The sequence below is a fragment of the Schistocerca cancellata genome, chromosome 3 (genome assembly GCF_023864275.1).
Source record: "Schistocerca cancellata isolate TAMUIC-IGC-003103 chromosome 3, iqSchCanc2.1, whole genome shotgun sequence".
NCBI classification, from domain to species: Eukaryota; Metazoa; Arthropoda; class Insecta; order Orthoptera; family Acrididae; genus Schistocerca; species Schistocerca cancellata.
The window spans coordinates 774,994,461-775,571,176 of record NC_064628.1 but is presented as its reverse complement, the minus strand read 5'-3'; the positions used below and the strand labels follow the sequence as shown (position 1 = coordinate 775,571,176).

Below are 576,716 nucleotides of genomic sequence, written 5' to 3'. Positions count from 1 at the left end.
TGTAGAAACTGAACTGGCAGACACTTGAAGATAGACGTAAACTCCTACATAGACATATACTACTTCTACTGCTACTACCACCACTACTTACAAAGTTTCAAGAACTTACTTTTAATGATGATTAGGAATATAGTACAACACTCTGCGTATTGCTCCCGTAGGGATCGTGAGGACAGGTTTAGATTAATTACAACACGCACAGAGGCATTTAAACAATCATTCTTCCGGCGCTCCATACGCGTATGGAACCGGGAAAAACCCCTAATAACTTGTACAATGGGAACTACCCTCTGCTATGCACTTCGCCGTAGTTGGCAAAATGGTTCAAATGGCTCTGAGCACTATGCGACTTAACTTCTGAGGTCATCAGTCGCCTAGAACTTAGAACTAATTAAACCTAACTAACCTAAGGCCATCACACACATCCATGCCAGAGGCAGGATTCGAACCTGCGACCGTAGTTCGCAGATTGTAGATGCAGATGTAGGATATTTTTCATTGTTGCACTCACTTCCGCAACTTACTAACGGGCTGTACTTGTCATCGTATTGTTGAGAAAACAAATTCATGTTTGTAGTACGGGACACTGTGGAAACAATGGCAATTTTAAATACTTTGTTTGACCATGAAGACATACAGCTGCACATTATTAGTGTGTACTGTTCGAAAGAACATTTCATACCATTTTATTAGACGTGTCGCTTCTTATAAATTATGTCCTTTAGGTGTCCATCATTGTTAGCGACGCATTTTCGGCACGAATACGCACACTCGTCATGATCTTGCGAAAAATTTCGCTTGTTATAGCCTCGATTTCGGTGGAAATGTTGTTTTTCAAGCCCTCAGTAGTCGTTAGGCTGTTATCAAACACTCTGGATTTTAGAAATCCCCACAGAAAAGTCACAAACCGCCAAATCGGCCGAATAGGGTGGCACTTGGCCAGCTGACGTCACCAAAGCGGGAAACAAGGCGCTTTTGAAACCTTCTGCGTTTGTCATGGAGGCTCAGATGAGCGGTTACACAGTCCTGTTTAGACCACAACCACTCCATACGGATATTTTTATGATGCATTTCCTGCGTTACGAATTGTTGCAACATAACAACATATCGGTCTGTTATCATTGTGACAGTGCGACCTGCATCATTCACAGAAAATGCAGACCAGTAATACCCTGCGTAGGCATTCCACACCACACAGTAACTTTCGCGGTATGAGATGGTCATTCGTGCATAATTACGTTGACGACTGGTCGGTGCCCAGTACCACAGTTTTGTTTGTTCACATATCCTAATAAATGAAAATGGACCTCGTCAGAGATCATGAAATTGTTGAGAAAATCGGGTTGACTGTTGATCATCTCCAGAAGCTATGTACAGAACTAGTGACGTGCTTGCTGATCTCTGGGCAATAATTACTGGACCGCTTGGACCTGTGGAAATGAATATCTAGATGCAACATTCGTCGAACACGTCTGTCCGAGACGTTAAGAAGTTACGAACTATTCGCGTTGAACTCCGCTGAAAAGCAGCTGTTACTGTTGCAAAGTTGGCCGGTGTGCGGACCGTTACTGGTCTACCAGGTGGCAATATTTCCATTGCAGATGTCGTTGCTCTGAGGCGCTGAACCCAACTGGTAATCGACTTCTGGGACGGTTCAAAAATGGTTCAAATGGCTCTGAGCACTATGGGACTTAACTTCTGAGGTCATCAGTCTCCTAGAACTTAGAACTACTTAAACCTAACCAACCTAAGGACATCACACACATCCATGCCCGAGGCAGGATTCGAACCTGCGACCGTAGCGGTCGCACGGTTCCAGACTGTAGCGCCTAGAACCGCTCGGCCACTCCGGCCGGCTCCGGGACGGAACTTTATGATTACCACCCATGTCAAAATGTTGCCGAAACAGTCGCTGCATCCGTACGACACTATCACCAAATCTGAAAAACGTTTAATTTGCGAACGCACGATATTCGTTTGAACGATTACACATATTGACTGGTAATGCTTTGACCCGCACTAAGCACTGGTTCAAACATCTACTCTCTAGGAAGTCGTGTTCAACACTGGCGCACAATTTAAAACATGTCATTGTTTCTGCTGTACCCTGTACTTTCCTCGGAAGGAGATCCAATCACCGTTCTGACGCAAACCGGTAAGGCGGAAGCAGCAGCCTTGTGAATCATACGCTGGGTGCGGCGACTAAATGGAAAGCGGTGCGTCAGCCTTGAACTGCCTCGAGGCAACGGCCGGAAAAGCCCACGGCCTCAATTCCTGAAGTGAAGACGATGTAGATGTCAGGAACGCAGTTCCGCTTCAGAGCGGGCCAAGATCAGCTGCGGCATGTCTGACATATAGTGCCACTTATTACATTATGTTTTCTCCCTTGCTGTAGCCAAAATACGTTATCACGTGCGTATAAAAACGTAATACTAGTAGTACAAATATAAAATTTACCTTACATTTCAAGTGTAAAGGGAGTACTTAAGTTTTCTCAATGGACAAAATTCCACCTATTATTTTATTTTATTTATGTCTTCTTTTCCGAAACAATCAGATGAACATTTCATAATGCCTTAATACACTGAAGCGGCAAAGAAACTGGTGCAGGCATGCATATTCAAAATCACAGGTATGTACACAGGAAGAATACGGCGCTGCGGTCGGGAACGCCTATACAGGGTGTTACAAAAAGGTACGGCCAAACTTTCAGGAAACATTCCTCACACACAAATAAACAAAATATGTTATGTGGACATGTGTCCGGAAACGCTTAATTTCCATGTTAGAGCTCATTTTAGTTTCGTCAGTATGTACTGTACTTCCTCGATTCACCGCCAGTTGGCCCAATTGAAGGAAGGTAATGTTGACTTCGGTGCTTGTGTTGACATGCGACTCATTGCTCTACAGTACTTGCATCAAGCACATCAGTACGTAGCATCAACAGGTTAGTGTTCATCACGAACGTGGTTTTACAGTCAGTACAATGTTTACAAATGCGGAGTTGGCAGATGCCCATTTGATGTATGGATTAGCACGGGGCAATAGCCGTGGCGCGGTACGTTTGTATCGAGACAGATTTCCAGAACGCAGGTGTCCCTACAGGAAGACGTTCGAAGCAATTGATCGGCGTCTTAGGGAGCACGGAACTTCGCAGCCTATGACTCGCGACTGGGGAAGACCTAGAACGACGACACCTGCAATGGACGAGGCAATTCTTCGTGCAGTTGACGATAACCCTAATGTCAGCGCCAGAGAAGTTGCTGCTGTACAAGGTAACAGTGATCACGTCACTGTATGGAGAGAGTTACGGGAGAACCAGTTGTTTCCGTACCATGTATAGCGTGTGCAGGCACTATCAGCAGCTGATTGGCCTCCACGGGTACACTTCTGCGAATGGTTCATCCAACAATGTGTCAATCCTCATTTCAGTGCAAATGTTCTCTTTACGGATGAGGCTTTATTCCAACGTGATCAAATTGTAAATTTTCGCAATCAACATGTGTGGGCTGACGAGAATCCGCACGCAATTGTGCGATCACGTTATCAACACAGATTTTCTGTGAACGTTTGGGCAGGCATTGTTGGTGATGTCTTGATTGGGCCCCATGTTCTTCCATCTACGCTCAATGGAGCACGTTATCATGATTTCATACGGGATACTCTACCTGTGCTGCTAGAACATGTGCCTTTACAAGTACGACACAACATGTGGTTCATGCACGATGGAGCTCCTGCACATTTCAGTCGAAGTGTTCGTACGCTTCTCAATAACAGATTCGGTGACCGATGAATTGGTAGAGGCGGACCAATTCCATGGCCTCCACGCTCTCCTGACCTCAACCCTCTTGACTTTCATTTATGGGGGCATTTGAAAGCTCTTGTCTACGAAACCCCGGTACCAAATGTAGAGACTCTTCGTGCTCGTATTGTGGACGGCTGTGATACAATACGCCATTCCCCAGGGCTGCATCAGCGCATCAGGGATTCCATGCGACGGAGGGTGGATGCATGTATCCTCGCTAACGGAGGACATTTTGAACATTTCCTGTAACAAAGTGTTTGAAGTCACGCTGGTACGTTCTGTTGCTGTGTGTTTCCATTCCATGATTAATGTGATTTGAAGAGAAGTAATAAAATGAGCTCTAACATGGAAAGTAAACGTTTCCGGACACATGTTCACATAACATATTTTCTTTCTTTGTGTGTGAGGAATGTTTCCTGAAAGTTTGGCCGTACCTTTTTGTAACACCTTGTATAAGACAAGTGTCTGGCACAGATGTTAGATCGGTTACTGCTGCTACAACGGCAGGTTAACAAGATTTAAGTGAGTCTGAACGTGGTGTTATAGTCGGCACGCTAACGATGGGACACAGCATCTCCGAAGTAGCGATGAAGTGGCTTTTTTCCCGTACGACCATTTTACGAGACTACTGTGAATGACTCCGGTAAAATATCAAATCTCCAACATCGCTGAGGCCGGAAAAAGATCCTGCAAGAACGGGACCTACGACGACTGAAGAAAATTGTTCAACGTGACAAAAGTGCAACCCCTCTGCGAATTGCTACAGATTTCAATGCTGGCCCACTAAGAAGTGTCAGCGTGCAAACCATTCAACGAAACATTATCGATATAGACTTTCGGAACTGAAGGCCCACTCGTGTACCCTTGATGGCTGCACGACACAAAGCTTTACGCCTCGCCTGCGCCCGTCAACAACGACATTGGACAGTTGATGACTGGAAACATGTTGCCTGGTCGGCTGCGTCTCGTTTCAAATTGTATCGAGCGGATGGACGTGTACGGGTATGGAGACAACCTCATGAATCCATGGACCCTGCACGTCAGCAGGGGACTGTTCAAACAGTTAGAGGCTTTGTAATGGTGTGGGACGTGCGCAGTTGGAGTGATATGGGACCCCTGATACGTCTAGATACCACTCTAACAGGTGACACGTATCTAAGCATCCTGTATCACCGTCTACATCCATTTACGTCCATTGTGCATTGCGGCGGACTTGGGCAATTCCAGCAGGACAATGCGACACCCCACACGTCCAGAATTGCTGCAGAGTGGCTCCAGGAACACTCTTCTTAGTTTTAACATTTCCGCTGGTCACCAAACTCTCCAGACGTGAACATTATTGGGCATATCTGGGATGCCTTGCAACGTGGTGTTCAAAAGAGATTTCGACCACCTAGTACTCTTCCTGATTTATAGACAGCCCTGTAGGATTCATGGTGTTAGTTCCTTCCAGCACTACTTTAGACATTAGTCGAGTTCATGCCACGTCGTGTTGCGGCACTTCTGCGTGCTCGCGGGGGCCCTACACGATATTAGACAGGTGTACCAGTTTCTTTGGCTCTTCGGTGTATACTGTCATGCATAAAGTATAATGCAAGCGGCACAAATACAAAATTGACTCATAATCCGATTGTAGAGGGAGTGGTTAAGTTTTCTCAATAGAGAGGCAAAATTCGATATTCTATCTTATTTTTTATATCTGCTTTTCCGAAAAACTTCACATGAGCATTTCGTAATGCTGTAACTGGATTCCGTCAACCAGTGGTTATCTGCAGACAACAGATAAAAAGAGAAAACAAAGGATCATTATAGAATCTATAGAGTCTCCCAAGTGCCCATCTGCGTAATAATAAAAAATGAATAAAATCTACCTAATGGCACATGCTTCAAGAGGTTCCCATTGTGCTGTCAACTATAATAAAGGCAACATTAGGTAAGAGTCGAGATTCGTTTACGGAGTGGAATTCCTCTTTGTTTTTCACACTTCTGTATTCGTGAAATGAATATCTGCTTCGGCAGATTTTTTAGTTGCATACATTACAGTAATGTGATAACAATTATTTAAACGATTTCTAAAAATGTTAAAATTTTTTAAATTTATGTCTAACGAGAGTAGAAGAAGAGATGGTAGTATTGGGAATAGGCACTTGGTGATGTTAATACTGTAACAAGGAAATTATAGGATAGGTTTTCGCCTACTTTGCTGGGTGGTAACGTACTTGCTTCCCATGCACTGGGCCCAGGTTCGATTCCCGACCGGGTTGGAGATTTTCTCCGCTCGTGGACTGGGTGTTGTGTTGTCCTCATCATTGGCCGCAAGTCGCCCAGTGTGAGGCCGACTGAAATAAGACTTGCACTTGGCAACCGAACCCGAATGGGACCTCCCAGCCAACAATGCTATACGATCATTTAATTTTTTTATAGAATAGGTGTAATGATTAAGTATACTAAACCAACATTTCTACATTTCCACATGTCTGAGTAATATGTAGAGCTTCCAGAAAGTAAGTTACACATGTCCAACGTTAAGACTATTGCGCAACCAGAGTGGCGCATTGTCAGAAGAGAGTACATGTTCCATGTTTCTTGCAGATACAGTTCTGCTGCGGTGCGTATAACAGATGCATCACACTGAAGGTTCTTGTGGGCAAAACGCCTAACTTGCACACAGACTCACCGTAAAATTCTGGTGGTATACGGACTGTTGTGTACATCATACACAACAGTAAGGAGAGGCGGGCTGCAGAGTGGTGTGGCAACTATCGTTTGAAGAAAGCTGGACAGCAGCTGAAAACACTAGCGAAAACGTTAATCATAGTTAAGTCGCAAGAAGACCGTGCTACAAAAGGCCATGTGGCACAACTGAAAGGGAAGACCATATTGTTCAGTGGATGGTTCTGGCGCATCGTACTGCATCTGCAGCAGCAATTTCAGCAGCAGTTGGCACCACAGTGAAACAACGAACTTTCACAAAACGGTTACTTCAAGGACACCTCTGGAGCCAGACGCCCTGTATTGTGCATACCAGCCAGACGCCCTGTATTGTGCATACCAGCCAGACGCCCTGTATTGTGCATACCAGCCAGACGCCCTGTATCGTGCATACCAGCCAGACGCCCTGTATCGTGCATACCAGCCAGACGCCCTGTATCGTGCATACCAGCCAGACGCCCTGTATCGTGCATACCAGCCAGACGCCCTGTATCGTGCATACCAGCCAGACGCCCTGTATCGTGCATACCAGCCAGACGCCCTGTATCGTGCATACCAGCCAGACGCCCTGTATTGTGCATACCAGCCAGACGCCCTGTATTGTGCATACCAGCCAGACGCCCTGTATTGTGCATACCAGCCAGACGCCCTGTATTGTGCATACCAGCCAGACGCCCTGTATTGTGCATACCAGCCAGACGCCCTGTATCGTGCATACCAGCCAGACGCCCTGTATCGTGCATACCAGCCAGACGCCCTGTATCGTGCATACCAGCCAGACGCCCTGTATCATGCATACCAGCCAGTCGCCCTGTATTGTCCGCCGCTTGTGGTCTCGCGGTAGCGTTCTCGCTTCCCGAGCACGGGGTCCCGGTTTCGATTCCCGGCGGGGTCAGGGATTTTCACCTGCCTCGAGATGACTGGGTGTTTGTGTTGTCCTCATCATTTCATCATCATCCAGGAATGTGGCGAAATTGGACTGAGCAAAGATTGGATAATTGTACGGGCGCTGATGACCACGCAGTTGAGCGCCCCACAAACCAAACATCATCAACATCATCAGACGCCCTGTATTGTGCATACCAGCCAGACGCCCTGTATCATGCATACCAGCCAGTCGCCCTGTATCATGCATACCAGCCAGATGGCCTGTATCGTGCACAACAGCCAGACGCCCTGTATCGTGCATACCAGCCAGATTCCCAGTACCATGTATACCAGCCAGACCCCCTGTATCGTGCATACCAGCCAGACCCCTGTATTGTGCATACCCGCCAGACGCCCTGTATCGTGCATACCAGCCAGATGCCCTGTATCGTGCATACCACTGACCCCAAACCACCGCCATTTGCGACGTCAGTGGTGTCAAACGAGAGCAAAATGGAGGGCAGAGTGAAGGTCATTTGTGTTTTCTGATAAAAGCCTGTTCTGCTTCCGTGCCAGTGAGGCCATGTGTTGGTTAGAAGAAGGCCGGTTAAGGGCCTGCAACCAACATGTTTGTGGGATAGACACACTGGACCTACATCTGGAGTTATGATCTAGAGTGCGATTTCTTTTGACAGCAGGAGCCTGTCGTGGTTATCGCACGAAAACTGATTACAAATTTGTGCATCAATTTGATGATTCGACCTGTTGTGCTGCCGTTCATGAACAGCATTCCAGAGGGGTTTGCCAACAGGATAACGCTCGCCCACATACCGCTTTTGTAACCCAACATGCTCTAAAGATTTGTCGAAATGTTGCCTTGGCCTGGTTGATCACTAGGTCTGTCCCCAATCGAGCACATATGGAAGATCATCGGACGACAACTACAGCGTCTTCCACGAACGGCATTAACCACTCTACATTGACCGACCAAGTGCAACAGGCTTGGAACCCCATCCCACAAACTGACATACGGCACCTGCACAACACAATCGTGTTCTTTACATACTTGCATTCAACATTTTCCCGGTTACACCGGATATTAATGTATCAGCATTTCACATTTGCAATGACTTATCTCGCGCACACATTGATGATCTTGCAATGTTAATCACTTAAATATGATACCTAGACAAACGTATTGCCGAAATTTCACTACTCTCCATTAATTGTTTTTGGTGTTGCGATTTTTTTCCCGTCAGTGTATTTTTGAGGCGCCTCAGAATATCCTGCACCGAAGTATTAATGGCCGTGCTTGCGAAAGCACGAGAAAAACTGCACAGTTTCTTTCATGGGTCTCGGCGCAAGCTGTGAAATATGTGGTTGAAGAAAATGTGAAAGTAATTTTACTGAACTAGTAAACGATACGTGTTAAAACTTGTGATACACCAAAGATGAGAGATTTCCGTAAAAGCGAATACGGCCTCAACCTTAAAGTCCGGGAGAATATTTTAAAGAGATCGCACGACTGATTTGTAAGCAATCTTTTTTGTAGACTGATTGCAATTCCACAGTATTCTGACAGTTAACCGAAGTGTACAACCTCGTTTACCCACGACTGAACCTATGTGATCACTTCGAGTTCTTAGCCCTACAAAATGTTATTACATCCAGTTATTTGTACGAGTTGGCCGATTCCAGCAGTGGCTCACTGATATTGTAGTGATAGGATACTTCGTTTTTCGTTTTGTGAAGCGCAAAATTTTACACCTGAACTTTCAGAGCAAGTTGCCAGTCTCTGCACCACGTTGAAATTATATCAAGATCTGACTGAATATTTATGCAGTTCTCTCAGATTCATTACAGATAACTGCAGCAGCTGCAAAAAACCTGATTTTACTATTAATATTTTCTGCAAGGTTATTAATATACAACATGAACAGCAACGGCCCCAACACACTTTCCAGGCGCTCATCCAAAGTTACTTCTACATCTGACGATGATTCTCAGTGCAAGATAACATGTTGTGTCCTCTCAACCAAAAAGTCCTCAATCCAGTCACAGATTTCACTTGTAGCCGCATGTGATCGTACTTTTGATAATAAGCGCAGGTGCGGTGCTGAGTCAAATTCTTTTCGGAAATCAAGAGACACTGCATCTACGTGGTTGCCTCGATCCAAAGCTTTCAGTATGTCATGTTAGAAAAGTGTGAGTTGGGTTTCACATGATCCATGTTTCGAAATCCATGCTGGTTGGCATTGAGGAGATCATTCTCTTCAAGATGCTTCATTATGTTCAGAATATGTTCTAAGATTCTACAACAAATCGATGCCAAGGATACTGGACGGTACTTTCGTGGATCATTTCTACTTCCCTTCTTGTTCACGGCTGTGCCCGTGTCTTTTTCCAAGAACTGGGCACGATTTTTTGGTTCAAATGGCTCTGAGCACTATGGGACTTAACATCTATGGTCATCAGTCCCCTAGATCGTAGAACTACTTAAACCTAACTAACCTAAGGACAGCACACAACACCCATCCATCACGAGGCAGAGAAAATCCCTGACCCCGCCGGGAATCGAACCCGGGAACCCGGGCATGGGAAGCGAGAACGCTACCGCACGACCACGAGATGCGGGCACACGATTTTTTGTTCGAGGGATCTACGATATATTGTAGTTAGGAGAGTGGCTAACTCAGCCGCAGATTCAGTGTAGAATCTGATAGGGATTCCATACCGGCCTGGAGCTTTGTTCAATTTTAACAATTTCAGCTGTTTCTCAACTTCACTGACACTAATACTTATTTCATTAATCTTCTCAGTGGTACGAGGATTAAACTGGGGCAATTTTCTTGGGTTTTCCTTTGTAAAGGAACATTTGAAAACGGAGGTAAGCATTTCAGGTTTTGCTTTGCTGCACTCAATTTCAGTTCCTGTCTCATTCGCTAGGTATTGGAAACTAACTGTGGTGCCACTAACAGCCTTTACATACGACCAGAATTTCTTTGGTTCTGCGAAAGATCACTTGCTAATATTCTGCTACGATAATCATTGAAGGCATCATGCATTGCTCTCATTTGGCATCTCTCTATCTATAGCCCTATGCTTTGTCTTACACCTGTTCTACAGTAATCCCTGTCTCTTTAGAAGTTTCTTTGCGGTGACCTATACAGTGGAGGCTCCCTCACATTATGAACTGTTCTAATGGGTACGTATCTATCCAGTGGGTGGTCAACTATTTTTTTTAAACTTGAGCCTGAGTTCCTCTACATGTTCCGGACCTGTGCTGAAAGTTTCAAGTTCCTCATTGAGATATGACACTACAGATTTTTTATTTAGTTTACTGATCTCATATATATATATATATATATATATATATATATATATATATATATATATATACTCCTGGAAATGGAAAAAAGAACACATTGACACCGGAGTGTCAGACCCACAATACTTGTTCCGGACACTGCGAGAGGGCTGTACAAGCAACGATCACACGCACGGCACAGCGGACACACCAGGAACCGCGGTGTTGGCCGTCGAATGGCGCTAGCTGCGCAGCATTTGTGCACCGCCGCCGTCAGTGTCAGCCAGTTTGCCGTGGCATACGGAGCTCCATCGCAGTCTTTAACACTGGTAGCATGCCGCGGCAGCGTGGACGTGAACCGTATGTGCAGTTGACGGACTTTGAGCGAGGGCGTATAATGGGCATGCGGGAGGCCGGGTGGACGTACCGCCGAATTGCTCAACACGTGGGGCGTGAGGTCTCCACAGTACATCGATGTTGTCGCCAGTGGTCGGCGGAAGGTGCACGTGCCCGTCGACCTGGGACCGGACTGCAGCGACGCACGGATGCACGCCAAGACCGTAGGATCCTACGCAGTGCCGTAGGGGACCGCACCGCCACTTCCCGGCAAATTAGGGACACTGTTGCTCCTGGGGTATCGGCGAGGACCATTCGCAACCGTCTCCATGAAGCTGGGCTACGGTCCCGCACACCGTTAGGCCGTCTTCCGCTCACGCCCCAACATCGTGCAGCCCGCCTCCAGTGGTGTCGCGACAGGCGTGAATGGAGGGACGAATGGAGACGTGTCGTCTTCAGCGATGAGAGTCGCTTCTGCCTTGGTGCCAATGATGGTCGTATGCGTGTTTGGCGCCGTGCAGGTGAGTGCCACAATCAGGACTGCATACGACCGAGGCACACAGGGCCAACACCCGGCATCATGGTGTGGGGAGCGATCTCCTACACTGGCCGTACACCACTGGTGATCGTCGAGGGGACACTGAATAGTGCACGGTACATCCAAACCGTCATCGAACCCATCGTTCTACCATTCCTAGACCGGCAAGGGAACTTGCTGTTCCAACAGGACAATGCACGTCCGCATGTATCCCGTGCCACCCAACGTGCTCTAGAAGGTGTAAGTCAACTACCCTGGCCAGCAAGATCTCCGGATCTGTCCCCCATTGAGCATGTTTGGGACTGGATGAAGCGTCGTCTCACGCGGTCTGCACGTCCAGCACGAACGCTGGTCCAACTGAGGCGCCAGGTGGAAATGGCATGGCAAGCCGTTCCACAGGACTACATCCAGCATCTCTACGATCGTCTCCATGGGAGAATAGCAGCCTGCATTGCTGCGAAAGGTGGATATACACTGTACTAGTGCCGACATTGTGCATGCTCTGTTGCCTGTGTCTATGTGCCTGTGGTTCTGTCAGTGTGATCATGTGATGTATCTGACCCCAAGAATGTGTCAATAAAGTTTCCCCTTCCTGGGACAATGAATTCACGGTGTTCTTATTTCAATTTCCAGGAGTGTATATATATATATATATATATATATATATATATATATATATATATATATATGCTTGCTTTAGCTGTCCTTTGTACTTTGGTAACAATTGTTGCCACAACTGCATCATGGTCGCTGATACCAGTTTCGATGTGTACATCCTCAAAGACGTCAGATGTGTTTGTTGCCATTAGATCCAATATGCTCGTATTTTCGTCATGAGTGGGATTCCTAACTACCTGTTTTAGGCAGTTTTCAGAGACGGCATTTAGTAAAGTTTCATAGGATGTCTTATCACGTCCACCACTAAGAAAACTGTAATTTTCCCAATTAATTGTTGGATGATTAAAGTCCCCACCGATGATTACAGAGGGATTGGGGAAATTACGCAAAGTGAACTGAGGTTTCCTCTGAAGTTTTTGGTTACATCAGTAGACGAGTTTGGTGGGCGATAGAAGGATCCAGTTATCATTTTAAGACTACTCCTGATACTGAGTCTCACCCAAATAGCCTCAATTTCTATCTCGGTGGATTTGGGTTTCTTGTCTCCTGCGACAAATGCACCACCTCAATTTCCCATTTACCTATCGTTTCGATATACATTTAAATTTTCCCCAAAAATCTCACTGCTATCGATTTCAAGTTTCTTTCTTCCTGTCCTAGTACTATGTGAGTTTAACTGCTTTTCATGAGCGCCTTAAACTCTGGCACTTTGTTGCGAATTCTTCAGCAGGAAACCGTAATAACCCCTTTCACTACGCACCATCAGGCATTCCGCCGTTCTCAATCATGGGCGTTCGTGGAAGTCTTTCCACGGGTAAGGGCGGTGGGGGAGGCAAGTCTCTAAAATTGCTTTTTAAACATACATGAGCCAAAAAAAACGGCAATGGAATGTAGCAGAATTAAAGCAGATAATGCTGAGCGAATTAGAGTAGGAAATGAGGCACTTAAAGTACCGGTAGTAGATTAGTTTTGTTATTTTGGCAGCAAAGAAACTGACTACGGCCAAAGTAGAGGGGATGTAAAAAAACAAGGAAGGCGTTTCTGAAGAAGAGAAATTTTTTAACATCGAATATAGATCTAAGTGTTAGGAAGCCTTTCTGAAAGTATTTGCATGGGATGTAGCAATGTATAGAAGTCGAACATGGATGATAAACAGTTTAGACAAGAAGAGAATAGAAGCTCTTGAACTGTGGTTCTACAGAAGAATGCTTCCGAGACATCAAGGGATCACCAGTGCAATACTGGAGGGAAATGAGGGGGTAAAAATTGTAAAGGGAGATCTAGAGATCAATACAGTAAGAATCAGCTATCCATGCCTATACCAAAGAGATTGTCAGGAGTCTCGACACTAAAAAATGTGTAGTGGGAATTAACTTAGATTTATCTAAAGCTTTTGATACAGTAAATCACAAAATTCTGTTAAACAAGATGGAGGCAATAGGTGTAAGGGGAGTTGTGAAGCAGTGGTTTTAATCTTACCTTCAAGATAGAACTCAGGTAGTAGAAGTCATCGCAGAACATAAAAATCAGAAAATCAAGTGGGTCTCAGATGCAAAGAAATTGGAAATAGGTGTCCCACAGGGCAGTGTTCTTGGTCCCTTATTATCCTTGCTTTATATAAATGACATAAAAAATCCTAATATTTCTACCAAAATAATGTTGTTCGCAGATGACACTAGCATAATTATAAGTGATGATAAAAATCATTAACCACCACAACTGATATAGTCCTGAAATATATTCAACATTGGTTTAATGCTAATGAGTTAACACTTAATCTAAGTAAAACAAATTATATACAGTATGGCAAAGCAACTCAAGATATGGACCTCCAGTTAAAACTAATGGATAAGATGATAGAGAGTGTACAATCCACAAAGGTTTTGGGCATGCACATTGATCAAAACTTAAGCTGGAAGGACCATCTCAAGTACTTATCCCAAAGGCTCAATTCGACATGTTTTGCATTGAGGATATTATCTAGAGTATGCAGCACAGACTGTACTAGACTAGTGTATTTTGCTTACTTTCAGTCCATTGTGTCTTACGGCATAGTGTTCTGGGGTAAAACTAAATCAAGTTTAACAGATATCTTCAAATTTCAGAAAAGAGCTATACGAATCATAACACATAACTCTCCAAGAACTCATTGTAGGCCCCTTTTCAAAGAATTGCAAATACTCACAATTCCATCACTGTATATTTTTAAAAGCATTCTGTGTACAAGAGCACATATGAAAAATCTACATACAAATGAGGACTGCCATAATTATAATACTAGAACTCGTAAGAATTTGTATGTAGAAAGGGTAAGGGCAACACAAACCCAAAAGCATGTAAGTTATTTTGGAATAAAACTCTACAATGCTCTGCCAGTGTACATGAAGGCAATAACAGACGAAGTAAAATTTAAGACTGAGCTTAAAAATTACCTTTTAAGCAAAACTTTCTATGATGTAGATGAGTACTTCGATTGTGTGTAAATTTATTGCCAAAAATTTTAATTTATATGTCTAAATTTGTACTTTTAAAAAATGCCTTGAAAGTGATGTTCCATTATTATGTCTGTAGTACTTGTACTAGTATGATAACTGTTGTGACAATTCCTACATCATGTAAATGATATACAGGAAGATAATAAAATGAAATGAAATGAAATCAGATTCACAAGGATGTAAGTTACAATAGTTATTAGGAGATGAAGAGCCTCGCACAGGATAGATTAGCATGGAGAGCTGCATCAAACCAGTCTTTGGATTGAAGATCGAAACAGCAACGATATAAATGAGAGCGTCAGTTTCATGACATGTTGTGCCAGAAGAATTATGTTCTGTAGGTGACGCAAAGAACTTAGAATACCCCAGGCAATTTTTGGTTATCCACCCATAAAATGAATAAAAACTCTGTGGTCTACCATGTTCTCAATTTGCTCACACTCAGTGGGCAGCAGCCCACTGCGAATTCGGTCAGGACGTTATGAACAAACTAGTCACCATTCCGGTAATAAGCTACATCTGAAGTGGTATGTGCAATATCACATCATTTGACCATTTCGTGAAACTTATCAGCAGCGTTGCTGTCTCTTGATATGTGGCCCTGTGTTCGATTCCTGGTCAGGAATTTTCTCCAGTCAACATTGGTTGTGTGCATTGTCCTAGTCATCATTTTTTCATCATCAACGTACAAGTCGCCGAGTTGGCATTAACTAAAAAGTCCTGCACAAGGCGGCTGAACATCCCAGGTGGGGTCTCATGGCCAATAAAGCCACAAGCACGTTTCGTCGTTTCGTTTTTTTTTTTAATAATTAAAATATGTATAATTTCGTCTGGATTTATCCATGTGGGATTTGTACAAGTAAGTATTATATACCTATAAACAACAAGCAAATGAATAAATAAAAAGAAAAAGTAAGATAAAAAGTTGCAGTGTGGTGCAAATATGTGTGAAGCACACAGGCAACCATGCCACGGTGATGCACTTGAGCTTACAGCCAACTGAGCGAGTTTGAAATGGGTCAAATTGTGGTCTTTCGAGTCTAGGTATAGTTCTGTTGAAGAGTTGCCACTCAAGATGGGTGTGCTGCGTCAGTTGTGCAACGTGGTGGTATCAGAGGACACGTGAACATTCTCACACCTGTAGATGGGGTTCTGGACGTCCATGCTGCACAGACAACCACCAGGATCGTCGTATTGTAAGGGCAGCAGTGGCAACCACCACAGCACAGATAAGAGGGCTTGTGATCCCAGATGTGTCAACAAGAAGTGTTGCAAACCGGTTATTAGCATTGGGACTAAAGGCACACACAGCTGTAGCCTTCTTCCATTCATGCCACAGCACTGAGTTGCACAGCTTGACTAGTGTCATCAGAGGATCATTTCGAAGATGGAATGGCGCACCATGGTCTTCACTGATGAAAGCAAATTCTGCCTGTAGGCAGGTGATGGTCATTTGCACATACGATATGGACCTGGTGAGCGCTGTCTCGTAGAGAGCGTTTGTCCAAGACACACGACCTCACCCCAGGCCCAGGTTTTCCGTGATTTCCCTAAATCGCTCAGGCAAATGCTGGGATAGTTCCTTTGAAAGGGCATGGCTGACTTCCTTAACTGTCCTTCCCTAATCCGATGAGACCGATGACCTCGCTGTCTGGTCTCCTTCCCCAAACAACCCAACTCACCCAAGGCCTTATGGTCTGGGATGTGGTAAGTTATGACTCTTGTTCACCTTTGGTGTTTCTAGAGGGGACGCTAACCAGTACTCGGTACGTGCAAAATGTTCTCAGACCTGTTATTTTGCTATTCTTGCAACATGAATGTGATGTGTTGTTCGAGCAGGATAATGATTGCCCACATGCTGTTGATGGAACTCAACATGCTCTGCAAGTTTTGCAGCAATGTCCCTGTCCAAAATGACCTCCAGACTTGTCTCCAACCACACACATGCACGGATATGATGGGATGAGAAGTGCCTTGTGTGGCTCGTCAACCAACAACACTCACAGAACAAAGTAAACAGGTCGAACAGATGTGGCATTACACATCTCAGTTCAGTGCTCGCCATCTGTATGATCAACTCGATGCCAGAGTTAGCACCTGCACTGCCGTCCATGGAGGCTACACCACAAACTAATATGGGTGTTTCAGCATGGGTCCCTATTAGGTACCTCAGAACGTCCTGTGTTATTAATCTGTAAATGTAATCATTACATGTACTCCACATGGCCTGTTGTAACAATAAATCTTGAGTGAATTGGAAGTCTCTAAAAAAGTGTACCATTTTTTTTGCTCGCAGTGTGTTATATGGAATAAACTCTAAACATTCCTTGCTCATCTGGTGGCACAGCTGAGATTGCATGTGGGGAGTTGCTGAAAAGTCACCTGTCAAGCAAGTTGCAAGTGATAATTAGCAATCTGCCAGTTCCATGAAAGGCAAAAATAGACATTCCATTACGATACTGGACAATATGAGGCAAATTATTTGAACTTTCTTTAGCATGCTGAGGGTCAACTATCATGAGGCAAAGAATTGTTCTGATTATCCTTTGCTGTTGATCAAAGACTGTCATTGATAACGCTTTATGCTAGTCTCTGCTCCCTGTTGACTAGGACCTTTTCATGACAAAAGTTCGTAGGCCATGTCACATGGCTCTGAGTGGTACGCCATTCCTTGTAGACATGCTGTACAGGTTGCACTGATGTACCAAATCCTGCAACTTCACACAAGCTGTGGTTGTCAGCACATCTAAACTGAGCTGCTCCTTTCTACCATCTTGTCCCATCTCGATGGTGACCCATCTTACATATACCAGAGCCAACTGCCTTTAATTTTTTAACCAAGCAAGGATTTCCTCTCCAAAGCATCCAGAAGGACAAGCCCATATTTCAGTGTAACAGCCAATTAAAAATCCACCTGTTTCATGAGGCCTGCAGAGAAAAGTACAAGTTGTCTGTCATTAGCGTACCAGTTTCAATGCAGGTGAGCAAATTCAAGTTTTTTCTACAAGGTGCGGATCCAGGATTTGGTTCTGGAAAGTGTTATCTTTTGTTGGTAAATCCCAACTTGCTTTCATTCTCGCTTTCAGCAAACAACAGATGACTATGATATTAATAAAAAAAACTTTAAAATACAGTGTAGTAAATGGATTAATCATACCATAAAAATGTAAATATTTGTTTGCTCAAAATCTTTAATCTCCAAAAGATCTTCACTTATTACTTTGAAATTTTGACACAATGTTACACTAATAATCACATATATTTGTATTTAGTATACAGTGTGTATAAAAAAGAATCATCCAATTTGGCATGTCTATATTTCTGAAACTAATAAACATATACATTAAATTTTGTTTTTTGTTAAACGGGAAACTCAAAATTTTTTTTTCATACCTTTTCATAGGTGTTTAATATGCTCCCTTTGAGATGCATGGCATATGTCAACGCAGTAAGCAAATTCTTCCCACAATGCAGCGAGTGTGGCTTGAGTGCAGCTTCCACAACTACTGTTATGCTAAGTCTCAGTTCCTTCATTGTTGTTGGTAATGGGGGCACACAAATAGAGCTTTTTATAAACCCCCACAAGAAATAACCACATACAGTCAGGTCCGGTGACGTTGGAGGCCAGTAATGTAAGGCTGAATCATTTCGTCCAGTGCGACCAATTCATCCTTTGATTTAAAAATTTCCACACTTCCAGATGCCAGCGTTGCGGTGCCCCATCCTGTTGGTAAATGAAGTCATTCGAATCAGTCTCCAACTGTGGCAAAAGAAAGTTCTGAAGCATATTGAGACATGTGCTTCCTGTGACATTGTTCGCAGCAAAGAAAAATGGACCATATGTCTTTTCCCATGAAACTGCGCAAAACCAATTAAATTTTGGAGAGCCTCTCTCATGTTGTACAACTTCATGTGGTTGTTCCATACCCCATATTCTCATATTGTGACAGTTCACCTTTCTATTTAAATGGAATGTTACCAAGTCACTAAACACTAAGTGTGGAAGAAAACTGTCATCCGCCATCTTGCCTAGAATGAATTTCAGAGCTCCACAAATTTTTGTTTGTCATCTTAAAAAAAAATCTTGCAGTAGTTGAATTTTATATGGTTTCATTTGTGAATGTCGATGCAACACATGCAAGATGGACATCGGGGTCATGTTGAGCTGTTGAGCTGCACGGCAAATGGATTTCTGCAGACATCTTGTGAAACTATTGTGGATGGGCTTGACGTCTGTCTCAGACACTCAGGGATGACCTGGCAATTTGCCTTTACAAACAACCTGCGTCTCAGAATTGTTCATGCCATCATCTAATGCACTCTGCTGTAGGAGGTTCCACACTATACCTAGTACGAAAGTCACACTGAACAGTTACTACTGACCCACACTGTGCAAAACATAGAACACAAAATGCTTTCTGTTGCCCTGTCACCATTTTTACCAGAACTGAAGTGGGTACACACTGCTGATACCTACTGGGAACCACATAAAACTCGAGATTTTGCTCTTTCCAACAGAATGTTGTTCATGCACATATCTCAAATAACATAATAGTTACGATTTTTTAAAATCAGATGATTCTTTTTGAAACACAATGTATAACAGGGAAATGTTGTTGTCAAAAGTCTTAAACAGTTCTTGACCAATTTACTTAATGTTTTTACAGGGCACTCTAATAAACATTCGTATGGATATAGGGCATATATTTTTTAAACAACAATGTACAGATCTTCTGTTTAAACCAATTGCAAGAAAGAAAATGCAGTGTTTTGCCCTGCTGTGAATATGTGCAGTTTTATTTCTTTCTCTAAATGAGTTTTAACAATATAAGTAGGGAATTTAAACTGTTAGAAAAATGGTTTCTCTCATACATTTTCTTTCTTATTATATATATATTTTCAAGCAGAAACTTGTGGTTTATTAGCTTATGATTATAATACTACTATGGAATCTGAATTTGCAATAACAATAAACAAGGCTGAAGTTCAGAGAGAGTAGAGGAGGTGGTAGATGAACTGAGAAGGTGGTGGGACGGGAGGGTGAGAAATGGCCATAGTGAGGGCAAGGGGGAGCTGGACAGAGAGAGGGGCAGCACAAGACGTAGTCGTAGTGAGAGGGAGGAGGAGGAGATGGACAGAGAGAGGGGAAGAGGAGATTGACAGGGAGAGAGTGGGGAGGACAAAGAGATGGAAAAAGAGAGATGGAGGAAGAGGTGGACAGGGAGAGAGAGGAGAACAAAATTAGGACATAGATATATAATTCCTATATGTATTAGCAATTGCAAAGTGTTGCTAGGTACACTATAATAATAATAATAATAATAATAATAATAATAATAATAATAATAATAATAATAATAATAATGTGCTTACATCAGTGCTTAGTACATCACTTTAGCATAATGTCCGAGAAATCGTAGTTTAAGGGCAGTCTTATGATAACAAAGGAGTGCAAAAAAATTTTTTTGTCTGTTGCAAGAGATTTTTTTAGTGAATTATATGTTTTAGAATGCGCTGATTTCAGAAGTGATGTCCATTTTTCTTTCACATAAGGTTTTTTGCAAATTAAAACACAAAAAAATTGGTAAAAGCACTTGTTTAATCAAAATTGTGAAACATAGTATTTTTTTACAACCAACGAAACATTATTTTGAGACATATAGTAACAATATTATACTTATTCATGTTTTTTATGAAACCTTTTCTTCTTTTCCTTGAGACTTCACTGAGTCCTTTTCTGATTTCCATCTTTAGTTTCCCACTTAAGCATCCAACAGTAGTCAGCAAGCATAGTGACATCCCATCTTCCTTGGTACCATCTCTCGATATCATGGACATCTTGGTGAAACCGCTCCTCCTGTTCTTCACTGTTAGCTGCCAGGTTTTCAGGAAAACTGTCTATGTGGAAGTGTAAAAAATGGACCTTCAAGCTAATCTTGCAGCCTTGAGCTCCGTACGCTGGTAGCATCTGTTGAACAATGGTTTTGTAGTCAGGATCCTAAGTATTTCCCAAAACCTTTCACACTATATCCTTGAACGATACCCAAGCTTCTTTTTCCTTCTCATTCATACTTTCCACAAAGAGGGTGTCGGTTAAAAGTTTTCTTATGTTAGAGCCAGTGAAAACTCCCTCTTTCAACTTTGCTTCTAACTGCTTTGATAATTTTGTACATAGATATTTAAAACAGTCCCCATCCTTTTGCAGCAATTTTACAAATTGTTTCATCAACCCAAATTTGATATGGAGAGGGGGCAACAAAACCTTTTCTGGTGGTACAAAAGTAGTATTGATAAGATTTTTCTCTAGGTTTTAAAGTTTCTCGGGGTGGCCAATCACTTTTAATCCAGTGCTGTTCTCTGGCTCTACTATCCCATAAGCATAAGAAGCATGGGTATTATAGCCTGTCTGCTGACCCAAAAGCATTGTGAGTATTTTGATGTCCCCACAAACCATCCATTGGTGGTCCTGATATATTATTTTTTTCCAGGATAATGGCCAAATCATTATAGTTTTCATCCATATGCACAGAATGTCGCATCAGAAGTGATGCAAATTTATTTCCATTGTGTAATAAGACTACTTTAAGACTAGTTTTGGATGAATCAATGAATAGGAGCCATTCAGATGAGTCATACTGCATATCAAAGCAATGCATGAGTCCTTCCACATCATTGCACAAAACTAAATTTCCTTCTTTTGAGAAAAACTTGGTAAATTCTTTTTCTCGGTGTCTATACCATGAAAATGAGGTGCCAGATGATAAAAGGTTTTTATGTTTTAATCTGGAACCTAACAGTTTGGCTGCATCTTTTGAAAGACCTAAATCTCTTACTACATCATTGAGCTCACTTTGAGAAAATGGTTGAGGCCTTTCATCTTCATCTGAAGAAAGATCTGAGCTTGATTCATCCTGAGGAGGTAATGTAACTTTGTTCTCCAACTCACTCGGGTATTCATTTAAACTGGAATGTGGCTGTGGGATAGGTATTTCAGAGCTATGGGGCACTGCACATATTGATGAGTCGAGGATAGGATAACTTATGCTTCTTTTGTTTTTTGAATTGAATCCCTGTACGTCAACTGAACAGAAGTAGCAATCAGTGGTATGGTTTTTCTGCTCACGCCATATCATAGGAATTCCAAATAGAAATGCATTTTTCTTACCCTCAAACCACAAATGAAGATCTTCTTCACATCTTCTACACACCTTGTGCAGGGTCCACGGTTTATCTTGATCACCAAGTTTTATTTTAAAGTAAGCAAAATAAACTTTCCTCACAAAATCATTTATGTTTGAATTCTAATAGTGTATTCACCACAGATATAATAAAAACTGTTTGGAGAAATAACACAACCTCTTGTAGCCATGACTAGGCAGAAACAACAGCACTGCTCACTTGAATAGCAATATGTCTACTGAAAGTTTCTCTTCATTTCATGCGAGATATAAATTGTCATTTGACTTGTCACAACATGATAAAACTTAACAATAAGTTTGTTTGCATTTGCTTCTGGCACCCAGCAGTTCACAGAAAAACCTGCAAGTGGTTACAAAGAATAGTTAACATTGTAAATTTTTTAAATTTAAGTTTATTTTATCAATTACAATTCATATAATTTTTAATAATTATTAAATTAAAAAAAACACATAGGTTTATTACTAGTGAACATAAATACTGCAATATACATAAAAACCTATGTGATAGAATTTTTTGAATATTTTTCCTGTTTTGAGGAGTTCAAAATCTATAAGAAAATGTTAAAAAATTCTATACAGATTTTTAGTCGCAGATCTGTGTAATTTGAGAAGTACATGAGTATTTTAACAGTTCACCTGGCCATCATCTTCATGTGAGATACTGAGTCTCATCAAACTTTTGGAGGTACTATATAATATCAAATGAAAAGTGTGAATGTTATCCTTAATTGTCCTTGGAAGAGTTTCTACACTTAAAGTTCATCCTTCATAACTATATTTACGGAATCATAATTAAACTCATTGGACTGTCAATTTGATATTTTCTCAAGAAATCTCAATTGAGTGCAGGTTCTGTTTCTACCATCTATGCTTGCTTCTTGCAGCTTCACTAAATTTTTATCTTCAGCCTTTATAGTGGTGAGTGGAATGTGTGCAAGCAGTATAACAGTTTCCTTAGCTACTCATTTCACCTGTGTATATTGTATGAGATGAGTCACACACTGTGGACATCAGAGCCATTATTGAATTAATAGTTTCTATAATAACTGATATGAAAAAAATAACCAGTCATGTTGTTATCACTCTCTAAAATGTTGTTTGGTACACTGTCTGTAGTACCAAATTTGAGCAGATATTTATTTGTCTCCTGAGTATGCTTGGAAACTGTTTTTGAAGGATTGTCTGTAGCTATCTGAATTGAGCAGATACTTATTCTCTTGTTATTTAATCTGTGTTGAATTTTGTGAACTCCATGACTGTTAATGTTAGTTGGTGAATGATATAAACAGCCACAAATATTTTAAGTGTTTTATTTTAGTGCCGCAACCAGTTTCAGACTACCCTGTCCATTTTCAGATGTGTAATATTTTTAGTTGGTGTTTTGACCAAATGCATGTTGTCTCAACCCATAACAAGTACCAGTAGATGGCGATTTGTTTTGTTGTAGTCCATGTGGTTCTCCAGGTTACCGTATTTACCCGAATCTAAGCCGCACTCGAATCTAAGCCGCACCTGAAAAATGAGACTCGAAACAAAGGAAAAAAAGATTTCCCGAATCTAAGCCGCACCTGAAATTTGAGACTCGAAATTCAAGGGAAGAGAAAAGTTTTAGGCCGCACCTCCAAATCGAAACAAAGTTGGTCCATTGTAATATGAGACACAATTTAGGTCGAATGAATGACGATACAGCTACAGTAGTTTGGTTCGAGTAGTAAGCTTTACGAGGTAGCCATTGCTATGCGTCAGGCGCTGCGTCTGTATTTATACGGGTACCCTTCCTTTTTCACGTGCTTCATCTGGTTTGAATCGATTGCTTATTTTGTTTGATCTGATAAGTGCCGTTTTCTCTGTTATAGGTGTTTACGTCACTCTAAGCTGAAAATGCATCACTGTACTGTGTCATGCATTGTTTGTCGCATTCTGATAGTGCGTGTTTACGGCCTGTCGCCGTTCGCGGCATGGCTTGCTTTTGGGCACGCTACCGCCGCTTACAACTAAAAAGAGGTGAATCGTCTCATTAGCGAAGCAATGTCAAGAGACTGCTATTTGTTGTTACTTACACTGCTGCTTTCTTTGAGAATGATCAACAAGAACCAAATAATAGGCTGCGTATGATAGAACATATTCTGAATGAGAGTTAGGCGAAAATTTTTCTCCGTTTGAAAATCTTTGAGGCCGCTTCTTTAGTACATCAAATTCTGCACAGAAATTAGAGTCATCTTAGATTTAAAAATCTAGTCAGTTGCCGTGGTTCATTTCTGACCGTATCACTATTAGGCTAAGAATAATACGAATATAAACATGACACGATAAGTGTATTCTTCCGCGTTTGCTGTTGTCTCACTCTAGTTTCGTAGTTTATTAGGCAGACAGGATTTAAATGAGATAGCAACAAACACGGAAGAACACATGGCAAAATGTTTATATTCGTATTATTCTTATGGTGAAGAGAATACTGCTTGTGATTCACATTTCATCAGGTTACTATTAGCAACCATCTCTTCTCACAGGTAGGAAAAAATTCAGAACGTATAGTTGGCCATATTGACAAACATCCCAAACAGTCTTGCCAGTCGGATTTTCGTAGTACATTGAAATTCTAATACATTCGAAGATGAACAATACGGAATTTGTATTTACTTCGTTGTAATGTATGAAAATGCAGTGGTCGAAACTCGGAGCGGAGAAAAAAAAGCTCCGTCTTCCACCTTTTTTTTTAAATTTATTTACTGACGCAGAGGTTTTGGCGCCAGTATTTATCTTTGTGCCTACAAAACATGTCTGTGTAGCGCTACATATATTCGACGGCAGAAGTTAGTTGTGGCGGCACTTACCAACATTTTTCAGAACTTCCGCTTGCTTTGCACTCGATTCTAAGCCACAGGCGGTTTTTTGGATTACAAAAACCGGAAAAAAAAGTGCGGCTTAGATTCGAGTAAATACGGTAGTGTATATTTTGTTGAATTCCACACAGCACACATACTGTAAATAAATTACTGTGGCACACTTCATAATATTCTTTGTGTCAGTGTTGAGCATCACACATGTGCTATACACTTGCATTGTAAATAAAAACATCAAATGCTTAGCACATGCATGATACTCAACACTGACATTAAGAATATTATGAAGTGTGCCACAGTAACTTATTCACGGTATGTATTCTGTGAAGAAATCAGCAACACATACATTGACCTGGAAAGCCACACAAACCACAATAAGTCAAATAGTCATCTACTGGAATTATTGGATGGAGCAAATGATGAGCTGTTGGTCAAAATATCTTTGTAACTAAAAATATTACCCAACTGAAATGGGTACGTTAGCCCGAAACCAGATATGACACTAAAATAAAACATTTAAAAAGTATTTGTTGCTAGTTGTATCAGTCATCAACTTATTTGTCTATTGAATACACTTGGAAATTATTTTTGAAGGATGTACAAACTGCAAATGCTGTTACATGTGTATCCAAAGATAGAATAAGCATACATTTATTAAATATGGCCCAGCATATGTGGCATCTTCCACTGAGTCAGTTGCGCTGTTGTTGTCAGTAGTAAGGCATCCTCTTGAGACCAGTGGTCTTCATGAGTGACAGCACCTCTCGTTAAGTTTCATTGTTGATAACATATCTGGAAACTAAAGCTTTTATTCTTAGAAAACAGACTAACTGAGTTTCAGTTACTCTAGTCTATCCAAGGAGAAAGGTCACAAGCCTAAGAACAAAGCAACGCATGGATGACATTTGAGTGATGATACTAGCACCAAAATAGAATGAAGCAACAAAAGCTTTCAAATTATTAGCTATTTCTGGTACCACTCAAAGGGTGAGGTAAAAGCAGTTAATCAGTTACGACTAAAATCAAGATGTTGGTGGCTGCAAACTTACTGGCTACTAGTAAGGGTGCGTCTCTATATGAGAAAACCACAACTTCTGCTGATGTAGCACACATTCCTGCTTCAGAGATTTAAATAAAGATGCACACAATTTAACCACACTTTATAATATTCCACTTCTTGCTCATGAGTCAGCAACAACAAGGCAAATGTGTCATACGAACTGCAACCAGTATGTCTTATACCAGGCAGTCTCACTGCAATTAAGGAGAAACTAAGGGTTTCCATATCATCACACTCCCAACCATTGGTAAAAGTATTTTTGATAACCTAGCTCTACGCCGAATTTCAAGACAATATTTAGTTAAGGACTTAGACACACTATAGAAACTGGTAAAGTTATAAATATATTTTTGGCTCTACTGATATGTTAGAAACTGAAGTACACAGTATTAGTATTCCACAATAATATGTAACAATGGAAAATCCAGGGCAGAATGACACCAATGTTATGAAAGGAATATATCACTACTCACTTTACACAGTTGTGCCTGTCTGCAACTCAGTGTCTCCTCTAAATAGAGAGTAGCTATCCTTTTCATTATATTGTCATTATTCCACAATAATATTTATTCTATATTTTGTTTTGAACCAGCTAACAGCTTTCTAGGCTGTCCTCAAGCAATGTGAGACTAAACAGATAGTCCACACAACACCAGTGAGTGCTTATAGCCACACAAAAATTGTTTTCCCAATTATGTGTGACCCTTTTATAGCTAAATATCTATATGAAAATCCATGCATGCTGAAGTAAACAAGGTAGCTATGAACAAATAAATATTATATTACATTACACTCAGAGATTAAAAATATAAGAATATGAAAGCCAAAACAGTACATTAGTCAGTACTGACACAGACAACTTATGTTATGTTGTTGTTGTTGTGGTCTTCAGTCCTGAGACTGATTTGATGCAGCTCTCCATGGTACTCTATCCTGTGCAAGCTTGTTCATCTCCCAGTACCTACTGCAACCTACATCCTTCTGAATCTGATTAGTGTATCCATCTCTTGGTCTCCCTCTACGATTTTTACCCTCCACACTGACCTCCAATATTAAGTTGGTGATCCCTTGATGCCTGAGAACATGTCCTACTAATCGATTTCTTCTTCTAGTCAAGTTGTGCCACAAACTCCTCTTCTTCCAAATTCTATTCAATACCTCCTCATGAGTTGTGTGATCTGCCCATCTAATCTTCAGCATTCTTCTGTAGCACCACATTGTGAAAGCTTCTATTCTTTTCTTGTCCAAACCATTTATTGTCCATGTTTCAGTTCCAAACATGGCATACTTACAGAAACGACTGCCTGACACTTAAATCTATACTCGATGTTAGCAAATTTCTCTTCTTCAGAAACGCTTTCCTTGCCATTGCCGCCGGCCGGAGTGGCCGAGCGGTTCTAGGCGCTACAGTCCAGTACCGCGTGACCGCTACGGTCGCAGGTTCGAATCACGCCTCGGGCATGGATGTGTGTGATGTCCTTAGGTTAGTTAGGTTTAAGTAGTTCTAAGTTCTAGGGGACTGATGACCTCAGCAGTTAAGTCCCATAGTGCTCAGAGCCATTTTTTTTGCCATTGCCCGTCTACATTTTATATCCTCTCTACTTCGACCATCATCAGTTATTTTGCTCCCCAAATAGCAAAACTCCTTTACTACTTTAAGTGTCTCATTTCCTAATCTAATTCCCTCAACATCACCCAACTTAATTCAACTACAGTCCATTATCCTCGTTCTTTTTTTTTTTTTTTCTGCCATCTTATATCCTCCTTTCAAGACACTGTCCATTCCATTCAACTGCTCTTCCAAGTCCTTTGCTGTCTCTGACAGAATTACAATGTCATCAGCGAACTTCAAAGTGTTTATTTCTTCTCCATGGATTTTAATTCCTACTCCAAATTTTTCTTTTGTTTCCTTTACTGCTTGCTCAATATACAGATTGAATAACATTGGGGAAGGCTACAATCCTGTCTCACTCCCTTCCCAACCACTGCTTCCCTTTCATATCCCTCGACTCTTATAACTGCCATCTGGTTTCTGTACAAATTGTAAATAGCCTTTTGCTCCCTGTATTTTACCCCTGCCACCTTTAGAATTTGAAAGAGAGTATTCCAGTCAACATTGTCAACAGCTTTCTCTAAGTATACAAATGCTAGAGAGGTAGGTTTGCCTTTCCTTAATCTATTTTCTAAGATAAGTCATAGGGTCAGTATTGCCTCATGTGTTCCAATATTTCTATGGAATCCAAACTGATCTTCCCTGAGGTTGGCTTCTACCACTTTTTCCATTCATCTGTAAAGAATTCACATTAGTATTTTGCAGCCGTGACTTATTAAACTGATAGTTCGATAATTTTCACATCTGTCAACACCTGCTTTCTTTGAGATTCGAATTATTGTATTGAGTATTTCATCTGTCTCATACATCTTGCTCACCAGATGGTATAATTTTGTCAAGACTGGCTGTCCCAAGGCTGTTAGTAGTTCTAATGGAATGTTGTCTGTTCCAGGGGCCTTGTTTCAATTTAGGTCTTTCAGTGTTCTGTCAAACTCTTCATGCAGTATTATATCTCCCATTTCATCTTCATCTACATCCTCTTCCATTTCCATAATATTGTCCTCAAGTACATTGCCCTTGTATAGGTTCCCTGTATACTCCTTCCACCTTCTGCTTTCCCTTCTTTGCTTAGAACTGGGTTTCCATCTGAGCTCTTGATATTCATACAAATTGTTATCTTTTCTCAAAAGGTCTCTTTAATTTTCCTGTAGGCAGTATCTATCTTACCCCTAGTGAGATAAGCCTCTACATCCTTACATTTGTCCTCTAGCCATCCCTGCTTAGCCATTTTGCACTTCCTGTCAATTTCATTTTTCAGATGTTTGTATTCCTTTTTGCCTGCTTCACTTACTGCATTTTTATATTTTCTCCTTTCATCAATTAAATTCAATATTTCTTCTGTTACCCAAGGATTTCTATTAGCCCTCGTCTTTTTACCTACTTGATCCTTGCTGCCTTCACTACTTCATCCCTCAAAGCTACCCATTCTTCTTATGTTGTATTTCTTTCCCCCATTCCTGTCAATTGTTTCCTTATGCTCTCCCAGAAACTCTGTACAACTTCTGGTTTAGTCAGTGTTTCCAGGTCCCATCTCCTTAAATTTCCACCTTTTTGCAGTTTCTTCAGTTTTAATCTACAGTTCAAAACCAGTAGATTGTGGTCAGTCCACATCTGCTCCTGGAAATGTCTTACAATTTAAAACCTGATTCCTAAATCTCTGTCTTACCATTATATAATCTATCTGATACCTTGTAGTATCTCCAGGCTTCTTCCATGTATACAACCTTTGTAACTTACGTTATATGGACAAAATAAATGGTGAATGCAATTAACAAGCGAAAAAGTGGACAGAAGGGAGGAACAGCTTAATAGAATGTGGGGAGTGGGGAGCATTATACTATTAACAATGTGCATATTATCTTGTTTTGACAAAAACTTTAACTGGCTGCTGCTGCTTTAGGAATTGTAAATACGGGAACTGTTACTAGGCAGTTAAGATTTACATCAGGATTTTGTGAATGGTTTTCATTGATAGCCAGAATTTCAAGTAATGTTAGTTTTCTGCCTTTATTTGACCTATGGAGAACATCACATTTACTATAATAAAAATGAAATTAATTCATAGAATGCTCAGCAAAGGTGGAATCTGTCGTTTTCAGTCTCCAACTTCTTTCGTGTTCATTCAGTCTTGTAACTACATTCCCACCTGATTGACCAAAATATAATTCACCACACAATTTGCAGGAAATCCTATAAACTGCTCTCTCTTCTGATTATGGAATCTTATTTTAGTTATTGAACAGTGTGGGCAGCAATATTCCTAGCATAGAAAGATGGTGTAATTTTCCTGTATATTTTACTGGCAAGTAACTGTGAAATCCTGCCCTGAGTTCCAAAATACAGTCCTAGATGAGGCATGTGCATGATGTATTGTGCTTATGGACAGTTACGACCAGACAGTTAAATAAATTTTTCCAACATATAAATTCACTGTGGAGCCAGAAGAGACTCAACCAGCTTCTTAGAATTTACCATTGACAATGCTAAGCACATAATTTAAGATACACAGGAAAATAACTTCTACAAACACAATAATACCTGTCAGTTCCCAGCATCCTGTAACACACAAACTTGCTGCCTCCCACCCCATGGTGCATCAACTACTATTTTAAAACAAACCAAATCAGTTGTTAATGATGAATTAAAAGTAATTATAGTAACAGCGTCCACCCTTGTGGTCTCGCGGTAGCGTTCTCGCTTCCTGAGCACGGGGTCCCAGGTTCGATTCCCGGTGGGGTCAGGGATTTTTCCTGCTTCGAGATGACTGGGTGTTGTTATGTCGTCTTCATCATCATCATTCATCCCCATTATGGTCAGAGGAAGGCAACAGCAAACCACCTCCATTAGGACCTTTCCTAGTAAGGCGGTGCGGTCTCCCGCATCATTCCCCTATGCTCTGTAAAGAAGCATGGGACTTCATTTCCATTTTCCATAGTAACAGCATACAGTAACGATTGTAGTCCTGCCTTAATATACATACTGAGCAGAAAGATGAGACAGGGGATAACAATACTTCTGTATCTTCCTTAGAAGGCAGTAAATCACACTAACAACCAACAGGGTCCCATACTATATGGTGGCGGGACCTCACAGGTACTTGCGAACAAATTATGATATTGGAAATATACACCAGCTTTCTGTATTAGGAATACTGTTGTTCACACACCACTTAATAGTCAAGATATGATTCCATAATTAGAACAGAGTGCAGTTTATAGGATTTCCTGCAGTATGTGTGGCAAATTATATGTAGTCAGGCTAGTAATAACAGGACGTTGTTATCAGGAGAAAGAAAACTGGCATTCTACGGGTCAGAGCATGGAATGTCAGATCCCTTAATCAGGCACGTAGGTTAGAAAATTTAAAAAGGGAAATGGATAGGTTAAAGTTAGATATAGTATGAATTAGTGAAGTTTGCTGGCAGGAGGAACAAGACTTCTGGTCAGGTGAATACAGGGTAAAGAAGGAATAGGTTTAATAATGAATAAAAAAATAGGAATGCGGGTAAGCTACTACAAACAGCATAGTGGATGCATTATTGTGGCCAAGATAGATACGAAGCCCATGCCTGCCACAGTAGTACAAGTGTATATGCCAACTAGCTCTGCAGATGATGAAGAGATTGATGAAATGTATGATGAGATAAAAGAAATTATTCAGATAGTGAAGGGAGATGAAAATCTAATAGTTATGGATGACTGGAATTTGATAGTAGGAAAAGGAAGAGAGGGAAATATAGTAGGTGAATATAGAATGGGGGTAAGGAATGAAAGAGGAAGCCACCTGGTAGAATTTTGCACAGAGCATAACTTAATCATGGCTAACACTTGGTTGAAGAATCATAAAAGAAGGTTGTATACATGGAAGAAGCATGGAGATACTGACAGATTTCAGATAGATTATATAATGGTAAGACGGAGATTTAGGAACCAGATTTTAAATTGTAAGACATTTCCAGGGGCAGATGTGGACTCTGACCACAATCTATTGGTTATGAACTGCAGATTAAAACTGAAGAAACTGAAAAAAGGTGGGAATTTAAGGAGATGGGACCTGGATAAACTGAAAGAACCAGAGGTTGTACAGAGTTTCAGGGAGAGCATAAGGGAACAATTGACAGGAATGGGGGAAAGAAATACAGCATAAGAAGAATGGGTAGCGCTGAAAGATGAAGTAGTGAAGACAGCAGAGGATCAAGTAGGTAAAACGATGAGGGCTAATAGAAATTCTTGGGTAACAGAAGAGATACTGCATTTAACTGATGAAAGGAGAAAATGCAAAAATTCAGTAAATGAAGCAGGCAAAAAGGAATACAAACGTCTGAAAAATGAAATTGACAGGAAGTGCAAAATGGCTAAGCAGGGATGGCTAGAGGACAACTGTAAGGATGTAAAGGCTTATCTCACTAGGGGTAAGATAGATACTGCCTACAGGAAAATTAAAGAGACCTTTTGAGAAAAGATAACAATTTGTATGAATATCAAGAGCTCAGATGGAAACCCAGTCCTAAGCAAAGAAGGGAAAGCAGAAGGTGGAAGGAGTATATAGAGGGTCTATACAAGGGCGATGTTCTTGAGGACAATATTATGGAAATGGAAGAGGATGTAGATGAAGATGAAATGGGAGATATAATACAGCGTGAAGAGTTTGACAGAGCACTGGAAGACCTAAGTCGAAATAAGGCCCCTGGAGTAGACAACATTCCCTTAGATCTACTGACAGCCTTGGGAGAGCCAGTCCTGACAAAACTCTACCATCTGGTAAGCAAGATGTACGAGACAGGCGAAATACCCTCTGACTTCAAGAAGAATATAATAATCCCAATCCCAAAGAAAGCGGTTGTTGACAGATGTGAAAATTACTGAACTATCAGTTTAATAAATCACAGCTGTAAAATACAAACACAAATCCTTTACAGATGAATGGAAAAACTGATAGACGCCAACCTCGGGGAAGATCAGTTTGGATTCCATAGGAATGTTGGAACACATGAGGCAATACTGACCCTATGACTTATCTTAGAAAATAGATTAAGGAAAGGCAAACCTACATTTCTAGCATTTGTAGACTTTAAGGTATTTCCTTACAGTGAGTCCAACTACTAGTTCTAGTTAATATTCTTATGGCCCTTTTCTACAGTGTGAAGAATGTGTCCACATTCTGTGAATTACATAAAAAAAATGAATGTTTGTGAACATATGGTTTTAAATATCAATTTCTGGTGTTACATACCACACCAGTCACACACAGTGACCATGAAACCAAAGCTACAAAGGATTAGTTTCATTTGGGAAGATGTAGTGCTATTACAATAGTTTTAATGCCACATAACTTTACACTGCTTGTTTGTATTACAATCGAAGCAACCGTTTGTTGCGAAAGCTTGAATTTTGTGTGTATGTTTGTGGTTGTTTGTGTGTCTATCGACCTACCAGTGCTTTTGTTTGGTAAGTCTCATCATCTTTGTTTTTAGATATATTTTCCCAAGTGGAATGTTTCCCTCTATTATATTCAAATCATTACATAGTTCTTTGACATTTGTTTATTTGTATGGAGCTGTCTAACTAAAACAGATTTCAGCTTTCTACTTTATTCATTTATCCCTCTTATGTTCAACTTTAGTAAAACTGTTCCATATACACAAATTTCTGCTCTCTAAACATCTGTAACCGAGACTGATTTCAGTACTACACGTACTGGAGCATTGAAAAATAAATTCATATTTGTTTCCTGTTTTGTTTCTCTATATTATTCTCAAAACTTTCATTTTCTGCTTGCATTATATTCTTAGTTACATACACTGCATAACCTTAAGGAAGTAAGTAATAACAATATACAACAGTTTGGATTGAAATTCTGAACTTACGACTCTGTAAGGAAACATCAAACAACACTCTGGTGTCCGTGATTTTTTTATCTAATGTCACTTCATTATAGTTGTCAACTCAGAAAAGCTCAACAAAAGATATATTTGTATCTTAGCAAGCAGCTTTAAATTAGAAATAAACAACACTCAATAAATTTATAAATCACATTTCTCAAAATCTGGGCTTGGTGTGATTGGTTTATACCATCTGATAAGTTGCAGCATGACTGCCTGTAAATAAATTGGAAAAAACAAATCTAAAGTGGCAAAGTTTACATGATGATGAAAATGTCGGTACTGAAACATTTCACTAAAAACCAAACAGACATTGCAGTACTACAGAATCATTCACTGTATATGCTCTGTATTTCCCTCTTTATCTTATTTTGCAATATTTACAGAAAAATTCAGCTATTTTATATAAAAACCATGATATTGTCAACTAGTAGCCTTTTATGTAAATTATTTCTGGAAATTTGGCCAAGTTATCAAATGGTGTAGAAATCACATTCGGAAATTGACACATAGAGGAAAATCTGGAAGAGTCACTGCATTCACATTCTGTTGGTGGTAAAGCTGGTCTCACATGAAGTAAGATTCACTGCAAGTTTTCTAAGTGTCATGCTTGACTGTCTGCTAGCAGGGAGGGAGGAGGGCTTGCTTGTATTACAAAGCTCTCACATGGTGTAATGTCTGCTTCAAGTTGTATCATGCCAAAATGTTGCATTCAAGTGCAGATGTTCAGAGAATACCCAATAGCTATTTTGGTGTTAAGTGATGCATAAGTGGATACGAATGAGTAAAGAAGGCAGAAAGACTGGTCCAAAAATTTGGATTAAGAAGAGAAATGGGGGAAGAGGTGTGCTCCATAAGCTACATAGAGAAATGAGGTTAGTGCATGTGAATTTTTTTTAAATTTGAAGTGTTAACAAGTGTTGTCATTCCATTAAAATTTGATATTGTAATTATAATAACAATGATTGTTGTACATGATAATGTTTTGATGGGATAGGAGATCCTTCATCCTTTTCAAATTTCATATGAATGGGTGTATCTATATTTGATAGATTTTCTCTACAAACACCTCACCTGCTAACATGTAATTATTAGCAGACCTTTTGTGGTTTCTCCCTCCACTTGGTTTCAAAGCCTCCTGGGTGGATGATGATGGTGGTGGTGGTGGTGGTGGTGGTACTCCTACTGCTTGTCGTATTATCCATGCTAACTGTGATATGTCTAAACTGATACGCTAACACTCCTACATACAGCTTTGTTGTTACTGCTGGATGGAGCTGGTTATCTGTGAATCACCTAAAGATGCACTGTGTGTCTGTAATTTACAGATACAGTGAAATTTATAGTAATGTAACTGGATACTTTCTCAATGAAATAGTTGAATATACTGAAGTTTTGTTAAGTGCACATACAGCAGCCACTACATCAGTGGTAACTTTACTGGCAATTTCTAAAATTTAAATCAAACTTTTTGTTACAGAATTTTAATTGTACATGCAACATGCAAAGCGCCTATGAAATTCAGTTTTCGCATTAAGTAAATATTTACATAACTTATCACTTTGCTGTCATTAGTGCACATTGCCAGGAGTGTGCTGATGTCTACAGACACTCTTCATCAGCATAAAGTGTTGTGCCAAAAATAATTTTTCATGATATCACAAAGTGGGTTTGTATATCTGTGGAGTTATAAGTTCACATCAACCACAACAAAATGTTGGTGGAGAACCTACATTGTAATCCATTACTCATTTAAGTTGTATGTACTTTCATGAATCTCTAGAACTGAAAATGCACTGTGATTGTTGTTATTTTCCTGGTCATCAAGTACACATTGCTGTGTATGCATCACAGTATTACTGAATGCAACATAATCCCAAAGCTGTGTCATAATTTTGAAAATTTTCTATTCTGAGGAAGCTGAGAGCCTAATGACCATATAGATAAAAGTTGAATGTGCCAGGCTTTTGAAAAATAACAAGTTAAACATACAATAGAAAATACACAGTTATGTTCTTATATCATTCACTCCACACCTACTCTTCAGAGACACTTTATGTTTTCCCATCTTCTCTGATAAAGTGGATCTGTGAATCCTGACTTTTAAAGTAGTGGTCTCTGATGGTGGTGTTCGATTGCACAAGGCACCTAGTACTTTTAATCCTTATCAGTGCTTTTGCACATTGGCATTTGTTTTAATAGTTGGTACTTCTAACTATGAACAGATAAGTCTCTTCTCTACAAGCACATATCAAAGCATCACTGGTTTCCTTGCTCCACTGTGAGGCCATTGCAAAAAACTGTAGCATGCATACACATTGATTAACAATATTCACACTAAAACAGAAGTGCCGGCCGGAGTGGCCGTATGGTTCTGGGCGCTACAGTCTGGGGCCGGGTGACTGCTACGGTCGCAGGTTCGAAACCTGCCTCAGACATGGACGTGTGTGATGTCCTTAGGTTAGTTAGGTTTAATTAGTTCTAAGTTCTATGTGACTGATGACCTCAGAAGTTAAGTCGCATAGTGCTCAGAGCCATTTGGACCATTTGAACCAGAAGTCTCCTAGCACGGCCATGCTTTCAGGTTGGAATGTCAGATGCAGAAACATCTTATGGTTGGTCATCAGAGGCAGCATTCAAAGAATCTTACAAAGAAAATACCACTAGAGCTATCAAGGAAAACATACAAAGCTCCCTTCAGGGTAACAGGCTGGAAGATGGTGGAGCTCAGTTGGGAGCCACCATGTGAGCTAGCAAGTAAGTTTACAACAAAGTTCACTCCACGCAGGACAGGTTAGTTTGCTAGGTGGTATGTTAAATTGTCAGTTTGTAGGAAGTGGAGATGGCTAGCCTACATGTTGAAACCCTCACACAGTATAATATTCAGTGTCACATGTACAAGCCTCGCTATACTGTGTGAATGGAAGCACGCACTTGTCAGCTGCTCTGCAATTTTTTCAAATGATTTGAAAGAAACTATTTTGTAAAAGAAATGATTCACCTACAGTCCATAATCTAATCTTGCAACTTCATGATGAATTGCATATAATTTTGTTAATGGTCACAGTTATTTTTAATTTCAGTAAGCAGCTGCACAAAATATGTATAGTTTACAATGAAAACAAGGTTGCAATTGCAATGAGTTTACATTTGGAACATGTTGGGCCATACATTGCCGATACAGAATGTAGGTAATGCACTGAATTATTCCTTAAACTAGGAAGGTGATCTTCAGTCTCAAGAAAATGGATTCTATGTAGCACAGTCAGCTCAGCTCACATGTGCATACAATAAAAGCAGAGTGAAATGTTTATAATGTCCCCCATATCTCAGTTTAAGATACTGAAATGAGAGTTTGCAAAATGATAGCCCTCAAAGAGGAGAGTAATTTGTCATATGGTTATTATAATAAGCTTCCTTACCTCCAGCATGAGGCTAATAACTATGGTCTGTTTCAATGAAATAATGTTAATTTTAAGGGCAATGGATAGATGGTGAAGTAATAATTGTTGAAGGGTTTTGCAGTAACACACATGAAGAAATTGCATGTTTAGGTTTGTACTAACAGTGCGATTTTTGATAGTTTGGTTATGCATATTTCAGGATTCTTTCACAATTTCATCTGCATTAAAATGTTAGTGAAGTGAATCTTTGTAAACTCTGCTGTGTTTTGGCAAGGGGAGCAAATTATAATACGGCAACAAGAGAAGTGTAGGTATTACTCAAAACTCACTACTGATAACACTTTACCATAGAAAAAGAGGAGTAAGAAGACTGGGGAAAATAAACTGCCACTTCTGTTGAAATTTCTATGGAGCCCCCTGCCCTAGTGTATTTTTCATAATACATAGCTGGGACTAAAACTTGCCAAATGATTTGGTTACATATGCCAATGATCTGAGAAATGTAAAAAAAAGTTGGTTGAAAAACAGCAAAAAAGATTTCTTGGGTCACACAAGATACATCTTAATGTTAAACAATGATTACAGTTGCTAAAAATGATGGACTTCATTATTGATGAAACAATCACACATGAAAGTTTGAAAAAGTTCTTTGAAGTGACTGAGAAACATTTGTGCAGAGACATAAAGACATAAATAACTGACGATGGATTAAAATCCTGTAGTGGAGAGGTTGACATTTTGATTTTTCACTAAGCTGTGCTCAAAAAGTATGCCATACACTCCATAACAAAACAGAACCACCGAAAGAGAAAAAAGGACTTTTGAGTTGGTCAGTACTTCTCTGCCTGACAAGTGGATCGTTAGTTGAAATATGGTCAGAAGCTATGATTTATACAGCATTCACACTAAAATGGAGTGGGGCATCTGGAGAAAAGGAGGATACCATGTGGGGAATGTTGGCGAAAGAAAAGAATTTAAAGTTAAAAGACCTCAGAACTTTTGTGAGAAATTTATGTTTGTGTTCAAAAAGAAAAAAAGAGACAAAAGTGAGAAGTAAAATTCAAATGTAGTTCTTTTGTTGTATATGGTCACACACAAAAGATTATCATGTTTGGTTACCAGAGCAGCAACCAGTAAAATGCATCAAGGTTTTATTTTCACAGGAAAACTGTTTAAGGACAGAGGAAATATCAACATCAAAAATAGTATATACAAATCAGTTATCATCTGAAGAAGCAAACTGCATGATGTTCCTTTGGTACAAAAGCCAACAGAATTCAATGAAGAGACAAAGAATGGTGTATACTTCCAGGATGTCAGCAGACAGGACATAATAGCTAATGAGGGTGTTCAGATTAACACCCAATATCAGCTAAGAGATTGCCAATCATTAAGATTACCATGATTTATATGTTTTAGCTGTTGTTGAACTAGATATATGTACATGATGAAATAGTTAAATTCGATGAAGCATAAAAATGCAGTGGATGATGAAATTAATTCCATGAAGAATCTGGATGTTTGTGGATGCTCTTGCACTTCGATAGGTCACTGATAACTACTGGGTTCTGACATCAAGGACTCTTTTTGTAGGAGTGACAAAAAAATTAAAAGAAGGACACATTCATTTTTATATTAACTTAGTGAATCATTTGTGCTCTGTTGAGCTTTCTTTTTGTGAGGTTTTTTTGAGTATTTTGAGAGACCTTTGGGTGTGAATGATGTTATATTTGTACACTGTTTCTGAATTATCAGTGCTGATAGGATTTGCAGTAGTAAAATTTCAGTTCATCAAGTTTGATATTAATGTTTAGTGATCCAGAAATGAAATGTCAAGAAATTTGATATGTTAACCACAGTTTATATGTAACAACACAGAACTAAAGTGCACACAACATAAAGCACACACTGACCACATTTTTCTCCGCAGGGCAACTGACTTAATTTTGAAGCAGCATAATAACTAGGACCAGTATTATAAGGGAGCATCCAGTTAATTATTAAACTGTGATATGAGATTTTAAGATGGGGAACAAAATAAATTTTCTAAACCAAATAGTTCCCTTAAAATTGCTTGATAAAACTGGAAAAAATGGCAACCTACTGAAACTGACAAGGTACTTTGTGTACCTGCCAATCAGGCAACACAGCCCTTAAAAGAACTGCTGTTGGGTGATGATAGGTGTTCATTGCTCATCTTGAAAGTTAGTCGCATTATCATTATTTACTGAATAAGATAAATTTGTTCTTGTCTATGTTGGAAGATACTGAAGTAATGTAAAAATGTGAAAAATATGGTATGTTGAGGTAAATATGCTGCATCTTTCCTCTGGAAATCTGTCATATAGTGCACAGACAGTGACATCACTGTCACAGCAGAAGGGTATTGGCCACTGTGAATGGAGGACTGACAGGCCATTAGCATTGCCATGGTAACCATGGAAACATCATGGTGCCACTCATATTTGGGACTGGTTTGCTAATAGTATAGTAATTCTGAGGACAACAGAATAGCTGTAACTGAACTACTGTGCAGTATACTACAAAAGTTGCTGGGAGGAGGGACGAAGAGGACATAGTTATTTTATTTGCAGGTTTGAGTAAGACTAATTAAGGTAGTGAAGTCAAAGATGAACTTCTGACTAATAATGATTCTGATATTATACACAAAAGATATATCTACTGTATAGGATGGTGAATCATAAATATGAATGTTCATTTTTGGGAGTGAACAAACATCTATATTTGAGAATGTGAAGTTCATATTGTATCAGCCAGACCTAGGACATTCAGGGGCAGTATCAATACATAATAAATGAAGAAAGAATGGAATGGAATTTGTTTAGTGTTTTAAAGAGATTGTGTCACTGTCAAACAAATTGCTAGAACTGAGCATGTGCTAATGTCCTGATAATGACATGGCCACGATAAGAACAGAATGGACAAGTGATGCCATTTCAGTTTTCTAGTCAACTGGTGATAAATAGTCTCCATAAAGTGTACAGATGACTGATTCTCATATTCTTGTTTCTGTTTTTAGTTAAGTGGCATGTTAGTAATCCATTACACAGTTTGAAATAAGAGTACTGTATTTAAAATTAGTGCAACTGAAGTTGATTCTATCTCAAAAGTCACACATTGGATCAATGGAGGTCATGATATCTCAGTTATCATTCCAAACGCCTAACAGTCATTGGCTCCCTGAGCTGCAGCTGTTACCTGGCAACTGTAAGCAATATGTGCTGCGGTTAACACATTGACCATTATCATGGTGTACACACATTTCCTCACATTTTCAGTGGTTGAAGGAGCTAATGGTCTGATAATGATTATACACAGGTTAGCAAAATAAGTGAGAGGACTGCACTAAAAAAACTATGCAACTGTAAAAAAACTGGAAGCAGCTTCTCATTATACAATTACTAAAATAGACAGAGCAAGACAAATAGAAAAGAAGTACTGAACAATTATTTAACACAAAAGAGAGACCTTATTCTAGAGAGCAGTTTCCTAAAAGACGTAAAGTAATCTTCGATGTCATCCATCTATAAATATGGAGATAAGAAAAACTTCTCTAATGACACAACAATTTCACTCCTTACAACAGTCACAAAAAATGTAAGACAGTGACATAAAGCAGATTACTGACTTATTTTTCAAACCAGAAGTTGTTAACTGCTATTCAGTGTAGTTTTTTAATGGGTTCACTGCAGAGAAACTTCAAAGGGCACTCAAAATTTAATCTTTGCTGATGAAACTAGACTAGCAACCACACTTGCCAATGATGGCTGTATGGGCTAGTGTACACTGTGCATCATATTTCCACTCAACAGTGGCCTGTCTTGTAGCATTTTCTGACACCTTACTGCCAACTAACACCTGACCACACCATGTGTAATACACTGCTGTTCCTCAGGATGCCGTACATTAGCAACACAGCCTCTATATAAGTTGTAGAGAGACACTCTACCAGCTGTGGGACTCAGTAAAATGTATGATCTACATTAAACTATCTTTCTTTGTAGGGCATTTTATAATGTAGTGCTCTCTACCACCCACTTCATCTCCTTGCTGACACTGATGATCTGCCATCAGTCCCTGGGCTGTGGAACCTATCAACTCTGTGACTGTCCAACAGTTGGCTCCAGGAGCCAAAATCTTGTGGGCCCCATTTTTGGTGTGACAATCAAGATCTACACCAAAGTTTTCTCACATATCCATGACCATTCACTTCAGAGTCAGTGAATCAGTGGCACTGAGGCACTGGCATTATGATAGCAGTTTGGCCTTAGTGCATCCACACACTGTAAGTGTAGTACAGTGCTTGCCATAGTTCTTTTTTTTTTTGTTTTATTTTTTGTGTTGTCTTTAGTCAGTGAATGGGTCAAGAATGTCAGAGATGGAAAAGGTAACAAAACAGGAGGTAGCAAAGCTCCCGTTACAAGAGATACCACAGTTGTACATGGACAGTGCAAAACTGCACAGCGAACTAGAGTTGCTGTAAGAGGGAAGAAGTACACCTAATCCTACTCTGCCAATCTTAGCCATGGACATTGGTACCTCAGCTTTGCTACTGACTTTTCTGGAAAGGTGAAGACATTATGTTATTTACAGAAAATATTCAGACCACAGAAGGGTTATGACACTTGGGTGAGAGATACCTAATGGACATAACCTAACTTAAGCTGAGTGGTGAAGTTCACACATCACTGCAGGTCATGTTCAGTTATGCATTTGTGCAGCTTTTGTTGCACTTCATGAGGGCTTGTTATCATGTTAACAACCAAAGAAGCTGATAATGCATTGGGAAATTGAACAATATTGGGTTGAAATCCTTGGAATATTTTACAACTTTACAAATTGAACAAGAAGATCTGTGCCCTTATAGATACACCACTGCAAATCAAGCAATCATATAAGAGATGGCTTATTGGGCCTGGATGCATTTTTACAGGATCAGCTGCTGAGGCTTCTGAGAACTTTAAAGAGGTGACAATCTCAGTTGCAACACTGGCAAAGATCAACAAGTTGATACAACTTAAGGAGGAGAATAGAATCTTCTGGCAGAGGTAATATGTTACTGCTGCTCGCAGTCTGGGTACAGACAAAGAGCATATGGGGCTCCACATTATAGGAACTGTCATCAAGCAGGGCATCAAGAAACAGTATGTCGGTGCCACCAGGCATTGGCACAACATACAGCACCATGGTGTAGGTTCTGTGGGAGCACCAGAGGGTTAATGGAAGCAGGAGTGTTGCAGTTGTTGGGTATCACACTACATAAATACGGCCACTAGTAAAAAGTGCACAGAGACAGGGTGGATTTTTGTTTAACAAGTGCAAAAAGGGAGTGAAGAATGGGAGGGGGGGGTGCCCACATGAGTGTGACAAAGGGGGGGGGGGGGGTCTGGCCACGCATGTGTGACATCAAGGGAATCAAGGGAAACTGTGCTAAGATATGTATATATGTGTAGTCAGCAAGTTCTCAGATGAGTTGAGGCTTTTTCTAAATTTAGGAGGCATAATCAGAAATGATATAATTATGTAACAATTATAACTAAGAGAATGTTAGCTGCTAATGACTCAGCAAGGAGGGTGACAGAAAGTGAGTGTCAGGGAAGTGCAGATACCAACCTTCTATGGGCTACATGTATTATATTTCACAAAATGGATGTAGTTGACATTCAAGAAATGTTCAAAACAAACTATTAACTTGCATCATCACCACAAATGAAGAATGGAGTGACACAGAAATCACAAACGTTTGCACAATCAAGATCAAAGGTGAACTCCTTGGTAGTTACAAACCATACTGGACGTTCAGGTAGGTATACACTCTTAAAGAATGCATAGAGCATCGTATTTGTGTTAAGGGGTGGTGAGAACTGGTGGAATGTGACCACATGCAACTGAATGGGAAACATTCTGTATGGAGCTTATCATGAAACTCGCTTTCCCTTAAGGCATAGCTGCAGATAGTGTGATAATACGTTTTATTGGCATGGAAAAAAGAAATGTCCAAAGGCTGAATTTGTCCAGGGGTTCCAGGTGGTATGAATTGGAATGTCACACACTTTTCAGAAGTGCTCTAAAGGAGTATAATTTTTACACGCCAGTTATTTTGACCAGTTATTGGTCAAAAGCAGTGCTCATATCATAGTTTTACTTGTCTTATGCCCATTATTCCACTCTTGCTTGCTGTGACATAAATATTCCCTACTGCCCTTGCAAAATCATGCACACGAGAAAGAATCATAAGGGGCAGAGTACCTACAACTTCTCACAGCACAATAAATAACTTTCCAGGCAATTTACCATCCACATTAACTCAACTGTTAATGCACATAATTGTTTATGAATGCATTTAGATTAGTTGATTTTGATTCAACTTTCTTGGTACCTCTAATTTTCAGGGTTCTTTTCATATGCCTTTCCTCTTCAAATCCCAATTAGTCAGAGTTGGAAACAAATCCGTTATTGAACAATGAAATAAATTTGTTTATTTCATTTATAAATTTTCAGACTAATTCCACAGTTTACTGTGCATCATCAAGTTGACACTTTGTTTGAAATTTCATTATCTTATGTCTTCTTTCATTACCTTATATATTTCAGTTTTGTAGCACGCTTTGAAGTTATGCAACATGCACTGTTTCCCTTGAAATCACTGTAACCTATGTTGTGTGCAATTTGATGAGGGTAATGTATTAGGGCACTGTCATTCACATCCTGTAAATTGTATCAAGCATCCTTGAAACGTGCAAACACCAGCTTTTGTAACAAGTGTGCCTTGTCCTCCCTTGAATATCCATAGTTTTTCTTATGCACTACCTGTTCATATTGCTGTAGACTTATTCAAAATCTGATCTTAATTGTTTTTTTACCACACTGCAGATAATCTTTCACGTATGTAATTAAATTTGGTACTTGCTTCTAGGACAATGATTGTCCTTTACTATGTTTCAGTGGAGATGGGATTTGTTGTTTCCTACCTGACAAGATGATGAACTACATGGCTCAACATCTGTTTGTATCACTTCACTTGTTAAGCATGTACCGTCCTCATTGTATTCCTCATGCACATTGTGCGCACAGCTGAGCATACATGATGCCCTACTTTGCAATGACTCAGCTTGCAGAAGCACTGATATTTCACCTGCCATTTCTTTCTCACTCTGCAAAATTCCTTGGGTTCCTTACTGGTGAAATGTCAACTTTGGCAACTGTTGTTGTAGATATAATGCAATATTTGCTTTGTTTGTGGTTGCCATTGCTCTGTATTGTATCAATAATAGTAGCAAATGTAGCACTGTTGTGAGTTACCCATTGACTAAGCAGTTCAACTGTGCTCCATAACCTCATGCTGTGCACTCATTGGATACCTCCAGTTCCGCCCCTGTTGCCATTAGCAGTCAGAATTGGGGTAGCATGATAGACAATAGGTGGGGTGTTGAATGCAGTAAACATGACTGGCCTTTTACAACCTCACACTCAACGGGTTACTTATTAATCAGAAAAGTCTGCCGGCCGGTGTGGCTGAGCAGTTCTAGGTGCTTCAGTCTGGAACTGTGCGACCACTATGGTCGCAGGTTCGAATCCTGCCTCAGGCATGGATGTGTGTGATGTCCTTAGGTTAGTTAGGTTTAAGTAGTTCTAAGTTCTAGGAGACTGATGACCCCAGATGTTCTGTCCCATAGTGCTCAGAACCATTTGAACCAGAAGAGTCTGAGGCAAGTCAAGACTTGTTGATGTTTAAACCATGATCTCTGCGTGCAAGAAGAGTAGCAAGAAAACAGCTACATGACTGTGAACACTGACAAGACAGCTGGAATCGAGAGTTTAATGTGGAAGAGGTCCCAGGAGTGCACCTTGATATTGGTAACCACCTTATAAATATTAAATAGTGTCCTCAGCATGTGTCTATGAGAAACTTTTACATCTTCCTTGGCTAACGAATGTGCTATTAGGAGATTGTAAGCTACAGAATAAGTGGTGTGTTTGACACTGTGGAATACTGTCTAAGTGTATTAAACATCATATTCCATTGTGTGACAGCATAAGTTAGCGTTATCAGTTTAGAGGGCAAGCATTTTCTACTGCATGATAAATTTAATATCATTGCATGGGGACAACATAATACTTCACTGGCTCTGAAAAATAACTGAAGGTAGGTAATGGAAAGCGTAGCAGCTCTCATTTGCCACTTATATGTATGTATATTAAATTCAGATGTTAAAACTACTTTTCAGAATGCTATTTCATCAAAGTGTCAAATAATTTCCACTGTGTGACAACATAATATGACAAAAATTCTGTACTGCAAGACAAAAATAAAACCCCAGCATGATGTTACACTGAGTGAGGTGGCTCTGTAATTATCATCTGGACTTGCATTCGGGAGGACAATGCTTCAAACCTGTGTTCGGTCATACAGATTTAGGTTTTCCGTATTTCCCTAAATCGCTTCAGGTGAATGCTGGGATGGTTCCTTTCAAAGGGCTTAGGTGTTTTCCTTCCCCATCCTTTCCTATCAGAGTGTGTGCTCCTTCTCTAATTGTCTCATTGTTGATGGAATGTTAAACACTAATTTCTTCTTTCTCCTTCTTCTGCATGTTGTAACTAAAATGTTTGGCTGACTTTGAAAAGTAGTTGAAAGTGTGTGGCTGGAAGTATAGCAATCCTTGTTTCTTACCTATATGATTGTGTATTAAATTCACATGTTAAAACTACTTTTCAGTGTGTTATTTCATTGAGTCTCATGTAGTAGTAATGCAGTCAATCATTGCCAAGTACTTATTTATAATAACGTGGAAGTAGGATCAGTAATATCAATAAACGAGCCAAATATGTTTTGTACTGTTACAGAAGGAATCTACACATATTTTCATAAATAATACAGGCACTTTTCGATTTCCTTTTTTTGTTGTCAACAACTGTACCTTAACAAGTAAGTTAGATCAGTAGTGCCAATAAATCAGCCATGAGGGATTTGTACTGTTATAGAAGAAATATTTATGAATTTTGATAAATAACAGATAATACTGACAATTTTTGGTATCTTTAAAGTGGGGTACAAAGATTGAATTGATGCCATTGACAATTGCTAACCTGTAAGCTAGCCCAGTAGTGTCAATAAGAGAGACACATGTGTATAGTTATGGAAGATCTCTTCATGTATTTTGATAAAAATGACACAAACACTTTTAAGTGCTATTTTTATTTGTGTTGATTTAGGTGTTTACGATGGTAACATATTGTATTTGGACCTTTTCAAAGTTATAATTGCGTATTACGAAAATATGTAGTTTAAGTTATGCACCAATTTTGGCAAAATGCGCCATTTGAGCATGCTTTGTTGTACTGAAGTCTCACAAATGTGATGTTGGTGGATAAACATGATATACACTATGTGATCAAAAGTATCTGGACATCCCCCAAAACATGCTTTTCATATTAGGTGCATTGTGCTGCCACCTACTGCCAGGACTCCATATCAGCGATCTCAGTAGTCATTAGAGATGGTGAGAGTGTAGAATTGGGTACTCCGCAGAATTCACGGACTTCGAACGTGGTTAGGTGATTGGGTGTCACTTGTGTCATATTTCTGTACGTGTCGTTTCCACATTCCTAAACACCCCTAGGTCCACTGTTTCCATTGTGATAGTGAAGTGGAAACGTGAAAGGACACGTACAGCACAAAAGCGTACAGGCCGACCTTATCTGCTGAGTGAGAGAGACCGCCGACAGTTGAAGATGGTCATATTGTGTAATAGGCAGACATCTATCCAGACCATCACACAGTTATTCCAAACTGCACCAGGATCCACTGCAAGTACTATGACAGTTAGGTGGGAGGCGAGAACACTTCGATTTCATGGTCGAGCTGCTGCTCATAAGCCACACATCACGCCAGTAAATGCCAAACGACGCCTCGTTTGGTGTAAGGAGCGTGAACGTTGGACTATTGAACAGGGGAAAAACGTTGTGTGGAGTCATGAATCACGGTACACAATGTGGCGATCCGATAGCAGGGTGTGGGTATGGTGAATTCCCGCTGAACGTCATCTGCCAGCATGTGTAGGGCCAACAGTAAAATTCGGAGGCGGTGGTGTTTTGGTGTGGTCGTGTTTTTCGTGGAGGGGGCTTGCATTCCTTGTTGTTTTGCGTGGTACTATGACAGCACAGGCCTACACTGATGTTTTAAGCACCTTCTTGCTTCCCACTGTTGTAGAGCAATTCGGGGATGGTGATTGCATCTTTCAACACGATCGAGCACCTGTTCATAATGCACGGCCTGTGGCGGAGTGGTTACACGACAATAACATCCCTGTAATGGACTGGCCTGCACAGAGTCCTGACTTGAATCCTATAGGATACCTCTGGGATGTTTTGGAACGCCGACTCGTGCCAGGCCTCACCAACCGACATCGATGCCTCTCTTCAGTGCAGCACTCCGTGAAGAATGGGCTGCCATTCCCCAAGAAACCTTCCAGTACCTGATTGAACGTATGCCTGCGAGAGTGGAAGCTGTCATCAAGGCTAAGGTTGGGCCAACACCATACTGAATTCCAGCATTACCGATGGAGGGCGCCACGAACTTGGAAGTCATTTTCAGAGAGTTGCCCGGATACTTTTGATCACATGGTGTAGATCTTGATATTATCTAGTAGCTGATTAGCGAAAGTAAAGGAGATGCAGTCTGACAGTCTGTTAAGTACCTTAGAGAGCCTTTGCACTGTGGTTCTGATTGTAAAATGTTGCCGCCTTCCTGTAAAGTTCATTGTTGTAGCACCAATGGAACATAACCTTGAGTATATTATCCAGTCAATAATGTCAGTTATATATGGGTGCATTACCTTCTCTCCCCACTCTGACGGTTCGTGACCGTATGGGTTGCAGATTCCTCGACTTGCGCCATAGCGTGTGGCTACACGGGTAGCGGGGGCTGTGTGGAGTGGACGGGGCAGTTTTTTAGGTTAGAGGGTCTTGGAAACGTGCAGAATGGGCATCAGTTTCAAAGGGTGCAGGACGAACGCAGAAAGAGGGTAGACGTAGGAACAACCACTATTGCAATTGTAAACTGTCGCTGATGGAAACAAACGAGAGCTCCAAGCGCCAATAGAAAGCACTGAATCTCAAATCGTTATGGGTGTGGAATTTTTTTACGAAGGATCTAACCGTGTTCAGAAAGGATAGGTGAAATACAGTTGATGATGGAGAGCTTTTGACAACCGGAATAAGTGAATAATTGATTCCTATTACCTACTCCATGACTTAGATATTAGAGTTGCTGAACAGATCACAGGAAACTTGAGTGTCGTTTCAAATAGGTACCCCACTCACACAATTATAGATGGTAGCGACTTCAGGCTACCCTCGATATGTTGGCGGAAATTTATGTTTAAAGTCGGTGGTAGGCATAAAACGTCGTCCAAAATCGCACTGAATGCATCTCAGAAATTATTTTGAACAGGTAGTGTAAATGGTTGCGAAAATATGCTTGACCTCTTAGAAACAAATAATCCTGACCAGAAAAGGAGCATCACGAAGATAATGGAATTAGCGACCACAAGAATGTTGTAGCTAGACTGAATACCGTAGCAACCAAACCCACCAAAACTAACCGCAAAATACATCTATTTAAAAGAGCAGATAAAAATTCACTCGATATCTTCCTAATCTATAATATCTATCTCCACTACTTCCAATCTGACTATGTGAGCATAGAGCAGATGTGGCTTAGATTCAAAGAAATAGTATCTGAAGCAGTTGAGAGATATATAGACTACTAAATAAATTAATCAGATATGGTACTGATCCTCTATGGTACACAAAACAGGTCAGAACACTATTGCAAAAGCAACGAAAAAAAAAAATGGTTCAAATGGCTCTGAGCACTATGGGACTTAACATCTATGGTCATCAGTCCCCTAGAACTTAGAACTACTTAAACCTAACTAACCTAAGGACAGCACACAACACCCAGCCACCACGACGGAAAAAAAAAAAAAAAAAAAAAAAAAAAAAAAAAGTACACCAAATTTAACAGAAGGCAGAAGCCCCAAGATTGGTGACGTTTTACAGAATCTCGAAATTTAGAGCGAACTTCAGTGCGAGGTGCTTTTAGTAGTTCCCACAACGAAAACTCTGTCTCGAAATCTGACAGGAAACCTAAAGAGATTCTGGTCGTGTGTGAAGTAGACTAGTGGCAAGACGCAATCACTACCTCCACTGCGTGATAACAATGGTGATGTTACTGATGGCAGCACGGCTACAGCAGAGTTATTAAACACAGTTTTCCGAAATACCTTCACAAAAGAAGATGAAGTTAATACTCCAGTACTCGAATCAAGAACAACAGCGAATATGAGTAACTTAGAAGTAAATATCCTCGCTGCAGCAAGGCAGCTTAAAACACTTAAGAAAGGTAAGGCTTCTGGTCCAGATTGTATACTTGTCAGGTTCCTTTCAGAGTATTCTGATACAATATCTCAGTACTTAGTAATCGTATACAACTGCTCGCTCGTAGAAAGATTTGTACTCAGAGACCGGAAAGTTGCACAAGTCACACCAATACCCAAGAAAGGAAATAGGAGTAAACTTCTCACTTACAGACCCTTATTACTAACGTCAAACTGCAGTAAAATTTTGGAACATGTACTATGCTCGAACATTATGAATCACCTCGAAGAAAACGGTTTATTGACAAATAGCCAACACGGATTCAAAAAATATAGTACTTGTGAAACACCACTAGCTGTTCATTCTCACTAATGCGCGCTTTTGATAGAGGATTTATAATTGAATCCATATTTTTAGATTTTCAGAAATCTTTTGGCAGTTCCTCACAATCGACTTCCATTTCAGTTGCATGCCTATGGAGTATCGTTTCAGTTGTGTGACAGGATTTGTGATTTCCTATCAGAAAGGTCACAGTTCGTAGCAAATGATGGAAAATCATCGAGTAAAACAGAAATAATATCTGGAGTTCCCCAAGGACGCGTTATAGGCTCTCTGTTGTTCCTGATCTACATATATAAACGATTTAGGAGACAAACTGAGCAGTCCTCTTAGTTTGTTTGCAGATGATGCTGTCATTTACCATCACGTAAAGTCATCAGATGATCAAAATGAATTGCAGAATGTTTTAGACAAGGTATCTGTGTTGTGCAAAAAGTGGCAATTGACTATAAAGCGTGAAAAGTGTGAAGTCATCCACAGGGGCACTAAAAAGAATTCGCAAAATTTCAGTTACACGATAAATCATAAATCTGAAGGCTGTAACCTCAACTTAATACTTAGGATTGCAATTACGAATAACTTAAATTGGAACGTTCACTTCGAAAATGTTGTGGGGCAAAGCAAACCAAAGGCTGCAAATTATTGGCAGCTCGTTTTGTATTATCGCGAAAGAGGGGAGAGAATACCACGGTTATGATACTTGAATTGGGGTGGTAGTCATTAAAACAAAGGCGTTTTTCGCTGCGGTAGGATCTGCTCATGAAATTTCAATCGCCAGTTTTTTCCTCAAGGTGTGAAATCAGAGCTCGCACGGGAAGATTAAAGTGTTGGTTTATCGCGCGCGTTGTTCGAGAGTGGGACGGTAGAGAAGTAGCTTAAAAGTGGTTCGATGAACTCCCTGCCATGTACTCAATTGTGAGTTGCAGAGTAATCATATAGATGTAGATGCTGATCAATAGGCGATGGTATCACGGAGATATACAGGGAAATATTACGTGGTACTTGTCTAACACCGTTTTCATGGAGTGCACAACTGTATTAATACTTCAAAAGCCAAAAACGAAAACTGTCACAGATCCCCAACAAATAAATTAGCTCAGTGAGGATTTCAAATTTTCACGCGCTCGAAACACACGACTATGGTCGCATGTAACCTACACTCCTGGAAATGGAAAAAAGAACACATTGACACCGGTGTGTCAGACCCACCATACTTGCTCCGGACACTGCGAGAGGGCTGTACAAGCAATGATCACAGGCACGGTACAGCGGACACACCAGGAACCGCGGTGTTGGCCGTCGAATGGCGCTAGCTGCGCAGCATTTGTGCACCGCCGCCGTCAGTGTCAGCCAGTTTGCCGTGGCATACGGAGCTCCATCGCAGTCTTTAACACTGGTAGCATGCCGCGACAGCGTGGACGTGAACCGTATGTGCAGTTGACGGACTTTGAGCGAGGGCGTATAGTGGGCATGCGGGAGGCCGGGTGGGCGTACCGCCGAATTGCTCAACACGTGGGGCGTGAGGTCTCCACACTACATCGATGTTGTCGCCAGTGGTCGGCAGAAGGTGCACGTGCCCGTCGACCTGGGACCGGACCGCAGCGACGCACGGATGCACGCCAAGACCGTAGGATCCTACGCAGTGCCGTAGGGGACCGCACCGCCACTTCCCAGCAAATTAGGGACACTGTTGCTCCTGGGGTATCGGCGAGGACCATTCGCAACCGTCTCCATGAAGCTGGGCTACGGTCCAGCACACCGTTAGGCCGTCTTCCGCTCACGCCCCAACATCGTGCAGCCCGCCTCCAGTGGTGTCGCTACAGGCGTGAATGGAGGGACGAATGGAGACGTGTCGTCTTCAGCGATGAGAGTCGCTTCTGCCTTGGTGCCAATGGTGGTCGTATGCGTGTTTGGCGCCGTGCAGGTGAGCGCCACAATCAGGACTGCATACGACCGAGGCACACAGGGCCAACACCCGGCATCATGGTGTGGGGAGCGATCTCCTACACTGGCCGTACACCACTGGTGATCGTCGAGGGGACACTGAATAGTGCACGGTACATCCAAACCGTCATCGAACCCATCGTTCTACCATTCCTAGACCGGCAAGGGAACTTGCTGTTCCAACAGGACAATGCAGGTCCGCATGTATCCCGTGCCACCCAACGTGCTCTAGAAGGTGTAAGTCAACTACCCTGGCCAGCAAGATCTCCGGATCTGTCCCCCATTGAGCATGTTTGGGACTGGATGAAGCGTCGTCTCACGCGGTCTGCACGTCCAGCACGAACGCTGGTCCAACTGAGGCGCCAGGTGGAAATGGCATGGCAAGCCGTTCCACAGGACTACATCCAGCATCTCTACGATCGTCTCCATGGGAGAATAGCAGCCTGCATTGCTGCGAAAGGTGGATATACACTGTACTAGTGCCGACGTTGTGCATGCTCTGTTGCCTGTGTCTATGTGCCTGTGGTTCTGTCAGTGTGATCATGTGATGTATCTGACCCCAGGAATGTGTCAATAAAGTTTCCCCTTCCTGGGACAATGAATTCACGGTGTTCTTATTTCAGTTTCCAGGAGTGTATATCTTCGGACCATGTCAGAGGAGTGTGACCCGAGACCAATCAGTCTTATACACTGAAGTAACTAGTATAGGCATGCGTATTCAAGTACAGAGGTACGTTAACAGGCAAAATACGGCGCTGCAGTCGGCAACGTTTACACAAGACAGCAAGTGTCTGGCGCCGTTGTCAGATCGGTTACTGTTGCTACTGCTGCTGATTATCAAGATTTAAGTGAGTCTGAACGTAGTGTTATAGTCGGCGCACCAGCGGCGGAACACAGCATCTCCGAGGTAGCGACGAAGTGGGGATTTTTCCGCACGATCATTTCGCGAGTGTACCGTGAATATCAGGAACATGGTAACACATCAAATGTCCGAAATCGCTGCGGCCAGGGAAAGATCCTACAAGAACGGCACCAACAACGACTGAAGAGAATCGTTCAGTGTGACAGAAGTGCAACCCTTCCGCAAATTGCTGCAGATTTCAATGCTGGGCCACCAACAAGTGTCAGCGTACGAACTATTCAACGACACATAATCGATATGGGCTTCTGGAGCCTCACCTGGGCCCGTCAACACCGGCATTGGACTGTTGATGACTGGAAACATGTTGTCTTGTCGGACGAGTCTCGTTTCAAACTGTATCGAGCGGATGGACGGGTATGGAGGCAACCTCACGAATCCACGGACGCTGAATGTCAGCATGGGCTGTTCAAGATGGTGGAGGCTCTGTAATGGTGTGCGGCGTGTGAAGCTGGAGTGATATGGGACCCCTAATACGTCTAGATACGAATCTGACACGTGACACATACGCAAGCATCCTGTTCGATGAGCTGCATCCATTCAGGTCCATTGTGCATTACGACGGATTTGGGAAGTTCCATCAGGACAATGCGACACCCCATACGTCCAGAATTGCTACAGAGTGGTTCTAGGAACACTCTTCTGCGTTTAAACACTTCCGCTGGCCACCAAACTCCCCATACATGGACATTACTGAGCATATCTGTGATGCCTTGCAACGTGCTGTTCAGATGATATCTCCACCCCCTAGAACTCTTATTATGGACAGCCCTTGCAGGATTCATGGTGTCAGTTCCCTCCAGCACTACTTCAGACGTTAGTCGAGTCCTGGCACGTCGTGTTGCGGCACTTATGCGTGCTTGCGGGGGCCATACACGATATTAGGCAGTTGTCCCAGTTTCGTTGTCTCTTCAGTGTATATTTTGGCGCCATGTAGAGATATCGTTACACTAAGCTGGACGGCATACATATTACATATCCCTGGGCCACGGCCATAATCTTCCTCGATTTTGACAAAGCCTACGATAAAAAAAATATACACATATCTTACCAAAGTGATGGAAATGAACGGCCTGAGTCCCTCTTTCGTGAATAATGTTAACAACTGCCTACGGGGGCCTCGCACGAATTTCGTGACAAACGACACCCTGACAGTGTTAACCCATTCTAGAGTTAGGAATAGAGCAATAAAGCAAGTTTGCCCTCGGGCTGTCGCAGGTTCGAATCCTGCCTCGGGCATGGATGTGTGTGATGTCCTTAGGTTAGTTAGGTTTAAGTAGTTCTAAGTTCTAGGGGACTGATGACCTTAGAAGTTAAGTCCCATAGTGCTCAGAGCCATTTTTTTTGAGCCCTCGGGCTGTACGCGGTGCAAAACAAGTGTCAGTGCGGCCAAAGAAGTGGGCATCTATCACACGTTTGGAGAAAAATTCATAGAATTTCGTTTATGTAAAATGTGCGGCCCAAAAGTACTCGTCTTCTTCCAGTGTGGGCAGATAAGCACAACCGTTGGACACTCCTATTCTATACCGTAGTCATAGGCTCATGTTGCGCAAACCACATCGTAACCTAACTGTATTCTAGTTTTATGGTTTAAAATCTGTAGTCTAAGCACATGCTGATGATGTCAGCGGACTCCTAAAACTTTAACGAGCTATCGACGAGGTGAAGGGTACCCTAGAAGATTTTCAAAGAGACTGTGGTGCACCTTTAAACATCAACAAACCTGCGATCTTGACAACTGGTCAAGGAAACTCTATTACAGGCACTCTTGGCTTCCCTGTATGCTCACAAGGAAACAACCTGACATGTACGATTTAGTGCGACCTTGGGACATACGGGGTGGTTATAATTAAACTTTCAAAACGCTGTAGAAATAACACCACTGGTCAGAATGACGTCATTTGCAACGGCATGTAAACGCAGAAGTGGAAAACGATGGCAGAAGAAAAAAAAAAAGTGTGAAAATTGATCAATAGATGGTCCTGTATGTGTCACAATACATAAATGAAAACACCTGTCATTCCCACGACCAATTGAAGTTGGTATAAACACGCTGCGTTCAGGTCTTTTCCTCCTTTCGCGTCTGCGACGTTCGCCATGACTATCAATACAGGATGGCGGTCTGCTTGTAAGGCTCTATTACAAGAATGATGATTGTGCACACGTCGCTCTGCGGAAGTTCCGGACACTGAAGGGTTTGAAAACAGGCTTTGGTCCGATTACTGCCGTGGGTCTGGAGAAAATGATTCGGAAATTCGAAAAGACAGGTTCTTTTTGTGTGCAACATGGTAGAGGGAGGAACCGAATTGATTCGACGTCAGTGGACGCAGTGGCCACAGAAATGCAGGAGGAGACGAGCGGTGGTGTGCAAATGTGTAGTGCACGGAGAATTGCCCGAACTTTGGACAAACCCGTGAGCACAGTGCGTAAAATCCTACGAAACATCCTTCTTTGCTATCCATTCAAAATTATCCGTGTGAACGAGCTGCTTCCTGTTGACCTGCCAGCAAGAGAGACCTTTACTTTAGAATTTCTTGCTCGCACAGAAGTGGACCATCATTGGCCGTGGAAGATTTTGTGGACAGACGAAGCCAATTTCTATCTGACAGAATATGTCAATACACAGAATTGTCGATATATGGGCAACTTGAAAAGATCATTGTGTGGTGCGGGCTTACGGCATCATTTATCATAGGGCGATATTTTTTCGAAGAGATACGTGCTTCCGGTCCTGTTACTTGTACCGTCACTGGTAGGCGCTATGAGTGTCTTTTGCGCAACCACGTCATTCCAGCTCTTCAACAGCGTGGATGTGTGGATGGGATAAAATGGCTCTGACCACTATGGGACTTAACATCTACGGACATTAGTCGTGGATGGGATCATTTTTATGCAAGATGGCGCACCTACGCACACTGCAAATCCAGTTAAGCAGCTGCTGAAGCGCCATTTCGGAAATGCTAGAATTATCAGCCGCCATTTCCCTACAGCCTGGCCGCCCGATCACCTGATTTTAATCCGTGTGACTTCTGGCTGTGGGCCTACCTGAAAGACGTTGTGTTCAGTGTTCGGATTGAAAACGTAGGTGCAATGAAGGCATGCATTGCGCAACACATTCTGAACGTGACCCCGGAAACGATTCGATCAATAGTGGAACCTGCTGTTTCTCGATTTCAGCTTTTTGCAGAAAACGGTGGACAGCATATTGAACATGTTTTGAGCCACTCACATGGAAAATATTAATCATATTTAATTTGGATTGATGCTTTTTATGTGGTTTTTGGCCTCAGGAGAATTAAAAACCGATGAGAGTGATGCTTTTTATGCGGTTTTCGGCCTCGGGACAATTAAAAACCGATTTTTCCCATCTGAAGTGATATGACCTTGCTGTGGTGGATGAGATTACGTAACTAACAGTATCACACCTGTAAACCCATGCACACTGAGTAGTACAGTTAGTTTAACGTCAAACGTACACTTTAGGCATTGTTGTATGATTCATTTGTCATTTGTAGTCGACCACTATTAAATTATGATGCTTACAGCGCCATCTGTTGCTACATTTTGTAACTATTTATTTTTCTTCTACCATACGTTTTCCCCCTTCTCCGGCAATATTCTGTTGCAATTTCACGTTATTCTGACCAGTGGTGTTGTTTCTACAGCGATTTGAAAGTTTAATTATAATCACTCTGTATATGCAATAAAAACTGCCAACCCAAACTGCAGCCGATAAAAGCATTCTTGCGTGCAAGAAATATGAGAAAACTAGATCGTCTATAGAGGACTTTTTTCGTCAGCCCTTACACTCTATCGAAACTGCAACACGTTGCCGCCATCTTGCCAGTGCCAACAAGGGAGGTCCAATCACTTTTGGCAGCGGCTGCTTGATACGTTTAGAAGCTGAATATTTTTAAGGTATCTCTCAAAACAACATCGACGACATGTGTCATGGGAGCCCTCAGCCTGAACAACCAAGGAATTCGTGCTTTGGCTGTATGTCTGAGGCCATCACGGAAAATACTTATCAGCCAACGAGGACACTGTCACAAAGCGACTTTACCAGCTATCACACACACGAAATACGACTCTGTCAGTAGATGTTGCCAATATCAGCAAGAGCGTGAATATGTACCGCTATATTATCTAGAGAGCAGACATATTGAAGACTGGCTTTTCCAGAAGAGGGCTGCTTAGATATACCATCGCCTATTACAGGTATCGTATCAAGCCACTCGAAGAAAAATACGTGGCTTGCGATTGCACATTGGTTTGGGCTAATATCCTTAACGAAACGCTACCTAGAGATGCCCGATCCAAATGCTAAGACGTGTTAAATGAAATTGTTCCCACTCAACAAAGAACACAGAATAAAATTTGAACTGAGTCTTCGACAGGACAGTGTCCCACTCCATTCAAATCACAGACATATTGTGGCTAGGCTTCAGACTCTTCCCCAAAGCTAAGCACAGCAGTTATTTATGTCCAGCGGGTCATTTTATATGCTACACGCTATCTGCTCCGACTCCAGATGTCTTAGATTTACGCATATACTAACTTAGCCAACACTGGCAGACCAAAAACCAATTTGGTCTTCGGCACGAGAGAAAATTCCGCAGTTTCTGTAGCGTCCGTCCCGTCCACCTGCAACATCGGCATTTCGCATGACACAACAGACATGTGGGATGCCTCTATCACAGCGATGAATCCAAAGTAGATGCTTACGGTCCGATCGAAGCTGCTGCCACAGACGAAAATACAGCCTCATGTCTCAGCCAACGGCTACCAGGGCCCGCTGCCCGAGCAGCGCGCATAGACAGCACCGCCACTCACCTAATCGAAAATAGTCCCAGAAGATCCATCCGGCAACCGGCCTCTTAAGCCGGCTCACCGCCAGTTAGTAGGCGTCAGTCAGGTTGGAGTCCTGAGAGCGTTTACATGCGAGTACTTATACGTTGTACGTTACGGTCACGAGTGTTGCTCAGCGTTGTTTAGTCATGCTGTCTGAGCCGATGTTGATTTGTTGTTCGCCTTCTAAGGCAGCGTTGCTTTTTTCGTACGCGTCCCGTTGTATTGGGCCTTTACAGGCGACAGGCGTTAGTGTATTTTGCATGCCAACGCCCTGACTACGTCAGTCGGGTTGAGGCAAAGCATGAATGGGGCCAAGGACAGGAATCTGCAGCTAGGCGACTCTTCCACCGCTCCTTCGCTCGGCACGACGGCCGTCCTGGAAAGCTGCCGGAAGCGCTGAACTGACACCGCCCAACAGACTAAGGACCTAGCGCTTTGTGCCTTCTGCCGCAAGTCACCGGTAGCCATTGACAGTGATACCGATTCACAAGAACCCTGCCCACAGCCTTGCGTGAGGGATTGATCTTCCTCTTCGTCATCCGACGATTCTCATGGCTGCCTGGTGATAGACCTCTCACCCAGTGACGGTCAAGCCATGTCGGCCCTCAGCATTGATACAACCGACTGCCACGTGGACGACCCGTCGGGTACTGTTTCGTCTACACCATCACGTCTATCCAATGGGTCTTCTGGAGATTCCGACCTTGTTGGTCCCCCTCATGGTCGAAAATCTAAACAGACGTCTGCTCGCACCCATTGCAGCGTCCATGATTCGGATTCAGATGCCTCCACACTTGGAGCAGCCGCACCTGTTGGTGCCATGGACCAGGACATGGGCTCCTTCCAACACTCACATCTCAAAATCCACCGCCACCACCACCAAAGAAGGAGAATATTCCTCCTATCATGGTTTACAATCCCATGAACTACATTAAACTAAACACTGAACTGTAGCACCTTACCACAGGCCAACTGCGGGCAGTTTATCAGAAAGACCACGTCAAGTACCTGCTTGACACAAAGGTTCATTATCTCCAAGTCCTCAACTTTGTGAAGTCAAGGGCTATGAACTACTACAATCATCAGGCTTCTGCAGACAGAGGAACAGAAATCGTCATCAAAAATTTCCCTGCAAAGTTACAGAAACAAACGTCAGGTATGAATTACTTTGTCTCAAGTTCCTGGACCCTTTGGTCCACCAATACAACAAGAGGGACCCTGAGACCCAGAGATTAATCCCTATGCCCATCCATGTTGTGTCCCTTATTAGGAGGGAGGATGTCGAACGCATTTACCAAATCAGATATCTCCTGTGCACCAAGGTGTATATTGAATCGTATGAAGGCCACAACGTCCCCTCCACCTGCCGTAGGTGTCAACACTTGTGACACACTGGCAATTACTGTTCACTGCCTTTTCAGTGTCTCTAGTATGCTGGCTCGCATGCATCAGGGGACTGCAAACTCCCAGTCTCAGAAAAACACACATGTGCCTGCTTTTCGGGCACCTCTCACGATCTCCACCATCTGGCTTCCTGGAAGGGTAGCCCTATATACAGAAGGCAACGAAGTCTTACCACCCTTCAAGAAGGAAACCAGGCACAAATCGGCCAATCTCGCCATGGCAGGACCGCACCCATTTCCCCAGAGGGGGCTCCATCCCCTATGACCACATTCGCTGCTGCAGCTCAATCTCCTCCCGCTCATCCGTCTTCTGTGATGAATACCAACGCCAACCAAACTGAAAGACTGTCTGCAGCCTCCTCACGGCGACCTGTTGAAGTGCCACAGTCCTCCATTGCATCACCTTCTCCACCAACCACCGCCCCCAGCCCTATCCAGCGCAGGGTCAAGCAGCCAACTCGGGATATTCCGCCAGTGGTCGAGACAGATGCTTCTTTCTGAGATGACAAGATAGAAATCCTCCAGGTCATCTCTCTGTTCACACAGCCCTACATCAGGGCTGTCATTCTTGAAACAGCTCAAAAAATCCATCAGTCAGAGGACAAGCTCACCGAGGTCATTGCCCTTGTTGACGGGCTCAGCCAGACTTGTTATAATGGTAAATCGCCCACTGCACAACCATCAGCCCCCTCAGGATCTAGTTGTCTGTATTTATAATGCTAATGGCATTGAAGGTATGAGGAGTGAACTGTACACCTTCCTCTGTGATCACCATGTGGACATTTTTCTTTTCTCAGAAACCCACCTGGAACCCACCGACGACTTTCGTCTCTGTAACATGGATTGCTATCGCACTGACCAACTTCATTAGCAAGGTGGGGGCATTGCAGTGTTCCTACGTAAGACACTCGTCCATAATGATGAGGTTCTCCAACCACTAGAAAATATGGAGGTACGGCAGTCACTGTTTCTACCCACCTTGGTGCTATTACTTTTTCTGTGGCGTATTTGAGCCCTAATTCCCATTTCTTGAAGCGGACCTCCGTACCTTGACATCATTTAACGAACTCATTGCTGCAGCAGATCTCAATGCCAGGGATCCGGCTTGGCATTCTCGCATTGCTAATTCCAAGGGTAGACTCCTCCTTGATCTGGAAGATCCTCTGGCGCTGTCAGTATATGGCTCACACACTCCCATCCGTATACTAGTCTGCTCCGACTGCCAGCTGCACGTTCTCGATGTGGCCATTTTCAAGAACATTATGGTGCAGTTTTCGTGGGAAACACTTCACGAACTGGCATCTGCCCACGAACCCATGCTCCTGCACCTAACCACCGTCGCTCTGTCTTTAGACGTCCGTTCTTTCTTGACCATTGTGAATTAGGACAAATTTTCCAGAATCCTCAACAACACCACTTGGCACAGAAATTTCCTTGAACTGATTCTATCAGTGTTAGTGAAGAGATCAGACATTTACGTGACAGCGCTTGTCTTTGCTTGTATGAACACGGCTCAAATGTTCAGTTTCAGAATTTTTTCTGGCTCTAACAAGAGCTTAGATCATACAGAAGACATCAGATATCTTCAAAGACTTTAACTTGTCCAGAAAAAATTAACTTTTTCTCACTTAATTAAATGCCGGACAGACTTTTGTTTTGTTAATTTTGTCGTTCAAAGAATATTCCTAACTTCCAAACGGAAACAGATTTTAAAAGAATCTTGTTTCTTATCGTAGCATAGAACAAGTTAATAATTTGCTAGGAGAGGTGTTAGTCTTAACAGTTTTAAGCATAGAAAAGATTTTAAGTTTCAAGAATACATTGCTTCCCAAGGGCGCATTACTTCCAGAGAGAACGTTTAGTTTGGTGTGTTTTACGTGACATAAATCACATACTGTATCCGTTTCATTCAGTGTATGAAGCCACGATGAAGAAGCCTGCATAGCGACACACTGGACTTAAATTTTATTTTCGTGGCAGGTATTTTTTAATTTTCACTTTATGTTTAGCTATTATCATTATTTTTTAAATCCATTCAATATATAAATAACGTAGACATTTTTGCCCGTTATTTGTGGATTTTGTACAAACGAAGATCATCAACCGCCGAAGAAGGTGAGTAAGATAAAGAACGAAAACTTTTTCATTACGTCAGAGAAGAATGAAGGTTAAGTTCGATCGCCGAAATTTTGTGCCTGTTGCACAGTGTGAACCAATGACACACTCGTGGACTATTAGATTAAGAATGGAAGCATTTTCTAAGTATCAGCTGAAAAACAAGGGCGAAGAGAAGCCACTCTGAAGAAGATAGTAATATAGTAAAGGTAAGGAGCGGCTTCAGTGGAGTCCGGAGGTCCTGATAAAAAGAATAACATTAAATAAATTGTATTGACCATTACTCCGCAATATGAAAAGGTTCCAGGACTGCTAGGGATTTTTCCTTGCTGGAAGGACTGAAACAGGCAGTACCCAGCCTCCTCGTGACAACTGAAAAGCTGCTTGAATGAGATACAGCGGCTCTAACGTCTGAAAGCCAGGAGAACCATGTGCTGACTCCATGCCCCTCCATATCGCATCCACGTGACGTCACATGGCAGAGGACGACACGACGGAGGCCGACATCGCGTAATCTTCAGGCAGTGATCGCGAAGATTAGTTTATTTTCTCTCTTAGTATAGTGTGGTAGACATATGACTAGCATAGCTCATAGTTTCGGCTTTCTCATCCACGAGACACAGAGCGCGGCAAACACATCACATGGGAATGAGCGTTAGCTCTCGACAGCTAATATACACCTAGCTTGGTGGGCAGATGGGCAATTCGTGTGTCGCAGTCGAACCTACCGTTACGCCAATTCGCTTTCTGGACCTGCAGTTTCATTTGTAAATCTAGTTAATTGTGTGTAGCTGTGCAAAACGGCTCTGGCTTTGTACACCTGTACTGATTTGGGCTCACGTTTCTGCAGTGGTAACATTCAGTATCTAGTGAATTTCTGGCCATCGACTCAACGTCCATTTAGATTTCCACACGCTTCTTGATTCTTGGTAGTAGCCGGGCTGCTTTGTATCAGGCTACAACACAAAATACACAGAGCCAACAATTCCTATTTTCTGGCATACAGATCTCATGTGGTCAAGACCTTGATACTGGTTACCCTCGTACCATTCTTCCTTTGGCTGCCTTCAAGTTCACACGATCACGCAGTGCCAACGTAAGTCACGCACAATCACAGCCTGTACACGACATTTATCCACCTTTATCCTCTTCCAAATTTTTTCTCTCGGGTCGTGCCAATGTAATGTGTTAACCAGTGTTGGCAAAATTATGTACTTGGCAAGGCGTTGAGTGGTTTGTAATTACTCAGTGTAGCTGTGCCTTCGTGTTTGTACCAAATGTGAATATTATTGAGAAGTCACTCTGACAACCTCTCAGTAACTCTCTAGGCAAAGTACTTTGCTTACCTACCGTTACACTCGATAGTTTCTTGATAAATGCAGGGTATTAAAATTAACGCAATCTGTGTTTAATAAGTCTGAAGTAAACATCTTCACAAGTGAATGTGTCATACAAACGTATTCTATAACGAGTATTCTCACCTTATGAAATGAAGTAAGCTATAAAAATAATTTAGTCCGTTTCTTAAAGGACAGAATATCAAATCAAATGGTTCAAATGGCTCTCAGCACTATGGGACTTAATTTCTGAGGTCATCAGTCCCCTAGAACTTAGAACTACTTAAACCTAACTAACCTAAGAACATCACACACATCCATACCCGGGGCAGGATTCGAACCTGCGACCGTAGCGGTCGCGCGGTTCCAGACTGTAGCGCCTAGAACCTCTCGGCCACCCCGGCCGGCGACAGAATATCCAAACAAAAAAGGTAAGAGGCAGTAACGCACAAAAAACACATGAAAAACTACACTTTGTAAAAATTACCACCCCACAATTTATTTCTTCTTTTTCTTCTTCGTCTAGTGCCAATCCTTTTCAAACTGATTACTGACTATCATATCTATATCACTGTTGCGTGGTCAAAAAAGTTCTTCGCTCATGCGTAAAGTCCATCTCCTTAAGTTTCTGAACCCAGATGTCCTGCTTCTTCCTCGTCCTCTTTTACCATTTGTCTTTCCTTGAAGAATGTTCTGCAGTAGCTTATACTTTTTCCCATTTCTCACTACATGTCCAAGGTATTGTAGCTTTCTGAATTTCACTGTGTTTAGGACTTCTTCCTCTTTCTTCATTTTGCGGACAATGTCCTAGATAGCAATTCCATCTGTCCATGGCACTCTTACCATTCTCCTGTACACCAACATCTCAAATGGCTCAAGTCGTCTGGACATCCTTTCGGTCAAACCCCAGGTCTGAGCTCGATAGAAGAGAATGGGAAATACATTATGTGATCAAAAGTATCCGGGCACCTCCAAAAAACATACGTTTTTCATATTAGTTGCTTTGTGCTGCCACCTACTGCAAGGTACACCATATCAGCGACCTCAGTAGTAATTAGACATGACAGTTAGTCGGGTGGTGAGAACACTTGGATTTCAAGGTCGAGTTTATACTCATAAGCCACCAATCAGGAAGAACGTTGTGTGGACTGACGAATTACGGTACACAATGTAGCGATCCAGTGGCAGGGTGTGGGTATGGCGAATGCACGATGAACGTCATCTGCCTGAGTGTGTAGCGCCAACAGTAAAATTCGGAGGCTGTGGTGTTATGGTGTGGTCGTGTTTTTCATGGAGGAGGCTTGCACCCCCTGTTGTTTTGCGTGGCACTATCACAGCACAGGTCTACGAGGTGCATTCAAGTTCTAAGGCCTCCGATTTTTTTTCTCCGGACTGGAAAGAGATAGAAACATGCACATTGTTTTGAAATGAGGACGCGTTCATTGTCAATACGTCCCAGAGATGGCAGCACCGTACGGCAGATGGAATTTTACCGCCAGCGGCGAGAATGAGAACTGTTTTAAATACTTAAAATGGCGACGTTTTCCTTACTTGAACAGCGTGCAATCATTCGTTTTCTGAATTAGCGTGGTGTGAAACCAATTGAAATTCATCGACAGTTGAAGGAGACATGTGGTGATGGAGTTATGGATGCGTCGAAAGTGCTGAAAAAATGATGGTGTCCATGTTCTGAGACAGCGAGGGTGTAATCCTTAGCCATTGCGTTCCAAAGGGCACTACGGTAACAGGTGCATCCTACGAAAATGTTTTGAAGAACAAATTCCTTCCTGCACTGCAACAAAAACGTCTGGGAAGGGCTGTGCGTGTGCTGTTTCACCAAGACAACGCACCCGCACATCGAGCTAACGTTACACAACAGTTTCTTCGTGATAACAACTTTGAAGTGATTCCTCATGCTCCCTACTCACCTGACCTGGCTCCTAGTGACTTTTGGCTTTTTCCACAAATGAAAGACACTCTCCGTGGCCGCACATTCACCAGCCATGCTGCTATTGCCTCAGCGATTTTCCAATGGTCAAAACAGACTCCTAAAGAAGCCTTCGCCGCTGCCATGGAATCATGGCGTCAGCATTGTGAAAAATGTGTACGTCTGCAGGGCGATTACGTCGAGAAGTAACGCCAGTTTCATCGATTTCGGGTGAGTAGTTAATTAGAAAAAAATCGGAGGCCTTAGAACTTGAATGCACCTCGTACATTGATGTTTTAAGTACCTTCTTCTTTCATACCATTGAAGAGCAATACGGGGGTGGCGATTACGAATTTGAACACGATCGAGCACCTGTGGCGGAGTGGTTACATGATAATAACATACCTGTAATGTACTGGCCTGCACAGAGTCCTGACCTGAATCCTACAGAACACCTTTGGGATTCTTGGAACGCCGACTTGGTGCCAGGCCTCACCGACCGACATTGATACCTCTCCTCAGTGCAGCACTCCGTTAAGAATGGGCTGCCATTGCCCAAGAAACCTTCCAGCACCTGATTGAACGTATGCCTGCGAGGGTGGAAGCTGTCATCAAGGCTAAGGGTGGGCCAACACCACACTGAATTCCAGCGTTACCGATGGAGGGCGCCACGAACTTTTAAATCATTTTCAGCCAGGTGTCCGGATACTTTTGATCACATAGTGTATACAGCAACGTAGAAAACTTAATTTTCTTTTTAATTTTAGAATACGCGGCTCTGGCTCTTTCAACATGGAGTTCAATTTCTTGCGAGTAATGTTGGTTCCCAGGTATGTGTATCTCTTTGCTTGCTCAGTTAGTTAAACATTATTGTTCAGATTAAAGCATGGTATGCCTTTTGATGATTATTATTATTAATTTTGTATTTGACTTCTGGATTCTAACGCTCACTACTTTCTTTGATTCAGTATCATCAGCATAGCCGATACTGTTCAGTTTCTCTCCATTCAAGACTATTTTTTCATCGACATTTTCAAGGGCTTTTTTGAAGACATACACCGAATAAAGATTAAGTGTCAGTGGCGACAAAGTACAGCCCTGTCTCACTCCTTGGCATATCTTCAGTTGTCATATTTGTTATTTTCTAATCTCACAGCAGCATATTGATTCCAACATAGATTAATAATCATCCAGTGGTCTTTGTCTTCTATCCCACTATTTCTTAGCACCTAGGCTTGTAATATTTTGCAAGGATTTTCATAATCGACAAAACAGACATCGACGTCAAAGTTCATCTCACTACGCGTCTGAATGCAGAGCAGAGCCTCTCGAGTACCGACAGCATTTCTGAAGCCGAACTGTGAAGCTGCTATTTGTTCTTCACAACATCGTAGATTCTTTAGTGAATAATTTTTATAAATATTTTCAGGAGATAGCATCAAAGTTGTTGTTCTGAAATCACTACTTAGCTCCTTGATTTTTTTTGTAAGTTTACAAAATCTGACTGAAGACATTTTTTAGGAATGATACCCGAATTATGCATTTTATTGAAGTTTCAATTATTCTATTTGTTGTTCATCAAAAAACGCAAGGAATTCAGAATACATCCCTTGTGGTTCCGTTGCGTTCCCATTTTACATTTCCGTTACTGCTGAGCTCTCTTCTTCTGCTATGATATCTGCTCCTGTTTATCCAGCAACTTCAGGTGGATCTGACCTATCGTCATGGAAAAGTTCTTCTACTTTGCTTCACGACCTGCGAATCCATTCCTCTCTCTATTGGAAGTGAATTTCACTGTGACATTTCTTGGGATATTGCGATGTACCTTAACTAAAGGATAGCTTATTTTACTGTGAGAAGCGCCAAGCGTGAAAGTCGTTCTGCGCTGTGAATAGTCCTTTCAGATGTTTTTATCCTTGTCAAGGCAGGAAATGTGTTTTCTGCAGGATTTCTTGTGCATGGTAGAGTTCATTTAGGGGCGCTAAGCTATAAAATTTACGTAGAGCTGTACCTAAATTTTTGCTCCTCCTTGGACACGCCTTGTTATGCGAAAGTCAATATTCCTGACGAAGATCATATGCTATATCAAATGAAACTATTTGGTTTCCGAGATCTTTTCCAAATATCTATGATGTATGTACGCAGACTGAAGCAATGAATGAAAATTTGTACCAAGGACGAGGTTCGAACCTGGGTCTCCTGCTCATTACGCAGATGTGCTAACCACTACGTCACCCTGGCACAGTGACTTTGATCAACTGCGCGGACTAACCTAGCGTGCCTCACTCCTCAATCCAAATTTCCTTTCACGCCTTAGCCCACAGTTCGGTCTGCGCATATACATCATAGACTTTTGAGACTTGAAAAGGTCTCTGGAACCATACAGTTTCTTTTGATTAAAGCACCTATGCCTGAATTTCAGGCAGGATCCCTCGTTTCATTCGATGCTATTCCAATACATTTTGAGATCCTCTCGAATGGTGCTTAAGTTTAGAGAGATTTTCAAATCGGCTGAGGTGTGAACAGGATTTGAATTGCAAAGGGAGGCATACTAGGTAGTCCGTGCAGTTGTTCAAAACCAATGTGCCAGGATGGCCTAGTGGTTAGCGCATCTGCCTAATGAACTGGAGGCCTGGGTTTGAATTCTGGCCTTGGTACAAATTTTCATTCATCGCTTCAGTGTGCATATACACACCATATGCTAAATTCTGCACACTCAATGGAAGTGAAAGAATAGGAGCAGGATCATACAACCACTCTAATACTAGAAAACATCTATTACCTTGAGAAAATGTATAGATCCAAGTAGAGCAATAGTATACTCAACGATGTTCTTGGACTACGGTCGTTGTTCACTGTCATGTTTGGTGTTTCATCTGGGCACCTGTCAGTCACCTTCAGGGGAGCTGTTGACGCCTGACGTCGACTACCCACATCGTTAAATGTATATGCACGATGTTTGCTTTTTGAGCATGCTTCAAGATTGCAACAGCAGGATTGACTGTACAGTCGACAGACAGCATTCTAAGCTGTCAGGTGGATTGCTGCTAACTGCATACCTCGGTTTATTCTGTTGTCTTCACTGAGAGCAAATCCTAAGTCTGCCATCGCTGAGCATTGTGCAAGGCGTTTCAAAAATATCCATCCTTTTCACAAGAGTTCATCTTCTACTTGAATGATGACAGAAAATTGGGCTTAGTTTTAACTTATGGTGACTGAACGTGAAAGGAAATTGTTATCTTCCATCTCCCCGTCCAAAATGAACTCATTAAGTCCTGCACGCTATTATTTACCAAGATCATAAAGCGTTGTAACAAATCAATCGTGTATTGTTTGAAACACAAACATCGCAGACAAAACGCGCCAGACGGGGGGATGAGGAATAGCTAACCCGCATCTGGCATGACGACTAGAGTTTCGCGCAGTATGTGCGAAACTGTATTGAGGGCACCCTAAGTCTTGAACGAGCACAGGGTGGCGACACGTCGATTTTCCCTTTCAAAACAATTTTCTTCAGTCTGTTAGTGCCAGCATCGAACGATTTTGAGCTGCAGGAGATGCAGTACTGTACTGTCGACAAAAATCACGCTGTGCAGCTGTGACTGAACATCGGTGTTGAAAAGGAGGACGCAAAACACCTTTTGTTGCTGTTGTTAGATGACACATGGATTGTCACCCGTGGAAAGTGAAATGAGACATCAGGACAACAGTAGCTGCACTCGTGACTCAGGGCAGGTTGTCCCATCCCAGGGTCGAACACTGGACCCCATACTGCATTCCATGATGCCTTTCTGTGTGTCACGGGATCGTGGTGTAGGTTGTGGTACTGAGATGAGAATATGTTAGCACACAAATGGCTAAGAACTTATACGCTCCAGACTACGTTTGTTTAGGGCTTAAGGCACGTACTCTAAACACTTCCGTGGTGGCAAGTGAGGAAAGGCTTACATCCTTTTGTTAGCATATTGCACCATCGAATGTTGCTATATCGCACCCAGCTGGCTCTGCTTCGCAATACCTATCGGCTTTGTCTTGCTTTATAATCGAACACACTCTTCCTGTCTGCAGCTGGCTCTGTTGCAACTCACTTCCGCTCTGGCGTATTTTTTGACCGAATGCGATCTATACGCTACACTGCTCTTCTTTTTATCGAGACCCCTTCCCTCGGGTCGACCGTATTAGATTATCCCTTACATTAGAATTTCTGGCGGCCGGCCCTTCTGCCCCTGTTTCACCCCTTAAGAATTATTCTAACAATTTGTTTCCCTAACGCTATCTCTTGATCTTATACATTTCTACATGACCCCTCGCCCTGCTTATTAACTCAAACACCATGGAACTTACTTCATTACTAGGCTTCGTGCACAATAATACACTCCTGGAAATGGAAAAAAAGAACACATTGACACCAGTGTGTCAGACCCACCATACTTGCTCCGGACACTGCGAGAGGGCTGTACAAGCAATGATCACACGCACGGCACAGCGGACACACCAGGAACCGCGGTGTTGGCCGTCGAATGGCGCTAGCTGCGCAGCATTTGTGCACCGCCGCCGTCAGTGTCAGCCAGTTTGCCGTGGCATACGGAGCTCCATCGCAGTCTTTAACACTGGTAGCATGCCGCGACAGCGTGGACGTGAACCGTATGTGCAGTTGACGGACTTTGAGCGAGGGCGTATAGTGGGCATGCGGGAGGCCGGGTGGACGTACCGCCGAATTGCTCAACACGTGGGGCGTGAGGTCTCCACAGTACATCGATGTTGTCGCCAGTGGTCGGCGGAAGGTGCACGTGCCCGTCGACCTGGGACCGGACCGCAGCGACGCACGGATGCACGCCAAGACCGTAGGATCCTACGCAGTGCCGTAGGGGACCGCACCGCCACTTCCCAGCAAATTAGGGACACTGTTGCTCCTGGGGTATCGGCGAGGACCATTCGCAACCGTCTCCATGAAGCTGGGCTACGGTCCCGCACACCGTTAGGCCGTCTTCCGCTCACGCTCCAACATCGTGCAGCCCGCCTCCAGTGGTGTCGCGACAGGCGTGAATGGAGGGACGAATGGAGACGTGTCGTCTTCAGCGATGAGAGTCGCTTCTGCCTTGGTGCCAATGATGGTCGTATGCGTGTTTGGCGCCGTGCAGGTGAGCGCCACAATCAGGACTGCATACGACCGAGGCACACAGGGCCAACACCTGGCATCATGGTGTGGGGAGCGATCTCCTACACTGACCGTACACCACTGGTGATCGTCGAGGGGACACTGAATAGTGCACGGTACATCCAAACCGTCATCGAACCCATCATTCTACCATTCCTAGACCGGCAAGGGAACTTGCTGTTCCAACAGGACAATGCACGTCCGCATGTATCCCGTGCCACCCAACGTGCTCTAGAAGGTGTAAGTCAACTACCCTGGCCAGCAAGATCTCCGGATCTGTCCCCCATTGAGCATGTTTGGGACTGGATGAAGCGTCGTCTCACGCGGTCTGCACGTCCAGCACGAACGCCGGTCCAACTGAGGCGCCAGGTGGAAATGGCATGGCAAGCCATTCCACAGGACTACATCCAGCATCTCTACGATCGTCTCCATGGGAGAATAGCAGTCTGCATTGCTGCGAAAGGTGGATATACACTGTACTAGTGCCGACATTGTGCATGCTCTGTTGCCTGTGTCTATGTGCCTGTGGTTCTGTCAGTGTGATCATGTGATGTATCTGACCCCAGGAATGTGTCAATAAAGTTTCCCCTTCCTGGGACAATGAATTCACGGTGTTCTTATTTCTATTTCCAGGAGTGTATTTCTAACATTCTATTTTAAACTTATATGCTAAAATGAAACAATTACCCTTAATACTACCTCCTTGTGCATCCATCTTCCTTCTGCTGCTTTTATGCTCGAGGTATTCAATCCACTGGAATCCAAACGACAGCTCTTGTGCTTTGCCTTCTACATACCAAAACGAGGACTACGGTCAGCAGAACAAGTGCTACTGCAGTGGTTGGCATGACAACAGTCAATGTTGTTTCTTTAAGGTACTGATTCTCCCAATGTAAATTTACATGCTGGAATAAGATTTCTGGGGAGACTCGTCCCTCCTGCTGGTTCAGAAGCGTGTTTATAGACTGCATTAATTTCCTCTCTAGAGTCTCAGACACTGTTCCATTTAATAACAAAGCACTCCTATGTAATTCTAGTCTCTTTGCTGACATAAGCTTCCGCTGCTCGAAACAACTAGACAGTACTATCATCTTGTCAAAGCACCTTGATCTGCTGAAAGTACAATTCTGGCTCAATCACTTCTTTATTGCGTTCTCTGGCCTCCTTTTTCCCGTTAGCAATTTCACTGCACAGGAATTCTGCCCCTCTCTTATTACCATATTTGGACAAACTGTGATTTCTACACAGTATCATTTCTGTAACTTTGCTCCCCAAACAGTATCTTCTATGAACAGCAACCATTTTGTCACTATTACTTCCCTATCTAAGACTTCTACTTCGCTTTGTGGTTCCCTGGTATTGTGATTAAATGCCTCTTGTGTAGCTCTGGCATACAGCATTGGTTCTCCTCTCAGTTTTCGTAGTTCACATGGTTCAAATGGCTCTGAGCACTATGGGACTTAACATCTGAGGTCATCAGTCCCCTAGAACTTAGAACTACTTAAACCTAACTAACCTAAGGACATCACACACATCCATGCTCGAGGCAGGATTCGAACCTGCGACCGTAGCAGTCGCGCGGTTCCAGACTGAAGCGCCTAGAACCGCTCGGCCACCGTGGCCGGCAGTTGTCGTAGTAATCGTGTGTTTTTTAATAAGTCCTTCTTTAAACTTGCAATCTACGTTGGGTGGCAATACTCACGGATTTGTTCCCTTTAGACCACTCTTTAACCTTTTCTGAGGTGTCATACACCCTTCGAATGTCTTCCTCATCAGCAGTGCCAAATGTTGTTGTGATATGCTGACATCGGCCATCAATCCAACCCCCTGTTCCTTCGCGTATGTGGAATAACTTCCAGTACCTGGGTCATCACACTCCTTAATTCATCGTACGCTCCTTGTAGTCTCTCACATACCCCAGAACTTCTTTTGAGTATCCCGTGCCTTTCCGTTCCCCAACGGAATTTGTCGAATGCTTCATGCAGTCTTCTCACCTCGTTACGCATCTCCCATGCGTAGACTGCCACCTGTATCACCCAGCGACGAGAGGTTATCACTATATCTTCCTGCTTGTCGAGCAGCGCTCCCCATTCCATGTGCTTGTTGCGTAACACTTCCACCCCGACGAAGATCAGTAGTCCCACTATGAACCGCATCATCTCGCCTTCCCTGCACCTCACCTACAGGCAGGAATACCTGTCACTTTCCTATCCCTTAAATTCATTGCTCCGCAGCTGCTTATATTATTTACACTGATCTATACAAAAAAAAAAGAAAATCTAATGACTATCTCTTACAACTTAGTCCATACGGGTTCCTCGTTACCGTTTCCTTCACAACTTCTTGTTTATCTTCCGGTTCTTTCCTCCTCACTCTTACTTTCCGGTCTGCATCTCCTGTGCCCTGGAATAACTTCTGAACCCCCTTGAAAAGGCTGCAACAGCCTTGCGGGCACAATTGTTCTTGTCGGCAATTAAATCTCGACATTTACTGGTGACGTAGTCTCTACCACTTGGTATGGCCCCCGACACTTTGCAAAAAACTTCTTTGTCTTTCCCTTCGGCGTTTACGAAGTTGATAGCATGGCACTGACCAACCCTATATTGTGACATTCTTGCCGTTTAGCCCATTGCTTCTTCCCGTTTCTCCAGTGCTTGAGTATTTGCCCTCCTTACTCTATGCCAGATTTCCCTACTCACTGTGGCAAATTTCTTAACAGACTCTCTAGTCTTCCCTTTCTTCGCTTTCAATATATCGAACTGAGATGGCGTTTTACGGCCATATACTACTTCATAGGACAATAATCCTGTCTTCGTATGCTGCTTTGAGGTGTAGGCGGAGACGACGTATTTCAAATACACATCCCAATAGGTGTTATGTGAGTCATCGTAGTGTCCAAGCATCTTCCCTATTGTCCTACGCACTCTTTCAGCTCTTCCATTGGCTTGTGGGTGGAGAAGACTCGTCATTAACTTCTTCACATTCCATAACTTACACAATTCCTTAAATAAATCCGACATGAAGTTCGTTCCCTGGTCTGTTACTATTCTTTCAGGCACTCCAAACTTCAGTACTCAATTATTCACAAGTGCTTATGCCACTGTTGCTGCCTGCTGGTTTCGCATCGCAACCATTTCTATGTATATTGACAAATGAGCTGTGATTGTATGTACTTATTCCCTGCATGTGATTTATTGAATTCTCCTAAAACAACAATCCAAAGAAATTCGAATGGTGCAAATGCTTAAGGTAACCTCTGCAACTGTACTCTTGTTCGACACAAATTCACTCATGTGCGCACTGTATGCAATTCCACACATACAGATTTATGTTTGTCTGTCTATTTCTCCACCAATACCTTTCTGCTACTCTTCTGTTGGTAGATCCGCAACCTCCATGACTCACTAATATGTGATCATGAACTTCTCGTAGCTATTCATTAGCTTCGCTGGTATCACTACCCACAGTCCCAGCCTGGTTTCTCCGGATATCAACCCACCCCAATATACAAAACTGTGATTGCTTAAAATACTGCTTACATTCGTCATACGCTCCTGTGCAGTTTGCCATTAAATATGCTCATTGCCCCTTCCCACTCCCCTCCATCTGTAATACTGCTACTTTTCTATTTAAGCTATCTGAATTTCCGTGCTTCTTTCCAGATTTATGCTTGACTTCGAAATCAAATTATCTTAGTCTTATTGCCCATTGCGTCAACCTACTAGAAGGATACTTTAGTCCCAGTAACAATTACAATTCTGCGTGATATATTATTACTCTAAGCTTTTCACCATACAGATAACATTTCAAACATGTGATTCGCTAAATAAGGCTTAACATCTCTTCCTCCATTGTGGAATAATTTCTTTCTGCAGAATTTAGTTGTCGTGATGTGCAAGGTACGGAATGTTCTACGCCTTCTACACTCATGTTCATAAATTAAGGATAATCGCAGAATGTGGTGCCACACAACATGGCACTACACAAAACTGGCGCTAATAGCATAGGCACAAAGGGAACACACGCAACACAGATCTGTAAGTTCACGATATGAGTGATAAGTTGAGAAAACCGTCCCGAAACACATGTGCTACAAAACGCCACTGTTGCCTGCGCATGTACCCTGACATTGATCACCACGCAAGTGTACATAGGCCGCACAACGGGTTGGCATACTCTGGATCAGGTGGTCGAGCAGCTGCTGCGGTATAGCCTCCCATTCTTGCACCAGGACCTGTCGGAGCTCCTGAAGTGTCGTAGGAGTTTGAAGACGTGCAGCGATACGTCGACTGAGAGCATCCCAGACGTACTCGATGGGGTTTAGGTCTGGAGAACAGGCAGACCACTCCATTCGCCTGATATCTTCTGTTTCAAGGTACTCCTCCACGATGGCAGCACGGTGAGGCCGTGCGTTATCATCCATCAGGAGGAAGGTGGGACCCACTGCACCCCTGAAAAGGAGGACCTACTGGTGTAAAATGATGTCCCAATACACCTGTCCCGTTACAGTTCCTCTGTCAAAGACATGCAGGGGTGTACGTGCACCAATCATAATCCCACCTCACACCATCAAACCACGACCTCCATACAGTTCCCTTTCAAGGACATTAAGGGGTTGGTATCTGGTTGCTGGCTCACGCCAGATAAAAACCCGGCGAGAATCACTGTTCGGGGTATACCTGGACTCGTCAGTGAACATAACTTGGGACCACTGTTCCAATGACCATGTACTGTGTTGTTGACACCAGGCTTTATGGGCTCTCCTGTGACCAGGGGTCAGTGGAATGCACCTTGCAGGTCTCCAGGCGAATAAGTCATGTCTGCTCAGTCGTCTGTAGACTGTGTGTCTGGAGACAACTGTTCCAGTGGCTTCGGTAAGGTCCCGAGCAAGGCTACCTGCAGTACTCCGTGGCCGTCTGCGGGCACTGATGGTGAGATATCGGTCTTCTTGTGGTGTTGTACACTGTGGACGCCACGTACTGTAGCGCGTGGACACGTTTCCTGTCTGCTGGAATCGTTGCCATAATTTTGAGATCACACTTGTGGCCCGTGCTACGACCTGCTGTGTTTGACCAGCCTCCAGTCGCCCTAGTATTCTACCCCACATAACGTCAACAATATGTGTTTTTTGAGTCTTTTTCAACACACAGTAACCATTAGCACGTCTGAAAACGTCTGCACACTTACTCGCTGCACCGTACTGTGACATGCACCAACACACCTCTGCGTATGTGGACTGCTGCTAGCGCCACCGTGCGGCGGAAGCAGGTCAAATGCACCGCATGGTCATACCCCGAGGTGATTTAAACCCGCAAACCGCCCACCACAGCGTTGTTTCACCATGTATCAGCATTATCCTTAATTTATGAGCATGAGTGTACCTCTTGTAACAACACACAGTCAATTGCTTAGATTGATGCGTCACAAGATAAAACAAATTCTCCATTGAAATCCGGCAATACCGATATCGAACTCGATGTTAAAGCTTCTTTTAGTTCCTCAAAGGCAAGCTTGTACTCTTCTGACCATACTAATTTAATATCCTTTTTTAATAATCGTGTCGATGGTCTGGAAATATCAGAAAATGCTTTTACGAACTGGTGGTAATATTCGCGACTCCTAAGAACGTTGCAGCTCCTTTACAGATTCTGGTACAGGAAATTCACAATAGCTCTAATTAATGTTGGGTCTGTCTTAAACCTATCTTTACTTGTGATATGACCTAGGTATGCTACCTATTCCATGACAAAACTACACTTTTCTGTACTCATTGTTTACTTAGCTGCTTTTAACCTTAGGAATAATTCCCTTAATCGCTGCATATGCTATTGCATATCACTCCCATAGACGATTATGTCATCGAGATACACTATTGCCGTGGTTTTAACCCTCTGAATACTCCGTCCAACAACCTCTGAAATGTTACAGGTGCATTTTTTTACTCCAAATGGTATTCTTCTGAATTGGTGGTGTCCCAGGGTGCCTAAAACGCTGTTTTGTGTCGATCCTGCGGTGCAACTTTTATCTGGTGATAGGGACTCTTCAGATCCATTACTGAAAAATATTTGAATTGCCCTAAATGGTCCAAGGTTTCTGTGATTTTTGGCAAAGGGTAGGCGCCCGTTATGATTTTTGCATTTAGATGTCTGTAATCACAAGAAAACCTATATGTTCGTGTCCCATCCGTTGGTCTTTTTGACATGACAACTATTCCTGCTTCCCCGTACGCTATTACTTCCTGCAATTATTCCATCTTTCAGCTGTTGATCGATAAGTTCCTCCAAAATAGGTTGCAAGTACCTAGGTACATTGTATTGTTTATGTGAGATGGTGGTTCATTTCCCGTTGGTATGTAGCGCTGTGTACTATGAGTAGCTGTTAATGGCCATTTTGAAAAAAAAAATTAATTCTTAAATTCGAAAAGTAACTTTTTCCATCCATTCTATAGTGCTTCCTTCTAGATGCTTCACTTTTCCTCGTAATGCAGTTTCAATGGAGTTTAGCGACTGTCCATGCTTGACATCCCTCTTGTCCCCTTCTTCGTCGTCCAGGATATTCCCATTAGCGATTAACAACCTCTTTGTTAATTCTATATGTTCTCTGCACTAAAATTATCTATAGAATCAGATATCGTCTTTTATCCTTTATTTCCTGTTCGCGTATAATACCTTTTTTAACTAAACAACGCGTCTGACCTAAAATTTCGTTCTCTTCTAATGGTTCCACCATACACAAAATCCCTACCGGTAAGCTAGACTCAACACTGACCCAGAGTGATTTCCCATTTCTCTTAGGTACACAATCATGCGAATCAAGTCTTAGTGTGGTCATTTCCAGTTTAATTGCTTCGTCTTTTGTGACAGAGTCCCCTCACGTCAGCGCTACACTGGTAACGGCTTCACCTAACTGAAACATTTTTATGATGCCGAAGATTAATTATGCCACAATGCTGATACAAGAAATCTGATCCTATATTATGTGGTAGCCCTCACTCACATGTAGCATAATCTCTACACACTGTTTAAATTCAACCGTATCCGGCCAAAAGTCTATGTTCACCGATGTTAATGGTGTGACATCTTTATCCCGCTCCCCAGGCAATCTGTACCGTGGTGAGTCCCACTCTTACGTTTCACAAGGTCACCACTGGCTACCGACACATGCGGCCTTGAGTCGAATAATATCCTGCAACCCTTTTTTCCTATTATTCCTCTTGTTGCACAATCCACTTCTGTATAAGATTTCGAAGCGTCCAATCTCACTACTGGTGATGACCATAGGTGTACCTGGGGTTCCTATTGGCGTTTAAAACCTTATTCTTGCCTGCTCCTTTACTTACAAAACTATTACTTCCTCTTACTTTATTGGCTCAAATGGCTCTGAGCACTATGCGACTTAACTTCTGAGGGAGGCTTGCGTGCCTCAGCGATACAGATGGCCGTACCGTAGGTGCAACCACAATGGAGGGGTATCTGTTGAGAGGCCAGACAAACGTGTGGTTCCTGAAGAGGGGCAGCAGACTTTTCAGCAGTTGCAGGAGCAACAGTCAGGATCATTGACTGATCTGGCCTTGTAACGCTAACGAAAACGACCTTGCTGTGCTGGTACTGCGAACGGCTGAAAGCAAGGGGAAACTACAGCCGTAATTTTTCCCGACGGCATGCACCTTTACTGTATGGTTAAATGATGATGGCGTCCTCTTGGGTAAAATATTCAAATGGTTCAAATGGCTCTGAGCACTATGGGACTTAACATCTATGGTCATCAGTCCCCTAGAACTTAGAACTACTTAAACCTAACTAACCTAAGGACATCACACACACATCCATGCCCGAGGCAGGATTCGAACCTGCGACCGTAGCAGTCGCGCGGCTCCGGACTGAGCGCCTAGAACCGCTAGACCACCGCGGCCGGCGGTAAAATATTCCGGAGGTAAAATAGTCCCCCATTCGGATCTCCAGGCGGGGACTACTCAAGAGGACGTCGTTAACAGGAGAAAGAAAACTGGCGTTCTGCGGATCGGAGCGTGGAATGTCAGATCCCTTAATCGGGCAGGTAGGTTAGAAAACTTAAAAAGGGAAATGGGTAGGTTAAAGTTAGATGTAGTGGGAATTAGTGAAGTTCGGTGGCAGGAGGAACAAGGCTTTTGGTCAGGTGAATAAAGGGTTATAAATACAAAATCAAATATGAGTAATGCAGGAGTAGGTTTAATAATGAATAAAAAAAATAGGAGTGCGGGTAAGCTACTACAAACAGCATTGTGAACGCATTATTGTGGCCAAGATAGACACGAAGTCCATGCCTACTACAGCAGTACAAGTTTATATGCCAACTAGCTCTGCAGATGATGAAGAAATTGATGAAATATATGATGAGATAAAAGAAATTATTCAGGTAGTGAAGGGAGACGAAAATTTAATAGTCATGGGTGACTGGAATTTGAGAGTAGGAAAAGGGAGAGAAGGAAACATAGTAGGTGAATATGGATTGGGGGAAAGAAATGAAAGAGGAAGCCGACTGGTAGAATTTTGCACAGAGCATAACTTAATCATAACTAACACTTGGTTCAAGAATCATAAAAGAAGGTTGTACACATGGAAGAATCCTGGAAATACTAGATATTATCAGATAGATTATATAATGGTAAGTCAGAGATTTATGATCCAGGTATTAAATTGTAAGACATTTCGAGTGGCAGATGTGGGCTCCGAGCACAATCTATTGGTTATGAACTGTAGATTAAAACTGAAGAAACTGCAAAAAGGTGGGAATTTAAAGAGATGGGACCTGGACAAACTGATTAAACCAGAGGTTGTACAGCGTTCCAGGGAGAGCATTAGGGAACAATTGTCACAAATGGGGGAAAGAAATACAGTAGAAGAAGAATGGGTAGCTCTGAGGGATGAAGTAGTGAAGGCAGCAGAGGATAAAGTAGGTAAAAAGACGAGGGATAGTAGAAATCCTTGGGTAACAAAAGAAATATTGAATTTAATTGATGAAAGGAGAAAATATAAGAATGCAGTAAATGAAGCAGGCAAAAAGGAATACAAATGTCTCAAAAATGAGATCGACAGGAAAAGCAAAATGGCGAAGCAGGGATGGCTAGAGGACAAATGTAAGGATGTAGAGGCTTATCTCACTAGGGGTAAGATAGATACTGCCTACAGGAAAATTAAAGAGACCTTTGGAGAAAAGAGAACCACTTGTATGAATATCAAGAGCTCAGATGGAAACCCAGTACTAAGCAGAGAAGGGAAAGCAGAAAGGTGGAAGCAGTATATAGAGGGTCTCTACAAGGGCGATGTACTTGAGGACAATATTCTTGAAATGGAAGAGAAAGTAGATGAAGACGAAATGGGAGATACAATACTGCGTGAAGAGTTTGACAGAGCACTGAAAGACCTGAGTCGAAACAAGGCCCCGGGAGTAGACAACATTCCATTAGAACTACTGATGGCCTTGGGAGAGCCAGTCCTGACAAAACTCTACCATCTGGTGAGCAAGATGTATGGGAGAGGCGAAATACCCTCAGACTTCAAGAAGAATATAATAATTCCAATCCCAAAGAAAGCAAGTGTTGACAGATGTGAAAATTACCGAACAATCAGTTTAATAAGCCACAGCTGCAAAATAGTAACGCGAATTCTTTACAGACGAATGGAAAAACTAGTAGAAGCCAAGCTTGGGGAAGATCAGTTTGGATTCCGTAGAAATATTGGAATACGTGAGGCAATACTGACCTTACGACTTATCTTAGAAGAAAGATTAAGGAAAGGCAAACCTACGTTTCTAACATTTGTAGACTTAGAGAAAGCTTTTGACAATGTTGACTGGAATACTCTCTTTCAAATTCTGAAGGTGGCAGGGGTAAAATACAGGGAACGAAAGGCTATTTACAATTTGTACAGAAAGCAGATGGCAGTTATAAGAGTCGAGGGACATGAAAGGGAAGCAGCGGTTGAGAGGGGAGTGAGACAGGGTTGTAGCATCTCCCCGATGTTATTCAATCTGCATATTGAGCAAGCAGTAAAGGAAACAAAAGAAAAACTTGGAGTAGGTATTAAAATCCATGGAGAAGAAATAAAAACTTTGAGGTTCGCCGATGACATTGTAATTCTGTCAGAGACAGCAAAGGACTTGGAAGAGCAGTTGAACGGAATGGACAGTGTCTTGAAAGGAGTATATAAGATGAACATCAACAAAAGCAAAACGAGGATAATGGAATGTAGTCGAATTCAGTCGGGTGATGCCGAGGGATTTAGATTAGGAAATGAGACACTTGAAGTAGTAAAGGAGTTTTGCTAATTGGGGAGCAAAATAACTGATGATTATCGAAGTAGAGAGTATATAAAATGTAGACTGGCAATGGCAAGGAAAGTGTTTCTGAAGAAGAGAAATTTGTTAACATCGAGTAAAGATTTAAGTGTCAGGAAGTCATTTCTGAAAGTATTTGTATGGAGTGTAGCCATGTATGGAAGTGAAACGTGGACTATAAATAGTTTGGACAAGAAGAGAATAGAACCTTTCGAAATGTGGTGCTACAGAAGAATGCTGAAGATTAGATGGGTAGATCATATAACTAATGAGGAGGTACTGAATAGAATTGGGGAGAAGAGGAGTTTGTGGCACAACTTGTCCAGAAGAAGGGACCGGTTGGTAGGACATGTTCTGAGGCATCAAGGGATCACCAGTTTAGTGTTGGAGGGCAGCGTGGAGGGTAAAAATCGTAGAGGGAGATCAAGAGATGAATACACTAAGCAGATTCAGTAGGATGTAGGTTGCAGTAAGTACTGGGAGATGAAGAAACTTGCACAGGATAGAGAAGCATGGAGAGCTGCATCAAACCAGTCTCAGGACTGAAGACCACAAGAACAACAACAACCTAAGGACATCACACACATCCATGCCCGAGGCAGGATTCGAACCTGCGAACGTAGCAGTCACGCGGTTCCAGACTGAAGCGCCTAGAACCGCACGGCCACACCGGCCGGCCCCTCTTACCTTATTCAGTCAGCCTGAGGCTGAAGACACTGCCTCCTTAGATGCCTTGTTCGTCCACACCTGAAATATATTATATTAGCTGGAAACACTGTTCGTTTACCCTGCATTCCAATTGGCAAATCGATCTGCTGACACTCTGTAGCTAACCACACTGCAATGTGCAATTCTGTTGGACCCTCTGTCCATACACGTCTTGACATTTCCGCAAGCAACCCTCGTAAATAAGCATCTAGCGGTCTCTGCTCAGCTACTTCCAATATAATTTCACTGACTGCAGCATCCTGTTCTAATCAATAGGTACAGCCATGAATTTTCCTTATCCTATCCGCAAATTGTTCTACATTTCCGTATTTCTCTTAGTTATTACTGCTAACGGTTCCCTGTAGTGCCTGGGACTGTTTCGTTTCCTATATCGTTGAACTAAACCTTCTTTAAATTCTTCGAATATTGTGGTTCTGTATAGCCTACATAAGTTTTAGCTTCCCCTGTTATTCTCAATTTTGCAACACGCAATAATTCCTTACAAGGCCAAACATCAATCTCTGCCAGATTTCCAATATCTTCCACAAACGCCTACACATCCTCGGTTGCCTTACCAGAAAAATGAGCAACTGAACTTGCGTCTGATAAATCTAACCTAGTTGTGACCATCACTAATCTAGCAACCCACGCAGGTCTGTATTATCCGCTGTTAATTGTCCTATGTTTTCTTACCATATGTGTACTGCTTCTACCTCTGACATACCTTGCGTCTGTGGTTCTGTCAAAGCTTTGTCCTTGACAAGCCGGCCGGAGTGGCCGAACGGTTAAAGGCGCTACAGTCGGGAACCGCACGACCGCTACGGTCGCAGGTTCGAATCCTGCCTCGGGCATGGATGTGTGTGATGTCCTTAGGTTCGTTAGGTTTAAGTAGTTCTAAGTTCTAGGGGACTTATGACCACAGCAGTTGAGTCCCATAGTGCTCAGAGCCATTTGAACCATTTTTTTTCCTTGACAACACTTATTTTTAGAGCTAACTCCCTGCATTGCCTAGCCGTATGCCCGCAAAGGTTACATGCATAACATATTGCCGGAACTTATTCTGTACATGGCGCTGAGTGGCCCTCAGGTTACACTGTGCACCAACCAATCGCGACTTCCATTACCTCTAAAACTAGACAGATCTGCTGGTTCTCTACTAACAATAAAATGTACTTTACAAACTGCATGACCGTCAAACCATTTCTCCATTACCAAAATACAAACAAAATTTTTGGACTAAACATGTCGTAGGCTGTAGGATCAGACGTTGCTCTAACAAGGTGACATCAGTGATCTGACACCGATGTTAGATGGACTATCACCTATCTAGAGTGAAAATAGACGTTAGGAATACTGTAGATTTGTTTAATTAACTTCTTTATTCTGGCCCTCGGCCGTAGTACATCAGAAACAGCTTGGTGGAGGCGTCCAGTTGCCTGAGAAACAACAGACGTCCGGCACTGCTGACAGGGCAAAGAGCGGTGTCGAGGATGGCATCATTCGAATGAAGCTGTCAGCGACGTCTCTAGTCATGACTGTGATGACAACGTGGTAGCGCAGCTGGCGATACCACGGAGCTGGATGTGACCTCCCACCAACGAGTGAACGGTTCTCTCCTCCGGCGGCGGCTTCACTCGTGACTCAGGGCAGGCTGCCCCGTCCCCTAGTCAAACAGCGTACCCTGTTCTGAGTTGTGGGATGTTGCTCGTCGTGTGGTCTGTGCTAGTGAGACGACAATATTTTTAGTACACGAATGGCTGAGGACTTACACGCACCAGACTAAATTCGTTTAGCCACAACCATAGGTGTAAGCATAGCCGGCCAAAGACTATACTAGCTCGGGCATAACCACCTATGGCGAGCTAACATACACCTAAAAGCGACAACATCGGCAAGCCCCTGCAAATCAGCAACATTGACTGGATATGCTAGCTGCTATTAAAGCCGACCAACAGGCTACAGCAGGGAAACCGACAAGCTCGCACAGTAACGCATAAACAAACCGCCAACACTATCCTACACTGTGAATCCGAAATACACTACTGGAAATTGAAATAAGAACACCGTGAATTCATTGTCCCAGGAAGGGGAAACTTTATTGACACATTCCTGGGGTCAGATACATCACATGATCACACTGACAGAACCACAGGCACATAGACACAGGCAACAGGGCATGCACAATGTCGGCACTAGTACAGTGTATATCCACCTTTCGCAGCAACGCAGGCTGCTATTCTCCCATGGAGACGATCGTAGAGATGCTGGATGTAGTCCTGTGGAACGGCTTGCCATGCCATTTCTACCTGGCGCCTCAGTTGGACCAGCGTTCGTGCTGGACGTGCAGACCGCGTGAGACGACGCTTCATCCAGTCCCAAACATGCTCAATGGGGGACAGATCCGGAGATCTTGCTGGCCAGGGTAGTTGACTTACACCTTCTAGAGCACGTTGGGTGGCACGGGATACATGCGGACGTGCATTGTCCTGTTGGAACAGCAAGTTCCCTTGCCGGTCTAGGAATGGTAGAACGATGGGTTCGATGACGGTTTGGATGTACCGTGCACTATTCAGTGTCCCCTCGACGATCACCAGTGGTGTACGGCCAGTGTAGGAGATCGCTCCCCACACCATGATGCCGGGTGTTGGCCCTGTGTGCCTCGGTCGTATGCAGTCCTGATTGTGGCGCTCACCTGCACGGCGCCAAACACGCATACGACCATCATTGGCACCAAGGCAGAAGCGACTCTCATCGCTGAAGACGACACGTCTCCATTCGTTCCTCCATTCACGCCTGTCGCGACACCACTGGAGGCGGGCTGCACGATGTTGGGGCGTGAGCGGAAGACGGCCTAACGGTGTGCGGGACCGTAGCCCAGCTTCAAGGAGACGGTTGCGAATGGTCCTCGCCGATACCCCAGGAGCAACAGTGTCCCTAATTTGCTGGGAAGTGGCGGTGCGGTCCCCTACGGCACTGCGTAGGATCCTACGGTCTTGGCGTGCATCCGTGCGTCACTGCGGTCCGGTCCCAGGTCGACGGGCACGTGCACCTTCCGCCGACCACTGGCGACAACATCGATGTACTGTGGAGATTTCACGCCCCACGTGTTGAGCAATTCGGCGGTGCGTCCACCCGGCCTCCCGCATGCCCACTATACGCCCTCGCTCAAAGTCCGTCAACTGCACATACGGTTCACGTCCACGCTGTCGCGGCATGCTACCAGTGTTAAAGACTGCGATGGAGCTCCGTATGCCACGGCAAACTGGCTGACACTGACGGCGGCGGTGCACAAATGCTGCGCAGCTAGCGCCATTGGACAGCCAACACCGCGGTTCCTGGTGTGTCCGCTGTGCCGTGCGTGTGATCATTGCTTGTACAGCCCTCTCGCAGTGTCCGGAGCAAGTATGGTGGGTCTGACACACCGGTGTCAATGTGTTCTTTTTTCCATTTCCAGGCGTGTATGACCTATCGGACACTAAACGGTGATGAACCTAACCACAGGTATGCTGACGCTGACTGAGAAGCCAACGCCGGCACCCAGCAGCAGCGGCCTTGTAACACTGCTACACAACGTCAGAGGTATCGACCTGCATGGCACCCACTAACAAAGCCTAGCCTTGCATGACCTGTCGCAGGCAGCAAGAAAACCGCTATTGCTCTTACAACCCGACCCAATTATCGCAGAGTTTTTTTTTCCCTTGGCTCTTGCCTTGGCAGTTTTGTCCCTCTGTCCTTCAAACCGTTACTCTTCGTTCAACTTTCGACCCAATCTATCTTCAGATTATCGCGTCTTAATGGTTGACTTAACCAGACGTACGCAAACATCGCAGAACCCACACCCGGCGAAACCTTACTCTAGTGAAAACTAACTCTTACGCAGAGATGGCAGTAGACCTTTTGTGTTGGCCACAATGCCGTTGTGGGCGTGAAGGGGCTCCACCTCTTATTAAAAAAAAAAAAAAAGATCGGATAGCGCTTAAGGCATGGCAAGTGGTGGCAAGTGAGGAAAGGCGTCTGTCCTTTTGCTAGCGTCTTGCAGCGCCAGCTGTTGCTATATCTTACCCAGCTGGCTCTGCTCCGCAGTGCCTTTCGGCCGTGTTTTGCTTTGCAACACATAGCACTCTAGCTAGCTCGTCTGCGGCTGGCTCCTTTGCAACACACTTCCTCTCTGGCATACTTTATGACTGATTACTGTACATAAGCTACACTGTATTATCGCCATACCACTCGACGCAAGTGGGGTAATTGGGGTAGGCAAACAATACTCGTGTTCGAACGAACTTGAGACGTACCGATGTGCGGGAGTGCGCGATCCTGTATCGAGCCACCAGTCGTAATAGTCTGTGATCGAGCCTGCTCGCACAAATCACGTGACATTTGACTCGCTTAGCGTCAGTGCAAGGGATGGTTCAAAAAAATGGTTCAAATGGCTCTGAGCACTATGCGACTTAACTGCTGAGGTCATCAGTCACCTAGAACTTAGAACTAATTAAACATAACTAACCTAAGGACATCACACACATCCATGCCCGAGTCAGGATTCGAACCTGCGACCGTAGCGGTCGCTCGGCTCCAGACTGTAGCGCCTAGAACCGCACGGCCACTCCGGCCGGCTGCAAGGGATGCGCGAGAAACAAAGAACTAGCCACAACGACATGCTGTACCTCTGATTCAAATTTGAGATCTTCGCTAAACACCCGAGATGGACAGAATTGAATCATACCACTGCACGTTCTTGCCGTATTTGAATAAATTTGCAATTAGAGTTCTCATACGATATGTAAACGTTTATACTTTTTTAAGTAAAGGTAAAAGTAAAAGGCGAATAATTTGTCATTCAAATTACATTGATTCTGATCTAGTACAATATTTAGTCAATACATCTACATATACATCTACATGGATACTCTGCAAATCACATTTAAGGGCCTGGCAGAGGGTTCATCGAACCACCTTCACAATTCTCTATTATTCCATTCTCGCGTAGCGCGCAAAGAATGAACACCTAAATCTTTCCGTACGAGCTTTGATTTCCCTTATTTTATCTTGGTGATGTTCCTCCCTGTGAAAGTAGGGTCAACGAAATATTTTCGCATTCGGAGGAGAAAGTTGGTGATTGGAATTTCGTGAGAAGATTCCGTCGCAACGAAAAACGCCTTTCTTTTAATGATTTCCAGCCCAAATCCTGTATCATTTCTGTGACACTCTCTCCCATATTTCGCGATAATACAAAACGTGCTGCCTTTCTTTGAACTTTTTCGATGTACTCCGTAAGTCCTATCTGGTAAGGATCCCATACCTCGCAGCAGTATTCTAAAAGAGGACGGACAATCTTAGCGTAGGCAGTCTCCTTAGTAGGTCTATTACGTTTTCTATGTGTCCTGCCAATAAAATGCAGTCTTTGGTTTGCCTTCCCCACAACATTTTCTGTGTGTCCCTTCCAGTTTAAGTTGTTGGTAATTGTAATACCTAGGTATTTAGTTGAATTTACGGCTTTTAGATTAGATTGATTTATCGTGTAACCGAAGTTTAACGAGTTCCTTTTAGCACTCATGTGGATGACTTCACACTTTTCGTTATTTAAGGTCAACAGCCACTTTTCGTACCATTCAGATATTTCTTCTAAATCGTTTTGCAGTTTATTTTGATCTTATGATGACTTTATTAGTCGATAAACGACAGTGTCATCTGCAAACAACCGGAGACGGCTGCTCAGATTGTCTCCCAAATAGTTTATATAGATAAGGAACAGCAAAGGGCCTATAACACTACCTTGGGGAACGCCTGAAATCACTTCTGTTTTACTCAATGACTTTCCGTCAGTTATTACGAACTGTGACCTCTCTGACAGGAAATCACAAATCCAGTCACATAACTGAGACGATATTCCATAAGCACGCAATTTTACTACGAGTCGCTTGTGTGGTACAGTGTCAAAAGCCTTCCGGAAATCCAGATATACGGAATCGATCTGACATCCCTTGTCAATAGCACTCAGCACTTCATGTGAATAAAGGGCTAGTTGTGTTTTACAAGAACGTTGTTTTCTAAACGCATGTTGACTGTGTGTCAATAGACCGTTTTCTTCGAGGTAATTCATTGTGTTCGAACACAATATATGTTCTAAAATCCTGCTGCATGTCGACGTTAACGATATTGGCCTGTAATTTAGTGGGTTACTCGCACTACCTTTCTTGAATATTGGTGTGACCTGTGCAGCCTTCCAGTCTTTGAGTACGGATCTTTCGTCGAGCGAACGGTTGTATATGATTGTTAAGTATGGAGCTAATGCATCAGCATACTTCGAAAGTAACCTAATTGGTATACAGTCTGGACAAGAAGACTTTATTTGATTAAGTGATTTAAGTTGCTTCACTACTCCGAGGATATTAACTTCTACGTTACTGATGTTGGCAGCTGTTCTCGATTCGAATTCTGGAATATATTTACTTCGTCTTCTTTTGTGAAGGCATTTCGGAAGGCTGTGTTTAGTAACTCTGCTCTGGCAGCACTGTCTTCGATAGTATCTCCATTGCTATAGTGCAGAGAAGGCTTTGATTGTTTCTTGTCGCTAACATACTTCACATACGACCAGAACCTCTTTGGATTTTCTGCCAGGTTTCGAGATAAAGTTTCGTTATGGAAACAATGCATCTCGCATTGAAGTCCGCGCTAAATTTCGAGCTTCTGTAAAAGATCGTCAATCTTGGTGATTTTGCGCCTGTTTAAATTTGGCATGTTTGTTTCGTTGTTTCTGCAAAAGTGTTCTAACACGTTTTGTCTACCAAGAAGGATCAGCTTCGTCGTTTGTTAATTCATTTGGTATAAATCTCTCAATTGCTGCCGATACTATTTCTTTGAATTTAAGCCACATCTGGTCTACACTTATATTATTTATTTGGAATGAGTGGAGATTGTCTCTCAGGAAGGCGTCAAGTGAATTTTTATCTGCTTTTTTGAATAGGTATATTTTTCGTTTATTTTTCGAGGATTTGGGGATTACAATATCCAATCTTGCTACGACAGCCCTGTGTTCACTAATCCCTGAATCGGTTTTGATGCGCGTTATTAACTCAGGATTATTTGTTGCTAAGAGGTCAAGTGTGCTTTGACAACCGTTTACTATTCACGTGGGCTCATGAACTCACTACTCGAAATAATTTTCAGAGAATGCGTTTAGCACAATTTCGGATGATATTTTATGCGTACCTCCGGAATTAAACATGTATTTTCGCCAACATATCGAGGGTAAATTAAAGTCACCACCAACTATTATCGTATAAGTCGGGTACGTGTTTGAAATCAAACTCAATTTTTCTTTGAACCTTTCAGCAACTGTATCATCTGAATTTGGAGGTCGGTAAAAGGCTCCAATTATTATTTTATTCCGGTTGCCAACAATGACCTCTGCCCATACTAACTGACAAGAAGTATCTACTTCAATTTCGAGACAAGTTAAACTACTTCTGATAGCAACAAACACGGCACCGCCAACCGTGTTTAGCCCATCCTTTCAGAACACAGTTAGGTTCTTCGCAAAAATTTTGGCTTAGCTTATATCCGGCTTTAGCCAGCTATCAATGCCTATAACAATTTGAGCCTCAGTGCTTTCTATTAGCGCTTGGAGCTCTGGTACTTTCCCAACACAGGTACGACAGTTAGCAACAGTTATACCAATGGTGTGTTCAGCCTGCACCCTTTGTGACTGAAGCCCTTATTGTATTTTCCCGAGACCCTCTAACCTAAAAAAGCGCCCAGTCCACGCAAAACAGCCCCTGCTACCCGTGTAGCCGGCTGCACCCTGTTCTCTTCATGGCATCCCAGAGGACCCTTTACACATCTGGAATGACTCAACCCGGATGCACACGGAGTGCACATTGGATTTCTTACCCTTTTTGTCAGCCAAGTTCCTAAGGGGCCCCATAACGCGCCTAACGTTGGAGCTCCCAACTACCAATAATCCCACCCTCTGCGATTGCCCAGATCTTGCAGGCTGAGTGGTTTCATCTGAAACAGGACAGGCAACAGCATCTGGCTCAGCGACAGTGTCAGCCACAGATAGCACCTGGAACCTGTTAGTTGGACAAACTGGGGAGGCCTTACACGCGGCCTCCTGGGAAGTCTTTCGCCACATGCTTCACTCCAGGGTGACCTCCCACTCAACCACAGGCGAAGGGTCAGCCTCAGTGCGAGCAGTAATTGGGTTGGCCACGTGTGAGGACCGGTCGGAGGACTCTGACGTGCTGGACGTCCGTTGGACCTCCACAGCCGGCCCACAACAGTGGTGCCCATCCACTGCAGCCTCAAGCTGTGTAACCGAAGCCATCACAGCCTGATTCTGAGAGCAAAGTGTCACCAGCTCGGCTCGCATCCGCACACAACAATCGCAGTACCTGTCCATACTAAAGACTGTGGAAAACTAAACTATGCAGGTAAACTGCCTTCTGCCGCCGAGAAGTGTGTCAGCAGTTCGCAAGTAGCAGCATTACTTCATTTACTAGGCACTCTTGTATTTTAATAACCGTTTAAATTTTGTATCGAATTGTTTGTGCTCTCTGTAGATTAGTTCAGACGTTCTTTGCACAATAGTATTCAGCATGGATAGGGACTGCGACTGCTGTGTTTGGATGTGGGCTGAGTTGGCATCCCTTCGCTCCCGGCTTCTGTCACACAGCTTGAGACTGTTACCAATGGGCATCACTGTGGGGGTCCGGACAGGGGTTTGTCGGGGACGGCCAGCTCGTCCCACGCATCCCCCGATCGGACTGTGGCTGTGGCTGTCGGGGATACTGCCCACATTGAGGCTGACCCCTCACCTGTGGAAGAGTGGGAGGTCGTCTCAAGGTGTGGCAGGGGATGAAAGACATTACGGAGGGCTGAATAGAATGACTCTCCAGTTTGTCTGACGAACCAGTTTCAGGCTCTGTCTCCGGCTGATACTGATCTTTGGCCGGACATGGCTGCTTGTCCTGTTCCAGAGGTTGCCCCTCAGTCTGCAAGATCCAGGCAGACACAGAGGGTGGGCTTGCTGGTAGTTGGTAGCTCCAACGTCAGGCGCGTAATGGGGCCCCTTAGGGATATGGCTGCAAGGGAGGGGAAGAAAACCAATGTGCACTCCGTGTGCATACTGGGGGGAGTCATTCCAGATGTGGAAAGGGTCCTTCCGGATGCCATGAAGAGTAAGGGTGCACCCATCTGCAGGTGGTCGCTCATGTCGACACCAATGATGTGTGTCGCTATGGCTCGGAGGAAATCCTCTCTGGCTTCCGCGGCTACCTGATTTGGTGAAGACTGCCAGTCTCGCTAGTGGAATGAAAGCAGAGCTCACCATCTGCAGCATCGTCGACAGGACTGACTGCCGACCTTTGGTATAGTGCCGAGTGGAGGGTCTGAATCAGAGGCTAAGACGGTTCTGCGACCGTGTGAGCTGCAGATTCCTCGAATTGCGCCATAGAGTGGTGGGGTTTCGTGTTCCGCTGGATAGGTCAGGAGTCCACTACACACAGCAGGTGGCTACACTGGTAGCAGGGGTTGTGTGGCGTGGACTGGGCAGTTTTTTAGGTTAGATGGCCTCGGGCAAGTACAGTAAGGGAAACAGCCTCAAAGGGTGCGCGGCAAAGTCAGGACATGCGGGGACCAAACACCATTCGGCATTGTAATTGTAAACTGTGGAAGTTGCGTTGGTAAAGTACCGGAACTTCAAGCGCTGATAGAAAGCACCGAAGCTGAAATCGTTATAGGTACGGAAAGCTGGCTGAAACCAGAGATAAATTTTGCCGAAATTTTTACAAAGTCACAGACGGTGTTTAGAAAGGACAGATTGCATGCAACCGGCGGTGGCGTGTTTGTTGCTGTTAGTAGTAGTTTGTCCTGTAGTGAAATAGAAGTGGATAGTTCCTGTGAATTATTATTGGTGGAGGTTATATTCAACAACCGAGCTAGGTTAATAATTGGCTCCTTTTACCGACCTCCCGACTCACCAGCATTAGTGGCAGAACAACTGAGAGAAAATCTGGAATACATTTTTTCATAAATTTCCTCAGCATGTTATAGTCTTAGGTGGAGATTTCAATTTACAAGATATAGACTGGGACACGGAGATGTTTAGGACGGGTGGTAGGGACAGAGCATCGAGTGACATTATACTGAATGCACTATCCGAAAATTACCTCGAGCAATTAAACAGAGAACCGACTCGTGGAGATAACATCTTGGACCTACTGATAACAAACAGATCCGAACTTTTCGACTCTGTAGGCGCAGAACAGGAAATCAGTGATCATAAGGCCGTTGCAGCATCCCTGAATATGGAAGTAATTAGGAATATAAAAAAGAGTGAGGAAGGTTTATCTGTTTAGCAAGAATAATAGGAGGCAGATTTCAGACTACCTAACAGATCAAAACGAAAATTTCTGTTCCGACACTGACAATGTTGAGTGTTTATGGAAAAAGTTCAAGGCAATCGTAAAATGCGTTTTAGACAAGTACGTGCCGAGTAAAACTGTGAGGGACGGGAAAAACCCACCGTGGTTCAACAACAAAGTTAGGAAACTACTGCGAAAGTAAAGAGAGCTTGACTGCAAATTTAAACGCAGCCAAAATCTCTCACGAAGCTAAACGATGTAAAAGTTAGCGTAAGGAGGTCTATGCATGAAGCGTTCAGTGAATTCGAAAGTAAAATTCTATGTACCGACTTGACAGAAAATCCTAGGAAGTTCTGGTGTTACGTTAAGTCAGTAAGTGGATCGAAACAGCATATCCAGACACTCTGGGATGATAATGACATTGAAACAGAGGATGATACGCGTAAAGTTGTAATACTGAACACCTTTTTCCAAAGCTGTTTCACAGAGGAAGACCGCATTGCAGTTCCTTCTGTAAATCCTAGCACGAACGAAAAAATGGCTGACATCGAAATAAGTGTCCAAGGAATAGAAAAGCAACAGAGGAAAGTCCACTGGACCTGATGGGATACCAATTCACGTCTATACAGAGTACGCGAAAGAACCTGCCCCCATTCTAACAGCCGTGTACCGCAAGTCTCTAGAGAAACGAAAGTTTGCAAATGATTAGAAAAGAGCACAGGTAGTTCTAATTTTCAAGAAGGGTCGTCGAGTAGATCCGCAAAACTATAGGCCTATATCTCTGACATCGATCTGTTTGAGAATTTTAGAACATGTTTTTTGCTCGTGTATCACGTCATTTCTGGAAACCCAGAATCTACTCTGTAGGAATCAACATGGATTCCGGAAACAGTGATCGTGTGAGACCCAACTCGCTTTGTTTGTTCATGAGACCCAGAAAATATTAGATACATTCTCCCAGGTAGATGCAATTTTCCTTGACTCCCGGAAGGCGTTCGATACAGTTCCGCACTGTCGCCTGATAAACGAAGTTAGAGCCTACGGAATATCAGACCAGTTGTGTTGCTGGATTGAAGAGTTTTTAGAAAACAGAACACAGCATGTTGTTCTCAATGGAGAGACGTCTACAGACGTTAAAGTAACCTCTGTCGTGCCGCAGGGGAGTGTTATGGGATCATTGATTTTCACAATATATATAAATGACCTAGTAGATAGTGTCGAAAGTTCCATGCGGCTTTTCGCGGATGATGCTGTAGTACACAGAGAAGCTGCAGCATTAGAAAATTGCAGCTAAATGCTGGAAGATCTGCAGCGCATAGGCACTTGGTGCAGGGAGTGGCAACTGACCCTTAACTTAACAAAATGTAACGTATTGCGAATATATAGAAAGAAAGATCCTTTATTGTTTGATTATATGATAGCGGAACAAACACTGGTAGCAGTTACTTCTGTAAAATATCTGGGAGTATGCGTACGGAACGATTTGAAGTGGAATGATCATATAAAATTAATTGTTGGTAAGGCGGGTGCCAGGTTGAGATTCATTGGGAGAGTCCTTAGAAAATGTAGTCCATCAACCAAGGAGGTGGCTTACAGAACACTCGTTCGACCTATACTTGGGTATTGCTCATCAGTGTGGGATCCGTACCAGGTCGGGTTGAAGGAGGAGATAGAGAAGATCCAAAGAAGAGCGGCGAGTTTCGTCACAGGGTTATTAGGTAAGCGTGATAGCGTTACGGAGATGTTTAGCAAACTCAAGTTGCAGACTCTGCAAGAGAGGCGCTCTGCATCGCGGTGTAGCTTGCTGTCCAGGTTTCGAGAGGGTGCGTTTCTGGATGAGGTATCGAATATATTGCTTCCCCCTTCTTATACATCCCGAGGAGATCACGAATATAAAATTAGAGAGATTCGAGCGCGCACGGAGGATTTCCGGCAGTCGTTCTTCCTGCGAACCATACGCGACTGGAACAGGAAAGGGAGGTAATGGCAGTGGCAGGTAAAGTGCCCTCCGCCACACACCGTTGAGTGGCTTGCGGAGTATAAATGTAGATGTAGATGTAGATCGGCACGTGCTGTGCAACTCTACTGTAGACCCTGACGAAAACGCACGAACTGTGTCTAATTTGACCCTGATTTGGAACTTGTAATATGTCACAAAATCGGTTTACTTTTCGACGCAAACGAAAAATGCGACAACTGTGGCTAACAGATATGAAACTTACACGCAGAAACACAAGAAACTGAACTATTAGAGCACACAGATGATATAATAAAACTCGCTCCTGGTTAGGAACTCGTAAATGGCAAATGCGGTTACTTGCCTGTTGCTGGGTCAGACTGTAATAGTGAGGTGCAGATGAGCATTTCGATTCCTATTCATACCAGTATATTAGGATGACATGTGAAAATATTAGAAGCTGGAAAACAAGAAGGTAACATTTATATGATACTAAAAATTAATGCCCAATAAAGCAAATAAAATATATTAACCTGACTATAATTGAGATCGAGAGAATAAATTGATTACAGTTGTAAGAACCACCGTGGAGATCGTACCAACAGATGTTACTAGATCGTGGAACGAGCGAAACATCGAAAATTATACTGTAAAATGATCGAAATCTTTTATTTATTTATTAGTAGCTGCTGTTACATGTGATCTGCATCATAGAAAATATTGCAGTCGGTTTTTCACAGTTATTTTTATTATTAAAATCCATAATTCAGTAATAACACTGACAAGCAAACATTATCACGTTAGTAATTAAAACTTCCGGGCTAAGAGGCCGTGGTCCAATAATAGAAATACTTCTCCCTGACGTTTCGTTGCCAGCTGCGGGCAACATCATCTGAGGTGAGTCTACGACTGGCTGCTAGGCCGTGGAGGTCCTGTTTATATAGAGCGCGTAGAGGGCGCCACCACTCGTCACATGTTGTCAACAGTAAAACTATCTCTGGCTGGCGTCATTACTCTCGATCGAAGGTAATCGATTGTCACATCTTTGGTACAAAGTCGATCGCCATATGTTATCTAGCTTCAAGCCTTCTTCTTTCTTGTTAAAATTATTGTGGTGTTTAAAAATCTCTATAGCCTCTCTATACATACGTGTGTAATAATGCGATGTCTTAGCTAGCACGCTCGTCTCACTAAATTTTATTTCATGGTCACCCGTTTCAAAAACATGTTCCGCTACAGCCGATTTGTCCGTGTGTCCCAGTCGACAATTCCTTTTATGTTCAGTTAGGCGAGTATTGATACTTCTTTTTGTGGTTCCAATGTAAACCTTCCCACAACTACACGGAATCTTATAGACACCAGGAGTAGCTAGAGGGTGTCGTGCATCTTTCGCCGATCTTAAGCATTCACTAATCTTCTTTGTGGGTCTGAAGATTGTTTCAACTCTGAACTTGGCCAGCACTTTCCCGATACGGTCCGTAATATTGTGGATGAATGGAAGAAAAACTTTCCCCACCGATGGTTGTTGTTGTTGCACGTTTTCGGACTTTTTCTTCTGGGATGGAGTGCTCTATCTATCTCCTTGCCAGCGTACCCATTTTTCTGGAAAGCGGTTCGCAAGTGGTTTAGTTCCTCTTGCAAATAAGCTGGCTCACAGATTTTTATTAGCCCTGTCCACCAATGTCTTGATAATACCTCTCTTCTGCCTGGGATGATGGTTTGAATCCTTATGAATATAACGATCGGTATCCGTATCTTTTCTGTAGACTTTGTGACCCAGAGTCCCATCTGCTCGTTTAATTACTGAGACGTCCAAAAAATTTATCTGTCCGTTACTTTCTGTCTCCATAGTGAATTGTATTTTTGAATTGATGCTATTCAAATGCTTCAAAAAACGGTTCAGTTCTTCTTCACCGTGATTCCATATGACAAAAGTGTCGTCCACATACCGATACCACTTCAAAGGCCTTTTTCTAGCTGACTGCAGTGCTTGCTGTTCAAACAATTCCATAAAAATATTAGCAACGGCTGGACTTAGAGGGCTACCCATTGCCACTCCATTAATTTGTTCATAGAACTCATTATTATACTGAAAATAAGTCGTGGAAAGGCAATGTCTAAACAAAGCTACTATATCAGTAGGAAATATGTCAGATATGCAAGCAAGAGCTTCGTTGACAGGAACCATCGTGAACAGAGACACCACATCAAAGCTGACAAGAATATCACTGGGGCTGACGGTAATCTCCTTCAATTTTTCGATGAAGTGCATAGAGTTTTTAATATGATGATCAGTTTTTCCAATAATGACGCCAGCCAGAGATAGTTTTACTGTTGACAACATGTGACGAGTGGTGGCGCCCTCTACGCGCTCTATATAAACAGGACCTCCACGGCCTAGCAGCCAGTCGTAGACTCACCTCAGATGATGTTGCCCGCAGCTGGCAACGAAACGTCAGGGAGAAGTATTTCTATTATTGGACCACGGCCTCTTAGCCCGGAAGTTTTAATTACTGAAGACGCCGGCCGTGAAAGCCTACACGCTATGATTATCACGTTAATCTCATAGTTGAAGCAGAACAAAGCGAAATTGCAAGATGCATGGTGACAGTTATTGAACTATATGAAAAAAAACCTAAATTAGTTACAAACTATGCTGTGCACACAATTTGTTCAACATGTAAAAGTCAGTACAGATATTCGGATTTACGTTATGACATGTTCGATATTCCTACCGTCATTGGCGATGATGTGGTGCAATGTGAATAGCGAAATTCTGCATGAACGGCTGAAGTGTCGCAGCATCGATGCTGTTAATGACCACCTGAATGGCTGTTTTCAGCCCAGCAATGGTTATGGGGCTATTGCTGCACATCATTCTTTAATATAGCCCCACAAAAAGGAGTCACATGTGTTCAGTTCTGGAGCATATGCTGGCCAATCGAGACCTGTACCAGTGGCCTCTGGGTACCGGAGAGCCAGAATGCGGTCCCCAAATTGCTCCTCCAGGACTTCAAACAAACAACAAACAGCTTCGATGGAGTCGAGGCTCGGCTTTCATGAACCACATCTTGTGGAAATCAAGGTCACTTGGGATGAAATCATCTTCCAAAACCTTCACGTACCGTTCAAATGGTGCTGAGCACTGTGGGACTTAACTTCTGAGGTCATCAGTCCCCTAGAACTTAGAACTACTTAAACCTAACTAATCTAAGGACATCACACACATCCATGCCCGAGGCAGGATTTGAACCTGCGACCGTAGCGGTCGCGCGGTTCCAGTTGTAGGGCCTAGAACCGCTCGGCTACCCCGGCCGGCTCACTTAACATTCGTTAGTCACGGTGCCATCAAGGAATATATCACCGATTATTCCATGACTAGACACTGCACACCACACAGTCACCCTCTGAGGATGAAGAGATTTGTCGATCGCGAAATGCGGTTTCTCAGTCTCCCAAATGCAGGAATTTTGCTTATTGACGAACCGATCCAAATGAAAGTAGGCTCCGTCGCTAAGCCAAATGCACATGCGCATACTACTTCCCATCATGCTCCGCGGCGAACCGTGCTGTTTGGACGTCCTAACGCATACTGTTCAGAAGTTACGACGATTTTATTTCATATAATTCAATAACTGTCACCATGTATCAAGCCCCATCAATCGATCCAGCGCGAGAATTTGGCCATAATTCTCATGGAACGTTGTTGTGACCATCTGAAAGTGTACAGCTTTTAAACATTTTAGCGCTCCAGTTTTTCGTCATTCTCTCCGACCCACTGCAACTGCCAAACATCCGAGCGTCAGGTACTGTTTAACTGAGTGACAAGGAGAGCCTTCTTGTTTGTGTGACGTTGAAGGTAAGGGAAGAGGGAAGGGGAGGTGGACACATATGCCGAATGTGTTTTGAAATCTTATTCGAGAACACATGTTATTCTACGAGAAATATTGTAAGTATTATAAGTTCGTAACAACGTGAACCTCACGCAAATACATTTTCAATATTATATTCCCGTATTGATATTTTGCAGCTATATATACGCCTCAGTATAAAAATGAATAAACCTTTGCAACTTAAGGATTATTGTGAAATGAAGTTAATGATTTTCAAATTACACTGAAGAGTGGCATATCTGCTACAAATGTACTTCACTTTCAACAGTACCAGGCATATCGTGGAGATAGTACCAACAGCATTCACTAGATAGCGGGACGATCGAAAGCTCAAGCAGGACCTGATATTTCCCGCTGTGGCGTGAAGTGTCCGAGCAGTTCGATTCGCGCTCAGCTCAGGCTAAGCACTACTGAGTAATTAACGAGCGAGTGAGCTATCTGCACTTGGCAGATCCCTACTGATAACCACACGATGGGGTGACTTATAACTGGGGCCAAGCTAAGTAGAAATATATACCCAGTTTCTGTCTTCATTCACGGAAAAAATATAGTGTTGTGAAAGCTTACGAATCTTTTTGAAAAACCCTGTGTTTCGGTGGGAATTTCAAGGAAAAATGATAAAAAAATGTTAGCTATTGCAAGTAGTCTATTATTAAAGGGTCCGTAGAGACACATGATGGCAAATGTTGTTATCTGGCACAACGGTTGTAAATGGGACATGCATGAATCTCATAACTTTCCTGATTTACTGACATCAGTGAAGAAGATAGCACACGCCATCGTCTTGTTACAAATATCATCAACTTCTTTTCTAACTTTTTAAGTTATTTTACATTACTCTAGAAATGTTATGCAATCCAACGGCCAAAGAGCGGTATCTGGCTGCTGCTAGCCTCTGCCCAGTAGAGAGAACGTAATATCTGTCAGATAAAAAGAATAAAAGAAATGGTTCATGTCATTGATCGTCTAAACATGTCTGGCAGGGCCCAGATGAAGTATCGAGCATGATAGTAAACAATGGAAGCGACAAGAAGAGGATCGAAGCGTTTGAGATGGGGTCCTACAGAAGAATGAAAATCTGGTAGAATGATAAGAAATGACGATGTTCTCCACAGTATCGGAAAAGAGGAGGGTATATGGAAAATATTGAGAAAAGAGGGAGAGCATGACAGTACATGTGTTAAGACATAGGGAATGGCTTTCATGGTACTAGAGGGAGCCGTAGGTAGTAAAAACTGTAGGGAAAGACAAAGATTGGAATACATACAGGAAATAATTGAGGATGTTGAATGCAGGTATTATATGAAATGGAATTCGTGGCAGTCTGGATAAGACCAGTCAGAAGATAGATGACATGGAAGGACAGGGGCAACGACTGCTTACAATCACTGAACGTTAACGAGTATTCAGAATGGTGAGAAAATTGCAAGATTAAAAAAATAGTAATTAGTAAGCAGGACACAGCGTTCATTTGCTCCACCTTTTTACATCGTGTTTCTTTCACATCGCTAAATAACGCCATGTGCATTTGGTTTAGCGACGAAGCCTACTTTCATTTGGATCGGTTCGTCAATAAGCAAAATTGCTGCATTTGGGGGACCGAGAAACCGCATTTCGCGATCGAAAAATCTCTTCACCCTCAGCGGGTGTCTGTGTGGTGTGCAGTGTCTAGTCATGGAATAATCGGTGCGATATTCCTTGATGGCACCGTGACTATCGCTGTAGCTGTCTGTCTCTTTGGAAGCAGTTTTAAACTTCTGTTTGTGATCTGTGCGTAATGTACTCTTCACTCATATTCTTATATTGAGTAATCTAATCAGCATTTCGTGACGGAAGTCGTGGGTTACCTCTTAATACAGTGTCCGAGAACCTTTTCTCGGTGTAGTACAGTATGTCCACACGGCCTGGGCTCAACAAGGCGTTGGAAGTCCCTGCAGAAATAATGAGCTATTCTGCCTCTAAAGCCATCCAGAATTGCGAAAGTGTTGCCAGTGCCGGATTTTGTGCACGGACTGACCTCTCGTTTATGTCCCATAAATGGTCGTGTGATGTGGGTGGCTAAATACACTCCTGGAAATTGAAATAAGAACACCGTGAATTCATTGTCCCAGGAAGGGGAAACTTTATTGACACATTCCTGGGGTCAGATACATCACATGATCACACTGACAGAACCACAGGCACATAGACACAGGCAACAGAGCATGCACAATGTCGGCACTAGTACAGTGTATATCCACCTTTCGCAGCAATGCAGGCTGCTATTCTCCCATGGAGACGATCGTAGAGATGCTGGATGTAGTCCTGTGGAACGGCTTGCCATGCCATTTCCACCTGGCGCCTCAGTTGGACCAGCGTTCGTGCTGGACGTGCAGACCGCGTGAGACGACGTTTCATCCAGTCCCAAACATGCTCAATGGGGGACAGATCCGGAGATCTTGCTGGCCAGGGTAGTTGACTTACACCTTCTAGAGCACGTTGGGTGGCACGGGATACATGCGGACGTGCATTGTCCTGTTGGAACAGCAAGTTCCCTTGCCGGTCTAGGAATGGTAGAACGATGGGTTCGATGACGGTTTGGATGTACCGTGCACTATTCAGTGTCCCCTCGACGATCACCAGTGGTGTACGGCCAGTGTAGGAGATCGCTCCCCACACCATGATGCCGGGTGTTGGCCCTGTGTGCCTCGGTCGTATGCAGTCCTGATTGTGGCGCTCACCTGCACGGCGCCAAACACGCACACGACCATCATTGGCACCAAGGCAGAAGCGACTCTCATCGCTGAAGACGACACGTCTCCATTCGTCCCTCCATTCACGCCTGTCGCGACACCACTGGAGGCGGGCTGCACGATGTTGGGGCGTGAGCGGAAGACGGCCTAACGGTGTGCGGGACCGTAGCCCAGCTTCATGGAGACGGTTGCGAATGGTCCTCGCCGATACCCCAGGAGCAACAGTGTCCCTAATTTGCTGGGAAGTGGCGGTGCGGTCCCCTACGGCACTGCGTAGGATCCTACGGTCTTGGCGTGCATCCGTGCGTTGCTGGGGTCCGGTCCCAGGTCGACGGGCACGTGCACCTTCCGCCGACCACTGGCGACAACATCGATGTACTGTGGAGACCTCACGCCCCACGTGTTGAGCAATTCGGCGGTACGTCCAGCCGGCCTCCCGCATGCCCACTATACGCCCTCGCTCAAAGTCCGTCAACTGCACATACGGTTCACGTCCACGCTGTCGCGGCATGCTACCAGTGTTAAAGACTGCGATGGAGCTCCGTATGCCACGGCAAACTGGCTGACACTGACGGCGGCGGTGCACAAATGCTGCGCAGCTAGCGCCATTCGACGGCCAACACCGCGGTTCCTGGTGTGTCCGCTGTGCCGTGCGTGTGATCATTGCTTGTACAGCCCTCTCGCAGTGTCCGGAGCAAGTATGGTGGGTCTGACACACCGGTGTCAATGTGTTCTTTTTTCCATTTCCAGGAGTGTAATTCGCTCAAATTGTCCAGAATGTTCCTCAAACCTATCGCGAACAATTGTGGCACGGTGACATGGCGCATTGTTGTCCGTAAGAATTCCATCGTATTCTAGGAACATGAAATCTATGAATGGCTGCAAATGGTCTCCAAGTGGCTGAACTAACCATGATCAGCTCATCTGGGCCAAAGCACCATTCAACGTCAACAGAGCTCACACCATTATGGAGCCACCACCAGCTTGCACAGTGCCTTGCAGACAACTTGGGTCCATGGAATCGTGGGGTCTGTACCACACTCGAACCCTACTATCAACTCTTACCAACTGAAATCGGGGCTCACCAGGCCACGGTTTTCCTCTGCTCCAGGGTCCAACTGATATGATCACGAGTCAATGAGAGGCGCTGCAGGCCATGTCGTGCTGTTAGCAAAGCCACTCGCGTCGATCCTCTGTTATAATTGTTGTGGATTGGCAAGAGAGCCAACCCACTATGAGAGGAGGCCGAAAGGCACGCGTTTTAGCTCACGCAGGCTGGCGTGAGGTCTGGAACAGGTCAAGGCAATTAGACTAGCAAAAAAGGACGTAGCTGTGGCATACTTAACTTTAATCCATAAATGGTGATCATCACTCTTGACGGTACATGTTTTACAGCGTCAATAGTAACTGGTAATGGCGCCTTGCTAGGTCGTAGCAAATGACGTAGCTGAAGGCTATGCTAACTAGCGTCTCGGCAAATGAGAGCGTATTTTGTCAGTGAACCATCGCTAGCAAAGTCGGCTGTACAACTGGGGCGAGTGCTAGGAAGTCTCTCTAGACCTGCCGTGTGGCGGCGCTCGGTCTGCAATCACTGATAGTGGCGACACGCGGGTCCGACGTATACTAACGGACCGCGGCCGATTTAAAGGCTACCATCTAGCAAGTGGTGACACCACAATAATAGCCCATTTACCCCACACTTCACGCCTCCCCCTTTCCTAACGGATACATTCGTCGTACGTCCCGCATCCATTCTGCGGTTATTTCACGCAGTGTTGCTTCTCTGTTACAGCTGGCAACTCTATGCAAATGCCGCTGCTTTCGGTTGTTAAGTGAAGGCTGTCGGCCACTGCGTTGTCCGCGGTGAGAGAAAATGCCTGAAATATGATTTTCTCAGCATGCTATTGACAATGCATATCTCGGAATACTGACTTCACTTACGATTTCCGAAATGCAATGTCTCATGTGCATAGCTACGAGCAGCATTCTGCATTCAAAGTCTGTCAATTCCCGTCGTGCGGCCTTAATCACGCCAGAAAAATTTTCTCGTGGTTCACTGGAGTACAAATGACAATTCCGCCAATGCACTGCCCGTTTATACCATGTGAACGCGATGATCTGTATATGTGCATATCGCTCTCCCATGACTTTTGTCACCTCAGTGTATTAAGTCCTCATTAAACTTATTTGATCCGTCGAGAAATTGATAAAAGAAATAAAATAAATATTGATAACTCACAAAAAACACGAAATGTACTAGTATGGCATAAGTAAGCGAGCAGATTTCGGGTTAACTAAATATGTTCCCCTGTAGATTCACAGACTTGCACTACATTTGTATTGTGATACCACCAACCGTTTCATATAAACATTTTCTGGCAGAGAAACATTGACTTGATGCGATGGTGATGTAACTTGAAATGCAAGCCATTCTCTAGAGAGTCAGCTTGAATGATGCCATTTTAAATATAATATCTGATCAGAAGTATCCGGACTCACTTATGTAATGCTGAAGTGACCGGTAGATGTCACGAGAGGAGTAACCGTGTGTTGTTGGTGGAGAAATAGTAAAAGCAGATTAGGTCAGTCAAGAGAGGTTAGTGACTGTGAAAGTGGATAGCTACTGGATGTCACATGAGTGAGAAATCCGACAGAGACATTTCAACCATTCTGCAGCTGCCCGAACCAACTTTTGGAGATGGGAATGAAGTGGAAAAGCAAAGGAACAACCACAACTAAACCAAGGCCAGGGCCGACCGTAGTGACCGTGCGGTTCTAGGCGCTACAGTCTGGAACCGCGAGAGCCCTACGGTCGCAGGTTCGAATCCTGCCTCGGGCATAGATATGTGTGATGTCCTTAGGTTAGTTAGGTTTAAGTAGTTCTAAGTTCTAGGGGACTGATGACCTCAGATGTGAAGTCCCATAGTGCTCAGAGCAATTTTTTGTTTTTTGTTTTTTTGTGGTTCCGTCTCCGACAAGGATGATGAACTAGGTGGCTCGACACCTGTTTCAATATCATTTTCATTCAGCACTTATCATCATCACTGTACTCCTCATGTACATTGCCTGCACAGTCGAGCGTATACGACATCACACAGTCCACTTGGAGAAACGCTAATATTTCATCTGCCACTTCTTTCTGACTATGCGAAATTCCTTGGGTTCTTTTCTGACAAAATGTCAACTTCGGCAACTGCTGTTGTACATACAGGGTGTTACAAAAAGGTACGGCCAAACTTTCAGGAAACATCCTCACACACAAATAAAGAAAAGATGTTATGTGGACATGTGTCCGGAAACGCTTAATTTCCATGTTAGAGCTAATTTTAGTTTCGTCCACCTACGCTCAATGGAGCACGTTATCATGATTTCATACGGGATACTCTACCTGTGCTGCTAGAAAATGTGCCTTTACAAGTACGACACAACATGTGGTTCATGCGCGATGGAGCTCCTGCACATTTCAAAATGGCTCTGAGCACTATCGGACTTAACATCTATGGTCATCAGTCCCCTAGAACTTAGAACTACTTCAACCTAACTAACCTAAGGACGTCACACAACACCCAGTCATCACGAGGCAGAGAAAAAATCCCTGCACATTTCAGTCGAAGTGTTCGTACGCTTCTCAACAACAGATTCGGTGACCGATGGATTGGTAGAGGCGGACCAATTCCATGGCCTCCACGCTCTCCTGACCTCAACCCTCTTGACTTTAATTTATGGGGGCATTTGAAAGCTCTTGTCTACGCAACCCCGGTACCAAATGTAGAGACTCTTCGTGCTCGTATTGTGGACGGCTGTGATACAATACGCCATTCTCCAGGGCTGCATCAGCGCATCAGGGATTCCATGCGACGAAGGGTGGATGCATGTATCCTCGCTAACGGAGGACATTTTGAACATTTCCGGTATCAAAGTGTTTGAAGTCACGCTGGTACGTTCTGTTGATGTGTGTTTCCATTCCATGATTAATGTGATTTGAAGAGAAGTAATCAAATGAGCTCTAACATGGAAAGTAAGCGTTTCCGGACACATGTCCACATAACACAGTTTCTGTCTTTGTGTGTGAGGAATGTTTCCTGAAAGTTTGGCCGTACCTTTTTGTAACACCCTGTATAATGCAATGTTTGATTTGTTTATCGTTGTCATTGCTCTGCTTTGTATCAAAACCACTAGCACTGTAGCACTCTAGCGAGTTACTCTTCGACTAAATAGTCCAACTACGCTCTGTAGGCTCACTGTGTGCTCACCATTGGATAACTCCAGTCCCGCTCCCAGCTGTCATTAGCAGCCAACATTGTGGTTGCATGGTAGATAGCATGTTGGACGTCGAATGCCGTAAACCTCGCACTCTTAGGGTTCCTTGTCAGATATTCCAGAAGACGCTTTATTTCGGCAAGCTGAGTTCTTGCCACCTTCAGGAGTTCCTAATGACTGACTGTTTTCAGCTGGGCACCGCCTTTGCAGACATAAACGAAGACCAGACATCTTTACTGTACTGACCGACAGGGAGAGCTAGCATTGCGTATGGTTGTGACAAAATTGGCCTGGTGCGAGTGAGACTCTCGCACTGTGATTTACGCACAGACTTAATTATATACAGTTCATCCATTCTGGGAATCGAGAATATCAACTATTTTTTTCCCGTTATCGATGTCGATACTGGTAAGATATCGGTCCCGGGAATTCCAAGACCGTATAAAAACGTGTACAGTAGCTCCTCATACTAGCTCTGACGTACAACAAGAAACGAGCAGGGGATTTCATTTTATACATGTCGAGAGAGAAGATTGAATAGAAATTTTTTCATTCAAAACATGACTACAGCTTACTTTTTTATGTTTGTACATAGTAAGGTTCGTATGTTATGCTTTTGTCGGATGATGAGTGCGATGTATGATCAAATGTCACAAGGTATTTTTCATTTGATATAATTACGAGTACAATTTAACAAGTTTCAGATTTTTTGCTTTACTTGTACTGTGAAACCTTGCTTCTTGCCAAACTTCATGAATCCAGGTAAGAGAGAAGTACGCTACAGGTTTTGATGAGTGAGTTTGCGAGTATCAAAATAAGTCACATAAACGACCGTATCCTTTGGCGTACAAGATTACAATTTTTACTCCGCCAAGGTATCATGGATCTTACTATGTGACATAAATTTGAACTTAATGCGCCATTATGTTTAAGAGGAAAAGGGGTCGTAACAGACAGATACACGAGAGAAAACAGAGAAAAACAGATTTCTTTTCGGTTATATAATTAAAAATTTTGTGATTTTTTTCCATTTACTTTTACTGTGACAGACCAGCGGATGGACAACAAAGCGATCCTAGAAGTATTGCGCTTTTACATACTGAGACGTGGAACACAAAAAGTCGCATGAAATCAGCGGAGGAATCATTCATCAGTTCCAAAGTGCTACCAGCAGCCCAGTTAGCACAATGACTGTTTATAAGGAGCTAAGAAGAATGGGATGCAATGGTGCAGTAGCTCCTCATAATCCGTATAATTATGTAGTCAGTGCTAAGAGGCGCTGGAATTGGTGTAAAGCCGGCCGCGGTGGCCGTGCGGTTCTAGGCGCCCCAGTCCGGAGCCGCGCTGCTGCTACGGTCGCAGGTTCGAATCCTGCCTCGGGCATGGATGTGTGTGATGTCCTTAGGTTAGTTAGGTTTAAGTAGTTCTAAGTTCTAGGGGACTGATGACCACAGCAGTTAAGTCCCATAGTGCTCAGAGCCATTTGAACCAATTGGTGTAAAGCGCTAGGCGACAGGAAAGCGGATGACTAGAGGCGAGCGATTTGGAGTGTTAAATTACGTTACACCCTATGGCAGGTCGATGAAAGGGTTTCGGTTTTGCGAATGTCTTGAAAACGTCGCCTGCTATGATGTGTAGAAGTACAGAGGTGGTGGTGTTGGGGTATGGTATTTTCTCCGTGGTAAGGGTGTGGTCCCCTTATCGCGCTTAATAAAGCTGTATATGAGAAAGGATATGAACACATTTTACAGCATTGTGTACTGTATACAGTTGAGGAAGGTTCGGAGACGAAGATTGGTTGTTATGAGCATGACAGTGCACCCGGTCATAAAGCAGCATCTGTGAGTCAATGGTCTGTGGACAATAGCATCCTTGAAATGGAGTGGTTTGGTCAGATTCCCGACCTGAACTCATTGGAACACCTGTCGGACGAGTTAGACTGTGGACTTCGCTTCAGACCCCAGCATCCAAAGTCACTTACCTTTTATGGTTTTTGCTCTTGAGGAAGAATGGGGTACTATTCCTCCACAGACATTCAGACAGTTCATTGAAAATATCCTCATCGTAGTTTAAGGCGTCATAAAGGCGAAGGTTGGACACACCCCATTGAGCTGGGTAGTGGCTCGCATTGGTGCCGTTGCCAGGTTGGCATCGTGTAATAGGGAGAGTGGCATCTCGTTTTCTTCTTGTGTTTACAGGCGCCTCTACGTCTGCTAGTGTTGTCTGTCCATGAGTGGCAGCAGCAGCGGTTATCGATATCTAGTACCATGGTACTATCTTTGGAAGGATAGATATCGAAATAGACGACAGAGGGATAGAGAAACAATTAAAATTGCTCAAAAGAGGAAAGGCCTCTGGACCTGATGGGATACCAGTTCAATTTTACACAGAGTACGCGAAGGAACTTGCCCCCCTTCTTGCAGCGGTGTACCGTAGGTCTCTAGAAGAGCGTAGCGTTCCAAAGGATTGGAAAAGGGCACAGGTCATCCCCGTTTTCAAGAAGGGACGTCGAACAGATGTGCAGAACTATAGACCTATATCTCTAACGTCGATCAGTTGTAGAATTTTGGAACACGTATTGTGTTCGAGTATAATGACTTTTCTGGAGACTAGAAATCTACTCTGTAGGAATCAGCATGGGTTTCGAAAAAGACGGTCATGTGAAACCCAGCTCGCGCTATTCGTCCACGAGACTCAGAGGGCCATAGACACGGGTTCACAGGTAGATGCCGTGTTTCTTGACTTCCGCAAGGCGTTCGATACAGTTCCCCACAGTCGTTTAATGATCAAAGTAAGAGCATACGGACTATCAGACCAATTGTGTGATTGGATTGAGGAGTTCCTAGATAACAGGACGCAGCATGTTATTCTCAATGGAGAGAAGTCTTCCGAAGTAAGAGTAATTTCAGGTGTGCCGCAGGGGAGTGTCATAGGACCGTTGCTATTCAGAATATACATAAATGACCTGGTGGATGACATCGGAAGTTCACTGAGGCTTTTTGCAGATGATGCTGTGGTGTATCGAGAGGTTGTAACAATGGAAAATTGTACTGAAATGCAGGAGGATCTGCAGCGAATTGACGCATGGTGCAGGGAATGGCAACTGAATCTCAATGTAGACAAGTGTAATGTGCTGCGAATACACAGAAAGATAGATCCTTTATCATTTAGCTACAAAATAGCAGGTCAGCAACTGGAAGCAGTTAATACCATAAATTATCTGGGAGTACGCATTAGGAGTGATTTAAAATGGAATGATCATATAATGTTGATCGTCGGTAAAGCAGATGCCAGACTGAGATTCATTGGAAGAATCCTAAGGAAATGCAATCCGAAAACAAAGGAAGTAGGTTACAGTACGCTTGTTCGGCCACTGCTTGAATACTGCTCAGCAATGTGGGATCCGTACCAGATAGGGTTGATACAAGACATAGAGAAGATCCAACGGAGAGCAGCGCGCTTCGTTACAGGATCATTTAGTAATCGCGAAAGCGTTACGGAGATGATAGATAAACTCCAGTGGAAGACTCTGCAGGAGAGACGCTCAGTAGCTCGGTACGGGCTTTTGTCAAAGTTTCGAGAACATACCTTCACCGAAGAGTCAAGCAGTATATTGCTCCCTCCTACGTATATCTCGCGAAGAGACCATGAGGATAAAATCAGAGAGATTAGAGCCCACACAGAGGCATACCGACAATCCTTCTTTCCACGAACAATACGAGACTGGAATAGAAGGGAGAACCGATAGAGGTACTGAAGGTACCCTCCGCCACACACCGTCAGGTGGCTTGCGGAGTATGGATGTAGATGTAGATGTAGATGTAGACGTCAAGTGTTTTCCGAGTAGGAGTGTGTCGGAGAGTTCGGTTGAGATGGAGTAGCAGTGAGGTCCGGCAGCGCGCGGGCATGCCGGGGCCACTGGCGGCGCGCAGGCACTGCCGCATCGAGGGGCTGTAGTTGCGAGGGCCACAGCCTCGTTGTCCACCGGACCCAGGACGTTTGAGTTGAGTGAACATTAACCCAGTAGTGAGACCATGCCGTTTGTTCGTGCATTGCTGCTCGCAGGGTCGCTGAGACGAAGAGCAACGAGTATTTGGAGTTGGCGAAATTAATTAGCCATCCTCCACTTCTTATTATTAATCATTACATTCCTTGTGTTTATTGATGAAGTTCAACCAGCGGTATTTTTCTGCCTAATGGCCGCTAACGCGCCAGTTACCTGCTCTTGAGGTTAGCGTATTTTCGCGGCAGCGTACCTTTCCTCGCCTTGCTGCTGCTGTCTGGTAAGGCATGTAGTTCGACAGCCCTCTTGATTGTAGTTCGGATATTTGGTTTCTTTTGGACTACTTTGGTCGTAGTGGTTCCTTCTGCTTCTGGATGTTCTAAACACTGGATTCTGAAGACTCAGTGCTGTCTGCCGGTTCCGCCTTGCGTGGGCTATTCCATCGTTGTATTGGTTATCAGACGTTAGGTAGATTTTGTAAGAGTGTTGGTCTGCATTTACACTGTCACTAGCCTGAGTTGCCATCCGGTTAAGAGAATACAACTCTTGGCTGCCTGTCTCACTGTTTATGAAGTTGAATGACTTTGCCAGGTCGATCCCTGGAGCACTGTCTGAGGCCCACTTCTCTCTTGATTTGGTCAGATGGTGATGATTGTTTTTTTTTTAATATTTTAATTCTGAATTATTACTATTCGGGCCTTTAGCCGACAAATAATTTGAATTTCTGGTCAATAAGGCCGTCAGCCGTTAGTGCAACTAGCTTAAGAATTTTTTTATTAGACATTGTATCTTAACAGTGAAATTTGATAATTGTTCCTTATTGTCAACCTTATTTGCAATTGTTTCCAAATAAATTGTACGTGATGAAAAAAAAAAAAAAACTGACCAACCAACAGTAACTGAGTACGGCTCCGTCCACACCAAATCCTGCCTTTCCCTGAGTCCCAGGTCTCACCCATATTATTGTCCGCTGAAAGGTTTCGTGATGCTTTTGATCAGATGCTGTATATCTATGCACTATTTTATATTTTAAATTACATCCAAGAAAATTGGAAGAGTCATTTTGTTTATTGGTTGTGTTAATGTGCGTGAACCATAATGATTCATATCGTCTTGGGGGGGAAGTGATGTAGATTCAGAAACCTGATGTACGACGGAGCACGCAGACAGAGTTGTCTCACTTAAACTGACGGCTCTCTCATTTCGTTCGTGTTTCACGAAATTTTTCACTCTGTGTAAATGAAACAGCGAGACAGTCGTCTCGAAAAACAGCGTCGCGCAGTTGCAGTGTCCGCTTGGCAGTGTGTAGAGCCGAGTATTGGTCAGTGGGTCCAGTGAGTGTTTGGGAAATGAGCCGAACGGCCATGGAGTGCAGAACACACAGGCAGAGTGCGGGAAGACTGGCGACCGAGATACCACCCAATTGCGTCACGAGGCCAGCGTCAAACTCTTCCACTCTGCTGTGTCACGCTGTCACTGCGGCAGGCGACTGCCACTGGACTCTCTCAGTCCATTACCATCTATCACACTCTCCCGCGAATGACATGTGTGTCAACAACGTTAAGGGCAAACACCTTGCCGCCACACAACAGGGCGTCTGCCGTCGACCATAGTTCGACATGCGAAGCGGAGTAAACGTCATGTGACGCCCATCACACGTATAAGACTGGATCACTGATGTTAAGAGCTAATTGTAGTGTCTAGACATTGTGATGCGCATCAGACTGACTTGGCCGATTTCAGTCATGCAATACACACATGCTCTAGATAAAAGAAACCAGAAGAAGTACCGTATAGAAAGCTGGTTGCTGCCTATAGTGTTACCTTTCACTCTGAATATTGGAGATAAATGCATATGTGAGCGTGTTGTTCCAGGAGAATGGTGTGCCTGGAAACACATGTGGTTCTCTGATCGGTGTTTAAACGTAGTAGTTGATTTGAGAATCATACGAAGGAATTTGCACCAGAAACCGCCACTGAAATTTCCAGCAATTTGCAGCGTTTGATAAAATTACGAGTTCCACAAATTAAAGAGCTATATAATATACAAGGAGCAGTAAAATGAAAACGAGACAGATAGAAAAAAGTAAATAAACTGCTTATTATTTCGTAAGTATTTGCCGTAACTGTTAATACACTGAAGAGCCAAAGAAACTGGTACACCTGCCTAACATCGTGCAGGGCCCCCGCGACCACACAGAATCGCCGCAACACCACTTGGCATGGGTTCGACTAATGTCTGAAGTAGTGCTGGAGGGAACTGACACCATGAATCCTTTAGGGCTGTCCATAAAACCCTAAGAGGACGAGCAGTTGGAGATCTCTTCTGAATAGCACGATGACAGGCATCCCAGATACACTCAATAATGTTCATGTCTGGGGACTTTGCCCGCCAGCGGAAAGCTTTAAACTCAAAAGAGTGTTCCTGGAGCCACTCTATAGTGATTCTGGACGTGTGGGGTGTCGCATTGTCCTGCTGGAACAGCTTAAGTATGTCGGAATGCACAATGGACTTGAATGCATAGAGGTGATCAGACAGGATGCTTACGTACGTGTCACCTGTCAGAGTCATATCTAGACGTATCAGGGGTCCCATATCACTCCAACTGCACACACCCCACACCATTACAGAGCCTCTAGCAGCTTGAACAGTCCCCTGCTGGCATACAGGGTCTACGGATTCATGAGGTCATATCCATATCCGTAAACGTCCATCCGCTCGATACAATTTAAAACGAGACTCGCCCGACCAGGCAACATGTTTCCAGACATCAACAGTCCAATGTCAGTGTTCAGTCGAGGCGTAAAGCTTTGTGTCGTGCAGTCGTCAAGAGCCCATATCGATGATGTTTCGTTGAATGGTTCGCAAGCTGACACTTGTTGATGGCCCAGATCTGAAATCTGCAGCAATTTGCGGAAGGGTTGCACTTATGTGACGTTGAACGTTTCTCTTCAGTCGTTCGTTGGTTCCGTTCTTGCAGGGTCTTTTTCCGGCCGCAACGATGTCGGAGATTTGACGTCTTACCGGATTCCTGATATTCATGATACACTCGAGAAATGGTCATACAGGAAAATCTCTCTTGGTTTGATCAGACTGTGATGATTGTTTTTTTATAAATATTTTAATTCTGCACTATTACTATTGGGGCCTTTAGCCGACGAATAATTTGAATTTCTGGTCAATAATGGCTTCAGCCGAGAGGGCAACATGCTTAAGAATTTTTTCTTAGACATTGTGTCTTAACAGTCAAATTTGATAATTGTTCCTTATTGTCATCCTCATTTGCAATTGGTTCCAAATGAAGTGTACGCGATTAAAAAAAAAATAAACTGAGCATCCAACGGTAACGTCCACACCGAATCCTGCCTTTCCCTAAGTACCACATGTCAGTGGTTTAAAGAAGGTGATAATGGAATTCAAATATATGAGTGAGCCTGATGTGGCCCTCGGATAAGGAAGGCATTCCATTCCAGTGGAAGTTATTGAAAGGTTGCTGCTTTAACTGACCATGCAGCACGTGCCCTGGGTGGAGCTGGTGCTCGTGCAGTGCCACGAGAATTATCCATCCCATGGTCAACAGTACAGAAAGTTTTGCGGTCTACTTCAGCTGGTACCTGACAAGATCCAGACTCTGAAACAACTGAAACCTCATAATCCGTATAACAAAATGCTTAATTTGCTCGTCGGTTTCTGGTGCACAAAATCCTCTTTTCTGCAGTGAGTACACACAGCTGCCCAATTTGAGATATTGTTAAATCATGTGTGCGAAGAGCCATTGGACTCGGTGTATGTGTTTGGTGCGGATACACAAGCATCTTTATTCTCGGTCCGTTCTTCTTTCAAGAAAATTCACCCAGAGGGCCCGTCAGGAGTACTGCGAGGTCTGGTCACATATGAAGACCCAAAGCTCAATGGCTGGAAGCGCCAAACGACGAAGGTGCATGCAGCCTGCCGCACAGATAAAAGGCGGGGGTGGCGTAGCCTGCAGGAGAGCTCAGTACAGACAGCGGTCCAGGGGGGGGGCGTCCGTGTAGATTAGGCCAGGAGCCTGGACTTGTAGTATTCGCTCTGGCTCTGCTTGCACTCATACTTAGCTCCATGGGAGTTTGCAATCAAGAGTAGTGTACCTTCATTCAAGTCATTAGAGAATTCTTGCTCAGACGAGCAATTGAAGATTGCAGTTATTCAAGTCTTGTATTTGTTCGATTATTCGCCGACCGAGTCCCATAACTCTTTCAAACTTCCTATTACACATTTGCACTTCTTCTGACTGGCCGGACGTTCTCCAGTCTCCAGTGTTATAGAGCGTCTGTTAATCACGTCGTTAGCAGTTGTCGACACGTCTGGTACTCATACTCAACAGTTTGCGCAAGTGCCAGTCAATAATTAAATCGACAGTATGCTTTTCTCACTTGTTTGACATCCTGTTTCTAACCCATTACACATGGAAACATTTCTATACGTCTTTCTTTGATTCATAGCGAAAGATTTGCACCTGGTGGCCAAAATGGTAACTAAATTTTTCAGTGTAAATTGACTGCGCATTAACACATTAGAATACCTACCGGGCTTAGCTGCCACATTGGACCTCTGTGAGTAGCAGCACTTTAATTATAACTGCCCAGTAGTTGTAGCAACAGTGATTACTAAAATGGAAAGTGCAGCTAAAACAAGTAGGAAGATTTACATGTTTAGTAAGTTAGATAAAGAGGAACTGAAAACATTTACTGCTAGGCAGGGGCATGTAGAGAAATTGTGTTTCAAGTTCAAAAGGATTTGTACCTAGTAGAATAGTTTATGACAGAAGACAGTCTCCATAGTATACAGTCACTGTAGAAAAAGCTTCTACAACAACAGCGACTTCTGCATAATAACTGTGAAACAAGTCATAGCCTATGGAGAGATGCTGTATGAAATGCATTTGGTTGTCAAGAGGGAAATGCGTGAAACCTACAATGACTACCGTAGCAGATTGTTAGTGAAAGATTTCTCACAAAAACCCAAAAATTTTTTGATTATACGCAAAGGCTGTAGGTGGTACCAAACTTAGTATCTAAACACTTGTGGATGATAAAAGGCCGGTCGTTGTGGCCGAGCGGTTCCAGGCGGTTCAGTCTGGAACCACTCGACCGCTACGGTCGCAGGTTCGAATCCTGCCTCAGGCATGGATGTCTGTGATGTCCTTAGCTTAGTTAGGTTTAAGTAGTTCTAAGTTCTAGAGGAATGATGACCTTAGATGTTAAGTCTCATAGCGCTCAGAGTCATTTTTTTGATGATAAAAGCACTGAAATTTAGGGTAGCAAAGCAAAAGTAGAAGTAATTAACTCCATTTTCAAATATTGCTTTACTAAAGAAGCTACAGGTGTTCTGCCTCACTTTACTACTCGCCCTACCACTAAGATATGTGGTGTATACAGCCGAAAAAAATGCAACGGTCTCAAGAACAAGATCATTTTACTGACAAGTCAGGAGACGGGTAGTTCATCATTGTAGGAGTATATGATAACAAATTCAGATCAAATCAAACACGCATGCCACAGTAAAGAGTGGCCAAGCAGTCGCAACAGTGCACAGTGCTGTCACCTCTGCCGGCAACATCATAAAGTTGCCGAGTGGCATCATGTGACAGATTGTCCGAAGCTCCTTGCACATTTTGTTGCAGTGCGTCAATTGTTCTTGGAGGTCTTCCAGAACGGGTAATTTCCCGCTTCAACATGTCCCATGCCTGGGAAGTAGTCGTACACTACGAGGGGCATATTGCGCTGCTGCAGTTGTATGTGAACGCGCATTGTCCTGCTGAATAAGCACATCATCTTTCTGTACAACAAAAGACAGTAGCACGGAGATAATAGCCTGTGCATGTAGCGGGCGCTGGTTACTTTACACTGCAGAAACACCAAATGCGACTGCTAGTTGTAACAGATGGCCCCTCATACCAGGAAGACTGGGATCGGACATGTGTGTTGTGGGTGGATGTACTTTGGAATAGGCGGCTCACTAGGTCTGTGTCTCTGTGCCATACACGTGTACGTCCATTACTCTCATACAGGCAGAGCCCATTCTCATAATTAAAAACAACCCTAATGACTGCGTTGTTTTGAAAATCAGCCCTATGCAAAAAAAACCTTAGTAAAATGAGTAACCCGAGTGATGTTCCACTTCCAGTCGACTCTTTGACGACATTATAGTAACCACGCTTGGTGGTGTCATCATGACAGTTGGAGCCTGGTCAGAGGCACACGTGAATTCGAATCGAGAGCAGCTACGAACATGAGTAACATAGAAGTAAATATCCTCGGAGTATTGAAACAATTTAAGTTACTTAATAAAAGCAAGTCTTATGGAACAGATTGTATACCAACTAGGTTCCTTTCGGAGTATGCTGATGCATTAGCTCCATACTTAAAAATCATATACAACCGTTTGCTCGACGTAAGGTCCGTACCCAAAGACCGGAAAGTTGCATAGGTCACACCAATATTCAAGAAAGGTAGTAGGAGTAATCCACTAAATTACAGGCCCTTATCGTTAACATCGATATGCAGCAGGATTTTAGAACATATATTGTGTTCGAACATTATGAATTATCTCGAAGAAAACGGTCTATTGACACACAGTCAACATGGGTTTAGAAAACATCGTTCCTGTGAAACACAACTATCTCTTTATTCACATGAAGTGTTGAGTACTATTGACAAGGGATTTCAGATCGATTCAGTATTTCTGGATTTCCGGAAGGCTTTTGGCACTGTGCCACACAAGCGGCTCATAGTGAAATTGCGTGCTTAAGGAATATCGTCTCAGTTATGGGACCGGATTTGTGGTTTCCTGTCAGAGAGGTCACAGTTCGTAGTAATGGACGAAAAGTCATCGAGTGAAACATTAGTGATTTCTGGCGTTCCCCAAGGTAGTGTTATAGGTCCTTTGCTGTTCCTCACTATACAAACGATTTAGGAGACAATCTGAGCAGCCGTCTTAGGTTGTTTGCAGATGACGCTGTCGTTTATCGACTAATAAAGTCATCAGAAGATCAAAACAAACCGAAAAACGATTTAGAAAAGATATATGAATGGTCCGAAAAGTGGCAGTTGACCCTAAATAACGAAAAGTGTGAGGTCATCCACATGAGTGCTAAAAGGAACTCGTTAAGCTTCGGTTACACGATAAATCAGTCTAATCTAAAAGCCGTAAATTCAATTAAATACCTAAGTATTACAATTACGAACAACTTAAATTGGAAAGAACACATAGAAAATGTTGTGGGGAAGGCTAACCAAAGACTGCGTTTTATTGGCAGGACACTTACAAAATGTGACAGACCTACTAAGGAGTCTGCCTACACTACGCTTGTCCGTCCGCTTTTAGAATACTGCTGCGCGGCGTGGGATCCTTACCAGACAGAGTACATCGAAAAAGTTCAAAGAACGGCAGCACGTTTTGTACTATCGCGAAATATGGGGGAGAGTGTCACAGAAATGATACAGGATTTGGGCTGGCATCATTAAAAGAAAGGCGTTTTTCGTTGTTACGGAATCTTCTCACGAAATTCCAATCACCAACTTTCTCCTCCGAATGCGAAAATATTCTGTTGACACCGACCTACATAGGGAGGAACGATCACCACGATAAAATAAGGGAAATCAGAGCTCGTACGGAAACATATAGGCGTTGATTCTTTCCGCGCGATAGATGATATTGGAATAATAGAGAATTGTGAAGGTTGTTCGATGAACCCTCTGCCAGGCACTTGAATGTGATTTGCAGAGTATCGATGTAGATGTAGATGTGGTCGTAATCCTGCTTCAAGCAGTCGGTTTCGAATGGTCCCCGATGACGCAGCAGGTGTATCACGCGCCCGGATTTCGTCCCCGAATGTTGCTCGCTTGACCACAGCTGCTTACACAATGTGTCGAACTTGGCATGCGTCTGTATTACGTGAACGTCCAGAAACTGGGCTACAGGTCAGCAAGTGTTCCACAGACCACTGCTGAGAGCAACGACACACCACAGATACATTGTACCCAGCATGTGCACTGGTTCATCGATACGCCCATACAACTTCTCGCAGGTCAACAGCTGCTGCCAGCAGAATCAAACCTCCTGAACTCCATCTGATCGGCGATGACCGTTACAAATGAAACACTAACAGTATAACTCCTCAGTATGCAAATATCATTGAACATAGTCCTTGGGAGACATTCCGGCATTGTAGATACTAGTCAGTGACGGTGAGAAACAGCTAAAATTATACAAAGCTTCGCGGCTCGATGGGATCCCTGTCAGATTCTATGCAGAATTAGCACCTCAGTCAGTTGCCATTCTCACCATAGTATGCCACGAATCCCTCGAACGAAATACTGTGCCCAGCGACCTCGAGAAAAGCGCGTGTCACACGTGTCTAAAAGAAGGGAATCAGAAGTGATCCACTAAACTATCGCCCACTCTCATTGACGTCCGTCTATTGTAGACTCGTAGAACTAATTTGAGATCAAATGTAATGAGGTACCTCCGTGCTATCCAGCAGGGATTCCGAAAATATAGATTTTACGAAACCCAAATTGCGCTTGAGACAAGAAAATCAGTTATGTGCAATATATCTCGTCCACCAAAAAGCATTTCATTCAGTCTCAAATCAACGCGTATTAACGAAAGTAAGAATATACGTGGTATCATATAGAATTTGTGAGTGGGTTGAGTGTTTCTTGGTAGAGAGGGCATAGCATGTTACCTTGGATGGATAGTCATCGAGAGATGAAGAAGTAACTTTAAGAGTGCTACATGGAAATTAATTGGCGCCTTTGCTATTCATAGTGTATATTAATGTCCTGGGACCAACATCAGTAGTAAATTAAGACTTTCTGAAGATGATACAGATATATATTGTGACTTTTTATTTGTAAAAGCGCCACGCAAATGCAGTCACATGCTGATCAGATTTCAAGGTGAAGTAAGAATTCCCAACTTGCTTTAAGTATTCAGTAACATAAAGTTGCGCGCTTTATGAAACGCAGAAACGTAGTATCACAAGACTACGATTTCAATGAATCAATATCGGAATTAGTCGATTCACACAAGTAAATTGTGTTATAATTTGTAGGAATATGAAATGGAGTGATAACACAGGCTTAATCGTATGGAAGGAAAATGGCAGATTTGGATTCGTTAGAAGGACACTGGGAACATGTAGTCATTCTACAAGGGAGACTCTTAAAAATCACTTCTGCGTTCCATCTTAGAGTATTACTCAAGTGGCTGGGACCTATACCAAACAGTGCTAACAGCGGATATTGTACACATACAGAGCAGGCTAGCACAAATGATCAGAGATTTGTTTGACTCACGGGGAGAGCGGCACTGATATGTTGAAAAATCTGATTTGACAGAGTTTTGAAGACAGATGCAAATCATCCTGCGGAAGCCTACTGGAAGCTCAAGAAACAGTATTAAGTGAAGAACTTAAGCAATGTTTTTCAGCAGTCTGGAAACGAAATTAAACGAATTACAATGCACACACTGACATTTAAACACTCATTCTTCCCACGCTCCATGCGCGATTTCAACAGGAAGAACTGTGGTATCATAGTCAGGACTCTCTGCTATGCACTTCACAGTGATTTGCAGAGTATGTAGATGCAGATGTAGATACAGACGTAGACGGTCAAGTAATTGGTGTATCTGTGCGATCTCTACCACTTTTCTCAATAATCTAAAAGAATAGTGTTTGTTGCCAGTTCCTTAGATTGCGATTAATATGGCAATGTATTGCCTGAGCCATAGTTCAAACATCTGCTGCTAGTCCGCACCGCAGTTACCGAAAACTCGACGATGGCAGTGGCGGGAAATTTAAAAATCCGCCAGTCGATGTGACCGAGGGGTCCTAGGCGCTTCAGTCCGAAACCGCGCTGCTGCTACGCTCGAAGGTTCGGATCCTGCCTCGGGTATGGATGTGTGTGATGTCCTAGGTTTAAGTAGTTCTAAGTCTAGGGAACTGATGACCTCAGATGTTAAGTCCCATAGTGCTTAGAGCCATTTGAACCATTTTTAAAAATCCAAAATGGTGGTGGCAGGATGGCACTGACTGGAGATTTAAGAAATCCAGGATGTTGAAACTTGCTCAGTTGTTGTATTTTCCCAGCCCTCTGACATCACTGCCCAAGTGGCGTCGTGTTCAAAATTTTTACAGTAAATACTGTATCTAACCTCCGACATGTGCACACACAGCATCAAAAAAAGAAACTTCACCTGAACTGTAAAATGGCGCCGTGTTAAAAAAATGCAATATTTCTAACAAGACAGTATTCCCTATCGAAAAAAAAAACTGGTAGCTTCATGTGAACTGAGAAAATTGGAGCCATTCAGCAAATACATTATGCACACGGACACGCATACGCACCGATTGTGTGGTGTTCCAGCTCTGTATTGCATCTCTCTGTTTTCACACTTCAGTAAAAAATTATTTACATCAAACACTGTACTGTCTCGTCATTAAATCTCATCTCACATAGGCACTAATACTATAAAAATTTACTTAGCAGTTTTTTTCACACCTGACTTATGATCAGAAAATTTGATTTGTCTCTTTTACACTTCACTAATGTTTCTGTCAAATACTGCACTACCTCATCAGTATTTTATTTTATCATATATAATTTTTTACGTTTTCACACAATGAATCAGTTACAAATCACATTTAATATTGTTTCTTTTTTTAATTTGTAACACTAAAATCACATTTAACTTTGTCTTACAACACCATTCGTTTGTCATCTTATGTTGTCAAACATTGGAAAGATACGAATTTAATAAAAATTAAATACAAATTATTATTCACCTTCAACAGTTTTTAGAATATCGTCTCTTGCAAATAGTAGGTCATTACAGTTCGAGTAAACATGTCAAATCACTTAACTGAGTTTTAACAACTGTATGAGTATTAATAAAACAGGAATGATACGGAATTGCATTTTGTGGGTAAACAGTACACAGTTAGAATAAGATATTCATAAAATAACTATCAATCGGTTTACTGTACTGAATCAGGAACAGGTCAGAGTAATAAATACGTTCATATTTATTATACGCTTGAAAAGGAACAAAGTATTCAGAATATGTAAAGCAGTCCTTCATGAATGACTATATTTCAAGTGTCGGCAGACGTGCCAACACTGTTTTGTTGGAGGAGACCGAAATGCACGCTATAAGCTCACGCAGGCTGGCGTGAGGTCTGAAACAGGATACGTAATGAATGCTATAAAGAAAAGTACGTAGCTTCTGGAATACTTAACTTTAATCCACATTTGTAGAACATCGCTCTTGATACATTCATGGAATCTCAATATAACTAGAATACGGCGCCTTGCTAGGTCGTAGCAAATGTAGCTGAAGGCTATGCTAACTATCGTCTCGGCAAATTAGACCGTAATTCTCAGTGAACCATGGCTAGCAACGTCGGCTGTACAACTGGGGCGAGTGCTAGTACGTCTCTCTAGACCTGCCGTGTGATGGCGCTCGGTCTGCAATTACTGACAGTGGCGACACGCGGGTCCGTCGTATACTAGCGGACCGCGGCCGATTTAAAAGCTACCACCTAGCAAGTGTGGTGTCTGGCGGTGACACCACAATATTATTTTCATGTTCACTTCCGAAAATGCGTTTGGATCATAACCAAAACAAATGACTTTGTTTATGAGAACTAAACTCTGCTTCACATTAAACGCAGAACGTCAACAAACTTCCTTCAGCCTGTGAACATTAATTTCTATCATGTGATACTTTCTGAACAGGGACTAACATTTTATATTTTTATAATTCGCACTAACATATACATAGTTACTGCTAGGCACATAGGAAAAAAATTACGTTAGTTCGTATGACTATTTTTGAAGTCAATTGTGTTCATGTGACGCAGTATACCACGATAAGTCATGCAAATAATGCCCTGTTAATAAAGAAAAGTTCGCAGTCTGGGAATCTTGATATTAGATATATCTTCAGTCCTCCAAATAAACCACCACTGATACTCCAAATTTCCTGTTGACACATCTTGCACTCAAGATTGGGTGGCTTTCTCTCTTCGGCAAAGCTGATAGTTTTTCGGTGCATACGGCATTTTCTCTCTCACACAGATGCTTCAAATTCTGCAGCATGGAAGCAGAAGAATCCCGGTTCTCTTTAATTACAACAAATAAGAGATAAGCAAAATATAAATTTAATTGGTAGAGATACGTAATGCATGCCAGACTTAAATTTTGGAGAGTTTGTGTATGTATATGTGTATGTGTGTGTGTGTGTGTGTGTGTGTGTGTGTGTGTGTGTGTGTGTGTGTCTAAGAAGAAAGCATTTAACAATGATGGCGAAGCCCTGATGGCACTGTGTCAGTAGCATGGTACTTGTAATCGGTGCTTTGCTTTTATAACCTTTCTTCCTGTTGATTCAGTAACTAGTAAGAACTGTTCCGAAATGTCATACTCCGTTCGAACAAGTAAAACCACTAAGCCAGCAAGTTAAGAATTGTTCACATCTACACCTCTGCATTCAAGGAATTTCCCTGAGCCATCACGAATGTATGTGTACCTCCAGGTTTTGCACATTCAAGGAATAGGAAACACAATCCTGAATGTAAGTGTAAGTAGGCTGTTTATGTTTTCTTTATGTAAGTAGGCTGTTTATGTTTTCGTTATGTAAGTTTGCTGTTTATGTTTTCTTATTGGCAACGTTACGTAGCGCTCTGTATGAAGGTCACTGGCTGTGCTGTGTGCAGTCTGTGGCTAGTTTGCATTGTTGTCTGCCATTGTAGTGTTAGGCAGCGGGGAACAGCGCGTAGCGTTGCACAGTTGGAGGTGAGCCGCCAGCAGTGGTGGATGTGGGGAGAGAGATGGCGGAGTTTTGAAAAATGTCATGAACTGCTGTATATATTATGAATCTTGAGGTAAATACATTGTTTGTTCTCTATTAGAATCTTTCATTTGCTAAGACTATCAGTAGTTAGTGCCTTCCGTAGTTTGTATCTTTTATTTAGCTGGCAGTAGTGGCGCTCGCTGTATTGCAGTAGTTCGAGCAACGAAGATTTTTGTGAGGTAAGTGATTTCTGAAAGGTATAGTTTAAAGTTAGTCAGGGCCATTGTTTTGTAGGGATTATTGAAAGTCAGATTGCGTTGCGCTAAATAACATTGTGTGTCAGTTTAAGCACAGTCTTGTACAATTGTTCTAAGTGGACGTTTCATATGTATAAATTGTTCTAAAGGGGACGTTCCATGTATAATTTTTCTAAGGGGACGTTTCATAAGTGTGCTCTTCATGATATACAAATTCAAGGACTCAGTCATGAAATCTCGAATGCACGTCACGCCTCATCTGTTCTGTGCTGAATAACGAAAAAACACTGTTACACTGACCTGCCTTATCTAGCAATAACTACAATTTTGCAGTGATAATTAACTGATGTTGCCTAACGTAGGAGAGCTTTATCATAAGCCGAGCTGCCAGTCCTCAGGTATCGAAACTATAGAGCCAGTTAATTGTAAGCTGTTGTTGTCCATGAGAAGTGAGATACATGGCACAGTTTGACAGACCACACCTAATACGTCCATTTTGTTAAGCTCAAACCTTCTGTGATGGTAATCTTCTAATATCGGCAGTATAACTCTGTCTATGTATTCAATTCTTCTTTGAAAACGAATACAATCTCTTGCCATCTGATCCCAAGATCTTAAGCATTCTGTTCAATATGCAAAAACACGCGCAATAATTATGTTAACTATTTCTGAATATTTTGGAATTACTGTCTTTGAACTGATGGAATGTTGTCATACGCAACTTATCACTCTGCAATTGAGTCTTTCACTTTATTTTTGGCGGCCATCGTAAACTTCAGGAAAAATTGCTGCTCCCCGAAGATCCTCTTCAGTAGATACTATTTCAGTATCATATGATTTTTTACTTGCGACTTTCGAAACTAGCTAGAAAACTAACCGCTGTATCAATTAATGTGGATTATTCTAGTGGACAGAGATCATATGTGCTGACGATTCGTTGGAGACTGTCTTCCAGTCATGAATGTCAAGTGCATTTTCAATCTTTCCCACGCATATAGGCATATAGGTATGTCATTATCCATCAGTGACTACGAATCATTTACAAGCTGACTTAGGTAAGGAATTTTACAATACTCATTTCAAGAAGCGAACGCAAAAACATTCTATTCATCATTTTCTACCTTGAAAGGTTGAGCTGTGGCTGGATTCAGTAGAACTCTTAAACGTAAGATTTTTAAACTTTTCACTAATCAGGGTTCTTTCAAATGGAATGACATGGTTCTAGATCCAGTATTTAGTAAAATCCCACAAAGCGTAGAACATTTAATACGAGACCTGTTGATGTCAAAGATAACAGTCTTTTGCCTACTATGTATAATAAGATCGAGAAGATATATCCACGAAAAGGTAAATTCAAGCACAGAAATTTTGTTAGAATTAGCAAACACAAGACAATAGTCGAGAAAGGTTTAACCCCAGCTGGTCTATCGAGATATTCAAAATAGTAGCACATTTGGTAACTAACCCAATAACATATCTGGTGGAAGATTACAAGTCACGGTGTGTAGCAAGAGCTTTCTGCGGCACAGAACTGCAAAAAACAAGATGTCCATCTGCATACCTAGTTGAAAAAAATCGTATAAAGAAAACGAAACAAAGCTTTCTTAAAATAGTTAGGTTCTGATAAAACGCACAATTCCTGGACTACTTTGTCAGAGAGTACAAGTTTGTAGTGACTTCTCGCTGGAGAGTAGCAGTCCCTAGCAAGAGGCGTGTCTTATCATGTCCCTCCAGCAGCTAGGACATGAAAACTAACACTCCACCACTGAATTGACAAAGTCTTACAGAGAGATGTCAGTTATCTAACGCTGAAGTGGTCAACGAATTCTCTCTTGTTTATCCAACCAGCAATGTGCATAATAACTCTATCGGTATGTGTGTGTGTGATTACCTATTTTAGACATAGAAATGCTGTACGTTACACAAGTATTGTCAGTATCTTTATTTTTTTTAACATAGCACAAAAAATTCAGATCAGATACTTTTGAACGTATACCATTTTATGCAATTTAGGTGAAACTTTCCTAATTTTATTAATAATACAAGTCATTCAGACACTTTTGAATATGGCGCAAAAATCAGATATTTTGTTTGTGTGTGTGTGTGTGTGTGTGTGTGTGTAAGAGAAAGTGAGAGAGAAAGAGAGAGACAGAGAGAGAGAAAGGAAAAGAAAGAAATGAATTTGCTGAATGACAGCAGGTTATGCAATTCAGATGAACATCGCGCCCGCGCCACTTCACACAGTTCAAGTGAAGCTTTCGGGCTTTTCCTCTGCGCACATACGTGAGATGGTAGGCACAGTATTTGACGAAAACCTTTTGAACATGGCACCATCTTGGACTGTAGCGTCAAAAGTTGGGGTATAAAGCGTAACTGGGCTAGCTCTCCCAACTCTGATTTTTTTTTAAATTCCCCCATCACAATCTTGGATTTTTAAATTTCCCGTATCCGTCGTCTATGAATTTTCGGCGTCTCCAGCGCCGACAAGTGGCGGATGCTTGAACAGTACTACTATTGCACTATTCTGAATCATCATCTACTATGTGCGTTTGTAGTATCTACACTAATTTATTTTAATAAGCACCATGTAAAACTTATCCCTTTGAATCCCAACGAGATAAAAAAGTTCAGTTTTAAAATTATTCTGGAAACTAATATCTAGCATTGTGTAAGCATTGAATACAAGGAAATATTGTACAAAAGTAAACAAGCAATTATTTTAAGGACGTGATTTCACTTTGAAATATACACTGGAGAGCCAAAAAAAGTGGTACACCTGCCTAATATCGTGTAGGGCCCCCGCGAGCACGCAGAACTGCCGCAGCACGGCGTGGCATGGACTCGACTAATGTCTGAAGTAGTGCTGGAGGGAACTGACACCATGAATCCTGCAGGGTTGTCCGCAAATCCGTAAGAGTACGAGAGGATGGAGATCTCTTCTGAACAGCACGTTGCAAGGCGTCCCACATATGATCAATAATGTTCATGTCAATTTTGGACCTGTGCTGTGTCGCATTGTCCTGCTGGAGTTGCCCAAGCCTGTCGGAATACACAATGGTCATGAATGGATGCACCTGATCAGACAGGATGCTTACGTACGTGTCACCTGTCAGAGTCGTATCTAGACGCACCAGGTGTCCATTATCACTCCAACTGCACACGCCCCACTTCATCACAGAGCCTCTAGCAGCTTGAACAATCTCCTGCTGACATACAGGGTCCACGGGTTCATGAGGTTGTCTCATACCAGTACACGTCCATCCGCTCTATATTTGAAACGAGAGTTGTCTGACCAGGCGACATATTCCCAATCATCAACAATGTTGTCGATAACTGGCCCAGGTGAGGCGTAAAGCTTCGTGTCGTGCAGTCATCAAGGGTACTCGAGTGGGTCCTCGGCTCCGAAAGCCCATGTCGGTGGTGTTTCGTTGAATGGTTCGCAAGCCGACACTTGTTGATGGCCTAGCATTGAAATCTGCAGTAATTTGCGAAAGGGTTGCACTTCTGTCACGTAGAACGATTCTCAAACAAGTCGTCGTTGATCTCGTTCTTGCAGGATCTTTTTCCGGCAGCAGCGATTTCGGGAATTTGATGTTTTACCAGATTCCTGATATTCACGGTGCACAGGTGAAATGGTCGTATTGGAAAATCCCAACTTCATCGCGTTGCCGACCGCAGCGCCTATTCTGCCTGTTTACATATCTCAGTATTTGAATACGCATGCCTATAATAGTTTCTTTGGCGCTTCAGTGTATGTTTGGAAGGGACAGTGGTACACTGAGGTACTTATACGATGTAGTACATTGTAGCAGTCACATACATCATTCAAAAGAACAGTCTGCCGCTAGATTGTGCTATCTGATTGTGGGGGTTTGTGATGTGTTTTCTTTCTTTTTTTTTCAATGGAGAACAGTTTTTTTTTCAGAGAACTATGTCAGAATTATTTCGATAATGCTTTGTTCATAAGACTTCATTCTGTCTTCAAAATAGCTATATAATGAACGTTCTTAATTAGGCTGTAGAGCACTGCTAAAGCTGACGTCCGATTATTTTACTTGACAAAAATAAAACAGATGACCAAGGCTGAAGAATGGAGGAAGACACTGCAGAGCACTTTTCCATTCCCATCCAAGTCTTGCATTACACACGCGACAGCGGGATTGCTAGGTACTTTTCATGTTGGGGACTTCTTTGTAATAACACGCTTACAACGGATGATCTTCCATCTAGACGTATAATTTATTTAGAGGCTAACTATTAAAACTCAACTTTTGGCAGCGTCCTTCATGTACGTGTATCGTAGTTCCGCTGTGGTTAATGTTAATGGAAGGGTGCTTACATCGAACATGTATACTTGACTGCACGGCGTCCGTGTTCTGTCTAGCTCTTTCTGTTTCCTTTGTCTAACTAGCAGCGTGAGATACGATCGATGCATCACCTTCAGCGTATTTTGAAATTTTCCAGTTTTTACGCACCAGGGGCACCATGTTATTTCGAAAACGTAGTCATATTCCTAGATGCAACAAATAGTATGCACAAATTACAGCATACATTTCAAGTTTCGTTTTCAACAATATAAAGAAAAAATGTAAATTTTATGAAACACAATGTTACTTCAAATTTTTTTAGCAATTTGAAGTTTTTAGTATTTTGTTTTCACCTAGACTAATATTCACAGTGCATTCAAGAAACAGTGCCAAATTTGTTTTCATAATTTTATTAGTCACCAAGGAAGTATAATCACTTTTTCCCTTCAAATAAAAGTTGGCTACTTTTCATGATAAGAGAAGTGTATTGATGTATTAATGCAGCCTGTCTGACGAGAAGTAACGTAGTAAAAATGAATATAAAACTGATTTTTTTCTGTAGTTCATTTTTATTGGTTTTGGAACTTTTCCCATACAGCCAGTTTTCAATTGAATGTCCCTCATGTATCCTTTAGAGTGAGCCATTGCTCGAAACCGGTAGCTGCAAACAAAATTTTAAGAACAACTTTGGTGGATTATTATTGCAAATACCATTGGAAGTCTGCAATAATATAATGCGTGTTCAGGTACAAATTTACACAAAGTTGTAACTACATATTTTAACACACGATTTTGTTCTTTCAGTTTCAGTCTGTATTAAACACAAATTCCTAAAATTATAAGAAATCATATCTTGGACCTTGTCTGAAATATGCTATAAATTTTTAAAGAGCAGCACAAGTTTTATATCGGTTTCTCATAGCGAAATGTTTGCGTTGACTACAAATTTGTACAAACGTCTACACGCTGTTATACCGCTACTGGCTAAGAAAGGAACTGGGCCACGTTTTGGCAACTAATGACCAGTCTCCCCAAGATTAATTTCGAATATTTTTATGTGGTCTGTATTCATCTCATATTATATAAAAAGTGAAGTTTGTCGCTGCAGATACATAAGGCTGTAGGGCTTAGGGTTATCATTTCAATTTCTGAGTTTTAATAGTTCTGAAACTTATTGATGTTTTTCCTTCATTAAATAATGGTACTTCTCGGATCATTGGGTGCATTAACTGTTAACGGTTACCTCTGTCGTTCGCCGCCAACTGCTTTCTGATTGTGGCTTTCACAGCCATTGCTGGGATTGTGTTTTATTTAACCTAGAACATAATGGCGGGAGGGGGGCAAATATTACATTGCTACTAAACCATCGTAAATTGTACTACTCCAAAGTTATTCAGAATTCATAATGTTTAGGTTACGCATTAGTTAATCAAAATTATTAAGTCTATGGTATGACGCATGCCAAATTAAGTACAAAATGTCTTGTTTTATACTCTACCGTAATCGTAAATTTAAGGAGGGTTTAGTAACCTACGGTTAGGTGCTGCGTTTCCATATGCTTGGTCAGCGCGGACGCCTTCCTCTGCCTTTCTACGGATTGAAAAGTGGTCATTCGTCAACGCCATTGCGATTAGGCTTGTTTTCTCTTCATGTCAGTGATTGTCTTAACTACTTGCTATGCGCAACTGTTATAGGGGTTTCTTAATTGAAGGGCTACATGCTATCGCATGTTATGACCATTGTTACTTCAGTGATTGTCATTTCAAATATCAAGGTTCTAGTTCGGCAGTTAGCTTGGCTGTCTCATTCCAGTTGATATAAAACTTGTGTATGAGTGGGCTTTTTATTTTTTGTATTTATTATTATTATTTTTTTAGTGTAGCAGAGTCTACTGGGCCCAGCACTTAACTTGGAATAATCTGCGTGCATTAATTAGGCCCCGTTATAGTGATAAAGAAATTCCATTGGTGTTGTGTTGCTGAGGTTTAGTTCTGAAATTCGAAGTTTGTCTTGACATCAGTTTGCAGGGCGAAAGTTTTTTAATGTCTGTGATTAGTTTTATGAGGCCGCTCCACTTCAAACACTTTCGTACTCATACTCCTGCTTCCAGTGGTTGTTCATCAGTCGTGTAATCATACGATAATGGATCTTTCTGTCTATCTATACACAATACGCTACATTCGTCTATGTTTGGGTCAGTTTCCACTCCCTGAACCAAGCGTCGGTCCTCTGCAGTTCTTCCTACATTTCGCTACAATTTTCCAGCGTTGTGAGTTCTCTGTATACAACACAATCAGCCGCGAAAAGCCTCATGGAATTTCCGATGTAGTCTACTACGTTACTTATATATATTTTGAAAAGTAATGGACCTATAGAATCCTCCTGGGGTACATCAAAACTCGCCTTAACATTGGAAGACTCCTCTCCATTGAAAACGACGTACCATGTTCTGTTTCGTGGAAACTCCGCAATGAAATTACACAGTTGGTCTGATGTTACGTACACTCGGTTTTTGTATATTGTGTGGCAGTATGGAATTGTATTTAATGCCTTACGTAAGTCAAGGAACACAACATCTACACTACTGGCCGTTATTGCTACACCAAGAAGAAATGCTGAAGATAAACGGGTATTCATTGGACAAATATATTATACTAGAACTGACATGTGATTACATTTTCACGCAATTTGGGTGCATAGGTCCTGAGAAATCAGTACTCAGAACACCCACCTCTGGCCGTAATAACGGAAATGACACGCCTGCGAATTGAGTCAAACAGAGCTTGGATGGCGTGTACAGGTATAGCTGCCCATGCAGCTTCACCACGATACCACAGTTCATCAAGAGTAGTGACTGGCGTCTTCTGACGAGCCAGTTGCTCGGTCACCATTGAACAGACGTTTTCAATTGGTGAGAGATCTGGAGAATGTCCTGGCCAGGGCAGCAGTCAAACATTTCCTGTATCCAGAAAGGCTCGTACAGGAACTGCAACATACGGTCGTGCATTATCCTGCTGAAATGTAGGGTTTCGCAGGGATCGAATGAAGGGTAGAGCCACGGGTCGTAACACATCTGAAATGTAACGTCCACTGTTCAAAGTGCCGTCAATGCGAACAATAGGTGACTGAGACGTGTAACCAATGGCACCCCATACCATCACGCCCATATGGCGATGACGAATACACGCTTCCAATGTGCGTTCACCGCGATGTCGCCAACACGGATGCGACCATCATGATGCTGTAAACAGAAGCTGGATTCATCCGAAAAAATGACGTTTTGCCATTCGTGCACCCAGGTTCGTCGTTGAGTACACCATCGCAGGCGCTCCTGTCCGTGATGCAGCGTCTACGGTAACCGCAGCCATGGTCTCCGAGCTGATAGTCCATGCTGCTGTAAACGTCGTCGAACTGTTCGTGTAGATGGTTGTTGTCTTGCAAACGTCCCCAACTGTTGACTCAGGGATCGAGACGTGACTGCACGATCCGTTACAGCCATACGGATAAGATGCCTGTCATCTCGACTGGTAGTGATACGAGGCCGTTGGGATCCAGCACGGCGTTCCTTATTACCCTCCTGAACCCACCGATTCCATATTCTGCTAACAGTCAATGGATCTTGACCAACGCGAGCAGCAATGTCGCGATACGATAAACCGCAATCGCGATAGGCTACAATTCGACCTTTATCAAAGTCGGAAACGTGATGTTACGCATTTCTCGTCCTTACACGAGGCATCACAACAACGTTTAACCAGGAAACGCCGGTCAACTGCTGTTTGTGTATGAGAAATCGGTTGGAAACTTTCCTCACACGTTGTAGGTGTCGCCACCGGCGCCTACCTTGTGTGAATGCTCTGAAAAGCTAATCATTTGAATATAACAGCATCTTCTTCCTGTCGGTTAAATTTCGCGTCTGTAGCACGTCATCTTCGTGGTGTAGCAATTTTAATGGCCAGTAGTGTATATAGGCGACGGTATCTAACGCCTTCTGTGTCTCGTAGACGAACAAAGCAAACTGGGTTTCACACGATCGTTGTTTTCGGGATCCATGTTTATTCCTACAGAGGAGATTTTTGGTCTCCAGAAACGTGATAATACGCGAGTTCTGATCATGTTCCATAAGTTTACATCAGAGATATAACCCTACAGTTCTGTGCGTCTGGTCGAAGACCCTTCCTGAACACGTGAGTGAGCTGTGCTTTTTTCGTCATCGGGAACACTTCGCTCCTCCAAAGATATACGGTACTCTGCTCCTAGAAGGGGGCAAGTTCTTTTGCATACTCCACGTAGAGTCGTATTGGTATCTCGTCAGGGACAGTGGCATTACCTCTCTTGAGCGATTACAGTCGCTTTTCTATTCCGATGGACTACCCCAGCATAGTTACACGTCGTTATTAATCACACACATGTATCGATTGAAAAGAGATAATGGGTATAATATCAAGTACTTCAACAATGAGCACCAACAGCGCAGTGCTACAGCAACCGTTCCTGTCTAAATGGCTGCTCAACGCAAAATGTGTTTAGCAGTTTTATAACTTTTATTAATGTATGTGGTACGCTTCTCTACCAATTTTAAATGTTAAAATGATTTGTCCGAGCAGAGGAACTATGTGTCGTAACATGTGAATCACGGTACTCGGACACGTTTCAGTTTTATAAATTTACCTTTCATGTTATAAATATGATGGTCTTTGGTGGCAGCCCATTTCGGCAAACACTGCAGTACTGAAGCTGCTGTCAGCTACGTTATAGTGGGTGTACCTCCCCTCTGTCTCCATCTTGCTGGACCCTCTCCTCTCAGGTCAATGAGCAATTACAGCGGAACATTATACGAGGTGCATTCAAGTTCTAAAGCCTCCGATTTTTTTTCTCCGGACTGGAAAGAGATAGAAACATGTGCATTGTTTTAAAATGAGGCCGCGTTCATGGTCAATACGTCCCAGAGATGGCAGCACCGTACGGCAGATGGAATTTTACCGCCAGCAGCGAGAATGAGAACTGTCTTAAATACTTAAAATGGCGACGTTTTCCTTACTTGAACAGCGTGCAATCATTCGTTTTCTGAATTTGCGTGGTGTCAAACCAATTGAAATTCATCGACAGTTGAAGGAGACATGTGGTGATGGAGTTATGGATGTGTCGAAAGTGCGTTCGTGGGTGCAACAGTTTAATGAAGGCAGAACATCGTGTGACAACAAACCGAAACAACCTCGGGCTCGCACAAGTCGGTCTGACAACATGATCGAGAAAGTGGAGAGAATTGTTTTGGGGGATCGCCGAATGACTGTTGAACAGATCGCCTCCAGAGTTGGCATTTTTGTGGGTTCTGTGCACACAATCCTGCATGACGACCTGAAAATGCGAAAAGTGTCATCCAGGTGGGTGCCACGAATGCTGACGGACGACCACACGGCTGCCCATGTGGCATGTTGCCAATCAATGTTAACACGCAACGACAGCATGAATGGGACTTTCTTTTCGTCGGTTGTGACAGTGGATGAGACGTGGATGCCATTTTTCAATCCAGAAACAAAGCGCCAGTCAGCTCAATGGAAGCACACAGATTCACCACCACCAAAAAAATTTCGGGTAACCGCCAGTGCTGAAAAAATGATGGTGTCCATGTTCTGGGACAGCGAGGGCGTAATCCTTACCCATTGCGTTCCAAAGGGCACTACGGTAACAGGTGCATCCTACGAAAATGTTTTGAAGAACAAACTCCTTCCTGCACTGCAACAAAAACGTACGGGAAGGGCTGTGCGTGTGCTGTTTCACCAAGACAACGCACCCGCACGTCGAGCTAACGTTACGCAACAGTTTCTTCGTGATAACCACTTTGAAGTGATTCCTCATGCTCCCTACTCACCTGACCTGGCTCCTAGTGACTTTTGGCTTTTTCCACAAATGAAAGACACTCTCCGTGGCCGCACATTCACCAGCCGTGCTGCTATTGCCTCAGCGATTTTCCAGTGGTCAAAACAGACTCCTAAAGAAGCCTTCGCCGCTGCCATGGAATCATGGCGTCAGCGTTGTGAAAAATGTGTACGTCTGCAGGGCGATTACGTCGAGAAGTAACGCCAGTTTCATCGATTTCGGGTGAGTAGTTAATTAGAAAAAAGTTCGGAGGTCTTAGAACTTGAATGCACCTCGTACTGTGCGGCATTACTCAATGAAAGTGAACGAGGCGAGTCTGCTTGCAAGTGTCGCTTGCGCGCTGCGCATTGACAATGACTTTTAAAACGACAATACTTTAAAAGTTTTACAGATATTATAGAAACTTTTCTGTTGTATTATAATTCAGAGCATTAACATTATACCAAGTGGCCGTTGATAAGTGTGAAATGCCCAGTACAGACATTTTAACAGTTGTGGCACTTCCGGTTGACGCCCCAAGTGGCGGCTTATGTCATTTGGACCTTAAACAGGTTCTGGACAGGCAAAATATAATACACCACTGCAACGACTTAAAATCACATGATCAATGTAATTCGTATTTGGCATGGTTGATTGTAGTTACCGGCTTGCCTGTGGTAAACACTCTCATCAGCCAGAACATTGCAACTAGCGACCTACTATCGATATAACCCCGTCAAGGCGATAGCAGCCTCACCCACCGAGGTATGACTTCTAATCAGACACACGCACGGTGCATGTCGTATCAGTGAGCGTGCTGTCCACACGTGCATACAGTGTGTAAATTTTAATTTGACGAATCAGAATAGCTCGAAAAATAAGCTTCACACGAAGAAATGTGTAGAATCCAAAGTTGATTATTTTAGAGAGAGACATATGCTGGTGCTAAAATTAGCCCGCCACTCCAGCCCCATGGAGCTGGAGCGGGAGGCAATTTAAAATTTCAAATGGGAACCCCCTTTTTTTAATGGCAGAATCAGATTCTACATAAAAAAACTACCTACATTTTGTCTTAAAAATTTCTTTTCATTGTTGGTAGTTGGCGCTGTAATTCAAGAAAATCCGTGTTCTCATTTTTGCGTGGGAAATGGTTACGGATAAATAAACAATACTTATTAACTTCGTAAATTTTGATTCACTAAAACTAAAACTCTCCATCTCTCCCCATAGGGTGCGGTATGAGTGAGAGGAATTGGCGTTTTACAAATGTTGACCCAAATATTAATTTTTTCCGCAGATTCGGATGTGTTTTGTTTGTCTCGAGGTCATGAGGCCACACAACTTCAATTATCAAACAAATCATCTGGCTAGCTAACCAACTAACCAAACATCCTACTTACTAACGAGTGAATTCATTAACTCACAGAGTAAACAAAGTAAAAGGCTAACTGGGGAAAAGACTAACCCACTCGCTAACGTATTCCCGTTTAAGATTTGATGGTCCTGAAAAGGAAAAGTTTTTTTATTTAATGAGTTCACACGTTAGTAAGTAGGATGTTTGGTTAGTTGATTAGCTAGTCAGATTATTTGTTTGATAATTGAAGGTTGTGTGGTCTCATGACCACGAGACAAACAAAACTCATCCGAATCTGCGGAAATAATTAATATTTGGGTCAACATTTGTAAAACGCCAATTCCTCTCACTCATACTCCACCCTATGAGGAGAGAGGGAGAGTTTTAGTTTTAGTGAATCAAAATTTACGAAATAAGTATTTTTTATTTATCCGTAACCATTTCCCACGCAAAAATGAGAACATGGATTTTCTTGAATTACGGCGCTAACTACCAAGAATCAAAAGAAATTTTTAAGACAAAATGTACGTAGTTTTTTATGTAGAATCTGATTCTGCAGTTAAAAATGGAGGTTCCCATTTGAAATTTTAAAGTAGCCTCCAGCCCAACCCCCAGGGGGCTGGGACGACGGGCTAATTATAGCACCAGCAGATGTCCCTCTGGATTCTACACATTTCTTCGTGTGAAGCTTATTTTTCGAGCTATTCTGATTTGTCAACTTAAAATTTACACCCTGTAGAAAGGGGAATGAGCGCGATTTATGAGTTTGACCGAGGGTACGTTGTGAAGGCCCGGAGGCTCGGCTCGAGCATTTCGAAAACTGCCCGACTTTTCGGCTGTTCGAGGAGTGCTGTCGTGAGTGTCTTCAAGACGTGACGAAGCCAAGGTGAAACCACGTCCAACGTCGTGGGCTTGGGCAGTCAACCCTCATTACACATGTCGGACGTAGTAGGGTGGGAAGACTGATGAAACAGAACAGGTGGCCAAGGGTGGCAGAACTAACATCATTCTTTAATGCTGATCAGAGTACAAGTGCGTCTGAACACACAGTGCACCGAACACTCCTAACGCTGGGCCTACGCAGCCCACGACCCACGCATGTGCCATCGACAACTATGACTGAAAAGGGCAGTTGACCATTGTCACTGGACGTTGACGCAGTGGCAGAGCGTTGCATTGTCTGGTGAATCCCGATACCTTCTTCATCATACCGATGGTGCGAATCCGTCGTCTTCCAATGGGAACAGCTCCTTCACACTGTATTACAGAACAGAGACAAACTGACGGAGGCTCCATTTTGCTTTGAGAAACTTTCACATGGGCATCCATCGGTCCAATGGAGCTTGTGCAAGGCATCATGACAGACAAAAAGTGTTGTAATCAAGTGGTTCGAGGAACACAGTGGCGAGCTCCAATCAATGTGCTGGGTCCCCAAACTTGCCAGATCTAAACCCCATCAAACACATCTGGGATATGCTTGAACGTGGCGTCAGAGTTCATTGGCCCCCTCCCAGGAATTTTTACGGGAATTAGGTGACATGCGTATGCAGAAGTGATGCCAACTCCCTCCAGCGACCTACCGAGGCTTCAGTGCTTTCTTGTCACGACGCGTCGCCGCTGTTATCCGTGTCGAAGGCGGACATACCGGTTATTAGATACGTGGTCATAATGTTCTGGCTGATCAATGTAGGAGACCACAGAAGGAGACCAAATTGCAAATTTTCGCGATTACAGAGTTCGCATTGGTCGAAAAAAATGGATCAAATGGCTCTGATCACTACGGGACTTAACATCTGAGGTCATCAGTCCCCTAGACTTAAACCTAACTAAGCTAAGGGCATCATACACATCCATGCCCGAGGCAGGATTCGAACCTGCGACCGTAGCAGCAGCGCGGTTCCGAACTGAAGTGCCTAGAACCGCTCGGCCACTACGGCCGGCCGCATTGGTCGAGTAGCGTAGATAGTTCAAGACGTCCAGATTTGTATGAAAGCGTTTAGTGCAATGCATGGAATCACCAAGATTAAGCTTTACTATCTACAGATAAGTGGATGCGCTTCTCCGGAAAATGTACGATCGTTCCTTCTAAAGAAAAAAAAAACTGGCAAATCTACAAGACCACCACGACTAATACAGTATCATGTGTTTCAGGGATCGTCAGAGCCATTACAGCCTCGAAGAAAATCTGCTGGCCTGAAAATCTAAATGTACAGAAAATGTACGATCTTTTTAAGGAAATTCACTGTAGGATGTCTGTGTCTTATGAAATATGGAGAGAGATTTTCAACAAAAAATTCAATATTTCGTTTGGGTATCCTCTTTCAGGCACTTGTGCTGAGTGCAATGCATTCATAACAAAATCGAAAACGTTAACAATGAAGAAAGATAAGACGCAGATTGATCAATTAACGACAGTGAACATTCCTCATCAGGAAAAGGGTCAATCGTTTTACAATTTAAAAAGGAGCGTCAAACTGAAGGCAAGGAAAAAGAAAAAGAAGGTGGCTATGTGGATAGATTTTGCAAAAAATGTGTCTCAGCCAAAGATAATAACCAATGACGCGTTCCGGGACGAGGACACATAAGAACTCTATACCTTTTTTGATTCTGTTGGTGGTCAAAATAAATACTTCACCGATTTCCGCTTCATTCACTAGGTAACTCTTAACCAAATTAGTGGCCCTAAAAAGATCCAAATTCCTTTCTCCGTTCGTGGCCATTCGTTCTTAGAGTTCTATAAAAATGTTGGACTATGGAACGCAAAGGCGCGGATGGAAACACCTGACGATTTCAAGGAAATGATCGAAGCATCCTGTCGTAAGTTAAACCCTTTCATTGTGGTCACTGTTAATCAAGAAACGGTTTTAGATTGGAAAACACTGTCGGATTCAAAGTACGCCGCAAAATACCCTTTCATAACGCACCCCATTAAGATAACATCATATGAATCCAGTCACTGTCATATCCTGAAATATAAAACGACTTACCGCGGAGGAATGCAGACTGACATCATTAAGAGACTTGGACAATATCAATGTTTCCTTGCATGGACTATTTCAACTGCGCATACCTGCTTATAATAGTATGTTTAGCTTCAGAATTCCTTACTTGTTTACTGCACAATAGCTTTGCAGTTACCTTCTGTTGGCTGTAATCGAAATGGAAGAATCTCGTTCTTTATCTCTCCTTCCCAATTGCAGGCTATAATATAAAGATTTTCAAAGCCTGATGATGTTTTATAGTCCTCGTGCTGTGTATTCTTCAGTCACATGCCCCGCAGTTAAATACACTTGATGTGAGTACTATCGCTGCATTATACCAAGTAGAAATTCGTTTAGTCGTGATTATTATACGAGAATTACTGCGTCTGTTTCGCTTGACTTTCCTGTTTCTTTCCCCTTGCAGAGTGACGTTTGACTCAAATTTGGGAAATTACTTCATTCTGGGAAAACACTGAAGGCCAATAACGCTATTTTCACATTCGATGCACCCAAGGTGTTTAATTTCTGAAGTAAAAATTATTATATGTACTTGTGTATTGATTAATCAAAGGTCAAACATTAAAATCCCTTTTCTCGGCTTTCAGAACCATTGACTTATCTGGTTTTTCCCCTTATCCTTCACAGTTCACTATTTAATTACAAATCCAGATATTACTCATTAAAAAACAATAGAAAACACGATAAATATCATACGCATGTCATGTGTGAGAAACATAGGACATTAAACAAATTACAAAATTAACGAAAAAATTAATTATACGTCTGAAAATATTGTGTTACAACATATGTAAGGAAGTTCTTGAATACACACTACGAATAATTCGTCTTACACGATTCTCAACTATGAAAACTTTAGCTTTGCTTAAAAGTTACACCAAAACATTATACTGTATGACATTACGGATTGAAACTGACCAAAGTATGTCGTAATTTGCAACGCAGATAAAAACTTCTTTAGCAATTTAACCCTAGATTAAGCGCATGGGTGATAAGTATCCTCCAGAGACATTTGTTGTATGTTTGGAACACTTTGTGAATATTTTTAATGTGGCATCTTTCAGTAGGTGAACGTTTATTCTTGTTGTTTACCGTGGTGGCAGCACCAGACCTCTGTTTCCCGCCTACAGTTTCTAAGAAATAAATTCTCTCTGGAGTTGTGTACTTGGATGACAATTGTCAGCCGCGCTCCTATATACGTAATAAGCAAAATATGAAAACGCCGAAAACATCAAAAGCTACGAATGGTGTTCGGCAGTGGACCGATGAGGAAGAGGAGGAGTCAGAGGGATGTTCCTGTGAAAGTGATGACGAAATCGATCACATGACTGCAACTGACCACAACACTGAAGCGGCACGAGAGGAGATTAGATTAGATTAGATTAGATTTACTTTCATTCCAATTGATCCGTAGCTAGGAGGTCCTCCAGGATGTAGAACATGTCAGAAAAACAACAATACATGACAAATATTTACAAAAAAAATAAGCTAATGTACCATTCCACAGGTCCAAAGTGGAATGATCGTCATTTTTTAATAAACGCTATATGAAAGAATCATTTTACAAATACTAATACACTGAATTTAAAATAAAAAAGCTTTTTTATTTATTTATAAGGTAGTAAACGTGTAATACAACTACTATAATACTTATTTACAATGAACACATTACTGCACTGAAATGGTGCAGAAGTTAGACTGTACTTACACACACACACACACACACACACACACACACACACACACACACACACACACACACACTCTTATTTACAATGAACACATTACTGCACTGAAATTGCGCAGAAGTTATATTGTACTTATATATATATACATACACAAATCAGTTGGTTCTACTGAGAAATTCATCAATGGAGTAGAAGGAGTTGGCCATCAATAAATCCTTTAGGCTTCTCTTAAAATGAATTTCATTGGTTGTTAAGCTTTTTATTGCTGCTGGCAAGTAATTGAAAATGTGTGTTCCTGAATAATGCACACCTTTTTGTACAAGACTAAGTGACTTTAAATCCTCGTGAAGATTATTCTTATTTCTAGTATTGATCCCATGAATTGAGCTGTTGGTTTGAAAAAGTGATATATTTTTAATGACAAATTTCATTAAAGAATAAATAACCTGGGAAGCAGTAGTTAGTATCCCTAGTTCCCTAAACAGGCTTCTGCAGGATGTTCTTGAGTTCACACCACATATAACTCTTACTGCACGTTTTTGTGCCCGGAAAACTTTATGGCTTGATGAATTACCCCCAAAAATAATTCCATATGACATTATGGAATGAAAGTAAGCATAGTATGCCAGCTTTTTCATTTTTATATCCCCTATGTCTGGCTCAATTCGCATTGCAAATAGAGATTTTTAAGACGCTTCAGCAGTTCTGTGGTGTGCTTTTCCCAGTTGAATTTATTATCAAGCTGTAATCCCAAGAGTCGGCCGAAGTGGCCGAGCGGTTCTAGGCGCTTCAGTCCGGAACCGCGCGACCGCTAAGGTCGCAGGTTCGAATCCTGCCTCGGGCATGGATGTGTGTGATGTCCTTAGGTTAGTTAGGTTTAAGTAGTTCTAAGTTCTAGGGGACTGATGACCTCAGAAGTTAAGACCTGTAGTGCTAAGAGCCATTTGTAATCCCAAGAATTTAACACTGTCCACTTCTTCTATCTGCTTGTCATCATATGTTAGGCATATACTCGTGGGACACCCCTTACAACTCGTAGGACACCCCTTACAAGTTCTGGACTGCATGTAGTGTGTTTTTTCAAAGTTTAGTGACAAGGAATTGGCTAGGAACCAGTGATTAATGTCCACAAATATTTTATTAGCTGATCTTTCTAAGACTACACTTGATTTGCTATTTATTGCAATTTTTATATCATCGGCAAACAAAACGAACTTGGCATCTGGTAATGTTACTGATGAAAGGTCATTGATATACACAATAAAAAGTAAGGGCCCTAAAATGGAACCTTGTGGAATCCCACATGTAATTAGTTCCCAGTTGGATGATGCCTGATAGCTTGATACATGTCTCTTTCCTAATAACACCCTTTGTTTCCTGCCAGAGATATAAGATTTGAACCATTTTGCAGCATTTCCTGTTAATTATAATATTCTAATTTCCTTAAAAGGATATTGTGATTTACACAGTGAAATGCCTTTGACAGATCGCAAAATATACCAGTTGCCTGCAATTTTTTTTATGTAATGAATTAAGCACATTTTCACTGTGAGTGTAGATAGCCTTATGAGGAAAATAGATACTGTTCTTCTGAGCTAAGTGGCGAGGATGCATTCAGTTCATCTGAATTTTATTATGGAAACGATCGTGAAACAGGATGGGACACTAAAGTTTCTCGTAAAAATGTGCGTACTCAAGCAAGTAATATGTTACTAAGTATTGAGAAAGAGGGAACGATCGAGCCTGAGAAGCCATAAGCTTCCAGAGAACGTTGCGATGCCTGTGGAAGAGGAAGAGAAAAAAGTACAAGTAAATGGTGCTTGAAATTTAACAGATGGCTGTATGGAGAACATCTGAAAGACTTTTGTGTAACATGATTGGAATCAGTCAAGTGGTCATGAAAAAGAAACCATTATATTCAGTAAACGCTATGTACTATCAAAAGAATGGCGTTTAATTAACATTTTATGAAACAAATGAAATAATAATTATTTAAAAATGATTTTCTCTGTTATAGATACATTTTAATACGTGAGTGATATCTCTCGCCACATGTATAATTGTGCAATACAAACGTAGGCGCCCAGGGTTAAACAGTTCTGCGGCCTGTACCTCCCACCTGGGTTGATAATTAAGTCTTAATCTCTAGAATTAACAAAGTTAATCCCTTTTGTATCCAAGTCCTCGGATGTTGATTCGAAATTTCTTGCGTGTTATAAAGTGCTTTTTATCGAAGTTTAATGACAGCTGATTGGCTAGGAACCCTCATTTAATGTACCTGAAAATTTCATTCGCAAATGACATCACAGAAGAAAACCATGAGAAAGCGGAGACTCAAATTAAGTCAGCTTTAACAACAACATGAGGCTGAACGTAAACCAACAGAACGTGACGACCATGACTAACGGGTTCCTCGAAACTGGTCGCATCTCGGATCTTAGTTTACAGCACCGTACCTCTTTCTCCGACATCAAGAGTGGTGTTGAACAATCATTTCACAAGATTTCTAGTGAAACTGCAGAAGAAATTCGTCGAAACACGTGTCGCAGCCTTTCAGAAACTAAGCCGCCAGCTCCGAGCATGACAATAGCTTTGAACAATGGCCTCAGCGCGATTCGCAACGATTCTTTCATCGTAGTCTTTCCAGCTGACAAGGGCAACGCAGCCATCTTCATGGAACAAGCCGAGTATGGCGTGCAGGTCTGGTTGACACTGGGAGAAGGATCGTATGAAAAATTGCCACGGGACTCAACTTCCGACATAACGAGGAAGGCTTCGAAGTTTCTGAAGCGCTTATCGCTGGAAGAGAGACTCATTAAGAACGTCATCCCACAGGCGCCTCGACCAACTACGTTTTATCGTCTGCCAGAAGTTCATAAGAGGGAGACACTCCTACGACTACTGGATCGCCGACTTATATACAGACTTTTGGAACAGCGGACCACCCTCCTTACTTGGCAAGTTGGTCACTGTGTGTACCACATCAAGAATACAAAAGACTTTATCAACCGAAGTAGTCGTCTCCTTTTTGGAGAAGGAGATGGCCAGCTTTGATGTGGCCACATTGTTCACGTGTGTTCCCGTCGTAACGTTCTTAAAAATGATTTCTCTTTGGATCACTTGGATGAATGTATGAATGTTCCTTAATTAGTTTATATTGGAATACTTGGATGAATGTCTTAACTGGGAATGCGTGTTGTAACTGCAAGTTGTGTACTTACACTGTGTTATTGTTAGCCAAAACTTTATATGAACTGATTGGTAAAGCAATTCCCAATACCAATAAAGAAATGCAGTCACTGCAAAATACCTTCAGCCCCTTAGGTACTGAGCCCTCTAGCGCTATTCAAAATTGATAGCTTTGGTCCCCGTTCATGAAATTCTTTTGCCTGATAAATTAACACACTTCACAAAAATTCAGTGCCTTTGAAAAACATATGATCTGGACACGGAGGCGGTAGTGATTTGGGTGAATTACTGACTTTTTGTTTTCGAAGTTAATTTTGAAATTACATTACTAAGAAAAATTACACCCTTTTTACTAACTGAGTCACAAAAATTGAGATTTATACAGCAAGTGCTATCTGACCTCACTAAAAAGGCATAAATACAAATCATCATATTACGTGAACCTGTGTTAACAAATCTTACAAACATTACAAAGGGGAATATCTAACTAGGCTTTACATCAAATCTTTTTACGTACATTCAGGGTTGACTCAACAGTTAGCAATTACCAGACAACTCATTTACACTAGCGCGCAGGTAAAATAAGTCATAAAAATTGAACTTCTTTACCTTACTTGCGAGAAAATATCTGCTTCCACATTTATATTTCCAATAATACATGTCCTCGTAATTCCTACATTATAATCTAACACTTGGTGGCTTTACAGGGCACACCACAAAAACTGCCTATTCCATTGTCTTTCGCTCACCAGCTACCCACTGTCGTGCACCAAACGCTCTCTTACTTCAACACTACAATCTCAGACCAGAAGCAGTATCTTTGGCTCTGTCACAGTCGGCGATCCGCTTTATAAAGCCCATCAGAGACATACACCATTTATAATATAACAATTTCATTTTAGTTTACACTAGTATCATTACAATATTCGAGTGCCCCATATAAGTGTACCCCAGTAGCCTCCTTTCGCCGTAAATGACTCTATAGATCTGCTTTCCCAGCTTTTTATCAGGATGAGCTGGATTTGCGACGGCTATACAGGAAGTAACAGACGTGTCGGTATGTCGTGGCGGTGGGCTGGGCTACAGCCTTCATCTTTGTGCCATAACATTCCTACACACAGGACGCTTTCAGAGATGGTAACATGTGGTCATGTGTCTGCTACTTCGATTTCTATGGCGTGTGAAAATATGCGCTGCAACAGAAAATCCCACCACTCGTGCGGTGCGTTCTGCGATTAGGTTTTCGTTGACAGCAATCTGCAAACCAATTGAAATTTATCGAACTGCAAACCAATTGAAATTTATCGCGACCTTTCTGATGTGAACGAAAAATGAATAATGTGTGAAAGCAGAGTGAGGCAATGGTGCATTGATTTTAAAAATGGCCGTACCAGTGTTCACGATGAGGACTGCAGTGGTAGGCCTAGGCTTGTGACTCATGAACTGGTGATGAAAATCAAAGACAAAATTCCTGACAATCGTTGTTTCACCATTACGGAAATTTCGCAACATTTTCCCCAAATTTCACTGAGTTTGGTGCGTGAAATTGTGGCGGAGAAGCTTATTTACCACAAATTTTGTACTAGGCAGCAGATTCCTACAGAGACGGCGCTGAAAAACTTGTGCCACGGTATAATAAATGCCTCAATTTGGATGGCGTTTATGTAGAAAAATATCTTAAAGGGGTAGGACGTCAAATGGGCCGACTTGGAGCGGGAGAGGAACCACAGGACATTTTAATTTCCACTGTCTATATTTCTACAGAACTTTTGTCAGTACGGTCAGGAAGGATTCAGGATTCACACTCATAGCAGTGGAAGTTCAAAAACATAAAAAAATAATTTTTTTACATGTCAAATTTCATAATTTTTCATTTACTGCTGTTGCTATAGGTACACTTTTCTTCATAAGTAAGAGATTCTTCGATGAATTTTGCACAGCATACAAACCATACTTACAGGTGAATGAATATGGTTCAAATGGCTCTGAGCACTATGGGACTTAACTTCTGAGGTCATTAGTCCCATAGAACTTAGAACTACTTAAACCTAACTAACCTAAGGACATCACACACATCCATGCCCGAGGCAGGATTCGAACCTGCGATCGTAGCGGTCGCGCGGTTCCAGACTGCAGCGCCTAGAGTCTCTCGGCCACTCCAGCCGGCACAGGTGTATGAAACTCTGGAATTTATTTTATTTATGAAAAAATGAATGAGCTGTTACATTATAAACTTCAACTTTAGAAAAAACTCAAGTTTTATTGTTAATTACCTCAATTTTTACCTCAGTTTTTAATAGATTTGGAAAATTATAGAATTTCATACACATGTAAGTATGGTTTGTATGCTGTTCAAAATTCATCGAAGAATCTGTCTTACTTATGAAGAAAAGTATTCCTATAGCAACAAATGCAGCCAATAGTAAGTGGAAAAATGATGAAATTTAACATGCAAAAAAATATGTTTTTGAACTTCCGCTGCTGTGGGTGTGAATCCTGAATCCTTCCTGGTCGTGCTGACAAAGTTTTATGAATTTGTTTCTTAAAGTATAGACAGCGCAAATTAAAATGTCCTGTGGTGCCTCTCCTGCTCCATGTTGGCCCGTTTGACGTCCTACCCCCCTTAAGAGAGTATCTCTAAAATGTGTGAATTAAAATTTGCTTTTTCCATATTGTTAATTTTTTATTTCCAAACGTATGTTACTTTATGGGTAGCCATCGTATTTAAGCACTCATTGACGTCATAGTATTATTTGTGTGGTGAAGAACATTGTAACCAGACGGAAACTGTCGCGATGGGAAGCCCGTTTCCTCCAGTTGCAGTCAAACAGTCGAGAGTTCTTACACGTAGAACATGACAGCATCCAAGGGCACGGAGAGAATCTGGTTAAAAATACCTAAATACCCATAAATGGGCATTAATATGAGGAGTGTCCACCATTCGCCTTCATGACGGCTTCAGCTCTGCTGGGGATCCTTTGAAGAGGGTTCTTAAAGTCTGTGGAGGAATGGCAGTCCATTCATCCTTAAGAATCGAAACCAGGGAAGGTAATGATGATGCGCACTTAGATCTGAGGCGAAATCGACGATCCAACGACTCAAAGGTGTTCCATTAGGTTCAGGCCGGAATTCTGGGCAGGCCAGTTCTTTCAGAAATCTTATTGTCCGTAAACAAACGTCGTCTCCGATCTGTTCCTCTACTGTACACAGTACACAGCTCTGAAAATGTGTTCATATATTTCTGCGTTTAGCGTTTTCTTAAGTGCAGTAAAAATGGGTTGTTCCTTTCGTGACATGACTGCCTGTAAATACATGTACATTCAGTTCAAAATAATTATCGAAAGGAAACACTCCAAGAATTATATGGTACGTTCTAACAGGACGATGAAATCGTTTAAATCTGAACTTTTATTGTTGACATTTCCTATTAAATTTGTAAGTCCTTTAAAAATGTGTATTTGTTTGTTAATGAATATGAAATGCGTAATATTTTTGCTATCCAAATTTACTGTGTGATGTATTGTTGAGCAAATGAGTTAATCTGCAAAACCAATACGTAATGTCCATAATGAATTCAGTCCCTCTTAAATTTACCCATTCTCGTGACCACCGAGTTCTATGGCCTTGTACAATAAACTGACAAAATTCCCTGTGCAAATCAACAATGAAATATATTTTCTTTAGCTCTAGAGTCGCAACGGATGTAATCTTGGCATTCTGTTCTCTCCACAGTAGGCTTAGAAAGTATTCAATTTTGGCACAGCGAAGTTGCAATGCCGACCGTAAAATAGCTTTATACAAATAATGTCAGTAGATAGGTTGATAAATGAATAATCTTGCAAATGTGCACTGAAAATACTGGATATTGGCTCAGCGCTGTGCAGTGCTGCCCGCATTGAAACTGTTACAAACATTAATACTTTTCGGACCCTGGCGCATTAATGTTTTTTCTGATTCTGTTTGAAAAATGATTTCTTTTGGAAAATATTCATTGGATTTAAATAAACATGACATGGAAGAGGATGAGTTACTGATAAGGGGATGTGCTAAGACCGAATATTTCATTTTGAAAATTGCATTCAAAATAAAACTTCATGTTCTCACAATCTGATATGGATCGTTTTACATTAACTTCTAAATCACTGAACTTCTCAACTTTCTACAATTCTCACTTACTGACGTAATTAAAAACACTTGGATTGTTACATGAGAAAAAATGTGACTCGTTTGACAAAATAGATTCAAAAATTTGGCTTCTCTGTATCAGGATTACAAAATACACAAAATATTACAAATCAGGTATACCTAATCAACCTATTCATTAAATCTGATGAGAATACTTGGTTCATACATTCAAGGATCAGTATTGTTAAATTCAGCAAAATCCACATTGCGTTGGTGCATACTTAAAACTAAATATACTGTTATGTCCGCACTAGAACACAACAAATATTCCGTGATAACCAAATTTATTTGACCTTCTGTCACTCAAAACAAAGTTAAGTTCGACTACACAACACTTCGCTGTCTGTAGCTCCAAGGAGAAATCAGAGTCACTAGTAGAGAATACAAGTCCAAACCACTGCCAATCAGTCGATACCGACGCGTCGCAAGTTTCCAGCCAGGGAGGCCACAGTACGGTTCGGTCGTCGTGAATCCAGCAGCCGGGTAGTAACACAGTCATCGGCGAAGATTGAACGGGTTAAACGGGCTCAGGGAGATCGCTTAAATCCGCAGGTCCGGCCAATCAGAGTGTTGGTAGATGGCGCCCTTATACGGTTGCTCACTCTGGTGACAAGGGCAGCGCCGCCAGGGTAATCCGTATCGATAGTGGTGTGTACGCTGCCGCTAACCCCGCAACGACGCGTTCACTGGCGCCAGTTGTTGACATCGTGTGCGGCGCCAGTGGTACTCGATGTGTGCCGCGCGTTGTAGCACGCCGCGCCCACTTCACGGCTGCTGTGCGGCGGCCGATACGACATATACAAAATTTCATTCCCTTATAAATTTGTTCAAAAATGGTTCAAATGACTATGAGCACTATGCGACTTAACTTCTGAGGTCATCAGTCGCCTAGAACTTAGAACTAATTAAACCTAACTAACCTAAGGACATCACACATATCCATGCCCAAGGCAGGATTCGAACCTGCGACCGTAGCAGCAGCGCGGTTCCGGACTGTAGCGCCTAGAATCGCACGGCCACTCCGGCCGGCTATAAATTTGTTCCAGTTGCTTTCCTTTTGAGTTACAGTATCATTTCATTACTCTTCTCTAATTGCCATGGACAATAGTGAATATTTATTACCGTTCAGTACCACTTCAATTCCTGATAATCTCATAGCCTTACAAATTTATAATACACACTTTACACTTTTATGGAAATAACTACGACCTCACATTTACTAGCTCTGTGTGAGCACAAACAATATCATTCATCACTTCATTTTATGAAGACTGTATTATGCTGCGTCTATAGACCAACTGCTAAATTCTTACAGCTAGCCACTAGCTTTAAGTCTTACATCCCACCTATAACAGAGTGCAACGGCAACTACTGCTGCACTCCGTACGCTCCTACTTACATTCGATTATGCCAACATCTTTGGTTCAATGGCGTCAAAGATACAACCACTTCTACATATTATAACCGGTTGAGATCATTGTTCATGAATTATATTGCATAGTCGGGATTCACGTACAAGTGGACCCCTCACAAACTGTTCCCCTTTAATAAAGTTCCATATTTAGTTCATGCCAAAGTGCAATGATTGTTGGCAATAAGTTCAATGACGTAAGACCGCGTATGGTAATTAATGGTATCACACACATGTCAAAACACTTTCAAAAGAAGGCCACCGATTTCGTTAGAAAATGCAGCTTCAATTTAGGCAATGTAATACTTAATGATAAAGCGCTGAAATTGTCAGATGGTTGTGTCATCGAACGTACCGACTCCAAATCAGACGGAGCGGCCAAATATTACGATTTCATATTCCGCTAGACTGAAAAAGAATATTGGTCTGCTTGAGACTGGAATAAAACCAATTTAATTCACACAGCCGCGTGGTCTAAGGCGCCTTGCCACGGTCGCTCGGCTCCTGCCGTTGGAGGTTCCAGTCCTCCCTCGGTCATGGGTGTACGTGTTGTCTTTATTTTAAGTTGGTTTAAGTTAGACTAAATAGTGTGTAAGCCTAGGGACCGCTGACCTCAGCAGGTTCGTCCCATAGGAAGTTACCTATCACAAAGATTCACACAGTTATTATTATTTGAGTTCATGTCCGACTACAAGACAGACTATGTGATAAAAAGTATCCGGACACTCCAAAAACATATGTTTTTTCATATTAGTTGCATTGTGGTGCCACCTACAGCCAGGTAAACCATGACAGCGACCTCAATAGTCGTTAGACGTCGTGAGAGAGCAGAATGGGGCGCTCTGCGGAACTCACGGCCTTCGAACGAGGTCTGGTGATTGGGTGTCACTTGTGTCATACGTCTGTACGCGAGATTTCCACTCTCCTAAACATCCGCAGATCCACTGTTTCCGATGTGATAGTGATGTGGAAACGTGAAGGGACACGTACAGCGCAGACGCGTACAGGCCGACCTCGTCTGTTGACAGACAGAGACCGCCGAAAATGACAAACGATGCCTCGCTTGGTGTAAGGAGCTTAAACAAAGGACGATTGAACAGTGGAAAAACGTCGTGTGGAGTGAAGAATCACGGTACACAATGTGGCGTTCCGATGGCGGGGTGTGGGTATGGTGAACGCCCGGTGTACATCATCTGCCAACTTGTGTAGTGCCAACAGTCAAAATCGGAGGCAATGGTGTTAAGGTGTGGTCGTGTTTTTCATGGAGGGAGCTTGCACCCCTTGTTGTTCTTGGTGGCATTATCACAGTACAGGCTTACATTGACGAGTTAAACACCTTCTAGCTTCCCACTGTTGAAAAGCAATTCGGGGATGGTGATTGCATCTTTCAACACGATCGAGGACCTGTTCATAATGCACGGTCTGTGGCGGAGTGGTTACACGACAATAACATCCCTGTAGTGAACTGGCCTGCAGAGAGGCCTGACCTGAATCCTGTAGTACACCTGTGGGAAGTTTTGGAACGCCGACTTCGTACCAGGCCTCACCAACCGACATCGATACCTCTCCTCAGTGCAGAACTTCGTGAAGAATGGGCTGCCATTCACCAAGAAACCTTCAAGCATCTGATTGAACGTATGCCTGAGTGACTGGAAGCTGTCATCAAGGCTAAGGGTGGGCCAATACCATACTGAATTCCAGCATTACCGATGGAGGGCGCCACGAACTTGTAAGTCATTTCCAGCCAGGTGTCCAGATACTTTTGATCGCACAGTGTACGTCTATTCTAGTCGGCATCCAGAAAGAGAACACGTACGATTAGAAAACAATCTTGGAGCGTCTCTGATTATCATAGATTTAACTTACATGAAAGCTGGTTTCTACTGTATCGTTGCTCTACTTGTTTATGGTCGATAACAAGACATTACAAAACGCATCAGTGATTTACGATGAATACAGAGTAGTTCATAATGAGCATGTTACATATGATATTCGTTCTGAATTTACGTTCTTGTCGAAAAGGGGGTTTATGGATAAAATAAATCTATATGGATACCACACCACAATCACGAAAACACTCCATACAGTAGAAATAACACCTCTTCCTCCGTACCTCACGGTTAGCTCTACAAATGATGGCAGAAACAGGTCTCCGGGCATTCGCCGAACCCAAACCCTTTCATAAGATTGCCACAGGGTGTAGAGTGATTCACTATTCCAAAAAACTGATTTCCAGTCATCACAGCCCAGTGGCGTCGCGCTTTGTCACTACCAGAAGTGTGCATTGACTGCAAAAGTGTATGGGATATGAGGAGTTGTTCGACCATTGTACCCCATTCGTTTTTTAACCCCCTTCGTGCAGCTGTTGCCTTAAGTGGACTGCTGGTAGCACTTTGGAACTCATAGTGATCCCTTCCACTGATTTCATACGAGTTTCTACAACTACTCTCCGTATAGATCGACACCGTCAGTACATAAAATGTGTGTGCTGGCGTAAGCTGTCACCAGCACACCGGTCGGCAAAGATGTAGCAAGAAGATCGATAGTAGGTGCTGGATCAAGCGCGCCTATCAGGAGAGAAGCCAAAGACAGACTCGCAAGCAATGCGCCGCCAACGCCCTTTTGACAGCAAGTATTTAGATCGCCGCCACTGGCTGGAGGGTCCAACCCCAAATTCTATAAGTCCCTCCAGATCCTTGAGCGTCATGCACTCCGCCTCGCCTTCCGTATACGCCTCGCATCCCCCACGTGGATCATCTATGACCTCATTCGTTTCCCCCATCTGCTCCTATTCCTCGAACATATCCACATCCTCTACACCTCCTGCCGACTTGATCCCCCTCACCCCCTGGTTGCTCCTCTCCTCTCCTGTCCCCGCCCCCTGCCAAGCCTTCACTGTTGTGTCCCCACTACCCTCCATCACTATACCCTTCATCTCCTTTCCCAAGGTGGCTTCCATCAACTCTCCCTCCCAGATGATGCCCTCTCTCCCTCCACCTATCCCTCCTATTTCTGATCCTCACCCCCCCCTCCTTTCCTCCGTCCTTTCCCTGGGCTCCCTCTTCCCCCCCTTCCATCCTGTTTTCTCCCCGCCAAACCTCTCCCTACCTCCTTTCTCCCTCCCCCCCCTGAGTCCTTTTGTTTTCCCCTCCTTTGCCTTCCCCACTCCCTGTCGTATCTGCCCAGCATCCCCCACCCCTCTTATGTGTCCTCATCCTCCATCAGCTCTTTTCACCCCTTCCCCTTTCGCTTTTCCTCTCCTTCCACCCTTTTTTATTTTCCCATCATCTGTCCAGTTTCCCCCCCACGTGCTCTCGGCTGTGTTATGTCACATTTGCCAACTTTTTAGTGCATTGTTCCAGTGAATGTTCAGTGTTGTTCGTCTTTCTAGTGTTGCGAACAGAAACCATGCTGTTGCTGGGTGTGAATTTTATGTCTTTTGCGAACAGAAACCAGACTGTCGCCGTGTTTTTTAATTGTCTGTCTATTATTTTACTTGTCTGCTTTGTATGTATGTTTATTAGCATCATCATCCCTTTGTTCTATGTTTTAAGTTCCACGATTTTTTCGCCATGTTACTATTTAAGTCTCCGATTTTATCGCCTGTTTTTATTATTTGTTCTCTTCCTCTTTTTAAAACAAAGTCTGTAGGCTGAAGAGCGGCATACTAAGCTGCTGCCAGCCCGCCCCCTTCGGGGGGAATCGAAATTCAATAAAGAAAAAAAAAAAAAAAAAGCTTGAGGGTCTCAGTCTCAGACACTTGCGCAGCCGCTCAGTCACTAGCTCAGTCTCTGATGGACTAACTCATTGTCACATGCATTCTAGTTTGGCGTAGTAGAACGGGCTTAAGCTACGACAGTACATAATGGGACTTGTACTTCTCCAGCAGTGAGTCTAAACTACTACTAATATTGAAGAGCTTGTACCACAAAACATGGACGCTGTTAAAGTTAAGTAGCAGCTATCTGTTTAAGTGAATAAAGAGCCCTGTTAATACATGTGTGCAGGTGTGCTGTAGAAAGAGGGTACCAGCCCCAAACAACATCCTCTCCCTTGATTCCTATGGTACAAGACTCTACAATGAGCCCATTTTCGGTTTACCTGTTGTTCCTACCCGTTTCCACTTTACAATAACGTCTTCAACACTCGAACAGATTTTGAAATGTCCATGACGGGTTTGTTACAATACGTGACATCCAATGAGTGCTCAACGTTCGAACTCAATGTGCTCTCCTAACTGACCCATTGTGCTGTTACTGCTTCTCTGCTGACAACATAACACTTCCCGCCTCATTTCATACGACCATCTAGTAGTCAGGTTTGTATTACATTCGGGCGTCTGGATACTTCTGATCAGGTGTCGTAAAGTTGACATTAGCGGTAGAGACGGATGGTGCCTTGCCGTTCCTACACGTCCTTGTCTGCCGAAAACCAGACGGGTGTCTCAGTCGAGAGTGTTTCCTGCAAACCCACTCACGAGGACCGGCATCGGGATGCTACCGGCTGCTGCACCCAGCACGAACCAGTTCTGTCTGAGAACCTTGGTGCATCGAGCACAAGCCGGTTCAGAGGCCGAAAACCTGACAGAACTGAGCCACACGTACAGGAAGCGTCCAAGGAAAACTGCCGTAGCGACCGACAAATTTCGTAAGCCATTTCACCAAAGACCCGTACGCAGAAGGTCAACGAGGAGAACACGGCGCCGGCCGCGGTGGCCGTCCGGTTCTAGGCGCTCCAGTCCGGATCCGCGCTGCTGCTACGGTCGCAGGTTCGAATCCTGCCTCGGGCATGGGTGTGTGTGATGTCCTTAGGTTAGTTAGGTTTAAGCAGTTCTAAGTTCTAGGGGACTGATGACCACAGCAGTTGAGTCCCATAATGCTCAGAGCCATTTGAACCATTTGAGAACACGGCCTGCTTTTTTGTCGATCTGCGGCCCAGTGACACGAAAGATTAGCCGGCTTCTGATTAGGTGCAAAATCGAGTGAGTCTTCATGTCTCCAGCAAAACTTCGACAATTCTGAGGCCGGTGAATGACGAAGAGGTCTCAGAACGACCGGGGTATACAAAATACCGTGTGCGTATAGACAGTTTTCTGTCAGGCGTACCGTGTGCACTATTGAACAGCGCAGTATAGAATGTGAAAGGAGTTTCCGCATACCGTAGAAATGAGCGGTAGCAGAACATGCACTGGAAAGCGGACACCAAATTACATTCGACGAAGCGTCTGCCCAGAACCGGTTTCATGCGTGCGGCAAATGCTACGGGTCTTGCGCTGTCAGGGATCTTACACAACACCGCCTGTTTTGTCGATCCGAAAATAGACAGTCTCCAATTTTTAACTGAAAGTAATAACACTGTTTAAGTACTTGCGAATAAGTATGCATATAGCACTGGAAGTACTAAATCACTGACATAAACGTGTATTATAGGACGTATGAAGACTACATTATACGTAATTCTGTTCTATTAAATCACAGTTTATGCCCTACAGATTAGAATTTTTTCGATGAATCCAGGTTCTGTTTACAGCATCATGATGATCGCATCCGTGTTTGGCGACATCGCGGTGAACGCACATTGGAAGCGTATATTCGTCATCGCCATACTGGCGTATCACCCGGCGTGATGGTATGGGGTGCCATTGGTTACACGTCTCGGTCACCTCTTGTTCGCATTAACGACACTTTGAACAGTGGACGTTACATTTCAGATGTGTTACGACCCGTGGCTCTATCCTTCATTGGATACCTGCGAAACCCTATATTTCAGCAGGATAATGCACGACCGCATGTTGCGGGTCCTGTACGGGCCTTTCTGGATACAGAAAATGTTCGACTGCTGCCCTGGACAGCACATTCTTCAGACTTATCACCAACTGAAAACGTCTGCTCAATGGTGGCCGAGCAACTGGCTCGTCACAACACGCCAGTCACTACTCTTGATCAACTGCGGCATCGTGTTGAAGCTGCATGGGCAGCTGTACCTGTACACTCCATCCAAGCTCTGTTCGACTCAATGCCCAGGCGTATCAAGGCCGTTATTACGTCCAGAGGTGGTTGTTCTGGGTACTGATTCCTCAGGATTTATACACCCAAACTGCGAGAAAATGTAATCACATGTCAGTTCTAGTATAATATATTTGTCCAATGAATACCCGTTTATCATCTGCATTTCTTCTTGGTGGAGCAATTTTAATGGCCAGTAATGTACTTCTATTTACCGTTGATTCGAATGTGGTAAAAATATGGAACAACTGCTACCCTACTCTTCCTATGCCGTGAAAAAAAAAAAAAAAACTGTAAGGATACCCTTATCACTTGCCCAGTCTTCGTGAGTGATTTTTCCTTTGTACGGAACTGGAGCTCGTAAGAGCAAACTTTGAAGGGTAGTTTAATATCTTGACCAACGTTGATAATGTTTTCCAGGTAATGGTTCAGAAGTCAAGGTGCGTAAAATCTGTTCTGGCAGAAATAGAAATATAAAACTGCTCCCCTAATAAAGACGGCGGCTTGCAGCTAGGCACAGATTCGGGAAGTTAGTGCTTGTGCGCAACGAAAACATTACCTTGTACGAACCAGTGACGTCACATGCGCTGACACAGCTGTAGCAGCTAAACGTGTACAAATTCTTCTTCCAGCCTGCTTGCCCCTGTCTCCGCCGCAACCATTAAAGCAGCTCAACCTGTCGCAATGGAGCACAAGGGCACTGCACATGTGAACTGAAGCACAATGATTAAATCACGCCATCTTGGGTTTCCGCAAGCCCGACAAGCTTCACGGGACCCATTCATGCTGTTGGACCTGACAACAAGTTGCGAAATCAGTCCAACATGACCAACCAGGCATATGTTTGAGTAAGTAGTTTAACTGCAGCTCATTTACTATAACGATGGGTGCAGGAAAATGAACAAACCAAACTAAAAGGAGTTGAGGAGAAATTAAGAATTGGGGAATATATACCAGTCGTAGTAGAACCCATAATTCCAGCAGGGGAAGTGACTTCGTGCGTTCATGAGGTATCTAGAATGAAATTTTCACTCTACAGCGGAGTGTGCGCTGATATGAAACTTCCTGTCAGATTAAAACTGTGTGCCGGACCGAGACTCGAACTCGAGACCTTTGCCTTTCGCGGGCAAGTGCTCTACCGACTTCGCAGGAGAGCTTCTGTGAAGTTTGCAAGGTAGGAGACGAGGTACTGGCGGAATTAAAAGCTGTGAGGACGGGGCGTGAGTCGTGCTTGGGTAGCACAGTCGGTAGAGCACTTGCCCGCGAAAGGCAAAGGTCCCGAGTTCGAGTCTCGGTCCGACACACAGTTTTAATCTGCCAGGAAGTTTCGTTCGTGAGGTAATTTCAAAGAAATCGTTAGGTGTCTCCCAATGCAAATTGTGTAAAAGGATACTAAATTCTCTTACGGGAACCTAGTGTATATTACAACATGTTTGTAAATTAACCAGCTGTTTTCTCATTCCATAAATAGTTCGAAAGAAGACAAAGACATAGTCTCTGACAACTATGTTGAAATGTGTGCTAAGGGCTTGAGGTAATTTATAAGTACACAGGCTTTCTAAATTTAGAGCGAACATTGGCTGAAAGAGGAAAAGAAATGTAGCCCAGTGGATATTAAAAACACATTCTTGTGGTGCACAATGTAGTGCAAAGAAGGCTTAGTATGAGCTTCTTCTTTCAGACATGTACTTTTTAGATCAATATAACATGGAAAACGAACTTCGTGTTTGCTAAAATGTGCTTGAGATATTTAGAATGAACTGTTTTGGCCCTTTGGAATGAATTCAGAGAACCCGCAATACACATTCTAAAATAAGTAATTAAAACTGGTATAACTGAAGTCATATTTGACTGAAACATACTAAGGTTACAATAACTAAACTTCCAAAACACGCTTTAGTCCGCGTTGCAGTATAATAGACATCTTCGGGGTCTTTGGCGCCAAAAAATCTCGTCTTTCAGAGATGGTTCTGTTTGCTACAGATAACGTTTATTACAGGTGATTTGATGGTGTTTAGAATTGAGAAAGAGGGTGAAGATGCAGAGGAAATCGTGGATATCGAAATAAATGAATAAGCACGAAATACGCCGAAAAGAAAAATAAACGATAAATAATATCCACCATTTTACGACCTACAATGATCCAATATGAATATAGATTTTATTGAGCATCATCTTATGATACTCGGGGCAAAAAAACTTTTTATCAAATTCCGAACTCTGCCCAAAACACCACAAAGAAAACGTACAGAATAAAGTGCCACGTAACGTAGCATTGCAAGAAGACGGGCAGACCAGCAAGATTCCTTCAGTCTGCTCGCGTTGGGCAAAGGTAGGCTTGGACTGCATTAAGGCAGTCTGCTCGTTCTGCTGATAACATGCAGCTTCACCACTTGACAACTGCCGAGGGGCACTCGTCCGAAAAATCATAGATGTTTAAGCACTTGACGGCGCAGCTGGACACTCGGGAAAATTTTATTAGTTTATATTGCTGTCAGACCTTGCATTCGCTTAAGGTAGGGGTGTACAGACATGCTAGCACCGCTAGCCGCAAACCTCTCACTGTTACTACTAAGGGCGGCAAGCAAAAGAAGAAAACACGTACGTAGTTAGTTCACATCATCTGTTTTACAAGTCTGCTGTACATTTCATTCAACAAATATAATTACAAAAATTTATCTTTACAAAAACGTTATTTATACAATTTAATTTAAAACATGACACTCCACTGATTTCAGAGTTGCTTTGATGTCTGGCTCAGTTTTCGTCCATTTAAGAGAACGAACGGTTAGGAGCTGGCCGCCATCAGATCAATGGCGGGCCGATCTGCGCATCGCTGCTATAAAGAAAACCATACTGGGATTTGCTATCTGGTGGGACGCCGAGCACGATGAAATGTCGAATCTACTTTACTGTGCATCGTTAATCAATTAGCGAAAACAAGCTTCTAAAAAGTGAATATTTGTGTTAAACAAACAATAGTTTACTGAAGATTATTGTTTTATAGAAATAGTTGCGAAAACATACTTGACCTTTTAGCAAAAAGTAGTCCTGAGAGAAATGGATCATCATATCGCATACAGGGATTAGTCCCCACAATATTGTTGTAGCGAGAATGAATACCGAAACTATCTGATAAAAAAAGCAGATAAAAATTCACTTGACGCCTTGCTAAGAGCCAGTCTCTATTCCTTCTGAATAAACAGTGTAAGCGTAGACTAGATTTGGCTCGAATTCCAAGATATAGTATCGACAGCAGTTGAGAATTTTGTACCGAAAAAATTAATAAGAAATGGAACTGATCCACCATGGTACACAAAACACATCAGAACACAGTTGCGGAAAAAGCATGCCTAATTTAAAAGAATGCAAAATCCCCAAGATTGGCGGAGTTTTAGATAAGCTCGAAATTCAGAACGGATTTAAAAGCACGATGCTTTTGATAATTTATGTAACGAAACTCTGTTTCGAAATATTTCAGAAAATTGGAAAAGATTCTGGTCGTATGTGAAGTACACCAGGAGCAAAACACATTCACTACCTTCACTATGCGATAGTAATGCTAATGTTTCCGATAACAGTGCCAGTAAAGTAGAGATAGTAAATACGACATTCGGAAACTCCTTCACCAAAGAAGACTTGTTATTTTGTTTTCTATAAGAGATTGTATAACAATTCACTTTGGTAGGAACCCAAAATTAGGAAACAAGAACTGCGGCCAACATGAGTAATTTATAAGTAAATATCCTCGGGTAGCAAAGCAACTGAAGTTATTTAACAAAAACAGGTCTTCCGGGACACATTGTATACCAACCAGATTGTTTTCAGAATATGCTATATTATACTTTCACACCTGACAATCATATACAACCTATCGCTCGACAAAAGATCCGTACCTAAACAGTGCAAAGTTGCACAGATGACACCAATATTATAGAACGGAAACAGGAGTAATCCGCTGAACTACATATCACTGACGGCGAACTGCATAAGATTTTTGAGCAGCATTGTGTTCGAACATTACGAATTACCTCGAAGAAAACAATATATCGACAGCACGGATGCACAAAACATTGTTCTGAGGCAACACAACAAGCTTTTTATTCTCATAATGTAATGAGTGCTATCGACAGGGAATCTCAGATTAATTTAATATTTCTGTACTTCCAGAAAGCTTTTGAAACCGTAAATCACAAGTCGCTTCCAATCAGTTTCTGTGAATATGGAGTATAGTGTCAGCTGTGCGACTGGATTCGTGATTTCGTGTCAGAAGGGCCACAGTTCCTAGTAATTGACGGAAAATCATCGAGCAGAACGGAAGTGATATCTGGCGTTCCCCCAAGGAAGTGTTCAAGGCCCTCTGCTGTTCCTAATCGATATAAATGATTTAGGAAACAATCTGAGCGGCTCTCTTCGACTGTTTGCAGATGATGGTGTCATTTACCGTTTAGTAAAGTCATCAGAAGATGTAAACCAATTGCAAAATGATTTAGGCAAGATAATGTTTGTGCGAAAAGTGGCAATTGATTATGAATAATGGAAAGTGTGAGGTCATCCACACGAGTGCTAAAAGAAAACCATTAAATTTCGGTTCATGATAAATCACACAAATCTAAAGGCTGTCAATTCAACTAACTACCTAAAGGAGAACCATTACAAACAACTTAAATGTTGTGGGGAAGGCGAACCAAAGACTGCATTTTATTGGTAGAACACGAAGAAGATGCAGAAGATGCAACAAATCCATTAAAACGACTGTCTACACTACGCTTGTACGTCCTCTGCTAGGGGGTATGTGATGGGACACTGACCAGATACGATTGACGGTGGACATCGAAAAAGTTCAAAGAAAGGCAGCTCGTAACTTTCTCTTCTGAATGTGAAAATATTTTGTTGACACCTACCTAAAAGGCAGAAATAATCATTGCCATCAAATAAGAGAAATCAGGGCTTACATGTGGAGATTTAAATGTTCGTTTTCGCCTAATACTATTCGAGAGTGGAGAAGTAGAGAAATAGTGTGGAAGTGGTTCGATGAAATCTCCGCCAGGCACTTAAGTGCGAATTTCAGAGTAGTCATATAGATGTAGCTGTAGAAGTCAGGAGGACCTTCATGGGAGTTTGTTCTAATGGATAGGAGCTCCCGTGAAAGACAGTAATTTGTAGTTAAATAGCAAATATTTCCTCTACAGAGTGACAATTATTGAACTACATGAAGAAACATGCCCTAGTTACAAACTACGACGTGTAAATACATAGTTCAACATGTAAACTCACTACAGACATTCGAATTTAGGTTATGACATGTTTGATATGCCTACCACCATTGATGATGATGTGGCGCAGACAAATAGCGAAAATCTCCATAATCCGCTGATGTTTCGGACCTCCTGAATGTCTGTTTTCAGCTCAGCAATGGTTTTGGGGTCATTGCTGTACACCTTGTCTGTAATACAGCACCACAAAAAGGAGTCGCATCTGTTCAATCCGGAGAATATGGAGGCTAATTGACGCCCACGTCAGTGGCCTCTGGGTACCCCAGAGCAAGAATGCGGTCCTCAGAATGCTCCTCCAGGACATCAAACACTCTCCTGCCTCGCTGGGGTCGAGCTCCATCATGATTGAACCACATCTTGTCGAAATTAGGGTCACTTTCGATAATGGGGATGAAATCATCTTCCAAAACCTTCACGTACCATTCACTAGTCACTGAGCCATCAAGGAATATCGCACCAATTATTCCGTGACTGGACATTGCACGCCACACAGTCACCTGTTGAGGGTGAAGAGACTTCTCGATAGTGAAAGGCGGAGTCTCAGTCCTCCAAATGCGCCAATTTTGCTTATTGACGAACCCATCCAAATGAGAGTGAGCTTTGTTGCTAAAACAAATCATATTCATGTAAAAATTCCCATGGTGCCCCGATGCCAATGTTGCAGTTTGAACGTCCCAACGACAACTGTTCAGAAGTTATGACTATTTTACTTCATATAGTTCAATAATTGTCATCATGCATATCACAAGTACACACATATCTACCTGAGTTACAAAGTTTCGAGAGTGAACTGCATTAAGTAATTAATATGCTGGCGTAAACCATCGCCAGCACACCATGCAGCAAAGAGGTTGCTAGATGATAGATCGAGGTCAGTGATAGACTAACAGGAAACGCGCCGCCAACGCCCTCTTCGGCCGCCAGTATTTAGATCGCTGCTGTGGACCAGAGGATGAGTCTGTCACAGTGTCGCAACGAGTGAGTTCCAGTGTCATCAGTTGCAGTCGGCCGGAGTGGCCGAGCGGTTAAAGGCGCTACAGTCTGGAACCGCACAACCGCTACAGTCGCAGGTTCGAATCCTGCCTCGGGCATGGATGTGTGTGATGTCCTTAGGTTAGTTAGGTTTAAGTAGTTCTAAGTTCTAGGGGACTTATGACCACAGCAGTTGAGTCCCATAGTGCTCAGAGCTATTTGAACCATTTTTTAATCATCAGTTGCAGTGCAGCGGGAATCACAGTAGCTGTTATCTCCACCGCTAACTCAGGCAGCGCATAGCAACCATAAAATTGTACATAGCGGACTTTGAACTTGACCAACAGAGAGGCTAACGTGGACTATACAGAAGAGCTTGTACCAAAAGGAGCATTTTGAGTTAAGTTAACTTTCCATTCCTATGAATAAAGAACCGAGTTAATCTATGCGTGCAGTTTGTGTTATAAAAAGTGGATACTGGCCACCAAACAACATCTTTCCTTGCTTTCCACGGTACAGCTCTTCAGAGACAACGGGATGACATAAAATAATAAAAGTAGTGTGTACTGTAAAAAAACCTCAGATCCTCTCCCAAGGAGAATATACTTCTGACTTTGAAATTTCACAGTTTCTTTCCATCTCTTCTAGCACATTTCGATTGATACATTTTCATCAGCACATGATGTTCGGACGGATACAGTTCAAAGATGGGCGGTAAACTGTAGTTTTGATTGAGTTGTGCAGTAGACGGAAGGGATGTCATTGTGGGAAATTGCGCAGGAATACTGCAGCCGTGTTTACACTGTGCTGATGGGTTGAGAACTGACATTGGACTCTGCACGAGAAGTTATTGCACAGGTCCTCCTCTGCAGGTGAAAAAGAGCACTCTGTTTCAGAATTGTTCTATAAAGGCTGGAATCCACTTCGGTTACAGTACACCGACGAAGATACCACTGCGCCAAGTTTCTCATCAACAGCCCGACAGCCAAACACGAATTATGTAGTGATTGTTACTATATTTGGAGTTGTGCTGGGCAATGTTAAATATGAGGTTTAGTAGAATTTCATACAATCATTTCTAGTTTTGCGTGAGAATTGTGTTGTAAATAAAAAGTCTGTCGATATACCCGAGGTTCCTAGAGAAGGCACATGCGTCTCCGCTTCTTCTCGCTCCCCTTTTTAACCCTGTACAATTATTTTTTACTCTCCGCACTTCCGAACATAACAATATTGACGATTCCTTGATGCCTCAGGACCTGTCATATCTGCCGATTCCTTCTTTTAGTGAAGTTGTCCAATAAACTTTTTTCCCAGTTCGATTCAGTACTTCCTCATCAGTGATTTGATCTATCCCTTTAACTATAAGTATTCTTCTGCAATCTGATATTTAAAATGCTCCTATACTCTTATCTGTATTGTGTATTGTCCACGGGTCACTGCCATATAACGCCACATAGCAAACAAATATTTTCACAAAAGACTTTCCAATATGTAAGTTTATACCTAATCTTAAAAATTAGATTTAACAAACGATTGTCTTGGTGTTGCCAGTCAGAAATTTACGTCCTCTCTACTTCAGTCAGCGTTATTTTTCTTATATCCCAAATATCAAAGCTCATTTACTACTTTTAGTGTCTCAGTTTCTGATATCAATGCCTCAGCATTGTCCGATTTAATTCGACTGCATTCCATTACCCATGTTTTACTTTCGTTGATGTTAATATTATAATCTCTTTTCAAGACACTGTCCATTTCATTCAAATATTGTTCCATGTCCTTTGCCGTGTCTCAGAATTACGTCGTCGACAAACCTCAGAGTTTTTATTTCTTCTCGCGGAACTTTAATTTGCTTATCAAACTTCTTGGTTTATTTTAGTGCTTGCTCCATGTACAGATACAATAACATCGGGCGGAGATGCTGCAATCCTGTCTCCCTCCCTTCTCAGTTACAGTCTCTTTTTTTTTTTTTTTTTTGGTCATCAGTCTACTGACTGGTTTGATGCGGCCCGCCACGAATTCCTTTCCTGTGCTAACCTCTTCATCTCGGAGTAGCACTTGCAACCTACGTCCTCAATTATTTGCTTGACGTATTTCAATCTCTGTCTTCCTCTACAGTTTTTGCCCTCTACAGCTCCCTCTAGTACCATGGAAGTCATTCCCTCATGTCTTAGCAGATGTCCTATCATCCTGTCCCTTCTTATCAGTGTTTTCCACATATTTCTTTCCTCTCCGATTCTGCGTAAAACCTCCTCATTCCTTACCTTATCAGTCCACCTAATTTTCAGCATTCGTCTATAGCACCACATCTCAAATGCTTCGATTCTCTTCTGTTCCGGTTTTCCCACAGTCCATGTTTCAGTACCATACAATGCTGTACTCCAGACGTACATCCTCAGAAATTTCTTCCCCAAATTAAGGCCGGTATTTGATATTAGTAGACTTCTCTTGGCCAGAAATGCCTTTTTTGCCATAGCGAGTCTGCTTTTGATGTCCTCCTTACTCCGTCCGTCATTGGTTATTTTACTGCCTAGGTAGCAGAATTCCTTAACTTCATTGACTTCGTGACCATCAATCCTGATGTTAAGTTTCTCGCTGTTCTCATTTCTACTACTTCTACCTTCGTCTTTCTCCGATTTACTCTCAAACCATACTGTGTACTCATTAGACTGTTCATTCCGTTCAGCAGATCATTTAATTCTTCTTCACTTTCACTCAGGATAGCAATGTCATCAGCGAATCGTATCACTGATATCCTTTCACCCAGTTACAGTAGTCCATTCAAATTTTTCGAATATTAACTGCAGTCCTGTAGATAATCTTCGCTCCCTGTGTTTTATCCTTACTACCTTCAGAATTTCGAAGAGTGTATACCAGTTTTCATTCTCAAAAGCTTTCACAGAATCTACAAATGTTATATACGTACATTCACCTTTCTTCCACTTAAATCCTAAGATAAGCCGAAAGGTCAGTATTGCCTCGGATGTTCCGACATTTGCGCGAAAGCCAAACTGATCTTCCACGAGATACGTTCCTGTCCCTCATTCTATTTTCCTGCAAATACCTCGTGTCAATATTTTTCAGCCATGATAGAGCGCGAGAAATGCTTACTTAATCATACGTGCAGATGCTGTCCAACTCTGCAGGTTGTTCTGTTGTATTTGACAACGAACGGTACCTGCGCAGTGTCCTCAATACATTGCTAGTGTAAGTCGTGGTCAAAACAGTGTTACGTGTAGTTGGGAGTACATTATCTCGGAGGTAGGTGCATTCGAACGTGGGCAAATTGTTGTTCGTATAGTGGCTGCTTTCGTAACCAAGTTAGCGGAAATGATTGGTGATTCAGGAGGCATCATATCGAAGATTTACACTACTGACCATTAAAATTGCTACACCAAGATGAAATGCAGATGATAAACGGGTATTAATTGGACAAATATATTACACTAGAACTGACACGTCATTACATTCTCACGCAATTTGGGTGCATATATCCTGAGAAATCAGTACCCTGAACATCCACCTCTGGCCGTAATAACGGCCTTGATACGCCTGGGCATTGAGTCGAACAGAGCTTGGATGGCGTGTACAGGTACAGCTGCCCATGCAGCTTCAACACGATACCACACATCATCAAGAGTAGTGACTGGGGTATTGCGACGAGCCAGTTGCTCGGTCATCATTGACCAGACGTTTTAAATTGGTCAGAGATCTGGAGAGTGTGCTGGCCAGGGCAGCAGTCGAACATTTTCTGTACCCAGAAAGGTCCGTACAGGACCTGCAACATGAGGTCGTGCATTATCCTGCTGAAATATAGGGTTTCGCAGGGAGCCAATGAAGGGAAGAGTCACGGGTCGTAACACATCTCAAATGTAACGTCCACTGTTCAAAGTGCCGTCAATGCGAACAAGAGGTGGCCGAGACGTGTAACCAATGGCACCCCATACCATCACGCCGGGTGATACGCCAGTATGGCGATGACGAATATACGCTTCCAATGTGCGCTCACCGCGATGTCGCCAAACACGGATGCGACCATCATGATGCTGTAAACAGAACCTGGAGTCATCCAAAAAATGACGTTTTGCCATTCGTGCACCCAGGTTCGTCGTTGAGTACACCATCGCAGGCGCTCCTGTCTATGATGCAGCGTCAAGGGTAACCGCAGCCATGGTCTCCGAGCTGATAGTCCATGCTGCTGCAAACGTCGTCCAACTGTTCGTGCAGATAGTTGTTGTCTTGCAAACGTCCCCATCTGTTGACTCAGAGATCGAGACGTGGCTGCACCATCCGTTACAGCCATGCGGATAAGATGGCTGTCATCTCGACTGCTAGTGATACGAGGCCGTTGGTATCCAGTACGGCATTCCGTATTACCATCCTGAACCCACCGATCCCATATTCTGCTAACAGTAATTGGATCTTGACCAACGGGAGCAGCAATGTCGCGGCCGGCCTTCGTGGCCGAGCGGTTCTAGGCGCTTCAGTCTGGAACCGTGCGACCGCTACGGTCGCAGGTTCGAATCCTGCCTCGGGCATGAATATGTGTGATGTCCTTAGGTTAGCTAGGTTTAAGTAGTTCTAAGTTCTACGGAACTGATGACCTCAGATGTTAAATCCCATAGTGCTCAGAGCCATTTGAGCAATGTCGCGATACGATAAACCGCAATCGCGATAGGCTACAATTCGACCTTTATCAAAGTTGGAAACGTGATGGAATGCACTTCTCCTCCTTACATGAGGCATCACAACAACGTTTCACCAGGCAACGCCTTTCAACTGCTGTTTGTGTATGAGAAATCGGTTGGAATCTTTCCTCATGTCAGCACGTTGTAGGTGTCGCCAACGGCGCCAACCTTGTGTGAATGCTCTGAAAAGCTAATCATTTGCATATCACAGCATCTTCTTCCTGTCGGTTAAATTTCGCGTCTGTAGCACGTCATCTTCGTGGTGTAGCAATTTTAATGACCAGTAGAGTATATTGCATTGAAGGAAAGCGAAAGAAAAGCATTCACTAGGTCACAAAGTTGACGAAACGGTGTACTGAGTGAACGAGATGCACGGTCACTGCAGTGTCTTGAAACAAGAGGACGACAGCTGCAAAAGTCTGTGAATAACTGAATGTCGAAACTCGCGAATCCTGTCACCACCAAAACAACACGGAGGGAGCTCCATGAACAGGGAATAGGGGGGCGAATTGGACTTCCAAAACCACTCATCATTGATGAAAATGTCCATAACAGGGAAAAGCGGCATCGAAGCCATAAAACCTGGATTATGGAGCAATGGAAAGAAGGTAATATGGTCGGATGAGTCTTGTTCCACACTGTTTCCAACTTTTAGGCGAGTTTATGTCACAGGAGTGAAATATGGCCTGCCGCTGTGATCGAGCAGTTCTAGGCGTTTCGGTCCGGAACCACGCTGCTGCTACCGTCGCAGGTTCGAATCCTGCCTCGAGCATGGATGTGTGTGATGTCCTTAGGTTAGTTAAGTTTAAGTAGTTCTAAGTATAGGGGACTGATGACCTCAGATGTTAAGTCCCATAGTATTTAGAGCCATATGAACCATTTGAGTGAAACATGTTGGCGGTTCGGTGATGATTTTGGTAGCCTTATCGTGGTACCTAAGTCGAAACAAGGCCCCGGGAATAGACAACATTCCATTAGAACTACTGATAGCCTTGGGAGAGCTAGCCATGACAAAACTGTTCCATCTGGTGAGCAAGACGTATGAGACAGGCGAAATACCCTCAGACTTCGAGAAGAATATAATAATTCCAATCCCAAAGAAAGCAGGTGTTGACAGATGTGAAAATTACCGAACTATCAGCTTAATAAGCCACGGCTGCAAAAAACTAACACGAATTCTTTACAGACGAATGGAAAAACTGGTAGAAGCCGACTTCGGGGAAGATCAGTTTGGATTCCGTACAAATGTTGGAACACATGAGGCAATACTGACCCAACGACTTATCTTAGAAGAAAGATTAAGGAAAGGCAAACCTACGTTTCCAGCATTTGTAGACTTAGAGAAAGCTTTTGACAATGTTGACTGGAATACACTCTTTCAAATTCTGAAGGTGGCAGGGATAAAATACAGGGAGCGAAAGGCTATTTACAATTTGTACAGAAACCAGATGGCAGTTATAAGAGTCGAGGGACATGAAAGGGAAGCAGTGGTTGGGAAAGGAGTGAGACAGGGTTGTATCCTATCCCCGACGTTATTCAATCTGTATATTGAGCAAGCAGTAAAGGAAACAAAAGAAAAATTCGGAGTTTGAATTAAAATCCATGGAGAAGAAATAAAACTTTGAGGTTCGCTGATGACATTGTAATTCTGTCGGAGACAGCAAAGGATCTGGAAGAGCAACTGAATGGAATGGACAGTGTCTTGAAAGGAAGATATAAGATGAACACCAACAAAAGCAAAACGAGGATAATGGAATGTAGTCGAATTAAATCGGGTGATTTTTGCTATTTGGGGAGCAAAATAACTGATGATGGTCGAGGTAGAGAGAATATAAAATGTAGACTGGCAATGGCAAGGAAAGTGTTTCTGAAGAACAGAAATTTTTAACATCGAGTATAGATTTAAGTGTCAGGAAGTCGTTTCTGAATGTATGTGTATGGAGTGTAACCATGCATGAAAGTGAAATATGGACGATAAATAGTTTGGACAAGAAGAGAATAGAAGCTTTCGAAATGTGGTGCTACAGAAGAATGCTGAAGATTAGATGGGTAGATCACATAACTAATGAGGAGGTATTGAATAGAATTGGGAAGAAGAGGAGTTTGTGGCGCAACTTGACTAGAAGAAGGGATCGGTTGGTAGGACATATTATGAGGCATCAAGTGATCACCAATTTAGTATTGGAAGGAAGCGTGGAGGGTAAAAATCGTAGAGGGAGACCAAGAGATGAATACGCTGAACAGATTCAGAAGGATGTAGGTTGCAGTAGGTACTGAGAGACGAAGAAGCTTGCACAGGATAGAGTAGCATGGAGAGCTGCATCAAACCAGTCCCTGAACTGAAGACCACAACAACATCGTGGTATTCAATGGGCCCCATGAGTACTCTGCAAGATCGCACGATTGTGTGACCATTTGGGCTGAGCAGGCTCATACGATGCTACAACATGGTTTCCCAGTGGTGTTATCTACCGAGCCGGCGGGTCACCTGCTTACATAGCTCACATTGTGCAGGACTGGCTTTGCGAGCACGATCATGAATTGTCGAATCTCCCCTGGCCATCGCAGATACCAGATATCAGAATATTTGTGGTGTACTTTGGAGACAAGGGTCGGTGATCGCTATCCACCTCCATCGTGTTTGCCTGAACATGCCGCTGTTTTGCAGGGAAAATGGTCACGCTGACAACGCGCGCCAGAACCTAAGTCCGGCTCAAGGTCACGCTGCGCCTATTGCATAACCACACGCTAAAGACGTGAGTCAGATTTTTTTTTTTTTTTGTAAATATAGGAGAGATAAGGAAAGGAGATAAGGAATTTTTATTATCTATAATAGACCATACAGTCACCAGTAATCTTTATTTTACAATTGTTGTTGCCTACTTTGACCCAAACAAAGATGAAAAACAAATGAAGTCCCATGCTTCTTTACAGAGCGTAGGGGAACGATGCGGGAGACCCGCACCGCATGTGTTTTACTTGACAAGGTCCTAATGGAGGTGGTTTGCCGTTGCCTTCCTCCGACCGTAATGATGATGATGAAGACGACACAACAACACCCTGTCATCTCAAGGCAGGAAAAATCCCTGACCCCGCCGGGAATCGAACCCGGGACCCCGTGCTCGGGAAGCGAGAACGCTACCGCGAGACCATGAGGGGCGGACCAAATAAAGATACTCGTCTGCATTGAGCTTCTTTCTTCTTGTAGACAATGTAAAGGGCTTGTGTCGCACCAAAGTACCATAGGGAACCTTAGCTAGTAGACCTTTACTCTCAGGTATACTCCATGTCTTCCAGGCCATTTCGGCAGGTGTGACCGAGCGGTTCTAGTCACTTCAGTCTGGAACCGGGCGACCGTTACGGTCGCATGTTCGAATCCTGCCTCGGGCATGGATGTGTGTGATGTCCTTAGGTTAGTTAGGTTCCAAGTTCTAGGGGGCTGATGACCTCAGATGTTAAGTCCCATAGTGCTCAGAGCCATTTGAACCATTTTTTCCAGGTCATTTGTGTTAACGTGCCACAGCAGTGCCCGTGCGATGTGTTTTTCGTCGCCATTGGCAGCGCAGTGTTCCTGTGTACAAGTCATTGAGACCAATACAGATTGACTTGGCTGGTCAATTCAATAAGCAGCAGCTTATGGGTGGTCCAAATGTTTTTCGTGGACTACATATGCAGTTCACGCGTGATGTTTCTGCTGTGTTTGGAGGCAGTACGAGGCTGAAAAAATGGTTCAAATGGCTCTGAGCACTATGGGACTTAACATCTGTGGTCATCAGTCCCCTACAACTTAGAACTACTTACACCTAACTAACCTAAGGACATCACACACATCCATGCCCGAGGCAGGATTCGAACCTGCGACCGTAACAGTAGCGCGGTTCCGGACTGAGCGCCTAGAACCGCTAGACCACCGCGGCCGGCTACAAGACTGACCTTGGCTGTTGTATAGGGGAACCATGCAGACTATGGTGGCCTTGAAGCATTCCCTAATGCAAACATCTTGCCTTGGAACACAGCTGTTTTGCAGGGAAAATGGTATAATACACAGGACCAGTATTTATCCATTCCGAGATGATTGGAAGTTGTTTCGACATTGTTGCTCGCGTTGGTCGAGATCCAATGACTGTTAGCAGAATATGGAATCGGTGGGTTCAAGAGGGTAATACGGAACGCCGTGCTGGACCCCAACGGCCTCGTATGACTAGCAGTCGAGATGACAGGCATCTTATCCGCATGGCTGTAACGGATCGTGGAGCCACGTTTCAATCCTTAATTCAACAGATAGGGACGTTTGCAAGGCAAACCATCTGCACGAACAGTTGCACGACGTTTGCAGCAGAATGGACTATCAGCTCGGAGACTATGGCTGCGGTTATCCTTGACGCTGCACCACAGACAGGAGCGCCTGCGATGGTGTACACAACGACGAACCTGGGTGCACGAATTGCAAAACGTCATTTTTCGGATGAATCCAGGTTCTGTTCACAGCATCATGATGGTCGCATCCGTGTTTGGCGACATCGTGGTGAACGCACATTCGAAGCGTATATTCGTCATCGCCATACTGGCGTATCACCCGGCGTGATGGTATGGGGTGCCATTGGTTACACTTCTCGGTCACCTCTTGTTCGCATTAACGGCACTTTGAACAGTGGACGTTACATTTCAGATGTGTTACGATCCGTGGCTCAACCCTTCATTCGATCCCTGCGAAACATTTCAGCAGGATAATGCACGACCGGATGTTGCAGGTCCTGTACGGGCCTTTCTCGATACAGAAAATGTTCGACTGCTGCCCTGGCCAGCACATTCTCCAGATCTCTGACCAATTGAAAACGTCTGGTCAATGGTGGCCGAGCAACTGGTTCGTCACAACACGCCAGTCACTACTCTTGATGAACTGTGGTATCATGTTGAAACTGCGCGGGCAGCTGTACCTGTACACGCCGTCCAAGCTCTGTTCGACTCAATGCCCAGGCGTATAAAGCCGTTATTACGGCCAGAGGTGTTTGTTCTGGGTACTGATTTCTCAGGATCTATGCACCCAAATTGCGTGAGAATGTAATCACATGTCAGTTCTAGTGTAATATATTTGTCCAAAGAATAACCGTTTATCAGCTGCATTTCTGCTTGGTGTAGCAATTTTAATGGCCAGCAGTGTATTAGTCTTCTTGAAATCGAGCTTATATCGCCAGACTCACGTGAGTGCAAGTAGGGAGGGGCCTTGCAGTTGATCAGTGCTGTGGGCTCTGCGTGATCTTAAACCGTCCCTGGTGAGAGTTCTCTCCCGGAAGGCACTGCTACACACGCTACTCAATTACGGTCAGTTTAACCTTGCAGCCGTTCGTACCGGACGGTTAATTATGAAACAGACCGAGTGTCGGGAGTGAGACAGGAGCGGCCGCCGTTATCTGACTGGCCGTCCCGTCGGTAGTTGGGAGCGGGGGTCCGCCCAGTGGCGTAACTGTGTCACGCGTGACGTGAACACGCTTAGCGCAGCGGCGGCGTCGGCGCGTGCGAGGCGAGCAGACGCCGCTCGGCCGTTGCCTGTGGCGCCAGTGCGACCATGGGCGAGCGAGAGCTGGACGCGCTACTGGCGCGGCTCTTCCTCACCGACTTCCGCAAGGGCTACGTGCGGGTCGGGCCCAACCGCGTCGTCCTGCCCGCCTACTACCCGGACTTCCGCGACGCCATCGAAGCGCTGCCCGTGCGCACCTCCGACGCCTGGGTCGTCTCGCACCCCAAGACCGGTGAGTGGCGCCAGCCTTCACTTGCTGCGTTTACGTCAGACGCATCTTCCGAAAGACAAAAACAGAGTTTCGGAAACCCGTTTTCCGCTGTCATGTCTGCATGGCTGAAATGGTTTTCCTAGACCTATCGAACATGGGCGTTCCGATCGTCAGTTGTTTTACACAAATAGCGTCTGGAAATGAGCTGCTCTAGTTTCTGAGTTTTCCGCTGTCGTGTTTACAAATGCTTTAAATGGTTCTGAGCACTATGCGACTTAAGGGGGGTAGGACGTCTGAAACGTCTCCTTAGAAAAATTAATGAATTACTGTGCTGATAAACCTATACGTTATTTGATTTTCAAACAGCTGAGCAAAAGCGAACGTACTCAGACATTACTCTCTTTACTTATTCTGAGCAACACTAAACTGACACACAATATTTTTAGCGCAACGCAATCTGACTTTCAAAAATCCCTACAAAAGAATGGCCCTGACTAACATTAACCTATACCTTTCACAAATCACTTACCTCACAAAAATCTTCGTTACTCGAACTACTGCAATACAGCGAGCGCCACTACTGCCAGCTAAATAAAAGATTCAAACTACTGAAGGCACTAACTACTGATAGGCAGTTAGCAAATGAAAGATTTTGATAGAGAACAAACAATGTATTTACCTTAATAGTGTTCAAAAGTCATAATATATATAGCAGTTCATGACATTCATTCTTACAAATGTACTGTTTCTGAGGGACACACGTCCAGATCATCCGCTCTCAAAAATCCGCCATCTCACTTCCCCACATCCACCCACCACTGCTGGCGGCTCACCTCCAACTGCGCAACGCTACGAGCTGTTAACAGCCAACAGCCCAACACTACAATAGCGAATATTACAACAATACCACCCAGCCACAGACTGCACACAGCACAGCCAGTGATTTTCATACAGAGCGCTACGTGGCGTTACCAATATAAAAACCTTAACAGCCTACTTACACGTCAAACGGGACGACTTGGAGCCGGAGAGTCACCACAGGACATTTTAATCTCTATAATTTTACAAATAAATTCATAAAACTTTGTCACCATGACCAGTAAGAATTGAGGACTCACACTCATCGCAGTGGAAGTTCAAAAACACAGCAAAATACCTTTTTTTTTTACATGTGAAATTTCATCATTTTTTCACTTATTACTGGCTGCATTTGTTGCTATAGGTACACTTTTCTTCCTAAGGAAGAGAGATTCTTCAATGAATTTTTCATAGCACACAAACAGTAGTTACAGGTGTATGAAACTCTAGAATTTTCCAAATCTATTAAAAACTGCGGAAAAAATTGAGATAATTAACTATAATACCTGAATTTTTTTCTAAACATGAAGTTTTAAATGTAACAGTTCATTCATTTTTTCATAAATTAAATAACTTCTAGAATTTCATACACCTGTAACTCTGGTTTGTATGCTGTGCAAAAGTCATCGAAGAATATCTTTTACTTAGGATGAAAAGTGTACCTATAGCAACAAATGCAGCCAGTAGTAAGTGAAAAAATGATGAAATTTCACATGTAAAAAAAAAGTGTTTTGTTACGTTTTTGAGCTTCCACTGCTATGAGTATGAATCCTGAATCCTTCCTGGTCATGCTGTTAAAGTTTTAGGTATTTATTTGTAAAAGTATAGACAGTGGGAATTAAAATGTCCTGTGGTGCCTCTACTGCTCCAAGTCGGCCCGTTTGACGTCCTACCCCCCTTAACATCTGGGCTCATCAGTCCCCTAGAACTTAGAACTACTTAAACCTAACTAACCAAAGGACATCACACACATCCATGCCCGAGGCAGGATTCGAACCTGCGACCGTAGCAGCAGCGCGGTTCCGGACTGAAGCGCCTACAACAGCTCGGCCACAGCGGCCGACTGTCGTGTTTACATCTTAATCCTAGCAATACCAAACCATTTTCCATAACGTGTAAAGCAAAGGAGCGGAGGGGGGAGGGAGGGGGAGTACTTTATGACTATCACAAAAAAAAACTAAAAAAAAAACAATTCCGTTAAATGTGTTTAAATTTTAGTATCAACTTGCTTTTCAAAAATAGGTTCTGATGTAAAAGTAGTGTACAGAACCTGAAAATATCTTTTACCACGATATTAGCAACGCCAGAGCATTTTCCATAATGTTTACACTAAATGGAGGGGTACTTTATCACCAACAGAAAAAAATTTAAAAAAATGCAAATTTCGTTAATTTTTTATTTACGTTCACAACGTACATTTTAAAGTTATATAATTGTCTAAGAAGCGTCCTGAACCTGAAAATGTGAAAATGACATCTGTCGCGATAAGTCACTTTTACTGCAATTTTTGGATTAAATAAAAATGCTAAAAAGCTACAGAACCTGATATAAGAAACCATTAAAACCAATAATTTTTGTTTCAAAATTCTAAAATATAAAGGACCAGACTAGATTACGATATTTCCAAAAAGTGGGCACAAAGTACCCTCCGCCCCCGCTGATATTGCGAGGGTACTACCGATCGTCGGTAGTTTTACGCAAATAGCCTCTGGCAAATCAGCTGTTCTAGTTTCTGATTTAGTCAGCACAATGGCTATCTCTCTTCGTTTAAGTATAGATAGTAGACAACTTCCTGCTTAGTCTGATATTTCTACTTTTCTTTCACTGCACAAAAAATCACCCCATCCGCATCAGCCAAAAACCATTCAACCCTCGACTCTCCAAAGAACAGAACTCGTGTGTACAAAACAGTTTCAAATGTCTTATTACCTGTATAATGAGTTGGTGTCAAATATTTGACGTTAAGCACGTAAGCGAGAAAAAGCTGAGAAAAGGTTTAAAATTATGCTTAAAGTTTGTTGGAAGACGCTAAGTGCTCCAATTATGAATCGCAGGATGAGTATAGTGCTGCGCTCCATTGTAAGCAAAATTTAGTTTTTCATGCAACTAAATGTTTATGACGTCATAATTCCTGAACTCTGTGTCGTACAGTGATGAAAATTTGCAGAGATACTCAGTGATATACAGGGGGTTAGGGGCATAAGTGCAAATGTTTTTATTGGTGACTGGTGACAGTGTACCGAATAATATTACAGCAATATTTACTTTATCCGCAAACTAAAGCGCTTAGGAGTACTATGTTTTTAGTTCGGTTAATACCTCCAAGTACATGTGGCAAGAGCAATGCATTAATGCTTATTTTCCCATGGGCAGCAGGTCAGGTGTTGAAGCGTGCACGCAAAATTCTTAGTCTATACTGTCAGGTGTAGCCCATTTAGTAGCGCATTTACGACCTTGCAGAAAACATCAGGTAGTAAATTATGTGACGTATTTGCGGGAAGACTGTTAGACGCTGAGAAAAAACAAGTAACACAATGACGTGGATACATATTAAGGTAGCAATGATCACCATATCTGCACTTATACCCCTAATATTTAGTATGTAATAACTGTCTGCAAACTGTGTTGCTAACAGAGTTAACAGTAAAGAAATACTAAATGCGTGATACTGAAGTCTTTCTGCGCGCCATTTTAAGCAAATGCAAGTTTCTCACGCGTCTAACTGTTTATGGCTTCATACCTCCTTGACTGCGTGCCGCACAATGATATACTTTCACAGGTACATTCTGTGGTATATGTGGATACTGTCCACAAACTGTATTGTCAACAGGGTTAGCCGTAAGAAAGTAATAAACTAAACTGCCATGTCTGATGCTGCCGTTTTACTGCACGACCAGCGAAAACGTAGTAAGTGAAAATTTTTTTTTTCGTTTCATCATTTTCTGGGATGTGCCAGCGAGAAAAAGTTTTGAAAAGGTTTGAAATTACGTATACAGTTTGATGAATGTGGCTAATCGCTGTCAGTTCCAAATGTTAGATGAAAAACTGGGCAAAGTTGTCAAATAATAGTAAAATATATCTGGAAATACACTCCAGGAAATTGAAATAAGAACACCGTGAATTCATTGTCCCAGGAAGGGGAAACTTTATTGACACACTCCTGGGTCAGATACATCACATGATCACACTGACGGAACCACAGGCACATAGACACAGGCAACAGAGCATGCACAATGTCGGCACTAGTGCAGTGTATATCCACCTTTCGCAGCAATGCAGGCTGCTATTCTCCCATGGAGACGATCGTAGACATGCTGGATGTAGTCCTGTGGAACGGCTTGCCATGCCATTTCCACCTGGCGCCTCAGTTGGACCAGCGTTCGTGCTGGACGTGCAGACCGCGTGAGACGACGCTTCATCCAGTCCCAAACATGCTCAATGGGGGACAGATCCGGAGACCTTGCTGGCCAGGGTAGTTGACTTACACCTTCTAGAGCACGTTGGGTGGCACGGGATACATGCGGACGTGCATTGTCCTGTTGGAACAGCAAGTTCCCTTGCCGGTCTAGGAATGGTAGAACGATGGGTTCGATGACGGTTTGGATGTACCGTGCACTATTCAGTGTCCCCTCGACGATCACCAGTGGTGTACGGCCAGTGTAGGAGATCGCTCCCCACACCATGATGCCGGGTGTTGGCCCTGTGTGCCTCGGTCGTATGCAGTCCTGATTGTGGCGCTCACCTGCACGGCGCCAAACACGCATACGACCATCATTGGCACCAAGGCAGAAGCGACTCTCATCGCTGAAGACGACACGTCTCCATTCGTCCCTCCATTCACGCCTGTCGCGACACCACTGGAGGCGGGCTGCACGATGTTGGGGCGTGAGCGGAAGACGGCCTAACGGTGTGCGGGACCGTAGCCCAGCTTCATGGAGACGGTTGCGAATGGTCCTCGCCGATACCCCAGGAGCAACAGTGTCCCTAATTTGCTGGGAAGTGGCGGTGCGGTCCCCTACGGCACTGCGTAGGATCCTACGGTGTTGGCGTGCATCCGTGCGTCGCTGCGGTCCGGTCCCAGGTCGACGGGCACGTGCACCTTCCGCCGACCACTGGCGACAACATCGATGTACTGTGGAGACCTCACGCCCCACGTGTTGAGCAATTCGGCGGTACGTCCAGCCGGCCTCCCGCATGCCCACTATACGCCCTCGCTCAAAGTCCGTCAACTGCACATACGGTTCACGTCCACGCTGTCGCGGCATGCTACCAGTGTTAAAGACTGCGATGGAGCTCCGTATGCCACGGCAAACTGGCAGACACTGACGGCGGCGGTGCACAAATGCTGTGCAGCTAGCGCCATTCGACGGCCAACACCGCGGTTCCTGGTGTGTCCGCTGTGCCGTGCGTGTGATCATTGCTTGTACAGCCCTCTCGCAGTGTCCGGAGCAAGTATGGTGGGTCTGACACACCGGTGTCAATGTGTTCTTTTTTCCATTTCCAGGAGCGTAGATACGCTACAATTAGTTAAGAAGCTAAATTCGTTGGCGACTTATTGTGAAAGTGCAGCGGAAAGCAGAACTCTGACTGACGAGCTACTGGAGACAACACTTTCGTATTTCTGGTATCTTGAGTTTTTTGTTAGATCAAGAAATCCTTTATAACTGAAATAAAACTGAAATTTCAGCACTAAACACGTATAGACTTCTTTACGAAATATTTGAAACATTGTATAATAACCGTTTTCTTGTCCATCACGGTTAGGGTTGCCTGTGGTGATATTGCGCTTCCGAAGAACTTGCTGTTGCCAAATAACGTAAGGTAAATGACAGAGGCTGAGTTACAGGAACAGTGTCTCGCAAATGAGTGTTCTTTTCCTTAGTTATAAGTGAAACTATTTGCAGGAATAGATCAAATGAGCGAACGTCCATCCTCGGAAAGTTCCTAGAGATGTTTGGTTCACTTATCCTCAAGCCCCTAAGAAATTTTCATGCGCCAGGCTTCCTCTCTTCTTAATCCACTCCTTCATCCATTGGCGCTTCCTCTTTTTCTTTCCACGAGCGTAAAGCCAGTCCAAGCGCCTATAACAGCTGGCATCCATATCCACCATGTTGGCACGTTCGAGATTTGACATGAGGTTTGCGCAATACGCTGTCTGGAGCCAACCATCAATCTATTGCACGATGTCATTGTCCAGTGTTATCGACAGTCTAGGGGCCGCTTAACATGTCGTTTCCCGCCCGCGTGCGTCGTCTGTGTGCTAGTCCTGTTCGCTATTATAGACACTAGTTATATGAATGCCTCCTGTCCGTTCTTTCGAACATGTTTGAAAGAACAGACACCACGCATTCATATAATTGATACGACTCAACGGGCTATGAATCCGGTACCATCAGTGCGGATGCACATTTACTTTCAACCTCCAGCAGGAATCTAAAAATAGCGAGCACGGAGGACGTGGATGGGGACTGTGGATAAGAGGTGGTTCTAGGTGGGAATGTGTGTCTGTTGAAGAGCTTGCCAAGATAGCCCGCGCATTGCGATAAACAGTGCCCGGGTTACGCAGTGGTTAATACAACTGCCTAGTATGCTGGAGACCCTTGATTCGGATCCTGGAGCGGCACACAGTTTCACTTGTCGCCGCTGATACCGCACAACGTCCCGATACAGCTTATTTCATCAGTTCCTCCCTTCCATTTTCTTTCTTCCCGCTACACCTACCCTTTACTTAATACGGACATTAGTGCCAGTTTCCGAAAGCAGGGAGAATATGATCTTGTTCAGCCAGGAGATGATGGGTGCCAACGGCCTTGCCGCAAAGGTAAGACAGGCTCCCGCCAGATCACCGAAGTTAAGAAATGGTTCAAATGGCTCTGAGCACTATGGGACTTAACAGCTGAGGTCATCAGTCCCCTAGAACTACTTAAACCTAACTAACCTAAGGACATCAGACACATCCATGCCCGAGGCAGGATTCGAACCTGCGACCGTAGCGGTCGCGCAGTTCCAGACTGAGGCGCCGAGAACCGCTCGGCCACTCTGGCCGGCGAAGTTAAGAGCTGTCGGGCTGGGCTAGCACTTGGATGGGTGACCATCCAGTCTACCGAGCGCTGTTGGCAAGCGGGGTGCACTCAGCCCTTGTGAGGCAAACTGAGGAGCTACTTGGTTGCAAAGTAGCGACTCCGGTCTCATAAACTGACATACGGCCGGGAGAGTGGTGTCCTGACAACTTGCCCCTACATATCCGCATCGAGTGACGCTCGTGGGCTGAGGATGACACGCCGGCCGGTCGGTGTCATTGGGCCTTCCAAGGCCTGTTTGGACGGAGTTTAGTTTTAGGAGATGATGGGTCTTTTCATAATTCTTCTAAATGAGTAATGGTCTGAGCTTACTAAGCTGGCGTAAGAGCGAGTAATTTTCCCATTACAGCTGGCTTTTCTCACCTTCTGGTGAAAAACAAACTTCTGTAAGTTCAGGCAGGATGCAGCACCTTGTAGAGAAGTTTTAGTAGTGGGAATGGAAACGCCTGAATTCTGTTCGTGAGGCTGACTGGCTGAAAGGGCTAGATATTAAATACACTGTGTGATCAAAAGTATCCAGAGAGCCTTATGTCATGCGGAAATTACCACTAGATGTCACTAGAGAAGCACCTGCCAGTGTAAAAGGAGGCAGGGAGTATTGCGCTGTCAGTTGAGAAGCAGTAAGAGCAGAATGGGTCACGCAGGAGAGCTGAGTGATTTCGAACGTGCGCTGGTCCCTGGATGTCACCTGAGTAACAGATCCATCAGGGACATTTCAACCCCTCTAAAGCTGCCCAAGTCGACTGCTGATGACGTGATCGTGGAGCGGAAATGGCAAGGAACAACCACAGCTAAACCGACCAGGTAGAGCCTCGAGGTGATGTAAACAACTACGCCACTGGACAGACAGCGAACGTCGAGCACTGCGGAGGCTGGCTGTAAAAAATTTCATGAAATCAGCGGACGGAATCGCTAGTGAGCTCCAAAGTGGTACCAGCAGTCCAGCTAGCATGACTGTGCGTAGCGATTTAAAAAGAATGAGGCACAGAGGTCGGGCAATTCCCGATAATCCACACATTTCTGTAGTCAGTACTAAGCAATACTTGAGGTGATGTAAACAACTACGTCACTGGACAGTGCATCATTGTAGCGAATGATTAGGACTGATGAATCATGCTATACCTTGTAACAATCGGACAGAAGTGTTTGGGTTTGACGAATGCCAGGAAACGTTACCTGCCATCGCGTGTAGAGCCAACCCTCAAGTATGAAGGAGGTGGGTGTTACAGCAGGGTTTTTGTTTGGTGGTTAGAGTCTAGTCCCTTATTATCTTTAAGAAACTGGTAAATCCTGAAGCATAAGAAGACATTTTACGCCATTGTGTACTGCATATAGTAGAGAGACGATGATTTATCATCGTGACAATGCAGCCTGTCAGGAAGCAGCATACATGACGCAATGGTTTACGGATGATAATGTTCCTGAAATGGACTGGTCTGTGCAGAGTACCGACCTGAATCCAATGGAACACCTTTGTGGTGGGTTAGAACGTCGAAGTCGCTCCGGGCACCAGCGTCCAACATCAGTATCTTCCCTTATTTTGGTTAATGAGAAAGAATGGGTTGCCATTCCTCCTAAGACTTTGAGACAACTCACTGAAAGTGTCCCCAGCAGAGATCAAACCGCCGTAAAGGCGATGGGTGATTGCTCCCCATATTAACGTCCATTGATAGGCGTCCTGATACTGTGATACTGTTGATCAAAGATTGTAGTTTCTTGGAGCGGTCTGGAGCTCGCATAATCTTCGAGAAGTCAGCTGATGACACTCGCAGAGTTAGAAAGATAAGTGGTATGCTCACTTGAATAGTGTTGGTCTATTACAGAGCTTATATTTACATAGCGGGGAGTTACTGATCCTTAGTTATCAACAAAGTTACTTTTCAGATACGGAGTTACTAGAAGAATCAGAAGAGCGTTCCCTTTCGCGACCATGGAATTCTGCCTAGTGCTTTTCCGGTTCTTCTAGGCGAGTGTATCGTTTTAGTGATCGTGCAAATGCTAAGTAGACAGCTGCCTCATATCAGATTGTGAATGCAGTTGCTAGATAGGTGTTCAGTGAACGAAGCGGACTCCGTGAGTTTAGGTTGAAGTCAATGAGTATGTTTCGGTGGAAGTTTGAGTGAGGTGTTTCTTGCGTAACATTTTCCCTGTTCACTTTAAACAGTGTTCTATATTTCTTGCTGCGGAGATCATACACGGAAGTGCCTAGGAGCCAGCTGCAGGCGTTGTATGAAACGCAGCGGCATGGTTTTTTTTCAGTATGACAGTAATCAGATAGATAAAGAGCCTTAGTTATTGTCTTTGGAATAGTGTACGCTTTTGTGCTGTACGTGTCCCTTCACGTTTCCATTTCACTATCACATCGGAAAATCGGAAACAGTGGACTTAGGGATGTTTATGAGTGTGGAAATCTCGCCTACAGACGTATGACACAAGTGAAACCCAATCACATGACCACGTTCGAAGTCCGTGAGCTCCGTGGAGCGCCCCGTTCTGCTCTATCACAATGTCTAATGACTACTGAGGTCGCTAATATGGAGTACCTGGCAGTAGGTGGCAGCACAAGCCACCTAATATGAAAAAAGCATGTTTTTGTGGGTGTTTGGATACATTTGAACACGTAGTGTGTGTGAAATTATCGACCATTAGCGAAAAAAAAAGAACTCATGCAAGCTTTCAAGTCGTTCACTAAAACCTTTATGCGCGTCGTGGCAATAGTAATGCATGTCATGTTGAGAATAGTGTAACGCATTCCTTTTGAAGTTCTTGAGACGTGCAATGAGGTGATGTAACACCGTCAACGGTGCATTGACAGCAGGAGACAGGAGCGAAAGTGCTATGCATTCGCCGCCGTATTAGTAGCTGCTACACGTCGGCACAAATTATGTGCGGAAACAGAAAATACAAAAGAAAGCTATTTTCAATGTACCAGTGTCAGGCTGACACAGAAAAGTAGTGGAGACCTGGGAATGTACCTGAAAGGCCTCAGGGAACGCCTCATGTAGGACCAGGAAGTGATACAGGTGTTGAGAAACAGATGTTTAAATATTTATGGAGTAATAAAGGTTGTGGTGCTGACAATTAATCTGAGTCTGTCAAAAAACGTTTCCGGGTGAATCTATTAAAAACGTCGACTACGTCCGCGAAATCCTGCGTTCTTGCGATTTACGTCTTGTCCCTTTCCTTTCCCAAATTTATCCTTCGTTTCCTTCTGCCCCGTACACAGACTGAATAACATGGCGGATAGGCTATAGCCGTGCCTCACCCCATTCACATCCGTCGGCTCTTACAGACGGAGTATGGTTACCTCACAAGTTATACGTAGAGTTTTCCCTGAATTTTATCCCTGAACTTCAGAATTTCAAAGAATATGTTCCAGACAACACTGTCAAAAGCTTTCTGTAAGTCTACAAATACTGTACATCTGGGCTCGCTTATCTTCAGTTTACCTTTCAAGAGTAGTCGCGGAGGCAGTATTACTTGACATGTTTCTACATTTCTCTGGAACTTAAACTGATCTTTCGCCAGTCGACTTCTATCAGTCGTTCCATTATTCTGTAAACAGTTCGTGTCAGTATTTTGCAACCACGATTTATTAAACTGCTGGTTTGGTAATACGCTCACCCGTCAACAACTATCTCTTCATGCCATCATTGTAAACCACTGACAGAAAGTCATTTATCTGAACATATAAGATTGGAAGAAAATGATTTCTCAAACCATATTATTCAATTTAACAGATGTTTAGTTCTTGTGTCCTTCAAAGCATACCCTGCTCTACTCATACAATTTTTTCGGTGATGTTTACCTTTCGCCATGCGGTCAAGTATAGATTATTTTAGAATGTTCTTCTGTAATTGTAAATTATTGGTGTCATCAATAATATCGAAACGGCTTCGTTTTAAGCGTTGATATTTACTTTGTGAGTGCAATCATAAGATTTTTTTATTTTATTTTATTTATTTTACATGGACCTCGCGAGCTGACAAAGCTCAGTGGCCAGGTCCGTTGCAAAGCTGAAGGAAACACTCGACTCTCTTGCCACAACGGAAGTCACTTGTTGCGAATTTCCTTGCACAGCCTTTTCAAAGCGTTTGCGTAGTAATGACGTTTGACTGACTTCTAGGCAAATGTTACGAGCACTCAGTTCAGCTGACATCGAAAGCAAACTATGAGCTTTACTGTGACATTCGACAGAGACTGCCGTGCTGTTGTTTTGGTCGTGGAGATACTTCGTCAATGCGAATCAACCCAATCAGTTGATTGACGACCAGTTTGGAATCGGAGGAGCCATTCGCAATACTGCGTCGCCTGTAAGCTTCCTTCAGAAGATCAAACATTTCCGTAAAGTTTTTCCCGCGCTTACCCAAAATTTCACGTTGTATTGTTTGTCCCGTAAATCAGATATTGGAAAAATCTGCACGATATTTCATTCGAATAACAGTAGCACAAAATATAAACCAGATATCAACCTGAAGCAATGTGGTTACTCAAAATATTGTGACATGTGACGTGTACACCATCGTCAGGTCACGTCGGTATCACGTAGGAATTTATTTTTTACGGAGTTCGTGCAGAGTCAGCTCTAAATGTCCGACAAACTCCAAAAGTTGGGGAATGTGTCAACACAAGAAACTCTTAATGTCCATGGCTCCTTGTAAGGTACATCTTACATGTGTTACTTAAATTACTTTTTGTGACTGTTATTGGACTAACAACATCTTTACACCAGTGACATTACGTGCAACGTACAATGGGTGTCGCAAATGAAAAAATAAAAAAAAATTCCATTTCTCACGGTACCCGCTGCTAGCCCGTTAAGTGCCTCGCCTGTCATCGCACTTAAACTTCATTCATGTACTGTCCACTTCTGTCTTGGCTATCTATTCCGGCCTACCTTAGTACTTATATTGTCGACAGCAATGAATTAATGTGCCTAACTTGTGTGTGAACTGAACGTAAATTTCCTGGTAGAAACATCAAATGCTGTACGATGCTTGATACATCATGAGGCAGGCATGAACCAAGAATCAGCAGATGACTTATTGAAAATGACTGTACGGTCGTAAGCGAAGTAATTTCGATATTACTTTGTTGAATCTACAAACCCTCTTCACAACACGTCGTGGTATCTACGATGCCGTCGACAGCGGCGCGCTCATACACTAAGTTATCAAAAGTATCCGGACACCTGGCTGAAAATGACTTACAAGTTCGTGGCGCCCTCCATCGGTAATGCTGGAATTCAATATTGTATTGGCCCACCCTTAACCTTGATGTCAGCTTTCACTCTCGCAGGCATACGATCAATCAGGTGCTGGAAGGTTTCTTGGTGAAGGGCAGCCAATTTTTCACTGATTGCTGCACTGAGGAGAGGTATCGATGTCCGTCGGTGAGGCCTGGCACGAAGTCAGCGTTCCAAAACACCCCAAAGGTGTTCTATAGTATTCAGGTCAGGACTCTGTGCAGGCCGTCCTTTACAGGGATGTTATTGTCTAGTAACCACTCCACCACAGGCTGTGCATTATGAAGAGGTGCACCATCGTGTTGAAAGATGCAGTCAGCATCCCCGAATTCCTCTTTAACAGTGGGAAGCGAGAAGGTGCTTTAAACATCAGTGTAGGCCTGTGCTGTGATAGTGCCATGCAAAACAACAAGGGGTGCAAGCCCTCTCTATGAAAAACACAACCGCTCCATAACACCGCCGCCCCCGAAATTTTACTGTTGGCACTACACACGCTGGCAGATAACGTTCACCGGGCATTTCGCCATAACCACACCCTGCCATCGGATCGTCACATTGTGTACCGTGATTCGTCACTTCACACAAGGTTTTCCACTGTTCAATCGTCCAATGTTTACGCTCCTTACAGCAAGCGAGGCGTCGTTTGGTATTTGCCGGCGTAATGTGCGGCTTATGAGCGGCCACTCGACCATGAAATCCAATTTTTCTCACCTCCCGCCTAACTTTCAAAGTACTCGCAGTGGATCTCGATACAGTTTGGAATTCGTGTGTGATGGTCTGGATAGATGTCTGCCTATTACACATTACGACCCTCTTCAAGTCCTTGAGCTCCGTGAAGCGCCCCATTCTTCTCTCTCGCAATGTCTAATGATTACTGAGGTCGTTAATATGGAGTACCTGGCAGTAGCACAATCCACCTAATATGAAAAACGCCTGAGAACAGTGTAATGCATTCCTTTTGAAGTTCTTGTGGCGTGTAATGAGGTGATACAAAAGCGTCAGCGGTGCATTGACAGCAAGGGACAGGAGTGAAAGTGCTATGCATTCGCCGCCACACGAGTAACTGCTACACGTCGGCACAAATTATGTGCAGAAGCAGAAAATAGAAAAGAAAACTATTTCCAATGTACCAGTGTCAGGTTACCAAGGCTGACACAGGAAAGTAGTGGACACCTGGGAATGTAACTGAAAGGCCTCAGGCAACGCCTCATGTAGGACAAGGAAGTGATATAGGTGTGGAGAAACAGATGTTTAAATATTTATGGAGTAATAAAGGTGCTACTTACACAGAACTAGCCTGTTAGTTTCTACCGCTGTAACAGGATGCTGATTGCAGGTATGTCGACGCTTCCACATAAAACAGAGTTCTTTATGATAGTTGTGTGAAGTCGACAAGCGGCTACAGTGCTAGAATGTGTTGCGGTATTGGCTATGAGAACCTACTCTTTAAAAACTTGCTTTACTGCATTTCAGTCGTCCGTCAGATGGGCTATATTAAAGCGTTGCGCAAACATGACGTTTGTTGCAACTGTTTTGGCCCTGCACATCAGACATTTCGTAGTCTGGTTTTAAAAAAGCACTCGAAATCTGCTTGCTCTCGACATTAGACAACTTTTTTCCTCTATATAGAATATGACTGGTCTGGTGGCTAGCCCGCTGTACTATCAGCGCATCATTGTTGACTTTCCTGGCAACTAAATCATCTGCGGGCGGATATATTTGAGGGATCGCGTCAATATTTGTTGGGAGCGCAATATCGGCGCGGGCCCGCTCACATAGAGTTGCAGTTTCTATATTTTTGGATTCGTGAATAAAGACAGTCGTGGCCGCTGATATGCTTGGGACGAACAGGTGCACGCCTGTCATGGTTCCGTAGACAACAGGAAACAGTTTTCTTAGAAGGCATCGCCCATCTAATCTAACAGTGGTATAAATGCATTAACAGTTAAGGCATTACTTTTGAAATAATAAACAGTTTACTTAATTTTTTCCATCTGTCTCGTTTTCATTTGACTGCCCCGCTTACTTCTGGAGAGCGATTAACATGCAGCCTCACGTAGGAAAAGGTAAAAGCTTTGTATGCTGGTTTTGAGTAAGGTTTCGGATGTTAAAACGTTTGAGGTCAGAGCGAATCTCACAATGAAAGAGAAAATGTCCCATTGTTCCATGCACTGCAAACAAATCGGAAAATACCCTTTATCATAGGTTATTATCACTAACAATGGCTGCAGAAGCTGTTCATAGCTTCACCATTTGCTTAATCGTTACTCATAAAAAATCAGAACGAGAGGATAATAACATTCGTCAAGCGACTTTTAGACGTTGAGTCCAGGATGTGAAACGAGCACCTGCTGAATAATGAATAGCTGCCTTCGTGCGACAGTTACAGCAACCCTTTCGAAACAACGTCCTTTCACTGCGTCAGTTACCGTCGCTGTTATTGGAGATGAACGTGCCGATAGTTGGCTAAACTATACAGGAACAAGAGAACTGGAGATCCAAGGACACACGACTAAGCGTGACGTGTGCAGAATGTTTGCTGAACGTAACTTTCTCAATAAAGGTTATACGTCAGTCCTACAAGGCAGCTTATATATAGCAGTTGTGTCGCACTGGTTATACAGCTTACCGGACAATGTAGCAACTGCATCGTTCATTTCTGATTGCTCCGATTAATAATTTATAGGAAAAAAAGGAAAGAGGGTAACGGTTTAATACCACGTCGACAACTAAGTCATTAGGGACGAGACACAAGCTCACATTAAACAAAGATACGGAATCTGTGACTGATTTAGCCCTGCTGTTAACCATAATGTAACATAGACTGCTCAAACAAAAAACTGTGCCCAGTTGTTAGGAAAAGATACAGGTTGCACACGTAGGTAAGAAAGGTAGCCGAAGTGATCCACAAATATTCCGACCAATATCTTTGAAATCCACTTGCTGCAGATCTTAGCACATATTCTGAACTCAGACATAATGAAGTATTTCGAACAGAATGACCTTCTCCATTCCAGCCAGCATAGATTTCAGAAACATCGTTCATGCGAAAACGAACTCACGCTGTTTTCAATTTTTGAAAGCGCAATCTTGATTTTCGAAGAGCATTTAACGCACGACTCGAACACTTATTAATGAAAGTACCATCATGACAGGTATTAAACTAATTTTGTGAGTGGATTGAAGGCTTTGTGGTAGGAAAGACGCAGAATATTATCTTCGATGGTGAGTTGTCGACGAAGGTAGAACTAATTTCAGGCGTGTCCCAGAGCAGTGTGTTGGGATTCATGCTGTGAACGTTGTATGCTAATGACTCTGCAGACAATATTAATAGCAACGTCAGACTTTTCACGGATGATGTGTAAGGTGGTCATATCATTTTGATTACTGCATGTTATCGATGTCCTCTTTGCATCTGAGCTGTCTAGTACATTCTTAGTTGTAGTAAGTGGTGGACGCATTTAGTAGTGCTGTGTTGACTTGTGACGATATCTGTTAGGTGAAGAAAGATTTACTGTAAAAGACAGCAAGGATGAATATGATGTATATGTCGGAAAGCGAAAAGAATATGAATTTTGAATAATGTTATATTTTTTGAAGGGAAGAAGTTTGAGGTAAAAATTGCAGTACTGCGCACCAAATTTGTAGAAACGATTATTCGTAACTAGTTAACTTTGTTCACTTGCTCAGAGCTCAGAGAAAGGCCACCCAACTTTCCTGAGACATGCATTAGTATATTAACGATTAAGTTGTTTGGTTTTTATAGAAATTCTCTGTTAATATTGTACCCTTTTAAAATCATTGTTCACTTTCTTAAGCAGAGACCAAAGTCATGCGTGAAGATCACGTAAAGCTTTACTCTGTCTTTTTCAATACATACTTCATTCTAAAATCGTTGTTTGGATTATCATTTTGTAAGAATAGCTACTTTCCCCATACAGCTAATTAAAGGTTTATCATCACACGTTCCCACATTGCACAAGGTGGTATGCAACAGTTTGAGTATAGTATGGAAAGTTTATTTAGAAATAGAAATCTCTTGTTTAGTCGCTGCCTGCTCACTGTCTGCTGTTGTACTTTCGAGAAATCTGCAACAATGTTGTCAAGACGCGAGGTAAGTGGAAATTTTGATGAGGTTGTTTTACTTCAGTTTCGCATTGAATACAAAGACAAGTTGTATTCAGACCAGTTACAGGTCAATTCAGACTAGGTTCTGTTTAGTCAAAGGTTAGCATAAGAGTGTAAATTGGACAACAGTTTGTTCAAATGGTTCAAATGGCTCTGAGCACTATGGGACTCAACATCTTAGGTATAAGTCCCCTAGAACTTAGAACTACTTAAACCTAACTAACCTAAGGACGTCACACACACCCATGCCCGAGGCAGGATTCGAACCTGCGACCGTAGCAGTCCTGCGGTTCCGGACTGCAGCGCCAGAACCGCACGGCCACCGCGGCCGGCACAACAGTTTGTGGGTACATAGTTTTAGCAATATGTAGATTTGTATGGAGTGGGAGGTAAATTTGGGCTAAATTTCAGACAGAAACAAATATACTGAAGAGATTACTGATGCAGTTCTTAACGATGAAGCACTTTAGGAAAAGTACTTTACAAATATTCAGTCAGGTCTTGTCAGGTTTAGAAGTGATGCAAAGATTAACAGGTTATAAATTGAATATTATGAACTTTACAAACCTAAAGAAAACGTAATATCCTGTGATTAAAATATCAGAGTCACCATCAGAATCAGTCAACTCATTACAAATACCTAGGTATACAAATTTGTAGGGATATGAAATGAAACGATCACACATGCGCACATGCTAAGCCGTAGGTAAAGCAAAGTTAAAGATTTTGATGAATTAGTGTAATCCAGGGAATATGCAATCAGTTAAAAACGGGACTACTTGCGAAACACTTTGTGACCCATCCTAAAACATTACTCACGCATGCGGTGTCCATACTAAATAGGTCCATCAGTGGATATTGAATGTATACAAAGAATAGCAGCACATATTTGTTTGATCAATGGGAGAGCGTCATGGAGATACTGAAAAACCTGTACTGAAGGCCTTTTGAAGAGAGACGCCACATGTCCGCGAAAGCCTACTTAAAGAATTTCACGAACCACGATCAAGTGAGCAATCTAGGAATACACCACAACCCCCTACGTTGCGCTCCCGTAGGGATGGTGAACACAAGTTCAGGCTGATTACTACCTGCACATGGCCATCTAAGCATTTATTCTTCCTGTGCTTCATGCGCGAATGGAATGGGAACAATACGTCATAAAATGAGAAGTACCCTTTGCCACACACTTCACAGAGTATATAATGCCGTAGATGGATCCTTTACTAAGAATCCTTTGCAACATCCGGTTTAATCCACGCAGTGAAACTAATGAAAACCTATATCTCGGCGGCCAGCTTGAAATTGCACCTCGGTTTTTAATAATGCGTTTCCGTGTGATAACCACTACGCCACTTTGCTTAATAATATGCTCAAGATAACGGAATATTGAGATTTGGGGTTTGGGGGGGAGGTCGGTAGGAGGAGATGTGGGGTGGGGTGGGGTGGGGCGGGGGAGAGTGTTTGTTAACCTCTCAGAAGTTCCGAGTTGTGAACGCGTATTCCCCATTTCCAGTGGGCTAACTTTTTCCTGGAATGAAACGGAGAACTGCAGAGGACAGTCCACCTAAAACGTTTGGGCAAGAACAATGACGAAGAATTACTATTCATTTCATGAAAGGAATAAAGCTTCCTGTCAACATCGAGGGTACTACAAACGGACCATGAGCTCAGCTGAAGCGTTTCACGGTTGAAGAAAGTACCCTACCTTTCAACTCATACGCCTTTGTGTAGCCACTGGAAACCCAAATCGATTTGACACTAGAAGGGTTAAAAAATCCACTCGTTTTGAATACCCATATAAGCCTTAACTAAAGAGCCACCTTCCTTATTACCACATTTGCACATACAATTCTTCTGTTTCATATCACACTTAAAATTATTTTGGTGATATCGTTTTAATTTAGTGGTGAGCTCATATCTCAGTTACTGGGAATCTATTGTACGTGCACGGTGGTGGAGATGGATAGCGATCACGCTCCCTTCTCTCCCTGATCAATGTGGCGGCCAGGGGAGAATGCGACAGCTCATCCCCGTGCCCACAAATTAAGGCCTGGACAATGCCAATTTTGTGAACAAGGGGTATGTCGTCTTTGAATACAGCGCCAGAATTGTAGTAGAAACATGTACTATGGTACAAGGTGAATTCGTCATAACTTCTGAACGATTTGCGTTAGGACGTTCAAACTGCCCAGTTGGCTGCGGGGCATGATGGGAATTAGTATGCGCAGTTTGCGATTTGGTTTAGCGACGAAGTCAATAAGCAAAACTGGCGCATTTGGGGGACTGAGAATCCGCATTTCACGATCGGGAGTTCTCTTCACCCTCAACGGGTGGCTGTGTGTTGTGCAATGTCCACTCACGGAATAAGAGGTGCGATATTCCTTGATGGCATGGTGACTACCGAAGAGTACATGCAGGTTTTGCAAGACTATTTCAGCCCCATTATCCAAAGTGACGCTTATTTCTCCAAGATGCGATTCATGCAAGACGGAACTCGACCCCATCGAAGCAGTAGAGTGTTTAATGTCTTGAAGGAGCACTTTTGGGAACCACATTTTGGTCCCATGTCTGGTACCCAGAGGCCACTGGCATGGGCCTCGACTGGCCACAGTGTTCTCCGGATCTGAACACATGCGATTCCTTTTCGTGGGGCTATATTAAAGCCAAGGTGTACAGCAATAACCCCAAAACCATTGCAGAGTTCAAAACAGTTGCTATTCATCTGGGCTACATCATCGCCAAGAATGGCAAGCATATCTGTAGTGACGTTTACATGTTGAATAAAGTGTGTGCAGGCTGTAATTTGTATCTAATTTACGTTTTTTCACACAGTTGAATAATTATCGCCCTGTATGAACCAGATCAGCCAAAATGATCACATACTTCGTGGCCGTAGTCTAACCTTTCACAATACTCTTGGTGTACATGGAATACCACAATGTTGCTGTCCAGATCATCACCGAACTTCGTCATCTTCCAACTCTTTGGACGTAAACTCGGCCAGATTTTGGAAACTGTGTGCAACAAGGCTCATCCGACCAGATGACATCCTTCCACTGCTACATAGTCCAGTTTTATGGTTTCGGCACCAGGTTTTCCTGTTACGGATATTTTTACCAGTAATGAGTGGCTTTGGAATTCCAGCTCGCCTTGAAATCCATGCTTATGGAGCTCCCTTCCTGTCGTTTTTGGGGCTGAAAGGGTTCGCGAGTGCGACATTTACTTCTGCAGTGACTGTTGCAGTAATCGTCCTCTTATTTCTCGTCACAGTTCTCTTCAATGACCGTCTGTCACGATTATCCAATACACACTTTCGTCCGCGTTCTGACCTAGCGGATGATGTTTTTCCATTTACCAGTAATCGGTACGATTCTTCGATACGGTGCCTCCTGAAACACCACACACTTCGGCTCCCTTGTTTACGGAAGCATCCATCATAAGAGCTCCAACTATTTGTCTATGTTCGGATACACTTAGCTCCGACATAATGCACTCACAATTACACAGAATACTACTGTGACCACGAAAGCCATTTGCAACAGCACATGCTGCAGGCTTGACTAGCACATGCATTTATGTACAAGCATGCATTTATGTACAAGCATGCATTTCTCGCGGGGTATCCATATTTTTGTCCAAGTCATGTGCGTTCCTGCAACTTATTTGCGAAACTAGCTGTCGTTCGTAAATGGTTTTTAAATGAAGTGTTGAGTCAGATAGAGGGTACAACTTTAGAACCGGAAAACAGCCGACATTGACATCAATACGTCTCAACAGTGCCGTTAAGCAGTATATGCCTTCCTATAATGCGCCGATATTGCTGCCCCGAAAAAATATTGATGCTCTCCCTCAAATATATCCGCCAGCAGATGATACAGTCGCGAGAGTCTTAACGATACAAGCGTGAAGGTTCACCTCCAGTGGGACATAAACGGAATACATGACACAGGAACTTTTCGTAATAAATCACCACCATGACTCGTTGTAAGTTGCAGAATGCGGTGTCGGAATCTAGCGTGATGAAATGAGATGCATGAAATTACGAGAGGTAGTCATATGCACTGAAGAGCCAAAGAAACTGGTACATCTGTCTAATATCGTGTAGGGCTCCTGCTAGCACGCAGAAGTGCCGCAACACGACGTGGCATGGACTCGACTAATGTCTGAAGTAGTGCTGGAGGGAATTAACACAGTGAATGAATCCTGTAGGGCTGTCCATAAATCCGTAAGAGTACGAGGGGGTCGAAATCTCTTCTGAACAGCACGTTGCAAGGCATCCCAGATATGCTCAATAATGTTCGTGTCTGAGGAGTTTGGTGACCAGAGGGAGTGTTTAAACTGAGAAGAGTTCTAGACGTGTGGGGTGTCGCATTGTCCTGCTGGAATTGTCCAAGTCCGTCGAAATGCACAACCTACAAGAATGGATGCAGGTGATCAGACAGGACGCTTACGTATCTTTCAGAGTCGTATCCAGACGTATCAAGAGTCCCATATTACTCCAACTGCACACGCCCCACGCCAATACAGAGCCTCCACCGGCTTGAACAGTCCGCTGCTGACATGCAGGGGCCATGCATTCATAAGGTTGTCTCCATACCCGAACACGTCCATCCGCTCGATACAATTTGAAACGAGACTCATCCGACCGGGCAACAAGTGTCCAGTGATCAACAGTCCAATGTTGGTGTTGACGGGTCGAGGCGAGGCGTAAAGCTTTGTGTCGTGCAGACATCAATGGTACATGAGCAAGCCTTCAGTTCCGAAAGCTTATATCGATAATGTTTTGATCAATGGTTCACACGCTGACACTTGATGGCCCAACTTTGAAGTCTGCAGCAATTTGCGGAAGGATTGAGCATCTGTCGCGTTGCACGATTCTCTTCAGTCGTCGTTTGTCTCTTTGTTGCAGGCTTTTTTCCGGCCGCAGCGAAGTGGGAGATTTGATGTTTTACCGGATTCCTGATTTCACGATACACTCGTGAAGTGGTAATACGGGAAAATCCCACTTCATCGCTACCTTGGAGATGCTGTGTCCCATCGCTCGCACGCCGACTATAACACCACGTTCGAACTCCCTTAAATGTTGATAACCTGCCATTGTAGCAGCAGTAACCGTTCTAACAACTGCGCCAGACAGTTGTTGCCTTATATAGGCGTTGCCGACCGCAACGATGTATTCTGCCTGTTTACATATCTCTGTATTTGAATACGCATGCCCATATCACTTTGTTCAGTGTAGCATTACACCCAATGCTCGCCCATTATAATAATGCAGAGTCTCGCTTCTGGAAACCCGAGAACGTTTTACTCAACTTCTTCATTGCAATTAGGTGGCTTAAAGGTCACCTAGAACGACCTGAAACAGATGTAACATTTCTGCTCCCGCCTGGGTCCGACACGCCTTTTGAATGGGTGTCAGCTGTCGAGGAACCTGGCGGGCGGTGACCGATGTCATGTTCAAAAGATCGTGCAAGACTTGGACGTACCGTCATATGGCGAGAGGTGGGGACACGCACCCAGGAACATTGTCTAACGTGGTCGTTTTGGTGGTCTACGTGTTACGATGTGTGGAGGAATAATGTTGCACGGGCATACTGATCTCCAAATCTTTGAACACGGTACACTCACTGGTCAACACTATTGTGACGTACAGTCCTTCCCCATGTGCGTCTTTTGAGGGGTGCATTCGATCCTGACGTCATTTTTATAGACGCGACCGCATCGAACACAGCAGGTTGGAGGAGCTATTAGAACGAGAGGATATTCGGCGCGTGGACTGGTTATCCATATCCCCGACTTGAATCCCATCTACCACGTGTGAGGTGCAATCGGGAGGCGTACTGCTGCACGTGCACATGCACCAGCGTCCTATCAGCAGTTGTCAGTTGCTCTGGTGGAGAATTGGAATGCCTTACCACAATAATCTCTTTTCCAAACTTGTGGCCAGCATGAGAGGATGTTGGACATTGCCGTCCGTGCTGATCACACACCTTGTAGTGAACGATGTCCAGCCGTTTGTAATGTCTAGGAGACCATCATAAATCGCAATGACTTCACTGTAATTATTGTCTTCGAATAAAAATGCCAGTCTGTTCGTCTCCTTTCGTGTTATTCCCTTTCCGTTATCTTCTATACTATACTGTAGCAATTCTTTCAATGTATGATCCAAGTTTCATCGAGCAATATTAAAGTTTTACGTACCGGTGTATCAAGGCGTAAAAGAGGTTGATCGGAAGTGCCACGGAACCTGCAGCACCTACCAAATGGCCTGAAACTTCACTGTTCCAAAGCCCTCGGAGCCGAAGATTCGGACAGACTCACTATCTGCTTGGTGTGAGCAGATGTACTACACATAGGTGAGGCGTACTCTGCAGGTGATACAGACAAAGCAAGAACAGTTCTGAGCCGCCAGGACTAGTTCCCCACGTGGTGGCTGTGAGCTTCCTCAAAATATTTTTTATTGCACTGACCTTCTGTCAATTGTTACGGCACTGTTTTTTGAACGACAGTTTACCGTCAAGTGTGACATCCAGACATATATCTGTTGGACAATGTTGAAGTCGTGTGCCTTGCCATGTGGTGCCAAATTCGCGCCGAATTTCTCTGCTCCGTAAGTGAAATGCGCATACTGAGTCAGTTTGGGATTTGGCTTTACATCTAGATCTACACAGATACTCCGCAAGCCACCGTAAGATGGGTTGCGGAGGGTTCCCTGAACCACTACTTGTCATTTCCCCTCCTGTTCCACTCGCAAATAGAGCGAAGGAGAAACCACTGTCTGTACGCTTCCGTATGAGCCCTAATTTCTCGTATCTTATCTTCGTGATAGATACGCACGAGGTATGTTGCCGGCAGCAGATCCATTCGGCGCTCAACTTCAGATGTTGGTTCTCTAAATTTTCTCACCACTATTTTTCGAAAAGAACGCCGCCTTCCCTCCAGGGATTTCCATTTGAGTTCCCGAAGCATCCCCGTAACACTTACGTTTTGTTCGAACCTACCGGTAACGAATCTAGCAGCCCTCCTCTTCTTCGATGTCTGCCTTCAGTCCTACCTGGTACGGATCCCAAACACTCGAGCAGTACTCGAGAATAGGTCCGCACCAGCGTCATAAATACGGTCTCCTTTACAGATGAACCACTGTTTCCTAAAACTCTGCAAATAAACCGAATTCGACCATTTGACCTCCCTACGACAGTTTTCACATGCTCGTTCCATCTCATATCACTTTGCAACGTTACGCCCAGATATTTGAACGACTTGACTGTGTCAAGCTGGACACTGGTAATGTTGTATCGGAACATTACAGGTTTGTTCTTCCTACTCACCCGCATTAAGTTACATTTTTCCACATTTAGGGCTAGCTGCCAGTCATCACACCAATTGGAAATTTTGTCTAAGTCCTCTTGTATCTTCCTACAGTCACTCAACTTCGACACCTTACCATACACCACGGCATCATCAGCAAACAACCGCAGACTCCTGCTCACCCTGCCCGCCAAATCATTTATGTACATAGAAAACAACAGCGGTCCTGTCACAGTTCCCTGGGACACTCCTCACAATACCTTTTGTCTCTGATGAACTCTCGCCGTCGAGGACAGCATACTGGGTTCTATTACTTAAGAAGCCTACGAACCACTCACATATCTGTGAACTTATTACATATGCCCGTATCTTCGTTAACAGCGAACAATGGGGCATCGTGTCAAATGCTTACCGGAAATCTAGAAATATGGAATCTGCCTGCTGCGCTTCATCCACAGTTCTCAGTATATCATGCGACTAAAGGGCAAGCTGGGTTTCGCACGGGCGATGCTTTCTAAAACCATACTGATTCGTGGACATAAGCTTCTTAGCCTCAAGAAAGTTTATTTTATTTTAAATACACTCCTGGAAATGGAAAAAAGAACACATTGACACCGGTGTGTCAGACCCACCATACTTGCTCCGGACACTGCGAAAGTGCTGTACAAGCAATGATCACACGCACGGCACAGCGGACACAGCAGGAACCGCGGTGTTGGCCGTCGAATGGCGCTAGCTGCGCAGCATTTGTGCACCGCCGCCGTCAGTGTCAGCCTGTTTGCCGTGGCATACGGAGCTCCATCGCAGTCTTTAACACTGGTAGCATGCCGCGACAGCGTGGACGTGAACCGTATGTGCAGCTGACGGACTTTGAGCGAGGGCGTATAGTGGGCATGCGGGAGGCCGGGTGGACGTACCGCCGAATTGCTCAACACGTGGGGCGTGAGGTCTCCACAGTACATCGATGTTGTCGCCAGTGGTCGGCGGAAGGTGCACGTGCCCGTCGACCTGGGACCGGACCGCAGCGACGCACGGATGCACGCCAAGACCGTAGGATCCTACGCAGTGCCGTAGGGGACCGCACCGCCACTTCCCAGCAAATTAGGGACACTGTTGCTCCTGGGGTATCGGCGAGGACCATTCGCAACCGTCTCCATGAAGCTGGGCTACGGTCCCGCACACCGTTAGGCCGTCTTCCGCTCACGCCCCAACATCGTGCAGCCCGCCTCCAGTGGTGTCGCGACAGGCGTGAATGGAGGGACGAATGGAGACGTGTCGTCTTCAGCGATGAGAGTCGCTTCTGCCTTGGTGGCAATGATGGTCGTATGCGTGTTTGGCGCCGTGCAGGTGAGCGCCACAATCAGGACTACATACGACCGAGGCACACAGGGCCAACACCCGGCATCATGGTGTGGGGAGCGATCTCCTACACTGGCCGTACACCACTGGTGATCGTCGAGGGGACACTGAATAGTGCACGGTACATCCAAACCGTCATCGAACCCATCGTTCTACCATTCCTAGACCGGCAAGGGAACTTGCTGTTCCAACAGGACAATGCACGTCCGCATGTATCCCGTGCCACCCAACGTGCTCTAGAAGGTGTAAGTCAACTACCCTGGCCAGCAAGATCTCCGGATCTGTCCCCCATTGAGCATGTTTGGGACTGGATGAAGCGTCGTCTCACGCGGTCTGCACGTCCAGCACGAACGCTGGTCCAACTGAGGCGCCAGGTGGAAATGGCATGGCAAGCCGTTCCACAGGACTACATCCAGCATCTCTACGATCGTCTCCATGGGAGAATAGCAGCCTGCATTGCTGCGAAAGGTGGATATACACTGTACTAGTGCCGACATTGTGCATGCTCTGTTGCCTGTGTCTATGTGCCTGTGGTTCTGTCAGTGTGATCATGTGATGTATCTGACCCCAGGAATGTGTCAATAAAGTTTCCCCTTCCTGGGACAATGAATTCACGGTGTTCTTATTTCAATTTCCAGGAGTGTATAAATTGGCAGTGGCCAACAGAACCCAGTGGTGAAGTCATGAAGTGAACTTTTCTTCCACTTCTTCAAACGTCTTCCATCGCTCAGCCACTGCTGTACCATCGTCATAAATGAAATTTCTGGAGTGTTCTGCAATGAGCTGATCATTAGTGTAAATATTAAAGAGCACAGGAGCGATCACATTGCCTTGAGGTAGGCCATTCTTTTGTATCCGCCATCTGCTCTTCCTGCGCTGGAGAAAGGTCTGGAAACCTATGTTTTGCAGGTGAGTGCATGTGAGGCATGTTAGATGGTAATCATTGCAGAACTGGCAAATTTTCTTCGGAAACTTTACGTTACTGATAGTGTCGCAACTAGCTGTTAATTCGACAAAGGCAACTCCAGTTGCATTACCCTGCTGGAAACCATCTACATCTACATCTTCTTCTACATGGATACTCTAAAAATGACATTTAAGTGCCTGGCAGAGGGTTCATCGAACCACCTTCACAGTTCTCTATTATTCAAATCTCGTAATCCGCGCGGAAAGAATGAACACCTATATTTTTCCGTACGAGCTCTGATTTCCCTTATTTTATCGTGGCGATCGTTCCTCCCTATGTAGGTTGGTGTGAACAAAATATTTTCGCATTCGGAGGAGAAAGCTGCTGATTGGAACTTCGTGAGAAGATTCCGTCGCACCGAAAAACGCCTTTCTTTTAACGATTTCCAGCGCAAATCCTGTATCATTTCTGTGACACTCTCTCCCATATTTCGCGATAGTGCTGCCTCAGTGTTTTGAACATGGTTCAATATCTGATTGCAGTACGATTCTTCAGATCGAAAACCATCTTCTTGAGAAACGAACTTTCTTTCGATTAAGCATTTAATTCGGATAAGACCTTTGAAGATCTTGATACCGTGGCACAACAATTGTATCGGATAAGTCATTTGACTCGTTACCAGGCTTAAGCAAAACGACCATTCGAAGTTTCCTCCAGAGACGGATAATATAAGACTTAGCGTGTAGCGATTCATCGTCTTAAGAAGCAAAAATTGTGAAAAGCATGAACATAACTCTAGGATCAAAAGTAAGGGGTTAACATTAGCACAGAAAGGAGTCAAATATGACGGTACATCAGTATTCATCAACCTACCAGAGTACATTAAATGTGTAATATAGTATTATAACGTAAGTTTTGAACTTACATCAAGTGGACATCTTTGATGTCTTCCCACATCCCAGAGAACGCTCTCTGTGGATGCCAAGCAATACTGCGAATGTAATGTATCGTAATGTAAAAACGTTTCCGATCTCTTGTTTAATATCTCAAACTGACCAGTTTAGGCACTTTTTCTTTTCTTGGCGCCCTAGATGTTAGGAGTACCATATGCATAATTAAGTCGATATTTTAAAGTAATTTTAAGCCATCCTAGTCTTCAGACGGAGTCCTTGCCTCCGTCTATCTTTTCCTAAGTGTATTTAATGTTTTCGCCTCTACGTATGTAACGTACCCAAGAGTCTGTATCCTCGCCTCCACTAAGCTTTCCACACCCAAGTTAACTGTTAAGAGACGTTCTATTACAGTCGCACTAACCTGTCGCGTCTTCCGGTAATGGATTTTTCATAGACTTCTTTCTCTACCTATTGTTTCTAACTCATCAAAATGGCTCTGAGCACTATAGGATTCAACATCTGAGGTTATCAGTCCCCTAGAACTTAGAACTACTTAAACCTGCAGCGGATAGGCACTTGGTGCAGGGAGTGGCAACTGACCCTTAACATAGACAAATGTAATGTATTGCGAATACATAGAAAGAAGGATCCTTTATTGTATGATTATATGATAGCGGAACAAACACTGGTAGCAGTTACTTCTGTAAAATATCTGGGAGTATGCGTGCGGAACGATTTGAAGTGGAATGATCATATAAAATTAATTGTTGGTAAGGCGGGTACCAGGTTGAGATTCATTGGGAGAGTCCTTAGAAAATGTAGTCCATCAACAAAGGAGGTGGCTTACAAAACACTCGTTCGACCTATACTTGAGTATTGCTCATCAGTGTGGGATCCGTACGAGATCGGGTTGACGGAGGAGATAGAGAAGATCCAAAGAAGAGCGGCGCGTTTCGTCACAGGGTTATTTGGTAACCGTGATAGCGTTACGGAGATGTTTAACAAACTCAAGTGGCAGACTCTGCAAGAGAGGCGCTCTGCATCACGGTGTAGCTTGCTCGCCAGGTTTCGAGAGGGTGCGTTTCTGGATGAGGTATCGAATATATTGCTTCCCCCTACTTATACCTCCCGAGGAGATCACGAATGTAAAATTAGAGAGATTAAAGCGCGCACAGAGGCTTTCAGACAGTCGTTCTTCCCGCGAACCATACGCGACTGGAACAGGAAAGGGAGATAATGACAGTGGCACGTAAAGTGCCCTCCGCCACACACCGTTGGGTGGCTTGCTGAGTATAAATGTAAATGTAGATGTAGAAATGTAGATGTAGACCTAAGTACATCACACACATTCATGCCCGAGGCAGGATTCGAACCTGACTGAAGTGCCTAGAACCGCTCGGCCACTTCGGTCGGCTCTAACTCATCGTTTCGTACCTTATCTGCCCACTTAATGTTTAATAAGCTTCTACACTGAGATGACAAAAGTCATGGGATACCTCCTGATATCGTGTCGTATCTGCTTTTGTCCGGGGTAGTGCAGCAACTCGACGTGGCGTGGACTCAACAAGTGGCTGAAAGTCCCCTGCAGAAATATTGAGCCTTGCGGCCTCTATAGTCGTCCATAATTGCGAAAGTGTTGCCGGTGCATGACTTCGTGCTCAAATTGACCTCCTGGTTATTTCCGATAAATGTTCGAAGGAATTCATGTCGGACGATCTGAGTAGTCAAATCACTCGCTCGAATTGTCCAGAATGTTCTTCAATCAGTCGCGAGCAATTGTGACCTGGTGACATGGCGCTTTGTCATTCGTAAAAGTTCCATCATTTGAGAACATGAAATCCGTGAGTGGCTGGGAACGGTCTCCAGGTCAATGATGGTTCAGATGGATCAGAGAACCCAGTCCATTCCATGTAAACACAGCCCGCACCATTATGAAGCCACCACCAGCTTCCACAGTGCCTTGTTGACAACCTCGTGGCTTCGCGGGGTTTGCACCACACTCGAACCCTACCATCAGCTCTTATCAACGTAAATCGGAACTCGTCTGACCAGGCCACGGTTTTTCAGTCGTCTAGAGACCAACCGAAATGGTCACTGATGTGTTGGCAGAAGAGCCAACACCGTATAGTTAGAGGAGGCCGAAATGCACGCGTTAAAGCTCACGCAGGCTGGCGTGAGGTCTGGAAAATGACAAGGAATTATACTAGCCAAAAATAGTACATAACTTCTGGAATACTTAACTTTAATCCATAATTGTTGTACATCGCTCTTGATGATATATAAGTGCAATCTCAATATACACTGGTAATGGCGCCTTGCTAGGTCGTAGCAAATGACGTAGCTGAAGGCTATGCTAACTATCGTCTCGGCAAATGAGAGCGTATTTGTCAGTGTAGCTTCGCTAGCAAAGTCGGCTGTACAACTGGGACGAGTGCTAGGATCTGTCTCTAGACCTGCCGTGTGGCGGCGCTCGGTCTGCCATCACTGACAGTGGCGACACGCGGGTCCGTCGTATACTAGCGGACCGCGGCCGATTTAAAAGCTACCACCTAGCAAGTGTGGTGTCTGGCGGTGACACCACAGTCACAAGCCCAGGTGATGCGCTGCAGGCGATGCCGTGCTGTTAGCAAAGGCACTCGCGTCGATCGTCTGCTGCCACAGCCCATCAACGACAAATTTCGCCGCACAGTGCTAACGAATACGTTCATCGTACGTCCCACGATGATTTCTACGGTTATTTCACTCAGTGCTGCTTGTCTTTTAGCACTGACAATTCTACGCAAACATCGCTGCTCTCGGTCGTTAAATCAAGGCCGTCGACCACTGCGTTCTCCGTGGCGAGTAGTAACGCCCGAAATTTGGTATTCTCTGCGCACTCTTGACACTATGGATCTTGCAATAATGAATTCCCTAACGATTTTCGAAACGTAATGTCCGATTCCGCGTTCGAAGTCCGTTTATTACCGTGGGAAATCTTTTTACATGAGTCGCCTGAGTATGAATGACAGCTCTGCCAACGCACTGCCCTCTTATACCTTTCGTACGCGACGTTACCGCCATCTGTGTAGGTGCAAGTCGCTATCCCATGGCTTTTGTCACCTCAGCCTATGCCAGCACGGTTCAGATTTTTCCAATTTCATCTACTTTATTTTCCCCATTTTTTCCATTTCATTTCCAAATATTTAATATATGCTTTTGAGGTGTATTGTCTAGTTACTCCCCATTTTAGAGTCAATATTATTTACCTGAAGAGCATTCATTTTAAAGAAAGGTTTTCTTTGCATGATCCCATCTGTTCCCGACATCGTTCTTGCGTAATCCAGTCCGCGAACTCCTGTTTCTTAGGTGGAAGATTCTTTCACTTTTTTTTTTTGGTACTGTGTCTTTCCCACTCTTGATGCTAATTCTCAACCGGTATTCTGTGCTAAACCGTTTACGTACTGACGACAAAGGTACATGCTGAAATGGTTAATTACAAGACACGGCACATATCTTAAATAGGTAGTAAGTCTTTTTTAGTGTTGGAAGAAACAAAATATTTTGTTTACGGGTCGGATAACATTTCTTCATCAGTTGTATTTCGAAAATATGTTTATTGTTTTGGATAGTATGAAAACATTTTGTCAAGCACAATAATACACTCCTGGAAATGGAAAAAAGAACACATTGACACCGGTGTGTCAGACCCACCATACTTGCTCCGGACACTGCGAGAGGGCTGTACAAGCAATGATCACACGCACGGCACAGCGGACACACCAGGAACCGCGGTGTTGGCCGTCGAATGGCGCTAGCTGCGCAGCATTTGTGCACCGCCGCCGTCAGTGTCAGCCTGTTTGCCGTGGCATACGGAGCTCCATCGCAGTCTTTAACTCTGGTAGCATGCCGCGACAGCGTGGACGTGAACCGTATGTGCAGTTGACGGACTTTGAGCGAGGGCGTATAGTGGGCATGCGGGAGGCCGGGTCGACGTACCGCCGAATTGCTCAACACGTGGGGCGTGAGGTCTCCACAGTACATCGATGTTGTCGCCAGTGGTCGGCGGAAGGTGCACGTGCCCGTCGACCTGGGACCGGACCGCAGCGACGCACGGATGCACGCCAAGACCGTAGGATCCTACGCAGTGCCGTAGGGGACCGCACCGCCACTTCCCAGCAAATTAGGGACACTGTTGCTCCTGGGGTATCGGCGAGGACCATTCGCAACCGTCTCCATGAAGCTGGGCTACGGTCCCGCACACCGTTAGGCCGTCTTCCGCTCACGCCCCAACATCGTGCAGCCCGCCTCCAGTGGTGTCGCGACAGGCGTGAATGGAGGGACGAATGGAGACGTGTCGTCTTCAGCGATGAGAGTCGCTTCTGCCTTGGTGCCAATGATGGTCGATGCGTGTTTGGCGCCGTGCAGGTGAGCGCCACAATCAGGACTGCATACGACCGAGGCACACAGGGCCAACACCCGGCATCATGGTGTGGGGAGCGATCTCCTACACTGGCCGTACACCACTGGTGATCGTCGAGGGGACACTGAATAGTGCACGGTACATCCAAACCGTCATCGAACCCATCGTTCTACCATTCCTAGACCGGCAAGGGAACTTGCTGTTCCAACAGGACAATGCACGTCCGCATGTATCCCGTGCCACCCAACGTGCTCTAGAAGGTGTAAGTCAACTACCCTGGCCAGCAAGATCTCCGGATCTGTCCCCCATTGAGCATGTTTGGGACTGGATGAAGCGTCGTCTCACGCGGTCTGCACGTCCAGCACGAACGCTGGTCCAACTGAGGCGCCAGGTGGAAATGGCATGGCAAGCCGTTCCACAGGACTACATCCAACATCTCTACGATCGTCTCCATGGGAGAATAGCAGCCTGCATTGCTGCGAAAGGTGGATATACATTGTGCATGCTCTGTTGCCTGTGTCTATGTGCCTGTGGTTCTGTCAGTGTGATCATGTGATGTATCTGACCCCAGGAATGTGTCAATAAAGTTTCCCCTTCCTGGGACAATGAATTCACGGTGTTCTTATTTCAATTTCCAGGAGTGTATATGTTGATGCTTATGACTATGGAAGTGTACTGACACAGTTCTGGTGAATTTGCTTATTAATTAGTATCATTTAGTCGATCAGAGAAGTATTCTGTAGTGAAGATAGCTATTGAAAGATAGTGTTATGTGACTTTTACAGTTCTCTAACTACAGACATAGCTCAACATTGGTGAAACGATTGCAGACGCAAATGTTTTTGGCGTTCAGTGGCACAGAACGTCTAAATACTATCCTTTACACCGATAATGAGAACCATGTTAATTACGAATGTAAAAAATTGTTCGTGAGCGCTACAAAATTCTAAGCTTAACACAACGCTATCGCATTTCGTGGTCATTCGCTATAGTGGCGGGAAACAGGGTAGTTGCAAGTCATAGAGAGAAAAGTTTGAAGGCAAGGCCATGACCACATTCCCAGAAATTGAGAACTGTCATAACATGCTGATAATAGTAATTGGGCGACCTGCTACTTGCACTCTGTTTGCATTACGATTTTTATTTAGAAGGATCTGACACTGTTTTAGATAAAAGTGAAATAGGAAACGCAATATGATATCCAGGAAACAGACAGACTTACAAAACACTGTGCTCCTCTCGTCGGCCCCTTTTATGACAGAGAACTGACATCCAGGGTCATGGATCAACAAGGCCAAGCTAGCGAGTGATATGTAAAGCTAGCTCGTTTTCAAAAAATGGTAGTGCCCAAGCGTACAACAGAATACTTCATACTTCATGCAAGTATCATTGAACATCTTTAATCATTGAACAATATTGCATATGCTTAAGCATTCCCTGTCAGTATCGCTATGACCAAAAAACTGTGTAATCCGCGTAGTCGAACGTATTAAAATTTCTCAAGATATTTTCCTTTTGTCGTCGTAACCACAAGAAACAAGTTTTTTTTTCATCAAAGGCGTTTCGCTTTATTGAGGTGAAGCAGCATCAGTGGTCTATAATTAAAGATATTTATAATCTGAATTATTATTAAGATCGAAAAACAGTACGTTAACATTACGTCGATTTTCACTTATAGTGATCTCTGCTTGGTTTCTCGCGTACTTTTGGAAATTCCGTCTACAAACACACCTTTGGTGTTTATCTTCGTTAGATACTGATACATATAGTCTAATTTTTAGTGGACGATGAAGCGGGAACTTACGATTTCTCCAGAGCCTGCTAGAATCATTGCCGAATTGCAACAAAAGGCGCAAGATGCTTGGAACATCTATCGCATGTCATCCGGCACCTTCATGATCATTTGGATGTGCGAGGAGACGCCTGCGTTGTCGCAAGATGGGGGGGATACACTTTGTTTTGATGTCTGGCCACTCTTTACTGTGACATGTGTGTTTTATTTGGCCTGAATTTGTTATCATATACTCCTACGAACCGAGTTAGGTGGCGCTGTAGTTAACACACTGTCCTCGCATTTGGGAGGACGATGGTTGAAATTCGTGTTCGGACATCCAGATTTGGCTTTTCCGTGATTTGCCTAAATTGCTCCACGCAAAATCCGAAATGGTTCCTGTGAAAGGGCGTGGCCAGTTTTCTTCCTCGACCTTGACACAATCCGAGCGTGTGTCTAATGACCTCGATGTCGACGGGACGTTAAAGCCAGTCTTCCTTCTTTTTTGACTTCAACAGTGATGAACTACCGGTCACATCATTTGTCTCTAAAATGACCTTGTCCCTGGCCGTGTGGCATTTTTTCCCGGTAGTATGAAATAATATACACTCAACAGTGACCGGAAAAAGTATCTAACATTGTGAAAACCTTGTCGAAAAGGTGAACTCATTTCGATATCAACGCACTATTTCTACTAAAATATCACAGATTTAGCAGGAAAGTAAAGGGAGCGAATAAATTAGCGGATTGAAAAACGTTTTCTGCAATTTGGACGATACAGAGACAAAATAAGTAAGACGAGCGACGAGTAGTCACGATCGAACGTTAAAAAAGCTATACATTTTACCGTTCGTATACTTAATTTCGTTCTAATGGTGGAACCATGGAGCCGTATGATTGACGATGAAGTAGCAAGGATTTCGTTTTACCCCAGGCGCATCGTGTGGATGTAATAACAACGCGTGAGTTCAAAGATAAAAACTTAAATGTGGGTCGTGGAATGTGAGAGATAACGGAAGTGAATGCGTCGCCTGCGTAAAGTCACTGAACTCAGAACTGCTGTTTAACGTGATAACGGCTTCGGGAGCTCTCAGGCATCAGAAAACAAACTCATAAATTCCGGGGTTCAGCGACTCACTTTCCATATCAGTGACACCTCATCCTTTTTCTCTCGCTGGCTTCCCGGGAAAAAAAAAAAACGTTTTAGTATTACGTGTTGGAGACGACTAGGCAGGTGTGTAAGTGTGGCGTCCACAATGATCTCGAGGAACGGCTTGAAACAGGAATAAAATGGCAAAAACTGCCGTACATGGTACAAGTACTCCTCAATCTACATCTACATTTATACTCCGCAAGCCACCCAACGGTGTGTGGCGGAGGGCACTTTACGTGCCACTGTCATTACCTCCCTTTCCTGCTCCAGTCGCATATGATTTGCGGGAAGAACGACTGCCGGAAAGCCTCCGTGCGCGCTCGAATTTCTTTAATTTTACATTCTTGATCTCCTCGGGAGGTATAAGTAGGGGGAAGCAATATATTCGATACATCATCCAGAAACGCAGCCTCTTGAAACCTGGACAGCAAGCTACACCGCGATGCAGAGCGCCTCTCTTGCAGAGTCTGCCACTTGAGTTTGCTAAACATCTCCGTAAAGCTATCACGCTTCCTAATGACCCTGTGACGAAAACGCACCGCTCTTCTTTGGATCTTCTCTATCTCCTCTGTCATCACGACCTGGTGCGGATCCCACACTGATGAGCAATACTCAAGTATAGGTCGAACGAGTGGTTTGTAAGCCATCTCCTTTGTTGGTGGACTACATTTTCTGAGGACTCTCCCAATGAATCTCAACCTGGTACCCGCCTTACCAACAATTAATTTTATATGATCGTACTTTCCGTCAATCATTGAAAATGTAGTTGAGGTACTTCACATTGAACAGTAACGTAAGGTTTTTGCCGATAACATTACAACCGTCATTCGTGTTAGGTGCAGTGAATATAAAAACTTGTCTTATTTTAACTCACCAAGTGACCTTATATGTGTCCTATCTTAAACAGAAATATCCACGAAACATGTGGAAGGATTGCCATCGTACCAGGACGTGTTTGTTTTTATACCTTCAATAGGACTCAGAAACGTCTATCTGTTCCGAGGGACCTATGACTATGCAGGTCTATAGAGATGACGTCCACGTCAAGTACCTTACACTTTATGCTTTTTCAGTAGGTGGTGGTTTCATGCACTAAGACAACTCTCGTGAGAAGTCTTGCTTAGTAAACCGTTCACCGTATCATGGAATCAACTCAGTTTCCAGATCTCAGTTTCCTGGAATCTGTTTGCAGAGATTTTGGGTTCAAATGGTTCAAATGGCTCTGAGCACTAGGGGACTTAACATCTTAGGTCATCAGTCCCCAAGAACTTAGAACTAATTAAACCTAACTAACCTAAGGACATCACACACATCCATGCCCGAGGCAGGATTCGAACCTGCGACCGTAGCAGTCCCGCGGTTCCAGACTGCAGCGCCAGAGATTTAGGGAGGCAACATACGGCTGGCATGGCGCCGTGAAGCACTGGTTCTGCCAACTTCTGTCATGCGAAAACCAACTCGCGCTTGTGTCACATGATATCATGGAGCCATGGATCAAGACATTTAGATACATGCAGAATTTCTTGATATCCGAAAATCATCATACTCAGCACCAAAGCAGTACCATATGATCGTACTTTTATTCATAAGTGTTGCTGTGGTACCGGGGGAAATGCTTTTTACGGAAGTACGATCACGTGAGGTTTCAATGGACTGAGTGTTTTTTGGCAGGGTGAACTATCTTGGACGAAGGGTGTGATATACACTATCCAGTCACATTAATGTGAACACAGCATAGATCTCTGCGAGACTCATAGGAATGGGGAACCATGCCGATTTCAGTACCGTGGCCAGTTGCACTAGGTTTTTAGATTGACGATCTATGGCACGAACAGCCAACCAGGGTGGAACCACAGATTCTCGACTGTGTTTAAATCCAAGGAGTTTGGTGGCCATGGAGTACGGCAAACTTATCATGATGCTCTTCGAACTACGCAGTTATGCCGCGAGTCCTGTGACATGTTGCATTGACATGCTGGTAGATGCCGTCTTGCAGAGGAAAAACAAATTGCTTGTAGGTGTGTCCATGGTCTTCAAGGATAAATGCATACTAGTGTTGATCCATTGCGCCCTCCAGAATGACAAGGTCACCCCGGGAATGCCCTCCGGCTTGTACCCTTCCAACAATTGTTGCAGGCTATTCGCTCCAGCTGCTGTTCTGGAGTGCAAATTCCACCCTTCGTCGCCGTTGACCAGCAGTCAGCGCTAATGCCCGGACCAGACGCCTGCTGTGGCTACCCGTAAGGAGCAACGTTAACTGAACGGTCGTTGAGGAGACATTGTTGGTGGCCCCATGGTTCAACAGGGCGGTCAGTTGCTCAACAGCTGCACGACTATTCGCACCTACCCAGGTCCGCAGCCGTCTTCACTCCCGTCACCTATGGCCGGTGGTACATCACTGTTGCCTGAGCACCGGTTCTGGATAGCGCCAATTTGCTATCCACGCTATATTTTAACCACGGCGGCTTATGAACAATATACAGACTTAGGTGTTTCGGAAATGCTTCCACCCTTAGCTCGAAAGCCAGTGCCCATCCCCCTTTGGACGTCAGAAAAAATAACTCAATTTCTGCATTACGACAACTACTGCGCTGTTCTACGCGTCCACCCCACATGCTTTACATACCCTCCACTGCTAGTGGTGCCACCTGCCGTCTGTGAGTGGTTATTGCACTTGTACGTCGGACATCTGCGGTGGTCGCATTAATGTGACTAGACCGTTATAAGTGTACTTCACATGTCCCATCTTTATGTCAATTTATTGAATGATGTATCTGTGTGTATAAGTTTTCGATCAGTTTACTGAATTACGCTACTGTTATGTGAATGTGAGAGTGCATTACTCTTTGTTTCTGGTATCATAAATGTGCCTGGCTTGGGGCGCAGAGAGTATTGTGCGGTAGAGTGCGTCAGAGTTGTAGTATCTGGAAAGATTTATTGGCCGCTGCGTGTGAAGTCAGAGTAGTTATCTACAGCCACATGCATACCCCGCAAGCCACCTCTCGATGCGTGGCGCAGGGTACCCTGAGTACCTCTATCGGTTTTCCCTTCTATTCCAGTCTCGTATTGTTCGTGGAAAGAAAGGTTGTTGGTATGCTTCTGCGTGGGCTCTAATCTCTCTGATTTTATCCTCATGGTCTCTTCGCGAGATAACATAGGAGGAAGCAATATACTGCTTGACTCCTCGGTGAAGGTATGTTCTCGAAACTTCAACAGAAGCCCGTACTGAGCTACTGAGCGTCTCTCCTGCAGAGTCTTCCACTGAAGTTTATCTATCATCTCCGTAACGCTTTCGCGATTACTAAATGATCCTGTAACGAAGCCCGCTGCTCACCGTTGGATCTTCCCTATCTCTTCTATCAACCCTATCTGGAACGGATCCCACACTGGTGAGCAGTATTCAAGCAGTGGGCGAACAAGTGTGCTGTAACGTACTTTGTTTTCGGATTGCGTTTCCTTAGGATTGTTCCAATGAATCTCAGTCTGGCATCTGCTTTACCGACGATCAACTTTATATGATCATTCCATTTTAAATGACTCCTAATGCCTACTCCCAGATAGTTTATGAAATTAACTGCTTCCTGTTGCTGACCTGCAATATTGTAGCTAAATGATAAAGGATCTTTCTTTCTATGTATTCGCAGCACATTACACTTGTCTACGTTGAGATTCAATTGCCATTCCCTGCACCATGCGTCAATTCGTTGCAGATCTTCCAGCATTTCAGTACAATTTTCCATTGTTACAACCTCTCGATATACTACAGCATCATCCGCAAAAAGCCTAAGTGAACTTCCGATGTTATCCACAAGGCCATTTATATATATTGTGAATAGCAACGGTTCTACGACACTCCCCTGCGGCACACCTGAAATCACTCTTACTTCGGAAGACTTCTCTCCATTTAGAATGACATGCTGCATTCTGTTATCTAAGAACTCTTCAATCCAATCACGCAATCGGTCTGATAGTCCATATGCTCTTCCTTTGTTCATTAAACGACTGTGGGGAACTGTATCGAACGCCTTGCGGAAGTCAAGAAACACGGCATCTACCTGGGAACCCGTGTCTATGGCCCACTGAGTCTCGTAAACGAATAGTGCGAGCTGGGTTTCACAAGATCGTCTTTTTCGAAACCCATGCTGATTCCTACAGCGCAGATTTCTAGTCTCCAGAAAAGTCATTATACTCGAACTTAATAAGTGTTCCAGAATTCTACAACTGATCGACGTTAGAGATATAGGTCTATAGTTCTGCATAGTTATACGTCAGTCGCAGTTAGACGCGCTGCTGGCTCGCAATTTTAACGTTTCCTCAGCTTAAAAGATTTACACGCTTTTCCTTTAGACCTGATCGAATGTACTGTCTGAGACTGAGTGTTAAGATATGCCATATTGTGGAATTAGATCTCGGGTATAATTAAAGGTGATAATTGTTGTAAGAAAATATCTTCTTATTTGTAATCAGACAACCATATACACTTAAGTGCCAAAGAAGCTGGTATAGGCATGCGTATTCTAGTACAGAGATATGTAAACAGGCAGAATACGGCGCTGCGGTCGGCAACACCTATATAAGACAACAAGTGTCTGGAGCTGTTGTGAGACCGGTTACTGCTGCTACAATGGCAGTTTCTCAAGATATAAGTGAGTTGGATCGTGGTGTTATCGTCGGCGCACGAGCGATGGGACACTGCATTTCCGAAGTACCGATGAAGTGGGGATTTTTCCCGTACGACCATTTCACGAGTGTAACGTGAATATCAGGAATCCGGTAAAGCATCAAATCTCCGACATCGCTGTGACCGGAAAAAGATCTTGCAAGAACGGGAACAACAATGACTGAAGAGAATCGCTTACGTGACAGCAGTGCAACCCTTCCGCAAAGCCGGCCGTTATGGCCGAGCGGTTCTAGGCGCTTCAGCGTGGACCGCAACCGCTACCGTCGCAGGTTCGAATCCTGCCTCGGGCATGCACGTGTGTGATGTCCTTAGGTTAGTGAGGTTTAAGTAGTTCTAAGTTCTAGGGGACTGATGACCTTAGATGTTAAGTCCCAAAGTGCTCAGAGCCATTTGAACCGACATCAATATAGTATATCATCAAATGGTTCAAATGGCTCTGAGCACTATGGGACTTAACGTTGCTGCACATTTCAATGCTGGGCCATCAGCAAGTGTCAGCGTGCTAACCATTGAAGGAAACATTATCGATATGGGCTTTTGGAGCTGAAGGCCCACTCGTGTACCCTTGACGACTGCACGACACAAAGCTTTACGCCCCGCCTGGGCCTGTCAACACCGACATTGGACTGTTGATGATTGGAAACATGTTGCCTGATCGGACAAGTCTCGTTTCAGATTGTATCGGGCGGATGGACGCGTACGGGTATGGAGACAACCTCATGAATCCATGGGCCCTGCATGTCAGCAGGGGTCTGTTCAAGATGGTAGAGGTGCTGTAATTGTGTGGAATGTGTGCAGTTGGAATAATATGGGACCCCTGATAGTCTATATACGACTCTTTATAGGTGATACGTATGTAAGAATCCTGTCTGATCATCGGCTTCGATTCATGTCCATTGTGCATTCCGACGGATGTGGCAATTCCAGCAGGACAATGCGACACCCCACACGTCCAGGATTGTTACAGAGTGCTCCATGACACTCTTCTGTGTTTAAACACTTCAGCTGGCCACCAAACCCCCAGAAATGAACATTATTCAGCCTATCTGGGGTGCGTTGCAATGTGCTGTTCAGAAGAGATAGCCACCTCCTCGTACGCTTACGGATTTACGGTATCATTTGCCTCCAGCATTACTTCAGACATTAGTTACGTCCATGCTACGTCGTGTTGCGGTACTTCTGCGTGCTCGCGGGGCCCCTACACGATATTAGGCAGGTGTATCAGTTTCTTTGGTTCTTCAGTGTATGTCCCAAGTCTTTTACACATATCAATTCATTTCACTAATGTGGTGTGATTATGGTTTAGCGGGTAGACTGTTCCGCGCATTTGAGCTTCTATCTTAATGAAAAATTTGATTACAGCCTATTACATAAATTAGTAGCGGCTCTAAACGTCACCTCGGTAGGCTGATATCACGCACTGCACTTCGCGTGAATACTTCGCAAACCATACAGAAAAGAAGAAATAATATACACAAAAGGCGAAAGAAGAAATAACAAAAAATGTAATTAAATAATCAAACTATATATCATCTGCCACGATTGAAAAGAAAACATCGTTTACAGCGACTGCCTGAATGGGACTTGGATCAGTTTTCTGAATATAGACCGTTGTGCGAATGTGAGGGTGCATTGCTTTTTGTTTCTGATCACAACTGACCTGGTTTATTGCGCGTTAGCATGTGTCGAGTGTTGTGTAATAGTATCTGTAAGAGTGTGATTCTGTGTGGATCCGTGGCTAGCAGGCCGCACTGGTCTGGCGCGTTTATTGCGCACTGTGATATGTATTACGTCTGGGATTCTCTGTATGGAAGTGGAACATGGTCATTGAAGAAACTAATAACTGTTACGATGGACGTTTTTTGGAATCAATAAATTAAACTTAATTTTAGGCTGGTTCGTCGGCTGGTAGATTTCGGAGAGGGGACCAAACACCGAGGTCATCGGTCCTATCGGATTAGGGAAGGATCGGGAAGGAAGTCGGCCGTGCCCTTTCAAAGGAACCGACCTAGCATGTGCCTGACGCGATTGAGGGAAATCAGGAAAACATTAATCTGGATTGTCGGACGCTGGTTGAACCGTCGTCTTTCCGAATTCGAGTCCACTGCGTCGAGGTTTAGTCTTAGGAATCAGTCAACTCGTAAAAGTACATGGGTTTTGTGTACATAGTTCCGCGTAGTCAGCGCGTACACAACTTTCCCAATAGAGCGCGCCCCACTAAGCACAACAGTGCAGGCGCAGCGCTCGTCCGTCTCCTCACTACGAGATGGCGCTGTCTTAGAGACGGACCAAATTCTGCTTCCGCCGATCCGCGTATTAATATGGAACGCAGCCAATGAGATTGCTGCTAACGTAGAACCTTTTCTCCTAGCGGATCACACTCGCGCAGTGATACCTGAACACTCGAGGTATTATAACAAGTGTACAGACCTCCGATCAGTCAGTCTGCATTAGTCTGTACCAGTCTGCATTAGTCTGTACCAGTCTACAGTCAAGTTTCAGTCTGCGCCTAATAAGATTATCATATTCCTGTACATAGCCATGAAGAGAAATGTATATAAACTTTGTCAAGTATCAGAGATATGTGAGAATAAGATTAATGTACCAAGACCAAAGGAACTTCAGATTGTCCATTGTAAACAGCATCCAGAATCAAGTTACGTGATATCTATGCCTTTTTATCATTTTAATAAATGTGTGTGAAAATTAATCAAGCTCTGTTTAAAGTTGGTCACCGTCAATCTGCTACTCCAAGCGTGCAAGTGGCATTTCTATTGTCTGACCTAACGGCAGAAGATAAACACGCCACGAGACATATTGCTGACACTCGCCTACTTCGCTAGAGCGACAAGTCAAATAATCTGATGGTTTGTGTACCGAAGGTCTTACAGTACACACACCACAATGGGTGTAATATTTTGTGGGGATCTGAAATCGAATGCTCACGTAGCTCAGTTGTGAGTGAACCCAGTAGTAGATTTCGTTTCGTTGGCAAATGCTTAATAATGCAGTCATTTTACTCTGGCGATCCATCGTAGAACTTTGCTCAAATGTGTGATATCTATTCCAAATAACGACAACAGGGAATACTGAATATGTGCAGACAAGTTAGCTGGAGTGGTCACAGACATGTTTGACACACCTAGCAGTATTGCTGACCTACTGAAAAACTCAACTGGCACGCGCTTGAAGATGCACGCCAGCAATGCCGCGAAAGCCTGCTTACTGCTTCAGTAATCAACATTAAGTGAATAATCTGGAAGTATTCTACTTCCCCTACCTATCGCTCCTCTGCCCGCACGGCTAGCCGCGCGGTCTAACGCGCTGCTTCCCCAGCGGGAAGGCGTGCCGGTTCCCGGGACGAATTCGCAGGGCGTATTAGTGTCGAGGTCCGGTGTGTATGGTTTTTCAGGCGGTTTTCAATCTACCTCGGCGAATGCGGACTGGTTCCCCTCATTCCGCCTCAGTTACACTGTGTCGGTGATTGTTTCGCAAACACCGTTTCCACCATAATTGTTGGGGTTTCCACCATAATTATTGGGGTTACACTCGTCTAGTATGAGACTTTCCCGAGGGTCAACTGCGAGCCGAACCGCACAATAACCCTGAGGACGGTGTGGGGCGGCGGTGGGGTGGGTGGACTGATGTGGCCTGTTGTGGGGTTGTGAACCACTGAGGACTACGGCGGGACGAAGCCTCTCCGTCGTTTCTAGGTCCCCGTTTTTATACATAAGTGCATACAATACAATCGCGCCTGTAGGGACCGCTAAGAAAAGATTACACTAATTGTAGTGCACACGGACGTATTTCAGCAGTCTTATTTCCACAACTCTATATGCGGTTGGAAAGGGAAGAAACTCTTAAAAGTGGCATAATGCCATACACTTCACAGCGGTCTGCAGGGCATAGTTGTAGATGATATTGTATATGCTATCGCTTCTGAGAAGGGCAACGTAGAAGGGAGGTACGTAAAGTTTTTGTTTATGGTTGACAGTCAGGCTACTTTAATGGAATCGGAATGGACTATCAGTTGTTAAAGTGTAATGGAACGATTAGGTTGTGGCCTTATGGAACGAAACATCTCGGGACTTGTCTGTAGTGTTTTATAGAAACGAACAATGTCTTTATCTAGGTAACTGGACAACTACACAACCTGATCCAAAGTACCCGACACCCATTAGGGGACATTACTGTGGGATGTGTCCCCACATCGGCTTTAATACGGCTTGCCGCGGACACTTTCAGTGAGGTGTCCGAATGTCTACGTAGAAACGGCCGCAGCCGCGGTGGCCGAGCGGTTCTAGGCGCTTCAGTGTGGAACCGCGCGACTGCTACGTTCGCAGGTTCGAATCTTGCCTCGGGCATGGATGTGTGTGATGTCCTTAAGTTAGTTAGGTTTAAGTAGTTCTAAGTTCTAGGCGACTGATGACCTCAGATGTTAAGTCCCATAGTGCTCAGAGCCATTTGAACCATTTTGAAACGGCAGCCCATTTCTCTTGAAGAGTCGAAACCGTAAAAGGTAGTGATGTTGAAGGCTGGCCTCTGGACCGAAGTCGCCGTCTACACTCGTCCCAAAGGTGTTCCATTCGGTTCAAGTCGGGACTCTAACATGTCATTCCATTTCAGAAATGTTATTGTCCACAAACCACTGCCTCACAGATGCTGATTCATGGAAGAATGCAGCTATGTCACAGTGTCTGAAGTTTTCCTCTCTCATACACAGCACATAATGCTGTAAAACGTGTTTACATCCTTCTACATTTAGCGTTTTCTTAAGCGCAATAAGGGGATCGGACCCTAACCACGAAATAAAACCCATACCGTAACACCACCTATTTCGTTACTCACTGTTGGTACTAAGCATGACGTCAGGTAACGTTCCTCAGGCATTCACCAAGCGCAAACCATTTCATCTGATTGCAACAGAGTATTGCGTGGTTCACCGCTCCAAATCATTCGTTTCCAGTCGTACACTATCCAGTGGCGTAGCTGTTTGCATCACCTCAAGAGGTGCTTAGCACTGACTACAGAACTGTGTAGATTATCGGGAATTGCCCGACCTCCGTCCCTCATTCTTTTTTAACTCGCTACGCACATTAATTATGCTAATTGCACTGTTGGTAGCACTTTGGAACTCACTGGTGATTCCGTCCGCTGATTTCATGCGATGCTTTAAGATCAATCTCCGCAATGCTCGACAATCGCTGTCTGTCATTCCATGAGGTCTACCTGGTCTTGGTTTATCCGTGGTTGTTCCTTCGTTTTTCACTTCTCAATCAAATCACCAACAGTCGACGTGGGCAGCTTCAGAAGGCATACTAGGTTATCACGTTCGAAGTCACTGATTTCTTCTGACCGATCCACTGTACTAATACCACTTTTCTATTGACAACATAATACTAACCGCCTCCTTATGTACAGGCGCATCCTCTTCTCGTGATATCTAGTTGTCAATTCCGCAGTTTATAAGGGTGTCCGGATACTTTTGATCAAATAGCATATTTGATTCTGCTTCTTCCGAACGCGAGTTCAACGGTCTTAGACACGAGCCATCTTGGCCACAGTAGCATAATTGCTGCTAGAGCCCAACAGACGCACCAAATCACCTACCCGGGCGTGGCAGGGGAGGGACTCCGTATCCACCACACTCCAATAGCGGACCTCTATTTCAGAAGCAACTGCAATTTCCACCAGCCTTTCGAATGTAATGCAAGCGTGTTTCTTTGAAAGTAGCTCATTCCTTGACCTGAGTCAATCCTGTATAAATTCAGATAGTACAATTCACGGTGAGTCAGTGACAACGATATCTTAACGCTCAACAGCAATCACAACAACAAAAATCTTCCATCGAAGCTTACGCATGCTGCAGTAACGTTGCGTCATGTGCGAACTCTTTCCAGGTCGCTTGTGGTACAGCTGATAAGCCTCTTTCATTCGAAGTAATCATACTAGGTTATCACATCGAATGGAAATCCCCAGTACTGCGCGATGCGACTCCTCTAGTAATAGCGCGAAGAGTAATTTGACATCGAGTTGCAACAATATTCATATGTTGCTGATACCGATAAACAAGGATTTCCGGACTTTATTGTAAATCCTGAGAGAAAACGTGCTGTAGAATTATCAGGATAATACGAGAAGGCACGAAACCCAAACTTAAAGGGCAGTCGTATTCGATTCAATACATTGTACTGGACCAGAAATTATCCACGGAGACGAATGTTTCGTCTGGCGTGCACCAAAGAAGCTTGATAGCACCTTTAATGTTGTCAATATAAATAAACGATTTGTCATACAGAATCTACATCTACATCCATACTCCGCAAGCCACCCGAAGGTGTGTGGTGGAGGGTACTTTGAGTACCTCTATCGGTTCTCCCTTCCGGTCCAGTCTCGTATTGTTCGCGGAAAGAAAGATTGTCGGTATGCTTCTGCGTGGGCTCTAATCTCTCTGATTTTATCCTCATGGTCTCTTCGCGAGATAACATAGGAGGAAGCAATATACTGCTTGACTCCTCGGTGAAGGTATGTTCTCGAAACTTCAACAGAAGCCCGTACTGAGCTACTGAGCATCTCTCCTCCAGAGTCTTCCACTGGAGTTTATCTATCATCTCCGTAACGCTTTCGCGATTACTAAATGATCCTGTAACGAAGCCCGCTGCTCTCCGTTGGATCTTCCCTATCTCTTCTATCAACACTATCTGGAACGGATCCCACACTGGTGAGCAATATTCAAACAGTGGGCGAACAAGTGTGCTGTAACGTACTTTGTTTTCGGATTGCATTTCGTTAGGATTCTTCCAATGAATCTCAGTCTGGCATCTGCTTTACCGACGATCAACTTTATATGATCAGTCCATTTTAAATGACTCCTAATGCCTACTCCCAGATAATTTATGGAATTAACTGCTTCCAGTTGCTGACCTGCAATATTGTAGCTAAATGATAAAGGATCTTTCTTTCTACGTATTCGCAGCACATTACACTTGTCTACGTTGAGATTCAATTGCCATTCCCTGCACCATGCGTCAATTCGTTGCAGATCCTCCAGCATTTCAGTACAATTTTCCATTGTTACAACCTCTCGATATACTACAGTATCATCCGCAAAAAGGCCCAGTGAACGTCTGATGTTATCCACAAGGCCATTTATGTATATCGTGAATAGGAACGGTCCTACAACACTCCCTCGCGGCACACCTGAAATCACTCTTACTTCGGAAGACTTCTCTCCATTTAGAATGACACACTGCCTTCTGTTATCTAGGAACTCTTCAATCCAATCACACAATTGGTCTGATAGTCCATCTGCTCTTACTTTGTTAATTTAACGACTGTGGCGAACTGTATCGAACGCCTTACGGAAGTCAAGAAACGCGGCATCTATCTGAGAACCAGTGTCTATGGCCCTCTGAGTCTCGTGGACAAATAGCGCGAGCTGGGTTTCACACGATCGTCTTTTTGGAAACCCATGCTGATTCCTATAGAGCAGATTCCTAGTCTCCAGAAAAGTCATTATACTCGAACAATACGTGTTCCAAATCAGCAGCCATATGAGGTTGTTAGGTGACAGTGCTGTTGTACACAGGGAAATATCATCGCAGCACGGTTATAACGGAATAAAGAGGGACTCTGACCACATTTCTACTTTGTGTAAATAAATGCAGGATCTGCTAACAAAGAAAAACCAGCCCCTGGTATGACATTAAATTATTAGTGCTGAACATCTTTAGCAAGTCACGTCGTATAAATATTTAGGGATAATACTAAGAAGCGACATGAAATAGGGCGTCCACAGTAGCAGTAGCAGAGAAGATGAATGAAAGACTTACACGGGTTGGACAAATATACGGAAGCACTAAAAATACAACACATTATTATACCTAATACAATGTAGGAAACCCGTTGGCATTATAAACAGCTTCCACTCATCTCCAAATGGATAAACACAGGTCTTGCACGATTTTCAAGGGAAACTTGCACTATTCTTCCTGCAAAATAGTGTCAGCTTCAGGTAACAACGATAGAGGTGGATGGCGACCACACAGCCCTCTCTCCAAAGGCTCAATAATATTGAGATCTGGTGACTGTGGTGAAATGAAATGATCGTATGGCATTGTTGGCCGGGAGGCCCTGTTGTGGATTGGCAAGACAGCCAACCCACTATGAGAGGAAGCCGAAAGGCACGCGTTTTAGCTCACGCAGGCTGGCGTTAGGTCTGGAACAGGTCAAGGAAATGAGACTAGCAAAAAATGTACGTAGCTGCTGGAATACTTAACTTTAATCCATAATTGGTGAACATCGCTCTTGACGGTACATGTTTTACAGCATCAGTAGTAACTGGTAATGGCGCCTTCCTAGGTCGTAGCAAATGACGTAGCTGAAGGCTATGCTGACTATCGTCTCGGCAAATGAGAGCGTATTTTGTCAGTGAACCATCGCTAGCAAAGTCAGCTGTACAACTGGGGCGAGTGCTAGGAAGTCTCTCTAGACCTGCCGTGTGGCGGCGCTCGGTCTGCAATCACTGATAGTGGCGACACGCGGGTCCGACGTATACTAAAGGACCGCGGCCGATTTTAAGGCTACCACCTAGCAAGTGTGGTGTCTGGCGGTGACACCACATTCCTCCCCCGCAAATCGGCGGACGGTTGTGGCATAAGGCTTCCACCCGCCGTGGGGAGGACCCCATGTTGACGTATGCGACGAGGTGGGGAGCCTAACTACAGGCGAGGCTGTGCCACCCGCACCCTGCCATTCGGACCGAGGGGAGCTAGGAAATGCCTGAAAACCTGCTCCAGGGTGCACGCCAACATGCGGTGTATGCCCCCGAAGAGAGTCAGGAGGGGCCGAAGGGTCGACCTCCATTGGGCCGGGGCACCCGACGGGCGAAGACGACATATGGTCCGAAGCGGGCAAGAGTTCCATGGCGGAGGACAACTGGTCACGGGAAGCGATCGGCGGCCCGTGACCCAGGGAGGCGTCCGGCGGTTGCAGCGACGCGTCCACTGCGGGCGTCGCCGGCGGGAGAACAGGCGGCGGCGGCGGTTGCGGTGGCGTGTCGCCATGGGGCAAAATGGAAGGCAGCGTCGGTAACACCTGGGGCTGAGGCGAGCCAGTAGATGGGTCCCCAGGGCGCTGACCGGACGGCACCGTCGCTGAAAGCAGACGGGGAGCGGCAGATCCCGTGCGACGACAGAGGCGCAGCTGATTGAGATGCCAACGCACCTCACCAGAAGCCCCCAAAACCAGATACATCGCGCGGCCGAGGCAGCGAAGAATGCGCCCTTCGAGCCAACCCCGGGAACCACGATAGTTGCGGTAGTAGACAACGTCGCCTGGAGCAAAAGCAGGTGTCTGCCGCTGCACAGGAACCTGATGCGGCGGATGCAGCAAAGACATCAAGGTTCGATGAGGGCGACCGTGGAGCAGCTCAGCCGGCGAGCGACCATCTCGAGGCTGAGAGCGATACGAGGACAGAAAGAGCAATAACGCGTCCTCCCAAGAATGGCACTCTTTCAACTTCAGCATCTGGGACTTGAAAGTCCTGACCAATCGTTCAGCAGCACCGTTTGACTGTGGCGAAAACGGCGCGGACGTCAGGTGTTGAATACCATTGGCCTTGCAGAATGACTGAAATTCTGCGGACATGAATTGTGGGCCATTGTCGGAAACAATTGTCTGTGGAAGACCTTCAATGCAAAAGATAGCAGATAACACGTGGATGGTGGCAGATGACGTCGTGGAAGACATCCAGACAACAAAAGGAAAATTACTGAATGAATCTACCACAACCAACCATCGAGCGTTCCAGAATGGACCAGCAAAATCGATGTGTAAGCGTTGCCAAGGGAAGTGGCTTTTGGCCATGCAAAAAATTTCCGCGGTGGTGCTGATTGTTGTTCGGCACACACCATGCAAGAAGAGCACATATTCGTAATCGCGGCATCGATTCCGAACCAAGTACAGTGCTGACGAGCAAGTTGTTTCGTTCTCACTATACCCCAATGTCCTTGGCGGAGAAGCCGTAAGACAGAGGACTGTAACGAACGGGGGACCACGACCCTGGACTGATCATTATCTGAACGCAACAGCAAAACACCACGTCGTACAAAAAGTCTCTCCTTGTGAGCCAAAAATTGGCGAACCAACGGGTCCAAGATCCATGACTTTGACAAGGGCCATTGCGTAGCAACAAAACGCATAACGGTAGCAACGACAGGGTCGGCAGCTGTGGCTGTAGCTACACGACGAAAATCAATCGGAAACGATTCGACCACGTCATCGGTTTCCGAATCAATGAACATGCAAGCAAGATCGGAGGAATCGAATGCTCTATCCTCAGCAACAGGCAAACGGGACAACGCATCGGCGTTTCCGTGCTTAGCAGTGGACCGATACAAGATATCGTAGCGGTACTGCGAGAGGAAAATAGACCAGCGAATGAATTTCTGCGCTGTACGTGGAGGTACAGGCTTGGTCGTATGAAAAAGCGATGTCAAAGGTTTGTGGTCTGTGATGATGGTAAAGTGATGACCATACAAGAAATCATGAAACTTTGTAACACCAAATACGAGAGCCAATGCTTCTTTCTCGATCTGTGAATAATTTCGTTGCGCCAACGAGAGCAATTTGGACGCAAACGCAATAGGGCGATCGTGCGAACCATCTTTGTGCGCAAGCACAGCACCGATCCCGAAATCCGATGCATCCTCCATCAAAAAAGGGGGCTTCCGGGGATCGAATGGCGTAAGGCAAGTATTGGAAAGCAACGCCGATTTCAACTGGCGAAAGGCGCGTTCGCATTCCGTCATCCAGACGAACGGAACACCCTTACGGCGTAAGCGATGAAGCGGAGCTGAATTGGAAGAGGCATGTGGCACATATCTGTTATAGTAATTTATTTTTCCCAGCACACTCTGTAGCTGCTTCAAATTCTGCGGCGAAGGCAAGTCTTGTATGGCACGGAGGTGCTCTGGACTGGGATGTATGCCTTGGGCGTTGAGTACATGTCCCAGATAGGGTAAGTCAAGAGCAAAAAACACACATTTGTCCTTCCGCAAGCGAAGACCATTTTGTCGCAAGACCTAAAATAATGTTCTGAGATAGGCTAAATGTTCTTCTTCCATCTTTCCGGAGATCACAATATCGTCCAGATAGTTTGCTGCAGTAGCGACCGACGCACAAACAGTTTGTAGATATTGCTGAAACAATGCAGGGGCGGATGCACACCCGAATGGCAGTCGTTTGAATCGATACAAACCAAAATGCGCGTTAACCACCAAGACGCGCTGGGATTCTTCATCCACTGGTATTTGCAAGTACACATCTGCTAGGTCCAACTTCGAAAAATATTTACCCGAGCACAGTTTGTCAAAAAGATCTTCCAGGCGGGGTAAAGGAAAAGTTGCAGTCACTAGTTGTGGATTCACTGTTGCCTTGAAGTCCACACAAAGTCTCAATTTTCTGGAAGGTTTTGCAAAATTACTAAGGGTGATGCCCAGAGAGAAGCCTGCACACGTTCAATGACACCTTGTGATTCCAAATCGTGTAATGTTTTTGCGACCTCATCACGCAATGCGTGGGAAACATTGCACGCTCTGAAAAATTTCGGTTGCCCGTTTACTTTCAGTTCCAAATTTGCTTTATAGTTCGTAGCGCAACCGATGCCCGGTGCAAAAATGTCTGCAAATTCTTCACATAGACGAGAAACACTGTCTGAAGGCACAGTCTGGTTCACTGATAGGAAATGATTTACTATAGACAAGTTAAACAACTGAAATAAATCGAAACCAAACAAGTTCACTGCAGCAGAAGAACGAAGGACGTGAAATGACACAAGTTTTGTTTGTCCTTTGTATGTTGCCAGAAGGCTACACTGTCCTAACACAGGGATTGCTTGACCTGAATAACTACTTAACATTTGCGGCACGCAATGGAGGTGTGCCCAGCTGTTTGTACGAGTCGTGATTGATCAGTGAAACTGCAGCTCCGGTATAGAGCTGGAATGGTATCACTTTGCCTTTGATGTCCAAGTCCACAAAAAGTTTATTGTCCTGCTGACGACAAGAGCGACTGTCTCGTGCAACGTGAACTGACACTGGTACAGAAGCACTTGCGACTTGACGGGATTTCTGGCGATGTCGACACACACTGTTTGTGGGACGAATACAGTCACTGTTAGAGAGAGTGGCACTAGGAGGAGTGGCATGAACTATATGAATTTCCATGGGCGAAGTGTCGCGAGCCTGAATATCCGTGGTTCGATTCCGGCGCGAAGCAAAGGGCCTGGAATGGTTTTGAGCTTTCGATTTGAGCTTTTTCTGGCAAACACTCTGAACATGTCCTATTTTATTACAGAAAAAGCAAATAGCTTGGCGGGACGGGCAATTCTCACGCGAATGTCTAGTAGCACACCGCGGGCATGATTTTATCACTGCATTTGCATGCCGGCGCGGGACACGTGGCTGAGAGCCAGGCTGCTATGGCGCGGCTGGGCGCGAGGACTGTTTACTGTTCCGTGCAGCTCGCCTGGCGGACCGGTTAACCTGACACATGGGTGGCGAAGTTTCAAATGATTCCTGAGCAAAGTCAAGTGTGTCCTGCCGATCCAATATGTCCATCACTTGCTGAAGGGAGGGATTGACTAGTTTCAAAATCTGTTCCCTTACACGAACATCAGAAACTTTCTGTGCAATTGCATCACATACCATAGTATCTGAATAAGGGAGTCTACATTGACACTCAAAAGCACAATCCCTAGTAAGGCCTTGCAAGGTTGCAACACACTCCCTATTAGTCTGACCTGCCGTACGTTTTGTACGAAAGAACGTATACCGTTTGGCAACTACATTGACTGATTCTTTGAAATATTCATCTAATGCAGACAAAATTTCGTCGTAAGATAGAGTTGTTACGTCGCATCGGGGAAATAATTTGACTATCACACGGTAGGTGTGCGCACCGACGGACGATAATAAGAAAGGCTGCCACTCGTTACCTTAAATTCTGTAGGCGGCGAGATGGAATCCAAATTGGCGGGACCACTCCTTCCAGCTTTCCAGTGCAGCATCAAAAGGACGAAAAGGTGGTGCAACTGCATGTTGTGGCTGCGTTAGCGGTGGAGCGGCGGCTGTTGCATCGTTTTGCATTGCACGTTGACCCTGGACGAGCTGTCCAAGGGCATCCAGTATGGCCTACGTTTGCTGACTCTGTGAGCGATAAAATTCGAACAGTACATCTGGAGATTGTGGCGAAGCCATTACACAAGTAAATCAGGGCAGTATAGTTATGAACGCGGTGTGGCCTTGTCGCCAAATGTTGTGGATTGGCAAGACAGCCAACCCACTATGAGAGGAAGCCGAAAGGCACATGTTTTAGCTCACGCAAGCTGGCGTGAAGTCTGGAACAGGTCAAGGAAATTAGACTAGCAAAAAACGTATGTAGCTGTTGGAATACTTAACTTTAATCCATAATTGGTGAACATTGCTCTTGACGGTACATGTTTTACAGCATAAGTAGTAACTGGTAATGGCGCCTTGCTAGGTCGTAGCAAATGACGTAGCTGAAGGCTATGCTGACTATCGTCTCGGCAAATGAGAGCGTATTTTGTCAGTGAACCATCGCTAGCAAAGTCAGCTGTACAACTGGGGCGAGTGCTAGGAAGTCTCTCTAGACCTGCCGTGTGGCGGCGCTCGGTCTGCAATCACTGATTGTGGCGACACGCGGGTCCGACGTATACTAACGGCCCGCGGCCGATTTAAAGGCTACCATCTAGCAAGTGTGGTGTCTGGCTGTGACACCACAGGCCCCATGTGGGGAAGTTCGGCCGCCGTATTGCAAGTCCTCTTTAATTGACGGCACTTCGGCGTCTTGCGAGTCAATGATGATAAAATACACCAAACACCTAGTCATCACGAGGCAGAGAAAATCCCTGACCCCGCCGGGAATCGATCCCTGGACCCCGTGCGCGGAGAGCGAGAACGCTACCGCAAGGCCACGAGCTGCGGACGGTGACTGTGGTGTCCAGGGGAGTGGCGACAGTTCATCATCGTGCTCACAAAACAAGTCCTGGACGATGCGAGCTGTGTGAACAGGGCTCATGTTGCCTTGGAACAACAGGATCATCACTGGGAACAAACATTGCACCATGGGATGGACATGATTAGCCAGAAAGGTCACGTAATCATGGGCAGTGACGTGACCTTGCAGAGTAACCATGGAGCACATGGAATACCACGATAAGGCTGCCCAAATCATCCTCGAACTCCCACCATGTTTCACTCTTGGGACTAAGCTCGGCAGAAGTTGGAAAGAGTGTGCAACAACACCATCCGACGAAATGAGTTTCTTCCACTGCTCCCGAGTCCAGGATTTATGGCTTCTACTGCATGTTTTCCTGTTACGGACATTTGCATCACTGATGAAGGGGTCTGGGATCCCAGCTAGCCCTCAAATTCCCAGCTTACGGACCTCCCTTCATGTGTTTTGTTGCTGAGAGGGTTCGCGAGTGCGACATTCTGTTCTGCAGTGACATTGGTAGTTGTCGTCCACTTATTTTTCGTCACAGTCAAATGGTTCCAATGGCTCTGAGCACTATGCGACTTAACTGCTGAGGTCATCAGTCGCCTAATATTCAGAACTAATTAAACATAACTAACCTACGGGCATCACACACATCCATGCCCGAGGCAGGATTCGAACCTGCGACCGTAGCGGTCGCTCGGCTCCTCACTGTAGCGCCTAGAACCGCACGGCCACTCAGGCCGGCTCGTCACAGTCCTCTTCAATGACCGTCTGTCACGATCACGCTACGCACACTTTCGTCCACGTTGTCACATAGCATATGCTGTTTTTTCGCTTTCCCTGTATGCGGTATAACTCTTTGATATGGTGCGTCTTGAAACACCAAACTCTTCGACTTCCTTGATTACCCACCGTACGAGCACCAACAATTTGCCCACTTTCGAATTCACGTATCTCCGACACAATGCGCTCACAACCTACTCACAAACCTGTTCTGTCCACAACTGACACTTGCTACACATTGAGGACATTGCAGAGCTGCTATTTCTGATGAAATACGACAGCGCAACCTGCAGGATTAGGTAGCCTCTACATTTATGTTCATGTCTTCATTTCTGGCGGTGTTTACATATTTTCCTCCAGCCCCTGTAGATTTCTTAGAAGGTCTCTGGAAAAATGCAATACATCTCCAAGGGAAATAGCATGCAAGACGCTAATGTGACCTGTTCTAGGGTATTCTTCCAGTGATTGGAGTCCATTATAAGGAAGGTATCACAGTAGAAACCAAACGAACTCATAGACTCGCTGCTAGACCCCTAACAGGCAGCTTTAACCCACACAGAAAGTGTAACATAAATGATTGGGCAACATAAATTGGAAGGAAGATGACGTAATCCTCGGCAAACCGTGCTGAGTAAATTTAGAGAACCTGCATTCGTAGAAGACTGTACAATCATTATCCCGATATCACCGTGTATGTCTCATATGGAAAATGAGAATAAGAGATATTAGGGTGCGTTCGGTGACAAACAATTTTTCCTTTGCTCAATACGACAATGGATATAATAAAACATAATATATAATATAATATGTCTTGGCCTTTAGACCAATTTTTATTTCACATTTTACAGCACTTTATTTGCATCTACTCCATTTCACACCATTTCTAGTTTTTCTTTATCTCTCTTATTCTTCTTTTCCAACATTCGATAAAAAGAATGGTAGGACAGAATTCTCTCCGTCTCAAACAAGCCTTTGACAAAAATTCTTTAGACACGTATACTGATCGCACCAAAAAAATCATGAACGAGGCGGCGGATTGCCTAAGACACTGGAATGACATTTGCAACGAACGGGCCTCACATCTTCATCCCGGTATATAGATTTAGAAAATCAGGGCTTTTCCTAAATCTCTTAAAGCAAATGTTAGGATGGTTTCTCCGAAAAGATCATACACCATTTCCTGTTCACTCCTTGTCGAATCCGTGCTCTTGGTCTGTCTCTAACGAGCTAATCGTCGACGGAACGTTAAACCTTTATCATTCTTCTCCTTTCTGAGAACATCAGCCAAATAACTCTTAATCGTCCAAATGGGCCAGATACCGACGCTAATGTTCATGGACGACACAGCACTTCTGGCAGGATGTAGCAGAGATTTGCAAGATATTTTGAACAGAGAGGGCAGCGTCCATAGAATATATATAAACACCATCCGAACAGTCATTGAAGGCCCAACGGTACCGACCGGCCGTCGTGTCATCCTCAGCCCTCAGGTGTCACCAGATGCAGATATGAAACAGCGTGTGGTCAGCACACCGCTCTCCCAGCCATTGTCAGTTTTCATGGCAGGTGTCGCAACTTCACAAACAAGTAGCTCCTCAATTAGCGTCATAGGACCCCACTTGCAAACAGCACTCGGCAGACCCGGACGGTGACCCATCCAAGTGCTAGCCAAGACTGACATTGCTTAGCTTTAGTGATGTGACAGGAACCGGTGTTAGCAATGCGGCGTCCACAGAATATACACTCCTGGAAATTGAAATAAGAACACCGTGAATTCATTGTCCCAGGAAGGGGAAACTTTATTGACACATTCCTGGGGTCAGATACATCACATGATCACACTGACAGAACCACAGGCACATAGACACAGGCAACAGAGCATGCACAATGTCGGCACTAGTACAGTGTATATCCACCTTTCGCAGCAATGCAGGCTGCTATTCTCCCATGGAGACGATCGTAGAGATGCTGGATGTAGTCCTGTGGAACGGCTTGCCATGCCATTTCCACCTGGCGCCTCAGTTGGACCAGCGTTCGTGCTGGACGTGCAGACCGCGTGAGACGACGCTTCATCCAGTCCCAAACATGCTCAATGGGGGACAGATCCGGAGATCTTGCTGGCCAGGGTAGTTGACTTACACCTTCTAGAGCACGTTGGGTGGCACGGGATACATGCGGACGTGCATTGTCCTGTTGGAACAGAAAGTTCCCTTGCCGGTCTAGGAATGGTAGAACGATGGGTTCGATGACGGTTTGGATGTACCGTGCACTATTCAGTGTCCCCTCGACGATCACCAGTGGTGTACGGCCAGTGTATGAGATCGCTCCCCACACCATGATGCCGGGTGTTGGCCCTGTGTGCCTCGGTCGTATGCAGTCCTGATTGTGGCGCTCACCTGCACGGCGCCAAACACGCATACGACCATCATTGGCGCCAAGGCAGAAGCGACTCTCATCGCTGAAGACGACACGTCTCCATTCGTCCCTCCATTCACGCCTGTCGCGACATCACTGGAGGCGGGCTGCACGATGTTGGGGCGTGAGCGGAAGACGGCCTAACGGTGTGCGGGACCGTAGCCAGGCTTCATGGAGACGGTTGCGAATGGTCCTCGCCGATACCCCAGGAGCAACAGTGTCCCTAATTTGCTGGGAAGTGGCGGTGCGGTCCCCTACGGCACTGCGTAGGATCCTACGGTCTTGGCGTGCATCCGTGCGTCGCTGCGGTCCGGTCCCAGGTCGACGGGCACGTGCACCTTCCGCCGACCACTGGCGACAACATCGATGTACTGTGGAGACCTCACGCCCCACGTGTTGAGCAATTCGGCGGTACGTCCACCCGGCCTCCCTCATGCCCACTATACGCCCTCGCTCAAAGTCCGTCAACTGCACATACGGTTCACGTCCACGCTGTCGCGGCATGCTACCAGTGTTAAAGACTGCGATGGAGCTCCGTATGCCACGGCAAACTGGCTGACACTGACGGCGGCGGTGCACAAATGCTGCGCAGCTAGCGCCATTCGACGGCCAACACCGCGGTTCCTGGTGTGTCCGCTGTGCCGTGCGTGTGATCATTGCTTGTACAGCCCTCTCGCAGTGTCCGGAGCAAGTATGGTGGGTCTGACACACCGGTGTCAATGTGTTCTTTTTTCCATTTCCAGGAGTGTAGATTGCTAATAAGCAATGTAAGGACGAAAATTATGAAGACAAGTAGCAATAATAATAATGATTTGCTTAAAATTAAGTTTGGGAATGACAATGTAGCGGAGGCCTAAAAGATTTTCTTCTATTTACGATCACATAGGCTGGCCTGTGTAAATCGTTCTACCGGAGCAGGCTCAAGAAAGCGCCAGTGGCCGTAATCCTGCTGCTTGCCGTAATCAGCTGGTGCAGCATTTTCTCACTGCACCCATCACGCTACATTAGCACGATCACTGGGCAACGATCAATGGTTTTACTGAAAGATGGGACGCTTCGGCGGATACAGTACATGTGGCTATGAGGCCATCGTCGTTCATCCACCATCCGCTAGAGTAGCTGTCTTTGTTCGCCCCCTTTCAGGACTGCCTGCTTGCGGATACAGCCGCAGAACTGATGGGCCGAGGGTTGAAATGAGGCCTTCTCAGTCACTGGTCCACTGGGCGTCAGCCGACCCCGAACATCACCAATCAGGCGCGAGGTCAGGTTTTGCTCACGAATGACGCCACTGCTGAAGCTTATCACAGCTTAGTGCCAGCCCGCAATGCTAATGGCCTAGCTGGGACAGGTTGCCGTGTCAGCATTTGACGCAGCCGTGCACTCCCACCAAGCATACGTGTCTCACAAGGTTGCTATGCCACTTGGTCGCACTGAGCGTAGCATCTGTAGGTGTCTTCACGGCTATGCATTGTGCACCGAGGACCGTGGGCTCAACGCTCACCCCCTCCCACTTCCGTGGCCGTGCCTTCTGTGGTAACAAAAAAGCCACCCACCACGAAGGAGTTACCCGAATGGGACGGAAACTGGTAGTTGTGTTGCACATGTACTGACAAACAAATGGCGACGATTTCGTTAAAATCTTTGCTGGTCATCGAGAATCAGTTCGAAGCGGAACTTATCACTTAGGACAATCTCTTCGAGGCAATGAAATTCCAGGCCACAGACGCGTCTGGAGACACCTAGACAGTGCTGGAACATCAATCTGACTACCACCCAGCCCACCATATGGCCCGACAACCGGGAGTCATGGTTTGGGGCGCTGTTTCTTTTCATATCAGGACCCATTTGGTAGTCATCCGCGGCACCATTACAGCACTGCTTTACGTCGAACGATATTTTAAGCCCCATTTTGTTGCCCTTTATGGCAAACCATCCTGAGATTACATTTCAGTAAGATAATACATCCATGCACATAGCGAGTGTTTCTGTATTTTGTCTTCTTTCTTGCCAAACCCTACCTTTTCAGCAACGTCTACATCTACATCTACATCTATACTCCGCAAGCCACCTGACGGTGTGTGGCGGAGGGTACCTTGAGTACCGCTATCGTTTCTCCCTTCTATTCCAGTCTCGTATTGTTCGTCGGATCTCTCCCTAATGAGAACGTTTGGAGCATTATGGGCTGGGCCCTCCAATCACCTCGGAATTTTGAGGATCTAACGCGTCAGTTGGATAGAATTTGGCGAGTATCCCTCAGCACGATATCCAACAACTCAATCAAAGAATTTCAAGCCGAATAACTGCTTGCCTAAGGGGCACAGCTGGGCCCACGCGATATTGACTTACCCAGTCTGTGAAGTTCTTTCTCTTGAATAAATCATCGAATTTTACTGAAATTTTAAACATTTGTTTGTCTGTACATGGACATCACTTCTATAGATATCCGTCCCATTCGGATAATTCTTCCACAGTGCGTCGTTTCTTTTTTTTTTTTTTTTTTTTTTTTGTCGTACGGTTTAAATGAACCAACTGTCTCCAAGTTGATTGTGACCAGAACTGCCTTGCCTATCCACTAGATAACCGGAGCCCTTACAAACTATATTAGAAGCAGAAGTTTCCCAATAAAAGAGCCCTTTTGGTATGAGATACGGATATGAAACTGAGGAAGAATTTTTCTGGAAGTGTACATCTGGAAAACAGAAGCACATGGGCATAAAGTGTAGATCATCGGAACACCAGAGAAGAACATTCTGGAAACTCTTCGAATGTGCTGTCTAAGAATGCTAAAAAATTAAGTGGACAGGTAAAGTATATGTGGAGAAGTACTAAAAAGAATAAGCAAGATAACAAGTCTATGGAAGATCCTTAGCAGAAGATGGGACATGTTAATTAGATATTTGCTACTGCATCCTGGCATTATTTACATGATTCTGAACGGAGCAGTAGAATGTCAAAATGGTAGTGACGGACAAAGACTAGAATATTCAAAAAAGATTATACAGGATGTGGGCCGTAGTAATTGCATAGGGATGAAAATATTAACACTATATAGGAATAGACCGAGGGCAGCATCAAACCAGTACAAAGTCATGACTTAAAATAACTTGTAAGAATGCAGAACCACTGTTAGTTACTTGTGTACTGGATGGGCAAAATAAAAGTGGCCCAGAAAATTTTTCATATGCCTTATGGTAGGCAACGCACCCTACACCATCCGTCCCAGTTGCAGATGATTTAAGTCGGGTTGGTTGTCTTAAGTTGCATGAAATATTTTCCAGCTGGTTTAGCTTTCCCACCCTGTATTAAGGCTTTACCTATAGGGAGAGTTTTCTGTAAAGTTCTTATGCATTGAGTGTGGAACTTGTTCCCATTCTCCCTGAAGAGATGTGAACAATTCTCTTTGTTGGATTTTGGGGTACGTAACTCGTGGCCAATATATTGTCAAGTAGGCGGTAGTTCTGTTCATTAAAGAAGGTTGTATAAAGACGTATAGAAAACTTAACAGCTGAGGTGTCATCACTGTAATACAGACAGTATACCTGTGAGGGCTCCAGCTCACTTTGTTTGCGTTCCTGACATCATGTGACCTGGGTCAGTGCCCTAGTCATGATATCACAGTCCTAGATGGGAGAAGCCATGCCCCTACTCTATCAAGTGACAGGCCACTCACCTCCTTCCCTATCACATGGCAGCCAACATTCTTCTTGCTTATGACATCATTCACATTCCAATAAGCCACACTTCACTTCTTGGAATGGTGATATTAACTGAAATGAAACATGCAGTCACAGCCCATTTCTTTACAGGACATGTAAGAGAAACAACCATTTACAGTGTAGCCCCAGAAGATCATTCTTGACCATGCTCAAGACTATCTGAAAGATCTGATTTTTTTGTGTCATGATCAAAAGTACTTACACAAACAGCTGCACTATTTCCGCATAAAAAATACGTTACCAGTACAGACACACACACACACAAAATGTTTATACCATGAAATGACAGGTGAGCAGCCCTAGCGAACGTTCATATTTCAACTTCTGTACCACATGTCTTGTAACACACAACAGACCCCGAATTAAATATTTTCTACATCTTAGTTGTTTTATGATGCTTGTGAAGTGTCAAATGTTTATTAACGTTTAATATGTCCGCAAAAATACGTCACCTGTACAAAAAATACAATGTTTACATCCAGTGTCACGAAGTTACCTCACACACACACACACACACATATATATATATATATATATATATATATATATATATATATATATATATACGTAAACACACTGTCAAATCGAGACCTACAACATGGTAGTGAACTCTCAAATGACGTACGCCAATGCTATTATCAGACCTAAATAGTTATAAAACAGATGTGAATAAAAAATAACATCCTCAGCAGGTAATGTTTATGATTACCGTTGCTGGAAGCGACAATAGAGCTTCACATTAAATATTTCCATACTTCCACAGCGAAGTTACTCTGGAGTACTTATCAACTATAAAATGGTGTCTCCATATCTAAAATACGCGAAGTACATTGTCGTTTCAATATGAGTATGTTACTGACGGTTAACTGAACGAACTGTCATTCAGTGATATTTTTACAGGTTTTTCAGCAACGTTTCACCTTAGCAAGCACCATTCCAGGGTGGCGGGGGGGGGGGGGGGGGGGGGGGGGGGAAGGGGACGGTGGACAAAGATAAATTATCATGTTCTAAACTACAAAATATAATCGATGATGTTAACAGCGTAGTACTAATTTTTATTTGCGTCTGAACTACGCATACCAAAAGGAAGCACAAAAACTTTCGAGGAATGCCACATAATTTACCAATCGTAATGATGCTACCAAGGCTCTCTAATACGTTTACAGACAGCATGTCTTGTAAGAAACTACTAAATTACACCAAAATCTAATTAGAATACCTGGTGTAACACACACACAATATAGCCAAAAGACAAACAACCTAACGATACACGATTTTAGGAAGGAAGGAAGAAGGTGTTTGACGATTTTATCTTTTTGTGGTGCGTCATTTAATGTGCATATTTTCGTAATACATGAAGAGAACTGCTGCTATGTTCACATACATCAAAACACGACCAAAAATTGTGCTGGAATAAGGTAGAGATGAAACATCGCCAAAGACGATGGGGCAAAAACACAGAGATGGGAGCTCGATACCTCGAAAATAAAATCTTTGTCACCAAAATGAAATGATTTATCATTCGTCGAGTAAAAAACACATGAAGTCTGCTTATTGTAATAAGAAAGTATAATTACAGGTCTGAAATCATGAATAAATATTCGAACTTAACAGCTAAATGAAGTTGTATTATTTCTCAAAATATCTAAGATTTTGAGCACAAAATATACGTGACACTACTGTTATAAATTAATTGTTTTTAAGATTTAAAAAGAGATACACATGGTTTGCATATTGGCACTACTGATAAAAGACAGTAGGTTAAACAACACTGTTAATGATCAGAGTTAGGTTGCTGTAGCACACTTTGCAAGTACACTGGACCTTTAAACAAATTATTTTCACATTTAAATTGTCTGTATAACTTATTAAAATATACGCAGTTCACTAATTGACACAACTGAATTATGTTAGGGGTTTACCGATGTCCATTATTTCATTTTAGTACCACACATTTAATTCACCAAAATACATAAAAATTGGTTCTGTAATATTACAAAATACACATGTACACTACTGCAGTGCAGCCTAAAGTCCACTTGTTGGCAAAAATTAGCAAAGTAAGCAATCTTATTCCCATACCCAAAACTCAACATGTATTGTAATAAGAAAGTATAATTACAGGTCTGAAATCATGAATAAATAAACTTAACAGCTAAATGAAGTTGTGACCAAACGACAGAATGTTAACTTCATCACGCACTTTAAAACATTGCCATCTTCTGCTATTATACAGTGAAAAACTAAGGGGCAAAACTGTACTTCTTTCACTCACCCTGGATGTATTATAATGTTGCGCCTCTTTAGAGTAAGCATTACAGCGTTTCATTTCCTCTGTAACGTATTACAATTTTGTTGCCTTATTAAAGTATGCTTTACTCTATATATATATATATATATATATGTGTGTGTGTGTGTGTGTGTGTGTGTGTGTGTGTTGGAATTATAGAGATGACATCAGATAGTAGGGTGGGGCGTCATTTATTGGAAAAAACTGTGTTACTTTCATTCCCACTGTAATATATTATATCCTAACGTTGTTGTTTCAGTACATTAGAATAACGTAGACAGAGGAATTTACTGTGGTTTATAAATCAGAGAGACGAAATTTATTATGATTTTAATGGTGGGGCAGACGTGGACATGCTGATTGCAGACATTTGAGATAGAATTTAGTGATGACGATTCTCTCTCTCTCTCTCTCTCTCTCTCTCTCTCTCTCTCATTATCTCTTCCTGCTTATAATTCTTACTTTAATGAGGCAACTACATTACAGAAGGAATGGAAGGATTGAAGTTTCGCCCAAGTTTCTACTGTGTAAGAAAATAAGAAGACCATGTTTTGAACTTCAAATGAATTTAATATTCTGGCATGGTGTCACTACAGTGTTTGACTGGAGTTGATATCAGAGGAGCCTTTTACTTGGTGCTAAAGTTGTTTACTTTCCTAAAACTCGTTAACAAGGACACTTAGGCTCTAAGTTGGACTAACAGTAATGTCAATGTGAGTTTTGCATTGTTATAGAACAAATATTTACGTATTTTCAGGCTGTCAACATGATCGATTATATTTTCTATTGTAGAATATGATACATTACCTTTGTCCCCCCCCCCCCCCTGAAATGATGCTTGGTAAGGTGAAATCTTACTGGACAACTAGTAAAAATGGCAAACGATGACATTTCGTTCAGTGAGCTATCAATAACATACTTTGTTTGAAATGACAACGCCCTTTACGTATTTCAGACATGGTGATACCATTGTAACACTTGACAAACATCATAAAACAATTTCTATGACGCAATATTTAAAGTAAAGATCTATGGTGGCTTCACCAAGTGTAGTCACAAAATTACCTCGCACAGAATGTTATTTGTTGGACATGAAAATAGCATTGAGGTAGTTAATTTGAGAGTTCACAATCATGTTTCAGGTATCAGTTTGACTGTTGTGTGTGTGTGTGTGTGTGTGTGTGTGTGTTTGCATATTGCTGACTTATTTTAGATGTGGAAGTGCTGTCAGTTACACCTTTTCCTTAAGTTTGGGATAAATACTTTTGAACATGACAAAAAATTTGTGTGTTCAGATGCTTTTGATTACAGTCCAGCTGGATGCTCTGAGGCTACACTGTGATTAACCGTTTCGTTTTAATGCCCTATAAAGCATTGGGATGTGATTGGCTGTTTCGTTTTAATGACAGCGTCCACTCCAAGAAATGAGGTGTGGCTTCTTGCAATGTGAATGACGTTATAGGTAAGGAGAGCAGGGATTGTCATATGATTCGTGAGGGGGGCTGGATGGTCACGTGATAAACTATGGGGCAAGACATTCATCATCTTGGATTGTGACAGCAAGGGTAGACCACTGACCTGGATCACATGACGTCGGAAATATAAACAAAGTGAGCTGGAGTCCTCGATGGTATACTGCTAACACACGGTGGTAATATGCAATTTATAAAATTAAAACTAATGCAATAGAACTTGTTTTTTGAGAAGCTATTGAAATATAAACTTGTGGTTACATTATGGTAAAGATTAAACGATATGTAGATATATCTAAATCACCTTATAGACTGTTTGCGACATGGTGCAGAAGCGGTTGTGTGAACAGATGTATGTGCAGGCCACACTCAGTTAAAAAGCCCATGAGGATTGCCTACATTGTATTTTATGACGTGATTATGCTAACGAGAAATTGATGTTTCAGCTTGTTTACCGTCTTTCACGAAGTTCTAATGACTCACACCAAAAGAATAAGTTCTTTAATCACCTTCTGACGTTGAGTCACACGGAGAAGTTGAGCGTTTTTTTCGTCTCCTGTGGAGGTTTCGGTGATAGAAGCATCCCCACATGATGCAGCAACCAACTGATCTTCAGTATCTATGGCCGTTTCATATACCAACGACTTGAAGTAACTCGAATGGAAAAAAATATCTGTTGCGTATACATCAAAGAAGATTGTGTATTGCTTTTTGAAGATAGCGCCACCAACCGTCGGTGCGGACACACCTGTAAGACATATACCGCAGACGCGCTGTTCATTCAAGACCTCGGACGACCTGAAAATATTAATTTCCAGCGCTAGGTCCCTGGTCTCTGGTATCTCAGTTTGCGATTCTCTCACGTTTGTATGGTTTTGACGGCGAATTACTGAGATATCCAGAATTTTACAACATGCTGTAACACTGAGATACTCTTGCTCTCTCGTTAGAGTAAGGTTGTCGTCAGTGGACGGGTTCCATGGATGGAGCAACGCTATATTTTTGTTTGTTCGATAGCCGCTGCCATCTATCTATGCTGAACCGACTTATCTGTTGAGAAACGTGTTACTATCTTAGTTTGAAAGTTGTAAGTGATAGTGAAGACCTGGCGTGAATGCATGAATAAAACTGTGTTGTTTGATGTAACGTCGGGTTCAAACTGGATTGTGAGTGTGATAACATCAATTATTCAAGATCTACTTCATGTATATCATTCATAAGTGAATCTTATCTACTTTCAATGGATATATTTAGATTTATATTATTTGCTGCAGCCTCCTATCTAACGGTGTGGATAGCAGACATTACGGCTTTGCCACCATTCAACCGTTGCTAGCTCTCATAAATGGAACATTAATGGAATACCGTAAAGTTACTTAAGGACATCATCTGTACAAACAGTATTAGGATTTATTTATTTTACTGACAAGAAACACGCGTAAGAGGCCATTCCTACTCTTCTAATAGGTACATAAATATAATTTTAAATACAAATATTGCATACTGTAAACAATAACTGCAGTTAAATATTTAACAAATGATATAAAATTATTGTAGCACGTTAAAATTATTCTAGTAAGCTGAGTTAAAAACAGTGCTTAATTATATTTGATTCTACAGTATCGCCCTCACACGCGTTCTTTAAATATACTGGAACGAAAACAAAATCTATTTCGCCCTTAGTATTTGCTTATTGAAGTCTAAATGGTTTTAAAGTTTACCCTGGAGAAACCCAGTAAAATTTTCAAAGCTTTGAAAGTCATTTTGTAAATAACTATGGTTTACGATTATTTAAAGTATATTTAAACTATGATTTTTCATTTTTGAAGATGCCGAAAGGTGTTAACTGTGGAAAATGGAAGGAAGGGATTATGCAGCAAGCACTTGACACTGTGCGAAATGGTGATCTCGGTTCGAATGCTGCTGCTGCAAAGCACCATTGTGTTTCCAGAGCAACTCTTAACGTCATCTGGGTGGAAAAAATTGGTTTGCTTTGGAGGATTAGTGACCTGTCTTCTGAAGTGAAGCAAGAGATACGACAACATGTGATGCAATTAGAAAAATGCATGTTTGGCATCACGTAAAAGGACTTAGGAGTAATAGCATTCGAAGCTACCGAAAGGAACAATATACTGGACAGATTCAACTACGAGAAAAAGATGGCCGTTAAGAAGTGGTACTAAATTTTATGAGGAGGCACAAAGAACTCTCATTGAAACAACCAGAGGCCACATCCATATCTCGTGCCAATGGCTTCAACAATGATAGAGTTGCTTTTTTAACATTCTCACGGAGACAGTAGATGAGAATATGTTGCAAGCACCTGCAATTTTTAATGCCTCTGAAACTGGGATTTCCACTGTACAGAAAAAGACAAGGAAAGTAATTACTAAGAAAGGGAAACAAGAAGTTGGATCCATCTAGAGAAGAGAGCGTGATGTTACAACAACTGCTGTTTGCTGCATCAGTGCTGCTGAACAATGCTGATTTTCAGGCGTGCTCGTGGTAAAGATGAGCTGAAGAATGGAGCACCAAGCTCACAGAAAGATCCGTACCTAAAGACTGGAAGACTGCTCAAGTCACACCAATACCCAAAAAAGGAAGTGGGAGTAATCCGCTGAATTACAGGCCTATATCACTAACGTCGATTTGCAGTAGGGTTTTGGAACATATACTGTATTCTAACATTATGAAGTACCTCGAAGAAAACGATTTATTGACACATAGTCAGCACGGATTCAGAAAATATCGTTCTTGTAAAACACAACTAGCTCTTTACAATCATGAAGAAATAAGTGCTATCGACAGGGGAATGTCAAATTGTTTCCATATTTTTAGATTTCCAGAAGGCTTTAGACACCGTTCCTCACAAGCATCTTCTAACCAAATTGCGTGCTTACGGAGTATCGCCTCAGTTGTGCGACTGGATTCGTGATTTCCTGTCGTAGTAATAGGCGGAAAGTCATCGAGTAAAACAGAAGTAATATCCGGCGTTCCACAAGGAAGTGTTATAGGCCCTCTGTTGCTCCTGATCTATATTAACGACATAGGAGACAATCTGAGTAGCCGTCTTAGATTGTTTGCAGATGATGCTGTCATTTACCGTCTTGTAAAGTCATCAGATGATCAAAACGACTTGCAAAATGATTTAGATAAGATATCTGTATGGTGTGAAAAGTGGCAATTGACCCTGAATCAAGAAAAGTGCGAAGTTATTCACATGAGTACTAAAAGAAATCAGCTAAATTTCGATTACGCGATAAGTCACACAAATCTGAAGGCTGTAAATTCAACTAAATACTTAGGGATTACAATTACAAATATCCTAAGTTGTAACGATCACATAGATAATGTCGTGGGTAGAGGAAACCAAAGACTGCGATTTATTGACAGAACACTTAGAAGGTGCAACAGGTCTACTGAAGACACTGCCGTCCGCCCTATTCTGGAGTATTGCTGTGCGGTGTGGGGTCCGCACCAGGTGGGACTGACGGATGACATCGAAAAAGTTCAAAGAAGGGCAGCTCGTTTTCTATTATCGCGAAATAGGAGAGATAGTGTCACAGACATGATACGTGAATTGCAGTGGCAATCATCAAAACAAAGGCGTTTTTCGTTGCGACGTTATCTTCTCATGAAATTTCAATCACCAGTTTTCTCCTCCGATTGCGAGAACATTCTGTTGCCACCCACCTGTTGTTGTTGTTGTGGTCTTCAGTCCTGAGACTGGTTTGATGCAGCTCTCCATGCTACTCTATCCTGTGCAAGCTTCTTCATCTCCCAGTACCTACTGCAACCTACATCCTTCTGAATCTGCTTAGTGTATTCATCTCTTGGTCTCCCCCTACGATTTTTACCCTCCACGCTGCCCTCCAATACTAAATTGGTGATCCCTTGATGCCTCATAATATGTCCTACCAACCGATCCCTTCTTCCAGTCAAGTTGCGCCACAACTCCTCTTCTTCCCAGTTCTATTCAATACCTCCTCTTATGTGATTTACCCATCTAATCTTCAACATTCTTCTGTAGCACCACATTTAGAAAGCTTCTATACTCTTCTTGTCCAAACTATTTATCGTGCATGTTTCACTTCCATACATGGCTACACTCCATACAAATACTTTCAGAAACGACTTCCTGACACTTAAATCTATACTCGATGTTAACAAATTTCTCTTCTTCAGAAACACTTTCCTTGCCATTGCCAGTCTACATTTTATATTCTCTCTACCTCGACCATCATCAGTTATTTTGCTCTGCAAATAGCAAAACTCCTTTACTACTTTAAGTGTCTCATTTCCTAATCTAATTCCCGCAGCATCACCCGATTTAATTCGACTACATTCCATTACCCTCGTTTTGCTTTTGTTGATGTTCATCTTATATCCTCCTTTCAAGACACTGTCCATTCCATTCAGTTGCTCTTCCAGATCCTTTGCTGTCTCTGACAGAATTACAATGTCATCGGCGAAACTCAAAGTTTTATTTCTTCTCCATGGATTTTAATTCAAACTCCGAATTTTTCTTTTGTTTCCTTTACTGCTTGTTCAATATACAGATTGAATAACATCGGGGAGAGGCTACAACCCTGTCTCACTCCCTTCCCAACCACTGCTTCTCTTTCATGTCCCTCGACTCTTATAACTGCCATCTGCTTTCTGTACAAATTGTAAATAGCCTTTCGTTCCCTGTATTTTACCCCTGACACCTTCAGAATTTGAAAGAGAGTATTCCAGTCAACATTGTCAAAAGCTTTCTCTAAGTCTATAAATGCTAGAAACGTAGGTTTGCCTTTCCTTAATCTTTCTTCTAAGATAAGTCGTAAGGTCAGTGTTGCCTCACGTGTTCCAGTATTTCTACGGAATCCAAACTGATCTTCCCCGAGGTCGGCTTCTACTAGTTTTTCCATTCGTCTGTAAAGAATTTGTGTTAGTATTTTGCAGCTGTGGCTTATTAAACTGATTGTTCGGTAATTTTCACATCTGTCAACACCTGCTTTCTTTGGGATTGGAATTATTATATTCTTCTTGAAGTCTGAGGGTATTTCGCCTGTTTCATACATCTTGCTCACCAGATGGTAGAGTTTTGTCAGGACTGGCTCTCCCAAGGCCGTCAGTAGTTCCAATGGAATGTTGTCTACTCCGGGGGCCTTGTTTCGACTCAGGTCTTTCAGTGCTCTGTCAAACTCTTCACGCAGTATCGTATCTCCCATTTCATCTTCATCTACATCCTCTTCCATTTCCATAATATTGTCCTCAAGTGCATCGCCCTTGTATAGACCCTCTATATACTCCTTCCACCTTTCTGCTTTCCCTTCTTTGCTTAGAACTGGGTTTCCATCTGAGCTCTTGATGTTCATACAAGTGGTTCTCTTATCTCCAAAGGTCTCTTTAATTTTCCTGTAGGCAGTATCTATCTTACCCCTCGTGAGATAAGCCTCTACATCCTTGCATTTGTCCTCTAGCCATCCCTGCTTAGCTATTTTGCACTTCCTGTCGATCTCATTTTTGAGACGTTTGTATTCCTTTTTGCCTGCTTCATTTACTGCATTTTTATATTTTCTCCTTTCATCAATTAAATTCAATATTTCTTCTGTTACCCAAGGATTTCTACTAGCCCTCGTCTTTTTACCTACTTGATCCTCTGCTGCCTTCACTACTTCATCCCTCAAAGCTACCAATTCTTCCTCTACTGTATTTCTTTCCCCCATTCCTGTCAGTTGTTCCCTTATGCTCTCCCTGAAACTCTGTATAACCTCTGGTTCTTTCAGTTTATCCAGGTCCCATCTCCTGAAATTCCCACCTTTTTGCAGTTTCTTCAGTTTTAATCTACAGGTCATCACCAATAGATTGTGGTCAGAGTCCACATCTGCCCCTGGAAATGTCTTACAATTTAAAACCTGGTTCCTAAATCTCTGTCTTACCATTATATAATCTATCTGATACCTTTTAGTATCTCCAGGGTTCTTCCATGTATACAACCTTCTATCATGATTCTTAAACCAAGTGTTAGCTATGATTAAGTTGTGCTCTGTGCAAAATTCTACCAGGCGGCTCCCTCTTTCATTTCTTAGCCCTAATCCATATTCATCTACTACGTTTCCTTCTCTCCCTTTTCCTACACCACCTACATAGGGAGAAACCATCATCACGATAAAATAAGAGAAATCAGGGCTCGCACAGAAAAATTTAAGTGCTCGTTTCCCCCGCGTGCCGTTCGAGAGCGGAACGGTAGAGAGAGAGCTTGAAGGTAGTTCATTCAACCCTCTGCCAGGCACTTTATTGTGAATAGCAGAGTAATCACGTAGATGTAGATGGGACAATCTTCGTTTTCAGTTCAGTTAGTGGATACATAAAGAATTATCTGTGAAATATCTGGAACATTTTATTGCTGATGTAAAACCTTCAAAGGAGCATAAAGTTCTTCTTCGCCTTGACGCTCCTAGAACACACAAAAAATCCGGAAGCATTGCATTTAGCTCAGGAAAATGGAGTGATATTGCTTTCTCTTCCCAGGCACACCACACATAGACTGCAGCCTTTAGATGTGTCTTTCTACAAACCTTTAAGTGGATGCTACGTAGACGAACTGGGAGAATCGCTACGAGCGCATCCAGGACACGTAGTGACCCAGTTCCAAGTTTCAGCAATGTTGGGAAAAGCATATAGGAGGTCAGCAACTATGGAGGCGGCAGTTAATGGATTTGCTCGTTCTGGAGTCCGGCCGGCGGATAGAGATGTTTTTAAGGATCATCACTTTTCTGCCTGTAATGCAGTTCACTCCGATCCATTCACTGTAGAGTTACATGTAGTGAGAAAGGCCGCCACCAACACCACCAACAGTGATGGCAGGGGCGTTAGGTTCAACATCATGCTTAGGGAGCTAAGCAAGACCTTCAACAACCGCAGAGGGCATAGGAAAAAGAAACTGCTGGATCCGGTAGTTTGGCTGTTCATTCAGCAGACATTTCTATTATTCCAAAAGCTGCCTTGTCACTGAAGGTCAGGTCAATAAAAGGCACACAAAAAGCTTCAACACTGACAAGTTCTCCGTACAAGTATCAATCATGACGTAGTGCTAAATCTCCCGCTAACCTAGTAAAGAAAAAGTTGCCTACTGTGAGTCAAACGAAAGAAGTGAGAAGTGCCAATACTAATGATTAGTTTTGTGAACTACGTCAAAATCGATCAGTGGAAGATATGATTCAGTGCATGACATGTTGGGAGAAGGTGCATGAAAACTGCACTGGAGTTAGGAATAACACTAAAAGATACTTTTGCTTCAATTGCGGGTAGATTGTATCCTTGTGTTAAGGAAAAGAGTTTGAAGTGCCTCATTGTTTATCCACGATTATACGCAATAACAATTATTTTATAAAGCAGCAGCTTAAATTTCACTTTATTTCATAATTTTGTCAGTTTGGAATTGTACCGCACTTAATTTCCACTTAATCATCCTTTTTTTAATTAAACTGTGTGGCTCTATTCAAATCCAACAATCTATTGTACTTTCGAATAAGTGGCACTTAATCACAAAATTTGGGATATAGATCTAATGGTCCTTTAATGGAATTTAGCTGGTCCATTGATGGATACGGGTATCCGTGAATGGACCTTTACGGAAAATAATTCACCATTTATTTCCTAATGATGCTAAAGGTATTTTAGGAATAACCGTTATACGCTGTAACGTAGGTTACCTGAAGAATTCTGACATTCAGTTTCACAACGTTTGAAACATTGAATTTCCTTGAATTCGAGACAAAAGTTAATTGGTCCATTTATAGCAACCTTATCCTAATTTGTCTTGGGCCCAAAACGGCAGCTAGCGTCACAGTTATAGCGAAATTTTGTGCGTAGACTATCTGTACTGACGTTTAAGGACCAGCATCATAACTATTAAAGATTGTTACCTAAATGACGAACACCAATTTATCTCAACCATGTCGAAATAACAGGCAAATAACTTCGCTAACATCATTTTTCGGCAGAACATCATAAAAGAGAAAACTGTGTGCCGTGCTAAAGGTAGCTTCTCTGACTGATATCTTGTATGTATATTAATTAGTTTGATATAAATATTAATTTCACGTATAGTGATCCTAGCTGTACGCAAGCTAGGCAGCAACGTCACTATCTCGATTTGCGCCAGCGCGTTCCTACCGCAGTCAGCATTGTTATTAGAAGCGGTTATTGATTTAGCTTGTGCGCTGCTGTTGTCTAATATTATTCCTGCCAATCATTAAAACGCGTATGACGGTAAAAATAAACAAATCAATACTTAAATGCTATCGTGAGTATAGTACGTTCACAATGCGTAGAGTCTTATACGATCTTACCACCAACATTAATCTTGGACAATTCTTACAAGTCAATAAAACTTTACACTACAACGGCCTCAGAATCCTATGAACTGGTTCAAAATACTCTCCACTTTTTGATGTTTTCTACAAAAAATAAATGAAGTACGATAACCTACAAGTGGTTACTTGCGCGATGTGATAAACTGATTTAATACGTACGGAGTTGCTAATATTATAGAGAACAAAAACCCGACCAAAGTTTAGTCGTACATGGTGAAGGATAGAGACAGAGAACTCCACTAACGCATTACAGATAGCGTGATGGATGCACTGACATGGCCAGTCCCAATGTAACAGTCTGTAAGGTTGCAGCCGACCGCTGTGGCGGAGCGGTTCTAGACGGGAACCGCGCTGCTACTACGGTCGCAGGCTCGAATCCTGCCTCGGGCATGGATGTGTGTGATGTCCTTAGGTTAGTTAGGTTTAAGTAGTTCTAAGTCTAGGGGACTTTGACCTCAGATGTTAAGTCCCACGGTGCTTAGAGCCATTTGAACCATTTTTGTAAGGTTGCAGCTCGGGTTTATCAACTGAAGACGAAACACCTGCGTCAGAGGGTTCCTGAAAGGTGAATACGAAGAGAAGGTCTGTTTTGTTGCCAACTCGTTCATTCAGTGAGACGCCACTCGATGTCTTCTTAAGAGAGGTCACGTGAAAATTTTGATGTACGAAGCTACTGTCGAGACTGAGGAAGATCTCCTATCAAGGGTCACTTCCTGTGACGTTGGTCTAACAACACAGAGTTGTTCAGACTGATAGTAAAGAACTTTGTTTGACGATGCCATGCGTGCATAAACGGCGGAGGTGGGGAGGGGGCCCCACTTTGAACAATTGTTGTGAAAATAGAATCTCGTGCAAGTTGTGCTACTCTGTGTTTATACCAAGTCTCGAGGAAACAGAAATCCAAAGGTACATCATTTTTCTCTGTCACTGTAGTTACTGAAGTCCAACTGTCGATTCTTAGATTTCATACTCTTCAGGGGTATAATAGGAGGGGCGTATAGTAAGAAATGCAACGTTTTTTTCTCTCGGCCAAATTCGATTGAAGAAATGCGGCACTTGTTGAAGGACGCTGTGGAATATTCCCACTTCAGCCACTATAGGAAGTTGCTGTAGCTTTCAAAACGGTGTCTGTAATGGAGATGCGTTCCAAGCAGAGAACTTGGGCTTCTTTTGGCAGAAAACCAGAGCATAGTAGATATCCATAGGCGCTTGGAGAATGTCTACGGAGACCTGGCAGTGAACAGAAGTACGGAGTCGCCTGTCGAGGTGCCTGACATTATCGCAACAAGGTCGCTCGAACCTGTCCGATATCTCGCGTGCCAGCCGGCCGTACATAGACTCAGGAACTTGAAGAAACGATTTCAGAATGTTCGTCGCCACAAAATTGCAAACGAACTTCTCTTTCTCCATAACAACTCAAGGCGTCACGCAGGTGTGCGCACACGAGAGCTCACAAACCTTCATTGGACTGTTCTCCCTCATCCACCCTTCAGCCTAGATCTCGAGCCCTCCGACATCCATCTGTTTGGTCCAATGGAGTACGCACGCTGCGGGAAGCAGTGCGTATATGTTGGGGAGATTATCGATGTGTGAAGACATTTATTGTGACCTGGACAAGTAGAGTGGTACAGGTCCTTCCAGTAACGTGGCCCAAGGCCCTAACGTTGATTGGAGGTTACGTTGAAAAACAGGGTTTTGTAGTCAAAAGAGTGGGGAATAATATGGGGTATTGCAATGAATAAAATCAGCCTGCTTTCAGAAAAAAATTTGTTGCGTTACTTATTGAACGCCCCGAGTACAATGTCTCTGGCCATTACGTAAGGTCGGATTGGACAAGGAAGGCCTGGAAAATCGGTGTTCGCCGCTCTCACCGCAACCGGACGTGCTCGCTGGTCAGCTTTTTATTCCTTTACCTTGTCCTCTGGAGTCTGTTATGCTGCAGGGAACAGGGAAGTAGTTTTCCACTGACCTATACCTTGAAGTTCCATTTTTTTCTCAAACGTCGTTTTACACAGACGCTGAATGTCGAGCGGTCGAGACGCATAAATGCCGTTTGAAAGTGGTCACGAAAGATTTTGTCTGGCTCTGTTCCACGAACTCTACATGTTCCAGAAGTAGTCATAAAGTTTCAGTTATCATCTCGAAAAAATGAAGTTACGTAGTTAATTTTTTGATAGCGTGCAGGTGCCTGTCCGCAGTGGTGGAATACACTCACACCCTCGTGCCACAATACGGCAACAACCCAATAGAGTTGCCGAAACAAAATGGCGTACGGTCATCTACGTACTTCTGGCTCCATAAACAAAGAAAAGATTGATTACCTTACTTTTATTTTTTCGAGATGATAAATGAAACTTTATGTGTAAGTACATCTAATTTTTTGTATTGGATTGGAGTAGCCTTTACAGTTGGTGACGTGCTGTCGGTCTTGTACGTTTCAGTATGTTTGATGAATCAGTCAGGACGCATCTCAAGAGCAACAAGGGACTCCATAGAGGAGGTTGATAAAATATTTAATGAAACTAGGAAAACATGAAAAACATCGCTAATGCTGGTTTTGAGAACAGCAGTAAGTATCTAGTTTCAAGATGTTCGAAATTCTGAGAAATGTAGGAATAACTTATGAGAAAAGACGGCTAATATAACACTATATGTGCAATAACCAAGATGGAACAACAAAAATTGATGGATGTGGTCGGATTATAAAGAGTATAAGGCAGGGACGCATTTCGGTCTACAGAGTGAACCGTAATTCCACCGACGAACTTTCAGAGGTAGTATAGCGTGGAATGAACCGAGAAAAAAGTCTGGTAAATATGGGTTCTAATATGCATACCTTAAGAGCACTGGACATTTGCTCATCTTCGCTACTGTGAAACACGTCTCTTCAATTGAACAGGTGCTCTTAGGGTATGCATTTTGGAGCCCAAGTTTACTTGATATTTTATCTATTTTGGACATACTACCACCACAGGAAGTTTGTTCGTGGAGTTCTGATTCACCGCTTATATGTCGTAGAAACAATTGCAGAAATAAAAAGAGAGGTTAGAGAGTGAGATTAAAATTCAGGGAGAAGAAGCGATATCAATGATAAGATTCGTTGATGATATTGATATCCTCAGTGAAAATAAAGAAGAATTACAGGACATTTTGAAGGGAATGAACAGTCTAACGGGCATAGTATATGAATTAAGAATACACCGAAGAAAGACGAAAGTAATGAGGAGTATCAGAAATCAGCTTAGTGATAAACTAAAACTGGCGATCACGAAATAGACCAAGTTAAGGAATTCTGCTACCCTGGAAGCAAAATAACTCGTGAGGAACGGAGCGAGGAAGACAAAAAGTAGACTAGCTCAGGTAAAGAGGAGATTTCTGGCCAAGAGAAGTGTACTAGTGTCAAACATAGGCCTTAATCTGAGGAAGAAATTTCTGAGAATTTATATTGGAGCACAACATTGTATGGGATTTGTGGGAAAACCAGATAAGGAGAGAACAACGTGACTATGATGTGGTGCTACAGAAGGATGTTAACAATTAGGTGGACTGATAAGGTAAGGAATGAGAAGGCCCTCCTCCGAATAGAAGATGAAAGGAACACATGGGAAACACTGAGAAGAAGAAGACACCAGTGAGTAACTTCCATGGTAGCCGAGGGAGCCGCAGAGGGCAGAAACTGTAGGGGAAGACAGAGATTGCAAAATATCCATCAAATAACAGAGGACGTTGGCTGCGAGTACTAGTCGAAGATGATGAGGTTAACACAGGAAATAAATTCGTAGCAGACGGCATGAAATCAGTCAAAGGTCTAATGAAAAAATAAAAACAGCTGACAACAGGCACGTCACATGTTAGTAATGCCCTTTCACTAGACAATTAAGAATTTTTTACTTTAGCGTGTCTCATCTACTTTAATGCTTATGTCAGTGGGAAACACGTAGCTCACATGTAGTGTGCTCCGCTTGCTTTCTCCACTCACTTCGCCATTGTCTACAAGTGTTGAGACCAACTCTAGAACTTGCTGTACAGTTTTTCGAAGTACGATTCAGACTCTAGCTGGTAAATATTCGACTGCTGAAATTTAGCTAATGTAAGAACGGTGGTCACGGAAGCTGTGAAATGTCTAATATCTTTACCAACCCAATGTGATGTTCGACACAGTGGTCTGCGACCAAATAAAACCTAATTGTTATGATCGCAGTGTTCTTATACCCAGTACCTATTTCCTGCTGCATCGACAGCACGGCTCCTTGAATAATAAACTCCACATCTCTCTATCAACAGATACCACATATGTATTACCTTTACGTCACATTGTTGAAGGTATTCACTTTCTGCTTCTGTAAAAGGTGGCTGATCGCAAAGCAACAGGAAAAAATTAACTAAGATAATAGCAGTAATACGATAAAGTTTACAGGGAAATACACAAAAAATGTATTTTTTTAAAGTAATAAAGAAATTTGTTTTCAAAATATTTACATGTTTCTCTGGCAGAGGCTAATGCATCCCTAATTATCATAATACATCTGCTGGATAATACAAAAAGAAGGTCAGGTGGAATGGCTATTATATACCCCTTGCATAGACGAGGCGTTCATTTCACGTAGAAATACTAGTGCGCACAACCGCAGACTGCGCAATATCCGCAGACGTTTATCAAAGAGCGGCCAGTACTCTAAAACTGAGATTTTTGACTTAATTGATTCGTTGAGTCTGAGAACATGTTGTGCCCCAAGAACTAAATTTTCCAAGAAATACACAAACCTTATTATATCTCAAACGACTGATGCCACCTGTTAGAGTTGACAGTAACATGATTAAATGCAACGAATTAGGTAATACCTGTAGAGCTGGAAAATGTTCACAAAATATATATTTATTTTCATATATCAAAAATTTTAAGAGTCACAAATCTCAAATACAAACAAAAAACTGAACAATTTAGGGAATTCCTTTGGATAACAACATAAATAATCTAGGATCTCAGTTATTTGTAATCCTATATATGGAGGAACACGAAATAAAGTTTAAAAATGGTTTATTCAAGTTTAATGCAACGTATAACCCCTTATTTGCTCGCAAATCATCATATCTCATCTTCGCAATCGATTTATTGCGTCATTTTCGTGTCTTCTGTTTTCTAACGTTGACTGTCTTAATTAAAAGGGGACAAAATGAGATATAAAAGATACGTTTTTGGGACTGGTTTAGAGTCCTTATCACTCAGGTATGACAGCAGACATCAAAAGAGTTCAGAGACGCGCTGTTAGGTAACATCTTGGTGCAAGTTTTACCAGAAAAGCTTGTAGAACTTACTCAGCCTGACAAAAAAGGTGAAGCACCCAAAAGACATTGTCGGATCTCAATGTAACTTTGTACAAATACACTCAAGCGGCGGATAAGTAAATGATTAGAGTTGCTGTTCTCAGCGACAGCTAAAACGGTCACCAAAGTGCATTCAAATGGTTCAAGTGGCTCTGAGCACTATGGGGATTAACATATGAGGTCATCAGTCCCCTAGAACTTACAACTACTTAAACCTAACTGACCTAAGGACATTACACACATCCATGCCCGAGGCAGGATTCGAACCTGCGACCGTAGCGGTCTCGCGGTTCCAGACTGAAGCGCCTAGAACCGTTCGGCCACACCGGCTGGCCCGAAGTGCATTAACGCTGTTCGTGTTTAGAGTTGTTACCAGACCTTTCTGGAGACTAGAAATCTACTCTGTAGGAATTAGCATGGGTTTCGAAAAAGACGGTCATGTGAAACCCAGCTCGCGCTATTCGTCCACGAGACTCAGAGGGCCATAGACACGGGTTCACAGGTAGATGCCGTGTTTCTTGACTTCCGCAAGGCGTTCGATACAGTTCCCCACAGTCGTTTAATGAACAAAGTAAGAGCATATGGACTATCAGACCAATTGTGTGATTGGATTGAGGAGTTCCTAGATAACAGGACGCAGCATGTTATTCTCAATAGAGAGAAGTCTTCCGAAGTAAGAGTAATTTCAGGTGTGCCGCAGGGGAGTGTCATAGGACCGTTGCTATTCACAATATACATAAATGACCTGGTGGATGACATCGGAAGTTCACTGAGGCTTTTTGCAGATGATGCTGTGGTGTATCGAGAGGTTGTAACAATGGAAAATTGTACTGAAATGCAGGAGGATCTGCAGCGAATTGACGCAAGGTGCAGGGAATGGCAACTGAGTCTCAATGTAGACAAGTGTAATGTGCTGCGAATACACAGAAAGATAGTTCCTTTATCATTTAGCTACAAAATAGCAGGTCAGCAACTGGAAGCAGTTAATACCATAAATTATCTGGGAGTACGCATTAGGAGTGATTTAAAATGGAATGATCATATAATGTTGATTGTCGGTAAAGCAGATGCCAGACTGAGATTCATTGGAAGAATCCTAAGGAAATGCAATCCGAAAACAAAGGAAGTAGGTTACAGTACGCTTGTTCGCCCACTGCTTGAATACTGCTCAGCAGTGTGGGAACCGTAGCAGATAGGGTTGATGGAGAAGATCCAACGGAGAGCAGCGCGCTTCGTTACAGGATCATTTAGTAATCGCGAAAGCGTTACGGAGATGATAGATAAACTCCAGTGGAAGACTCTGCAGGAGACACGCTCAGTAGCTCGGTACGGGCTTTTGTCAAAGTTTCGAGAACATACCTTCACCGAAGAGTCAAGCAGTATATTGCTCCCTCCTACGTATATCTCGCGAAGAGACCACGAGGATAAAATCAGAGAGATTAGAGCCCACACAGAGGCATACCGACAATCCTTCTTTCCACGAACAATACGAGACTGGAATGGAAGGGAGAACCGATAGAGGTACTGAAGGTACCCTCCGCCACACACCGTCAGGTGGCTTGCGGAGTATGGATGTAGATGTAGATGTAGACCTGTTAGGGTATACACACTGAGGCGACAAAAGTCATGGGATACCTACTAATAGCGTGCCGGACCTCCTGTTGCCCGGTGTAGTGCAACAACTCGACCGTCGCTCGGAGTCAACAAGCCGTTGGAAGTCCCTTGCAGAAATACTGGGCCATGCTGCCTCTGTAGCCGTCCATAATTGGGTAAGTGTCGCCGGTGCAGGATTTTGTGCACGAACTGACCTGTCGAGCATGTCCCATATGTTCGATGAGATTCATGTAGGGCGACCTGATTGGCCAAATCATTCGCTCTAACTGTCCATAATATTCTTCCAACCAGTCGCGTACTACTGTCGTCCGGTGACATGACGCGTTGGCATCCATAGAAATTTCATATTTGTTTGGGAACATGAAGTCCATGTATGACTGCAAATGGTCTCCAGGTAGGCGACATAACGATTTCCAGTCAATGATCGGTTCAGTTGGACCAGAGGACCCAGTCCATTCTACGTAAATACAGCCCACACCCTTATGGAATCACCACCAGCTCGCACAGTGTCTTGTCGACAACCTGGGTCAGTGGCTTCATGTGGTCTGAGTCACACTCGAACCCTACCATAAGCTCTAACAGCTGAAATGGGGACTCATCTGACCAGGCCACGGTTTTACAATCGTCTACGGTGCAGCCGATATGGTCACGAGAGCAGGAGAGGCGCTACAGATGAGATGGCGCTGTTAGCAAAGACACTCGCGTCAGTCGTCTGCTGCCATAGCACATTAACGCCATATTTCCCTGCACTGTCCTAACGGATATGTTCGTCGTACGTCCGACACTGATTTCTGCGGTTCTTCACGCAGTGTTGCTTGTCTTTTAGCACTGGGAACTCCAAGCAAACACTTCTGCTGCTCTCGGTCGTTAATTGAAAGCCATCGGCCACTTCGTTTTCCGTGGTGAGAGATAATGCCTGAAATCTGTTATTCTCCGCACACTCTTGACACTGTGGATCTGGGAATACTGAATTCAACGCATCAGATGGGATGTCCCATGCGTCTAGCTCCGGCTACCATTCCACCCTCAAATTCCCGTCGTGCAGCCATAATCACGTCGGAAACCTTTTCACAAGAATCTTCTGCGTATAAACGACAGCTCCGCCATGCACTGCCCTTTTGTACCTTCTGTACGCGACACTATTGCCATCTGTATATGTGCATATCGCTATCCCATTACTTTTGTCACCTCAGTGTAACGGGAGTAAACAGCATCAGATGTTGAGTGATCACTGTCAGGGACACGAAGATGCCGCGTACTCGTCTGAGATAGCATTAACCCCATCTGACAGAGATGCAGAGACTCTGCATTCATACATTACCATCTGACAGAGTTTGAAAGGGGCCTCAGTGTGAGTCTCAATTTGACGGGATGGAGGAATCGTGCAATATCCAGATTAGTGGAGCAATCGGATGTGACAGTGACCAGATATTGCGTTGCATATGAATGTGAGAGCAGGAATACTCATAGTCAAGGTTCCGTTCGACTACGTACGACCACCACGAGCGAGGATCACCATTTTTGTGCATGAAGAACATACATTGAAACGCTGAAGAAACTGGTATAGGCACGCGTATCCAAATACAGAGATATGTAAACAGGCAGAATACGGCGCTGCGGTCGGCAACGCCAATATAAGACACCAAGTGTCTGGTGCAGTTGTTAGATCGGTTACTGCGGCTACAATGGCAGGTTGTCAAGGTTTAAGTGAGTTTGAACGTGGTGTTATAGTCGGCGCACGAGCAATGGGAAACAACATCTCCGAGGTAGCGATGAAGTGGGCATTTTCCCGTATGACCATTTCACGAGTGTAACGTGAATATCAGGAATCCGGTAAAACATCAAATCTTCGTCATCGCTGGGGCCGGAAAAAGATCCTGCAACAACGGGACTAACGACGACTTAAAGGGATCGTTCAACGTGACGGAAGTGCAAACCCTTCCACAATTGATGCAGATATCAGTGCTGGGCCATCCCCAAGTGCAGCGTGCGAACCACTCAACGAAACATCATCGATAGGGGATTTCAGAGCCGAAGGTTCGAGGTTGTCTTCGATTTTCAAATGGTGGCCTGTGACAACCTCGAAATTTTACACAAAACAGGAAAAAGTAAAATAATGGATATCATGGAACAAATGGAAATTTTCATACATAACACAAAGCATGGAGATAACATTCTTAATGAAATAACCGAATTCAAGAACTCAAAATTCTTCAACAGTCTTAAGCCAGTTCTAACTCAATAGATTCAAGATATGTCATTGTAAATAATTGACTACAAATCTGTCAGTACTAAGAATATCGATACAAAACCTCGATAATCGATACAGACTTACATGCTACAGTCCGCCATCTTGTGTTGTGTGTATAACATCGAAGCAATTTGTGAAGTGAATTACATTGGCAATCAGTGACATAATTATAATGTGCAATAGTGTAATGTCAATCAACAGCTCTGCCATTACGCCAGTGACGCGAGTGAAGCAGCAAGATTATGAAATTGTAAGTGATAAACTGCAATATAATAGCCTTTCACACTATTTTCGTAACACATAACTGATGCAAATGTATCTGCATCTTATATAGGCTGTGATATACATAGTCAACCACAAAGAAGAAAACCAGCAGAAGATATCACTAATTTCGATTTCTAGCCATACACTGCCCCCTCCTTCCACCCAAATGCCACACCAGAAGCTACAGTAAAAAACAATGGACCAAGTGTTCTAGATTAATCTAGTTTAAGACTGTTTATTTACTTAACATTTCTGTATGCATGTATGTATGTATGTATAAACGCCTGACTATGAACAAAACATGTTCGAAACGCGTTGCATTATGTTACATTAAGCATAAATTAAAAAGTGACTGGTAGCAGAAACTTGAAATAAATAATTATCCTACACAGTCACGGTTCACAACCATAGCCATTATGGCTGAAAATAAATATCTGGGGTGCCTTGCAACGTGCTGTTCAGAAGAGATCTCCACCCCCTCGTACTCTTATAGATTTATGGACAGTCTTGAAGGATTCGAGGTGTCAGTTCTCTCCAGCACTAGTTCAGACATTAGTGGAATCCATACCATGTCTTGTTGCGGCACTTCTGCGTGCTGGAGGACGCCCTACACAATGCTAGGCAAATATACCAGTTTATTTGGCTCTTCAGTGTATATTGGCTCTTCTGATTACCTTCACACAACCGCCAATTAATCAACAAGTTCACTGTAACACTGAAATTCAATTACGTAAGGTCTTCTGAAAATATTTTGAAACGGAAGCATAAAAAATGTTATCAAATCAGGATCGTAGTAAATCAGACATGAAATGTACATTTTTCATATTTTGGCGGAGTCCCCTTTTCATGTGACGTCAAGTCGGCGACTTGCACGTCAGTATAGATGAAGTGATAATGAGGACAACTCACACACCCGTTCCGAGCGGAGAAAATCCCCGACCAGGCCGGGAATCAAACTCGGTGTCCCATGATCGAGAGTCACCTCCGTTAACCACAAGACCAGGACTTTTTGGCAGCACGCCAGAAAATCTGCTGAGAAGATATGAATTTTACAGTAACAGAGACATATTATTTATTTCTACAAATATTTCAAGAAGTGCAAGAAATATTCTTGTCATTACTCCTCTCTGTGTTACTTCCTTTGTTAGTGCACTATTGCCGAGGAAAGTGATTTTCGTCATATAAAGCAAAAAACGTTCGGTGAATATTAGCAGCATTTAAGTACGTCACAGTACTTCAGGAGTATATACACACATCAAAAAAGTTTTGCTGCATCACCTCGGGTCCGAGAGTTCCGGAACCTGTACAGAAAATTGGAACAGAGATCAACATAAACATCGTTTCCGTCCTTTTTATTGCTCATGAAAACCACACATCGCATGTTGTACCACTATACAGTGAGACCTTCAGAGGTGGTGGTAAATATTGCTGTACACACCGATACCTGTAATACCCAGTAGTCGTCCTTTTGCATTGATGCATGCCTGTATTCATCGTGGCATACTATCCACAAGTTCATCAAGGCACTGTTAGTCCAGATTGTCCCACTCCTCAACGGCGATTCGGCGTAGACCCCTCAGAGTGGTTGGTGGGTCACGTCGTCCATAAACAGCTCTTTTCAGTCTGTCACAGACATGATCGATAGGGTTCATGTCTGAAAATCATGCTTGCCACTCTAGTCGAGCGATGTCGTTGTCCTGAAGGAAGTCATTCACAAGATGTGCACGATGGGGGCGTGAGTTGTCGTCCATGAAGACGAATGCCTCGCCAATATGCTGCCGATATGATTGCACTATCGGTCGGAGGACGGCATTCACATATCGTACAGCCGCTACGGCGCCTTCCATGACCACCAGCGGCGTACGTCGGCCCCACATAATGCCACACCCCAAAACAGAATGGAACCTCCACCTTGCTGCACTCGCTGGACGTTCAGCCTGACCGGGTTGTCTTCAAACACCTCCGACGATTGTCTGGTTGAAGGCATATCCGACTCATCGGTGAAGAGAACGTGATGCCAGTCCTGAGTGGTCCATTCGGCATGTTGTTGGGCCCATGTGTACCGCGCTGCATGGTGTTGTGGTTGCAAAGATGGACCTCGCCATGGACGTCGGGATTGAAGTTGCGCATCATGCATCCTGCTGAGCACAGTTTGAGTCGTAACACGGCGTCATGTGGTAGCACGAAAATAATTATTCAACGTGGTGGTGTTGCTGTAAGGATTCCTCCGAGCCATAATCCGTGGGTAGAGGTCATCCGGAGTTCTTTCTTGTATAGGTCTTCTACATATTCTGCCCATCTTTCCTTAACATCCTCTGCTTCACTCAGATTTTTCCCGTTTCTATCTTTTATCATTCCAATTTTTGCCTGGAACTTTCCTTTAATTTCTCTAATTTTCTTATAAATATCTCTTGTCTTCCCCATTCCGTTACTATCTTCAACTTCCTTGCACTGTTCATTAAAGAATATATTTTTATCTCTTCTAGCAAATTTCTGAAAATCTTTATTTAATTCAAACATAGCTGATCTATCTCCCTTGATGTTTGCTTTCCTTCATTCTTCTGCAACTCGCAGTGTCTCAACTGATAGCCATCTAGCCTTCTTACTGTTCCTTTTCTTGGGAATGCGTTTCTCTGCGGCCTCCTTGACAGTATTAGCTACTTCTGTCCAGTGGGCCCTTGAAAATATGGCTGATAACAAAACTAGTGGACATGATGAAATACCAGCAGAATTGTTTAAAGTCACTGGAAAGGATGCAGTGAAAGTGCTGCACTCAATATGTCAAAAAATATGGATCACGCAGCAGTGGCAAGAAGACTGGAAAAGATCAGTATTCATCCCCATTCCAAAGAAGAGAAGTTCTAAAGAATGCTCAGACTACCGAACAATCGCACTTATCTCACATGCTAGCAAAGTCATGTTGAAAATCTTACAAAATAGACTTCGCCAATATCTAGATCGAGAGTTACCAGAAGAACAAGCTGGATTTAGGAAAGGAAGAGGAACTAGAGATCAAATTGCTAACATTCGGTGGATTATGGAAAAAGCAAGAGAATTCCAGAGAGATGTGTACCTCTGCTTTATTGACTACGCCAAAGCCTTTGACTGCGTCGATAAATCCTTCGAATTGCGGTGTTGGAGGAAACTTCTTAGAGCTCCATGGACTGCAAAGAGAACCAACAGATCAATATTGGAGCAAATAAAACCAGATTTCTCCCTGGAATGTCTAATGTTAAAACAAAAGCTGACCTACTTTGGACACACAAAGCGAAGGCATGCCTCGCTGGAAAAAACATTAATGCTGGGGAAGATTGAAGGAGCTAGAAGAAGAGGACGTCAGAGGATGAGATGGATCGATGGCATCACAGAAGCAATGGTGTTCCAACCTGGAAGGTCTACGGGAGAAAGTGCATGACAGGAAAAAGTGGCGTGATTTGGTTCATGGGGTCACGAAGAGGCGGAACCGACTTAACGTATAGAGAGAGAGAGAGAGGGGTCATCTACTGCAGTAGTAGCCCTTGGGAGGCCTGAGCGACCCATATCATCGACAGTTCTTCTCTCTCTGTATCTCCTCCAAGTCCGAACAACATCGCTTTGGTTCACTTCCCTTGTTGAGAGTCCTTCATGGCACAAAGTAACAATGCGGACGCGATCGAACCGCGGTGTTGACTGCCTAGGCATGGTTGAACTACGGACAACACGAGCCGTGTACCGCCTTCCTGGTGGAATGATTGGAACTGATCGGCTGTCGGGCCCCTCCGTCTTATAGGCGCTGCTGATACATGGTTGTTTACATCTTTGGGCGGGTTTAGTGAAGAGTCAAAGGGACTGTGTCAGTGATACAATATCCACCGTCGACGTCTATCTTCAGTATTTCTGGGAACCGGGCTGATGCAAAACTTTTTTGATGTGTGTAGAATTTAAGAAGTTAGGTGAACTAATATCACAGTCGTAAAAACAGAGAAAGCCAGATAGTATTCTTTCATATGAATAAATATCAGATTTTTCAGGCCAAACGTGAATCCTATTTCTAATTTATTTAGTAAATTCTTTTGTTTTAGCTGCACCTGTTATCTGAGGCTGTCCACAGTTATTGTCAAGTTAAGTTCTCATCATCGACAACTGAATTTAGCATCAGTTCAACACAACACAGAAGAGTTACTGTAGACAGGCAGTGGGCTTTCTGCTCTCTGTCTAGAAATGATGATGTCTGCATTTATCGAAAAATAAAATTAGCAGGAAAGTTGTACGATTACGAAAAACTGCAGCTTCAAAAGAATTTTTTTCTCATTTGGAGGAAACAATTGTTGACCAACGAAGACCGCACCGTGAACAGTAAATCGGGCGTTACTTTCTAAATGGGCGTGACTAACAGGATCGCCACGTCATCGAGGTTTCCTCGGTAAAGCTCCTATTGTCACTGTGGCCTTGTCGTGAATTCCTTCCGCTATGCGGCCTCGTTCTCAACACAGCATTGGGGATCGTTTGACAGGTTTTAGACTGCAGCAGTTATTAAGTTTCAGTCTACATCTTTATCTGTTACTAGACGACGAACACGACATTGCGCTGGTATTCATTTTCACAATTTTCTATCAGAAACGAAAATAAAACCTGAACTAATTGTAGTGAAGTATAGAAAAAGTTTCATTTCCTAATATTCTCGAAAACACCTTTGAAACTATCAAATATGTATAATGTACAAATGTGTATGTACAGTATCCAAATTAAGACGCATGACCCCAGATAGTTTCTATACGCTGGGCGAAGCTGCTTCGCTTGTCTACAACACGATTTTGTAAACGCCTCTATGCCAACGCCTCATCATAGCTCTATAGACGGCTATCGTTTCCGCCTACAGCAGCTTGCATCTCGCATTAGAAAAATGTCGAAAGCTCTGTTAGGTTCTGTTCCTTAAGCTGAGATGACTGTAGGAGTGGCTTAGTAGTAAAGAATAAATGTACTAAAACTTAAAACTTCATGCATGATGCGGTATTTTTTCACGTATCACCGTGTTAATGACATCATATCTTTTGAACTATGTGTCGTACAATCGCATATGTGATTACTGTCAGCGAAATATGTTATGAATAGAGTTGGGAGAGAAGAAGTAATGATTTAAACGTCGTTCAAGACGCAGCAACTTTTCACGCACCTCAGTATTTATGACATCATACCTCCTGATCTATGTGTGACATAGTAACAACATTTTATAGGTACATTCAGCGACATGTATGGATACTGTCTGCATAGTGTGTTGTGAGATGAGTTGGTAGCAAAGAAATAATAAATTTAACCGTCACCCACGTATTTCACCCATTTCATTGCTTATGACGTCATATCTCCTACACTACGATAGGTAGGTGGTTCTTAGCCCCACAGCGATTGGTGCCTGACAATATGGGACTTGTGTACCAAGTTCGGTTGAAATCGACCCAACAGCTTAGGAGGAGATGTAGAACACACACACACACACACACACACACACACAGATACATACATACATACTTAAATTTTTACAATATTTATGGATTAGTATGTCAGGTTACGAAAATCCATGCTGACTTGTAAGCTGCATTTTAAATACTATTTTAACTAGTTCGGTTGCTGTGTGTTCCAGTTGATACGGTGTAGATAAGTCACTATAAAATGGATAGGTCATACGAGGCTCTCATAACGACAAGCATAATGTATAAAATTTGAACAGCTTGCGTCATTGTTGATAGGCTGAAAAACTTCAATTAAACAAACACAGTTTCCGTGCACGAAAGCATCTCGTAAATAGAATAAAAACGACCCACAGCGGTGGACACACATTTCAAATACCTTCTCGTTCGTGAGTCAAGAAACAGTGTCTCAATTGACGTAATTACCAGCTATAATGATGCAAGAGAATGATGAAAAAATTACCTCTTGCACACAGCAGTAGTTTCTGAAGGCAATGTTATCGTTTAACTTCGTAATTATTTTGTTTATTTTACATAGCGGTGGCTTGCCTCAGCTAAGACGTTGCTCTGAGGAACATCATTAAGGGTGGACAAGAGATGGACGGTTAGATGAGTCACATTAGCCTGAATGTTGGGAGAAATCTAGCACACGAGTTGCTGGTTCTAATTGAACAAAGTCAAGCACTGCATTTTTTAATGACAAATTCGAGGAAGATTATTGTCATAAAAAGATTTGAATTACTTCGGCTTTCGACCCAGTTATAACTAAAACATGTAGGATTTCAGTCCGGCTGACTGGAGATTGTGTTATTAAGATATCTCGTAAATGTGGCTGAAGCTGCAATGGACGAAGGTTGATGACAGGCAGTATGGTACTTCGAAGTGTTAAGAAGGAATATGTATAACATTGTAGACTCCCAAATATATTGGAGGTTTATCTGTCTATCTATGCATGAGAAATAAAATAAGATGAAAATGAAGCGGAATTACGCCGATTACGAGACTCACTGTTGCGAACGGTGAACGATTTCAGACTAAAAATTCCGGAGAAGCATAATCAGTGATAAAACACGTACATCAAATATCTTCGATTATGCACATGTCGAAATCTAACGTGGGCTGATCACATCAAACTAAACGCAGACTGAGATTCATAAGAAGAATCATCAGTAACTTTAGTTCATCCACGAATAAGAATAGTTACAAAACCCTCAGTTGACCGATACTTCAGCTTTGAGTCAGTCTCTGACCATTAGTAAACAAGAGTGACGGAGGGAGAGAAGGTTCCAAAAAGAGCTGCACATTTCGTCACAAATTCATTTAATAAACGCGAAAGCGTCACAGGAATGACTCTAGTGACAGAATTTCCAAGGTAGGTGTTTTGCATAATGACGTAATATATTTTTAAAATTCCAAGAGTTTACGTTAATAGACGAGTCAGACAACATATCGCTTCCACCTTCCTCGCGAAAAGACCATGGAGGCAGCACCATTCACGACTGGAACAGAAAAGCTGGGCTGTCACAGCGGTACTCGAAGTAGCCTTCGCGACACACCATTACGAGTACTGCAGAGTATAGCTCTTGTAACGGAACATATTAAAGGCTTTACTGTACCGAAGTATGCGATACCCTCCAAATTCAACCAGTTTAACGAGTATTAATGATTATAGAAAAGTTATTGTGTATGTTAACAATGATTGCGTAACATGTCTCCTTAAACAGTCAACCCATTAAATTATACTGAATAACTAACCCACACAAAAGTTAATATCACTTGATCACTGATACAGCAAATGTCATCATGTAAAAACACTGAGTTCATCTTAAATAATTGATATGAAGTACGAAAAATAGTGTACAACTTAGGTATTTTGGATCTCCTTAAATAAAAATCACCCAGTGAAACCTATTTGTTCACTAGGACCGGTTTCACTTAGTATTCACGAAATCAATCCTGTTTTAGACGAAAACCAATGTATTTCTTAATAATTCATGTTAATTACTTATTTATGCAAATTAGAGAAGTCAATTGACAAATTTCTAGAAAACGGACTTTTTGTAACAAAGAATTATTCTGTCAAGTCAACAAATCTGTCTGTCATTTTAATAACATGTTAAATTATGTCACTCGATGCAAATTAATAACTTTTCTGCACAAATTATGATAACAGATGTACATGTGACTTGTAAACTATATCTCTTTTTAGTAGTTCTTTGACAATGTTATAAATACGAGCAGCAAGAAGGGTCAAAAAGGCAGTCGGAATGTCACTTTGGTACAGTGTGTTTGTATGTTATTGTTTGAGGTGGATAAACAATGCAAAGAACATGTAAAGGAAGTTGTGTTGTGTCATAGTCTTTGGTGGACAGTGGAATTAAGATGGCCACCAGAGAAATAAATATTTGAAGTTTACATATTTGTTGGTTTCGTTCATCCTTTATCATCAAAAGCACATAAAACAAAACACGGGACCTCATGTTTTTAACCCTAGACAACCAGATTTAGAGCCAGCATCAACATCGAGACACAGCAGCGATCCAGCAAGCAGCAGTGATTACTACAATGCATTGTAATGGCGCCAACCTAACATCAAGTGCTAACAAGCTCCGTAAATGGGAGTGAAATAGTGCGATTATAGCAATTAGCAATATCTACGACCAGGCGACCATTACAAAAGTGGGGGCTCAGCCGGGATCTTTAAGTGCATCGATGATAATAGTGCAGCGATAAATTTCGTAAGTGCTTAGCATTCCAAAAAAAAGTTTATTTGTGCAGTGTGGCAACAGTGAAAATAAGTCAAAAATAAATAAATAAATAAAGTGTGTTTGTGCGACTACCAAAAACCATCATCACACCGCTCGGAAGATTAACGTCTGGATTATGTCAACAGAAGTCATCAATCAAGACCTCAGCTTCAATAAAACCGAATAGAAGTGAAGAAACCAACAGGAACACCGATCACGACATCATAGCATAAAGCCAGGTATTTTGTTGTTGTTGTCATTTAAAATAATTAATAGTTAACATGTCTCTACCTGAGAGTGATGAGATTGTAGGAAATGTAAAAATTGAACCAGGGGATGGTGAACAATTAAACTTAACAGAGTGGCTAGCAGGGTTTGCAACTCAAATAAGCTCGCAACTTAAACAATCCAGTGAAGAAATAAGTGTGAAACTGAAAGAAAACACAGATAGACTGGATAAGTTAAGTTTCAATTTTGATGTATTAAGTACTCATCTCAATGAGAAGTGTGATGAAATTAAAACTACCCTCAGTATGGACACTAGAGAACAGTTGATACACTTCAGAAAAGAATTTCAAGTTAAAGTTGAAAGTTTAAATGAAAACATACAAGCTAACACAGACAGCATTGCTGTCATCTACAACAGAATAGATACTGAAGTTGAAAGATTAGATCAGAGAATAGACAAAACTTCAGAAAACCTTAAACAAGAATACAACCTGTATACCACTAATGTAGATACAAAAGTAGAAAATATGCACACTAAATGTACACAATTGGAGGACGCATTGATGTCCAAACAAACGATTTACAATCAGAATACAATGTATGGGCACATCCAAGTGAAATGCTTTCCTGGTGAAAATCTGCACCCTATTGACTTTATTCACCAATGTAAGGATATGTTTGTGGTAGGAATGTCAGATAACATAAAAATCAAGTTAGTAAAACGGTTTCTAGAAGGGGAGGCCCTATCCTGGGCAAATGAGAATAATGATTCTTGGAATACTTTTGAAGAGTTTGAAGCTAAATTTATTTGCAAATTTTGGTCACAATCCATACAAGCCAGATTAAAGTCAGAATTTCTAAATGGACCAGTGTATAGAGGGAAAGTAGAGGGAATGCAAAAATTTTGCAGAGATCAATTGAAAAAGCTTGCTCACTTGAATAACTCTTTTGATATTATGACACAAATTGATGTTTTAAAAAGAAGGTTACCAGAGAGACTGCAGTGGGAATTGGTCCATGGACCAGACGATTCAGTGGAAGAGTTCCTGAAATTTGTAGATAGATTAGATAGGGCCTTGGAAAGAGAAAATAACCAAAGTTTTGGCTCTGGCAACAACCAGTATGGGGGGTGGAACAGGAATGTAAATAGAGATTATTATGGGAGGAGAGACTTTGAAAATTCTGGAAATAATGCTCCCAATAGGGGAGATAGGAGATATGAAAATGATTTCAGAAACAATACACAGGAGGGAGGATGGAGGAGAGATAACAGGAATGATAGAAGTAGGTATTGGGGAAGAGAACAAGAAAGAAGGGGGTTTGCTGAAACTAGTGAACAAAACGACAACTACAAACGGACAGACCGAGGGAACCAGCCGGGAAATGGTGGACAGTCCCACTAGATGTCCGTAGTTTTGGGGCTAGACAATATTATGATAGGACAACACATACCCGAAACTGGAAAAGGAGAGGATACAATGTAGAGAGTAAGTACCATGAAAACACTGATGTTGTTAGAATGAATAAATTAGAATTTAATAAAAGGTTTTGGGATACTATGAGTAAAAGTGATACAGTTAATAAAAACAGTGTTCAAGCACAGGTAGTTAGTGAAAGTGCGGAAGTTGAAGGTATTGCAGAGTTCCATAGTTGGGCTGAAAATAGAATCTATTTTGAGGGGTTTATTTGATAAGAAGGGGGCTGACGAAGTGTTTAATGGAGCCAAAGACTCAATTGCTGAGATTCAGATACATAGGGGGGAAACTGAAGATGGGGTTGTTGTGGAGGAGGAGGAAGAAGTAATAGAGGGACATTTAAATAATGATCCTAAATCAAGTGATGTTGTTGATGAGAGTGTGGAGGAAGAAATAAAAGTATTTGTAGAATTGAAAAGTGATGATGAGGTAAAGGTAAGTGGTGTGACAAACATGGGTAATAATGAGGTTAATGTAAGTGAAATGCAGACTAGGGAATGTGTATCTGAGGACAAGCTATTGCCTATTGGGAACTATGAAACACTAATCTATGAGAATGGTAATAATAATAATATTAAAGAAAATATAAAGGGATGGAATGTAAATGTGTGTTTTCAAGAGAAAGGGGAAAAGTTTTTAGAAGTTTTGTGGAACAACTATGGAAACTGTATAAACAAAGATGCCTTTTGCAAAGAATTAGCAAAGGTATGTGCAACCTTGTATACTACATGGTGGACAAGAATCCGTAGTGGACTTTATAAAAAAGGGGGTGAAAACAGTAGTTTAAGTGACAACACAGTGTTAAAAGGAACAGGTGAAAATAAAGGTTTATGTTTAAATGTCAATGCTTTGCAAACAGAGAGGGATGTGTCTAAGTGTAGGAAAGAGACATTAGACTTAGGAACTAAAGAAATTGAAAATGATCTATTGTTGGAAAATACTGAAATAGACAAAGATGTTGAGTTAGGTTGTCCATATGTAAAAGTAAACATTGACATTTGTCCATTTGAAATAAAAGAAAGCCCACATCCTAATGCGTATAGACTTATCTTTCCCAGATCAAGAAGGTTATTTGGATTAAGAAACATCACTGAATTGAAACCATATAAACATGGTTAAGCACATTTCCCTGTTTGAATACAGTTACTTACCCATTTTCCATAAAGCATGTTATCAGCAAAGTTTTTTACTGGGTGTGTCTAATAGCAACTACCACTCATCCTACAGACCCTGGAGAAGTTCCAGATCTCTGAGAGAATGTTTTTATATTTATATTGTCACCATCGAATATTAAATTTTGAGACATCTTCTTTACTTGCAACGGGCAAGAAGGTGACAAACATTTATTACTTTCCTTTTGTATTGTTGAATATGGGACATACTTGCACCAAATAAAAGACAATGAAAAAATTGTTGTGCAAGACCCATCATTTTGTGACTATTGTGTTCTTAGGCATAAGATTTGTGTACAATTTTCTACAGTTAATCAGATGTTCACCAAGTTTGATGTTTGTGTTATGTTGTGACCAATTTAAGTGTCCAATTTTAGTATTAATATGTTCTTGTACTGTCTTGATTATGCGTCTCAATGGAAGACAAGTTTTTTAAATATTTCCTTTTTTTGCAAGTGCATATTATATTCATACATGTGACTTCTCTAGTGTCTGTGTTTATATATCATGTCCATACTTATATTTATGTTCTTTGTTTTCATTTCTTTTATGTGGCTCAAAAAGAGCAGACAGTTGCAATATTTTCCTATGGACATATGACCTGTCCATCTATGTAATATAATTATGTTCCTTCTATTATCTTGATTAATCTGTGACTCAATGAGAACTGACTTTGAAATAATTTACATATATTTTTGATATATCTTAAAATCGCATGTGATATATTTGTGTCTGTTTTTAATCATTTTCCATGTGGCTCACTGGGAGCAAAGATTAACATTTTTTTTACTTTCATATATTACTAATTATTTTTATTATGCTATCATACTGAATGACATAACTCAAAGTGCATTTGAAACAACACAACTAAAATATTTGCGGTAAAAAGTCATTTTGGAACGGTGTAACAGTCATTGCATACATTCACATTATGCATAGAAAAAAAAAAACAAAAAAATTTTTTATTAAAGTAGTACTTTTCCAAATTTTAACCATTTGACACATTTGTCCTAGTCGGCTAATATCATTAACATTCTGTAAATGATATTACCCGAGGGGGGTATTGTAACGGAACATATTAAAGGCTTTACTGTACCGAAGTATGCAATAGCCTCCAAATTCAACCAGTTTAACGAGTATTTATGATTATAGAAAAGTTATTGTGTACGTTAACAATGATTGCGTAACATGTCTCCTTAAACAGTCAACCCATTAAATTATACTGAATAACTAACCCACACAAAAGTTAATATCACTTGATCACTGATACAGCAAATGTCATCATGTAAAAACACTGAGTTCATCTTAAATAATTGATATGAAGTACGAAAAATAGTGTACAACTTAGGTATTTTGGATCTCCTTAAATAAAAATCACCCAGTGAAACCTATTTGTTCACTAGGACCGGTTTCACTTAGTATTCACGAAATCAATCCTGTTTTAGACGAAAACCAATGTATTTCTTAATAATTCATGTTAATTACTTATTTATGCAAATTAGAGAAGTCAATTGACAAACTTCTAGAAAACGGACTTTTTGTAACAAAGAATTATTCTGTCAATTCAACAAATCTGTCTGTCATTTTAATAACATGTTAAATTATGTCACTCGATGCAAATTAATAACTTTTCTGCACAAATTATGATAACAGATGTACATGTGACTTGTAAACTATATCTCTTTTTAGTAGTTCTTTGACAATGTTATAAATACGAGCAGCAAGAAGGGTCAAAAAGGCAGTCGGAATGTCACTTTGGTACAGTGTGTTTGTATGTTATTGTTTGAGGTGGATAAACAATGCAAAGAACATGTAAAGGAAGTTGTGCTGTGTCATAGTCTTTGGTGGACAGTGGAATTAAGATGGCCACCAGAGAAATAAATATTTGAAGTTTACATATTTGTTGGTGTCGTTCATCCTTTATCATCAAAAGCACATAAAACAAAACACGGGACCTCATGTTTTTAACCCTAGACAACCAGATTTAGAGCCAGCATCAACATCGAGACACAGCAGCGATCCAGCAAGCAGCAGTGATTACTACAATGCATTGTAATGGCGCCAACCTAACATCAAGTGCTAACAAGCTCCGTAAATGGGAGTGAAATAGTGCGATTATAGCAATTAGCAATATCTACGACCAGGCGACCATTACACTCTACACTCTGAAAGTGATGACATACATTTTTTCTTCTACAGTTATGTATTCCACGTAATGCAAAAACACACATGAAAGAATGGCTTTTCTCTACACTCCCTCTTTTTCTACAAGATCCTGCTCTAGTCCTATAGCCATCTTCCAGCGAGACACAAGGTCGTGTGTGCCCTTAGGTATTCCTCCTTGTTCCAGTCACGTGGCCATTTCTTCACTGCACGAAGCACTTCCTCGTCGTTCTCAAAATATCTTCCACAAACACTATCCCATAATGACCCAAACGAATAGAAGTCAGAGGGAACTAGGTCAGAGCTATAATAGGGCAGATAGGGTAACTCTGTCCAATCCTATTTCTTAAGGCGATCAGAAGTTCTCTGACTCATATGTGGACGAGCATTATCAGGTCGAATAAAGAAAACCACCTAGGTTGTTATTATGCCAACTGCCAAATCGTAATATGTCGATCCTGGCGAATGAGAACATCAGCGCGCTGCACCGTGTCTTGTGCGACAGCTATGGATAATTTCCCCGTTCGCAGCAAATCATGAAACTCGACCGAACAACTGATAGTGTCATCCTCTGTGTCCTTCGAACAACTGCGTTCCTGACGACTGCAGATTTAACTCAAACGTTTGTGAATATTCCCCACAGTTTATTTTTCCGCTGTGACAATATGCTGTTTGTAAAGTGCTTCGCCCGCATCTCGTGGTCGTGCGGTAGCGTTCTCGCTTCCCACGCCCGGGTTCCCGGGTTCGATTCCCGGCGGGGTCAGGGATTTTCTCTGCCTCGTGATGGCTGGGTGTTGTGTGCTGTCCTCAGGTTAGTTAGGTTTAAGTAGTTCTAAGTTCTAGGGAACTGATGACCATAGATGTTAAGTCCCATAGTGCTCAGAGCCATTTGAACCATTTTTTTTTTGTTTTTTTGTTTTTTGTAAAGTGCTTCACTTGCAGACGCTGTTTTAATACCTTGTTGCAACTATGCTATTTGTCGATGGAACCTGAAGGTTTGCACGCGCACTCAGAAAGCTTCGAAGACTCTCTGGTAGGCACTCGTAGATATAAGCAACAGCCAAGAAAGAAAGGGTTGAATGGCGTTGTTAGCTGAGAGGCCTCGAGGGGTTCTTCAGTCACCTAGTGTCGGAATTGGTTTTCTTCCTTTAAAGTCAGTACCGCCACTAGACTGATTTTTATTTGCACTGTTACATTTACACAATCATGATTTCGGCTTCAAAGTGCCATTATCAAGTGTTTTAATGTTATACAGTGCCTAAGATGGCATACTGTCGTATTTAAAATACACTATTAGACACATTGTCTAATGATCAGTATTTCTGGTAAAAGCCTACTGATTTGTTTTATCACCGATTATACAATCTTGACTGAATGACAGTTGGCTAATAGTGTATTTTAAATACGACAGTATGCCATCTTTGGCACTGTATAACATTAAGACACTCGATAATGGCACTTTGAAGCCGAAATCATGATCGTGTAAATGTAACACTGCAAATAAAACACAGTCTAATGGCGGTACTGACTTTAAAGAAATATACTATTACTGTGGCTCCACGTTATGAAAAAAATGGTTTTCTTCCCACGCTTTCAACAGCCATTTTCTTCGCGGTGTATGAGTCAGACGGGAGTTGGATAAATACAAAAACACAGTACATTAAAATATGTAATACTGTCTAGGAAAAAAGTTGGCATTCGAAAGAGCTTCCAGTCGTCTAGCAATGGGTAAATACAAGTCCTGTATTGTTTTCAATGGAATGTTATACTCTACCTCCCGCTAAATAGGGGGACGTTCAGGTAACAATGATGCTGGTGGATACCGATCAGCCACCATTCTCTTCTAAGTAGACTACAAAGGTTTAATAACATTGAAATCTGGTGGCCGTGCTGGTTAGAGGAAATGCGACAATTCATACTTGTGCTCACAAATCAGCCCTGGACAATGCAATCTGTGCACAAGGGACTCGCATTCGGGAGGACGACGGTTGAATCCCGCGTCCGGCCATCCTGATTTAGGTTTTCCGTGATTTCCCTAAATCGCTCCAGGCAAATGCCGGGATGGTTCCTTTGAATGGGCACGGCCGACTTCCTCCCCCGTCTTTCCCTAATTCGATAAGACCGATGACCTCGCTGTTTAGTCTCTTCCCCCAAACAACCCAACCAATGTAATCTGTGTGAAAAGGGGTTCTGTCACGTCGGAACACTGTATCAGCATTGGGGAACAACTGGATGGTCCAGGCCAACCAAAATGGTCGCATAAACTTTGGCAGCAATTACAATACCTAATACTGTGTAGGAAACACGTTGGCATTCGAAAGGGCTTCCAGTCATTTCGAAATGGGTAAATACAAGTCCCGTATTGAAACTTCCTGGCAGATTAAAACTGTGTGCCGGACCGAAACTCGAACTCGGGACCTTTGCCTTTCGCGGGCAAGCGCTCTACCGACTGAGCTACCCAAGCACGACTCACGCCCCCTCCTCACAGCTTTAATTCCAACAGACCTCGTCTCCTATCTTCCAAACTTTACAGAAGCTCTCCTGCGAAACATGCAGAACTAGCACTCCTGAAAGAAAGGATATTGCGGAGATATGGCTTAGCCACAGCCTGGGGGCTGTATTGTTTCCAATGGAATGTTATACCCTCCTTATCCCTAAATAGTGCAAAGTTCTGGTAAAAATGAGCCGGCCGTTGTGGCCGAGCGGTTCTAGGCGCTTCAGTATGGAACCGCGCTGCTGCTACGGTCGCAGCCTCGACCTCCTGCCTCGGGCATGGATGTGTGTGATGTCCTTAGGTTAGTTAGGTTTAAGTACTTCTAAGTCTAGGGGACCTCAGATGTGAAGTCTCTTAGTGCTTAGAGCCATTTTTAAGGTAAAAATGAACATGGAATACCACGATATGACTCCCAAATCATCACGAAACACCCGCCATATTTCAGTGTTGGCACATACACTCGGCCAGATGTCGGAAACAGTGTGCAACAAGGCTCATCCTACCAAATTAGTTTCTTTCCATTGCTTCATAATACAGGTTTTGTGGCTTCGTCACCACCTTTTCCTGTTACGTGCAACTGCATTACTGATGAGTGGTTTTGGAGTTGCAGCCCACCCTGCAATTCCCAGCTTATGGAGCTCCCTTCGTGGGATTTTGCTTCTGACAGGGTTCGCGAGTGCGACACTCAGTGCTGCAGCGACTTTTGCAGCTGTGGTCCTCTTATTTTCCGTCACAGTCCTCTTCAATGACCTACTGTCACGATCATTCAACAAACTTTCGTCAGCATTGAGACTTAGCGGATGATACTTTTTCCTTGTAGGAGATGTAAATCTTCGAGAGGGTGCCTCTTGAAACACCGAAGACTTCGGCTCGCTTGGTTACGGGAGCACGCACCATATGAGAACCAACGATCTGCCCACGTCCGAATTCATTTAGCTCTGATGTGATGCACTCACAACGGAGCACTGCTCTTACCACGACTGCCACTTGTAACGTATTTAGGACATTCCACAGGTGCCGTTTATGTCTCGAAACCTGGCATAAAATCCAATGACATTCTGGTCGTATGTCAAATACACTCCTGGAAATTGAAATAAGAACACCGTGAATTCATTGTCCCAGGAAGGGAAAACTTTATTGACACATTCCTGGGGTCAGATACATCACATGATCACACTGACAGAACCACAGGCACATAGACACAGGCAACAGAGCATGCACAATGTCGGCACTAGTTCAGTGTATATCCACCTTTCGCAGCAATGCAGGCTGCTATTCTCCCATGGAGACGATCGTAGAGATGCTGGATGTAGTCCTGTGGAACGGCTTGCCATGCCATTTCCACCTGGCGCCTCAGTTGGGCCAGCGTTCGTGCTGGACGTGCAGACTGCGTGAGACGACGCTTCATCCAGTCCCAAACATGCTCAATGGGGGACAGATCTGGAGATCTTGCTGGCCAGGGTAGTTGACTTACACCTTCTAGAGCACGTTGGGTGGCACGGGATACATGCGGACGTGCATTGTCCTGTTGGAACAGCAAGTTCCCTTGCCGGTCTAGGAATGGTAGAACGATGGGTTCGATGACGGTTTGGATGTACCGTACACTATTCAGTGTCCCCTCGACGATCACCAGTGCTATACGGCCAGTGTAGGAGATCGCTCCCCACACCATGATGCCGGGTGTTGGCCCTGTGTGCCTCGGTCGTATGCAGTCCTGATTGTGGCGCTCACCTGCACGGCGCCAAACACGCATACGACCATCGTTGGCACCAAGGCAGAAGCGACTCTCATCGCTGAAGACGACACGTCTCCATTCGTCCCTCCATTCACGCCTGTCGCGACACCACTGGAGGCGGGCTGCACGATGTTGGGGCGTGAGCGGAAGACGGCCTAACGGTGTGCGGGACCGTAGCCCAGCTTCATGGAGACGGTTGCGAATGGTCCTCGCCGATACCCCAGGAGCAATAGTGTCCCTAATTTGCTGGGAAGTGGCGGTGCGGTCCCCTACGGCACTGCGTAGGATCCTACGGTCTTGGCGTGCATCCGTGCGTCGCTGCGGTCCGGTCCCAGGTCGACGGGCACGTGCACCTTCCGGCGACCACTGGCGACAACATCGATGTACTGTGGAGACCTCACGCCCCACGTGTTGAGCAATTCGGCGGTACGTCCACCCGGCCTCCCGCATGCCCACTATACGCCCTCGCTCAAAGTCCGTCAACTGCACATACGGTTCACGTCCACGCTGTCGCGGCATGCTACCAGTGTTGAAGACTGCGATGGAGCTCCGTATGCCACGGCAAACTGGCTGACACTGACGGCGGCGGTGCACAAATGCTGCGCAGCTAGCGCCATTCGACGGCCAACACCGCGGTTCCTGGTGTGTCCGCTGTGCCGTGCGTGTGATCATTGCTTGTACAGCCCTCTCGCAGTGTCTGGAGCAAGTATGGTGGGTCTGACACACCGGTGTCAATGTGTTCTTTTTTCCATTTCCAGGAGTGTATGTTAGTGGCAAGAAACAATCAATGCCAACTCTGCGCGATAGCAATGGAGATCCTATCAAAGACAGTGCTGTCAAAGCAGAGTAACTAAACACAGCCTTCCGGAATGCCTTCACAAAAGAAGACGAAGTAAATATACCATAATTCGAATCGAGAACACCTGCCAACATGAGTAACGTAGAAGTAAATATCCTCGGAGTAATGAAGCAACTTAAATCACTTAATAAAAGCAAGCCTTCTGGTCCAGATTGTATACTAGTTAGGTTCCTTTCTCAGTATACTGATGCATTAGCTCCGTACTTAACAAACATATACAACCGTTCGCTCGACGAAAGATCCGTACCCAAATACTGCAAACGTGCACAGGTCACACCAATATTCAAGAAAGGTAGTAGGAGTAATCCACTAAATTACAGGCCCATATCGTTAACGTCGATATGCAGCAGGATCCTGGAACATATATTGTGTTCGAACATTATGAATTACCTCGAAGAAAACGATTTATTGACACACAGTCAACATGGGTTTAGAAAATATCGTTCCTGTGAAACGCAACTAGCTCTTTATTCACATGAAGTGTTGAGTGCTATTGGCAAGGGATTTTTCAGATCTAATCCGTATTTCTGGATTTCCGGAAGGTTTTTGACACGGTACCACACAAGCGGCTCGTAGTGAAATTTGCTTGCTTGTGGAATATCGTCTCAGTTACGTGACTGGATCTGTGATTTCCTGTCAGAGAGGTCACAGTTCGTAGTAATTGACGGAAAGTCATCGAGTGAAACAGAAGTGGTTTCTGGCGTTCCCCAAGGTAGTGATATAGGACCTTTTGCAGTTCCTTACCTTATAAACGATTTGGGAGACAATCTGAGCAGCCGTCTTCGGTTGTTTGCAGAAGACGCTGTCGTTTATCGACCAATAAAGTCATCAGAAGACCAAAACAAACTGCAAAACGATTAAGAAAAGTTATCGGAATGGTGCGAAAAGCGGCAGTTGACCCTAGATAACGAAAAGTGTGAGGTCATCCACGTGAGTGCTGAAAGGAACTCGTTAAACTTCTGTTACACGATAAATCAGTCTAATCTAAAAGTTGTAAATTCAACTAAATACCTAGAAATTACAATTACGAACACCTTAAATTGGAAGAAACACACAGAAAATGTTGTAGGGAAGGCTAACCAAAGACTGCGTTTTATTGGCAGGACGCTTAGAAAATGTAACAGACCTACTAAGGAGACTGCCTACACTACGCTTGTCCGTCCTCTTCTAGAATATTGCTACGCGGTGTGGGATCCTTACCAGATAGGACTGTCAGAGTACACCGAAAAAGTTCAGAGAAAGGCAGCACGTTTTGTATTATCGTGAAATAGTGAAATATGGGAGAGAGTGTCACAGAAACGATAGAGGATTTGAGGTGGACATCATTAAAAGAAAGGCGTTTTTCGTTGCGACGGAATCTTCTCACGAAATTCCAACCACCAACTTTCTCCTCCGTATGCGAAAATATTTTGTTGACACCTACCTACATAGGGAGGAACGATCACCCGATAAAATAAATCAAAGCTCGTACGGAAAGATATAGGTGTTCGTTCTTTCCGTGCGCTCAACGAGATTGGAATAATAGAGAACTGTGAAGGTGGTTCGATGAACCCTCTGAGAGGCACTTAATTGTGACTTGCAGAGTATCCATGTAGATGTAGCTGCAAAAAAAACCACAGCTGAAGTAGCAAACTTGGCTATCAATTGCGTTCATGTTCAACTATGCATTTGTCTCGGAGTTTCCATGTTTTTGTCCAGCCCCTGTATATGGAAGTCCCCACCTAATTGAACTCAAGTTTTACCCACGACCTGCCGTACCTTGAGTATCGTTGCGGAATGTGGGGCTCAGGCACATTTTGCTGCTGACCTGAGATTACATCTAAAGCTCTAGGATGGTCCAAGATGGATTGGTAGAACACAGACTGGACGTTGGTCCCCAACGTCACCTGACCTCGAGTCCCTGGATTTTTCCGTCTGGGGTCATCTCAGAAGTAAAGTGTACAGTGCTCAAGCTTATGCGGTAGAAGGACTGGCGCAGCCAACTGCACAGCAGTTCGTCAGCATTTACGAGAAGATCCGAGGGCGTTTGAAATCACTCATTAGTCACTGGAGAGGCCACTGGAGTATTGCCTCCAGATGTGGGAACGACACGTGCAACAACTCCTTCAACATGTACGGGTGTACAGTAATTTGTAACACGTACCGCCACAGTCTGATATATACAGTCGTGACATTCACTGCTGTGAAAGTTGCTAACCGTCTAACAGTTGGAACGGCACTATGCCCCTAGCGATGAGAAAGCCAGCCGTAAGATGTTGGCTTTTAATTATTTTTCTACTTAACTAACGGACTAGATACATTTTTTTCCTTTCAAACGTCAGTAAATTATCAGGGACCATGAATGATCGTCAAGCAAATCTAAAAACAGCCGAATCTCACTGATTCAGTGACATAAGCAACAACTTATTCACGTTTCGAATATGTGTATAACTGTCGCTCCGCTGAAAGCAAGAGAATGTAAACACATATTTAATGGATGAGAAGCATTTATTTCTGTTGTCTATTCTTATTATGACAGTCACTTTTCTTGAAACTCAACAATTCTGTATGGAGTCTAATGATTCGCAAATTCTTATACTCGACTCGACGTTCAAATATATGAAATTTCTTGAAAATGTAGTTACTTTTGCTTCAAAAGGGAATTTTTTGAAGATTCTTGGCGTTTGTGGCTCAGATGTAGCAAAAATTGTGGAACTGGTTTTTCTGTACTGGCAAAATAGCTTTATTGCTTTTGACGTTTTATTATCAAAAAATGCTCAAATGTGTGCGTAATCTTATGGGACTTAACTGCTAACGTCATCAGTCCCTAAGCTTACACAGGGCAGGGCAGCAGTCGAACATTTTCTGTATCCAGAAAGGCCCGTACAGGACCTGCAACATGCGGTCGTGCATTATCCTGCTGAAATGTAGGGTTTCGCAGGGATAGAATGAGGGTAGAGCCACGGGTCGTAACACATCTGAAATGTAACGTCCACTCTTCAAAGTGCCGTCAATGCGAACAAGAGATGACCGAGACGTGTAACCAATGGCACCCCATACCGTCACGCCGGGTGATACCGCCAGTATGGCGATGACGAATACACGCTTCAAATGTGCGTTTACCCACCGCGATGTCGCCAAACACGGATGCGACCATCATGATGCTGTAAACAGAACCTGGAATCATCTGACAAAATGACGTGTTGCCATTCGTGCACGCAGGTTCGTCGTGGGGCATAGCATCGCAGCCGCTCCTGTCTGTGATGCAGCGTCAAGGGTAACCGCAGCCATGGTCTCCGAGCTGATAGTCTATGCTGCTGCAAACGTCGTCGAACTGTTCGTGCAGATGGTTGTTGTCTTGCAAACGTCCCCATCTTTTGACCCAGGGATCGAGACGTGGCTGCACGATCCGTTACAGCCATGTGGATAAGATGCCTTTCATCTCGACTGCTAGTGATACGAGGCCGTTCTGATCCAGCATGGCGTTTCCTATTACCCTCCTGAACCCACCGATTTCATATTCAGATAACAGTCATTGGATCTCGACCAACGCGAGCAGCAACGTCGCGATACAATAAACAGCAATCGCGATAGGCTACAATCAGACCTTTATCAAAGTCGGAAACGTGATGGTACGCATTTCTCCTCCTTACACGAGGCATCACAACAACGTTTCACCAGGCAACGCCGGTCAACTGCTGTTTGTGTATGAGAAATCGGTTGGTAACTTTCCTCATGTCAGCACGTTGTAGGTGTCGCCACCGGCGCCAGCCTTGTGTGAATGCTCTGAAAAGCTAATCATTTGCATATCACAGCATATTCTTCCTGTCGGTTAAATTTTGCGTCTGTAGCACGTCATCTTCGTGGTGTAGCATTTTTAATGGCCAGTAGTGTATTAGCGCAATGCCTCGGTCATGGGGACACGCTTTCCGTCACACCCTAATTCCCAGGAGTTCAGACGTTGTTTGGTTGTGGATCCGCACTGAAACTTTTTCATCAAACTGCAGTCGTACCGGTAGAATTATAAATATGAGTCATGTCTGTTCTGTCGGTCATGTCCGACAGAGCAGACACCACTGATATCTATAAATCATCACGGAATGACATTGTATACAGGGTGACAATTATTGAGCTATGTGAAAAAAAACGTAAATTAGTTACAAACTACGGGGTGCACACACTTTATTCAATATCTAAACGTCACTACAGATATTCGGATTTAGGTTGTTACAGGTTCAATATGCCTGTCATCATTGGCGATGATGTGGCGCAGACGAATAGCGAAATTCTGCTTGATCCGCTCATGTGTCGGAACATCGATGCTGTCGATGACCTCCTGAATGGCTGTTTTCAGCTCAGCAATGATTCTGGGGTTATTGCTGTACGCCTCGTCTTTAATAAAGCCCCACAAAAAGGAGTCGCATGTGTTCAGATCCGGAGAATATGGCGGCTCATCGAGACCCATGCCAGTTGCCTCTGGGTACCCCAGAGCCAGAATGCGGTCCTCAGAGTGCTCCATCAAACACTCTCCTGCTTCGTTGGGGTCGAGCTCCGTCTTTCATCAGTCACATGTTGTCGAGAGCAGGGTCATTTTGGATAATAGGGATGAAATCATTTTCGAAAACCATATACCGTTCGGTAGTCACAGTGCCACCAAGGAATATCGCAACGATTATTCCGTGTCTGGACATTGCACACCACACAGTCCCCTGTTGAGGGTGAAGAGACTTCTCGATAGCGAAAAGCGGATTGTTAGTCCCACAAATCCGCCAATTTTGCTTGTTGATGAACCCATCCAAATGAAAGCGGACATCGTCGCTGAACGAAACAATACAATGCATACTGATTTCCATCATGCGCCGCTACCAACCGTGCAGTTTGAACGTTCTAACGCAAACCGTTTAGAAGTTATGAATATTTTATTTCATATAAAGTTAAAATTTTCTGGGTTATTAGGCCGCGTCATATTTCTTCTAAAATGATCGACGTTTCGACGCCTCTGCTGGGATGTTCCTCAGGATCTTCTGGTGTCCACTACTGCTAGAACACTGTCAGAGACGAGTGTCGCGCCCTCTTATAAAGGGGAAGTTGTCACGCGTTCGTGTTGGAGAAGTGATAGTATTGGTTAAAATTCATATGGCTACCATTGGTGGGCCATAGTCATTTACTAATATTCCCGCTCTGATGAAGAAGAAGGGGCGTTGGTAGCTCATCTCCTGTGGGTACCATTGGCCGCCCATCGTCATTGAATAGAAAGGCACTATTCACACTTGTACTGACTAAAGAAACAAACATTTATAGAACAAAGATCCGAGAAGCGGTTGACATTTCTAAGAATGCATCTAATTTCAATAGAGAGGACCGCTATAGGCTTCCGGCATCGTGGCTCCCTGCCATCAAGGAAGTAAATACGCGGCCGCGGTGTGTGAGCGGCATAAACAACGCGCTGCAAGTCACCTCGGTGGACAATAATATTTTGGGTAAACATTCCCCCTCTCTAGCTCTGTCCGTTTCGAATCTAGCCACTAATGACGACCAACCAATAGCGGTAGCAGGCATTTCAACCAATAACCCTTCTCTAATACTATCACTTCTCCAACACGAACGCGTTAAAACTCCCCCTTTATAAGAGGACGCGACCTCGTCTCTGACAGTTTTCTAGCAGTAGTGGACACCAGAAGATCCTGAGGAAGATCCCAGCAGAGGGGTCGAAACGTCGATCGTTTTAGAAGAAACATGACGCGCCCTAATAACCCAGAAGATTTTAACTTCAGTGACAACGGCCACGAAAGCCTGCAGACTTACATATTATTTCATATAATTCAATGATTATCACCCTGAAAGTTCTTCACTTACGCGCCTCTTGGCGTCCTTCTCAGCTGGACGTTCCAAATGGCAGCTTGCGTCTCCTGGCCTTAAATCGGCCCTAAGTGTATCAATGTCGCTGCCGATACCTGGCGTCGCTAACGACAGTGCCTGAAACCGCTACGAAGCCGGGTATCCAACGAAATTAAACGTAAAACAGCGAATCACTGTTTGTGGAGCGGTGACTCAGTGACGTAAGTGAACAGAGGTGCGCAGGCTGGGGTGACAGTTACGGTACCGTGGAGAAGGCTGCACAGCGGTCTTGTCGAGCGGATCAAGGTCAGCAAAGACCGCGCGCAACCAAATGGGCCCCCGGCCGGCGAGGCTCTGCATTGTCGCTGCGCCTTCCGTCCGGTACGTGTGGCGACCAGACGACGACGACATGACGCGCCTGCGATATTCTGAGCTGGAGGGTGAGTTCGGCCGCATCGCCGCCAGAGACTTCACCTCGCAGTTCCGCGGCGGCTACGTTCGGGCGGAACCGTGTGGCGCCGTCCTCCCCAAGTACTACACGGAATTTGGCGACCGCATTCTGGACATGACCGTCCACACTGATGACCACTGGATCGTCAGCTTTCCCAAGAGCGGTGAGTTGTAGCGCTGCGTCGCACCTCCACCGCCGGCGCGATCGGTAAAAGACGATTTTTATTTATTTTTTTTTTATTTTAGTGAGAACCATCACCAGCGTCGTTATTACTACCGTCACTGGATTACGAGAGGTGGTTTCGATTATAACCACAAAAAACTTACGGGTTTAATTTTGTTTGTGTGATCCTAGTAAACCTTGAAATCCCTGCTTCACAGTTCCATAGATGGCTGCAGAGAGGCACACAATTTTTTAGCGCAACGCAATCTGACTTTCAATAATCCCTACTGTGGTGTGTGTACTGTAAGACCTTCAGTACACACACCATCAGATTATTTGACTTGTCGCTATAACGAAGTAGGCGAGTGTCAGCAATATGTCTTGTGGTCTTATCGTGGTGTGTTTATCTTCTGCCGTTAGGTCAGACGATAGAAATGCGACTTGCACTCTTAGAGTAGCAGATTGTCAGTGACCAACTTTAAACAGAACTTAATTAATTTTCACACACATTTATTAAAATAATAACAAGCATAAAATTACTTAACTTGATTCTGGATGCTATTTACAATTGACAATCTGAAGTTCCTTCTGCCTTGTTACGTTAATCTTATTCTCACATATCTCTGATATTTGACCAAGTGTCTGTACATTTATCTTCATGGCTATGTACAGGAATATGGTAATCTTATTAGGCGCAGACTGAAACTTGAATATAGGCTGGTACAGACTAATGCAGACTCGTACAGACTGGTGCAGACAAATGCAGACTGACTAATCGGAGGTCTATACACTCTTTATAATACCTCGCGCATTCAGGTATCACTGTGCGAGTGCGATCTGCGAGGAGAAAAGGTTCTACATTAGAAGCAATCTCATTGGCTGCGTTACATATTAATACGCAGATCGGCGGAAGCAGAATTTGGTCCTTCCCTAAGGCAGCGCCATCTCGTAGTGCGGAGACAGAGGAGCGCTACACCTGCGCTGTGCTTAGTGGGGCGCGCTCTAATGGGAAAGTTGTGTACGCGCTGACTACGCGGAACTATGTACACAACACCTACAAAAGAATGGCCCTGACTAACAATAACCTATACCTTTCATGAATCACTTACCTCACAAAAATCTTCGTTACTCGAACTACTGCAATACAGCGAGCGCCAATACTGCCAGCTGAATAAAAGATTCTAACTACTGAAGTCACTAACTACTGATAGGCACAGTTAGCAAATGAAAGATTTTGATAGAGAACAAACAATGTATTTACCTTAATAGTGTTCAAAAGTCATAATATATATATCAGTTCATGACATCCAATCTTACAAATTTACTCTCTCTGATGGACACACGTCCACGCCGGCCGGTGTGGCCGTGCAGTTCTAGGCGCTTCAGTCTGGAACCGCGTGACCGCTACGGTCGCAGCTTCGAATCCTGCCTCGGGCATGGATGTGTGTGCTGTCCTTAGGTTAGTTAGGTTTAGCTTCGAATCCTGCCTCGGGCATGGATGTGTGTGCTGTCCTTAGGTTAGTTAGGTTTAAGTAATTCTAAGTTCTAGGGGACTTAAGTCCCATAGTGCTCAGAGCCATTTGAGCCATTTTGAACACACGTCCACATCATCCGCTCTCAAAACTCCGCCATCTCTCTCCCTACGTCCACCACTGCTGGCGGCTCACCTCCAACTGCGCAACGCTACGCGCTGTTCACATGCAACTGTCAACACTACAATAGCGAATGTTACAACAATGCCAAGCAGCCACAGACTGCACACAGCACAGCCAGTGATTTTCATACAGACGTTACCAATATAAAAACATAAACAGCCTACTTACAACATTCCTCATAATCTCCTATGGCAGGAATTCAAATCATGTTGCGAGCATTAGGGGATGTATACTGTGTGGCATATGGAGCTTTGGATGGGTCCGGGGAGCTCGCACGGATAGCCGAAATGGTTAAGGCCGCAGTTCGCGATAAGCTGGAAATCCCGGGCTAAGTCTAGATCTGGCAGAAATTTTCATGTGTTACTAATAGGTAATATATCTATACGTAACACGGACTATGTCAAAGAATTCGCTTCTGCGAATATCATACGTAAAGCGAAGATGAGCTGCACCATATTGTTTTAGATCTTCTAGCGGCGTAATGCCGTGCTGTGGTGAGTGCGGTGATTTCCTGCACTACAAACATCTATCTGCATAGCAACAAAAAATTAATTACTGAACTTTATTTTTACGAGATATTAGTTAAAACTTTATGACTACCTCTCGTACGTAGTTGAAAAATTTAAAAATGTTTTGCACCTTTGTTAAAATCACAGTCTCTGTCACATTTATTAACACAATTACATACATCCATACAAAACTGAAAACTGTAGATACGCTTCTACTGTTTCTATAAAATGCTGTCGTGCGGTAGCGTTCTCGCTTCCGGCGCCCGGGTTCCCGGGTTCGATTCCCGGCGGGGTCAGGGATTTTCTCTGCCTCGTGATGACTGGGTGTTGTGTGATGTCCTTAGGTTAGTTAGGTTTAAGTAGTTCTAAGTTCTACGGGACTGATGACCATAGATGTTAAGTCCCATAGTGCTCAGAGCCATTTGAACCAATATAAAATGCTTTTCTAAATATAATTAAGATACACTCAAATGTCTTGAACTAATAACTCATAAAATATAGTATTCTTGTAATAAAAACTCTATTTTAGTTTCAAATTCTGTATTAAAATTGAAAGTTAAACATTATTGTTCATCTGTTGTTAAAAGTATCTCTATGAAAACTTTATGGTTCTTTTTAACAGTTCCGTGCCTCTGTCTGTAAAAACGAGCACCTCATTGGATCATTTTGTCTTCGGTCTGTCTGTCCGTCTGGTAAGACTCCTTTTTCTCAGGAAGAGGCAGAGATATGACGTTGAAATTTACGTCAAATGCTAAAGTCTACGGTTCCTTACCGGTGCATAAATTTAAGCTTCTAAATCAATGCAATCCAAAAACATGGCCATTTATGTCATATGTTTTTATACTTGCAAACTTATTTATCAAAACCTATGTAGGCCTACATACACCACTGACCATTAAAATTTCTACACCACGAAGATGACGTGCTACAGACGCGAAATTTAACCAACGGGAAGAAGATGCTGTGATATGCAAATGATTAGCTTTTCAGAGCATTCACACAAGGTTGCCGCCGGTGGCGACACCTGCAACGTGCTGACATGAGGAAAGTTTCCAACCGATTTCTCATACACAAACAGCAGTTGACTGGCGTTGCCTTGTGAAACGTTGTTGTGATGCCTCGTGTAAGGAGGAGAAATGCGTACCATCACGTTTCCGACTTTGATATAGGTCGGATTGTAGCCTATCGCGATTGCGGTTTATCGTATCGCGACACTGCTGCTCGGTCGGTCGTTGTAGCCGAGCGGTTCTAGGCGATTCAGTCTGGAACCGCGCGACCGCTTCGGTCGCAGGTTCGAATCCTGCTTCGGACATGGATGTGTGTGATGTTCTTAGGTTAGTTAGGTTTAAGTAGCTCTAAGTTCTAGGGGACTGATGACCTTAGATGTTAAGTCCCATAGTGCTCAGAGCCTAGTATGCCCAAGAGTATCAAGGCCGTTATTATGGCCAGAGGTGGTTGTTCTGGGTACTGATTTCTCAGGATCTATGCACCCTAATTGCTTGAAAATGTAATGACATGTCAGCTCTAGTATAATATATTTTTCTAATGAATATCCGTTTAAGTACTTAAGTTCCCACGGAGCCCTCAAAGCACGAGTCCTTCTCGCAGTGGTCCAGTTTTTTAGTTATGGCTCAAATGATTCTGAGCACTATGGGACTTAACTTCTGAGGTCATCAGTCCCCTAGAACTTAGAACTACTTAAACCTAACTGACCTAAGAATATCACACACATTCATGCCCGAGGGAGGATTCGAACCTGTTACCGTAGCGGCCGGCTTTTTAGTTGTAACTATTTCTGCGAGATATAAAAAAGTAATACTTTCATATGTGGACACTCTACACGTCGTCATTTTAATATATTCCGTATAAATAATACCTGTGTAAGTGGCATGTCATTTTATTCATGTTTGCGACATTCAAATTTCACTCGACGATAACGTAAGAAGCCGAATGCTGTTTCGTGAACAAATAAACATAATATTCCAGAACACGAGGAAATGTTTCTGATTTAGTATTCAAGGTTTTTTGTTTATAAGAATGACTTTCGGAAACCGTCTCTGGCTGGAGTATTCAGCCACGAGTAAATGTCGTATGAAGCAGCAACATGGGAGACTCTGTCGTTTCTGTTGACAGTATGCGAACGATACGTAGAGGGAAAGGTGTCCCACATTCGCTCGATGCCATTCACTAAGTAGCACTCTTGCCGAAACCCGGAAATAGTAGCGTATAGTCAGAGTTATTAGTATTACCCCCTTTAGTTTGCTTGGCTACTGAAATTTTCGTGCATTTTGCGATCATTTAGACGAAGCAGTTCCATATAATCTGTATAAAGTGATCAATTTACGCATTAATTACTTAGTTTCGTTTTCTTCTCACTTTTAGTTTGTGGACTACAGAGCAGTAACGATAGTTCAGTCAATATTGGTATGCCTGAAAAAAAAACTGTATATAAATTTTTAATTTCTGTGCTTTCTTTGGTTTTTCATATACATCGAAAAGCCACCCTGTACATAGCCGGAGTGGCCGTGCGGTTCTAGGCGCTACAGTCTAGAACCGGGCGACCGCTGCGGTCGCAGGTTAGAATCCTGCCTCGGGCATGGATGTGTGTGATGTCCTTAGGTTAGTTAGGTTTAATTAGCTCTAAGTCCTAGACGACTGATGACCTCAGAAGTTAAGTCGCATAGTGCTCAGAGCCATTTGAACTAATAATAGAGGGAAGATGCAAAAACTTGACATAACATCTTAAAACGTGGACTATACTCGTTTTGCTGACAGACGAAGTAGGGGTTAGTCTGTATGGTAGAATGACAACTGCGCGCTTATTCGAAAATGAAAAGGTGCATTTCTTGCTTTCTCTCCCCCCGCCCCCTCCCCCCCCTCTCTCTCTCTCTCTCTTTCTCTCTCTCTCTCTCTCTAAAACACACACACTCACACTCACACACACACACACACACACACACACACACACACGTGTGTTTGTGTGTGTGTGTGTTTGTATATTCCTTGTTTTTACAGTAGTGTGCAAAACCTAAGGACGAAATTAACTATCGCATGATGTCTCACAGTCAAGTAACCCAGCTCTATGAACTATAAACAAAATCAGTATAGTACAGAAGGTAACTGAAAGAGTGGCTCTGAGCACTATGGGACTTAACATCTGAATTCACCAGTTCCCTATACTTAGAACTACTTAAACCTAACTAACCTGAGGACATCACACACATCCATGCCCGAGGCAGGATTCGAACCTGCGACCGTAGCAGTCACGCAGTTCGGACTGAGCGCCTAAGAACGCTCGGCCACCGCGGCCGGCTATTAGATTTGCATATCGATTAAACGGAAATATGTAAAATTGACTCTACCCTATCGAGTTTGGGCTCGAATGAAACGCCTTGATACGCAGAATACGATGGTGAGATCGGAATATGTAAGAAATGAAGGTCAGGAGACCACGCCACCTTACAATTGCCATGCTAGGACGCCATTTGCCGTATTGACTTGTAATTGCTTTTCGTTGCAGAACGTCTGCTTGCTGTGCAACAACGCCTATTTGGAAGAATTACCCGATATTACACTGTTCCTGAGTGCTGCCTCGATTAAAAGTTTCACAATATATCGGGAAGTCTCTCCCATGTACTTCGCGTGCTGCGGTCTGATTGTCAAATTCGAATATTAACATGTAAAAGCATTTTGTATGTACAGTATTTGTCTGTGTTCTGCAGCGTCGGTCTTTTTGAGTCATCAGTCTTCTGGCGGGTTTAGTGCGGCCTGCCACAAATTCTTCTCCTGCGATAACTTCTTCATCTCAGAGCAGCACATGCACCCTACGTCCTTAATTATTTGTCAGATGATTTCCCCTATAGTTTTTACCCTCTACAGCTCCATCTAGAACCACTGAAGTTATTCCCCTATGTTTTAACTCATGAACTGTCATTTCATCTCCTTCTCATGTTAGTGTTTCCTATATTTTATGTTCTTTGCCTTTTCTGTGAAGAACATCCTCATTCCTTACTTTATGAGACCACCCAATTTTCGACATCCTTCTGTAGCATCACATCTCAAACGCTTCTACTGACTTCTTTTCCTGTTTACCACAATCCACGTTTCATTATCATACAATACAGTGGACCAAACGTAAATCCTCAGAAATTTCATTATCATATTAAGGACTATGTTTGATACTAGTAGACTTCTTTTGGCTAAGAGTACCCGCTTGTCCGTGCCGTTCTGCTTTTTATATCCTCTTTCCTTCGTTCATCATGTGTTATTGTGTTTCCAAGGTAATAGAATTTGTGGCCACCAGTTTTGATCCTAATTTTTTCCCTCTTCTAATTTCTGCTACTTCTCATTACTTTCGTCTTTCTTCGGTTTATTCTTGCTAGATTCCTCAGTCATTAGATTGTCCATACCATTCAGCAGGTCCTGTAATTCTTCTACGCTTCTACTTCCAGTGTCATTAGCGAATCTTATCGTTGACATTCTTTCACTCTGAATTTTAATCACACTCCTGAACTTTTATTTCTATCATTACTTCTTCGATTTATCGATGGATCAGTAGAGATGAAATGCTATATCCGTATCTTACATCCTTTTTAATCTGACCGCTTCTATCTTACTCTTCCAGTCTTATTGTTCCCTCTTGGTCCTAGCATATAGTGTATTTCTCAGAATTTCGAACATCTTGCACAATTTTACTCTGTTGAAAGCTTTTTCTTGCTCGACTAATCCTCCGAACGCGTCTTGATTTTTCTGAAGTCTTGTTTCCATTACCAAGTGCAACGTCAGAACTGCTTCTCTGGCGCCGGCCGAAGTGGCCGCGCGGTTCTGGCGCTGCAGTCTGGAACCGCGAGACCGCTACGGTCGCAGGTTCGAATCCTGCCTCGGGCATGGTTGTGTGTGATGTCCTTAGGTTAGTTAGGTTTCACTAGTTCTAAGTTCTAGGGGACTAATGACCTCAGCAGTTGAGTCCTATAGTGCTCAGAGCCATTTTTGCTTCTCTGGCGTCTTTATCTCCATCTAACAAGTATCCAATCTTCTTTTCCATTCTTCTGTTTAATATTCTCGTCAACGGCTTGGATGCATGAGTGAAAAAACTGGTTGTGCGATAGTTCTCGCAATGATCTGCTCTTGCTCTCTGCGGAATTGTGTGAATGACAATTTTCCGAAACTTTGACGGTATGCCTCCAGTATCAGAGGTTCTACGCAACAACGTGGGTAGTCATTTGATAGCCACGTTCCCCACTGATTTTAGAAATTCCGAAGAAACATTATCTATCGCTTCTGTCAAATTTGATCTCAAATCTTCCGAAGTTCTATTAAACTCTCGCTATAATACTAGACCCCCTATGTCTTCGTTATTTACTCTCACTACTTCCTCAATCGCTCATCAGACAAGTTCTCCCCTTCGCAGAAACCTTCAACGTACTTCTTCCACTCCTTCCTCTGCAGTTAACACTGGAATTCCCACTGCCTTCTTAATGTTGCCGCCCTTGTTGTCAGTTATTGCTGTATCTGTCATTGCCCGCATCTCGTGGTCGTGCGGTAGCGTTCTCGCTTCCCACGCTCGGGTTCCCAGGTTCGATTCCCGGCGGGGTCAGGGATTTTCTCTGCCTCGTGATGGCTGGGTGTTGTGTGCTGTCCTTAGGTTAGTTAGGTTTAAGTAGTTCTACGTTGTAGGGGACTGATGACCATAGCTGTTAAGTCCCATAGTGCTCCGAGCCATTTGAACCATTTGTATCTGTCATTCAGGCCACAATTTCTTTTTAGATTTCTTTACATTTTCCCGGCAGCCGTTTCGCCCTGGTTTCCCTGCACTTCTTATTTATATCATTCCTGAGTAATTTATATTTCGCTTTATTCCTGAATTTCGCTGAGTATTTTTGCAATTTCTTCTTTCGTCGATCCCAGTTACCTTACATGTACCTACACTTATCTTTCTAACTTCTGTGATTGCCGTTCGTAGAGATGTCCATTCCTCTTCAAACTAATTGGCTCCTGGGGTACTCACCATATCAGTATCTATAGCTTCAGAGAACTTCAAACGCATCTCATCATTTCTCGGTATTTCAGTTTACCACTTCTTTGCAAGTGGTTTCTCCCGAACGATTCTCTTAAATTTCAACCTACTTTCAACATTACTAAATCGTTATCTGTGTCTATATTAGCTCCTGTGTACGCCATACAATCCAGCATTAGATTTCGTACTCTCTGTCTGACCAGGATGTAGACCAGTTGAAATCGTCCGGTGTCTCTAAGCTTTTTCCAAGTACATATCTTCCTCTTGCGATTCTTGAACAGTGTATTCGCTATTACTAGCGGAAATTTGTTGAAGAACTCAATTAGTCTTTCTCCTCTCACATTCCTACCACCAAGCCCATATTATCCCGAGCTCCTTCTTCTCTTTCTTTCCTTTTTAATGTGTTCTAATACCCCGTAAGTGTTAGACTGTCGTCTCCTTTTACAAACCGAATTACCGACCAATATCCTTATACACTTTCTCTACCTTTTCATTCTTGGCTTGAGAGGTCGATGTTTATACCTGAACTACACTCCTGGAAATGGAAAAAAGAACACATTGACACCGGTGTGTCAGACCCACCATACTTGCTCCGGACACTGCGAGAGGGCTGTACAAGCAATGATCACACGCACGGCACAGCGGACACACCAGGAACCGCGGTGTTGGCCGTCGAATGGCGCTAGCTGCGCAGCATTTGTGCACCGCCGCCGTCAGTGTCGGCCAGTTTGCCGTGGCATACGGAGCTCCATCGCAGTCTTTAACACTGGTAGCATGCCGCGACAGCGTGGACGTGAACCGTATGTGCAGTTGACGGACTTTGAGCGAGGCCGTATTGTGGGCATGCGGGAGGCCGGGTGGACGTACCGCCGAATTGCTCAACACGTGGGGCGTGAGGTCTCCACAGTACATCGATGTTGTCGCCAGTGGTCGGCGGAAGGTGCACGTGCACGTCGACCTGGGACCGGACCGCAGCGACGCACGGATGCACGCCAAGACCTTAGGATCCTACGCAGTGCCGTAGGGGACCGCACCGCCACTTCCCAGCAAATTAGGGACACTGTTGCTCCTGGGGTATTGACGAGGACCATTCGCAACCGTCTCCATGAAGCTGGGCTACGGTCCCGCACACCGTTAGGCCGTCTTCCGCTCACGCCCCAACATCGTGCAGTCCGCCTCCAGTGGTGTCGCGACAGGCGTGAATGGAGGGACGAATGGAGACGTGTCGTCTTCAGCGATGAGAGTCGCTTCTGCCTTGGTGCCAATGATGGTCGTATGCGTGTTTGGCGCCGTGCAGGTGAGCGCCACAATCAGGACTGCATACGACCGAGGCACACAGGGCCAACACCTGGCATCATGGTGTGGGGAGCGATCTCCTACACTGGCCGTACACCACTGGTGATCGTCGAGGGGACACTGAATAGTGCACGGTACATCCAAACAGTCATCGAACCCATCGTTCTACCATTCCCAGACCGGCAAGGGAACTTGCTGTTCCAACAGGACAATGCACGTCCGCATGTGTCCCGTGCCACCCAACGTGCTCTAGAAGGTGTAAGTCAACTACCCTGGCCAGCAAGATCTCCGGATCTGTCCCTCATTGAGCATGTTTGGGACTGGATGAAGCGTCGTCTCACGCGGTCTGCACGTCCAGCACGAACGCTGGTCCAACTGAGGCGCCAGGTGGAAATGGCATGGCAAGCCGTTCCACAGGACTACATCCAGCATCTCTACGGTCGTCTCCATGGGAGAAAAGCAGCCTGCATTGCTGCGAAAGATGGATATACACTGTACTAGTGCCGACATTGTGCATGCTCTGTTGCCTGTGTCTATGTGCCTGTGGTTCTGTCAGTGTGATCATGTGATGTATCTGACCCCAGGAATGTGTCAATAAAGTTTCCCCTTCCTGGGACAATGAATTCACGGTGTTCTTATTTCAATTTCCAGGAGTGTATAATTGCTAGGGTTGATTTGCTGTCGATTCTGACGAGAACAACCCTGTCACTAAAATGTACGCAGTAACTCACTCTTTGCCCCACCAATTTATAACGAATCCTACTCCCATTGTGTCATTTTCTGCCGCTTTTGACATTCCTTAAATTCGTCTGAGCAGAAATCCTTATCTTCTTTCCATTTAACTTCGCTGACCTCCCTTCGATATCTAGATTGAACCTTTGCATTTCCCTTTTTAGATTTGGCAGCTTTCCTACTACGTTCAAACTCCTAACATTCCACGTTCCGATTTGTAAAATGTTACACGTTCGTTGCTTATTTTTTTCCTCATGGTAACGCACTCATGGGAGTCCCCTCACGGAGATCCGAGTAGGGACTACGCTGGATTCTTTCTCCAATGGAAAGATCGTGACGACGGTTTGTTAGTTACAGCTCACATGCTTCGTGGATGCACGTTACGTGTCTTCAATACAGTAATTTCCATTGTCTTCTGTACACTCACACCACTGATCATTGCTGACTTTTCCGCCTTTTACTGGCACTTTCCTAACCCAAGGGCAAGAACTTGCCCTGGGACGCTATCCGCTTCTTCACCCTTTCTGTCAAGGCCATTGGCAGAACTAGGATGATTGCTTACGTCGGAAGTCTTTGCCCACCATTGCTGACTACTTTTTTATTCAAAAGCAGTGGCTTGGTTGAATCGCGGGCACCCAGGACGTTCTGATTATTAGTAAAGGACGCTATCCCTAGACCACGCCGTGCCATAAAATAATAAAATAGTAACCTCATTGACGTTCTGTATACTACTAGTCGACAGACACCACAGACAGTAAGCGTCACCAACAATTTACTGGTACTCGTTGTATACGTGTCGTTTCACGCGTCGCAATATTGATAAATACTTTTTGATGTTCACTATGTCCGTACCAATGTGTCGTGTATCTCGAAGATCCCTACACCTGTGGACATGAGTACAGTTTGCATGGCGTGAGACCAACGACGGAAAGTGACTATCAACTATGGGCAGACGTCATAACGGCTATGCGCGGGGAACCGTTCGGAATGAGCGGCGTTATACCGTAGCTTTCTCTGCTGGCTTCGGTAATTATCTAGCTTTAATATGTTTGTACCAGTTGAGTGTTCTGCTTCTACGAAACCGTACTTTCACGTCTGTTTGCAACACTGTCGAAGTGCTACCTTTCGCGGTTTTTTCTTAGTGTTGACGTCTCAAAATCTATCACCAATATTTATTGCTAATTTCTTATTCGTCATTACTTCAGTCATGCTGAAGTAAATACTACAGCGTTTATTTTTGCGAAGCTTTTCCGTAACTTAACAGGAGCTGGAATATGAACAGTTTAAATAGTATATGCTCATATACGAGTAACACAAGAGTATAAGAAGTATCATGCGCATTTACGAGGTGCGTTCAAGTTCTAAGGCCTCCGATTTTTTTCTAATTAACTGCTCACCCGAAATCGATGAAACTGGCGTTACTTCTCGACTTAATCGCCCTGCATACGTACACATTTTTCACAACGCTGACGCCATGATTCCATGGCAGTGGCGAAGGCTTCTTTAGGAGTATGTTTTGACCACTGGAAAATCACTGAGGCAATAGCAGCACGGCTGGTGAATGTGCGGCCATGGAGAGTGTCTTTCATTGCTGGAAAAAGCCAAAAGTCACTAGGAGCCAGGTCAGGTGAGTAGGGAGCATGAGGAATCACTTCAAAGTTGTTATCACGAAGAAACTGTTGCGTAACGTTATCTCGATGTGCGGGTGCGTTGTCTTGGTGAAACAGCACACGCGCAGCCCTTCCCGGACATTTTTGTTGCAGTGCAGAAAGGAATTTGTTCTTCAAAACATTTTCGTAGGATGCACCTGTTACCGTAGTGCCCTTTGGAACGCAATGGGTAAGGATTACGCCCTCACTGTCCCAGAACATGGACACCATCATTTCTTCAGCACTGGCGGTTACCCGAAATTTTTTTGGTGGCGGTGAATCTGTGTGCTTCCATTGAGCTGACTGGCGCTTTGTTTCTGGATTGAAAAATGGCATCCACGTCTCATCCATTGTCACAACCGACGAAAAGAAAGTCCCATTCATGCTGTCGTTGGGCGTCAACATTGCTTGGCAACATGCCACACGGGCAGCCATGTGGTCGTCCGTCAGCATTCGTGGCACCCACCTGGATGACACTTTTCGCATTTTCAGGCCGTCATGCAGGGTTGTGTGCACAGAACCCACAGAAATGCCAACTCTGGAGGTGATCTGTTCAACAGTCATTCGGCGATCCCCCAAAACAATTCTCTCCACTTTCTCGATCATGTCGTCAGACCGGCTTGTGCGAGCCCGAGGTTGTTTCGGTTTGTTGTCACACGATGTTCTGCCTTTATTAAACTGTCGCACCCATGAACGCACTTTCGACACATCCATAATTCCACCACCACATGTCTCCTTCAACTGTCGATGAATTTCAATTGATTTCACACCACTCAAATTCAGAAAACGAATGATTGCACGCTGTTCAAGTAAGGAAAACGTCGCCATTTTAAGTATTTAAAACAGTTGTCATTCTCGCCGCTGGCGGTAAAATTCCATCTGCCGTACGGTGCTGCCATCTCTGGGACGTATTGACAATGAACACGGCCTCATTTTAAAACAATGCGCATGTTTCTATATCTTTCCAGTCCGGAGAAAAAATATCGGAGGCCTTAGAACTTGAATGCACCTCGTATTAATACTTCACGTCTAGATTTGAATAGTGACACTAAAACGTATCGACTCACTGTTGCGCTATTTTTGCGAAGCTTTTCCGTAACTTAACACGAACTGGAATATGAACAGTTTAGATAGTACATGCTCATATACGAGTAACACAAGAGTATAAGATGTATCATGTACATTTATTAATACTTCACCCCTAGATTTGAATAGTGACACTAAAACGTATCGACTCACTGTTGTTATCGTTCTGCCTCAAATACGTAATACTCAGTATGTCATAATTCTGCACTTGCTAACTGACTATTGCTCATACAGACGCGATATCTTTACTCAGGCTGTCACACTATCTTTACTACTGACACTTTTGCTTCTGCGCAGATGCTATTTCAATGACTATTGTGTATTAGAACAAATATCGCCACTACTCCGCTTTCGTAAAAGTAATTGACCCATAGCATGAATTAATAAGCAACCTTCCACTGCTTGGGTGGAGAAGAAACCACACGCACTATCTGATACATAGTCTACTTAAAAGCCATACACTCAGTCTCGTTCAGACTTCCAGGACAAAACAAAATCTAAAATAAACAGTAATTAGAATATTAACTGCTTTATGTAGTAAATGTGAGTGTACGCTCAACTAATCACTGTCGAGATCTATTGTGATAATGAGGGAACGTCACTAGCTCTTGTTATGTCTTGGGGCACAGTGTTCACGGAGTAATCTTAGATAGTAGGTGACCTAATGTATTTAATTTAGTTTCAATACATCATCACAAAGTGATACACAATTTAAAGTTTATCTCTCGTGTAATTGATATTTAATTGACTGCATTTTTACAAAAATGTAGCACGACGAACCGCTTGAGATATTCTGGTTTTTAAGGTAACACACAAATATTCTCCCTATTCCAGAATGAGATTTTCACTCTGCAGCGGAGTGTGCGCTGATATGAAACTTCCTGGCAGATTAAAACTGTGTGCCCGACCGAGACTCGAACTCGGGACCTTTGCCTTTCGCGGGCAAGTGCTCTACCAACTGAGCTACCGAAGCACGACTCACGCCCGCTCTCACAGCTGTACTTCTGCCAGTATCTCGTCTCCTACCTTCCTTCTGCCAGGAAGTTTCATATCAGCGCACACTCCGCTGCAGAGTGAAAATCTCATTCTGGAAACATCCCCCAGGCTGTGGCTAAGCCATGTCTCCGCAATATCCTTTCTTTCAGGAGTGCTAGTTCTGCAAGGTTCGCAGGAGAGCTTCTGTAAAGTTTGGAAGGTAGGAGACGAGATACTGGCAGAAGTAAAGCTGTGAGACCGGGCGTGAGTCGTGCTTCGGTAGCTCAGTTGGTAGAGCACTTGCCCGCGAAAGGCAAAGGTCCCGAGTTCGAGTCTCGGTCGGGCACACAGTTTTAATCTGCCAGGAAGTTTCATTATCCCTATTGGTAGACAGTTCACTGTATTTAAAGTTTAGCCTGTAAGAATGTTTTAATTAACAGCATGGAAGCTGTCGTCGCAAATCTACAGCATTTGTACAACCATGGATTATCTGTCTGTTTATTTTGATATTAGTTTAAATGATGTTGAACTTCCGCTGTCTCCGGCCGCTGACATGACGATCTCTGGACAGTAGCTCCGTTGTTGATTAGCGCTGGCAGCTAATATGGCGGCGTACTGTCTCAAAAAATTAAATAAATTAGCTGAAAATTTCTTGCTACTCAAAATACAACTGTTCAGTTAAAGACGCAAGTAGGATTTGTGGATGTGATCCGTAAAACACACACAACTGTTATCGGTAACAGTGTCCACCCAAGCAGTTACTTATTTTAACTGGCGAAGTGCACTTTCCTTTTTAAAAGTTTCATTTCAAAACACTGATGTGTGCTATGTCGTCACAATAATAGTTCTGATTGCTTTGTCAAGTTCCGAGTTCGTCTGCCTAGCATAAAAGTTCACAAAACATTCACTGCACCGTCAGCTTGTCTGCCATAATCCACCTACACCTTTCTTCTCTCTAACGAATTAACTAGCCCTTTAATGTTGAGTGTCGCGATTTCGCATCATACTAATACTGAACTAATAATTGGAAGGTAAACTGTTTTGCAGCGCCAGTACCGGTACCTGCTGAGTCTGCACGAAGCTACTAACGCTTCTGACAAATGCTGCATTCTCCTGAGTGTTTCGGGTACTCTAAAGTGTCACGATTTTTGGTTTTTATCTTTAGTCTAGAAATTTATTCAGGTATAAGTTCGAAACAATTCTAGTTCTTCCGATGTCTTCTCTTCCTACTTCCTTATCAACAAATTGTAGTCCATTCTTCTTTATTCCATCTTCTTATGGTCTTCTTATCTTCTGCCTCATACTGCCCTCTTCTCCGTCGAATACTTTAGAAACTGAATGTCCACCGGTAAGTTCAATAGCTCACTGGAACATGACGCCATTGCATCACCTTCGACAACCTCTTCGTTACACTAATACACTCTCAAAAAACAGCTTCAGTTCTTCATTTTCCTGTAACAATATCATTCGGCACCCGTTTCGACCCTTTGCCGACCATTCATTGCCACAAAAATATTCTTTCATTCCACAAAATGCGATCCGAGCCCCCCACTAGCAAGCTTCCATGTTTCAATCCGTCCTTTTGCTTCCAGCCCCACCTTTCAACTGTCTTCCTGCTCGTATTTAATTACAGAGATAATTTTTATATTATTGAGGTATAGTACTAAATTTATAGTAACATTATATAAAATACTACAACAAAGCACATGTTTACAGATAATATTTCATACATGTAATTGAAAGCTACGTGCTAGGATTTACAGAAAAGAAATCAGTAAAATCGTATATTACATCAACATAACATCCGTACTCAGTAAACGAAAAAAAGATACTATTCGAATGGATCTCACAGAGGAGAAAATGCTGCGTTAAAGTACATACTGAGATAAAAATTTGGAGTTGTTACAGATTCCAGCATGATTAATGTAGCAAAACCTTCGCTCCTTTTTAATAATTCATCCGTCTAGCACCGTCTGCGTTACTGTCGCTTCTCAGGTTGAAATTAGTACTCAGTTGTTTGATTACACATTACATCAATAAAAAGGAACCTGAAGTTACTTCGCAAGGGAACATCATGAAAGGTAGATTAGAGTTGCCGTCGCGTCGACGATATGATTGTCAGAGATGAAGAAAAAGTTCACATTGCGGACGTCATCGATCGTGTCTGTTTAAAAGAAACAATCCTGGCATTTCTCTTTAGCGATTTAGGGCATTACGGAACACCTAAATCTGTATGGTAAGATAGAAATCTCATTTACCATAATTTTCGACACAATAGGGTTAGCTGGCTGCACCTTAAAACTGATTAAGATCGCCGAATAACAAACATCCACTTGTTATAACAACTTTCATCGTGTATTATCAGATGCTGGTGTTACAAGAACATTATCTGGATCACGTGCAGCTGGATTCTCTTGTCATAGTGCTGCTAGAAATAACAGAAATTTAGTTACTGGCAACGAAAAACTTACGAAACGAGAAAGTTGTTGTGGTTGGTACTTCCATTGCTCTGAATCGTGGTATTCATGGCAAATTCGTTCCGAGACACACACACACACACACACAGAGAGAGAGAGAGAGAGAGAGAGAGAGAGAGAGAGAATTCAGCTGTACTTGGTTTCACACTTATTCATAGCAGGTTAACATTGAACAGTATATATACACTCCTGGAAATTGAAATAAGAACACCGTGAATTCATTGTCCCAGGAAGGGGAAACTTTATTGACACATTCCTGGGGTCAGATACATCACATGATCACACTGACAGAACCACAGGCACATAGACACAGGCAACAGAGCATGCACAATGTCGGCACTAGTACAGTGTATATCCACCTTTCGCAGCAATGCAGGCTGCTATTCTCCCATGGAGACGATCGTAGAGATGCTGGATGTAGTCCTGTGGAACGGCTTGCCATGCCATTTCCACCTGGCGCCTCAGTTGGACCAGCGTTCGTGCTGGACGTGCAGACCGCGTGAGACGACGCTTCATCCAGTCCCAAACATGCTCAATGGGGGACATATCCGGAGATCTTGCTGGCCAGGGTACTTGACTTACACCTTCTAGAGCACGTTGGGTGGCACGGGATACATGCGGACGTGCATTGTCCTGTTGGAACAGCAAGTTCCCTTGCCGGTCTAGGAATGGTAGAACGATGGGTTCGATGACGGTTTGGATGTACCGTGTACTATTCAGTGTCCCCTCGACGATCACCAGTGGTGTACGGCCAGTGTAGGAGATCGCTCCCCACACCATGATGCCGGGTGTTGGCCCTGTGTGCCTCGGTCGTATGCAGTCCTGATTGTGGCGCTCACCTGCACGGCGCCAAACACGCATACGACCATCATTGGCACCAAGGCAGAAGCGACTCTCATCGCTGAAGACGACACGTCTCCATTCGTCCCTCCATTCACGCCTGTCGCGACACCACTGGAGGCGGGCTGCACGATGTTGGGGCGTGAGCGGAAGACGGCCTAACGGTGTGCGGGACCGTAGCCCAGCTTCATGGAGACGGTTGCGAATGGTCCTCGCCGATGCCCCAGGAGCAACAGTGTCCCTAATTTGCTGGGAAGTGGCGGTGCGGTCCCCTACGGCACTGCGTAGGATCCTACGGTCTTGGCGTGCATTCGTGCGTCGCTGCGGTCCGGTCCCAGGTCGACGGGCACGTGCACCTTCCGCCGACCACTGGCGACAACATCGATGTACTGTGGAGACCTCACGCCCCACGTGTTGAGCAATTCGGCGGTACGTCCACCCGGCCTCCCGCATGCCCACTATACGCCCTCGCTCAAAGTCCGTCAACTGCACATACGATTCACGTCCACGCTGTCGCGGCATGCTACCAGTGTTAAAGACTGCGATGGAGCTCCGTATGCCACGGCAAACTGGCTGACACTGACGGCGGCGGTGCACAAATGCTGCGCAGCTAGCGCCATTCGACGGCCAACACCGCGGTTCCTGGTGTGTCCGCTGTGCCGTGCGTGTGATCATTGCTTGTACAGCCCTCTCGCAGTGTCCGGAGCAAGTGTGGTGGGTCTGACACACCGGTGTCAATGTGTTCTTTTTTTCCATTTCCAGGAGTGTATATTTTAATATGATAGATATCACACTTTGTCACATCGCGATGTTTAACTAAAAGACATCTACATCTACATGATTCTTCTGTAATTTTCACAATTAAGTGCTTGGCAGAGGGTTCATCGAACAACCTTCAAGCTACTTCTCTACCGTTCCGCTCTCTAACAGCGCGCAACAAAAACGAACACTCAAACATTTGCGTGAGAGCTCTGATTTCTCTACTTTCATTATGATGATCATTTCTTCCTACGTAGGTGGGCGCCAACAAAATATTTTCAAAATCCGAGGACTGACTGAAATTTAATAAGAAGACCCTGCCGCAGCTAAAAAGCCTTTGTTTTAAATGATTGTCACCGCCATTTGCAAAATCATATCCGTTGCACTCTCTTTCCTATTTCGCGATAATACAAAACGAGCTTTTTTAATGTCCTCCATCAAACCTATCTGATGCGGATCCCTCACCGCACAGTAATACTCCAGAAGTCGGGGGAAAAGAAGCAGTTTCTTTAGTAGGCCTGTTACATTTTCGAAGCGTTCTGCCTGTAAACCGCAGTCTTTGGTTTGGTTTCTACACGACTTTATCTGTGTGATCATTCCAATTTCAGTTATTCGTTCGATAAAACCAGCCTTTCGATCTCAGCATACTGCCCGTCTTCCTACTACGTCGTGAAGATATCCTGAATTTGATACGTGTGGCGTAACTGATGTGCGCCATATTTCAGTTTATCAGATTTCAGAATGAATTTGGAGAGCTCGCCCTGATTTGAAACTACCAGGCAGATTAAAACTGTATACCGGACCCGCAGTCGAACCCAGAACCTACACTTTCGCGGGCAAATGCTGTGCCGACTGAGTTTTCCAGGCACGGCTTACGACCAGCTTTATTTTCGCTTCTTTTTCAATAAGACTTGTTTAACTTGTTTGTCGAAGAGAAGGCGCAAGTGACTTGGATAGCGACATGCCCTTTGTTTCAGATGATATCTGGACAAATCTAATACAGATTAAAAACTAGAAATGATTTTTTCCCATATTAACTGTTAATGAAGGAAAGGGGACGTGCGCAGTCTTGTGTACATAGATTTTTCTTATTACTCTTAAGCTTACACGTCGAATAAGAATTTTATGAGTATTCTAATAACCGCTGTATTCTAACACCTACTTTGTTCAGTGCCCCAAAACCGAACAATTATCTTTAGCTTAACAGCAAATAAAGGTGCGAATATGGTCATGTCATCCAGTTCGTGGACAATAATCCAAACTAGGGTTTAATGTTCCCCGTCCAGCGAGACTACCGTCCAGAAAATCGTACCCTACTTCTTGGCGTTATCCAAGCTGCGACAAGCCCGTTGCTTGCAGAAAATACCCCTTTCGCTACTTCCATTCAAACATGCCACCTATATCTCAAGACGGCATTCATTACATCAGGCTTACGCGTTCACATACAAGGTCGAATGTGTATCGAAAGCTACTGACTTTGCATTTTCTCTTTTCAGTCGGTGTTCTAGGTACAAGCGACGCTTGCTTTTTATCACGACCAAGGACAGCAGGTCCGATTGGATTGTACCCCTCGAAGGTTAGACTATAACACTGAGGCACCATTCAGAGAGAACACAAAACAGGAAAAAAGAAGAAGCGTTCATTGTCTGAGAATGTTAAGTGGTCCACAGGGACAGCTCGCGGTTTGCGCTCTAAGTGTCGAAGACTGAAAGGAGTACAGCGTGTAATCTAAGTAAAGGAACCGAATATGGTTTGGTAGTGTGATACAAGTCGAAAGCGCTGCCCTAATTTTGTAGAACAGCGTAGAGTTGTGGCAATAATGTATGGCGTAAGCCTGGTGCGAGCTTCTGGTCTCAGCGATTTATCTGTGCTTATCGCCACTAATTTATTCTAACAATTTCTCAAATAGGCCGAGTCGACGCTGTTCCTAACCATTCCGCCAAAGAAAGATGTTGACTTACGGAGGATCGAATACAAAACCCTCAAGTCAGCGGTCAACAACTCTAGCCGCTAGATCACTGACGCAATTGTACGCACTTGACTCGCACGTGTAAGGAAGCGTGGTTGAAAACTGGTACGATCTGAAAAAAGTTGTATTGTATGTCGTCATCTGCGGTCTCAAGCTCATTTCAGTCACCTGTACAAAAGATGTAATTTTCGTTCCATAGATCCATGCTGAGAAGACCTTCAAGGATGTAGAACAATCATACAAAATATTTGTTAATACGTATTAACAAAAGGGGCGGTATGGTAATGTTCTTTCCAAGGATCCTAAATGAAAAGATATCCAAAGAAGTGCAATAACTAAGTGAAAAATCTGATACATACGAGAGCGTGCTGAGAAGTAAAGCGACCGAATTTTCATGTGAAAATAATTTTTTTAAAAATAAAACAAACGTTATTAACGTTCTTGTCTCTTTTTGCATGTCTAAATATTTATTTCTCGACATCGTCACCCGGGTGATGAACGCATTTCTCCCAACTAAAGACCAGTTTGTTGATACCGTAATTGTAAAATGTTTGACTCTGCTGACGGACCCACAACGTCACCTCTATTTGTACCGCTTCATCGTTGTGAAGGTGAAGCCCTCGTAGGTGTTCTTAAAGTTTTGGAAACAGACGAAAATCGGATGGGGCGAAGTCATACTGTATGGAGTATGAACGAAGACAGTGAATCCAAGGCGCTGGACTGTTCCAGATGGTCGGTCTGACAGGGTCATGCTGAAGGAGAGAGTGTTCCATATGTGGTCGACCTCTTAGAGTTCGAAACTCGATTACAGCACGCCTTTTCTCACTCACCAACATAGTTACGTTACACACCGCCATGTTACATGTTACTATTCTGAGCCCTCTAGTGGCAGAACCATATGTAGCCATATGTAGACATGACGAATAAAAATGTGAAATGTTAATAACATTTACTTCATTTTAAAAGCTTCAAGAATTTTCAAATAAAAAAGTCGGAGGCATTACTTTTCAGCACGTCCTCGTATTTTCATTTCAAAGTTAATACGAAATGTTGGCACAAACTTCTTGACAAATACGAGGTGCATTCAAGTTCTAAGGCCTACGATTTTTTTTCTAATTAACTACTTACCCAAATCGATGAAACTGGCGTTACTTCTCGACGTAATCGCCCTGCAGACGTACACATTTTTCACAACGCTGACACTATGATTCCATGGCAGCGGCGAAGGCTTCTTTAGGAGTCTGTTTTGACCACTGGAAAATCGCTGAGGCAATAGCAGCACGGCTGGTGAATGTGCGGCCATGGAGAGTGTCTTTGATTGTTGGAAAAAGCCAAAAGTCACTAGGAGCCAGGTCAGGTGAGTAGGGAGCATGAGGAAACACTTCAAAGTTGTTATCACGAAGAATGTTGCGTAACGTTAGCTCGATGTGCGGGTGCGTTGTCTTGGTGAAACAGCACACGCGCAGCCCTTCCCGGACGTTTTTGTTGCAGTGCAGGAAGGAATTTGTTCTTCAAAACATTTTCGTAGAAGCACCTGTTACCGTAGTGCCCTTTGGAACGCAATGGGTAAGGATTACGTCCTCGCTGTCCCAGAACATGGACACCATCATTTTTTCAGCACTGGCGGTTATCCGAAATTTTTTTGGTGGCGGTGAATCTGTGTGCTTCCATTGAGCTGACTGGCGCTTTGTTTTTGGATTGAAAAATGGCATCCACATCTCATCCATTGTCACAACCGACGAAAAGAAAGTCTCATTCATGCTGTTGTTGCGCGTCAACATTGCTTGGCAACATGCCACACGGGCAGCCATGTGGTCGTCTGTCAGCATTCGTGGCACCCACCTGGATGACACTTTTCGCATTTTCAGGCCGTCATGCAGGGTTGTGTGCACAGAACCCACAGAAATGCCTACTCTGGAGGTGATCTGTTCAACAGTCATTCGGCGATCCCCCAAAACAATTCTCTCCACTTTCTCGATCATGTCGTCAGACCGGCTTGTGCGAGCCCGAGGTTGTTTCGGTTTGTTGTCACACGATGTTCTGCCTTCATTAAACTGTCACACCCACGAACGCACTTTCGACACATCCATAACTCCATCACCACATGTCTCCTTCAACTGTCGATGAATTTCAATTGGTTTCACACCACGCAAATTCAGAAAACGAATGATTGCACGGTGTTCAAGTAAGGAAAACGTCGCCATTTTAAGTATTTAAAACAGTTGTCATTCTCGCCGCTGGCGGTAAAATTCCATCTGGCGTACGGTGCTGCCATCTCTGGGACGTGTTGACAATGAAGACGGCCTCATTTTAAAACAATGCGCATGTTTCTATCTCTTTCCAGTCCGGAAAAAAAAAATCGGAGGCCTTAGAACTTGAATGCACCTCGTATACGCCGGAGATTTTACAGCACTTGCTTACACTGATCCCATTATTGCTTTAAAGATGTGTACTTTAGGAGTCCGTAACACATTATTTCGTATTATCAGTAATACGTAAATTAACTGATTCTATTAAGAAATTAGTCAGTGGAGTAGAAGTGGTTGACTACAAACAAATCTTCTAGGTCTCTTTAAAAGCGTATTTTAGCTAAACTTCTTATGGCTCCTCACAAGTTTTTGGAAGTGTGTGTTTCCGAATTATTTGCATGTAATTTTTAATACTGATAAACTGAGCTGTTAGTATCAAAAATAGTTACATTAATTGTGACAAGGGCAACGGCCGTGTCGCTGTGGATACACCGGTCCCCGTCAGATAACCGAAGTTAAGCGCTGGCCGTCGCTTGGATCATCCAGGCCGCCATGCACTGTTGCCATTTTATGGGGTGCCCTCAGCCTCGTCATGCCAATTGAGGAGCTTCTCGACCGAATAGTATCGGTTCCACTCAAAGAAAACCATCATAACGACCGGGAGAGCGGTGTGCTGACCTCACGCCCCTCGTATCCGCATCCTCCGCTGAGGGTGACAGGGCGGTCGGATGGTCCCGATGGGCCATTTGTGGCTTGAAGACAGAATGCTAATTATGACAAATTTCGTTGAGAAAAAAATATACTGTGAAACAGAAGTTATTATTTCTACTTTCTTGAACAGACCTCTATAAACCGCTCTTAAATTCACACCATCAATAATTTGCATCATCCGCTTGTGTACTCACAGGATCCAAGCTTGGTTTTATGAGTTATCCCAATACGTGATACCGCCTGACATTATGAAATGAAAGTAAGCAAAGTATGCCAGCTTTTCTATTTTTATATCACTCGTGTCATAGAAGATACGAACTGAAAACTGGGATTTGTTTAGGGTCTACAATATGTCCCTGGTACTCTCCTCGCAAACGAATATTTTATCGAGTTATCTGAAGAATATAGCAATGTCAACCTCTTCTCCCTTCTTGTCATCATATTTACACATTTGCTGTTTGGAAACCTCTCACAATTTCTAAACTGTTTCTAGTGTGTCTTCTCTTATGACAAAGGACTGTCTAGAAATAATACAGTGATGAGCAAAAAATGATGACCACTGTCCACCGCGAGCTTGAATGCCTCCTGGTGCTACGGCGGACATGTGACGCAGTAATGGAAAGAATGTAAGCGGAAGAGAGACGAATGGGCAGTCATTACAGCGAAGGTACGGTCGCAAATGCGGAAATCCACTGATAGAAGCGGTTCTGACAAAGGGCACGTTGTGGTGGCGCTGCAGCTTGAAACTAGATTCTCTGGAACGGCGAAGCTGGTCGCCTGTTGGTGTACTACTGTCGCAAGCACATATGGAAAGTGGTTGAAGGGTGATGAAATGAGGAGTAGGTCGTGTGGTGTTGGACAATGACGACTCACTACAAAACGTAGAGCTCGGCGGATCCTCCGCTGTGTAATCCAGGTTAGGCAGCGATCTGTGACAGATCTGTCGACAGAGTGTAATGCTGGTGCAGGCACAGGTGTTTCGGAGCTCACCATACAAAGATCACATCACACGTCTCCTACGTGTTCGTGTGTTAATTCGACGAATGATCAAGTATGACTGCAGTGGGCACAGTATCACTGCGTTTTCACCGTGAGTCGATAGAAAAGTGTCGCCTGTCGAGTGAATCGCATTTTTTGCTATACAAGGTAGATCCTCACACGCCGTCATCCAGGCAAATGGCTGCACGAAACATGCACCGCGCCAAGGATGTAGGGCGGTGAGGGCAGAATTATGCTATGGCGTACACTGAGTTGGGCTTCCATGGGATCTGCCGCTGTAATCGAAGACAACATGACAGCAGTGAACGACATGTGCATTATTATGGACCACCTGCATCACTGCATGCTTGAAGTATCCCCCTACGGCGGTGACTTCTTCCAACACGATAACTCCCCGTGCAACATGGTAAAAAAAATGGTTCAAATGGCTCTGAGCACTATGGGACTTAACTGCTGTGGTCATCAGTCCCCTAGAACTTAGAACTACTTAAACCTAACTAACCTAAGGACGTCACACACATCCACGTCCGAGGCAGGATTCGAACCTTTTTACGTCAGAGATATAAGCCTACAGTTCTTTGCGTCTGGTCGACGACCCTTCCTGAACACGTGAGTGAGCTGTGCTTTTTTCGTCATCGGGAACACTTCGCTCCTCCAAAGACATACGGTACTGTGCTCCTAGAAGGGGTCAAGTTCTTTTGGATACTCTACGTAGAGTCGTATTGGTATCACGTCAGGGACAGTGGCATTACATCTGTTGAGCGATTACAGTCGCTTTTCTATTCCGATGGACTACCCCAGCATAGTTACACGTCGTTATTAATCACACACATGTATCGATTAAAAAAAGATGGTGGGTATAATATCAAGTAGTTCAACAATGAGCACCGACCGAGGAACGGTGTGCTACGTACCACTTGTGCGTGCACAGGCTTGTGCTCTTTTGTCAGAGATGCCACAAATCACCGTCTATCCTACCTTACAGAGCAGACAAGCCTCTGAACCCCACGTTCTATCAGGAGTCTGGACGTCCAACCATTTAGCGCCTAGTTGTAATTTCACTGTTCTACCTACTTCCGTTGTTACTCACGACAGTAGCACGTGAACATTCGACCAGCTTTGCCATTTTCGAGATACACAGGCTCTGACAAACGGCAGATTATTATTTCGCAAACACGCTTATCTTAATGGATTTCCGCATTTACAGCCCATATCTTCGCTAGGATGATTCCCCCGTTTGGCCTGCTCCGCTTACATCTAGCAGCACGCCTACTGAATTGCTTCAATGCCCTTCCTTTAATCCGATCTGTTGGCGGTCCCAAACACTAGAGCAGTACTCAAGAATGGGTCGCACTAGTGTCCTGTTTGCCATTTTCTTCGTAGATTATCTACACTTTTCTGGAATTTTCCCAATACAACAAAACTCGACCATTCATCATCCCTCCTACCACCTTATGTGCCCGTTTCTTTTTATAACGCTTTGCAACATTACGCCTAGGTATTTAATTGATGTGTGTCAAGTAGGACAGCATTAATATTGTATTCCAACTGTATGGGATCGTTTCTCTTGCTCATCTGCATTAACTTACATTTTTCTACAGTTGGACCGACTTGCCATACGTTATGCCAAATAGAAATTCTGTCTAAGTCGTCCTGTATCCACCTACAGTCACCCAATGAATACACTTTCCCGTACACTCCAGCGTCATCAGCAAACAGCTGCAAGTTGATAATCATTCTATCCATATAATCGTTTATGTATATAGAAAACAAGAATGATCCTATCACACTTGTTGGGGCACACCTGAAAATACTCTAGCCTTTGATGAAAACTTATCGTCCAGCACAATGTACTGAGTTCTGTTAGTTAAGAAGTCTTTTCTTAAGCACATATCATTGCACGCACTTACTGCGTTATCTCGCTTACTTGGTTTTTAAGGAGGCTTTTTTTAAAAAAAAAAAGTTTCCTCTTTTCTTACTGGCGATAGTACTGCTCAGAGCTAGAAGAAAATGTCCTATAAAGATATGCCCAGAAACAAATATATGCTGAGATATGAGCCATTTTACTCGTGTCGAGAACGGCCAGTCCTTGCTAGCAACGGCTGCCTTCCTGATATAGATCATTATTTCTTTCTTACGGATTGTGTTTGTAATTAGTCCTCCGACTGTTATGTTGTTGTCAGATGTAGCACAGTCGCTACCAACACAGCCATTCGTACCTGTCGTTTTTAGGTTTCGTTGAAAACAACACAAGATTATATGTTCTATAGAGTATGAACAGACAGTGGAATGGAGCCGTTAGTCTATGTGGACCCCCCCCCCCCCCCCCACACACACACACACACTTCGCAGACCAGTTGTGAAGGATCGGATGTTGGAACGACTAGAAGGTAATCCTGCAACAGAATTGTGGAAAACAGGAGCTGCTGAAGGCATAAACTAGAAGGTGGAGCACGATAAGTCACCGGACTGAATTTAGATCCTACAAGTATACTATTGGGGCAATAGCTTTCAAATTGTGCGCTCAACTTCGTGAAGTTCATGGAAATGACGCCAGATGTCGTTGCGAATTCATCGCTTCCGTTGTGAGTCCGACATTTCAGTATGCCGCGATGGCGGACAAAGGACGGTTGACCGTCGCACAAAAGACGAAGATTGTGTTACCGTTCGCGGCGACGAACAGCGTCACATTGACACAGAGAAGGTTTCGTGCTTATTTCGGCACACGGTGGGCTCCCAGCCCACAGACAATACACAGATTACATCAAAAATTTAAAGGTACTGGATCTGTTTTGGAGTCTCAGCGGCCTAATGCACGTACCGTACGTTCGCCGCAAAACATTTAAGCAGTTCGAGTGGCTTTGGTTCGTAGTTCGAGTAAATCATCAAGAAGAGCCTGTGCCAAGTTGGAAATTTCACTCCGATCTGTACAAAAAATTATTCAAGCTGACCTTCGCTCGTACCCTTTCAAGATCACTGTGGCGCATAAGCTCAGTGAGATAAGGAGCGGAGACTGCAGTCTGCAAGGTGGGCAATCGAGCAACACCAAGAAGCAGTGCTACACAACACTTGGTTTTCTGACGAAGCTTATTTTTACGTGAACGGTATTGTGAATAAACAGAACGTTCGATTCTGGGCATGCGAACCTCCGCGAATAATCCATACGAAAGACAGCTACGGGGAGAAAGTGTGCGTGTGGGTCGCGGTGTCATGCCATGGAATCATCAGTACATTCTTGTTCGATGCTACAGTAACCGGTGAACGCTATTAATATATGCTGCGAAACCAGTTCTTTCCTCAACTGATGGCCTCATGTCTTCCAATGCACACACAATGGTTCATGCAGGATGGAGCACGCCCCCATACTGCCAACGTTGTGCTAGATTTCCTACACGAAAGACTTGGCCTTAGGGTATTGTCAAACAGATTTCCAGAGTGTTATGCAGGAGGAGGAATGTGGCCCCGACATTATGTGGTGTCACCGCCAGACGCCACATTTGCTAGGTGGTAGCCCTTAAATCGGCCGCGGTCCGTTAGTATACGTCGGACCCGCGTGTCGCCACTATCAGTGATTGCAGACCGAGCGCCGCCACACGGCAGGTCTAGAACCGACTTTGCTAGCGATGGTTCACTGACAAAATACGCTCTCATTTGCCGAGACGATAGTTAGCATGGCCTTCAGCTACGTCATTTGCTACGACCTAGCAAGGCGCCATTACCAGTTACTATTGATACTGTGAATCATGTACCGTCAAGAGCGACGATCACCATTAATGGATTAAAGTTAAGTATTCCACCAGCTACGTCCGTTTTTTCTAAATTCTAATTTCCTTGTCCTGTTCCAGATCTCACGCCAGCCTGCGTGAGCTAAAACGCGTGCCTTTCGGCTTCCTCTAGTAACACGCTGTTGGCTCTCCTGCCAACCACAACACATTAACCTATGTGACTTCTTCCTTTGGGGGTTGCTTAAAGAGAAGGTGTATCACAGAAAATCCGAAAATGTACTGCAACTTAGGGCCATCATTGTGGAGTTATTTTTGGACAACATGGTTGTGGAGATGAAGCAGCGATTAGTATGATTAATCAATTATTCAAAAACAGTCTTAATCGCATTTATTATTATTATACCGCCAACCGTTTCAACCCGACGTAGGGGTCATCTTCTGGACGTTTACACCATTGGTCGACTGCTGGTGGTGTTTCTCCTGTCTACATAACGGCAGGAAACTATGTCGTTATGTAGACAGGAGTGACACCACCAGCAGTCGACCAATGGTGTAAACGCCCAGAAGATGACCCCTAAGTTGGGTTGAAACCGTTTGGCGGTATAATAATAATAAATGCGATTAAGACTGTTTTTAATAATTGATTGTGGAGTTATGCCGCGCCATTCCAGAAGATTTGTGTCGGGGAATCGTCAAAAATGCACATGTGCGACTTGAAGAAGCTGTAAACCGAAACGTCATATTGAACACGTGATTTCTTGTACTTCCAAGCTGTATTCTTTTCCTCTACATCAATAAATTACAGATTTTGTCAACAAGAAATGTGTTTTTCATGAAACAAATCAGGCACCACCCTGTTTGTGGTCAGGTCTGCACGAACTGTTATTTTACCAATATCAGTTACAGCGTAATTAATGTACCAGGCCACAAGATCACGATGCCAAAATAGAGTTCATCCAATGTATACTAAGACGGAGCAAGCATTTTATTTAGGGATCAAGCAGGATTCAAACAGAGTGGGATAACAAAGCACCACAATAACCACGTGTGGCCAGATGTACAGGGGCTGGACAAAAATGTGAAAACACTACGAGAAATGCATATGCTATCCAAGCCTGCAAGGTGTTCTGTTGTTTTTGACCACGAACGTCACCTGTGCAATGTCCTCAATACGTCAGGTGTCAGTCTGGTCAGAACAGTGTTCTGTGTAGTTGCGAGAATATTTGTCGAAGCTAAATGAATTAGAACACGGGCAAATTGTTCGCGCTTCTAAGGTGGGAGCTTCCATAACTGAGGGAACTGAAGTACGTGGTGTTTCAAGAGTTATCGAGCCGAACATTTATACTGCATACAGGGAAAGGAGAAAAACATCATCCGCTATGTCACAACGCGGACGGAAGTGTGTGTTGGGTGCTCGTGACGGACGATCATTGAAAATGACTGTGTCGAAAAGTAAGAAAACGACAAGCTGCATAAATCACTGCAGAACTGACTGTCGCACTCGCGAACCGTGCCAGCACCGAAACAACACGAAGGCAGCTCCATAAGGAGGGAACCACAGAGCAAGGTGAAATTCCAGAACCACTCATGCCCGTTACATGAAAAGCCACAAAACCCGGGCTCTAAAAAAATGTCGTGTGACTAGGGCCTCCTGTCGGGTAGACCGTTCGCCGGCACTTCGGCGACTTGCGCGTCGATGAGGATGAAATGATGATGATTAGGACAACACAACACCCTGTCCCTCAGCGGAGAAAATCTCCGACCCAGACGGGAATCGAACCCGGGCCCTTAGGATCGACATTCTGTCGCGCTGACCATTCAGCTACCGGAGGCGGAGAGCCGGACTCTGAAATAACAGAAGAAAGTCATTTGGTGCGATGTCTTGTTTCACACTGTTTCCAACTTCAGGTGTTGATTTGGGAAGCTACAGCGTAGTATCCCATAGCCCCCATGGTTACTATGGAAGGTCGTATTAGTGCCAAGGATTTTGTCACCATTTTGGCTGATAAGGTCCATCTCATGGTACAACGTTTGTTCCCTGATGACGATACTGTGTTCGAAGAAGACAGGGCCCCTTTTCACACATCTTTCGGGACTGGTTTTGTGAGTACGAGATTGAATTGTCGCACCTGCCCTGGCCATTGATGTCACCACATCTCAATATTATTGTTCTTTTGTAGTGTAGTCTCTAGAGAAGGGTGTGTGATCGCTATCCATTTCGATCATCGTTACCTGAAATTGTTATTTTTGTGCAGGAAGATTCTCTTGAAAATTATACAGGGCCTGTATTTATTCGCTCCAGGTGACCTTATAGCTGTTCTCTACGGTTAAAATGTCTCTCAGCACTATGGGACTTAACTTCTGAGGTCATCAGTCCCCTAGAACTTAGAACTACTTAAACCTAAGTAACCTAAAGACATCACACACATCCATGCCAGAGGCAGGATTCGAACCTGCGACTGTAGCGGTCGCGCGGTTCCAGACTGTAGCGCCTAGAACCGCTCGGCCACACCGGGCGGCTGTTATCTATGCCAACGATTTTCCTACACGGTATTGGGCTTGATACTGGTGTTTGTGGTGCTTCCATATTTTTGTCAAACTCCTGTAGATGCAGACGCAATGATGGAAGCAAGACAAGCATTCCGCTGTAATATCAATATGTCGACAGAAGTTTTGGGCCTCAAAAGGCAGCACATAATCTGCGATATTTATCAAAGATTTCTGCGTGGAAAATTAAAATTTTCTAAGCCTCGTACGACAGTACTTAACGCAACTTGTTCGAGGCAGTCGACTAGCATGTCCCTTCCGCTAACAGACCTTAACATCTTAGGTCCAATTTATACAGAAATGGAGTGGCGTGGACATGTGACGCGGACGTGCAGCTGTTTTGTGCCACCTCCTTGTTAACAAATGGAGCAAATCACATAAAAATGGCGTGGCGGGGACACGTCACTTCGTGGTCCGCTCCACGTCCGTTTAACGTCATGAACGGCACATCGAAGGGACGTCCAAGTGGCGAACTGCTGTTTTCATTAGGTTGAATTATCCGATGTGCTTCAAAAAATTGATTTGTGTTGCAGAGAAGTTACATCTATTTCTGTGGAAATTTTTCAGTTAAACTTTTACTTTTCGCGTAAAATATTGAAATCCACGGTTTTCAGATCCACGCGTTCATTCAATCTCCCTCATTCGATTTTGAAGAAACTATTCGCAAAAAAATTGATTTTGCGACATGTATAGTCTGACATTCCAGCTTGATAGTGAACTGGTTTTTTTTTCATTATCGCCCGTAGTTACTTCTGAAATAAGTAAACCACCGAAAGCACTCCATCTTCAGGCCACAAGTAGCTCATCGGGACCATCCGACCGCCGTGTCATCCTCAATAAGGATGTGGATAGGAGGGGCGTGTGGTCAGCACACCGCCCTCCCGGTCGTTATGGTGGTTTTCTTTGACCGGAGCCGCTACTATTCGGGCGAGTAGCTCCTTAGTTGGCATTATAAAGCTGAGTTAACCCAGAAAAATTGTAACAGAGCATGGCGGCTCAGATGGTCACCCATCCAAGTGCCGGCCACTCCCGACAGCGCTTAACTTCGGTGATCTGACGGGCATCGGTGTATCCACTGCGGCAAGTAAACCAGCGAAAATATTTTGAAAATTTTGCAGTGAAGAATCTAGTCGCTGGCCAGTTTACGTTTGGTGGGTTTTATTACATAGGTCGCTGCGTTCTAAATATAACTAACATATCAAAATTGTTTTTAACACTGGAAAGAGAGCGATACTTCTTTCTGGTCCCTAGTAGATAAGTGATACATTTTGACGTGTGACCGTGACGAGCAACGATACGCAACACTCCACGTGATGGCTGTGCCCTAAACAGATTTGTAGCTTCTGTTTCTCTTTCATATGCGGCTTATGAAGTCAGTTACAATCGCATTTTACCTTAATATAGCATTAAGAGCTATTTTCTTTTTAAAACTAGCGGTAGACAGTCGCAGATTCAGCAGCGGAGTTAGCTATGTACTGCTTACGTAAATTTTTCTTGTCTACTCTAACAATTTCAACCACGAAACATTGAATAACTATTTTCGCACATATATTGTCGAACAAATCGCGTGTGTTCGAGCGAGTAATTGATGAGAAACGGAATTCCTCTATTGATATAGCTAAAATATTCTGTGTTCCGGATGTTTTATGGTTCAAACGGCTCTGAGCACTATGGGACTTAACATCCATGGTCATCAGTCCCCTAGAACTTAGAACTACTTAAACCTAACTAACCTAAGGACAGCACACAACACCCAGCCATCACGAGGCAGAGAAAATCCCTGACCCCGCCGGGAATCGAACCCGGGAACCCGGGCGTGGGAAGCGAGAACGCTACCGCACGACCACGAGATGCGGGCCGGATGTTTTATGTTTACCTGTTTGATTTCCTGTTTTATGCCTACATATGTGGGCTTCCCTGATGCAGGCTAAAGTAAAAGGCTATTTTGGATATTTTTGTAATAGTTATTACACAATTACTTATATAACCGTAGAAAAAAGCACTTTTTTATAAAATTACATTCCACTATGAAAGTGATATGATTCTCAAAATGATAGGGAGAAGCATCAGTCGTCGTTTCCGTTCTTGCTCTATTGGAGCAGATCCAGATGTCGACTGGTAACTAACCATTATCAATGCATTATTTCAGAGTTGTTGTTCATGTCCTAGTACGGCTACACCTGTTGTTTGGGTTCCTGTCGCAGGTGTAGACGTACTAGGGTATGTATAACCTCTCTGAAATACTGCATAGATAATCACTAGTTACTAGCCGAAATCTCGATTTGCTTTAATGAAGCGAGAAGGGAAAGGACAACTGATAGCTGCTCTTTATCATTATGACAGACTATTTCCTTATTTTCCTGGTCGAAGACTGCCGAATCTCTGGAGTTACAACGCTGTGCTGCTGAAATACCCCGGTTTTTCTGCGTTACTTACTGGCAGAAATAGCTTAGTTTCTTTTCTTTCCTCTGAACTCTATCCTTCACTTTGTCTAATGCAATAGAGAAATACTTTTGAGACATTCTGTAAAAATGCTGGAAAAGCTGGGGATGCACATTCAGTTCTATCATTATGTAGAATGTGCCACATGTCTTTCCCTTTTTTTCAGCATAAAAGATGTACCCAATATCTTCTTAGATGCTCAAGATCTACGACTTACAAAAGATCCATTGCATTAACACCTTGGTCTGATGAAGACGACATATGGTGATCCATTCTAGCACGACCGTCCCGCGTCTCTCCGACAGCGCCCCCTCGGTGTGAATTGGTCACGTCTCGTCCGCAATCACGTCCGTGACTCGCCGACGCCAGGCATCCCCGCCGCGCCTTTTCTGTGTGAATAGGGCCTTAGATTCCTGGCTGCATGGACATATAAAAGCATTGGCGTATTCCGCACTCATCGATAACGTGCACATTTCAGGAACATGTGTCCTGTATACGTGACCGGATACGAGGGCAGTCAGATGTGTTCGCACGAATTCGTGATGCTTTGAGAATGAGAGTTAAAGTATGTGTAACAACGAGTGGTAATGAGAATGCCGCGAGGGATTAGCCGAGTGGTCTAAGGCGCTGCAGTCATGGACTGTGCGGCTGGTCCCGGCGGAGGTTCGAGTCCTCCCTCGGGCATGGGTGTGTGTGTTTGTCCTTAGGATAATTTAGGTTAAGTAGTGTGTAAGCTTAGGGACTGATGACCTTAGCCGTTAAGTCCCGTAAGATTTCACACACATTTGAACATTTGGTAATGAGAATGAGTACCTATTTTAGTGCCAATAGAAACAAGTCAGGTTGTACGATGAGCCAAACATTACGACCTTCTGATTAATAGTGTATTGTTCAGACTTTGAAAACGTAAAACAAGTGGCGATTCTGCGTCGTTGTTAGGTTTTCTGAGGTATGTGACATCTTATACGAGGGTCACTCCAAAGGAAATGCACACAATGTTTGTAAAAATACAGTTTTAATTCTGCATGTGTGAAAGTTTTACAGTGTGTAGATACACCCTTCCCGCTTGTTTTCAAACTTAGTTCAACCTGTTCCGTGAGTGGCGCCGTCACAGCATGTCTTCAAGATGGCTGCTGCATTTGACGTTCGTCAGAAGCAACGTGCTGTCATAGAATTCCTGTGCTGTGAAAACGAGACAGTGCGAAACGTCCACAAGAGGTTGAAAAAGGAGTATGGAGATGCTGCTGTCGATCGCAGTACGGTTAGTCGGTGGGCAAGCAGGTTACGTGATGAAAGCGGGCACTGCAATACTGAGGATTGTCCTCGCAGCGGCAAGCCTCGTGCTCCACACACTCCAGACAATGTGGAGAAAGTTAACGAATTGGTGACTGCTGACAGACGCATCACAGTGAACGAATTGTCACGCTACGTTGGGGTAGGGGAATGAAGTGTTTGGAGAATACCGAAAATTTTGGCGTTGAAAAAGGTTCGTGCCAGGTGGGTTCCCACGATCTTGACAATGGCTCACAAAGAAACAAGAAAAACGGTATGCAGCGAACTTTTGTAACAGTACGAGAATGGTGGAGATGAATTTCTTGGAAGAATTGTGACAGGTGATGAAACATGGCTCCATCATTTTTCACCAGAGACGAAAAGGCAATCAATGGAGTGGCATCATGCAAATTCACCCAAGAAAAAAAAATATTCAAAACCACACCTTCGGCTTGAAAAGTTATGGCTACGGTGTTTTTCGATTGAGAAGGACTCTTGCTTGTGGACATAATGCCAAGTGGAACCACCATAAATTCTGTTGCATATGTGACGACACTGAAGAAACTTCAAGCTCCACTGAGTCGTGTTCGACCACATCGGCAAAAGCAGGATGTTCTGCTGTTGCACGACAAAGCACGGCCACATGGCAGTCAAAAAACCATGGAACCGATCACAAAACTCGGATGGACAATACTGAAAGACCCGCCTTACAGTCCTGACCTGGCTCCATGTGACTATCATCTCTTTGGGAAACTGAAAGACTCTCTTCGTGGAACATGGTTTGAAAATGATGACTCCCTTGTGCACGCTACCAAACAGTGGCTCCAACAGGTTGGTCCAGAATTGTAACGCGCGGGTATACAGGCGTTGGTTCCAAGATGGCGTAAGACAGTTGAGAGGGATTGAAATTATGTGGAGAAATAAAAATATTGTTCCTAAAGGATGTATCTACACACTGTAAAACTTTCAAACATGTAGAACAAAAGATGGATTTTGAAAAGAATAGTGTGCATTTCTTTTGGAGTGACCCTCGTATTTGCGCAGGGGTCACACTCTTGCCGTAATTTACGGGGCGGTGGTTCGTGGCTGCGGAACTGTCACCCTATAGCGTCCCAGGTGTGTTCCACTGGGTTTAGGTCAGGCGACTTTGGTGGCCAAGAAATCGTGAGTTCACTATCATGCTCCTCAAACCTCTGTAGCACGATTCTGGCATTATGACGCAGACAGTTATCCTGCTGGAAGATGCCATCACCTTAGTGAAAGAAATCAAGCATGAAGGGATACAGTAGCGAGTGACAATGTTCACGCAGTCCACAGCAGTCATGATGGCGTCGATTACTGCTGCAGGTCCCTTGGAAGCCGAGCTGAATGTTCCACATACCACAAAACTGACCCATTGCCGTTCATGGCGCGGCGCGTATTTCGGGCAGACGTTCGTCTAGTTCAAGGGTATCCAACTGTTAGCTTACATTGGTCACATAGGAAGAGGACGAGACCTTTTGAGCCACATTAATATACTTAACACAAACAATAACCGCTGAGGAAAAGCAGACGTCCTGGGGTATATAGTTAACACATGTATGTAATTTGGAATTTATTAATTTGTGATTCTTTATAGCCGGCCAGGGTGGCCGAGCGCTTCTAGGCGCTACAGTCTGGAACCGCGAGACCGCTACGGTCGCAAATTCGAATCCTGTCTCGCGCATGGATATGTGTGATGTCCTTAGGTTAGTTAGGTTAAAGTCGTTCGAAGATCTAGGGGACTGATGACCTCAGAAGTTAAGTCTCATAGTGCTCAGAGCCATTTGAACCATTTGATTCTTTATACTGAAAAAGCAAAACGGAAGTATACTGACATCTTCATTACGAGTACGAGATTTCATTAATACTTTTGTATATTATTAATTACAAATAATAGAATTTATGTTAAATTTGACTTTGAATTTGGGAAAAAATTGGAAATTTGTGGTAAGTTCCCATGGGACCAAACTGCTGGGGTCATCAGTCCCTAGGCATACACACTACTTAACCTAACTGAAACAACTTTGGTGGTCCTGTCCTCCTCAGTTGCGCGTAATACTACGGTATATTGATAATTTTCACTTATGGACCGTCTGACAGCAACTGAATAAAACACAATTTTAGTGCCATACGCGTTTCGCCTTTATTTTCTGCACGGCATCATCAGTGGCAGTTGCGTAGACGGTTTCTTACATATTACGCTCCTGTTGCATTTTTGGTGTTGTTCTTCTTTCTATGAGCGCCAATTTGCTGTTTTTTCCACATTCCACAGCACTATGCACTGAACGCTTGTTTTAAACATTATACGTCCATTAAAACAAGCGTTCAGTGCATAGTGCTGTGCAATGTGGAAAAAAACAGCAAATTGGCGCTCATAGAAAGAAGAACAACACCAAAAATGCAACAGGAGCGTAATATGTAAGAAACTGTCTACGCAACCTGCCACTGATGATGCCGTGCAGAAAATAAAGGCGAAACGCGTATGGCACTAAAATTGTGTTTTATTCAGTTGCTGTCAGACGGTCCATAAGTGAAAATTATCAATATACCGTAGTAACTGAAACAAACTTACGCTAAGGACAACACACACACACTCATGCCTGAAGGAGGACTCGAACCTCCGACGGGGGTAGCCGCGCGGACTGTGGCAAGGCCCCCTAGACCGCGCAGCTACCCCGCACGGTTTTTGAATTTGGAAATTAATGTATCGGTATCAGGTCCGATCGAAGTTGCTGCAATTCACAAGATCTGAGATTTTAATGCTATTTTTACTCTTCATTTGCTTTACTCTTGAAAATAAGTGTTCCCAAACTTACGTCTCTGGGCAGCTATGGTTTGTAAAAGTCCTACAGAGGTGAATAATGAAATTTTTCTTTTAGTTAAACACCAGATTGCGATCTACGCATTCCACCTAAAAATCATCTGTCAACGCATCTACAATGTTTGTAAAACCTGTCGAGTAGTTGCAAAAATTTTCATTATTTTTTTCGAAAACCCTGAAATCGATTTCAAAATTCTTGCCTCATATTGGAAAGTATGACTGCGTATTTCTTTCTGTCTTTACAATTATGTTTCAGTTTATCGTAGGTTTACGTAGAAGATTTTTTTTTTATTATCAAATGGTTAAAATGGCTCTGAGCACTATGGGACTTAACATCTGAGGTCATCAGTCCCCTAGAACTTAGAACTACTTAAACCTAACTAACCTAAGGACATCACACATATCCATGCCCGAAGCAGGATTCGAACCTGCGATCGTAGCGGTCGCGCGGTTCCAGACTGAAGCGCCTAGAACCGCTCGGCCACACCGGCCGGCTTTTTTATTATCGTGGGGATACTTGCTTTGCGCTGCATGCTCCCCGCAGGTCGCGAGTTGCACGTCTCTGGTCTACAAGATGGCGATTGCAACAGAACCATCGCCTGTTGTAGGAAAAAGCATTAGTCATCTGACGAGGAAGCACGTTTCCATTGATCCACGGTCCATACTGAATAATCCCGTTCTCACTGCAATCGTAGCTGATGTCGTTGGGTCAGCGTGGGAACACTCCGGTGTCGTCTTCAGCAAAGCCCCATGTCCAAGAATGTGCGCTGAATGGTGTGCTCTGGAACTCTTGTACCTGCACTAGCATTGTACTCTATCGTCAGATCATCCATAGTTCGCCACCTACCCTGCTTTACGGAGCGGGGAAATCACCGACCTTCACGTTCTGTGATGAGGCGTGGACATCAAACACCTTGTCGCCTTCCTCGCGGTTTCACTGTTCTTCACCCACTTTCTATAGACGCTCACGACTGTAAAACTCGACTAGTTGGCCAGCTTCCCCGCTTGCCCAATGCTCTTTCCCAGACGCTGAGCCACAAGAGTCTGACTTTTATCAATGGATTTCCTCTTTTGTGTCCCGTACTGTCTCTAGAATGATTCCCCATTCGTCTCTGTTTGTCGCTTATTTACTTACCTTACCAGGTCACGAGCCCACAACGCCACCAAAAGGCATTGTCTTGCGTTGGGCAGTAGTCATAACGTTGTGACTTATCAGTGTGTGTGTGTGTGTGTGTGTGTGTGTGTGTGTGTCTTATAGAACTTCCATTCTAGTTTTGACCAGTAATATATCCAGTACTGAAAAAATAAGGGTCCAAACATCCCGATGTCATTTCGTTCAGAAAGCACCGGCAGAACTGAACACGTTCGGGTTGGTGAAGTATCTGTAGCTCTTTCACGGCAGGACGTGTAATGATATTTTAGGGATATCCTACACATGTTTTCAAAAGCTTTCTGTGCACTTGCTTAGTTTACTTATATTTTACTTTTTTATTAGGGTTCAGACACTTCTTCCTACACCAATTTCTTCGTATCTACTTAGCTTGAACGACGACGACCTCAGTTATTTACGCTACATTGTGTACTCTTTGTATGCATACGGAATTTTTCCGTTCCACTACCTCTTCTATTGTCATATTCTCTCTAGAAGCATAACGTATAAAATATTTACCAAGAACTAACGGAACAGCCAGTTAATGCCTCTGAATGGTTCAAAAATTCTACTAGAAATTGATCAAAATAAAACCAGTGCGAACATTCCTCAGCGTATACCAGTCTTAGCATTACGCATCAACTGTATAACGCTCTGGTCAATATTTACTGGCGAGGGCTCATTCACGGACTGGCTGAACCAGTCGTCAGCTAAAAAATTAAAAAGTAGTGTTCTAGAAATCCCGATATTACTTTATTCAGAACGCACCGACAGAACTGAACTAGCCGGCCGAAGTGGCCGTGCGGTTAAAGGCGCTGCAGTCTGGAACCGCAAGACCGCTACGGTCGCAGGTTCGAATCCTGCCTCGGGCATGGATGTTTGTGATGTCCTTAGGTTAGTTAGGTTTAACTAGTTCTAAGTTCTAGGGGACTAATGACCTCAGCAGTTGAGTCCCATAGTGCTCAGAGCCAGAACTGAACTCGCACAGATTGGTGAAGTATCTTTAGCTCTTTCGCAACAGAAAATGTAAGAATGGAGATGCAGGTCTTATTCGATAATACTCTGAGATGACTGTCTTTGAGATCCTACTTCCATAGCAAACCGGATTTCGGATTTCAGTTGTCTCCTCTGCAGGCTCTTTTTCACTCGAGCCACCTTTTCCGGTGTTCGGATTTATTAGAATAGTTTTCTAATGGACTCTCTCATGTTGAGATTATTGTGTTACGAAATACCGGAAACATATTCGGCAAGGTTTTATTTTGGCCGACTTGTACCAAGATTGGTACAAGTCGATCGTCTTAAGATTTTTCATGCATATCATTTTTTTTTTTTTTACTTGTGATTGGTTTTCAACATCTCTTGATTTCACAGCTTTTCTCTTTCATTAATTTTTAAATTCCTTCTGTAACAGAAAAATTTAAAAACTGTCGACTTTGTTTCCTCCGATTTTCTAACTGTACAATGTTAGAAAGTACCGTTCCTGAATCTTATTCCTCCAGTCCATTTGATTGTTTAATTACTGTACATCCAACAATAATATTTTAATTATTCCACTCTTTTTTTACAGGTACAACATGGACACAGGAGATGGTGTGGTGTATTCAGAACGACCTGGATTTCGAGAAAGCAAAAATCCCTCTTCCAGAGAGATTTCCGTTCCTGGAGTAAGTTTAATTTAATAGTCTTGTCAAATTTGAGTGGCAAATTAAATTGTTTTTATAACACTGCCTTCTCCAAAAGATCAAATGATTTTTACCATGTCAGTGGTCGGAATATAAAATATCCAACCTGTCACCTTCTTAAATCGAAAGCTTAAATGAGGTCAGTGTCAGCAATCCCTTCCAAAGGCGGCGAATATATTACATTTTTAGGCTTAAAATAACAATACAGTAAACCACTTAAACCTGTTCCACAATTTACAGAAATAAGCCGATACCCGTATGATGGAACTTACAAGTGTCTGGGTAACAAAACAAAAGCAAATAGATGGTTGAAGAAGGCGGTGTTATGAAGACGATATTTAAGTTTTATTTCTTTTCAATCTGCGTTTTTGTACTGCTGAATGGATATGGATTTTGTATATGTGTTATGTTTATGTGTTGTTCTAGTAATGAAACTGCATTCATTCGATGGACGTGTAAGAGTTTGTGACAAGCTGTCCCGAACGCAGGGGACTCGAATTTCCAACCACGCCAGAAGCAGGGACAGGGTTAGTCTTCGCGACCGATGGGCCACACATTCCTGTTGGAATTAGAATGCCTTCAGCACTTACGAAATTTCTTTTTTTGAATCACAGTTTGGACTCCGACTTTACTTGATGGTTTCGCGGACTTCGCCGGATTTTTAAGTGCGTTTCTGAGAACTTAACAATATTTCCAGTTGAGGATTCTGATCGAGCGTGGACTTTTACGAGTTAGCCACAGTTAGGACTTGTATTTATTTTCATAGTACTGTTGTGACCGAAAGATCTGTGCGTTGCCTTAAAGCGTTGCAAAGGGTCAAGAAGTATCTGCTGTAAGGGTAACGCTGAAACCTAAGGTGGCTATGTGTCCTAAGATAGGTACACCCGTACTGAACTCGGCTAATTGAGCAAGTCTTTCGAAAGTGGGACATCCCAAGGAGCTAACTGAAGGTCAGTGGTTACGTATTGCCTCTCTCCGGGCATAGGCAACTACACGAGAAGTACCTAGGTGGTGAAGAGGGTTTGCACAAAATATTCAGGTCCTACAAGAAGTGTAGCGTTGCCAGTGCTAACTGTGGGGACATGAGAAGGGAAATTGCCGAGTCCATCATCACTAGTCGGAAATCGACCATCGCAGGTTTGGCGCACCTACTACCTACGCCGAGAGACCTGCCTGTTTTTCTTTTATTTATTTATTTATTTATTTATTTATTTATTTTAAGAAAGAAAGGAAGAGACTTAGTTTCATAGGATAGAACGTGTCTTCTCCGCGTTCCCCTTAGGTGGCGAGAGGCAACCAATCCCGCGCGACAAATTTCGGAGATCATCACGAAAGCATCCGAAATGTTCTCGTCGTACTTAGTGTGTCGCCGCGATGGAGGATTCCTTGCCGTTTCTGGTATAAACAATATTAACAATTGTTTCGTGTGGATGGGAATGACTGTTGTTACTTCTCTATCGCCGCTGTGGGCAGCCCCTGCATGATTGTCATTGCTCGGCGTTCACAAGCATAGAAGACAGCTGGGGGTATGAAGCTGCACAAATGGAAGCTAGCATCCATGCACTTACAGCTGGCCTGATACAATTATGTCACTGGAAAACTCGACGTAGCCATCAGATGTCCGTCGTCTAAGGTGTCTGGCCGGACGAACCGGCCAGGCATTTCAGAGATGGAATTATGCACTCTACTAGAAGAACATCTGCGTTTCTACAGTTTGTTGTCTTCATCTCGTTGTCTAGTCTAGTAGTTTGGGTGACTGCCCCTTGACCAATGGGTCTCATCGATTCCTGAGCGGGTTTTTTCTTCGCTCAGGGAATGAGTGGTTGTGTTATTCTCATTATTTCATCACATTTTCACCAGCGCACATGTCGCCGAAATCGAGTCAAATAGTAAGACACTCACCAGATGGCCGATCAATCCCAAATGGGGCCTCCTGATTGATTCTGGTTTCGCCTCTCGGTTTTTCCCCCTTTAACATTAACGGCTGTTGTCGCATATCACGACAGTGCAACCGACAGTCGGTAACTGTATTTATTCTTCGTTTGCTGAGCAGTGGTTTACGTGGAGCATCAGCGCTAATACCTTAAAATTTTTACAGTGTTATCTACACTGTATGAGGGCTCACGAGTCGTCTACGGACGTCAGTAGTTTATTTAAAGCACACGTACGTAAGGACTTCCAGTTACCTTAAAATTTTTACAGTGTTATCTACACTGTATGAGGGCTCACGAGTCGTCTACGGACGTCAGTAGTTTATTTAAAGCACACGTACGTAAGGACTTCCAGTTACCTTAAAATTTTTACAGTGTTATCTACACTGTATGAGGGCTCACGAGTCGTCTACGGACGTCAGTAGTTTATTTAAAGCACACGTACGTAAGGACTTCCAGTTACCTTAAAATTTTTACAGTGTTATCTACACTGTATGAGGGCTCACGAGTCAGTCTACGGACTTCAGTATTTTATTTAAAGCACACGTACGTAAGGACTTCCAATTTTATTTCAAACAATTCGTCTCATCTACAGTAGTTTACAGTGACTTCAGTATTGCTTGTGCACTCACTGGAAACTGAGTGCACTTAATTATTAACTGAACTAAATGCTCCGATTGCAACAAATCCTTCAGACAACGTAGAACCACAGGCAATAATTTGGTTACATTATAGTTGAGCCATATTCCAGGGGACCGCATAATTTAATACTTATAAGCTGGTGGTTTTCTCAGGGGATACCGCCTTAATGTAGCGCCACACTAAGCTAAGAGGTTTGCGTCGCTGACTATGGTGGGTTACGCAGGCAGTAGATTAGCTACCTAAAGGGTCACACAGGCCTGACAAGCTAAAGAGGAAGAGCCAGGCGAAGTGTGTCTCACGACGTCCTATGATGTCTTTCTCCTGTCCTAAGCGTGTTCTTACCACGTCCTTTCCCTGTCATCTCCAGTATCAAGTAAAGGATAGGAGGGACTTTGACGCAGGGAAGCTAACCTCCCTAGGGAGGTAACCCTTAAAAGAAAACTGGCCGGGTTAGAAATCTACAAAGTGGCAGCCCCACTAATCATCTATACTTGTGCAGTCCTCGTAAGGTGGACAGGTGAACTTTCCTGATAACAACTAATACAAAAAACAGCTTCGATCAAGAACAGATATACAGATGACGACCCGGACGATGAAAAAAGAAGAATAAATGGAATGCTAATAAAATTAAATTAGAAAAATGAAATGCCAGAGCCGGCCGCTGTGGCCGAGCGGTTCTAGAAGCTTCAGTCCGGAATCGCGATGCTGCTATGGTCGCAGGTTCGAATCCTGTCTCGGGCATGGATGTGTGTGACGTCCTTAGGTTAGTTAGGTTTAAGTAGTTCTAAGTCTAGGGGACTGATGACCTCAGATGTTAAGTAGTTCTAAGTCTGGGGGACTGATGACCTCAGATGTTAAGTACCATAGTGTTTAGAGCCATTTGAACCATCGCAAACTGCTATCAACGAATTTCAAATAATGTTGACAGGATACTTAAATGCAAGGGTAGAGAATAAATATGTCTCAAACACTGCAGCAACGAAGGGAGAAAACAACGTAAATAATAATAGCAGATTGCTTAGAAATTTTGTTTCTTTTAACAAAAACTGAAGATAAGCAATATTTTCTTCTGCAAAAAAGGTATCCGTAAATATTCAAGGCCAACAGAGGATTTAAGTGATTTGAGTCTCTTACTGACTACATTATCATTAACGAATAGTTTGGAGGAGAGAGAAGGAAAATCAGATTGAGCAGAGGATAAAACGTAAGTTCCGAGCATTTCTTGGTGACATCTCAAATAAACGTGTATACGAAATGGAGAAAGAGCAAAAGGGTGACGGAAGAAATGGTGAAGGAAGATCTCTATAGAGTATACCTACTAAATGGGATAGAACACGATATCTGTGCCACATTGGATTTAACCAAGAACTAGATCAAAAAGAACAATCGGAAGAAATAAGTAAGGAATGGAAAAATATTGAAACTGATGTAAAGAAAGATGGAAACCGTATAGTGCACGATGGGCTCTCGGTCAGTGTCACCTTGCTCAAAATGTTGGCACCATTTCATTAAGGGTGGACGTGGCATTGCGTTGGGTACATATACAGCCAGAATTGCAGTTTAAAAGTCTGCAATTTAAACATCATGCCCACAAGATTCGCACTGTCCCACATACCTCAAATTTGTAGTAGGTTTCCAGTAGCCGCACCATTTCATTTCTAAGCCGCGATGCACCTTACCAGAACCGCGGCACAATTGTTTCTTCAGGAGGCCTGTAACATCTACTCTCTTCTGACAATGCGCAAAGGTTTCAACGTGCGAAGACATCTGTAACACACTTTCTGAAGTCTCTATGCATTTAATGAATCGACCTGGTTCAAAGATACAATATCGTCCGCAGCTCTCATTTTTTCATTTATTCATTGTGTGATTGTAGAATTTCGGTCTTAGACCATTATCAAGAATTTTCACAACAAAATTCTTCGGTGTCGCATTATGCCACCCAAGTCTCTGCAGCTGTGCAGCCATAAAGTGCATGTTGAGTGCGATGGTAAGTGCACCAGTGCTAACGCTACTGTTGACTTTAATTCCATGACAATTGCAAAACACCGACACTCATAAGCACTATGATGGTGGTTACTATTGAAATATACGTCGATGCGGAGTTTTGTATAGCATAATGTGATATCGATCAATTTTTCCCTAGACATACTTGAGGGAGGGCAACTGGAATGCAGTAGTCCGTGCAGTCGTGTTAACTGTTCTATTGGGGTGATGTAATGGCTAGCACACTTGCCTACAAAGCAAGAAGACCTGGGTTCATCTCCTGGCCATGCCACAAATTTTAATTCATTTGTTCAGCTGTTATCATCATCGTAGATAAAGATCAGACTCAAATGTATCAAGGAAAATTTAATTATATCAGGGCTATAGACTACTTGATAATAATCTAAGACCGAGACTGTACAACGAATAAAAAAATGAATGACATCTGCATGTGGACCGAGTCTCAATGAAGATCGTGAAATTCATGTATTGAAAACTTTGCAATCTATAAATGTTTATCGTTTAATTTGCAATTAGTAATAGATACAGATATAATTTAGATTTCTAACGTCAAATTGTCGCTTCATTTCCAGACACTCGCCCCTGTTTGACTACAGAGATATTCTACCCAGAATCCCCGACCTGAAGCTGCCCTTGTACGTAACAAATTCGGTGAAGTACATCGACGAGATGCCTTCGCCGCGTTTTATAAAGACACACATTCCCTGGGAGCTGCTGCCTCGGCAGATACAGGATGGATCAGTAAAACCCAAGGTATCTGTGCCAAAGTCATATTGGAAAGAGTTTACCATGTGTCATCAAATGTGTGATTTTTAGACATTCTTACGGTACTTCTCAACGAACGCCTATAACGATATGATACTGTAATGTTAATCGAGCGTTATACAAGATGTTTTACCCGTTTTGGTTTCCTATTGAAAGCAAATAAATATTCATTAACCTTCTATGTGCTGAGTTCAGATACTGTAGATGAAAAGTTTATTATTGGTGATCAATACGTTGTTCTGGGACAAAATAAAGCTAAACTACTAAATTAAAAAAATTGTTGTGACTCACCAAAATATTCCAGCATCCGAATACGTCTTTCATCCTAGTAATAACATGTTTTCAGGGATTGCCTTGATGAATTTGATTTATTAACGGAAATACGGAAATATACTTACGATCACGAAATATTATTTTTATTACATTTGAAAACACAATCAAAATTTTTCAAAATTCTAGTATTTCTTTACAGCTTTACAAAAAACAGTTACTTTTTCTGCAACAGAGATATGTTTTGCACCTAGTGCCCTGCACAAATGTGAAATCCTTACATGAAGGTAACCGGCATATGAAACGACTTCCCCGTGTTTTTATTCGTCATATTGGGTAACTTCATGACGTGGACGTCCTTGCTGTTGGTGATGACAACGGCTCTGATGTTCTGGTGCGTTTCCTCAATTGAAGTGCGTTATCTTTATCATTGTTCCTTCCCTTCTACTTCACACTCTTCATCTTCTCGCATCATCTCTTGTGAATGTGAACGTGTAGGTCGTTTCTCAATATGGACCAGCGCTGTATCGAAAAAGATAAAACACCGTATTGTTGTGTAGAAATAAGCAATCAGAAGCAATCAATCAATCGATAGCGTAGCGTACATTAACACATTGTAGCATGTTCTAAACACATTATAGTTCGAAATTACTGAAAAAAGCAGAAATAACCTTCATTGCTCGAAGCCATGCTGACACTGCGGTAAGCAGCTTTTTTTAGTCAGATGCTGCAACCTACTTCTCAGAAACGAAAACAGGTAATTTACAGAAACCACGTGGTGTAAAGTACAGCAAGGTTAGTTAACTGCCTGAGCTAGAAAAAAAAATTGGTTGTAGCGTATATGTTACATAAGGACTGATAAAGTTAGTAAGATTTGTAGTGATTGGTTTGGTACTGCATTAAGTATTAGCTTTTGCACACAGTGAGATCACTTTCTCCTTGATCTACAGGTAATATACGTGGCCCGCAATGCAAAGGACACGTGCGTTTCCTACTACCATCATTGTAAGCTCCTCGAAGGCTATAAAGGGAGTTTCGACGATTTCTGCAAGCTGTTTCTGGGAAATTCTGGTAAGTACATGGACTTCAGTAGATGGCTTTTTCAACGTAAGAGTAATTTTTAATTGTACAATGTGCTTGAAATTTCAATATGTCCGTATTGCTGCGCCCTCTGTTATTCACACATCTTATATGAAAGGGCCCAGGTTCTCATCTATTTGCAAGAGGTGCCTCGTTATTACGACGGGCTACTTTCATGGATGTTCAGAGAACGTACGACCCACCTTCTTTCCTCAGCGTTGTGTGTTACCTGTGAGTCAGTGCCATATAATGATTTGTGAGTGTTGGCATGGTGGATTATGGAAATGAAGAGAAGGGAGAGGGTGAAATCTAGCACCAAATCATAGCCAACTCGAATAATATCAAGAGGGGCACTGTCGCCAACCTGACAAACGATTATGATCAGCAGTGACGAAACATTGCAGACTGGTTCGAGATTAGCCCAAGACACAGTGTAATAATGAGAGAGTGCACACCAAAAGGTCAAGTAATGGCGAAGACGATCCCTTACGCCATCCGGCTTCGAACCGCTACATTTTTTTCGCATTTTACCCTGCATTAACACCATCAGCTACAGAAAATTGACGCAAGATAAGAGTTTAACGTACAGTCGACGATGCAGTCGTCAATTGAGGAATGATGGGAAAAGAAATCGAGCGCGGTTGTCCAATCATTCCAGCATTCGCTTACAGTGGTTTTGAGAAACCACTGAAAATATACGAATAAATTTGGATTATGAGACGGGGATGGTGGTCCTCAGAGTGCAAGTCATCATGTCGTTCATGACGCCACCTCGCTTGGTGAGCTTCGTAGACGGCTTACACAGACAAGGCATATTATTAAGATCTGCCTGTCAAGCTCGTATTTACGCGTAGTGTATATAGGGCCCGCACAGCAAAAGGGCACGCTCCACAAAAAATAGAAAATCTTTGTTGTAGTACTGGGCAAAGGCCATCTTTCAAATGACGTAGAACGTAACTGCTTTATATGTGCTTATTCGGCTGAACATTTTGGTGGAAGCTGATATGAATTGAGTTAGCATTTAGCTCTCAAACGCTCTGACAACAGGCAAATGTTAACAGAAATTCGTGCATCTGTAAAAAAGAGGCCGGCCGGAATGGCCGGCCGGTTCTAGGAGCTACAGTCTGGAACCGCGCGACCGCTACGGTCGTAGGTTCAAATCCTGTCTCGGGCATAGACGTGTTTGATGTCCTTAGGTTAGTTAGGTTTAAGTAGTTGTAAGTACTAGGGAACTGATGACCTCAGAAGTTAAGTCCCATAGTGCTCAGAGCCATTTGAACACACAACTTCCAGCTTCATACCTTAACAAAAGATCTTGCCGATAAACCGAGAAAATTCTGGTCATACGTAAAATCCTTAAGCTAGTCGAAGGCTTGTATCCATTCACTCGTCGATGGGCCTCGTGTAGCAGGAAAAGGACAGCCGGCGTTTTAAATTTCGCGTTTAAGAAATCATCCGCGCAGGAAGATGTTATATACAACTGTTGAAAAAAATAAGTCGCCAGGTCCAGATAGAATCTGAGTTCGGTTTTACGGAAAGTACTCTGCGGCATTGGCCCCTTACTTAGCTTGTTTTATTTATCGCGAATATAATCGCCCAACGCGAAGTCCCACACGATTGGAGAAAAGCGCAGACGACCCCTGTATACAGGGTGTTACAAAAAGGTACGGCCAAACTTTCAGGAAACATTCCTCACACACAAATAAAGAAAAGATGTTATGTGGACATGTGTCCGGAAACGCTTAATTTCCATGTTAGAGCTCATTTTAGTTTCGTCAGCATGTACTCGATTCACCGCCAGTTATCATGATTTCATACGGGATACTCTACCTGTGCTGCTAGAACATGTGCCTTTACAAGTGCGACACAACATGTGGTTCATGCACGATGGAGCTCCTGCACATTTCAGTCGAAGTGTTCGTACGCTTCTCAACAACAGATTCGGTGACCGATGGATTGGTAGAGGCGGACCAATTCCATGGCCTTCACGCTCTCCTGACCTCAACCCTCTTGACTTTCATTTATGGGGGCATTTGAAAGCTCTCGTCTACGCAACCCCGGTACCAAATGTAGACACATTTCGTGCTCGTATTGTGGACGGCTGTGATACAATACGCCATTCTCCAGGGCTGCATCAGCGCATCAGGGATTCCATGCGACGGAGGGTGGATGCATGTATCCTCGCTAACGGAGGACATTTTGAACATTTCCTGTAACAAAGTGTTTGAAGTCACGCTGGTACGTTCTGTTGCTGTGTGTTTCCATTCCATGATTAATGTGATTTGAAGAGAAGTAATAAAATAAGCTCTAACATGGAAAGTAAGCGTTTCCGGACACATGTCCGTATAACATATTTTCTTTCTTTGTGTGTGAGGAATGTTTCCTGAAAGTTTGGCCGTACCTTTTTGTAACACCCTGTAGATAAAGGCAGAAGAATAAAGCCCCATATTTAGAGACCAATTGCTGTAGAATTCTTTAACACATGCAATTTCCTTGAGACAAGAAGGCTTCCGTCCAGAAATCGTCACGGATTTAGTAAGCATTGGTTGCGGAAAACTCAGCTTGCCCTAAGTTCAGATGATATCCTGCGAACCATGCGTGAAGGGTAACACGAAGATTTCACATTCCTAGATTTACGGAAGGTCTTTGACACGGTGTTTCACTGCAGACTGTTGAGAAGGTCCGAGCAGGTGTGTGAGTCGCTGGAAAACTTGTGTAGTAATAGAAACTAGTGCATTGTCTTTGACAGCGAGTGTTCATCAGAGACAAGGATGTCGTCAGGAGAGCGCCTGGGAAGTGTCATAGGAGTTATTCTCTGTCTACATAAGTGATCTGAGGACAGGAAGAGCAGCAATTTACGCCTGTTTGCTGATGACACTGTGGTGTCGTCGTCGAGGATACAAGATGACTTTGACAAGTTTTCTGGGTGGTGTGATGAATGGCAGCTACCTCTAAATGTAAGTTAAGCGTAAGAGTGGAAAGAACAATCCTGTAAGGTTGGAATACGGCATTAGCGATGTGGGCTTGACACAGTCACATAGATTAAATATCTGGATGTACGTTGCAAAGCGATATGAAGTGGAATGAACACGTCATGTTGCTAGTACGATAGACGAATAGTCGACTTCGTTTTATTGGGAGAATTTTTGGAAAGGTTAGCTCATCTACAAAGGAGACTGAGTATAGAACACATTTTTAAGTAGGTCCAACTGCTGGATTGTTTGGAATCCCAAAGAGGTCGGATTAAAGGAAGACATCGAAGCAATTCAGAGGCGATGCTATGTTTGTTGTCCGCAGGTTCGATCAGCACGCAAGTGTTACAGAATGCATCGTGACCGCAAATGAGAATCCCTGGAGGGAAGGTGACTTTCCTTCCGAAAGGCACTATTGAGGAAATGCCGCAACACGACATGGCATGGACTCGACTAATGTCTGAAGTACTGCTGGAGGGAACTGACACCGTGAATCCTGCACGCCTGTCCATAGATCCGTAAGAGTACGAAGGGGTGGAGATTTCTTCTGAGCACGTTGCAAGGCATCCCAGATGTGCCCAATAATGTTCATGTCTCGGGAGTTTGGCGGCCAGAGGAAGTGTTTAAACTCAGAATAGTGTTAAAAAAACGGTTCAAATGGCTCTGAGCACTATGGGACTTAACTTCTAAGGTCATCAGCCCCCTAGAACTTAGAACTACTTAAACCTAACTAACCTAAGGACATCACACACATCCATGCCCGAGGCAGGATTCGAACCTGCGACCGTAGCGAATCCGCGGTTCCATACTGTAGCGCCTAGAACCGCTCGGCTACTCCAGCCGGCCAGAATAGTGTTCCTGGAGCCACTCTGTAGCAATTCTGGACGAGTGTGGTATCGCATTGTTCTGCTGGAATTCCTCAAGTCCGTCGGAATGCACAATGGACATGAATGGATGCGGGTATCAGGGATCCCATATCACTGCAACTGCACGAGCCCCACGCAATTACACAGCCTCCACCGGCTTGAACGGTCCCCTGCTGACATGCAAGTTCCATGAATTCATGAGGTTGTCTCCATACCTGTACAAGTCCATCCGCTATGTACCATTTGAAACGAGACCAGGCAACATGTTTCCAGTCATCAACAGCTCAATGTCGATGATGACGGGAAAAGGCGAGGCGTAAAGCTTTGTGTTGTGCAGTCATCAAGGGTACACGAGTGGGCCTTCAGCTCCGAAAGCCCATATCGATGACGTTTCCTTGATTGGTTCGCATGCTGACACTTGTTGATGGCCCAGCACAGAAATCTGCAGCAATTTACGGAAGGGTTGCACTTCTTTCACGTTGAACGATTCTCTTCAGTCGTCGTTGGTCCCGTTCTTGCAGGATCTTTTTCCGACCGTAGCGATGTCGGAGATTTGATATTTTACCAGATTCCTGATATTCAAGGTACACTCTTGAAATGGTCGTACGGGAAAATCCCCACTTCATCGCTACCTTCGAGGTGCCGTGTCCCATCGCTCGTGCGCCGACTACAACATCACGTTCAAACTCATTTAAATCTTGATACCCTGCCACTGTAGCAGCCGTAACCAATGTAACGACTGTGCCAGACACTTGTCTTATATAGGCGTTGCCGACCGCATCGCCGTATTCTGCATGTTTACATGTCTCTGTATTTGAATACGCACGCCTACAGCAGTTTCTTTGGCGCTTCAGTGTGTAATCATTAATAGCACGCTGTTGTGCCGATATATTGCTTCCAAGCACGTACACATCAACACCTTCGTCTCTCAGTGGTGTGGAAATACTTCGCAGGCCACTTCGTAGTTGCATGGCCTTTTTGCAATGTCACCATGACTGCGCGACTTTGTCCGACCGTCTTGTGGTGTACATACAGGCTCGCTTGTGAAATTACAAATTACTGTCTCAGCGCCTGACTGCCTGCCACAGATAAGGCTGGCATTGAGCTGATTCTCATCCAGTAACAGCCAAAATTAGCGACTGCGTTACGGAAAATTGTTGTTTGAATTAAAGAAATTACGTGAATCGAGGTATTCAGACCTTTTTCATCGTTGACTGTGATATCTGTTACTTCATAATGCTCTTCAAAGAAAATTTCGAAAAGAAAGTTGAACTGTTTTCTCATATCGGGCCTTGGAAGATTACTTCATCGAAGCTACCCCCAGCCCCCCAAAAAACCTATTATATTATTGCGAACAAGAGGTGGTCGTGGCTTCCAGAGCGTTAGCAAATCTGAGGATAATTTCTAGAAGAGAAACAAAATATAAAAAAGCCTGAGTCACACGAAGAAAGATGATCAAAGTAATTCAAGCAAAAAGACCTATAAGGAAAATGGTGGGTAATTTCCAACAAACGTGCCTGTTGCGTTACATTAGAACCAACTATTATTACTCGAAAATTTAGGTTATTGTGAACAGCCTCGGGCATGGATGTGTGTGATGTCCTTAGGTTAGTTAGGTTTAAGTAGTTCTAAGTTCTAGGGGACTGATGACCTCAGATGTTAAGTCCCATAGTGCTCAGAGCCATTTGAACCATTTTTTTATTGTGAACAAAGGACCTTCCTTCTGTCGCAATCGATTAAGAATAGCCGGCCGGTGTGGCCGAGCGGTTCTCGGCGCTTCAGTCTGGAACCGCGCGACCGCTACGGTCGCAGGTTCGAATCCTGCCTCGGGCATTGATGTCTGTGATGTCCTTAGGTTAGTTAGGTTTAAGTAGTTCTAAGTTCTAGGGGACTGATGACCTCAGATGTTCAGTCCCATAGTGCTCAGAGCCATTTTACCCATTTGATTGCCGGCCGCGGTGGTCTAGCGGTTCTGGCGCTGCAGTCTTGAACCGCGGGACTGTTACGGTCGCAGGTTCGAATCCTGCCTCGGGCATGGGTGTGTGTGATGTCCTTAGGTTAGTTAGGTTTAAGTAGTTCTAAGTTCTAGGGGACTTATGACCTAAGATGTTGAGTCCCATAGTGCTCAGAGCCATTTGACCCATTTTGAACCCATTTGATTAAGAATAGATCAGCCGCGCGGGATTAGCCGAGCGGTCTTAGGCGCTGCAGTCATGGACTGTGCGGCTGGTCCCGGCGGAGATTCGAGTCCTCCCTCGGGCATGGGTGTGTGTGTTTGTCCTTGGGATAATTTGGGTTAAGTAGTATGTAAGCTTAGGGACTGATGACCTTAGCAGTTAAGTCCCATAAGATTTCACACACATTTGAACATTTTTTGAACAATAGATCGAGCGGGTCGCAGACGATCTCTGTCTTATGAAAAGAGCTGAAAATTCAACAGAAATATATCACCGTATCTCAATAAAACATAATGACCGTCTTGTAAAAGTTGTTATTGCATATTTCAGCGTCAGTTTACATAGCTTGTGTAACAGAAGTTTGATTTATCAGTTGTTTCATTCTGGCTGTTTCCTGTACACTCGCGAACACCAGCTACTACACGGTCCTGTCACATTAATGCGCCCATCGCCTATCTTTGACATCAACGTGCAGCAACAACTCACAGACGGCAGTAGGGGTTAAATTAAGCGTGTCGGGTGATGCGGAATACAGTGGTAATGCGGAAACGGAGCAATTTATCTGACTTTCAAAACGGCATGATCACTGACTTCCGGGCCAATCGTAGAAGCGCTTCCTGAGCAGCTAAGTTTTTAAATTGCTGGCATGATTAAAGTGTATCGTGCACAGCAAAACTGTCCTATCCTAAAACGGCGCCGAGGGCACTGTGGTGCACCACGAGCCATAGATGACAAGCGTGAACAACGGCTGCGGAGACGTTTAAGCCCGGTATTACACTATCAAATTCCTTTGTCAAAGTTGATATGTCAAATATTTATGTCAAAGAAATTTGATGTTGTAATAGGGCACTTTCTCAAATCTTGCCTGTCGTCAAATAAATTTGATCTAATCTAGGGCCTCTCTGTAGATTTGATTATAAAAGTGTCTAGTCTTCTGTTCACTGCAATGTGACATGTTACCTCGTGGAGCGCAAGCATCGCTTCAGCGTTCTGTCGTGTGTTTATAAACATCGCTGGTAAATACAATTGGTGTGTACCGTCAACTACGAAATTAATAGAGATGTATGAAGCTGATGAAGCGCTTTACATCGTGAGGCACTCCGAATACAAAAATAGATCAAGAAGATTGGAGAGCTATAAAAATATTGCGGAGGTCATTAGCCGTAAGATACGGTTTTCGGACACAAAATGTAACTGATTTGCCGGCCGAAGTGGCCGTGCGGTTAAAGGCGCTGCAGTCTGGAACCGCAAGGCCGCTACGGTCGCAGGTTCGAATCCTGCCTCGGGCATGGATGTTTGTGATGTCCTTAGGTTAGTTAGGTTTAACTAGTTCTAAGTTCTAGGGGACTAATGACCTCAGCAGTTGAGTCCCATAGTGCTCAGAGCCATTTGAACCATTTTTGTAACTGATTTGTTTATAAAATAAAAATAGTTCTTAATGCACAAAGTGTATTGAACATGTATTTACCTTCAGACACTGGTCCTTTAGTGCTTTATAAATTGTTGCACACGTTTCAGGTATTATTTTCGTTAATGTGCACTGTGGTATTCGAGTGCTATACTGTAAGCTACAGTAACTCTCTTCTGTAGCAAGAAATCGGAGTGTTACAGTGAGCCTGTCTTCTGCACATATAGCAGTTCTTAAGTGAGTATTGTGCTTTAAGATATGAGGATACACTTCACTGAGCACATACTGAAATGTATGCTCATCCATACTTAAGTACGGTAATTTATGTACGACTTGACGACCTCCACTACAAGCTCACGTAGCAAGTCAAGTTTTGTTGGATGCTTTTATCGTCTCGTCGTATAACCCACGGCTTCACCCAGGTACGTTTCTTTTCTTTCCCCGCTTCTCGTCGAAATGACCACACAGTGCAGTTGTGGTACATGCAACTGCTGCGGTTGTTGTTGTTAGCCATCTTGAACTTCGAAGAAAAATGTGATGACAGTGTAATACCCCTTTTTTAGCGCCACGTCAAAGATCTTTGTCAAATAAATTTGACGAATATTTTGATCATATCTTTGATCAAATCTTTGACAAAGAAATTTGGTAGTGTAATACCGGCCTAAGCGCGAAGAGATGTGCAGCTGTTGCGCAACTGACCGCCTAGATGCACCATGGGGATTAGTGATGGGGAGCTCGTGAATGAGTCGTTTAAATGAACGCTTCACTCCAGTGAAGTGTGAACTAACCACTCAATTTCAATGAACTGGTACTTCAAACTCTTCACAGATAACACACTCCTCACTTTCTTCTACTTCACTCACTCTCTTCCCCTCTCCCTCATCCCATTACATCTGCGCTACGTCACTTATTCTCCCTTCACTTCAGTCCCCCCTCTACTGCCTGTCGACGAATCGCGCGGCGTTTGTGGGAAACTATAGGTTTGTGAGGGGTTGTGGTGCTGAGGGGCGAGGGGAAGGCAGCGTCAGCTGCTTCCTGCAGTGCTGACATCATTACCCGTGACTATTTGTGCAGTTATTCTTCGCGTCTCCGGTAGCCTACCGTTGGCAGCGCTTGCGGACAAATGAATATTACAGATACAAACGAGGAGGCTGGCTGTGTGAGCACGCACAGCCAACATGTTAATAACACTGAAATCGTACCAATGACTACAGGTGACAGTTTACGTTTTGAATCTGGAGGGTTATTATTCTCAACAAAAATAAATCTACAGGAAAACTTCTGAATTATTACTTAAAGTAGATATATAGACTTTGTGACAGTGGTAAACATACACATTCTATTTTTGATTAAATTTTAAAAGGAACATAAAATTGGACTGCATTTCGTTGGTAGCCCTAGTTTTCAGTCCATGAATACAACAAATAATGTTTCACTTGGCAGATAAAGACTTTTTTGGGCGCTTCATGAGAAAATGTTGAGCAAGATTAAATGTAATACCTTCTTTATATGTGACAGGCTTCTCTGTTTATCTTTCCTTTCTCCCCTTCGACCATACTCTATTTAAATTAGCTCAGACGTTGTAAGAGCGTAAAACGTTGCGTGCACGTTACTGCATAGTTCGGCCATCTGTCGGTAAAATTATGAAGTGTTACTAAGCTTTATTGTACGAGCGAGGCGAAGCGAGCGTAGCCGCGGCTGAGCGGCGAACTGGGCAACTTCGCCAGGCTTCCGTACTTCAAGAATGAACTACTTCATTTGAACGCTTCACGGCAAAGAGTGAAATGAATGAAGCAGTTCACGGGAATGAACGAGTTCGACCCATCTCTAATGGGGATACCAACAGTGTCTCCTCAAAGACAGTTCAGCGAACGTTATGGGCCTCTGCAGCAGGTGCCTGGTTCGTGCGTCCATGCTGACTGCTGTTCGTTGGCGACGAAGGCTGCAATTAGCTCTCCAGTACCACAGTTGGAAGTCCACTGATTGGCATCAGGTGGCCATTTCAGATGACAAATGCCCGTTGGCGTGTACTGCGCGAGACGTCTGAAAGCAACACTCGTCGGAAGGGTCCTGCGAATATTACGGCAGGCGAACTACTCGCTGTTGAGAAATGTCGTTACACGTATTGCCAAATGCATTGAGGTTGACGGACATCAATTTGAACATTATTGCATTAATGTGGTATTTACAGGTAATCACGCTGTAACAGCATGCGTTCTCAGAAATGGTAAGTTTACGAAGGTACAATTATCACATTGGAACAACCGAAATAAAATGTTCAAACGTACCTACGTTCTGTATTTTAATTTAAAAAACCTACCTGTTACGAACAGTTCGTCTAAAATTGTGAGCCATATGTTTGTGACTATTACAGCACCATCTATCACAAAGCGAAAAAAGTGGTCCAACTAAAACATTCATATTTCTTTACGTACTACACGAACATGTAATAAAAAATGGGGTTTCCTATTTAAAAAAAACGCAGTTGATATCCGTTTGACCTATGGCAGCGCCATCTAGCGGGCCAACCATAGCGCCATCTGGTTCCCCCCTTCAAGCTAGACCAGTTTCGTTCTTTGTAATTTTTCGTTTGACGCTTATTTCGTGAGATATTTGGCCCGGTCACTATCAATGGACCACCCTGTATAGGCTTACAGTGCTTTACACTGCGCAACACAATCAGAGTCACTTTTCCCGTAATTGTCTCCCATTGGGAGACGGAAGTTCGAAATTTGGTCCAATGGTGCGTACAACCTTCCTCTGTAATGTCGCAAAAGCGTGCCGCCCTCTGTTGTCACACACTGACTCGGCGACGATTCAATCAGCAAGGTGTCGACACAAGCGAAAAAGGCCAGAGTTCAGGAGTTCATGTGAGGTGTAAGGTGGGCCGATAGCGTCACATTGCCATCGAATTTCATCACAATTCCGCCCAACGCCACCAAAGACGTGTCACACGATAAGAAGGTCGACACACCCCTTCCTACCCACATGTCACACCTCTTATTGAGTCCTCTGCCGTAGAGATCAGAACCGAGATGCCAAGCCTCGAAATCAAGCGGTTTTCTTATGTGTGCCGAGGAAACCATTTTGTACAGCGCCGCTGCCTTAGGGGATAGTATAAAGAGCGTCTGTGGAACCACCCTTTCCCCAGGGCATTGATTCCCACAGATTTCGGGGTCGAAAACGACAGTTCGCAGTGTGATGAGCAACAAGACGAAGTTCTTGTCAATCTCTGACACTGCTGACACCCCCGGACGATCCATCCGTTCTCTAAGGACATCGTAGGCCAGCAACCCCATTGCACGTGATCGTTCCACTTTGGAGTGCAGTGCAACCGCAGTTTTTGCTCTTGTGACGGGGTGGAACCACTAAGGACCGTTCAAAATAACTCAACGAAATTCGAACGCCATCCGAAGCAGCTAGTGATTTTTCAGTCCCCCAGTTTTGCGCCCTCCTGTGACGTTATCACAGTGGGGTTGACACCTGCTTGAATAAAACGGCCACGAGTGCCCCTAAGACTCACCATTTAGGCATGACCCTCAGTGCCATCTGCATTGGGTGCTTCAGAAATGTATCTGTACAGAGACTTCGACATTCAGTCAACTGAGTGACAATCCGCTGCTACTGTAGCGCCTACTTGTTCGTTTCCTGAACGTAAGAGGTGCTGAAGGGATGTCTGCCATCAGGCGTTAGATAAGACGCAATGGAACTGAGTGGGGGTGGGGGAAGGGGTTGTTTTAGAGGGATCCTTTACCGTTTCATCTGCGTATGTGTCAATATTGCAACAACCCCCCCCCCCCCTCCCTCTCCAGCCCACCATAATCATGAAACAAATGGGTGTGAAACAGTATGGCAGGATGGCTGAAAAGAATAAACACCCTTTGCTGCTTTAAATCCTGTTCAAATTGTGTCGAATGGTTTTGAATGGTCCCTAGTTGTTCTACCCTGCCTACCAAAGCAACAATTGTGGTTGTGCAACCCTCCAAAGAGGTAGACAACACCCTCCTAAATTCCAGTATACCTCTAACAGGTAATACCTGTATATTTCGTTTTCCGTTCAGGATCATATTTGCAACAACTACTTGAAATATATTGTATTTGTAATATGTGTGGCTGTTTAGTACTTTATTTGTTCTGAGAGACGGGAAGTAAAAAAAAGTAAAAAATTTATCTGGATAGTAGGTAAAAGTACCAGAATCAAAACAGAAACATGAAATCAAACAGTTCAGTCACCAGGAAACGACCCAGTGTATTTCCACTTTGAGAAACCCTGCCCAGTTCATTTCTTCGACTATTGCCCACGCTACCAAACATCATAATCTGAATTGGTTAGCAAATAATAACACCTGCCCAGGGTGACTCACAACACCGTATCTTTTGAAAGTTACACCCACAGAAGTCCATGCCATAAAAAAGAAAATGTACCTGCTATTTCTCAGTAACTCTCAACATTTGAAACAGAACTTTGTTAACAACTATGAATCAAAATTTTGCCATATACTCTCCAAGATTATTTACTGCCAACTTCTTGCATTCACGAGTTCTCAGAAACTATCAAAATTCATTAACCCTTCAGTTGAATTAATTAATTAATTACCCACTGACTGCCAAGTCTACATAGTCGTGCTTCCTATCTGGGTCCCTCTTACTACATGTTACCGATCATAGGCCACTTAAGTAAACTCGATAAAATGCTTTGAATATTGCGACACTGTAATAACCTCACCTCAGAGCAAAACTTGATTGACCATGAGAAATGCAGCATCTGCTAAATGCCAGTAAAACAGCCAGAATATCTCACCCTGTGCAATGGTAACAATAATTCGTTGATATCCCATTGTTCATTTAAAAGATAGTTAAAGAAACGCTCTAACTATCATACTCTCACATGTTGTATTTAGTGTATGTGCAGCCCTGTCCAAATTATAAATCTGACTAAGTAATCTATAATTGCTTAGATCTGAAACTTTGAGTGAATGCAGAAGAATTTTGTGCAGATTGGTTATACAACATCTGTATGTAAATTGCATGGCTCATAACTGCACAAACATCATGGTAGGGGTGAAGACTATGGTAGCGGTGGAGGTTCCATTGCGAGTGACCACTGTGTGATAGGGGAAACGCATTTCAGCAGCCTCAGCCAACTCAAGAAGTAGAAATTCTAACCCATTGCTAGAAAGCCTGCAAGTGAGTCTGTTAGGAAGTTATGCCAGTACGACCAATAATTCGATAAGTCCATACTTTCTGACTTCAAGTACCAAATAAGGAAATGAGCACATGAACAACTGAGGCAGCCCTTCTGATAGACACAGAGCATAGCTCAGCAGGTAAAAGCAAACTAATGTGATAGCTCCTTAGTAACAAAGGGATGGACTCACCTAGCAGCAAGAATGTGAATGCAGTTCTGGGCAAGTCGCCAGTTATTTTGTGCAAGCTGTAACTAATGGGACCTGACACATAAACATAGAAACATTATAATATGATTCAGATTTGTAGACTAATATTTTCATCACTTTTCTAATGACACTGATACTATATTCTGGAAAATGTAAGTAAACTATTTCTCGGTCAAATTGAAAGTGACATTTCACCAAATTCCACACCAATTTTCTCAGTGTTAGATTTCATCTCTCTCTTCAAATGTTATTATTAATTTTATTATTATTTTTGTTTATTAAATAGAAAGATGTGATGTAGCTAAAAAATTGTTTCCACTTATTTCATATGAAACTTAGTCTTCCTCAGAGCTGTCAACTGAATGGGATATATGTGTTTTGATTTAGTCTCTTATTACACAAACGGTGTTGTAAATGCTTTTGCATTCTGAAAATGTTAGGATTAGCCTGCATACCAAGCAAATGTCTAGGGTCATTATACTGTAATACACCACAATTAGCAAGACTACCTCACCTACATCTCAGCAATTAATATTATTTGCTCAATTTTAGCCAAATTCACGCGCTGAAGAGTACTAATTTGTCTAAGTGTGTAAAACAGTATGCTGTCTTGCTTATAATTGTTCTTAGTTTCTCAATGGAGACACTATCCTTTTTAAAAAAAAAATGTTTCTCTTGTTTAGTCTGTTTCTCACCATTCTGGTCTCACATCCTGAGCTTCTGGGATCGAAGAAATGAGCCAAACATCTTGTTCTTGAAATATGAGGATATGAAAAAGGTAAATGTCCATATGTTATGTAGTTATGTATGTCAGTATTAACTTATCATGTCTGCTGTTAGAACTGACACTGGCAATGCAGTGAGGTATAACTAACATATATAGTAGTTACTGCATGAAATTATGAAACTGGCAAAGCAGCTTTAAAAAAACCCTCCTTCTTCTGATTTTTCTCATCATGAGTGTCATTTGGATGGTAGACCTGTACCCTTGCATTTCAATCAGATAGTGTGCATTTATGTTCAAGACGTCCTAAGATGACAGTGAAAATCTTTCTAGTAGCCAGGAATTTTCATGTTCACATGAAAATATTTCAGCAGGTAACAAATACCAAAGAAAAGAAACACACAAATTTGTATCAGATATTTTATTTCTACCAGTATTTTTATATTATTTATTATGTCCTTTTCTGATAAAAGTCAAAAACTAAATTTGCGATTTGTAACCTATAATGAGATTTATTTATTAGTTTACACCTGTCATATTTTTCAAATTGTAAACCAGCTATGTGGGAATAATCCTGAAGCTATGCACCAATTTGTAAATGACCTTCATTGAAGGAAGAAGTGTCAAAAACTGAACTGGAATTGATGCCAAGAACTGTAAATGAGTTTTTAGGAGACAAAAGAAGTGGCTGTATGTTAGCATCATCTTATGATGATGATTTACTAAAACTGTAGAACAAAAAGTAAACAACAGTAGAAGCAAAGCACTATGCCTTATGTCATTTTGGTTGTCTATAATTGGGAACACTGGTGTTTACGACAACTTTTCAAGCTTTGAAAAAAATTGGTAGTTAATTGATTTATTTAGTTTGTCTTGAAGTATCAGCGTTTTCAGTTCTTCAGCAGTCACCAGCTAACTACTGCATATATTTTCGTATATTTATGCTATTTGAATAAAAGCTTTTATAATTATGATATAATCCAAAAGTACAAGATGTCTGTGTGCTATCTGTCATAGTATTTCTGTAGGCAACAGTACTATTGAACATGTGCAGTATAGTTCAATGAGCAGAATAATTTTAGCTATATCCATATGCTTCTGTATAGCTTCTAGACAAAATTGTTATTGAGACTCTTTCTTTCCTTTATAGTTGCTTCAGATATAGGATAACTGTCCCGCAAAATGATGACACTGACCTATAAACTTACATTAAAATATCTACGAGTTCTGCAAGAATGGTTGAAGAATCAAAAATTAGCTTCCACACATTATGCTTTAAGGCTCTACTTCCACCTGCCCCCCCCCCCCCCCCCTCCGTCAAATTAAACACAAAGCATTTTGTACAACTACTCTAAAGTACTGAACCTCCCCTTCATAACTGCTCTTCAACAATCGTCTTCCATTTGTTGTACTAGTATTACAAATACTGCTCACTTATCAGTGCAAAGAAACTGACACTCTGTATTCCAACAATAATCACACATTTTCTGTTCACTGACAGCCACAGTGGAAATTAAACTAGAGGAATTATGAAAATGGCAAACTGAATTGTGGAAGGAGTTTCTGAAATCCAAAAACTCTTCCTCGCTTTTCGCTGTGCTATTGCTACTAGATCAGCAAAAAGTGGATGTGACCACACAATGCATGAGCATTGCCGTAATGTCAGATGACTTGGACCGAGTGAGGTTAGCACACTGGACTCACATTCGAAAGGACGACAGTTCAAACCTGCATCCGGCCATCCTGATTTAAGTTTTCCATGATTTCCCTAAATCACTTCAGGCAAATGCTGGGATGGTTCCTGTGAAAGGGCATGACCGATTTCCTTTCATAGCCTTTCCTAATTCAAGCTTGTGCTCCATCTCTAATGACCACATTGACGATGGGATGTTAAACAGTAATATCCTCGGATGGCTTGCAGTATAGTGTGATTTTTAATTGATCATAGATCAAGGGAAAATAATTTGGCTTAGAATGTAACAGCAAAAGACAGATAAATTGAAAGATCAGACAAAAATCAAATAAATACAAAATATTGTTGTAACAGAGACAGGGAAAGATGCCTCAAATGATATAACTATTTCTTTTGAAGACAGTAGGTGCACCAAGAAAAACATTTCATGTGGAGCAAACATTTTTAATTACCATTTTATAAAACTATAAATGAAAACTGGTCCAGTAAGTTCAGAAGTAAATGCAAAACACCACACTAAAGAAAAAAAGAAATGAAAATTTATTGAAATGAAAATTCCTCACACATCCACTTGGAGAATCAGGAAAATCATCATGTCCCTCAAAAATGGAAGTTTCTAGGAACTGATAATATCTGGCGAAGAGAATGATAATATCTAGCTTTACAACATGTTGTTCAGTTCAATTAAAGAGGAGTTGACATTTATACAAAGGGACGTCAGAGAAGTCAAATGGAGAAATATAGGTAGAACAAAAGTTACTGTAAAGAAACCTTGTGTAACACAATAAATACTTAAACTGATTAAAGAAGGAAATACATAAATGTCCAGGAAAAGACATGGATACAACAATGTGAGACACTAGGCATGAAATAAATAGGTAGTGCAGGGAAACCTAGGCAAAATGCTGAAGGAAAAACTTGAAGAAATCAAGAAACGGTTGGTCATTGGAGGGACTGATTCAGCATACACAAAGGTCAATACAACCTTGAGTGAAATTAAAACTGAGGGTGTCGACATGAAAAATTCAAGATGAATTCCACTGTTAAACACGGAAGAGATAGAGGGTAGGTGGAAAGAGTATTTCAGAAGCATCTGTGAGGGGGAGAGGAACTGTATGATGGCAGTACAGAGGAAGAAAAGGAGTTGGTATGGAACACTGAGATCCAGAATTAGAGTCAGAGTTTAACAGAGTTTTGGAAGACATTGGATCAAATAAGGTGGAAGGTATTGACAGCATTCCTTCAGAATATCTATTAATCATTGGTAGAAGTGGCAACCAAGTGACTATTCAACTTGGTTTGTAGAGTCTCTGACACTGGAGACATATCACCAGACTTTCAAAAAAATGGCATCCACACAATACCGAAAGTACCAAGTCAGATAAGTGTGAGAAGTATCACATAAAAAATTTAACAGATTTAACAGCTAGTGCTCCTAAGCTGGTAACAAGAATAATATACAGAATACCTGAAAAAGAAATTGAGGATGATCAGTTTGCCCTTTATAGGATTTTTTGACCCCCCCCAAAAAAACATTCAGCAATGAAAAATGGTGCAAGATGTTCAAAATTCCCAGTAAAATAGGTGTATCTTATAGAGAAATATGTGTAATATACAATATGTACAACAACCACAAGGGAAAAATAAGACTGTAATACCAAGAACAAAGTGCTTGGTTTAGTGAGGTTGTAAGACAGGAATGTAGTATTTAGTCATTATCTTAATTCATACATCAAAGAAGCAATAACAAAAACAAAAGAAAGAGTGAAGAATGGAATTAAAATTCATGGTGAAAGGGTATGAATGCTAAAAATCACTGATGTAATTCCTGTCTATAGTGAAAATGAGGGATAGTTGCAGGGCTTCTTAAATGGAATGACGATCCAATGAGCATACACTAAGGATTGAGAGTAGAGTGAAAAAAGGCAAAAGCAATGAAGAGTAGCAGTGATCACATGATGTATGAAGCAAATATGGTATGAAAAGCAGACTATCACTTGCAAAGTGGGCATTCATAGCCAGAAGACATCACTAATATCAAACATCGGACTTAATTTGAGGTGGTAATTTCTGAGAATGTAGAGCACAGTATTTTATGCAAGTGAATCACAGACTGTGAGAAAAACAAGTCATTTGAAATGTGATGCTGTAGGAGGATGTTGAGAATTAGATGGACTCATAACATAAGAAATGAGGTGGTTCTCGACAAAATGGTGCAAGAGGAACACATGGAAAACATTGGCAAAAAGAACAGGGGACAGGGTGGTAGGACACATGTTCGGTTATCAAAGTATAACTTCCATGATACTTGAGGGAGCTGTAATGGGTAAAAACTGTAGGGGACGAGAGATTTGAGTGTATCCAACAAATAATCAAGCATGGTGGGTGCAAGTGCAGTGTATCATTCTTTGCCATATGTTTAATAAATACATCAGTATGTAAATGTATTTTCCAGTGCTGATTCAAATGGACAATTGGTATGCCTCTCTATAGAAAAAGGTGACCCCACATATGACAGTAACTACTGATCAGCCTCACTCCTTTCATCGTTCTCCATAATTTTTAAGAAGCTAATGTACTCAAGGATTGTCACACATCTATGTATTATCATGATAGTTAATCACAATATGGATTTCAAGACAGACACTCTACTGAGGCAACCATTTACCCTCTAAATGAGTCCATAATAAAATTTTAAATCATAAAATATCACCAGCTAGAATCTCCTGCAACTTATAAAAGTCATTTGATTGTGTCAGTCATAATACTCTGTTACATAACATAATATTGCAGTGCCTGCATTTTTAAGAAGAGTGATGCAATGTTCCTTAGACTACATGCACATTCAAAGGAACAGGCACTGCGATGACTACAGCCATTATGAAATAAGTGGAATGTATTCACTGTTGCAAATCTCAACAACCATCAGCTGTATCAGATTTTGCGTATGTGTACATGTCTGAAGGAACATTACATTATCTTTAGTAAAAACACAGGCATGGCGATAACGTATTTATCTGCTGATATCAGACTGTGACTTTCAATTAAAACATCCTGTCCTGTATGGGAATTGCATAAGGTGTGTATGAGTACAGGTTGTGATGCAGGAACAATGACATATGGAAGTTTGGCTGTGGCTGTGTATCATGCATGGATAGCTAAAGCAGTTAAGATAACCAGTCACATGAAGTGGGAAATTCAGGTTCGAGTCCTGCTCCGACACAAATTTTCTTTCCATCATTCCCTCATACAGCTGATGGTTGTTCATATTCACAACTCTCTATACCTTTCATACATTTCTGTGAATATATTTTATGTATCTGTTACATAAAATGTTTTTTGGGATACATGGTTCACCATACACCTGCTTCAGATACCATTTAAGAAACAAATTGCAGGAAGTTATACTGAGGGGTGTTGAAGTAGTATGAAAAGATAAGTACACCATATCACTTTATGTAGACAAATTAAAATGTGCATTCTACAGAGTCTGATTGTGGGTCAATTATTGTCCTTACTCTATGTTAAAGATCTACAGTTTTATTTTAATCAGAGAGCATAATCATTCAAGCAAGCAGACCATTACAATTTCTTGGGTGTGTACTTTGAATAGGTGTGTTGTGAGGGCTACCAAGAGTCATGTATCATTGAGGAGACTGTCTCTTCTGCAGGAAATACAGGACCCACTGCTACTCATCCACTTGAATGTGAGTGGCATGTCAGTGGTTGATCTAGGTTCTCAGTACTGTGGAGACAGGGACCAGAAAGAACACACTTAAAAAATGGATTAGAGGTGCTGTCTTCCACTGAAGCTGAAGTTGAGCTAGTGAGATTCTCCTCATGTTGAGAAACCTGCTGTGTCCTGTGTCAAGAAGAGGCAAACCCCAATAGGTAGGAGCCTGTTTATCACTGGCAGTTCAGACACGTGGTGAATAATGGTACCCTTTGGGAAAATGACAAGGGATCAGAAGGAACACCTGGTACACTCTGTATATGCCTGGGAGCCTCATTCAGGATGCTTAAGAGACTATTATAGCAGACATTTGGAGGACATGGTGTAACCAACTGCAGACACGTTGGATTGAGTGGTGCCTGTCATATATGCTCTGAGGTCATACTTGGATTATTCCAGAGACCAGCAGAGAATATTAAGAATACCAGCCTTGCTTGCAGAGTTTCAGTGAAGCTCACAATCCACAATTGGTAAACTTATACAAGTACCTGGGTGTAACACTTCATAGTGACATAAAATACAACACTCACATAGGCTTAGTTGTAAAACAGGTAGCATACTTTAATTTATTGGTAGAATATTAGGGAAATGCAATCAGTCTAGAAAGGAGATTGGTTACAAATCCCTTGTGTAGCCCATCCTAGAATATCACTCAAGTATATGTGACTCCTAGCACATGATACTAATGGGCTGTATTGAAAGTACATGGAGAAGGGCAGCACAAATGGTGAAAGGTGTGTCTGAACCACAGGAGAGTATCACAGAGATGTTGGAAGATCTGAACTGGCACAGACCTATTTCAAGCAAACCTACTTTCAAAGTTTAGAGAAACAGCTTTAAGTGATGACCTTAGGAATATACTGCAAACCCTTATATATAGCTCCCATTGGAACATGAAGACAAAAATTAATTACAGCATACACAGAGTCATTTAAACAGTTGTACATGAATGGAACAGGAAAAACTCGTATAACTGGTACAGTTGAATGTACCCTGTGCCATCACTTCACAGTGGTTTGTAGAGTTAAATGGATATTTGTATAGCGATTAAAACTTAAATTGAAAAAATAGAACCATGTACTATAAATGCTAAAAAATTAAGCTTCAGATTCTTTTGCCATTTGAATGATTGCCAGCCTTGGGGAATTATGAGTCAATAAGTAAACGTATTTTGCATATTTTTATTCACTGATGTCCGGACTAACTCTTCACTTATTTTTGACAAAAAAATATTTTTTGCACAAAAGAATGTAATTAGAACCATTGTGTGGGGTTGACACATATTTATCTTGCAGATACCATATCTGACTAAGCAACTTGGAGTATTATTCACAGCCTCACAGTATTCACAGATGAAATTTGCTGTCAATAGTCTTTTACAATACAAAAGTAACAGTGGTATTTCCGAATATAGTACTATAATGAGATAAGATCCAAATTTGTCTCTAGAGAAACTAACTTTGGCTAAAAAAACAAATGAAATATACAAGTGTAACAATCTTAGATAATTGCCCATGTAGATAAAATGTATCAGATTGCCAGATGATAACACCATGGGTTCTGGAAATTACAAGTGGTTCATAAATTTTAAAAAAAAGGAGAAGCATCCTTTAAGGATACCCATCCCACTAGATATCCTTGGTTCCAACGAAAGTCTATTTTTGTCCAGTCTTTTATTCAGTTGACTCTTTTCGCATCACAATGTTTGTCATGAATGTAATACGTGGAACATGGAAGTAAAGAGAGAGAGAGAGAGAGAGAGAGAAATTATCATGAAACCTATAAAGCAGTTACTTTAATAACCACAGCTCAAGTTATGTAGAAAAAAATGGAATAGTAAAAATAAAATAAGAAATGCTATGCAAAATGAGTGAAACAATAACAACAATAGTGAATACATTTTAAATAGTTTTTCTCTTTGGCTTAGGAAGTAAACAGTTGCAAAGAATAATGAACTGAAAGAATGATTTATTTCTGTTACAGTTAAAGAGTAATACGTCTCCATAAATAAAAGAAACTGACAGCATGTCAATCTTTCATAAAAGAAATTCTCGTCACATGAAGTATTACCTGTACATCATATAAACTGCTCTCCATTTTTGTTACAAACTTGGTATATCAACAATGTAATTGCCTAGTAGCAGCTGCAGTTTCTTTTATATTTCACACGTTCTGATGTGTTTATTTATTGCTACCTCAGTGTATGATGTGTATTTTGCATTTGAAAAATCACCCTGAGCTGTTTATGTTTCCAGATTCGATGTATATTGTTTACAAATATTATTTATTTTACATCCTTTTTTGATTTTCAGGACCTTCCATCTGTCATTAGAAAGACAGCAAAGTTTTTAGGAAAAGAGCTCAATGATTCACAAATTGATGTCTTAACTAATCATTTGAGTTTCCAAAATATGAAGAACAATCCATCTGTGAATTATGAAGCTGTTGTTGAGATAAATCGCACATACAATCTAATAGCAGCTGATGGAGAATTCATGCGAAGTGGTACAGTTGGAGAATGGAAAGCTAAAATGTCACCTGAGTTAATTGATAAGTTTGACAAGTGGGAAGAGGAGAATCTTAAGGACACTGGTCTTACTCTGTGAGAAGGTCTACAAGAAGTGTTACTATCTTTCATTAAAATGATGTCAGTACTCTACCGATCATTTCATGTTCATCTCTGATACATAGTCTTCCACTTGTAGAAATGGCTCTTGTACTCAGATAAGTTGTTCATATTTACCTGTTTACGAAACAGTGAAACACACAAATGTATGCAGTCCACTTACAACAGCAAAGCAGTAAAATTTACATATGTGTAAAATACCTAGTTGTAAAGTACATCCCATGACAATACAACCATTTAAGACAGTTATGAAGTTCTGAACGATTATGTTAATCAAGAAATGCAAATAAAGTTTAGTTATTGCTTTGTTTTGTAACAAAGTACTAGAATCCACCAATAATGTGTAGTTATTTTGAAATATCTTAATATTTTACAGAATGATGGGAGCTGAGAACAAATGGCATCCAGTTGAAAAAAATTCTTTATTCATATAAAACTCTGTTGTGTTACCTTGCTGATGCATTCAGCTATTAAATAAGGTTACTGTCTTTATCTTAATATCCAAGTACAAAACTATACGCTCTTCAAGAAACTAATAAGATAAGTTTAGCTCTGCATGTCTTTTAAAATGACTTCTTACAGAATTACAGATGATGTACTAATAGCCAAAGATGTTGTAAGAAGTGCCATGCTACTTAGTCAGTGGTCATCCATTGCATACCTACATTTATTTTACTGAACTGCATATGTGCGGATCTGACAAGAGTAATAACTGTATTTTTCTCACATTAACCTCATGTAACAACAAAGTCCTAAATTCTAACTTCTTTCAATTTTCTTCACTTTGAATGTATTTTATTGTTTTTGCATTTAAAACTAATACTTCAGTTCCAGTAACCTTTTTTATAATGTAACTTTTTGTACATTCTGTAAATAAATTGTGAATAAATGATACATTTGCACAATTTGTTATCCTTTCTAAAGTAAAAACTACTATAGTTAATCTAGTTCAGCCAAGGCTGATTTAAGGCCAAAGCAACACAAGCGGCCACTTTCGGTGCCACACTGAGATGGAAAGGGGGAGGGGAGTAGAGGTGAACAATTACAAAATAGGCATACTATTGTATCATAATTAGTTATGAAAAGAGAAACAGATGAAAGTATGTGATGAACAGGAGGGGAGGAAAGCAGGGGGAACGGGGGGGGGGGGGGGGAGGGGGGTTCAGCACCAAATGACATTCTGTATGGCAAAATTTTCTTGACCTGGCACTAAACTCAGCTCAGTAGGATCCACATTCCAACAAAATTTGCATCACAGAGTCCACACTAGTGCTGTGCTTTGCTTTATATGGGGCAACATTTGCAATGCACTAATTCAGTTGTTGAGCAGTAGCTGCTTGTATAACATGAAATGATGGAAATCATTTTCAGTATTTAGTTTCCAGGGAGAATGGGCACTACGTTTTTTCAGTCAAAAGTAAGACCTGTTCCCCTGATGTTTTCTTCAGTCCATGCATCAAAACGAGCAGCCATTTCTTCACTCATATGGTTTTTCCAGTCTCCAATTTCACCCTTCCGAATGAATCGGAGGTCACTCTTATTAAGAAATTCGGGACCATTTTTCCTTGCAATAATTGGCTCAAGGTTTACTGCTGGATTTTTCTTCATATTACCAAAGCTGAGGTATTCAGCCAGCTGGTTTACTTGTTCTTCTGCGAGAGTCTTACCCAAGAAAGCTGCTGCTTTACGAATAGCTCCTTTTTGATCCTGCAAAAATTAAGAGGAGAAATAATTTGAGAAACATTGAGTAGTAATTTCAGTTCAGTCAATAATTGTGTAAAAACTGAACTTACCCTTTTCATATCTTCATACTTGAGAAATAATATGTTTGGCTCATGTCTTTTCTTCCAGAATCCAAGTATGTGATTCCATACAGGGCCAACAGGAGCTGCAGTATGAATATACATATATTTTCATAGTACACAAAAAAGGAACAATAATGATTCAACATTTTACTGTGCAATGTAGCCACAAACATATTGGAATTTATGTTGTGTGATTCTGAGAACAAATATCTAAAAATCATTAATTTTTTGCGAGTGTGTCAATGGGATATAGCAGTGCATGTAAATTAAACTGATGCAGATGTAAATAACAGGGGATCTGTTCTTATGGATACAGACAGTTCTTTAAACATCAATGGAAGTGAGTATGCGAGGGATAGAGGGTGCAAATGTAAGAAAAGGAAAGCTTTTGCATAAAAGACAGAAAATTTCATTCACTCTGAGAATAAAAGTGAGTAAGTCCAAACTAAAACCTGGAATTAATTTGTGAGACCAATAAAATGATTAGTCAAAAAGAAATTATCATTTGAGAAAAGAGATACAATATTTCATTTTGATTTGAGTAGACATTAGGAGAGGAACACTCAGCAGGATATGGACTGAATACATCTGGGATATCAGTGCAGACAACATCCCAATTTAGACGGTGTAAATGTAGCCTTCATGCAATCAACAGATAATAAGCTACAGGTATTAGTCAACCAGTAAATGATTATTTTCTGAGCTAGCTTGAAGAGCCCTTCACCAATGTAATGACCGTTGTGACAATGTTTGTGTATTTTAGAGACTAGATGTAGACTTAGAAGTTGTACGAGTGTATCTAGATGATGAGGCAACAATGAAAGGATTACAATAAGGTAAGATTTGATGTAGGAAGAATGGTGGTGAGGAGATGTAATCAGAGTGCTAGCTCTGCCTCAAGAGTAAGAATAAGTTTATAGAATGAAATATTGAAAGGAAATCCACAGAACACTCTGCTAAAGATGGCTTGCCAGTTCTGGAACATGGAAAACTAACAATATTCAGTTTAAGAATGAATCTTTACTCAGCTCTGGAATCTGTGTTGTAATGAAGCTTACTGAGAGATGAAATGTAATTCACTAGTCAGGCCTCAAACCTAAGCCCTGGCCTTATGAGGGCAAAGCTCTCACCAATTCTGTTACTCAGAATTACCATTAATTTCTAGATTCTAATATGGCAGATTAGTGTATTCATTTTGGGAACACCCCATAGACTGTCTCAACAATCCTCCCACATATCCTTCTCACAAAAGTGCTGAGGCAGCGAGGTAGTTTTGAGGAATTTTACAGAGTTTGGAAAGATGGCACAGGCAGATTGAAGAAATCAGGCAGGCCAGAGGGTAAGAATATTGTACATAAAAGGTAAGTATTTTAATTTAAGTCCAGTTTGACACACACTTTATTCTATACATTTATGTATTCAGATACTTAAGTTATGACATATACTACTTTAGTTCTAGGTAGTGTCTTTGTTATAATAAAATATGAGCCTCTTGAAATACTAAAATTATTACTACCTCACATGACTAGTATGCATTATATATGTCAAGAATCCATATCTCAGAGAATTAATGTGATTAACTTAAAATTGTGTGAAATTAACATCAGATGCACAGTATTTTCATTAAAATATGGTCTACCCACAGCTACTCTAAATAAGAATGCAATACCTTTTGGTCATCACTGTCATGAGAACAGCATTCCATGTAGGTAAGAGGCAAATGGCAAGCAAACACAAAATAACTAATGACATGTAGTTTTAATTGAAGAATATTCCTTTATACAAAGTAAGTAAGACTGATTTTAACAAGACTCTGAGACTGTATGAGAAATATACATTAAGTAAAAAGAATGAATGAAGTACATGTGTTTAATTATCATAGATCTGTGTATGTAAAAGAATTTCTAGTTACATTGAACAAGTCAATAATGGTGTCATGATGCAAAAGCAATGAGTCTGCTCACATTAATAACAAATTATGTGTCATGACATATCAGTTCATGATTTCTTTGGGCCTTGAGCTATGTCCTTGAACTGACAATTTTCATCAAAATTGTGGAGTCTAATGGCTGTAAACAAGCAGTTGTTTACAAATGTGTATTTGCATACAATCAGAAAACAAGAGCTGACACAAAATTAATGAGACTTCTGCTGGAAATCTACGTACTTATCAAATATATCCACTTAGAGATAGACTCCTTGAGAGTAAACCCCATTGGAGTCTACAAACACCATCATTATTTACTTCCATTGCTCAAATCATTTTTGCACCAGATTTTTTGTGAAGTTGTGTGGGAGCTCTCCTTACAAGAAGATATCTGCAATAGGTTAATAATCTACTGCCACTGAACTGAATGTTTTTTGAGCTTGAGCTATGTTCTCATGCTGTGACACATTTCATCACAATGAGATGTACACTGACCACTACAACAAACTTAAATGAACATGACGATGTATTCTTTATTTATAACTAAAAACATTAATGAGGTATATTGTTAAGGTTTCATATATAAATAGGAACATTAATAAGGTATATCTTCAACTTATTTTTAAATGCGCATGTGTTATCTGTTTCCTGCTGCCTGCTGGAAAATTAAAATTTTAGAAAACATTGTGTAATTGGAGCAAACAGCTATCAGTATAAAATGCCAAAAATAAAATAAAAACAGTTTTGATAACATTTTCAGATTTTTATTTGTTAGCAACCAGTTTCAGCCCTTCCCTCAGACCATTTTCAGGCTTTTCCCTGCCATTATGGCTGTTGGTGGCAGCAGACAGCAAGATCCGTAGTAGTAAGGATGTTACTGCAGTGCCTGAAAATGGTCAGAGGAAACAGCTGAAACCAGCTGCTAATGAATAAAAATCTGCAAATGTGATAGCAATAGTTTTTATTTGATTTTTTGCTGGAAACTTGTTAAAATTTTTGTGCTAAGTATTGTATTTGTTTCAGAACAACGCACATTGATATGAATGTTCCTGTGAAAATTCTTCTTCCTTCTTATGCTGTAAGAGGATATTTCCCAGTTAGATTGAAATTTATAATTAAAGTTCTTTGCCAAAAAAAAAAAAGTTGTGTTAATACAGTAGAGTGTCGATTATCCGAACGTGGGTCAACCGAACGACCGCTTAACCGAACTATGTACTCGCTCCCACCTGTTACTCTCCCACCCTACCGTCCATCATCCCCCTCACTCCCAAACCAAGTTTCCCACAGTAGTCGCCGCACTGGGCCACCGCTGGCGGAACATTGCTTCTAATGGGGCCTTCACAAGGCGCTGCTGACCGGCCAAGCCACCGGTCGCTGTGTTTCAACAATCAGCACACTTCTGTCGGCTTGGCTCTGGCAGTAGAAGCAGCGGCAGTATCAGAGCTGTTCACAGCAACAGCTGCGCCAGCTTAGAGTTGAGGCGTGCCGTTCGATGCAGTTTGAAGGATTGCGCGCCCCCAAGAAGAGCTTCTCACGGTGCAAACAGTCACCTTCTGTTCTCTGTTACAACCACTTGTGTGCTGCTGCGTGAAGAAGTGAACTTGACGATACAAACTGCTTAAACGTAAACGTGTTGTCCTTTCTATAAGAGACAAGTACGAGATTATTACCGAAGTTGCCTTTGTATGTTACTGTGTAATACTAAAAGAGATGCCTGTTTTTATGAATAAATTTACCGTACAGTACTTCTTTTTGGCAAATAAACATGTACAGTTCGATTATCCGAACAAACCAGTCTTCCGAACACCCATGTCCCCCAATTACTTTGGATAATCGACGCTCTACTGTACCTAGATTCCTCAAGAGGGCTCTCCTTCACATTTGACTTTTATTAACATGTGACATTATGATCTGTCTTCTCTGTAGAATAAAGATTTCTTTCATTCTAGCTCTGCTGCTAATTTTTGAACTAACCAAAAATGAAATTGTGTCAAGAATTTTGGTATATTTATCACTACAGTCAACATGTAATCAGTTTTTCTCTTGCACATGCTACAGCCATATTAAGTACAAAACTAGACTAAATGCTCATCACCTCAACTGCAATCAGTATGTTTTTTTTTTTTTCATTCCCTGTTGTGTTTTCACAACCAGGATACTTCACTGCTTGGGTCTAATAGTGAAATAAAGAAGTCCTTATTACAACTGAGTTGGTGATAACCATGTGTGCAATTGTACTAATAGTCAAACAAAACTAATTGCAAAGCAAAATTAATCTGGTGTTGTGTACAGTGTATGTGAAAATTATATTTCTAGCCTGTAGGTCTTCCAAACACAAAGAAGTTTTATGTATGTAATACAGTGTATCTATGAAATAACATATAGTTGTACAATCAATGTATATTTTATCATACATGCAAAAAATATAAAAAAATCAAAATATCACAAAACAGCTTTCTTACCACGGTCCTTGAGAAACAGGTCACAGAAGTCTTCAACTGTGCCCTTTAAGTTGTGAATCAACATACAGTAGTGATAGTAAGACACACACATATCCTTTGGATTTCTTGCCACATATACTATCTAAAGGGAGAGATGTAACAGTACTTATCAATATGTGCAATTTATATATCACATTCATTTTTATTGTATAAAATATTTTATTTTTGAAATTAAGTATAAATGTTTTCTTAACATTGCATTACAAACAAAAACACAAAAATATATTGCACACACAAAAAAAGTAATTACCAGCAGAAAAACATATAAAGTTTTTAAATCCTGTGTTGATTAATTTCATTTGTCACTACTTGCAGCACACACAGTTATCATCTTTACATGTTGCTCCTGCTACATCTTGTTACTGAGTATCCAAATTAAATGCAAAAATATGTTTTCCAGTTTGCCCACTTATGGATGTGTATACACAAAAATGTAGTACATTCTCATTAAATCAAAAATTCATTATTTGCTTACTACATTGTGAGATTGCTAATGAATTATTGCATGCAATTTCCTGCCAGGAAATACAGACAATATAGAAAGGAAGTTCCAGCCAGTGCTGGACGTGACGAATGCTGTAGTGCGAAAAGAAAAGCTCAGGCAAACTCATGTGATATCACCAATGAAAAATTTGGAGCAAACATTTTCTGATTCATATGGAGCATAAATAGTTGTGAAGTCTGGCATAAATGTAACTGCATACATATGACTGAAGCTGAAATTGCCTTGTATATTGATAAATGCACACAATGTAAATATCGGTTCTCCTGAAAATATGGTTTAATGTGCTGTCCCCAAAAGTTCACTGGTGGCGGCACATATATGACATGTTTTTGAAGTCTTCCAATTTCTGTTGAATTAATATTAGCCAACAGCCAAAGATAAAGTGAGTAAATAATAAATAATAATCAGCAACAACAATGGCAATGTATAACATGTTCACATGATTGACAAATGTTTAGATGAAAATAATATTTTTAAAAATCAACATTTATATGAAGTCTGGAAAGATATTAGCCATGGCTGTGTAATTTTATTACCTTGGGTTTCACAACATTAATTTGTGTAGGTAACAATTCCAGCGGCAAATGGCTTTTAATGAAGCGAGGCCTTGCCATTTTTTCAACCAAATCAACAGAATTTCCAAGTTCTTTCATCCATTCCTTATTATCATCTACCATAATTGCTGAAAGCCTGGAAAACATAGCAATAACACTGTTAGCACAGAAATTATTGAAAAATGTGAATAAAAGGATTGTGAGTCAAGCCAACACAATGCAGTGGCATAGTTGTGTGTGTGTGTCTTTTTTTGTATTCTTGATCAACAAAAGATTTATTCTGAAGGCTAGCATAGCAAGCTTTCCTCTTTTGTGTGTGCCTGCTGGAAACTCAATGCCTGTGCTATTTGCTAGGTGGTCTCTGTTACTCCTAAAGTATTTACAGTCTGCCATAACTTCTCACTATATTAATAAATAGATAAAATTATTTTGTTTTCTGAATAGAAGTCTATAAACCTGAAAAATATGAGAAAGATCCTAAGAGATCAACCAGTTTGAAATTTAGACTAACAAACAAACTACAATAATTTCAGTTCACAGTTGAACAATGTTCATCAAGATGCATTCATTATTAAGTTTAAGTAATATTTCATTCATCTGTTGTATATGCTTATACCACTTTTGTTTACTATCAGAAACTTACTCAAGCAATGGTGTCCTCAACTGCTGCATTGTTTCTTTAGCCTTCTTGAAATCCAGATCATTGGCAATGCACCACACCATCTCTTGTGCCCATGTGCTACCTGATTACATAGTAATAATAATAATAATAATAATATCACAAATTGTTAATTAAAATATAACATGGAATGGTGGAGCACCAACTACCCATAAATAATGGACATTTATAGTCACAAATTATGCAGATAAAAAGCAATATGTATGGGGGATCTTTTGTCTCCAGTCTCACTTTATATTTCATTGGTTCCTTTTCCAGACAATTAAATAAATTCTCTTCTGTATTAACTAAATAAAACACTTTTAGCCTTGTTTTACAAACTCTATTATTACTGCACAACCTAGGTTTCAGGCCACAATTCCATTTTTCTAGTACATAACTGATGACAAAGATGAGAACCAAGCAAAGATAATCATGTCAACTGTTTTAAAATATCAATTCTTGAATTAAACTGAAAAAGTTGTCCTGTTGACAATTTTGACACAATTACATATGGATTTACAAAATTCATTATGATCACATTTACAAAATTCATTAGCAAAGCAGTTACAGTAATACATGTTGGAGTAGAGCTATGCAGAGGAATGGAATTTTTTGTTATGTGAATGAAGGTGCCAAGATCTTTTTCTTCTGTTCAGGGGTTGATATATCGCCTAAAAGGGGTGAATAATTGATTGGAGCTTGTTCATTCGGTAATAAATGTGATATACACACATCTGTTTCTTAATTTGAAATTTCTCTTGAAGTGAGCTCTGCATCCTTTCCTTCTGTGTAGGACTTCTATAACTATTATGTATTTGTGGTTTTCATTTATGCAATGTTTGGCAAAGGGTAAATCTGGCTTCATTGATCCCCAACTTTCACAGTGGTCTCTGTGCCTAGTGCAGATCGACCTCCCAGTGTGGTTGTTTATCTTCTGAACTGAAAAGACATCTACCTACTGTCTGTAGAACATAGAAAGGCACAGAGGAACCCTTTTCTTTTAAAATGTTGCTTATCCTATTTGAAGTTTTACCAATAAAAGGTACACTGCACCATTTCTTTTCTGATCTTTCTATGTTGCCCCTGTGTAGACCAGGGATCTGGTTAGCTTCTTCAGTTTTTTATTGAGAATTTTATTAATAAAGTTGGAATCAAATGTATTAGGAGGGTTGTCCAGAAAGTAAGTTCCAATAGGTCGCGAAATGGAAACCACTGGGAAAATCCGGTAAAGCTTTGCACATATGTGTTGGGCAGTGTCTCTAGTATGCCCATCGATCGTGTCGCGTCGCTCTTTTCAGTTTTGAGTGAACAGTGAGCACGTAAAGGTGTGTAGGGAATAGCGTCTCCCGCCAAGTATGAGGGCTTGGTTAGAGATTTCGCATGTGTCATGCAGCCCACGTAACGAAACTGTTGAGCAGTTCCTTCTGCATGCCAGTTCTCATCCGCACACTACAGGGATCAATGAAGACGCTCCTGCAGCGTTTCTGATGAGAAGTGTTTGATCACCCACAATACAGTCCTGTAATTGGCTTCACTGAGCCTCATCTCGGTTCACAAGAACCACTGGCAGTAAAGACAAAATTTTTCCACATAAAACGAGCTGCAGACCAGTGCAGATAACAGGCCAAAAGCACAGGTGGCTGCTTTCTATGATGAGGATATTGGAAAGTTGATACAACACTATGAAAACACTCGAAATTGGAGTGGCGACTATGTAGAAAAGTAGGTGGAAGGTGTACCTAACTGTTGCAGATAAAACATTTCTGGTTTTCACTGTGCTTTCCATTTCAATACCAATCAGAACTTACTTTCTGGACTACCCTCGTATTTGTAACTATTCTCTTATTGTATTGAGGTCCTGGTTGTTGTCTTCTTGGGACATGGTGATAGAAAGGAGACAGTGGATCATGTAGTGGGTTGGGGTTGGGTTGTTTGGGGGAAGAGACCAAACAGCGAGGTCATCAGTCCCATCGGATTAGAAAAGGAAGTCGGCCGTGCCCTTTCAAAGGAACCATCCCGGCATTTGCCTGGAACGATTTAGGGAAATCACGGAAAACCTAAATCAGGATGGCCGGGTGCGGGATTGAACCGTCGTCCTCCCGAATGTGAGTCCAGTCTTATAACCACTGTGCCACCTCACTCGGTCATATAGTGGAATGCCCCATGTCTGTAGGCTAAAGGATGTTGAAAGGAAGCTGCGATGAATGTGTTAGTAAAGCGAAGAGCTTCTCTGTGCTTTTATATGTCCCACAGTCAGTAGGTAGACGTTTCTTCAGTTCAAAAGGTAAGCAACCAGACATAATGAAAAGTGGGGTTTATAAGATCATCTGTTGAGAGTTTCTCTGTTGCAGTATTTGACAGACTGGGAGTTCAATCTGCTCTAGTCTCAGAGAACATCATAGAAGTTGGAGATTAAGGAAGCCAGATTCTTCTCTGCCAAACATTGCATAAATGAAAACCACAAATACATAATAGACACAGAAGTCTTACATACAAAAGGAAAGAGCGCAAAGCCCACTCAGAGAGAAATTAAAAAAATTAAAGAACAGATATGTGTACCCTCATGATTATTACTGAATGAACAATCTACATTCACTTATTTACCCCTATTAGACAATATTGCAATTCCTACATACAAGGAAAAAACTTCAGTGCTGTAAATGCACTGCTAATGAAATTTGAAGATTCATATGTAATGTGTCAAAATTGTCAGAGAGATAACTTTTACAATTTAGGTCAAGAACAGATAGATTTAAAAATTTGATATCTTTATCTTTTCTTGGTTCTCATCTTTGGGATTAGTTATGTACTACAAAATTGGCATATAACCTGAAACCTAGGTTGTGTAGTAATAGTAAAGCTTGTGAAAAAAGGCTAAAAAGTGTTTTGTTTGGTTAATACAATACACAGTGTTTCTTAAGAACCCACAGTTGAATGTACTAAAACTCTCTTTTGTCCACAACAAGGAGAAATTAATTTTTAAGAAAGAAACCCTAAGCAAAATGCTAAACATTGTTAAAAATTTAGTCATGACATCTGCATGCAGTTTAAAACTGACAGATGTGGGGTGGGGAAAGATACTCAGATCCCATATTGAGAGAGGACCATTCCCTCCTCTGACAAATAAAGCTCCTATTTCCATAGAACTTAGATGCACCACACTCTCCACCCTCCTTCCTTAAGTCCGGCCCTAAAATGAGATCATTCTTCCCTGATACTCTTCCCATACCACACACTGTTGGCTCCTGTCACCCTCCTAACTTTCATAACATCTTTGTCAAACCACAAGCATTCCCAGATCATTATGCATATGCCATAGTTCTCACCTTCACAATCATTATCAATGTAAAATCGGCTCCAAGCACTCACACACTATCACTTACAATATGCAGATCATCATCAGCAATAATAATAACAATAATAATAATAATAATAATAATAATAATAATAACAGTACTAATAATATTGTTCATTCACAGTAACTGTACAGCTTTGGACATTGTCAGCCCTTTACATTACAACAATGATATCAAGCTATAAATATAATTAATTTGTACAATGAGTACTTATTAGATACTTTACATAAAACATATATTACAACTAATATACTGCAGTATACGAAGATACTTATCACTAATGGCTTTCAGAAATCTTTTAGTGAGTATAAATTTCTTTTAATAAACAATTAGTGTTTCCCCTTGTCCTTACAATTATTTGTATGTAGTTGCTCTATATTAGTTGGTTACCTGATCAATCCTACAACATTAATGGCATAATAGCAGATGCAATCACCTATGTTGTTTATTGGGTAATCCTACAGCAGAAAAGCAGAACTGTCACCCAGGTTGACGATGTGCTCCTGGATTTCTGGAAGGCATCTTGTATAGTTCCTGACTATTACATAATGAACGAAATATGAGCAAAAAAATATAACACCAGAATTGTTATTGGACCCATTCTATCGTCTTATGTCTCTGCTTGATGAGAATAACTCATAAGCTGCAAGAATATAACGAGAAAATTCCCAACTAGCAATAGGACTGACATTCATAAAAGAAAAAATATGTTCACTTTCCTATACATAGTCATTACTATTATTATTATTCTTGATTATTATAATTATTTTTTTTATTTTTATAATTATCATTGTACTACTTTTATAATCTCTAATTTTTTCTGTAACATTACTACTGTATAACATGTTATATGTCCTTAATGTTCTGTAGAAACTGAAATTTGTTGAATCTGAGTATGCCTGGTTAGGTGTAAGAGAGGGCCTGAAGGCCCTAATCTTGCCAGGTAAAATAAATGCATAAATAAATAAAATAAATAAATAAATGAAGAGTTCCTAGCAAATGGAACATAAAATGTTATTCTTAATGGAGAGAAATCTTCAGGGAGCATTACAGAATGTTACAGTTCACAATGCAGATAAATAACCAATTGATTCATGCTGTTGTAGACAGAGATATCAAAACAGTAGAATGTTTTAGTGAAATACTGGCAGACATGCAGGATCTCAATACTTGTTGCAGGTACTGGAAGCTGACTCTCAAGGGTAGTATACTGCAGAGAAATAAGTGGGAAGACCAACCACCGGAAGCAGCCAAATCCATTAAACATCTGAGAGTATGCCTACAGGGCAATTTAAAATGGAATGGGTGCATAAAATAATCATACATAGGAAAGGTAGATGCAGACTGAGAAGCACTGAAAGGATCTTCAGAAGTACAGTCCACTCATAGAGTAGGTAGGTTATAAAACCCTTGTTTGATCTGCACTAGAGTATTTCTCCTTAAGCCATGATCTGTATGAGGTAAGATTTATAGAGGGACTGGGTAGATACAAATATAGCAACATGTTTCATCACAGGTTCATTTAGTAAGCACGAAAGTGTCATGCAGATGCTAATTCAACTCCTGTGGCTGACATTACAGGACAGGCGATGTGCACCACAGTGTGGTTTACTGTTAAAATTCTAGAGTAAGTGAAAAAGTCAACCAATAAATTGCATGTTCCTAAGTAAGTTTCATGAAAAGACCAGAAGGTTGAACACACAGAGGCTTACCAACAGTTGTTCTTTCTGCCTACTGTTCATAACTGGAACAGGAAAGGGGAGGGAGTGTCAATGGTACACGAAGCAATCTCTGCCACTCACTGTAAGGTGACTTGTGGAGTGTAGGTGTAGACATGTGGCCTTTGTATGGCTTCTTGTGTAGGAATGACTGCCACTAAGCTGACTGTCTACATGAATGCACACGGAGAAACGGTCCCCTTTGGAACAGCTTCTACCCTGTTGATGAGCCTGCTCTACAAAGTGATTCAAGAGACCTGAGTGTCTGCTACCTTGTACAGTCAGTTGAACTGCCCCTTAACCCTGTAAATAAGAACTTGCTCTTCATCATGCTCCCAGCCCACCACACTCGTTGACTTAACCTCCATTGTCATATCCTCTTTGTTTAGTAGTATTTCTTTATTGATTTGTTCAGTTATTTATTCTTAAAATCTTTACTGTTTTATCCTCAGACTTCTCACCCTCCTTTTCCTTTTTGCTTTCCACATAATTCTCAACTGCACTGTTCATTTCATTTCTCATTTCCCTTCCTCTTTATATATCTCTGCTTCTCATTGTTATAATGACTCTGGAGTAAGTCTGGTATAGTGCTTAGCTCTGTAGGAGCAAGGCTGGTATAGTGCTTAACTCTGTACTATCTTTGAACTACTCTCTCTGACATCTCTTGCTTTTCACCCTTCTCTCTCCTTATCTTCACTATACATGGGATCTCTCAACCTGGACTTTGAATGACTTGCTGTTCCTGTCTAATCTGCTCCAAACTATCCTTATTTCTTCCCTGAGGAAGGATCCAACATTTTAGAAAGCTATGGCAGTTAATTGTAGTATGATGTGTGTCTCTTGACTGTATGGTACTTAGAATTTCACCTCCTGATAGGTAGCCATTCTGTCTTCTTGTAATTTTACATGTTATACTGAAATAAATATGTACAGCAATGCATGTGCAATTAAAAGCATTACACACTGTAGGCTCACAGGTTGGTAGTGTATTTTTGGGAGCATCATCAGTACCATAAAAACTTTAATTTTGAAGAATCCAGAAGATTTTCTGGATTTTAAAAGAGAAATGGGAGAAATGTAAAGTTGTCAAAATTTAATTATTTTTCTATTGTTTCTTTACTTAAAAGAAGTTCATTTATTTTTCCAGAAAAAAAATTATGTTACAGTGTTTTGATCTTCAGACAGTCTCCCTATTTTTATATTCATTACTGATGAATGTGACATCTCTCTTTATCCTTTATCTGTATCAGTACTGAATTTGCAGGCTTATGTAGCTAGGCTGTAGCTTTCATTCAGATTTCCTATCACTACATCGAAGTGGTGTATAGATACACAAGTTAAACCAGTTTCATACCAACCTTTAAGGTCGTTTGTGAGACTAGCAACTCATTTATTTGTTTCTCATCCAAATATACTGGTGAAGCAAAGCAGCTTCCTATATTCTCTTTCTGAATTTAATCTAATTTAGGCACCCTCCTGATCAAAATAAGAACAGAGGTTTGTCTCTGAGCTCCCTGTATAATTTATGCCTACATCGCTGCTGATTTATCTTTAGTTCCTATTCAAGTGTAGTCAGTGAAGGCTAGCAGTTTAGACAGTGTCTGAATGGATACTCAACCGTCTTCTTCGAACAGACAACATTGTAACTCTTTCTCAATGTTCGTCTGTTGTTAGAAAGTCTTTCTCCACTAAGCATAATATTTCGGTGATGTCTTAAAGCAGTAGGGGACGTTAAAGTTCTTTCCATTCCTGATGGTACCGTTTTACCTTGTAAAACATGAAAAAATGGCTTTGGTGATGGATGCAAAAGATAGAACTTTTCTACTATTAGCGCAGCTAATAAAGTAGTAGGCCCTGGTATGAATGTATGAAGAGGTGTAAGAAAGGATTCCTTAGTGTAGAGAAATTGGAACACGAAATTTTCGTCGTTTCCTGTCGAAACTTAACAAATGTCACAATGTAGTTCCTAGAGGCATGATGGATGATTTCTTTCAGTCCGACAGAAAATAAATATATAAATTAAATAAAAAAGTAAAAAAGATAAACTGAAAAAGTGGTGAGAGAGTTACCATGCTTTCATTTCATATTGCTAAAATGATCTCTATCAGTCATTTACCCTTATCTGTGATTTACAATGAGGATACTCTGTAAAGATTTCATATTACTGCAAATGACATCTGAATATCGTCCCGTAGTCCTACGCCTCCAGAAGACCTGACAGGTTAGCTGAGAGTGCTAATGCGCTGCTTCCTGGACTCGGGTAGGCGCGCTGGCCCCGGATCGAATCCGTCCACCGGATTAACGACGAGGGCCGGTGTGCCGGCCAGCCTGGATGTTGTTTTTAGGCGGTTTTCCACATCCGTCTAGGTGAATGCTGGGCTGGTCCCCAGGTACCGCCTCAGTTACACGACTCACAGACATTTGAAACACATCCGCACCTTTCCATGATTTACGCTAGATGCAGACAGATGGGATACTCTGATTCCGTCCCGGGGGGTACAGGGTGGCGGCAGGAAGGACATCCGGCCACCCCTTCAAATTAACCACGCCAAATCCGATTTAACCACGCCAACCCCGTGCAAAATTCGGGACAACGGCGCAGGCGTTAGATAGCCCTACGCCTTTAGAACAAATTTCCATTAAAGTGCCACAGTTTCAGCGTCATATTAGTATCCTTAGCAAATACGCATGTCAGAAGACATTACCAATTCGAGGACATGCCACTGTAAAAGTAACAAGCCTGCATAGTCCATACAAAAGTGCAACACGAGTGCTGAAGAAACATACATACGCACTGCTGTCCACTCGAAACGTTGTTGGTTAAATGTAGACTATGTTATTGGAGAAACACTGTTCAAAAATTATGCATGTTCAGTTGTACGTCAACGTAGTGGCCACGAGAACGAGATATAAGAGACGTTACAATAGGTACCGAGGCAGATGAAGAGCCGTTTTTCCGACTCTCTATTACGAATGGAAAAGGAGAGAAAGTCGCTAATGTGATTTCACATTTTCCTGGCGTACGATAATCCTTAGCTCTTCTCGGGTATTTAGCTGAGTGGCGTCGTCTATGTGGTGTGATGTTTCGGCAAGTTGATCTGTTGCCAGCCCCTGAATTGCCTGAGGATGGAAACAAGTTGCCTGGCCGAAATATCTGCACAACGTCACCCAGCGAATACCAGAAATGAGTTCAAAAAGTCGCTAATGAGCAAGGTGCCGTTCGGCATGTTCTTCACAGAGGCTTGGCGAACATACTTATAGAAGTTGGCCTCCACAAAATGCTAGCGTTGACAATAAATAAGTCACAATGGCGGGTATTCGAAAAGCAGAAGCCCTTGTCGTTAAATCTTTGCGTGCCAAAACGGAGGGAAAAATGAGGCATTAATTTTTGGCTTCATTCATTGTTCCTTATGTCAACAACATAAGTAGCACTCGAACAAACGACCTTCTCTGTGTGATTGCTTAATGATTCTACTTCTAGCATTCGTTTTTTCATGCGCACCAAGCGGCAGGGAAGTTAAATAGCGGTGTTAATTTCATCACCACTGCGTGCCGTGCTAAAAGTGCTCCCACGATTGACCTTTCCTAACGTGTACTGCAGAGGCACGTGCTGGAAACAGCAGGTTTGCATCGCAGCCGCTGGCGTCACGGTCACGCAATCTTTCCCAGGAAGTTAGCCACGACATTCCCTTTCCTTTCCGACCAGCCAGGCACCTGCCTTCGACCAGTTCTCTCCATGTACTCGAGTTTCACTTTTCTTGGCACTCAGGGAGAAAGTGGCTTCCAGCAGGAACCGACCACTACGGAAGACGAAGAGCTTTCGTCCGACGCCGCCGCTTCCTGTGGTCCACACGTCAATCCACACAAGCGAAAAGCCGTGCCCAGCTCTCCCTAGATTTTCGCGTAGGCCACAGGTGTGGCTGTTTCAAAAAATCATCGTTCCAGGCGCGGTATTTAGAAATGCTCCTCACGTTTCTCTCGAAGTTCTTTGCAAGAAGCTTCCTAGGAGCAATGTTATTACTTTCAATGTATCTAAATCCTTTTTGTTGGCATAAGTTGAAACTGACCTACTCTGCCAGTGGCTAACCACATTAGTCCTATAGGTTATACACCGGTGCTCGCATAATTGTTTTTGCGGATGAATGTATACCAGATTAGTTAATTTATTTGGACAAACATAACATTCTCATACCCTCACAATATGGTTTCAGAAAGGGTAAATCTACAGAATCAGCAATTGCCAGTCTAACAGAATACATTTTACAGTCCTTAGATGAGAAAAAGGTTGTCTCTGCAATGTTTCTGGATCTTTCAAAAGCATTTGATACCATTGACCATGAAATGCTGATACAAAAATGAGGCAACTATGGCATTCGAGGGCAACCAGGTGAATGGATAAAATCATACTTGTGCAAACGCAAGCAGTATGTATCATTAGGAAACTCATACCAATCAGAAACCAAACCCATCAAATATGGAGTGCCGCAGGGTTCGGTAATGGGGCCATTGTTATTTAATGTGTTTGTTAATGATATAGGTGTTGAGGAGGAAGAAAAGAAAATATTGTATGCTGATGACATGACAATACTAAATAGTGACCAAAATATGGAACAGCTTGAGAGAAGAGCATACATATCTGCAAATGTCACAGCTCAATGGCTGTTGGAAAATGAACTGGTTATAAATCTAAAAAAAACTATGTATGCAGTGTTTAAAAACAAGGAGAAGGCTATAGACATGGATTTAGAGGTTGCTGGAACAAGGCTGGAAGAAGTAGAATCTGCTAGATTCTTAGGTATTCTTGTGGATAATGAACTGAAATGGAAAAAACATATTAATAATGTCTGTAAGAAACTGAGCTCTGTCATATTCTTAATGATGCAGCTATCACAGTATTCAGACAAGAACCTTCTGTGTACAGTGTATCATGGACTTTTCGAGGCATGCTTACAGTATGGAGTGACTGTGTGGGGAAACTAAAACAAACAAGCGACAAAACGAGTGTTCACATTACCCCAACCGACTGGCAATGCTATAAAAAGGACCCCAGTACTCTGGTATCGGACTACTAAGAAGTCTGCCTAAAAACCTGCAAGATGACAATGACTTTCCAAAGAAACTTCAAGACTATCTCATTGAAAAAGAGTTTTAAAGTGTTGCAGCATACTTATGCCATTAAATTTGTATATATTATTATTCATTATCAATTATGTAAAAATGTAAGCTAAAGATGTAGAAAAATAAGTGATAATGAATGTTAATACTTTGACATGTCCTATATTACACATCCATTTACTGTACACAATGTAATCTTACAGGATCAAATAAAATTCAATTCAATTCAATTCAATGGCGTTTTGAGACTAAGAATGAGATCTGATACCTGGTACAACAGATATCGAACAGGCACCTAATGACGTGAGCTGGTGTCAAGGACATAAAACTGATATGAAATAATCTGACGAAAAAAAATCGCAACACCAAGATGGAGTTGTGCGACGTAATCGAAGGTTGGTTTGCGCGTTTCTACGTCTGAAAGACGTTTATTCTGATTTCGCGCTGGTCTCATGAAGGTGTGCTACTTAGCGCCAGGCCCGCCGTTGTGACCGAGCGGTTCTAGGCGCTTCAGTCCGGAACCGCGCTGTTGCTACGGTTGCAGGTTCGAATCCTGCCTCGGGCATGGAGGTGTGTGTTGTCGTTAGGTTAGTTAGGTTTAAATAGTTCTAAGTCTAGGGGACAGATGACCTCAGATGTTGAGTCCCATAGTGCTCAGAGCGTTTTGAAACATTTACTTAGCACCACTGTGAGGACTCACACCAGGTTTACTTTAAATACACACTGTTAACGTTTGTGAGCGTTAGTTACCATTGAGATTGAACGTGGTGAGTTGACGTTAGTCAAGAATGCACTTAAGGCGATATTATCAACACCTCACTGAGTTTGAACGAGGTAGTGTAATAGTTCACAATGGTTCAAATGGCTCTGAGCGCTATGGGACTTAATGTCTGAAGTCATCAGTCCCCTAGAACTTAGAACCTAGCTAACCTAAGGACATCACACACATCCATGCCCGAGACAGGATTCGAACCTGCGACCGTAGCGGTTTCGTGGTTACAGACTGAAGCGCCTAGAACCGCTCGGCCATGCCAGCCGGCAGTTTAATAGTGCTACGAGAATATTGATGTTCCTTTGTGGTATCGCAGAAAGACATGGCCGGAATGTAGCCACTGTGCATGACTTCTGAGACCGGTGGTCATGAGAATGTACGGCCTCAAGAAGGTCGGGCTCTGAGCACTACCGAGAGGTAGTATCATCGCGTTCGCGGTATGGCTCTGGCGCATCGTACTGTATCTGCAGAAGCAATCTGAGCAGCAGTTGGCACTACAGTGACACAACGGTTACAAACTAGTTACTTTAAGGACAGCTTCGAGCCAGACTCCATGTATCGTGCATTCCACTGATCCTAAACCACCACCACTTGCGACTTCAGTGCTGTCAAGCGATACCTCACTGGAGGATAGTGTGAAGACCTGTTGTGTTTTCTGATGAAAACTGGTTCTGCCTCGGTGCCAGTGATGGCCCTGTGTTGGTTAGGAGGAGGCCAGTTGAGGGTTTGCAACCAGTCTGTCTGAAAGCTACACACACAGGACCTACACCTGGAGTTATGGTCTGTGGTGCGACTTCGTATGACAGGAGGATCACTCTCATGAGTCTCTGACGCACCCTGACTGCAAATTTGTACGCCAGTCTGCTGATTCGTTCTGTTATGCTGGCAGTCATGAAGCGGATTAGAGGGGGTGTTTTCCAACAGGATAACGCTCGCCCACACACTGCTGTTGTAACCCAACACGCTTTACGGAGTGTCGACATGTTGGCTTGGACTGCTCGATCATCAAATCTGTTTTCAATCGAGTGCATATGGGACATCATAGGACGACACAGCATGTTGTTATCAACGGAGAGACGTCTACAGAAGTTAAAGTAACCTCTGGCGTGCCACAGGGGAGTGTTATGGGACCATTGTTTTTCACAATATATATAAATGACCTAGTAGATAGTGTCGGAAGTTCCATGCGGCTTTTCGCGGATGATGCTGTAGTATACAGAGAAGTTGCAGCATTAGAAAATTGTAGCGAAATGCAGGAAGATCTGCAGCGGATAGGCACTTGGTGCAGGGAGTGGCAACTGACCCTTAACATAGACAAATGTAATGTATTGAGAATACATAGAAAGAAGGATCCTTTATTGTATGATTATATGATAGCGGAACAAACACTGGTAGCAGTTACTTCTGTAAAATATCTGGGAGTATGCGTGCGGAACGATTTGAAGTGGAATGATCATATAAAATTAATTGTTGGTAAGGCGGGTACCAGGTTGAGATTCATTGGGAGAGTCCTTAGAAAATGTAGTCCATCAACAAAGGAGGTGGCTTACAAAACACTCGTTCGACCTCTACTTGAGTATCGCTCATCAGTGTGGGATCCGCACCAGATCGGGTTGACGGAGGAGATAGAGAAGATCCAAAGAAGAGCGGCGCGTTTCGTCACAGGGTTATTTGGTAACCGTGATAGCGTTACGGAGATGTTTAACAAACTCAAGTGGCAGACTCTGCAAGAGAGGCGCTCTGCATCGCGGTGTAGCTTGCTCGCCAGGTTTCGAGAGGGTGCGTTTCTGGATGAGGTATCGAATATATTGCTTCCCCCTACTTATACCTCCCGAGGAGATCACGAATGTAAAATTAGAGAGATTAGAGCGCGCACAGAGGCTTTCAGACAGTCGTTCTTCCCGCGAACCATACGCGACTGGAACAGGAAAGGGAGGTAATGACAGTGGCACGTAAAGTGCCCTCCGCCACACACCGTTGGGTGGCTTGCGGAGTATAAATGTAGATGTAGATGTAGACAATTCCATTGTTATCCGCAATCAGGATTAACCGTCCATGTATTGATCGACTACACTCAACAGGCATGGAACTCCACCTCACGAACTGACGTCCTACACCTGTAAAACACAATTCATCCACGTTTTCAAGTTTGCATTCAACATTGTGGTGGTTACACCGGTTATCAATGTACCTGCATGTCACATTTGCGATGGCTTATTCATTACTCTACATTAACATAAATTTTTGGTGTTGAGATTTTTATTTCCGTCAGTGTAGGTCGATGATGAAGTTGCTATCGTAGCGTTTTGGTAGCACTGGGGTGTAGAATTGTAACAAAGAAGGCGGGACGTTAAACCCTAGTATTCTTTCCTTCCTTTGGAACAATGATCGGGAGCTGACGTAACAGAAACCTGGTGTAATATCGTACACAAACCGTCCAAAAACACTGCTTTGTTCTTGACGTACAAGCGACGTCAACGCAGTATTTACAATAACAACTAAAAAGAGAGAGAGAGAGAACGATGTGCACTCGACCAGCCAGTTGCAAGCAGGCAATGTTAAGTACAGGTAGTGGACGTACGTGCGGCCATAGTGTGTCAACGTCCTCATGTAGAAAATCTCAATGGACTAACATCTCTAAATCAAGTGTTCAAAACATGTTACAGAACATTTGAAGAAGAGAAATGTATGTGAATAGTTTGTCTCATACACTCCTGGAAATGGAAAAAAGAACACATTGACACCGGTGTGTCAGACCCACCATACTTGCTCCGGACACTGCGAGAGGGCTGTACAAGCAATGATCACACGCACGGCACAGCGGACACACCAGGAACCGCGTTGTTGGCGGTCGAATGGCGCTAGCTGCGCAGCATTTGTGCACCGCCGCCGTCAGTGTCAGCCAGTTTGCCGTGGCATACGGAGCTCCATCGCAGCCTTTAACACTGGTAGCATGCCGCGACAGCGTGGACGTGAACCGTATGTGCAGTTGACGGACTTTGAGCGAGGGCGTATAGTGGGCATGCGGGAGGCCGGGTGGACGTACCGCCGAATTGCTCAACACGTGGGGCGTGAGGTCTCCACAGTACATCGATGTTGTCGCCAGTGGTCGGCGGAAGGTGCACGTGCCCGTCGACCTGGGACCGGACCGCAGCGACGCACGGATGCACGCCAAGACCGTAGGATCCTACGCAGTGCCGTAGGGGACCGCATCGCCACTTCCCAGCAAATTAGGGACACTGTTGCTCCTGGGGTATCGGCGAGGACCATTCGCAACCGTCTCCATGAAGCTGGGCTACGGTCCCGCACACCGTTAGGCCGTCTTCCGCTCACGCCCCAACATCGTGCAGCCCGCCTCCAGTGGTGTCGCGACAGGCGTGAATGGAGGGACGAATGGAGACGTGTCATCTTCAGCGATGAGAGTCGCTTCTGCCTTGGTGCCAATGATGGTCGTATGCGTGTTTGGCGCCGTGCAGGTGAGCGCCACAATCAGGACTGCATACGACCGAGGCACACAGGGCCAACACCCGGCATCATGGTGTGGGGAGCGATCTCCTACACTGGCCGTACACCACTGGTGATCGTCGAGGGGACACTGAATAGTGCACGGTACATCCAAACCGTCATCGAACCCATCGTTCTACCATTCCTAGACCGGCAAGGGAACTTGCTGTTCCAACAGGACAATGCACGTCCGCATGTATCCCGTGCCACCCAACGTGCTCTAGAAGGTGTAAGTCAACTACCCTGGCCAGCAAGATCTCCGGATTTGTCCCCCATTGAGCATGTTTGGGATTGGATGAAGCGTCGTCTCACGCGGTCTGCACGTCCAGCACGAACGCTGGTCCAACTGAGGCGCCAGGTGGAAATGGCATGGCAAGCCGTTCCACAGGACTACATCCAGCATCTCTACGATCGTCTCCATGGGAGAATAGCAGCCTGCATTGCTGCGAGAGGTGGATATACACTGTAGTAGTGCCGACATTGTGCATGCTCTGTTGCCTGTGTCTATGTGCCTGTGGTTCTGTCAGTGTGATCATGTGATGTATCTGACCCCAGGAATGTGTCAATAAAGTTTCCCCTTCCTGGGACAATGAATTCACGGTGTTCTTATTTCAATTTCCAGGAGTGTACATTTTGACTCCTGAACGAAAACGGCCCGTGGACTTCTGCCACGACTTGACTGACTTCCAAATCACTGATAATTAATTATTTTTGGAGAAATCACATGGGTGACGTGCCTTGGTCTTATCAGTACGAACCTACCACGAAACGGCAGAGTTCATAAATTCACATGAAGGGTAAAAGCTTTGACGACATAACCGACATTCAAGCCAATGTGATGGAACGACATCCCAGAGAAGGACGTTTGTGGCAGTTTCACACGGTTGTATGAACGTTCTGTGCGTTGTACTTAAGTGAAGGGAGACTGAGTACAACACGTGAAGCCTTAAAACGACCATCTTAACGTTTGTCTAGCGGACGGCCTTGCCGCAGTGGTAACTCCGGTTCCCGTCACATCGCCGAAGTTAAGCGCGGTCGGGCTGGGCTTGCACTTGGATGGGTGACCATCCGGTCTGCCGAGCGCTGTTGGCAAGCGGGGTGTACTCAGCCCTTGTGAGACAAACTGAGGAGCTACTTGATTGAGGAGTAGCGCCTCCGGTCTCGTAAACTGACATACGGCCGGGAGAGCGGTGTGCTGACCACGTGCCCCTTTGTATCCGCATCAAGTGACGCCTGTGCTGTGAGGATGACACGGCGGCCGGTCGGTACCGTTGGGCCTTCCAAGGCCTGTTCGGACGGAGTTTTAGAGGAGTTAACGTTTTTCTGTATTTTAAATCCAATTTAGAAACTTTTAGGATTGATGGTGTCGATACGGGATGTTCCTGGAGGAATGGTGAATATTCATGGATATGAAAGGAACGATCATTCGAAGCAAAAACGTCTAGACAGCACAGGCTCTAAAATTCATGTCATAAGAGCTTTGAGCACTTGTTCATTTTCACTACAGTGAAACACATCTCCATAGATCTTAAGCTACACATTTTAAGTCCATCTTTATTAGGCATTTTCGCATTGGATGATCGTTCCTATCATATCCCTGAATTACTATTCCTCCTGGGACATCCAGTAGATGTAAAGGTCCAATATCGATAACTACGCGTTCGGTGATCAGATACTGGATTCGACCTTAAAGTATCGAACAGTTTCGGTCAACATCGATTTAAAGTGGAAGGACCACATAAATCTCACAAGAGGAAAGACAGATGCGAAACTCAAATTTATTGAAAGAACCCCGAGGAAGTGTAATTCACGCACGAAGAAGGTCACTTACAGAACAGTCGTTCGATCAGCTCTTGAGTATTTTTGTCGATGGGGACCCTTACCAAACTGGATTAACTGAAGAGAGGGAAAAGGCTAAAAGAATAGCTGTACTGCTCGTCGTGTGTTTGTTTAGCCGGCGTGAGGGTTCCACAGCAATGCTCAATCAACTGCATTGGGGGACGTTTCAAGACAGACGTTGTTCACCGCGAAGTGTCACAATCGGCGAAATTCTGAGATTCCTGCTTCCAAAAAGACTCAAGAAAGGTATTACTTCCTAAAACATGTACTGGTGAGCCAAAGCATTATAACCACATGCTTACAGGCTGTTGGTACAACTTTGGATTGCAAGAAGCAGCGCTTCTGGGTGGTCTGGATTCGACTCGTCGTTGGTGGGTTTCTAGAGGTATCTGCTATCAGATACCTACGCACATGTCGCGCAATACTCGTAAATTATGGACCGGTGATTTGTGGGAGCGGATCTGGCAGCCAACAGCGTCCCGGATGTGTTCCATGCTGTTGAAATAGGGCGAGTGTGGTGTCCAAGATATCAAGATGAGTTTACTATCATGTTCCTTAAACCACTGACGCACGATTCTGACCTTGTGACACAACAGTTGTCCAGCTTGAAGATGCCGTCAGTATCGGGGAGAACATCAAGCATGAAGGGATGCAGGTGGTCCGCAATAATTACCACGTAGTTCCCAGCTATCATGGTGCCGTAGACTACTACCACAGGTCCCATGGAAACCCACTTTTATGTTGCCCACAGCACAATACTGCTGTTTCCATTGATCCACTGTTCATTGTGGAAGATCCTGTGACCGCTGAAGTCGTAATTCATGAGAAGACGTAGGGGTAGTCTGCTGCAGAGCTCCAAGTTCAACAATGCGCTTCCAAATACTTCTGTCTTCACCACAATTGTACTCTGTCCTCAGACCTGCCACAGATCACAGCTTATCTTTCTTATATAGCATGCAAGCCTCCGAACTTCACTTTCTGTGACTAAGCGTCTAGTCACGGTTTCGCCATCCTTTAACCATTTCCCATAGATACTCACGGCAGAACAGCCGACGTTTTCCGAGTTGCTCGTGACGGCCTTCCCTTTCTCAAAGCCGCTTATTTCATTGAATTTCCCCACCTGCGGCCTGTAGCGTCTCTAGAATGATTCCTCACTCGTCTCTGCTTCGGTTATATATATTCTAAGACATCAAAAAAAGAAAACTACGTACCACTAAGGAGGTATGCACTGGTCACAAATTGACATCCATACTGGTATCGACGAACAATGCGAAACTGTAAAGTTTGGGGGCCGACGGATTACGCATCTGAGAAAGTACGAGGCAGTGTTTTTTAGTAAGGTCCGTTTGAACATAAGGACACAACGAAATGTTATTTCAAAAAAGTACATTTATTTTCAGAGAGTACATACTTCACTCTTTCTTTTGACATAGTTGCCAAGTTTGTTCAAACACGTATCATACCTCTCAATCAATTTTAAAATACCCTCTTCATAAAAACTTGCCGCCTGCTCTGATAACCAAGAGTTCACTGTCGTTTTCACGTCATCGTCATCATTGTAACGGTTGCCACTGAGGTGTTGTTTGAGGTGGAGGAACAGATGGTAAACGCTCGGCGCAAGATCAGGACTGTAGGGTGGGTGGTCTAAAACTTCCCAGCCAAAACTGTCCAATAAATCGCGGGTCTGAGCTGCAGTGTGCGGTCTTGCATTGTCAGCATGCCTCGTCTTTTGTTTTGAATCGTTCTGCGTAGCTTTCTCAGGGTTTGGCAGTATGCTTCTGCACTGATAGTGGTTCCTCGTTGGATGAAGCCGACCAACAAAACACTCTGCCTATCTCAAAACACCGACGCCATGATTTTGTGCTCGGACAGAGTCTGTTTGGCCTTCACCTTTACAGGCGAGTGTGTGTGTCTCCATTCCATGCTCTGTTCCTTCGATTCAGGCGCGATACGCGACACCCATGTTTCGTCTCCAGTTGCGATCTGACTCAAGAAGCCGTTACCTTCTTCGTGATAAAGATCAAGAACTTCATCGCACACTCAAATCTTTGGTTTTTGTGGTCCTCTGTTAGGAGTTTCGGAACGCAACGGCAGCACAGTTTCCTAAACTTTAGGTGTTCAGAAACAATGTTGTAAAGCACTATCAGAAAATTCGTTTGAGAGGCCTGTTATTGTGAAGCGCCTGTTATCACGAATCCTAGCTTCAATTGAAGCCACCAAATCGTCTGTAATCAAAGTTGGGCGACCGGAGCGGTCCTCCACAAATCTGTCGATGAATTTCTGCAGCAGACAGCTTCCTTGCTGACAAAAACCGTATCATTGAGCGAACCTCACACGCGGCGGGCGAGTTGATAGTCTTAAACATTTTGAAGCCACAGAAAAAAACCGTACAGGTTAGCTACAGAACTGAAACTGAGCGCAGTTGTTCCCGAGGCATGCCGGTACACGGCGCACGCGCGCTCGTTGCGGTGAGCGCGCGAACAATTAGTGTCTACGACAAAACGGACCTTACTTAAAAACACGCCTCGTATGTGTGTTTGGGCTCAAAGAAGCCAGTGGGAGTAATCGGCGAATCGCTCGACGTTTGAACTGGAGCGACGCCACTATTCGACGATTTTGGCAGGAATTGGTGACCCGTGGCTGAACACAGAGTCAAGAAGGAAGCGGTCGAACTAGAGAGACGAGAGAACAAGGGGACTGAGCAGTCGTTAGAGAGGCACTCAGAGGCCTGGATTAATCATCATCGATACGACGTGCAACTGGTGCTTCAGTGACCACAAGGATCATTAATAGGTGGCTCACAGGAAGGCGGCTGAGCTCACGGCACCTCTTGCACCGATTACCATTGACCTCTGTACACCATAAAGCCAGTTTGTAGTGGTGTTGGGCACAATCGGCCAGGAGTCTAATTGATAGAATTGCCTTCGGTGATGAGTACCGCTACATACTGAGCCCCAATAACTAGCGAAGATGTATCTGGATCTGGAGACGCCCCGGAAAACGGTGGGATACCAACCTGACTCTCGCCCGCCATAGGGTCCGACAACCAGGAGTGCTGGTCCAGGGTCCCATTTCATTTCATAGCAAGACGCCTGTGGTTCTCATCCGCGGAACCTTTACAACACAGCGGTACGCCGACAATATTCTAAGCCCCGTCTTGTTGCCCTTCATGGAAAGTCATCTTGGGCGTACATTTCAGCAAAATAGTGTTCACCCGTACACGGCGAGAGTATCTACAGCTTGCCGGCCTATGTGGCCGAGCGGTTCTAGGCGCTTCAGTCTGGAACCGCGCGACCGCTACGGTCGAAGGTTCGAATCCTGCCTCGGGCATGGATGTTTGTGATGCCCTTAAGTTAGTTAGGTTTAAGTAGTTCTAAGTTCTAGGGGACTGATGACCTTAGATGTTAAGTCCCATAGTGCTCAGAGCCATTTGAACCATATCTACAGCTTGTCTTCCTGTTTTCCAAATCTCATCTTCGCCAGCAAGTTCGCCGGATACCTCCCCAATTGAGAATATTTGGAGTAATATGGCCAAGGCCGTCCAACCAGCTCCGGATTTCGACGATCTAACGCTCCAACTGGACAGAATTTGGCTCGACAGAAGACGTCCAACAACTCTTATCAATCAATGCCAAGCCAAATGCCGGCCATTGTGGCCGGTCAGTTCTAGGCGCTTCAGTCCGGAACCGCGCGACTTCTACGGTCGCAGGTTCGAATCCTGCCTTGGTATGGATGTGTGTGATGTCCTTAGGTTAGTTAGGTTTAAGTAGTTCTACGTTCTAGGGGACTGATGACCTCAGATGTTAAGTCCCATAGTGCTGAGAGCCATTTGAACCATTTGGACCAAGACAAATAACTGCGCATAAGAGTCAGAGGTGGATCCACGTTGTTATTCACTCGCTCAGTTTTTGAAACACTTTCTCCTGAATTAATCACCCTATTTTTCTGTAATTGTAATGATTTGTTTGTTTTTATATGTACATTACATCTATCGATTTCCGTCCCTTTCGGATAACTCTTTGGGGGGGGGGGCTTTTTTTGTCTTGGAGTATACTTTGGAAAATGTAGAATTTTGAAACCGAATGACTCATTCAACCGTACTTTCCTTTCCGCGTCACGTACCCAGAACGCCATCAGATGGTATTCAGTCTCGCAGAGGGCAGAGTTCATAAATGTTTTGCCTCATCAGTGTATTTCTTGCGTAATGGCTTCGACGCTAAAATTATAGATATCGTGGGTCGTACGGAGAGATACCGACTGACCGTATTCCGACGTACCATCCACGAATGGAATAGCAAAGGGTACGGGCGGAGATCGATACTGCTACACTATGTACTCTCCGCTGTACATTGTACGTTGGCGCATCAAATCATGATAATAGTATAACTACAAGTTATCCGACAGTACATGTAGAGATGTCGACTTCAGGTTGAGGGGATTCCAAAGTTTTTATTGTAGCTGTTGTTTTATCCCAAACAAAAAATAAAAATAAAAACAGAATATTTCAAAAGAAAAACAGTGCCTGACCACAAGTGCTGGAAAAACGAACTTTGCGTTCAGGAATCGTATCCCCACTGCGTTTAATTTCGAGGTGATGCGAGATGATTTTTTTCAGAAAGAACGGCGAAATGCGTTTTAGAAACAGAATCTCAGAGGTAAACATTTCCGGACCCAGTTTAAAACGTCCTTCAGTAGACTTTTCTTAACTGCACTTTCCGTACCACGACTCATTTCGATATATTTTTTATATCGATTTTAGAGCAGCTTCAGTCGTCATCAGATGCCCAGGTTCCATGATTCTCTGTCGTCCCATTGATATTCTCTTAACTCTCTTGATCTCATTGGTTTTACAGTTACCTCTTTCCAAGTTTTTCTCTGCCTTCCACGTTGTCTGTGGTTCGGTGGTAACTTAGTTTCACCCATCCGATGTACAAGACCATACCATTTTAATTATTCCCATTGGTTGTCAGTTACATCCATTTGTAATTGAACCTCTTTGCTACGTATTTTCTCTCTTCTATTTCGGTGACTTCCAATTTCGTCTTCTTATTCTCTGTAATTTTCAATGACTCTGCCCTAAGGAACTTTTAATTAGAGTTTCATAGATAACGTATTTCCATTACTCTCCTAATACGCTATTCCAAAGGATTCCGCTTGGACATGAGGTCATTCTTGTAGCATAAGTTATTTGTTTTGTAATATCTTTATCAATTTTACCTGTGATATCAAATTCTTTTCCTAGATATGTGTCAGTACTGCAAGCTGTTCTAATTGTACTGCTTTCCAACAAGAATTGAATTAGCATACCATACAGTTTTGTTACTGCGTCGTTTTAATTTCCCTGGATCCTTGTTTGCAACTGAATTACGTAAATATATGTCCCACAAGGGTCCATGCTTAAACGCGCGAAAATGAGGCAAATGAAATGGCTTTCCCAGCAAGAGGCTTGACTTAAAGAATTTCTTGTTAGCTGTATCAAAGCCTAAAGTAATGGAACAGTTATTGTATTCACGAGTAGTAAATTTTGACTTTTACCTGGAGAGACAATAAGGTGGATTGCAGAATATATATGTAGATGTAGATATTCTACGCTGTTGCTCATTTACGATATCAACAGTGGCCTCTACTGCTGAAAGGCACGGCGTGAAACTAAAATACTCGGTATGTGCTGGAGTACGTACAGAAATATTGTCTTTCAGAGAGAAGAAATTTTGATCGTATCGAGATAAATAAAAAAAACGATTAGGGTTTCTGATTTATTACATCGCCTACCTCTGTTGCCTTTTTAAATGTCAGCCTTTTTAAGTACAACATAGATGACGCACAATCAGTGCGCGCGTGTTGCCACTTGTAACGTACGGCAGTGATACATCGGTTTTTAATGCTAGCACCATTCAACACTGAGACCTACTCAGCGAACAGTTGGTAAGCATGTTGAAAAAATAGACAAGCGGATCAGAGAATAGACTGGAGGGCAAGATGTAATTTTGGGCGTAATGAAATCAAATGGATTAGGATGTGTGGCTAGGCGAATGGGCTGTAAATGAAGGACGGAACCTCTTTGCTGGATTCCAAGTGGTAAAGATAATAACTGAAGCGACGACGTAATGGAATGTAGACAGGCGACAATAAAACATGTAGAAGCAAAAGGAGTAAAGTGCGTAATACACGGAGAAGTGTGGTATAGGACTTCAGGTCGATTCACACTCATCACGGAACGGAAGTCAAAACGTACAACGCAGTTCCAGTGGCGGCGTTCACACACACCGTCGATGGAACGGAACAGAACGGCATGTCAGCATCAAATGTTCTTGGGAAGGAATTCTTTGACGTTGGTGTCGACACCGCAGTGTGATGTCGTCCATAGCACCTTAAGTTAACACATTTTCAAAACGCTCATTCGTCTACCAATAACGGATTTTGAGTTTTGCATCTTCCTAATCTTTATTGGCTGTTGTTTTAGTGACGCACTGCGAGGCTTCAGTGATGACTTGGATATTCTTCCTACGAGTATTAGCCCACAAAAGTGAACAAAGATGCTAAAGCGAAACATAATGTTTTACAATTACTGGCAAAGAAAATGCCTCCATTGTTCCTAAATAACAACAAAAATGTATAAACGGTGTTATGACAAAATTGCTTCAACAGTGAAAGAGTCAGCACTATTGAGAGAGTAAAAGTAGTTGGTTCAGCGTTATTTGGCGGTTAGGAAGGAAACAAGTGCAAAGAATATAGTAAACATGTAGAATGTATGTCTCTTTAAATACTGTTTGATGTTTGAATTAAATGTTTTTGGGTGCTGGGCTATGTCATTACGACGCACTAAAACAACTATAAAGCCGATGTTTCAACCGCCTTCGAAGCGCTTCTCTTCAGGGGGTGTAAAACAGCAGTTTAGTCTTCCTCAAGAGAGCCACTGCTAAGACGGTGGAAACCATGGTTTTACACGAGGTTGTTCATATGTATCTCTGCGGATTCAGAAGACGGCTGCGCGACATTTCTACATCTACTTCTACATCTACATCCATACTCCGCAAGCCACCTGACGGTGTGTGGCGGAGGGTACCTTCAGTACCTCTATCGGTTCTCCCTTCTATTCCAGTCTCGTATTGTTCGTGGAAAGAAGGATTGTCGGTATGCCTCTGTGTGGGCTCTAATCTCTCTGATTTTATCCTCATGGTCTCTTCGCGAGATATACGTAGGAGGGAGCAATATACTGCTTGACTCTTCGGTGAAGGTATGTTCTCGAAACTTTGACAAAAGCCCGTACCGAGCTACTGAGCGTCTCTCCTGCAGAGTCTTCCACTGGAGTTTATCTATCATCTCCGTAACGCTTTCGCGATTACTAAATGATCCTGTAACGAAGCGCGCTGCTCTCCGTTGGATCTTCTCTATGTCATGTATCAACCCTATCTGGTACGGATCCCACACTGCTGAGCAGTATTCAAGCAGTGGGCGAACAAGCGTACTGTAACCTACTTCCTTTGTTTTGGGATTGCATTTCCTTAGGATTCTTCCAATGAATCTCAGTCTGGCATCTGCTTTACCGACAATCAACTTTATATGATCATTCCATTTTAAATCACTCCTAATGCGTACTCCCAGATAATTTATGGTATTAACTGCTTCCAGTTGCTGACCTGCTATTTTGTAGCTAAATGATAAAGGATCTATCTTTCTGTGTATTCGCAGCACATTACACTTGTCTACATTGAGATTCAGTTGCCATTCCCTGCACCATGCGTCAATTCGCTGCAGATCCTCCTGCATTTCAGTACAATTTTCCATTGTTACAACCTCTCGGTACACCACAGCATCATCTGCAAAAAGCCCCAGTGAACTTCCGATGTCATCCACCAGGTCACTTATGTATATTGTGAACAGCAACGGTCCTATGACACTCCCCTGCGGCACACCTGAAATTACTCTTACTTCGGAAGACTTCTCTCCATTGAGAATAACATGCTGCGTGACATACAGAAAATAGACGCATATTAATGGATACAGTATCTTTCCAAGTTTTTTATTCGCGTTACAGGTGCTCAATATGGCCATCGTTGTGACGTGGCAAACGTAAATAACTTTTGCCATACGCGTCCCAATACGTCATCCTGGACATCAGCTACCGCATTAATTTTACTTCGTGGCAACTGTTCCGGATTAACAGCTTCAGTGGATATAGGAACACACAATCTTTTACATAACCCAATAAAACGATATCACATGTAGTTAAACCAGGTGACCTTGTGGGCCACTGAAGAACAGGAAAGTCGTGTTGGGACGCATGACCAATGCAACACAGAATCAGTTCGGCATTGAGGTAATCACGGAGTTCTGGAAGAAAGAGAGAGAAGTTCTCTGTACCTGTAGTTGTGGCATAAGCCATTGCTGTAGCATGTCCAGATACACGAAACCAGTCACAGTTTTCTCCGAAAAGGAGAATGGCATTACGAGTCGACACTTGGTGAGATGCCCTATTCACTGATATGTGTAATTTTTCTGTACATCTTGTATTTTTGTCGCAGTACTCTTCTGAAACCCCAAAGCTACCTACGAACAACCCGTTAGTTGTTTTACTGCTTCACATCGGCTCGGCCTAACACCAAAAGCATTTTATTCAAACTGACAATGGCCGATGATGCACTTGTACTTGGACTCCTTGATGTATATGTGTGATCTTGAGCTAATTGAGGTTGGCGTTTTAAAATGTTTGGAAAATAATTTCGTATTTTTCAGTTCCCATCAATGTGAAAGATTTACCATGTGACCATTGTCAAGAATAGCTGTTCTCAATTTTTCTTTGATCATTAATAAACTCTACTATAGTTGTTAGTTCCTTAATTCTAGTAACATTTTCTTGTAAAAGTCAGTTCACACTCAACGTCACGGAATGAAACATCAAAACATTCCTCAATGCATTTCAAATGGCGGCATTTACACAGGCCCTCAGAGGAACGGGACGACAACGTCTTGGCTTCTCGGAAAGAAAGTTTCGATGTCGGCAATGGTGAGAAGAAAGTGGCCTCGTGTGCTAACACCGGAAGTTAATCTAATCTCACGGCGTTGAATCTCGTTACAATAGTAGGTTTTGGACTCTCGTGTCATCTTGATCTTTAATTTATTGTTTGCTTTGTTTTCATGATACTAAGCGAAAGTTCCATGAGGACTTGGATATTTTTCCTGTCAATGTCCTTTCAGAAAAGAGGTCAAATATCTGAAAGCGAAAAACTGTTAAGCTTTAACGACACCCAAACGCAGAAAAAGTCTACACTGTGTATAAATAAGAACATAAATTGATGGGACAATCTGCATTAAAAAAGATATTTTTGACAGTGAAAAAATTCAGGTCTGTTTAAAGAGAAACTTACAGCAGTTTGTGACGTTGATTGGTATTTAGAAAGAAAACAAAGCACAACAGATAAGATGAAAAGGCTTTATGTATTGTTTTCTAAATACTGTGAATGTGTTGGTAGGTATATACACACCTGGAAATGGAAAAAAGAACACATTGACACCGGTGTGTCAGACCCACCATACTTGCTCCGGACACTGCGAGAGGGCTGTACAAGCAATGATCACACGCACGGCACAGCGGACACACCAGGAACCGCGGTTTTGGCCGTCGAATGGCGCTAGCTGCGCAGCATTTGTGCACCGCCGCCGTCAGTGTCAGCCAGTTTGCCGTGGCATACGGAGCTCCATCGCAGTCTTTAACACTGGTAGCATGCCGCGACAGCGTGGACGTGAACCGTATGTGCAGTTGACGGACTTTGAGCGAGGGCGTATAGTGGGCATGCGGGAGGCCGGGTGGACGTACCGCCGAATTGCTCAACACGTGGGGCGTGAGGTCTCCACAGTACATCGATGTTGTCGCCAGTGGTCGGCGGAAGGTGCACGTGCCCGTCGACCTGGGACCGGACCGCAGCGACGCACGGATGCACGCCAAGACCGTAGGATCCTACGCAGTGCCGTAGGGGACCGCACCGCCACTTCCCAGCAAATTAGGGACACTGTTGCTCCTAGGGTATCGGCGAGGACCATTCGCAACCGTCTCCATGAAGCTGGGCTACGGTCCCGCACACCGTTAGGCCGTCTTCCGCTCACGCCCCAACATCGTGCAACCCGCCTCCAGTGGTGTCGCGACAGGCGTGAATGGAGGGACGAATGGAGACGTGTCGTCTTCAGCGATGAGAGTCGCTTCTGCCTTGGTGCCAATGATGGTCGTATGCGTGTTTGGCGCCGTGCAGGTGAGCGCCACAATCAGGACTGCATACGACCGAGGCACACAGGGCCAACACCCGGCATCATGGTGTGGGGAGCGATCTCCTACACTGGCCGTACACCACTGGTGATCGTCGAGGGGCACTGAATAGTGCACGGTACATCCAAACCGTCATCGAACCCATCGTTCTACCATTCCTAGACCGGCAAGGGAATTTGCTGTTCCAACAGGACAATGCACGTCCGCATGTATCCCGTGCCACCCAACGTGCTCTAGAAGGTGTAAGTCAACTACCCTGGCCAGCAAGATCTCCGGATCTGTCCCCCATTGAGCATGTTTGGGACTGGATGAAGCGTCGTCTCACGCGGTCTGCACGTCCAGCACGAACGCTGGTCCAACTGAGGCGCCAGGTGGAAATGGTATGGCAAGCCGTTCCACAGGACTACATCCAGCATCTCTACGATCGTCTCCATGGGAGAATAGCAGCCTGCATTGCTGCGAAAGGTGGCTATACACTGTACTAGTGCCGACATTGTGCATGCTCTGTTGCCTGTGTCTGTGTGCCTGTGGTTCTGTCAGTGTGATCATGTGATGTATCTGACCCCAGGAATGTGTCAATAAAGTTTCCCCTTCCTGGGACAATGAATTCACGGTGTTCTTATTTCAATTTCCAGGAGTGTATTTCCTCAGTCATAAAAATGTTAATATATGTTTGGACATCAGTTTTTTTCTATTCTTCTACGTCTCAGCAGTGTGGAAAGTTTATCATGGAGCTTTTTGTGAAAAGCATTCACAACTTTGCTTTGGACGTTAATAAACACTTACAATGTAATTCTTACATGAATAAGGTGTCTATTCTTTCGGACATGTCTGAAAGAACAGACACCCTGATAACCTGTAGCCGTCTAGAACGAAATTAGAATTATATGAATACCTTCAGCTGCTGACGGGCGTTGATATGTATCAACGGGGACAGGTGAAAATGTGTGCGCCGACCGGGACTCGAACCCGGGATCTCCTGCTTACACGGCAGACGCTCTATCCATCTTTTTCTTCTTTTTCTTTTTCATTTTGTTCGTCGTTGATCGCTATGTTTGGTCGTTACCGACGTCACTTGACATCCGTTCAAGTTCGTTTGTTGATCCTTCCACTCAGTTTTTTTATTACAGAGGCCAGCCAGCTCTCTGGCCGAACACGCTGAGCTACCGTGCCGGCGATCCATCTGAGCCACCGAGGGCACAGACTATAGTGCGACTGCAATGACTATCTCGCGCACGCCTCCTACGAGACCCACATTCTCACCTTGCATGTCCACATTCCTAGTGTCCCAACCCAACACACTCATTACTCGTGGAAGACATTCTTACCAAGTCCCGTAAGAGATCAGGGAATGTGTGTGCATCCGCACAGAAGAAGGTCATGGCCGGTATTGCCAGAACTATATACTTACATGGATATGGTGCCTGTTCTTTCGGACACGTCAGAAAGAACAGACAGCATTGATGACCTGCAGCCGTCTAGAACGAAGTGTGGTGTCTGTTCTTTCGGACATGTCGGAAAGAACAGACACAACATCCATTTAAGTATATAGTTCTGGCAATACCGGCCATGACCTTCTTCTTCTGTGTGAATGCACACATATTCCACGAACTCATACGGGACTTGGTAAGACTGTCTTCCACGAGTAATGAGTGTGTTGGGGTGGGACACTACGAATGTGGACATACAGGGTGAGAACGTGGGTCTCGCGGGAGGCGTGCGCGAGATAGTCCCTGCAGTCGCACTACCCTCTGTGCCCTCGGTGGCTCAGATCGATAGAGCGTCTGCCATGTAAGCAGGAGATCCCGGGTTCGAGTCCCGGTCGCGGCACATATCTTCACCTGTCCCCGTTGCTATATATCAACGCCCGTCAGCAGCTGAAGTTATTCTTATAATTCTAATTTCGTTAATAAACACGGTCACTGCTTAATTCTCATACCACACTGGTGTGCAAAAGTGAAGGACGAAAGACTCCCGTATGGACGACATAGCAGTAAACATACCTGGCGTAGAGAAACAACTGAAAGATCTGGAAGCAAATAAATCACCAGGTCCAGATGGAATCCCAATTCAATTTTACAAACAGTATTCTACGGCATTGACCCCTTACCTAGCTTGCATTTATCGTGAATCTCTCGCCCAGCGCAGAGTCCGAAGCGACTGTAAAAAAGGGCAGGTGACTCCGGTATATAATAAGGGTAAAAGAACGGACCCACAAAATTAGAGACCAATATCCCTAACTCCTGTTTGCTGAGGGATCCTTGAAGACATTCTCAGTTAGACTATAATAAACTTCCTTGAGACTGAGAAGCTTACGTCCACGAACCAGAATGATTTTAGAGAGCATTGCTAGTGCCAAACTCAGCTTGCCCTCTACTCACGTGATATACTAAGAACTATGGATGAACAACAACAGGCAGATTCCATATTTCTAGATTTCCGGAAAGCATTTGACACGGTGCCCCACTGCAGGCTGTTAACAAAGGTACGAGAATACGTAATAAGTTCAGAGATATGTGAGACGCTCGTAGACTTCTTAAGTAATAGAACGCAGTATGTTGTCCTCGACGGGGAGTCTTCATCAGAGACAAGGGTACCGTCAGGAGCGCCGCAGAGAAGTGTGACAGGATCGCTGTTGTTCTCTGTATATAAAAGTCATTTGACGGACAGATTGGGCAGCAACCTGCAGTTGTTTGCTGATGATACTGTGGTGTACGGAAGGTGTCGAAGTTGAGTGACTATAGGAAGATATAAGACGACTAAGACAAAAGTTCTAGTTGGTGTGATGAATGGCAGCTAACCCTAAATGTGAAAAAAACCTAAGTTAATGCGGATGAGTAGGAAGATCAAACCTGTAATATCCGGATACAGTATTACTAGTGTCCTGCTTGACACAGTCAAGTCGCTTAAATACGAGGTGCATTCAAGTTCTAAGGCCTCCGATTTTTTTTCCTAATTAACTACTTACCCGAAATCGATGAAACTGGCGTTACTTCTCGACGTAATCGCCCTGCAGACGTACACATTTTTCACAACGCTGACGCCATGATTCCATGGCAGCGGCGAAGGCTTCTTTAGGAGTAGGTTTTGACCACTGGAAAATCGCTGAGGCAACAGCAGCACGGCTGGTGAATGTGCGGCCACGGAGAGTGTCTTTCATTGTTGGAAAAAGCCAAACGTCACTAGGAGCCAGGTCAGGTGAGTAGGGAGCATGAGGAATCACTTCAAAGTTGTTATCACGAAGAAACTGTTGCGTAACGTTAGCTCGATGTGCGGGTGCGTTGTCTTGGTGAAACAGCACACGTGCAGCCCTTCCCGGACGTTTTTGTTGCAGTGCAGGAAGGAATTTGTTCTTCAAAACATTTTCGTAGGATGCACCTGTTACCGTAGTGCCCTTTGGAACGCAATGGGTAAGGATTACGCCCTCGCTGTCCCAGAACATGGACACCATCATTTTTTCAGCACTGGCGGTTACCCGAAATTTTTTTGGTGGCGGTGAATCTGTGTGCTTCCATTGAGCTGACTGGCGCTTTGTTTCTGGATTGAAAAAAGGCATCCACGTCTCATCCATTGTCACAACCGACGAAAAGAAAGTCCCATTCATGCTGTCGTTGCGCATCAACATTGCTTGGCAACATGCCACACGGGCAGCCATGTGGTCGTCTGTCAGCATTCGTGGCACCCACCTGGATGACACTTTTCGCAATTTCAGGTCTTCATGCAGGATTGTGTGCACAGAACCCACAGAAATGCCAACTCTGGAGGCGATCTGTTCAACAGTCATTCGGCGATCCCCCAAAACAATTCTCTCCACTTTCTCGATCATGTCGTCAGACCGGCTTGTGCGAGACCGAGGTTGTTTCGGTTTGTTGTCACACGATGTTCTGCCTTCATTAAACTGTCGCACCCACGAACGCACTTTCGACACATCCATAACTCCATCACCACATGTCTCCTTGAACTGTCGATGAATTTCAATTGGTTTCACACCACGCAAATTCAGAAAACGAATGATTGCACGCTGTTCAAGTAAGGAAAACGTCGCTATTTTAAGTATTTAAAACAGTTCTCATTCTCGCCGCTGGCGGTAAAATTCCATCTGCCGTACGGTGCTGCCATCTCTGGGACGTATTGACAATGAAGGCGGCCTCATTTTAAAACAATGCGCATGTTTCTATCTCCCTCCAGTCCGGAGAAAAAAAATCAGAGGCCTTAGAACTTGAATGCACCTCGTATCTGGGCGTTACGTTGCAATGCGATATGAGGTGGAACAACCATGTGAGACCTGTGGTAGGGAAAGCCAATAGTTGACTTCGGAAAGAGTGGTTCACCTGTAAAGGAGACCGAATATAGGACGCTGGTGCGACCTATTCTTGAGTACTGCTCGAGTGTTTGGGATCCCACCAGGTCGGATTGAAGGAAGACATCGAACCAATTCAGAGGCGAGCTGCTAGATTTGTTACCAGTAGGTTCAAACTACACATAAGTTTTACGGAGATGCTTCGGGAAGTCAAATAGGAGTCCCTGGAGGGAAGACGACGTTGTATCCAAGAAACGCTATTGAGAAAATTTAGAGAACCGGCATTTGAAGCTGACTGCCGAACGTTTCTACTGCCGCCAACATACAATGCACGTAAGGACGACGAAGAAAAGATACGAGAAATTTCGGCTCTTGTGGAGGCATATAGATAGCCGTTTTTATTTTTCTCTCTCTATTTGCGAGCGGAACAGGAAAGGAAATGACTAGTACATCTACATCTACATGGATACTCTGCAGATCACATTTAAGTGCCTGGCAGAGGGTTCATCGAACCACCTTCACAATTCTCTATTATTCCAATCTCGTATAGAGCGCGGAAAGAATGAACACTTGTATCTTTCCGTACGAGCTCTGATTTCCCTTATTTTATCGTGGTGATCCTTCCTACCTGTATAGGTCGGTGTCAACAAAATATTTTCACATTCGGAGGAGAAAGTTGGTGATTGGAATTTCGTGTGAAGATTCCGTCGCAACGAAGACCGCCATTCTTTTAGTGATGTCCAGCCGAAATCCAGTATCATTTCTGTGACACTCCCATATTTCGCGATGATACAAAACGTGCTGCTTTTCTTTGAACTTTTTCGATGTACTCCGTCAGACCTATCTGGAAGGATCCCACACCGCGCACCAATATTCTAAAAGAGGACGGACAAGCGTAGTGTAGGAAGTCTCCTTAGCAGGTCTGTTACATTTTCTAAGTGTCCTGCCAATAAAACGCAGCCTTTGGATAGCCTTCCCCACAACATTTTCTGTGTGTTCCTTCCAATTTAAATTGTTCGTAATTGTAATACCTAGGTATTTAGTTGAATTTAGGGCTTTTAGATTAGACTGAGTTATCGTGAAACCGAAGTTTAACGAGTTCCTTTTAGTACTCATGTGGATGACCTCGCACTTTTCGTTATTTAGGGTCAACTGCCACTTTTCGCACCATTCAGATATCTTTTCTAAATCTTTTTGCAGTTTGTTTTGGTCTTCTGATGACTTTATTAGTCGATAAACGACAGCGTCATCTGCAAACAACCGGAGACGGCTGCTCAGATTGTCTCTAAAATCGTTTATATAGATAAGGAACAGCAAAGGCCCTATAACACTACCTTGGGGAACGCCAGAAATCACTTCTGTTTTACTCGATGACATTCCGTCAATTACAACGAAATGTGACCTATCTGACAGGAAATCGCAAATCCAGTCACATAACTGAGACGATACTCCATAAGCACGCAATTTCACTACGAGCCGCTTGGGTGGTAGAGTTTCAGAAGCCTTCCGGAAATCCAGAAATACGGAATCGATCTGAAATCCCTTGTCAATAGCACTCAACACTTCATGTGAATAAAGAGCTAGTTGTGTTTCACAGGTACGATGTTGTCTAAACCCATGTTGACTGTGTGTCAATAGACCGTTTTCTTCGAGGTAATTCATAACGTTCGAACACAATATATGTTCCAAAATCCTGCTGCATATCGACGTTAACGATATGGGCCTGTAATTTAGTGGATTACTCCTACTACCTTTCTTGAATATTGGTGTGACCCGTGCAACTTTCCGGTCTTTGGGTACGGATCTTTTGTCGAGCGAACTATATGATTGCTAAGTACGGAACTAATGCATCAGCATACTCCGAAAGGAACCTAATTGGTATACTGTCTGGACCAGAAGACTTGCTTTTATTAAGTGATTGAAGTTGCTTCACTACTCCGAGGATATTTACTTCTACGTTACTCATGTTGACAGCTGTTCTCGATTCGAATTCTGGAATATTTACTTCGTCTTCTTTTGAGAAGGCATTTCGCGAGGCTGTGTTTAGTAGTCCAGGGTGCCCTCTGCCACGCACCGTACGGTGGCTTGCGAAATATCTATGTAGATGTAGACGTAGATATAGAACTTTTGCATGACGCGTCAATGCCGTATAACATAGCTTGATGAAACTTAGACGATACATAGAAAGAACTATTACAACATATTACAGAAGATAATACAATATAGTGGAGAAGACAACCGGGCATGCATTCGGCCCTGAGTTCAGTTTTCATGGATGACAATGCGCGACTGCGTCGAACAGTGCGCTTCGAGAAATCCATGGATCATGAGGATACTTGGCGAATAAAGTAGTCTGCCCTTTTTGCCAACTTAAATTCCATCGGGCACTTGTGGGACGCGTATTGCAGAACGCCGACATGCACCAGCGACCATCCTGTAGTAGTCAAAAATGGCTCTGAGCACTATGGGACTTAAGAGCTGAGGTCATCAGTCCCCTAGAACTTAGAACTACTTAAACCTAACTAACCTAAGGACATCACATACATCCATGCCCGAGTTAGGATTCGAACCTGCAATCGTAGCAGTCGCGCGGTTCCGGACTGATGCACCTAGAACCGCTCGGCCACAACGGCCGGCTCTGTAGTTGTCAAGCGCGCTGGTGGTGAAATACGTACCCTACCACAACAACTCTTTTTCCAACCATGAGTCTAGTGTGAGAGAACGTTATACTTTGCCGTCCGTGGTGATCACACAACCTATTATGAACCATGTCCCGCCTTTTTTAATGTCCAGTGGATCATCACGAATTGAGGTGACCTCAATTAATAATTATCTTTGAATAAAAGTGTAATTTCCATCCGCCTCATACCGCATTTCTTTCAGTCACCTTCTGCACTATATTGTACCAGTTCTTTTTTTGCATGGTCCAATTTTCGTCGAGCTTCTTTACTTGGCAATGGCACATTATGCAGAGGTTACTTTCCTCCTCCGGTTCTGCACACTAGTGATAATCTTTTGTGTCTTGGTTGGTATCTCATACACTCGATTTCATTGTTCGACAGAGTGTTGGGCCATGCTGTGTTGGTGTTGTTTCTAGCGTGAAGATACCTCAATTTGACAGTGATGATGTTCTGTTCTCTTTCACGTTGAGCGTGATTGTCGACCTTAAGCACGCGCCTATGTAAGAGGAGGGAGTTTTGTCTGGGTGTCATCATATCTCCAAAAAACATTTTACTAATTGCGAGAAATTCTAGAAGTTACAAACTATGTTTGTCACAAGATACTTGTTAGTTTATGGAAGTCTATCCTATTGGACGGACTAGGGACTACAGCCGATCATGTCTATGAGAAAAAGTAGCACCACAGTTGTCTCTTAAGAACTCCTTTATTTTTTATCACACGTCTAGTTTCGGTGGCACATTACCGCCATCCTCATGCCCCACCACTGCCAAAAGAGTATTTGATTGCCTTTGCGCATTTTCTAGGGATCCTTGTTACTAGCAAACGTGGGCTAGCTGAAGAGAAAAAAAAACATAGTAAAACTATGGGCCAAATACGATGGAACTACAAAAATATGCTTCAAAAATACTAATGAGGTATTTTTGACTCATATTTTTTTGCCTCCCGCGTATTTGGCCCATAGTTTTACAATGTTTCTTTCTCTTCAGCTTGCCCACGTGTGCTAGTAACAAGGATCCCATACAAACACGCCAAGGAAATCAAATACTTTTTTAGCTGTGGTGGGGCCTGAGGATGGCGGTAACGTACTGTCGAAACTAGACGTGTGATAAAATAAAGACGTTTTAAAGATAGAGAGGTGGAAGTACTTTTTCTCGTATACTTGTTGGTTTCTTGCCTGCCGGCTTGCCTACGTGGACAGGCTCAGCGTGCTGTCTGGCAGGCAGCAGAAAACATGCCAGGCAAGAAACAACGACCGCTCGCAAGCTAATCACGCCTGCTGCCAACAACATTCCGACACGGTTCGTGAGCAAACGGAGAAAACGAGAAAATCGCAGGAAGTACTGCAATTCAGAAGGAGAAATATCTGCGAACAAGAAAAAAAATGAACAGAAAGACTTACTTTCTCAAAAGTAGACGAGAATAAACAGCATTCCTCCATTTACACACAAGTATAGACCTAAGTTCACAATTGTAGTGCTAAGCAAAGTGGTGGTAACGGTGAGCGCACACTTCGATTTTAGATCGCGTACATCACGAGACTGCCAGAGTTGAGAGTTTGTTGCTATTATAGTTTTTAAATAAATTAAATGACGCGTGTGCTTCTCAAACTGCATGACACATGCAATTCTCAAATGATGCATTTCTCTAAATTTCAGTTAGCTGGCGTTACACTAAAGCTATATACTAAGCAACCATGTGAACAATTTTTTTTTCTTCTTCTCTGATGGCCGAACTAAGGACCACGTGTCAATTTCAGTTCCTTATTCACAGTTCTTTTCTTTTCTTCAAGTACTCTTCCATTTGTTCCCTATGTTTTTCCTTCGTTTATTGTGACTACTACAGAAGAGTTTTTTCCTCTCTTCTTTCTTGGAATCCCTCTATATTAAATAGATTTTTCCCTAAATACTTATCTGCAAGTTGTTTGTTTAGCTTTCATATTATTTATTCTAAATTAGTTTTTACTTCATGAATCCATCTTGTTGTTGACGTTTTAGATCACAAATAAATGGAGATCTTTTTGGCTAGTCTACAGTCTTGCATTCGATATAACTGTCCAAAGGATACCAGTATTGTTTTCCTCATGACTTCCCATATGTTATCCGTGTTTGGATAAATTGCATCGTTACTTCGTTATTTTGAACCTTCCATGGTTTTTCGTGTGCCTAATATTTTCTTAATGACTCATCTTTCTAGTATTTCAAATTTATCTAATTTTAGCTTTTAATGTAAGATATTCGCTTGCAGATAGACATTTTGGCTTCACTACTCTATTGAGAGGGGGCGACAGTAACAAACTACAATACCCCAGAGTCGATTACTGGGTCCACACCACACCTCGAGACGGACGGCCCCTCGTAAAGTCTCGTGCACCGTTCAGCTCCGCCTAATGTGATCATAACACTTCGGTTCATCGACATCTACATTTATACTCAGCAAGCCACCCAACGGTGTGTGGCGGAGGGCACTTTACGTGCCACTGTCATTGCCTCCCTTTCCTGTTCCGGTCGCGTATGGTTCGCGGGGAGAACGACTGCCGGAAAGCCTCCGTGCGCGCTCGAATCTCTCTAATTTTACATTCGTGATCTCCTCGGGAGGTATAAGTAGGGGGAAGCAATATATTGGATACCTCATCCAGAAACGCTCCCTCTCGAAACCTGGACAGCAAGCTACATCGCAATGCAGAGCGCCGCTCTTGCAGAGTCTGCCACTTGAGTTTGCTAAACATCTCCGTAACGCTATCACGCTTACCAAATAACCCTGTGACGGAACGCGCCGCTCTTCTTTGGATCTTCTCTATCTCCTCCGTGAACCCGACATGGTACGGATCCCACACTGATGAGCAATACTCAAGTAGAGGTCGAACGAGTGTTTTGTAAGCCACCTCCTTCGTTGATGGACTACATTTTCTAAGGACTCTCCCAATGAATTTCAACGCGGTACCCGCCTTACGAACAATTAATTTTATATGATCATTCCACTTCAAATCGTTCCGCACGCATACTCCCAGATATTTTACAGAAGTAACTGCTACCAGTGTTTGTTCCGCTATCATATAATCATACAATAAAGGATAGTTCTCTCTATGTATTCGCAATACATTACATCGGTCGCGTGACGGTCTATTTACGTCCAGCGTAAATTGTCGCATTTTCGAGCAGTGGGCGGCAGACGCTTGACAATGATAATAATGATGTTGGTGGCTGTGATTGGCGATCCCGTTCGGCAAGTGATTGTGCAGCGCACCGCGGCAGAGGGGAGCTACACGCGACACGGACAGCAGGAAGCGGGCGGTCGGGCCGTGACCTGGCGACCTTCCGCGGGAAGGTCGATACTGAGCTGGTTGGTGTGTGTGTGTGTGTGTGTGTGTGTGTGTGTGTCTGGCGGCCGGCGGCGGCCGTGCTGACGGCCGGGCCGACGCTTTTGGGCAGCGGAGGCCATGTGGGCGGAGGTCAACCGCTGACGCGCGGCTCGCAGCACGGAGTCTCACATTCCGCTGTGACTCAAAATCACGAGCGGACGGGACAACCACTTCCCGTAACACACCGACGTCACTGCATCGAGCTTGTATTGGTAGTGGGCACTGACAATTACTCAACCCCAGGAGACAACACACTGATATCGAGTGGAGGTCATTTCACACTGGCTGTCACGTCACATCACGTCATGTCACCGTCAGAGTGTATTCACACTTTCCGCCACGTCACGTCATTTCACGTAGCCCAGTACTGAATGGCGAAAGTGAATTTTAAGTTACAGTCCGTGATACAAAAGGTCGCAGTATAGTATCAGAACTGAGAACTACACTACCGGCCATTAAAATTGCTACACCAAGAAGAAATGCAGATGATAAACGGGTATTGATTGGACAAATATATTATACTAGAACTGACATGTGATTACATTTTCACGCAATTTAGGTGCATAGATCCAGAGAAATCAGTACCCAGAACAACCACCTCTGGCCGTAATAACGGCCTTGATACGCCTGGGCATTGAGTCAAATAGAGCTTGGATGGCGCGTACAGGTACAGCTGCCCATATAGCTTCAACACGATACCACAGTTCATCAAGAGTAGCGACTGGCGTATTGTGACGAGCCAGTTGCCCGGCCACCACTGACCAGACGTTTTCAATTGGTCAGACATCTGGAGAATGTGCTCGCCAGGGCAGCAGTCGAACATTTTCTGTATCCAGAAAGGCCCGTACAGGACCTGCAACATACGGTCGTGCATTATCCTGCTGAAATATAGGGTTTCTCAGGGATCGAATGAATGGTAGAACTACGGGTCGTAACACATCTGAAATGTAACGTCCACTGTTCAAAATGCCGTCAATGCGAAAAGAGGTGACCGAGACGTGTAACCAATGGCACCCCATACCATCACGCCGGGTGATACGCCAGTGTGGCGATGACTAATACACGCTTCCAGTGTGCGTTCACCGCGATGTCGCTAAACACGGATGCGACCATCATGATGCTGGAAACAGAAAATGGATTCATCCGAAAAAATGACGTATTGCCATTCGTGCACCCAGGTTCGTCGTTGAGTACACCATCGCAGGCGCTTCTGTCTGTGATGCAGCGTCAAGAGTAACCACAGCCATGGTCTCCGAGCTGATGGTCCATGCTGCTGCAAACGTCGTCGAACTGTTCGTGTAGATGGCTATTGTCTTGGAAACGTCCCCATCTGTTAACTGAGGGATCGAGACGTGGCTGCACGATCCGTTACAGCCATGTGGATAAGATGCCTGTCATCTCGACTGCTAGTGATACGAGGCCGTTGGGATCCAGCACGGCGTTCCTTATTACCCTCCCGAACCCACCGATTCCATATTCTGCTAACAGTCATTGGATCTCGACCAACGCGAGCAGCAATGTCGCGATACGATAAACCGCAATTGCGATAGGCTACAATCCGACTTTTATCATTGTCGGAAACGTGATGGTACGCATTTCTCCTCCCTACACGAGGCATCACAACAACGTTTCACCAGGCAACGCCTGTCAACTGCTGATTGTGTATGACAAATCGGTTGGAAACTTTCGTCATGTGAGCACGTTGTAGGCGTCGCCACCGGGGCCAACCTTGTGTGAATGCTCTGAAAAGCTAATCATTTGCATATCACAGCATCTTCTTCCTGTCGGTTAAATTTCGCGCCTGTAGCACGTCATCTTCGTGGTGTAGCAATTTTAATGACCAGTAGTGTAACAACGAAGAGCTTATTATTCGTATGCGTGGTGTCTGTTCTTTCGGACACCACGCGAAATCCACAGCTATGATACTTATTACGTAAGGTGAAGGGGGAGAAAGAAAAGGAAACGGAAGTAATTGATGATATCAGCTGCATCTGGACTTTGTGCGGAATCAGCGGCGACGAGTGAAAACGTGCGCCAGACCAGGACACAAACCCAGGGCTCCTGCTTACTAGGCAGTGGCGCTAGGTGGGAAGTCGGCCCGGGAGCGTGCCGAGATAGTCGACGAATTTGCGATAAAAACTATGTATGGCTGGTGACTGTCATTTCATGTACTCCAAATGCACTGTTGCAACAATAAATCTTGGGTGAACTGAAAATCTCTAAAAGGGTGTACCAATTTTTCTCCGGCAGTGTTTTTGCATCTTTGATACTAGATTAGATTAGATTAGATTAGATTAATACTAGTTCCATGGATCATGAATACGATATTTCGTAATGATGTGGAACGAGTCAAATTTTCCAATACATTACATAATTAAGTTAATTTAACAACATAATTAAGTTAATATAACAACTTTTTTATTTTTTTTATTTTTTTTAAATTTATATATAAAAATTCCTCTATGGAGTAGAAGGAGTTGTCATTCAGAAATTCTTTTAATTTCTTCTTAAATACTTGTTGGTTATCTGTCAGACTTTTGATACTATTTGGTAAGTGACCAAAGACTATAGTGGTAGTATAATTCACTCCTTTCTGTGCCAAAGTTAGATTTAATCTTGAATAGTGAAGATCATTCTTTCTCCTAGTATTGGAGTTATGCACACTGCTATTACTTTTGAATTGGGTTTTATTGTTAATAACAAATTTCATAAGAGAGTATATATACTGAGAAGCTACTGTGAATATCCCTAGATCCTTAAATAAATGTCTGCAGGATGATCTTGGGTGGACTCCAGCTATTATTCTGATTACACGCTTTTGTGCAATAAACACTTTATTACTCAGTGATGAATTACCCCAAAATATGATGCCATACGTAAGCAATGAGTGAAAATAGGCGTAGTAAGCTAATTTACTAAGATGTTTATCACCAAAATTTGCAATGACCCTTATTGCATAAGTAGCTGAACTCAAACGTTTCAGCAGATCATAGCTATATGGTTGCAGTCCTTTCGCCTTCAAAATTGATATAGAAGATCGTGGTAAATGTGACGCACCTGTGCGTGGGTAGGAGACTAGCCAGACGTCGTCCGGGTAGACGGTGAGGTCGAGGATGCGGTCGGCCAGCTCTTTGAACTCTGGAGGCAGCAGCACGCGGCCCGGGTTCACTTCCAGCAGGCAGTCTGGAACGCCGAACAGCGCGTCCAGCCGCCGGCCCACATCGCCATCCAGTCGGCGGAACTCCAGCTGTGGCCTGCAACATCCCGTCCCGTAATCATAATTAGCTAATGAAGTATAAAAAATATAAGATTGGTAAGGAATCGTCATGTAGAAACTGTAATGCCACTTCCTCGAACGAGAAATAAAAATCAAAAACTAGCTCCCAATACCCCAAAGATTTCCCCCCAAGTCCCAAATTCCTAGAAGAGTGAATAAGCGAACGAAGTTCCATTTATCACTATTATTAGGACAATAACAAGTAATTAAATCAGGTTCAAATGGCTCTGAGCACTATGGGACTTAACATCTATGGTCATCAGTCCCCTAGAACTTAGAACTACTTAAACCTAACTAACCTAAGGACATCACACAACACCCAGTCATCACGAGGCAGAGAAAATCCCTGACCCCGCCGGGAATCGAACCCGGGAACCCGGGCGTGGGAAGCGAGAACGCTACCGCACAATTAAATCAGGAATCTAAGACTTGACAATTTAGTAATCTACGAAAGAAAGTTTAAATTTCAGTAAAATTAAAATCAAAATCATAATAAATTGCAAAATTAGCATAAATTAACATTCGCAAAGTAGAACCAACGATCCCAAAGAATACTCCGTGTGAGTACTCTTTGGGAATCGTGAGTAATGACTAAGTATAATTCAATGCATTGTTACTACGTTACGAGAGTTAGCCGAAGCAGGTCATATATTTGAATGCTCGTACATGTATGCGCGCTTAGATTGTTTTTGAGATTGAATAATTGTGATCTATTATGACGCAGTAATACGATCTTCTGACTTCAAATATCACGACATTAGAATTTGAACGGAGGACTTTTACCTACTAGAATAAAGTGAACTTTTAACTAGATAATTGAACTAAACATTACTTAGACAGTGATTTAGGCAACGAACACTGACAGACAATTTTCATTCATAATAGCCAGTGGTTTATGGAACTTCAGTGATAGGTCCGAAGCATATAATTTAAATCCCCCCAACACCTGGGAAAGTTTTCTTCTCAAGACTCGGTTAGTAAGTGACTGATATTGTGCAATAAAACACCCTCTCGTGCCAAGGGGTGCATTTGTCATTTAAAACTCTATCAAATTATTGACATGAAACTCCCGAGTAATAATTACGCGCAGCGATAATATTTGACTGTAGCGCTCGGCGCTAGTGTAGAATCTTTGACTCAAATAACAAGCCCACTGTTGCGATTTCTTAGATACTTGAAATTACGACCAGCTTGTAGGGAATCTGTAGTGGATGTGACTGTATTGGTTTTATTATTAATATTTCATCATTAATCAGTTAAACATCGATTACGAACGATTAATTACGATTCTTGGTGAAGTAAATATCTCACGCACGTCGACATTTCGGTTCAGCACTGTTATTTTGTGTAGCGTCGTCTTCGTAATTTGATAACGATCTCAACACTCTACCGACTGTCGCCGAGTTTTACCCGAGGCCAAGTACAAATCAAACCAAATCATCACGAAGAAGAGGCGTTATAAAACGATGTTTAATTCTTGTGGTAAACGTACAAGGACGGATTTACCGAGGATCTCAGACTTTTAGGGTCACACAGCCTCGGTAGCCAAATTCACGCGACGACTCTTGGACATATACTCGCGGCCTCCATTTCCCCGCCGATGCATGAAAGCTACATTGCTCCCTTATCAGCGCATGTGTCCGTTTTCTTCGTGGAATAGGCCGACCTCCCATGCGTGTGGCCCCACGCCTAAAAGATTTCTACGGTCAATCACTGCACTTTCAACGACGTTCAGATCAATTATTGGTTAACGAGGTGGACTGCAGTATCGCGCAACCTTCATCAGCCTTACCTCCCGCCACCAGTTCGACCTACATGGTATCTTAGTCGGCTGTGGAAGCTTCGTCACTCATCAGTGATTACAAGCCTTTGGTTTGATGCACATTCCCTTATGGTCCACCTGTCATCCATCGATGACACCCATCGACTGACCTCCGTCGGTGTACGTGATGTCTGAACTCTGGGACGGCGAACGGTCGCCTGTTCCTCCATGCCCCTCCATCCATCGTCGAACCGTACGCTTTCATTCGCCTGAAATATGTGTGATTCCCTGTAGCCGAGAATCATGCGATAGGCTGCGTCGAAGTATAGACGGTAGCCTACCTTTGTGGAGATGGGGTCAAATCGCGGCTCTGTCTTTGGAGCCTCCTAAAGAATACACATGCGGTGATTTAACTACGTCCACGCTTCCAGACCTAGTTCTCCAGTTACCTCCGTGGGGTTTTGCGCGGTCTCCCCACTCAGCTGGCATGGGCCTAGCGCGGTTGGCCTTACTGTTGTCGAGGAGCACTTGTAACACCCTCTCGAATTACTTCAAGTCCCTGGCGGGCGCAGCGCCTTGCTACAGCATTTGTTTTCCGTTTCCCCTCTCCCACACGATGGAATTTCATGACTACAAGTTTGTATCTCCTCCCTTGACCGTCGCTTCTTGTCGACTTCTGGTTAGTTGATTCTGCCCACTCCACCCTCCGCTCCATCATCGAGCCAGAGGCCCCCTGCCGGCCGTAGTGGCCGAGCGGTTCTAGGCGCTTCAGTCTGGAACCGCGCGACCGCTACGGTCGTAGGTTCGAATCCTGCTTCGGACATGGATGTGTGTGATATCCTTAGGTTAGTCAGATTTAAGTTCTAGGGGACTGATGGCCTCAGAAGTTAAGTCCCATAGTGCTCAGAGCAATTTGAACCATTTTTTTTGGAGGCGCCCCGTACGTGCTCATCTCCCATTGTCCCCACCTTCCGCCGCTTACAAAAACCGGTCAGTTTTCCCCATTTGCATGTTCTCACGTTAGCTGCTGATGCTGTATTGTTTTGGAAATAGTTTAAGGAGAAAAGGTCGCTAACGCACGACCATGTTGTGGAGTTCAGCTGCGAGGTAGGCGGTTCGAATCCTGGTGTTGGAAGAAATTTTCACCACCTGTTTATGGCCGGTAAGAGGAGGAAAGGTTGAGGTGCGAAGTCCCTGATCACCGGTCTTTGCGCCAATGTCATGGACTATATTCCAGACCTCTTTCCAGCGACCCTGTGGTGAGGGCATGTGACACTGTTGATGGTCCGTCCGTCCGCTAAGATCAGCGTTTCTTTTGGAACTATTCGAGAGGAGGAGGCTACGTCCCAGCCGTTCCAGCACCGAATTTCGCCCTCTGCCGCCTGTCATCATCATACAACACATCCACCTCGTACACATATAATTCGTGGGCCGCGTCTGTTTGCTCGTTTTCGTGGCACGCAAAGAGGTTTCCTCTAGTCTAGAGCTAATGGGCTGGTGTTACCCTTATCCCCCTAAATGAGTAGCGGTATAAGACTGCCCCCATGACGGCTGATATCTTCCAACATTGCAGAGAAACTACTGAGAGTCTTCATTGCGAGCACCACTTTACAGAAGCGTTTTGAGCAGAAAACGGCCATTGGAAATGCCAGCATTCCGCTCCTGATCCTCACTGGATGAAAAGCCTACAGATTAAATAATGTGGTGGAGCCGTGACGTCGAGGAGTCGACCAACAACCCTTGATGGGTTAACATAGCAATTCATGGGGTAAACTTCATGTTTTAAAGTGGTTACCGCTTCGTAAGTCTGAGTTAGTGGTCCTTGATGGCCAACGAGGTTACGTTTCCGGTACTAAAAGCTTACAAAGTAGAGTTGTGCTCCATCAAAATTACAGTTCAGTAGTTTTCGTATGCTACATAAATGACGTAGTAAATGGTAGGATTACCGGTGGTGTTGGCAGGATTAATAGGGAAAGAAACTTAAATGAAAGTACAAGAGAGAAAATGAGAGCCGACGACTTCTTCTTGTTTTTTTGTTTCTTTAGTTGTTTGTTTCGCACATAATTAGAACCGTACTTCATTCAGGATTAGTCAATTGTGTATTTTATATCCTTACATAACATAAACTGGATTTTGTAAGTAATAAAAATTAGTTGATCTTGTTGTGGGCTGGCAGGAGAGCCAACACCGGTATGAGAGGAAGCCGAAAGGCACGCGTTTTAGCTCACGCAGGTTGGCATGAGGTCTGGAACAGGTCAAGGAAATTAGAATTTTGCAAAAAACGTACGAAGCTGCTGGAAAACTTATTTTAATCCATAAATGGTGAACATCGCTCTTGACGGTACATTATTCATAATCTCAACAGTAACTGGTAATGGCGCCTTGCTAGGTCGTAGCAAATGACGTAGCTGAAGGCTATGCTAACTATCGTCTCGGCAAAAGAGAGCGTATTTTGTCAGTGAACCATCGCTAGCAAAGTCGGTTGTACGACTGGGGAGAGTGCTAGGAAGTCTCTCTAGACCTGCCGTGTGGCGGCGCTCTGTCTGCAATCACTGATAGTGGCGACACGCGGGTCCGACGTATACTAGCGGACCGCGGCCGATTTAAAGGCTACCACCTAGCAAGTGTGGCGTCTGGCGGTGACACCACAGATCTCCTGTCTTCTCTGCTTTTATGTAAACAAAGCAATTACTTTTGATGCAAGTACAATTTACATGCACAAACATAAAAAGATATACTAATTAATGTTGTTATTTCGTACTCAACAGAACTTTCATCATGATCAAAGGCAAGAGTTTACTGTTCTTATTGCTAAACGCGAATGTTGTTTATGAATAACAGTAACATGTTTTATATTAGTTTGACGAAGTATTGAAGCGATGTTTGATATATTTCTGTTTGCTGTTTTTTTTAATTTTACCTTTTTTTAGGAATTTGCCTTTTCTAACGCTATATGATGAATCTGTATTGTTTTCTTTATTTTTGCAACAACATCCCTCTGTTTCACGTTACAAAACAACCATTTTCGAATAAAACTTGAATTAAACATTGACAGTTTCAGCTTTTCTACAAACACTCGTTATTCTTAAGTAACAGACACGAGGATAACAATATAGAACAAAAATGTTATGTAGGGTACTCAGCCCTTTATGTATCCTCACTCGGGTTTGTAGATAGTTCACCGCTTCCAGTCTTTAGGGGAATATAGTATGACACTGATCGCATACGTTAAGAAAGCGAACGTTATGAGATAACGCCCGAAAAAAATGGTTGAAATGGCTCTGAGCACTATGGGACTTAACATCTGAGGTCATCAGTCCCCTAGAACTTAGAACTACTTAAACCTAACTAACCTAAGGACATCACACACATCCATGCCCGAGGCAGGATTCGAACCTGCGACCGTAGTGGTCGCGCGGTTCCAGACTGAAGCGCCTAGAACCGCTCGGCCACACCGGCCGGCAGATAACGCCCGATACGTCTGCAAACACACCTAATGTACAGATAATGCGGGTACGACCTTAACTGACCAAAGCTACCGGGCAAACTAGCGTAGTCTACACTTACTTATGGTAGTGTGCGGTAGTCTACTGTAGTTTTACCACTATTCTGTAAAGCACTCGAAAGGGCGTTTCCATGTGCGGGCGCCGAATTCTGCTGAAGTTAGTTCCTGTTTTTCCTGGAGTGTGTTACGGATTAGTGAGGGAGGACTCTTTGGCTAAAAACAGATCTCAGAGCAGAGCATGGAGCCATTAGCTAGCTGGAGGTGGCATTGGATAAAAGTGACGGACTTGGCTAGGATTAGTTCGTACCAATAAATTTCATTTGTTCCCGTGCAAGATTAAGTGTGTTTTTTTCGTGTGACTCTTCCCTGCTGACTTTGAACTGTATTCCTGTAACTCTTCAGGCTTTCCCGGCGATCTAATGACATCTTGGGTTGTCGGGTGTTCTGCCGGATATCAGCGTCGTACTTGCACGATATTTCGGTCACGTAGCTCGAGACCTTCATCAGGTGCGACCTGAGACTGCTCCTCGAGTGGACCTGGTCCAGTATTTATGCCTATGGCCTTCCCCCTCCACCAATGGCTGCAGGCGCTTCTTCTGTGGTCCGCGCCCATTGCCTGCGACCTGCTGGAGCGTTGCTGCTCCGTTTCCCGTCCGCTGCGGTTCTAGGTGTTCCCTCTGCGGTCCGCGCCCACCAAACCCGCTCCTGGGGGTTTCATCTACGGTCTAGGGTACCAAGCGTTCCCCCTGCGGTCCGCGCCCGCTCACCACGACCTGTTGGAGCGTTGCCGTTCCGTTATTCGTCCGCTGCGGCTCTGCATGTTCCCTCTGCGGTCCGCGCCCACCAGTCCCACTTCTGGGTGTTCCATCTTCGGTCTGGTGCGCCTGGCAGTCCGTCAGGGGCTCGTTTACCATCTCCATGTCTCTGGTTCTTCTGTTTGTGTAGTGTTGCAGCTGGCCCCGTTGCTCCTTTAACAATTCCAGAGCCGAATCCCAGGCTCTGCTTAGCTGGTACCCTGCCGCAGCGGACGAAAAACGGAGCGGCAACGCTCCAACAGGTCGTGGTGAGCGGGCGTGGACCGCAGGGGGAACGCTTGGTACCCTAGACCGTAGATGAAACCCCCAGGAGCGGGTTTGGTGGGCGCGGACCGCAGAGGGAACACCTAGAACCGCAGCGGACGGAAAACGGAGCAGCAACGCTCCAGCAGGTCGCAGGCAATGGGCGCGGACCACAGAGGAAGCGCCTGCAGCCATTGGTGGAGGGGGAAGGCCATAGGCATAAATACTGGAGCAGGTCCACTCGAGGAGCAGTCTCAGGTCGCATCTGATGAAGGTCTCGAGCTACGTGACCGAAATATCGTACAAGTACGACGCTGATATCCGGCAGAACACCCGACAACCCAAGATGTAACTGTATTCCTGTTCTGCTGTTGTGGTGATTATCGGCAAGAGTTCTAGTGAATAGCCGGAGGCAATGCATTGAATCGTTAGCGGTGAACATATTCCACTCCAGTGGCCGGAAGTTTCCATGAAAGTAGTCAGATAGACTATGTTATATAAAGTATCCGGACACCCCAAAAAACATGTTTTTCTTATTAGGTGCATTATGCTGCCACCTACTGCCAGGTACTCCATATCAGCGACCTCAGTAGTAATTAGACATAGTGAGAGAGCAGAATGGGGGGCTCCGCGGAACTAATGGACTTCGAACGTGGTTTGGGTGTCACTTGTGTCATTCCTCTGTACGCGAGATTTCCACACTCATAAACATCCCTAGGTCCACTGTTTCCGATGTAATAGTGAAGTGGAAACGTGAAGGGACACGTACAGCACAAAAGCGTGCAGGCCGACCTCGTCTGTTGACTGACAGAGACCGCCGACAGTTGAAGAGGGTCGTAACGTGTAGTAGACAGACATCTATCTTAATCATCACACAGGAATTCCAGACTGCGTCAGGATCCACTGCAAGTACTATGTCAGTTAGGCGGGAGGTGAGAAAACTTGGATTTCATGGTCGAGCGGCTGCTCATAAGCCACACATCACACCGGTAAACGCCAAACGACGCTTCGCTTGGTGTAAGGAGCGTAAACATTGGGCGGTTGAACAGTGTAAAAACGTTGTGTGGAGTGACGAATCACGGTACACAATGTGGCAATTCGATGACAAGGTGTGAGTATGGTGAACGCCCGGTGAACGTCATCTGCCACCTTGTGTAGTGCCAAGAGTAAAATTCGGAGTCGGTGGTGTTGTGGTGTGGTTTTCATGGAAGGGGCTTGCACCCCTTGTTGTTTTGATTGGCACTATCACAGCACAGGCCTAAATCGATGTTTTAGGCACCTTCCTGCTTCCCAGTGTTGAAGAGCAATTCGGGGATGGGAATTGCATCCTTCAACACGATCTAGCACCTGTTCATAACGCACAGAGTCCTCACCTGAATCCTATAGAACGCCTTTGGGATGTTTTGGAACGCCGTCTTGGTACCAGGCCTCACCGACCGACATCGATATTTCTCCTCAGTGCAGCACTCCGTGAAGAATGGGCTGATATCCCCCCAAGAAACCTTCCAGCACCTGATTGAAATTATGCCTGCGAGAGTGGAAGGTGTCATCAAGGCTAAGGGTGGGCCAACACCATATTGAATTCCAGCATTACCGATGGAGGACGGCATGAACTTGTAAGTCATTTTCAGCCAGGTGTCCGGATGCTTTTGATCCCATAGTGTAGCTATAGGGCTTTTAATGGTTGATATTAGAGTTGTGAAAAGTTTAACACTGTCTCGCGGGTCAAAGCGAGGTCAAAACTAACAGTGTGTCGGGAGGAAGGGAACCAGAAGCAGATTCAACTAGAAAATGAGAGTATATTGTGTTTCCCCAGTGTGATGAACAGTTACCAGTTTGGTTTACATCTAGAAAAGACTGTGAATTATACCAGTCCTACAGACGCTATTAGGGACAGCGAGTGTTAACAGTTATTGTGTGTACTAAAAGACTGATCTGTGAACGGAGCGCCATAATTAATCTATTTAATGTGTTGGCTAAAATTACAACATTTAAAAGTGAAAGTTAGGAGAGCTACATTCGCCTGTGAAATAAATCGTTGATCGGTCATCCATTGTTGAACATACACAAAACTGCCATTGCATATTATGCCGGCATATTCCAATCCTTTGTCTTCTCTAAAATAGTTGTGAAGTTTAACTATAAGAGTTCCATGGCTAGATGACACGTCTGAACTTCGGTGGGAACTTATTTGGTGTTTCCTTTTTCTTCACAAATTAATTTGTATTGACAAATACATCTTTGCTGTTCCCGCGAATTATCAAACATTTGCGACGTGACGTGCCATCAGACACTTTCTGCAACTGGGCAGCGTTCAGGTGAGGCAAGAAAACATTTCAGCGGTTCTTCTTGGTTGTCAGACACTGTTTTGTAAATCAGTGAGTATAATTTCATTGCAGACTCTCGCATAGGCACAATACAAAGAACAGTAAAACTCAAATCAGTTGACCAAAAGAGTTTTAATATATTTTCTTTTCGGAACAGCTTAAAATCTTCCCACTAATGAAAATTGTTATCGCGCGGTTTACGTGGATTGTGAAAACATACGCACTAAACTGCAAAATAGCGCACTGAACTGCTGACACATGTATCTGACTTTATAATTGTGGAGTTGTTTATTTCTCTAACACCGATCATTTGCAATAGCTCAGATTCACTTTCATTCAATGAAAACAAGGTTAAAGCCATTAAGTTCCACAGAATATGACAGAAGTTTCATAACAGACACTTTGCGGTACTGTCTCTTTGAGTTTTAAATCTTATACAGAAGTGATTCATCAGCATTGCCTCCGACCTCGTCGTTCTGTGATGAAGTGTTGACGTCTAACACCTTGTGCTTTCTCACGACGGTAGCATTCGAACAGTCGATCAGCGTCGTAGGCTGCAAGCTACGAGTACACTATCCCAAGCGCCGATCGTAAGAATCTGTCCTTCGTCAAAGTTTCAGTCTCGCGGTGGGCAGTGGTCATAATGTTTTGATTCGTCAGTGTATGTCCAAGGGGGCAGTGAAGAGACGTTTCTGCGAGCACAGAAGAACAGAAAGAATATGCCTTATGGATAATTACCTGGTTGCAAAAGAGAAAAAGTGCTAAGGACGGAGCATAATCCACTAGCAATATAGTGTTAGAATTAGTTAAGTTTTGAAATTGTTCACTACTACGCTTTGCGAGATAAAACGAATTATTCTTCAATTATGCAAGGTATTTATGACGCAACGGCATTGATCTCGCTGTTTTCGCGACGCAGTTCCCTGGGAACGACATCGTAACACGAGCCTCGCGATCCATTACGGCGACGTTGCGACACGTTACCACTAAACATGAAGGTGTACAAGCGTTGCTGCTTATGCAGAGGCACGACGCGGCTGAGGATTCTCCACCAACTTTTAAGTGCTTGCTCTGATATCATTTTGCAGATTAACGTGGTCTCTGAAGAAGACATGGAATCCGATTCTCGCCCGAATAATAGTTCATGCAGTCACTGACCAACTAAATTGATTTTCACTACGCAGTTTCATTACGCTAACCTGTTTCGTGTTTCTTCTATAAGCCAGCATAAGTGAGCAGACTCGAAAATGCCTGGATAACAGTATTACAATTCATTCCTAAAAACGTAATTTTCGAAAATAAATTCACTTCTTTCAATAATATTCGTATAAAATATATTCGTCAGAATGCATCTTTTCTGTCATTTTGCGTTTGCCAGCTTTGTACAGCTAAATTACATATATATTTTTGCCGCGCGTAGTGGCCGCACGGTTTAAGGCGCGGTGTCATGGATCGCGCGCGCCTCCCGCCGGTGGTTCGTTTTGTGGCGGCGTTCGTAGCGACAAACACTTCGCTGTATAAACGGCTTACGAAGTCACCGCCACACTTTTAATAGCGGGCCGACCGGTCCGCTGGAACAGTGAACAGAAAGATGAAAACCCAAACACTCTGATTAAATAAAAGTCGGTACTTATCTTTATTAAGGAAGATACAGAAACACAGTAGTGAACTCCGTGTCTACAGAAATCTGTCTAGTTCGAGTCGGAGCGGCTAGGTCAGCGTCGGCTGACGACAACAACAACTCTGCTGCGATGAACACACAACTGACTAGCAAGTACACAAATCGGTGGCGAGTATACCACTGAGAGCCGAATACAGAACTGTCCTAGCGCTCGCGACTCCAGCGCTTAAGAAGCCAGAAGCCAGCGGTGGCGCGCGCAGACTTGCGGCGATTTCCTGTATCGCTGGCGCTGCTTATGCGGACGGCGTCCGGACTTTGATGCTGCCAACCTTTTGGCAGCGGGCTCGGTTGGCATTACTGACTAGGATATAACACTTCGAGTCCTCCCTCGGGCACGGGTGTGTGTGTTTGTCCTTAGGATAATTTAGGTTAAGTAGTGTGTAAGCTTAGGGACTGATGACCTTAGCTGTTAAGTCCCATAAGATTTCACACACATTTGAACATTTTTAAATATCCTTTTCTATTTTCCGGGAACTTTCATTGCTTTCAATATTGGCATCTTAATATCTGGTACATATAGCATACTTTCTTCTACGTCATGGATCGTTTCACAAATTGGTGACACTGACAAGGCGGAGAGCCGATCCATTCGCCATATTCTGTTCGTACGCTCTAGGTCCTTCATAACGAACAACAGACCTTGGCGACTTCTGGCAGTTTTTCTGAGGACCCAAACGAAATTACGAAGTGATTTCGTAGCCAAGTCTACGAACAATTCTTTTATCAACGTTTGAGAAGAAAAGACACCGTTTTAATGCTCACGCAGTTCTACGTACCAATGAAACCAAATCTAAAAGCTACAAATACGCTGCGGTGATAAAAGTCTTGGGATAGCGGTATTTATATATACAGGGCTATTACAAATGATTGAAGCGATTTCATAAATTCACTGTAGCTCCATTCATTGACATATGGTCACGACACACTACAGATCGTAGAAAAACTCATAAAGTTTTGTTCGGCTGAAGCCGCACTTCAGGTTTCTGCCGCCAGAGCGCTCGAGAGCGCAGAGAGACAAAATGGCGACAGGAGCCAAGAAAGCGTATGTCGTGCTTGAAATGCACTCACATCAGTCAGTCATAACAGTGCAACGACACTTCAGGACGAAGTTCAACAAAGATCCACCAACTGCTAACTCCATTCGGCGATGGTATGCGCAGTTTAAAGCTTCTGGATGCCTCTGTAAGGGGAAATCAACGGGTCGGCCTGCAGTGAGCGAAGAAACGGTTGAACGCGTGCGGGCAAGTTTCACGCGTAGCCCGCGGAAGTCGACGAATAAAGCAAGCAGGGAGCTAAACGTACCACAGCCGACGGTTTGGAAAATCTTACGGAAAAGGCTAAAGCAGAAGCCTTACCGTTTACAATTGCTACAAGCCCTGACACCCGAAGATAGTCATGTCGGTCGTGGTGGAGATCGTGATCAGCAATTCATGTCATGGCCTCCACGCTCTCCCGACTTAACCCCATGCGATTTCTTTCTGTGGCGTTATGTGAAAGATTCAGTGTTTAAACCTCCTCTACCAAGAAACGTGCCAGAACTGCGAGCTCGCATCAACGATGCTTTCGAACTTATTGATGGGGACATGCTGCGCTGAGTGTGGGAGGAACTTGATTATCGGCTTGATGTCTGCCGAATCACTAAAGGGGCACATATCGAACATTTGTGAATCCCTAAAAAAACTTTTTGAGTTTTTGTATGTGTGTGCAAAGCATTGTGAAAATATCTCAAATAATAAAGTTATTGTAGAGCTGTGAAATCGCTTCAATCATTTGTAATAACCCTGTACATATGGCGGTAGTATCGCGTACACAAGGTATAAAATGGCAGTGCAATGGCGGAGCTGTCGTCATTTGTACTCAAGCGATTCATGTGAAAGGTTTCCGACCTGATTGTGGCCGCACGACGGGGGTCGACAGACTTTTATTGTGGAATGGTAGTTGGAACTAGACATTCCATTTCGAAAATCGTTAGGGAAGTCAATATTTCGAGATCCACAGTGTCAATAGCGTGCCGCGAATACCAAATTTCAGTCACTGCCTCTCACCACTGACAACGCAGTGGCCGAAAACCTTCACTTAACGACAGAGAGCAGCGGCGTTTGTGTAGAGTCGTCAGTTCTAACAGACAAACAACACTGCGTGAAATAACAGGAGAAATAAATTTGGGACGTACGACTAACGTATCAGTGAGGGTAGTGCGGCGAAACTTGGCGTTAATGGGCTATGGCAGCAGACGGCCGACGCGGGTGCCTTTGTTAACAGCACGACATCGCCCGTGGCGCCTCTTCTGGGTACGACCATGACAGTTTAACCCTAGACTAGTGGACAACAGTGACATAGAAAAATCCCAATTTGAGTTAGTAAGTGATGATGGTAGGGTTCGAGAGCGACCGGCGCAGATCCCACGGAGCCATGGACCCGAGTTGTCGATACAGCACTGTGCAAGCTGATGGTGGCTCCATAATGGTTGGGCTGTGTTTACATGGAATGGTCTGAGTCCTCTGGTCCAGCTGAACCGATCATTGACTACTTGGAGACCATTTGCAGCCATTGATGGACTTCATGTTCCCAAACAACGATGAAATTTTTACGGATAACGATGTGCCATATCACCGGGCTACAATCGTTTGCGATTGGTTTGAAGAACTTTCTGGATAATTCGAGCAAATGATTTTGCCATCCAGATCGCCCAAAATGAATCCCATCGAATATTTATGGGACATTATCGAGAGGTCAGTTCGTGTACAAAATCGTGCGTCGGCAACACTTTCGCAATTATGAACGGCTACAGGGATAGAACGGCTCCTTGTTTCTACAGAGGACTTCCAACGACCATGAGTCCATGCCACGTCGAGTTTCTGTACTACGCCGGGCAACAGGAGGTCCGGCACGATCTTAAGAGGCATGTCATGAATTTTGTCACTTCATTGTAATTTCCTTTGTCTCAAGGCACCATATTTTCTGCTCAAGAGGACCACGTCATAAGATGAAATGATAATTAAATCAAGACCCTAAGCTGTCGACAGGCGTTAATATACATCAATTGGGATAGTTGAAAATATGGGCCCCGATCGGGACTCGAACCCGGGATCTCCTGCTTGCATGGCAGACGCTCTATCCAGCTGAACCACAGAGGATTATGCGACTGCACGGATTTATCCCTTGCACGCTCCCCGTGAGACCCACATTCCCAACTTAATGTCCACACACTACACTCGTAGTGCCCCTACCATTACACCCATTACTCGCGGCAGACAATCTTACCGAGTCCCGTAAGAGTTCGCGAAATGCGTGTGCATCCAGCACAGAAGAAGAAGGTCAATGGCCGGTTAGCCTTAACTATATATGAAGATGGTATCTGTTCTTTCAAACATGTCAGAAAGAACAGATATCATCTTCATATACACGTCATAAGAGTTTTTCTTCCAGTTACCACTTAATTGCGAGGTAACAATGCAGTTAAAGGAATTTGGTTCATAGTTATTTGAATGCTCTTGGGCTACACAAAGTCCTGGAAAAGCAATTGAGGTAGCCGCTAAACTAAAAATGCACGATAGAATAAAAACGGAAGAAAGAAAACGAAAGAAAGATGTAATGCGAAGTTCGTCTGATCAGGGATTGTAACTGCAGCACAGTGCCTGCTTAAATAGGCAGCTGGTGCAATGTTAATTCTCGTTCTGTAAATATACGAGCGGCTTGTCTCCTACGCTGAAGTGGGCACCCTCTATTCGAAGGTAGCTGGTGCAAAACTTAATGGTGGTTGCCAGAAATTTTGCGTCAGTGGTGTCTTGATTGTTCGCCAGCAGTCCAAGTTGAAACGCCACAGCTCTCATATGTGGTATGGGGTGAATTCAGAAGGCATATTTAATCTCGAAATATCTCGTATCAGCCGAATATTAACACTACTGGCTTAGGTGTTGTTTTTCAAAAGAAATGGACAGTGTTTCGGCACCACGCCCTGCACTCCATTCTCCAGTTCCCGTAACCAGTAACAACGAAACCGCAACAGAATGTCGTACAAGACGTGCATATTTCACAGTCATCTGCTGCTAAAGCTGGTACTCCGGACACTGTTGAGAACTGGCCAAGAAAGGCGCTAATATGCGCCACTGCCGAAGGTCTACCAGTTCGACGGCTGAACAGCCTTCAGCGTCTCGCCGCAATTCATACCATTCGAGCTTGACTCTACTGTGGATGTGGTTAAGCACTCAGACCCACTGATTCGTAATAGAAAATATAATAAAAACTGCTGACACCCGTGACCGTAGCTAACTCAACAAGGGCAACGACTCGAGAGATTTATTATTTTTTTAAGTCGGCACTGATATGACAATATCATAACCGTCTCACACTTTTTACTATTTAACGATATTGTTTACACTTTACAGCATTTATTCACAGAATTATCATATTGCGACCACACTAAAAAATGAATAAAAAAAACAGCCTTGCCTGAGTCACCCACTGTCATATCTCAAAACCTTCTGCAGTATTAAAGTTCGATATTAGTTTTAAAATCCTAACGTTCTTGGTAAACAGAATCGATGCGATGTTGTTAAGTCCCTTGCATCCCAAGTCTAGCAACAGGTCAAGTAGTTCCCTCCTTCTGTCGTTAATGTCGTCTTGCTCTCCGCACTCACAAAATTGCGAGTGCGCCTTCCCGACTCGGTGCAGATGTTGTTTAAGGATTCTACAACTGAATTTTAGGCATGCCACGTTTTGCAGTTTCATCTGTATCATGACGTTGATAAAAAAATTAAAACCGTGTTACTTAATTGTAAGTGGTCATACATATAATGTTAGTAGACCGTACACGAAGTCAAAAACTAAGCTGCAAAATACGGATAAAATTTAAAAAATAAATAAATAATTTGGAAGAATACTGAATCATGTTCCAGGCAAAGTTGTCGAAGCTTTTTATAACGCAGTTGTGGTCAGTGTAATGCTATCAACTATCAACTATCAACTATCTCCATGTCAGATTGTAGCACTGAATCTTGTCATAATTTGAACGATATACCACGTAATATTGACAGCTATTACTGAACTAAGTGCAGCTGACCTAATAACAGCGTTTCACTGTCAGTTTCCGTGAGGAAACCATTGCTTCTGCATCAGTGGTGTACCAAAGATGTCTTAAGCTAATGAGTGTCCACAGAAATTCATCTAGGGGGACAAGACTCTAAAATTGCTGTTTTCAAGATAAATTAGTCTGTCACTTCCGACACATGTCATGTCACAACAACCAAATTTTATAGGTGCTTATCATATCCCACAGTACGATGGTTCCCTACTCACTTCCAGAAGTGTGTGAGAGCTCTGTAAAAATTAAACACTTTGTACTCGAGATTTGTCAGAGGGTTGTAACCCGTTTTCCCTCCGGGAAAACAACTGCCAGGGCTGCTCTCGGGGTTGGAATCTCGATTGATGAAGTTTCCTCATCTCTCCGTCACTGTTCTGGTTATCGCCATTGCAGCCAGTCATCGTCTTTGCTGCCAGTCATCGACACCCTTCATCTTCGCTATCAATCATCGACAGCCATCATCTTCACTGCCAGTCATCAACAGCTATCATCTTCACTGCCAGTGATCGCTAGCCGCCATCTGTGCTGCCAGCCATTGCCAGCCATCATCTTCGCTGCCAATCATCGCCAGCCATCACCTTCGTCTGCCAGCCATTGACAGCCATCATCTTTGCTGGCAGTCATTTGCAACCACCATCTTTCACTGCCAGTCATCTCTGGCCGTCATGTACGCTGTCAGCAATCGCCAACCATCATCCTCATTACCAGTCTTCACGAACTGTCATCTTCACTACCGGTCATTGCCTCCACCAGCAAGTCACCATCTTTACCACTGTTTCATTGCTTGCCTGTCGTCACTGTCGCCAAGGTCCTTTCGCCTTCTAGCTTCAGTGTTACTGCGTTCATCATCTACAATATACCAACCTACGGCTACTTTGTCCACAGATATCTACTCGCAACCACACTCGACTCCCACCTTCACTTACTCCTTTACCTCCTATTCGCTATACCAACCTACTCTCCCCACTTTTCCACCTTCCCTGCCACTCAAATGGTTCCATGCATCTTCCAGCTTCAACATACTGCAACCTCAATCTTACCAAACTCATGCAGAATGCGCTGCAGCCCCATTGCCACTAACGCTGCCTCCGTTGCCGTAGTTACCACCGACGCCTCCGCTGCTGCCACCACCAACACCACTACTATCATCACAGTAACTGCATCCAACAGCAGCTTCACAAGCCCTTACTGTTGCTCCATTACCACTACCATCATTCTACACCTGGGTCCAGAAATGGAAACACCAGACACACCCAGTCCGACCACAACCAAACCCACACCAACTTAATATGCAGCAGCTGTGACCACACTGGCTCAAAGTAAGAAAGACGGTTGTGCGAAACCCCATCCCACTGCCAATCAGTCTCCAAGAGATCCCCACAAATGACCTAGCACAGTCACTGCACCACCCCTAAAATCCTAAAAACACCACAGCAGCCCCACACACGAGGACCTAAGGACGCAATTCCAATTCCACCCTAAACATCTTCTCCAGCATATTCCCTCATCCTGTCACGTCCAAATGCCAAGTTCTTCATTTATAAAACCCTATCGTTCAAAGTAGAAATGTATTTTCCCAACTTCGATATATCACCCCTCACACCTTACAATCTTCAAGTCCTCCCAATTTTCACACCCACCTGCTGCACAGACTACCTGCCACAACATTAGGTTCTAATGCCTCCCTGCTGGCACTAATCCCACCATGTCCTAAACAACAACAATCCGACTACCACACACTGATTCTCACTGCTGTGAAATCACAATGGGGGAAGTTGTGTGGGAGCTAAATTCTGATCCCGACAAGTCCAACTAATTCAAAACCACTCCTGACCCACATTCTTCATCCATGTCTTATACGAAGACCCATCATCCATCAAAATGGAGCCTACATATGTACTACTGTAAACACAAAGTAGAAGCGTCTTTCCAGAATGAAATTTTCACTCTGCAGTGGAGTGTGCGCTGATATGAAGCTTCTTGATTGCAAGTGCAAGCCTACAAATACAATGACCATTTAAGCCCAAACTGCAAAAACCCTTCCATATGTCCTCACTGCAAAGCCTGTCACTTGAACAAACAGTGTCGTAATTGACAGTCCCCACACCTGTGTAACACTTTCAACCAATCCCGTCCCACCTATTCGTGTAAGGGTAAAACTAAACCTCCTCCAACCAAACCTGAATTGACTATCCAGTCGACACACCACTACTTCTAAACAATTCCCTAGTCCTGCTTCTACCGATGAAAACATTACCATTGTTCTTCAAAATGTCCACCCCTTTGAGAGTCCACCTATCCACCATCAGGTCACAATGGTTGCCACTCCACCTATTCCTTAAACAATTCTCACTTTCTGTTTTCAAGTCTTAACACCCAACATTTAACAGTCCATCCAGCCCCACAGTACCCACCCCACAGGCCACAGCATAGCTAGGTCCCTCCCGTCATCACAACCTTCTCACAAACACATCCAACAACCTTTTCTTCTTGTTCACATCTCCATTGTCAGCACCAACACATTATATGGAGCTGGTCCTTGAGCAAGGAACGACATAAACATCATCGTCAGCAGCTCATCGCCTCCAAGCAGCTCACAACACAACGTCAACTTCACTAAATGAGCATTGCCCTGTTTTTAATAACATCATCTTTTTTCACATTTCTTTGTTTTAATTCGACTTTTTATGCTGTCACAAACTCTAGAATGAATAGCGGCTAGGTCGCTGCTGCCTGTCCGCCCCGAACGGAACAATGAAGTGTGAATGAAGAGGAAACAATACTACTTGGAGACAAGTGCCCCAAATGTCACCCTCCCCCACCCTTTCGGACACCTATGCTTAAGTCTATCGACATACTGAAGAGCACAGGCGAAGACAGGTGTTACATACCTAGGGAAAGTAACAGGACAGAACTCATTCATAAATGATATCGGATTAGCTGCCAATTCTCAGCTCAGCAAACTGTAAGCACCAATTCGAAGAGTTCGTTCATACATGGAGCACTCTCTCTTTCAGCTCGATAACGGCAGCGCATACACGAGAGCTGCGACATCTCCAATAATCCGATGCGTTGGGTTCCCTGTCATCGATCATCCTCTATACAATCACGACTTGCCCCCATTCGTTTTTTATCCATTTCCAAAAGTTTAAGAACACCTTCGAACATTTCACTTTGAGCAGAAGTGAGGTTGTGACTCCGTCAACAAAATCAAACATTTTACAGTGAAGGTATCAACAAACTGGTCTCTCGTTGGGAAGAAGTGTCTTCGTCACCAGGGTGACTACGTTGAGAGATAAATACATAGACATGAAGAATAAAAATGCAGAATGATCATAATGTTTGTTTTATTTAAAATGCTTTAAGAGTTTTCGCACATAAAACTCAGAGGCGTTACTTTTCAGCACCCCCCGTAATACGCAACCAAAATTGTGACAACTCTCGTATGTAAGCCTGAAGGCATACTGCAGTCAGTAGTGGCTGGAATAGCTTGTATTGATCCGCGCGTGCAGAGTCGCGCACACAAATTAGCTATATTTCTACAACACACATAACTGTAAATGACAGCGACACCGCCACACCAACATATCACATCCGACCAAACGAAACGTTGTCATACAATATCGTGTCATAAATTACCAGAGTACAATTATGACGTTTATGTGAATGGGCATTATGTTTAAAATGATCCGAATGCTTTCTTTAATGATGAAATAACAGTTAAAAATGGCTGGCTGGAACACACCTAGGCATTATTTCCAATATTTTATTTCCTTAATTCCTTACTTCTTTTACGTATGCTATACAAGTACTGGATGTATTAATACATACTCGCAAGTAAAATGTTTCTAATTTTCGTATTTGCATTCAGAGTTTGATTTTCTCAATGACGTCTGTCCAGTATTGTGTTAATAGGCAAATGCTTGGTAATGACCATGCGGTTGAAATTAATCAATAGCAAATAAACGTACTGCATGAAGTTACAGTCTCTGCGGAAACATATCTTCATTTAACCAGTATGTGATGCCTGTAGACGCACTTATGAAGTAACCTAAAGAAGGTTGTAACTCGAAATCGTCTGGACTCTAATGAAGATGGTATGGTAATAGTAGATCAGTCTTTCACAGACCTTTCAGAATAGCTCTTCTGGGGTGAAATGCAGTCACTGGAAAAATTTTCGAACAGGTGTTCGCCTACAATACAGAAAGTGTTGGTAATATTTGTTGCACGGAGCATAGCTTGTCACATGCAGCACGAGAAGTTTTCACGTTGCTCTCGTATGCGTATAAAAGACTCTAGGTATTCTAACATTTACAATAATTGCCACAGTTTCACTAGGGCCCGATGGAACATAACGCAGGAACATTTATACGGTTGTGTGATATGTCCCACTTACGACTGTCTCAAAAAATTTTACGATACTGGCGATATGACAAAGAAAATAAAAATTGTGAAATTTTGGGTAATTGAACTATAATCAAAGAGGACACGCCACGTTTGTAGGAAAAAGACTTGCAAAGAGAGATAAGAAAGAGGAGGTTGTTAGTCTATTTCTGGCGACGAATAATATGCAGGTCATCCCAGAGTGGTTAAGTTTTAAATCCAAACGAGAAGCTACATGAATAATTACGCAGTGAAACTGAAACACAAGCCCCGGAGGTGGTGTCAAATCGAAAGTCTTGCATAAAGCTGGATGCAACACGACGTTTATTTGTTCAGTTCGCTACGGGATGGAACGTAAATCGAGAATATTTTATAGCAGAATGCCACCACGCAAGATATCGTACAAAAACTGTCGTTCCACTTTGTGGAAAGCTCTTTCCTTATATGAATGGAATAACAGAGTAGATATGAAAGAAACAGCGGAATTGCGAATTTACACTCAGGAGCAGTTCTTTATTATGGTACGCAGGTGACTGGAAACGACTCATCCATTATTTACCAGCAACTTTTCCCCTTTCCCTTGCAATCTCCGCCATGTGAGAGTGTGGGAGTGATTTACGTAGCCACTCAGCTGTTATTACGGAAGCGAGCCACAAATCACAGCAAGGCCAACGCACTGCTACGCAATGCGGACAGCTGCACGCTGAGAACAAAGAAAGTTGCACTGGGAGAGTCTTCGTTCTCCGGAACGGCAAAAGTTATCATCTGTCCACTACATCTAACGGCGTAAGGCTGAGTACGAATGTCCGTCTATTTCGAGTACCTTGTTATCCTGTCACTTTCTTCCACTAAGTAAATGTCTATAGGAAGAACCTACATCTACATCTACATCTACATCCATACTCCGCAAGCCACCTGACGGTGTGTGGCGGAGGGTACCTTGAGTACCTCTATCGGTTCTCCCTTCTATTCCAGTCTCGTATTGTTAGTGGAAAGAAGGATTGTCGGTATGCCTCTGTGTGGGCTCTAATCTCTCTGATCTTATCCTCATGGTCTCTTCGCGAGATATACGTAGGAGGGAGCAAAATACTGCTTGACTCTTCCGTGAAGGTATGTTCTCGAAACTTTGACAAAAGCCCGTACCGAGCTACTGAGCGTCTCTCCTGCAGAGTCTTCCACTGGAGTTTATCTATCATCTCCGTAACGCTTTCGCGATTACTAAATGATCCTGTAACGAAGCGCGCTGCTCTCCGTTGGATCTTCTCTATTTCTTCTATCAACCCTATCTGGTACGGATCCCACACTGCTGAGCAGTATTCAAGCAGTGGGCGAACAAGTGTACTGTAACTTACTTCCTTTGTTTTGGGATTGCATTTCCTTAGGATTCTTCCAATGGATCTCAGTCTGGCATCTGCTTTACCGACGATCAACATTATATGATCATTCCATTTTAAATCACTCCTAATGCGTACTCCCAGATAATTTATGGTATTAACTGCTTCCAGTTGCTGACCTGCTATTTTGTAGCTAAATGATAAAGGATCTATCTTTCTGTGTATTCGCAGCACATTACACTTGTCTACATTGAGATTCAATTGCCATTCCCTGCACCATGCGTCAATTCGCTGCAGATCCTCCTGCATTTCAGTACAATTTTCCATTGTTACAACCTCTCGATACACCACAGCATCATCTGCAAAAAGCCTCAGTGAATTTCCGATGTCATCCACCAGGTCATTTATGTATATTGTGAATAGCAACGGTCCTATGACACTCCCCTGCGGCACACCTGAAATCACTCTTACTTCGGAGGACTTCTCTCCATTGAGAATGACATGCTACGTCCTGTTATCTAGGAACTCCTCAATCCAATCACACAATTGGTCTGATAGTCCATATGCTCTTACTTTGTTCATTAAACGACTGTGGGGAACTGTATCGAACGCCTTGCGGAAGTCAAGAAACACGGCATCTACCTGTGAACCCGTGTCTATGGCCCTCTGTCTCGTGGACGAATAGCGCGAGCTGGGTTTCACATGACCGTCTTTTTCGAAACCCATGCTGATTCCTACAGAGTAGATTTCTAGTCTCCAGAAAAGTCATTATACTCGAACACAATACGTGTTCCAAAATTCTACAACTTGTTTTTGATGAAACATGACACATGAATCATAACGTCTTTCTTTCTCTCCCAGCCAACATACACACTGGTGTACAAAATTTAAGGACGAAATTAACTTTCGCATGACGACTCATTACCGAGTAACGTAGCTGGATGAAACTTGGACCAGATATAGAAAAACTGGTACAGTATAGCACAGTAAGTCAAAGATAAACGCAACAAGACGAACAGAAATGACTCTTTTACTCAAAGTCAATAAATACGCAGATTCAGCGACTTTTATTTTGGTCCCTGGACATTACAAAAGACGGGCCATAGTTCTCAATAGGGGGTGTAATCACCACGGGCACTAATGCATGCTTTGCATAGGGCTCCCATGCTAGAAACAAGATTGGTAAGTTCTTATGGTAGGACAATCCATTCTTCCACCAGCGCAGCTGGCAACTGCTGCATGAAAAAAATGGCTCCAAGCACTATGGGACTTAATTTCTGAGGTCATCAGTCCCCTAGACTTAGAACTACTTAAACCTAACTAACCTAAGGACATCACACATATCCACGCTCGAGGCAGGATTCGAACCTGCGACCGTAGCAGCAACGCGATTCCGGACTGAAGCGCCTAGAATCGCTCGGCCACACCGGCCGGCAACTGCTGCATCGCTTATGGTGCGTGCGGATGTGCTGTAATATACCGGGTGATCGAAAAGTCAGTATAAATTTGAAAACTTAATAAATCATGGAATAATGTAGATAGAGAGGTACAAATTGACACATATGCTTGGAATGACCAAAACATACAAAAGTTCAAAAATGTCCGACAGATGGCGCTTCATCTGATCAGAATAGCAATAATTAGCATAACAAAGTAAGACAAAGCAAAGATGAGGTTCTTTACAGGAAATGCTCAATGTGTCCACCACCATTCCTCAACAATAGCTGTAGTCGAGGAATAATGTTGTGAACAGCACTGTAAAGCATTGCGCGGAGTTATGGTGAGGCATTGGCGTCGGATGTTGTCTTTCAGCATCCCTAGAGATGTCGGTCGATCACGATACACTTGCGACTTCAGGTAACCCCAAAGCCAATAATCGCACGGACTGACGTCTGGGGACCTGGGAGGTCAAGCATGACGAAAGTGGCGGCTGAGCACACGATCATCACCAAACGACGCGCGCAAGAGATCTTTCACGCGTCTAGCAATACGGGGTGGAGCGCCATCCTGCATAAACATCATACGTTCCAGCAGGTGTTTATCAGTCAGGCTGGGAATGATGCGATTCTGTAACATATCGGCGTACCTCTCACCCGTCACGGTAGCAGTTACTGACGTTTTGCTGTCCAGATCCATCTGTCGGACATTTTGTGAACTTAGTTTTTTTGGTTCTAATAAAACCCCATGTCATTCCAAGCATGTGTGTCAATTTTTACCTCTCTATCTACATTATTCCGTGGTTTATTAAGTTTTCAAATTTATACTGACTATTTGATCACCCTGTATTTCCCCAAAGCATCCCACACGTGCTCGTTGGATTTAAGTCGGGAAAAGAATTAGGTCAGTTCATTCGTCGAATATTCTTCCGTTACAAGAGCTCCCCTACCTGCGCTATTCGATGCGGTCGCGCACTGTCATCAACAAAAATTAAGTCGGGGTCGAATGCACCCGTGAAAAGACGCACTTGGAGGAGGAGTTTATGGTCACCATTGACTGGGGAGTCTACCGTGATCAAAGATTTGGAGGTCACTACGCACATGCAGCATTAAGCCTCCGCGCATCATACCTAGACCATAAAAACGATCATGTTTGGCAATGTTCCTGGATCATTAAGTGTTACACCTCTTCGCCATGCGAGGGTATATCCAGAATCACTACTCAGACAGAATCTGCCCTCATCTGAGAACAGCAAGTTGGTTGGTTGGTTTGGGGAAGGAGACCAGACAGCGTGGTCATCGGTCTCGTCGGATTAGGGAAGGATGGGGAAGGAAGTCGGCCGTGCCCTTTCAGAGGAACCATCCCGGCATTTGCCTGGAGTGATTTAGGGAAATCACGGAAAACCTAAATCAGGATGGCCGGACGCGGGATTGAACCGTCGTCCTCCCGAATGCGAGTCCAGAGTCTAACCACTGCGCCACCTCGCTCGGTAGAACAGCAAGTGGCGACCCCCCTCCTCTTTTGTCCAGTCCCTACGTTCATGGCACCATCGCCAGTATGTATGTGTCAACGTGATACAACGTACTAGTCGTCGGACAAAGAGCGGAACTCTGAGGAGTAGCCGTGCCACTGTGGAGCATGAGATAGCGTGCCTTACAGTCCTGTTAAATGCTGTTGCAATTGCACCAGCTGTTTGACGTAAGTCCGTCCTCGCCTGTTGCACAGCGTAGCGGTTTTCTGCTGCTGTAGTTGACCGTGGAACGACTGAATAATTAATTTCGTTGTAGGTTTCTCTCGTTCCCCTAAGAACTGTCGATATTAAATCTGACCTGTTGATCTTCTGCTGTCACGGCAGTGGCCGGTATCAGGCTCCATCGCGCCTAGCTGGGTTTCAGTTATCAATTGATAAAGAAAGAGAGAAAAGAGGGAAATCACAGGCTAAGAAAACCAACAGACAGGTCTGGTACTATGCTGTGTACACTGATCAGCCAGAACATATGACCACCTACCCAACAGCCGGTATGTCCACTTTTGCCACGGATAACAGCGCCAACGAATGCAATGAGGCTTTGGTACGTCGCTGGAGGGAGTTTACACCACAAATGCACACACAAGTCACCTAATTCCCGTAAATTTGGGGGAGGGAAGGGGGGCGATGAGCTCTGACGTCACATCACAGATGTGTTAGATCGGGTTCAGATCTGGTGAGTTGCGGGGCCAGGACATCAACTGGAAGTCGCCACTGTCTTCCTCGAAGAACTTCATCACACTCCTGGCCTTGTGATATGGCGCATTATCTTGTTGAAAAATCCCACTGGTCGGGAAACAGGATCGTCATGAAGCGGTTTACGTAGTCAGCATCAGTGTACAATACTCCTAGGCGGTCGTGGTGCCTCGCACGAGCTCCACTGGACCCATGGAAACCCACGTGAATGTTCCTCAGAGGGCAATGGAGCCGTCGCCAGCTTGTCTCCTACCCGCAGTACAGATGCCAAGGAGCTGTTCCCCTGGAAGACGACGGATTCGAGGGCTCCCATCGGCTTCATGAAGAATATATCTCGATTCATCATACCACGCAACGCTGTACAACTGCGCCAACGTCCGGTGCCGATGGTCACGTGCTCATTTCAGTCGTAGTTACAACATTGGCACATCCATGGGTCGTCGACGGCGGAGACCTATAGTAAGGAGTGTTCGGTGCACTGTGTGTTCACACTTATACTCTGACCAGCCTTAAAGTCTGGTGTTAGTTCCGCCACAGTTCTCCACCTTGTTTTACATCTACATCTACATTTACATCTACATGGTTACTCTGCAAACCACACTTAAGTGCCTGGCAGAGGGTTCATCGAACCATTTTCATACTGCTTCTCTTCCATTCCATTATCGAATGGCGCGTGAGAAAAAGGAACACCTAAATACTTCCGCTCGAGCTCTGATTTCTCTTATTTTATTATGATGATCACTTCTCCCTACGTAACTGGGTCTCAACAAAATATTTTCGCATTCGGAGGAGAAAGTTGGTGAATGAAATTTCGTAAATAGATCTCACCGCAAAGAAAACCGCCTTTGTTTCAGTGACTGCCACCCCAACTCGCGTGTCATATCAGTGACACTCTCACCCCTATTGCGCGAGAACACGAAATGAGCTGTCCTTCTTTGTGCACTTTTTCGATGTTCTGCGTCAATCCTACCTGGTAAGGATCCCATACCTCGCAGCAATATTCCAGCACAGGACGGAAAAGTTTAATGTAGGCTGTCTCTTTAGTGGGTTTGTCGCTTCTTCTAAGTGTTCTGCCAACAACGCGCAGTCTTTGTTTCGTCTTCCTCAGAATATTATCTATGTGGTATTTCCAATTTAAGTTGCTCGTAATTGTAATTCCTAGGTATTTAGTCGAATTGACAGCCCTTAGATTTGTGCGTTTTATCGTATACCCAAAATTTATCGGATTCCTTTTAGTACCCATGTGGATGACCTCTCACTTTTCTTCGTTTAGAGCCAGTTGCCACTTTTCGCACCATACAGAAATTCTCTCTAGATCATTTTGTAATTGGAATTGATCGTCTGATGATTTTACTAGACGGTAAATTACAGCGTCATCTGCAAACAATCTAAGGGGGCTGCTCAGATTATCACCTAGATCATTTATGTAGATCAGGAACAGCAGAGGGCCTATGACACTACCTTGCGGAACGCCAGATATCACTTCTGTTCTACTCGATGATTTACCGTCTATCACTACGAACTGTGACCTCTCTGAGAGGAAATCACGAATCTAGTCACACAACTGGGACGATACTCCATATTCACTCAATTTGATTAATAGTCGCTTGTGAAGAACGGTATCAAAAGCCTTCTGGAACTCTAGGAATATGGAATCGATCTGAGATCCCTTGTCGACAGCACTCATTACTTCATGGGAGTAAAGAGCTAGAGCTGTGTTGCACAAGAACGATATTTTCTGAATCCGTGTTGGTTATGAATCAATAAGTCATTTTGTTCAAGTTGATTCATAATGTTTGAGTACAGTATGTGCTCCAAAATCCTAAGGCAAATTGAGGTCAGTGATATTTACTAGTCTGCCCAGCCTGTGATGTCCGACGTCTGTATCCAGGCGTGGCCGCCCAACCTCACGGCGTTTGGACGTGGTTCACCTTCGTTCCGCCACGTGTTGAAGGCACTCACCACATGACTCCTCGAACACCCAACAAATCGTACAGTTTCAGAAATGATCGTGCCGAGCCTTCGGGCGATCACAATCTGCGCTCGGGCAAACTCAGAAAGACAGCGCGCCTTCCCTATGCTACACACGGGCAGCACGTTCATGTACCGTGCGTGTGTGTGACTAGCAGTCATTTCTTGTCAGGTGACTCTGCTGTCGCCTAGACAGGTTTATGTCGATAGTATGTCAGTGGTGATAATGTTCTGGCTGATCAGTGTATACTGCTTCCCGGCAAAACGCTAAACGAGGTGCAGCCTGTTACACTTGAATAACGATTACCGCTCACTGACAATGTTGAAAATTGGCGAGAACTAGTCCTGCTGCAGGTCGAGACACAATAATAATGAAACAGTGCAGAGTAAGAACAAATACCGAACGATGCTACCCCTTAATGAAGAGGGAGTGCGCCGAGGTATAGTGAAATACTAATAGTCAAGAGAACTGACGAGACCAGCCCAGGCAGAGGTCTGAGACTGCGTTTAGGGAAACACGAAACGATTGCCGCAAAAAGCGTTTGGTGTGCACGCTATCGCGCCACGTCGGAATTGCTACGGATTAGCACGCGAAAACTTGGCTTGGTTCAAAAATAGCTCTGAGCACTATGGGACTTAACATCTGAGGTCATCGGTCCCCTAGAACTTAAAACTACTTAAACCTGACTAACCTAAGAACATCACACACATCCATGCCCGAGGAAGGATTCGAACCTGCGACCGTAGCGGAAACTTGGCTTGGTTCAAATGGCTGTGAGCACTATGGGACTTAACATCTGAGGTCATCAGTCCCCTAGAACTTAAAATTACTTAAACCTGACTAACCTAAGAACATCAGACACACCTATGCCCGAGGCAGGATTCGAACCTGCGACTGTAGCGGTCGCGCGTTTCCAGACAGAAGCGCCTAGAACCGCTCGGCCACACCGGCCGGCACGCGGAAACTGATTACTGACCACGCTGCATTGCGTAGCGCGATCAATGGCCATTATGATGTAACCATAGCGGTCGCGCGGTTCCAGACTGAAGCGCCTAGAACCGCTCGGCCACACCGGCCGGCACGCGTAAACTGATTACTGACCACGCTGCATTGCGTAGCGCGATCGATGGCCATTATGATGTAACCAGCATGCACATTCGTACATGATGGTGCCACCTCACTCGCGAACGATGCTCACAAACTTACACCTATTACGAACTGGCTTCGACCTGAGTGTCTCCCGTCACTCTCCAGCACCCGATGACACTGTCTAGCTCTGCCGACAGGAAGAGCAGCTTCGTGACCTACCTAACAGGCGCGCCTCTAGCGGATTCGTTCCGACCCGTGAAGGCAGTGTCGGCGCCTTCGCAATTGGGACACTTGGAATAGGTCTCCCGCAAAAACATTGATCGGTGCGTGTATTCCTCCGCTGAAAAAGAACTGAAATTCAAACTAGCGGCTATTGTGGCCTTCCAGTGCTCGTGGTCGTGCGGTAGCGTTCTCGCTTCCCACGCCCGGGTTCCCGGGTTCGATTCCCGGCGGGGTCAGGGATTTTCTCTGCCTCGTGATGACTGGGTGTTGTGTGATGTCCTTAGCTTAGTTAGGTTTAAGTAGTTCTAAGTTCTAGGGGACTGATAACCATAGATGTTAAGTCCCATAGTGCTCAGAGCCATTTGAACCATTTTGAACCTTTCAGTAATACGCTGCACTGTACCAAGTCTATGTTAATTAAATGATACATCAGAAGATTATAATGTCACATGAGCCGGGAGTCATGTTACTAGGCACACCTATGAGCGTCCCTAATTGCCGGGGAAAATTCATTTGACATGATTTACAGGCAGATAATGAACTCGACTTGCAAACTGCGCCTACGATTAGCCTGTGACATATCAATCGACTCGTAATCTAAAAAATGAAGCTAAATCTGTTATAAAAGAATTGATAAAATTTTTTAGGGCGCTCTCCCTTTGTCGGAGTGGTGCACTGGTTGCTACTTTGCCTCCATGTGTTCTGTGGCTAAGTAGCACATTAAATCAATGCAGCCGGCCGGTGTGGCCGAGCGGTTCTAAGCGCTTCAGTCTGGAACCACGCGACCGCTACGGTCGCAGGTTCGAATCCTGCCTCGGGCATGGATGTGTCTGATGTCCTTAGGTTAGTTAGGTTTAAGTAGTTCTAAGTTCTAGGGGACTGATGACCTCAGATGTTGAGTCCCATAGTGCTCAGAGCCATTTGAACCATTTTTTTAAATCAATGCAACAACATTGCACTTCGTACTCACGTTATGTTCTCTGGTACTGTCGTTATAGACTCGGTAAGGCCTCGAAAGTGTGTATATGTCAACCTAATTGTTAGATATTCTCTGAATAGATATTAAATATTAAAATAAATTTACTGCAGCCTACAAAAAAATTTTATCTCTTAAATGTATGTATAAACAGGATATTCAGTGCAAACCGATCATTCATTGTATTGGTACATAACTTGCTTCTGTCATTTAGGCAGGTCGGACATTTTGTGCCATATCAACTTGCATTTGGGAATGTCTATACCGCCTAAATCGTGATTGTGTGAAGTAAATGAGTAGTAATTTACAGATTAATGACGGAAAGGTATTCCGAACGATTACATATGTAGCGGAAATGCGACGAGTCCGCGGTTATACTTGCGAAGTCGTGTACTCGCTCTCCTCTCTGAGCGAGTCGAGTCCACTTGTACCAGAGAACAGCCTCAGGTGACGAGTGGACAGCGGCGGTGACGCACGGGTCGAGTCTGCGGGCACACGGAAACCGAGAGCTGGAAGATGACCTCACAGGACTCGCTGGATATTTTAAAGCGAGTGTCCGGAGCTCAGTTCTGATCCCTACCGGAAACCAACCAAGAGCCTGTCGAAGCCATGCCACGCAGTATCGCTGCTGCATTTCGTTCTAAAGACTAACCAGCTTGCTATTAGGCAGCTTGTCGTAATGCGTGGGCTCTTCAGTGTATCTTTCATATGCATGCATATAGATCATTGGGATACTTCTGTAGTTATGATTAGGATATAAATTTTCATTTACCTTTCCCAAATGTCCAATGTGCTCTCCATCGGAGTTATGGCAAACATTCAGTCGACAGTTGAACTCGTCACAAATTTTATGAGCGCATCTGTTTCTGCATTGGTATTCAAAACGCCTTATGTCGCTGTGTTATCGTCATCTCGACTCGACGCGTATTATGTAATGAACGGACTGCACCCAGCAGACATCTACCGGCAACCGCAAGAACTAGGAGCGTAACTGGCGCCAAAATAAACTTTTAGTTTCAGCGCGTAAGTTAATATTTGTGGTGTCACCGCCAGACACCACACTTGCTAGGTGGTAGCCTTTAAATTGGCCGCGGTCCGTTAGTATACGTCGGACCCGCGTGTCGCCACTATCAGTGATTGCAGACCGAGCGCCGCCACACGGCAGGTCTAGTCTAGAGAGACTCCCTAGCACTCGCCCCAGTTGTACAGCCGACTTTGCTAGCCATGGTTCACTGTCTACTTACGCTCTCATTTGCAGAGACGGCAGTTTAGCATAGCCTTCAGCTACGTCATTCGCTACGACCTAGCAAGGCGCCATATTCAGTTACTATTGATATTGATATTGTGAATCATGTACCTTCAAGAGCGACGTTCATCATTAATGGATTAAAGTTAAGTATCAAACTAATTACGTCCGCTTTCTGAATTCTAATTCGTTGTCATGTTCCAGACCTCACGTCAGTATAGTCCTTCCCTCCTCACGCCAGCCAGCGTGAGCTAAAATGCGTGCATTTCGGCCTCCACTAGTAACACGATGTTGGCTCTTCTGCCAACACAACAGTATTCACTAGAGGTTTCTATTTTCATCATGTAGAAGTTTTCAGAGTATTAGTCGAATTTTTAAGAAGATCCTTTACTTTGAAGCTATGAACATGACTCTCTCTGTTTTCCGGGAGTGACTCTACTGGCATTTGTTTGATACAGTGGCGCATATGTCCTCGAATTTGTCATCAGTGGGAAGGCTATAATGCACCCAGAGAAGAGGAGGAGGCACCGAACTGAAACTTCATGCGTTGAGAGTGCATGTGATGTTATTTCGGTGATTAAATTTACAAAGAACTTGGGAATATGAGACCATTTATCAATACGACTTTGCACCCCCTCTAGGCTGGTTACGTGCACTGATTCGTTATATCCTCTTCTGAGGTACGCTGGCCTAAATACTAGCATTGAGAGGGAGTTGACTTAAGGGCTGGTAACACGCATGTTGTATCGGGGGCCACTGGATTATCTCAATGTCACGTAGACATTTCATAGAGACACGTGCCGTATATGAAAGAGCATTGTCGTGTTGGAAGATGGCATCATGATACTGTCGCATGAAAGGTAACACATGAGGACGCAGGATGTCCATGAGGTAACGTTGTGTCACCACAGTTCCCTCCTCAATCATACCAGCCGTGACGTGAAGTCATATCCGACGGCTCCCCACGCCATGAGGCCAGGAGAAACACCGCAGTCTCTCCAATACATGGGACCTCTCCCAGGTCGCCATCATACCCGCCCGTGAAGGTCATTCGGGTGTAAGGGTACAAAGTCTCTCTTACATACACACATCAAAAAAAGGTTTGCATCACATCGGTTCCCAGAACTCCCGAAGGTAGACGTTGACTGTGGATACTGTATCACAGACACACCTTCGACCGTTCAGTCATGTCACTAAACGCACCCAAAGATGTAAACAACCATGCATGAGCAGCGCCTATTAGACGGAGGGGGTCCGACGGCCGATCAGTTCCAGTCATTCCACCAGGAAGGAGGCACACGACTCGTGTTGTCTGTAGTTTAACCATACATAGACGGTCAATACTGCGGTTCGATCGCGTCCGCATCGTTACTTTGTGCCAGGAAGTGCTCTCAACAAGGGAAGTGTCCAGGCGTCTCGGAGTGAACCAAAAGCGATGTTGTTCGGGCATGGGAGAGATACAGAGAGACAGGAAATGTCGATGAATGCATCGCTCAGGCCGCCCAAGGTTTATTACTGCAGTGGATGACCGCTACCTACGGATTATGGCTCGGAGGAACCCTGACAGCAACGCCACCGTGTTGAATAATGCTCTCCGTGCAGCCACAGGACGTCGTGTTAAGACTCAAACTGCGTGCAATTGGCTGCATGATGCGCTTCTTCACTCCCAACGTACATAGAAGTCCATCTTTGCAACCACGACACCATACAGCGCGGTACAGATGGGCCCAACACTGTGCCGAATGGACTGCTCAGTACTGGCATCACGTTCTCTTCACCTATTAGTATCGCATATGCCTTCAACCAGACAATCGTCGGAGACGTGTTTGGAGGCAACCCGATCAGGTTGAACGCCTTAGACCCACTGTTCAGCGAGTGCAGCAATGTGGAAGTTTCCTGCTGTTTTGGGGTGGCATTATATGGGACTGACGTACGCCGCTGGTGGTCATGGAAGGCGCCGTAACGGCTGTACGATACGTGAGTGCCATCCTCCGACCGACAGTGCAACCATATGGGCAGCATATTTTCTCAACATAGGCACCAAGTCTCTGTAAACAAAAGTCGGAACGTTCTACCAATTGCTCAATTCTTCTACTGCAGAAAGCCACTCTTTGGTCAAGAACCCATTCGATAACTGCCGTGTGAATGTCCTCAACACTGTTGGAAGAGTCTTTTCTCCCCAGGACTTCTGCAAGCTTGCTAAAAAGATTGAAATCGCATTGTGCGTGATCTGAACTTTCCGATCACGTCACCGGCGTCTGTGAGGTCTTGGTCAAAATTGGCGGCGCCGTTTCACTACAGCTGGGTACTTGGGCTGTTGATAGAATATCAAATGGTTCAAATGGCTCTGAGCGCTATTGGACTTAACTGCTGAACTCATCAGTCCCCTGGAACGTAGAATTACTTAAACCTAACTAACCTAAGGACAACACACACGTCCATGCCCGAGGCAGGATTCGAACTTGCGACCGTAGCGGTCGCGCGGTTCCAGACTGTAGAGCCTAGAACCGCTCGGCCACCCGGCCGGTGATAGAATATAGATATATCGAAAGCTTTTCCAAAAACATCGTTAAGTATCGGCGACATATATTCAAAAATATACCAATATATCGATATGGAAATGACAGTATAGAGCGCCAATATTTTCATGTTATATTTTTTCGTAGTTTTCGGTAAATGTTTGAAACAGTTCTTTTGAGACTGTACAACATAATTTGCTTCTAGTTGTCAAGGAGTCTTACTACTTTTTGAGCTTTCATCTCTCCCAGTCTTTCTCTTTGAATGAGGGAAGCAAGTATAAGTGCCACAATGGCGAAGGCCGATTGCACTGGGGGGAGCGGGGAGGGGGGGGGGGGTGGCGGAGTGAGTGGAATAACAAGATTTCCGATGTGAAAAAATAGCACACCAGTTGCATTAAAAAAAAAACAATTTTTAACCTAACTAGTGTGCTGTAGGCGGTGACGGGTTGCTGTGGGGGTGGAGACCAGACATCGAGGTCATCGGTCTCATCGGATTAGGGAATGACGGGGAAGGAAGTCGGCCGTGTCCTTTCAAAGGAACCATCCAGGCATTTGCCTGGAGCGATTTATGGAAATCACGGAAAACCTGAATCAGGATGGCCGGACGCGGGATTGAGCCTTCGTCCTCCTGAATGCGAGTCCAGTGTGCTATCGACTGCGCAACCTCGCTCAGTGCAGACGGTGACGTGTAAGGGGAAATGTTGATGTAGTAGGCGCTCGGCGCCGAAACTGCAGCGTATAACTTCACCACGTAATTTTGACACTATAACTGCTAGGTCGCTGGCGTTTGCAGAAATAAAAAAAAAAAAAATCGACTTGAAGTGTTCCAGACAAATCCGATACGTGACGAAACCGAATAACAGACCCATGCGACACATTTTATTGTCGTTTACGCGCAGTTACCATTGTTATCGAGGTGGTTATCACAAAGCGTGAACGTGCGTGGTTTTCCTTTCAATTCATGCTCTAAGGGCTGCTAGCTTGTTAATGTACAGAATATCCAGTAATAAATCAATACTTAAATGTACAGCGCTAAAAACGGCAGTACATTTCCAGTATGCAACCGACGTTTTTAAAGACCGATAAGTCTGTATTACTACGTCGATATATCGATACGTTTCTTCGATACATCGGCGGCGTCTATTACATCTTCTTAATATCGATATATCGGAATCCCGATAGTTTTAAAAATATCACCGGCCTTAATGTATACGACATTGCCTTTGTTCCATATAATGTCAAAATTTCACGGTGCAAATTTCTGTGTGCAATTTAGTCGTTTTTTCCCACCAGGATAGTAGTGTCCTGCCTGCTTCAACTTTGGAGTACTTTTCCGTTGCCGCTCTGTGGTGCATCTGTCATCCATACAGCAGAGGAATTGCATCTGCAGCAAACCCTGAACGTATACTCTCTTCCGACAATACGTCTCTATTGTCGCACAATGGTTCTCAGCGTGGGAAGACATTTGACTTTCTGAAGTCCTTACGTACATACATATTGTGTGAACGACCATGCGGTACACAGCGGAGGATACTTTCTACCACCGTTAGTCAGTCCCTTTCCTTTTCCGCTCGCAAATGAAGCGCCTGTCTATATGCTTCGGTAATTGCCTTCATTTCTCTCATCTTGTTCTCATTGTTCTGATGCGAGATACGTGTTGGTGATTGTAGGGTCGTTTTGCAGTCTGTCGCAAATGCCACCTCTCTACACTTTCTGAATACTGTTTGCTAAAAGAAAGCAATGTTCCCTTCAGGAATTCCCATTTCGGTTCATGAAACATTTACCTAGTACTCGCACGTTAATCGAACCTTCCGGTAACAAACCTAGCGGCACGCCTCTGAATTGTTTCCGTGTCTTCCTTGAATCCGACATGGTAGGGATCCCAAACACTCGAGCAGTTCTCAGCAGTGGGTCACACTAGTGTTCTACAAGCGATCATTCGCCTTCCCTAGAATCGACGATATGTGCTTGTTCCATTTCAAGTCGCTTTGCAACGTTAAGGCTAGATATTTAATGTGCATCTACATCTTTTACATGGATACTCTGCAAATCACATTTAAGTGCCTGGTAGAGGGTTCATCGAACCACCTTCACAATTCTCCATTACTCCAATCTCGTATAGCACGTGGAAAGAAAGAACACCTATATCTTTCCGTACGAGCTCTGACTTCCCTTATTTTATCATGGTGATCGTTCCTCCCTATGTAGATTGGTGTCAACAAAATATTTTCGCATGCGGAGGAGAAAGTAGGTGATTGGAATTTCGTGAGAAGATTCCGTCGCAACGAAAAACGCCTTTCTTTTAATGATGTCCAGCCCAAATCCTGTATCATTTCTGTGACACTCTCTCCCACATTTCAAGATAATTCAAAACGTACTGCCTTTCTTTGAACTTTTTCGATGTACTCCGTCAGTCCTATCTGGTAAGGATCCCACACCACGCAGCAGTATTCTAAAAGACGACGGACAAGCGTAGCGTAGGCAGTCTCCTTAGTAGGTCTGTAACATTTTCTAAGTGTCCTGCCAATAAAACGCAGTCTTTGGTTAGCCTTCCCAACAACATTTTCTATATATTCATTCCATTTTAAGTTGTTCGTACTTGTGATACCTAGGTATTCCGTTGAATTTACGGCTTTTAGATTAGACTGATTTATCGTGTCATGACTGTATCAAGCAGCATCACTAATCTACATCTACATCTACATCCATACTCCGCAAGCCACCTGACGGTGTGTGGCGGAGGGTACCTTAAGTACCTCTATCGGTTCTCCCTTCTATTCCAGTCTCGTATTGTTCGTGGAAAGAAGGATTGTCGGTATTCTTCTGTGTGGGCTATAATCTCTCTCATTTTATCCTCATGATCTCTTCGCGAGGTATACGTAGGAGGGAGCAATATACTGCTTGACTCTTCGGTGAAGGTATGTTCTCGAAACTTTGACAAAAGCCCGTACCGAGCTACTGAGCGTCTCTCCTGCAGAGTCTTCCACTGGAGTTTATCTATCATCTCCGTAATGCTTTCGCGATTACTAAATGATCCTGCAACGAAGCGCGCTGCTCTCCGTTGGATCTTATCTATATCTTCTATCAACCCTATCTGGTACGGATCCCACACTGCTGAGCAGTATTCAAGCAGTGGGCGAACAAGCGTACTGTAACCTACTTCCTTTGTTTTCGGATTGCATTTCCTTAGGATTCTTCCAATGAATCTCAGTCTGGCATCTGCTTTACCGACGATCAACATTATATGATCATTCCATTTTAAATCACTCCTAATGCGTACTCCCAGATAATTTATGGTACTAACTGCTTCCAGTTGCTGACCTGCTATTTTGTAGCTAGATGATAAAGGATCTATCTTTCTGTGTATTCGCAGCACATTACACTTTTCTACATTGAGATTCAATTGCCATTCCCTGCACCATGCGTCAATTCGCTGTAGATCCTCCTGCATTTCAGTACAATTTTCCATTGTTACAACCTCTCGATACACCACAGCATCATCTGCAAAAAGCCTCAGTGAACTTCCGATGTCATCCACCAGGTCATTTATGTATATTGTGAATAGCAACGGTCCTATGACACTCCCCTGCGGCACACCTGAAATCACTCTTACTTCGGAAGACTTCTCTCCATTGAGAATGACATGCTGCCTTCTGTTATCTAGGAACTCCTCAATCCAATCACACAATTGGTCTGATAGTCCATATGCTCTTACTTTGTTCATTAAACGACTGTGGGGAACTGTATCGAACGCCTTGCGGAAGTCAAGAAACACGGCATCTACCTGTGAACCCGTGTCTATGGCCCTCTGAGTCTCGTGGACGAATAGCTCGAGCTGGGTTTCACATGACCGTCTTTTTCGAAACCCATGCTGATTCCTACAGAGTAGATTTTTAGTCTCCAGAGGAGTCGTTATACTCGAACACAATACGTGTTCCAAAATTCTACAACAGATCGACGTTAGAGATATAGGTCTATAGTTCTGCACATCTGTTCGACGTCCCTTCTTGAAAACGGGGATGACCTGTGCCCTTTTCCAATCCTTTGGAACGCTACGCTCTTCTAGAGATCTACGGTACACCGCTGCAAGAAGGGGGGCAAGTTCCTTCGCGTACTCTGTGTAAAATTGAACTGGTATCCCATCAGGTCCAGAGGCCTTTCCTCTTTTGAGCGATTTTAATTGTTTCTCTATCTAACGTTACAGGATTCTTTTTCCTGCTCATCTGCATTAAATTACATTTTTCCCACATTTGGAGCAATCTCTCAGTGGTCACATGAAACAGAAATTGTATGCAAGTTTCTCTGTACGCTGCCACAGTCGCTCAAAGATTACGCTTCCCGATTCACTTCAGCGTCACCAGCAAACAGTTGCAGAGTGTTGCTCACCCTACTTGTTAGATCGTTTTATATATACATCGTGTCCCAGTGGGAATGGTCAGTATTCAGGGATGTGATAAGAGCGACTATACGAAACAAAAAAGTCTAGTAAACATGGGATCTAAAATGCGTACCTTTAGAACAATGAGCACTTGTTCAGTACAGTAGCGAAGATGAGCAAGTTATCATAGTTTTTAACGTACGCGTTTTTGAGTCCATGTTTACTGGAGTTTTTTCTTATTTTGGTCCATACTATCACCTCTGAAAATATGGAAAGCAAAGAGCTTGCAGTAGAAGAGGTTTGTTTCACAGTATCGAAGATGAAGAGGTGCTCATAGCTCTAAAAATTATGCAATTTAGAGCCCATGTTAACTGGCTTTTCTGCTTCGATAATTCAAGAACAGTCTTAATCGCGTTTATTATTGTTATAATACCGCCAATCGGTTTCAACCCGACGTAGGGGTCATCTATGTTTCCTGCCGTTATGTAGACAGGAGTGACACCACCAGCAGTCGACCAGTGGTGTAAACGCCCAGAAGATGACCCCTACGCATGGTTGAAACCGGTTGGCGGTATTATAACAATAATAAATGCGATTAAGACTGTTCTTGAATTATTGATTAATCATACTAATCGCTGCTTCTCTCCACAACCATGTTGTCCAAAAATTTTCTGCTTCGAATGGGTGTTCCTGACATATTCCTGAACGTCCATTATAATTATCCGGGCTGTTATGCCGTGGTCGGTTGATAAATTCTGTGTCAATTCCCAACGTTTCGTCCCCCTCTGCGGTGGACATCTTCAAGGGGGTCTGTAGCTCAGTAGCGAGCCAGTGGGTGTGTTGGACCTTCCCTCGAGCTACAGACCCCCTTGAAGATGTCCTCCGCAGACTGGGACAAAACGTTGGGAATTGACACAGAATTCATCAACCGACCACGGCATAACAGCCCGGATAATTATAATGGACGTGATATTTCCGGCCGTGAAAGTCTACATTTTAGTATATTCCTGAATACCGACCATCGATCCTGAGATACAGTGTGTACATCTACATCTACATCTACATTCTACATCTACATATACATTTATACTCCGCAAGCCACCCAACGGTGTGTGGCGGAGGGCACTTTACGTGCGACTGTCATTACCTCCCTTTCCTGTTCCAGTCGCGTATGATTCGCGGGAAGAACGACTGCCGGAAAGCCTCCGTGCGCGCTCGAATATCTCTAATTTTAAATTCGTGATCTCCTCGCGAGGTATAAATAGGGGGAAGCAATATATTCGATACCTCATCCAGAAACGCACCCTCTCAAAACCTGGCGAGCAAGCTACACCGCGATGCAGAGCGCCTCTCTTGCAGAGTCTGCCACTTGAGTTTGTTAAACATCTTCGTAACGCTATCACGGTTACCAAATAATCCTGTAACGAAACGCGCCGCTCTTCTTTGGATCTTCTCTATCTTCTCTGTCAACCCGACCTGGTACGGATCCCACACTGATGAGCAATACTCAAGTATAGGTCGAACGAGTGTTTTGTAAGCCACCTCCTTTGTTGATGGACTACATTTTCTAAGTACTCTCCCAATGAATCTCAACCTGGCACCCGCCTTACCAACAATTAATTTTTTATGATCATTCCACTTCAAATCGTTCCGCACGCATACTCCCAGATATTTTACAGAAGTAACTGCTACCAGTGTTTGTTCCGCTATCATATAATCATACAATAAAGGATCCTTCTTTCTATGTATTCGCAATACATTACATTTGTCTATGTTAAGCGTCAGTTGCCACTCCCTGCACCAAGTGCCTATCCGCTGCAGATCTTCCTGCATTTCGCTGCAGTTTTCTAATGCTGCAACTTTTCTGTATACTACAGCATCATCCGCGAAAAGCCGCATGGAACTTCCGGCACTGCGTGCCTGATCCCAACATACTAATACGAATTACTTTTCCACGGGTTTTTATGTATATTGGACCTATTCGTTAACCCTCAACTGTGCTGGTATTTTCCGGTTGCCCTTATACACACCAAATTAGAACATTATGTTTTCAGCAGGCTGCAAAATTATGAACAAATGCAACGCAGTTCCTTGAGAGACATGTTACTGACAAGTTTTACATGCTAAATGGGTAAATAAAGTAGAAAACTGAAATGTTTATGTTTCTTGTTGGTTTGAGCGTGCTGCCGCTCGGTAGTGAAGTATGCGAAACACTTATCACAGTTATTTCCTCGACACAGAAACTTTATACAAGCTAATTTACGGGTCGTATAGCGTGAAACAAACCAAGCAAAAATCTCTATGAGCTCAGCACTGTCGTAAATATTAATGAGAGCAATTGTCATTAACGGTTAGCGTGAACAGAACAAAAGCAATCTTGAATGAAATTTTCACTCTGCAGCGGAGTGTGCGCTGATATGAAACTTCCTGGCAGATTAAAACGGTGTGCCGGACCGAGACTCGAACGCGGCACCTTTGCCTTTCGCGGGCAAGTGTTCTACCAACTGAGCTACTCAAGCAGGACTCACGCCCCGTCATCGCAGCTTTAATTCCGCCACTACCTCGTCTCCTACCTTCCAAACTTCACAGAAGCTCTCCTGCGAACCTTGCAGAACTAGCACTCCTGGAAGAAAGGTTCGCAGGAGAGCTTCTGTGAAGTTTGGAAGGTAGGAGACGAGGTACTGGCGGAATCAAAGCTATGACGACGGGGCGTTAGTCGTGCTTGGGTAGCTCAGTTGGTGGAGAACTTGCCCGCGAAAGGCAAAGGTCCCGAGTTCGAGTCTCGGTCCGGCACACCGTTCTAATTAGTCAGGAAGTTTCAAAAGCAATCTTGTCACTTTGCTGGGGCACTCCTGGCTGTACCCACGTCTGCGATTGAACACTCGCCGTCCACGACAACGTACTGGGTTGTATTACGCAAAAAGACTGTGGTGCATTCACTCTAGGACGATTTCGCGAAACAGCCGGCTCAGGATGAGTTCGGACAATGACGGGACGTACCTGTTGCTCGCCTCCCTCCTCTCGGCGCATGCCGCTTGCACGCTCCCGCTGACGGCCACGGCACTCATCTCGCTGTCCTGTGCTAGCGCTCGTTGCTGGTTCCCGAGCACTCGTGGTCCCGTGGACTAGCCGCTGCGCGCCAACGCCGGCGAGTTTTACACCGCCCCGGCTCTCCGGAATGCTTTCCCTTTCTCCGGCACGTGACCCCGGCACACGCGGCGCCAGCGCCGGCAGCATCTTCGCTTTCCTCCTTTCGTAATCCCCGCGATCCCTAGAGCGACCTCGCGGGCTAACAGCCGTAAGCAGGGGTGCCTCCGCTCTGAAGCAGGGTGCCTCATTCTGGTGGCGTGTCCGAGGACGGATGAGAGTCTGGCAAACGGCGAGGATTTCACGATATTTTTTTTTTCTTTTTTAATTTGGCGAAGTTTAGAAATTTCTTCGCTGCCGAACGCACCGGAGAAAGCCAGTAGGGTGGGGGCTGGCCGGAGAGGAAGACAGCGGGGTGGAGAGGGGTAAGCAAGCATGAAATGTGGAGCCGGCAACCGGTTCCAGCGGAAAAAGGCGGCCGGAGAAAGTGGGCGGGTGCAGACGCACGCGGCCGCCGCCGCCGCTCCCTGGAGCTGGAACTGGAAGCGGTGCTTGCAGCAATTACGATGCTGTTCTGGCGCCTCCAGCGACCCCAACCGCTCCCCACCCTCGTCATCAAGGACGCTTTCCCATTCTGTTCCACACTTCTGTTAACTATCCCACGATCATTTACGTTGGCATATGGCAAGTTTGCGTGCAGCCCAATCTTGCCGTTCCGTGTGACTGTTGGCCAGGTTGGTTGATTCCGTAGCTCAGGACAGCTGACAGTAAGTTGCCGAACGCAGCACCAATATGTATAACTTGAACAGACAAAAAATTTGAACAAATAAAAAATTAATTACGTAACTACTTTTTCGAGGCGAAAATTTTATGACTACCTCATAAAAATAAGACGCACCACGAAGGAATTGTCCGAAAATCGATAGATGTGATATATTTATACGGTCGCAGGTTCGAATCCTGCCTCGGGCATGGATGTGTATGATGTCCTTAGGTTAGTTAGGTTTAAGTAGTTCTCAGTTATAGGGGACTGATGACCACAGATGTTAAGTCCCATAATACTCAGAGCCATTTGAACCCTTTTTTATATATATTTATAGCCCAAAAAATGACTGCAATTGTAAAAAACATTGGGTCATCTATTCAAGAAAAAGTGCTTCGCAAACTGACCAAGTCAATAACGCGTATGTCCACCTCCGGCCCTTATGCCTGCAGTTATTCGGCTTGGCGTTGATTGAAAGAGTTGTTGAATGTCCTCCGCAATTGGCAGAATTTGGCACTCTTTATATGTATCCTCCTCTCTCCTCTCTGATGTGAGAGAGGGGAGAAATAAAAGGAGCCGGCCGCTGTGGCCGAGCGGTTCTAGGCGCATCAGTCCCGAACCGCGTGACCGCTACGGTCGCAGGTTCGAATCCTGCCTCGGGCATGGATGTGTGTGATGTCCTTAGTTTAGTTAGGTTTAAGTAGTTCTATGTTATAGGGAACTGATGGCCTCAGATGTTAAGTCCCATAGTTCAAATGTTCAAATGTGTGTGAAATCTTATGAGACTTAACTGCTAAGGTCATAAGTCCCTAAGCTTACACACTACTTAACCTAAATTATCCTAAGGACGAACACACGCACCCATGCCCGTGGGAGGACTCGAACCTCCGCCGAGACCAGCCGCACAGTCCACGACTAGTGCCATAGTGCCCAGAGCCATTTGAACCATTTGAAAGAAAAGGACAGGGAAAGGGAAAAGGAGTAGATGTGCAGAGAAATGAGAGAGAAGGAGATGGACAATCGATCTCCTCCTACCCCATCTCGCTCTCTGTCTAATTCTGCCATCTCTCTTTGTCCATCGCATCCTCAACCGTCGTTCTGTCCACCGCCTTCCCTCCCTCTCATTCCATGTCCTCCTCCCTCCTCTTGCTGTCCATCTCCTCCTCTTTATTCTCCTCCTCCTCTATCTGCCCTTCTCATCTTTCCTCTCTTTCGCCAACCCATCTTTCCTCTTTCTGCCCATCTACTTCTCTCCCATCTATATATCTGTCTCCCCATCCCTTTTTCTGTCCTTCTACTTCTCTCCCTCATCTCTGTACATCTCCTCCTCTTCCAGTTCTCTGTCCAAATTCTCCTTCTTCCCTGTCCATCTCTTCCTTTTTCCTTTCCTTGTCCATATTCTCCCCGCCCCTCTCTCTGTTCATATCCACCTCTTTCCTTTCTGTCCATTTCCGAGTACCCCTTCTTCTCCTTCGTATTATTTCTGTTCAGTTCCTCCATCCTTTCCCTGTCTTTCCATCTCCTCCTCAGACCTTCACTCTCCACGTTGTTTCCGCTAGCCCAACAGAAGGTTGTGGTTCTTATCCCCACAGTATTTCCTTGGGGATGGTAACTAACACGTGTACCAAGTCTCAAAAAGGTTCAAATGACTCTGAGCACTATGGGACTCAACATCTGAGGTCATCAGTCCCCTAGACTTAGAACTAGTTAAACCTAACTTAAGGGCATCACACATATCCATGCCCGAGGCAGGATTCGAACCTGCGACGTAGCAGCAGCGCAGTTCCGAACTGAAGCGCATAGAACCGCTCGGCCACAACAGCCGGCATTTCACCTGTATTTGTAGCGAATTTCATCCTGCAGTTTCGCTTTCACGCAGCTAAATGTTTATCATGTCATATCTCCTAAACTACGTATCTTACGATGACATAATTTTGCAGAAAGTATATGTGAATACTGTCTGCAAAACGTGTCGCGAATGCAGTTAGCAGTAAAGCAGTAGTAAATTGAAACGGCATGCCTGCTGCGACATTTTTACTGTATGGACAGTGAAAATGTAGTAAGCGATAAAGTTGTTTCCTTTCTTTGTTTTGTGGAACTGTCAGCGAGAAAAAGTTTTCATAAAGGTTTGAAATTATGTGTAAAATTTGTTGCAAGTTAGTAACTGCTCTCGTGCGTCGTGGGGCATACTTATTTTTCGACCCCATCCCCCACCCCTGATTGTTCTTACCCCCACAACGACTCTTTGCAGACAGCAATTGATATGTGTACAAAGTTCGGTTGGAATCTTCTCAGTGGCTTAGGAGAAGATGTGAAACATACCTATATACTCATACATACATAAGTTTTTGTAATATGTATGAATTACTTCGACATAAAAGAAATGAGACAGGATTCATTCCCACGGAACTGCACAGCTGGATATTGAATCTGAAACATCACGAAAGCGATCTGCAACAAAGTACTACATATTTGGATATGCAATTATTAGCGTTTTAATGGAACAATACAAAAAGGAAGAATGCCATCAATTTTCTTCATATACGGTAAGGGTAGATTAGACGGTGGGTTTTCATATAAAAATAGCATTTGAATCTTGGCTGTTCGTGTGAAGATCATGTTACACCTTGTGTAAGGAGAAGAAACATCTACAAGCGGAAGGGGCGTGGTCTTACGAGATTGTGATTTATCGTTCTGCAGCATTACTGCTCTTGTTGGTCGTGCACTTTGGATCAGGAAACGGACTTATTTACAACAAGCGGACATACATGCACTGATCAGCCGGAACATTATGACGATCGACCTACTATCGATATAAACACATCTAGGCGATAGCAGCGTCACCTGGCGAGGAATAACTGCTACTCACAAGGGAACCTCCCCATCGCACCCCTCTCAGATTTCGTTATAAGTGGGCACAGTGGATAGGCCTTGAAAAACTGAACACAGATCAATCGAGAAAACAGGAAGAAGTTCTGTGGAACTATGAAAAAAATAAGCAAATTATCAAACTGAGTAGACCATGCGCAAGATAGGCAACATGAAGGAAAACGCGAGCTGCGGGGCGCAGAGGTCCCGTGGTTAGCGTGAGCAACTGCGGAGTGAGAGGTCCTTGGTTCAAGTCTTCCCTCGGGTGAAAATTTTTCTTCCTTTATTTTCGCAAAGTTATGATCTGTCCGTTCGTTGATTGACGTCTCTGTTCACTGTAATAAGTTTAGTGTCTATGTTTTGCGACCGCACCGCAAACTTACAGTTCGGAAAATATTCATTGACCTTGTTACTGAAGTCGCGAGCTATATTTGCTGGATTCATATTGCCCACGGAATGCATCTCACGTATTTAATGCACTCCCGTCCAAAGTAGCGAACAGTCAACTGCCAGCCAGGGAGCCTCGTTAGCAGGAATACTCCTCTTCCGTGCGCTGTAGTCGACTGACGTCGTGTGTTTCGATGTTTGTTTAGGTGTAGCATCCTCATGCAGTTACCTCGCATCGGACGGACAGATAATAATTGTCTGAAAATAAAAAAAATAAGCTCTTCACTCGAGGGAAGACTTGAACCAAGGACCTCTCGTTCCGCAGCTGTTCACGCTAACCACGAGACCACGGCGCTCTTGAGTTCACGCTGTCCTTGATGTTGCCTATCTTGCGCATGGACTACTCAGTTTGTATATTTTGCTTATTTTTTTCATAGTTCCACACAACTTCTTCCTGTTTTCTCGATTGATCTGTGTTCAGTTTTTCAAGGCCTATCCACTGTGCCAACTTATAACTAAATCTGAGGGGAGTGCGATGGGGATGTTCCCTTGTCAGACACACGCACGGTGCATATACACTCCTGGAAATTGAAATAAGAACACCGTGAATTCATTGTCCCAGGAAGGGGAAACTTTATTGACACATTCCTGGGGTCAGATACATCACATGATCACACTGACAGAACCACAGGCACATAGACACAGGCAACAGAGCATGCACAATGTCAGCACTAGTACAGTGTATATCCACCTTTCGCAGCAATGCAGGCTGCTATTCTCCCATGGAGACGATCGTAGAGATGCTGGATGTAGTCCTGTGGAACGACTTGCCATGCCATTTCCACCTGGCGCCTCAGTTGGACCAGCGTTCGTGCTGGACGTGCAGACCGCATGAGACGACGCTTCATCCAGTCCCAAACATGCTCAATGGGGGACAGATCCGGAGATCTAGCTGGCCAGGGTAGTTGACCTACACCTTCTAGAGCACGTTGGGTGGCACGGGATACATGCGGACGTGCATTGTCCTGTTGGAACAGCAAGTTCCCTTGCCGGTCTAGGAATGGTAGAACGATGGGTTCGATGACGGTTTGGATGTACCGTGCACTATTCAGTGTCCCCTCGACGATCACCAGTGGTGTACGGCCAGTGTAGGAGATCGCTCCCCACACCATGATGCCGGGTGTTGGCCCTGTGTGCCTCGGTCGTATGCAGTCCTGATTGTGGCGCTCACCTGCACGGCGCCAAACACGCATACGACCATCATTGGCACCAAGGCAGAAGCGACTCTCATCGCTGAAGACGACACGTCTCCATTCGTCCCTCCATTCACGCCTGTCGTGACACCACTGGAGGCGGGCGTCGTACATCGATGTACTGTGGAGACCTCACGCCCCACGTGTTGAGCAATTCGGCGGTACGTCCACCCGGCCTCCCGCATGCCCACTATACGCCCTCGCTCAAAGTCCGTCAACTGCACATACGGTTCACGTCCACGCTGTCGCGGCATGCTACCAGTGTTAAAGACTGCGATGGAGCTCCGTATGCCACGGCAAACTGGCTGACACTGACGGCGGCGGTGCACAAATGCTGCGCAGCTAGCGCCATTCGACGGCCAACACCGCGGTTCCTGGTGTATCCGCTGTGCCGTGCGTGTGATCATTGCTTGTACAGCCCTCTCGCAGTGTCCGGAGCAAGTATGGTGGGTCTGACACACCAGTGGCAATGTGTTCTTTTTTCCATTTCCAGGAGTGTATATTAACGCCTTAGGGTCTTGATTTAATTATCATTTCATCTTATGACGTGGTCCTCTTGAGCAGAAAATATGGTGCCTTGAGACAAAGGAAATTACAATGAGGTGACAAAATTCATGAGATGCCTCTTAACATCGTGTCGGACCTCCTGTTGCCCGGCGTAGTAGAGAAACTCGACGTGGCATGGACTCATGGTCGTTGGAAATCCTCTGCAGAAATAAGGAGCCGTTCTATCCCTGTAGCCGTTCATAATTGCAAAAGTGTTGCCGACGCACGATTTTGTACACGAAATGACCTCTCGATAATGTCCCATAAATATTCGATAGGATTCATTTTGGGCGATCTGGATGGCAAAATCATAGAGTCTATATGATTGACGTAAGCTTAGTGACAACAGTGCATCCTAATTTAAGTTATACAATATAGCACTGAAGATGGTCACTCAGTGACAGAAAATCGATTTTGCGATAGTAAAAAATATACGACCAATGCTGTCTCTTTTTTCAAGATAGTCATAACGTTCTGTCTGATCAGTGTAAGCGCATCCGTAACCACGCGGACAATGCAGCTACGTCTGATTGTCAACACGGCGACCACAGTTACGACTTCTCTAGACGCGACAGCAGAGAGCACCATTAGTGGTGCACCCAAAAACTTTGGACAGAGGAATGACCTAACGATGTACAGGGTGTTTATAATTGAACATCGGGGTTTTAACGCTTTATAATATTAATTACATTAAAGGTACAATTATAAATGGTATGTCAAATGAAAGAGCAACTCAAACAGTTGTGTTTGGCACCAGTGCGCATGCGCAGCGCGCAATGTTTCCGCCGCAATCCGCTAGATTGGTTGAACTTCACTGTACCCAAGCGCTGGATAGGCCGCAAGGAACCCAATGACAGGGCTTACTTTGCATGGCCTCCACGTTCACCCGACCTAACGCCAGGCGATTTTTTCCTTTGGGGCTTCATCAAGGATCGTGTGTACGTGCCTCCGCTACCCTGAATTAAGAAACCGGATTGAAGCAGCTGTTGCTACAATCACTGAAGACACACTTATCAACGTTTGGAAAGGATTGGATTGGATTGTTCGGGGGAAGAGACCAAACAGCGAGGTCATTGGTCTCATCGGATTAGGGAAGGACGGGGAAGGAAATCAAATGGCTCTGAGCACTATGGGACTCAACTTCTGAGGTCATTAGTCCCCTAGAACTTAGAACTAGTTAAACCTAACTAACCTAAGGACATCACACACATCCATGCCCGAGGCAGGATTCGAACCTGCGACCGTAGCGGTCTAGCGGTTCCAGACTGTAGCGCCTAGAATCGCACGGCCACTTCGGCCGGCGGAAGGAAATCGGCCGTGTCCTTGCAAAGGAACCATCCCGGCATTTGCATGAAGCGATTTAGGGAAATCACGGAAAACCCAAATCAGGATGGCCAGACGCGGGATTGAACCGTCGTCCTCCCGAATGCGAGTCCAGTGTGCTAACCACTGCGCCACCCCGCTCGGCAACGTTTGGAAAGAACTCGGCTATAGACTTGATGTGTGCTGTGTGACAAATGGTGCTCACATTGAACATTTATAAGGTTCTTGGTAAAACTATTTGCGTTGCTCTTTCATTTGACATATCATTTATAACTGTAAGTTTAATAGAATAAATATTATAAAGCGTCAAAATCCCGATATTCATTTATAAACACCCTGTATTTTGAGACGGGTCCTGGTTTTGCATACAGCACCACCGTGAACATTTCCTTTTGTGTAGGCTCCGAGAAGGACAAGCGAAGCCGGATTGCATTTCTCATCGGCATACTGGCTCTACACCCGGCGTGATTATATGCGGTGGCGTTTGCCACACAACACGCTCACCTCAAGTATGCATATCTGACGTGTTGACACCGAGCACTATGCCCTGTCTTCGAGGTCTCTGTGATGTTATTTTTCAGGAAGGTAATGCAAGACAGTATGTTGCCCGATTTGATGGCGCAGTGATTAGTACCGTGTGCCATCGAGCAATCTCCAACAAGCAGCACACGGATTGCACGTTTTCTAATTATATTGAAATGTAAAGATCTTATATATTGTGTTTTGTAATATGATACTGTAAGAGATGCTTGTTCTGGTTTCTGTTTCATGGTTCGAGCGTGGGACGTGACAGTGGCAAAAGGACCATTCTTCCGGTCGTCAAGTTGCGTTCGTTGCTGGTCCACGTTGCCGTTCAAATGACGGCCGGTTTCCAAGCAATACCTCCCGAAGCAACTCGCCCGACCCTATGTAAATAATGAATCAAATTAAATAAGTAATTGTCAATTGTAATGAAATAAAATATGTAATCAGTTCATGTTCTGATTTAGCCACGAGCGGATGAAATCTGTACATGTGAGTTATTAATGTTTAATACGTGGCAATATTACTGCAGTGTGCAATGTAGCGATTATTGTAATAAAGTTGTTAAAAGAAGAAAATAATAATTAAGCCTATTTTGTATACGAAAAATGAGTTTCTAGGTGCTGAAGTTTCATTTATTATGCATCTCAAACATAGCTACAAGATAGTAAGATCTCTGGTCTAGTGACATGTTTGAGATTTGTGGTCTTTATTTCACGACAGTTTAAACAAAAGTAAGCTGATTAAGATCTTGCTAAGGTTAAACAAGCTTTATTCCCCCTCTGAAGCGAAGAATTATGACTAAATGTTAAAATCAGATTTAGAATCACAGTTCTTAATCACAAAACAAAACCATCGACAATAACAGTATCTTTGAACGTTGAAAGTTATGGTGCATACGATATTAATGTAAAAAAGGATATCGTATTCGGGAAAAAGCTCTGATTAATAATATTTAGAAGTTAAATCATTCGCTAAGACAGATAGCGCAGACTAACTGAACTCATGATTAGCGGATTAATTACGACTTTTCCACAAATAAATACTGATCGGCCAGAGGTAATTTACGGTCTGTTCTTCACATAGAGTGAATATCTGTGGCTTACTACATAAACACAATATAAACAAGACAGCGATAAAAAGGCGGTTTTGTAATCACAACTACTTGAAAAGTTATTGAAAACAACAAGCTTAAGCCCTCGACGATCGACCGCCATAGTTTAACCTGCAAACTGATTAAAATTTATCTTCGGAAGTCTTCAGTGGTGTGCGCCTGTGGTACTATTGTCACATTATTGCAACAGTAAATCGTTTCTAATAGGTGGCACATTTCGTCGACCAGTAAGAAGAAGGTTGACTGTGCTGAAACAGAATGATTTCGCACGTTTTGGCGATGTAATTTTTTAGGGTTCTTTTCACTCCATCGAAACAGCACGAGACAAATAAAATGTGGGAAAAAAGAACATGTAAAGTTTTTAACTTTCTGTATGTAATGTATGTCTTGTGTATTTGTGCAAACAGTCGAGTACCTCGGACAGCACGTTCGGCAGGTGACGGCAAAGATCATCCGTCAGCCCCGAGATAACTGCAGAACGTTAGAGTCAGAGAGCATCGTGCATCAGCTGGCCTCTAGAAGCACGACCGACGGCTTTATGTTGCTCATTGATAATTGTTAAGAAATTATGGTGGCGCCGTACTTTTGTCAAAGAAATGGTTCAGTTATGGTTTTGTGTGCGAAGAAAGTGTAGATACTAGCGAGGAACAGTGAGAGACACTTAAGAGGAAGTAAGATTGAGTGTGTAGAGCGTCGGGAAGAACGGATATTTAGTAGCTGTTTGTTCGCTGAGCTGATGCGGTGAGCTATAGATATTATATTTATCGGACGGTTGTGTAGATTTATTGTGCGGGTGAGAAGTTTCCGCCATTTTAGAAATATGACTGAAATGTATGTATTTCGGTGAAAGGTAGCAGCAACGGGTATAAAAGACTGGAAATTACTTAATTTTGTCGTACTCCTCGATTCATTTTGAAGAATTATCGTAGTGAAGCATTCTTCAATTAGCTGAGTGTGGGTTTAAGTTTTGTACTTGTAGAACGGTTACGTCCCCTGTCGGAGGTTCGAGTCCTCCCTCGAGCATAGACGTGTGTGTTGTCGGTAGCGTAAGTTAGTTTAAATTAGATTAAGTAACATGTAAGCCTAGGGACCGATGACCTCAGCAGTTTGGTCCCATAGGAACTTACCACAAATTTCCAAGAGCAGTTACGAGTTTTCTGAGGACTGTGAATTGTGAATTGAGACTGTGAATTGTGAACTGAAGAAGTATTGTTTGACTTCAGCGATCGGACTGAAGCTATTTGAGTCGGTGTTCCGGGGATGATGTATTTGTAGCGCACCTATAAAGTGGGTGCTATGATTAATTGTAAAAGTTGATGAACATGTTCACTGACGCATAAATGTATTGGCTAGATTTGGTACATGAGGTGACAGATGAGTAGTTTTTGTGGATATTGAATTATTTTACTCGATTTTTGTAGAGCTTTGAAGATAATTATCGGAACACCGAAACCGGTGCTCTTTTTTTTTAGTTTTGGTGAAGTTTACGCCACTCAGAGTTCAAACAGTGACGTTTTGTATTGATCAAAACCCTAGGTGAACCGTATTTAAGTGGAATTCCGCTGCAACCATTATTCCTGTAGTTAATAGTGACGAGAGACATTTTCATCGAGGTTTTGTTAGTGATATAGACGATCGCTAACAGCAGAAGTAGCTGGGAATTTTACAATTTGTGTTTTAAATTGAGTTAAAAAGTAGTGGTAGAACATAGGACTTATTTATTATTTCATTTCGTTTAGAAGGTAGATTTCGTTTTGTTTGTCACTCGATCACTCGTTGATATTTGTCTCTGTACGTAGTAGTAAAGATAAGGAAATAAACTGTTATTTTGTTTAAAAGCCAAAACCTAGTCCCAGTGTTCTCATTTAGGCCGAAGTTAATAAATCACTGCTATTTGAGAGATATCATTCATTATGATATAAACAAGCGAGATCATAAACTGAGGAATAGTGACATGTAGAAAAGAGTTGTCGCAGTCAGAGATACTTTAATGACAAATGGGCACGAGTTAGTTAGTCACAGTACTTACAAGTTAAAGAATTTTTACTCCAAAATCATTTAATTGATCAAGCCATAATAAATTAATTAGGATTATAGTTTGGGTTAAAGAAGATGTAAGAGTGGTTCAAAAATGGTTCAAAATGACTCCGAGCAGTATGGGACTTAACATCCGAGGTCATCAGTCACCTAGAACTTAGAACTACTTAAACTTAACTAACGTAAGGACAGCACACACATCCATGCCCGAAGCAGGATTCGAACCTGCGACCGTAGCGGTCGCGCGTTTCCAGACTGAAGCGCCGGCTGTAAGAGTGGTTTATCTATTTAAAGCCACAGAAAATATGAAGGATTGGTTTATTTTTGTTAAGAAGTTGAAAGTTTATGAACTTAGTTTCGTTACGTAAAGACAGAGGCGTTGTTTCTATTACTGAGCCGGCCAGAGTGGCCGAGCGGTTCTAGGCGCTACAGTCTGGAATCGCGCGACCGCTACGGTCGCAGGTTCGAATCTTGCCTCGGGCATGGATGTTTGTGATGTCCTTAGGTTAGTTAGGTTTAAGTAGTTCTAAGTTCTAGGGGACTGATGACCTCAGAAGTTAAGTCCCATAGTGCTCAGAGAAATTTGAACCATTCTACACTCCTGGAAATTGAAATAAGAACACCGTGAATTCATTGTCCCAGGAAGGGGAAACTTTATTGACACATTCCTGGGGTCAGATACATCACATGATCACACTGACAGAACCACAGGCACATAGACACAGGCAACAGAGCATGCACAATGTCGGCACTAGTACAGTGTATATCCACCTTTCGCAGCAATGCAGGCTGCTATTCTCCCATGGAGACGATCGTAGAGATGCTGGATGTAGTCCTGTGGAACGGCTTGCCATGCCATTTCCACCTGGCGCCTCAGTTGGACCAGCGTTCGTGCTGGACGTGCAGACCGCGTGAGACGACGCTTCATCCAGTCCCAAACATGCTCAATGGGGGACAGATCCGGAGATCTTGCTGGCCAGGGTAGTTGACTTACACCTTCTAGAGCACGTTGGGTGGCACGGGATACATGCGGACGTGCATTGTCCTGTTGGAACAGCAAGTTCCCTTGCCGGTCTAGGAATGGTAGAACGATGGGTTCGATGACGGTTTGGATGTACCGTGCACTATTCAGTGTCCTCTCGACGATCACCAGTGGTGTACGGCCAGTGTAGGAGATCGCTCCCCACACCATGATGCCGGGTGTTGGCCCTGTGTGCCTCGGTCGTATGCAGTCCTGATTGTGGCGCTCACCTGCACGGCGCCAAACACGCATACGACCATCATTGGCACCAAGGCAGAAGCGACTCTCATCGCTGAAGACGACACGTCTCCATTCGTCCCTCCATTCACGCCTGTCGCGACACCACTGGAGGCGGGCTGCACGATGTTGGGGCGTGAGCGGAAGACGGCCTAACGGTGTGCGGGACCGTAGCCCAGCTTCATGGAGACGGTTGAGATTGGTCCTCGCCGATACCCCAGGAGCAACAGTGTCCCTAATTAGCTGGGAAGTGGCGGTGCGGTCCCCTACGGCACTGCGTAGGATCCTACGGTCTTGGCGTGCATCCGTGCGTCGCTGCGGTCCGGTCCCAGGTCGACGGGCACGTGCACCTTCCGCCGACCACTGGCGACAACATCGATGTACTGTGGAGACCTCACGCCCCACGTATTGAGCAATTCGGCGGTACGTCCACCCGGCCTCTCGCATGCCCACTATACGCCCTCGCTCAAAGTCCGTCAACTGCACATACGGTTCACGTCCACGCTGTCGCGGCATGCTACCAGTGTTAAAGACTGCGATGGAGCTCCGTATGCCACGGCAAACTGGCTGACACTGACGGCGGCGGTGCACAAATGCTGCGCAGCTAGCGCCATTCGACGGCCAACACCGCGGTTCCTGGTGTGTCCGCTGTGCCGTGCGTGTGATCATTGCTTGTACAGCCCTCTCGCAGTGTCCGGAGCAAGTATGGTGGGTCTGACACACCGGTGTCAATGTGTTCTTTTTTCCATTTGCAGGAGTGTATTACTGACGGGCATGGCCGTAGAAACAAAATAAATCGCTGACTGTATGTGTCAAAATTCATACATTTGAAATATATTTTGGAATTTTATTGAAGTCAGTACGCGTAATTAAGAAGGTAGCAAACTATATCAACCTTTACTGTGGTTTTACTAAAAACTCAACAGGGAAGCGAGTTGATCTGAGGTCTGTTACATAGGTTAAAGGGCGGTCTGAGTTTTGTATTGGCAGTAGTGATTCTTGCATACTCCAAAAGGTACGGTACAAAAATTAAACTATATCTGTTATAGGAAGATTTCCGGAGACAAAATAATTTCAGATCAATTTCGATCGGTTTACGGTGTTTAATCTTTAGTGTTACTGGACAGAACACGATACTCAATTGCACTTTGCCGTTAGTGTGTTGACGTCATTATAGGTGGGACTACCTTTAATAAGTCACTGCTGTTGACCTTAACACAATAATAAAACATAACTACTGTATATCAATAATAATCCACAGAAATAGCTGCCGTTCGTGTCCTCAGTTGCAATCCTCCAGAACCTGAACTTTTGTGTAGCGTGATTGTTACCGCTGCGTTCCTTCACATTAAAAATCATAATTCTCTCGACTACTTAAAAAAATTTTCTCAGCTTCTTCTATTATTGGGACAGGGTTGCGTCTGCTACTAACAAGACTAGTTACGTGAACTTATAGGCGGCAATTCCTGCACAGTGCACGATCCACTGAACCATGTTGTCCTGTGCTGCCTCCACACAGAGAGTCTTGGATTGCTCCCCATACCAGCACGTTCGGTCGCCCATTGTAAGCATTTGGTCATGGATTACCGAGAGACTGGCGTGCCACCACTAGCCAGCCACTACCATCGATGAGCTCTGGTAGAGAGTTGTAGCAGCGTGGAATGTTGTATGCGTGTCTGTCATCTAAGCTTGATTCGATGACCAGCTGGACCAGAACTGTTATTGCTGCCAGAGATGGTAGCACTGTGTACTAAATTCGATACCCTCTATAACATGAAACCGCCCACACTACTGGCCATTAAAATTGCTACACCAAGAAGAAACGCAGATGATAAACGGGTATTCACTGGACAAATATATTGTACTAGGACTGACATGTGATTACATTTTCACGGAATTTGGGTGCATAGATCCTGAGAAATCACTACCCAGAACAACCACCTCTGGCCGTAACAACGGCCTTGATACGCCTGGGCATTGAGTCAAACAGAGCGTGGATGGCGTGTACAGGTACAGCTGCCCATGCAGCTTCAACACGATACCACAGTTCATCAACAGTATTGACTGGCGTATTGTGACGAGCCAGTTGCTCGGCCACTATCGATCAGACAATTGCAATTGGTGAGAGATCTGGAGAATGTGCTGGCCAGGGCAGCAGTCGAACATTTTCTGTATCGAGAAAGGCCCGTACAGGACCTGCAACATGCGGTCGTGCATTATCCTGCTAAAATGTAGGGTTTCGCAGGGATCAAATGAAGGGTAGACCCACGGGTCGTAACACATCTGAAATGTAACGTCCACTGTTCAAAGTGCCGTCAATGCGAACATGAGGTGACCGAAACGTGTAACCAATGGCACCCCATACCATCACGCCGGGTGATACGCCAGTATGGCGATGACGAATACTCGCTTCCAATGTGCGTTCACCGCGACGTCGCCAAACACGGATGCGACCATCATGAGGCTGTAAACAGAACCTGGATTCATCCGAAAAAATGACGTTTTGCCATTCGTGCACGCAGGTTCGTCGTTGAGTACACCATAGCAGGCGCTCCTGTCTGTGATGCAGCGTCAAGGGTAACCGCAGCCACTGTCTCCGAGCTGATAGTCCATGCTGCTGCAAACGTCGTCGAACTGTTCGTGCAGATGGTTGCCTTGCAAACGTCCCCATCTGTTGACTCAGCCATGCCGATAAGATGCCTGTCATCTCGACTGCTAGTGATACGAGGCCGTTGGGATCCAGCAAGGCGTTCCGTATTACCCTCCTGAACCCACCGATTCCATATTCTGCTAACAGTCATTGGATCTCGACCAACACGAGCAGCAAATGTCGCGATACGATAAACCGCAATCACGATAGGCTACAATCTGTCCTTTATCAAAGTCGGAAACGCGATGGTACGCCGGTCAACTGCTGTTTGTGTATGAGAAATCGGTTGGAAACTTTCCTCATGTGAGCACGCTGTAGGTGTCGCCACCGGCGCCAACCTTGTGTGAATGCTCTGAAAAGCTAATCATTTGCGTATCACAGCATATTCTTCCTGTCGGTTAAATTTCGCGTCTGTAGCACGTCATCTTCGTGGTGTAGCAATTTTAATGGCCAGTAGTGTATAAATTCAATCATGTAATCTTTCTACTACACGCTAAGACAAAAACGGGAGTTATGAAAATTGATCACAAATTGATATTCATACAGGCATCGGAGGAAAACGCAAAAATTGTATACTTCGGCGGCCGGTGGGTGAATGTGTGACGCTGCAGCGCAGTTTCACCAGGCAGCTGGCATGGATGGTAAGTAAACAGGCGACATGTCGATACCACTGCATAAAGTCTTTGCGAATTTCATTGCGTGTACTGGGTTGGACAGTAACTATGCGATGGACAATATGGGCAGATGTCAGCATTCCGGAGAACACGTGTAGTTGGTCTCAAAGAAGCCGGTTGGAGTAAACGGCGAATCGCTCGACATTTGCATAGGAGCGACGCTACTATTCGACGTTCTTGGCAGGAATGCGTGAAACAAGGCCGAACACAGCGTCAAGAACGAAGCGATCGACCTGCAGAGACGAGTGAAAAATCGTCAGAATTGTCAGAGAAGCACCCTCAGAGCCCTGGATTCATCATTAGTACCGATCCGACGTGCAGCTGGTGCTGTAGTGACCACAAAGACCATTAACAGGCGGCTCAAGAAAGGGGGCTGAGCTCACGGCGCCCCTTGCGCCGACAGCCATTGACTTCTTCTTGATAATAAATTCAACTGGGAGGAGCACACGACAGAACTGCTGAAGCGTCTTAACAAATCTCTATTTGTAATGCGAATTGTGTCAGACATAGGGGATATAAAAATGAAAAAGCTGGCATTCTATGCTTACTTTCATTCCATAATGTCATATGGGATTATTTTTTGGGGCAATTCATTAAGCCAAGCTAAAGTTTTAAGGGCACAAAAACGTGCAGTAAGAGTTATATGTGGTGTGAACTCAAGAACATCCTGAAGAAGCCTGTTTAGGGAACTAGGGATACTAACTACTGCTTCCCAATATATTTATTGCTTAGTGAAATTTGTCATTAAAAATATATTACTTTTTCAAACCAACAGCTCAATTCATGGAATCAGTACTAGAAATAAGAATAATCTTCACAAGGATTTAAAGTCACTTAGTCTTGTAGAAAAAGGTGTGCATTATTCGGGAACACACATTTTCAATAACTTGCCAACAGCCATAAAATGCTTAACAACCAATGAAATTCAGTTTAAGAGAAGTCTAAAGGATTTATTGGTGGCCAACTCCTTCTAATCCATTGATGAATTTCTCAGTAAAACCAACTGATTTTGTGTGTGTGTGTGTGTGTGTGTGTGTGTGTGTGTGTGTGTGTGTGTCTGTGTCTGTGTGTATAAGTACAATGTAACTTCTGCACAATCTCAGTGCAGTAATGTGTGCATTGTAAATGTGTGTGTGTAAGTACAATCTAACTTCTGCACCATTTCTGTGCAGTAATGTGTACATTACAAATAAGTGTTATAGTAGTTATATTACACGTTTATTACCTGACAAATAAATACAAAACTTTTTTATTTTACATTCAGTGCATATAGTTTTCATTAAAAAATGACGATCATTCCACTTGGGACCTATGGAATAGTACATTAGCTTATTTGTTTTAGTTGTAAATATTTGCCGTGTATTGTTGTTTTTCTGACATGTTCTACATCCTGGAGGACCTCCTCACTACGGATCAATTGGAATGAAAGTAAATCTAATCTAAAAATCTAATCACCAACAAGCCCGTTTGCGGTGATGTCGTCACGTTCCGTCTGGAATCTCATTGATGGAATAATCGTCGCCGCGCGGGATTAGCCGAGCGGTCTTAGGGCGCTGCAGTCATGGACTGTGCAGCTGATCCCGGCGAAGGTTCGAGTCCTCCCTCGGGCATGGGTGTGTGTGTTTGTCCTTAGGATAATATAGGTTAAGTAGTGTGTAAGCATAGGGTCTGATGACCTTAGCTATTAAGTCCCATACGATTTCACCCACATTTGAATAATCGTCAGTGATGAGTCCCGTTTGAAACTGAGCCCCGACGATCAGCAAACATGTAACTGCAGACGCCCTGGACTGCAGTGGTATACTAACCTGACTCTCCCGCCATACGGCCTGACAGCCAGGAGTGGTGGTCTGAGTTGCTGTTTCGTTTCATAGCAGGGCCCATTTGGTTGTTTAAATGGTTCAAATGGCTCTGAGCACTATGGGACTCAACATCTTAGGTCATAAGTCCCCTAGAACTTACAACTACTTAAACCTAACTAACCTAAGGACATCACACACACCCATGACCGAGGCAGGATTCGAACCTGCGACCGTAGCAGTCCCGCGGTTCCGGACTGCAGCGCCAGAACCGCACGGCCACCGCGGCCGGCCCATTTGGTTGTCATCCGTGGCACTCATACAGTACAATAGTTCATCGACGATATCCTACGCCCCCTTTTGTTGCCCTTCGTGGCATGTTATACTGGGCTCACATTTCAGAAAGAGAATTCCCGCCCACACATGGCGAGAGTTTGTACTGCTTGCTTTCACATTTACCAAACCCTAACTTGGCCAGCAACGTCGTCGGATCTCTCTCCCCAACTCAGCACGCTTGGTGCATTATGGACAGGGCCCTCCAACTAGCTCGGGATTTTCACCATCTAATGCACAATTGCACAGAACTTGGCACTATATCCCTCAGGAGGACATTCCACAACTCTATCAATCAATGCCAAGCGGAAAAACTGCTTGTATAATGGCAGAGGTGGACCAACGCATTATTGACTCACTCAATTTGTGAAGCTCTTTCTCATGAATAAATAATCCAGTTTTTATGAAACTATAAGCATTTATTTGTCTGTACACGTACTTCACATCTACTATTTCTGACCCATGCGCATAATTCCTTCGTGGAACATCGTTTTTTTTTCATTTTCTTTCTTAGAGTGTATGCATGGGTACAGTAAGTAAAATGTCGTTATTTTAAATCGTTCCTGGGGTTCAAGGTTAAGCAGCAGAAGTGCATTTCTCGTGATGAATTGTGCTTTTCGATTCTGTGATCATACGCTGTGAAAGGTTTCACCAAAATGAGTCAAATAAGAGTGCAGCAACGTCGAATGCAGCTAACTGCCGCAGCTACTTTTCAACGATTACTGTGCTGGCAACCATGCATCAAATATACTTCGTCATTTGTAGCTTAAATGCACTAAAGCAACCGAAGTGACATGTAAACAATGGCCTCGCTCTAACAATTATCAAAGATCGTTGCTAAAAGCTTCCCTGGCTACACTGTCAGTGACATGATCAAAGGGCTTTGACACAGACATTCGATAGTATGTATTTATCGTTGGCCACGAACACTACCTTGCTGACGTCACACGCGTAGGCTTGTATTTATCGCAGGCTACGCGATTTTCGTCAGACTGTAACGGGGCTGTGAGAAACTGGTACGTTCGCAGCCAGGAGGACAGACTGTGGTGCTGCACGGACGCGTCGCGCACTCAACTTAGAAGAACACGTAGCTCTTCGCGTAGAAGACAACCCGACGACAAGTACTTAAAACACCGGCCATGACATGGGCTACTGTAGAGCATGCATGTCAGAGCTCATTGTCTTCGGCGTACCGTGAAGCAGGAGATATGAAAGCGATTTAATTTCCAAATGTATTTTCCATCCAGGTGGTACATTTATAGACACGGGTTCCTCATCAATATTTTATTTTATCCTAGTCCCTAGAAACCTATAATAGCCATTGTGAAAAACCCTGAATACCGGCAGGTTGAGCCAACTGCGCATGTACGAGGGCAGTTCAATAAGTAACGCAACACGTTTTTTTTCTCGGCCAATTTTGGTTGAAAAAACCGGAAATTTCTTGTGGAATATTTTCAAACATTCCCGCTTCGTCTCGTATAGTTTCATTGACTTCCGACAGGTGGCAGCGCTGTACGGAGCTGTTAAAATGGCGTCTGTAACGGATGTGCGTTGCAAACAACGGGCAGTGATCGAGTTTCTTTTGGCGGAAAACCAGGGCATCTCAGATATTCATAGGCGCTTGCAGAATGTCTACGGTGATCTGGCAGTGGACAAAAGCACGGTGAGTCGTTGGGCAAACCGTGTGTCATCATCGCCGCAAGGTCAAGCAAGACTGTCTGATCTCCCGCGTGCGGGCCGGCCGTGCACAGCTGTGACTCCTGCAATGGCGGAGCGTGCGAACACACTCGTTCGAGATGATCGACGGATCACCATCAAACAACTCAGTGCTCAACTTGACATCTCTGTTGGTAGTGCTGTCACAATTGTTCACCAGTTGGGATATTCAAAGGTTTGTTCCCGCTGGGTCCCTCGTTGTCTAACCGAACACCATAAAGAGCAAAGGAGAACCATCTGTGCGGAATTGCTTGCTCGTCATGTGGCTGAGGGTGACAATTTCTTGTCAAAGATTGTTACAGGCGATGAAACATGGGTTCATCACTTCGAACCTGATACAAAACGGCAATCAATGGAGTGGCGCCACACCCACTCCCCTACCAAGAAAAAGTTTAAAGCCATACCATCAGCTGGTAAAGTCATGGTTACAGTCTTCTGGGACGCTGAAGGAGTTATTCTGTTCGATGTCCTTCCCCATGGTCAAGCGATCAACTCTAAAGTGTATTGTGCTACTCTTCAGAAATTGAAGAAACGACTTCAGCGTGTTCGTAGGCACAAAAATCTGAACGAACTTCTCCTTCTTCATGACAACGCAAGACCTCACACAAGTCTTCGCACCCGAGTGGAGCTCACAAAACTTCAGTGGACTGTTCTTCCTCATGCACCCTACAGCCCCGATCTCGCACCGTCGGATTTCCATATGTTTGGCCCAATGAAGGACGCAATCCGTGGGAGGCACTACGCGGATGATGAAGAAGTTATTGATGCAGTACGACGTTGGCTCCGACATCGACCAGTGGAATGGTACCGTGCAGGCATACAGGCCCTCATTTCAAGGTGGCGTAAGGCCGGAGCATTGAATGGAGATTACGTTGAAAAATAGTGTTGTGTAGCTAAAAGATTGGGGAATAATCTGGTGTATTTCAATGCTGAATAAAACAACCCCTGTTTCAGAAAAAAAAAATGTGTTGCATTACTTATTGAACTGCCCTCGTATATACGGAAGGTCATAGTGGATTCAATACCACACGAGTGGCAGAGATATGTGCTACCATGATGCCCTCTGTAATGCATGTTGTGTCACAAATTCTGGTCGACAGAGGAACAGAATCATTGTCTATGAGAGCGTACTGTCTCCAGTGCCGGATTCCACTTTTTATCAAGGTTGGAACCAGCACCACGATTAATGAAATCACACTTCAAACGTATTTCAGTAGCTTACCTGAAAACCAAATGCCAGAAAGATGATACAGATGTTAAAATCTGGACGCCTCCGTAGTTCATACTGCGGCCTGTCAGAATGCAGTGCTCGACCACAGCGGAGTTATCAGGATACAGGGGAGTGGTAGGAGGTACCATTTACGCTGCAATCTCATTTCAATAACTTACACAATGTCTATGTTCATATAGTGTCTGTATATTACCCTGAAGAGCCAAGGAAACTGGTACACCTGCCTAATAGCGAATAGAATCCCCGCAACACGACGAGGCATGGACTCCACTAATATCTGAAGTAGTGCTGGAGGGAATTGACATCATGAGTCCTGCAGGGCTGTCCATAAATCGGTAAGAGTGCGAGGCGCTGGAGACCTCATCTGAACAGCACGTTGCAAGGCATTCCAGATATGCTCAATAATGTTCATGTCTGTGTAGTTTGGTAACCAGTGGAAGCGTTTAAACTCAGGAAAGTGTTCCTGGAGCCACTCTGTAGCAGTTCTGGACGTGTGAGCTGTCGAATTGTCCTGCTGGAATTGCACAAGTCCGTCGGAATGGACAACGGACACGAATGGATGCAGGTGATCAGACTGGATGCTTACCTACATGTCACTCTCAGAGTCGTATCTAGACGTATCATAGGTCCCGTATCACTCCAACTGCACACGCCCCACTCCATTACACAGCCTCCACCAGTTTGAACAGTTCCTTGCTGACATGCACGGTCCATGGATTCATGAGGTTATCTCGATACCCGTACACGTCCATCCGCTCAATGCAATTTGAAACGAGATTCGTCCCACCAGGCAACATTTCGCACGCTGACACTTGTTGATGGCCCAACACTGAGATCTGCAGCAATCTGCGGAAGAGTTGCACTTCTGTCACGCTGAACGATTCTCTTCATTCGTCATTGGTCCCGTTCTTGCAGGATCTTTTTCCGGCCGTGGCGATGTTGGAGATTTCATTTTTACCAGATTCCTAATATTCACGGTACACTTGTGAAATGGTCATACGAGTAAATCCTCACATCATCGCTACCTTGGAGATGCTGGGTCCCACTGTCCATTGCCGACCACAGTGCCATATTCTGCCTGTTTACATAGCTCTGTATTTAAATACACATGCCTGTACCACATTCTTTGACGCTTCACGTCCTTCAGACATGCATGATCTACAGAATGTATGTTTGAAGAACTTATAAATTAAAATACAGACATTGAGGAAATCATTCACGGGCTACAATAACGATAGTAAAATTTTTTCCTGCCTGTACGGGAATCACAAAGTGCGAGCATAGCGGATGTGGGCAATACGAGGTCTGCTCAAAAAATTTCGGAACATTCGTAATTTCGGGCCAGTTGTGTTATGGAGTGAATTGCGGATGGCATCCCTGCACACGCCTGTGTTTAATGTGTAACTGCCAGAAGTTTTATTGTTGTTTGTCTGTTAGTTATTGTTGAGAGTTGTATTGAGCATAACGCTGTGTCGCACAGTTTGCGAATTTCGAGACGGCAGAGTTAGAGGAACAATGCGTCATTAAATTTTGCGTGAAACTCAAGAAAACCTCTTTACAGAGTCACACCAAATGATGCAGGAAGACTACGGTGATGAGATCTTAATCCCTTCTCGGTGTTACGAATGAATCACACAGTTTCAAAATGGCCGGATGGAAGTTGAAGATGACCCTCGTTCAGGACGCCGTACGACGTCTACCGAATGCTCAAGTCAGGGACGTCAACGAAATTGTGCTTGGCAATCGAAGACTGACTGTCGGAAAGATTGAAGAAGAATGTAATATTTCAGTTGGATCATGCCATGAAATCTTGACACAGCAACTTGGAATGCGACGTGTTGCCGCCAAGTTCGTCACGCGGATCATGAGTCAAGACCAGAAAGGCCGTCGCCTCGCAGTCTGTGAAGAGATTTTGGATCGCAGAACAAGATGTTCCTCAAGAGAATCGTAACTGGTGATGATAGTGGGTCTACGGTAATGATGTTGAGACCAAGGTTCAATCTTCACAACTGGCCGGGAAAGGTTCTCCAAGACCAAAAAAGCTCGTCAAACCTGTTCAAATGTCAAAGCCATGCTGGTAGTTTTCTTTGACTTTGAAGGAGTAGTTCATCATGTAATTTATAGGATGTTCTAGGTAGTGTATTGCGTATATTTTATTTTTGACCGTAAATTCACCATCAAAGTGTTGTTGTTGTTGTTGTCTTCAGTCCTGAGACTGGTTTGATGCAGCTCGCCATGCTACTCTATCCTGTGCAAGCTTCTTCATCTCCCAGTACCTACTGCAACCTACATCCTTCTGAATCTGCTTAGTGTATTCATCTCTTGGTCTCCCCCTACGATTTTTACCCTCCACACTGCCTTCCAATACTAAATTGGTGATCCCTTGATGCCTCAGAACATGTCCTACCAACCGATCCCTTCTTCTGGTCAAGTTGTGCCACAAACTTCTCTTATCCCCAATCCTATTCAATACTTCCTCATTAGTTACGTGATCTACCCACCTTATCTTCAGCATTCTTCTGTAGCACCACATTTCAAAAGCTTCTATTCTCTTCTTGTCCAAACTATTTACCGTCCATGTTTCACTTCCATACATGGCTACACTCCATACAAATACTTTCAGAAATGACTTCCTGACACTTAAATCTATACTCGATGTTAACAAATTTCTCTTCTTCAGAAACGCTTTCCTTGCCATTGCCAGTCTACATTTTATGTCCTCTCTACTTCGACCATCATCAGTTATTTTGCTCCCCAAATAGCAAAACTCCTTTACTACTTTAAGTGCCTCATTTCCTAATCTAATACCCTCAGCATCACCCGACTTAATTCGACTACATTCCATTATCCTCGTTTTGCTTTTGTTGATGTTCATCTTATATCCTCCCTTCAAGACACCATCCATTCCGTTCAACTGCTCTTCCAAGTCCTTTGCTGTCTCTGACAGAATTACAATGTCATCGGCGAACCTCAAAGTTTTTATTTCTTCTCCATGGATTTTAATACCTACTCCAAATTTTTCTTTTGTTTCCTTTACTGCTTGCTCAATATACAGATTGAATAACATTTGGGAGAGGTTGCAACCCTGTCTCACTCCCTTCCCAACCGCTGCTTCCCTCTCATGCCCCTCGACTCTTATAACTGCCATCTGGTTTCTGTACAAATTGTAAATAGCCTTTCGCTCCCTGTATTTTACCCCTGCCACCTTTAGAATTTGAAAGAGAGTATTCCAGTCAACATTGTCAAAAGCTTTCTATAAGTCTACAAATGCTAGAAACGTAGGTTTGCCTTTCCTTAATCTTTCTTCTAAGATAAGTCGTAAGGTCAGTATTGCCTCACGTGTTCCAGTATTTCTGCGGAATCCAAACTGATCTTCCCCGAGGTCGGCTTCTACTAGTTTTTCCATTCGTCTGTAAAGAATTCGTATTAGTATTTTGCAGCTGTGGCTTATTAAACTGATTGATCGGTAATTTTCACATCTGTCAACACCTGCTTTCTTTGGGATTGGAATGATTATATTCTTCTTGAAGTCTGAGGGTATTTCGCCTGTTTCATACATCTTGCTCACCAGATGGTAGAGTTTTGTCAGGACTGGCTCTCCCAAGGCCGTCAGTAGTTCTACTGGAATGTTGTCTACTGTGGGGGCCTTGTTTCGACTCAGGTCTTTCAGTGCTCTGTCAAACTCTTCACGCAGTATCGTATCTCCCATTTCATCTTCATCTACATCCTCTTCCATTTCCACAATATTGTCCTCAAGTACATCGCCCTTGAATAGACCCTCTATATGCTGCTTCCACCTTTCTGCTTTCCCTTCTTTGCTTAGAACTGGGTTTCCACCTGAGCTCTTGATGTTCATACAAGTGGTTCTCTTATCTCCAAAGGTCTCTTTAATTTTCCTGTAGGCAGTATCTATCTTACCCCTAGTGAGATAAGCCTCTACATCCTTACATTTGTCCTCTAGCCATCCCTGCTTAGCCATTCTGCCCTTTCTGTCGATCTCATTTTTGAGATGTTTGTATTCCTTTTTGCCTGCTTCATTTACTGCATTTTTATATTTTCTCCTTTCATCAATTAAATTCAATATTTCTTCTGTTACCCAAGGATTTCTACTAGCCCTCGTCTTTTTACCTACTTGTCCTCTGCTGCCTTCACTACTTCATCCCTCAAAGCTACCCATTCTTCTTCTACTGTATTTCTTTCCCCCATTCCTGTCAATTGTTCCTTTATGCTCTCCCTGAAACTCTCTACAACCTCTGGTTCTTTCAGTTTATCCAGGTCCCATCTCCTTAAATTCCCACCTTTTTGCAGTTTCTTCAGTTTTAATCTACAGGTCATAACCAATAGATTGTGGTCAGAGTCCACATCTGCCCCTGGAAATGTCTTACAATTTAAAACCTGGTTCCTAAATCTCTGTCTTACCATTATATAATCTATCTGATACCTTTTAGTATCTCCAGGGTTCTTCCATGTATACAACCTTCTATCATTATTCTTAAACCAAGTGTTAGTTATGATTAAGTTGTGCTCTGTGCAAAATTCTACCAGGCGGCTTCCTCTTTCATTTCTTAGCCCCAATCCATATTCACCTACTACGTTTCCTTCTCTCCCTTTTCCTGCACTCGAATTCCAGTCACCCATGACTATTAAATTTTCGTCTCCATTCACTATCTGAATAATTTCTTTTATTTCATCATACATTTCTTCAATTTCTTCGTCATCTGCAGAGCTAGTTGTCATATAAACTTGTACTACTGTAGTAGGTGTGGGCTTCGTATCTATCTTGGCCACAATAATGCGTTCACTATGCTGTTTGTAGTAGCTTACCCGCATTCCTATTTTCCTATTCATTATTAAACCTACTCCTGCATTACCCCTATTTGACTTTGTGTTTATAACCCTGTAGTCACCTGACCAGAAGTCTTGTTCCTCCTGCCACCGAACTTCACTAATTCCCACTATATCTAACTTTAACCTATCCATTTCCCTTTTTAAATTTTCTAACCTACCTGCCCGATTAAGGGATCTGACATTCCACGCTCCGATCCGTAGAACGCCAGTTTTCTTTCTCCTGATAACGACATCCTCTTGAGTAGTCCCTGCCCGGAGATCCGAATGGGGGACTATTTTACCTCTGGAATATTTTACCCAAGAAGACGCCATCATCATTTAATCATACAGTAAAGCTGCATGCCCTCGGGAAAAATTACGGCCGTAGTTTCCCCTTGCTTTCAGCCGTTCGCAGTACCAGCACAGCAAGGCCGTTTTGGTTATTGTTACAAGGCCAGATCAGTCAATCATCCAGACTGTTGCCCCTGCAACTACTGAAAAGGCTGCTGCCCCTCTTCAGGAACCACACGTTTGTCTGGCCTCTCAACAGATACCCCTCCGCTGAGGCACGCAAGCCTCCCCACCAATGGCAAGGTCCATGGTTCATTGAGGGGGGGGGGAGGTAGACCTATTATCTTTATATATTTACTTTTAATAATTTTACATGGTTAACTGTATTCGCCTTTTATTTGATCACAGTTGGTTTCTGTAACAGCTATCTTAATTTAAAAGTCTGCTACATGTATTTTACCTAATGTGTTTTTATCAGATTATGTTTCTTACGTAAATGAAAAATACATCTAAGCCCACAGCAGCGACGTCTATGAGGCATATGGGCAAACATATTTCTGGTAGCTACTGCACTTCAGTATGTTTTGTACAGTAATGCCAGTTGCAAAATGACTGTGTGGACGATTTGGTCTGTTTTACACCATATTTTAGTTCTACGTGACGATGCTTTGCTGAGTGAATTTATATGTGTTGACAATGCCAATACGGCTTCATCACATTAGGACATGGTGTAGAGCGGGTACGCTTTACCTTCTTTTATCTGTACATTTGCCAGTTCGTATGAGAGTGTATCGTGATATGAAAAGTTGTATTGTTTTGAAAGATAGATTGACCACTAGTTGTATATTTTCATATTGTTGTTCTGAAGATGGTCATTATTGAGTGAAACCGGTCATCGTCGAAGGACATTATATTGTGATCAGAGACTGGAATAAAAAAAAACACTTAGAAAACATTTGACGTCATGAATTCGTGCCACAGGGACAAACTATTAAACGATGGTTCTATCGGGACTTTTGCGACGCCTGCGAGGAAATGTGAGAAGGAAACGGACTGAAATGTGGTGAGGCAATTCATGGTTCTTGCATCATGGTAAGGTATCCTCAGGTTCATCCCTGTTGGTGGTGACTACTGCACAAAAAACGAAATCACTGTACTGCCTCATCCTCCTTACTCTCCAGACCTGCCTAGTGCGGACTTTTTTATTTTCAGAGTTGAAAACCCCGTTGAAAGGACGAAGATTTGCAAAGACAGACGAGATAAAAGAAAATTCGCAGACGGCGCTTCGCACGATCGAGCATGAGGTTTACCAAGACTGCTCCCGGAAGGGGAATCGGCGTTGAGAATGGTGTATCAAGTGTGGAGGAGAGTATTTCGAAGGAGATCATGCACAATAAGTAAAAGATAAGCTTAGAAAAATTTTGTGGACAAAGTTCCGGAATTTTTTGAACAGACATATATGACACGGAAGTTTGTGGAGGTCTGGGAGGCGTGCGCGGATGGCCGATGTTGTTAAGGTGACCGCTCGGGATATACCGTAAATTCGGATTCGAGTCCCGGTCCGGCACAAGTTGACTTCTGTCACGAATAACGTACAGCTGATGTCAAATCGTTTTGAGACTCCGTTTCGTAATACTAGCTCATTTGTCGCGGCAGTCCGTGGGAGGGATTTCTCCGTGCGCTATCGTTGGAAAATTTTACTCCTGTCAAATAGTGTTACGGAAACTAACTCGTGATGAGCAATTAATAAACGATTTAAGCACTCACAACCCTCTTGCCTCTAGTTAACCTCTAGCGTTCGTATCAACTTATCCTCTCCACTTTTTAGTTAGTGTCAGTTAACTGATCAAATAGGCAAGCTGGTATACAGAGAACAACGTGTACATTACTATTCCCAAAACATAATGTATACGTAAGACTATGATCAGAGGCGTAACTAGACTGGGAAAACCGGGGCATTGCCTGACGCCGGAAAGAGCGAAACGGAAAAAGAAAAAAAGCAGAATGAAAATGGAAATGTTAGGAAACTCGATCAGTCAAATGATACCTTTCCCCAAGTTAAAAAAATCAAAGTTACTTTTGAAAATCATTCTGATGTATAGTTTAGTCAACGTTATCTCATAAACGATGCTGTCATTATGTCTACGTACTCGTAAACGAAAGCAGACGTAAAATACGGAATTAAAAATCACAGAAATGTTGTATGTAATTGCAATTGAAATGGGTTAAATTTCTTGCTAGGTTCAATGAAGATACTCTTTGATTAGAATATTGAAAGCTAAGATCGTTAGCGATCTGGAAAAAGCGAATATCAGTCCAAAGCCATTCAGACTTAATAACTTCTGTCGAAACTGCTGTTCCCGTCAGCGACTCCTGGTCGAGTCTTTTCAGATCATTGTGTCAGGTCGTGGTAACACAAAAATGTAAGATGTCATGTACAAATCACAATTACTGCTTCAAATTACGAGGACAAGTCAAGAAGTAAAGGAACTTTTGAGAAAAAGTATATTTATTCTAATGACAGAAAACTGAAACATACATTATTTTTCTATATAACCTCCCTGCACTTCAACGCACTCTGTCCAGCGTTTCACAGGCTTTTTGATTCCGTTGGAAAAGAAGTTTTTTTGGTTGCACCTATAACCAAATTTGCACCGCATCAATGAGTTCTGCATCGGTTGCAAATCTTCTTCGCCTGAGCGCTTCGTTCAGTGGTCCGAACATAAGGAAATCGCTTGGAGTCAGGTCTGGGTTGTATGGCGGATGTTCCAGCAATTCGAATCCCAACTTCTTTATTGTTTCGGCTGTCCGTTTGGCTGACTGTGGCAACGCGTTATCTTGCTGCAGGATGACACCTTTTCGCAGTTTTTCGCGACTTTTGGGTTTGATTGCAGGCTTCCGTTTAGTTCACAATACATCACTATTGTTCTCACTGTTCACAGTTTCGCTTCTTGGGATGAAATGAACGGCTACCACACCTTCCATGTCCCAGATTAGTGTTAGCATAATCTTACTAGCTGATGGGTGACGATTAAATTTCTTAGGATGTTTCCTAACTTTGTTCCAAGCGCTCTATACATACGTAGATTTTGCTTTGCGATAAACAGTTGTCACCATATTGCGCTTGCATTCGACGAATAATGTCCGCAGGTTTAAAACTATCCATCATTTCCCCCTTGGAGCAGATAGACTATGGAGCTGTCATGTTTCACGGTCTGCTACAATACGATGACCAATGCGGAAATAACAGTGACACATTATACAGAATTGTTGCAGACGACAATACTTCAGCCCTGGATACCATATCATAGTCCGATCCACGAACGATAGCAGTTCGCGCAGTCGAGGCACAGAAGAGGATTGCATTGTTGACGATTCCAAACGACAGTTGCGATACGCGCACGCGCTTGCTTTCCCCTTGAAGAAACCGTACATCCTGCAAATTATGTCTCTCTCTTGCTTCTGCAGAATTTACCATTTATTGTGACCATCAGCGATTACAATTCGCAACAAATGGAATAGAAATTCACTAAACAATTCTCTACGATCACGTTTAGTGCTCGCATTCGCTACGGCAGTAACAGCACCGCGCTCAGAATACTATTGAAACCTCATTGGCATTCGGAGAATGCGTGACGTAGGTGCGCAGAACATAGTTCGTGATTCCGACTATAGCAGTGTTACCAAGCCCTACGGCGAGAAATATCAGAAGTCCCACTACTTTTCGACTTCCCTTCGTAGTGTCAGACCTGTTGCGGACACCATCATTTGATCGCCAAAGAAGGCAGCGAGATGAATCAGCATATTAGCAGCTCGCAATTCAACGACCTCTATCGTTTCAAAACTAAGGAGAGGAGAGCCCAAGGAAATGTGGGCACACTATGCGGGGAACATGCGAACTACACTGCCATCAAGACGAAAGCTAACCTACCTTATTTAATTATACGTACACAGAAACAACAAACACTTAACGCATTTAGTTCCGTTTATAAGACATCCTCAGTTTAGATGGCAAATTAGTTTTTCTTATAAAAATACAGCTTAATTTTCGAATTCGTCTAAAATAGTTATAAACCCTTATAAAATGTATTATTTCTTATAATATTGACGTAGAATCCACTATGACACACTCGACTTGTCGAATAATGCGTATACGAGTGAAGACAAGGATCATTTAGCACTGAAAGTTCGTAGGAGAATCTATAATGTAGTATTCTGATTTTTCTGTAATTACAAGATTTATAAATTTCATGCTTTTCCAAATGCAGCTGAGTCAAACAAATGTTGATAAACAGTCTAGTTGTGTGATTTCCTAAATCAAATTACCCTGAATACCATTGCAGTGTCGAAGATTTCATGTTGTTGTTGTGGTCTTCAGTCCTGAGACTGGTTTGATGCAGCTCTCCATGCTACTCTATCCTGTGCAAGCTTCTTCATCTCCCAGTATCTACTGCAACCTACATCCTTCTGAATCTGCTTAGTGTATTCATCTCTTGGTCTCCCTCTACGATTTTTACCCTCCACACTGCCCTCCAATGCTAAATTTGTGATCCCTTGATGCCTCAAAACGTGTCCTACCAACCGATCCCTTCTTCTAGTCAAGTTGTGCCACAAACTTCTCTTCTCCCCAATCCTATTCAATACCTCCTCATTAGTTACGTGATCTACCCACCTTATCTTCAGCATTCTTCTGTAGCACCACATTTCGAAAGCTTCTATTCTCTTCTTGTCCAAACTAGTTATCGTCCATGTTTCACTTCCATACATGGCTACACTCCATACAAATACTTTCAGAAACGACTTCCTGACACTTAAATCTATACTCGATGTTAACAAATTCCTCTTCTTGAGAAACGCTTTCCTTGCCATTGCCAGTCTACATTTTATATCCTCTCTACTTCGACCATCATCGGTTATTTTACTCCCTAAATAGCAAAACTCCTTTACTACTTTAAGTGTCTCATTTCCTAATCTAATTCCCTCAGCATCACCCGACTTAATTTGACTACATTCCATTATCCTCGTTTTGCTTTTGTTGATGTTCATCTTATATCCTCCTTTCAAGACACTGTCCATTCCGTTCAACTGCTCTTCCAAGTCCTTTGCTGTCTCTGACAGAATTACAATGTCATCGGCGAACCTCAAAGTTTTTACTTCTTCTCCATGAATTTTAATACCTACTCCGAATTTTTCTTTTGTTTCCTTTACTGCTTGCTCAATATACAGATTGAATAACATCGGGGAGAGGCTACAACCCTGTCTTACTCCTTTCTTAACCACTGCTTCCCTTTCATGCCCCTCGACTCTTATAACTGCCATCTGGTTTCTGTACAAACTGTAAATAGCCTTTCGTTCCCTGTATTTTACCCCTGCCACCTTCAGAATTTGAAAGAGAGTATTCCAGTCAACATTGTCAAAAGCTTTCTATAAGTCTACAAATGCTAGAAACGTAGGTTTGCCTTTTCTTAATCTTTCTTCTAAGATAAGTCGTAAGGTCAGTATTGCCTCACGTGTTCCAACATTTCTACGGAATCCAAACTGATCTTCCCCGAGGTCGGCTTCTACCAGTTTTTCCATTCGTCTGTAAAGAATTCGCGTTAGTATTTTGCAGCTGTGACTTATTAAACTGATAGTTCGGTAATTTTCACATCTGTCAACACCTGCTTTCTTTGGGATTGGAATTATTACATTCTTCTTGAAGTCTGAGGGTATTTCGCCTGTCTCATACATCGTGCTCACCAGATGGTAGAGTTTTGTCATGACTGGCTCTCCCGAGGCCATCAGTAGATCAAATGGAATGTTGTCTACTCCCGGGGCCTTGTTTCGACTCAGGTCTTTCAGTGCTCTGTCAAACTCTTCACGCAGTATCTTATCTCCCATTTCGTCTTCATCTACATCCTCTTCCATTTCCATAATATTGTCCTCAAGTACATCGCCCTTGTATAAACCCTCTATATACTCCTTCCACCTTTCTGCCTTCCCTTCTTTGCTTAGAACTGGGTTGCCATCTGAGCTCTTGATATTCATACAAGTGGTTCTCTTCTCTCCAAAGGTCTCTTTAATTTTCCTGTAGGCAGTATCTATCTTACCCCTAGTGAGACAAGCCTCTACATCCTTACATTTGTCCTCTAGCCATCCCTGCTTAGCCATTTTGCACTTCCTGTCGATATCATTTTTGAGACGTCTGTATTCCTTTTTGCCTGCTTCATTTACTGCATTTTTGTATTTTCTCCTTTCATCAATTAAATTCAATATTTCTTCTGTTACCCAAGGATTTCTATTAGCCCTCGTCTTTTTACCTACTTGATCCTCTGCTGCCTTCACTACTTCATCCCTCAGAGCTACCCATTCTTCTTCTACTGTATTTCTTTCCCCCATTCCTATCAATTGTTCCCTTATGCTCTCCCTGAAACTCTCTACAACCTCTGGTTCTTTCAGTTTATCCAGGTCCCATCTCCTTAAATTCCCACCTTTTTGCAGTTTCTTCAGTTTCAATCTGCAGTTCATAACCAATAGATTGTGATCAGAATCCACATTTGCCCCAGGAAATGCCTTACAATTTAAAACCTGGTTCCTAAATCTCTGTCTTACCATTATATAATCTATCTGATACCTACTAGTATCTCCAGGATTCTTCCAGGTATACAACCTTCTTTTATGATTCTTGAACCAAATGTTGGCTATGATTAAGTTATGCTCTGTGCAAAATTCTAACAGACGGCTTCCTCTTTCATTTCTTAGCCCCAATCCATATTCACCTACTATGTTTCCTTCTCTCCCTTTTCCTACTGACGAATTCCAGTCACCCATGACTATTAAATTTTCGTCTCCTTTCACTACCTGAATAATTTCTTTTATCTCGTCATACATTTCATCTATTTCTTCATCATCTGCAGAGGTAGTTGGCATATAAGCTTGTACTACTGTAGTAGGCATGGGCTTTGTGTCTATCTTGGCCACAATAATGCGTTCACTATGCTGTTTGTAGTAGCTAACCCACACTCCTATTTTTTTATTCATTATTAAACCTACTCCTGCATTACCCCTATTTGATTTTGTATTTATAACCCTGTAATCACCCTACCAAAAGTCTTGTTCCTCCTGCCACCGAACTTCACTAATTCCCACTATATCTAACTTTAACCTATCCATTTCCCTTTTTAAATTTTCTAACCTACCTGCCCGATTAAGGGATCTGACATTCCACGCTCCGATCCGTAGAACGCCAGTTTTCTTTCTCCTGATAACGACGTCCTCCTGAGTAGTCCCCGCCCGGAGATCCGAATGGGGGACTATTTTACCTCCGGAATATTTTACCCAAGAGGACGCCATCATCATTTAATCATACAGTAGAGCTGCATGTCCTCGGGAAAAATTACGGCTGTTGTTTCCCCTTGCTTTCAGCCGTTCGCAGTACCAGCACAGCAAGGCCGTTTTGGTTAATGTTACAAGGCCAGATCAGTCAATCATCCAGACTGTTGCCCCTGCAACTACTGAAAAGGCTGCTGCCCCTCTTCAGGAACCACACGTTTGTCTGGCCTCTCAACACATACCCCTCCGTTGTGGTTGTACCTACGGTACGGCTATCTGTATCGCTGAGGCACGCAAGCCTCCCCACCAACGGCAAGGTCCATGGTTCATTGGGGGGGGGGGGGGGGGGTAGACCTATTATCTTTATATATTTACTTTTAATAATTTTACATGGTTAACTGTATTCGCCTTTTATTTGATCACAGTTGGTTTCTGTAACAGTTATCTTAATTTAAAAGTCTGCTACATGTATTTTACCTAATGTGTTTTTATCAGATTATGTTTCTTACGTAAATGAAAAATACATCTAAGCCCACAGCAGCGACGTCTATGAGGCATATGGGCAAACATATTTTTGGTAGCTACTGCACTTCAGTATGTTTTGTACAGTAATGCCAGTTGCAAAATGACTGTGTGGACGATTTGGTCTGTTTTACACCATATTTTAGTTCTACGTGACGATGCTTTGCTGAGTGAATTTATATGTGTTGACAATGCCAATACGGCTTCATCACATTAGGACATGGTGTAGAGCGGGTACGCTTTACCTTCTTTTATCTGTACATTTGCCAGTTCGTATGAGAGTGTATCGTGATATGAAAAGTTGTATTGTTTTGAAAGATAGATTGACCACTAGTTGTATATTTTCATATTGTTGTTCTGAAGATTGTCATTATTGAGTGAAACCGGTCATCGTCGAAGGACATTATATTGTGATCAGAGACTGGAATAAAAAAAAACACTTAAAAAACATTTGACGTCATGAATTCGTGCCACAGGGACAAACTATTAAACGATGGTTCTATCGGGACTTTTGCGACGCCTGCGAGGAAATGTGAGAAGGAAACGGACTGAAATGTGGTGAGGCAATTCATGGTTCTTGCATCATGGTAAGGTATCCTCAGGTTCATCCCTGTTGGTGGTGACTACTGCACAAAAAACGAAATCACTGTACTGCCTCATCCTCCTTACTCTCCAGACTTGCCTAGTGCGGACTTTTTTATTTTCAGAGTTGAAAACCCCGTTGAAAGGACGAAGATTTGCAAAGACAGCTGAGTCAAACAAATGTTGATAAACAGTCTAGTTGTGTGATTTCCTAAATCAAATTACCCTGAATACCATTGCAGTGTCGAAGATTTCATATTTATTGAATATACATACCTGTGATACCATATGTTACGCGTCGCAAAAAGGTGCAATCGACTTGACGCCTTGTGGTTCGAGTGCTACGGATTGCTGGAACTCAGGTGTTCGTTGATGGTTCCACGCTTTGCTGCATTTCACACGTTTGAAAGAGTTCGCTGAATGTGGGGGAAGACGTTCAAGTTGTGCGCCAGTCGTCTCGTCTCGAACTGATGCTAGGCAACGGCATAAGCCGCTGCAGTAATAATCGCAGATAAAGGAAACTATCCAGCGATAGTACAGGGTGTCGCACATAATTACTCCAGTCGAATTGCTCGAATTGCATGTCAAGTGGCAACACTGTCTCGAAAGATGGCTACGCTGGATTTTATCGGAACTTTCAATGTAGCTGTGTGTTGTGAGAAGCTCGTATTGTTGAGCTGTTACAGAAACGGGGCAGTTTGCATTAGAACAGCGACTTGATATCGTGGAGTGTTACGTAAGCCGGCCGGAGTGGCAGGTTCGAATCCTGCCTCGGGAATGGACGTGCGTGATGTCCTTAGGTTAGTTAGGTTTAAGTAGTTCTAAGTCCTAGGGGACTGATGACCTCAGAAGTTAAGTCCCATAGTGCTCAGAGTCATTTGAACCATTTTTGTGTTACATAAAGACAGACTCCATCAAGGAATGTAAAGAAATGTTTCAAACGAAGTATCCTGGTAGGAAACCCCCCACTGTGCAAAATCTGTACAAGATATGGAGGGCTATAGGATCCGTTCAGATTGTGCAGAGGAACAGGCCCTCGACAATGTTGGCCTCTGAAACTATAGACAGAATTTGCATGGACTTGACGAGATGTCCTCCTAATACGGTAACGATATTATCGCAACAGGTTATTGTACGTAGTACATCGTGTCATTGTGCACCAAAAGATATGAAATTAAAAACCTGTGACATGAGTGTGGTGCAAGAGGTGAAATTCGGGAATCAGGAAAAAATGAGTTCATTATTGTAAGTGGGTGTTAACACCAAATGCTAACGGTTACTTGGACCCATTGCTTTGCTTCATATCAGATGTGGCCTGGCAATACTGGTCGCAGGACAACACGCGTATTTTGCATCAAGAACCTCTCCACTGTGAGAAGATAGGTGTCCAGTGTGCGCTGTTCGGCATGCGCATAATTGGTTCCATGTTTTTTAGATACACTTTGAATAGAGCCAGATACTTAGAGATCTTTGACTCTTTCTGTGCACATTTAACAGGTATAGAGCAGCTGTATGCAGTATTCCAACAAGATGGAGCAACTGCTTACACAGCCAACAGAAGTATGGTCCGAATCACCAACGTGTTCCCTGCAGACAGACTTAATCAGCCTGTGGCTCCCAAGGTCCCACGACTCAACATCATGTGATTTTTATTTATGGGGCACATTAAAAAACAAAGTGTACGCTAAAAATCTTTGCACAATAGACGATATTAAACGGAACGTTGCTAGAGAAATGCATCACGCCTGCGGAATTATATCGTGCTGCTAGTAACGTCATCTAACAAAGTCAGTGATTTCTGGTCACCACTCCCGGCATCTCTTACAAAGAGGAAACTACATTTTTTTAATGTTACTTTTATCTATTCTCTTTTTAGTTAGTTCACTGTTGCTTGAATCTCGGGGGTGAGGCGTACTGGTTGTGTGTGGGACACACTGTAATAGGGGCGTAAAGAGCCTGGAACGACCGGGACAGAACTCCCGATGATAAGATGCCTCCGTAATTAAAAAAAAAATCGAAGAAAGGAAAAATTACAATGGGAAGGAAAAATGGAAAATTCAGAAAAATAGGTCAATCTTCCAGTATGTAAAAATAAAAAAGATTGTTTTGGAAATCATCCTAGCGCAAAAAATAATGCGAATCATTTACCTACCTTACCAGTGTCGAAGAGCGGTCTGCATTTCGATACGGACATCATTTAACTGAGCATATAGAAGGAAGGGACTAAATGTGTCCAAATGTTTCGGCCAAGGCTATGGTGCAGCATCTGTCATGAGGAGCGTATACAATGATGTGCAAACCGAATCAAGTCACAATACAAGTTAAGTTCTTGAAGGCTCTATAGAGGATGAGAGACCAATCTTGCAGCGGTGTACCGTAGGTCTCTAGAAGAGTGTAGAGTTCCAAAGGATTGGAAAAGGGCACAGGTCATCCCCGTTTTCAAGAAGGGACGTCGAATAGATGTGCAGAACTATAGACCTATATCTCTAACGTCGATCAGTTGTAGAATTTTGGAACACGTGTTATGTTCGAGTATAATGACTTTTCTGGAGACTAGAAATCTACTCTGTAGGAATCAGCATTGGTTTCGAAAAAGACGGTCGTGTGAAACCCAGCTCGCGCTATTCGTCCACGACACTCAGAGAGCCATAGACACGGGTTCCCAGGTATATGCCGTGTTTCTTGACTTCCGAAAGGCGTTCGATACAGTTCCCCACAATCGTTTAATGAACAAAGTAAGAGCATATAGACTATCAGACAAATTGTGTGATTGGATTGAAGAGTTCCTAGATAACAGAACGCAGCATCTCATTCTCAATGGAGAGAAGTCTTCTGAAGTAAGAATGATTTCAGGTGTGCCGCAGGGGAGTGTCGTAGGACCGTTGCTATTCACAATATATATAAATGACCTTGTGGATGACATCGGAAGTTCACTGAGGCTTTTTGCGGATGATGCTGTGGTATATCGAGAGGTTGTAACAATGGAAAATTGTACTGAAATGCAGGAGGATCTGCAGCGAATTGACGCATGGTGCAGGGAATGGCAATTGAATCTCAATGTAGGCAAGTGTAATGTGCTGCGAATACATAGAAAGATAGATCCCTTATCATTTAGCTACAAAATAGCAGGTCAGCAACTGGAAGCAGTTAATTCTATAAATTATCTGGGAGTACGCATTAGGAGTGATTTAAAATGGAATGATCATATAAAGCTGATCGTTGGTAAAGCAGATTCCAGACTGAGATTCATTGGAAGCATCCCAAGTAAATGCAATCCGAAAACAAAGGAAGTAGGTTACAGTACGCTTGTTCGCCCACTGCTTGAATACTGCTCAGCAGTGTGGGATCCGTACCAGATAGGGTTGATAGAAGAGATAGAGAAGATCCAACGGAGAGCAGCGCTCTTCGTTACAGGATCATTTAGTAATCGCGAAAGCGTTACGGAGATGATAGATAAACTCCAGTAGAACACTCTGCAGGAGAGACGCTCAGTAGCTCGGTACGGGCTTTTGTTGACGTTTCGAGAACATACCTTCACCGAAGAGTCAAGCAGTATATTGCTCCCTCCTACGTATATCTCGCGAAGAGACCATGAGGATAAAATCACAGAGATTAGAGCCCACACAGAAGTATACCGACAATCCTTCTTTCCACGAACAGTACTAGACTGGAATAGAAGGGAGAACCGATAGAGGTACTCAAGGTACCCTCCGCCACACACCGTTAGGTGGCTTGCGTAGTATGGATGTAGATATGTAGATGGAGATGTAGAAATAGCTCTGCATTTCTAAACAATTGAGAATATCTATAAATTTTTTGGTCGCAGCATGCTACGATGCAGAGTTTAAAAATTCGTTCCGTGAGTACTTCCTAAGAAACGCTGGTCGCACACATTAGAAACCATTTGTACACTTACTGATTCACTGGCGGTGTTAATGCTCTGGAAAAACATAATTCGTAAGAGTAAGAAATGTAACGAACGAAATATGGCAATACATCTTAGAAACATCTTACCGTTTTCAGATTCAATATAAAGCACTGTAAGGAATTAGTGAATCAGTCTGGGAGCATAGCCGTTGCAGCTGTGTATGACTTTTAACAAACAGCAGTGTCAGAAAGCAAGACTGAAGATTATGGTTTAACGGCCCGTCGACGATGGGGATTTTACTGAGGAGACACAACTTCGAGCAGGAGAAGGATGGATAAGGAAACCGGTCGTGCCCTTCTCAATGGACTCGATCCAGCATTTACCTCAAGCGATTTTGGGGGAAAACAAGGAAAACTTCGACCTGAGTGGGCGGACGAGGGTTGAATAACCGACTTCCCGAACGTGTATCCAGTTTGTGTGTTCCATTGCAACATGTCGCTCGGTTGCTGTCAGAAACAGCTAGTGTCAGGGCCGTACCGAGAGAGCAGGGAGACTGTTCCATACCAACGGTGCAGGCACAGAAGAGCGGAAAACAACGAGAAAGAGACAATTTAAGAGTTAACCAGAACAAGTGCATGAGTTTCTCTGTCCCTTGGGTTTCTACTTTCTGCCTACTAGATGAGTGTGAACGCACGTGGTTCTCATAGTGCCATTTCTATAGTGTTATTTCGTCCATATAGCATAATACGGTAGTGTAGAATTTCAGACGTCAGTAATGAAACAAGTATGCTGTTTGACGGAAGGTTGCAAACTTTTACCGATTTCTGCCGACTCAGGACTCTTACGAGACGTGACTGTGGAGCAGCCAAGGAAGAAAGGTGAAGGGGGAAAGGGTACGTAGTTGTCTTGCCCCTCGAGCCAGTGCTTTTGCTGTTCCCGTTTCGACTGGTACGATCTGCTGTGTGAGTAATAAAACTACCAAGAATAAGCCTTCTGTGTCTCATTAATACTATTATGGGAGTTATTATTTGTAGTGCCTATATTGTCTGTTCATTTAACTGTAACTTGTAGCCTCGTGTAAACAAACTTACACTCATTCATCATCAGCAGCTCTGCCCCACTACCTGATGTAAGAATACTGCAAGTAGAGCGTACTCGGGTATTAGGAATTTTTTGTTATTCTGTTGACAGTACCGAGCGAGGTGGCGCAGTGGTTAGACACTGGACTCGCATTTGGGAGGACGACGGTTCAATCCCGCGTCCGGCCATCCTGATTTAGGTTTTCCGTGATTTCCCTAAATCATTCCAGGCAAATGCCGGGATGGTTCCTCTGAAAGGGCACGGCCGACTTCCTTCCCTAATCCGATAAGACCGATGACCACACTGTCTGGTCTCCTTCCCCAAACAACCAACCAATCTGTTGACAGTAAAACTCGGACGCACGCTAAAGCTTAGGAATCACTGAGCTATAGCTCGATTAAAAGTACTTGATAGTTGGCAATTGACTCGTTGGAGGTTGTTACCTCCAATCAGAGCGCTAAGCGTCACGCCCGAGCCATTCGCCGTTGCCAGACTTTCACAGCAATTGATCGGTTCACTCCCTGTTCTTTGTCGGGCTTCATTTTATGGTGCGTTTTTATCCCGAATCGTGGGTCTGGTCCTTTTATTTGTCCGCCCCTGGTAGCTGAGTGATCAGCGCGACGGACTGTCATACCTAACCGCCCGGGTTCGATTCCCGGCTAGGTCGGAGATTTTCTCCACTCAGGGACTGGCTGTTATGTTGTCCTTATCATCATCATTTCATCCCCACCGACACGCAAAATACTAACGCTAATTCTTTACAGACGAATGGAAAAACTGGTAGAGGCCGACCTCGGGGAAGATCAATTTGGATTCCGTGGAAATATTGGAACACGTGAGGCAATACTGCCCCTACGACTTATCTTAGAAGAAAGATTAAGGAAAGGCAAACCTACGTTCCTAACATTTGTGCACTTAGAGAAAACTTTTGACAATGTTGACTGGAATACTCTCTTTCAAATTCTAAAGTTGGCAGGAATAAAATACAGGGAGCGAAACGCTATTTAAAAATTTGTACAGAAACCAGATGGCAGTTATAGGAGTCGAGGGGCACGAAAGGGAAGCAGTGGTTGGGAAGGGAGTGAGACAGGGTTGTAGTCTCTCCCCGATGTTATTCAATCTGTATATTGGGCAAACAGTAAAGGAAACAAAAGAAAAATTCGGAGTAGGTATTAAAATCCATGGAGAAGAAATAAAAACTTTGAGGTTCGGCAATGACATTGTTATTCTGTCAGAGACAGCAAACTACTTGGAAGAGCGGTAGAAGGGAATGGATAGTGTCTTGAAAGGAGGGTATAAGATGAACATCAACGAAAGCAAAACGAGGATAATGGAATGTAGTCGAATTAAGTCGGGTGATGCTGAGGGAATTAGATTAGGAAATGAGACACTTAAGGTAGTAAAGGAGTTTTGCTATTTGGGGAGCAAAATAACTGATGATGGTCGAAGTATTGAGGATATAAAATGTAGACTGGCAATGGCAAGGAAAGCGTTTCTGAAGAAGAGAAATTTATTAACGTCGAGTATAGATTTAAGTGTCAGGAAGTCGTTTCTGAAAGTATTTGTATGGAGTGTAGCCATGTATGGAAGTGAAACATGTACGATAAATAGTTTGGACAAGAAGAGAATAGAAGCTTTCGAAATGTGGTGCTACAGAAGAATGCTGAAGATTAGATGGGTAGATCACATAACTAATGAGGAGGTATTGAATAGAATGGGGAAGAAGAGGAGTTTGTGGCACAACTTGACAATAATAAGGGATCGGTTGGTAGGATGAAGTTGCTTGCACAGGATAGAGTAGCGTGGAGAGCTGCATCGAACCAGTCTCTGAACTGAAGACAACAACAACAACAACGACGACGACGACGACGACGACGACACGCAAGTCGTCGAAGTGGGGTCAACTCGGAAGAGTTGCACCAGGCGAACGGTCTACCCGATGGGAGGCCCTAGCCACACGGCGTTTCCATTTCGCATTTCATCGCACATGATAACCACATCAAAAGCAACACATACACACAACGATGCTAATGAAATAAATACACACGTTTCGCACACAGCATTAACCAGGCACTGCATCCTTCAGCACAAGACGCGATTCAGAGTCACGTATACAGTTATTATTAACAGAGAAACCGACTTAACATTATTTAAGCTTCGCACGACGTGCCGCAAAGCCGAATTTTTGTAGGCTGCAGTTCATCGTTGTGACTGCGTCACTAGATATAACAATCTCAAGAAGTAGAGTGACATAGCGCAGTGGCTAGCGTATAATACTTCCATCTTGAAAGTTGTGGGTTCGAATCTAGTCAAATGCAGCGAAGTTCTTTTTATTTCTAAATCTAGTCAAAAGACTTGGACTAATATTTTTATGCAGTTAAATGGTTTAACTGTAATTTCTTTTATTTCTGATACTTTGCCGTCTCATTTTCGTAATCGTATTGACTTTTTTTATTAACTCTTATTTTTCTCCCTATCATTCTTTTTTCGTCTGAAATCTGCCTGCGTCACCTGGAACCTGCAGCCGAGTGCCAACCAGTACTGCTCGTCTGTTGGTAAAACAACAGCTTGTGTAGCCCGTGGGAGGATAATTTCGGGTAACTAATGATGTGAGGAATTTCAGTTCGTTTTTAGCGCTGAAAATGAAATTTTTCTGTCTTGAGTTTGCCAATTGACAGTGATTTTTCCTAGGAATACCAGTCCCTCCTACATGGACGAGTCGCCGGCCGAGGTGGCCGAGCGGTTCTAGGCGCTACAGTCTAGAACCGCGCGACCGCTACGGTCGCAGGTTCGAATCCTGCCGCGGGCATGGATGTGTGTGATGTCCTTAGGTTAGTTAGGTTTAAGTAGCTCTAAGTTCTAGGGGACTGATGACCTAAGTGCTCAGAGCCATTTGAACCATTTGAGCATGGACGAGTCATTTGTGTGCGAGTATCTGAGCTTAGAAAAAATTGCGGACCGAGCAGATGGACTCATGTTCGGGAGGACGACGGTTCAAACCCACGTCCAGCCATCCTGATTTAGGTTTACCGTCGTTTCCCTAAATCACTTCAGGCAAATGCCGAGTTAGTTATTTCGAAAAGGCACGGCCGTCTTCCTTCCTCATCCTTCCCTAATCCGATGGGATCGATGACCTCGCTGTTTGGTGCCCTCCCCGAAATTAACCATCCAACCAAAAACTAGCGGAAAGATATTTTTCAGGGGGCAGACAGGCGGGCACAGCTCCGATAGTTTTGCGTGGGACGCAGAATCAACTTCTGGCTAGCATCGAAGGTAACGCGACACACTACTTGACGAAACTTTTAACATGTCTGAAAGGTGGTCTTTGAGTGTAAGTTGACTGGCAGATGAATCAAGGTAGTACAGAAGCAGTTGGACGAGCTTTGCTAGAGTGAGAGGCTGACAGTGACACATTTTTATCCGATGGCTGAGAACATTTATTCCAACCAAATGCTCCTTTTTAAGAAATGGAATATGATATTGCCACATATGTAGCAATATTACCTTTTTTCGCATTTACTGCCTGTCGGTAAAATCTTAAAAATGACATTTTTTCATTTCTCTCCTGTTTCCAGCACGGTAATGTAGAAAAGAACTTTATTTAAAGCCGTCCTGCTGTGTCCAACAACCCACGGCTGTAGCAAAAGCTTAATTTTCCTTTTTAAAAGTTTATTCCACAGTGACTGAGGAATGGTTACCCCGATTTGAAACACTACCAATAACAGAAGCGTGGCGTGAATGGTCACATGATTCTTTGAATGGCGTGAAAGTGTCACAGAAATGTTGAAAACTCTTAACTTGCATAGCTCGAAGCAGGATGTCGTACATGTCGCAAGAACGAGCTTGAAAAACTCCAAGACTTGTCTTTCAGTGTAGAAACCACGGCACTTTTTCAGTCCTCCACGTTTCTGCGCCGTAAATATTGTGCAGATGAAATTACGGAAATACCAGCTTGCACAGAGGCGCAGAAAGAGTCGCGAACGGAAAGGAGTAGTAGCCTTTAATGTGTGGTTCAGTAAAAAGTACCCTCTCCCATGCACTTCACGGTGGTTCGCAGCTGATAGATGAAGATGTAAATGCATGAGTTATGTAGGAAATGCAAGAGCACGAAATACTGTTTTTTCTTAAATAATGGGCTACTTTGCACATACGACAACGAGGAAAAACTCAGTTAAGTAAGAGAAGAATTTAGGTCACTAAGCAAGTACACTTCATTAGCAGCTCACATTCTTCATGGATACTCAAATACTTCTTTGGAACTATCCATTCATTCTTGTTTTATCTTGCAGTATAGTATTAGACATTATTTCACTTTTTGTGACATTATTCAGTTTTTTAATTAATCAGTTTTCTTACGTTTCTGTTCTGAATGGAAGATGTCTTACTAGTTAAATGAAGACCCTCATACGAAACAGTTTGGTTTCGTATTTAATTATAGCGTAGTATCTTGGGTAGTGTGCAGCATTTGTTACGTGTAACGATGCAGGAACGAACAGCTATTTGAAACGTGGATAAATCGGGGAAAAATTGTTAAGATTATATTTCGCTTCACCAAAGTACTTAAAATAAAGTAACCGGTGGTGTTTTTTCTTACTTATTCCAGTCTAGCTGCGTAGCTGCATGGTTAACGCGTCTGACACTCTCACGAAGGACATTGGCTCGATCCCCGGTATAGCCAGCGATTTTTCCTCATTGGAAGTACTAAAACGTGGTGCAGTCAGCCTCGTGATGCCAACTGAGAAGCTTTGAAAGTAAAGTAGCGATTCGAAGGTCTGAAAAGTCGACAACGGCCAAAAGTTCGATGCGCAGACGTAATGCCCCTCCACACCGCACGTGGATGACGCCACACGGCAGACGATGATACGGCGGCCCGTCGTCATCGCTTGGTCATATCAGATGCGGATCGAGAATTTTTAGTTTTTTTTTCATTTATTTCACTTTTGAGTCAAGTGAGAAAAAGAGTGTGTAACGTCCCAATCACCCTCTTTTCTATTCGTAAAATATAGCTTTTTACAAGTGTCTTATGTTACGAGTTCTCGCGCCTGCAAGGCACCATGACCTTGTCACCACCCTGGCAATGTATTTCGAAACTACACTTTCGAGTCGCAACCAAATCAGCAATACGAAAACTTTGTACACTGCTTTTTTGTAACCTGCACACTCATACTGTAGTTAAAGACTTTAGCAGGTATTTTGGAATTAACTAGCCAGTCTCATTTCGTCCAAAGCGTTTAGTGTACAAACTAAGGTGTCGATGTGAAACAAAGCTATGCACTGCACTTCACTTCTTATCTTCATGTATCGTTCTGATAGGTAATCTTTTCCACATAAGCGCACTGACAGCATAAACACTAGGTCAGGATCAATACTGACTCACGTTGTGGACAATCCTGAAAAACCATTTATTACTTGTTATAAAGTTTTGCCAGGTCCTGAAGGGACAAACTTTGGAAAAGTCACATTGTTCGTTTAGCTTAGAACAATTACTGAATTCATTGTTTCATGAATGTGATTAATAGTGGTTATACCAGAACGAAGACGACACACTTTAAAGTTATGTCGTATTCTAAAACTTAAGCGTAATCAAGAACAGAGGTTATGCTTACGAAACAGAATATCCGTAGTGTTACATAATGCATTGAGGTTCTGTCACGAGAAATTTGTCCTGCGACGCTACGACATGTAATGAAGAAAAGTGTAAAACCGAAGATAATCGTTTTAAAATTAATAAAACTGCTACCACGAAAAGAAAACAATGACTTGAGAATTGTGGCAGGATGAATGCGACTAGTCATGCTCTTTACGAGGTTCTGTATATAAAAATGATTGGTGCATAAGATGGCCAACAATCTGTGGTTGTTCGTTGTTGGTGCTGTAGTGTACAGGAAGGAGTCGAGGATAAAATTTCTAGTTGGTGTGGTGAATGACAGCTATGTTCTGGTACAGCATTAGTAGTGTCTTCCTTGACACAGTCCCTTTGTTTAAATATCTGCTCGTAAAGCTGCAAAGCTATATGAAATGGAACGAGCATATGACGTTTGTGGTAAGGAAGGCTTTTCGTCGACTTCGGTTTATTGGGAGGCGTTCGGGAAAGTGTGGTTCAACCGTAAAACAGACAGCTATAGGACGCTGGTGCGACCTATTCTTGAGTACTGCGCGAGTGTTTGGGATACGTATCAGGTCGCATTAAAGGAAGACATCGAAGCAATTCAGAGCCGTGCTGCTAGATTTGTTACCGATAGATTCGAACAACACGCAAGTGATACGGAGATGCTTCTGGACTCAAATGGGAATCGCTGAAGGGAACACTATTGAGAAAATTTGGAGAATCGGCATTTGAATCTGATTACAGAACGATTCTATTGCCGCCATCATATTTCGCGTAAGGACCACGAAAATAATATACGAGAAATTAGGGGTCATACGGAAGCATATAGATAGTTATTTTTTCCCTCGCTTTACCTACGAGTGGAACAACAAAGGAAATGACTAGTACTGGTACAGAGTACCCTCCGCCACGAACCTGCGTTGTATGCAAGTAGATGTAGATGTACAGGAGCTTTGTTATCCTATTGCTGAGAAAGAGCAATATAGAGGTGTGGAGGACTACATGGTAGCAACTGATGAGCTACAATACATCTCCCCTACCTATACCGACATCCTTCATATCAGGGTTTCCAAACTTTTTCGGCTCAGGGCGACGTTCATATGTTACAATTTTTCCGTAGTCCCCTAGTTCAAAATATTGGTCTATTAATATAACAGTAAGTAAATCTCGTATGTTAAATTCACAAACAATGTATTGAACAAATTTGTGATTAATATAATTCATGGTCTAGATGACCTCTTTGTTCACAACACAACTTTTCAAATCTCGCAATCAAACTAGTTGCAGCTACCCTAATTTCCTGTTACATGTTAATTATTGCACGATATTTGCTGTTAATTACAGTGGTTGCCAAAAACATAGCATCGAGCGAATAGGATTTCGCAAATAGTTCGTTTAGCTTTACCACTCACTGGGCAGCTGATATCCATCTCTTACTGTTGTCCAAAACCATAAAGCTTCTTGCTGGTAACTTTTGTTTGCAGCGTGCTGTAGTAAGAGAGTAAAATTTTCCCCACCTAGAGGAGTAAAGTTAGATAGAGCTTTGGCTCTAAATGGCTCTCGAAACCATACGAGTTTCCAAGCCTCGTCTCTTTGAAAGTATTTTACGAACTATTTGATAAGTAGTGAGAAGCGATCTTTAAAAACAGAATTTATACTGCAGGACACATGAATATCATTGGCGATTACAAATTTTTGCAACAAAGGAAACCAATAATAGATGCCATTTTCATTTATTTGTAACACGATTTTGTTAGGTCGCTTTCATGTCTGTTTATTTGTTCGCCACAAATTTTGCAATTGTTTTTAAACTAACTTGCCGATGAGCTAGAGACTTGAAACTTTCGACATAGCTCAGACCTGTAAGACATGCAATTTTAACTCGCTTTCGTGTCTGATGTGTGGCGGAGCGTATTTCATTTTGCTGTCTGTTTGTCTGTTCGGTACAAATTTTCACTTCATTTAAAACTAACGTATTGATGAGCTGGCGGTCTGAAACGCTCAACATAGCTCAGAACTAGATGACTATACAATGTTACCGTAACTCGCATTCCTGTCTGGTGTGTGCCAGAGGGTACATTGTGTTCCACTTTTATTTCCCCCCTTTTCCTGTTCCAGTCGCGAATGTTTCGTGGTAAGAATTATTGCTGGTAAATCTCAAAGTGTACTCAATTCTCTGTAATTTTTACTTTCACAGTCTTTTGCACGCGCCCCACGTTTTATGTTTTAAATTTTAAGAGTGCTGACATACCTACTAAAAATTCACAAGCGCAGATTATCAGGACTATCTGTATGGGGTTAGGTACCTGAATGGAGCTAAGAGAAAATGTTTTATGCTTTTTTTAAGCTGAAATCTTTTCGGTTTAACTTAAAATATGCATGTACTTTCTTGCAGCGATAAATTCAACTCTTTTAATTTTTTGAAAAAACCTGTAACACGAGGACTCTAGATTAACTAAATAATTCGTTTCCAGAAAGTATCTGCCATATTAGCGGTTCTTTTTCTTCAAAAAAAGTATACATTTCCTGTCGTAATTGGTATGTGCGAAATAATAAATTGAGACGCTTGCATCGCTTTTGATATCACGTCGCACACTTCGTACGTCAGATCCTTCAACCATCATGCCGCCGTGCACGAGAAACCAAATGCAGGAACCTGGCTGGTGTTTATACGATACAAAAGCTTGATATGACGTCCATCATAAACGATTGGTACGTGCAGTTCGCGAACATAACTCAGAGGATGTTTAATCATCCACTCCGCATATGTTACCGCTGCAAGTGGGTAATTCGTAGAATTTTTCCAGCTATCTCCCCAACTGGGATACCCACTGTCCCACTACGAGCTCGACTGGTATATGGCTGACAACTCACGATTTTACAATGATATTTGGTGACGCAAGTGGCCAGGTAAAAGTTTGTCTTCATCGAAGCGAAAAGCCAAGCACCCGCTGCAGCGAGACGTGCCACGGACACACGTTTTGAGAGGAGCTGTGCAATGGGGAAGGTAGATCAGGTACCTAAGAGTTACTCAGACGCCTACCTCGGCGCCAACATGTCGAGCAATTGAAGACCAAAGCGACGGAAAGACCGCGCCACACCAGCCGCACCCTCCCCCCCCCCTTCCCCCCCCCCCGTTTCATCCCTCCAAACCCCGTCTCTAGCTGCTGCGCCATTGGCATACAAAACTGATAGGGAGTTGGAACGCCGTAACCCGAAAATATTAAATTTAGTGACTTGGCTTCCCTGTATTTCAGGAACCACTGTAGCCACTGACATGAAACTTTTACAGGACATTAAACTGTATGTTCTGAATCTACTGAACTACAATAATTGCACATCAGCCACTGCTTTCGGAAATACCATTTTTGAATTACACGGTTAAAATTTTGTGTACTTTATTTCACTTTATCCTAAATAATTTTAATTATACATAACACTATGTTCTTTTTTTAGATCAGTAGGCTCACGATATCTGTATTATTATTCCCTGAAAATTTGAATTCTCTAATCGAAGTGGTTTCTGAGATTTAGGGGAAAATGCAACAGAAGATGTAAATTTTCAGGAACGGCTTCTAAAGCTTCAAAAGACTGTAACTCACTTAATATATTCTTAATTTTTTATTTTTAGTCATTCAGAAGCACCCTGCACCATACTGTATGTCATCCCCTTGATTTTTATCAAATTTTTTCTTCTTTCTGGACTCCTTAGCGGCCAACTGTGCTGCATACTCTGCTTTATCAATGCGAACCTTGGCCATCTGTTAAAGTTCTCTGATGCAGTTTGCTCCAGGATTCATTCCCATATGCTGTAGCACTTTCAACCTGCCAAAGTTGCCACCATCAAAAGCAATAACAGCGTCACTGACCCCCCACTTTAGTGTCTTCATTCCAACAGAAACATTTTTTGGTAAGCGAGGCCGGCCGTTGTGGCCGAGCGGTTCTAGGCGCTTCAGTCTGGAACCGCGCGACTGCTACGGTCGCGGGTTCGAGTCCTGCCTCGGACATGGATGTGTGTGATGTCCTTAGGTTAGTTAGATTTAAGTAGTTCTAAGTTCTAGGGGACTGATGACCTCAGATGTTAAGTCCCATAATGCTCAGAGCCATTTGAACCTCAGATGTTAAGTCCCATAGTGCTCAGAGCCATTTGAACCATTTGGTAAACGAGTCCTTATAAGATTATTGAACGATCCATTGAGATTTTGGGTCTGACCATGCAGAAACTTCTTCAGTAATTCAGGATTTGCCAGGTTTCTCAAAATAGATTTTATGATCTCCATGACTGCTGCAGGGATGGGATGTTTATGGCTGTATGAACTGTTTGAGTACTGGGAATTGCGGTAATTGCTCCATGAATAAAGTCCATGGGGACAAAGGTGGTGTACTGGGTTTTCATCTGTTGACAGTCTGTGGAAGACTGAAGCCCATACTGCCTGCCTCATTTTGAACAAATCCTCAATAGTATTTCTAATGGCCATCCCATAATACTGCTGTAGTTGATCAATCATTTTGTCTGTCAGCCTGCCTCTTATGGTTTTACCATCAGAAAGTTTCTTGTCCCTTAAACCTTGTTTCAACTTCCTCAACCTGGTGTCCACGCATATATATATATATATATATATATATATATATATATATATATATATATATATATATTCGGAAAATTGCAAATTTGATAATCAGATAAAAATCAGAAAACGTGAAAAAAATTCCATTCTAATTCCCCTTAAGGACGAAAGTAAACTTCGCATGAAGTGTCACTGTTAAGTATCGTAGATCAGCCGCGCGGGATTAGCCGAGCGGTCTTGGGCGCTGCAGTCATGGACTGTGCGGCTGGTCCCGGCGGAGGTTCGAGTCCTCCCTCGGGCATGGGTGTGTGTGTTTGTCCTTAGGATAATTTAGGTTAAGTAGTGTGTAAGCTTAGGGACTGATGACCTTAGCAGTTAAGTCCCACAAGATTTCACACACATTTGAACATGCGTATAAAGAACTGCTACAAAAGGCAACTAAAAGAAATACGCAACAAGACGAACAGAAATTATACTTCTGTTCAAAGATAATAATTACGCTGAATTTTCTCATTTTGAGAAGACCGAAGGAGAGATCTGTTTTACTTGCGAAAAACATTCAACAGCCTAGGTCGCATAAATATTTCTTAAGACAGCCGGTTTCGAGAGACTGCTGCCATCTTCAGTTCTTAACAATCTTTTTGTTTCAAAACGCGTTCATTTTACGTTGGACCTTGCGGCAAGTTATGTGGGTAAGAAATCAGCAAACTTTCTATGGTGTGCTGATTTTTATTCATATGACAACTTGTGGGTAAAAAGTCAGCAACCCTTTTATAGTGTGCTGAATTTTATCCACGTGACAATTTGGCGCGAGGTCCAACTTAAAATAAACACGTTTCGCAACAAAAATATTTTTAAGACCTGAAGATGACAGCAAAGTCTGCCGAAACCGGCTGTCTTAAATAAGGAAATATTTATGCTATCTAGGCTGCTGAATGTTCTTAGCAAGATAATAATTACACTGCAGCCGGCCGTTGTGACCGAGCGGTTCTAGGCGCTTCAGTTTGGTACATACAGCCCCGCAGCAATCAGCAAGGTATCGTCATCACCACACGTACTGTTTATCAACAAATGTAGGAAATAATATACAAATGTTCGACAATCGTTCGATCCCTTAAGGAACTTTCCGATTCCTTACAGTTCGGAAAATATTCATTGACCTTGTTACTGAAGTCGCGAGCTATATTTGCTGGATTCATATTGCCCACGGAGTACATCTCACGTATTTAATGCACTCTCGTCCAAAGTAGCGAACAGTCAACTGCCAGCCAAGGAGCCTCGTTAGCAGGAATACTCTCTCTTCCGTGCGCTGTAGTCGAATGACGTGTGTTTCGATGTTTGTTTAGGTGTAGCGTCCCCTTACTACGGCGCACTCACCTCGCATCGGACGGACGGACGGACAGATAATAATTGTCTGAAAATAAAACTTATCACTCGAGGGAAGACTTGAACCAAAGACCTCTCGTTCCGCAGCTGCTCACGCTAACCACGGGACCACGGCGCACATGACCGTATCCTTGATGTCGCACATCTTGCTCATGGACTACTCAGTTTGTATATTTTACTTATTTTTTTTTCATAGTTCCACACGACTTCTTCCTGTTTTCTCGATTGATCTCTGCTCAGTTTTTCAAGGCCTATTCACTGCGCCAACTTATAACTACATCTGAGGGGGGTGCGATAGGGAGGTTCCCTTGTTAGTAACAAGCGAATTTATAAGACAGGCAATGATTCTGGTCAGTGTCCCCTGGTATAGGGTTACCAGGTCCAAAAAATAGAAAAGTCTGGATCGGTGTTATATGTAGCCGGACTTTTCTCTAGGGAGCCGGACCACCTGTTTTAAACAGAAATAACGTCAGCCGGTATTTTGAATCGTTTATTAATAATTGGTTACGGTCAGTTTTTTGCGAGATGAAAGTTAAATGTTCTAAAACTGAAAATAAAACGGTAAACAGCTTTATAATTTGGCAGTTATGAAAAAACTAGGTGCTCAGGGTTATTAATTGGTCAGTTTTCATCCGGAGATAATTTTATGTCAAAGTAAATTACACATTTTTCACTAAAGAAAGAAATAAAATCACATTTTCTGCTGGGACTGAGTCATTTCAGTTAGACTTGCTAAGAAAGAACAATAATTTGTACTTAGGTATTATTATTTCTCATCTGAACCCATTTTATCGAGAACGTTAGTTTTCTGGGACATCATTTCATGGAACTCTTGACAGCATAATGTATCATGGAGTAGCGTCACTTCACGCAGTCTTCCTCGTCGTTGTTCTTGGACGCGTCTGCAAGACGTCTCATTTGTTGACATTAAATGTCAGCAGCTATGATTACACCTCGGGGAAGCAATTCATACTACACCACACCGTCGGTGTTCCACCAGATGCTTAACGTTATCTTTTGTGGATGCACACAGGTCTTTGTACTAGGAATTTCTGCTTAACCATTCCCTTCTTTTCCTTGTGTTAGCATAAAGACACAATTTCCCGTCACCAGTAACGATACAAGATAGAAATGGTCGGCGTTGTTCACGAGTCAATTGATGACGAGCAAGCAGAAATTCACAAATGGCCACCCACTGATTTCTGTGGGTTTGGCTTGGAGCGTGCGGTACCCATACACGCGATTTTTGAACCTTCGCCATTGCATGAAATTGTCGTACGATGGTGAAATAATCACTGTTCATCATATTTACCAATTCTTGAGGATGCTGACGTGGATGAGTGTGGATTAATGCGTTCATCAAACCACGATTGTCTTCCTGAACGTGGAGAGTCACTAAACGATGATCCTTAAAATGAGAAAATCATTTTCGTGGGGTGTTCTGTCCAACGGCATTATCCCCATACACGACGCAAATTTTTCTGGCTTCGTTCACTGCTGTTGAAACGTCCCCTTAGAACAATTTATATACGACTGTGCTTAAACTGACACACAATATTTTTTAGCGCAACGCAATCTGACTTTCAAAAATCCCTACAAAAGAATGGCCCTGACTAACATCAACCTATGCGTTTCACAAATCGCTTACCTCACAAAAATCTTGGTTACTCGAACTACTGCAATACAGCGAGCGCCACTACTGCCAGCTAAATAAAAGATTCAAACTACGGAAGGCACTAACTACTGATAGGCATAGTTAGCAATTGAAAGATTTTAATAGAGAACAAACATTGTATTTACCTTAATAGTCATAATATATATAGCAGTTCATAACATTCATTCTTACAAATATCAAAACTCCGCCATTTCTCTCCCCACATCCACCACTGCTGGCGGCTCACCTCCAACTGTGCAATGCTACGCGCTGTTCACATCCAGCTGCCGCTGCCCAACACTACAATGGCAGACAACAATGCAAACTAGCCACAGACTGCACACAGCACGGCCAGTGATTTTCATACAGAGCGCTACGTAACGTTGCCGATAAGAAAACATAAACAGCCTACTTACACTGTTACCGTTCTATTGAACTCAAATAAAAGAATGTGTCTGAAATGTTCCGATTTCTCCACTCGGCATTCCATTTTCTAGCGTCCACAGCTCCATTCAGTCTCTCCATATGGCAAAATGACAATACGTAAACTCAAATAGCAAGAGTGACTAAAAATGAAAAATGACTTTCGAGAAATAACCCAAACTAACTGGAATACCAACATGCAAAACAAAAACGCTACGAACTTGTGCACCAACATAATAGTGTCGTCTGGTTATAGTACTACCCACGATTATTTCTCAGCAACTATTAATGTAGCGCAGAGTTGTTGCTTGTCGTCCATTGTCAGCTTAAAAGTAGGGATAATGATGAATGCTAAGGCTTACTGGCAGTTGGATGGACGCAGGAGGCTGTTGGATTTACACATGCATCACTCAGTCCAGTCTGGGTTGATACACAATGCTGCTGAAGCAATCGTTCCTGCTATAGATTCCATTTGATTCGTGTTATACACATTGACTGTATTCAGATATTTTCCGAATTACTTAAGTGTAAATTATAACTTTTCTATGGTAATTCCCATGACTGCGCTGCCCCATTTTTGGTAGTGAAACGTAAAACCGTCTTCAGTGCGGACCTTCGACCAAGGAGAAATGTTACAGAGAAAAGAGTTTAACTGCCCATCAACAGTGAGATCGTTAAAGGTGGAACAGTTCTTATGTGGATATGGACGAGGGAAGCAAACACAATGTGGCCATACATCCGTTAACAATTTAAGGAGCACCTAAGGCAGCCGGCCGGTGTGGCCGTGCGGTTAAAGGCGCTTCAGTCTGAAACCGCGTGACCGCTACGGTCGCAGGTTCGAATCCTGCCTCGGGCATGGATGTGTGTGATGTCCTTAGGTTAGTTAGGTTTGATTAGTTCTAGGTTCTAGGCGATTGATGACCTTAGAAGTTACGTCGCATAGTGCTCAGAACCATTTGAACCTAAGGCAGAGGGTCCAGTAGTCAATACAAATCGCAATATTTTCGAATACAAAGACAGAATGGTTGTTGACCACTTGCTTGACCTCTACAGCTAATTGTTTTGCATGCAGTTTCATTCTCCGTAGGATGAAGTATCTTTCAAATATTGCCTTTAAAGTTTTTCGTGTTTAGAATTTTCACTTTACCTTCATGACCACTGTATTATACAGTTCCATATTTTTCTCAGTGTTTCTGACCTCAGGATATTGCATTAGTTTTTCAACGGTGTGACATTTCTGTTCAGAAAAGAACGAATTAATAAGTGTGGTCAGTTTATACTAAATTATAGGAAATTTTGTTAAACGACGTACCTGTTGTTAACTTAGTCGTTCAAATATGTTCAACACGCAGTTGTTTTTCCATAGCTGATCTGTTCCACAACTTTTGTAAAAACTGGGTAGTGTGTTGCGACGCGACAAAACCTTGTTTTTAAAAAGAAGAAATGAACTACGAGCCGGATGAAAACTGAGTTCAGGAAAGAACATATACGCCCTGGACCAGCAATCAAGCCCGTTTATCAGTGCGTACACAAATTGTCGAGCACTATTTTGGCACGGTCGGGAAGTTTGATTGAGGCTTCCTGACAGGAAATTTTGAAATATGCACGAGCTAGAATTGATCTTACCAGTCTGCCTAGCGTGTTGGCAAGCGGGGTACACAGAGCCCACTCAAGGCAAACTGAGGAGCTACTTGATTGAGAAGTAGCGGCTCCGGTCTCGTAAACTGACATACGGCAGGAAGTGCGGTGTGCTGACCATATACCGCTCCATACCCGCATTCAGTGACGCCTGTGGGATGAGGATGACACGGCGGTCGGTCGGTGCCGTTGGGCCTTCATATTCAGTTTTTTTTTTTTTTTTTTTTTAATGAAGGCGTTACTTTTACTAATGCAGATCAGTACTAGGTAGAGGTCGCAACAAATTTATTTTATGAGGAGATAAGAAAACTGGCAACTCTCTGGGCAAAGGCATTCATTCTACACCTACTTCAACATCTGCACTCCACAAGCCTCCTTACGGTGTGTGGTGGAGGGTACTTTGGACACAGTCGACGCATCGCCGTTTTCTTGTTCCAGTCGCGTATGGTTCACAGGGAGAACGAGTGCTGGTAAGCCCACGTGTACGCTCCAACCTCTGCAATTTTATCTTCATGTCCTTTTCGCGGGATATATCGCGGCAGGATGCAATCTATTAGCTGACTCTTCTACGAAAGTACACTCTCTACACTCTTCTACCAGTAGAACGCACCGTGATACAGAACAACGCCTTTCTTGCGGTGTCTGTCGCCGGAATTTACTGAGCATCTCCGTGACGCTATCACGTATACTAAATGAACCTGTAACGATGCGTGCTGTTATTCTTTGTATCTTCTCTATTTCCTCTATCAGCCCCATCTGGTGCGGATCCCAGACTGCAGAGCAGTATTCAAGTATTTGGCTAATGATTGTTTTGTAAGCTACTTCCTTTGCTGGTGGACTACATTTTCTGAAAATTCTTCCAGTGAATCTCAGTCTGGCATCTGCCTTACCTGCAATTAATTTTATGTAGTTGTTCCGCTTTAAATCATTCTGTAGGCATACTTCTAGATCTTTTACGGAAGTAATTGCTTCTAGTGAATGTTCTCCAGGCATGTCATTTTACAATAAAAAGTCTTTATGTATTCGCAACTCGTTACTTTGTTTATGATGAGGGTCAATTTCCACTCTCTGCACCAAGCGTCGATCCACAACAGGACTTTTGCGCTTCACTACAAATTTTCTAGTTTGCGACTTCTCTGTACACAAAGGCGTCATCCCCAAAAATCCCCATGGAATTTTCGATCTCATCTACTCGGTAATATACACTCCTGGAAATGGAAAAAAGAACACATTGACACCGGTGTGTCAGACCCACCATACTTGCTCCGGACACTGCGAGAGGGCTGTACAAGCAATGATCACACGCACGGCACAGCGGACACACCAGGAACCGCGGTGTTGGCCGTCGAATGGCGCTAGCTGCGCAGCATTTCTGCACCGCCGCCGTCAGTGTCAGCCAGTTTGCCGTGGCATACGGAGCTCCATCGCAGTCCTTAACACTGGTAGCATGCCGCGACAGCGTGGACGTGAACCGTATGTGCAGTTGACGGACTTTGAGCGAGGGCGTATAGTGGGCATGCGGGAGGCTGGGTGGACGTACCGCCGAATTGCTCAACACGTGGGGCGTGAGGTCTCCACAGTACATCGATGTTGTCGCCAGTGGTCGGCGGAAGGTGCACGTGCCCGTCGACCTGGGACCGGACCGCAGCGACGCACGGATGCACGCCAAGACCGTAGGATCCTACGCAGTGCCGTAGGGGACCGCACCGCCACTTCCCAGCAAATTAGGGACACTGTTGGTCCTGGGGTATCGGCGAGGACCATTCGCAACCGTCTCCATGAAGCTGGGCTACGGTCCCGCACACCGTTAGGCCGTCTTCCGCTCACGCCCCAACATCGTGCAGCCCGCCTCCAGTGGGGTCGCGACAGGCGTGAATGGAGGGACGAATGGAGACGTGTCGTCTTCAGCGATGAGAGTCGCTTCTGCCTTGGTGCCAATGATGGCCGTATGCGTGTTTGGCGCCGTGCAGGTGAGCGCCACAATCAGGACTGCATACGACCGAGGCACACAGGGCCAACACCCGGCATCATGGTGTGGGGAGCGATCTCCTACACTGGCCGTACACCACTGGTGATCGTCGAGGGGACACTGAATAGTGCACGGTACATCCAAACCGTCATCGAACCCATCGTTCTACCATTCCTAGACCGGCAAGGGAACTTGCTGTTCCAACAGGACAATGCACGTCCGCATGTATCCCGTGCCACCCAACGTGCTCTAGAAGGTGTAAGTCAACTACCCTGGCCAGCAAGATCTCCGGATCTGTCCCCCATTGAGCATGTTCGGGACTGGATGAAGCGTCGTCTCACGCGGTCTGCACGTCCAGCACGAACGCTGGTCCAACTGAGGCGCCAGGTGGAAATGGCATGGCAAGCCGTTCCACAGGACTACATCCAGCATCTCTACGATCGTCTCCATGGGAGAATAGCAGCCTGCATTGCTGCGAAAGGTGGATATACACTGTACTAGTGCCGACATTGTGCATGCTCTGTTGCCTGTGTCTATGTGCCTGTGGTTCTGTCAGTGTGATCATGTGATGTATCTGACCCCAGGAATGTGTCAATAAAGTTTCCCCTTCCTGGGACAATGAATTCACGGTGTTCTTATTTCAATTTCCAGGAGTGTATATATATTACTAAAATTAATGGTCTATAACGTTCTCTTGGGGCAATCCCGAGGTTACTTTTGCGTCTGAAGACTTCTCTCTGTTAAGAATGACGTGTTGTATTCTTTTTGCTAGAAACTCTTCAGTTCAGGCACACTGTTGGTCTGATATTCCGCACGCTCGTATTTTGTTCACTAGGCGACAATGCGGAATTGTAGCCGCACGGTTTGGGGCGCCATGTCACGGAGTGAGCAGCCGCTCCTCCCGGAGGTTCGAGTCCTCCCTCGGGCATGGGTGTGTGTGTTGTCTTAGCATAAGTTAGTTTAAGTAGTGTCTAGGTCTAAGGACCGATGACCTCAGCAGTTCGGTCCCATAGGAATTCTCACACATTTGAACACATTTGCGGAACTGCAACGAATGCCTTGCGGAATCCAGGAATGCGCAGCAACCTGGGCGGCGGTATCTACCGCCTTCTGGGTCTGGTTAACCAACTGAGCGAGCTGGGTTTTACACGATCGTTGTTTTTGGATCACATGTTGATTCCAAAGGTCTTCAGTCTGCAGAAATGTCGTAACACGCGGGAATAAAACGTGTTTCAAAATTCTGTAAAGGACGATCAAATACAGGGTGTATGAAAAAGAACTCCCTAGTTTTAAGAATAAATTTAATGGGGAAATTAATGAAAAATTACATCAATGAGTATACATCATGAAAGAGAATTCCTTCAAGTTTTGTTTAATGTTAGTAGAATTCAATGGGGGATCCACTTGTTGTCCCTGCACACGTCGAGACGGTATTCCACTTCTCGACACGTATTTACCAACATTTCAGGTGTAACTGTCCCAACAACCGCGACGATTCCTTCCCGTAAATGATTGACGTCTCTGATCTTTTCACTGTGCACAACATTTTTTATGTGGCCCCAAAACAAAAAGTCCAGTGGGGTTAATTCTGGGCTTCATTGTGGCCAAGGTAGTGGGCCAGCCCTGCCTATCCACCTTCCTGGAAAGCGAGTGTCAAGAGCCGCACGCACATGGTTACTGCAATGAGGTGGGCGCCATCTTGGTGGAAAAACACAAGCCCCTTTTACCTCGCGACCGCTACGGTCGCAGGTTCGAATCCTGCCTCGGGCATGAATGTGTGTGACGTCCTTAGGTTAGTTAGGTTTAAGTCCCATAGCGCTCAGAGCCATTTGAACCACAAGCCCCTTTTCCGCCTCTCAGTTTTCACAAGCCAAATAACATACTGCGCTTTATGTTGCGGAGTACACATTGTTGCTGAGTAATTCTGCACGCACGCCTGGACTGAACTGAGGGAACAGAGGAAAGAAACAGCACTGGTACAATCTCAAGGTCAAACAGACCTGCCAACTGCAGGGGGGCCAAATTTGGAGAGTTGATCCACCAAACACCATAAACTAGAATGGTGTGTGTCACTTTCAACAGATTCTAGAAGACATTAAAACTAGGGAGTCCTTTTTCAAATACACTAAAGCTTCCTTTCGAGGTTCCGTACAGTCCAGAATCGGTATACCAATCAGGCAAAATTTCCGTGAGCACTGAGGCAATGATCCCAGTGACGCACAGGTTGAAAATATCCATTTGGTAAAACACCGTGTTCTGCGTGAAGAAGTTCGTTACTGCCTACCGCACATCCCTGTCCGACAGGAATCGTACACCCTTGCCTCCCAGAGCGACCAGATGACAAAATGGTAGATATCGAAATAGACGACAGAGGGATAGAGAAACAATTAAAATCGCTCAAAAGAGGAAAGGGCTCTGGACCTGATGGGATACCAGTTCAATTTTACACAGAGTACGCGAAGGAACTTGCCCCCCTTCTTGCAGCGGTGTACCGTAGGTCTCTAGAAGAGCGTAGCGTTCCAAAGGATTGGAAAAGGGCACAGGTCATCCCCGTTTTCAAGAAGGGACGTCGAACAGATGTGCAGAACTATAGACCTATATGTCTAACGTCGATCAGTTGTAGAATCTTGGAACACGTATTGTGTTCGAGTATAATGATTTTTCTGGAGACTAGAAATCTACTCTGTAGAAATCAGCATGGGTTTCGAAAAAGACGGTCATGTGAAACCCAGCTCGCGCTATTCGTCCACGAGACTCAGAGAGCCATAGACACGGGTTCACAGGTAGATGCCGTGTTTCTTGACTTCCGCAAGGCGTTCGATACAGTTCCCCACAGTCGTTTATTGAACAAAGTAAGAGCATATGGACTATCAGACCAATTGTGTGATTGGATTGAGGAGTTCCTAGATAACAGGACGCAGCATGTCATTCTCAATGGAGAGAAGTCTTCCGAAGTAAGAGTAATTTCAGGTGTGCCGCAGGGGAGTGTCATAGGACCGTTGCTATTCACAATATACATAAATGACCTGGTGGATGACATCGGAAGTTCACTGAGGCTTTTTGCAGATGATGCTGTGGTGTATCGAGAGGTTGTAACAATGGAAAATTGTACTGAAATGCAGGAGGATCTGCAGCGAATTGACGCATGGTGCAGGGAATGGCAACTGAATCTCAATGTAGACAAGTGTAATGTGCTGCGAATACACAGAAAGATAGATCCTTTATCATTTAGCTACAAAATAGCAGGTCAGCAACTGGAAGCAGTTAATACCATAAATTATCTGGGAGTACGCATTAGGAGTGATTTAAAATGGAATGATCATATAATGTTGATTGTCGGTAAAGCAGATGCCAGACTGAGATTCATTGGAAGAATCCTAAGGAAATGCAATCCGAAAACAAAGGAAGTAGGTTACAGTACGCTTGTTCGCCCACTGCTTGAATACTGCTCAGCAGTGTGGGATCCGTACCAGATAGGGTTGATACAAGACATAGAGAATATCCAACGGAGAGCAGCGCGCTTCGTTACAGGATCATTTAGTAATCGCGAAAGCGTTACGGAGATGATAGATAAACTCCAGTGGAAGACTCTGCAGGAGAGACGCTCAGTAGCTCGGTACGGGCTTTTGTCAAAGTTTCGAGAACATACCTTCACCGAAGAGTCAAGCAGTATATTGCTCCCTCCTACGTATATCTCGCGAAGAGACCATGAGGATAAAATCAGAGAGATTAGAGCCCACACAGAGGCATACCGACAATCCTTCTTTCCACGAACAATACGAGACTGGAATAGAAGGGAGAACCGATAGAGGTACTGAAGGTACCCTCCGCCACACACCGTCAGGTGGCTTGCGGAGTATGGATGTAGATGTAGATGTAGATGTAGAATCGCGACTAGCACGGAACTTGGCGTACCATTCCATAACAATGGTTTACGACGGACATGCTGCCAAATACACGTTCCTCATTCTCCGATAGATGTTTACCGATGTTTTTCCTCGACAGCCAAGGAAAGAATAACAGCATGTTGGTCCTGTTTGGACGCATTTGTTAATAACTGCACCATAGTTCATGTTTCTGCATTTACTGAACGCTCGTCGGAAGGACATGAATGCTACACTAATCTCTTCCCTACGTGTCGGAGCTTGCACAGCCGCATCGGATTCGCGCTGCGTTGCATCGTATACGCTGCAACAACGCCCACAAACAGAAGCTCTTTGTTCGTCACTTATAAAACAAACTGAAATTAGAGATGTAGGTCTACAATCTAGTGCTTCTTTTCGACGACCGTTCTTGAATACGGGAATTACTTGTGGTTTTCTCCAATCATTAGGTACGCTTCGCTCCTCTAGAGACCTACAATGTACTACCACTAGAAAAGCGGCCACTTCTGGGTAAGACCGGACTGGTAGTCGGTCAGGTGCAGTGGCCTTTGCTCTGTTGAGTGATTTGAGTTGTTCTTCTATACTTTGGTCACTTATTTCGATATCCATCATTTCGTTGCTAGTGAGGCGACTGGAGAAGGAAACACAATGCGATCCTCCTTTGCCTTTCCTTTGTCATCCTCTGTTTCAACTCCATTACGGTCACAGCGTGTCTGAATAGATGCCTACTATCCGTTTATTAATCTAACATATATTCGCAAGTTCTTAGCATTTTCTGTAAAGTCCGTAGGTAGAATTTTACTTTCGAAGTCGCTGAACACTTCACACTTAGCCCCCGTATGCAAATTTGGGCTTCGTTTAGTTTGTCCGTCAGGCTTTGTATACGTTTAAAATTGTAGTGAAGCGCTCTTTGCTTTCATAGCAGCTTTCTAACACGGTTGTTGAACTACAGTGGGTCTTTTCCAACCCTCCCAATTGCGCTTGGCACATACCTGTCTATAGCGTATTGTACCATTGTCTTGAATTTTGTCCATTGATGCTCAATATTGTTGTAGATGAAATTTTAGTGTTGACCTGTCAGATAATCTGAACTACATCACTTGTCACTCTTGCTAAACAGAAAAATCTTTCTACCTTTCTTTGTATTACTGTTCACAGCCGTATTCAGTGATACTGTAGCAGCCTTATGATCGCCGATTTCCTGTTCTAGGCTGAGTCGAAAGTTTCGGGTCTGTTTGTCAACAGCAGGTCTAAAATGTTATCTTCAGGATTCGGTTCTCTAACTGCTCGAGGTAATTTTCGGATAAATAATTCCACTCGATTCTCAGTCTCTACTGCCCGTCCTAATCATTTGAGTCTCCCAGTCTATAGCTGGTAAGATGAAATTTCCACCGAAAATTATAACACGACCTGCAAATTTACGCGAAATATTCTTCAAGTTTCCCTCAGATGATCCGCCACTACTGCTTCTGTGACAGAGTGTCTATAAAATCATCCAATAATCATGTTTGATATGTCTGTAACACTTATCTTCAGCCAGATTATTTCGTATTCTCAATCTCAGCTAATCTCCCCAGATATTATCGTATTTTTTATCGCTATAAACACGCCTCTGCCACCAGCGTTCGACCTATCTTTGCGATATACATTGTAGTCGGATCAATTTCGTTGCTATTGACATTTGATACTCAGCGGAGATTATTGTGAGAAATAATGTTTTGTTTTTGCAAAATAGTGATATTTATGGCGCATGTTGCCCGTCTGCTCATACCACCTCCGTACTGTAATGAGGCGACGGTCCTATTATTCACAAAGATGATAAGAGTGGGACGGCCGGAGTGGCCGAGCGGCTCTGGGCGCTACAATCTGGAACCGCGTGACCGCTACGGTCGCAGGTTCGAATCCTGCTTCGGGCATGGATGTGTGTGATGTCCTTAGGTTAGTTAGGTTTAGGTAGTTCTAAGTTCTAGGGGACTTATGACCTCAGCAGTTGTGTCCCATAGTGCTCAGAGCCATTTGAACCATTTGATAAGAGCGAAGTTTCTCGCAAGGACTGATCAGTTTCAAGTATGTACTCTTTGTTTCAGGAATGTCGAATCGCATCAACCTTTTTTTTTAACTTTCTCTCAATTGTCTTACATTTGCTTTTTCATTAAAATAAAATTCATTTTTGCGATATGCCTAATTTTCTTTCCTCTCGACATAAACACACGCCTGTTTTCTGACCACGGACAATATCAGAACACCAAAATAGCCCACAAATACCGTAAATGGGCATGGGAAATGGATTGCTGTTAAATGTGAACAAGACTGCACATCTCCCAGAACGCAAGAAGCGTCATATATAATTTTTTGTGGCAGAGAAGTCGCAGAAGTGACGGAGCGAAATGACGCAGTAATAAGGCACTGGACACATATTATGAAGGATCAAGGTTCAAATTCCCATGCAGCCATCCAAATTTATGTCCTCCTTGGCCGCCTTAAACCATTAAAGCAAATGCTGTGATGTTCTTTTGAAGAGGTTTCGGCCGATTTCCTTACTCAATCCTTTCCTCATACGAATTTCTGCTCTGTCTCTAATGACCTAATCGTCGACGGAAGAGTCCTAATATTCCTTCCTTCGTTCCTGGAAGAAGCAAATAGCGTCATTTATTAGGGATAACAAATAGATAACTAGCTGAATTGAAGATTCCATACACTCGACTTAATGAAATATCTTAATTCAGTTACATTTGCAGCACACATAGTTAATTATAACGGATTTAAAAATAGAAAAAAATCTATTGCAGTCCGTGTATTTTCATTCAGTAATTAATTACGAAACTACTTCGAGGAAAATGCGACTTACTGAAAAATTATGTTTAAAACGCAGAAGCGTTTAAGCGTTTTGTAACAGCTTTTTTTTTTTTTGCGTCAGAACTGCGATCCCTACATACTGCTTGGTATATTCACTACTATGTCACAATAAAAATACTATCTGATGTGCCTTGTTGTCGCTAACACACCTCTTTATCATTAAAACACTAGAAATAAAAGCAGTCACTAGAAAGCCTCAAGAATTATTAAAGAAGGAGTTAGATATAAGGAGACATGTATGCAACAAGTTAATAGAATGTGTTAAGAAATTTTTGCTAATTATAAAGAAATTTAAGAGTGAATAAAATGGTTCTGAGCACTATGGGGCTTAACATCTATGGTCATCAGTCCCCTAGAACTTAGAACTACTTAAACCTAACTACATCACACAACACCCAGTCACCACGAGGCAGAGAAAATCCCTGACCCCGCCGGGAATCGAACCAGGGAACCCGGGCGCGGGAAGCGAGAACGGTACCGCACGACCACGAGCTGCGGACTTAAGAGTGAATAAAAGAATGGTCTGTTCACTAATACCATTAAACAATACCTTGACGGAAATTTTTAAAACATGCTTCTGAATCTAATAAAATTCATGTAAGTATACTTATGTTAAATTAGTCTGTAAGTTTACATTATTCTGCTATATAACGCTCAAATAAATGCTACAGTTTGAACTTCTTTCCATTTATCGGAGGGTACTCACTAAGCTGTTAGTGGAATATAATCAATATTATGTGATCTAAGCAATAATTAAAATGGACTTCAGCTATTTAGTCGGCGAAAGTAATGAACACAGGAGATGTCGATGTGCTGCAGAGCTGGGCTGACGTTCCGCCAATGGTAAACAGGCTGTTTAAATATATGGCACATTTTCGTCTCGGTGGGGTACGGGGCAGTGGTTGGTTATCTTCTGCGGGCGATCGATGCACTCGCTCCTCAACGTGACGTCACGAGCAGTCCAGGCTGTGTGAAGTAGTGAGCGAGATTCTAGTTGACGTCACAGCCCTCCGCACGCAAGTTTTCCAATAAACACGAACGCAGTTTTAACGCAGCTGTGCATTATCTCAGCCACTCAATGGAAGCCGGATCCCCATTATTCGTGACGAACTCAGCCCGTACCTTACGTCGGCAATTTCCCGGTCTGCGCTTGTATTTCCTAAACGTGACGAAAAGATACTTTTTTAGTAAACATAGAATTTAATTCAATGTGACCAAAATGTTATTGACCTACGCTTTTCTAACAGGGTTCAAATGGTTGAAATGGCTCGGAGTACTATGGGACTTAACATCTGAGGTCATCAGTGCCCTAGAACTAAGAACTACTTAAACCTAACTAACCTCAGGACGTCACACACATCCATGCTCGAGGCAGGATTCGAACCTGCGACCGTAGCAGTCCTGCGGTTCCAGATTGAAGCGCTAAGAACCGCTCGGCCACAGCGGCTGGCTGCTGCTAACAGGGAAACAATACTTTAAGTGTCGCTAATTAACAAAACTTTTCTTTCTCTTTGAGTGATGTATTTTACTGCAGTTTTAATCCACTACCAAGTACTTTTTTACCCGAAAAACAGCGTCTGCTAAAATGGTTCAAATGGCTCTGAGCACTATGGGACTCAACTGCTGTGGTCATAAGTCCCCTAGAACTTTGAACTACTTAAACCTAACTAACCTAAGAACATCATACACATCCATGCCCGAGCAGGATTCGAACCTGCGACCGTAGCGGTCGTGCGGTTCCAGACTGTAGCGCCTTTAACCGCTCGGCCACTCCGGCCGGCAGCGTCTGCTAAACGTATTACACCTCACTCATTAAATTTTCTCCTGCCCTCAGAAGTAAAAGCACCATTGCACTAATGTCTCTACAGATCTGAATACATTTACTTTCTGTTACCAGCAACGAATGACTCGAGTCAACATAAATAACATTGTAACCTTCAGTTCCGTTGTTCTTAAGGAAATACAAACGAAGCTACGTCAACTGGTATCGCCACGAACCTGGAATCAAACGAAACTGTAACTGGAAAGGAAATGGTGAGTCATTAGGAAATGCGTAAAGGGTATTCATCTCAAAACACACAAAATCACTAAAATCATAACTGTGGCGTATCGATAAGTTATTATTGTTCAAGGCAGTTCTGTTTAAAGTGAAAAAAATGATAACGATTACTGATATCTATGTCTATGTTTCGTCAGATTACTTGCAAAAAGCACCAGGTAATAATAGTAGTAATTATAATATTACGGTTCAGAGCAGATATTGGGTTTGACAGCTAAAAACAATGTACTTCTAATGAGTTATTTCTACTATTTGTCGATTTTAAAAATATCCTTTACCGTGTCGACAGCGAAACGTTTCGTAAACTAGGCAGATAATTTGGCAAACCCAATTTACAATACACAATATACTGTCTCAAATGTAAGACATGTCATAACAAATTAAGCTGTTGGACAAAGTGAAGTTTTGTAACTATGCCTCCTTAAAAAAATAAAATAAAAAAAATGTGTTGAAGTATTTCCAGAAAAGAGTTACGAACTGAGCGCGTACACCCTGTTAAACAGATGTAGAAAGAGGGACATAAAAGAATAAGGGCAATAGCGCACTAGTGCGGCGGACTCGCATTCGGGAAGACGACGGTTCAATCCCGCGTCCGGCCATCCTGACTTAGGTTTTCCGTGATTTCCCTAAATCGCTTCAGGCAAATGTCGGGATGGTCCCTTTGAAAGGGCACGGCCGGATTTCTTCCCAATCCTACCCGAATCCGATGAGACCGATGACCTCGTAGTTTGGTCTCCTCCCTCAAATCAAGCCAACTAGTGCGTCTACGCTGGCCGCGGCAAAGGCTGCACTTGGCCGGCATGGCTGGCAGTTTTTTTTTATCTCATTTTGTTCGTTTTCGTTCGTTGTAGCTGCTCGGGACGGACGTCGTAAGACACCCGTTTAAGTTCGTTGTTGATCGATTAACTCAGTTTTTTTTTATTACAGACGGAAGCTAACCCTTTGACAGAACACGCTGAGCTACCATGCCGGCGCAGTCGGCTGACCGCAGTTCAGTCGCACGATGGAGATAACGGAAAATTGGAGACAGCATAGGAGGTACAGACACAGCATTGAGACAATGTACAGGGAATGAAGCGAAACTGGTAATCGCATTAAGGTAAGTTCAATGAAAGAAAATTTTTACCAATAACGAAATTGTTAATGTTACCTTACGAAGTAAGTAAAATTAACTTGACGATTCACCGAAACATGTAAGCAGTGATCACGTAATACGATTATCAATACTGCCCTCAACGGTGGTTTCTGCTGGAGATTGTGCTGAATTATTATTCTGTGAAGATGGAGAACTACACTACTGGCCATTAAAATTGCTACACCACGAAGATGACGTGCTACAGACGCGAAATTTAACCGACAGGAAGGAGATGCTGTGGTAGCAAATGATTAGCTTTTCACAGCATTCACACAAGGTAGGCGCCGGTGGCGACAGCTACAACGTGCTGACTTCAGGAAAGTTTCCAACCGATTTCTCATACACAAACAGCAGTTGACCGGCGTTGCCTGGTGAAACGTTGTTGTGACGCCTCGTGTAAGGAGGAGAAATGCGTACCATCCCGACTTTGATAGAGGTCGGATTGTAGCCTATCGCGATTGCGGTTTATCGTATTGCGACATTGCTGCTCGCGTTGGTCGAGATCCAATGACTGTTAGCAGAATATGGAATCGGTGGCTTCAGGAGGGTAGTACGGAACGCCGTGCTGGAGCCCAACGGCCTCGTATCACTAGCAGTCGAGATGGCAGGCATCTTATCCGCATGGCTGTAACGGATCGTGCAGCCACGTCTCGATCCCTGAGTCAACAGATGGGGACGTTCGCAAGACAACAACCATCTGCACGAACATTTCGACGACGTTTGCAGGAGGATGGACTATCAGCTCGGAGACCATGGCTGCGGTTACCCTTGACGCTGCATCACAGACAGGAGCGCCTGCGATGGGGTACTCAACGACGAACCTGGGTGCACGAATGGCAAAACGTCATTTTTTCGGTTGAATCCAGGTTCTGTTTACAGCATCATGATGGTCACATCCCTGTTTGGCGACATCGCGGTGAACGCACATTGGAAGCGTGTATTCGTCATCGCCATACTGGCGTATCACCCGGCGTGATGGTATGGGGAGACATTGGTTAGACGTCTCGGTCACCTCTTGTTCGCATTGACGGCACTTTGAACAGTGGACGTTACATTTCAGATGTGTTACGACCCGTAGCTCTACCCTTCATTCGATCCCTGCGAAGCCCTACATTTCAGCAGGATAATGCACGACCGCATGTTGCAGGTCCTGTACGGGTCCTTCTGGGTACAGAATATGTTCGACTGCTTCCCTGGCCAGCACACTCTCCAGATCTCTCACCAATTGAAAACGTCTGGTCAATGGTGGCCGAGCAACTGGCTCGTCACAATACGCCAGTCACTACTCTTGGTGAACTGTGGTATCGTGTTGAAGCTGCATGGGCAGCTGTACCTGTACACGCCATCCAAGCTCTGTTTGACTCAATGCCCAGGCATATCAAGGCCGTTATTATGGCCAGAGGTGGTTGTTCTGGGTACTGATTTCTTAGGATCTGTGTACCCAAATTGCGTGAAAATGTAATCACATGTCAGTTCTAGTATAATATATTTGCCCAATGAATACCCGTTTATCATCTGCATTTCTTCTTGGTGTAGCAATTTTAATGGCCAGTAGTGTAGATCGCGTGGGATAGGTTTCCTGATAATATCCTGTTCCATCACAAGATAACGATGTAGATACACGCTGGTGCTGTGAGGAATATCCGGCTGATGATTGCGGACGATGAAAAATGTACGGTGGATAGTGTTCGTAGGAAGATGTGTTTGAGGGTTAGGATGCGGTTGATCTTCTTCAATAATACACTCCTGGAAATTGAAATAAGAACACCGAGAATTCATTGTCCCAGGAAGGGGAAACTTTATTGACACATTCCTGGTGTCAGATACATCACATGATCACACTGACAGAACCACAGGCACATAGACACAGGCAACAGAGCATGCACAATGTCGGCACTATTACAGTGTATATCCACCTTTCGCAGCAATGCAGGCTGCTATTCTCCCATGGAGACGATCGTAGAGATGCTGGATGTAGTCCTGTGGAACGGCTTGCCATGCCATTTCCACCTGGAGCCTCAGTTGGACCAGCGTTCGTGCTGGACGTGCAGACCGCGTGAGACGACGCTTCATCCAGTCCCAAACATGCTCAATGGGGGACAGATCCGGAGATCTTGCTGGCCAGGGTAGTTGACTTACACCTTCTAGAGCACGTTGGGTGGCACGGGATACATGCGGACGTGCATTGTCCTGTTGGAACAGCAAGTTCCCTTGCCGGTCTAGGAATGGTAGAACGATGGGTTCGATGACGGTTTGGATGTACCGTGCACTATTCAGTGTCCCCTCGACGATCACCAGTGGTGTACGGCCAGTGTAGGAGATCGCTCCCCACACCATGATGCCGGGTGTTGGCCCTGTGTGCCTCGGTCGTATGCAGTCCTGATTGTGGCGCTCACCTGCACGGCGCCAAACACGCATACGACCATCATTGGCACCAAGGCAGAAGCGACTCTCATCGCTGAAGACGACACGTCTCCATTCGTCCCTCCATTCACGCCTGTCGCGACACCACTAGAGGCGGGCTGCACGATGTTGGGGCGTGAGCGGAAGACGGCCTAACGGTGTGCGGGACCGTAGCCCAGCTTCATGGAGACGGTTGCGAATGGTCCTCGCCGATACCCCAGGAGCAACAGTGTCCCTAATTTGCTGGGAAGTGGCGGTGCGGTCCCCTACGGCACTGCGTAGGATCCTACGGTCTTGGCGTGCATCCGTGCGTCGCTGCGGTCGGGTCCCAGGTCGACGGGCACGTGCACCTTCCGCCGACCACTGGCGACAACATCGATGTACTGTGGAGACCTCACGCCCCACGTGTTGAGCAATTCGGCGGTACGTCCACCCGGCCTCCCGCATGCCCACTATACGCCCTCGCTCAAAGTCCGTCAACTGCACATACGGTTCACGTCCACGCTGTCGCGGCATGCTACCAGTGTTAAAGACTGCGATGGAGCTCCGTATGCCACGGCAAACTGGTTGACACTGACGGCGGCGGTGCACAAATGCTGCGCAGCTAGCGCCATTCGACGGCCAACACCGCGGTTCCTGGTGTGTCCGCTGTGCCGTGCGTGTGATGATTGCTTGTACAGCCCTCTCGCAGTGTCCGGAGCAAGTATGGTGGGTCTGACACACCGGTGTCAATGTGTTCTTTTTTCCATTTCCATTAGTGTACTTAAGATTCATCGTTTTACAGCCAACTTCAGGTGCTGAGATATCTTTTTGAAGTCGCTGACCAAAAACAAGAAAAAAAGTCTGTCGTCATTTGTCATCATTCGTGTGCCCAACTACTCGCTGATTTCTGCAGATTTTTGCAGAACATCGATTAGCTTTCTTCCAGCTTCGTCTTCTGCTTTCCTTTTCTACCGAGCAGCCTAGCCTGGTATGGTGCGCTTGGAACTTTACTTTCTGCTGTGGCCTGATTCTCAGCGTTCTCAGGTGGAACGCTGCTATGTGAATGAGAAGTCGGAATTTATGTACATGTTGTGTTAATAAAGATAAATAAAAGTAACAGAACTTATACAGCGTGTTCCTGTGGTGTTGCACATTCTCTGTCCCCGAACATGATAGTCACTTCCTCCAACATTCTCTTTTTCACAGTTTTGTCAGCATGCTCCTCAGATGACAAATCGCACAGAGCAGCCCTCTCTCTTATGCTTATTAGATTAGATTTACTTTCATTCCAATTGATCCGTAGTGAGGAGGTCCTCCAGGATGTAGAACATGTCAGAAAAACAATAATACATGAGAAATATTTACAACCGAAACAAATGAGCTAATGTACCTTCCACAGGTCCCGAGGGGGTTGATCGTCATTTTTTGAATGAACACTATATGAAAGAATCATTTTACAAACACTAATGCACTGAATTTAAAATAAAAAAGTTTTTTTATAAGGTAATAAACATGTAATAGAACTACTATAATACTTATTTACAATGAACACATTACTGCACTGAAATGGTGCGGGAGTTAGATTCTACTTACACACACACACACACACACACACACACACACACACACACACACACACATAATAATCAGTTGGTTCTATTGAGAAATTCATCAATGGAGTAGAAAGAGTTGGCCACCAATAAATCCTTTAGGCTTCTCTTAAACTGAATTTCATTAGTTGTTAAGCTTTTTATGTCTGCTTGCAAGTTATTGAAAATGTGTGTTGCTGAATAATGCACACCTCTTTGTACAAGAGTAAGTGACTTTAAATTCTTGTGAAGATTATTCATACTCCTAGTACTGATTCCAGAATTGAGCTGTTGGTTTGAAAAAGTGATGTATTTTTAATGACAAAGTTCATTAAGGAATAAATATATTAGGAAGCAGTAGTTATTACCCCTAGTTCCCTAAACAGGCTTCTGCAGGATGTTCTTGACTTCACACCACATATAACTATTACTGCACGATTTTGTGCCCGGAAAACTTTAGCTTGGCTTGATGAATTACCCCAAAAAATAATCCAATATGACATTATGGAATGAAAGTAAGCATAGTATGCCAGCTTTTGCACTTTTATATCCCCTATGTCTGACACAATTCGCATTGCAAACAGAGATTTGTTAAGACGCTTCAGCATTTCTGTGGTGTGCTCCTTCCACTTGAATTTATTATCAAGCTGTAATCCCAAGAATTTAACACTGTCCACTTCTTCTATCTGCTTGTCACCGTATGTTAGGCATATACCCGTGGGACATCCCTTACAAGTTCTGAACTGCATGTAGCGTGTTTCTCAAAGTTTAGTGACAAAGAATTGGCTAGTATCCAGTGATTAATGTCCACAAATATATTAGTAGCCGATCTTTTTAAGACTACACTCGATTTGCTATTTATTGCTTATAATAAATTTCTCCGTATCAAAGTCCATGATGACAGAAGGATCCTACAGCAGATACACAGCAGCAAACAAATTATAAAATATCTCCACAGCTGGAACCGCATTGGCGGCTGGCTGCACACTGCAAGTGCAACGTACGCGCAGCCCCCCCCCCCCCCCCTCACCCTCCCATTCAGCTGCGTGTAAACTTTGGCCGCAGCGGCGCGCTGGCCGGAGTCTGGTCGCATGGCAAAGTGCTGACCGCAGGGGCGGCTGGCAGCAGCCGGCTCAGTGCGATATACGCGGCTCCTTTCCATGCAAACCTGGCCACATCCGACCAGCCGTGGCCGTGGCCGTGGCCGTGGCAGCACTAGTGCGCTGTCGCCCTAAGCTCCAGCATGAGACCGTTATAAAAATACACACTACTGGCCATAAAAATTGCTACACCACGAAGATGACGTGCTACAGACGCGAAATTTAACCGACAGGAAGGAGATGCTGTGATGTCCAAATGATTAGCTTTTCAGAGCATTCACACAAGGTTGCGCCGGTGGCGACACCTACAACGTGCTGACTTCAGGAAAGTTTCCAACCGATTTCTCATACACAAACAGCAACTGACCGGCGTTGCCTGGTCAAACGTTGTTGTGATGCCTCGTGAAAGTAGCAGAAATGCGTACCATCCCCTTTCCGACTTTGACAGAGGTCGGATTGTAGCCTATCGCGATTGCGGTTTATCGTATCGCGACATTGCTGCTCGCGTTGGTCGAGATCCAATGACCGTTGGCAGAATATGGAATCGGTGGGTTCAGGAGGGTAATACGGAACGCCGTGCTGGATCCCAACGGCCTCGCATCACTAACAGTCGAGATGACAGGCATCTTATCCGCATGGCTGTAACGGATCGTGCAGCCACGTCTCGATCCCTGAGTCAGCACATGAGGACGTCTGCAAGACAACAACCATCTGCAGGAACAGTTCGACGACGTTTGCAGTAGCATGGACTATCAGCTCGGAGACCGTGGCTGTGGTTACCCTTGACGCTGCATCACAAACAGGAATGCCTGCGATTGTGTACGCAACGACGAACCTGGGTGCACGAATGGCATAACGTCATTTTTGTGGATGAATCCAGGTTCTGTTTACAGCATCTTGATGGTCGAATCCGTGTTTGGCGACATCGCGGTGAACGCACATTGGAAGCGTGTATTCGTCATCGCCATACTGGCGTATCACCCTGCATGATGGTATGAGGTGCCAATGGTTACACGTCTCGGTCACCTCTTGTTCGCATTGACGGCACTTTGAACAGTGGACGTTACATTTCAGAAGTTTTACGACCTGTCGCTCTACCTTCATTTGACGCCCGCGAAACCCTACATTTCAGCAGGATAATGCACGACCGCATGTTGCAGGTCCTGGATATAGAAAATGTTCGACTGCTCCCCTGGCCTGCACATTCTCCAGATCTTTCATCAATTGAAAACGTCTGGTCAATGGCGGCCGAGCAATTGGATCGTCACAATACGCCAGTCACTACTCCTGACGAACTGTGGTATCGTGTTGAAGCTGCATGAGCAGCTGCACCTGTACACGCCATCAAAGCTCTGTTTGACTCAATGCTCAGCCGTATCAAGGCCGTTATTAAGGCCAGACGTGGTTGTTCTGGGTACTGATTTTTCAGGATGTGTGTACCCAAATTGCGCGAAAATGTAACCACATATCAGTTCTTGTATAATATATTTGTCTAATGAATACCCGTTTATCATCTGCATTTCTTCTTGGTGTAGCAATTTTAATGGTCAGTAGTGTATTATTCTGAAAGACCAGGTTTAAATGGTCTCGAAAGGTATTAAATTTTGTTAACAAGAAAAAATGAAGAACACTGAGCGAAACGGAGAAAAATTAGAATAGATTAGCGCACTACTGGTGCTATACATATTATTTCTGGATTATATTGTAACCTCATTTTGATCTTTCAAGCTCATGTTTACGACGAGAAACAGTATATTAATTGAAAGCTCTGAATGCAAGTAAAGCAACAGAGGATTTTTAGTTCAGTGGCTTCCTGCGCTGAAGACTAGATACACATCTCCATTCGTGAGACTTTAGCGGTCATATACAACAATGGACATTGCCAACTGCGTTCCAATTTCGAAAACGTGTGACGTCACCCTTCGCGCCGGATGTGACAGCCACGATGTTTCACGTCAGTCATCACCGACCCATTGTGTGCCGTGAATCGAAGCATCGACTACTCTATCCGCTCCCTGTCTTTTTCCCTTCCCCCTTCCCTTCCCGGATAGGTCCGCGGAAAGGAGCGAACAGCTGTGTTTATCATGAAAATCCACCAGTCCACGGACAATAACCCGTCGAATGTTAATAACGGCGTTACTGGCTGTTAGATTTAACGGCAACAGCCAGATGTTGTAACAAGCGCTGATAAGTTTAATGTCTTCCACCATTTCATGACACTTAAGACGTGACCTCTCTGTTTACAACTGTGTCGTTTGTTAAAAGCTTCAGAGACCTGAAACTGGTTGTTCTCCATGTCGCCTAGACTGGGTTAAACATGTTACGTCACCAGATGAAGTACCAAGCATACGTGCACCGTTTGAGCTTATTGGTCTGTTCCATCTCATCATTAGAGATGGGGGATCCGCTCTTGAACTAATTCATAGAGATGAATCTTTCAAAGGAGTGAACAATCAGTGATTCAGAAAAAAAGAACGGTAGCTCCAAACGTTTCCCACGGCAGAGAGAGAGACAGAGAGAGAGAGAGAGAGACGGAGCATATCAGCAGCGCCTCTGCTGGTCAGAGCACAGTGCACGCCACACAACACAGCCAGCGCCGGCCTCTGCCCTGCTTCTACCTTGGCTGCCTGCATTGTGCAGTGCCCCATTGGATTTTGTGTTTCACATATGCCGTGCCGCCTCTGTGCGTCGTCTGCCGCGTGAAGTGTCTGGCGCACCTTAACTTCGCATCGCACTCTGTCGGCGATCGTTTCAGTAGCACGTCCTGCCCTCTGGGCAGTTGATGCGAGCAACAGGGCAGAGAGCCACCTAGCAGATAACATAGGAATTACTTGCAACAACCTGCTCGCAAGGGAACGGACGATTTGTCTCGGAGCGGGTGAGTTCACCGCTACCCCCACCCTCGGAACTCGCCCGCTCAACGCTCACCCCACCGTCTCTACTCTAGCCAGAGCGTCGAGCAAAGCGACTCAGGTGTCACTCTGGTCTCTGCGGTCTTAGCTCACGCAGTAATACAGCTCGCGGCTCGACCTGCTCGACTCAGCGCCTCTGCATCGGAGTTCGTCCCTACTGGATATTGTTCTTCGTAGTAATACCGCTATGTATATTACATTATTATGTTATGTATACATCAATTGTTTTTATTTTATTTTTATTTGTTTAAACTGATTAGATTAGGTTCTTACTATAGGATTTTTATTATGGACACTCGAATTTACGCTTTAATTACGAGCGAACCGATAAATGTATCGCAAAATGTGATACACCAATATTTTCCTTGTTTTATTCTGCGTAAGGCTATATGCAGCACTTTCGTTTTACAATCAAATTTATATTTTTTTTTCTTATTCTGGTACGGATTTTGCGATTTTAGGCGTCTTCGGAAGGAAACGTTCACTTTAAAAATATATGGCTTGCGATGTATTTGTATGAGGTTAATGAAATTTTAATACATTATAGCCAAATATATTGTTAATGTAAATCTCAAGTTACAACATTTTCTGATCACCCAAAAAACCACGATAGTGCAAAATAAATCAATAATCAAAAACTTTGTCATATCGTGGAAATTTCAATAAACAATACAAAATTCTTACTCATTATCTGTGTTACTTCAAAATAGGATCAAATAAGATCAAAATACAGGTATAGTACTGGAATAAACCAAGTTTAAAGGGCAATGTGCCTTCCATTTATTTTCTATTGTAAATGAGTGGTGAGTCATGAAAAAGAGCTAATTCATTTCAGGGAGTGAACAGTTCTGATCCAATCTCTGAAAAGAACAGTTTTACCCATCTCTACTCATCATCCTAACCCAAGTCAAGTATTCACGTCAGTGTGGCTCCATGCCCACGTGCACGACTATTATGCCAGGAAATATTGCTTTCATTGGATTAGAAGTTAAGTGTTCACACTGAGGTGATATTTATTATTTCAGGTACCGGTCTTGCGGACCAATCTGGTTAACTGCAAAGTACAGTACAACAAAAAACCAGCGTATTGCGTCTCAAGTAAATGAGTATAAGCTTTCGGCCTCCGTCGCTATCAGTAAATGACCTAAAGTCTGTAAACAAAAAAAGGAGGGACAAAAGGAAAGAAACACAAAATGGGAACAGCTTTTGTTTGGTTATAGGACTGTTAATATTTTGAAAAATATCGGGAATCCGATATATCGATATTTTAAAAAATATCACTATCGGCACTCGATATGGCGAGAAAAAGTATCGATGTATTAACGGAAGAAATATCGACGTACCGGCCCATTAAAATACCAGCTTGACATTGTGAATATACTGGCGATTGTAGAGCTGTGTATTTAAGTATTCATTTATTAACAGATATTCTGTTGATCAACAAACTCGAGTCTGCCCATCCCCTTTAGGGTAAGAATTGAAAGGAAAACTATGGACTTTCACGCCTGGAGATAACCACCTTGCTAACAATGGTAACCCAGTGGCGGACACAGAAAAACCTCAAAGAGGTGGGGGGGGGGAGGCCTAAAGATACCTTCAGCTACCTTTACTTTTACCGTAATAAAAAATAATCAATTCACATACTAAGTTTAAGAAAGGTTTATTTAACTGATTATACACATACACAAGACAATGCCATCTTATGATACAAAGGACATTCAAAAAGTTTTGCACAGTCGTCTCTAATTTTTTTTATTTTTTGCAGGAGGAGAAGGAAATTTTTTGTGAACATGGTTGGAACATTTAGCTATAAGCTGGTATCTAAAGGTATTATCTTTTATTTACAGGTGAACCATAATGGACCATCAAGTAGATGTCAGGTTGCGACAACGGTCGGTGATGGAGTTCCTCTTCAAGACCGGCGATGACTCTGCCACATCGATTCACAGGAAGTTGCTCCCTGTTTATGGGGAGGACACAGTGGATCGCAGCCGTATCAAGCGGTGGTTGCAAAGATTTAAAGAAGGTGATTTCTATCTACTGGACAATCCACAATGCGGCAGGTCATCGACGGCAGTGAGTGGTGTGAATAAGATGACCATTGATCAAATCATACAAAATGACAGATGTCTGATGACACGACAGCTTGCTGAAATGACTCCTTTGTCATGAGGTAGTGTGGTATCACAGGTACAGTCATTAGGGTACAGAAAAATCTGTGCACATTGGGTGTCTAGATTATGGACAAGAGAATAGAAAACGATGAGGAAGAATGTGTGCGAGAGTCTCATGAAGACCTTTACTGAAGAGTGGAAACAGTGTTTTGCAGGAGTCATAGCCCAGGATGAAACATGGGTGTTTTTGTCCGAACCTGAGAGCAAAACCCAATCCATGGAGTGGCGTCATCCGGGTTCCTCTCGGAAGAAGAAACTAAGACTTTCACGAACAGCAGGCCGAAAGGTGATGGCCTCCTTCTTCTGGGATCAATGTGGTGTCATTTTCATTGACTTTTTGGAACTTGACTCCACTATTAACTGGGACCATTACTGTTTGTCATTGGACAAGCTGCGACGTGCCATCAAGACCCACAGACCACAGCTTCAGGGTCAGCTCAACAGACTACACCATGACAATGCCAAACCCCATACAGCCCTTATGACACAGGAGAAAATCAGGAAAATTGTTCCTCGTCCTCCCTACAGTCCGGACTTGGCTCCGTCTGATTTTTACCTCCTTGGTCGTCTGAAGGCCCACCTGCGCTGTAAAAATTTGATAGTGAGAAAGACCTTATTTCCTGTGTCAAGCGATGGTGTAAAAGTCAATCCCCAGAATTTTACCAAAGTGCATTTACGTTGGGCCAGATGCGCCACAGCTGATGGAGGCTACATTGAGTAGGCTGAATGTATACCTAAATGTTCCAAGTATGTTCACAAAAAATTTCGTTCTCCTCCAGCCAAAAATTTAAAAAAATTAGAGACGACTGTGCAAAATTTTTTGAACGCCCTTTGTATAAAAAAGTTATAATTGTGGTTTTCTTCCTTAAATGATGAATTCTATGCGCCTCTTCTTCCTGGCAATTTGGTTAATTAGATCGTCAATAGCACAATCAATGCCAGGGTGAGTGTCCAACAGAGCTAAGCCATTAAGTCGATCCTCCTTCATTGTCGACATCAGCCATAGCTTTGTACGCCGCAATGTTGAGAAACTTCTTCCTACTGTAACAATAGAGCAGGTAGAAAAGCAGATATTTTGTACCGCTTGTCCAAAGTAGGATAGTCAGATCTAGGACAAACAGACAACGCTTGCACGACGGAATCACAAACATTAAGGGCGTTTATGCTCGTTTGGTTGTATTGAAGAATCTCTCCCAATAGTCTCTCTTTACTCACAAAGAGTGATTCTTCTCTATAACTCGATTCAGTCGAGTCGACTGACGTGAAAAAGCGAAGTAATAGCGCGCTGACTGGCAGGGGCGGTGCGGAACGCAATGCCGTCGGCTACGCAAGGGTGGGGAGTGGGGGTGGGGGGGGGGGGAAGGACGCATGTATCCGTCAATGTGGTAACTGCATGTTAAGTGGCACAATAGAATGTGACCGGTGGTTTCGTCACTCCGTTTCGTCACATATCGGATTTGTCCAAAACACTTCATGTTGGCCGGCCGCTGTGACCGAGCTGTTCTAGGCGCTTCAGTCCGGAGCCGCGCCCCTGCTACGGTCGCAGGTTCGAATCCTGCCTTGGGCAAGGATGTGTTTGATGTCCTTATGTTAGTTAGGTTTAACTAGTTCTACGTCTAGGGAACTGATGACCTCAGATGTCAAGTCCCATAGTGCTTAGAGCCATTTGAATCAACTTCATGTCGACCTCCCTGTTTTTTCATTTCTGCCAACGTCAGTGACCTAACAGATGTAGTGTCAAATTTGCGTGGTGAAGTTAAAGGTTGCAGTATCTGTTGGTAGCGCCAAGCGCCGATTACGTCAGAATTTTCCCTCACACGTCTCGGCCCCGCACAAAGACCAAGTTTGTTATTTATACTTTTATTCGTCATTTTCGGCAACTGTTTTTGAAGAAGAAATATCAAACTGGTTGCGTTAAAATTTCGTTTTTCAACGCAACTGGTGTGCTATTTCTTAACATCGTAAAACTTGTTATTCCACTCACACCGTCACCCCTCCGCGCAATCGGACTTCTTCTTTTATGCCATGTGTACTTGTTTCACACAGTCAAAGACAAAGACTGGGCTTGATGAAAGCGCAAAAAGTAATAAGACACCTTTACACAGTGAAAGTAAAATTATATTCCACTACAATCTCAAAAGGACAACTTTAAATATGTACCGTAAATTACGAAAAATGTAATATAAAATAAAAAAAATATCGGCGTTGGATATTGCATTTTGATATCAATATGCGTGGAACTATATCGCCCATATATATCGATATTTTTGGAAAAAAGTATCGGTATACCGATATATTATAAACAGCTCCTCTTTGTTATATCGTGTACAACAATTCTGTACCTCCTTCTTCTTTAACAGACCACTTTTACAAAAGGTGTTCGAAAAACGAGTAGGGTAGCGGCGAAATATGCAGGACTGCCCCCTTCCAGAGAGGGTAGGATAGATAAGCCCAACTGTTGCACATGCAGCGAGGTTTGGTCATGTCACATGTTCAACATTTGTCAACACATTTCGGGTATTTCCCGACGTTTGCGGCCACATGTCTATTCTTACATTAAATTACTTGCATCAGCGTCATCTACTTCGCTTTGGGTTTTCTTTAAAATTTTAATTAGAATCAACTTGTATACACGTGAACAGTAACGATCATATGACAGTATGGCGACGACGCTGCTCCTGTCTCTAACGATTATTCCCCATCGCGAATGACATATTGCGTTCTGTTGGTATTTGTCAGCCTAATCATTACTGAGATTGTTGGTAGCAACAGTCACACGAGACACACGTTGGCAATGAATGTGGGGCGCAACAAGTAGGAAAACAGAACGGCATCAAGTATTTCGAGACTTTGTGCAGTCTCGTGTACCTCCGACATAATAAATTACACTGAGGCTCTTGGTGCGTGCGTCGGATGGCGTCACTAAAATTTTAATATATTTCGACGAAGCACTTCCGTCTCAACTTTAGCGGTGGTGTTGGCTGTTGATAGACGATCCCAACAGGGTGATAATGACTCTGGAAAAACACGAATCCATAGACACGAGACAACAGCCTGAAAAATTCCTTTCTACCTCTGGGTCGCGGGTCGCGGGTGAAACATTCCCTACCACAACCCACGTGCTCCGGGCGCGATGCGATGTAAACGAGTACGTCGCAGTAGGTGAGAGAAACATTATTCGTCGCAAACGGGTTAACCTCCCACACTCCTGTACTGGTGTACTAGACAGGGGTCACCAGCCGCGTTTTAACTGCGATACACTGTGTTACACTACCAACTCCACTTGTTTTGAGACCTGTAGTTCTTTGACTGTTTCTTAGAAAACTCTGTAGATTCGAGAAAAGGGCCAGTGTTTACCCAGTCGGCTACTATAAATCGGTTCATCATAAGAATAAACCTGATGAAACAAACACAAACGCGATGATTGGTCAGAAGCCGTAGCTCAGATAACTGCTGTTGTTACGCTCTTGGAAGTAGGTCCTACTTATGTATTAGATATATTGTTACTAAGTTCCGTTAAATGAAACTTTAAGCTATCCAAATGAAACTTTAAAATATTCAAATGTATTAACAGCCATCAACGTTTTTCTTAATCACGTTTTAACTACGTAGTTTTGCAGCTTTGTTCTCTGATTATCGCGCTGTTAATGCGCAGTATGAAAATGCCTGAGGCTGCTTTCTGTTCCGTAGTGAAACACGCGTGTGGAATGCAGTGAAGAAGTGCCGAGAAATAGGCTATTCTTAAAGTTTTTCATAAATTTACGGAGATAATCTGTTTTGAAGTTTTCCCAGTCATGCTTGTGTGTTGCACACAGCTCGTTCAAAAAAATTACCCTATGTTTAACTTAGAAATTTTCGTCACTCTTGTTTGTAAGCAGAATACTATGCCAGGTGAAAACGAGTGCATTTTATGCTTTCCGTCTGGTCACCTAAGGCGCGCGTGGTAGTGCTGGAGTTTCTCCGAATATTATTTCATTCTCTTTAAAAATTAAATGGCATTCGAAGCTATATTGTTCCTTTGGTCACCTCTTTTTACGTCTGAACTGCAACTGCCCACATCATTGCAGGTTAGTTGGACCCCTGGCTGGCCAGTGCTGTCCACGTTTAATGCGCCAGTAAAGCTGTTGTCCTGCGTTATCGTGCAGTCTACATGCATGTAACACAGCGTAAAACATATCCTTATGATCGTACTTGACTGTACTTGTCACAGTTTGGCTTCCGATCCACGTGAAACTAAATCCAATGAGATTCAAGCGAACACGTAAGAATACGTAGCGCAGTGTTTAAAAACACTCCGTCTTCAGGCCACAAGTGGCCCATCGGGACCATCCGACCGCCGTGTCATCCTCAAGGAGGATGCGGTCGGGAGGGGCATGTGGTCAGCACATCGCTCTTCCGGTCGTTACGGTGGTTTTCTGTGACCGGAGCCGCTATTATTCGGTCGAGTATCTCCTCAATGGTCATCACGAGGCTGAGTGCACCCCGAAAAACGGGACGTAATGTTTACATCAGGTTTATTCTAATGATGAACAGAGCATAGTGTCACACACGTCCAAATTCAGAAGCCGGTTATCCATGTTGCACATGTAGCCCAAGTTAAAGATGACCCTTATTCATGACGTCTCCCGATGACGCTCAACGAAACGTCAACGAAATTGTGCGTGCCAATCGACAATTAGCTGTCAATGACATTGAAGAAGAATGGAATATTTCAGTAAGATCATGTCATGAAATCCTGACACAGCGTATTTGTATGCATCACGTTGCCGCCAAATTCGTCCCAGAGCTAATGAGTCAAGACCAGGAAGAACTTCCCCTCGCAGTCTATGAAGAGCGTTTGGATCGCGCAAATGAGAATGAGATGTTCCTCAAGAGAATCATAATTTGTGATGAGACGTAGGTCTACAATTATGATGTTGAGACCTAGGTTCGATCTTCACAATGGGTCGGAAAAGCTTCTCCATGACCAAAATAAGTTCGTCAGGTCAGGTCAGATGTCAAAGCTATGCTGATAGTTTCCTTTGACTTTGAAGGATTGGCTCGTGCCACAAGGACAAACTGTTAAATCGGTGGTACTACAAGGAAGTGTGGCGACGTCTGCGAGAAAATGTAAGAAAGAAACGACCTGAAACGTGGCGAGACAATTGCTGGCTCTTGCATCACGATAACACACCCTCGCATTCATTCCTGTTGGTGGGTGACTATAGCACATTACACAAAGGCACTGTCTTGACTTATCCTGCATACTCTCCAGACCTAGTCCCTTCGCCGGCCGTGGTGGCCAAGCGGTTAAAGGCGCTACAGTCTAGAACCGCGCGGCCGCTACGGTCGCAGGTTCGAATCCTGCCTCGGGCATGGATGTGTGTGATGTCCGTAGGTTAGTTAGGTTTAAGTAGTTCTAAGTTCTAGGGGACTGATGACCTTAGAAGTTAAGTCCCATAGTGCTCAGAGCCATTTGAACCTAGTCCCTTCGGATTTTTCTTTTAATTTCCAAAATTGAAAACCGCATTGAAAGGACGAAGATTTGCATCGATAAGCGAGAATAAGAAAATGCTCAGTGGCAATTCGCACTATCCAGCAAGAGGCATACCAAGACTGCTTCCGAAGTGGAAATTGTGCTGGGAACGGTGTATTAGTCGTGGAGGAAAGTACTTCGAAGGAGACCATGGACAATAAGATAGACGTAGAAAAATTTTGTGGACGAAGTTCCAGAATTTTTTGAACAGACTTCCTATGCTGGATATAGCTTTGTGGTTTGTTGCAAATGTTAGCTTAACTCAAAGCTTACTACGGATGCACTTCCGGTGGCCGTGCGGTTCTAGGCGCTCCAGTCCGGAGCCGCGCTGCTGCTACGGTCGCAGGTTCGAATCCTGCCTCGGGCATGGGTGTGTGTGATGTCCTTAGGTTAGTTAGGTTTAAGTAGTTCTAAGTTCTAGGGGACTAATGACCACAGCAGTTGAGTCCCATAGTGCTCAGAGCCATTCGAACCATTTGATGCACTTCCACACATGTTTATGCGGCTTTTTCCAAACTATGAAGTTTTTATGGATACGCTTCTATATCTGCTCTGACGACTTCTTATTTATTAAGAAACTAAAAACCTGCCTCGACTGCGAAAAAAGCACGTAGTGTTAAGTGTTAACCCAGGTTTCGGTGTAGATAACTACAGCTTCTTCAGAACAACAATAAAACCCGCAAGTGTCTAAGAAGACCTTTGTCAATGATTAAAAGAACACCATAGCTATACATTTATAAACGAAAAAGAAAAGCTAAACACAAACAGTATATATGTACAAAGTCAAAACCACTACTTAACTTGGTGGTGTACGCTCCACCTCACACCGGCCTATGTTCGATGGGTCATGACCAGCCATAAACTGCAGCTACAAACGGTCGCTCACTTACAAGCTTGACCCGCTATCTATGCACAAGCGCAAGGCAAGGGAAGTTACTTAAATGCGCATGCGCATACGAATACGAGTAAATTTATACATGGGTGGGTGCTAAATAGCCCATATTCTCCCAACCGTGGATCAAAAAATTAAATGGATAGAACAAGAGACGAGCTAAGTAGGAGATGAAACCTAAAAATAACCGCACACGGTTGCTTATGCTAGTAAAGAAACTTATACAGGGTGAGTCACCTAACGTTACCGCTGGATATATGTCGTAAACCACATCAAATACTGACGAACCGATTCCACAGACCGAACGTGAGGAGAGGGGCTAGTGTAATTGTTTAATACAAACCATACAAAAATGCACGGAAGTATGTTTTTTAACACAAACCTACGTTTTTTAAATGGAACCCCGTTAGTTTTGCTAGCACATCTGAACATATAAACAAATACGTAATCAGTGCCGTTTGTTGCATTGTAATGTTCAATGTGGTGGCCATCATGTACCATGAGTACCGTGATGTGCCTTCAACCCCAGAGGATATGAAACAACGTATTGTGGCAGCCTGCGGCGACATTACACCAGATGTACTGCGGCGTGTACGACATTCATTACGCCAGAGATTGCAATTGTGTGCAGCAAATGATGACCACCACATTGAACATCTATTGGCCTGACATGTCGGGACACACTCTATTCCACTCCGTAATTGAAAACGGAAACCACGTGTGTACGTGTACCTCACCCCTCATGGTAATGTACATGTGCGTCAGTGAAAAAGACCAATAAAAAGGTGTTATCATGTGGACGTAATGTGCTGTTCCAGTCTCTACTGTACCTAAGGTCCATCACCGTTCCCTTTGGATCCCTACGTAATTCGGTGCTCTCCGATACACACGATCGAACAGCGGAGGAGTGGTACTCAAGCGTCAACTTTAGGTTACAATATCTCCGGATGTAATTAACATTTTACAATGCAACAAACGGCACTGATTACGTATTTGTTTATATGTTCAGATGTGCTAACAAAACTAACGGGGTTCCATTTAAAAAACCGTAGGTTTGTGTTAAAAAACGTACTTCCGTGCATTTTTGTATGGTTTGTATTAACCAATTACACTAGCCCCTCTCCTCACGTTCGGTTTGTGGAATCGATTCGTCAGTATTTGATGTGGTTTACGACATATATCCAGCGGTAATGTTAGGTGACTCACCCTGTATATGAAGCTACCTATGACAACAGGAGGAACTCTTAAAAACTATACCTAAAGCCAGTAGTTAGCCTGGGGGGGGGGGGGGCTGAGGGGACTTACTCTAAAGACGTCGTGGTAATAAAGATTGCGTAGGCTGTATGGTACAACACATCCTCGTTTTTTCACAGAACTTAGAGATCGGAGGATTATCCACATAGGGATAAAACGTGAGGTGTTCAACGGGCTAAAATCACCTTCACCGTAAAAGGAAAATGAGGATAAAAAGAAAGAAGATGAACAGCTTGACCAACCGCGCTCGCCAATCATCGCGCGCATGTAATAATGCAGATCTTTAAGCATCTGCAACATGTTAAAGACAATATCCTCAACGACCAACTCCTACTAAGAAATAGAAAATTTTTTGAAGGTTATAGCTATGGTGTTCTTTTAATCACTGACAAAGGTCTTCTTAGGCACTTGAGGGTTTTACTGTTGTTATGAAGAAGGTGTAGTTATCTACGCCGAAACCTGGGTTGACACTTAACACTAGGTGCTTTTTTCGCAATCGAGGCGGGTTTTAGTTTTTTAATATATTAACCAACGATTGCTGACGCGCTGCGATGTTGAAGGTACTTGACTTCTTACTTCCTGGCTCTCTCCCTCATGTTACATATAGTGTAATTTATGAGTGCTGTTGTTACAATGGGGTCTATGCAGGAGAAAGCGCAATGTGCTCTGTAGTTTCATGAAGTATAGTCACCCATTTAGGTGAGCGACAGTGTTTTAGTGCTTGTCGTCGAGATCCGCCAAATTGAAGGGCATGGTAAGTTTATAGTGAGTAGCAGTCTTGATGACAAGGCAAGAAGCGGTTGAAGCTGTTGATACCATGCATACGGCATTTCAAAACAGTCTGCGGAAATCGATGTGATATGTTTGCAGAGAAACACATATAGCGCAGAGCACTGTGCTGAAGATTTTACACAAATGGCTGCATTTCCGCGCACACTCAAAGTGCAACTCACACAAGCCTTACAGCCAGATGATAGACCCAGATGTGCTGAGTTTGCTAGTAACGTGCTGGAACGAATCGATGTAGACAGTGACTGCCGTTTGGTGACCATCCTTCACCACAAAGCACAAAATGTAGATTAGACTTCCCCAATGTGTGTGCCCTGGAGAGCTGTTTTGTATCTTTCGGCCACTCTGCCCGGTACGAACGCATCGAGCGACATTACGAGGGCAGTTCAATAAGTAATGCAACACATTTTTTTTCTGAAACAGGGGTTGTTTTATTCACCATTGAAATACAACAGGTTATTCCCCAATCTTTTAGCTACACAACACTACTTTTCAACGTAATCTCCATTCAATGCTACGGCCTTACGCCACCTTGAAATGAGGGCCTGTATGCCTGCACGGTACCATTCCACTGGTCGATGTCGGAGCCAACGTCGTACTGCATCAATAACTTCTTCATCATCCGCGTAGTGCCTCCCACGGATTGCGTCCTTCATTGGGCCAAACATATGGAAATCCGACGGTGCGAGATCGGGGCTGTAGGGCGCATGAGGAAGAACAGTCCACTGAAGTTTTGTGAGCTCCTCTCGGGTGCGAAGACTTGTGTGAGGTCTTGCGTTGTCATGAAGAAGGAGAAGTTCGTTCAGATTTTTGTGCCTACGAACACGCTGAAGTCGTTTCTTCAATTTCTGAAGAGTAGCACAATACACTTCAGAGTTGATCGTTTGACCATGGGGAAGGACATCGAACAGAATATCCCCTTCAGCGTCCTAGAAGACTGTAACCATGACTTTACCGGCTGAGGGTATGGCTTTAAACTTTTTCTTGGTAGGGGAGTGGGTGTGGCGCCACTCCATTTATTGCCGTTTTGTTTCAGGTTCGAAGTGATGAACCCATGTTTCATCGCCTGTAACAATCTTTGACAAGAAATTGTCACCCTCAGCCACATGACGAGCAAGCAGTTCCGCACAGATGGTTCTCCTTTGCTCTTTATGGTGTTCGATTAGAAAACGAGGGACCCAGCGGGAACAAACCTTTGAATATCCCAACTGGTGAACAATTGTGACAGCACTACCAACAGATATGTCAAGTTGAGCACTGAGTTGTTTGATGGTGATCCGTCGATCATCTCGAACGAGTGTGTTCGCACGCTCCGCCATTGCAGGAGTCACAGCTGTGCACGGCCGGCCCGCACGCGGAAGATCAGACAGTCTTGCTTGACCTTGCGGCGATGATGACACACGCTTTGCCCAACGACTCACCGTGCTTTTGTCCACTGCCAGATCACCGTAGACATTCTGCAAGCGCCTATGAATATCTGAGATGCCCTGGTTTTCCGCCAAAAGAAACTCGATCACTGCCCGTTGTTTGCAACGCACATCCGATACAGACGCCATTTTAACAGCTCCGTACAGCGCTGCCACCTGTCGGAAGTCAATGAAACTATACGAGACGAAGCGGGAATGTTTGAAAATATTCCACAAGAAATTTCCGGTTTTTTCAACCAAAATTGACCGAGAAAAAAAATGTGTTGCATTACTTATTGAACTGCCCTCGTATTTTCGAAGGAGAGCCCCCTTGTTATTCTGTAAGAATTTCGGCAGCGATGCTTCACGGTTCTCTTGAACTGAGGCGCTGTTGTCAGTTCTCCAACTGCCAACCAATCAAAAGCAAGTGGCTGTAGATCCGTGCATGCACATTGCAGTGCACACACAGGAACAAACCAGAAGTGGCTAGCAGCTGACACAGGTACACTATTCTTCACAGTACTGAAAGTGCATTTAGAGTACGTAGTACTGCTCAAATTTTGCTGACCATATGTTTCCACAGACGCATAATAACGACAGGATATTTGACTGTGTGCTAGAAACTGTCATAAGTGGCATATTATGTTATTTTATTCTTATTCACATCGACATCTTATTTTGGATTTTGCGTTTCAGATATGAGTTAGGAATGGTATGTAGTACCACATTGTACAAATGCATCTATAAAAACATCCGAAAAGTTGTTTAAGAAAGTGTTAAAGAATAAGAAGGTGCATAGAATAACTGGCTCCTAGAGATCCAAATGATTAAGTAAGCTACTGTATATGATACCTCAATAATTTGGGTATTAAAAGCAAAATTTAAAAAACTCCTTCTCGAGAGGGCGTGGCGAGTGCAGCTACTGAAGTTTGTCGTGGTTTATAACATGCATCTGTTGAATCAAAATGTTACATGTATAGTGGTACAGTCTAAAAATATTATGGCGGGGTTCTTTCATCTCTGTCTATTGTTGTTAAGGTTTCGATCGCGGATAAATACTTGGGACAAGCAAGAGTATAAAGATGATTGCTGCTAGCATCATTCGCAGTAATTCAAGTTGTGCTCTTAGATTCCTGTCTAACCACACACTCGAGTATCGCTAAGTATTCGGAAAAAATGGTGAATTATTTGTAACAAAAAAAATACAAATGTAAGTGTCAGTTGTTTCACACACAGCAGCTTGATCTGTAGCAAATTTATCTTTCATTTCTTAAACTTATGGAAGTCATGAAGTTGAAGGTACTCATTACTGAGGAAGCGCGTTTTTACATGTAAATAACAACGAATATTTCAGAGAAATACTTAACTTTCAAGAATAAGAAGTCTCAGATGTGTTACAAACGCCCGGGTTCCCGGGTTTGATTCCCGGCGGGGTCAGGGATTTTCTCTGCCTCGTGATGGCTGGGTGTTGTGTGCTGTCCTTAGGTTAGTTAGGTTTAAGTAGTTCTAAGTTCTAGGGGACTGATGACCATAGATGTTAAGTCCCATAGTGCTCAGAGCCATTTGAACCATTTTTTTTTTTGTTTGTTACAAACATGAGGAAAAAATTTTTCATATCAAGTGGCATGCGAACCTACGACTTTCGGCACTGCAGTTCAGTGCCTTAAACGCTTTTTTTAGCCACTTCTTTTTATTCCACAAAAATAATTAAAACATGATTAGCTTAAAATGAAATGACATTAATAAAATGGCAGCTCATAAATTAAACTATTCATCGAACGAGGAAAGGTTTCCAGTCTTTATCAGTAGCACCCATTTAGCATCTTCACTGTTATCTTCAGCTGGTGGCAGTTCAGCACTCACATTTTCATCTTCTGTTGCCTGAATTCTCTCTTCATCACTTTCCAGACCCAACTTCTAAGTCCCCTCCAGGGTAAAGTATGTGGACAGAAGAGCTGCCTCATACAGCAACATTGCTCGGTTACTACAACTCGTATTTAACAGAATTTTACTCTTCCTAATTCTAATCGAGGAGATAAAGTCTGACATTGTTGCCAAGTGATGTGGGCGTAAGCCACAGATACATGAAATTTTGGAAGGTTTCCACTTCACAAAAGCCATTCGCTGTGGCCGAGCGGTTCTAGGCGCTTCAGTCCGGATCCGAGCTGCCGTTACGGTCGCAGGTTCGAATCCTGCCTCGGGCACGGATGTGTGTGATATCCTTAGGTTTAAGTAGTTCTAAGTCTAGGGGACTGATGACCTCAGATGTTAAGTCCCATAGCGCTTAGAGCCACTTCACAAAAGTCCTTTCCATTGTTACTTAAAAGTTTTAAGCACATTTCGATAGTTATTAAGTAAACCATTTGTGGGAAAAAATATGTGAAGTCACTAGTAATTTCAGCCTACACTCATATAATATATGTAAGCAGAGCTGACCTTTTGAAATTTAGTGATTTGTTTACTCTTAATTACATAAAAATATGAAGTATTTTGTGAGAATATTGATTGAAAATGTTTTTTCATGTTACAATCATTCCCAGTGACAACAATACAAGCTATATTTGTAACAAAGGAAAACAGTCTCTTATGAACTCACTGTCCACTTGGATGCACCCTGTTGATTCTTCAGTAAAACGTAATCATTCAATCCGAAATTAAAACCACTCAGTAATACCAAAATAACAAATTTCTAGCTCCAAACAAATCATACCGAATCGAAAGAGCGGCCATACCAAAAGCTAACCACCACTCGCTACATTTGCCGAAAAGTCGGTGGGCTGACTGATCGGTAACAGGTCTCAGAAGCTTACAGAGTAGCAACTTCAGATTAAGAACCGAAAATGACGTCACTACCAATGCCAACCTACCGCACCGATCGGTATGAACGACACAGAATAGGGTCCCATTCCGCATGGCCTGCACATGACTGCGGTGTACAAGAGAGAGGGTGAAAACTCATCTCAAACGTTGGCGGAACTTGCCAAAGATGATCGATGCCATCTCGCTTGATAACGCGGACGCATGAACACTCCTTGACAGCCACGTGTAAAATGTTCAAATGTGTGTGAATTCCCAAGGCGCCAAACTACTGAGGTCATCAGCCCCTAGACTTAAACACAACTTAAACTAACTTAAACTATCTTATGCTAAGAACAACATAAACACAGATGCCCGAGGGAGGACTCGAACCTCCAGCGGGAGGGGCCACGTAGTCCATGACATAGCATTTAAAACCGTGCAGCCACACATATGACACGTGCTCAGCTACCACCACGCACATACCACACGCTTGCATATTGGCTGCGAATTTGCAGTGTGTACATACGTGATGTGCTAAGTGTACCACTGTAGGGTATCGTTATGCTGCAGCTTCACTGCTGACAGTTGGCACATCACATGTTGGTGCTCGCTCAATGTCTTGTTACATTTTTACCCTACATGCACATTGTACCTGGTTGGGATGGCGAAAAGGGGAAGATCCTCTGCTCTGATTTTCGCGTTCTTAAAACTCTCGGCGTTGCATAAGATTACAGCATGTTGTTTTATGAATTTATTTTTTCCGTAAGAGCTTTACTTTCTTTGTAAAAAAAAAAAAAAGGAAAACTGCTACTTTTCGTTTCGCGTGATTTTTTAATTTTCGTAACGTTTCTCAGTCGATTTTGAAAAATATAATCGGTTAAAAAACCTGATTTTTGTATACACAGTAGTACAGCATCTTAGCTTCTTAAAACAGCACCTTACCTTTTCATAGTTCTTAAGAGTCATCGTGAAATAACGCTATTAGCCAGCCACATGTACTTGATTTTCAAATATTGTTGTGAAAAAGTTTGATAGCAGGTAGTTTACTGTGATTTTTAAGTTTTATCCCATACATTAATGTCTGTGAAATATATCTAAAAGTACAAAAGAGTTTTTGAAATGGTAGTGACATTGATATTTGACTGTTGACAAGTAAATGCGCATTATTGATAGGCATCAATACTGCAACTGCAAGTCTATGGAGTTTGTGTAGGTTCATCATAATGTCAAACATTTCACGATTTAAAAAACGTATTACTAGCGCTCAATGCAGGCCTAGTGACGGTCCCTCGTGTTATTTCAATGATGCAAGTCTAGAAAAATTAAAATATATACCAATTTTTACCTCGGCGGCGTCCGATTACACATGACAATCTCCTGCAGTGGCTCTGCAATTAACCACGTTTTACATTGTAAAACAAGAACAATTATTTGTTGTCCACATCCTATAATTAGTGGAATCATATTTGGAAATAGAAGAATAAATTAATCTAAGGTGAGGCTTTGCTGAGGATGGACTGTAACATAAGCTTACAACATTGTATAAGTAAGTACTTCATTTCTTTCTAGTTGGAAATGAAAAACGGCAGACGCTAAATAATATAATTACATTGTTATAGATGTTTCTGTATCTAAGTTTGACTTATACGCATGCTGGAAAAGTGTAGCATCAAAAGGTATAAATAATTCCATATTTTAAATCGATTCATTTTCAAATAACTGTGTATACTTCTTAGGAATAACATTTATCTTAGGAAATTAATGCAATGAAACCAAGGCTACGCGGAACTGCCTGTTTTATCCTGAGAGTAAAAACGGCTGAAATTAAGTTCAAAAATGGTTCAAATGGCTCTGAGCACTATGGGCCTTAACTGCTGTGGTCATCAGTCCCCTAGACCTTAGAACTACTTAAACCTAACTAACCTAAGGACATCACACACATCCATGCCCGAGGCAGGATTCGAACCTGCGACCGTAGCGGTCGCGTGGTTCCAGACTGTAGCGCCTAGAACCGCTCGGCCACTCAGGCCAGCTGAAATTAAGTGTCTGTTTCAACTCGCTAATCATAGTTGTCGTTACATAATTGTCCCCACAGCTTGCAACAAACAAAACTGTCTGCATATTGTTGTTGTTGTTGTGGTGATCTTCAGTCCTGACACTGGTTTGATGCAGCTCTCCATGCTACTCTATCCTGTGCAAGCTTCTTCATCTCCCAGGACTTACGGCATCCTACATCCTTCTGAATGTGCTTAGTGTATTCATGTCTTGGTCTCCCTCTACGATTTTTAGCCTCCACGCTGCACTCCAATGCTAAATTTGTGATCCTTTCATGCCTCAGAACACGGCCTACCAACCGGTCCCTTCTTCTTGTCAAGTTGTGCCACAAATTCCTCTTCTCCCCAATTCTATTCAATACCTCCTCATTAGTTATGTGATGTACCCATCTAATCTTCAGCATTCTTCTGTAGCACCACATTTCGAAAGCTTCTATTCTCTTCTTGTCCAAACTATTTATCGTCCATGTTTCACTTCCATACATGGCTATACTCCGTACAAATACTTTCAGAAACGACTTCCTGACACTTAAGTCTACACTCGATGTTAACAAATTTCTTTTCTTCAGAAATGCTTTCCTTGCCATTGCCAGTCTACATTTTATTTGCTCCCCAAATAGCAAAACTCCTTTACTACTTTAAGTGTCTCATTTCCTAATCTAATTCCCTCAGCATCACCCGACTTAATTCGACTACATTCCATTATCCTCGTTTTGCTTTTGTTGATGTTCATCTTATATCCTCCTTTCAAGACACTGTCCATTCCGTTCAACTGCTCTTCCAAGTCCTTTGCTGTCTCTGACAGAATTACAATGTCTTCCGCGAACCTCAAAGTTTTTATTTCTTCTCCATGAATTTTAATACCTACTCCGAATTTTTCTTTTGTTTCCTTTACTGTTTGCCCAATATACAGATTGAATAACATCGGGGAGAGACTACAACCCTATCTCACTCCCTTCCCAACCACTGCTTCCCTTTCACGCCCCTCGACTCTTATAACTGCCATCTGGTTTCTGTACAAATTGTAAATAGCCTTTCGCTCCATGTATATTTCCCCTGCCACCTTCAAAATTTGAAAGAGAGTATTCCAGTCAACATTGTCAAAAGCTTTCTCTAAGTCTACAAATGCTAGAAACGTAGGTTTGCCTTTCCTTAATCTTTCTTCTAAGACAAGTCGTAAGGTCAGTATTGCCTCACGTATTCCAACATTTCTACGGAATCCAAACGGATCTTCCGCGAGGTCGGCTTATACCAGTTTTTCCGTTCGTCTGTAAAGAATTCGTGTTAGTATTTTGCAGCTGAAACTTATTAAACTGATATTTCGGTAATTTTCACATCTGTCAACACTTGCTTTCTTTGGGATTGGAATTATTATATTCTTCTTGAAGTCTGAGGGTATTTCACCTGTCTCATGTATCTTGCTCACCAGATGGTAGAGTTTTGTCAGGACTGGCTCTCCCAAGGCCGTCAGTAGTTCTAATGAAATGTTGTTTACTCCCGGGGCCTTGTTTCGACTCAGGTCTTTCAGTGCTCTGTCAGACTCTTCAAGCAGTATCGTATCTCCCATTTCATCTACATCCTCTTCCATTTCCATAATATTGTCCTCAAGTACATCGCCCTTGTATAGACCCTCTATATACTTCTTCCACCTCTATGCTTTCCCTTCTTTGCTTAGAACTGGGTTTCCATCTGAGCTCTTGATATTCATACAAGTGGCTCTCTTTTCTGCAAAGGTCTCTTTAATTTTCCTGTAGGCAGTATCTATCTTACCCCTTGTGATACACGCCTCTACATCCTTTCATTTGTCCTCTAGCCGTACCTGCTTAGCCATTTTGCACTTCCTGTCGATTTCATTTTTGAGACGTTTGTATTCCTTTTTGCGTGCTCCGTTTAGTGTATTGTCTGCATATAGGGCCCGAGAAATGGCGTACAACGAATATTACACAGAACTGCTGGAAGCAGCCAACACAGCTAAAGTTTCTGAATACACGGCGACTGGTTGCAACGCGAAAGGTGAACCAGTTTGATATTATCGCCTGTAGCCAGCACCGACGCTGCAGGTGAAATGGGCACCCTTTATACGATTATATTCCAGAAAACTGCAAGTTTATGGACCCAGCTGAAGTAAAAAGTAATCCATGTTCTTCATACTATTTGCTGAAATTTCTCGACATATCCGTCCAGCTGCCTGCACTTGTTCAAGGCCAGTTATCGATAATGTATCTTCAGTTACCTAATCGTCTCTCTTAAGCATAAAGGTATGCAAAACAACACAGGTTTTTTGTGTACTCACAACAGCAGCCGTAAAAAAAATGTGAAACCGCCGTGGCTGCATGTAGTGTACTCGGTGCCGTTTAGACAGCTGCCGAACAAATGTGCAAGAGTAGGGTTGCCGTATATAGCTAGGACCTCGTCAGACACTCTGAGATGGGGGTGTAGAAATGATGTAATAAATTTACTTAAAATGATTAATTTTTATTTGCAACACAATTACATGGAACTCATTGTGGCAGAAGTAGTTGGTGTATCATATTTTTTGGAAGATTTCACCTTTTTCAGGAAGTATTTTTTTTACTCTTTTTGTATTTATAAAGCCCCATGCAAGTTAACTTGTAGTTAAACTGGCACTGTAAGACTAATACCATAATCTCTGGCAGCAGTCGATTTCTTTCATCAGTACACTAGGGCAACAACAGCGAAAATACTCTTTCCACAGTGGCGTTGCACGTGGGAAGAGAAAATAAATACTCCCATAATTGTAGCACTTGAATCGTGTATGTAGAAACAGACTTTGATGTCAATCTATTGTGAATCTATTTGTATGATTCTTCGTAGTAACATGATGCCTCGCATCTGCCTTACCTCCGTGAGTTACTGACAAGGGAAACTCCACATAGCGACCCCCTCAAATGTAGCACTGAAATGGCAGAATGGATTGTCCGACAAAAACTGAACACAGATCAAGCATGAAAACAGGAAGAGGGTGTACTGAACGGTGAAAAAAGAAGCAGTATAGGAGCAGTGAATGGTCGAAACTTAAGATGAGCAACATCGAGCTGGCTGGTATAACCTCGGCGTCGTGGTTGTGGGCTCACGGCACACCATGGCAATTCTGTGTTCAATTCTCTTTTCTTTTTTTTCAAAAATTGTGAAATGTTCATCCCCTCATTGACATGTCTGTTCTCCTTCTGTACTATTAGCAGTAGTCATACGCGTACTGTACATTGGTTACAAAATATGAGTCATGCGGTAAGAATATTGTTACCGTCACAAGCAAATGTGTTGAATAGTGAGAGCAGACGAGATGCCACATAGATGTCTCAGAAACGAAAACAACAAATAAATGGATGTGAACTACGTTACAACAAAGGAATTCAAGAATCAAAACTTCCAAAACAGAACGTTTGCTGACGTAAGCTGTCCCCACCACAACGGGTGGCAAAGACGTTGCAAGAAGATCGATAGAGGCCAGATACGGACTCGCAAGAAACATGCAGCCAACGCCCTCTCGGCCACCAGTACTATATTTAGATCGCCGCCGTGGACCAAAGGGCTCTCCCCCCCCCTTCCGTCCTGTTTCCTCCCCACTACACTCCCTACCTCCCTTCTCCCCCCCAGTCCTTTTGTATTCCCCTCCTCTGCCTCCCCCCTCCCTGCCGCGTCTGCCCCCCACCCCTCTTATGGGTCCTCATCCTATATCAGCTCATTTCCCGGTTCCCCACCTGCTCTCGACTGTGGTGTCACGTTTGCCGACTTTTTTCGTTCAGTGTTCTAGTGACTATTCAGTGTTGTTTGTCTTTCACGTGTTGCGAACAGAAACCATGCTGTCGCTGGGTGTGAATTTTATATCCTTGCGAACAGAATCCAGACTGTCGCCATGTTTTTTTTTAATTGTCTATTGTTTTCCCTGTCTACTTTGTATGTATTTTTATTCGCATCATCATCCCTCTGTTGTTTGTTTTAAGTTCCCCGTTTTCTTTTCGCCTTGTTACTCACTAAGTCCCCGATTTTCTCGCCTGTTTTTTATTATTATTTGTTCTCCTGCTTTTTGTCAGAAAATCTGTAGGCTGAAGAGCGGCATACTAAGCTGCTGCCAGCCCGCCCCCTTCGGGGGGAATTGAAATTCAATAAAGAAAAAAAAAAAAAAAAAAGAAAAAACCAAAGGGCTCAGTCAGTCATCCAGAAAGTCAACGAGTCGAGTCATCAGATGCAGCCCAGTGGGAGTCGCAGTCGCAGTCAGCTCAACCTCTAGCTCAGAGTCAGTCAGTACCTAGCGACAAGAGTAGTGTGCATAGTGGGATGTGTAATTCATCAGCAGCGAGGCTAACGTGGACTGTTATGGAAGAGCTTGTACCACAGCTTAAGTAGCTTTCTTATTCTTACGAATAAAGAATCCTGTTAATATATGCATGCAGTTGTGTTATAGAAAGGGGACACCGGCCATCAACAACATCCTCTCCTTGCTTCCCGTGGTATAAGCCTACAGTGACAACGAGGCGACACAAAAACTGAGAACGAGAATAATTCTGTGCAGATTTTGGTTGCTTCTCTTGTGTTTTAGCTTGCTTGGATGCTCATTTCTCATTGCTAATTTCTTGTTGTGGTCTTGAGTGTATTCCAGGAGGGGACTCGCAGAACTAATCAAATTTCTATTTTCAGAGGCTTTGCTTGCTTTTTCGCTGTAACGCATTTCTGGAAACTATGGCTACCCCGCCCCCTCAAACCGCGCCTCAGCCGAAATGACCAGTGTAATTGATCTAACGCAAGCTTCCTAGTTTTAGAACCAACAAATTGCTGCCCTATTAACTGTGGTACAACAACTACTGGCTGCACAAGCTGCGTCGGCCGCACAACAACAACCGACAGACAGATAGGACCAACAAGTGCCGCCAACAAGCATACCACCATTCCAGCAATTTAACGAGACAGAAGAGGAATGGTCAAATACCTGACACAAGTCGAAGAACATTGCCAGTTCCAAGCACAATACTGTCTTTCGATTGTGGAGTCCACAGTGTTCAGGTTCATAAAAAACTTATTCCCTAATGCGTCTCCCTAAGAACTCAGTTATGATGAAGTAATAGCTGCATTAACCAAGTGCTATGACCAGCAAGTCCAAGTAGCTGCAGCCAGATATCAGTTCTTCCCCTTGCAGAAAAGCTGGAACAAACGTACCGTCAGTGGTATACAGAAATAACGGGCATGACTAGGAAGTGTAAATTTAAGTGTAACTGTGTCAACTTTTACATAATGGATGCTGTAACATTCAGTGTCCCAGATAGTAGAATATGGAAATAGATTTTAAAATACTCTGATCCATCACTTCCCGAAGTATTGCAAATCTTACAAGGGAATGGTCAGACTTGTCATGTCGAAACCTGTGTTGCTTTTTTTTTACCACTGTGGGTTAACATTGCAAGAAGTCTGTATGCAGAATTTTAGCTGCTGACATGACCTGGAAGTCTGTAAACAATTTTATGAAGTAAGACATTATTGTCGCATGGTTTCCACGCTTATAACTGCCTCTTGTACAACCCTGACCTCTCTCGCTACGTTATACCAACGCCATCTAGGGACAAGGTGGCGTTAGCTACGCGCCGCTCTCTTGCCACAGCGGTGAGAGAGCTGATTCCCCCAGTGAAAGCTATCGTATGATAATTAAACATTCGTTGACAAATATGGCTGATATGTTATCTACGACATTCTTTCCAAATAGCTATGAAATAGACACAAATAAATATACGGTTTAGAACACTGTCATTACCTCCCTTTTCTGTTCCAGTCGCGTATGGTTCGCGGGAAGAACGACTGTCTGAAAGCCTCCGTGCGCGCTCGAATCTCTCTAATTTTACATTCGTGATTTGCTCGGGAGGTATAAGCAGGGGGAAGCAATATATTCGATACCTCATCCAGAAACGCACCCTCTCGAAACCTGGACAGCAAGCTACACCGCGATGCAGAGCACCTCTCTTGCAGAGTCTGCCACTTGAGTTTGCTAAACATCTCCGTAACGCTATCACGGTTACCAAATAACCCTGTGACGAAACGCGCCGCTCTTCTTTGGATCTTCTCTATCTCCTCTGTCAACCCGATCTGGTACGGATCCCACACTGATGAGCAATACTCAAGTATAGGTCGAACGAGTGTTTTGTAAGCCACCTCCTTTGTTGATGGACTACATTTTCTAAGGACTCTCCCAATGAATCTCAACCTGGTACCCGCCTTACCAACAATTAATTTTATATGATCATTCCACTTGAAATCGTTCCGCACGCATACTCCCAGATATTTTACAGAAGTAACTGCTACCAGTGTTTGTTCCGCTATCATATAATCACACAATAAAGAATCCTTCTTTCTATGTATTCGCAATACATTACATTTGTCTGTGTTAAGGGTCAGTTGCCACTCCCTGCACCAAGTGCCTATCCGCTGCAGATCTTCCTGCATTTCACTACAATTTTCTAATGCTGCAACTTCTCTGTATACTACAGCATCATCCGCGAAAAGCCGCATGGAACTTCCGACACTATCGTTCATTGAACAGTATCCAGAACTCAGCTGTGCGCCGATACTTTGCTCGTCAGCATCAGTTCAACAGGAGGTGATTCTAGATCAAAATGACAGTGGACAATCACGTGTGCTTATTCTCAAAGTATTGCAAAAGGATGTGTTGCAATTGCTCGATCAATGACATTGAGGAAGGGTTCGCACTAAAAAGTTAGCGCGCTGGCAGTGTTTTTGGCTGGGCATGGGCGCCCACATTGAACAGATGACGTCACAGTGTCGCGGATGCCCGGATAACCAATCAGCTCCGACACGGACATTCTCAACTTGGCCTATGACACAACCGCCACAGCAACGAGTGCTCATTGACTTTCCAGGACCATTTTGGAATACTCGTTGGCTCATAGTGGTTCAAATGGTTCAAATGGCTCTGAGCACTATGGGACTCAACATCTTAGGTCATAAGTCCCCTAGAACTTAGAACTACTTAAACCTAACTAACCTAAGGACATCACACACACCCATGCCCGAGGCAGGATTCGAACCTGCGACCGCAGCAGTCCCGCGGTTCCGGACTGCAGCGCCAGAACCGCTAGACCACCGCGGCCGGCGGCTCATAGTGTTACACTCTACTAGCAACTTCCCATTTGCGGTGCCTATGAACTTCACCACGTCACATAACACCATTCAAGCGTTGTTCTCCATATTTTGCATAGAATGGTTGCCAGAAGTACTTGTGACGGACAACAGACCACATTTGACTTCACATGATTTTGAACAGTTTTGTGAATGAAATGGCATTCATCATCTCACAAGTGCTCCATTTCACCCGCAGTACAGCAGAGAAGCAGAACGTTGCGTATGCACTTTCAAATAACAGATGGCCAAGCTTGACACCCCCCACACACGGGAACAGGCGCTGCAACTCTTTCTCTCCTCCTATCGCTCCCACCTACAAGATGGACCATCACTCGAGGAACTTCAGCATGGCCGCCGCCAAAGGACACTGCTTCATTTGTTACACCCACTGCAGCATCTGGCGTCACCGATGGTACGCAGGTATCGTTTTGTGCCGCACGATCTTGTTCTTTCCAGGTTTTATGGTAACCGTGGGCGTTGGGAAAGAGGTGAGAGGTGTGATCCAGGAATTCATAGGCTCTTCTATGTATTTGATTTCAGGTCCCGGTGGTTTGCAGCAACGACACCACAAGCAAATTTGTGTGTGTCATTTGCTCCATGATTCTGCTGCTTTTCTTCCCCCAGATTCATGGCTCCACAGGAGCGCACAGCCTTCGCAGCCCCCCCCCCCCCCCCACTGATGCCACCAGCACCCCAGGAGGAGCGATTGGACAATGCGCTCTCGCCACCGCCGTCCCCACTCGCCAACCCAATGGACCTGGACCCGCCATTGCCGTAACTGTCATTGCCCCACGTCGTGACCTCAGGTCTGGACGTGTGCTCCAGACTGTCGCCATGTTTTTTTTTAATTGTCTATTGTTTTCCCTGTCTACTTTGTATGTATTTTTATTCGCATCATCATCCCTCTGTTGTTTGTTTTAAGTTCCCCGTTTTCTTTTCGCCTTGTTACTCACTAAGTCCCCGATTTTCTCGCCTGTTTTTTATTATTATTTGTTCTCCTGCTTTTTGTCAGAAAATCTGTAGGCTGAAGAGCGGCATACTAAGCTGCTGCCAGCCCGCCCCCTTCGGGGGGAATTGAAATTCAATAAAGAAAAAAAAAAAAAAAAAAAAAAAAAAGAAAAAACCAAAGGGCTCAGTCAGTCATCCAGAAAGTCAACGAGTCGAGTCATCAGATGCAGCCCAGTGGGAGTCGCAGTCGCAGTCAGCTCAACCTCTAGCTCAGAGTCAGTCAGTACCTAGCGACAAGAGTAGTGTGCATAGTGGGATGTGTAATTCATCAGCAGCGAGGCTAACGTGGACTGTTATGGAAGAGCTTGTACCACAGCTTAAGTAGCTTTCTTATTCTTACGAATAAAGAATCCTGTTAATATACTTTTACATAATGGATGCTGTAACATTCAGTGTCCCAGATAGTAGAATATGGAAATAGATTTTAAAATACTCTGATCCATCACTTCCCGAAGTATTGCAAATCTTACAAGGGAATGGTCAGACTTGTCATGTCGAAACCTGTGTTGCTTTTTTTACCACTGTGAGTCAACATTGCAAGAAGTCTGTATGCAGAATTTTAGCTGCTGACATGACCTGGAAGTCTGTAAACAATTTTATGAAGTAAGACATTATTGTCGCATGGTTTCCACGCTTATAACTGCCTCTTGTACAACCCTGACATCTCTCGCTACGTTATATCAACGCCATCTAGGGACAAGGTGGCGTTAGCTACGCGCCGCTCTCTTGCCACAGCGGTGAGAGAGCTGATTCCCCCAGTGAAAGCTATCGTATGATAATTAAACATTCGTTGACAAATATGGCTGATATGTTATCTACGACATTCTTTCCAAATAGCTATGAAATAGACACAAATAAATATACGGTTTAGAACACGTCCAAATTTTATTTCTTGTAATTCCCGCAAAAATGCGAAACATTGATACATTGTTCAAAACATAGGTTTTTTGTGCACCAAGAACATACAAGTAAAGACGACATATGACAGCCCTGCGAATCACAGACGTTGTTAGATGTCCGTAGACAAAACTGGGCTGGTGTTAGGAATGAATCAGGCATATTTCGAGGAGTGCCACGCATATTTAATCAAATTCTGAAATCGTGGGGAGGAAAATTGATAATGTACTACTGATTGCAGCTTGAGAATATTGTCACGGTGATAGACAGGAAATTGCAGTGATCAGCACACAATAATTTTCTCTGTTTGTTTTCTGTAAAATGCCTTCCACTGGCGGAAAAATTCTCTGTCTACAGGTTGAATTACGTTGGTCGCGCCGGGTGGAATCTGAAGCATCTCTACTTCTTTGTCAGGGTGGGCTCGAAATACAGCTTTTAATGAATCAGACCTTTTATGACCTGACCACGAATGTAGAAGGAGAAGAGATTTGTTCCCGCAGAACGGAAAAAAAGCATGACGCATGAAAAGTGTAACGTTTTCATTTCCATTTTTCCAGACTTCGATGCGTCTACCACAAGATTGTTTGTGTAGAACATTGTTCTTTTGACACGTGGTCCAAAACGTCCAGTTGGTTCTTGAAGACACACATAAATTTTAGGCAGCAATGAACGATCCAGACTAATTATGGGCATTATAGTGTATGAATGGGTGAGTGCAGTCGTGGACTGTGCAATCGCCTTAATATGTTTTTCCCCTTTGAATGACAGTGTTCTTTTCGCGTGCATTTCTTTTTGAAAACCTGACTGATCTGCATTCTACACATATGATTCACTAAAACTAGCGATCTTATTTTTTGCATTCGTAAGAAAAGCTTATATCATTTCGATTTGTGTCACTTCATTTTCCGACCTGTTTCTCTATACAAATTTTGTTATCTTTCTTGCCACAATTTTATGTGATCTTTTGAAGCGACTAATCCAACTTTGAGAAGCTGTAAATTCTTTAGCGCCTATCGCGTTGGCAATCTCTAACGCCCAGTCACTCAAAGTTGTATTGCTCACACCAAATGACTGTTGTCTGGCATCGGTAAATAACTCAAAAAGTCGCGCAGTTATCTCCGTCGCAATTTCCAGTCGACTATTACGTCGTCGAGCGACTTGCTTTTTCCATATATACAATTCACGTTCAGAACGGACAAAGCGATACTTATTTTGAACAGTACTGACACGTAGGCGTTTCTTACCACTTTCGTTCAACCAATACGTCACCGCTTTTTCTTTGTCTGATAAGGTAATTGTAGTTGCTGGTGTTACTTTCGGAGATAATTGATGATGGTACGCGGCACTATCACTCGAAGAGTCTTCACGAGTGCTACTTTCGTCGGTGTCTTCGCCGTCTGTATAGTCACAGTCTGCAATATCGAGTGTTCCAGTTGTTTCTAGCCACATGTCTACGCCATTTACATGCTCGTCTAGAAGTTTAACAACCATGTCGCACAACACATAGGCTTCACGCGTGTTTTCTGTTGATTGCTTCATTTGGCGTCTGTGGTATATCTCTATGGCAAGCAGCAAAACATTTACAGGGTTCGCCATCACTTGTGAGGGGAGATTGAATGTTCACCGTAAAGTGGCTTGCGGAGTATAGATGAACATGTACAGAACATCTTTCATATCTCTAACCAGTTTCAGGACGGTATGTTTCGAAATACGTACCAGAAATTAAAAGGACGTGCATGCCACAGAAACGAATATTCGTTTCCCCTTTGCACCAAAACCTTGCAGCGATATTCCTCTTTAGTGAACGCCGCGGTAAGACGGCCGCTCTTCCCGACCATGCGCACAACGCTCGCGACTCGCCATTTCCAGGGGTGGCCAGCCGTCACTGCAAGCGCCAAGCAGGAAACACAGCCATGTTCGTGATTTTTTTTTTAGGGACTTCCAGTTCATGCCAGCAGCTACAATTTTGCAAACGGACTTTTTGCACAGTTAAATAACACTGCTAAAAAAATCAATACATTTTCGGCATGACAAGTCTGACCATTCCCTTGTTAGAGCAATATGTTTCGTGTGCCATAGCGGTCGATATCAACTCTGATCCTCACTCCCCCTCCTTTTCTCTGTCCTTTTCCCGGGCTCCCTCTCTCATCCTTCCCTCCTCTTTTTTCCCCACCTCCCCTCTCTCTGCCCCCTTCTCTCCCCCGAGTCCTTTTGCACTTCCCTCCTCTGCCTTTTCTCATCCCTCTCGCATCTGCCCTGCCCCTCTCCCCCCTTATGAGTCCTCTCCCTCCTTGGTTCCCCCCCCCCTTTTCGTTTTTTCCTGTCCTCCCTCCTTGTTTTTCCCCCTCCTCCAGGTCCCCCCCCCCCATCTGCCCTTGGCTCGGGAGTGTCATCTTTGTACTGCCATTTTCGTGCAGTGTTTTACAGTGAATGTTTTACAGTGAGTGTTCCGTGTTGTGTGTCTTTTGGGAAGTGTTGTGAACGGCCAACATACTGTCGCTGAGTGTGATTTTTTATCTCTTGCGAACAGAAACCAGACTGTCGCCATTTTTTTTAAATTGTGTGTCTACTATGTTACTTGTCTGATTCCTGTGTATTTTATTAACATTGCCAACCTCTTTGCTTTCTGTTTTAACGTTCCGCATTTTTCCGCCATTTTTCACTTTAAGTCACCATTTTATCACCTGTTTTTCTTGTTTCTTTTCTTCTTCCGTTTTTGCAAAAAGTCTGTAGGCTGTAGAGCAGCGTACTAAGCTGCTGCCAGTCCGCCCCCTTTGGGGGGAATTGAAAATCAATAAAGGAAAAAAAAAGAGCGGTCGATAAGTTTGACCAAGCCCCGATTTATCGGGTCGAGTCGCCCCTTGCTCGCGACAGCCCCAAGCAGCCTCAACAACGAGCGAGTATACAGCCGCGCAGACAGCCACGTGGATATGTAAACAAGCCTGTGAATTTAGTGAAGTCTTGCACTAGTTGTTCTGCTCGCCATAAAATACAGGATTGCCCACCACGTAACGCAACGTGTTACACATGGGGAAGAGCGATTTGTTTGGAACGGCACAAAAACACCAATTTTGCCCATTCCCAGAAAAAAACAGGCTCGTGCACATGCAGTGAACGTTGTGTCCGCCTCGATAGCTAAGTGGTCGCCGACACGTTAGCTCAGCGTGTTCGGTCAAAGGTATAGCTGCCCACTGCAATAAAAAAAACTGAGTGAATGGATCATCGATGAACCTGAACGAGTGTTATGGGACGTCCGCACCGAACAAATCCAATGAACAAGATGAGATTAAAGAAAAAAAAAAGTGGTCAGCGCTAAGGAATGCCATGCTAAGGGGCCTGGGTTCGATTCCCGGCTTGGTCGGAGATTTTTCTCCGTTCAGGAACTATGTGTTGTCTTCATCATCATTATCGTCTCATCCCCATCGTCATGCAAACCGCAGAAGTGGTGTAAACTAAAACGACTTGCACCAGGTCTACCCGACGGGAGGCCCTGGCCACACAACATTTCATTTCAGCGATCGTTGTGTTTTCCAAACCTACAACAGGTTCTGACAAAAGTAAGATTAAGATTGTGCCTCATTCTCGCCCTAGCGCTGATCAACAACCTCCTAACAAAATACTTGTCGCTTTGCTGGCCGTCGTGCCTCAGTAACTTTGAAACTTCCTGGCAGATTAAAGCTGTGAGCCGGACCGAGACTCGAACTCGCGACCTTTGCCTTCCGAGGGCAAGTGCTCTACCATATGAGCTACCCAAGCATGTCACGCCCCGTCCTCACAACCGTACTTCTGCCAGTACCTCGTCTCCTGCCTCCCAAACTTTACAAAAACATTGCTCTAAGCACTATGGGACCTAACATCTGAGGCCATCAGTCCCCTAGAACTTAGAACTACTTAAACCTAACTAACCTAAGGACATCACACACATCCATGCCCGAGGCAGGATTCGAACCTGCTACCGTAGCGGTCGCGCGTTTCCAGACTGAAGCGCCTAGAACCGCTCGGCCACCAGCGGCCGGCCAAACTTTACAGAAGGTAAAGGTGCCGAGTTCGAGTCTCGGTCCGCCACACAGTTTTAATCTGTCAGGAAGTTTCATATCAGCGCACACTCCGCTGCAGAGTGAAAATCTCAGTCTGGAAACATCCTCCAGGCTGTGGCTAATCCATGTCTCTGCAATATCATTTCTTTCAGGAGTGCTAGTTCTGCAAGGTTCGCAGGAGAGCTTCTGTAAAGTTTGGAAGGTAGGAGACGAGGTACTGGCAGAAGTAAAGCTGTGAGGACGGAGCCTGAGTCGTGCTTGGGTTGCTCAGATGGTAGAACACTTGCCCGTGAAAGGCAAAGGTCCCGAGTTCGAGTCTCGGTCCGGCACAAAGTTTTAATCTGCCAGAAAGTTTCATATCAGTGCACACTCCCCTGCAGAGTGGAAATCTCATTCCTCAATAACTTTGCTTAATCGTGCCACCTACGAACTGTGAGGCTCACCACGCCTTTCTAACTCTAGCAAGCACCTCACTGCTTATAACGGACAGGAAATTCCAGTGATTGGACAGTGTAATTTGCCTGCCACTTACAAATCTCACACTAGGACAGTGAATTATACTGTGTTGAAATCAAGAGACAGTGAGAACATATTCGGTTTACATGCCTTTGATTTATTCGGCCTTAGCATCCACGACAATGTACTGTCAGTCTCCACATTTGCACCAAGAGGAAGTGTCGCTAGTTTGCTAAAAGAATTTCCTGAATTATTTTCAGAAGCAATGGAACTATGTAGCGCATGTAACATTGAAAGGCAATGTACAGCATAAGTTTTTCCAGTCCCGCCCCGTTCCAATTACTTTAAGGGGCTCCGGAAAGGCAAGAAATCATGAAAAGTTCAATTTTTACTTTTTTGCGTTTTCTGAATCTGCAGACTATTACCTGTTAATAGATATATAATTTATTCAATTCCGAAGACTACAACTATTTTTAATTTTTTTTTTTGAAATGTGTTCTACATGGGCGTGACCCACTGTGGCGCTGTTAAACTGCTGTCAAATGGTGTTATTATTAACGTCCGTGTTCATCAGGTACATTTTAGTGATGTGAGATAAAGTATGTGTTGTGGCTAACCTGTGATGGTTCAATATATATCGCTGGTGTGATTGTCGATTGTTTCATGTTTATTTACTCTGTCGTTATCTCGAAAATATTCTTAATTAATTCTGTTTCTTGAGTCTCTGTTTTGTTGAAGTATAATAATGAGTAAAAGTGAAGTTGCTGTTGCGACTTTCAATGATGGCAACATTGTAAGGTGCAAGGTATTTAGAAATATGGGAATGAAGATAGGTTCTAACATGGTACGAGCGATGCTTGCTTTAGACAAGGAACGCCTTCGGGCTGCAGACAGGGCTGTAAAGAGTCTAGAAATACAAGCAAGAGTAAACAGGAGGAGGAACAAGAGGAAGCTGGAGGAGGAGTTTGCAGAGGATGAAGATAATCCATCCTATGGACCTGGAATGCACTAAAAAGTTAATCCAATCTTTGTCGCTCGATTCCCAAAACTTTTATTTTCTCATACTAATTACATGTTTTCTAAGGATCTTCCAAACATATTTGTTTCAAACTTTCAGTAAATGTTACACAGTACCTTCTGCATAATTTAACGCAGCCTTTTTCCAAAAAAACTGTATATTTTTGAATATATAAATAAAAAATTGCAAAAAAATGTTGTGAATTTTCATTACAATTGAAAAAAAAAATCATCTTTAATAACTGAACTAAAATTTTGTAAAATCCCTGTGTTACGTTGTAGCCCATATTCCAATAAATAATCTGTAAAAAGTTCAACTTCCTACCTCAAATACTTTGTGAGGAAAGATGTAATTTATAAGCGTTATTTTAACATTGCAAGTATAGGGCGTTCCGGAGCCCCTTAAGAGACAAAGTAGCCTGTGAATTGAAAGAATTGCAAGATAATGGTGTAATTGCTCCCATTAAAGCTATTCAATGGGCAAGTCCACTAGTTTTGTTGCCCAAGCCTACTGGTCGCATTCGTATTTGTGTCGACTTCAAGTCTATAGTCAACCCACAGACAGTAGTTGATATTTACCCATTACCTCGCCCTGAGGAGTTCATTGACAGGCTTGGAGCAGGACGTTACTTTTCTAAAACAGGTTTGTGTGATGCCTACTTAAAAATTGAATTGGATGAGGAATCACAGAAAGTGATTGTTGTAAATACACATTTACAATTGTTCAAGTACTTGTCTTTGCCCTTTCTCAGAGTTTCCGCACCCGCCATTTTTCAACATTACTTGGAGAGCTGACTGCAAAAGTGCCATTTTGTTCAAAAGACGATGCTGTCGTTTCAGGTCGTACACCAGAAGAACATTTGCCAATTTGCGTACTCTTTTTCGAGCGTTGTCAGAAGCAGGCCCCAAGTGTCGTCTCGAAAAGTGTGCCTTTTTTCAAACTGAACTACAGCACTTAGGTCATGTGATGGATAGTCGGGGTGTGCACCCCCTTCAACCTCATTTGCTTGCAATCCGTGACCTGCCTGTTCCACGCAATGTGTCCGAACTGCAGTCAGTACTCGGCAAGATGTCATACTACATTCGGTCCATAGCGAAAACCGCTCTGATCGCGGATCCATTGCATCGCTTGCGTCGCAAAAATGTACCGTTTGTGTGGACTAATAACTGTCAAGACGCATTTCAGAAACTTGTGCATTTTGACCCTGCCACGCCGCTAGTTTTGCAAGTCGACACTTCTTTGTACGGAATCGGCGCTGTGCTTCCGCACAGAACTGCTGCACAAGACAGACCTATTGCTTTTGCACCAAAGTTCTTAATGCAAACTCAGTGCAACTGTTCTCAAATAGGAAAAGGAGGCCCTCTTTATTGTGTATCTTGTGACCAAATTCCATGACTATTTGTATGGTCGCAAATTCTATTTAGTGACAGATGACAAGCCTTTGCAGTGCTTGTTTCATCCGTCACAGCCGGATCCTACACGCACAGCTCAAAACTTGCAACGTTGGGCTTTGTTGCTTTCACAGTACCAGTATGAAAATTTATGCAGACCTATGACAAAGCATTGCAATGCAGACGCCCTATCTCGCCTTCCGAATGGCCCAGCTCTCATTTTGACGCATCTGTCGCGTCTTGTTGTCAAATCGATGCGCAGGACTCTGAACTGCTGGAAATTTTTCCCTTGCACTACAGAAAAATTGCACAACCCATGGAAGCAAACCCATACCTCAAGATTCTGTTGCATTACATTGGCACGTATTGGCCTAGATCTACATTCTACATCTACATTTATACTCCGCAAGCCACCCAACGGTGTGTGGCGGAGGGCACTTTATGTGCCACTGTCATTACCTCCCTTTTCTGTTCCAGTCGCGTATGGTTCGCGGGAAGAACGACTGTCTGAAAGCCTCCGTGCGCGCTCGAATCTCTCTTATTTTAGATTCGTGATCTGCTCTGGAGGTATAAGTAGGGGGAAGCAATATATTCATACCTCATCCAGAAACGCACCCTCTCGAAACCTGGCGAGCAAGCTACACCGCGATGCAGAGCGCCTCTCTTGCAGAGTCTGCCACTTGAGTTTGCTAAACATCTCCGTAACGCTATCACGGTTACCAAATAACCCTGTGACGAAACGCGCCGCTCTTCTTTGGATCTTCTCTATCTCCTCTGTCAACCCGATCTGGTACGGATCCCACACTGATGAGCAATACTCAAGTATAGGTCGAACGAGTATTTTGTAAGCCACCTCCTTTGTTGATGGACTACATTTTCTAAGGACTCTCCCAATGAATCTCAACATGGTACCCGCCTTACCAACAATTAATTTTATGTGATCATTCCACTTCAAATCGTTCCGCACGCATACTCCCAGATATTTTACAGAAGTAACTGCTACCAGTGTTTGTTCCGCTATCATATAATCACACAATAAAGAATCCTTCTTTCTATGTATTCGCAATACATTACATTTGTCTGTGTTAAGGGTCAGTTGCCACTCCCTGCACCAAGTGCCTATCCGCTGCAGATCTTCCTGCATTTCGCTACAATTTTCTAATGCTGCAACTTCTCTGTATACTACAGCATCATCCGCGAAAAGCCGCATGGAACTTCCGACACTATTGTTCATTGAACAGTATCCAGAACTCAGTTGTGAGCCGATACTTTGCTCGTCGGCATCAGTTCAACAGGAGGTGATTCTAGTTCAAAATGACAGTGGACAATCACGTGTGCTTATTCCCAAAGTATTGCAAAAGGATGTGTTGCAATTGCTCGATCAATAACATTGGGGAATGGTTCGCACTAAAAAGTTAGCGCGCTGGCAGTGTTTTTGGCTCAGCATGGGCGCCCACATTGAACAGATGACGTCACAGTGTCGCGGATGCGCGGATAACCAATCAGCTCCGACACGGACATTCTCAACTTGGCCTATGACACAACCGCCACAGCAACGAGTGCTCATTGACTTTCCAGGACCATTTTGGAATACTCGTTGGCTCATAGTGGTTCAAATGGTTCAAATGGCTCTGAGCACTATGGGACTCAACATCTTAGGTCATAAGTCCCCTAGAACTTAGAACTACTTAAACCTAACTAACCTAAGGACATCACACACACCCATGCCCGAGGCAGGATTCGAACCTGCGACCGCAGCAGTCCCGCGGTTCCGGACTGCAGCGCCAGAACCGCTAGACCACCGCGGCCGGCGGCTCATAGTGTTACACTCTACTAGCAACTTCCCATTTGCGGTGCCTATGAACTTCACCACGTCACATAGCACCATTCAAGCGTTGTTCTCCAAATTTTGCATAGAATGGTTGCCAGAAGTACTTGTGACGGACAACAGACCATATTTCACTTCACATGATTTTGAACAGTTTTGTGAATGAAATGGCATTCATCATCTCACAAGTGCTCCATTTCACCCGCAGTACAGCAGAGAAGCAGAACGTTGCGTATGCACTTTCAAATAACAGATGGCCAAGCTTGACACCCCCCACACACGGGAACAGGCGCTGCAACTCTTTCTCTCCTCCTATCGCTCCCACCTACAAGATGGATCATCACTCGAGGAACTTCAGCATGGCCGCCGCCAAAGGACACTGCTTCATTTGTTACACCCACTGCAGCATCTGGCGTCACCGATGGTCCGCAGGTATCGTTTTGTGCCGCACGATCTTGTTCTTTCCAGATTTTATGGTAACCGTGGGCGTTGGGAAAGAGGTGAGAGGAGTGATCCAGGAATTCATAGGCTCTTCTATGTATTTGATTTCAGGTTCCGGTGGTTTGCAGCACCGACACCAGAAGCAAATTTGTGTGTGTCATTTGCTCCATGATTCTGCTGCTTTTCTTCCCCCAGATTCATGACTCCACAGGGCCGCGCAGCCTCCGCAGCACCCCCGCCCCCCCGCCCCACTGGTGCCACCAGCACCCCAGGGGGAGCGATTGGACAATGCGCTCTCACCACCGCCGTCCCCACTCGCCAACCCAATGGACCTGGACCCGCCATTGCCGTAGCTGTCATTGCCCCACGTCGTGACCTCAGGTCTGGATGTGTGCTCCAGAGGATGTTTCTGTTGGCTCGGAAGCCAGATGGCGGGGTATGGTCTGAAGTACACCGTTCGCCACAGCTACGGGTCCCGGCTTGTCTGTATGCACAGCATCCTGCCTCCCTCCTCGTTGTCATTCACAGCACTACACGACAACGGTGAGGCATTTCGTGGGGGAGGAATGTGCTGGTTCACGCTGTCGCCAGCATACCAGGTGGCAAAGAAGTTGCGATAATATCGATAGAGGCCAAAGACAGACTTGCAAGAAACGTGCCGCCAACGTCCTTTCAGCTGCCAGTACTTAGATCACCACTGTGGACCGGTGGGACCAGTCAGTCATTGACCTGAGGCATCAGACGTAGCCCAGTGGGAGTCGCAGTCACAGTTAGCTCAGCCTCTAGCTCAGAGTCAGTCAGTACCTAGCGACCAGAGCAGTGTGCATAGCGGGACTTGTACTTCACCAGCAGCGAGGCTAACATGGACTATTATGGAAGAGCTTGTTCAACAACAACTACCTTAAGTAGGTTTCTTATTCTTATGAATACAGAATGCTATTAATATGTGTGTGCAGCTGTATTATAGAAACAAGATACTGGCCACCAACAACACCCTCTCCTTGCTTCCCGTGGTACAAGCCTACAGTGATAACGAGATGACAGAAAAGAACGTAAGAGTCATAACATGTGGCACTTGTGTATAATAAATAGGAGGTCCCTTCGTTGCACGTCGCTGTTGCAAACGGACATTTCACCACGACACAGAGGCAAATTTGAATATAGAGAACAAACACATCAGTGACTGGGTGAACAGTTCATAATTTTGTGAAAAAAGATAAAAAATATGAAATACGAGTGAGATTTGAACACGGACCTTACCGTTCGTAGTCCAACACTGTGACCACAGAAGCACGAGACCGTGGTTACTCAAGTGCGCTCGATATTGCACATCCTGGGCGTGGACCATTCACTGTTTCTACTTTGCTTCTTTTTTCACAGTTCAGTACAACTGCTTACTGTTTTCCTGCTTGATCTGTGTCCAGGTTTTGACGGACTATCTACTGGGCCATCTTACCGCTAAATCTGAGAGGGGTTGCGATGGGAAGGTTCCCATCGTGTGCGCTAAGGCGAGTAAATTGGAACTGTCAAACAGCTTCCGATCCAGCCACTGGGGTGCCGTGCTTTGTATATGTTCTTAGGATTTCAGCATATGACTTTTATATGTTTTTGTGTATTCCATGTTTATTTGTTCTGTACTTAGTATTAGTCCTGGTTACTAATCTCTTAGTTGCAATAATAACGAGTAGCCTGCTTTTCACGAAGTATTCTGATTCTCAGGGACATTATTGCTCTGAGTAAAGTGTTCCTGATCTTCTACTTGTCCGCTGTATCGATCTGTTTACGAACTAATGAATAGATGAAACTTCCTGGCAGATTAAAACTGTGTGCCCGACCGAGACTCGAACTCGGGACCTTTGCCTCTCGCGGGCAAGGTTCGCAGGAGAGCTTCTGTAAAGTTTGGAAGGTAGGAGACGAGGTACTGGCAGAAGTAAAGCTGTGAGTACCGGCCGTTAGTCGTGCTTCGGTAGCTCAGTTGGTAGAGCACTTGTCCGCCGGCATGGTAGCTCAGCGTGTCCGGCCAGAGAGCTGGTTGGCCTCTGTAATAAAAAAAGCTGAGTGGAAGGATCAACAAACGAACTTCACCGGCTGTCATGTGACGTCCGCAACGACCAAACACACAGTGATCACCAATGAACAACATGAAAAAAAAAGTTGGTAGAGCACTTGCCCGCGAAAGGCAAAGGTCCCGAGTTCGAGTCTCGGTCGGGCGCACAGTTTTAATCCGCCAGGAAGTTTCATATCAGCGCACACTCCGCTGCAGAGTGAAAATCTCATTCTGGTAGTAAATAGATGTAGGTACTCATCAACAAAGAATTTTAATTCAGGTCAGTTCTTAGTCTCAGAGGAAATACGATATTACAAAGGTCAGTCAACCCAAATTACACAGATCCCGAAACCAATGACAGGTTTTAATGTGTATTTTTCCCTGGACTAGCGTCTTGTTTCCTTGTTTGCTTTAATCGCGGTGCCAGAGTGCTTTATCTGCATTTGTAGCCTTTCCTACTAGTGCCAAAATACAGAATACACGAAAAGGATCTGCTTCAAATGTAAGGTTAAATTGAAAGCTTTGCTGGTATGTATGCGAGCTAATTTGACACAACCGTGGCTGCACAGGATCGAACTTGACAGACAAGTTTGCTGTTTTACGAGGGTTTTAACAGGTTATTAAAAGTTTTGTTGCCCATTCGAAGGAGGCTGATATAAATATTGGTTTCTGAGCGTTATGTCTCCTTTAGATTTTCGTGGGTAAGTCCACTGATCTCTATACTACTTGAATTTAGATGTCTGATCATAGAGCATGGAATTTTGGTGTGCTTGCAGATACTTGCGTTTGCTTAGACCATCATGTTGTAATTAGGACAAAAAAATTCCATCGGTCTGTATGTGATAGAGAATTCTTTACTTATTTCTGGCTTTGAACTTTATGCCAACATGCAATGTAATAGACTGGTGTGGAAACAGAATCGAAAAATATTTTCATTTTGCGCCCTCGTGACATTTCGTGGCAGCCATGTTGTAATTGGGCAAGAAACGTATTACGTGCTTCTTGGGGCCGTCTGCTCAGACAGCTGGAGTTCGACATCCAAATAGTACAGAGGTCACTAAGTGAATCCACAGAGTGTATACATCTACCGAGTGAGCATAGCCTACTGCTCATGTTCTCAGCATCAAACCGTGCTAGTCACGTGATTTTGGGATGACGCTGCTTGTCTTCATTTTGAGCTAACAGCAAAACTTGAACATTACACGTATCTGCGTTGTATTACGTTTTTGTACGTTAGAGAATCAGTAACAGCTACTGTGCATCGTTGTTGTTGCTACTGGTGTAAAAAGAATTTTGTGAAAGGAGGACCAGTTACTTTTCATAGGTATGTACAACAAATATATAACTGTAAATGTCATATTGATATGAGGCACTTAATATGTTGAAAACTATCGAGACACGGTATTATAAAGCCTTGTATTATAGAGCTAACTTCTGCGATTTTTTGGCCATGTGTTTAGGAGACAAGTGCTATTTAAATTTGCAAGTGTATTTGAATAAACTGGCAGTCAGCGTACATATATTCGAGATACATTCATATGCAGATAAAATTTATACTTGATAGTCTGATTAATTTCCTCCAGTTTATGCGGGTTCTCAAACCGTTCTGTGTATTTCAGTACTTCTACCATTAGACAGATCCCTACATTACGTGGTTGTTGTATTCTAGTTTCCTGAAAGATGAACGAAAAGTCAAAATATTGCTCCACAAAAAAAGGATGAATTTCATCCCTACAAACATATTCAAAACTGTGCACTAAACACTTCGCGGAAGATTGTTTTGACATGTTAGGTAATGTGAATCGCTTATTTACTGTAACAGTTTCATAATCCAAATGCGTTGTTTCATCGTGACACGCTGGCAACCTATTCATTGTCATTGTAACATCATTAAATAGAACAAAGATTCTGCAGTATGAAAAAGTGCAACAGAAACCGTAAAAAGATATTGTTTATTGTCATATCTTTTCCCATAACAAAAAAACCGTAAATAAAGCGAAATCTGAGCTGTGATACTCTAGCGAAAAAGCACAATACCCTTCCTGATCATGGCTTCAAGCTAACTTCAGTTCCAGGTATCAAACTGTTATTGTGTACTGGCAGAAGTAAAGCTGTGAGGACAGGGTGTGAGTCGTGCTTGGGTAGCTTAGTCGGTAGAGCACTTGCCCGCGTAAGGCAAAGGTCCCGAGTTCGAGTCTCGGTCCGGCACACAGTTTTAATCTGCCAGGAAGTTTCATATCAGCGCACACTCCGCTGCAGAGTGAGAATCACATTCTGTTATTATGTTTATAAAACACACATAAAAAGTTCACAGTAGTGCTGAAGGTGATGTATATCTACCAGCGAAGTAATAACACCAAAATACGCTAAGCATTCTATGGGCTAAAATGCGCTGTCTCAAAATAACGTGACTTGAGCTGCTGCAGATGTTGCGTACAGAATTCTCTTTAGATATTTACACTTTATGAGGAAATCTCTCTCTTATTTTAAGCCAGTCCCTGGACCAGCGTCTTGTTTCTTCTTTTCTTCTTCTTTACAGACAGTGCCAAAGTCAATGCCAAAAGTGAGCCTGCACTTGTGGCCATTCTCACTACCGTCAAAGTACTCAGGAACACGAGCAGCGTCTGCTTCAAAGCGAAGTTAAACTGCAAACGCTATTTGAACGAGTACAAGCGTGTTTGACAAATCCACAGCTGTTAAGGCCGAATTTGACTAATAAGTTTGCTCGTTTATGATTAGGAATGTGTCAAAAGAACCAATATAGAGCACCTGCATACAACTAAAATAAAAATAATAATACTTATATAGCTACATGCCGCCCATGTACAGGAATTATTTTATTTAAAAACGAATAACTCTCTCTACACACAATTATTCTATGGTATAGAAGGGATTGTCAAGGAGAAACATTTTAATCGACATCTGAAAACACTTTTGCTACGTCTCAAACATTTTACTTGCAGAGTGGGAACAGCACTTGGAAAATTACCTTCCAACTATTACAGAAAAATATAAGTATTATTTACAGTGTATAACGGTAAATGTTTCCGCTAATGAAAGTATGTGAGAAATGGAGGGAGGTCATATCATTTACAAATCAACAATCTCACATAAGATTTCTTTTTGGAGACGGACTGCCTCGATCAAAATGCATATTTTTACCTTTCTTTTATTTTCCAGACATGATTCGCTGAAGTTTCAGCAACAGTAGTGGGCTTACATTATCTTTCTACAAATCAGGAATAATGCTCTTTACTATTTGCACACACATAAATTTGAATTTTTAAGAAAGTATTTACAAATTTGAAAAACAGTCAAAGTTTAGTTAGATACCGTACCTTGTTAGTAGCAAAAAAATTCATGAAAACTGCAGCATGTAGTAACGAGTTACACATAAAAAAAACTTTGTTTTTCAAATTCGTAAACGTTGTCGTAAAAACTCAAATTCCTATGTACGCAAGCAGTAAAGAGCGTTTTTCCTGTATTATAGAAAGACTAGCCTAGCGCCCACTGCTTCACTCGAAAAGACTGCATGGTCTGCACAGACCTTTTCTGTTTCTCTCAAATCGAATTAATTATATCTTTTGCGTTCTTGTGGTGATATTTCCATAGAAAATTTCTTCCCTGGCACATATTTCTCTATATATAATCGAGAAGTGAAGTAACAACTTTCATAGATTTAGCATTAAAGTTATTTTAATACAACGAAACATTTTCCTAAAAATTTTCATACCCTATTTCAACCTATTTGACTTTCCAAAAACATTGAAACACATATTCTTTTATCCCTAACTCAGAAGTCAAATACCAATATTCATAGATGCAACTTTAGAAATGCTTTAGTACTTCTTTAATACTCATTTGCTTAAAAAAAACTTTCACCCACTGTTTTACCCTTTTAGCAATTGAATTTCCAAAAATCCTCAAAGAAGTATTTTTTATTTCTGACAGAGAAACCAAGTACCAATTTTTGTAGTTCTAGCTTCAAAATTGCCTTAATAGCGACATATTTTCAAAAAGTCTTTTATACGCTCCGGAGAGGAATTTCGATAATCCCTTCTTAAATGATGCCTACGTTGTGAGACCCACACCCTCTCCACATGAGACAGTTTGTTGGTACACTGCCTGTTAAACGTAGAAAGAGATAATGACAGCCCACTGATGATGCTGAAACTTCACCAAATCATGTGCGGGAAATAACTGAAAACGTAAAATTTTTTTTACTCAAGTCGGACCCTCCCCATTGTGAACACACTTGTATAATAATAAATGCAGTTCATTGTTAACCAAGCATTTCCGTATCACGGAGATACTTTCAGGTCTTCTTTCCATGATTCATCCTCTCTTTGAGTAAAGGTTCTCATAACCAACAATCATTTTCTTATCATAGACTTACCATGTTGTGAAGGTGGGATTACCCATTGGCAAACCAAACTCTCCCCCATGAACCATGGACCTTGCCGTTGGTGGGGAGGCTTGCGTGCCTCAGCGATACAGATGGGCGTACCGTAGGTGCAACTACAACGGAGGGGTATCTGTTGAGAGGCCAGTCAAACGTGTGGTTCCTGAAGAGCGGCAGCAGCCTTTTCAGTAGTTGCAGGGGCAACAGTCTGGATGATTGACTGATCTGGCCTTGTAACATTAACCAAAACGGCCTTGCTGTGCTGGTACTGCGAACGGCTGAAAGCAAGGGGAAACTACAGCTGTAATTTTTCCCGAGGACATGCAGCTCTACTGTATGATTAAATGATGATGGTGTCCTCTTGGGTAAAATATTCCGGAGGTAAAATAGTCCCCCATTCGGATCTCCGGGAGGGGACTACTCAGGAGGACGTCGTTATCAGGAGAAAGAAAACTGGCGTTCTACGGATCGGAGCGTGGAATGTCAGATCACTTAATCGGGCAGGTAGGTTAGAAAATTTAAAAAGGGAGATGGATAGGTTAAAGTTAGATATAGTGGGAATTAGTGAAGTTCGGTGGCAGGAGGAACAAGACTTTTGGTCAGGTGATTACAGGGTTATAAATACAAAATCAAATAGGGGTAATGCAGGAGTAGGTTTAATAATGAATAAAAAAATAGGAGTGCGGGTTAGCTACTACAAACAGCATAGTGAACGCATTATTGTGGCCAAGATAGACACAATGCCCATGCCTACTACAGTAGTACAAGTTTATATGCCAACTACCTCTGCAGATGATGAAGAAATAGATGAAATGTATGACGAGATAAAAGAAATTATTCAGGTAGTGAAGGGAGATGAAAATTTAATAGTCATGGGTGACTGGAATTAGTCAGTAGGAAAAGGGAGAGAAGGAAACATAGTAGGTGAATATGGATTGGGGGGAAGGAATGAAAGAGGAAGCCGCCTTGTAGAATTTTGCACAGAGCATAACTTAATCATAGCCAACACTTGGTTCAAGAATCATGAAAGGAGGCTGTACACATGGAAGAAGCCTGGAGATACTGACAGGTTTCAGATAGATTATATAATGGTAAGACAGAGATTTAGGAACCAGGTTTTAAATTGTAAGATATTTCCTGGGGCAGACGCAGATTCTGACCACAATCTATTGGTTATGAACTGCAGATTGAAACTGAAGAAACTGCAAAAAGGTGGGAATTTAAGGAGATGGGACCTGGATAAACTGAAAGAACCAGAAGTTGTAGAGAGTTTCAGGGAGAGCATTAGGGAACAATTGACAGGAATGGGGGAAAGAAATACAGTAGAGGAAGAATGGGTAGCTCTGAGGGATGAAGTGGTGAAGGCAGCAGACGATCAAGTAGGTAAAAAGAAGCGGGCTAATAGAAATCCTTGGGTAACAGAAGAAATATTGAATTTAATTGATAAAAGGAGAAAATATAAAAATGCAGTAAATGAAGCAGGCAAAAAGGAATACAAACGTCTCAAAAATGAAATCGACAGGAAGTGCAAAATGGCTAAGCAGGGATGGCAAGAGGACAAATGTAAGGATGTAGAGGCTTGTCTCACTAGGGGTAAGATAGATACTGCCTACAGGAAAATTAAAGAGACCTTTGGAGAGAAGAGAACCACTTGTATGAATATCAAGAGCTCAGATGGCAACCCAGTTCTAAGCAAAGAAGGGAAAGCAGAAAGGTGGAAGGAGTATATAGAGGGTTTATACAAGGGCGATGTACTTGAGGACAATATTATGGAAATGGAAGAGGATGTAGATGAAGATGAAATGGGAGATAAGATACTGCGTGAAGAGTTTGACAGAGCACTGAAAGACCTGAGTCAAAACAAGGCCCCGGGAGTAGACAACATTCCATTAGAACTACTGACGGCCTTGGGAGAGCCAGTCATGACAAAACTCTACCATCTGGTGAGCACGATGTATGAGACAGGCGAAATACCCTCAGACTTTAAGAAGAATATAATAATTCCAATCCCAAAGAAAGCAGGTGCTGACAGATGTGAAAGTTACCGAACTATCAGTTTAATAAGTCACAGCTGCAAAATACTAACGCGAATTCTTTACAGACGAATGCAAAAACTGGTAGAAGCCGACCTCGGGGAAGATCAGTTTGGATTCCGTAGAAATGTTGGAACACGTGAGGCAATACTGACCTTACGACTTATCTTGGAAGAAAGATTAAGAAAAGGCAAACCTACGTTTCTAGCATTTGTAGACTTAGAGAAAGCTTTTGACAATGTTGACTGGAATACTCTCTTTCAAATTCTGAAGGTGGCAGGGGTAAAATACAGGGAGCGAAAGGCTATTTACAATTTGTACAGAAACCAGATGGCAGTTATAAGTGTCGAGGGGCATGAAAGGGAAGCAGTGGTTGGGAAAGGAGTGAGACAGGGTTGTAGCCTCTCCCCGATGTTATTCAATCTGTATATTGAGCAAGCAGTAAAGGAAACAAAAGAAAAATTCGGAGTAGGTATTAAAATTCATGGAGAAGAAGTAAAAACTTTGAGGTTCGCCGATGACATTGTAATTCTGTCAGAGACAGCAAAGGACTTGGAAGAGCAGTTGAACGGAATGGACAGTGTCTTGAAAGGAGGATATAAGATGAACATCAACAAAAGCAAAACGAGGATAATGGAATGTAGTCAAATTAAGTCGGGTGATGCTGAGGGAATTAGATTAGGAAATGAGACACTTAAAGTAGTAAAGGAGTTTTGCTATTTAGAGAGTAAAATAACCGATGATGGTCGAAGTAGAGAGGATATAAAATGTAGACTGGCAATGGCAAGGAAAGCGTTTCTCAAGAAGAGAAATTTGTTAACATCGAATATAGATTTAGGTGTCAGGAAGTCGTTTCTGAAAGTATTTGTATGGAGTGTAGCCATGTATGGAAGTGAGACATGGACGATAACTAGTTTGGACAAGAAGAGAATAGAAGCTTTCGAAATGTGGTGCTAGAGAAGAATGCTGAAGATAAGGTGGGTAGATCACGTAACTAATGAGGAGGTATTGAATAGGATTGGGGAGAAGAGAAGTTTGTGGCACAACTTGACTAGAAGAAGGGATCGGTTGGTAGGACATGTTCTGAGGCATCGAGGGATCACAAATTTAGCATTGGAGGGCAGTGTGGAGGGTAAAAATCGTAGAGGGAGACCAAGAGATCAATACACTAAGCAGATTCAGAAGGATGTAGGTTGCAGTAGGTACTGGGAGATGAAGAAGCTTGCACAGGATAGAGTAGCATGGAGAGCTGCATCAAACCAGTCTCAGGACTGAAGACCACAACAACAACAACAACAACAATACAACGAAACATTTTCCTAAGAATTTTCATACCCTATTTCAACCCCTTAAGAGCTGACATTCCAAAAACATTGAAACACATATTCTTTTATCCCTAACTCAGAAGTCAAATACCAATATTCATAGATGCAACTTTAGAAATGCTTTAGTACTTCTTTAATACTCATTTGCTTAAAAAAAACTTTCACCCACTGTTTTACCCTTTTAGCAATTGAATTTCCAAAAATCCTCAAAGAAGTATTTTTTATTTCTGACAGAGAAACCAAATACCAATTTTTGTAGTTCTAGCTTCAAAATTGCCTTAATAGTGACATATTTTCAAAAAGTCTTTTATACGCTCCGGAGAGGAATTTCGATAATCCCTTCTTAAATGATGCCTACGTTGTGAGACCCACACCCTCTCCACATGAGACAGTTTGTTGGTACACTGCCTGTTAAACGTAGAAAGAGATAATGACAGCCCACTGATGATGCTGAAACTTCACCAAATCATGTGCGGGAAATAACTGAAAACGTAAAATTTTTTTTACTCAAGTCGGACCCTCCCCATTGTGAACACACTTGTATAATAATAAATGCAGTTCATTGTTAACCAAGCATTTCCGTATCACGGAGATACTTTCAGGTCTTCTTTCCATGATTCATCCTCTCTTTGAGTAAAGGTTCTCATAACCAACAATCATTTTCTTATCATAGACTTACCATGTTGTGAAGGCGGGATTACCCATTGGCAAACCAAACTCTCCCCCATGAACCATGGACCTTGCCGTTGGTGGGGAGGCTTGCGTGCCTCAGCGATACAGATGGGCGTACCGTAGGTGCAACTACAACGGAGGGGTATCTGTTGAGAGGCCAGTCAAACGTGTGGTTCCTGAAGAGGGGCAGCAGCCTTTTCAGTAGTTGCAGGGGCAACAGTCTGAATGATTGACTGATCTGGCCTTGTAACATTAACCAAAACGGCCTTGCTGTGCTGGTACTGCGAACGGCTGAAAGCAAGGGGAAACTACAGCTGTAATTTTTCCCGAGGACATGCAGCTCTACTGTATGATTAAATGATGATGGTGTCCTCTTGGGTAAAATATTCCGGAGGTAAAATAGTCCCCCATTCGGATCTCCGGGAGGGGACTACTCAGGAGGACGTCGTTATCAGGAGAAAGAAAACTGGCGTTCTACGGATCGGAGCGTGGAATGTCAGATCACTTAATCGGGCAGGTAGGTTAGAAAATTTAAAAAGGGAGATGGATAGGTTAAAGTTAGATATAGTGGGAATTAGTGAAGTTCGGTGGCAGGAGGAACAAGACTTTTGGTCAGGTGATTACAGGGTTATAAATACAAAATCAAATAGGGGTAATGCAGGAGTAGGTTTAATAATGAATAAAAAAATAGGAGTGTGGGTTAGCTACTACAAACAGCATAGTGAACGCATTATTGTGGCCAAGATAGACACAAAGCCCATGCGTACTACAGTAGTACAAGTTTATATGCCAACTACCTCTGCAGATGATGAAGAAATAGATGAAATGTATGACGAGATAAAAGAAATTATTCAGGTAGTGAAGGGAGACGAAAATTTAATAGTCATGGGTGACTGGAATTAGTCAGTAGGAAAAGGGAGAGAAGGAAACATAGTAGGTGAATATGGATTGGGGGGAAGGAATGAAAGAGGAAGCCGCCTTGTAGAATTTTGCACAGAGCATAACTTAATCATAGCCAACACTTGGTTCAAGAATCATGAAAGGAGGCTGTACACATGGAAGAAGCCTGGAGATACTGACAGGTTTCAGATAGATTATATAATGGTAAGACAGAGATTTAGGAACCAGGTTTTAAATTGTAAGATATTTCCTGGGGCAGATGCAGATTCTGACCACAATCTATTGGTTATGAACTGCAGATTGAAACTGAAGAAACTGCAAAAAGGTGGGAATTTAAGGAGATGGGACCTGGATAAACTGAAAGAACCAGAAGTTGTAGAGAGTTTCAGGGAGAGCATTAGGGAACAATTGACAGGAATGGGGGAAAGAAATACAGTAGAGGAAGAATGGGTAGCTCTGAGGGATGAAGTGGTGAAGGCAGCAGACGATCAAGTAGGTAAAAAGAAGCGGGCTAATAGAAATCCTTGGGTAACAGAAGAAATATTGAATTTAATTGATAAAAGGAGAAAATATAAAAATGCAGTAAATGAAGCAGGCAAAAAGGAATACAAACGTCTCAAAAATGAAATCGACAGGAAGTGCAAAATGGCTAAGCAGGGATGGCAAGAGGACAAATGTAAGGATGTAGAGGCTTGTCTCACTAGGGGTAAGATAGATACTGCCTACAGGAAAATTAAAGAGACCTTTGGAGAGAAGAGAACCACTTGTATGAATATCAAGAGCTCAGATGGCAACCCAGTTCTAAGCAAAGAAGGGAAAGCAGAAAGGTGGAAGGAGTATATAGAGGGTTTATACAAGGGCGATGTACTTGAGGACAATATTATGGAAATGGAAGAGGATGTAGATGAAGATGAAATGGGAGATAAGATACTGCGTGAAGAGTTTGACAGAGCACTGAAAGACCTGAGTCAAAACAAGGCCCCGGGAGTAGACAACATTCCATTAGAACTACTGACGGCCTTGGGAGAGCCAGTCATGACAAAACTCTACCATCTGGTGAGCACGATGTATGAGACAGGCGAAATACCCTCAGACTTTAAGAAGAATATAATAATTCCAATCCCAAAGAAAGCAGGTGCTGACAGATGTGAAAGTTACCGAACTATCAGTTTAATAAGTCACAGCTGCAAAATACTAACGCGAATTCTTTACAGACGAATGCAAAAACTGGTAGAAGCCGACCTCGGGGAAGATCAGTTTGGATTCCGTAGAAATGTTGGAACACGTGAGGCAATACTGACCTTACGACTTATCTTGGAAGAAAGATTAAGAAAAGGCAAACCTACGTTTCTAGCATTTGTAGACTTAGAGAAAGCTTTTGACAATGTTGACTGGAATACTCTCTTTCAAATTCTGAAGGTGGCAGGGGTAAAATACAGGGAGCGAAAGGCTATTTACAATTTGTACAGAAACCAGATGGCAGTTATAAGTGTCGAGGGGCATGAAAGGGAAGCAGTGGTTGGGAAAGGAGTGAGACAGGGTTGTAGCCTCTCCCCGATGTTATTCAATCTGTATATTGAGCAAGCAGTAAAGGAAACAAAAGAAAAATTCGGAGTAGGTATTAAAATTCATGGAGAAGAAGTAAAAACTTTGAGGTTCGCCGATGACATTGTAATTCTGTCAGAGACAGCAAAGGACTTGGAAGAGCAGTTGAACGGAATGGACAGTGTCTTGAAAGGAGGATATAAGATGAACATCAACAAAAGCAAAACGAGGATAATGGAATGTAGTCAAATTAAGTCGGGTGATGCTGAGGGAATTAGATTAGGAAATGAGACACTTAAAGTAGTAAAGGAGTTTTGCTATTTAGAGAGTAAAATAACCGATGATGGTCGAAGTAGAGAGGATATAAAATGTAGACTGGCAATGGCAAGGAAAGCGTTTCTCAAGAAGAGAAATTTGTTAACATCGAATATAGATTTAGGTGTCAGGAAGTCGTTTCTGAAAGTATTTGTATGGAGTGTAGCCATGTATGGAAGTGAGACATGGACGATAACTAGTTTGGACAAGAAGAGAATAGAAGCTTTCGAAATGTGGTGCTAGAGAAGAATGCTGAAGATAAGGTGGGTAGATCACGTAACTAATGAGGAGGTATTGAATAGGATTGGGGAGAAGAGAAGTTTGTGGCACAACTTGACTAGAAGAAGGGATCGGTTGGTAGGACATGTTCTGAGGCATCGAGGGATCACAAATTTAGCATTGGAGGGCAGTGTGGAGGGTAAAAATCGTAGAGGGAGACCAAGAGATCAATACACTAAGCAGATTCAGAAGGATGTAGGTTGCAGTAGGTACTGGGAGATGAAGAAGCTTGCACAGGATAGAGTAGCATGGAGAGCTGCATCAAACCAGTCTCAGGACTGAAGACCACAACAACAACAACAACAACAATACAACGAAACATTTTCCTAAGAATTTTCATACCCTATTTCAACCCCTTAAGAGCTGACTTTCCAAAAACATTGAAACACATATTCTTTTATCCCTAACTCAGAAGTCAAATACCAATATTCATAGATGCAACTTTAGAAATGCTTTAATACTTCTTTAATACTCATTTGCTTAAAAAAAACTTTCACCCACTGTTTTACCCTTTTAGCAATTGAATTTCCAAAAATCCTCAAAGAAGTATTTTTTATTTCTGACAGAGAAACCAAATACCAATTTTTGTAGTTCTAGCTTCAAAATTGCCTTAATAGCGACATATTTTCAAAAAGTCTTTTATACGCTCTGGAGAGGAATTTCGATAATCCCTTCTTAAATGATGCCTACGTTGTGAGACCCACACCCTCTCCACATGAGACAGTTTGTTGGTACACTGCCTGTTAAACGTAGAAAGAGATAATGACAGCCCACTGATGATGCTGAAACTTCACCAAATCATGTGCGGGAAATAACTGAAAACGTAAAATTTTTTTTACTCAAGTCGGACCCTCCCCATTGTGAACACACTTGTATAATAATAAATGCAGTTCATTGTTAACCAAGCATTTCCGTATCACGGAGATACTTTCAGGTCTTCTTTCCATGATTCATCCTCTCTTTGAGTAAAGGTTCTCATAACCAACAATCATTTTCTTATCATAGACTTACCATGTTGTGAAGGCGGGATTACCCATTGGCAAACCAAACTCTCCACAATCAAGCAACTGTTTCTGGTAATTCCCTTGACCACCTATACGGAGTAAGCGCAGCCTGTTTGTTGCCTCCCAGAGTTCGCTTTCGTATACTGCTTTCCAAACCTAACCTTACGTTAGATGCCACGTTCCCGAAGGGTCAGAGCCCTTCACCGCCTTGGCTTCGTGCAGAGATCTGCATTCATCTTGATCTTAGTTCATTTCCCAAAGACCCAACGTTAGATTTGATCTATCGCTCTTAAGTTTCTCGAACTTTGCACGCAACTTGGAGACAGCACCTTCGTACATACTGAATGCTCTAACACCGACTGTGGTCTTGGATGCACCTTTGTCATTGGCAGCATGGATTTTAGATTCCGGCTTCAATATCAGTGCTCGATTTTTTACTGCAGAGCTTTCCGCTCTGTACCAGTCCACCCAGTACATACGACGATTCAGACTTCTCAATATTGTGTATTATGTCTGATCTTCTATAGTGCCCCAATTGCACATACCCAAACTTAGTACATTCCATAATAGAAAATAACAACGCGCACACCCATAATGACTCTGTTATTAACATAGTTGTGAAATTTCACGAGAGCTAATTTGCATTTCAGCATATACTCCCTGCAAAAATTATTACTCATAATTGATTCGTTGCACGCACTACAAATGAAACGAAGGTATATATATACCAATCATTATGATACACGTCAAGCGAGTATGAAATATATTCACCATCAATATTTGGGATCCATGTTAACTTATAGCCACTCCATAAACGACCAAGTTACCTGTAGTTATGGATATGAGTATTACTTCATCTATGGTCGCAAAGAACTTCAAAATAGAAACTAAAATTAACTGCCACCTTTAGATACAATCGAGCGGAATGCCATACAGCAGTTGATCGACTTGGTCAACAGATGGCAGAGCAGCGGTGCAGTCTACACGGTGTCAGCAGTACGACAGATAGCTGTTGTCAATGTTCGCAACACTAATTATGGCATAATCATTTTCATATCTGTTTGTTCTGTCGACTTATTAACTTGATTTAGCACCGATAGATACATCATGTTGCAAATCGAATGTGCAGCGATAATCTTCGAATCAGATTTACAAACCAGCAATTGTAAGACTACACGCAAGGTGACCATATTTCTTGGAGTCGAAACTGACGCCAACAGTGCGAACAGAAACCAGACTGTCGCCATGTTTTTTAATTGTGTGTCTGCTATGTTACTTGTCTGATTCCTGTGTATTTTATCAACATTGCCAACGCCTTTTGCTTTCTGTTTTAACTTTCCGCATTTTTACGCCATTTTACACTTTAAATCACCATTTTATCGCGTTTTTCCTTGTTTCTTTCTTCTTCCTTTTTTTTAAAAAAAAAAGTCTATGGGCTGTAGAGCAGCGTAGTAAGCTGCTGCCAGCCCGCCCCCTTCGGGGGGAATTGAAAATCAATAAAGAAAAAAAAAAAAAAAAAGATGCCAACAGTCCGTCTGATCGGCTCCTTTCTCTCCCACCGTCCTTCCTACGTCACTATCCATAACACCGACTCCTACACCTTTTTCCCCTCCTCCGGTGTGCCCGAAGGTTCTGTCCTTTCCCCCCTTCTGTACCTTTTGTATTCGGAGGACATGCCGCCGCCGTCACCCACCGTCCACCTCCTCCAGTTTGCCAATGACACCGCCTTCCTTGCCATTGCCCCCACCCTGCAGCGCTCCCGACACCTTCTCCAATCCCATCTTGACTGGTTCATCGCTTGGTGCAACCAGTGGTTGCTCAAGGTCAATCCCCCCAAAACCCAGGCGATCATTGTAGGCAAAACCAACACTTCCTTCCGCCTCCTTGATTTCTATCTCACCATCTATGGCCGTCCTATCGCCCTCACTCCCACCCTTAGTACCTTGGCGTCACCCTCGACCGTCGCCTCTCCTGGACTCCCCATCTCTGGAGAATCCAAGCCAAGGCGCACTCCCGACTCCGTCTCCTCAAGCACCTTTCCGGCCGTATGTGGGGTCTGGACCCCTCCACCATCCTCCACACCTATAAATCCCTCACCCGCCCTATCCTTTGTTACGCCCATCCGGCCTGGATCTCCGCCCCCCCTTCCTTTTATAAATCCCTCCAAATCCTTGCACGCCATGCTCTTCGCCTCGCCTATCGCATTCGTCTCCCCTCCCCCACGCGGATCCTGTATGATCTCATCCCCTTCCCCCACCGCCTCCTCTTCCTTGAAAGGATACGGATCCTGTACACCTCGCGCAAACTCAATCCTCCTCATCCGCTTGTCTCACCAATCCTCTCCCACCCCCGCCCGCTGCCGTGCCTGTATTCCCACGTCCCACCCAGTCTCCATCTCTCCACCCTCCTTACCCTCTCCCAAGGCGGCTTCCGCCAGCTCCCCCTCCCTGATGATGTCCTCCTCCTTTCCATCTACCCCTCCTATCAACTTTGATCCTCCCCTCCACTTCCTGTGTCCTTTCCTTTAGGCACCCTCCCTCCCTTCTCTTCCCTTCCCTTCTCTTTCCTTTTCCCCCCGTCCCCTCCCTCCTCCCCTCTTTCCCTGGGATTCCCCTCCCCCTTCCTCCCTCCCCCTCTCTCCTGTGCCCATGGCATCTCTGCTCTCCCCTCTCCCTCTCCCATTCCCCTTCCTGCTCCTCCTCCTCTCTTGGCAGGTCCCCGGACTCGCACACGCTCAGTGAACATTCGCGCAGCGGAGATCATCACCATCAGTGTTTCGTGTATGTGCCTTCATTTGCGTGTAGTGTTGTTCGCCGTCACGCCACCACCGTTCACATGCCGTCGCCATCTTCCATGTTATGTGCACCGTGTCACCTAGTGTTAGTGATGTTTCTCGTCCAGTGTGAACAGCTCCATGTTTTTTCGATTTTTAGCGTCTACATTTTATGCCCACCGTTTTGACTGTCTTCTCTGTGCCACCTTTATGTACTACTTGTTGTCAAACTCAAGGCTGAAGAGCGGCGTATTGTGCTGCTGACAGCCCGCCTTTGTATAAGGTGTTTAAAATCACAATAAAGAAAAAAAAAAAAAATGACGCCAACTCATCTCTGACGGCAATCCGGAAGGATACCGCCCTTCGATTGGCCTTTTGGTTCTAATCGAAGTGTTAGGTATATTGCAGGCGCCAGCCACCCTGCAGCGGTCCAGCCAGCAGCCAGCAGCAGTTCCAGCCAGCAGCGGTCCCAGCCAGCGTCCAGCAGCCTGCAGCGTCCAGCAGCCAGCAGCAGTCCCAGCCAGCAGCTGTCCCAGCCAGCAGCAGCAGCGTCCCCACTGGCCGGCCAGCCAGCCAGGTCGCCACCCCCGCCAGCAGCAGCAGAGTGGGGCTTCGGCCCCAGTCTTCCTCATCGTTTCTCCGTCCCTTTTACTCTGTGTTTCTCGGCGCCTTGTCCGTCCCTCGTTTGCTTCTTTGTCCTGTCCCGTCCTGTGCTTTTCCCCTTGTCACCATTTCAACTCCCACCACCACCACTACAGCCACCACCACTGCCATAGTATATACATCTCCCTCCGCCGCCGCCACCACCATCACGTGGTGTGCCCAATCCCCCCCCTCAAACCATCCCCCCACTCCTCACTCTCCCATCTCCCTCACTCTATGTTGCTCCATCACCAGCTCCTCCCTGCCTCGCCTCCTCTGATCCCTTCCCTCCACTCCCCCCCCCTCTGCTCCTTCCGTTTCCACGGCCCCAACTTTCCCCTTCGCCCTCTTCATCGTCTTCATCATCACCATCGCCATCGCCATCTCCGGCGCCGACTCCAGCACCGGGACCTGCCCCTCCACGCCACCATCCAGTTACTCCTGTCCCCCACACCTCCTCCGCTGCCGTCAAACGCTCTAGCGCCACCCCTGCCTCTTCTGCATCCAAGAAGGCTCGGCCTCGTCCCCCTTCCCCTGTCCAGGATGCCATGGATGTCTCGCCACCTATCCCTGCCCCTCCTCCTCCTCCTCCTCCTCCTCCCCCTCCTCCCCCTCCTCCCCCTCTTCCTACCGCTACATCCTCTCCCGTCCTGATCCTTCCCTTCTTGAGGCCTGGAACCTCACCCTTTTCCGTCGCCAAAATTTTCCTGGTGCCCCCATCTCCCTCTTCACTCACGCCGTGATTCGGTCCTCAGCTCCTCCACCAGCCCCACTCTTCACACAGATCTCCTTTCCCGCATCCCTGTCATCTGCTTTGGCCCTCATGCCTCCCTCACCCCTGCCCTTTCCCCGCCTCCTTCCCGCCAACCCCACCCCCACATCGCCCGCCGACCCTCACCGCTGTGATCACTCAGCTTAGTCCGACCATCACGGAGGAGGAGGTGTTGGCGGAGCTCAAGGTGCAGCCCCATCTGGAGGTGCGTGCGGTTCGCCGCATCCGCAACTCAGCCGGCCCTACCCGCCTTATGCGGGTCTTTTCCGAACATGCCCCCTCCATAGACCGTCTTCTGAAGGAGGGTGCCCTTCTTTTTCACCAATGTTACCAAGTTGACCGTTCCCGTTCCCCTCCTCAGTCCCTCCACTGCCAGAGGTGCTTTCGGTATAATGCACACACGACATCTGAGTGCTGCGAGGCCCCCACCTGCCCACACTGTAGACAAGCCCACTTCTTACGACAGTGCCCCAATCTCCAGTCCCCCCCCCCTCCTGTAATACCTGTAACCTCCCTCATCCTACTTACTCCCAGAAATGTAAAACCCAACCCCCTCCTACCACTCCTGGACTCACCATTCCTGTCCGCCCTCTGGACGCCCCCACCCCTCCCGGCAATTCCCTTCGCCCACCCCCTACCTCTGAGGACATCATGAGATTCCTCACCATCATCCTTAAGAATGTTCATCCTTTTCGGCGCCCCCACAGATATCCCTCGCCGCCCGTTCCGTTTTCCACCTAAAAAAGCACGCCACCTACTCCAACAACCAGGCCCATTTCACCTTCTCCCGTCTTGACACCCTCGTCTAAATCCCTGTCATGGCGCGACAGCACCGTATCCTTTTCAACAACATCTGCTCCCTTCCCGCCAACATGAACCTCTTCCTGCACACCCTTGCCACCCACCGCGTGGATGCCTTCCTCCTCAATGAATCCTTCCTCCAACCCCACCACACCATAAACACTTCGCCCTACCTCCTTCACCGCTCCGATAATCCCCTCCTGATTGCGCGTGGTGGAGTTGCCATTGGTCACCACCGCCAGATCCCCGTTCGGCTCCAACCTCTCCTTCCCGACCCCACCGAACACCTGATCCTTATCCTCTTCTTCTCCAGCCTTACCGTCACCTACGCCATTATCTATGTCCGCCCTAACGCCCCTATTCCCTTCGACTTCCTCTCCCACATTGACCGTACCTTCTCCCCCTACGTGATTGCCGCCGACCTCAACATCCATAGTCGTTCCGCCGCCCAGTTACGGCAGTGGCATCGGTTCCTCTCCTTCCTTCAAGGCGACCTCATCCCCATCCCCCAGCACACCCATCCCGAAAATCCTGATGTTATCCTTTCCACCCCTAACCTCCTTGGCCGCATAACGGTGGATGTCCTGGAGCCTATTGGTAGCGACCATCTCCCTGTCCTCCTCACCGTTTCAGCCGGTCGTCTCCCCCGCCCCGACCCTCATATTGACCCTCCCCTAAAGTACGTCCATGACTATTCCCATGCCAACTGGAATGCCTACCGGGATACCCTCTCCACCCATGTCGATAGCCACCCCTTCGCCTACCACCACCCTGACGATGTAACCCATGCCGCCTCCTTTCTCCAGCAGACCTTGTCTGAGGCCGTCAAGGCCCACGTCCCTACTGTCGCCATCCACCCCCACCGTCGTACCCTACCCCCACAGGCTGTCCTCCTCTTCTGTGAATCCCATCGTCTCTACCGTGCCTTCCTGCACACGCGTAACCCGGATACATTACGACGCCACCGGTGACTACAGCGACACATTCGTAATTTGCTCATGGCTAAGAAACGCCGGGACTTGCAACAGACATGCACCTGTTTAAATGCTACCCTACCTATAAACTCATCCAAATTCTGGTCAGCCTTCTGTCGCCTTACCGGAACTAAACCCTCCCCCTACTATCCTCTTCTCCATGATGATCACCCCTTCCTTGACACCCTTAATAAGGCCATTCACTTTGCCTCCTACCTCTCTGATGTGTTTTCCATCCCCGATGATCCCCAGTTCGATTACTCCCTCTTCCTGGATGTCCACGATTGAACTGACACATCTATCCCACCTCTTGCACCTGGTTTCCAGTTCTTGGACAACATTGCACACACAGAACTCAATGCCCCTATCACTACACAGGATCTCATTGCTACACTCTGCGCAAAACGCAACACTGCTCCTGATCACGATCGTGTCACCTACCATCACCTTCATGAAGCTTCTGTCCTTTTCCTCTCCACCCTGGCCAGGCTCTACAATGCAGTCCTGTCCAACAGTTACTACCCCGACCTGTGGAAAACCTCCCATATCCTGATGTTCCTTAAACCTGGCAAACTGCCGTCCACCGTCTCCTCCTACTGTCCCATCAGCCTTACCTCGGTCTTCAGCAAGGTCCTGGAATCTATCCTCACCCGAAGCATCCACCAGCATCTAAGCCAGCACCGCCTCCTTCCCGTTACCCAGTGTGGCTTTCGGCCGTCCTTCTCTTCCGACGACCTTCTCCTTCGCCTCACTCATCTCCTTTCTGAACAACTTAATTCCTGTCACTCTGCAATCTTCCTCTCCCTGGACCTCGAACTTGCTTATGACCGCGTATGGCATTCTGGTCTCCTCTTCAAGTTCCAAACCTTCGCCCTTCCCATTAACTACATCCGTCTGATCGGCTCCTTTCTCTCCCACCGTCCTTCCTATGTCACCATCCATAACATGGATTCCTACACCTTTTTTCCCTCCGCCGGTGTGCCCCAAGGCTCCGTCCTCTCCCCCCTTCTGTACCTTTTGTATACGGCAGACATGCCGCCGCCGTCACCCCCCGTCCACCTTCTAGAGTTTGCCAATGACACTGCCTTCCTTGCCCTTGCCCCCACCCTGCAGCGCTCCCAACACCTTCTTCAATCCCATCTTGACCGGTTCACTGCTTGGTGCAACCAGTGTTTGCTCAAGGTCAATCTCTCCGAAACCCAGGCGATCATTGTAGGCAAAACCACCCCTTCCTTCCGCCTCTTTGATTTCTATCTCACCGTCTATGGCCGTCCTATCGCCCTCACCCCCACCCTCAAGTACCTTGGCGTCACCCTCGGCCATCGCCTCTCCTGGACCCTCCATCTCCGGACAATCCAAGCCAAGGCACGCTCCCGACTCTGTCTCCTCAAGCTCTTCTCCGGCCGTACGTGGGGTCTGGACCCCTCCACCATCCTCCACACCTATAAATCCCTCATCCGCCCTATCCTTTGTTACGCCCATCCGGCCTGGATCTCCGGTACCTTTTATAAATCCCTTCAAATCCTTGAATGCCATGCTCTCCGCCTCGCCTATCTCATCCGTCTCCCCTCCCCCACGCGGATCCTGTATGATCTCATTCCATTCCCCCACCTCCTCTTTTTCCTTGAAAGGATACGGATCCTGTAGACCTCCCACAAACTCGACCCTCCCCACCCACTTGTCTCGCCCATCCTCTCCCACCCCCACCCGCTGCTGTGCCTGTATTCCCACGTCCCACCCAGTCTCCATCTCTCCACCCTCCTTACCCTCTCCCAAGGTGGCTTCCGCTAGCTCCCCCTCCCTGATGATGCCCTCCTCCCCTGCATCTACCCCTCCTATCAACTTTGATCTTCCCCCCCACTTCCTGTGTCCTTTCCTTTAGGCACCCTCCCTCCCTTCTCTTTCCTTATCCCCTGTCTTCTTCTTCCACACCTCTTCCCCCAGGTTTCCCCTCCCCCTTCCTCCCTTCCCCCTAACTCCCCTACCCATGGCATCTGCTCTCCCCTATCCCTCTCCCTGGACTCATACACGGTTAGTGAACTTTCGCGCGCTGGAGATCAATGCCTCGTGTTTCTGTGTGTGTCGTCGTTTTGTGCTTAAGTGGTTCAGCGTTATTCGTTTTGTGCACCTATGTTCACGTGTGACAATTTTCGTCTATGTATGTGTCCAAAGTGTCTGAACAAATTTTATCTTGGACTCTATGCCCGTGAATGGCTCCATGTATTTTAAAAAGTGTTTGTCACCGTTTATATGTCCACCATATTTTTATCTCACATTGTCTTCATTTGTATCTTTTGTGTTTCTCTGAGACCAAAGAGCGGCGTAGTATGCTGCTGCTGGCCTGCCTGTAAACAGGTTTAAAAATAACAATAAAGAAAAAAAAAGACGGCAACTCATCTCTGGTGGTACCTCAAAAGAGTACCGCTCTTTGATAACGGCATTGCCGGTTATTGAAGCGTTAGGTGTTCCAGGACCAGCCAGCCAGCGTTCCTGCCAGCCAGCCAGCGTTCCTGCCAGCCAACCGGCGATCCTGCCAGCCCGCCAGCGTTCCAGCCAGCCAACAATCCAGCCTCTGTGGTCGCCTCCCGCCAGCAGTGGGGCTTCGACTCCAGTCAGTGTTTCGTCTGTCTTCGTGAGTTCCTTGTTTTCTACTTTAGTTTTGTTCTGTCCTGTCCTGTTCTTTTCCTCCTTGTAATCATGACAACCCCCACCACCACTACCACTACCACAACTACCGCCATTGTATACACCTCTCCCTCCGCCACCACCACCACAATTACGTGGTGTGCCCAATCGTCCCCCCCTCCTCATTCCATCCCCCACTTCTCACTCTCCTATCTCCTTCGCTCTTTGTCGCCCCGTCCCCAGCTCCTTTCTCCTGTGCCTCCTCCTCTGATCCCTTCCCTCCACTCCCTCATCCTGTTCCCTCCATCTCTCCAGCCCCTGCCAGGGTGGTGGCCCGGAGGGCCACAGCCCACGCCCCACTCTCGCCATCGCCATTACCATCACTATCATCACCATCTTCACCATCGCCATTGCCTTCACTGTCACCATCCCTGTCTTCGGCGCCAGCTCCAGCATCCATGCTGGGACCTGCCACCTCCTGCCATCTCCCAGTTGCTCCTGTCCCACACGCCTCCTCTCACCCTTCAGTCGTCATTATGTGCCCCAGTGGCACCCCTGCCTCCTCTGCTCCGAAAAAGTCCCAGCCCCGTCCTCCTCAGCCCCCCCCAGGAGGCCATGGATGTCTCCCTGCCTGTCCCTTCTACCACCTCTGCTACCTCCTCTTCCTCCTCCTCCTCCACCTCCTCCTCCTCCTCCTCCTCCTCCCCCCTCCTCCTACAAATACCTCCTCTCCTGTCCTGATCCCTCCGTCCTCGAGGCCCGAAACCTCATACTCCTCCGCCAACACGTTCCCGGAGCTCCCATCTCCCCCCTCACTCCCCATCAAGACTCTGTTCTCATCACCTCCCCTAGCCTCATCCTTCACTCAGACATCCTCTCCCGAATCCCCATCACCCGCTTCGGCCCCAACGCCTCCCTCTCCTCTGCTCCTTCTCCTTCCCCCTCCCTCCAACCCCAAACCCCGTCTCGCCTGCCGACCCTCACCACTGTGATGACTCAGCTTAGTCCGACGATCACGGAAGAGGAGGTGCTGGCGGAGCTTAAGGCGCATCCTTACCTAGATGTCCGTGCGGTTCGCCAGATCTTCAAACCTGTCAGACCCACCCGCCTTATGCGGGTGATTCCTGAGCACGCCCCCTCCATCGACCTTCTCCTGAAGGAGGGTGCACTTCTGTTCCATCGTCGGTACAAGGTCAACCCCTCCTGTTCCCCTCCTCAATCCATCCACTGCCAGAGGTGCCTTCGCTACAGCACACACACAACATCAGAGTGCCGCAAGGCCCCTGTCTGCCAGCATTGCAAACAGGCGCACTTCCTCAGGCAGTGTCCCAACCTCGAGTCCCCTCCCTCCTGCAACACTTGCAACCTCCCGTATCCCACCTACTCCCAGAAATGCAAGGACCGACCGCCCCCACAACTACTCAACTCACCACCCCTCCTGGCAACTCCCTCCATCCCCCCCACTGCCAAGGACATCATCAGCTTTGTCACCATCGTCCTCCAGAACATCCACCCATTCCAGCGCCCCCACACCCTCCAGCAGGTATCCTTCGCCGCCCAACCCGTCTTCCATCTTAACACTTGTGCCACCTATTCCCACAACCAGGTCCACTTCACCTTCTCCCGTCTCGACACCCTCGTCTAAATTCCTGTCATGGTGTCACAGCACCGTATCTTGTTTAACAACATCCACTCCCTACCCACCAACAAAAACCTCCTCATGCACATCCTCATGACCCACCGCTGGATGCCTTCCTCTTAAACAAAACCTTTTTACAGCGCCAGAATACCATCCACACTTCGCCCTACCTTCTCCACCGCTCCGATAATCCCCTCCTGATAGTGCGTCGCAGAGTGGCCATCAGCCACCGCTCCAACCCCTCCTTCCCGACCCCACAGAACACCTGATCCTTAGCCTCTTCTTCCCCGGCCTCACCGTTGCCTGAGCCACCTCTATTCCTTTTGACTTTCTTTCCCACATAGACCGCACCTTCTCCTCCTACATGATCGCTACCGACCTCAACATCAATAGTCTTTCCGCCACCCAGTTACGGCGGTGGCATCGGTTCCTCTCCTCCCTCCAAGGTGACCTCTTTCCAATTCCCCAGCACACCTTTCAGATGGTCGTCACCCCTGTCCCGATCCTTGCATCGACCCTCCCCCGAAATACGTACATGTTTATTCATTCCCGTGTCGACTGGGATTCCTGCTGGAATACCCTCTCTACCCAGGTCTATAACCACTTACCACCACTCTAACAATGTTACCCAAGCCGCCGCCTTTCTCCAGTAGACCTTGTCTGAGGCCGTAGAGGCCCACGTCCCTACCGTCCCCATCCCCCCGCACCATCCCCCTTTACCCCCACAGGCCGTCCTCTTCCTCTGTGAATCCCGCCATCTCTACCATGCCTTCCTTCACACGTGTGACCCGGACACACTATGACGCCAATGGCAACTACAAAGACACATCCAGAACTTGCTCGCAGCTAAGAAATACCGGGACTGGCGACAGACATGTACCCGTCTTAATGTTACGCTTCCTGTCAACTCGTCCAAATACTGGTCTGCCTTCTGCCACCTTACCGGGTCTAAACCCTCCCGCCCCCTACTACCCTCTCCTTCTTGATGACCAACCCTTTCCTGACAACCTTAGTAAGGCCAATCACTTTGCCTCCTACCTGTCTGATATCTTTACCCTCCCTGACGATCCCCAGCTCGATTACTCCCTCTTCTACATCTACATCTACATCTACATCTACATCTACATTTATACTCCGCAAGCCACCCAACGGTGTGTGGCGGAGGGCACTTTACATGTCACTGTCATTATCTCCCTTTCCTGTTCCAGTCGCGTATGGTTCGCGGGAAGAACGACTGTCTGAAAGCCTCCGTGCGCGCTCGAATCTCTGTAATTTTACATTCGTGATCTCCTCGGGAGGTATAAGTAGGGGGAAGCAATATATTCGATACCTCATCCAGAAACGCACCCTCTCGAAACCTAGCGAGCAAGCTACACCGCGATGCAGAGCGCCTCTCTTGCAGAGTCTGCCACTTGAGTTTGTTAAACATCTCCGTAACGCTATCACGGTTACCAAATAACCCTGTGACGAAACGCGCCGCTCTTCTTTGCATCTTCTCTATCTCCTCCGTCAACCCGATCTGGTACGGATCCCACACTGATGAGCAATACTCAAGTATAGGTCGAACGAGTGTTTTGTAAGCCACCTCCTTTGTTGATGGACTACATTTTCTAAGGACTCTCCCAATGAATCTCAACCTGGTACCCGCCTTACCAACAATTAATTTTATATGATCATTCCACTTCAAATCGTTCCGCACGCATACTCCCAGATATTTTACAGAAGTAACTGCTACCAGTGTTTGTTCTGCTATGATATAATCATACAATAAAGGATCCTTCTTTCTATGTATTCGCAATACATTACATTTGTCTATGTTAAGGGTCAGTTGCCACTCCCTGCACCAAGTGCCTATCCGCTGCAGATCTTCCTGCATTTCGCTACAATTTTCTAATGCTGCAACTTCTCTGTATGTTACAGCATCATCCGCGAAAAGCCGCATGGAACTTCCGACACTATCTACTAGGTCATTTATATATATTGTGAAAAGCAATGGTCCCATAACACTCCCCTGTGGCACGCCAGAGGTTACTTTAACGTCTGTAGACGTCTCTCCATTGATAACAACATGCTGTCTTCTGTTTGCTAAAAACTCCTCAATCCAGCCACACAGCTGGTCTGATATTCCGTAGGCTCTTACTTTGTTTATCAGGCGACATTGCGGAACTGTATCGAACCCCTTCCGGAAGTCAAGGAAAATAGCATCTACCTGGGAGCCTGTATCTAATATTTTCTGGGTCTCATGAACAAATAAAGCGAGTTGGGTCTCACACGATCGCTGTTTCCGGAATCCATGTTGATTCCTACATAGTAGATTCTGGGTTTCCAAAAACGACATCATACTCGAGCAAAAAACATGTTCTAAAATTCTACAACAGATCGACGTCAGAGATATAGGTCTATAGTTTTGCGCATCTGCTCGACGACCCTTCTTGAAGACTGGGACTACCTGTGCTCTTTTCCAATCATTTGGAACCTTCCGTTCCTCTAGAGACTTGCGGTACACGGCTGTTAGAAGGGGGGCAAGTTCTTTCGCGTACTCTGTGTAGAATCGAATTGGTATCCCGTCAGGTCCAGTGGACTTTCCTCTGTTGAGTGATTCCAGTTGCTTTTCTATTCCTTGGACACTTATTTCGATGTCAGCCATTTTTTCGTTTGTGCGAGGATTTAGAGAAGGAACTGCAGTGCGGTCTTCCTCTGTGAAACAGCTTTGGAAAAAGGTGTTTAGTATTTCAGCTTTACGCGTGTCATCCTGTTTCAATGCCTTCATCATCCTGGAGTGTCTGGATATGCTGTTTCGATCCACTTACTGATTTAACGTAATTTAAAGTCGGTACATAGAATTTTACTTTCGAATTCACTGAACGCTTCACGCATAGCCCTCCTTACGCTAACTTTGACATCTTTTAGCTTCTGTTTGTCTGATGGGTTTTGGCTGCGTGAAGCTCTCTTTGCTTTCGCAGTAGTTTCCTAACTTTGTTGTTGTACCACGGTGGGTTTTTCCCGTCCCTCACAGTTTTACTCGGCACGTACCTGTCTAAAACGCATTTTACGATTGCCCTGAACTTTTTCCATAAACACTCAACATTGTCAGTGTCGGAACAGAAATTTTCGTTTTGATCTGTTAGGTAGTCTGAAATCTGCCTTCTATTACTCTTGCTAAACAGATAAACCTTCCTCCCTTTTTTTATATTCCTATTTACTTCCATATTCAGGAATGCTGCAACGGCCTTATGATCACTGATTCCCTGTTCTGCGCTTACAGAGTCGAAAAGTTCGGGTCTGTTTGTTATCAGTAGGTCCAAGATGTTATCTCCACGAGTCGGTTCTCTGTTTAATTGCTCGAGGTAATTTTCGGGTAGTGCGTTCAGTATAATGTCACTCGATGCTCTGTCCCTACTACCCGTCCTAAACATCTGAGTGTCCCAGTCTATATCTGGTAAATTGAAATCTCCACCTAAGACTATAACATGCTGAGAAAATTTATGTGAAATGTATTCAAAATTTTCTCTCAATTGTTCTGCCACTAATGCTGCTGAGTCGGGAGGTCGGTAAAAGGAGCCAATTATTAACCTAGCTCGTTTGTTGAGTGTAACCTCCACCCATAATAATTCAAAGGAACTATCCACTTCTACTTCACTACAGGATAAACTACTACTAACAGCGACGAACACTCCACCACCGGTTGCATGCAATCTATCCTTTCTAAACACCGTCTGTACCTTCGTAAAAATTTCGGCAGAATTTATCTCTGGCTTCAGCCAGCTTTCTGTACCTATAACAATTTCAGCTTCGGTGCTTTCTATCAGCGCTTGAAGTTCCGGTACTTTACCAACGCAGCTTCGACAGTTTACAATTACAATACCGATTGCTGCTTGGTCCCCGCATGTCCTGACTTTGCCCCGCACCCGTTGAGGCTGTTGCCCTTTCTGTACTTGTCCAAGGCCATCTAACCTAAAAAAACCGCCCAGCCCACGCCACACAACCTCTGCTACCCGTGTAGCCGCTTGTTGCGTGTAGTGGACTCCTGACCTATCCAGCGGAACCCGAAACCCCACCACCCTATGGCGCAAGTCGAGGAATCTGCAGCCCACACGGTCGCAGAACCGTCTCAGCCTCTGTTTTCAGACCCTCCACTCGGCTCTGTACCAAAGGTCCACAGTCAGTCCTGTCGACGATGCTGCAGATGGTGAGCTCTGCTTTCATCCCGCTAGCGAGACTGGCAGTCTTCACCAAATCAGATAGCCGCCGGAAGCCAGAGAGGATTTCCTCCGATCCATAGCGACACACATCATTGGTGCCGACATGAGCGACCACCTGCAGATGGGTGCACCCTGTACCCTTCATGGCATCCGGAAGGACCCTTTCCACATCTGGAATGACTCCCCCCGGTATGCACACGGAGTGCACATTGGTTTTCTTCCCCTCTCTTGCTGCCATATCCCTAAGGGGCCCCATTACGCGCCTGACGGAGCTCCCAACTACCAGTAAGCCCACCCTCTGCGACCGCCCGGATCTTGCAGACTGAGGGGCAACCTCTGGAACAGGACAAGCAGCCATGTCAGGCCGAAGATCAGTATCAGCCTGAGACAGAGCCTGAAACTGGTTCGTCAGACAAACTGGAGAGGCCTTCCGATCAGCCCTCCGGAATGTCTTTCGCCGCCTGCCACACCTTGAGACGACCTCCCACTCTACCACAGGTGAGGGATCAGCCTCAATGCAGGCAGTATCCCGGGCAACCACAGTCGTAGTCTGATCGGGGGATGCGTGGGACGAGCTGTCCGTCTCCGACAAACCCCCATCTGGACCCCCACAGTGATGCCCATTGGCAACAGCCTCAAGCTGTGTGACCGAAGCCAACACTGCCTGAAGCTGGGAGCGAAGGGACACCAACTCAGCCTGCATCCGAACACAGCAGTTGCAGTCCCTATCCATGCTAAAAACTGTTGTGCAAAGAACGTCTGAACTAATCTACAGAGAGCGCAAACAAATCGACACAAAATTTAAACTGTTATTAAAATACAAGATTGCCTAGTAATGCAGTAATGCTGCTACTTGCGCACTGCTGACACACTGCTCGGCGGCGGAAGGAGACTACGCGATTTTACACTATTCGGGTACTAAAACGCGATGCTACAACTCTCAAATACTATAATACGCCAGAAATTTATGAATTAAACAATGCAAGTACCAAAAACACGCAAAGAAATTAAGAATTAAACTATGTAACAAATGAGTGAGCTAGGAGTATACGACTTGCTGCTGCAGCTGCTTATCCAACGGCGGCAGGGAGCACACTGACTCTGACCAACCGACACTGGCCGTTCAAAACAAAAACAGAAGACAGACAACTACGCGAATTTACACTATTCAGGTACTAAAACGCGATGCTACAACTCTCAAATATTATAATACGCCCGAAATTTATGAATTAAACAATGCAAGTACCAAAAACACGCAAAGAAATTAAGAATTAAACTATGTAACAAATGAGTGAGCTAGGAGTATACGACTTGCTGCTGCAGCTGCTTATCCAACGGCGGCAGGGAGCACACTGTCCGCGATCGAACTGACACCTCTGTCCCCCCCCCCTCGCCCCTGGCTTCCAGTACTTGGTACTTGGACAACATTACACCCAACAAACTCAATGCCCCCATCACTACTCAGGATATCATCACTACACTCCGCACAAAACGCAACACCGCTGCTGGTCACGATAGTGTTACCTATTGCCACCTCCGTGAAGCTCCCGCCTCCTTCCTCTCCACCCTGTCCGGATTATATAATGTGGTCTTGCCCACCGGCTGCTACCCCAGCCTGTGGAAAACCTCCCATATCCTGATGTTCCTCAAACCTGACAAACCGCCGTTTGCTGTCTCCTCCTACCATCCCATCAGCCTTACCTCTTTCTTCAGCAAGGTCCTGGAATTCATCCTTACCCAACGCACCCACCAGCATCTCTGCCACCACTGCCACCTTCCCGTTACCCAGTGTGGCTTTCGGCCGTCCTTCTCTACCGATGACCTTCTCCTTCGCCTCACTCATCTCCTCTCCAAACAGCTCAACTCCCGTCGCTCCGCCATCTTCCTCTCCCTAGACCTTGAACGCGCCTATGACCATGTGTGGCATTCTGGTCTCCTCTTCAAGCTCCAAACCTTCGCCCTTCCTATCAACTACATCTGTCTGATTGGGTCCTTTCTTTCCCAACGTCCTTCCTATGTCACCATACATAACATGGATTCCTACACCTTCTACTCCTCTGATGGTGTGCCCCAAGGTTCCGCCCTCTCCCCTCTTCTATACCTTTTGTACACGGCAGACATGCCACCACCTTCACCCCCCATCCACCTTCTCCAGTATGCCGATGACACCGGCCTTCCTTGCCCTCGCCCCCACCCTGCAACACTCCCAACACCTTCTCCAATCCCATATTGACCGGTTTACCTCTTGGTGTAACCAGTGGTTGCTCAAGGTCAATCCTTCCAAGATCCAGGCGATCATTGTAGGCAAAACCACCCCTTCATTCCATCTCCTCAACTTCTATCTCACCATTTATGACCGTCCTATCACCCTCACTCCCACCCTAAGTACCTTGGCGTCACCCTTGACCACTGCCTCTCCTGGACCCACCATCTCTGGACAGTCCAAGCCAAGGCACGCTCCCGACTCCGTCTCCTCAAGCTCCTTTCTGGCCACCTATGGGGTATGGACCCCTCCACCATCCTCCACACCTATAAATCCCTTATCCGCCCTATCCTCTGCTATGCTCACCCCACCTGTATCTCCGCTGCTACTACAATCCCTTCAAATCCTAGAACGCCATGCGCTCCACCTCGCCTATCGCATCCATCTCCCCTCCCCCACGTGGATCCTCTATGATCTTATTCTGTTCCCTCACCTCCTTCTCTTCCTTGAATGGATACGGATCCTCTACACCTCCCGCAAACTTGATCCCACTCACCTGCTTGTCTCTCCCATCCTCTCCCACCCCCGTCCGCTGCTGCACCTATATTCCCACATCCCATCTGCTCTCCATCTCTCCACTCTCCATACCCTCACCTGAGGTGGCTTCCACCAACTCCCCTTCCCTGATGATGCCCTCATCCCTCCATCTACCCCTCCTACCAACTTTGATCTTCTTCTACCGCACCCTGTGTTTTTCTCCCGAGGGCACCCTCTCTCCCTTCTCTCCCTCCTTCCTTCCTCCCTCCCTCCTCCCCCGGACTTCCCCAACCCCCCTACCTTCTTTCCTCCTCCCCCCATCTCCTCTGCCACTGGTATCTACACACTCCCCTCTCCCTCCTCCCCCCCTTTTTACCCTTTTGGCAGGTCCCCAGGCTCGCACATGTATAGTGAACTTTTGCGCACCAGAGATCATCGCCTAGTATTTGTGTGTGTCGTCGTGTTCGTATTCAAGTGTTCCAGTGTTACTCGTTTGTGCCCCAATGTTTGCATGTGCCATCTGTTATCTCTGTGTGCGTCCATGTGTCTGAACATTTTTATTTTGGACTCTGCGCCTGTGAACAGCTCCGTGTCTTTTAATTTTGTATGTCTACGTTTGTATATCCACCCTGTCTGTTCTGCGATTGTCTTCTATAGTCTCAATAGTTTTATCCATGGCCAAAGAGCGGCGTAATGTGCCTCTGCTGGCCTACCTGTATCAGGTGTGAAATTAACAATAAAGAAGAAAAAAAGACGCCAACTCCTCTTCCGTGACGTCATCGACCATATGAATACCTCTGTTCCTCACCTTGTTCCTAGCTTCCAGTACTTGGGCCACAAACCGCCATCTGAACTTAACACTCCCATAACTAGACAGGACATCAGCCTCACACTCTGCACTAAAAGCAACACTGCTCCCCGCCATCACCGCGTTACCTACAGCCATCTCAAACACTGCCCTCCCTCCTTCCTTGCAGTCCTTGCCACCTTCTACAACGTCATCCTTGCCACCGGCTTCTACCCCGCCCTTTGGAAAACCTCCCATATTCTGATGTTCTCCAAACCCAACAAGCCTCCATCTGATGCCTCTTCCTGTCACCTTATATGTCTCACCTCAGTGTTCAGCGAGCTCTTGGAATCCATCCTTACACAGCACATGCATCACCACCTCCACCAAAACCACCTCCTCCCCAACACCCAATGTGGCTTTCGACCTTCCTTCTCCGCCAATAACCAACTCCTACACCTCACTCATCTCCTCTCCCTTCAGCTTAACTCCCTTCGCTCCGCCATTTTTGTCTCCCTTGACCTCGAAAAGGCCTATGACTGAGTCTGGCATCCCGATCTTCTGTTTAAACTTCAGACCTATGCCCTTCCTGTCAACTATGTCTGTCTCATTGCCTCCTTCCTCTCCCACCACCCCTCCTTCGTTACCATTCATTATGCTGATTCCCGCACCTCCTACCCCACTGCAGGTGTGCCCCCGGGCTCTCCCCTCTCCGCTCTTCTGTACATGGCAGATATGCCTCAACTGCCCACCCCCTCCAGTACACCTCCTGCAGTATGTCGATGACACTGCATTCCTTGCCCTTGTTCCTACTCTCCAACAGACCCATCGCCTTCTCCAGAATCACGACCTTTTTGCCTCATGGTGTAACCAGTGGCTCCTGAAAATCATTCCTTCCAAGTCCCAGGCAATCATCGTAGGTTGTACCACTCGCTCCTTCCTACTCTTGGATTTCTTCCTTACCATCTGAGTCCATCCTGTCTGCCTCTCCCCCAACCTCACCTGGCCTGTTGTGTCCCCCAGGCCCTCCATCTCTACACCATCTCCTTTCCCAAGGTGGCATCCATCAACTCCCCCTCCTGGATGGTGCCCTCTCTCCCTCCATTTATCCCTCCTATCAACTCTGATCCTCATCTCCCCCTCCTTTCCTCTGTCCTTTCCCCGACCTCCCTCTTCCCCCCCTTCCATTCTGTTTTTCCCCACCTACCCTCTCCCTGCTTCCCTTCTCCCCCCCCCCCCGAGTCCTTTTGCATTCCCCTCCTTTGCTTTTCCCCACTCCCTCTCGCGTCAGTCCCCCCCTATTATGAGTCCTCGCCCTCCATCAGCTCCCTTCCCCCTCCCCCGCCTCTTCGTTTTTCCTCTCTCCCCCCTTTTGTTTCCCATCTTCTGTCCAGGTTCCCCCTGTCTGCCCTCGGCCGTGGTGTGTCAAATTTTTAGTGCAGTGTTCAAGTGAGTATTCAGTGCTGTGTGTTTTTCCAAAGTATTGCAAGAAATCAAGCTGTCGCTGAGTGTGATTTTTATATCTATTGCGAACAGAAACCAGACTGTCACCGTGTTTTTTAATTGTCTGTCTATTATTTTGCCTGTCTGCTTCCTGTGTATTTTATTAACATTGCCAACCCTTTGTTTTATGTTCTCAGTTCCACAATTTTCCGTCAATTTACCATTTAAGTTACCGATTTTATCGCCTGCTTTTATTATTTATTATCTTGATTTTTTTAAAAAAATTCTGTAGGCTGAAAAGCAGCATACTAAGCTGCTGCCAGCCCACCCCATTTTTGGGGGGAATCGAATCTCAATAAAGGAAAAAAAGGACACCAACTCATCTTCGGCTGAACTCGTGAGAGTTATGCTCTTCGATGATTGTTGATCACAATTGTCGAAGCGTTAGGCATTGCACCAGTAGCAGGAATCGCAGTCGTAGTCACAGTCACAGAAGTTCTGGTTCCAGCTCCAGCTCCAGCAACCGCCGTAGCACCAGCAGTTCCGGCAGCGCAGGTACTGATTCCAGCAGCAGCAGCAGAAGCTGCAGCAGTAGTAGCAGCCGTCGCCGTCTCCATGCCAGCAGCGCGACGCCTATCGCCGGTGTAGTCCTTCCAGCATCCGCTCCTCCACCCTGCTAGCCGCCCTCCTCGCTGGCAGGCACCATCTTCACCATTCGTCGCCACCTCCACCAGCCCTCAGCTGACACCTGCCCTCCGTTGCCACTGCAGCAGCAGGGCGGGGCCCTGGACACCTCCCCACCATCACAGCCAAGCAGCAGTCTTCATATGTGGGCTCCTACTGGACACTGTCATCATCTTAGTGTTAGTCTTCACCTTCATCTTCGTGCCTTTTGTCATTTCGGTCTCTTCTACCATGTCTAATCTCACCACCTCTATGGTCTACACTTCTCCCTCTGCTTCAGCTACCACCATTACATGGTGTGCACAGGCTAACCCTCCCATGTGCATCCCACCCCACATGTCCATCCCTACCCCCACTCCGTTCACTCTTCCTTCCACCTCTACAGCCACACATACTCCCTCTACACAGACTGATCCCTTCCCTTCCCTTCCTCCTTCCCCTGCCATTCCTGTGTACGCAACCCCAGTGCGGGTTGTGGCACATAGGGCCACAGTACATGCTGCAGCTTCTCTGCCACCGATACCGACACAGCTGCCATACAACCACCAGCTACAGCAACAGGGCCTTCCACCTCCCACCACCTGCCTGTAACTCTCATCCCCCAATCTGCCTCCCACCCTGCTCCCATGAAACGTCCCAACACAACCCCCACCCCATCCACAAGCTCCAAAAAAACCCTTGCCCCCTCCGTCACCCCTGCCCAAAGATCTCATGGATCTCACCCCTCCCCCTCCAGCTTCTTCTACCACTTATTCTCTACCACCCACACCTACATCCTCTTCCACTCTGACACCCACCTCCTGGAAGCCAGCAACCTCACTCTCCTACTCTGTAAGTACTATCCTACTGCCCACACCTCCCTCCTTGTCATGTGATGTGACTCCATCCTCATCAAATCCTCCAGCCCTACCCTCCACACTGATATCCTTGCCCATATCACAATTATCCACTTCGGTCTAAAGGCCACCCTCACCACTGCCCAGCCCACTTCCTTCTCACCACCCGGCAACCCTCACCACTGTGATCACCAAGATCAGCCCAGTGATCACGCAGGCTGAGGTGTTGGCGGAGCTCAACTCCCATCCTGACCTGGAGATACTCTCGGCGTGCTGTATTAACAATGCCACCAGCCCTACCTTCTTGATGAGGGTCTTCAGTGAATCCGCCCCCTCTATCGACTGCCTCCTCAAAGAGGAGGTGGTCCACTTTGTTGGGTGGATATACGGCGTTTTTGTGCAAAACGTAATTTCTTCTGGTATTTACTAGCAATTTTTTGTTATGCAAGAGAAATGACATTATTCACTAAAATCTGTACGTTGCAACAGAATCGTAATAAACGGTCCCATAATGTACTGTTTCGTACCTCCAATAGTCGTTAGGGAACTAAAGAATATCAACAAAATTATGGTGACATTTTTTAGTTATTGACGATTTTTATGGCACTACATGTCTTCTCTATTGTAAAAGCTATGTTACATATCATTATAAACTTGGTATTCACACTCATCTGATATCATATTCAGAAATGTCGCTTACTGGCCGCTTGGGGTGCTGCTATGGCTGTGGGTAACAAAGATGAGGTGGAGTGTCGCGACTGTTATACGTACTCACAAGGGAAACTCACAAGAGAAACACCCCCCCCCCCCTCCCAGATCTAGTCGTAGGATGTCCCAGTGGATAGCCTGTCAAGAAATGAGCACCGATGAAGGATGAAGACAGGAAGAAGGTGTATTGAACTGTGAAAAAAGAAGCAAAATAGAAACGCTGAATGGTCAAAGCTTAAGATGTGCAATATTTAGCAGGCTTCTGTTGCAATGTGGTCGTGGTTATTTGTAACGGTGTTTGACTGTGAGAGGGGAAATCCCTCTTCAGTCCTCCCTCTTACCCCTGCCGTTTCTTTTTCTTTTTCTTCAAAAAGTTACAAACTATCAGTCAACTCACTGTCGTGTCAGTGCTCCTTCCATAGTCTTGGCAGTTGTCATACTATGCATTGGTTATAAATTTGAGTCACTTGGTAAGAATATATTACCGTTGCAAGTAGATGTGGTGATTAGTGAGAGCAGACGAAATGCCACACAGATCTCTCACAGAAATAGAAATAGCAAATAAATGGGTGTGATCTAAGTTACAACAAAGCAATTCAAGAATCAAAACTTCTAAAACGGAACGCAAGGATCATATAACATGTGGTACAGTCTGCGCCAGGTATCTGAGAGCTTCGTGGCCGTTACTCTGAAACAGACGGATAGCCACTGCGATTGCGCGGAAGTGTGCAGATCTGCCCAAATACATTTGGCTGCCCTCAGTGTGCCACGTGTGTCCATTGTGAGTACAGTAGAAGTTCCACCTTTGTGTTCTTTTTCGGTATTTGTATTACTACTGCGCAGTGAGTTCATACTGAATATGACGTCTTTTAGTGCTTCAAAACTAAAAGGCAGAAAACTTAACAGTCAGTCACAGGAGATTATACATAACGTTAAAATGTTTATCGA

General features: G+C 43.7%; 2 protein-coding genes across 3 annotated transcripts; one reads left to right on the top strand and one right to left on the bottom strand.

Moving 5' to 3' along the window:
* The first annotated feature begins 167,834 nt into the window (after nucleotides 1-167,834).
* Nucleotides 167,835-342,891, top strand: LOC126175816 (luciferin sulfotransferase-like). 2 transcript variants are annotated; one of them, XM_049922807.1, is made up of 6 exons: nucleotides 167,835-168,078; nucleotides 313,572-313,668; nucleotides 318,839-319,019; nucleotides 320,252-320,372; nucleotides 333,884-333,978; nucleotides 341,663-342,891. In XM_049922807.1, exons 1-6 carry the CDS (start codon nucleotides 167,895-167,897, stop codon nucleotides 341,954-341,956), a joined length of 972 nt encoding a protein of 323 aa, XP_049778764.1. In that variant the 5' UTR covers nucleotides 167,835-167,894; the 3' UTR covers nucleotides 341,957-342,891. The 2 variants fall into 2 exon arrangements, with proteins under 2 accessions (XP_049778764.1, XP_049778763.1); XM_049922806.1 differs by lacking the exon at nucleotides 167,835-168,078 and adding an exon at nucleotides 273,793-274,105.
* Nucleotides 342,892-343,122: 231 nt separating this feature from the next.
* On the bottom strand, nucleotides 343,123-430,416 carry LOC126175817 (luciferin sulfotransferase). The gene is made up of 7 exons (XM_049922808.1): nucleotides 430,308-430,416; nucleotides 389,892-390,088; nucleotides 349,912-350,011; nucleotides 349,251-349,404; nucleotides 348,171-348,291; nucleotides 343,770-343,864; nucleotides 343,123-343,683 (listed from the first exon to the last, which is right to left on the bottom strand). Exons 1-7 carry the CDS (start codon nucleotides 430,373-430,375, stop codon nucleotides 343,384-343,386), a joined length of 1,035 nt encoding a protein of 344 aa, XP_049778765.1. The 5' UTR covers nucleotides 430,376-430,416; the 3' UTR covers nucleotides 343,123-343,383.
* Nucleotides 430,417-576,716: the final 146,300 nt, after the last annotated feature.

Bases quoted from the DNA above. Each gene is read 5' to 3' on its own strand.
- LOC126175816 (XM_049922806.1), top strand. From the start codon at position 273,823: ATGGGCCCCCGGCCGGCGAGGCTCTGCATTGTCGCTGCGCCTTCCGTC. The intron at 274,106-313,571 runs GTGAGTTGTAGC...CTTTTTTTACAG, and splicing joins CGTCAGCTTTCCCAAGAGCG to GTACAACATGGACACAGGAG. The intron at 333,979-341,662 runs GTAAATGTCCAT...TTTGATTTTCAG, and splicing joins AATATGAGGATATGAAAAAG to GACCTTCCATCTGTCATTAG.
- LOC126175817 (XM_049922808.1), bottom strand. From the start codon at position 430,375: ATGAGTGCCGTGGCCGTCAGCGGGAGCGTGCAAGCGGCATGCGCCGAG. The intron at 349,405-349,911 runs GTAAGTTTCTGA...TATGTTTTCCAG, and splicing joins TTGAGGACACCATTGCTTGA to GCTTTCAGCAATTATGGTAG. The intron at 348,292-349,250 runs GTAATAAAATTA...CTCTCCCTTTAG, and splicing joins TTAATGTTGTGAAACCCAAG to ATAGTATATGTGGCAAGAAA.